This window comes from Anomaloglossus baeobatrachus, chromosome 7 (genome assembly GCF_048569485.1).
Source record: "Anomaloglossus baeobatrachus isolate aAnoBae1 chromosome 7, aAnoBae1.hap1, whole genome shotgun sequence".
Lineage (NCBI taxonomy): Eukaryota > Metazoa > Chordata > Amphibia > Anura > Aromobatidae > Anomaloglossus > Anomaloglossus baeobatrachus.
Window position 1 is genome coordinate 50,357,997 of NC_134359.1, and position 468,673 is coordinate 50,826,669.

The window sequence follows — 468,673 nt, forward strand, 5'->3', positions numbered from 1 at the left end:
TGCGCGGTTTGTGTGGGTGTGGGGTGTGTGTGTGTTTTTGGGGGAGGTATGTTTTGTGCAATGTGTGTTGTGCGGTATGTGCGTATATTTGTGTGTGCGGCGTTGTCTGTGTGTGTGTGGGTGTCTGTGTAGGGCAGTGTTTGTGGTTCCGTGTGTGTGTGTGTTGGGGGGAGGTGTGCACCCCCCATTGTGCTCCATCCCCCATGCTGCGCACCCCCCATCGTGCTCCATCCCCCCATGCTGCGCACTCCCCATCGTGCTCCATCCCCCATGCTGCGCACTCCCCATCGTGCTCCATCCCCCATGCTGCGCACTCCCCATCGTGCTCCATCCCCCATGCTGCGCACTCCCCATTGTGCTCCATCCCCCATGCTGCGCACCCCCCATCGTGCTCCATCCCCCATGCTGCGCACTCCCCATTGTGCTCCATCCCCCATGCTGCGCACCCCCCATCGTGCTCCATCCCCCATGCTGCGCACTCCCCATCGTGCCCCATGCTGCGCACTCCCCATCGTGCTCCATCCCCCATGCTGCGCACTCCCCATCGTACTCAATCCCCCATGCTGTGCACCCCCCATCGTGCTCCAGTGTCACACATCAGACAGTATACATGCACACATCTGATCGCATACACACACCCCACTTCTGCCTGTGCCCACCGGTGGGCGGTCCAGCTCAGATCCGATCGCATACACTCACACACACACTGACGATATCGCACATACGCGCTCACACAATCACAACATCCGGAGATACCACATGCTTCCGGCCATGTGATCCTCCGGCAGGTCCTGGAAGGTCACTGCATGCACAGGATCGCCGCCGAGAAGCAAGCGATATCATGGGATGTTGTGAGTGTGTGGATGCGATCTGATGTGTGTGTGTTCCGCCGCTGCAGGACCTTGATGCGCTCACCTCGGGGCGAGAGGCCATTCCGTGTGGGGGGAGGTGCCGAGGCGAGCTGCCAATCCGTGCGGGGGAGGAGCCGAGGCGAGCGGCCAATCCGTGAGGCCAAGCGTCCAATCCATGCGGGGGGGGGCGGCGGAGCCGAGGCAAGCGGCCAATCCGTGCGAGGGGGCGGAGCCGAGGTGAGGCGAGCGGCCAATCCGTGCGGGGGGCGGGACCATGGCGAGGCCAGCGGTCAATCCGCTGTTTGTCACCGTAAGGACACAATTTTGGAGCAAGACAGACAGACAGACAAAATAAGGCAAATGTGTGTGTGTGTGTGTGTGTGTGTGTGTGTATGTATATATATGTATTATATATATATATATATATATATATATATATATATATATATATAATAAATTATAAAGAAAAGTATTGTATAGTAATATTTATAAATTGCTAGTTATGACCGTTGTTGGTTGTAAAGCTTTGGTTTGTTTGTTTTTTGTTTTTTTTTCCTCTTCCTCTCTCTTCTCTCCTACATGGATAAAGCAGGATACAAAGCAATATTTCTATAAATTAGAACAAGGCAGTTTACCCTCTAAGGAGCTTAGTGGCGTCCTGCCAATCACATGGCAGCATTTGGCTTCCGCTACCGTTTGGCTCCTGTAGATACCGTCTTAGTCTCTGTATAATAAGCCAGCAATTTCTTAGAGAAAAGCGTCTCCATATGAGTATCTAAAAATAGCTTCTCTTATCTGTCCAAAAAAGTGTAATTATAAAGAAGAAAAAATTTCTCGGTTTTTTTTTTTGTTTTTTTTTTTTTTTTAACCTCCTTTTCAAGAATTACTTAATTTAATAAACTTGTTGTTACCAGTGTATACATCAGGAGTGACAATGATTCCATCCTAAATTGTCATGTAAATAACAAAACCCCTTATGCCAGTGTTATAGCGCTGATCCTCAAAAAGTATTTTTTTTTCTTTCCCTCGTCAATATGTCAGTGCAGTGGTGACTCTATGTAATGGTTGCTGCTCCAGCTGTCAATTATATTTGACATGCGTAATTACAATATGTAGATTTCTATAATTGTGACAGGTATGAACATATCATAAAATGTAAATGCCTACCATAGGGCATAGCATTAGTTTGAAAAGCTCATGTGAATGTCTTGTGTGTGTGTGTGTGTGTGTGTGTATATATATGTATATGTATATATATATATATATATACACATATATATATATATATATATATATATATATATATATGTGTATATATATATATATATATATATATACTTTAATTTTTATATTTTACAAAAAAACTGATTTTGAAAAGATGTTGCCATTTTGAAAAGCTAAAAAAAAAAAGTTTTGAAAGGTCTTAAACATTGCATCACTTTTTTTTTTTTTTTTTTTTTTCTCAATTGTAGTATAAATTTACACTATATCATGTGTTTTTGTTTTTTTTTGTTTTTTTTTTTTTAAAAAACTGGACCCAAAACCAATTATGTAATGTAGAATATAAGACAGTATTCATCCTCCCGTACTCCAATGCGCTTTTTTTTTTTTTTTTTTTATTTATTTTTTTTTTTTATTTTCCTGATGCTGCTCAGTATAAGGCCCTGTGCGCACTGGAAAATTGGAATCTGAAAGCTTCTCGCACCAGCGGTAAAAAAACTGCAGGAAACCGCACCCGAAAACTGTTGCATCAGTTAAATCACTGAAGGATTGGGCACTGCTCTCCTTCACCGAGGAGACCCCGTGTGCAGACATGGCTTCGGACGGGGTGCCTGACGTTTACTTGCTGCTTCAGTGCGGTGTTCACTATCGCCCTTGCTTCCAGTCGTGCTTACCGTTTTAATAGTGAGACACTTAACACCAGAGTTCATTTGGCCAAACAAGTTTTTTGAATACTTTTATTTCCACACCGTTATGACACTCTCTCGTCCGCTCTCTCGTCCGCTCTCTCGTCCGCTCTCTCGTCCGCTCTCTCGTCCGCTCTCTCGTCCGCTCTCTCGTCCGCTCTCTCGTCCGCTCTCTCGTCCGCTCTCTCGTCCGCTCTCTCGTCCGCTCTCTCGTCCGCTCTCTCGTTCTTAATACTGCACAACGTTTGTCCGTTTCTGGGCCCCAACAGCTTCTCTAATTCTGCTGGGGTGAGCTGTAGGCTCCGGTCCTCCAGACTGCACAATCTGCCCTTAAGTGCAGTATTCCGCCTCCCTCTTGGTTCCTGGGTCTCTGTCTAAATGGTGTTTCCTCCAACAGCAAATCAAATCCTAGATACTCCCTGCACCACAATAGTCGCCCACCTGGGGGGTCAGAGAGGGGAGGTGAGGAGCGTAGTAAGTCTGTGAGTGGAGACAGAGTTGGGAAGTAGCCCTCCGAGCTGTGAGGAGCTCAGAGGAAGTTGGGAATGGTGGATCCTGAAGGAACGGTCTGGGCCTATAGGAGTCGGACCCCCGGTCACAGGAGATTGTGGCAAGGTCTCTGGACTTGTCGAGGAGGACAGCCGGCAGGCTAGCACTGTCACTGGTCCGGGACCGAAGGCACGACTGGGAACATGGACCCTAGGTCGGGGAATAGCTTAAGGCAACCCGACAATTCACCTGAGGAGAACTGAGCCTTTATGATCTGTTCCCACCCGCTCCAGAATCGGGGCATTAGCGCAACGAGGGGGATAGGACTTTCCAATCCAAAACTGTCCAGAAAATCCCAAGCATGAGCCCTGAGAGCAGGCTCCCATACTTGGCCATAGTGGGGAGCGGAGCCCGGCTAGTTCCATTTTACTGGGCGACCAAGTTGAAGTCAAACTAAGTGCCAGGAGTCAGGTCACGGATCACCAGGCAACACTATTGGGGACAGGACACGGACGCGCTCCCCTCAGCGGTAGCGTTACCCAGAGACTTGGTTTACCCAGTTGTCAGTGTCTGCTTATGGACTGAGTGAGTACGAGAGTGACCCCTGCACCCCACGGCACTCCCCTACAGAGTTCTGGGTCATCGCCCTACCTGTGGAGGGCTACGACACCTTGCTGCCCCACTTCATCAAACCATTTCCGGTGACTACCTCTTGAAGCTCATCAAGAGAATGCCAAGAGTGTGCAAAGCAGTAATCAAAGCAAAAGGTGGCTACTTTGAAGAACCTAGAATGAGACATATTTTCAGTTTCACACTTTTTTGTTAAGTATTTCATTCCACATGTTTTAATTCATAGTTTTGATGCCTTCAATGTGAATCTACAATTTTCAGAGTCATGAAAATAAAGAAAACTTTGAGGTGTGTCCAAACTTTTGGTCAGTAGTGTGTGTGTGTGTGTGTGTGTGTGTGTGTGTGTGTGTGTGTGTGTGTGTGTGTGTTATATTATGTGATAACCCCTCCAAAAAAAATTCAGTCCTGTCTGGGGTGTGACTGAAATTTATATAAATTATATCTCACAAAAGTGAGTACACCCCTCACATTTTGGTAAATATTTTTATTACATCTTTTCATGGGACTGCACTGAAGATCTGACACTTTGATACAATGTGCAGTAGTCACTGTGCAGTAAATGTTATGCCACCTGAAGAATAACTCGACACACAACCATTAATTTCTAAAGCGCTGGCAAGAAAAGTGAGTACACCCCTAAGTGAAAATGGCAAAACTGTGTCAATATATAGTGTGGCCTCCATTATTTTTCAACCACTGCCTTTAACTCTCTCTTTGGTATGGAGTTCACTAGAACTTCATATTAGCCTGCTGGATCCTCTTCCATCCTCCATGATGACATTACAGAGCTAGTGGATATTGGAGACCTTCCGCTCTTCCACCTCCTATTTGAGGAGGCGTCGCAGATGATGAATAGGTTTTAGGTCTGGACACACTTGGCCAGTCCAGCACCTTTACCACAGTTTCCTTAGCAAGGCATTTCGAGGTGTGTTTTGGGTCATTATCATGCTTGAGTACAAGAGGAGAGGATCCTGCTCTGCTTCAGTATGTCACAGTACATGATAGCATTCATGGTTCCCACAGACGGCAGCACTCACGCAACCCCAAATCATGACCCTCCCACCACAATGCCTGACTTTATGCAGGACACACTTGTCTTTGTTCTCACCTGGTTGCTGAAAAACTCGCTTGACACAATCTGAATCCAACATAAGTTTATCTTGGTTTCATCAAACTGCAAGATAAAGTTCCAGTAATCCATGCCCTAAAGGCCCCGTCACACTACAACATCGCTAGCAACATCGCTGCTAACGAACAACTTTTGTGACGTTGCTAGCGATGTTGCTGTGTGTGACATCCAGCAACAACCTGGCCCCTGCTGTGAGGTCGTTGGTTGTTGCTGAATGTCCTGGGCCATTTTTTAGTTGTTGCTGTCCCGCTGTGAAGCACAGATCGCTGTGTGTGACAGCGAGACAGCAACAACTAAATGTGCAGGCAGCAGGAGCCGGCTTCTGCGGAGGCTGGTAACCTATGTAAACATCGGGTAACCAAGAAGCCCTGTCCTTGGTTACCCGATATTTACCTTTGTTACCAGCCTCCGCCGCTCTCACTGTCAGTGCCGGCTCCTGCTCTGTGCACATGTAGCTGCAGGACACATCGGGTTAATTAACCCCATGTGTGCTGTAACTAGGAGAGCAGGGAGCCAGCACTAAGCATTGTGCGCTGCTCCCTGCTCTGTGCACATTTAGCTGCAGCACACATCGGGTAATTAACCCGATGTGTGCTGTAACTAGGAGAGCAAGGAGCCAGCGCTAAGCATTGTGCGCTGCTCCCTGCTCTGTGCACATTTAGCTGCAGCACACATCGGGTAATTAACCCGATGTGTGCTGTACTAGGAGAGCAGGGAGCCAGCGCTCAGTGTGCGCTGCTCCCTGCTCTCTGCACGTGTAGCTGCTTTGGTTACCCGATATTTACCTTAGTTACCAAGCGCAGCATCTTCCACGCGGCGCTGGGGGCTGGTCACCAGCAACTTGTGTAGCCACGCTCCAGCGATCCCTGCCAGGTCAGGTTGCTGGTGGGATCGCTGGAGCGTCGCTTAGTGTGACATCTCACCAGCAACCTCCTAGCAACTTACCAGCGATCCCTATCGTTGTTGGGATCGCTGGTAAGTTGCTTAGTGTGACTGGACCTTTTAGTCTGCTTATCTTCAGCAAACTGCGAGCTTTCTTCTGCATCACCTTTTTAGAAGAGGCTTCCTTCTAGGACGACAACCATGCAGACCGAAAAGACAACCTCTGCCTATCATGCTGAGCACATGCACTCCACTTCTTTGGTCGACCATGGCGAGGCCTGTTCAGAGTGGATCCTGCCTTGTTAAAGCGCTGTATAGTGCTGAGAAACCAAGGGAAAAATTGTGAAAACATACCCTGCTGTAACTAAATGAAAGCATAGTGCATATAAACATAGGGTACTTAGTAAACACTGTTTTTGATCAAAAAAAGCATGAAGCTATCCCACCAACGCCAAGGTATACCCAGTTGGGATAGTACCTACACTCTCTAATATTAAAACCTTACCTTTTTGTATTCAGTACAAACAGGGAGTGGCCCCCTTCTCAGCGAGCTGGGCATTTCATTCTGTGAATCCCCCTGACTGTGTGTGTCCTGTTGGGACCCGGTCGCTCTCAGCCCTTAGCCACATTGAGGCCTATTTTAGACCCATGGTAAGGTTTTAATATTGGAGAGTGTAGGTTCTATCCCAACTGGGTACACCTTGGCGTTGGTGGGATAGCTTCATGCTTTTTTTTGATCAAAAACAGTGTTTATTAAGTACCCTATGTTTTTATATGCACTATGCTTTTCTTTAGTTACAGCAGGGTATGTTTTCACAATTTTTCCTTGGTTTCTCTTTGTCTCATGGCCAGTGTGAACATGGTCTCACAAGTTCCATGTATACCATCTCATACTCCGGCTCACTTTTTTGTTTTTTTGTTTCGCTGTATAGTGCTGCAGCTTAGTGTCAGGGTGACGACAATCTTCTTATAGCCTCAGCCATCTATATGCAGATCAACAATTCTTTGTTTTCAGATCCTCAGAAAATTCTTTGCCATGAGGAGCCATGTTGAACTTCTGGTGACCAGTATGAGAGAGTGTGTGAGGGATAACACCAAATGTAACACACCTGCTCCCCATTCACACCTGAGATCTTGTAACACTAATGAGTCACATGACACTGGGGAGGGAAAATGGCCAATTGGACACAATTTGGCCATTTTCACTTAAGGATGTACTCACTTTTGTTGCCAGCAGTTTTGACATTAATGGCAGTGTGATGAGTTATTTAGAGAACGCTACATTACACTGTTATACAAGCTGCACACTGACACTGTACGTTGTATCACAGGGTCAGATCTTCAGTGTTGTCCCAGGAAAAGAGAGAATATTTACAAAAAAATGAGGTGTGTGTGTGTGAGATATATATATACATATATACAATCTCTTGTATATACTGTATATAAAAGTGTGTGTGTATATAAATAATATATATATCATATATATATATATATAATATATATATATATATATTCTTATTTATACACACACACACACTTGTATATACAGTATACATTAGTATATACAAGATAAAATAAATATATATATATATATATATATATATATAGATAGAGAGATATATATATATATATATATATATATATATATATATTTTTTAATAAATATATATAATAAATAAATTGCCTTATTCTGTCTGTCTGTCTTGCTCCAAAATTGTGTCCTTATGGTGACACAAAGCTGATTGGCCACTGGGCTCGCCATGGCCCCGCCCCCCAACACGGATTGGCCGGCCGCTCGCCCAGGCTCGGCCCCCCCCACAGATTGGCCTCTCGCCCCGGCACCCTGCAGGCATTGGCAACTCTGCCACGCCCCGCCCCCCTCACGCAATGCACGCTAGCTCTGGCCCCGCCCCCCCCACGCATTCCCCGAACCGACACGGTCACGGAGCCACGACTACCAGGTGAGTACTGTACCCCTGGGAGCCCACATCAGCGTACGCCGCCAAACCAGCCGACACATACCCTCGCATTGCTGGGGCTGGCCGGCGCATGCTGGTGTGGGCTCCCGTGCGAGCGGGGGACGAGATACGCTGGTAACCATGGTAGCATAGTTACCAGCACATCAAGGTCCTGCAGCGGCGGAAAATGCACGCACACACACACACACACACACACACACACACACACACACACACACACACATCAGATCACACTTACTCTCACACACACTTCACACACACATCACATCGCATCCACATACTCACAACATCCTGGGATATCGCTTGCTTCTCGGCGGCGATACTGTGCTGTGAGCTTCCAGGACCTGCCGGAGGATCACATGGCCAGAAGCATGTGGTATCTCCGGATGTTGTGAGTATGAGCGCGTATGTGCAATATTGTCAATGTGTGTGTGTGTGTGAGTGTATGCGATCGGATCTGTGAGTGTCGGCAGAGGAGCACGGCGTGCTGGAGGCTGATCCTGGGGAAGGCTGGGAGGGGGAGGCTGAGAGAAGAGAGGCTGATGCTGGGGGAGGCTGAGGCTGGGGTAGGCTGGGAGGAGAGAGGCTGATGCTGGGGACCGAAAAGGCTGATGCTGGGAGGAGAGAGGCTGATGCTGGGGGAGGCTGAGGCTGGGGTAGGCTGGGAGGAGAGAGGCTGATGCTGGGGACAGAAAAGGCTGATGCTGGGAGGAGAGAGGCTGATGCTGGGAAGAGAGAGGCTGATGCTGGGGGAGGCTGAGGCTGGGGTAGGCTGGGAGGAGAGAGGCTGATGCTGGGGACAGAAAAGGCTGATGCTGGGAGGAGAGAGGCTGATGCTGGGAGGAGAGAGGCTGATGCTGGGAGGAGAGAGGCTGATGCTGGGAGGAGAGAGGCTGATGCTGCGGGCAGAGAGGCTGATGCTGCGGGTAGAGAGGCTGATGCTGGTGCAGCATGGGGGATGGAGCACGATGGGGGGTGCGCAGCATGGCGGATGGAGCACGATGGGGGGTGCGCAGCATGGGGGATGGAGCACGTTTGGGAGTGCGCAGCATGGCGGATGGAGCACGTTTGGGAGTGCGCAGCATGGCGGATGGACCACGTTTGGGAGTGCGCAGCATGGCGGATGGACCACGTTTGGGAGTGCGCAGCATGGGAGATGGAGCACGATGAGGGGTGCGCAGCATAGGGGATGGAGCACGATGGGGAGTGCGCTGCATGGGGGATGGAGCACGATGGGGAGTGCGCTGCATGGGGGATGGAGCACGTTTGGGAGTGCGCACCTCCCCCCCCAACACACACACGCGCGCGCACTGCACAACACACCACACACACACTGGGAACCGCAAACAACTGCCCTACAGACACCCACACACACACACAGACACCCACACACACAGACACCCACACACACAGACAATGCTGCACACACAAATATACGCACATACCGCACAACACACACATTGCACAAAACATACCTCCCCCCCCAAAACACACCACACACACACAAACCGCGCAACACACACACAACGCTACAGACACACAGCGCTCCACAAACAACGCAACACACGCAACACACATACAATACCGCTCTCACCCCCCGCCACACCCAGACAACACCCAGAACATGTACAGCGCCCTACACAAACACTTGGTAACTACACACAACAACATATATATATATATATATATATATATATATATAATGTTGTTGTGTGTAGTTACCAAGTGTTTGTTATATTTATATATATATATATATATATATATATATATATATATATATATATATATATATATATATATATATATATATATATATATATATATATATATATATATATATATATATAACAAACAAAAATCATACATGAACTACACAATACGTAAATTCTAGAATACCTGATGCGTAGAATTGGGCCACCTTCTAGTATTATTTATTTTTTTATATATATATTCTCCTTTGCAATTCTTACAGCTAATAATTCTGGATATCAAAACCAGTTTGGGGCTTTAAAGGCTCATGCCGATGCTTTTTACTTTTTAAAATGGCTCTACAGAAAGCCAAGCCAATCATTTTAAAACTGCTTCCATTTTGCCAGGCTGCTAATTACCTACGCCTTATCGCTTCTGTGTGGCTCTTGAAGGGTGTTTTTATGTTGTCTGAAGAAGGAAGAAATGTTAATTGGGTCTATTAATGAAACAGTTGTAGGCATATCATGCAGGAACAATTATTATTTCCAGTCAACTGCACTGGTCGTGGCATTCCTTCCTTGACCCCAACTATATTGTGTCTCGTGATGTTAAATATAATATATCTTTTCCCTCCCCCCCCCCTTTTTTTTTTTTTTTTATGTTCTTGTTCTGCCTCCTGCAGTCATCCAGTCACCCATGTGAAACAAGAGGCTTAACAATGGATGAATGCATTATTGCCTCCAGCTGTTCTGTGAATTGCACGCTGGAAACAATAAAAACAGTTTACATTTTGCTTATATTAAAAAGATTAAAAGTTCTTTTTATTTTAATTTTGCAAAGATTGGCTTATCCCAAGTTGCGAAATAATAAATATTTATTTTTTTTCTTTTTTTGTGGACATAAAAAAAAAATATATCTTTACGTACGTAGGCACGCACACACATACATACATATATATATATATATATATATATATATATATATATATACTGCATATAATTTACTGGAGTGTAAGGGGTATCCTGATATAAGTTGAGATTTCCTAATAATTCTCAAAACCACAAAATGGTCATCATGGTGGAAAATCGAAAATTGGGTTTGGAAAATTTTAATTTGCCTGCCACACAAAATGTATTGATAATGTTATCACCTGCACACCTAGAAAATTGACAGTCTGTTCAGTGAAGCCTAAAATTTAATTAAATGTGTAGGACGATAGATATAGTGTGTGTGTGTATATATATATATATATATGTGTGTGTGATATATAATTAACCATTCTAAGTTTGACACACAAAAAAGTTAAAAAATGTATTTTGTGCATAAAAAATCAGTTGCACAATTTTTATTTTTTTTTTCTTACCCAGCAAATTTTATTTAAATAATTAAATGCAAATCATATCTAAACTGCTTTTAAAAAAACTAATAAAAATAAATATATTTATTGCAACTGAATTTTTTTTTTTTTATGGTGCCCTTATTAATTTTATTTTATTTACACTACTAAACATTTTTAGTTTTGTGTTTTTTTTTTTTTTTTTTTTTTTAATATTTTCCAGCATCATCAATTCTTAAAAGAGAGAAGAAACTCCGAGCCAAGAATGTGCGCTTCAACTGTGTCACAGTGTATTACTTCACTCGGAGACAAGGGTTTACTAGCGTGCCCAGTCAAGGGGGAAGCACCTTGGGGATGTCTAGCCGTCACAACAGCATTCGTCAGTACACTCTGGGCGAGTTTGCTGTAGAGCAAGATCGACTGCATAAAGAGATGCTAAGAGACCACCTTCGAGAAGAAAAACTCAACTCCCTCAAGCAGAAGGTAGTACTATATTTATTTTATTTTAATATATAATATTTATATTTTTGTTTATTTCTTTTGTAAATAGAGTGTGTATATGTGTGACGCCCTTGGACTATCAGGTCGTCACAGGGTACTGTGCAATCTGCCCTCCCGTGCTGTATCCACCTCCCTCTTGGTTCTGGGTCCCTAACCAAATGGTGTTGCCTACAACAGCAAATCAAATCCTAGATACATCCTGCACAACACCCACCAGACACACCAGTGGACTGATTGAGTGGAATAGTTGCCCACGTGGAGGTCGGGGAAGTGAGGTGAGGTGGTGGAGAGTAGCCCTCGAGCTGTGAGAAGCTCTGAGGAGGTCGGGAGCGGGGATTCCCATAAGGAAACTGTCTAGATTGCAGACGCTGGTCTGGGCCTAGAGGAGTCGGACCCCCGGTTGCAGAGAATCGTGGCAAGGGGCTCGGATCTGTCGAGCAGAACAGCCGGCGGCCTTGCACCATCACCGGTCCGGGACCGAGGCACGACTGGGTACGTGGACCCTAGGTCGGGGAATAGCTGCATGCAACCCGATAATTTACCCGTGAAGAACGGAGCCTTCAAGATTTGTTCCCAACCGCTCCAAAATTGGGGCACTAGCGCAACGAGGGGGATAGGACTTTCCACCTAAAACGGTCCAGAAAATCCAAAGCGTGAGCCCTGAGAGCAAGCTCCCACACTTGGCCACAGTGGGGAGCGGGACCTGGCAAGTTTTTACACTACCGGGACCACCAGAGACTTAAAATTAGTGCCTGGAGGTAGGTCACGGATCATCAGGCCGCACCATTGGGGACGGGACCCGAACTAGCTCCCCCTCAGCGGCAGCGGTATCCAGAGATTTGGTTTACCCAGTTGTCGGTGTCTGCTTTATGGACTGAGTGAGTACAAGAGTGATCCCTGCATCCCACGGCCTTATCCCCACACCGAGTCCCGGGGCATTCCCCCCTACCCGTGGTGGGTTCCAACACCTTCCTGCCCCTTTCCATCATCCCCGGGTACTCCCAACCGCAGCGGTGGTACTCCTAATTACCACACACCATGAGTGCTGTCACAAACTCTATAATCCCTTGTAAATACCCCCTTTATTTGAGTGGCTGCACGACCCCTGGGTCCAGAGACCCTCGAGCCACTGAGAACCCGAATCGGCTACTTCCACGGGGGCAGCACATATGTATGTATGTATGTATGTATGTATGTATGTATGTGTAATTTTGTTTTTCTTGTTGTCCTCTGTGTAATTTCCTCCTCCTGTGTCCTCCTGCCTTGCCCCTTTTCTTAATTCGAACTTTGCGCTGCACCGACATTGCTGCTGTTGGCGGCACGTGCGCGCTAGAGTAATGATGTCTTCGTTAAAATGGCGTTTGGCGCAGGCGCGTACCATGATCTTTGGTGCCATTTTATTGAAGACTATGAGCAGCATCGGTACATGCGTAGAGGAAAACAAAAATTAAATCTGCGCATGCGCCGATGCAGGTCATAGTCTTTTCTATAGTGTTTTCAATAACATGGAGCCAGAGATTGTGGTACGTTCATGTGCCATCTCCGGTACCATTTTAATGAAGACAACATTACTCCTAGCAATCAGCATGTACCACCAACAGCAGCAATGGTGGAGCAGCAAAAATTTTAATAAAGGGAAGGAGCCAGCCAGAAGGACGCCGGAGGAGGAATTTACACAAAGGCCCGTCCTGCTGCACACGTCAAAGAATGCACCAGATTCAAAGAATGCACCAACTTCTGGACCTTTTTTTTTTATCAATGTGTAGTGTTTTGGGGTTTTGTTTTTTTTTCCTGCAATCAACGATTCAATCTGAAAAGTTAAGGTATGAATTTAATCGCCATGCTAGTGCCAATATGGCACTGTCTTTACTTTTTATGGAAAAATCCTGGTGGTTGGTTCCCTTTTTTTTTCCCTCAAAGTAAAAATTCACTTAAATTTAAAAATTTTAAAATTTCAATTATACCTTTTATTAAAAAAAAAAAAAGTTTTGTTTTTTTTTTCTCCTACATACTTTGTCGTGTTTGACGTTCTTTCAACAACTTAAATGCTCACCCAAATAGCTCATTGTTGGTGGTCACATATGTTCAGTAGCTGAATCCCACCTCCTGGATCCACTTGTTCAGGGGCAGCAGAGTTTCTTCTGTTCTGCAAGTTGACAGTAAAAATCTACATTATAGAAGTGATTGCTTTTCATCAGTGGACATTCAGAGAGGAAATCAAAGCAATGCCAAGGGTTGCCACATTTCAAAATTTTTCTACTTTAGACTGAGACATTGGGTAGGGGCCAGGCTGGGACACGTAGTTCTAATGGCAGCTACCATGACCCTACCATAAGCTGGAGTCAAGTGCTGGATCTTTGAACACTCCCTTGTGTCCCTCACAATTGTTTACAGCAGGTGGATGCGGTAATGGAGAGTCTGAGGCCCCCAATAGGGGACTGGACGACTTTGATGCCAGGCTAGGTAGAAGAGTATGGAGCCATAATGATGGAGAGGCTATTGTCAGAGTGTATGTTGGAAGATTACATATGTCAAGCTAGGATAATTGCTCCTAAATTACGAATTGTGCTTGTGGGCCTACTGTCAACCAGGCCTCTGGTACATAACAGGAGAGGAGAGCAGCTAGCAGATGACAGTAGACCACCATCCTACTCGGAGCCTTCGGCAGTGTCTGTGTAAGGCGCTTCGCTATGACTATGGGGGTACCCCTTCTTCCCCGTCTGTCAGTATTGGCACGAGTCACTTTGGACAGGTTTTACCGGACGGGCTTGGACAGGAGTTACCGGATGATGCCCGGTATCTCTGGGTGATCCTCCAGAACCAAGGGACAAGAAGGTAGTCCGATAGGAGACAGATAAATCTAAGATGTGCTTTTGTAATGCAACCAATGTAGATGTTGTGCCTAATATGAAAGACTTTATTGCCTTGAATTGAAAGTGTGTTGAAGTTGAATTAAGAGAATGTGTCGCAGTTTCATTTTTAAAGTCTGGAACTGTTGAGCTAAAAGTTAACCAGAAAAAGAGTGGTTTACCTTCATGTTTTTCTTCACTGCCGAAGGGAATTGAGTCACCCAAGTCATCTTCAACGTGTAGCCACTCCAAAAGTATGGTCAGCATGACACCATGAAGCCAGATCCCTCAGACCAGTGAATACTATAGCGCCCCCCCCTCCCCCTTGCTCTGTTGGGATGGCTGGGAAGCGGACTAAAGGAAGGATCCCCCTTGCCTGCAACTACCACCCTCACATACAATAGAACAAGTTGCTAAATATTTCCAACTTTAGCAATTCAGGACACAATACTGAGAAATGACAATGGAGTTCGCTCCCTGTTGCTCTAACAGTTAGCATCCGGCCCTGATCCTACTGAACACTGCCTTATAAAATAAGAAACTTGGTGCTACCGCCCTGAGAAATGCGCTATTGGTAAACTAGTTATTGACTTGATATCAGTAATAATCTCTGAAACAGGAAATCCCTACCTGCTAAGTTCACTAAACTTGTGTGACTCTGATTATTCCTACTGAGCTCCACATCGAGAACCTATATGTGATGCCCTGGCCTATCAGGTCATCACAGGGTATTGTGCAACCTGCCCATCAGCACCGTATCCAATCCTCCTTGATTAAGGATCCTTGTCCTTTGGTGTTGCGAAGTTCAGAGCCAGTCAAAACCCTAGGAACACTTTACACCATACCCACCAGCCACACCATTGGGGGGCCTGAAAGGAATAGGGCCGCCCACTTGGGGGGGTTAGGAGGGGAATGTGAAAAAATGAGAGTGGAGTGTGTTGGAGGAGAAAGAGAGGAGGTCAGGAGCAGGGCTCCTTGAGTCTACTAGGTGGCAGGCGTTGGTCTGGGCCTGGTAGGAGCTGGAACCCCGGTCGCAGGGGATCGTGTCAAGGGGCACGGACTTGCCGAGGAGGGAAGCTGGCGGTCTTGAGCCATCTCCAGGCAGGGGCCAGGGCACGACTGGGTACGCGGACCCTAGGCCGGGAAGTAGCTTAAAGTGTCCTGGTAATTTTACTCGACGGGGGTTAAGTCTTGAAGATTCATCTCTCACCCACTCCAAAATCGGGCTACTAGCGCAATGAGGGGATAGGACTTTTCCCAATTACAGTCCACCAAATCCCAAGCGTGAACCCTGAGAGCAAGCTCACTCCGTTAGCCATATGGGTGAGCGGGACCCGATTTAGTTCCATACTATAGGTGCCACGGAAAAGGCCACAGGCTAACAAGCACCACCAAGGGCACGGATCCAAGCGTGCTCCCTCCTTGCTGCAGCAGTGCTCAGAACTCTGGTTTACAAGGTGTCAGTATTCTTGGACGGAGTGAGTATGCAGAGACTCTCTTCCTTTTCCCAATGGCACCCCCCCCCGCATAAACACCTTGCTGCCATACCACCGGGCTCCCCCACCAACAGCAGCAGCGGTACTCCATCTTACCACGCACCGTGGGTGGTGTCACGAACTTCTAACTCCCATGTATATACCCCCCTTTTCAAACTCGAGTGACCGCACGAACCCCCGGGTCCGGAGACCCCTTGAGTCACCGCGGTTCCGGATCCGAAGAGGCTCGGCCGCTGACACGGGGGTGGTACGTATATTGAAAACCACTATGAGTGTAACGTGAATACTCACATAAGACGTATGCAACATCGATTATACATATAATGGTATAAATTCACACTTAAACGATATTAAGAATACACTGGACTGTCGCCAAACAGTGTCCCGGTCAAAGCCATATGGGCCTCCTTCAACTTCTCATGAAGGTCATTGCCCCAAGGAGCCAAGTACGCTCTCCTGCTAGGCCGCAAATCTCATACGGTGGGCTGTTATTTCTGCCACTGACTGTTTCCTTCAATCCTCGGAGAGACAACTCGCTCTGCCCTCCGCTCACTCAATCGACTTTCCGCCCCTCGATTGGGTCTCCGCTCACTCAACCGAGATTCCATCTTTTGCTTTGATGATCAGGATCTCCTATCCTTTATGAAGAGCCTACACTCCTTGCTTCATCCATATCCAATTAAGGCTTTGTATTTCTGGACACTTTCCCAGTGCGGGCTTCAATATCACAGGGAACTTAAGTCCGGGCAATGACTGACTCCTACCCTAACCTCTGTGGCCTTTTTTTTTTTTTTTTTTTTTTTTTTTTTTTTTTTGGGTGTCCCATCAGGTCACATGTTCCCTGTATAACTAACCCGCCTTACTCTTATGCAATTTTTTTTTTTTTTTTCCTCTTGGTCCAGTATTCCTTTTAGGTTTCTACATCTATCGCCTCTGATCACTAGGTGGCAGCACCTGCCCACAATGCTTTATTGCACATCCTGATTTAGGAGTCCCTACACTCCACTCCAAATTTTCAAATGTGACCCTTCTTTTCTCAAGAAAATTTAATATAAGCAAATAAGAATTAGCCTTACTCTTAAAGGCACAGTAGATGTAGATAACAGCCTAGGATACATTTTATTCTTTTGGGTATGAGGAGGAGGAGGTATCCTTGAAAAAAAAAATGTAAAGATGATTTACTTTTCATGGTGGCTGTCGTACAGATTACTTGCCACAAAATAATTACAGGAGAATACAGTTTGCTTTTGGTGCTATTGATCACTACTGCAGGGGTTGTAAAGACAGTTATTATACACAGCCCAACATCTGAGCTCTACTAGATCCGCAGCAGAGAAAAGTGATTCTGTCGTAACTGCAGCACCCAGTAAATAGTGATACATCTCTGGAATTGGGGTCTCTGTCCCTAAATCATACTGCTATCACATTACATAGGGAAAAAAAAACGCCGGGGTAATGGATTCCGTGACGCACATCCGGCATCGTTAGCGATATCGTTGCGTGCGACACAAACGAGTGGCCGCAAAGAACCGCACAGAATTTGCTGCCTGCGTTATTCCCTGCCGGATTTCACGATAACATTGCAGTCAATGGAGTGAAATGTCGCAGCGACGTGCGGAAAAGAAGTGACATGCAATTGTTTTTGCTGCAGCTGTCAAAAATCTGCATAGTGCGCACAGCATTTTTTTTTCCCCATAAGTTTTTTGCAGGTGAATCACTGCAGAGATGTTATGAACATAACATGCAGCAAAACCGCAGGAAATCCGCAGCAAAAACCGGCGAGTGTGCACAGGGCCTTATACTCAACATTGAAATTGCAAAATGTGGGCGTTTGATATTACCCTACACTATACAGTCTTACAACGGATTCAAATTTCACTGTATGTGTGTGTGTGTATATATGTATGTATGTATGTGTGTGTGTGTGTGTGTGTGTGTGTGTGTGTGTGTGTGTGTATATAATATACATTACTATGTGTTTGTTAGATATATACACATAATATATACACACACACACACACACACACACACACACACACACACACACACACACACACACACACACACACACACACACACACACACACATACACATACATACACACGTGTGTGTATATAATTATATAAAAAAAATTACACCAACTACCCCAGTGCAAATCAATTTGAAGGATCCGTCAGTTATCTGTGGCAGATATACAGGAGCCCTGAAAACTGCCTCTTGTCTGAAGCCATTCATAGCTCTTCTTTCTAGTTGCCAGCTGTGCATAATCAAGCCATAATGATTTGTTAGTCAAAAGAAGAGCCATGGATACAATATGGGGTAAGAGGAGGTTCTCTGGGCTCCCAATTATTGACTGATAAGATTAGAACAGATGCTGAGATAAGATTGTGAGGAAAGTGCAGGAAGGGTGAACTGATTGTCATATGTAGTGCATTCTAGAGAACTGGTGCAGCACAAGAAAAGTTTTGGATAGCAGTGGGAGGTTTGTATTAGAGGATGTTGGTTTTAGATCCTTAGAACAGAGAGGAAAGGTAGTGTGGTAGACTGAGATGAGGGATGATATGTAGAGCACTGTAGTATCATAATAGAGCTTTGTGGGTTTGTGATAAGTGTGTTATTCTGTAATGGATGAAGTGCCAGTACAATGACTGGCACAGGGTGGAGGCATCACGTAGTTGCTGGGGAAAAATGAGCTATACAGCTGCATTTAGGATAGATTGATGAAGATAAGGAAAATTGGCAAAATTACTGTAAAGATCTGAGGTTGTGGGTTGCATTAAATTAATCACATTGGCAGGTTAACAATGTTAAATATTTTTTTTTTTTATTTTTTTTTTTTTGTCCACAGCCTTAGGTACCGTGTTTCCCCGAAAGTAAGACCCTGTCTTACATTAATTTTACCCCAAAAAGTCCCACCCGGTCTTACTTTCGGGGGAGGTCTTACATTAGCCGAAAAAAAATGACAATTTCTAGCCCCATACCCCATAACAGTGCCGTATCCCACTGCACATAGCCCCATACCCCATAAAAGTGCCGTATCCCACTGCACATAGCCCCATAACAGTGCCGTATCCCACTGCACACAGCCCCATACCCCATAACAGTGCCGTATCCCACTGCACACAGCCCCATACCCCATACCAGTGCTGTATCCCACTGCACACAGCCCCACACCCCATAACAGTGCCGTATCCCACTGCACACAGCTCCACACCCCATAACAGTGCCGTATCCCACTGCACACAGCCCCATACCCCATAAGTGCCGTATCCCACTGCACATAGCCCCATACCCCATAACAGTGCCGTATCCCACTGCACATAGCCCCATACCCCATAACAGTGCTGTATCCCACTGCACACAGCCCCACACCCCATAACAGTGCCGTATCCCACTGCACACAGCCCCATACCCTATACAGTACATGTTTCCCTACTTGGTTTTTAAATGCTGGATGTTTTCCTCTGCGGTGCGGCTGTGGGTGCGGAAGGCCTGTGCTGCAGGGAACGCTGTGCCAATCAGCAGGGAAACAGCGGTGACGTGGGGCTGGGGCAGCCAATTACAGCCCGAGCTGCTGGGCCAATCAGCGCTCGAGCCGGGGGCCGGCGGTGACGTGGGGAGCAGGGGCGCCCAATGAGCTGTTGAGCTGGGCGGATTGCGGGGTTAACACAGCGAGTTAACCCCATGAGCGCTGGACCCGCCCAGCTGCACCTGAGGACAACTCTGGAGCCTGGGGACCCAATGGGGGACAGCGGCGGCCCAAAGGTAAGGGCCTTACATTTCACAGCGGCCCCCCAACCCTGCCTTACATTCGGGGGAGGCCTTACATTGAAGGACCCCCCCCCCCCCGTAACCACCACCTGTCTTACTTTCGGGGGGGTCCCACTTTCGGGGAAACACGGTAGATGGTAAAAATGAAATGTCCTCAGTCCATGAGATCCCAAACCGGGACCAGTAGTTGCACTGCCCCCATAGCAGATGATACCCACTGTCTCCCAACTTTTGGCCCACAGCTTTTGTATCTCCCACCCCTATAGTGTGTAGTCAGTCTATGCTCCTCTAGATGATGGATACCACAAGCACAGCACATGTATCCATCTCCAGCCAGCAACAATAGTCCTTATGCTCCTCTAGATGATTGAAATCACTATCGTAGCATGTGTATCCAGCTCCAATCTCATCTCTATAGTCCATTTATGTGCACCCAAGACCTGGCTGCTGCAACAGATACTCACCTATCCACCTCACAGCACCAACCACCTCACTGACCAAATATGTGGCTTACTGTTCTACCTCTCCTGGGATCAGCTCCCTGGATTGGGCCAAAGTGCTCATTATTCCCACTCCCTTAGACTTTTGTTATGTGAAGCTCAAAGTATGAAGCTTCCAGAAGCCCAGTCTCTGGCCTGATATGCAGGATTGTGTATTAGAGAAGCCTCCTGCAGAGAGGAACTAAAAACTCACAACCGGCCCACCAGATGCAGGACAATGCATGCTACAGCAGGCCTTATTACATTAGAGTCCATGGAGGCTAGCTAGCATGACACACTGTTACAACTCCTTCCCTCTTCAAATTGTGTATTTTTTTGAACTGATAAGCAAGCAGTCTCTAATAAAACACAACAGTAAGATTGACATAATCGGTGTTGCATACGGTAAAAAGTCTGTTCTAAGTCCATTGGTCAAATAGTCTTTAGTCCGTGGCCAGCTCCTCACAATTGCAATGAAATTTAATTTATGATGGTGCAATACTTCTGATATATAAATGACATGCCATACAGGCAATGTGTAGTGTAACAAGTTATGCAAATACAAGGTGCTACAATGCAAGTTATGGTGCTTTTTATGTGAGTTATATCCTACTTCTCATGTTATTACTAATATATATTAATCTGATGTTGCCCACAGATGGATTTTGCAAAGCTAAGCAGCATGTATTACTCCAATGTTGATTTTGGAGCATAAATTCCCTAATGTGACATCCAAGATACTTGAAATTGAAGGAGGCGATGTTTATTAGGCAACATGTCTGCAGTATCCACCAGAGAGGAAATCCGGCATTTGCAGCAAACGCATTAAGATTCCGATTGTAGTATTTCTCAGAAGTCAGCAGTATAATCAGGCTATTGCTATGCAAATAGCCTCATTATAATTAATTTGTGTCAGCTCCTGAGAGGTCCTCCAATGGCATTCTGGAATTTAAGTAAGAAAATATATATATATATGCATCATATTAGAGCTAAATATTGACATGAACTCTAAAGAATTGTATGGTCAATTATTGTGCATTGAGCCGATTTTTACTTTCTGGTGTCTCTCACATCCACATGGGAGGAGAACAGCACTGACATCACAACCCCACACCTGCTCTGATCTGCACAATCCGCAGCAATACTGTATGCATCTTGGCACATGTGCGGGGTCATCATGTTATTGGCAATGCTATCCGAAATGGAAGTGAGCTTCGCTGGATAACCCATTTCATCATCTAGGTTACGTTACCAAAACTTTACAACCCAACTTTCTGCCACCTAAACTTTTAAGACACTCGTTACCATACAGTGCCCCACAAAAAAAGTGTTAATTTTTGTGTGGTGTGTGTGTGTGTGTGTGTGTATATATGTGTATACTTTAATATTTATATATATATATATATATATATATATATATATATATATATATATATATATATATATATATATATATATATATATATATATATATATATATATATATATATATATATATATATATATATATATATATAATTTTACATTAATTTAATTTTTTTTTTTGGGGGGGGGTCGGGAGCACAATGGCAGTCGTCTAGCCGCCTTTTTGCTGACCCATCAACTGACCAGAAAAAGTTTGCAGAAAAAAAAAAAAACTTCTGCTCACTTGATCACTCCAGGGGTGGATATATGATTGATGCAGGGTCCCAAGAGGTCGAGAGGCCCATTTCTACTTCCAAAACAGGTGGAATTGTAAATATTGATGAGTTATTGGACTGAAAATGGCCCATATACTGTTCTTGCACAGGGGGCCTTTTTCGGCCTCTGTCCGCCAGTGGACCACTCGCATGTCCTGCCCCTCAACTGCTCACTGCCTGCCATTTGGTCCTCCAAAACTGCATCGCCCAAGCTGTTCACTCTATGCCTGGATTTCCAGGCATGAACAGGCCTCGGAGGTCACTGCACATTGCATCTCTTTGATGTGACAATATGTAAAATGCAGTAGCCTGTGTGAGAAGATGGAATCAAAGAATATTAAAGTTGGAATGAACCTCCTGGGTCATCTAGTCCCAACCCCCTGCTCAAAGCAGGATTCACGAAATCACCCCAGACAGATGTCCGTCCAACCTCTTTTTAAAGACTTCCATTGAGGGAGAACTCACCACCTCTCGCGGCAGCCTGTTCCACTCGTTGATCACTCTCTCTGTCAAAAAGTTTTTTTTCTAATACCTAATCTGGGTCTCCTCCCCATCAGTTTCATCCCATTTGCTTTTAGTCTTTCCTTGTGAAAATGAGAATAAAAACTAATCCCTCTACAGTGTGACAGCCTTTAAGATATTTGTAGACCGCTATTGGGTGTCCTTTGTCTTCCCTTTTGCAAGCTAAACAATCCTAAATCCTGTAACAGTTCTCCATAGGACATTGGACATAGCCAATGTTCCTTCGTTGAAGAAACCAGTGTAATGTAAATTGTGAAATGCATTAGTAATGTTGAAATGTGGTGGGTGTTTTTTTTTTGATAACCAGGTAACTTGGAGTTAATATTTGGGACTAGCCTAGAGTAAGAGGAGCTAGAGTGAGGGAACAGTGACTGTTTCCTGTTAGGGAGTCAGATTGGTTTTTCACTACTGCACGCTGAGCCCTAAGGTCTGAGTAGAGAGCAGAACCGCATGACATGGGTGTCCCTGAACTGAGAGGAGACCAAGGTAGAAGATGGTGTGATCCTGAATACAGCGAGAGAGAGTAAGGATTGTGCGAAGGATAAAGTCACATGAGAGGAGACGAGTCCTCCAGCAGGATGCCTAGCAGTATGGCCCCAAAATGTATAACTTGGAGAGGTAATGGGCCAGGATGGAACAGTATGTGAGACTGAGAGTGCCCAGGCAGGCGTTCACAAAGCATCGGAAGTGGAGGAGCTAAGGTTCTTCCATATTGCCACAGTATTTCCTTTGAAGAGGATGAACATACGAAACTGTCGGTTGAGGACAGGATTTTCACTAACTAAATTATACTTCTCCAAGCACAATCTTTCTACTTCAACACCCCCCACAAGTAACAGATTGTTGTGGTGTAAAAGAAATATTCATGAAGTTATGCACTCGCTACCTACTGTACATACTTCTTACTAAGTGAAGAGTTTTTTTTGTAATGGTAGTCTCATTCACTGAACTTTCTATCATCTTGTTTTGGTCAGTCGAAATAATGCCCCCAAAGTTCAAGTCCACACACCTAGCCAGGACCCCCCCAAATTCATGTAACATGCCAGAGCGTAAGAGACAACTACATCGCCCATGGCTACCACCCCGAGTCACATCACACCTGGTTGAGGCCAAAAGCACCAGACTAGATTGCACAGGGTAGGAGATGCCACTTGCGACGGTAAAGTGTTAAATTGAACACTTACTTAAAGCCTGAATTCAGAGGTCTGTGAAACCTGGTCAGAGTATACAACGCTATGTCTCGCCTCATCAGCATCACTTATGCACAGGAATCTGAGTCCAGGTCAGGAGACCAGCAGCAAATCCGGAGGTCATGGTCCGTAGTCAGATTATGTCCTATGGTTGTCTGAGCCTAATCTTAAGCTGAATTCACATGAGTGCTGGACTTTGTGGGTCTCACCTCCTGCAGATTGTTGACATAATTGCCTTTTTGGGTTCCTTTGCATATCAAATGGGAGCAGAAGGTACTACTAAATGTATTAATACAGTTTTGAAACTGGACCATTCAAGCCCATTATGCAATTTTATTTATTTTTTTTATATAATCGCCCCTCCTCCCCCCCCACATGTTGGAGGGGCAGACGGGGACCATTATAGTAGTCGCAGCAGAGGCTTCTTGGCTGCAGCGCAGCCCAATGTGAACACCATGTGCCCCAGTCACCTCTCCAGTGTAATAAAACAATGTAAAGCGGGCTTTACACGCTGCGACATTGCTAGCCGATGCTAGCGATGTCGAGTGTCATAACACCCGCCCCCGTCGTACAGCCGATATGTGGTGATTGCTGCCGCAGCGAACATTATCGCTACGGCAGCGTCACACGCACATACCTGTGCAGCGACGTCGCTGCGACCGGCGAACCGCCTCCTTTCTGAGGGGGCGGTTTGTTCAGCGTCACAGCAGCGTCACTGAACCGCCGCCCAATAGAAAAGGAGGGGAGGAGATGAGCGGCCAGAACATGCCGCCCACCTCCTTCCTTCCTCCTTTTCCGGTGGACGGAGGTAAGGTGATGTTTGTCGTTCGAGCGGCGTCACACATAGCGATGTGTGCTGCCTCAGGGACGACAAACAACATCGTTACTGCAGCAGCAACGATAATTGGGAAGAGGGGGGGCATGTCACCGATGAGCAATTTTTGAACGTTTTTGCGACTATTCAAAATCGTTCATAGGAGTCACACACAACAAGATCGCTAAAGCGGCCGGATATGAGTCACAAATTCCGTGACCCTCAACGAGATCGCTTTAGCGATCTCGTAGCGTGTAAAGCGTAGCGTAGTGTGTAAAGCCACCTTTAGTCTATTCACATGTTGACTCAATGACATGGACATTTACAATATTATTTTTATCACCGGTACATTACTTGGTAGTATCAAACATGGATCTTTATCACGCAGTATGCGGGCACAACCCTGTCCCCTGGAGGGGTTTCCAATCGCAACGGTTACTGTGTACATTTTGCAGGCCGACTGCTTCCCTGGTACTTGAGTCTTTTTGAAGATCTCTAAACCGGCCATCTCCTCTAAGGATGTCATTGTACGTTAGCAGATTCAAAAAGTCCTTCTAGCACACTTCATCCCACCCACAGTTTAGCTTTCGCCAGTGAAGGGTCCTATTACAACAACACTCCTCTGCTCTCACATTGGGTATTCACCGTCTCTTTAGGGTGACACTAACCACCTGTCTTTTGGGGGGATTTTTCAGGTATCTTTCCAGGAAAACTGACGTCACTCACACCGCACAAATTTAACCCACTCGTAAAGACGCAATTGCAACCAGTCCTCTCCACGCTACTACCCTGCGTGTCCGGGGTCCAACTCTGACCCGAAGGTCCAGACAAATTGTGGTTAATGGGCTCCTTGCCTGTGGCGTCTCTTGCAGACGCAGTTACTTATTCCTTTCTCCTTAATGGGCACTCTCTCACTTCCTGAGTACTTGCCTTTTTATTCACTATACTCCTCCCTGCAGTTAACCCCTTTCTACCCAGAAAGTACTAGGGAAGCAGTTACTGACTATGGCCCTCTAGTGGTCGCAAAAAATATCAAACCATTCTCGATCAAACATAACACAGTATAGACCCCTTACACACCAAAACCTCAAATATGCAAACACATAGGCTAACCTTGCTCCATATGCGGTTTGTAATACAAAAGGACAACACATATAGACTGTACTATAACAACAAAAAAATGTTTCAATTTGGTCTGTGCCATTTCTGTTTTTTTTTTTCGTTTCGGCCCAGTAATTTCTATTAGGACATTACAGGTCAATGAACACAGCGCTGGCTTCGAAATATTTTTCCCACTCAGCATTTCCATTCTCTTTTTTCAGATAACTAAAAATGGCACAATCGAGTCTGAAGAAGCCAATATTCTCACCCTAGATGATATTTCAGATGATGACATTGACTTGGATAACACTGAAGTAGACGAGTATTTCTTTCTACAACCCCTGCCAACAAAGAAGCGGAGGGCCTTGTTGCGTTCGTCTGGGGTGAAGAAGATCGATGTGGAAGAAAAACACGAGCTGCGAGCCATCCGTCTGTCTAGAGAAGATTGCGGCTGTGACTGCAGAATATTTTGTGATCCAGAAACGTGCACTTGCAGCCTTGCGGGCATAAAATGTCAGGTGAGCTGCCAGACAGGAATCCTTCTAGATGTCGTTGTTTAGAATTATTACACTTGTTTGTTGTTGTGTTTTTTTTTGTTTTTTGTTTTTTTCTAAACTAGTAAAAAACAATTCGGAAAAGTCATATTTTAAATGCTACTTCCAATAACATGGCTTTAATAAGAAAGCAAAGCCATCTCTGGTATAAAACTATTGAGTATTCGAGTTTATATCAGGTGGAGATCGATTGTTTCGATCTACTTGGTACCAAATTCCAACAATCTTAAATTCCCAAAACGTTATGGGGTAAAAAGTCTAAATATTATCAACCAATATCCATCTTCCTTTTAAAAGAAAAAATTCTGCACCCGTCTAAAGATATTGCCTTCAATGAACAATAATGTCATAGAATGTCAATTACATGATTTGTACCAATTGGTCATACAAATGCCTAATATTCATTGAACTGAAAAATGCTCCAAAAATGTAGATTGCAATTATTATTTTTTTTTTTTATTTATTTTTTTTTTTAAGCTTTATTTATATTTCACTCATCTGCTGATGTCCATTCTCTACCCAAAAACATCTTATGTTACCCAGCCTCCTCCAGACGGGTTTCCAATCAACTCGACAGAGAATCTCAATCTATAGGGGAAGGTTTCAAATTTGAGGTTAAGATCGGAGGATGCAAAAGCTTAGAGCCCCAAATTCATTCTGTCCAGCATAGTTTGGGCTTAATCAGATGAACGCATAATTAGTCCATATGCGAAATGGATAGCTAAAGTATCTGTGCTAGTTTATATGAACATTTTTAAACACAAGGACTCATTGTCGGCATGTCTGGAGAGGAAAAAAATTGTGTATAAATGAAACTTTCATTTTTGTGGACAAAAAAAAAAATAAATTTGTATATTCTCAGCCTTTGTAGTTTGAAAGCAGTGGGATGTGTGCTATAATAATCATAATATATTAATAAATAATATGGCAGACCACCAGGATTAGTGCCTGAAATCTGGACACTCTCAATTTCACTTGGATTAGTCATACAATGCCCCTGCACTACAAATATGCTGGAGCATTGATTTCTGTGGCACCCGAGACTGGCCCTGTCTCATTCCTCCAGACTAGCCATTACCTGTCCAGTGATGAGCACTCTACTTTTATAGAGCTTGTCCACCACTTTAAGTTTGATAACCTATCCTAAGGATTAGGTCATCAATGTCTGGTTGTCAGCCGGCACCCCCGCCGGTCAGCTGTTTTAAGTGTCAGTGGCAGCTGGAAATGCTCAGTTCCAGAGCTGCATCTTCAACCGATAGTGGCTGCAGCCGGGTACCACACATCCGTTGCCTATTGATTTGAATAGTAGGCGGACATGCAGTACCCGGCTACTATCAGAAAACAGGGCAGCTCCAGAACTGAGCACTTCTGGCTGCCTGGTTCCACAGGTAAAACTGAAAACAGCTGATAGGCGTGGGTACCGGGTGTCTGACCCCGGCCAATTAGACATTGATTTCCTATGCTAAGGATAGGCCATCAATGTAAAAGTAGTGGACAACTTCTTAAGGGGTTTTTTCGGTTTCCAAAAGCATTAACTTTATGCCAGGATTAAGAACAAGGCTCATCGTTTCTGGCTACAGAGCCACAGAGTTGGCAGCAGCAACATGAACTACTATGCAGCACCGTAAAGCGATGAGTAAATGTGAGTTATGGAAGCGGATGGTAACCAAATACCGCCATGGGTCAAAGTTAAAGTGTAACTGTGGCAATATAAAAGTCCTGAGACCTTTACTCATCAATCAGAATATCGCTTTGAGGTCCTCAGCTCCTGCATGAGCTGTGGACATGGAGTAGTGTGTGGGCTCAATAGTAAGTTTATAACACACAGGAAACATCGGAGCGCTATCTCATAAAGGCGAAGTACTTTCAACCGTTCGTAGAGGCGATATCCCTACAGGAGCAAGTTCCATCGCCCCGGTATGTAGATGCATCAGTCAGAAGTGAACCAACCTTTCCACCTCAAACCAATAATTAGTTAGAGGTTGAGTCTCTGCACAGGAGTGTGTCTCCCGTGTTGGAAAATCCTTTTAGCGCTGTGTGTGAAGGGGGCTTGCTGACTACGACATTGTTAGGCCAATCTGCATGAGCAATGAGACTTGCAAAATAGTGATTGGATGTGAAGAGAATAAAGGGTTTGGTTTTATTTTAATTTTGTTTTTGTTTCTTTAAAAGGTGGATCGTATGTCGTTTCCTTGTGGATGCTCCAAAGAAGGATGCAGCAATACAGCGGGGCGAATCGAATTTAACCCTATCCGTGTACGGACACATTTTTTGCACACAATCATGAAACTAGAGTTGGAGAAAAACCGTGAGCAGCAGGTGTCTGCGGCAAATGGCTGCCATGGTGGTGACGTCGGCTCAATTGCCAGCTCTATGGTCCAGACCGGCCATCCTGTAGAATATTCTATCGCGGAGAATTTTGAAATTGAAACCAATCCGCAATCTGCAATGATGCACTTTCAGAATTCGGAGCACCTGGACTGCAGTGGGGAAGAGGAAGAAGATGATGGGAGCAGCTACTGTAGTGGAGTAACTGACTCTAGCACGCAAAGTTTAGCTCAAAGCGATTCGGATGATGACGATGAAGAAGAAGGTGATGACGACGATGATGATGAGGAGGAAGAAGACGACGATGGTGACAAATCTGATGACTTTAATGAAGTATCCCATGAAGACAATCTGTCTGTACCTTCCGTTCTCTGCTATTCAGAAACCAATTCAATGCATGATAACCATATAAAAAATTCTCAATATTACGCCAACACCTCACCAATGTATTACCAAATAGATAACCATAATTCCTGTGCCATGAATCAAATGACCGAAGGTTATTCGGAAGTAGAGACTGTTAAAAATGGGGCTGCAAATTTGGTGCCTTACAACATGAGACCTGAGCAGTTTGTGGACTATTCAAGGCAATCCGGTGAAGGCTACACCAATTCTAATTACCCCGTAACCAGTCCATCGGTGATCGTCTGCTGCGCCACCGCAGAAAATGACAACAATGGTCACTGCAATACTTTGTATGCAGAACATCGGTCAAGTCTCCCTCCGGTAGGGTTTCGGTCATATCTAAAAAGTTCCTCAACTGATGGATATGTATCAAACTTAAACGGTGGTGGCCACCATGTACCGGAACTTCTGAATGAAAACACCATATCTGAGACCAGCAAACTACATGAGGATTGCATGAAGGCTCCGGTGGTGGAGACGGTACCAGTTTAATGGGGCATACCTGACAAATCATTCATTGTGATTGAAAAACCTGTTTTTAACCATAGACCATGTAGAGATGAACATACTACTTTTTTTTTTTTTTTTCTTCTAAGTCCTAATTTAAGGTTCACTTTTTACGTCATCATGACCATGGCACTGCACAACAACACTGTTTACCAATGCGTAAAAGTATTTAAACATTTTTGTTAATTAGGAAATGTTAATTTAAATATGTTAACCATAATATATTTCAATGGAGGCCTTCTATCGTAAAGGTCAACGAGATCCAATATTTGTATATTTAACGGGTCAGTGCAAGATTGATCGGATTCTTTAACCTGAGGGATACTGCCCCTTGGTGGTTGGTGGTTGTGGTTGGACTTTAAATCCCATAATCACCATAATTATTTGGGTTTTTGTTTTTGGGGAGGTCCAGCTATACAAAGCCCATGATGAGTATTTAAACTCCGAGCCTAGATTAACATTAAAAGAACATACTTTGTGATTTTTGTGATAAAAAAAAAATATAGTTGTGATTTATTTATGAAATTTCTATGTATGATTATAGGTTGTGGCCACTCCATTTTGCTATTTATATGGACATGTTTTAACCAAGAAGAGGATGGTTAAGAGATTTGCAATATATTGTACCCTAAAAATAATTGGGATTCTAGGGTATGACTCGTCAGGGTTAATATGGACAAGATGAATAGCCGTCAGACAATCCTGGAAATATTGTTTTCTTTAAATGATTAATGCTGTAAAATTGCTGTACCTGGGTGACTTCTGAAGAACAATATACTACGCCGCATGGGTCAAACATTAAAGTGGTTTACTGCGATTTTAATATTGATGACTTAAGCTCTACTGGTGCGATCCTAGCTCCCTGTATTCCCAAAATCCTGGTGGATCGAAGCGAGCACAGCGCCACATGTTGTGTTGTGGCCAAGACTGGTACTGCAGCTCTCTCCTATTGACTCCAATCAATTGAGTCATTAATAGAAAAGTTCTGTGAAACTTCTTTAAAATATGGCAAATGTAGCCTCCATTTTTTTTTTTTTTTTCTTCCCAATTTCCCCCTCGTAGGGAAAGGTTTTGTTTTGCTACTGCTATATAATGAATTATACTACGTGCACACTTTTACTAAAATTACATCCACTTAGCTTCAATACCTCCAATTATAACATGAAATTATAAAAATAACCATGCTTTTTAAATAACTATTGGTCAATTAAAAAATGCAATTATAGGAGTGCAAAAATTAGCTACAGGGGAGCGTTATACAATTTAGCCTAACTATAGTTTTTGGGGATGGTGCAGAATATAGGGTCAGGTTGCTGCTATAGGGTGAGGTTCGCTGCGCATGGCTAGACACGATTTAATGGCTTTGGGTGACTCGTGACTATCCTGCCAGAGATCTGTGGGTTTTTTGTTTGGGGGGGGTCCCGTCCAGACTACACAGCTAAGTTAGATATGGTAACAACGCCACTAATTTTAGTGCGAACAAACTCCAACACCTAATAAATTTGGTCTTATGTGGTCAAGAAATGACGTTATTGATGTCAATACTGGCAGATCATATACTAAGGCTATGAACACTGGTGTGAAGGGAGGCAGAAAAGAACACTGAGGTCACACGAGCGTAGCCAGAAAAGTAGGATGATTTTTTTTTTGTTTTTTCTCACCCGTGTGCTGTCCGTATCCAATCTGTTTTGTGTTTTTCTTCTTATCAATTATTAGGCTATGTGCACATGTAGCAGATTTATTTTTTTTTCTGCACATAAAACTGCATTTCTTGGCTGGAAAACTTTTTTTTTTTTTTTTTTTTTTTTGCTGAATTTCACCACCCCATCTCAATAGATAAAAAGGCATGAACACTTGACATGCTGCTTATTTTTTCCAGTACTAAAAATCTGCAAGGAAATAAGAAGCAGGGTTTGCACAGCATATCAAGATTCTCAGACTTTTTTTTTTTTTCCTTGCAATATTGATTAAAATCTGCAAGAAATAAAGCAACAAATCTGCTACGTGTGCACATAGCCTTATTATTTACAGGACCATTTTCAGTGTTCTGTGCTACAGAATAGCTTTGTATCCATAAAAACGAACGTCGTTCACATCCGTTGACATGTATTGGAAAGTCTCGCATGATTTTGGCATCCATTTGCTACAACTTTTTTTCTCATCTGGAATCTGGGTGACCAAAAAACTGACCATCTGCTCTAATTGACTAACATTGGTCCGAGTGCAATGTGAGGCTTTCTTTAATTTCACTTGTCCGATTCATATGCTCATGTGAGCGTACCCTAAGGTTTCAGCTCCACCTGCGTTTTATACGGACAAGTGCAATCCGCTAAAACATCAGCTTCCACGTGCACTAGTGTAAACCTATGTAGAAGTGTCCATCTGCGATTCTTTTCCCATGTCATATCAACATGAAAAAAAAGAAAACAATCACTTCACTCGGCATTTGGTAGCGAGTCTCAGCTCACACACATCCATTCAAATCTATGGGTGCAAGTGAAACGTACTGCACTTGGATGTCATCCGAGCACAGTGCGATATATGCAGAGACAGGCAGCAGAGAAGATGGAGAAAGTGTTCCCTCCCTCTTCTCCGCAGCTGTGATCCGATCCCATGATCCGATCGAATGTTTATTATATATAAGATGTAGAAATGTCCAAATCTGCCAAAGTGTCAGAACTTTTCAGTATTGGTCGAAGAGCTGGCGGAGACTTCCTAATTCAGTTCAGCAATGCAATTTACTGAAATTAGGAAGCGTTGCTCCTTTTTTTTTTTTTTTTTTATAGATTGAGTAGCGTGTGTACCAAACTAATTCTTCGCTGAAGCCGTTCCCTCCTTGTAGCACACACGATCATTGACATTTCATTGGTCATTCAGTTTGACTATCCTTTACAAGTAAATTTCACATTGGTTTCGAGACAATATCTATCTAAATTTTTCATGTAAACCTGAGTCGAAAATCTACTAGGAATAGAAATACTGTGCAAATTGCACAAAACCTTGTATTACAGAGATAACCGGTGGGATTTATATGGTATATCGTTAAGCCATTGTGACATACACGATGGGAGGTGTAAGGGTTTATTTTTGGAAGTTGCATCTTTTACAGGTTCAACATGCAAAGCCCATACACCTTCTACATCCTGATGCACTTTATTTATATAGTTGTCAATATAAGCTGAGAAAATTGGAATTTTTTCCCATTGTAATCAAATCTGTGCAAATTGTCAAGAGTGATGAAACATTGCGTTATTGGGGTATTCCAGTGGTTTTCAATTAGTGATGGTGTAGAGAGAGATTTGACATATATAAATTGCTTCTGCTCACAAACTTTTTATTTGGCATAAACATTCTCTGGTTTTATAAGATGACTGACTAACCATGAGTTCAAGGATGTAGGTATATAGAGAGCATGTCACTTCTTTTACCTGCTTCAGGGTTTCCAAACGTCAGCGGTTTAGAGAGAAGATCTAAAACTGAACATGTGCACAGCAAGTTATTTTTACATTTGCTGTGTATTATGTACATTTTGTGGCGCTTTTTCAGGCAGATGATATCGTGCTCATAGCCTTAGATAGATGGATAGATTTTGGAGAGCGTATAACCCAAGCAAAAAAATATTATGAATTTTGTGTTTCTATAAATTCAGGTTCTTACAACACTCCTGTAGTGGTAAGGTGTAAGCCTGACTTGTATATAAGACACGGTGCAATTTTGTAAAAAATGTAAGATCGTCTATATACCTATCACTGGTGGATATAGCAGGGCTGTACTACAGATGTGTAATACATGAATCTGTATGATGTCTTTGTACTGAAGGAAAAACCCACAATTTTCCAAAACTAGAATCCAATAAACAGAGGAAAGCCTCTATCCAAATTTTCACTCTGTCCCCTCTACCGTGTGTTAACCAAAAGCAAAGGCACAAAAACCATGGTCTGATCTTCATAGTCAATCCCTAATACTCATGGGAAAGTAGAGCGCAGATATGGGATCAAGGAAACCTGTGCTTGGAGGTTTCTCCTTACTCCGATGCCCTTCTTTAGTTAGTGAAATCTATATGGAAGGGAACATGGACCTCAAATAGTCATATAACTGAGCATATAGAGGTATTATCCATCATCATAGAGGCCGTCAGTATATTTGCTCAATGGATTTAAAGACTTAAGTGGGGTGAATGGTCAGGAAGCCCCTGTGAAACAAGAGTGCTGTTGTTCAAAGCTCGCTTTGTTTCTGGTGGACTTAAGTGGTCCTTGCTTTAGGATAGTTACTCATCCCAGTGACCGCCATGTAATATGTTCTACTTTAAAATGGTCCTGGAAAACCCTTTTACTGTAGGGAAAATATTTTTTTACTCTGGGCCTAAGAACTAATAGGGAGATAGTTAGTATCTAACTGCCTGTTTTTCCTGGCGCAGATCTCTGTTGACACAGAGTGGTCACAGATACCTCATGCCACGATTCTACATCTTCTGCTGTCACATCGACAGTGCAGCTGCTTCTCTTCCACTCTGCTCTGTTGATGGGGCCTGACTGGTTACATCATACTGATTTCACAGTCTGCACCCCGTTGCCTAACTGCAGGGAGCAGACAGTTAATATATGACATCAGCAGTCACGCCCAATCAGCCAAGTGGAAGAGGAAGAGTTGCTCTTTCTAAATGAAGCCGCAGAATTGCTGGTAGGAGCCGTTTGACTGCTCTCAGCTGGTGCTGGGTCAAACAGGCAAGTAGTTCTTAGGCCCATAGTAAAACTTTAAAAATAATCCCGAACTACTTGCCCGTTTGAGCTGCCACCAGCTCAGAGCAGTCATGGACCATTCCTACCGGCGATTCTGCTGCTTCCACTCGGTTGATGAGGTGTGACTGCTATGTCTTCTCATTAACTGTCAGCGCCCTGCAGTTAGACAGCGGGGAGCCAACTGTCAAATCAGTATAACATCAACCAAGCAGAGTGGAAAAGAAACAGTTGCTCTACTGATGTTACAAAAGTGGAAGCCGTAGAACCATGGCAGGAGCTGAATGTGACCTCTCAGTATTGGTAGAGATCTGTGCCAGGCAGAACAGGCAGTTAGTTAGCATCCACCTACCTGTTAGCTCTTAGGCCCAGAGTGAAAATGGGGAAAAAAAATAATCCTGGACAACCTCCTTTTAAATATTGGCCAACGGTGTTAAACTGTGACCGACTGTTTGCTCCAGGTCTCACTAGTAATGCTGTGTTCACACGTCGTATAAATGCTGCATTTTTTTTTTTCTGCTGCTCTTTGCCCGTATATTTTCTACAGGTGTCCACACCACAACACGCAATAACAATCTGCGCTTTTTAAAATTTGGGTGTTTTGTTTTTTTTTGTTATAGTTGTTTTCAGGCTCTTCATAAGGCTATAGAGGAAAAAATGCACCAAAAAACAAAAAAAAATTATCAGGAAATTTACATCTGCTTTGCATTGATAATTGAATGCAGCAGATCTACCCTTAAAAAAAAATGCAGCAGAAAAAAAAATAACCTCATTAGAGAGAGCTCCTGTAGGAAATTAGGCTTTTTCTTAGCAATGATAAGGCCAGCAATTTAATCAATGCCACTGCTGTATATAATCTAACTATGTCTTCAGTGGTGGGGATCTACTACAAGGAGGTGCACAGTATATACTGTATATGATGTACAATCCACTAATACATTGCAAGAAAAAAAAGATATAGTGGCTCTCGCCATCTAATTACAATTTACTTTATTCACACATGCCTGGAAAACAAATTTGCAGCTACCCATTTTAGCAGGAGAACAAGTTGGCGCCAGCTCCTTCTCTTTCTGGAATTCATAACCGTGGCTATGTTTGCTGGTCATGCGTGAAGGACGATGATTGTAACTAGAGGGCGAATGTCGGTGTATCTTTATTTTTTACTCACAATTTATTTATTCTCCACACTATTTGTTATTTTGCAAATCTGCTCCATTTATCTCAACAGAATGGAGCTCTTCAACACACAAGCTTTTGTTCATTGGTTCCGTAAAAAAAAAACAAAAAAAAAAACAGCCATGTTTTATGATCCTTGAAAACGCCTTAAAGAGAACCAACCATCAGGATTTTCATATATAAACTAAAGCCAGTGCTATACTGGCACTAGGATGCTGAAACTAGGCATGCCTTTTGTTCTGAGAATGGATGTTTTTATTTCAGAAATATGTGCAAGTAAAGTTCCAGCAATGTACTGCTATTTAATTGACAGGTGCAACAGGAAGGGAATATGTGGGTCGGGTTTTGCTATCTATTCCTGCTCCTGTCTGTCTGCCTTTGTCAGAATTAACGTCTATGATGCTGACAGGGGTAGGAAGGCCAGGCAGGCAGACAGGGGTGGGAATAGATAGCAAAACCCAACCCACATATTCCATCTATTCCCACCCCTGTGTGCTGCCTGTCCTTCCTACTCCTGCCACCGTCATAAACGTTAATTCCGACAAAGGCAGGTAGACAGGAACGGGAATAGATAGTGGCAAGATCTGACCAATATATTCCCTTCCTGTTGCACCTGTCAATCAAATAGCAGTGCATTGCTGGAAGTTTACTTGCACATATTTCTGAAATATAACATCCAATATCTGAACAAAAGCTAAGCTTACATTCCGCATCCTAGCACCAGCATAGCACTGGCTTTACTTTATATATGAAAATCGTGCTGGTTTATTCCCTTTAATAAAAAAAAAAAAATTTGGGTCCTCCTTGAGTGGTCACCGGCTACCATTTGACTGATGACCTTTTCCCATCAACTACAAACCTTTTTGACTATACATGTTAATGTTCTACACGACATGCAAGTTGATAGATTCCAAAGTCGTAACAATCGTGAAAAATTTCCCATAAATTTATTTATATTTTTGAGATCACAAGAATCAGAAATTTGAGTAAATATACACAGAAGACATTAATTTTTATGGACATGCCAAATAACAATCCATTGCGTCGCCATCAAATGTTATTTTCTTTGTAACCTTTTATTCCCCATTTTGGCCATGTTTTGCTTCCACGAGAAGCCAGGAGTCTTTTCATCCTCCTTTTTTCTTTTTTTATTTGCCTGCCCATTTTCTACAGTAGAACCGCGACAATGTCGAGAACCTGTCAAAGAACGAATTAAAATGCACAGAGATGAACAAATTTAATCATCATTTTAAAAGGGGCACTTATCGCGTTTTACTTTACCTCAAATTTCCTTTCGACTTCAAAGACATATATTTTTTTTCTTTTTGAAATATGACAAGCAAATTGCAGCTTGTATTATGTTTCCTGAGGGAATTTACATTTTTAATGCAATACACCTCTTTATATGTTGAGTATTTTGCCGTCTTTCTATTGATATGAAGTATGTTATGTACATGTTGGTTTGAAACTGTAGATTTTTGCCTTGCTGTTAAAATGACTGCATCTGCTCTTCTTTTATATGATGTCAAAAGAAAACTTTTTTTTTTGTTTTTTGATTCTCATATTTTAGAAATAAGAGTGAAAGATGATGGACAGTTAATTTTAAGAGCCTAATAATATTGAAGTACAAGTGTATGACGCATTATGAAAAATGATACAAACCTTAAGATAAAAATGATGGATTCGGAAATAAGATTCAACTTGAAACTCGTTGGTGTCATTTTTTCCCCCCATTTCCTATATGCTTTGATCATGGGCTGTGATGAAAATGGAGTAATGGTGATACGGCATGGTTGTCAATGTTCCTGAAATATCTGGAAGATTCCTAAAAAAGAAGACTACAAAAATTAGCAAGTCCTTAGGGCTACTGTAAGGAAACATTCTCTAACGGTTTTCTTTTGATGTGACCTTGAGTATCAGCCGTCAGAAGCACATTCAAGGGCCAGAAACGTGGAATGGATGGGGAAATGACCTGAGAGGGATTCAATCTATGAAAAAATAAAAGTCTGGTCTATCCACAACGCCAATCCAGAAAACATTAGAAAACTTTGTGTGCTATAAGGTTATATCCTTACTACTTGTGATGAGCGGACACAACCATGCTCAGGTGCTCGGTACTCATAACTAGTGATAAGCGAGCACTACCATGCTCGGGTGTTCAGTACTCGTAGTGATGAGCGGGCACTACCATGCTCGGGTGTTCAGTACTCGTAACTAGTGATGAGTGAGCACTACCATGCTCGGGTGTTCAGTACTCGTAGTGATGAGCGGGCACTACCATGCTCGGGTGCTCAGTACTGGTAACTAGTGATGAGTGAGCACTACCATGCTCAGGTGCTCGGTACTCGTAACTAGTGATGAGTGAGCACTACCATGCTCAGGTGCTCGGTACTCGTAACTAGTGATGAGTGAGCACTACCATGCTCGGTAGTGCTGCTCACCCATCACTAGTTACAAGTACCGAGCAGCCGAGCATGGTAGAGCTCGCTTATCACTAGTTACTAGTACCATGCTCAAGAACTCGGTACTTGTAACTAGTGATGAGCAGGCACTAACATGCTCGGGTGCTCGTAGCGAGCAGTTGCAACTTGGATGGGTTTGACTTTTATCTACTGAGTACAATGGACGTCAATGGGAACTCAAGTATTTTTTTTTGGAAGCTCTTCTGGAAAAATGCTCAAGTTGCCCATTAACTTCCAATATACTCGGTACACGAGTCGAGCTCGGTCAAACGTCCAACTGCCCTTAAACATCCATGGTTCTAAGACATAGGTGGCTGTAAGAAGCACTTGTATTCTGAGATGATTATTTGTTGAGGAACCAGTGGGGCCCTCCCATTGCTTTATTTGTGTCCATTGGCATCCATTTTCTTGTCAAGTAAAGGCAGCATTAAAGGAATTGTCTGGTCTAAAATGACAAGTCTGCAATCAATCTGTTAATGCAGACTTTTGAATCTTCAAAGTGCACGTGTGTTGCCCAGGGGAGGGGGTACTCTGTCCCGGGCAGTAACAAATGGGAATGTCACTCTGGTGGCCATTGCCTGCTCCCGTGCCCTGGGGGACGCTTAATGAAATGGCAGGGGCTATTTAGAAGGGATAATTAACGTTTGTTACGCCACCTGCGGTAGTGCGGCAAGGGAATAGGTGCCGCTGCTTATGAGGGACTGGGGCTGATGGAATCAGCAGCAAGTGTGTTAACCCTCTCCGCAGGTAGGTAGGTAGGTAATCCCCGGTGTCCTCTAGGTGCTGGATGAGGTGGATAGTGCAGGAACAGTCTGAGACCTCTTGGTGTTGGATGAGGTACACACTGCTGGTTACCGTGGTGCTGAATGAGGTGCAGGCTGAAAGGAATCCAGACTGGCAAAATCCGAGTGAAACAGGGAGTCTTTACTGACGATTTACTCACAGGTTATACTCCCCCGATGCTGGGGACAGATTCCTGGTTCCCTTTGTCACTGCTCTGTCTGTCGCCTGGCTATGGCACCCCTCTATGCACGTTTCTAGCACAGACCTTGCAGCCAGCTTCTTCTCCCCTAGGCATCGTGCGATGATCCTCAGGCCTTGCACCCAGCCGGGTGTCCTCCTCCCTCCTTCTCCTCTCTCTGTCTGGACTTGTCTGATTTTCTCCTCCACTTCACTCACCAACCACTCCCCTTACCTCTAGGGACCTAGCTACAGGAGGGTTGGATTTACACCTCCTAGACAACCTCCACTTCCTGGACAGGCTTTACACCATAGGATGACCAACCCTCTTGTAGTTCAGGGTATGTGAGTGTTTTAGGTGTGTGCGGGTTTAGCCAGAGCTAGGACTCCAGGAACCAGGTTGCAGATCTTAGTAGCAAGGGCGCTACACGCGCACACTGTGCAATGTGAGGATTTTACGGTTTCATACTCCTGGACAGAATCCGACAAGATTGTTTATTACCTTGCTCAATACACTTGAAATAAGCGTACCTAAAACAGTCTAGTCAGACTCTGGCCAGGTATACGTTTTAGCAGTAGCACTACTAATCCACATCAGACAAATCGGGGTTTCTTTCAAAACTCCACCAAGCTGTCCAGTATGTAACATATCGTTGGAATCAGAATCTCTGTCTTTACATTATGCTGGCATCAGATTACATATGAAAAACCTGCTGACAGATTCCTTTTAACATGTTTCATTGAAGATTAAATGTGACTTACATTAAACTCGTCCATATAGTTATTAGTAAATGCTGGGAAGAGTATATAGGCATATACTGTAAAATAAATTATATGTGACCACCTGATTGGGCAGAAACTGGAAGAAAGGAGGACTGCTTTAAGAATGTGACCTATATGATTGCGTCTAAGAAAATAAGTTTATTCACTATAAAATCTTTTTTCAGAACTCTGGAGACAAGTCAACATACAATGAATTAAGGTCAATTTTGCTTCTAGCTGTGTTGTCTTTATTTGCATTTTTATCAAAGTTATATCAAGCGGTCGCACAATGATACATTTTGGCTCATCTTAGATGTAAGGCTTCTGCCTAGAACTGATTTTTCCACTTTTCATTCACTACCCCAGTATGATGACCCCACATGATATGTTGCCCCTAAAGCACCCCACACATAGTATGATGTCACCACAGCCCCCACCCCCACACCATAGTATAATGTCTGTTCAGTCCCCCGACACAGAATGATGATTCTAAAATAAAAATAAAAAAATGATTGACTCGTATTTTGGATATTATTACATGTATCTAGAGAATAAAGAGCATTCCTTACTTATAGAATATTATACAGTGGAGCATTACATGTGTAAGCTGTGACATATCAAATTGGTGTTTGAAATAGTAACACGTTCAATAGGATGGATGCAAAACAAACAAATAAAAAAAAATAATTGAAAAAGAACAACAACAAAACTCTTCTTAAATAGTTGAATAAATTTAGTGTGAGTGCCCTCTGGTGGTCAACATACATAATTACATCTATTGTATATATAATAATAAAAAAAAAGTTTTCTGAACATAAATCTTTCAGATTTGGTGGCTAGTATGTAGATTTTATATTTGCGTTTGTTTATAAAAACAGTAATGTAAGTTGCTAATGAGACTTTTAAAACACAGACAAAAAAATAATTTAAAACAAATGGCAAATCCAATATAAAACTAATAATTTTTCCAACAGAAATTGTCAGCAGTACTTCTTGGCGTAATATCTGCCTAGATCTTGTTCTGGGAATTTGTATTGTTGGATGTGTAATCTGATGTAGCGGTTGACAAAAATGTCCTACTGATTTATAAGAGCTCGGACAAGGCTTTGGTGTAGCTACATTCACATTGCGCTTTGGTTATAGGTCTACCTCCATAAACTCCCAAAAATAAAAAAATATCCTGTGGAAATTAGACTGCAAATGCATATGTGCGATATTGCAATATTAAGTCTGTGTGTGTGTGTATATATATATATTTATTACTAGAAGGTGGCCCGATTCTACGCATCGGGTATTCTAGAATTTACGTATTGTGTAGTTCATGTATGATTTTTGTTATACATACATATATAACTATATATGTCTGTGTATGTATATATATATATATATATATATATATATATATATATATATATATATATATATATATATATATATATATATATATATATATATATATATATATATATATATATATATTATATGTTGTGTGTAGTTACCAAGTGTTTGTGTAGAGCGCTGTACATGTTCTGGGTGTTGTCTAGGTGTGGCGGGGGATGAGAGCGGTGTTGTTTGTGTGTTGCGTTGTTTGTGGAGCGCTGTGTGTGTGTGTGTGGGGTGTGTGTGTGTGTTTTGGTGGGAGGTATGTTTTGTGCAATGTGTGTGTGGTGCGGTATGTGCGTATATTGGTGTGTGCCGCGGTGTTTGTGTGTGTGCGGCGTTGTCTGTGTGTGTCGGTGTCTGTGTAGGGCGGTGTTTGTGGTTCCCAGTGTGTGTGGGTGTGTGTTTTGGGGGAAGGTGTGCACCCCCCATCGTGCTCCATCCCGCCCATGCTGCGAACCCCCCCATCGTGCTCCATCCCCCATGCTGTGCACCCCCCATCGTGCTCCATCCCCCCATGCTGCGCACTCCCCATCGTGCTCCATCCCCCATGCTGCGCACTCCCGATCGTGCTCCATCCCCCATGCTGCGCACCCCCATCGTGCTCCATCCCCCATGCTGCGCACCCCCATCGTGCTCCATCCCCCATGCTGCGCACTTCCCATCGTGCTCCATCAACCCATGCTGCGCACTCCCCATCGTGCTCCATCCCCCATGCTGCGAACTCCCCATCGTGCTCCATCCCCCATGCTGCGCACCCCCCATGCTGCGCACCCCCCATCGTGCTCCATCCCCCATGCTGCGCACTCCCCATCGTGCTCCATCCCCCATGCTGCGCATTCCCCATCGTGCTCCATCCCCTATGCTGCACACTCCCCATCGTGCTCCATCCCCCATGCTGCGCACTCCCCATCGTGCTCCATCCCCCATGCTGCGCACTCCCAAACGTGCTCCATCCCCCATGCTGCACACTCCCCATCGTGCTCCATCCCCCATGCTGCGCACCCCGCATCGTGCTCCATCCCCCATGCTGCGCACCCCGCATTGTGCTCCATCCCCCCATGCTGCGCACCCCGCATCGTGCGCCATCCCCCATGCTGCGCACTCCCAAACGTGCTCCATCCCCCATGCAGCGCACTCCCAAACGTGCTCCATCCCCCATGCTGCGCACTCCCAAACGTGCTCCATCCCCCATGCTGCGCACCCCCCATCGTGCTCCATCCCCCATGCTGTGCACCCATGCTGCGCACTCCCCATCGTGCTCCATCCCCTATGCTGCGCACCCCCCATCGTGCTTCATCCCCCATGCTGCGCACTCCCCATCGTGCTTCATCCCCCATGCTGCGCACTCCCCATCGTGCTCCATCCCCCATGCGGCGCACTCCCCATCGTGCTCCATCCCCCATGCTGTGCACCCCCGATCGTGCTCCATCCCCCATGCTGTGCACCCCCGATCGTGCTCCATCCCCCATGCGGCGCACTCCCCATCGTGCTCCATCCCCCATGCGCACTCCCAAACGTGCTTCATCCCCCATGCTGCGCACTCCCCATCGTGCTCCATTCCCCATGCTGCGCACCCCCCATCGTGCTTCATCCCCCATGCTGCGCACTCCCCATCGTGCTCCATCCCCCATGCTGCGCACTCCCCATCATGCTCCATCCCCCATGCGGCGCACTCCCAAACGTGCTTCATCCCCCATGCTGCGCACTCCCCATCGTGCTCCATTCCCCATGCTGCGCACCCCCCATCGTGCTCCATCTCCCATGCTGCGCACTCCCCATCGTGCTCCATCCCCCATGCGGCGCATTCCCCATCGTGCTCCATCCCCCATGCGGCGCATTCCCCATCGTGCTCCATCCCCTATGCTGCGCACCCCCCATCGTGCTTCATCCCCCATGCTGCGCACTCCCCATCATGCTCCATCCCCCATGCTGTGCACCCCCCATCGTGCTCCATCCCCCATGCTGTGCACTCCCAAACGCACACATCTGATCGCATACACTCACACACACACCCCACTTCTCCCTATGCCCACCGGTGGGCGGTCTCAGCAGCTGTGCTGCACGCCGTGCTCCTCTGCCGACACTCACAGATCCGATCGCATACACACACACACACACACACACACACACACACACACACACACAAACACTGACGATATCGCACATACGCGCTCATACAATCACAACATCCAGAGATACCACATGCTTCCGGCCATGTGATCCTCCGGCAGGTCCTGGAAGGTCACTGCAAGCCACCGAGAAGCAAGCGATATCACGGGATGTTGTGAGTATGTGGATGCGATCTGATGTGTGTGTGAGGTGTGTGAGAGAGTGAGTGTGATCTGATGTGTGTGTGTCTGTTGTTATGTCTGTGCGTGTGTGTGTGTGTGTGTATTCCGCCGCTGCAGGACGTGGATGCGATCTGATGTGTGTGTGAGAGTGAGTGTGATCTGATGTGTGTGTCTGTTATGTTTGTGCGTGTGTGTGTGTTCCGCCGCTGCAGGACCTTGATGTGCTCACCTGGCCAATTCGGTGTTTGGGGCGAGCGTCCAATGCGTGAGGGGGCGGGTCCATGCCGAGCGGCAAATCCGTGTGGGGGGATGGGGCCATGCAGAGCCCAGCGGCCAATCCGCTGTTTGGGGCGAGCGTCCAATGCGTGAGGGGGCTGGTCCAGGCCGAGCGGCCAATCTGTGCGGGGGGGCAGGGCCATGGCGAGCCCAGCGGCCAATCCGCTGTTTGGGGTGAACGTCCAATGCGTGAGGGGGCTGGTCCAGGCCGAGCGGCCAATCCGTGCAGGGGGGCGGGGCCATGGCGAGCCCAGCGGCCAATCCGCTGTTTGGGGCGAGCGGCAAATGCGTGAGGGGGCGGGTCCAGGCCGAGCGGCCAATCCGTGCGGGGGGGCGGGGCCATGGCGAGCCCAGCGGCCAATCCGCTGTTTGTCACCGTAAGGACACAATTTTGGAGCAAGACAGAATAAGGCTATATATATATATATATATATATATATATAGATTATTATATACCACACACACACATATATATATATATATATATATATATGTGTGTGTGTGTGGTATATAATATATACACATATTATATATATAACACATATACAGAGTATTTAATATATATAAATCATATTAAAATGAATGGGTCTTCGCACATATCTATTTTTCACTGACATGTGGTACACACACATGCACCCGTGTGTTCCGCACGCAGACAGATTAGTGCTGCCGGAGAAAAACTGAAGTCACACAGACCACATACTGATGTGATCCGTGTGACACGTACTGGAGAAAACACGTGTCTTTGAAATAAAATTATTTTCTATACTCACCTGTCTCCAGCGCTGCTGTCCCTTGCTTCCAGACCCGCATATTATGCTCATGAATATTCACTGCACCTCGGACCCAGAAGCAGCAGCAGTGCTGGAGACATCCGCAACGGGAACAGATGAGTAAAACGTTCCTGTTCACCGTGTGCTATCATGAATAGCACACAGTAAACACACTTGTGCCAAAGTCACGGCACACGGAGGACCATACTCACCTTCAACATGGAACGGGAAAACCGTTTGTTTTTATCACGGACGTATGAAGGGGGCCTTTAAGAAGAGTAGAGACCCGATCAATTTGAGAAATAGCTATTGGCCTATGAGGCTGCATCCTTTCATTATTGTATTCATCTTGTTAAATAAATAAAAAAAAGTCTCGCTCAATCCTGTGGAGCTTATAAGGTGTCCCAAAGGTATGGTGCACAACATCCACTGTAAGAATTTACAGCTCTGGCAAAAATTAGGAGACCACTGCAAAATTGTCAGTTTTTCTTTATAGGTATATTTTTGAGTAAACTGTAAATTGTCCTTTTATTCTGTAAACAACTGACAACGTCTCCCAATTTCCAGGCAATAACTTTTGTATTTATTTTCTGAAAATGATAAATGGTCAAAATAACAAAAAAAAAAATGCACAGTGCCTTCACACCTCAAATAATGCAAAGAAAACAAGTTCATAATCATTTAGAAACAACAATACTATTAATATTTACCTCAGGAAGATTTCAGAAATCAATATTGTGTGGAATAACTATGATGTTTAATCCCAGCGTTCATGCGTCTTGGCTGCTTTCCACCAATCTTTCACACTGCTTTTGGGTGACCTTATGCCACTCCTGGTGCAAAAATGTAAGCAGTTCTTCGTTTGATGGCTTGTGACTATCCATCTTCCTCTTAATTACATTCCAGAGGTTTTCAATGGAGTTCAGGTCTGGAGATTGGGCTAGCCATGACAGGGTTTTGATGTGGTGGTCCTTCATCCACACATTGATTGACCTAGCTGTGTGGCATGGCGCATACACTTTTCTATACACCTGTATTCTAAGGGTAAAATCCAATTAAGATTTTATTTCTTCCTGTGAAATTTCTACAAACTTATTACAATAATTTGTACACATTACACCATTACAATAATCACATTTTAATGCGTTTAAAAATTAAAAAAATAAATATTACAAATCAGAATTGCATAAAAGAAAAAAGCTTTACATTATCATCTACCTTTCATGAGTGCATGCGGATCTACATAGACACAGTCCATACACATAGCTGGCTGCCATGATCAGCGCAGCTCCATCATTACACAAAAGTCAATGAAGGTCCCAAGTAGTAGAAGAGAGGATGCCAGCACTCACCACATCATGGAAAACTCTTTATAGCAAGTAAAGCTAAGCAGTTGGGGAAAGTAGAGGCAAACAGCAGGTGACTGACACCTGTACAGGCCCACGATCTGGTGAGTACCATCACCTTCACTTCTACCTGTAATGCTAAAAATAAAAAAATATAAATATACAGTGTGTCCACCCATATCCTGTCCACCGCCATTAACTTGAGAACGGCGGCAGCTATAGGCATAGAAGAGGTGTCTAGGTATAGTAAAGTAGCCATGCGCTACGCAATGAAACCACCTATAGCGCCACCTGGTGGAGAACAACGGAGTTAGCATTTTTATCTCGAAAACAGAACAAGAGAGAAAAAAAGTGAATTACAAAGTTGTAGGGCATCATCAATTCAATACGAATCGACACCTTGCATACAGAAATGCTATGATTAAAATGTAAAACTCACAAGTCTAAGGACGTGAATCGATTCCTCATGAAGACCTTCCTACAAGTCATTGGGTATGATGGCTGTGTGGAGTGGCCTCCACGCTCACCTGTCCCCATTGGACTTCTTTCTGTGAGGTCACATCAAACAGCAGGTGTATGCGACCCCTCCACCAACATTGCAGGATCTACGACGACGTATCACAGAAGCTTGTGCAAACGTGTCACCTACCATATTGCACAACGTGCAGCAAGATACAGTATGCTGTCCAGAGTCCAGATGTGCATTGCAGCTGACGGGGGCCACTGTGAGCATCAAAGTTAAATGAGCGCCATATGCGTGACCAGCATTCAATGTTTCTGGGGGGTCATGGGTATCATATCACAGCATTTCTGTATGCAAGGTGTCGATTCCTGTTGAATTGATAATGCCCTACAATTTTTCATTCACTTTTTCTCTCTCGTTCCGTTTTCGAGATAAAAATGCTAACGCTGTTGTTTTCCACCAGGTGGTGCTATTGGTGGTTTCATTGCATAGCGCATGGCTACTTTACTATACCTAGACACCACTTCTATGCCGATAGCTGCCGCCGTTCTCAAGTTAATGGCGGTGGACAGGATATGGGTGGACACACTGTATTTGGTGTCCCTGTAATAGTTATTGTACCTCTCACAAACAGATTATTTATGGTGATGGGTGAATGGCATAAAAACTAGTAGGATTGATTTTTTTTTTCTAAATTAAACTTATAAATGTATATATGTAACTAAGGCCGAGTTCACACGTAGCATAAATGGACATTTTTGCGGCACGTTTTTGGCACATGTCTAAACCATGCTACACAACAGCAATTGGCTGATTATTGCATTTTTCTCTCTAATGCATTTTTGGTGCAGATTTGAAGCTGAATTTTTATGGTTTTTCTTATAGTATATAAAAGCTTTGACTCTGCCCCTAGAACGCAACTGCAGTTTGTTTGTTTTTTTTTACATGTATTATTTTAGGCTCCCTGTAGAAAAATAGTCCACAAAACTGCACAGTTCTGCTGGGCCATGGGCAGAACTTTCCATGAAATCACATCCACTTTGCTTGGATATTAAGGCCATGTTCACACACAACTTTAATTCTTCTGCGTTTAGCCCCTTCACGACCTTAGTTGTACTGGTAAGTCCAAGGTCGTGCACTTCTCTTTGATTCAGGCTTAGGCTAGTTTCACACATCCAAATTTTCGTCGGTTTGCCACACGCCAGTACAGTGTATATAGTACAATAGCAGCACTAACTTCCAGGTCACATGCTCTGGTCACATGACAGCTTGTCACGCTGCGACTGTACTGGCGTGCGCCGGAACTGTTAAACCGGCAAAAAGCCGGATGTGTGAAACTACCCTAAAGCGGGCTTTACACGCTACGATATATCATACGATATGTCGTTGGGGTCCCGTTGTAAGTGACACACATCCGGCATCATTTGACATATCGTAGCGTGTGACAGCTACGAGCGAGTGTGAACGAGCAAAAATACTCACCTGATCGTTGCTCGTTGACACGTCGCTCATTTTCAAAATATCGAACATCCTTCTGTGCTCCGGTTGTTCATCGTTCCCGAGGCAGCACACATCGCTCCGTGTGACACCCCAGAAAGGATGAACTGCAGCTTACCTGTGCCCGCCGCCAATGCGGAAGGAAGGAGGTGGGCGGGATGTTTACATCCCGCTCATCTCCGCCCCTCCGATTCTATTGGCCGGCTGCTGTGTGACGTTGCTGTGACGCCGAACGTCTCTCTCCCTTCAGGAAGTGGATGTTCGCCGCCCACAGTGAGGTCGTTTGGAAGGTAAGTACATGTGACGGGGGGGTTACAATATTTTGTTGCCCGTGTTGCACATTGCCCGTGCCGCACAAACAATGGGGGCGGGTGCGATCGCACATGCAATGGCACGATTAATTGCAGCGTGTAAAGCAGGCTTTACACTCCAGGGCCACATCTTTCCCATCACATCAGCTGATCTGATCAGCCGCGGGTGGATCGGAGATCCACTCGCACCTGTTAACCAGTAAAATCCCACTGTCAATCTCAGACCGCAATAAACTAGGGGGAAAAAAGGAGTAGCCCAAATAGGGTTTTATCTGGGGATGGTGGATAATGTGGAGAGACAGAAAGGCTCACCTGAGGTAGTTGTAAACAGCCACAACAACTACTGAAAAAGCAAAGATGGCTGCTGCAACACCCCTGGGGTAGAGGTATTTCTCAAAGAAGCTTCTTTGAGGAATCTGACAGCGGGATTTAATGCCTGTCGGCTGAGAATGAGTCATTCCCCACTGCCACTGGTGGCCCCAGGATGTGATCATGCAGCGCCTATGGGTTGTCATCACAGCAGCGGTCAGCTAATGACCAATTGTCACTCATGGCATACTTCCTGTGAACACCGGCTGAGCACCGCTATTCATAGGAAATCAGTATTTGCGCTGAACAGAGCCATGCTGATGCCCTGCTCCGTAATGCGCGTGATTGGATGATCGCAGCTCTAAGGCCCCTGATTGGACTATTAAATACAATAAAAAGTAGGGAAACATGTTTTTAAAAATATAAAAAATAAATAAAAAAAGCAGAAGTTCAAATCACCCCTCCTTTGCCCCATTGAATATATAACATTAAAAAAAAATACACATTTGGTATTGCCAAGTTCAGAAATGTCCTATCAAAATGTAAAATAAATTAATCTGATCGGTAAACAACGTAATGAAAAATTAAAACGCCAGATGTACTTTTTTTTGGCTGTCGCAGCATTACAATAAAATGCAGTAACAGGCAAAGTATCACATCTAACCAAAAATGTCAACTCAGGACGCAAAACATAAGCAGCCACTGAGCTCCAGATCCAGAAAAATAGGAACATTACAAGTCTCAGTGAATAAAGGGAGAAAAAAAAAAAAAAGGGGGAGGGGGGGGGTGTTTACATTTCTGAAATTTGTTTTACCAATGAAAGAGAAATAAATATATTATATAATTATATAAATTATATATTTATATTACATACATATACACTTTTTCAATGTATATATATATATATATATATATATATATATATATATATATATATATATATATATATATATATATATATATATATACACACACATATATACACACACATATATACACACACAGTCATATGAAAAAGTTTGGGCACCCCTATTAATGTTAACCTTTTTTCTTTATAACAATTCGGGTTTTTGCAGCAGCTATTTCAGTTTCATATATCTAATAACTGATGAACTAAGTAATATTTCTGGATTGAAATGAGGTTTATTGTACTAACAGAAAATGTGCAATCCGCATTTAAATAAAATTTGACCGGTGCAAAAGTATGAGCACCCTTATCAATTTCTTGATTCGAACACTCCTAGCTACTTTTTACTGACTTACTAAAGCACTAAATTGGTTTTGTAACCTCATTGAGCTTTGAACTTCATAGGCAGGTGTATCCAATCATGAGAAAAGGTATTTAAGATGGCCACTTGCAAGTTGTTCTCTTATTTGAATTTCCTATGAAGAGTGGCATCATGGGCTCCTCAAAACAACTCTCAAATGATCTGAAAACAAAGATTATTCAACATAGTTGTTCAGGGGAAGGATACAAAAAGTTGTCTCAGAGATTTAAACTGTCAGTTTCCACTGTGAGGAACATAGTAAGGAAATGGAAGAACACAGGTACAGTTCTTGTTAAGCCCAGAAGTGGCAGGCCAAGGAAAATATCAGAAAGGCAGAGAAGAAGAATGGTCAAGGACAATCCACAGACCACCTCCAAAGACCTGCAGCATCATCTTGCTGCTGATGGTGTCAATGTGCATCAGTCAACAATACAGCGCACGTTGCACAAGGAGAAGCTGTATGGGAGAGTGATGCGCAAGCAGCTGTTTCTGCAAGCACGCCACAAACAGTCGCCTGAGGTATGCAAAAACACATTTGGACGAGCCAGTTACCTTTTGGAAGAAGGTCCTGTGGAGTACTGAAACAAAGATTGAGTTGTTTGGTCATACAAAAAGGCGTTATGCATGAAGGCAAAAAAACACGGCATTCCAAGAAAAGCACTTGCTACCCACAGTAAAATTTGGTGGAGGTTCCATCATGCTTTGGGGCTGTGTGGCCAATGCCAGCAACGGGAATCTTGTTAAAATTGAGGGTCGCATGGATTCAACTCAGTATCAGCAGATTCTTGACAATAATGTGCAAGAATCAGTGACGAAGTTGAAGTTACGCAGGGGATGGATATTTCAGCAAGACAATGATCCAAAACACCGCTCCAAATCTACTCAGGCATTCATGCAGAGGAACAATTACAATGTTCTGGAATGGCCATCCCAGTCCCCAGACCTGAATATCATTGAAAATCTGCGGGATGATTTGAAGCAGCTGTCCATGCTCGGCGACCATCAAACTTAACTGAACTGGAATTGTTTTGTAAACAGGAATGGTCAAATATACCTTCATCCAGGATCCAGGAACTCATTAAAAGCTACAGGAAGCGACTAGAGGCTGTTATTTATGCAAAAGGAGGATCTACAAAATATTAATGTCACCTCTATGTTGAGGTGCCCATACTTTTGCACTGGTCAATTTTGTTTAAATGTGGATTGCACATTTTCTGTTAGTACAATAAACCTCATTTCAATCCAGAAATATTACTCAATCCAGATCCAAATTGTTATAAAGAAAAAAGGTTAACATTAATAGGGGTGCCCAAACTTTTTCATATGACAATTATATATATATATATATATATATATATATATATATATATATATATATATATATAGATATATATATATATAGATATATATATATATATATATATATAGATATATATATATATAGATATATATATATATAGATATATATATATATAGATATATATATATATATAGATATAGATATATAGATAGATATAGATATATAGATATATATATAGATATATATATAGATATATATATAGATATATATATAGATATATATATAGATATATATATAGATATATATATAGATATATATATAGATATATATATAGATATATATATATAGATATATATATATAGATATATATATATAGATATATATATAGATATATATATATAGATATATATATAGATATATATAGATAGATATATATATAGATATATATAGATAGATATATATAGATATAGATAGATATAGATATAGATAGATATAGATATAGATATAGATATAGATATAGATATAGATATATATATATAATTTTTTCCCCCAATTCAATTGAAAAAATAAAACTATTTAAGTGGTAATAAAATAATTTTTTTAACCAATTCAATTGAAAAAAAAATATATACATACTTTTTTTATTTAACTGGTGGAAAAACATTATATATTTTTATTCACCAATTAAGTTGAAAAAAATAACAAAATATACAACAAAAAACTATATATTATATATACATACACACACACACATTTGGTATCTATGAACTCGTACTGACCTACAGGAATCATAATTCAATTTCAGTTTTACCATATAATGAACATGATAAATAAAAAGCTCAAAAAACAATTGTGGAACTGGACTTTTTTTTTTTTTTTTTTGCAATTTCACCACACTTGTACTTTTGAAAGAAACTATTCATTTTACCATATAGTGTACTGGAAAACAGGAAAAGAAATTCCAACTTGACCGGCAAAAAAACAAGCACTTATACGGTTATGTTGAAAAATAAAAAAAAAAGTTACGGCTCTTGGAAGAAGGGGAGGAACAAACGATAAAGCGGAAACCGCCTGGATGGTGAAGGGGTTAACTTTCCAAGCATAGTTTGCCCACTTTCTAAGTCTAGAAAAGTTGGGAGGCAAAACTATAACATGATACAGTATACACCCTTACAGTAATATAGGACTAATATTCAACAAGTGCAATGTTTTTTGTAAAGGAGACATATTAGGAGACTTTTGTAAATGTAGAGCCCTAGACAACAAAGCGCAAAAGCAGAAGTCAGTAATTATTTCACTTAAATAAAACTACGTTTATGACGAACGTGACCACAAGCAGAATGACCTCGCCAACCTATTCTCATGGCAGCCGGTGAAAACATAACATTTACACATCTCTAACTTCTAATTTAAGCCCCTTCTTTCTGCCTTTGGCGTTTTTGTTTTATTTTCAATGTTCCGACTGTTCTGACATAGAAGAGTCCCAGTCCCTAGTTTAGGGCGAGAGGATGTGGCCAATTACAAAAGGTGGAAGAAAGCCACAAAACAACGTCCAAATGTGTCTGGTCACTGAAAAGCAGTTGCATCAAACGCTGTCGGATGGGAGGAAACTATCTATAACCACTGCCTGAGGTTCACGATAAAAATATGTGGAAAAATCCTGACAAAGAATAAGAGTTTTACAAAAACAAAAACAAAAAACAGGAAGGTATTAAACAGCCTAAAAAGTGTGTAATATTGCATTACTTCTTGCCTGGTACCAAAAAAAAAAAAAAAATCTCTACATATACCAATCTGCATGGGGTCAAATTGACCCCATGGTGGTACCAGACAAAGTTTAATAGAATACATAAATAATATAGTAATTTAGATGCTATCTTTAAAACCTCTCATCTAGAATGTCAGTACAATGGGAAGTGTTATGATTCAGGGACCGGGGAGGATCCCAAAATACGGAATCCCAAAAAGGTAACAGAGTGGCTGGAAACTTAACGGACTGCAGAACTAATTCTGACACACAACTAGAAGTAGCCGTGGGGCGTGCCTACGATGACCTGGACGCCTCGACAAAGCTGGAGAATTAACTAATCTCACATGTAGGGATATAAGAAAGCTAATCTGCCTCGGAGCAGTCCCCAAAGATAGATAGCCCCCCACATGTAAAGGCTACAGTGATATAGAAAAACTCAATACAAAGCCCGAAAAGAGATTTCAGAAAAGGTGAGGCCCAAACTATCTTTATAGGAAAGAGCAACTTGACTGCAGCCGTAAAAACCCATAATATATACCAGCACTTCTGATATAGAAAAATCCTGAGGTCACACAACCTCTCCCCCACTGTACCAGCACTCAGAGGTTACTGGGATCCAAAAACACTAATACAGATGAGGGACTGAATTAATACCAAGCATGACAAACACAATACCTTGCAGAATCATGGAGCTAGGTATACAGACACTCTCAGCAGGGAATGATCCCATTCCACCAAGAACTCCACACCGACAAAATAGGATTCAAGCCTTAGTATTAAAGCAGAAAAAACAACAAGAAAGTGGAAAACAAACAGCAGAGGTACAAAGACCACTTATCTGAGAGTAGTTCTAGAAGTGAGCAGAGCTGGTTATAGAATGTCCTTAACACACAGGAGACATTGACCACCATCAAGTAACAAGAGAAAACTACTCAGTTAAATAGCCCAATCTGACCCTGATTGCCAGTCCTCCACAGGTGTGTGGCTTTCATTCCACACATCAACTGCACTGCCAGCACGGACCACAAGAGGGAGCCCCAAACTGGAAAACGTATTCACAACGGAAGGTTTCAGATTTCTTCACTACAATACATGATTAGTCAAATTTACAAATCTCCCACCATTCTGGGTTTATAGCTCCACAAACCAAGAGATGTAAAAAACCCTGCTTAGTTGGAGCCCCTTATATCAAAGTATATTGGGTATTTTTTTTCTTCTTCATATCTCTTAAAGGGAATCTATCACCAACTTTTTCCTCCCCCATGTAAGAGCAGCATAATGTAAAGACAGACACCCTGAATCCAGTGATGTGTCAATTATTGAACTGTTTGTTGTCATTTTGATAAAATCAATGTTTTCTCTGCTGCAGATCTAGCAGTTATACAGAGCTCATGAATATGCTGGACTACCTGCAGCACGCCAAGTAGTCCTGTAATGATCTGCTGCTGATTAACACTAGAACTACTGAGGTAGTCATTTGACTACTTTGCACCATGTATTTCTATATAGGTGTCATGAGTCCAGTAGTTCTAGTGTTAAACAGTGATTTTATCAAAAATATACTAAGCCTCCCAGTAAGTGACATCACTGGAATCAGGATCTCTTTTCCTTCATCATGCTGCTTTCAGATTAGGTGATAAAAGCATAAAATTACGTAGGATGCGTCATGCACACAGGCTTCAGAAGGAGGACAAAGATGGCCAAAAGATGAGGCGCCGACATCGGAGAATGGAAACACCCATATGACCCAACTTCACCGCAGTGACCATTTAGTTGAGTAATATAAAGTATTTTTCACGTTCTACACAGCGGCCTGGGCTCTTATATACAGTATGTTACAATGCTGTATATAAGAGCCTACTGGTGGTGGCCGCAGCTTATAGGCCCTAAATCTGCTGACCGGTTCCCTTTAAACTGATTCCGTCAGAAGATTTTTGCTGTGTAATCTGAGCACTGCATAATGTAGGAGTTAAAATACGAATTCAGGAACATGTCACTTATAAGGCTGTGTGCCTAAGGCACACCTGTGCAATAATGCTGCTATCTAATCTTGATCTGCCACACCTCTGAGGTGGATGGATTAACTCGGCAAAGGAACAGTGTTCACTAAGGGCCGTTTCACACATCCGGCTTTTCACTGGATTGGCAAATCTGGCGCACTCCAGTACAGTGTGATACAGTACAATGGCAGTGCAACAAGCTCCGGTCACATGCTGTCATGTGACCATAGCATGTAACCTGGAAGTTGCAGCGCTGCCATTTACTGTATCACACTGTACTGGAGTGTGCCGGATCCACTAATCTGGCGAAAATCTGGATGTGCGAAACGGCCCTAACACAGATTTAGGGCCCCCTTCACACGTCAGTGGAAAAAAAACCATGTATTTCACTGACATAAAAGGGGTGTATATCCCTCCGTGTGCCGTGATTTTGGCACACATGTGATCTCCGTGTGCTATCTGTGATAATACATGGAGATTGGGAACTTAAACTCACCTGTCCACGCCGCTACTGTCTGTGGTCTTGAAGTCTCCAGCGATGCGGTGTCTAGCCGCTACTGTCTCACTAATGCTGCAGCTACTTTCAGGTTCACTGTGCATATGCATGAGCATGAGCATAATGAGCGGGCGTGGAAGCAGGAGACAGCCGCGGCTGGAGACAGCAGCGGCTGGAGACAGCAGCGGCTGGAGACAGCAGCGGCTGGAGACAGCAGCGGCTGGAGACAGCAGCGGCTGGAGACAGCAGCGGCTGGAGACAGCAGCGGCTGAACACGGGTGAGTTTAAAAAGCTTTTTATTTTAAATGTATGTGTTTTCTGGTACGTTTTTCACAGATCACGCCACTGTGTGGTCCGTGGGACATCAGTGATGCCGGAGAAAAATGGACTTGTCTCTGTTCGGAACACACTGACACATGGAAATAAGTCAGTAAGAAATCACCGACGTGTGTGTGCAGAAACATTGATTTAAAGATAAATGAAAATTCAGCTCACCGAGTTGCTGTGATCCGCTGTATGTCTGGATCCACGCACGGAAGGCTAGGCTGCCAGTCACATGGATAAAGAAGAAAAATCCAGGGCAGTCCTCAAGTGCAATTAAAAAAGTTTTCCATTTATTTAATGAATCCATTAAAAATGAAAAGTGTACAGAGCGGTCAGCTGGGAAAGTATAGGGGACACAGAGAAGAGACCCCACCACTTTTCTCTGTGTCCCCTATACTTTCCCAGCTGACCGCTCTGTACACTTTTTCCAGCCGCTGCTGTCTCCAGCCGCTGCTGTCTCCAGCCGCTGCTGTCTCCAGCCGCTGCTGTCTCCAGCCGCTGCTGTCTCCAGCCGCTGCTGTCTCCAGCCGCTGCTGTCTCCTGCTTCCAGGCCCGCTCATTCTGCTCATGCATATGCACAGTGAACCTGAAAGTAGCTGCAGCAGTAGTGAGACAGTAGCGGCTAGACACCGCATCGCTGGAGACTTCAACACCACAGACAGAAAATTCAGCTCACCGAGTTGCTGTGATCCGCTGTATGTCTGGATCCACGCACGGAAGGCTAGGCTGCCAGTCACATGGATAAAGAAGAAAAATCCAGCGCAGTCCTCAAGTGCAATTAAAAAAGTTTTCCATTTATTTAATGAATCTGTTAAAAATAAAAAGTGTACAGAGCGGTCAGCTGGGAAAGTATAGGGGACACAGAGAAGAGACCCCACCACTCTTCTCTGTGTCCCCTATACTTTCCCAGCTGACCGTTCTGTACACTTTACATTTTTAACGGATTCATTAAATAAATGGAAAACGTTTTTAATTGCACTTGAGGACTGCACTGGATTTTTCTTCTTTATCCATTGATTTAAAGGGTCTATGTATGTCCCTCATTTTGGTCCGTAAAAAAAACAGCAACATGCATACCAAAATCACTGATGTGTGAAGGGGACCTTAGACAGATTCTTGAGCAATATTAGACAGAAAAAGGCCTTTTGTGCACATGGTTTTCCATCTTTGAGTTCAGAGTATGAAAAATGGGAGCAAAAAGAAATGTGTTCTGCATATATTTTTGCTCAATATATTCACTTGTACTGTTAATTTATGCAAAATTTGTTGAAAATACAACTTCCATTTAAGGAAGACCTTATTAATGTCTCGTACAGAACTCGGATGAGCTCCTTACTGGAACAACCACCACCTAAAGAGAGCAAGACAAACAAATCACAGCAGGTATCTGTTTATTTCAGTTTATTTCCACCATTCTTTGTTACACAATTGAAACAGAAAAAAAAAATCAGTTTATCCTAAAATGAATTTAAATTTTATGCTTATTTTTTCTATTTGTTTATTTTTGTTTTACCCTTTGGCCAATATGACCTTTAATATATCCTTCAAAAAATGTAAAAATATACATTTATAGTAAAATTCATACAAAACCTCTCCCCTTATTATTGCAGTTTAAAGTCCCCTACACATTAGTCAAGGCCACATTAAATAAAATGAATCACACATTTGTACAAACGGAACAGAAAGATCAGTCACTTGAAATAAGAAATAACATAGTCCCTTAAAATATATTATTTAGGTAAGCAATCATACAGATCAATAAAACAAACGGAAGCATAATAAATAAGGCAATTAAATGCAAACAGATTTCTTAGAATTCAACAAGAAATTATTGGAGCAGATTCTGGTGTTATGTCTATTGCAGGATGTAAGGGGCAGGGGCGTGAGACAGAAACTCTCTCTAGCGTGATTTGAGCCTATGTGCCTTTCCCCCCCCTCCAATTAGGCACTGCATAGGGCATAAGAGAACATTTCTGCCCTAGAGTGCTCCTTTACTGGGAACTAGTGATGAGTGAGCACTACCATGCTTGGGTATTCTGTACCCGTAACTAGTGATGAGCGGGCACTACCATGCTTGGGTATTCTGTACCCGTAACTAGTGATGAGCAGGCACTACCATGCTTGGGTATTCTGTACCCGTAACTAGTGATGAGCGGGCACTACCATGCTCGGTACTCATAACTAGTGATGAGTGAGCACTACAATGCACAGGTGCTTGGTACTCATAACCAGTGATGAATGAGCATTACCATGCTTGGGTACTCAGTACACGCATCTAGTGATGAGCGAGCACTACCATGCTCAGGTGCTCAGTACTCGTAACCAGTGATGAACGAGCACTACCATGCTCGGGTGCTCGGTACTCGTAACTAGTGATGAGTGGGCACTACCATGCTCAGGTGCTCTGTACTCGTAACTAGTGATGAGTGAGCACTACCATGCTCGGGTGCTCGGTACTCGTAAATAGCGATGAGTGAGCACTACCATGCTCGGGTGCTCGGTACTTGTTAAGAGCAATTGGATGATCGGATGAGTGCGACAAGACCATCAGAGTATAATGGACGTCAGTTGGGGACTCGAGCATTTTTCCAGGGAATCTTTCGTAAAAATGATGGAGTTCCCCATTGACTTCCATTACACTTGGATGCTCGACTTGCGCTTAACGAGTATCGAGCATGGCAGTTCTAAGTAAAGGTGATGGGGAGCCAAATAGCTTTGCCGGGCACTGGTACTGGTCCTGCAGCCACAAATTACTGATGAGGCCACTAGACCACGGTTTTGCATATCTTTATGCTCAATTCTACATGCATACTATAGATGCCATTACAGCAGCTACAAGGTCCATGGATCAGGAACCTTCCAAGGTATCCATATTTTCACAATTCCTCTACATTCATGGGTATCATGATCGATAGGACTCTTACCACTGCAAGCTAAGCAAAAAAACAGGCTAAAGTTCGTACCATACTGACCAAATGGGGACAGCAAAGAGGTAAGAAAGGGCTAAATCCAACTAAACACTTTGTTTTCCCAACTGGTAAATAAAGGTTAAGTCCCTCTTGAGCATATATTAGGTCATTGGTAGAGATTTAAAATGGTTTTCCACTTTCACGAATGTGGTCCCCATATGATGTAAAATACCTAAAACAGAGCCAGTAGGTACACACCTTCCCCCGTATCCAATGACTGCTCCCCGCTTCTGCTCCGGTCTCAGTGTTTTAGCTGTAGCGGTGACATCACATCAACAGCGCATGTGATGTCATCACCACTGTAGGCAATAACTGAGCTCAGTGGCAGCGTCATGGTAGACAGCACAAGATTCTGAGATCAATGATTGGCTGCAGCAGTGAGGAGTGCCGTCAACATGATGTCCCCAGTCTGCCAAAAAACTGAGACTGAAGCAGCGGTGGAGAACAGTCACTGGACTCAAGAAGGACAAGTACCTGCTTGGTTTTTCATTAGCGTATATGGTCCATTTTCTTGAAAGTGGGCAACCTCTTTACTATAAAGACTATTATACAAAAAGAGTACATAACAGGGGCTGCCAGCCATCTCCCCAATGTGCCTATAGAGCAATTAAGGTGAGGGGGGGGTGGACCTTGAGTGAAATCACAAAAAAAAAATCAAGAAAATCTTAGGTCAAAAAGTTAACGCACAACAAAAATGTAAAAGACACAAAATACAGCAAATCCACAAACAAACAAATCTTCCAGGATAATCTTAGTGGAAGGTGCTTAAATCTGAAAAAAATAAATGTCATTGCCAATTATTTTGAAACCTAGATTTAGAAGGTCTAATGGTAAGAAAAAACACGGACATTGATATTTCAGCTCTAACCTTTACCAGCAGCTTCAACGTGACCTTAAAATAATTCAATAACCCACAATTTAGAAATCCAGAAATCAAGTTAAGTCACCACATATTCATTAAAGAAATAGGATTATATTTTTTTGCCATTTCGTTTCTAAGAAAAATATTGGAAGAAACTTTTTACAGTATGTGATGCCTTAAAGGGGCTGCCTGGGCTAAGGATTTACTCACAAGTGCATAGTGGTTAATCCCAGCATCGGAAGTGAAAAAGTTACCTTGTCACAGGACCACTGAGGCCTGCGATTGCTTGCAGCGGTAAAAGTGACTTGAACATTGCGTCATTAAAAAACAACAACAACAACAACAACAACAACAACAACCATCCCACAGCATTCTGTTCACATCATTTGGCCATTGCAGATAATCACAGATCGTCCTGTAACAGGAATCACTTCCGATGCAATATGGTTAGGTTAAAATGTGTTGTTTTGTTTTTTTGCACAAATGCCTGTAATTGCCTCTGGAATGGTCCATAGACCGTGAACGGAGCATATGTACGGCAACTGTTTCATCCAAACAAAGCATTTCAGCTCCCCATTCTTAGGACCAGTGGGGACCCCCATGGATGAGTAGCTATTACCCATCCTGTGGATAAGTGATAATTTGCAAAGGCTAAAAATCAGAAATTTGATTGTCATGGTCTGAATATGGCCATGATTTCCTAGAGTCTATGGATCTCCTAACCTGAACTTATCAGCCACATAAGCATTAGTGGGTGCTCAGTACTCGTAACTAGTGATGAGCAGGCACTACCATGCTCAGGTGGTCGGTACTCGTAACTAGCAATGGGCGAGCACTACCATCTTCAGGGGCTCAGTACTCGTAACTAGCAATGGGCGAGCACTACCATGCTCAGGTGCTCAGTACTCGTAACTAGCAATGAGCGAGCACTACCATGCATGGAGGCTCAGTACTCGTAACTAGAGATGAGCGAGCACTACCATGTTCGGGTGCTTGGTACTCGTAACTAGTGATGAGCAGGCACTACCATGCTCAGGTGGTCGGTACTCGTAACTAGCAATGGGCGAGCACTACCATGCTCAGGTGCTCAGTACTCGTAACTAGCAATGGGCGAGCACTACCATGCTCAGGGGCTCAGTACTCGTAACTAGTGATGAGCGGGCACTACCATGCTCGGGTGCTCTGTACTCGTAACTAGTGATGAGCGGGCACTACCATGCTCAGGTGGTCGGTACTCGTAACTAGCAATGGGCGAGCACTACCATGCTCAGGTGCTCAGTACTCGTAACTAGCAATGGGCGAGCACTACCATACTCAGGGGCTCAGTACTCGTAACTAGAGATGAGCGAGCACTACCATGTTCGGGTGCTTGGTACTCGTAACTAGCAATGAGCGAGCACTACCATTCTCGGTGTTTCTAACAAGTGATGAGCAGACATTACCATGCTCGGGTGCTCAGGACTCAAAAGAGGAGTTGGATGCTCAGGTGGGCGCAACTCGAGTACCTGAGTATAATGACAGTCAATGGGGAGCTCAAGAATTTTCCTGGAAAATCTTTCAGAAAAATGCTTGAGTCACCCATTGACTTCCATTATGCTCGGTACTTGAGTAGAGCCCATCTGAGTGTCCGACCTACTCGTTATGAGTACAGAGCAGCCGAGCACGGTAGTGCTCGCTCATCACTAGTTACGAGAACCAGCCACCAGAGCATGGTAGTACTCGTTCGTCACTAATACCCGACACTGTTGAGTTTGGGTCAGGAGGAGACCTGCTGTTGGAATAAAAATCAAGTTCAGTTTGCGGTTCCATGAAACGCTTGGTGGGGACACTTCTTTTAACTTAACGGGCATCATCTTGGTTATTATTTGCTTGGTTCTAACTAATTATCACTAGGCAGCAAGATTTCCAAAGGAATCTGCCATAGTCATCTCAAAAGGGATCTTCTAGTGGCAATATGCTAGCCATTGTAAATGGTGACCATATAATACTTGGACAACCAAGTCTGGCAGAGTGGAAATCATTTTTAGTTAAAGGCTCACAGACTTGGGGACTTGCATATGAAACGTGTCTTATCGAGATATTTTTATTCTTTGATCTTATTTTTTTCTAATAAACAGCCCACTGTTAGCTGCACAGCATAGTAATATTAAAGGCTTTGTCCAGGATAAATAAAAAGTGGCATCTTTCTATCAAAAACAGCACCGTCCCCAACCATGGTTTGAGGGTGATTTTACAGGTCAGCTCCACTTCATAAAATTTTAATGGGGCTTAATTGCAATATGGCCCAAGAACCCCCCCAAAAAAAGCAGCCCTGTCTTACTAGTCTTGGACAATCGCTTTAATGCATTCTAATTTAGATGGAATCCCGGCACAGAACCTAACAATTTTTTATATTACGCTTAATAACTGGTCTGGTTGTTGGATAACACAGGAAAATAGCACGACCATCTACTTCGAAGCTAAGGTGTGAATGTCTGAGTAGGTAGCAAATTAAGAAAAAAGATAAGGTAATAAATGCAATAAAAAAAAAAACAATGTCAAACAGATTCTGCACGTTCCTGAGTCGGATCACCACAAATATTTAAACAGTCTAGTGTCAGTGCATTAGTGAAGCTGCTGCAATTAGTGGCAAGGGTACCATTATATATTGGGCAGAAGGAGTTTAGAATAAGGGTGGGATTCCCAGCCCCTAGTAACGCGCCCAAAAGAAGTGAAGGTGGAAAGTAAAAAAATACATGGACAATAACACAACAGACCCTACCTGTACGAACCAGAAATACAGTACCTTCATAAGATGAAACAATGGCAGTGTTTATAGCTTCATGATTGCTGGCGTCAGTATAAAAAGGATCACAATCAATTAAATTTAAGGCCATTATCAAAATATTATGTGTTTGTATATTATATCTATCTATCTATCTATATATATATATATAATGTATGATATAGAGATATATTATATATATATATATTCTAAAAAAAATAAAATAAGGGGAGCGCTTAATAAAACAAAATGGTACTTTAGTGTGCCCTTTATTGTGTATGTGTATATATATATATATATATATATATATATATATATATATATATATATATATATATATATATATATATATATATATATATATATTATATATATATATATATATATATATAATCTATCCATCTCTCATTCAAAGGAAAAGCCTGCCATTTAGTATTCACCTTGAAATCCCCATCCTGAAGACCCTTTCCTCGGAGTTCTGCGTTGAGCTGTTCCCTTCTGTAGCACCTCCTAGAAATGTATGCATATACAACTGGGCGTAACCATATCTCTTGCCAAAGGGGCGTGTCTCTGCACAGTCTGTGCAATCCCAGCTGAGGCTGTCAGACGGTGTACAGACACGTCCCCAGCTGTTAATACCTCGTTATAAGTTTCTAGGAAGAATAACGGAAAATGGAGAAGGCAGAGTTCTAAAAAATTCTGTATCAAAACGTTGTGGCGTCTGTACAATGTAGAAACCTTAAATACAAAGCCTTTACAATATTGAGGTAAGAAACACATATGAACATTATATAAAAGGTCCGGAATTTTTTTTTTTTTTTTTTTTGAGTGCGGTTTTCATTAAGGCAAGTTCCCCTCCCCCTTCTGCTGAAGTGCATGTGATGTTAATAGCCGGCGGTGCTTGGACTCTGAGTACGTCATCCAGTCTGTACTCTCTGGAGTCGTTGTAAACACTAAGAGACCCCACTTGACAAATTAACAACTACAGTATTATGTAAACAGAGGAAAATTAAAAAAAAAAGGATTTAAAAACATTCTTTGGCATGTGCAGTGGACACAACGTTCGGAGTGTTCTTTCTTCTGTAACAACAGCTCAGCGATGTCAGAAAACGTTACAGTGCATCTTTCTATCACAGTGTTAAAAAGAAAGTGTTATTAGTTTTCTTAAGTTCCTTGTCGGAATATCCATTGTTGAAAAGGGTCCGAGGGGTTACAAGGGACGAGACTTGGGTTGGGGCCATTTGCGGTAAGGCACATATTATACGCGACACTGAAGAGGAGCTGATCCTGGAGAGAGACGACAAAAGAATGGGAACCTTTATAAGCATCAGACTGGTGCTGACCTCCACTTAGAAAAGCCTTTAACTTTTTTTTTTTTTTCTACGCTCAACTACACAAAACTACAAATGTTCAACCATTGCTCATAACATGGAGCAAGTCAGCTCAGCCATATAGCTAGCTACAAAATGTGTAAAGTGCTATGGAATGATGGCGCTACAGGAGTAAAAGAAATACAATTCTTAGTTCGGCTCAGGACGTCTACATGGGACAGTGATCAGGCAAAACCTCCATGCTTAAAGGGGTTGTCCTGTTTAAATCAAAAAGTCTGTGCGCCACATCTGCCCGCACTGCAGCGCGTCGGCATCTGCCCGCACTGCAGTGTGAGCAGCCGCGGGGATGACGAGCGTTGTCGTCAGGAGGTTAGTAAAGTTCATTACCTGCTGTGATGAATTCTTGCACCCCTGCCATCAACGCTCGTTACTGACTTCCATGCCCACTGCGTTCTCTTGCGGGCGGCCCGAGACTGTGACTAGCGGTGATGTCACGGGCCGCTTGCGATACTTCGCTTGTAAACGCAGCAGTCATTGAACTCAGTGACGAGCGCTGATGTCAGGAGTGCAGTGGCTTCCATCACCGCAGGTAATGTACCTCGCTAACCTCCTGATGGCAGCGCTCGTCATGCCCTGCAGTGACCTAGGCTGACCTCATGATGTTAGCTCCGGTCACTGCACTGCTCTCCCAGCCAATGGGGAATGTTCTGTTCTTCATTGACTCGGACAGTGACTATGGATCATAATGGGACCCCCTTATTGGATTACGCCGGACACGGATTTGTTTTTTCTTTTCAATAACTTGGTGAAAGGAGAGAATGTTTTGGGGAGTGTTTCTTCAAATAAAAATGTGTTTGTCATTGATTATTTCTTTTATTACTGACTGGGTTAGTGGTGTCGGGTATTTCATAGATGCCGTGACATCACTAACCCCAGGGCTTGATGCCAGGTGACATTACTCATCTGGAATCAACCACTTATATTACCCCGTTTGCCACCGCACCAGGGCATTCGGGATGAGTGAGATAAAGTCTTGGGTCGGTCACATCTAATCGATGCGGCAATTCCATTCAGCTGCTGGCTGATATTTTTAGGCTGGGGTGGGCTTCCAATGTCTTGGGTCTCCCCAGCCTGAGAATACCAGCCAGCAGCGGTGAGGCTTCATCTTGGCTGGTATTCCTGTTAAGAATTTAGTAAACTTACCTTCTGAAGTTCCCACTTTTCCTCAGATGGAACAGTTGTGCTCCCGCCTTTGTAATTGCACCTACTAAGGAGAACCTGCCCCTTACCAGCTTTGAGACACAGCTCCTTTTGGATATTATGTCGGATCTCATGGCTTAGGGTATATTCAAAGTACTAAATGAGAAAAAAGTTGAAAAAGTTATATAAACAACTATTTACTTGTTATAATAATCAAAGCAAAATACATATTAAAAGGAGTTATGAAAGATTAGGGAAAAAAAAAAAGTGATTTTTTTTTTTATTCCCATATCACACCAGGGCACCACTGCAGTACCAGGAACAGCCTGTGGGGGAATGTGGCGCCGATTCTAGCACAATAAGTGTATTATTTGCCAACTTTGTCATCAATAGGAAAGATTAGGACAGAAGTCTAAAGAATTAGTTCTGGATTTTATAACGTCATGGTTTGGCAAACTAAAGTGTGCATTATGTGCTGTCAGGGAAGTGCGCGTTATGGTGGAAGCTTTGGATCGCAGACCTGGGCCAAATTCAATATTGGTCTATTGTCAAGAATTTGTATGCCCAATGCTTTACACACACATACTAATCTTTACTACTTCTCTTGAGGTAAGAGCACATAAGTGCTTTTCAGGCCTGAGCTCTCATTGTCAAGGCTTCATCCGGGACTTAATAGGCGCAGGAATAATAAGAAGAGTGTGAGCCTTGCAGGCCGGTCTCTGGGTCAATTATTGGTCTCCTAGGAAAAATCTCGGGGATCCATCTACGAGAGCCCTCTCTACGCACACCGAGACTGTACGGATTATTTCATGGTCAAGGTTACAGCTCTGGTCATGACGGTAAAGCAGAGACATCCATACAGATTGGAGAGAATTACCAACACACATTTCATTCTAATTAGTCACATCATTAATAGAAAATTCATGACTTAATTCCACAAGCAGGAAGGTCCCTGCCTATCACTTAGCTGGTATTAGAATTATTGTACGTGATGGTTTTAAGATGGAGCCTTCAAAGTTTTCCAATAGGTTTTTCAGGTGGTTTCTAGAACGCAGCACTACAGCAATGATTTTTTTAATTTAGAGTGGTGCTTTAAATGTCAGCCCCGCTACCCCTGTCTTATACTCACCGTGTGCCACCTTCATCTGTTCCCACCACTGCTCCAGTCGCTCTCCGGTGATTTGTGAACTGCCAGCAGCTCCAGTGTCTCATGGCACCAGAGGTCACAACTCAATACAAGTATATAAAAGCCTTGTTCATGCTCTCGTAGACTTGCATTGAGCTTGTGACGTAACTTTTGACTTCTGGACAGTCCAAAGTTGCAGACACAAGATAATGCAGCGGGACTGGAGCAAAACCAAAAAAGGATTAAAACACCGAAGGGTGGCTATAAGACATGGGGCAGGAGACTTAGGGCGGCTTTGCACGTTGCGACATCGCACGTGCGATGTCGGTGGGGTCAAAACTAAAGTGACGCACATCCGGCGTCACTTTCGACATCGTACTGTGTAAATGCTAGATGATACGATGAATGAGCGCAAAAGCGTCGTTATCGTATCATCGTTGCATTCACCGACATTTCCATAATGCCGATGCCGTGACAGGTACGATGTTGTTCCTCGTTCCTGCGGCAGCATACATCACTGTGTGTGAAGCCGCAGGAGCGATGAACTTTTCCTTACCTGCCGCCAGCGGCTATGCGGAAGGAAGGAGGTGGGCGGGATGTTTACATCCTGCTCATCTCCGCCCCTCCGCTGCTATTGGCCGCCTGCCGTGTGACCTCGCTATGATGCCGCATGACTCGCCCCCTTAGGAAGGAGGCGGGTCGCCGGCCAGAGCGACGGTCACAGGGCAGGTGAGTGCATGTGAAGCTGGCGTGGCGATAATTTTCGCTACGCCAGCTATCACATGATATCGTACCTGCGACGGGGGCGGGGACTATCGCGTGTGACATCGCAGCATCGGCTTGCGATGTCGCAACGTGCAAAGCCCGCCTAAGACCCAAAGCAACACTCCAGCACTGACTAAATATAATATAGTATAATATAATATAATATAATATAATATAATATAATATATATATATATATATATACATACACACATACACACACACACATACATACATTATATATATATATATATATATATATATATATATATATATATATATATATATATATTATATGCCCACTCGAAACGCACGTGGGGGTAATTGCAGTGGCACTTTAGCTTGTTTGTAGTCCTGCACCATGCACTTTTTTATCAATAGTGTATTGACTGTTTGTCTGTATTTAAATCTAATGAAATTTATAGACATTTTTTCTACTTTGGTAGTGATCTATATTGGCTCCATATTGTTATAGGGTAAAATCCTGTGGAGGAGTTTTTCACAGCTGTATCAGCAAATATATGAATCCATGTTCCCAGCTTTCACTAGAGGTCACTGGGAAACGTCTCATAGGCATACTGCATATGCCTGTGGACAGGCGGCTCTGCATACTGCAAGTGAGTGTGCACAGCTAAAGAAATGCTAAATCAGAAAATACACAAATAGATCTATTAATGTGTTGATGGTTTCAAGGCAAAAAGTCACCCACCCCCTATGGACACACCTTCTCATTCAAAGAGTTTTCTTTATTTTCATGACTCTGAAAATTGTAGATGGTCCCAACCCCATTTATAAGGCAACAAATCCCACTTATTAAACCTGACAGGGCACACCTGTGAAGTGAAAACCATTTCTGGTGACTACCTCTTGAAGCTCATCAAGAGAATGCCAAGAGTGTGCAAAGCAGTAATCAAAGCAAAATGTGGCTACTTTGAAGAACCTAGAATATAAGACATATTTTCAGTTGTTTCACACTTTTTTGTTAAGTATTTCATTCCACATGTGTTAATTCATAGTTTTGATGCCTTCAATGTGAATCTACAATTTTCAGTCATGAAAATAAAGAAAACTCTTTGAATGAGAAGGTGTGTCCAAACCTTTGGTCTGTACTGTATAATATTATATATATATATATATATATATATATATATATATATATATATATATATATATACACACACACACACACACACACACACACACAGTAGTTAACAAGTATGTACAAATGCGGAGTTCACAGTTTCCTTCGATGAACCTTCCCACCAACTTGTTTGTCATCGATCTCTGCTCCCCTCTTTGATTGACAGTTATGGCTTTCCAAGAGTCAGAAGAATGGAAACTAGTGGCTGGAAAGGTGAATTGAGCTGCTACCATGTCAAAAATGCACTGCGCTTCCTTGAGCTTGGTTTGAACAGTCACTTTGTGCTGAACGATTCCTTCTTCACTAGTAACTGCAAGTGGGTGTCAGCTGTGTAACACAGCCAGCACCTCAGGTCTATGTAAAGGCATCAATTCCTTAGCATTTATCATAAACCAGCACCTCACGTTCCATACAGGTGCTTCTCAATAAATTACAATATCATCAAAAAGTTAATTCAGTTATTCAATACAAAACACATTATTTAGAGCCATTACACACAGAGTGATCTATTTCAAGTATTTATTTCTGTTAATGTTGAGGATTATGGCTTACAGCCAATGAAAACCTAAGTCATTTATTTCAGAAAATTAGAATAAATTACTACAAATACCTGCAAAGGCTTCCTAAGTGTTTAAAATGGTCCCTTAGTCTGGTTCAGTAGGCTACACAATCATGGGGAAGACTGCTGACTTGACATATGTCCATAAGGCAGTCATTGACACACTCCACAAGGAGAGTAAGCCACAAAAGGTCATTGCTAAAGAAGCTGGCTGCTCACAGAGTGCTGTATCGAAGCATATTAATGGAGAGTAGAGTGGAAGGAAAAAGTGTGGTAGAAAAAGGTGCACAAGCAACTGGGATAACTGCAGTCTTAAAAAGATGGATAAGAAAAGGCCATTCAAAAATTTGGGGGAGATTCACAAGGAGTGGATGCTGCTGGAGTCAGTGCTTGAAGAGCCACCACACACAGATGTATCCAGGACATGGGCTACAACTGTCACATTGTCATACACTAATGATTAATAGACAACTCCAGAAACGCCTTACCTCAGCCAAGGAGAAAAAGAACTGGACTGTTGCTCAGTGGTCCAAGGTGTTGTTTTCAGATGAAAGTAAATTTTGCATTTCATTTGGAAATCGCGGTCCCAGAGTCTGGAGGAAGAGTGGAGAGGCCACAATCCAAGCTGCTGAGGTCTAGTGTGAAGTCTCCACAATCAGGGATGGTTTTGGCAGCCATGTCATCTGCTGGTGTAGCTCCACTGTGTTTTATCAAGACCAAAGTCAGCGTAGTCGTCTACCAGGACATTTTAGAGCACTTCATGCTTCCCTCTGCCGACAAGCTTTTTGGAGATGGAAACTACATTTTCCAGCAGGACGTGGAACCTGTCCACACTGCCAAAAGTACCAATACCTGGTTTACTAACCACAGTATCACAGTGCTTGATTGGCCAGCAAACTCTCCTGACCTAAACCTCATAGAGAATCTATGAGAGATACCAGACCCAACAATGCAGACGAGCTGAAGGCGGCTATCAAAGCAACCTGGGCTTCCATAACACCTCAGCAGTGCCACAGGCTGATCGCCTCCATGCCACGCCGCATTGATGCAGTAATTCATGCAAAAGGAGCCCTGACCAAGTATTGAGGCATTTACTGTACAACATTTTCAGTAGGCGCCAATATTTCTGAGTGTAAAATCATTTTTTCAGTTGGTCTTATATAATATTCTAATTTTCTGAGATAATGACTTTTGGGTTGTCATTGGCTATAAGACATAATCATCAACATTAACAGAAATAAACACTTGAACTAGATCCCTCTGTGTGTAATGACTCTATATGATATATAGGAATAGATCCTTCTGTGTGTAATGACTATATAATATATAGAAATATATCCCCCGTGTGTAATAACTCTGTATAATATGTAGGAATAGATCCCTCTATGTGTAATGACTCTATATAATATATTGAAATAGATCCCTCTGTATGTAATGAGTATATAATATATAGGAATAGATCCCTCTGTGTGTAATGACGCTATATAATATATGTGTTTACTTTTTGTATTGAATTACTGAAATAAATTAACTTTTTTATGATATTCTTATATATTGAGATGCACTTGTATGTCACATGTTGGCAAAGGGTTAACCTTGAATAACTGAGCGTGCACGCAGAACAGTGCACATGTGAATGTGTATGAGCGCTCTGTAGATCCTTAGTGTGCACTATTTAATCTGCGCTCAAGACCAGTGTAGCAGAGCAAAATTGGACCTGTGGCTCTGCATTATTATGATCATTACTTATGCTTTTTTTTCTGGGCTTTTACATTGAAATCCTAGTAAACGCACTAACCTATTATTATATTGTGCTAAATGATAAATTCCCCCTGTTTCATGTGTACTTAGCAGAAGACCAGCTGATTGCTTAAAGGTTTAGGAATGTGACAAGTGATACCTTGTTCTTTTAAACAATTTTTTTTTAAGTGATACCTTGTAATTTTCATTCCAAGGCCCATGCCGAGCAGCCACAGCTCATCCAGAAAACCGGGAGTGCGGCACCTTGGCAGCTATGTGGAGACATTATTAGAGACTACACTGGGCTATAAAATGAACAGCATAATAACTCTTGGGCCTTTATACCAGCCGTACCCTTATTTTTAAAGAATCACTAGACAAGTGACCTGTTTATTAGAGATACACACACACACACACACACACACACACACACACACAAAATCATCAACTGTTACCAATGGTATCTCTCGCTCTCTGGAGGACCAGTCCGGTGCAGCACTTAGCTCTACCTGTGGGGGCGCTGCAGGGAAACTGAACAATCACTGCCAGGTTTCCCATCAAATTACATCTGACTGCTGGACACTTTGATATTGGATCCTTCAAGCAACTCGTAATTGTACAAAGCAGAAAATCTATTTCAGCTGCCAATAAATATGAAGACCCTCCTTCTCAGAACTTCTGAAAATCCCAATAATTTTTATTACACGGATGACCTTAGAAATATTTGAATGGGACATAGAGAAAAGAATAGGAGGATATAGAAACGTTACCTGGTTACCCCCAAGTCCGTGACAGGTATAAAGGATAGGAGGTTTGCCCCCATGATTGTTATCTGCTCCAGCATCCAAACACCATTGTTTGCCGACATTTTGTATCTGTATAGAGAAAACAATTCCGGACAATTAGACAATGTAGTATCCTGCCTTGATGTATTTGGTTACATCCCTCTACAGGTCACGGGATTAACAGGGTAATCTGGAACTACCGTTCTCCTATCATCCCAAACTACAGCCCTAAGGGGAGTGAAAGTTCAGATTTATCTTTACGCAAAAGGAAGAATTTACCCCTTAGGCTACGTGCGCACACATGGCGACCACAAAGATGCATGTTTTTGGTCACAAACAAACGCTCCCTCGGCATGCATTTTCTGCAGCGTTTTATTGCGTTTTTTAACCGTGTTTTTTGCCCAGTGCATTTTTCAAGTCAAATCTATTGACTGGAAGGGCTCAAAAACGCTGGCAAAAACACAGAAAGAATTCACATGCTGCATCTTTCTGGTCATCAGCCCAGACGCAGCCAAAACAAAGCTGCAACGTGCAGACAGCAAAGCTGAAATCTCAGACTTTACTGGGGAAGGAAATGCATGCAGTTTTGGTAAGTGCGAAAGAGAACGAGAGAGCGAAAGAGAACGAGAGAGCGAAAGAGAACGAGAGAGCGAAAGAGAACGAGAGAGCGAAAGAGAACGAGAGAGCGAAAGAGAACGAGAGAGCGAAAGAGAACGAGAGAGCGAAAGAGAACGAGAGAGCGAAAGAGAACGAGAGAGCGAAAGAGAACGAGAGAGCGAAAGAGAACGAGAGAGCGAAAGAGAACGAGAGAGCGAAAGAGAACGAGAGAGCGAAAGAGAACGAGGGAGCGAAAGAGAAAAAGAGCAAAAGAGAAAAAGAGCAAAAGAGAAAAAGAGCGAAAGAGAAAAAAAGGGAAAGAGAAAAAAAGGGAAAGAGAAAAAAAAAGAGCAAAAGAGCAAGCGAAAGAAAAAGAGCGAAAGAGAAAGAGCGAAAGAGAAAGAGCGAAAGAGAAAGAGCGCAAAAAATAGCGGAAAAAAAAAAAGAGCGAAAGAAAGAGTGAAAGAAAGAAAAATATATCTCAGGGTTGCTAACTTAAATTTTTTTTTACAGACACATTGGAAAACCATAACTCATTAATTTCTGTGATCCAGGTCTACAGCCCATAATTCTGATATGAAGACATCAGCTGTAAATCATGAAAATAACAGTCAAAATATTCTGTTTAAGATTCTTCAGCTTTGTAAAAAAAAAAAAAAAAAAAAAAAAAAAAAAATCAACTATTTTTATGGACTGTCCTGGTATTTCTGGACATTTAGCAGCCTAGATAGGTAGAGATATACACATTTTCATTACCGTATATAGATTCCTATATAGATATACTGTAGACCTTAGGGATTTCAGAAAAACCTAATGATTGTGTTTTAGAACTTACGTCTCCATAGATGAGCGGGCTCAGGTCTGGAACGTACATTTCAGGATAGACATTTTTCAGATACCACGTAAAATTCTTGCACTGAAGGTTTTGTCGTAAACTGTTTCTTTTTGATATATCTCCATAGGCTTTCTATAACAAAAAAAAAAATGATTTAAAGTTTTAAATATTAAAGAACAGAACAGCTTAGTGTGAAAATATTCAATTGGACGACAAAAAATATTTGAACACTACAGATGTGTCAGTATGCAGATTTGCATGTTTTAAGAGGACCTGTCACCAGGTCAAAAATATCCTATTTTTACTCTTATTTTATTCTTACAGTGCAGCTAAATATTCCACTTTTTTCCCCATTTTTAAGATCCACCATACAGTTTTAGAGGTATGCATCCCATTTATTTAGTGGAAATTTTTATGGGCTTTACAAAAAGGTACTACAACTCTCCTACCTTTCTGCCTATTCCCATCAGCAGGTACTAGAGAGTCTGTTGACTGTATTCATAGTGGTGCCAGTGTAAGCCATCGAGTTCAATGGAATAACAAGGAACTAACAAATATAAGTCTTTTCTTGATACATTTCTGACCCATTATTTGGGCAAAAGTCACAAAAAATACAAAGTCAAGCAAGAAATCTGTTAGAGGAACTTCTTTTTTTGCATAGTATGAGCAGTTGGACCCGTCTACCTGCTGGACAATATTTGCAGCTTCCCGATTTCTCCGATAAAATATTTCCTTGTAACTATCCATCCACACTTCGGCAAGGCGGACCTGGTTCCGGATGATCACCTGAGTACCTTTAGGAAAGGTATGAGGACTCTTGCTACGGAAAACATGGCCGACAACAGAACAGGGTAGAATTTCCAGCTGCCCTCCGCACTGCCATACCTAGACTCAAGGGGAACATTAACAGACAATGACATAAGGCGGTTCAATGATCAATGGTAAGGGTTACTGCAAAGTCTACAAAGATAAGGCATCTTCAGGTAATAAAATGTCAGATATAGGTTTTAACTTACTCTAAAAGACATTTCTATATTTTCACCGCCCCATATCTCCATTTCTTCATCATAACTACCAATATGCTGAAAGTATTCCTTGGATATGGAGAAGAGACCGCCAGCAAAAGTTGGTGTCCTGCATGAAACACAATACATTTATAGTTGACTCATAAATTTCAATTCCAAATGCTGTAAATGTGAAATATTTGTCAAACTAAAAAGGTTATCAAAAGCTTCAATTCCTTTTTTTATTTTTATTATTGACTGTACTGACTACAAATAGAAGACGACTCCATAAAATGTAGATACGTATTAATGGTGGCACTCAATCTGATCATAGAAAAAAGGCAGCGGAAAGTCTGTAAGGATATCGACTCAAAAAGGCAACGGTATCCATTAGATAGCGGCTTGTCAGACAGCCATCTTTCCCGACTCCCCAATGCACAGGAACACTCGACTTGACCGAATGCTCTTGTGTCCTTCATTGCCAGATACTTTTAGTGGTAGGTTATCTCCAGGAGAACATAAGGACTGGCTGTTGCAATTCAGCAGCCAGATCCTTCTCTTCCCCCCAAAACCATCTGTTGAGGAGAGTCAGGTGGCCGCCATGCACATTAGACTGTAATCCAATTGTGCCGATATTTGGAGGGTTGGACAACTTAAGTCTAAAGGCCCAGTCACACTAAACAACATCGCTAGCAACATCGCTGCTAACGAACAACTTTTGTGACGTAGCAGCGATGTTGCTAGTGATGTTGCTGTGTGTGACATCCAGCAACAACCCGGCCCCTGCTGCTGTGAGGTCGCTGGTTGTTGCTGAATGTCCTGGGCCATTTTTTAGTTGTTGCTCCCCCGCTGTGAAGCACACATCACTGTGTGTGACAGCGAGAGAGCAACAACTGAATGTGCAGGCAGCAGGAGCCGGCTTCTGTGGACTCTGGTAAACACAGTAAACATCGGGTAACCAAGAATCCCTTACCTTGGTTACCCGATATTTACCTTCGTTACCAGCCTCCGCAGCTCTCACTGTCAGCGCCGGCTCCTGCTCTGTGCACATGTAGCTGCAGTACACATCGGGTAATTAACCCCATGTGTACTGTAGCTAGGAGAGCAGGCAGCCAGCGCTAAGCAGTGTGCGCTGGTAACCAAGGTAAATATCGGGTTGGTTACCCGATATTTACCTTAGTTACCAAGCGCAGCATCGCTTCCACGCGGTGCTGCTGGCTGGGGGCTGGTCACTGGTTGCTGGTGAGCTCACCAGCAACTCGTGTAGCCACGCTCCAGCGATCCCTGCCAGGTCAGGTTGCTGGTGGGATCGCTGGAGCGTCGCAGTGTGACATCTCACCAGCAACCTCCTAGCAACTTACCAGCGATCCCTATCAGGTTGGATCGTTGTTGGGATCGCTGGTAAGTTGTTTAGTGTGACTGGGCCTTAACGCTCTAAGGAGGCCTTTAAGCTGTTCATAGAGATTAGATAGCTGTTGGCCGAACGATACTTTGGCCAATTATTCATCTGACCACCAGCTTAGCCAACTTTCCAACACATAGGAGCAGTCATTCAACCAAGAGCTCCTGTGTTCTCTATTAGAAAGTCATCAACTCACATGTTGGTTGACGTCTTCCAGGAGTACAATACAATCGTCAGTCCAAAACTCAGACATATGAGATTGAAATTTCGCCCGACCATTGATTGACCGGTGTCCCATACATATTTGACCATAGGCCAAACTCCTCAATGTTGGTAGGGTTAGTCAACATTAGTCTAATGTGCATGGGGACCTTTAGTTTGATTTTTCCCAAACAATAACCAGATTTATCATCTTACTTTATTGGGTAAGTCTCATCCTTTCTTTTCTTGTTCTCCAAACTCGGCACCGTCTCCCATCCAAATCCTAAGGCCCAATCAAAGTTCCCTCGGTTGCGGTTGTTCCCGTATGGCGATGGGCTGGCAAACTCAAAAGTGTTGAGATCGATGGTGACAATATCTGGGCTGACAACCGCGGTATAATTCTCAGCAATTCTTGCCAATAGCGTCTCCAGCCAGCCGTAGTAGCACTCACCTAAGAGCATACACGAGTATTAGGACTATACATGGAATACACAGCGCAGGTCATCACTTTGGAGCTGCCAGGTGTTGGGTAGTCTGAGCCATTTTCAGTTCTTTGTGCTTATTTTACACCTATAATTATAGTCTTGTGTGTCATTTTGTGCCATTATGATGGCGACGTTCACCTTACACATTCCACGTTGTCTGCAATAAATTCCTGAGAAGGTTGTAGGGGAAACAAAGAATGTCCGAGGATCAAAAAGAACAAATCTCTAACTTATGGCTATAAAAAGTAATTACGGAAGGTGCAATATCCACCCGTTGACAATTATAAGGGGGGCTGTAGAGTAACCAGGGGCGGCAATGTGAGTCCTGCTCACCACATTTACACAGACCGCAGAGACCCCAATGCTTAAAGGGAATATTCACCATTTGTTATAAAATTCTGCCATTACTTTATATCTCCTTGTAAAATCTTTAAATTCCCTGCACAGACAGATTCAAAACATGCAATCTGCCACCACTAGGGGGGGCTAACTGAATACTGTGTACCTATTAACCTCTTCACTCTTGGTCCATTTTTCATTTTTGCACCTTTAAAACTTTTCCTGCCTTTATTTCCAAGACTTATTACTTTTTTTGTTTTCTTCTGACATAGCTGTATGGCAGCTTGTGTATTTATCATGTAAATGGACTGGAGGAAAAAAAATTAAATTAAATGCAAAAAAAAAACAACAAACACACATGGGAAAATTACGTAAAATGGGGGCCAAAAAAAAATAAAAAAAAAAAGCAAATTTACCATTTTTTGAGTTTTGTTTTTTTACAGCGCCTATTGTGCAGTAAAATTACCCAACATTGTGTCTACACAGATCCCAAACTTTGTATTAAAAGAAATAGTGCCATCTTCTGAGATCTGTAACTTATGTTTTTCATCAAATGTTTGTGTGGCAAAGCGTAAATTTTTATATATTATATATATATATATATATATATATATATATATATATATATATATATATATACACACATATACACACTATTTTGTGATGCATTCAAAACTTTGATCTTTTTATTGCATTGTTGTGGAAAGGTACAGAGAAATTTGGCATTTGGCTTTCATTTTTACTGTACATTATTTACCGTACAGATTAATTACCGTAGTTTTGGGATTATAAAATGCACTTTTCCGCCGTACAATTTAGGAGGAAAATGAGGGCATGCATCTTAAAATCCGAACATAGCTTAGTGGGGGAGCTGTCTGTGCGGCGACCGGGTGCCTGTGGCTCCCGACTGCCTCTCTGTGCGTGCGTGCAGCCTGCTGGCTGCCACTCTGTGCGGACGGGCAGCTGTGCGGCAGGTGTCCCAGTGTGTCCGCGGTCCCAGTTTCAAACTATGGCGCAGGGAGTCAGCGCGTGCGCAGATGGAGCTCTTGGATGAGAGCTCCATCTGCGCACGCACCACTCCAGGCGCCATCATTTGAACGGAGACTGCAGACACACTGGGACACTCACCGCAGCGGCCTGCTCCACCACTCACTCACCGTCGCTACTGACCCGCCACGGCTGACGCCACTGACCGCCTCTGCCACCACGGACCCGCTGCGGCTGATGCCACTAACCCGACACTGCTGCTGCCGCTGCCAGCACGGACCCGCCGCGGCTGCCAGCACAACCTCTGCCTTCTGTGACCGTTGCTTCACCACCACTGCTGCCCCCCCTCCGGTAAGAGAACACTGGATAATAAGAAGGACCCCATTTTTATTTTTTTTTACCTTTTTGGGATGCGTCTTATAATTCGGTGTGTCTTATAAAACGAAAAATACGGTACTTTTACACTTTGATAGTTAGGACTTTTATGGACATGGAAAAATAATTTGACAAAATTAGCATATCTGTTTCTTTGTTTTTACGGGAAAATGGAGGGGATTCCAATTTTTTTTATTTTAATTTCTTAGTCTTCTTAGGGGACTTGAACCTGTACTCATTTGATGGCTTGTTCTCTATCAAGCAATTCTACAGTATATAGTCAAAATTATATCCCACTGGGTTTATAGGAACTCAGGTGGCAGCCATGAGGGCCTAAATCAGGACTCAGTAGCCATAATAAACCACCGAGACACCCAGTTGTGGGGAAAAGGCGATGGGATTTGCGTCATGGGCACACTGGAACTGGCGGAATACTCAGCAGATGCTGGTGAGGTATGATGTGGGCTCAACCCCTAAGCCAGGTCTATACAATGGCATCCAATGTCACACATCAGGAAGAGATTAATATTTATGACCCACCAATAGGATACGTCCTAGTATCAGAGGAGTAGGGCCAGACTCCTGGGATCAGCTGACTAAAGATGCTGTGACACACTTGACCTGGCCCAACTCCGTACATTGTGGAGCCTGTGAATGTTACCGCAAGTTCTGTCCCCTTCGCTTACACGAGAGAGTGTAGTAGCATTCAAAGCCACTAGATAGCGGTGACGCTGTCTCATGTCTAGTGCGTTGTTGCAGCTTCAATCATCTGATCAGTGGATCCCCAGTCATCTGACATTGAGGACATAAGAAAAGGTTATTCATATAACTCGAAGAAAATTTCCTGGCTTGTATAGTTATGATCAGTAGTGACGAGTCATACAGCTCGTTTCGTGCCTCAGTAGTTTCCCCATACTTAATACTGCAGCTCTGCTTGCTAACAATGGCTGCCAAGTTAAAAGCCCACCATGAAATCTATACAGAGATAAATCTGCTTAGAAATTCTGTGGAAACAAACCACTGGAGCCTCAGTAAGGTGGATCCTTGAGATTCTCGTTGATGGTTTAGTATAGTAAATCTCATTAGAGATGAGCAGATTGATTAAATCCAATGCAAATCTATGTTGAATTTTATGTAACTGTAGTGCCCCACGGGGCAGGTGGTTAACCTACTCGTCGCCGGGCCGTTTAGGGCGTTGTCACAGGGTGGCTTTGCCCGGTAACGTTGCCCCAAGGCGTACAGTTAAATGGTTGGGGAAGTGGGGTATTGGGGAGAGTTTGTCATGACGTCACCTGTGAAATAGGAAACTGTGGACAAATAGCGCAATAGGGTCTTACCCTTATAGGCACAGGGCAAAGGAGGGGGGAGCAAATATACTCACCAACTGTAGTTGTGACAGTCACAACTACTGTAATCGCATGTAGAGATAAGATCCCGGCAGCAGCAACCCAGTGGCTGATAACAGAGAGTTTGATAGAAGAGGGTTTCTATACCGCGCCAAGGATCACAAGTCTGGATGTCAGATCAATGATAATAATAAAGCCTCATTGATCTGACATCCAGACTTGTGATCCTTGGCGCGGTATAGAAACCCTCTTCTATCAAACTCTCTGTTATGACGTCACCTGTGGTACGCGGCCAGTAGTTGCCACCGCTGCAGAATTCCTCGGCGGGGCAGGTGTTATGGGAGCCGGATTGGTTTTGTTCCCCACAGGCAGAGCGGGCCCCGGGTGGATGAAGAGGGAAGGAAATGGCTGTTGGCGCCTAAGCGCTTGGTGGCGGCACCGGTAAGGACACAGTCTCTGTGGGTTCAGGGTGTAGTTTACTCTCAACTTCAGCTGCCAGCCCGGTCACACTGATCACTGCCGTGATGGCCTCAGGTCAATCCCAGATCCAGTAAAGGAGTCACCACTGACGTTGTGAAAAGAGAAGGCGAGAAAGTGTCCTATTTCTAGGGTGTCCCCCTCCGTAGTTAGGTAGCCTGGCTGAGATGCCGCTCCAAGCCACCAGGCCCAGTGAAAGTCCAAGTTCTCCAGAGATGTGATGCCAGGACTATGGTCCTGACGGGTCTGACTGGCCATGATGTGTGTGTGTGTGTGTGTGTGTGTGTGTGTGTGTGTGTGTGTGTGTGTGTGTGTGTGTGTGTGTGTGTGTGTGTGTGTGTGTGTGTGTGTGCCTATTTATACTCCAAGTGGAACCCGCCCAGGTGGCTGGCTTCAGTGACCGGGAAGTCCATGTTCGTATGGCCACCCCCCTGCCTACCCTAAGCCAACCCTCTCTGTATGAAGGTTCCTAGGCTGTGTGTAGTGTGTGAATGTGGAACACCGGTGAATAACGCCCTCCTTACCTGCGATAGATACTGCACCCTGATTAGGGTGCAGTACCCTGTGGTGACCAGAGCCTCAGGGGTGCCCCATCATTTGTGCGATTAAGCAAAGGTGACATTATACACACTGCAGAAGATTGTATTAGCCAGAAAAGGCTTGCATAATCAACTTCTTGCAGCTATCACATCATGTAGTATAGCACAGGGAGGCAAGAGGGACTTATGAACTGTATAAAAGCCAAGGTAGGGAATGCAGCAGCTACTTTATTAATCTGGATAGTGAGAACATGTCACAGCTTAGCAAGAGGAGATAGAACATTGCCATTAAAAAAAGTGTGTGACAGCCTATGAAGAATGGTTACCATTCATCATAGCCATATATTTGGAGGTTACTTTGAGATTACTAAGGCTATGTGTGCGGTAACGAACTCGAAAGGGGCTATATCCGGTCAAAGAAAACCTCTGTGTTACACACGTCTTTTGAGGGCATTTGGAGCACTTTTTTTTTTTTTTCAGGGGTGGGGAGGGGAGGGGAGGGAGGATCCAGTAAATTCACATTTCCAAAAATGTTCCCATCTCTATCTCACACACTATAACCAGTTACCGCCATAACTTACAATGAGCATCCAGAAATGTCAGAGTGTCTCCTGTGGCTACTGAGGCACCGAGGAGACGTGCGGAGATGAGGCCTTTCCTTTCCTTCTGTCTCACCACCTTCACGATCTGGAACGGCTTTACGTACTCGTCCAGCTTATCCTTTAAATATTCTGACAAAAAAACAAAAATAATTCTGTTGGAAACTTCAGACTAATTCTTCATTACAGCCTAGCTCATCAGGGAACATTCTGGTTAAAAACAGGGCAGCAGAATGAGGATGAGCATGTCCACCATCTGGATGACAATGGGGGGCATTCATGTCAGCCGTCAGAGAGCACAATGTGGATGACTGTGGGGTCCTATACTAGAGAAAAATGGTGGAGGGAGTAAAATGTGGAAGGGAGTGGGGGGCATTGTACAGGAAAATGGGAATAACACTATGGTGCAGTCTGGTGAGCAATAGGGGAAAATACAGTTGAGTAACACTGGGGGTTCATTGTGGGTGGCAACTGAGGTGACACTGGAGCGTATTCTGTTATTGAACTGACATCTCAGTGTGGATGTAAGTGAGGTCCAATAGGGAGCACATTGTGGAGTCTACTTTACGGCAGTTTTGCTATTCCCTACGTGATGCATTATAATGCAGGACTTGCAATCTGGAGAACATACAGTACCCTCCAGCTATGACTGACACCTTTCCAGCTAAAATTCAGAAGTAAAACGGAAAAAAACATCACTGTATAATTTATTCTGATTTAATTAAACTTCCGTTCTGCTGCACATTTAGTGAATCTCCACCTGTAAACATAGGCGGATTATAATGAGGGCAACCAGGGTTACCACACAGGCACCACAGCTCCGGAAGGGGGGCGGCCTATGGACAGATTTTCATCGTTATAATGTTTTATGTGGCAACACATACTCTCCGGGCAGGGACCTTTCCTGGAACTACGCTGCCGACAGTGCAGAATGGCAGTGCAGCTCAGGAAAAGCTCCTATCCCCAGTGTGATGATGTCATCAGTCGGAGCCTGCATCAAGGAGGAGCCCAGAGGACCGGAGCAGAGTGCTGGGGAATGGGAGCGGGGTGAGTATGTAGTTTTATTCTATATAGAGGGCTATGTGGGGGCTCATACTGTATCTAGGGGAGGGGGCACTGTGTGGAGGCTCATATTGTATATAGGTGGTTATGTGGGGGCTGGGCGTGGGATCATACTATAGAGGGCTATCGGGGGGGAAGCTCATATTGTATATAGGTGCTATACTGTATGTAGCGGGCTGAGTCTGGGCTCATACTATGTATAGGGGGGCTAATACTGTATATAAGGGTTATGTGGGCTCATACTATATGTAGGGGGCTCAGTATGTGGGCTAATGCTGTATATGGGGGCTTTCTGGGGACGCACTGCATTTCCGGCTGCTATGTGTGGGCTCATACTGTATTTAGGGGACTGTCAGCGTACTTAATTCTGCTCAATATTAAGTAATACAATTAAGAGTAACATAAAACAATAATTATAATTAATGCTTATTTTAATAATGAACAGAATTAAATTTCAGCCTTTGGTTCAGCCCTTCTCAACAGTCATGGTCTCTCATGTAGGTAAAAATTTGCGCTCTCATTTTCGACCTGCAGATGGGCACCTGTGTCGTAGATCATGTGATAGGTCATGTGATTATCAAAAGAGGATCTTGTGACATGTCAAGTGATACATTGGGGCTGGGAGGTCCTTCGCCATCTAAACTGCCCGGGGCCATGGCTGCTCTTAAAGCCTGTAACAAACAAGCCAATTTTTTGATTAATTTCATAATATATGTAAAATATTTCTATTAAGGTGACTGGAGCTACCACAATAAAGAGTTTAGGATTATACTGTATTCTACCTTAGAACTAAGTTGAAAGGACAAAAAAAACAAAAAACAAAACGGGCCAAGGATAACAGTGACCTAATGCAAGCAGATGTAAGTGACACATGGCTGGAATCAAATTACATAGAAAAAACCTGCTGACAGATTCCTTTTAAACAATGGATCATTATTTTTTTCAGGCTGGTGACATTCATTTTACTGAGATGCCCAAAGTTTAAAATTAAAGGGGTGGTTCACCCCTTTTCATTATCTGCTAGATCGATATGTTGAGAAACAATATTTGTCTCAAATACCTTGCATTGGCAATAGTGACTGTGAGCGGCGCTATTGCGGACTGCTCTTCCCCATCTCGCGACCCCCGGGGATCCGTGACCACAGGGATTCGGTGATGTCACGTCAACTTCCTGTTCACCTGACCTCACCGCGGCCAGCCGCAGTCTCCGTGAGTCACTGGGCCGTGGGTGGTGTTTCACTGCTCACAGCCCAGCATCTCCCTGCTCTTTCTTCCCTCACTATAGAGCGTTGCAAACAGGAGACACGCTGGGCTGTAACACACTGCCCATAGGCCAGTGACTCACGGAGATTGGGGCCGGCCACAATGAGGTCAGGTGAACAGGAAGTTGACGTGATATTACCGGATCCCCGAGGTCATGGAGCCCGGGAGTCACACGACGGGGAAGAGCGGTCCGCAATAGCGCCTCTCACAGGCACTATTGCCAACGCAAGGTATTTGAGACAAACATTGTTTCTCAACATAATATCAATCTAGCAAATAATGAAAGGGGTGAACAACGTTTTAAGAAAATCTTAATATACAACTACCAATATTACCACATATTACTAGTGATGGGTCAATGATAACTATTCATGTTCGGATTACTTGTAATGAGTCTCAAAGTACTATTCTGGTATTCGTCGCGAATAACGACCCTAATGTAAGTCAATGGGGAACCCGAGCATTTTTCTTGTGGTGATGAATACTGGAATAATACTCGGAATCTGGGAAGCATTATCTGAACAAGAATAGTTACTATTTGCCAATCACGAATCATTTCAAAAAGTTAAATAAATCACAAGCATTAAAAAAAAAAAAAAAAAAAAAAAAGAAAATTGCAATTTTATTCAGCCCTCCCAGGTTGCATTCGTCCTATCTTACCATCAGTACTGGCATCATCCACCATAATGATCTCCTTTAGAAGAATGGCGGGCGATGTGTACATGGCGCTGTACACCGTGCGGAGCAGCGTGGACCAGGCTTCATTGTGGAACACGATGATTATACTGGTCGTGGGCAGCGGAGGACAGCGCTTGAACTTCTGCTCAATGCACCTTTAAGAAAGTAAAAAATGAATCATTTCAATAGCTAAAACAGAGACTGGAGAGAAAAAACAAAAATCTCTTAAAAGAGGTTTTCCACTACTAATATGACCTCTTTCATTTGTCCTAACTCTTCCTAACTAACACTTTCCTAATATATTTCTGCTCCCATCCCTGCTCCTGTAAACTGATCTCTCTGTAGTGCGTATATACCTTTATTGATGTTATAGCTGTGATCCTTTTGGTCTGGAGACCGGAATCAGATCAACTGAGCAGTGACAAGCACTACAATGTGCCGATCATTAGATAGTATATCACATCGCACAATCTGCAGATTGCAGTACTTCTCACATGAAAGCACTGCACTGTAAAGTGGGCTGAGAAAATAGTGAAGTGTTTTCTGGGCATGTGTGCCTAGACTTTTCTCACCCACAGAGAGGCAGTCCTGGCCCCACCAGTGGCATGCCTCGTTCCACTCAGTTTGTCTGATTCCGGTCTCCAGACTGGAAGGATCAAAGAAAAACATCAACATAGGAATATGGGAGCCGCAGAGAGATCAGCTTACTGGAGCAGGGAAGGGAGCAGAAGTATGTTAGGAAAGTGTTAGTTAGGCAAAGTTAGGACAAATGAAAGAGGGTCACAAGAGAAGTGGAAAACTCTTTTAATGATTAGATAATGGCTTTTGGAAAGTGCCACACGTCCTGAGCCTGCACGCCATTACTCATTGAGCACCATGTAGTCAACATTAAAAGTAGCAATGATGCTGCCTCTACTGGATCTAAAGTTTTGGTAAGTGCCAGGTGCCCCCGAGCCTGGCATGAATGCTAGGTCCAATGGATGCCCGTTACAATAAAAGCAATTACAAAATTAAAAAAAAAAAGAAGAACACAAACACCTCGCCAAATGAAACCGTCAGTCATTCTGTTAGCTTTAGACTTGGATCAAAATTAGCAAATAAAAAAAACCATTTCGTGAATTTATTATAGAGGCCACTTGCAAACTTAACAGGAACCTGTCAGCTGAATGATTTATGCTGGTCATGGTTCTGGCGGGATTGGAGACCGGCTCCGATATTGAAGCTGTGTACATTTTACACTGAAACGTGTCAGTGTTCTAAGGAAAGATTAAAAAGCCGTCAAAGGAGGAGGTGTCTAGAATGGCTAACCCTAAGAGGGTCTCTGGCGGCTTCTACACACTTCGTTCCCCCATGACTGAGAGATATCTCCCTTTACACCCACATACAAAAGAAACCTGGCAGTCTAAGCCCCCCTTTACAAGTCCGTGAAAAATGTTCATTGCTTTGCACGGTCGTGTTGAAGGTGTGTATGGCCCATCTGTGTGCCGTGATTTTGGTACACTAGTGTTCACCGTGTGCTATCTATGATAGCACACGGAGAGCAGGAACTTTTTACTCACCTGTCCCCAACGCTGCTGTCACTGGTGCTGCTACTTCCGGGTCCATGGTGCAATGAATAATCATGAGCATAATGAGCGGGCCTGGAAGCAAGTGACAGCAGTGCCAAAGACAGCAGCGCTGGAGACAGGCGAGTACAGAAAATCATTTTATTTCAAAGACGTGTTTTCACCAGGACGTGTCACATCAGAGTGCGGGCCGTGTGACATCAGGGCTGCCAGAGAAAAATGGACTTGTCTCCTTGCGGAACACACGGACACACGAGTGCTCCATACAGACACGCGGTCCTTGTGAAAACACGGATATGTGCACAGATCGATTAAATTTTAATGAGTCTGCATATGTCCGTGTCTCGTATGAAAATGGATGTCATACGTACCGAAAACACGGACGTGTGAACGAGGCCTAGGGGAGTGGAGTGGAGAGAAGCCACAGGGACAAGTCTTCCAAGCAACCTGTATCTGGCCGGCTTTAAGACTATATCTTCTCTGGAACACAATATTGCTTTAGAGCGGAGGGCTGCAATATGGAGCCGGACTCTGATTTATTTTGGCCACGGATAAGGCAGCGTTAATGAGCAATCACGTTTATTTTAAAGAATAAAAAAGATCACTAAAAGGATTTAATTTTTTTTAAGTTTTTGTACACTTTACCCTAAATAAAACTAAAAATAATATCCCTGTCAAAAGATTATAAAAAAGTAGTATAAAAAAAAATGTGAAAAATTGTTTTGGTAGTCAGGGCTGCTGAACCGCCACGTGGGCAAAATTACTAAAAAGTGTCTGGTCATAAAGAAGTTAAAAGGTAACATTTGCTTTATCCTCTTTGCTTTAGGGGGGGGGGTCTTCAACAACAAGACACAGTCAAGACTGTGGACTATTCTTGTTGTCAAATATACTAGCTCCCCCGATATAGACCTAATGGACACCAAGTGTGGCAGCGGCGAAAATCTGAGTGCAGGAGATCTGGCATATGAAGCCGAGGCACGTAAGTCTTGTCTCGCTATGCTGCTGCCCAGAAGACTTCATGACTAGTCACAAGAAAGCTCCGCCCACATGACTAGACAGGTTTAATTATAATACATCACTCCCATAATTAATATTTTGCTTTCTGCACTAATTAGCAGCCAGTTCACATGCAAATATTTTTTAAAAATAGCAATAGGAACCCCCCCCAAAAAACCCCAAAACATTACAATGAATGATACATACTCCGGAGGTCTTGTGTCGGGTCCCAGATCTCGGTGGAGTGAGATCCTATCACTAGCAAATGCATTGAAACAATGTTTCTTGTCTCCTTCGTCTTTCTCTTTCTGTTCCTCGGGTCCGAGTTTATCTATAATAAATGCTTTTCCGGACGCTCCAGGTTCATGAGGGTCCAGGGGTGGCCGCACAAGGAAAGGCTTCAGCTCGGCCGCTGTGTAATAACCCGGTAGACAATGCCTTTTGTCATCGGTGTCCTGCAGTTTTTCCGGTGCGTTAATCTGCATTTTTGGCACAGAGTCTTTCAAATTATTGACAGCGTCCATCACCATGTCAAACATTTTTTTCTTCTTGACGCGAGACCCCCCGTGTCCCGTCAGATCGTCCATCTCTCGGTCCACCACCTCCTTTTGGATTAAAAACACAAATCCCATAAAAATAAGAGTCGCTGCACCAAGTTTCCAGTGCAGGAAGCGCTGACCTAGCAGCAGCCTTTTAAAGTTCGTCATTTTTGTTTTTTAGATTTTTTTGGGCTGGAAAGAAAAAAAAGTGGTCTTCTAAGAAAGGGTCATCACAGATGGAGATTGCAAGTTACTATTCCAGACCTGAAAAAAAAAAAAAATTAAATCATACAATCTGTTGGAGGTTTATGTTGGAATAACACAATTTCGGTCCATTATACGACTTGGATCCTGTATAATTCAGTTTCCTATGCAGACTGTCTCTAATTTTCAGTTCTGTCTGAGCTATAGGGTAGAGACTAGCAGCTAAGATCTCTCCATACATACTATGCACAGACTTGAGGGATTCCGCTCTATCTAGTGCATGTTCAGAAGCAGCACTGAGGACATTTGTACAAAAGTATCGAGCAGTAGTGCTGTGAATCCAGCTCTGGGAAGACAGAAAACACTAGTAATCAGTAGCATGATTGTGTCTCTGACTTTTTCACCGCTTCCCTTTCACTTTGAAGCTGTGATCTGATGCCTCGTAGTCCATTTTGCTTAGACTAAGATGGATTTTGCCAATTTATAACTGTGAACGATGAGTTCAGGAAGTTGAGTGCAGTGGGAAAATGGCTCATAAGTGGAGAAAGAAACTTATTTCTCTACTATCATACATTACAAAGTTTCATATACTCTATTATATTCTAGATTTACCAAAATGAAGAATACAAGGAACGAATAAAAGCAATAAGACAGTGACCATGGGAAAATGAGTTAATATCCTCACCAATCTCACCATCCCCAATGGTTCCTACTTTCTGGTTCCATTTCTAAAAACAGTGGAAATGACTAAAAGTGGCCGCTCAGTCAATCAGTGGCAATGCCAGAGCATAGACCAACCTTTCCAAAGTAGATACCAAAAGGGACCAGGTAAGTCTCAAAAAGAACGGCGCAAGTAATTTCTAAGGGCGCGTTCACATGATCGAAAAGCTGTCCAATGACCCAGAGCAGCCAGGCCCCCCCCCCCAGAGCAGCAAGGCCCCTCCCCCCAGAGCAGCCAGACCCCCCCCCAGAGCAGCCAGCCCCCCCCCCCCCAGAGCAGCCAGGCCCCCCCCCCCAGAGCAGCCAGGCCCCCCTCCCCAGAGCAGCCAGGCCCCCCCCCCCAGAGCAGCCAGGCCCCCCCACCCCCAGAGCAGCCAGGCCCCCCACCCCCAGAGCAGCCAGGCCCACCCCCCGAGCAGCCAGGCCCACCCCCCGAGCAGCCAGGCCCACCCCCCCAGAGCAGCCAGGCCCACCCCCCCAGAACAGCCAGGCCCCCCCCCCGAGCAGCCAGGCCCCCCCCCGAGCAGCCAGGCCCCACCCCCCCAGAGCAGCCAGGCCCCCCCCCCAGAGCAGCCAGGCCCCCCCCCCCAGAGCAGCCAGGCCCCCCCCCAGAGCAGCCAGGCCCCCCCCCAGAGCAGCCAGGCCCCCCAGAGTAGGAAGCGTTCACATGACCGAAAAGCTGTCCATTGACCCAGAGCAAGCAGGCAGGCCCCCCCCAGAGCAAGCAAGCAGGCAGGCCCCCCCAGAGCAAGCAAGCAGGCAGGCCCCCCCAGAGCAAGCAAGCAGGCAGGCCCCCCCCAGAGCAAGCAAGCAGGCAGGCCCCCCCAGAGCAAGCAAGCAGGCAGGCCCCCCCCAGAGCAAGCAAGCAGGCAGGCCCCCCCCAGAGCAAGCAAGCAGGCAGGCCCCCCCCAGAGCAAGCAAGCAGGCAGGCCCCCCCCAGAGCAAGCAGGCAGGCAGGCCCCCCCCAGAGCAAGCAGGCAGGCAGGCCCCCCCCAGAGCAAGCAGGCAGGCTCCCCCCCCCAGAGCAAGCAGGCAGGCTCCCCCCCCAGAGCAAGCAGGCAGGCTCCCCCCCCAGAGCAAGCAGGCAGGCTCCCCCCCAGAGCAAGCAGGCAGGCTCCCCCCCCCAGAGCAAGCAGGCAGGCTCCCCCCCCAGAGCAAGCAGGCAGGCTCCCCCCCCAGAGCAAGCAGGCAGGCTCCCCCCCCAGAGCAAGCAGGCAGGCCCCCCCAGAGCAAGCAAGCAGGCCCCCCCAGAGCAAGCAAGCAGGCCCCCCCAGAGCAAGCAAGCAGGCCCCCCCAGAGCAAGCAGGCAGGCCCCCCCCAGAGCAAGCAGGCAGGCCCCCCCCAGAGCAAGCAGGCAGGTTCCCCCCAGAGCAAGCAGGCAGGCCCCCCCCAGAGCAAGCAGGCAGGCCCCCCCCAGAGCAAGCAGGCAGGTTCCCCCCAGAGCAAGCAGGCAGGCCCCCCCAGGGCAAGCGTTTTTTCTCAAATGGAATGAAAACGGTCCTGTGCACCTGCACGGAGGGTGAGTAGTACTACTTTTAGGTTTAAAAGGGGCATTCTAATATGCAAGATCCTATCCCATTATGTAGTATGTGTAATAATATTAGCAAATACCTCCAATTAGAAATGTAGTACCGTATATAGTTCTCCTGATTAGCCATGTCTCTTACCTCATGTGCAGGGCATTGCAGCTTAGGTATGCATGGTTGCAACCACTCATATAGTGAAAGTTATTTAGCTGTTCGTGGTTGCAACCATGGATGCCTAAGCTACTGCAATGCCCTGCACATGAGTTAAGGGACATCGCTAATACACATTTTAAAGTACGAGGACTACTGGGTACAGTTGTGCAAATAATACAGGAGAAAACTGCTGTATTACAGCACCAAAAAAAAAAAGAAAAAATGAAGTCACAAATATAGTTAAATCTGCGCCTTTGCTTTTTTTCTTCCATTCTGCTTCTATTATTTCTAGATATTCATGGCCATTTTGTTGCTAGTGAAGTGGATCGAAGCAAAGGAAACCCGATTCTAATAGATGAGGAGGGCAGTGTGCCAGTGTAATGTGACCCATGGTTTACAGTACAGGATGTGCCTACAACCTTCCACGTGTCCTTCTGGGAGGGCTGGAACTTAACCCTACTGAGCAAAATGCAAAAAGGCGTCTTATGGAGTCGAAAAAGTCTTTGTACACCCTCCAAGAACCAGAGCCCGGGTGCAACTAACATCTCTACATCTGTGTCCCCCATACCACGTGCACCCAGCTTAGAAGGTAATCACCAACATGCCCTCTGATAATGGAAGAGACTTTATTGTTGATAAACTTTGATTCTGAAAGGTCGAGTCATCTGAGTTGGACACATCTAATGCAAGAGGTTCATGGCAATGGCACAGCGCCACGCATTCTATGGTGGGTGTGAACGGTATTACAAGCAAAGTCTCAAAACTGAATGGGAGATAACTTGCAGTACTATCCACGGCCACTATATGAGGTACAGAGCCTTACCACTTGTAGTGCAGCAACCATTGGCTGATGGTGGGGGGTGTCCAGTTGGACCCCTACCAATCATACAGATGACTAATGCTAAAGATGAGCAATCAATTTAAGTCCCAGACCACACTTTAATACTATTAGACAAATTAACCTGAATAATTAGGGTATGTGCATGAAGAATTTTTTCATATTCTTTTTTCACAACAGGTCCTTTCAAAAAAGAAAATAAAAAAAGGCCAAAAAATTCATGAACAAGAAAGAAAGAAAGAAAGAAAGAGCAAAAAAGAGAAGGAGAGAGAAGGCGAGAGAGAGAAAGCGAAAGCGAGAGAGAAAGCGAGAGAGAGAGAGAGAGAGAGAGAAAGCGAGAGAGAAAGCGAGAAAGCGAGAGAGAAAGCGAGAGAGAAAGCGAGAAAGCGAGAGAGAAAGCGAGAAAGCGAGAGAGAGAGAGAGAGAGAGAGAAAGCGAGAAAGCGAGAGAGAGAGAGAGAGAGAGAAAGCGAGAGAGAAAGCGAGAGAGAGAGAAAGCGAGAGAGAGCGAGCGAGAGAGAGAGAGAGAGAGAGAGAAAGCGAGAGAGAGAGAGAGAAAGCGAGAGAGAGAGAGAGAAAGCGAGAGAGAGAGAGAAAGCGAGAGAGAGAGAAAGCGAGAGAGAGAGAGAGAAAGCGAGAGAGAGAGAGAGAAAGCGAGAGAGAGAGAGAGAAAGCGAGAGAGAGAGAGAGAAAGCGAGAGAGAGAGAGAGAAAGCGAGAGAGAGAGAGAAAGCGAGAGAGAGAGAGAAAGCGAGAGAGAGAGAGAGAGAGAGAGAAAGCGAGAGAGGGAGAGGGAGAGGGAGAGGGAGAGAGAAAGAGAAAGAGAAAGCGAGAGAGAAAGAGAAAGCTCCTTTGTAGCGGCTCCTGATGGAATCTTGTCCAAACCAGGCACCGTCCAATCAGAAGGCTGCAAATAAACTTTTATAAAAGTTGCCAAAGATTGTTCATAGCGGCACCAGGAAAACAAAAACATCCACAAAATTGTAACGCCTCCAGAAGGGGCTTCCTCACGAAAATTTGTCGTTTCTGATGGCAAAAAAACCCTCCATAGTCCAATAGTAAACGTGGGCAGAAAAGTTCCATGACACTTAGCTGGAAGCAATGTACGAAGTGAAAAGGCTAAACTTAAAATTCACGGCTGAATTCAGACATGAGTCACCATTCCTCAGTAATTTCCATTCTCCCTTGTTCATCTTGTAGAACCTGAAGCGTCTTAGTTTCCAGCAGCGCACTATGTACAAAGCGGGACGGCTAAACAGGTGTGCCCACGTCAGCCCTCCTCCCACCACAGCTGTCTGACAAGGTCTTGCAGGAAGGAGTGGAAAAGTAAGATTTCCACGTGTAATGCCTCCATTTGAAGTGGCTTTCATACAATTTGGTTTGGTCATCATGTTTTTTTGCTGTCAAATTGCAGGAAAAAAACAAACCAAAAAAAAACACAACATCCCTTTCCAAGTATTTTTTTTCCATGTTTTTGTGAACATAAATGTCCACCAGCCTAAATAATATGTAATTGCTAATTTTTGCATGGCTATATGAAATCTTACAGAGTATTTTTATCGTGGTTGTTTATGCCTTTTTTTAGTGCAGTTTGGTCACAAAACTGCCAGCAAAGTCAATGAGAATCCTGAAGTGTTGTGCACATGTTGCGTATTTTCTGCTTGCAGAATCCTACTCCACACTGATGAGGGGCAATATCCCGAAACAGCTGTCTGTGGATAGATACCTGGCCTTGGTACTTCTCTTGTCATATCTTTAAACGTGTCAAAAAGTTGGATATTGACTAAAAGGGCCACTTAATATGGTGGTTGTGGTGGTCTCCTAAAAAGAGCCACTCCTTGGCTAAGTCCTGTGTTGAGACTCCTAACAGAGGCTCCACAGACGTTTTTGATTTGTTCCTTGCAGATTTGGCGCAGAAAACGATCAGCAGCAGCATGTCAATTCATTCAGCATTTTTCACCAATGTAAGGCGGCTTTCACACTACGTTTTTTTTAACATGCATCCTGAACGTTTTTTTAACGCAAAAACGGATCCAGTGCAAATGCGTTTTCATTTCAATGCATTTGCAATGGACTCGCGTCAACATGCGTTCACATGCGTTTGCGTGTGTTAAAGTGAGGATCCAGCGACTTGCAGTTTAACTTTTTTCAAAAACGCTACTTGTAGCGTTTTTGAGCTGCGTCCAAATACTGCAAATTGCTGGATCCTGACTAAACAGCATGAAAACACATGTGAACGCTGGTATGCTGATAGACAGGATCCTGCTTGCTCTACTGAGCATGCACAGAAACCAGCCTCGGGTGATCAGTTCCTCTCTCCCCCTCCCTCTCTGCCTCTCTCCCCCTCCCTCTCTGCCTCTCTCCCCCCCCCCGCCTGAGAGCTGTGGACACTCGTAACCAAGGTAAATATCGGGTAACCAAGCAAGTTACCTGATGTTTATCTTGGTTATGTGTGCAGGGAGCCTGGCTCCTAGCAGCGGCGGACGCTCGTAACCAAGGTAAATATTGGGTATCTGAGCAAGTTACCCGATGTTTACCTTGGTTACGAGCCTCCGCAGCTGTCAGATGCCGGCTCCTAGTCTGTCATGTTCAGTTCCACTGACTCCCGATCACATGACTCCAGTGCCCGCCCCTAAACATCCAGTGACAGGATCCTGCAAAATAACATGCGTTTGCATGCGTTTTTCTTTGTAAAAACAGGATCCGCTTTTACAGCAAAAAAAACCCAAAAAACGTTCATGACGCATGTTAAAAAAAACGTAGTGTGAAAGCAGCCTAAGCAATAAAAAACATGCAAAAAAGACAAAAAAAAGCTCATTTTTGCACTGTGTTTTTTCTGCGAAGAGATGCAGAAATTTCTGCAACCAAATACTGAATGTCTGTCTTTTTGAATGAATTGAAAATAAAGTATTCCATCTTAGAAGTGATGGACTGTTTCTTGGATTGGAACGGTTGAAGAGCACTGATCAGAGCTCAGTAACCACCTAAATGCAGAAAACGTATCAGTGTTTTAGGTCGTAAGATACATTTTTGGCACTAGAATTGGTGCGTTTTGATTCATAGGGCATGGTCCAACAGCAGAGTCAGAATATAATCTGTGGCCACTGGACGGGATCCCCGATAACCACCTCCTACTTCACGGCTCTTATTTTGATTAGCCGGCCTGGCACAAAGCCATCCATGTGGTGTGACGCACATGCGCCAGGCTAGCTAATCAAAACATCCGTGGATGCCATTAGCTAGGAGACTGTTCTCAGGACCCTCGTCCAGTGGCCACAAAATAGCGAAGTGGCCAAAAAACAGAGTCCGGCAAATAAATATGTACCTATACTATCTGCCACCTCTTTAGATATATTTTTCTAACTGTATGCCACCTATCGGTTTTTCAGTAGAATTGTTCAGATGTTGAAATTAGAATTCACCCACTTCACAAAATTTAGATTTAAAAAAAAAAAAAAAAAAGTTAAAAAGCCTTTGATTGCCTGAAAAATACCTATATAATACTTAAGTTTAGTAGGAACAGGGTGGAAAGAATAGAATTCAGCAGCACATCCAGATAAATAATTAAAATTCCACTTTTATTTCAGAAAAAACCCTAAAAACCACATAGGTCAGATGAACATCCAGGGGGTAATTCCGTTTCAGGCCTTAGCGGCCCTTAGGCTACATGCGCACGCTGTTTTTTTTTCCTGCTTTTTTGCTGCTTTTTTGGCTGCAGTTTTGTCAGCAGAACTTTCTGACATTTGACTTCCCAGCAAAGTCTATGAGAAGTCAGATTTGTCATGCGCACATTGCAGTTTGTCAGCGTTTTTTTTGTCAAAAGTTTGTGACAAAAAAAATACAGCATGTTCATTCTTCCTGCGTTTTTGTCAACATTTGTCACCCATTGAAATCAATGAGGGCATCAAAAACGCAGGAAAAATGCATGCTAATCAAAAGTGGTGCATTTTACCTGCCTTTTACCTGCATTTTTGGTACCAAAAACGCAGGTGATTTGTCAGGAAGTGAGGTCAGGCAAGTGGTCCCGTCCCGTCCTCCATGTGTTCCCCGAAGTACCGGTGTCCCCAGGGGAGATGATGTGGAGGACAGGACTATCAGCGGCGGCGGCAGCGAGAGGGAAAAATCAATGTTTTCAGCTGCCAATGTCCATCCCCCTCTTGCTGCCGCCGCTGATAGTCCCGTCCTCCACATGTTCCCCGAAGTACCGCTGTCCCCAGCATACACGCACAGGGGAGATGATGGACCCCTCTCGCTGCCACCGCCACCGCTGAAAGTCCCGTCCTGTCAGCTCCACGCTCCTGTCAGCTCCACGCAGTAGCGCGATCAGCTGAGCTGTCACTGAGGTTACTCGCGGCCACCGCTGGATTCAGCGGTGGCCGCGGGTAACCTCGGTGACAGCTTAGCTGATCGCGCGGCTGTCTTCATTAGCTGCATGGAGGTGACCGGAGCGGCGGTGTCTGCTGCTTCTCCGGTCACCTCCATGCAGCAGAGCTGGATGCGGCGCTGGAGCATCCTGGATTATGCCGGACATGGAGGGCTTTGTCGGGATTAATAAATTGGTAATGAGGGAATGTGTGTGTGTTTTTTATTTCTAATAAAGGATTTTTCGGGTGTGTGTGTTTATTTACTGTAATTTACAGATTAATCATGGAAGGTGTCTCATAGACGCCTGACATGATTAAACTAGGACTTATTGGCAGCTATGGGCTGCCAATAACTCCTTATTACCCCGATTTGCCAACGCACCAGGGCAAATCGGGAAGAGCCGGGTACAGTCCCAGAACAGCCGCATCTAATGGATGCGGCCATTCTGGGCGGCTGCTGACCGATATTGTTAGGCTGGGGGGCTCCCCATAACGTGGGGCTCCCCATCCTGAGAATACCAGCCTTCAGCCGTATGGCTTTATCTGGCTGGCATTAAAATTGGGGGGGACCACACGCCAGTTTTTTTTTTAATTATTTATTTATTTCTAATTTTTTTTTTCAATTCAACAAGCTTTATGGGCTTGTTTGAACTGAAAAATACATGAAACAATTGTTGACAAAACTGCAGCCAAAAACGCACCAAAAAGCAGCAAAAATGCACCAAAAAAGCACCTACATTTTTTGTGACATTTCCAGGCTCTCTCTGACAAGGTGCAGTTTTGGCTGCAGTTTTGGCTGCAGTTTGTGAACACGAAAAAGAAGCAGCGTGCGCATGTAGCCTTAGTCTTAGAAGTCTATTAGGACTGTACTGAAGCTTTTTTTTTTTTTTTTAGCTCTAATACAACAGTTATAATATCCAAGTGACCTTTATCTGTCTAGTGGAAAACTCATGGTAACCGATTGTATCAACCAGAGGCACTCCAGGTGGCTGGTGTACCAGTGTAATATTGGACCATTATGAACATTACAATGAATTGTGAAAAAAATAAAAGTACATGTACATATATACACATACATACATAAACGTACACATATACATACATACATACATACATACACACACACACACACACACACACACACACACAGCGCCTTTCGAAAGTATTCAGCCCCCTTGAATTTTTCAACCTTTTCCCACATTTCAGGCTTCAAACAAAAATAAAAATTTTAATGTTATGGTGAAGAATCAACAACAAGTGGACACAATTGTGAAGTTGAACGAAATGTATTGCTTACTTTAAACTTTTTTAAAAAATAAATAACTGAAAATTGGGGCGTGCAATATTATTCATCCCCTTTACTTTCAGTGCAGCAAACTCACTCCAGAAGTTCATTGAGGATCTCTGAATGATCCAAGGTTGTCCTAAATGACCGATGATAACTATAGTCCACCAGTGTGTAATCAAGTCTCTGTATAAATGCACCTGCACTGTAATAGTCTCAGTTTTCTGTGTAAAGTGCTGATAGCGTCATGAAGACCAAAGAACACAACAGGCAGGTCCGTGATACTGTTGTGGAGAAGTTTAAAGTCGGATTTGGTTACAAAAAGATTTCCACAACTTTAAACATCCCAAGGAACACAGTGCAAGCGATCATATTGAAATGGAAGGAAGGAGTATCAAACCACTGCAAATCTACAAGACCCGGCCGTCCATCCAAACTTTAATCTCAAACAAGGAGAAGACTGATCAGAGATGCAACCAAGAGGCCCATGATCACTCTGGATGAACTGCAGAGATCTACAGCTGAGGTGGGAGAGTCTGTCCATAGGACAACAATCAGTCGTACACTGCACAAATCTGGCTTTTATGGAAGAGTGGCAAGAAGAAAGCCATTTCTCAAAGATATCCATAAAAAGGGTTTAAAGTTTGTCAAAAGCCACCTGGCAGACACACCAAACATGTGGAAGAAGGTGCTCTGGTCAGATGAAACCAAAATCAAACTATTTGGGCACAATGCCAAACAATATGTTTGGCGTAAAAGCAACACAGCTCATCACCCTGAACACACCATCCCCACTGTCAAACATGGTGGTGGCAGCATCATGGTTTGGACCTGCTTTTCTTCAGCAGGGACAGGGAAGATGGTTAAAATTGATGGGAAGATGGATGGAGCCAAATACAGGACCATTCTTGAAGAAAACCTGTTGGAGTCTGCAAAAGACCTGAGAGTGGGACGGGGATTTGTCTTAAAACAAGACAATGATCCCAAACATAAAGCAAAATCTATAATAGAATGGTTCACAAATAAACGTATCCAGGTGTTAGAATGGCCAAGTCACAGTCCAGACCTGAACCCAATCGAGAATCTGTGGAAAGAGCTGAAAACTGCTGTTCACAAACGCTCTTCATCCAACCTCACTCAGCTCCAGCTGTTTGCAAAGGAAGAATGGGCAAGAATTTCAGTCTCTCGATGAGCAAAACTGATATAGACACATACCCCAAGAGACTGCAGCTGTGATTGCAGCAAAAGGTGGCGCTACAAAGTATTAACTTAAAAGGGGCAGTATAATATAAAAGGGGAAGAATAATATTGCACGCCCCAATTTTCAGTTACTTATTTTTTTTAAAAAAAAGTTTAAAATAAGCAATAAATATAGTTCAACTTCACAATTGTGTCCCACTTGTTGATTCTTCACCAGAACATTACAATTTTTATCTTTAGGTACTGTATGTATGTGTAAATATATTATACACATTCATACATACATACACACACATTTTATATATTATACACATATTCATACATACATACACACACATTTTATATATTATACATCATGCACACTTTGTGAGGTAGACAAGAATTGTGTTTAAATTTCTAGAGTATGGAGAATATTTTGTATACAAGTATCTTGCCCATCCCAATGCAGGAAGCACAGCCTACAAAACAAGGCTTGGGTTCAAAATCTTTAGTTCAGTAGCAAAATTAGGACACAGGGGTATTAAGCTGCCCTCCTTGTTTGTTGTGTGTGAAGAGTGAGGGGCCCTTTGCACACTACGACATCACAGGTCGGTGGGGTCAAATCGAAAGTGACAAACTTCTGGCGTCGCTTTCAACATCGAAGTGTGTAAATTGTTTAACTACGATTACCGAGCGCAAAAGCGTTGGTATCGTATGATCGGTGTAGTGTCGGTCATTTTCATTATTTTGGCTGCTGCGACGGTACGATGTTGTTCCTCGTTCCTGCAGTAGCACACATCGCTGTGTATGAAGTCGCAGGAGCGAGGAACATTGCCTTACCTGTGTCCCGGCTGCAATGCGGAAGGAAAAAGGTGGGTGGGATGTTTACGTCCCGCTCATCTCCGCCCCTCCGCTTCTATTGGGCGCCTGCCGTGTGACATCACTGTGACGCCACACGACCCGCCCCCTTAGGAAGGAGGTGGGTCGCCGGCCAGAGCGACGTCGCAGGGCAGGTGAGTGCATTTTAAGCTGCCGTAGCAATAATGTTCGCTACGGGAGCTATCACCATGATATCGCAGCTGCGACGGGGGCGAGGAGTATCGCGCTCGGCATCGCAGCATCGGCTTGCGATGTCGTAGTGTGCAAAGTGCCCCTAAGAGGTGCTGTTACTGCAGTAAGTCACTGAGTATGCAGGTCCAGCACCTCCACATCCCTTGAATCTTTAGCTTAGTATTTATAGACTGCGACTACCACTCCTATTTTCAATGTGCTTCCGCACTGAAGTAGTACACTACAATCAGATTAGACTTCTTTTCAACCTGTAGTTCCATCAAGGACAACATCTGCAAGGAGTTTTTATGTTCTCCTCGTGTTTGCATGGGTTTCCTCCAGGGACTCAGATTTCCTCCCATACATCGTAGACATACAGATAAGGACAGTGATGACGTCTGTAAAGCGCTGTGGAATTATTAAAATATTTTTTAAATAATTATTAAAAATAAATTTTAAAAATATATAGAAATTTGCCGGCTTTCTGAGTCTTCCGAGTCTTCAGTGGTGTGTGAAATTGTGCATTTTTCTTTTTTTCTGACCTTGCATATCAAACATTGATTTGCTGGTCTTAAAATTCACAGGTCCCTGCAAACTTGAGCCACACATCTATATTGATTAGTATATGCTAATATTTGGTTGCACAATTTGGGTGAATATTGTTACCAACCTGGCGAGTTTAGCGCAAAAAGAAAAAAAAGAAAAGTCTACATCACATAATAAATGTGGTACATTGTTACTTTGTCTTTAGCTGGAAAGAGAGCAAAAATTCTGGCACATTTTATCTTCTTCTAATAAGGTTTCCCGCCATGATGGTTTTCATGAACATTAATTACGGTATGTACCGTAGACCACGCTGGTGCAGACAGGTGAAGAAACAGTTCACGCCCATCATGGCTCCATAAAATCCACTAAAACTTCCTATTTATTTAAGCCAACCCTTTATACAAACATATCCAGCTGTAAATAATAATGGCGTGGCCTACAAGACAAGAGAACCGCTCCTTATTTACCCTACTTTCAAGATAAAAGATAATGGTGCCGCCATCAGAGGAGGTTTTGTTTTTCTACAAATGAACTAAACATTTAGGGCTAAATATCCAAAAAATACATCTTATTGGCGGCTTCCTTTTTTTTCCTGGACTGATGATCCACATAAATATATGCAGATACTTCCTACTGTGGCCCAATGTGCAGGCCATGTTGGCTTAATAAAGTGAATGGGTTTGCAAGAAAAAAAACAAAAACAGACATCACCCGGATATCATCTATGTAACGTCCATTTCTCACGGACTTTTCACTGGGAAACACTTGAGAAACTTATCAGTTTCCATCTTTTGTCATATAAGAGAAAACAATGACACGGGTAATAGAAAAGACAAGTCAAGCACCAGCTAATACACAAACCAGCAAACAAATGAAGAAAAAGAAAAAAAAAAAAAAAAAGTCAATTTTTTGAGGATACCAAATGAACATTTGTGTGAATAAGGCCTTCATGTTTTTGAGCTGTTTGATGTGCTAAAGCTGCCTTAACAGAGGACAAAATCTGCCATAGATTTTACCATTGTAGTTCCAGATCTCACGCAACACAAACTGGGGCCAATTTTACTTAAAGTCAATTTTAATCTTTTAGTACATATGTGGCGCCCCTGAGGCTCCAGTCGCCATAGAGTACTGCACCTTATTTAAAGTGCGGTATTCGCCTCGGGTAAAGAGGGGGGGATTAATCACCGGTGTTCCACATTCACACTTTACATACAGTCAGGTGCTTTCCCACTGGGGGGATGGCCCAGGGTAGATAGTGGGTGGCCATCACGAAGCATGCGACTTTCCCAGTCACTGAAACCAGCCACCTGTGGGGCAGGTTCCACTTGGGGTAGAAGTAGGAGCAACATCACACAACCTTCAGTCTACCCAGGACTCCAGTTCTGGCGACAAGACACAACCACCACCTTCTTCCTTTTTCTTCTTTCACAGGGCCTGTGGCTTGGAGCGAAACGCTCAGCCTGGGTTCCTCACTACTGGAGGGGCAACTCTTAGAAAGGACATTTTCCAAACACCAGTGGCTTCTTCCAACTTATCCGAGGTCGACGGGGCCCATCACAGCGGGTGACCAGTACTTCCCAGGTGAATGGCATAGACTGAGTAATATACCTGGAACCCACAGAGACTATGTCCGCCTGTCATTCCAGGCGCCGCCTCCCCGCGCCTCGCCATCACTACTCCCCTCATCATCCTCCCTGGGCCCGCTCCATCTGTGGGGAGCAGAAACACCTTAACTGCTACTAACATCTGCCCCAGAGTAGAGCGGCAGCTAATTCCCTGTCCGCATACCGCAGGTAGCGTCACAATAACAACCTCCACCATCACCCTTACCCACCCTCCCCCTCCATGTATACCTCGTGGTCACGAAACTGGGCAGGGCCACCAGTGACATCCACTGATCCTCACCGGGACGGTGACGAGTATCTTTCCCCCGACCCCCTGGGGTGCTACACATACCCTATATCAGTGGTCCCCAGCCTTTCTGACCCCGAGAGCCACATTCAGCTCTGACAGAGGGCCGCCAGCCACATTTAGCTCCCATCGCCCTCACAGTAGTGACACCCAGAAGCAACCAATTACCAGATTTCTATCGAAATCACCACACTGAAGCATTAAACCAAGATCCAGGGGTTCCTACCTCCATTCTGGTCTTCTGTGTGAGGCTCCTAACAAATGTCACCATCCAAGGACCTACTCTCCATAGCGGTATGCTAGACATTGGATATTGTGCTAATGCACCTAGGTGGCTGACAGGCGTGAGCCTCAAATTATGGGCCCAAAAGCCACATGTGGCTCCCAAACCAAACGTTGGTGACCCCTACCCTATATAAACAAACGTGTTAGAAAACATCAATTTTAGTTCAGGTGTCTCATCCGGTCCCATCGTCACGCGGTGTACAACATCGGCCACTCGCCATGCCGTCTGCTTTTACAAACGTAACAGAATCTCTGGTGGCAAAGGGCCCCTTTGGAAGAACAGTGTAGGGGCCCTTTTCAGTCCAATAGCTCATCAATATTCACAATTCCACCTGTTTTGTAAGTAGAAACGGGCCCCTCAACCTCTTGGGCCCCTGTGCAGCTGCACAGGCTGCACCAAATATGTCCACCCCGTCTGGTGGTAAAATGCTTCCTGATACTAGAGTCCAAACCTCCCATGGGATTAACATTGGCAAAAAAACAGTGACCCTGTCGGGAGCGTCATGGCGTGGACAATTGTATGCTTCAAATGTTGTGGGACAATTAAAGGAAAGGCTTTCTGTGCCAACATGACTGTGTCCCAGTGCACCAAGCAAGGTCCATAAAGACATGGTTTGGAGGAGTTTGGTGTGGAAGAACTTGACCGGCCACACAGAGTCCTGATCTCAACCCCATCCAACACCTTTGGGATGAACTAGTACAGTACTCTCATCCAACATCATCAAGAACAGCATCTGTAAGGTCACGGAGAGGGCAAAAATTCCCACAGGCAACTCGAAAATTTGGTAGAAATCCTTCCTACAACAGTTATAACTGCAAAAGGAGGAACCAACTGCATATTAATGGCTATGGATGTACAATGGGAGGCCAGAAGAGCTCCTGTAGGTGTCGTGGGAAGGTGGGTGTCTAAAAGCCCAGATAGTAAATGTGGTAAGAAATCGATGCAGACACAGGGAACATAAAAACCCCATAGACCTCATTCTTGGTTGATTGAACCTGGGAGCCGCATTACATCCATGTGCAGGAGGTCGGAGATAAAGCTGGTGTCGCGAGCGGGGAGGGAGCCGTAGCTGCTGCGCTCTCGCTGGCGCTCGGGTCCGGCGCTGCTGCTGATGCTCGGTGGCTCGAGCGGTGGGCCGGATCCGGGGACTCGAGCGGCGCTCCTCGCCCATGAGTGAAAGGGGTGGTTTGGTTTGGGGATTTGGTCCGTGATGCCACCCACGGTTTGTGGTGAAGCTGGGCACCACCGCTGCTGGTGACGGGGATCCCGGGAGCGTTAGCAGGGAGCAGCTGAGATGTTTTCCCCCTCTGTGGGTAGGGGGTTGGTGGTCCCGGTTGAGGTGACGGGGAAGCAGGGCTGGCAAGGTGCAGGGTCGCTTGGACTGCGCAGCGCGGTGGCAGTCGGCACGGTAGTACTCACTCAGCCACAAATGGATGCACAGTCTCTGGTAAAACAATCGGCTGGATGGACGGGTCCCGCAGCCGGCTGCTGTGGCTTCTCCCGGACGGTTGGTGGTGGCTGCCTTTCCCTGCCCCTTTTGTGTGTGTTCGGTCCCGATGGCTTCCCACCGGTAACCCGCTCCCCAGCGTGGATATGTGCCGGAGGAGCCCTTTTGCCCGCAGGCTCTGGCCCTGGGAACTCTAGCTGTGGCGGTAGCTGTATTTCCCTTGTGCGGTTTGGACGGTTGCCTTCAAATCGGGTCTTAGCTGTTTGGAAACCCCTGGGGTTCCGGTCACTAACGGATTTGACCTGTTTAACGGCGACTCCAAGCCTGGTCGGGGTCCGCAGGTCCTGCCGGTTTGTGCTGGCTTCACTTTGCTCCCCGGTTCGGTACCGGCGGGCCACCGCCCGTCCCCGGTCCTATGGTTCCGCGTTGATCTGCCTCTCCTGCAGACGGCCACCACCGTCTGCCAACCCTGCTCTCGGTGCCCAGGCCACGTACCCGGACACAGTCAGTTTGCTCCTCTACTCCTACTTCACTCCTTTCCTGACTCCTACTCACTTCTCACTGACTTCCTTTTCCGCCTCCAGGACTGTGAATTCCACAGTGGGTGGGGCCAACCGCCTGGCTCTACCCCACCTGGACATGGTGGGGTAGAGCAAGGCATCAGCCCCTGGAGGGAGGCAACAAGGATTTGTGTCTGACTGATGTGCCTATCTCGGGATGGGGGTGTTGTGCTGTAGTACCTGTGACGACCTGGCTAGTCCAGGGCGCCACATTGGACCAACATCGCAATGGAAGAGAAGGGCGTCCTGCTTCACATCTTGGGGGAGAAACCAATAGTTTTATCTGTATAAATGTACATATTTTTAATGTGGGGTGTCTTGGGTAGGTGTACTTTTTTTTTTCTTTTTACACCGAGACATTTTTATGAAGTCATTTTAAAGAAATGTAAATTTGATAGCAGCTTTATTTTGTGTTATACATTTCCCCTGAAGGGTTCTCACTGTAGAGTATATAGAAACAGAGCAAAGTTTTCCTGTGGGTATTTACCCTATAATTTATGCGTGTACAGGTCATCCTAGTAAATCATTTATCTATAACATGTCTTGCTTTTAGAGGATTTTTTTTTTGTATGAAAGACATTTTTTCTCTATTCATACAATAAGATGTAATAAGTCTGATCTCTGGTGGTTCCAATGCCGAAAACAATACCATTTACTATACATGGGAAGGGGGAGGGAGGGTGGGGGGGGAGGTGTCTTGATTTTCCGCTCATTTTTCCCTGGCCTGGTACACATCATCTCTCCATGCTCAATGTCAGACCGGAGTTACACAAACCCCTTTATTTTAATGTCATTATCAAAAAATAATCCTAGAACCTTTTCACTTTGGCATCTAGACCCAATAACAGACATCACTTTTCAGCAGTCTCATTACCATCAGAGGCAAGATTATATAGTATATAATAAAAGGTCATCCCTAGATTTTAAAGGCGTACCTTAGATTGTAATCACAGAGAGCAATAAAGGAAAAAGTCAATAGGTTACCATTGCATTTCACCTCCTCTTCCTCCCTGCACAGTGACCTCTGCACAGGCCACAGAGCATGCTCACAATACTCTCCTATAAATGTCACCAGTGTTTTTTTCTTCTCTTTGGAAAAAAATAGAAATACACTTTAACGCTTCGTCTTACCAGAAGCCCTTTTATGCAATAGCTACTTTGTGACTTGTAGAAGCACGTCTTCTCCATAACACTGCGGATAAGCTTTTCATTCAAGCGTGAAATGTAAGAAACTAATCATTGTGTTCAGGTATGGAGTTAGTGTACAGATCAAAAGGGTTCGAGGGGGTTGAAGGTGGGGAAAAAAAAAAAAGTAAGTGTAGTAGGAGTTGATCGGCAATGTCTGTCAACATCCAACAGTTGATGGAGTTGTGGTGCTCAGCTCCGCAGTTGCTTACTCCTGGCTGTTAGCGGTGCTGAGGGTAGCTGATCGGTGGGGTCAAGAGTGGAACAACCGTGTAATATTCATGATCTATTCTTGAAGCACCACTCCAGCGTTTTGGGTTTTTTTCATCGCTCTAAATCCAAATCTCCTGCTTTCAGTCTTATTCTCACTTTTCGGCATTTTCACCATTTCTTGACATCGCTCCGGTCTCGCAGCACCACCTTGTGATCATGACTTCTGACTGAAAGTCAGAACTGACGTCATAAGCTGAAGTTGGTGAGGTGCAGGGTCGCAGGGACAGCGCGGCGCGGTGTCGGATGGCACGGGTGTACTCACTCAGCAAGAAAGGTACAAAGTCCTCGGTAAACCAAACGGCTGGATGGACGGGTCCCGCAGCCGGCTGCAGTGTTTCTCCCCGGACAGGTGATGGCGGCTGTCTTTCCCTGCACCTTGATGTTCTTCTGCTGACTACGATGGATTCCCAACGGTAGTCTGCTCCCCGATGTATGGGTACCGGAGGAGTCAGTTTGCCCGCAGACGCTGGCCCTTGGGTCTCTAGCCTTAGGCGGTAGCTGTATACCCTCACGGTGTGGGCGGTTGCCTTCAATCGGGACTTTTGCTGTTGTGAAACCCCTGGGGTTCCAGTCACATTCGGATCTGACTATTGTCGGCGGCTCCAAGCCTGGTCGGGGTCCGCTGGCCCTGCCTGTGTGTGCTGACTTCACTTCGCTCCCCGGTCGGTACCGGCGGGCCGTCGCCTGTCCCCGGTTCTATGGTTCCGCGTTGCTTCACCACTCCTGCAGACGGCCACCACAGTCTGCCAACCTTGCTGTCAGTGCCCGGGCCACTACCCAGACACCCAAGTGCTTACTCCTCTCACTTCAACCTCCTAAACTGTTCTGTCACTTTTCCCGCCTCCAGGCCTGTGAACTCCTTGGTGGGTGGAGCCAACCGCTTGACTCCGCCCCACCTGGTGTGGACATCAGACACTGGAGGGAGGCAACAAGGATTAATGTTTGGCTGTTGTCCCTGTCTAATGGGGTGGGGGTGTTTGTGTGTTATCTGTGACGACCTGGCTAGGCCAGGGCGCCATATATATACATACACACACACACACACACACACACTTGTCCCCCAGCAATGCAGTCCCCGCTGCACTGACGTCCTCAGCTATGGCCCCGATCGGCTCCACCCACTTCGCACTCCTCCCCCGCTCACATTGTCGGCAACCGAACGATCAGCTGATCACCCGGCGGCCGGCTACTGTGAGTGATCGGCTGATCACCCGGCGGCCGGCTACTGTGAGTGATCGGCTGATCACCCGGCGGCCGGCTACTGTGAGTGATCGGCTGATCACCCGGCGGCCGGCTACTGTGAGTGATCGGCTGATCACCCGGCGGCCGGCTACTGTGAGTGATCGGCTGATCACCCGGCGGCCGGCTACTGTGAGTGATCGGCTGATCACCCGGCGGCCGGCTACTGTGAGTGATCGGCTGATCACCCGGCGGCCGGCTACTGTGAGTGATCGGCTGATCACCCGGCGGCCGGCTACTGTGAGTGATCGGCTGATCGTTCACAATAGTCTGCCGACGGTAAAACTGTAAAAAAAAAAAACAAAAACCAAAACGGATTGCGTTGTTTCGCAGCATCCGTTGCATCCGTTGTGCCACTATATGCAACACATCCGTTGCATCCGTCACACAACGCTGTGAGAACATAAAAAACACTTTCTAATACTTACCTAACGGTTGCTCGGTTGACCATATGGGAGTCTCCGTTCTCCGGTGCGGACGCCTCCCCTTTCGGCCATCTTCGTCCTCTTTCTGAAGCCTGTGTGCATGACGTGTCTACATCATACACACTCGCCGGTCCTGCGCAGACGCACTACAATACTTTGATCTGCCCTGCTCTGGACCTGAATGCCGGCGAGTGTGGATGACGTCGGACGCGTCATACACCACGGCTAGAGAAGGAGAACAAAGATGGCCAAAAGAGGCGGCGCCGGCAACGGACAATGGAGACGCCCATATGGCCAACCACGCGACTGTTAGGCAAGTATTATAAAGTGTTTTTTATGTTCTCACAGCGGCCTGGGCTCTTATATACAGCATGTTAGAATGCTGTATATAAGAGCCCGGTGGTGGTGACCACAGCGTATAGGCCAAAAAAGTGGTAACAGGTTCCCTTTAACATTCTACAAATGGGTAAAAAAAAAAAAAGCAGCAAACACTCATCCCTAGAGGTAAGGGTTGCTATATTAATCAGTAGGACACGGAGACGTCTTCCCATGGGGTTTCCTCCATGACTCCAGTTTCACTCTTTGTGTAGTCTGCATTACAAGCAGAACCTGATGTGGCTGCACAATGGCACAAAGAGCTCCGGTGACGCCCCGTGGGAAGATAAACCGAACAGGATCCAATACAGTGGGCAACAATGGGTCTTTGTTTTCTGTTGGGTTTACAAGTGATTTGTATAGAATCCAACAAAAAATAATCAATGCAGGCCTCCGTACCAAGCCAAGATAGAAGGCTGGGTCGGCAACATTGTAGAATTTTCCTGCTTCCACGGCAGGCAAGTCTTAGAAATCTCACCAACATCCTTACGATTTTTCCCATAAATTTTATACTACGCATTTTTTTTTAATTTTTTTTTTTTTTTAGCAGATTTTCCCTTTTTCCTAATGTGGTGGATACATTCTACAGCAAAATCCACAAATAAATAATAGGCTTGTAGTTTAACATGCAGACTTAAAAAAGAATCGTAGACCTGGTCTAAAAAGTTGGCGACAGTCGGAAATCAACCTCTGGTCTTCTAAAGCCCACGATCACACAATATTTGAGGCGTCCACTCAGTCCTATTTATTTCTATGTAATAACAATGTTGATGTTCAGGTTTTTGAGAGTCTTAACGGCTTCAGGTTTCCAACAATGCCAAGTGTTTAAAAAGTGAGCGGACCCTTCTGCTCTGTAGATGATCTATACTCTTCAATATAAGTCAATGAGAAGGCTTAAAAACCCAGAAGGCCCCTGGGGTAATTTTTTGAACATTTTGTAAAAATTGTCACCAAAACACCCACCCCCTCCCCCCCCAAAAAAAAAAAAAACAACAAAAAGATTTCCAAAAGTTCATGCCACATCTTACTCGTTAGCCCTTGTGCCCTAAAAACCTATGGGAGGCCGCTGCACATGGTGGTGGTGCCCAGTATCACTTGCTACCATGAACATTTCCTGGCTACCAACTTGCAAAAGAAATGGTGATAAGCAGCTACATGGGCTCCCCAGTGAGCAATGGGGCGTTTAGACTGGTGCTACAATGGTTGGAGGGGTTGGGGGATGTCAAAATGTGCGCAAACAGGCTTGATCCCAAACACTGAAGTGTGCCTGTACCTGTGGGTTGACGACAGAGCTGCAGAGAGCCTATATACAGTGATGGAGCGCGGTCTGGCAAGACCCCAAAGCACTGGCGGACACAGACACCCTTGTGGAGGAACAGTATATAGGCCCTTTGCAGACCAAGAGCTCATCAAAACGCAAAATTCTACCTTCTTTGGAGGTACAAATGGGCCCCCCATCCTCTTGGAACCCTGTATAGCCAAACAGGTAGCACAATGATATGTCGGCCCCTGCCCCAAAGGCAGGCAGGAAGACGGGAAGACGGAATATATGTATACCGCCCCGGTGTTGGTCAGGCTGCTCGGATTCGGGATCATGGTGGCCCGGACCCGGCTTGGCGGACACTTTGATCCGTGAAAGGGGTATTTACAGTGGATTAGTTCATGACGCCACCTGCAGGTTGCGGTAGTGGGAGTACCGCCGCTCCTGGAAGGAGTACCGGGGCAGATTGTGTTTGGCAGGAAGGTGTCAATCCCTCCGCAGGTAGGGAAGGCCCCGGACTCAGGGTGTTGGTGCTTTGGGAGGACAGGGTGCAGGGGACCAGGGTACTCCCTGTGGGTAGCCGTGGTGATGGATGAGGTTTAAGGCCACTTTACACACAGAGATAAATCTGCGGAAGATCTGTGGTTGCAGTGAAATTGTGGACAATCAGTGCCAGGTTTGTGGCTGTGTACAAATGGAACAATATGTCCATGATTTCACTGCAACCACAGATCTGCCAAAGATTTATCTCTGTGTGTAAAGTGGCCTTTAGAAAGGAGACACACACACACTGCAAGTAAACCAAAGTATCTGTGTACAGCTGCCGGGAGTCCGTCCAAGTACCCAGTCCCACCGATATCACTTAGTGATCCGGAGCCTGCATCCATGCACAATTTGTAGTCCGTTGGTGGTCCCCGTGGCTTGCAGCTGTTGGGGGCCCTGCTCACTATTTGTAGTGTAGATGTGCTCTTGAGGGCTGGCATGCGGGATTTTAGTGGGTTACTGTGTCTTGATACACCCCTATCCCCCTCGTTGTAATGATGCCCTCAACCTCTGAGCTCGTAGGGAAGTCCTTGGAGGTCCTCTCCCATACAGGTGAATTGTCAGGACGTTGAATCGGCTCCTGACCTAGGGTCCTGTACCCCCTCGTGCTCAGTTCCGGTCAGTTCTTTTGGACCTTCTGGTGCCGACAGTCCTCCAAGACTATGTCCGTCACACCCTCGTCCAATGTCCCTGCTACCGGTCCCCGACTCCTCCGGACCCGGATCACCGCTTGCGACCCAACCAGTGTCCCTAGATCCCCAGGAGCTAACTCTCCCAGCTCCTCTCTTTGGAGCCTACTTCACTTCTCAGTTTCCTTCTCACAGTCTGCTCAGTCCCCCAGTGGCCAGCCCATTTCCAGTTTGTCCAGCCCCCTGGTGTGTCTGGTGGTGACTGCTGTGAGGTGATTGGGTTTTGTGGTGCAGATGGGAGTGACATCGGCTGCTTGGATACCTGGAACCATGGGGGGTTGGTGCTGCACCCTGGGTAAGGATGCAGTACCCTGTGGCACCCTGATGTATTCAGGGGCGCCACATATGCAAAATCGTCTATTTTTCATTCAGTTGAACACAAGACCATTTTTCATCCATAGGTCATCCTTATGGCGTAATGTTACATCCATATGCCGTCCATACATTTACAGCCGTATGACTTCCGCTTTTTACATAAACCATGTAATCATTAAAGGCCAAATACAGTCTCCTATCTTAATTGTAGTGGATCGATGAAAAACACACAACATACAAAACGATAACATCATTGTCATCCGCTTTTTCCACATCAATTGAATTATTATGGGCGCGTCAGATCCAGAAATATAGATCCAAGTAATGCGTGCCGTGGTTTGTGACACGCAGCCCATCAGTGGAACCTCCGGAATACGGTGAGGTTTCCATCCATGGTGTAAGGACTGCTCAGGAAGCGATTGTGCTATTGATCTTAAAGAAGCTGTCCGCTACTAGTGTGTCGCCCTGGACAAGCCAGGGGCCACAGAGCACAACACCAACACACCCCACACTCCCTGCAGGCACATCAAGGTCAGACACAAAACCCTTGTTGCCTTCCTCCAGGGGCTGATGTCCACACCAGGGGGCGGAGCCAGGCGGTTGGTCTCCGCCCACCGAGGAGTTCACAGTCCTGGAGGCAGGAAAAGGAAGTTCAGTTAAGCTAGGGAACTGAAGGAGTGAGGAGTTCAGTTTTGACAGTGAAAGAGGAAGGAGGAAAAGTGAGCAGTAGTGAAGTGGTAAGAGAGCAGACTGAAGTGAGTCCGGGTGTGTGGCCCGGACGGAGCAGCAAGGTTGGCAGACGGTGGTGACCGTCTGCAGGAGTGGCCTATCGGAGTTTGCCTAAGGACAGTGGACGGGCGGTGGCCCGGCGGTACCGGACCGGTACACAAGGAGAAGCCAGCACCATTGGCAGGGGCTTTTCGGACCCCGGCAAGGCTAGGAGTCGCCGTGAAGTTGCGGAATTCGTTAGTGAAGGGGACCTCTGGGTTTCCAAACAGTCAAGTCCCGACAGAAGGCAACCGTCCAACCGTGAAGGGGAGACACCGCCAAGGGCAGCCGTTTCCCAGGGCCAGCGCCTGCGGGCAAAAGGGGCTCCTCCGGCCCACATCCAGGTCGGGGAGTGGGTTACCGGTGGGAACCCATCGGAATCAACATAGAACATAGGTGCAGGGAGAGACAGTCATCACTAACCTGCAGGGAACAACAACACCGCAGCCGTCCGTGGGACCCGTCCATCCAGCCGCTTGTTTTACCGTGAACTGTGTCATCATCATTGGGCTGAGTGAGTACCTCCGTGCCGTGCGGCACAGCGCTGACCCTGCACCTCACCAGGCCCCGCAACCCGCCTGCCATCCACTCCTACTCCATCACCGGGCCCCGGGACAACCAACCCCCTACCCACGGAGGGGAGAAATAACAACAAAGCTGCTCCCTGTCACCGCTCCCGGGATCCCCGTCCAGAGCAGCGGTGGTGTCCACACAATCACCACAACCGTGGGTGGCGTCACGGACAATATCCCCAACACCAAACCACCCCTTTTCACTCACGGGCGAGGAGCGCCGCTCGAGTCCCAGGGATCCAGCCCATCGCTCGAGCCACCGAGCAGCAGCAGCCGTAGAGCAGCGGCAGCCGGACCCGAGCAGTGGGAGAGCGCAGCGTCCCCTCCTCTGCCCGCAACACTAGCACAACCCATCACTATCCTTTTGTTTCCCCCTTTTAAAATAACATCACTTACTGGTCACCGATGCTGTTCCAGCAGTGTAATCACGGTCTCTAGCAGGAGCGCAAAAGAGTGTTATATGTCGCCATCCCTGTGGCCAATCAGTGGTAGCTTCACTCACCCCGCAAGTGGACAAATTAATTGCATCCGGATCATTTCCACTGGATGTATCCAATACTCCAAAGGCAGGAAAAGTGAAGCAGCCATCGTGATCGAGTGGTCTAACATTGATATGTACTGCCACGAGAGACAGTGAAACCACCGCTGGAACAGCACTGGCACCGAGTATAAGTGTTGTTATTGAAAAAAGGGGAAACATATGTATAGATAATGGTTGTTCTAGTTGTGGACAACCCCTTTAAGAAGTTAAATATACTTACTGAACCAAAAAAGGAGCTTCCATAAAATTAGGAAAGCAAATGACCACGGCGAACTTCAGTGTAAAAAAATATCAGAGTTGCCGATACCCAGAGATTAATCACACAGCTAATCTTAGCAATTCATTTTAAAAGAAATGTGACAGTGTATTTTTATAGATGCAGGAATGTGCGGTAATTAACATATATTCGGGTCATTAAAGGGCGACGTCCTCATACGTGGATGGAAGACACCCGCTCTGTAAAGGAGCCACCCATGTCACCACACCTCTAAACGCACGTATAGGAATGATACCTACATTACAATGACAAACTTAGCTAGTTAAAACACCCATAGCAAGGGATTGCTTAAAAGGCAATTCCCTAGAATGCGATTTGCCACTTATTTATTGATATTCGACTAAATCATACTCTGAAGCCAAGACGTGGATCACGGTGATCATCAAGGAGGTAACCACACTTCACATCTGCGGAAAAAGCGCAAGAGTCAAGAAGACTTTTGTGCTAGTTCCAGGTATAATATATACCGTATATATTTTGCGTGGGCTTATGTATATGCACAGAGTCATCCTAGCTGACGAGTACAATCAATGACGATCATCATGGAAAAACACAGGAGGCCGATGAGAGGTCTATTCCCGACAGCGCTGCTGGTAACAATGTCACCAGTGTACACGGGAGCAGAGAACAATGGCTGGAGTCTGTACCAGGGACACGTGCCACCATCCAACACAGGCTGATGACAACTCACCAATCTGACGCATGAAAAGAAAAAAATAACCTCAGCACTAAAAGGACCAAAAAATAAAGTGGGGAAAAAAGGATTTTTGTGTTGTCAGTTCTCCATCAACACAGGAGGAGCAGAATCACAATATTGGGGACCAGATTAATAGCAGCCGTCACTACATTTGCTAATGTTTCATAGATACAGACATTATTTGAGAGCTTTCTTACAAAAGGAAGGTTCTGTGGATTTATGCAATTAAATCTTAAAGGGGCTGTCCGGTAAAAATAAGTTATATCTGCTGGAGATAAGTGATAATGACGCGCCCGCGGGGTCTTGGGAATTGCTCATCACCGGGCCGGTTTTGGGTTGTCACAGTGGCCTGGCCCAGCTCCGTGATTCCCACGGTGTCAACCAAAATGATGGGGGGGGGGGGGGATGACAGTGATGATGGGAGTAGTTGTCTTTCGTGATGCCACCTGTGGTATGCAGCCATTAGGGGAGCCGCCGCTGTGCAAGGTTTATCTCTGCTAGGGTGGATGGTGACGCAGCTCAGGTGTTGCAGCTCTTCACATGTTGACAGCAGTTGTCCACCCCGGTGTGGGAAGCGCGAGCGCGGGAAGGATCAGACGACACAGCAGTTGCAGTTTAAGGTGTTTACTCACTGAGTTGCTCTTGCCGTTGGACTGCCAGACTCCGCTGTGATGGGCTGGAGACGATCCCGGATAGTTCGGGGGCCAGTACTGGAGGGATACTTCGTGAGTCCTTTCTCCCTGTGCTCTGTTGTGCGAGTCCCTGCGACTTGAAGCTACACAGGAACCGGAGTCCTGGGGGTGGTTATGTTCCCCGTCTCGTATAGCAGGCAGTGCAAGTGTGGTGCCCCAGGACCTGGTCGCCACAACAGCATTGCCCTTCCAAAGGGTTAATGCTGAGCCTGGAGGTAATTGGGAGGTCCATTGGCCAGCAAGTTTAACATCCAACGCAGTTCTCCCTCCGGCCAGCAGGGGGAGCTCTGAACCTGGAATTCCAGGGAGCCTTCCTCAAGTCTGACCTGAGGGAGGAAGTAGTAGTCAGTCTGTAGAGAGAGGTGATAGTGAGCAGACGCAGGGTGAGCTGTCCTGTGGATCTGGGGCCTAGAGCTAGAGTAGCTTGGCCCAGGGAAGCAGGAGTAGCAGAGAGGCAGCGAAGAGACTCGGACATCGGAGTCTGTGGCCACCAGGGCTTAAAATACCCCTGGTAGCCGAATCCGAAGGGCAGGAGAGCTGCAAGCACCTGGCCCATATACATCCCGAACACACAGCTGCAGCATCAGGGACCGGTGTGGACTCCAGCAGAGAAGCACCAGAGAGGGCCTGCGCAGCCTGCTACAAAGGGAAAGGGACGTACCACCGGTCCCAGCAGCAAAGAGGGCCATTGCTGGATTCAGAGAAGCAAGGTCCTATGATAACAAAGAAAAGCACAGGAGTAGGCCTCATACTTAGCTGGCCAGAAAGATCACCCCAAGTACTTCCAGGCCGTCCGGATCCTCATCACCACCTGTAACGGTCTCCCAGGACTGGACTGTTCCTAAAGTAAAAGAGGAAAAGGTAAAGAGACTGTTGTTTGTGCCTGGTTCTTTCATTGCCTGTCGGCCCTGCACCGTGTTAGCCACTCAACACCATAGACTTTCACGAGCACTAACAGTGTCCCCGGGGCTCCGCTCCACCTGTGGGGAGCAGTACCACCATCGCTGCTATATCATCACCCCGGAGGCCTCACACAGCAGCGGCGGCTTAATAACCGCAGACCACAGGTGGCGTCACGAACACAAACTTTAATTCAAGCCACATATTTTACTGACACCCACCAGGGCCACGGAGCCGGGCCCAGCCACCACTGACTACCTCCGGACTAGTCCGGCCCGGCACCGGGTGTCCCATAGCCCTGGGGTGGGCGAGTCAATTTTGGCGCCGTGAACAGGATTTCGTGCCCGGTTTCACCGGGTACTGTGCGCCTGCAGAAACTGTGCTTAAAAGACTGTGTTACTGTTTGCAAACTGCCGCCATTAGCCTCGCCGAGCGCAGGAAGAAGGGGGGCGTGCCTGACAAAGAGCGCGAAGGGAGCGCGCCATCAGAGCAGAGCGCTGTTAACCCCGCGCGACCCAGAAGGGAATTTGAAAAGTGAACGGAGCCTGGTAAGGTTCACTAAGGGGGAGGAAGATGTCCGACTCAGAGGGAGAGCAGGTGGCTGCCATAGCCCGAGGCGCCGCAGCACCGGCCGAAGCAATCCCAGTCGCCGCCGCCCCAGCCCCCGCTGTAGCGCCGGTAATGCCGATCACAATGCCGTACATCCCGGGAGCAGAATGGCTGCCGCAGTACTCCGGGGAGTCCCATACCTTGAGCGACTTCAGAGAAAGCCTGCACAGCTTGTTCATAGTGTATCCGCTGACTGAGAGCCAGAAGGTGGGCATATTAATGGGGCAGCTAGCCGGCGCGGCCCAGCGTGAAGTGAAGTCCTGGCCTGATACAGATAAAGGGACAGTAACCCAGATACTGGCCAAGCTGAAGAGTACTTTTGACACCCGCACCGCAGCAGAGATAAAGATGAGATTCTTTGGGTGTAAGCAGCGGGCCACAGACAGCATAAGGGACTATGCCTTAAACTTGCAGGAGGCCCTGAAAGCAGTTAAACAGGTGGACCCAGAGAGTGTACGAGAAGGAGACAAACTCCTAACTGAGCAGTTCATAGAAGGGCTCCTGTCAGACGCCCACAGGACCCAGCTGCGTATCATGGTCCTGCAGAACCCTGCTCTGGGCTTTGCAAAGTTTAAGGACCAGCCCATCCGGGTACTAAGAGAATCTACACCGAATGACCCAGTACCCCTGCGGCCTCTTGCTATCACGTACCCCGGGGTGGTGCCTGCAACACAAGCTGCTGCAGGGGCCGAGGCGCAGTCCCTGGATAAGGATCCCACTGCAGAACTCAGGCAGCAGGTCCAGGAGCTGACCAAGACTGTAGCTGCCCTTGCCAAGACCGTGCAGTCTCTACAAGTGACCCCATCGCCTGCAAGAATCGAGTTGGCCTCCAGCCCAGATGACGTCCCATGGATGCGACAGAGGAGGATTCCGCCGACCCGAGGAAAAGACACAGACCGGTATGATTCAACAGGACAACCGATCTGCCACCGCTGCAGCCAGGCGGGCCACATTGCACGACACTGTCCTTTAAATGGGCCGAGCCTGGGGCCAGGAGCCAACCCCCAGGTGTAAGGAAGCCCGGCTCAACCCCCAGCCGCAGCAAGTATGTGGGAGGACGACCGGTCCTTCCTATTGTGCTGGATGGGATCCCTTTGAATGCCCTCTTGGACACGGGGTCCCAGGTAACAACCATCCCCTATAAACTGTACAAAAGATATTGGGCTGATTCAGACATTGACCATGGCCCAGATGATGATTTAACAATTGTGGCCAGTAATGGTCAGCCCTTACCTCAAATTGGGTACAAAGAAGTAACCATTAAAGTGGGGCAGGTAGAATTGCCATGTCAGGGGATGATAATTGTAGATATTGATCGCAAAGAATCTGACCCACTGCTAACCATTGGTACAAATGTGACAGAAAATTGTATTGCCGAAATGATAATTTTGTTGCAACAGGCGTCTGAAACTGCCAGCTCCGGGCAGCAGCGTGCCCTACAGAGGGAGATCAGAGCCCTGGTGAGGAGGCAGCAGGTAGAGCTGGCCGGAGGAGAAATTGGCAGTGTGAGGGTAAGTGACCCCCTCCCCATTGCAATACCCCCAAGAAGTGAAATGTTGATATGGTGTCGGGCAGCAATAGGCCTCAAGGGTCAGGATTACCATGCCTTGGTGGAACCGGTGTATTCAGACAGTAGGCCTGGAGTCCTGGTAGCCAGAGGGGTAGCAGACGTCCGCAAGGGGAGAGTGCCCGTCCGTGTCCTGAATTGTGGGGAGGAGGAGGCCAAATTGCCCCGGTACGCCACTGTAGCAAAACTGTACACTGTCAGCAACAATACCATCAAAGCAGTGGAACCCTTGATCCCGTCTGACCAGGCGGAAGACAATGGCTCCAAGGGACGGCTGGAAGACTGGTGCCAAAATTTACATGTGGGCACCGACTCCACCCCCTCACACCAAAAGCATGGGGTTTACCGGGTGGTACAGGAGTACGAGCGGGTCTTCAGCAAACACCCCCTAGATTTTGGGCAGGTGAAAGGGGTTAAACATCAAATCCCCACGGGTGATCATTATCCCATTAAAGAGAGATACCGCCCTGTACCCCCCGCACAGTATCAGCGTGCCAAAGAGATGTTACGGAAAATGAAAGAGGCTGGGGTTATCAGAGATAGTTGTAGCCCCTGGGCAGCTCCTCTAGTGCTCGTAAAGAAAAAAGATGGTACCATAAGAATGTGCGTAGATTACAGGCAAATTAACCGCATTACACATAAAGATGCTTATCCACTACCCAGAATAGAGGAGTCACTAACAGCCTTAAAGTCAGCTAACTATTTCTCCACCTTGGATCTCACCAGTTTGTATTGGCAGGTTCCCGTGGCAGAGGCGGACAAGGAGAAGACTGCATTCACGACACCAATGGGCCTCTGCGAGTTCAACTGTATGCCATTCGGGCTCTGCAACGCCCCAGGGACATTCCAAAGGTTGATGGAGTGCTGCTTGGGCCACCACAACTTTGAAACCGTGCTGTTGTACCTGGATGACGTCATAGTCTACTCCAAGACTTATGAAGAGCACCTGAGGCACTTAGCAGAAGTGTTTGAGTCTTTGTCGAAATATGGCCTGAAGATAAAGCCGTCCAAATGTCACCTCTTGAAGCCAAAAGGTACAGTACCTGGGTCATGTGGTCAGCGCAGAAGGTGTGGCACCTGATCCAGAGAAAGTCACCGTGATCAAGGACTGGCCAAGACCCACGACGGTAAAAGAGGTGCGGCAGTTCCTTGGGCTGGTGGGCTACTACCGAAGGTTCATTGATGGTTTCACAAAGATAGCAGCGCCCCTTCAAGATCTCCTGGTGGGCCAGCCAAAGCAGGCCAAGAAGCAGAGCCCTCCATTTGAATGGAGCAGCCAAATAGAAACATCCTTTGTCCGGCTGAAAGGGGCTCTCACGGGAGAAGAAATTCTGGCCTACCCTGACTACAGCCAGCCGTTTGTACTGTATACAGACGCCAGCAACGTGGGACTGGGAGCGGTTCTGTCCCAGGTGCAGGGAGGCAGAGAGAAGGTAATAGCTTACGCTAGTAGGAAGCTGCGGCCCACAGAAAGGAATCCAGAAAACTACAGTTCCTTCAAGCTGGAGTTCCTCACTATTGTTTGGGCGGTGACTGAACGCTTCAAGCACTATCTGGCATCGGCCAAGTTCACCATCTTCACGGACAACAATCCGTTGACACATCTGGCAACAGCCAAGTTAGGTGCGTTGGAACAGCGATCGATGGCCCGGCTGTCTAACTTCGACTTTACCATCAAGTACCGGGCTGGCAAGAAGAATAACAATGCTGATGCGCTGTCCAGAATGCCTCACTTACCCGAGTCTGGAGAAGACCTGGATGAACTTGAAGAGATAGAGTTACCGGCTTTCCATCATCAGGGTGTTTCCCAGTGTGAGCATGCTGTAGGAGTGAAGCGCTCGAGCCAGCACGAGGTCTCGGTCAACCCATTACTCCACCATAATTGGGAAGAGACACAGAACGGTGACCCGGCCGTGCGATTGGTCAAAGAAAAGCTAGCACAAGCTGAGACCCATCTTGGCCCAGATGCTCCAGAAGAAGCCCAGCAGCTGTGGAAGGAGAGGGGACGACTGTTCACCTACCAAGGCAAGCTCTGCAAGAGATATGTCAACTGGCGAACGAATGAACTCGTCTGGCAGATAGTGGTCCCGCAGAGGGATGCTCCAATGGTCCTAGCAGCTTATCATGATAACGCAGGACACTTCGGGTGGAAGAAGTTGGAGACCCTACTCCGTGATCGGTTCTACTGGGTGCACATGAGAAAGACAGTCGAGAAGTGGTTCCGAGACTGTGGTCCGTGTAACCTGAGGCGGAAAGATGATGCCAGCCAGAGGTCTCCCCTACAGCCAATTGTCACGAAGCAGCCCCTGGAGTTGGTGGCCCTGGACCATGTGAAGTTAACACCAAGCCGGTCAGGCTATGTGTACGCCCTCACCATAGTGGACCATTACTCTTGTTTCCTGGTAGTAGTGCCCGTGAAGGACCAGACAGCCAGAACAGCAGCGAGAGCATTTCAGGCATACTTTTGCCGACCTCACGGTTACCCTGAAAGGGTACTGACTGATCAGGGTCCTGCATTCGAGGCCGAAGTGTTCCAAGAGTTCTGTAACATGTACGGTTGTAAGAAAATCAGAACCACACCGTACCACCCCCAAACCAATGGATTGTGCGAGAAGATGAACCATGTGGTTATTGATATGCTCAAGACTCTACCTTTGGAAGAAAGAAACCAATGGCCAGAGAAGTTACCAGATCTGGTAGACTTGTACAACCATATCCCGGTAAATTCGACCAACTGCAGCCCTGCTTACCTGATGCGAGCCAGACCTGGCAAGTTACCTGTAGACTTTGAGATGGGGACTGTGTCACCTGAGGCGGTTCAGGAAATAGAGGATTGGGATACAGAGCGGCAGCAGCAGTACCGTAAGATCCAGGAATGCGTCGAAAGGAGCCTGTCTCAAGCAAGAACGAGACAAGAGCAGCATTACAATCAAACAGCCCCAGCAACTCCCTTAGCACCTGGAGAACAAGTCCTCAAGAAGAAGCGGAGGGCGCATAAATTGGATGATCAGTGGGAGAAGGAACCCTACACCATTATCCCCTCCAACTTTGACAACAGTAAGGTATGCCTCATAAGCAAGGATGAAGGCAAGACCTATCAAGCAGTTTCTCGAGACCGCCTGAAAGCGTGGCCTGAACGGTGCAGGGTCCAAAGGGAAGTGGAAGAAGTACAGGAAAGTCCCCAAAGTCAAGAAAAAGAAGAAGAGGAGATGATCCAAACAATCCTTGGAAAATTCCCCAAAACTTGGACCCGAATAAACAATGCCATAGTGGTACCAGTTTTGACGTTCCCGCAGTTGGTCGAGCCAGAAACAGAAGAGGTTCCAGATCCACCTAAAGAACCGTCCGCTCCAACACAAGATGACACGCCAGCAGTGGAACCGGAGGTTCAACCCCCTGCCAGTGGCGAACCTGCCGTACCCTTGGCGAATCTGAGATCCCGTAGGCAACCAACGTGCATCCCTGTCAGGGTTAGGCCTACCAATAACACGGGGGGGGGCAGACACTCCAAGTAGTCAGGGACAAACCCCAGAGCTACGCCGGTCCCAACGTAGCACCCGGGGACAGCCCCCTCCAAGGTATAGAACATAGAAAATAAAAATACCTAACAGAATGTAAATAGTTATGTGAAATGTCTGTAATGTTGTGTATAAAATGCTTTTTGTCTTAGGTGATTAAGTAAATGGACAATTGGGTCACTGGACTATGGGTGGCCAACACCTAAATTGTTCATAGTTAGCACCAGTGTGCTCAACACCCCTGAAGAAAAACCCGTCCGGCGTGCATAGAGTGGGGTCATCAATGCTCTGACGCACGCCCAGAGCCTACGTTGGGGGTTTGATCGCGGCGGGTCCCCCATGGAGCAGTGTAATGGACACCCGGCAGGGAGCCACACTGGACTCTTATAGTAGTGTTTAAGTTGGTAACGTTTAAGTAATGCGCCTCCCATAATGGGATGAAATGTTGTAACCTGTTTTGTTTTGTCTCTACAGTCCGGGAGTACTGAATTTAACTAAGGGGGAGTGTGGCGCCCCAGGACCTGGTCGCCACAACAGCATTGCCCTTCCAAAGGGTTAATGCTGAGCCTGGAGGTAATTGGGAGGTCCATTGGCCAGCAAGTTTAACATCCAACGCAGTTCTCCCTCCGGCCAGCAGGGGGAGCTCTGATCCTGGAATTCCAGGGAGCCTTCCTCAAGTCTGACCTGAGGGAGGAAGTAGTAGTCAGTCTGTAGAGAGAGGTGATAGTGAGCAGACGCAGAGTGAGCTGTCCTGTGGATCTGGGGCCTAGAGCTAGAGTAGCTTGGCCCAGGGAAGCAGGAGTAGCAGAGAGGCAGCGAAGAGACTCGGACATCGGAGTCTGTGGCCACCAGGGCTTAAAATACCCCTGGTAGCCGAATCCGAAGGGCAGGAGAGCTGCAAGCACCTGGCCCATATACATCCCGAACACACAGCTGCAGCATCAGGGACCGGTGTGGACTCCAGCAGAGAAGCACCAGAGAGGGCCTGCACAGCCTGCTACAAAGGGAAAGGGACGTACCACCGGTCCCAGCAGCAAAGAGGGCCATTGCTGGATTCAGAGAAGCAAGGTCCTATCATAACAAAGAAAAGCACAGGAGTAGGCCTCATACTCAGCTGGCCAGAAAGATCACCCCAAGTACTTCCAGGCCGTCCGGATCCTCATCACCACCTGTAACAGTCTCCCAGGACTGGACTGTTCCTAAAGTAAAAGAGGAAAAGGTAAAGAGACTGTTGTTTGTGCCTGGTTCTTTCATTGCCTGTCGGCCCTGCACTGTGTTAGCCACACAACACCATAGACTTTCACGAGCACTAACAGTGTCCCCGGGGCTCCGCTCCACCTGTGGGGAGCAGTACCACCATCGCTGCTATATCATCACCCCGGAGGCCTCACACAGCAGCGGCGGCTTAATAACCGCAGACCACAGGTGGCGTCACGAACACAAACTTTAATTCAAGCCACATATTTTACTCACACCCACCAGGGCCACGGAGCCGGGCCCAGCCACCACTGACTACCTCTGGACTAGTCCGGCCCGGCACCGGGTGTCCCATAGCCCTGGGGTGGGCGAGTCACAAGTCCGTTGATGGGCCGCCCTATGGTTATGGCTCCTGGCTCTATATGCTGCTTTGCCCTGGGCGCTGTTGTGAGCCAGAAGACTTGAAATCCTCTACTCAGCGGATTCTACTGGCAGGCCGTGAAGTGCCCACCAGCCTAGGGCTCCGCACCCGGAGATGTGCGCCAGTCCTGAGGGAGCTATTAGCTCTCCCCTCAGCGACCATATTCTCCTGCGTCTCACTTCGTTCCCGGTGGTGTCCAAACTCTTGGTGTGTGTGGCTCCTACTCCCCTGATCAGTCACCCTGCCCACTCGACCACAGAGTTAGTGGGTGGGAGGCCCCAGACGATATGGTGACTATCCTCAATGACCCTACCCTAACCCCGTCCCGGTGAGAGGGCAACTGGCTTATGTGTGGTTGTGGATATTGTGAACCGGCACCGACCTCTTCCTTACCTGGGATGAGTACCGCACCTCTGGTGAGATGTAGTTGTGACGCCCTGGCCTATCAGGTCGTCACAGGGTATTGTGCAATCTGCCCTTCAGCACAGTATCCACCCTCCTTGGTTAGGGGTCCTGGTCCTTTGGTGTTGCTAACAGCCAATCAAAATCCTGGGAAAACACTTCACACCATGCCCACCAGACACACCATTGGGGGGCCAAAAAGGAATAGGGCCACCCAATTGGGGGTTAGTAAGAGGAGGTGGGAAGTATCAAAGACAGAGCAGTGTGTGTAGTGACTTTTGAGAGGAGAGGTCACGGAGGAGAGCTCCTGAGTCCCGGGTGGCAGACATTGGTCTGGGCCTGGTAGGAGCTGGAACCCCGGTCGCAGGGGACAGTGTCAAGGGGCACGGACTGCCGAGGAAAGCAGCCGGCAGCCTTGAGCTATCATCGAGCAGGGCCAGAGCACGACTGGGGACGTGGACCCTAGGCTGGAAAGTAGCTTCACGCGTTCCGGTAATTTACCAGACAGGGGTGAAGACTTCAAGTGTCATCCCCAACCCGCTCCAAAATCGAGGTACTAGCGCACCGATGGGATAGGATTTTCCCACTACAGTCCAAAGAAATCCTACGCGTGAACCCTGAGAGCAAGTTCACTCCGTTAGCCACACGGGTGAGTGGGACCCGAAGAGTTTTATACCCACGGGTCCAACAGAGACAAAAGGTGCCAAGGACAGGGCCACAGGCTAAAAGCAACACCAAGGCCACGGACCCCAGCGCGCTCCATACAAGCTGCAGTGGTGCTCAGAATTCTGGTTTACAAGCTGTCGGTGTTGTTATTCCTGGACTGAGTGAGTACGCTGAAAACCCCTGTTCCTATACCCAACGGCACCCAAACACCATCTATCCAACGGGCCCCGGGACACAAACCCCCTACCCACGGAGGGGTTAAACATCAGGCTGCCACACACCACCGTCACCGGGCTCCCCAACGGCAGCGGTGGTCCCTCACCTTACCACGCACCGTGGGTGGCGTCATGAACTTTCTAGTCCCCCTGTATATAGCCCCCTTACATCGAAAGGCCGCACGACCCCCGGGTCCGGAGACCCCTTGAGTCACTGCGGATCCGAGCAGCCCGGCTGCTGGCACGGGGGCGGCACACAGTAGCCTGTGGCGACTGAAGCCTCAGGGGCAACCACAATAACTTAATGATCATTGGGGTGCCGACCACTTGACGTGTACCAAATTGGCAGAACAGGAAATGTTTATTCCCCATGTCGAGGGCGGAGGAGGGGACGCCGCGCTCCCCCACTGCTGCTCGGGTCCGGCTGGCACTGCGGCTGCTGCGGCCTGCCGCTGCTCGGTGGCTCGAGCGATGGGCCGGATCCCGGGGACTCGAGCGGCGCTCCTCGCCCGTGAGTGAAAAGGGGAATTGGTGTTTTCGGATAGTTTATTGTCCGTGACGCCACCCACGGTTGTGGTGATTGAATGTACACCACCGCTGCTCTGGCTGGGGGATCCCGGGAGTGATGGTGTGGAGCAGCCAGTTGTTGTGTTGCCCCTCCGTGGGTAGGGGTTGGTGATCCCAGGGCCCAGTGATGGGGTTGGGATGGTGGACAGGCGGGTATGGGGCCTGTGGAGGTGCAGGGGCGCAGGGGGCAGCGCTGTGCCGCATGGCACGGAGGTACTCACTCAGCCAGTAAACACGACACAGTTCTCGGTAAACAAACGGCTGGTTGGACGGGTCCTTCGGACGGTTACGGTGCTGACTTCCCCTGCAGTCGACGGTGACAGTCTCTTCCCTGCACCTATGTGTTGTTGTTTGGTAGCGATGGGTTCCCACCGGTAACCTGCTCCCCAGCTTGGATATGAGCCGGAGAAGCTCCACTCTTGCCCGCAGGCGCTGGCCCTGGGAAACTGGTGCCTTGGCGGTGGCGGTGTCTCCCCTTAACGGTTGGACTGTTGCCTTCAACGGGACTTGGTTGTTGGGAGACAGTCGTCCCCTTCACTGACGGATTTGGCAAATTCAGCGACTCCTAGCCTTGCCGGGATCCGAAAGGCCCCTGCCCTGGTGCCGACTAATCTTCGTATACCGCTCCGGTACCGCCGGGTCACCACCCGTCCACGGTCCTTTCGGCAACCTCCAATCAGTTTCGCCTGCAGACAGTCACCGCCGTCTGCCAACCTTGCTGTCTCAGTCCGGGGCACACACCCGGACCAACTTCAGGCTTCTTGCTGTCACTTCTCCTACTTTCCTCCTTTACTACTTCACTTCACTTCCTTTCACTTTCAACTCTCAAGCTAATCTGCCTGGTTTTCCCGCCTCCAGAGCTGTGAACTCCTCGGTGGGTGGAGCCAACCGCCTGGCCCACCCTCTGGTGTGCACACCAGCCCCTGGAGGAAGGCAACAAGGATTTTAGTTTTGACCTTGTGTGTACCTGCAGGGAATGTGGGGTGCATGTGATGTGACCTGTGACCCCTGGCTTGCCCAGGGCGTCACATTCCCCCTTAGCAAAACGCAGACCGTCCTCGGGCTGCCCGTCCAACACCGGTTTTATTTTCCTTTTTGTTTTCTGTGAAAATATGAAAAACGGTAACATATTTACAACTTATGGCATCATCCCACAGCGGGAGGTTCATTTCTTAAACGTTGCAAACAGTGTACGGTTACGGTTTTCGCTCTCTCCCACCCAAGCAACCTGGCCCTGATGCTGCCCCTAAAGCCCAGGCAGCACCCCTTGACCCCAGTCCAGCACAAGTTACCCGAGCGGGATCTGTCCTTCCCCTCCAGAGGGTAGCCACCGGTTCCTGTGGTGGCTGGGCCCCAGCTTGCTCTGCTGTGGGCCCTCCCTCCAACCTGCCTCTCCGGAGGTGGTAACTGCGGAAACGGTAACACAACTTATTTACAAGCCACTAACGTCTGTGGTTGCCCTGCAAGTTCACGGGCTTGTCCATAAGGAGTCCCTTATGCAACCTTTTGAACGGTCCCCACGGGGACAACGGTGCCGGCAACGGCCGGTTTCCAAATCACGATGAATCAGGTGACTGTTCGGTTATCATCTTATCATCATCTTTTTCAAACTTGCAAACAAAACTCAGTGGTGGTCCCAACGGGGACTGGACAACGGTGCTCCGCTGCCATTACTCCGGATATTCAGCTTCATCCGAGGGAGGGGGTGCAGAACTCAGTTGGCTCTCCTGGCTGCCCCTCAGTTTTGCATCTAGGGCGAACCACCCCCTCTCTCCACAGTGCCGGGTATACTGTATAATGTAACCCGGCATCAGATTACGGCCGGGGTGCTCCTCGGGCAGGTGGGCATTCACATCCCGCCAGGCTATAAACACTTCGGCCTCCAGGCCCGGTTCATAGATAAACCCATAGCCCCGGCGGACATCAAACCGCCTCACCTGTCCTTCATACAACGGGCCCCGGATACGGAACGTCGCCTGGCGGAGGTTCTCCTTCTCTCGGATTGCCCGTGCCACCAATTCGGCTTTCTTCTTCTCCCTTTCTCCGATCTCCGGACCCAGCGGCACCGGCTCCCTGTCCCAATACGGTGCTGCTGCGAGCTCCGGCGCACGGGTCGGGCCCCGCGGGACATTCCGGACGTTGCCCACTGTCAGGGATCTGGGCGGCAGGTCCCGCGGTGTCTTGGCCTTGGGCGCCGCCTTGCAGCGACAACCCAGTGCCACCTTAGCCGAGGTGTGGGGGGTGGGCACAGGGGCTTTCTGCAGCTGGGCCTTCGGCTCGGAACGGGTTATCAGCTCCGGCTCGGGGGACTTCTCAGGGGATGCCTCCGGTGCAGACTTCGGGGCCTTCCACGGCAGCACCTGCGATTTACTACGGGCTCCGGCTACAGGTCGGCCCGCCGGGGCGGGCATGCTGGGTATCGCTACCGGTTGCGGTGGCAGCGGGCCTAGTGGCGGGATCACAGCTTCCGAGACGGGTGGCGAGGAAGGCAACAGAGCGAGAGGGCTTGGACCGGGTCCCGCAGCCGCGATGACCGGCCCTTCAAGGGCATCGGGGCATGGGTCACTCACCCTCCCTTCCTCGGCTTCCTCCTCGCGTCTCCGCACGGTCGCTATCACGTCCGCCATGTCGGCCTCCCACTCCTCCATGAGGAGCTGCATTTTGACCTGCAGCCTTTGATAGAGCTGCGCGGTCCGGATCTCCACCCACGCCGTGGTTCCCGGCGCGGGGGCTACGGTGCTTCGGGACGGCATCCACATTCTGTTGGCAACTCCTTCCAGGAACAGGGTGACTGCAGAGTCCTGGCGTCCCTGCTTTTATAGCTGCGTTCACATGCAGCCAGCCGCCATCGCGTCCCCCTTAGCTTCTTTCCGGCCCCTCCTCTATTGGGGCGGGGTTTTGGCCTTCGCGCCTCTGCTACTCGAGAAGACGCTCGAGCGGGAACTTTTCGCGCCAAAGATGGCGACTTCTGAAATTTTTCAGCCGGATACCTCCGGCGGTCACAAGGCGCACCTCTACCCAACGGCAGAGCGGTAAGATCATGTTCATGACGCCAAGTTGTCGCGGGCGGAGGAGGGGACGCCGCGCTCCCCCACTGCTGCTCGGGTCCGGCTGGCACTGCGGCTGCTGCGGCCTGCCGCTGCTTGGTGGCTCGAGCGATGGGCCGGATCCCGGGGACTCGAGCGGCGCTCCTCGCCCGTGAGTGAAAAGGGGAATTGGTGTTTTGGGATAGTTTATTGTCCGTGACGCCACCCACGGTTGTGGTGATTGAATGTACACCACCGCTGCTCTGGCTGGGGGATCCCGGGAGTGATGGTGTGGAGCAACCAGTTGTTGTGTTGCCCCTCCGTGGGTAGGGGTTGGTGATCCCTGGGCCCAGTGATGGGGTTGGGATGGTGGACAGGCGGGTATGGGGCCTGTGGAGGTGCAGGGGCGCAGGGGGCAGCGCTGTGCCGCACAGCACGGAGGTACTCACTCAGCCAGTAAACACGACACAGTTCTCGGTAAACAAACGGCTGGTTGGACGGGTCCTTCGGACGGTTACGGTGCTGACTTCCCCTGCAGTTGAGGGTGACGGTCTCTTCCCTGCACCTATGTGTTGTTGTTTGGTAGCGATGGGTTCCCACCGGTAACCCGCTCCCCAGCTTGGATATGAGCCGGAGGAGCTCCACTCTTGCCCGCAGGCGCTGGCCCTGGGAAACTGGTGCCTTGGCGGTGGCGGTGTCTCCCCTTAATGGTTGGACTGTTGCCTTCAACGGGACTTGGTTGTTGGGAGACAGTCGTCCCCTTCACTGACGGATTTGGCAAATTCAGCGACTCCAAGCCTTGCCGGGATCCGAAAGGCCCCTGCCCTGGTGCCGACTAATCTTCGTATACCGCTCCGGTACCGCCGGGTCACCACCCGTCCACGGTCCTTTCGGCAACCTCCAATCAGTCTCGCCTGCAGACGGTCACCGACGTCTGCCAACCTTGCTGTCTCAGTCCGGGGCACACACCCGGACCAACTTCAGGCTTCTTGCTGTCACTTCTCCTACTTTCCTCCTTTACTACTTCACTTCCTTTCACTTTCAACTCTCAAGCTAATCTGCCTGGTTTTCCCACCTCCAGAGCTGTGAACTCCTCGGTAGGTGGAGCCAACCGCCTGGCCCATCCCCTGGTGTGGACACCAGCCCCTGGAGGAAGGCAACAAGGATTTTAGTTTTGACCTTGTGTGTAGCTGCAGGGAATGTGGGGTGCATGTGATGTTGTGACCTGTGACCCCTGGCTTGCCCAGGGCGTCACACCCACCAGGCACTTTAATCCCCATTTTAAAAAGGAACAGCAACTCCCGACCCCCGTACCATTCATTCTCTATGGGGCGGGAGGAAAAAGTCAAGTGCGGCGCTCAGCTGCCACATAAGGAATGAATGGTGCAAGGGTCGAGTGTGTGCACTGCAGCTCCATTGAAAGGGTACATGGCCACGATCAGGAACCGCTGAGTCTTGGAAGCGACGGGTCCTGACCTGCGGGGCCATGAGTCTCCTCTGCAGGAGACCGCAGCTGCCTGTGTCCATGATCAGGGTTTGGGCAGTTGCAGTCTCTCGCTGTGCTCTCCCGGAGGAGAACGCTTGCGACTCCACAGCAAAGAATTGACATGCTGCAGCTCGGAAAGCTGCACCGCAGGTCAGTTTACGCTGCGGGAGAAACAAGCACAGTGGGCAGGAAATTTCTACAAATCCCATCCACTGTGCTTGTATTGTACAATGCTGCATCCAAGACACTGCAAACACTGATCGTGCGCATGTACGCATGGGGCTAATTCTGCCAATGAATGCAGATCCCACCAATCAAAAAGTTATCTCCTGTCCAGTGAACGGGTGATAATTTGCTTTTACCGGACAATCCATATAAGACTTGTGTTACTTTGTTTCCTCTGTTCCATGTCCTATAGATTAACTTACTGAAAATACCAGAAAATATATCCTCCAATACTGTAGTCAGAACCAAAAAAAGCCCAAAACTGTCACATTAAGCCAGCGAGGCTCAGCTCTAAACTAATGAGGGGCAATCACCCCAAACAGCCGCCTGTCCATGGGCTTCTGGTTTGGCATTCATCCCTGGTCACGGTGCAAGGCTCGTTAAGGGGCCGGATAATGAATTATAGGCGGCCACGTCTACTTGGCATTTGCAGGGATGGTTTATTTCATTCTGTAAGTGAGCTAATTTTCAGTCTCAAAAGTCGGCACAAAAAAAAAAATATTGTTACTGCGTTCTATATTATAATATGGACGATAATGTGATATTTCAGGGGTTTTGGGGCACTTTTTAGGTTATCACTTTGATGAACCATGTTACACATTTTGTGAAAGACAAAAATCAGTTTGTTTTTTTGTTAACAATCAGAAAAAGTTAAAGAGAATCCTCCCTCTAAGAACAGTATAATGTAGAGACCCTGATTCCAGTGATGTGTCACTTATTGAGCTTTTATTATGATAAAATTAATGTTTTCTCTGCTGCAGATCTAGCAGTTATACAGAGCTCATGAATATGCTGGACTACCTGCAGAATGCCAAGTAGTCCTCTAATGATAATCTCCTGCTGATTAAAACGGTGATTTTATCAAAACTACACTAAGTGACACATCGCTGGAATCAGGGTCTCTGCCCCTACATTATGCTGCTCTCAGATTAGGCGGCAAAAACCTGGTGACATATCCCCTTTAACAGAGATGAGCTATTTGATAAGCACCTGGCCCACGGTCCTGTCCAATCCCCAATGGCAGCCAGGCCCTACATCTGCACTTGGAACTCGGCCCAGCGAGCACCGGAGGCAGCTGGGGCGGGGGGGCGGCCCAGCGAGCCCCGGAGGTAGTCTGAGGTAGCCCAAGGGTGGGGGGGCGGCCTAGCGAGCCCCGGAGGCAGAAGGGGGGGGCGGCCCAGCGAGCCCCGGAGGCAGCCGGAGGGGGGCGGCCCAGCGAGCGCCGGAGGCAGAAGGGGGGGGGGGGCGGCCCAGCGAGCGCCGGAGGCAGAAGGGGGGGGGGGCGGCCCAGCGAGCGCCGGAGGCAGAAGGGGGGGGGGGGGCGGCCCAGCGAGCGCCGGAGGCAGAAGGGGGGGGGGGGGCGGCCCAGCGAGCCCCGGAGGCAGAAGGGGGGGGGGGGGCGGCCCAGCGAGCCCCGGAGGCAGAAGGGGGGGGGGGCGGCCCAGCGAGCCCCGGAGGCAGAAGGGGGGGGGCGGCCCAGCGAGCCCCGGAGGCAGAAGGGTGGGGGGCGGCCCAGCGAGCCCCGGAGGCAGAAGGGTGGGGGGCGGCCCAGCGAGCCCCGGAGGCAGAAGGGGGGGGGGGGGGGCGGCCCAGCGAGCCCCGGAGGCAGAAGGGGGGGGGGGCGGCCCAGCGAGCCCCGGAGGCAGAAGGGTGGGGGGCGGCCCAGCGAGCCCCGGAGGCAGAAGGGGGGGGGGGGGGGCGGCCCAGCGAGCCCCGGAGGCAGAAGGGGGGGGGGGGGCGGCCCAGCGAGCCCCGGAGGCAGAAGGGGGGGGGGGGCGGCCCAGCGAGCCCCGGAGGCAGAAGGGGGGGGGGGGGCGGCCCAGCGAGCCCCGGAGGCAGAAGGGGGGGGGGGCGGCCCAGCGAGCCCCGGAGGCAGAAGGGTGGGGGGCGGCCCAGCGAGCCCCGGAGGCAGAAGGGTGGGGGGCGGCCCAGCGAGCCCCGGAGGCAGAAGGGGGGGGGGGGGGCGGCCCAGCGAGCCCCGGAGGCAGAAGGGGGGGGGGGGCGGCCCAGCGAGCCCCGGAGGCAGAAGGGGGGGGGGGCGGCCCAGCGAGCCCCGGAGGCAGAAGGGGGGGGGGGGGGCGGCCCAGCGAGCCCCGGAGGCAGAAGGGGGGGGGGGCGGCCCAGCGAGCCCCGGAGGCAGAAGGGGGGGGGGGCGGCCCAGCGAGCCCCGGAGGCAGAAGGGGGGGGGGGGGCGGCCCAGCGAGCCCCGGAGGCAGAAGGGGGGGGGGGCGGCCCAGCGAGCCCCGGAGGCAGAAGGGGGGGGGGGGCGGCCCAGCGAGCCCCGGAGGCAGAAGGGGGGGGGGGGCGGCCCAGCGAGCCCCGGAGGCAGAAGGGGGGGGGGCGGCCCAGCGAGCCCCGGAGGCAGAAGGGGGGGGGGGCGGCCCAGCGAGCCCCGGAGGCAGAAGGGGGGGGGGGTAGCCCAGCGAGCCCCGGAGGCAGAAGGGGGGGTGGCCCAGCGAGCCCCGGAGGCAGAAGGGGGGGGGGGGGGTCCAGGGTGCAACACTGATTTAATTGGACACCTACTGCGGGGACCTGCACCGATCACCAGAGGCGGCAGTGCACATGCTCGAATGTTGCTCCACTCACTATAGGACGTCTGAGCTCTGCACTCTTTCAGGCAGCTCCGTAGAGAATGAATGGAGTGCTCATCAGACAGTCCACTTCCCTGTCTCTACCCAAACTCATCCCCCATATAGGCACATACAGTGTAGAGCTGATGAGTTTGGGTTGGGAGAACCTGCGACCAGTCCATTCACTACTGTCAGTCCTCAGACTGTGTGAGGCAGACCTCAATTTCTGAAAGGCAGAAGACGACTTTTTACATAGGACTGCAGCATTATCGCAGCATTATCGCAGATTGCGAAAAGTTTTAATAAGCCCTTTGCAGGACATCAATCAGAAATGCTATAAAAAGAAAGATCAATATTCATCACCAATTACACTCCTCAGCAGTGTCAGGATTAAAGGGGCGGTGTCGGGGGTGACCGCACACAGCACTGATGTCAGCAGAGTAGTAATGGCACAGTCACTTGTACACAGCAAAACGATACTATGCAAATTATTAAATGGAGGCGGCACAGGAAGGGTTAACTACTAACACGTTATACTGAATATTAGAGGAACTTACACAAGAGAAACAAAGTTATGAAACTTCTGATGTAAGAGGAAAACACCAGAGAACCAGTGTACAGTATATACACACAGTGTACAGTATATACACACAGTGTACAGTATATACACACAGTACTCACTATATACACACAGTACTCACTATATACACACAGTACTCACTATATACACAGTGTACAGTATAAGGTATATGCACAGTACTCACTATATACTCAGTGTACAGTATATATACACAGTACTCACTATATACACACACACAGTATATAGTATACAGTACATATCAGTATATATAGTATGCACACGGTATATAGTATTATACAGTACACAGTATATAGTATACAGTACACTATGTATACACTATATACAAAGTATTTAGTATTCACTACATAGTATATAGTACACACAGTATATATAGTCTACAGTACATATAGTACACAGCATATACAGTATATATAGTACACAATATATAGTATACCAGCTACACAGTGTTATATATATATATATATATATATATATATATATATATATATATACATACATACATACATACACACACACACATACACATAGTTGTCACTATATACACACTGTATATAGTATACAGTATATATTATAGTATACACAGTATATAGTATATTATAGAGTACATTGTGTGTATATATATATACATACACTCTTCTGTATATATACTGTACTGTGTATATACACAGTACTCACTGTATACACGCAGTATATAGTATACAGTACACAATATATATAGTATACACACGGTATATATAGTATATTATACAGTACATAATATATACACTATACACAGTACAGCATTATATACACAGTACACACTAAACAAAGTATATAGCATTCACTACATAGTATACAGTGTATATATAGTATACAGTACATAATATAGTATACAGTATATACAGTACAATACCCAGTATACATATTATACACAGTACAATATATATTACACTATATACAGTACACACCATACACCGCCTCTCTGCTCCCTATATACACCCCAGAACACTGCCCCTAGCGGTCACTCCGCACTGACAGCTCCATCCGCGCTCGCTGACCTGTTGCTTTCCAATTCTAGAGTGAGACTACAGCTCTCTTCATCCCTCCGCCAGCAGTTGTAGTCCCGCCGTGTATCGGAGCTCTGCCGCCGCCGCCGATGATCCCGGGACGTGAAGTCACAAAGTTTGTAGGAAGTTGTACTCACAGTGATGGGGACGGCGGCGGCTCTGGTTCCGGAGCGCTGTGTGCGGCCGCACGGATCCGGCGGGGGAGGCAGGTGACGGGGGAGGGTCCGGGCGGAGGAGGCAGCCGGAGGTGGCGGCAGCGGTGACAACCCGGAGCGGAGGAGGCTGCGGACCGCGCTTCCGCTTTGCTGGACCCAGGTGAGGAGGCTGCAACGTAACCAAGAGGTCAGCAGTGCGCAGGCGCCAACTCACCTGCACTACGCCCTCACCTGTACTACAGGGGGAAAGCGGGAGGAGGAGGAGGAGGACGGTATATCATCTATCCAGACTCGGACTGGCCCACAGGGGGACAGGTGAATCCCCTGGTGGGCTGCTGTACAGGAAGGAATAAGCCACTTATCCTCCATATTTACATGTAACTCAACAGTGGGCCCCTAGACTCAATATTACAGTTACTATCTATCTATCCATCTATCTATCCCTCTATCTATCTATCTATCCATCTATCTATCTATCTATCTATCTATCTATCCCTCTATCCATCTATCTATCTATCTATCCCTCTATCTATCTATCTATCTATCTATCTATCCCTCTATCCATCTATCTATCTATCTATCTATCTATCTATCTATCCCTCTATCTATCTATCTATCTATCTATCCCTCTATCTATCTATCTATCTATCCCTCTATCTATTATCTATCTATCCTCCTATCTATCTATCTATCTATCTATCTATCTATCCCTCTATCCATCTATCCCTCTATCTATCCCTCGATCTATCTATCCTCCTATCTATCTATCTCTCCTCCTATCTATCTATCTATCTATCTATCTATCTATCTATCTATCTATCTCTCCTCCTATCTATCTATCCTCCTATCTATCTATCTATCTATCCTCCTATCTATCTATCTATCTATTATCTATCCCTCTATCTATCCCTCTATCTATCTATCCTCCTATCTATCCTCCTATCTATCTCTCTATCTATCTATCCCTCTATCTATTATCTATCTATCCTCCTATCTATCCTCCTATCTATCTATTATCTATCCCTCTATCTATCCTCCTATCTATCCCTCTATCTATCTATCTATCTATCTATCAATCTATCCTCCTATCTATCTATCTATTATCTATCCCTCTATCTATCTATCTATCCATCTATCTCTCTATCTCTCTATTCATCTATCCCTCTATCCCTCTATCTATCCATCCTCCTATCTATCTATCCTCCTATCTATCTCTCTATCTATCTATCCCTCTATCTATTATCTATCTATCCTCCTATCTATCCTCCTATCTATCATCTATCCCTCTATCTATCCTCCTATCTATCCCTCTATCTATCTATCTATCAATCTATCCTCCTATCTATCTATCTATTATCTATCCCTCTATCTATCTATCCATCTATCTCTCTATCTCTCTATTCATCTATCCCTCTATCCATCTATCCATCTATCCCTCTATCTATATATCCTCCTATCTATCTATCTATCCTCCTATCTATCCTCCTGTCTATCATATATATCTATCTATCCTCCTATCTATCTATTATCTATCTATCCTCCTATCTATCCTCCTATCTATCTATTATCTATCTATCATCCTATCTATCTATTATCAAATCAAATCAAATAAGCTTTATTGGCAGGACCAAATACAAATTAGTTTTGCCAAAGCAAGTGTACATTAGGGGCTGGGGCTGTGGGGATGGTGGGTGGGGACTGTAGGAAGGATGGATGGGGCACATCCAGGGTGGGGACTGTGGGGGCACTTCTAGGGTGGGGGCTATGGAAGTCCATGGCTTATGATGGGGCATATCCACGGTGGGGACTGTGGTAACGGTGGATGGGACATATCCAGGGTGGGGATTGGGGGGGCCACATCTGGGATGGGGGGCTATGGAAGTCCATGACTTATCATAGTTCTCTTTCTCGAAGTCTATGACATTCGCTCACACACCGCGCTGCTATCTCCACTGCGCTCTCTTCTTCCCCCAGCAGGATATATATTTTCTCTTCCTCCTTCATGGAGCTGAAATCCGGGAAGAAATGGGAGAGTCTCCTGAAGTGAGTGTCCCTCACTGCTGAGTACTTGGTGCAGTGTAGCAGGAAGTGGGTTTCATCCTCCAGGGCCTCTAGGTCACAGTGTGGGCACAGTCTGTCCTCCCTGGGCTTGTAGCTCTGCTTGTGTCGGCCGGATTCGATGGCTAGACTGTGGGCACTGAGTCTATATCGGTTCAGGGTCCTGCGGTCTCTGGGATCCGGGAGTTTTTCCAGATATGGGGCCAGTCTGTAGTCTCTCTGTAGTCTCTGGTACGTGGTCAGTTTCTGTGAGGTGTTGATGTCGGTCCTCCAGTCATTGACATACCTCTCCTGGCCCTCGTCTACCATCTTCCTGATTCTGGTTCTTGTCAGGCTGCTGTGATTGGTTATTTTGTCCAGTTGGGTTTGGGAGAGCTGTGCCAGGGGTCCTGGTTCATCTGGCCCACGTATATATATCAGAGCTTTGTGGTGATGGGAGCTTGGATTGCTACTCTGTAGGTGAGCCTGAAATGATAGTGACCTCTTCAGAGCTGCTAGGTGTAGAGGGAATCTGCCCAGCTCAGCCCGACAGGCGCTGTTGGAGGTGCTTCGATGGACCTGGAGAAGGTGCTTACAGAATTCCAGGTGAAATATTTCTGTTGGGCTGGAATCCCACCTTGACCAATCTGGGTTAGTGTGAGGGCCCCAGACTTCGCTGCCGTACAGGAGGATTGGGACGATGATGGAATCGAAGATTTTTAGCCAGACCCTCACTGGTGGCTTCAGATGATACAATTTCCTTCGGATGGCATAAAAGGTTTTGCAGGCCTTGTTTTTCAGGGTCTCTATGGCTTGTTTGAAGCTCCCTGACTGGTGAATTTCCAGGCCCAGGTAGGTGTATTTGTCTGTTCCTGTTAGAGTGCAGCCGTTTAGGACAAATAGAGGATGCTGGTCAAATCTTCTTTTTCTCTTCTGGAACACCATGATGTTGGTTTTCTTTAGATTGATCGGTAGTGCCCATGTGGAGCTGAATTTCTCCAAGATTTGTAGGTTGTCTTGGAGACCTTTCTCGGTTGGTGACACCAGCAGTAGGTCATCTGCATAGAGCAAGAATTTCACCTGGGCATCATGGAGTGTGAGACCTGGAGCAGTGGAAGATTCTAGAGCAGTAGCCAGCTCATTGATGTAAATATTGAAGAGCGTTGGACTTAGGCTGCAGCCCTGTCTGACTCCTCGGCTCTGCTGGAAATAAGCCGTTCTCCTGCCGTTCACACTCACGCTGCAGAGGTTCTCGGTGTAGGAGCTTTTGATGACATCGTAGGTCTTTCCTCCTATTCCGCTTTCCAGCAGTTTCAAGAACAAGCCCGAGTGCCACACTGAGTCAAAGGCCTTTTTAAAGTCTACAAAGCAGGCGTATATCTTCCCATGCTTTGTATTGTGGACGTGGCTCTGAATGAGACTGTGCAGGGTGTAGATGTGGTCCGTGGTGCGGTGGTTTGGCACGAACCCTGCTTGGCTTTTGCTCAAGACATTGTGCTCGGTAAGGAAACTGATGATCCTTTTGTTTAGGATGCTGTTGAACAGTTTTCCCAAGTTACTGCTGACACATATGCCTCTGTAGTTGGCAGGGTCATACCTGTCCCCACTCTTGTGGATCGGTGTAATGAGTCCTTGGTTCCAGGTACGAGGGAAGTAACCAGCACTCAGCACAATGTTGAACAGTTTAACCATTGCAGCTTGAATTTCTGGTGGGCTGTACTTCAACATCTCTGGGGGGATTCCATCCAGACCACTAGATTTTTTACACTTTATGGAAGTGATTTTCTCTGCAACTTCCTGTAATGTAATTGGTGTGTCCATTGGGTTTTGGAAGTTTTTGATTTTCTCTTCCATTGCCTTTAGTTTTGATGTTATGTTTTCCTGCTCTTGGCTAAGTCCTTCTTTTGGGATGTCTTTGTAGAGGTCTCTGAAGTACTGGAGCCAGATGTTGCCATTTTGGATATGGGTGTCATTCTTTTTCTTGCTCTTTGTGTCCATGTGGTTCCATATTTCCCAGAAGGAGTTGTCTTGGAGGGCGTCTTGGAGTTGGCTAAGTTTGGTAGAGATGTAGCTCTGCTTCTTCCTCCTGAGGATGGCTTTGTACTGCTTTTGTATGGTGTCATAGGCTTCCCTCAGGTCTGGGTTGTTGGGGTCTCTGTGTTTATTGTTTGAGGCTGTTCTCAGGGTCTTTCGAACGGCTTTACACTCTTTGTCAAACCAACCATTGATCTGCTTTTCTTTTGGCCTCTTGTAGTTGACTTGTTTGAGGTCGGACAATTTGGCCATGGTGTGGAATATTTTGTTGAGGTCTTTTGCAGCTTGATTCACTCCTTCTGGGTTTGACTTGTACTTGTAGCTGTAGAAGTTGTGGAGCATCTCCTGTAATTCCGGTCTGTTGGGAGCCTCTTTATATTTTATTTCTGACGTCTTGGACCATTTATAGGATGGAGGTCGCTTGTAGAGGCTGCTCTGCTGTGGCTTTTGTGTGGATGGTTTCTCTGTAGATTTCATGTACAGGAGAAGTTGGCTGTGGTCTGACAGGTGCGTTTGTGGGGTGACTATGAAGGCGCTAATGTTTGCCGGGTCCATATCTGTAATGGCGTAGTCTACTACACTCCTTCCTACATGGGAGTTTAGTGTGTATCTTCCCAGTGAGTCTCCCTTTGTACGTCCATTAAGAATATGAAGACCTAAACTTTTACATAAGTTCAGGAGCTTTTTGCCACTTTTGTTGACTGTACTGTCATAGCTGTTTCTCTCTGAGTGTTCTGAGTCGTGACTGTCATTCTCTGCCCCAAATATGTAGATGTTTCCATCTGTGGTTAGAAAGTCTTTTTCTCTCCCTGTTCTTGCATTGAGGTCTCCAAAGATGAGAACTTTGCCCAGGACCTGATAATGGGTGGCTTCTTCTTGTAAGATCTCAAAGCTGTCTGGATTGAAGTAGGGGGACTCTGGCGGTGGTATATAGGTGGTGCAGAGGTAGACATCGGACTGAGAGGTGAGGATGGAGCTGCTGATTCTGATCCATATGTGGCTGCCTCCTCTCTTCACTGGTTTGATGTACTGGTGGAGCTCTTCTTTATACCAGATCAGTATTCCTCCTGAGCAGCGGCCCTGTTTGATGTTTTTATTTTTAAGGGCAGGGACAGAGATTTCTCTGTATCCGATTGGCACCAGAGGTTCGTTTTCAGCTCTGGTCCATGTTTCCAGGAGGATCTGAATGTCTATATTCTTCAGTCTTTGAATAAAGTCGGGGTCATTTGTTTTACATCCAAAGGCCGAGGTGCTCAGGCCTTGGATGTTCCAGCTGCTGATTGTGAGTGAGGTCATTTTTTTTTTTTTTTTTCTATATACCTCATGTGTATATACCTTGTAATGAGTGCGGCTGTGTAAGACACTCTGGATTTACGACTGGTTTATAGGTGTGTTAGATCCAGTCACATTAGTTTCCTGCACAATGTGCTGAGCAGGGTTCTAATCTCTTCCATATCTCTGCCCTGCATGTCTCTGTGTGGGGCTGATGGTCCCCTCCATGGTGGTCTCCTCCTCTGATGGCCCGATGTTGGGTGAAGGGCTTTGTTTCTGGCCTCCTGTGATGAAATTGGGGTTTCCTGTCTTTTTATTGTTGGGGGTCTTTCCATGGGTTTGTTGTTGTTGTTGAGTCCAGGCATGGGGTCTCTGTTTAGTATAATGTCCTTCAGCTCTTTGGCCAGTAGGCTGACCCCTTGTTTGTTTAGGTGCTTGTCGTCATAGAGGTGTTGGTGATTTATAGAGGGGTGTTGTGCCAGGATCACGTCGGGCACAGACTTGATTCTTGTGGTCAGGTCCGTGTTGATGTTCTGGATAGTTTGGCTTGATACATCATTTCTTGGGAGCAGAGATGATAGAATTATTTTGCTGTCTGGGAATTTTAGTTTTGCCGTCTTTGCTAGTTGGGTCAGTTGTCCTGCGATCTGCTGGTGTTGGGCTGGCAGATTGTTTGTTCCTGTGTGTATAAAAATATGATTTGGGCTTGTAAACCGTGGGGTATTGATGACGGCCATCACCTGCTCAATAGTTGCACAGCGGATTTGTTTGACCCTTTTGCCTGGGAATAGTCGCAGTGTATTCAGGTATTTCCCATTTGAGTCCATTATTAGGATGGTATCAAAACTTTGTGAGGTCACGGGTGGGGTACGTGGGTGAAGCTGGGGGTCTGTGCTGGAGATTTTGCTGGTGGCTGGTTCTCTTCTCTTTTCTGTTTTTCTGGTTTGTGGTTCACTTATGTTATTTTCAGGAGCATTCATATTGTTGGAGTTATTTGGTATCTCAGTGTCCTGGTCAGTGGAGGCCATGTTGTCTTCACTCCTCTGTGTTTCTATGGCGTCCTCCTGTTTCAGGCGTCCAGGAGTCTTCAGCTCTGTTATCTCCAGTCTCAGTAGGGCATTTTCTTGCTGCAGTTCACACATTTCGTCTCTTATTTCATGCAGAGCCAACGTGTATTCACATCTCAGTTTGTTTATCTCTTTCATTACTTGGTCATTTGCATTTCTGTCACCAAGGTTTCTTTGAAGTTCTTCTTTAAATTGTACAAAGTCTCTTTCTAGTTGAGATAAACAGTCTCTGAGGGTCTCAGGTGAGGGGTGTGAAGTGTTGGGGGCTGCAGTTCTGTCTCTGGAGGTCTCTGTAGAGGTGATGGTGGCTGCTGGGGTTTGTTGTTCTTTGCAATTTTGTGCCTGGAGTTTAATTTGGGAAAAGCGGTCTTTAAATTTCTGTAAGTTTTCCTCAGTCCCTTGTACCATGATTGTGCCATTATTGTACACGTTTATGGTCAGTGAGTTGGTCTCGTCTTCTTTTTGGTTTCTAATTCTGATCTGCCGGCCCTTATTAATGCCGTTCTTGTATGTATGCTTATATTGTTTGCACAGAGCGGTGTGCCAGGCTAAGGGTTGGTCTGTGGAAAATAATAAATTGGTTTTTCTTTTATCTTTCTCTTTAGAGGTAAAATCAGTAAAGAGGGTCTCTGGATCTTCTCTAATCTTTGCATGTTTTATGGCTTTTTGCGCATGAATGCTTTTCTGCCCTTCAGAGTATGTGATTTCCAGAGTTTGTGACCCCCTGGTGTCCCGTGTCTCCAGCTCTGCTCTCTGCCCAGTTACTTGTATTACATTTATATCTTCCATTTTTATAGTAATCCTTATTTATCAGAGATGTAATTACAGCACTGTCTGTAGGTTGTGGTATGGATGGAGGATGGTCCTACCTTTGGATGTGCAGATCTCTGGGAGTCAGTCTGGAGTCCTCCTGTTGTATGTGATCTGTCCTTCAACAGGTTTTTTCTTATGTCCTTTAAATCCTCTATTTCCTCTTTTTTCATAAAAATCTTTAGTCCAGCTCAGTCCAGCTCACTTTCCTCTTCCACGGAGTCCAATTTTTCCAGGTTTTGTCTTACTGTTTGCTCATTACAAGGTATAAATGATGAAAAACTCAGGAGCACATCTTCGATGCTGCTTACTCCTAGGAATGGTGGGCGGGATCTATCTATCTATCTATTATCTATCTATCTAGCTATCTATCAATCACAAAACTAGCATGATTTAATTAGAGGGTTCGTTAACCTCTTTTTAGTTTAAAAATGGGCCTAGAATAATCTGCAAATGAGTAAAGGGAATCTGTCAGATGATTTTCTAGTACAATACTAATGCTAGCTTTAAATATGGCTTAAAGAGCCCTTTCAGGATCAGTAAGTTTTATTGCTCTACATTATCCTGTTATCTTGTTGTAAGCTCCATAGCATTCAAGTGAGTAACTAGTCAAACTACAAACTGCATATGCCCTGCTCCCTCCTCCCACCTCTCAGTGCTGGCATCAGTGATAGTAAATATAAAGTGAATTTGCACTGCTGCCCCCACCCATACTCCCTCCCACCAATGATAGTGAAGGTACTATAGGAGGGTGTGGGGAGCAATGAATAAGCAAATTGTATTTACATACATTTGATTATCTTTCTTGACACTCTGAATTCTCAAGAGTGTACAGCAAGATAACCAGAGAAGCTACAGCAATAAAAGTTACTGATCCTAAAAGGTCTGCTTCTGCTTAAGTCCTATTTAAAGATAACATTAGTATTGTACTAGAAAATCACCTGACAGATTCCCTTTAAAATAAATTATTCCCCCTCTGGACCCCTGTCGACTCCCCTCACTTCCTCTTATAGTGGAAATTAACACCACATCTGGTGCAGCCAATACCCTAATGTGGTCCAGTCCCCCATCTCTGGAGTGATTTTTTTTGTACAGTGGGTATTTGGGAGCAATTTTTGCTCCAATTTGGAAAACATGTCACTTTTTGCGCTACAGGTTAAAGTAAGAAATGAAGACCATTTTTAATTTTGCATAAAATTCCTGAACAGTTTGTAGTATGCAGCAAAAAAAAAAAAGTTACAAATACCAAAAAAAATACTAAATAATGAAAAATGACCTAAAATAATGCAAATGATGAATCGGGGCCTTTCTGTGAGATGATGAGAGTGAAGGCTCGCCCCCTATGGAGAGAACCCACCGACTGCGGGCAGGTTGTCAGTGCGATCTTCGCATTACTCTGCTCTGTCCGATCGTTCATCTCTCTGACCCATCATATAAAAGTCTTGCAGCAGGGAATTTCATTAATGGCACACGGGGATTTCTGCTCTCCATAGCTTTGGTGGAGGTCACGGACTCTAGTGAGATGGATATCATGCATGAATGAGGCTGACTGTTTAGATTTTTTAGAATGTTATATGACCGTGAAGTCTTTTTAGTGTATATATATTTGTTGCTTGTTTACGTTTTTGTCATTTTCCTTTTTGTCAATGCTTATGTTTGCCAGTACAATACTTTGGGTACTAATAGGTTGGCCCTAACAGCAGGCACAAAATCTAGTTAGGCAGCTACGGGGTCCTTGGTGGACCAACTAACTGAAAAGTAATGCTCCCGTCAAGGGGATTCCCTCTAAGGAGATCAAAGAGAGATCCATTTAAATACTGTGATTTTGCTGTGAACGGGGCATTTAAAGGGAATTTGTCACCAGGTATTTGCACCTTAATCTGAGAGCAGCATAATATAGATGTAGAGACCCTGATTCCAGAAATGTGTCACTTAGGCTAGTTTCACACATCCGGCTTTTCGCCGGTTTGCCGGATTCGACGCAGGTCAGTACAGTGTATACAGTACAATGGCAGCACGGCAACTTCCGGGTCACATGCTCCGGTCACATGACAGCATGTAACCGGAGCTTGTCGTGCTGCCATTGTACTTTATACACTGTACTGGCATGCGCCGAATCCGGCAAACCGGCGAAAATCTGGATGTGTGAAACTAGTCTTACTGGGCTGCTTAGTTTAGTTTTGATAAAATCACTGTTTAATCAGCAGTAGATTATCATTACAGGACTACTTAGCCTCCTGCCATGTTGTCCAGAATATTCATAAGCTCTGTATACCTGCTAGATCTACAGCAAAGAAAACATTGATTATATCAAAATGACAGCAAACAACTCAGTAAGTGACACATTGTTGGAATCAGGGTCTCTGCACCTATATTATGCTGCTGTCAGATGAGGGAGCAAAAACTTGGTGACAGATTCCCTTTAATAGGTGAATGGGGTTGAAGTATATGGAATATATAACCAGAGGAGACGTAATAAATGTTTAGTCGCTGGGAGTCCAACTACTGGGACCACCACTAATCACGAGAATGAGGGTCTGAAGTCCTCTGTGTAAATGGAGCAGTAGTGAACATGCAACTATTGCTCGATTCTTACAGGGGTCTTTGGGACCCCCATTCTTGGGATCTGTGGGGGTCCCTGCAATCTGACTCCTTGAGACTATAGATTTCTCATCTATCCTGTGGAGTAGGATATATTGTATTGACAAAAGTGTTCGGACTCCTACAGAAACATTTATGAAAGGAAGGTTTTCTACGAGATTTTGGAGGTGTCTGTTGGAATTTTTGCCCCTTCATCCAGAAGAGCGGGTGTGAGGTCAGACATTGATGTAGGAGGAGAGGCTGGCCTCACAATCTCTGTTCTTGTTGATCCCAAAGGTAGGGATCAGGGCTCTGTGCTGTCGGTCATGTTCTTCTACATCAAACTCTCCCTCCATGTCTTTATGGACCTCGCTTTGTCCACTGGGCATGAGGAACACAGAAGGGCCTTCTCCAAACTGTTCCCACAAATCTGGAAGCTACAATTGTCCACATGTCTTGGGCTGAAGCATTAAGATTTCCCTTCACTGGCACTAAGTATCTAGTCCATCAAAAAGAAGCACATAGCAATACCCTCCTGTCCACCAAACTTTACAGCTTGCACAATGTAGTCAGGCAAGTAACTTTTATTTTGGAATTTACCAAACTCGTCTATGAGACACCATAGAAAGACGTGATCCATCCATCAGATAGACGTGGGATCCATCCCTGCACAGAACACCTCTCCACAGCTCTACTGGTGGTGGCTTTCCACCTCTCGATCCAACACTTGGCATCGTGCTTGGTGATGTTAGGCTTGAATGTAACTTCTCATCCATGGAAAACCTTAAAGCTTGGCAGTCGGGCCTCCAGCAAGAATCTATCCTGTGGATATGTGGTAAATGTTTGTAGAACACCCCCTTTAAGCTTTTTTTCTATCTCCACCTTAGAGAAAAATGCTTGAGTTTCCCATTGACGTCCATTACACTCAGTACACAATTCGTGCCCGTCCAAGTGTCCAACCTGCTCGTTTCAAGTACCAAGCATGGTAGAGCTCGCTCATTACAAAAGATAACATGTAACCAATGTAACTACAGACTTGTATTTCTAATATTTCTTTATTTCTAGGCCTATACAGGAGCGTAACGATCACCGTTGCAGAGGTTGCCATCGCGAGCGTGCCCCGCAGGATAGGGGCCCGGCGCCCGACCAGCAGATCAGCAGCCGGCTCCTCTCTGTGAGAGAGGAGCTGCGCTGTTCTGTGGCAGACCACGCGGCCGCTATATGGCCCGCGAGTCAGGGGGGCCCGTGAGTTTGCGGAGGTGGCACTGGGCCCCCCTCACCTGTCATCACACACAGCAATGATGAAGTATCAAGCGGCGTGCCCCGCTCCATGCTTCATTATTCTCCCCCTGTGCCTGTGCTGAGTCACTTCTGTGCGACTGCTGTGGTGAGGCATGCAGAGCGCAGGATGGGAGGACGTTGACCGTAGCAGCGGGGGAGCGAGGAGAGATGTGTGGACTTGTTTTGTTTTTTTTTTTAAATCAGAGGCCTAGGGGGCTGCATTATACATGGAGGTCTATTGGGCTGCATTATACATGGAGGTCTATGGGGCTGCATTATACATGGAGGTCTATGGGGGTGCATTCTAATATATGAATGGTTATGTGGGACCCTTTATACTATATGGAAGGCTATGTGGGGGCCATTAATGTAATGAACTATATACAAGGGGGGCAAAGATACAAACATGGAATGGTAAAATTTTGTGCTGAGGGAAAAAGGCTCTTTCCCTCAGCACCCAGCTTTCCCATACCCTGCTATACATCTTTTCTCAGCACCCAGCTTTCCCATGCTCTGATATGGGAAAGCTGGATGCTGAGGGAAATATGTATCGTAGAGCATGGGGAAGCAGGGTGCCGAGGACAAGTTGAATATCAGAACATAGGAAAGCTGGGTGCTGATAAAAAGAGGGATTTCAGATCATGGGAAACCTGGGTGCTGAGGGAAAGAGCCAAGTGTCAGCATCATTATCCCGTACCCTGAGTGTCGACGTCATTATCCCATACCCCGAGTGTCGGTTTACGTTGAGGGGGGAGGAGGGGGCAGGTCCAAACTTTGCACCGGTTCCCATCAAACTCTAGTTATGCCGCTGGTCCTATATGATAAATAAAGAATATTTATTTAAGAAACCAACAAACAATGGAGCACACGGACGTTCTAGCACCACCAGGGGTTTACATCAGTCTGATCCCACTGATCAGACATTGCTAATGAAATCATTATTGGTTTTTCGGTCTACCTCTCCTGGTCCCTCTTCTTCCGATGACACAGACAGGGAACTTCCTCCCTACTCCCTGCATTGGTGATAAGTATGAAGGGGGCTGGCTGTTTCACTCAGTTTATTACAGACAGCCCTCTTGTCCACAACAACTCAGTGACGAAGAAAGGGTCGGGCCTGTCTAAAGAAACATTATTCACACAGTTTGAGGTTTTGGATGGAAGTGTCCTTAGTAAAAGGGGTGCTGAAATAGGACCACCCAAGCAGGTAACATTTTTTTCTGCCTCCGGACAACCCGTAACTCAGCAAAAAAAGCGCTGACTGATATAAATGTTTCGGACGTGTACCGCCCCAGCAGCGGTCAAACCACTCAGATCCGGATGTCACTACTCGTGGCTCGAGGGTCTCCGGACCCAGGGGCTTGAGGTCACGCCGAAACGTGATGGGGGGTTATTTACAGGGGATTTTAGATGGTCTTTGACGCCACCCGTGGTGTGTGGTAATAGGGAGTACCGCCGCTGCCGTTGGGAGTACCCGGAGTGATGGACTGGGGCAGCAAGATGACGTTTCCCTCCACGGGTAGGGAAAGGCCCTGGGACCCTGGATGGTGGGATGGAATGCAGGGGGACGCGCAGGCTCGCTGGTAGCAGGGATTAATCAGGTACTCAGAAGGAATGCAGACACTGACAACGTAGTGAACCAAGTCTCTGGGTGCCGCTGCCCTCTTTGGGGAGCTCATCCAGGTTCCGTCCCCTGCAGCACTGCCTGGTGGTCCATGACCTGCCTCCGTGCACAGTATTTTAGAGTGTCCAGATGGTCCGTAAGCTTGGAGCTTTCCGGGCCCCGCTCCCTACTATGAGAAGCAGAGGAGCTTGCTCTCAGGAGCTCACGCTTGGGATTTCAGTGGGCTGCTTTGCTTGGAAAGCCCTATCCCCCTCGTTGCGCTAGTGCCCCCAATCTCTGAGCTTCATGGGAACAGTCCATATAGGCCCTGTCCTCCGCAGGTTAATTGCTGGGTTGCTTGAAGCTTCTCCCCGACCTAGGGTCCATGTACCCTGACGTACCTTCGGTCCCAGCCCAGCTATTGAACTGCGGCTGCTGGCTATCCTCCAAGACTAGCCAGGCACCCAGTCCCAATCTCTCGCGACCGGGTCTCCGACTCCTCCAGTTCCAGACCACCGTCTGCTAATCTGCTTCTTCCCTGGGAGCTCCAACTCCCAGCTTCCTCTGAGCTCCTCACTGCTCGAGGGCTACCACTCAACTCTTTGCTCCCCTGGAGCCGACTGACTTGTCACCTCACACCTCCCTGCCTGACCCCTAGGTCCCTAGGTAGGCGGCCCCTATTCCAGCTTAAGCAGCCCACTGGTGTGTCTGACAGGGTGTGGTGCGAGGTGTGATTAGGATTTGTGGATGCTGGTGGAGGCAACACTGCAAGATGGGGACCCAGAACCATTGGGGTTGAGTCCTGCACTGGGAGAGAAAGAGCGTGCAGTACCCTGTGACGACCTGACTGGTCCAGGGGCGTCACATAAAGATAAAATAAAAAAAAGTTGTACCTAAAAAATTACCTAGCATTAAAAGGTTAAATTTAATTCAGATCAGTTGGTGGACATTTCCATTGATAAGAAATATGGCTGGTCTGAATGAAGAAGTGGCTCCACACGTGATAAGAAAAGTTTTTCCGGAGACAGGTTGGGATGGTCTCTTTACTAGTTTTTGCTACTGTTTTTTGCACATTTCCATTTTTGCCCAGTTCTCTGTGATTTTAGATATCAGTGGGATCCTGTGATGACTCCGGTCGGAGAGCGCTGATTCATCACAGACAGCGATCAGCGTGACGACTCGAAAGAATGAGTCACCTCCGCCCAGATCTGAATGAAACGCAGCAAAAACCTCAAGCAAATAGCAGCCGGCATAATTATAATCTGGTCTGTTCTGTGCCAGTTACTCATGTTTCCCGGCTGCTGTGTGGTCGTCAGTGTATTCACACAAAGAAAGTGTCTCGATAAACAAAAAAGAACCACAAAGTTCTGGGATGTACAGAATAGAAGCAAAATGGCAACGTAGGAGGCTGTACCCATATCTGACTAATAATACTACAGGGAAGGGGGATAACGTTAATAATTGGAGACATAATGTGGTGCTGCGCAAAATCCGGGAAGGGTGAAGGAGGCGATATTACATACTCATATTGGGGTCCTGGGAGTTAAAGGGGACCGGCCAGCTTTAGATGCCTGATTAATTTATCATAATGGAGCAATAAACATAGAAACTGAACAAAAATGCAAAAAAAAAAAATCTCTGAAATTCCTCTCTTAATTTCCTGGTTTATTTATCCTGTTTTGTTTCATTTTACAATGAAAAAGGACAATTCGGAACAGCACTCACCATAGGTGCAGAGCCATGTGAGGAAGAGGTATGCAGGTACGCAAAAAAGGGGACGATCCTGATGGCTTGTCTGGGGTGAAACGTTGCTATATTTTGTTATGTATCAATAAAAAGTAATTTTTACTTTTTCTATTTTTATGCCGTTTTTTTCATCATTTATATAATTTTACAAATAAAACAGACATATAAAAAGAAATCCTCTGTGTGTCTCAGTAGCTCAGCCATGCCTCCTCCTCTTCCGTGTCGTGTGTATAGCAGTAATGCAAATAGCTGCAGCAGGAGCCTCCCTCCTTTCTATTTTTATGCCATTTTTTTAATCATTTATACAATTTTACAAATAAAACATAAACATATAAAAAGAAATCCTCTGTGTGTCTCAGTAGCTCAGCCATGTCACCTCCTCAGTGTCCTGTGTATAGCACTAATGCAAATAGCTGCAGCAGGAGCCTCCCTCCTTTCTATTTTTATGCCATTTTTTTAATCATTTATACAATTTTACAAATAAAACATAAACATATAAAAAGAAATCCTCTGTGTGTCTCAGTAGCTCAGCCATGTCACCTCCTCCTCATGTCCTGTGTACAGCAGTAATGCAAATGCTGCAGCAGGAGCCTCCCCCCTCTACGCTGTCTGCAGTAGGACAGAAACTGAAAACTCTCCCTTGGCTGATTTAGATGTTGCTGTAGACTAATAAACAGTGAGGGCAAATATATTTCTTATTTAACCCCTTAAGGACGAAGCCAGTTTTGTACTTAATGCCCAGGCCATTTTTTGCAATTCTGACCAGTGTCACTTTATGAGGTCATAACTCTGGAACGCTTCAACGGATCCCGGTGATTCTGACATTGTTTTTTCGTGACATATTGTACTTCATGATAGTTATAAATTTAGAACGATATTTTTTGCTTTTATTTGTGAAAAAATCGGAAATTTGATGAAAATTTTGAAAATTTTGCAGTTTTCAAACTTTTAATTTTTATGCCCTTAACCCAGAGAGTTATGTCACACAAAACAGTTAATAAATAACATTTCCCACATGTCTACTTTACATTAGCGCAATTTCTGAAACAAAATGTTTTGGGGTTAGGAAGTTAGAAGGGGTCAAAGTTCATCTGCAATTTCCCATTTTTTCAACAAAATTCACAAAACCATTTTTTTAGGGACCACATCACATTTGAAGTGACTTTGAGAGGCCTAAGTGACAGAAAATACCTAAAAGTGACACCATTCTCAAAACAGCACCCCTCAAAGTACTCAAAACCACATCAAAGAAGTTTATTAACCCTTCAGGTGCCTCACAGGAACTAAAGCAAAGTGGAATGAAAAAAAGCAAAAAATAAAATTTTACCTAAAATGTTGCTCTACCCCAAATTTATTCACTTTTAGAAGAAATAACACAACAAAATGAACCCCAAAACTTGTTACCCACTTTCTTATGAACGTGCCAATACCCCACATGTGGTCAGAAACCTCTGTTTGGACAAATGGGAGGGCTCGGAACAGAAGGAGCAATATTTGAATTTTGGAAAGCAAATTTGGCTGAAATAGATTGCGGGCACCATGTTGCATTTACATGTCCGCTAAGGTACCTAAACAGCAGTAACCCCTCACAAGTGACACCATTTTGGAAACTAGACCCCTTAAGGCTTCTATCTAGGGGTATAGTGAGCATTTTGGATCCACAGGTACTTCACAGATTTTGATAACGTTACGTTGTCACATTGAAAATTTTCATTTTTTTCTCAAAAATGTTGCTTTAGCATCAATTTTTTCACTTTTTCAAGAGGTAATTCCAAAAATTTGACCCCAATGTTTGTTACCCACTTTTTTATGAGCGCGGTGATACCTCACTTGTGGTCTGAAACCTTTGTTTGGAGAAATGGGAGGGCTTGGAACGGAAGGAGCAATATTTGAATTTTGGAAAGGAAATTTGGCTGAAAAAGATTGCGGGCACCATGTCGCATTTGGAGGACCCCTAAGGTACGTAAACAGCAAAAAAACACCACAAGTGACCCCATATTGGAAACTAGGCCCCTCAAGGAATTTATCTTGATGTTTGGTGAGTACCCTGAACCTCCAGGTGCTTTACAGAAGTTTATAACGTTGAGCCATGAAAATAAAAAAATAAAATTTTACCACAAAATTGTTACTTTAACCAGGTAGCTTTTTTTTCACAAGGGTAACAGGAAAAAAATCACTATGAAATTTATTGCGCAATTTCTCCTGAGTTTGTTGATATCTTGTATGTGGTGGAAATCAACTGTTTGGGCGCATGGCAGGGCTTGGAAGGGAAGGAGTGCAATTTGACTGCAAAATTGGCTGGAATCAATAGCGGACGCCATGTTGCATTAGGAGAGCCCCTGAGGTGCCTAAGCAGTGGAGGTCCCCCACAAGTGACTCCATTCTGGAAATAAGACCCCTCAAGGCTTTAATCTAGGTGTATATTGAGCATTTTGAATCCACAAATACTTCACAGAATTTGATAAGCTTAGGTTGCCATATTGAAATTTTCATTTTTTTCACAAAAATGTTGATTTAGCGACACATTTTTCACTTTTTCAAGAGGCAACAACAAAACGTGTACCCCACAGGTTGTTATCTAATTTCTTGTGAGCGCAGGGATACCCCACATGTGGCCAAAAACCTTTGTTTGGATAAATGGGAGGGCTTGGAATGGAAGGAGCACCATTTGAATTTTGGAAAAGTTGAAGTAAATTGCGCGCACCATGTCACATTAGCAGGGCCCCTTGGGTACCTATACATCAGAAACCCCCCACAAGTGACCTCATTTTGGAAACTGGACCCCTCAAGGATTTTATTCAGGAGTATAGTAAACATTTTGAATCCACAGGTACTTCACAAAAATGTTGCTGTAGCAACAAATTTCTCACTGTTAAGGGGGCTTTACACGCTGCGACATCGCTAATGCGGAGTCGTTAGGGTCACGGAATTGGTGACGCACATCCGGCCGCATTAGCGATGTTGCTGCGTGTGAAACCGATGAGCGATTTTGCATCGTTGCAAAAACGTGCAAAATCGCTCATCGGTGACATGGGGGTCCATTCTCGATTATCGTTACTGCAGCAGTAACGATGTAGTTCGTCGCTCCTGCGGCAGCACACATCGCTATGTGTGACGCCGCAGGAACAAGGAACCTCTCCTTACCTGCCTCCCGGCCGCTATGAGGAAGGAAGGAGGTGGGCGGGATGTTCCGGCCACTCATCTCCGCCCCTCAGCTTCTATTGGGCGGCCGCTCAGTGACGTCACTGTGACGCCACACAGACCGCCCCCTTAGAAAGGAGGCGGTTCGCCGGTCACAGCGACGTCGCCGGGCAGGTAAGTATGTGTGACGCGTCTGCGCGATGTTGTGCGGCACGGGCAGCGATTTGCCCGTGTCGCACAACAGATGGGGGCGGGTACCCACGCTAGCGATATCGGAACCGATATCGCAGCGTGTAAAGTAGCCTTTAGGCTATGTGGCCATGATCCAGTGACACGGCGTCTAGTACCCAGTGTCAGCCTCCTGCAGAAATGTGAGTGTTGTCCACGGGAGAACGCAGCTGCCCATGCCCACGATTTGGGTTCAGGCTGCTGTGGACTTTAGTTCTATTCTACCTGCAAAGAACACTCATCTCCGCAGCATAAATTGACATGCTGAGGCTCGGGAAGCTGCGCCACAGGTCGATTTATGTTGCGGAGAAAAGAAACACAGGGGGCACGGGATTTCTAAAAATCCTGCCACTGTGCTTCTACTGCACAACGCAGCGTTATGGACGCAGGGAAAACACTCTGCGCCCAAAACGTTGCAAACCCTGATTGTGGGCACACAGCGTAAAATGCTACAATGGATGAATGGATAGATGTCAAACATATATAACGTCCCACCCCCCTGCATATTCTAAGCTGGCGCCCTTTAGTGCCTTTCATGTGACACTAAAGGGTGCCTAGCCTTGTATTTAGCCCAAAAAAAAAAAAAAGAATTAAAATAAATGACGTGGGGTCCCCCCTATTTTTGATAGCCAGCTAGGGTAAAGCAGACAGCTGTAGCCTGGAAACCACAGCTGACAGCTTCACCTTGGCTGGTGATCAATTTGGAGGGCTCCCCAAGCTGTTTTTTTTTTTTTAATTATTTATAAATAAATAATTAAAAAAAACAAAACAAACGTGGGGTCCCCCCAAATTAGATCACCAGCCAAGGTGAAGCTGACAGCTGGGGTCTGGTATTCTCAGGATGGGAAGAGCCACGGTTATTGGACTCTTCCCAGCCTAAAAATAGCAGGCCGCAGCCGCCCCAGAAGTGGCGCATCCATTAGATGCGCCAATCCTGGCGCTTCGCCCCAACTCATCCCGCGCCCTGGTGCGTTGGCTAACGGGGTAATAAATGGGGTTGATACCAGGTGTGTAATGTCACCTGGCATCAAGCCCAGCAATTAGTTATGTCACGGCGTCTATCAGATACCCGACATAACTAATTGACAGTAATAAAAAAAAAATTGACAACAAAAAAAAATGTATTTGAAAAAACACTCCCCAAAACATTCCCTGATTGACCAATTTATTGAAAAGAAAAAAAAAAAATCCGCTGTAATCCATTTGGACGTCCCACGTCGACTCTGGATCTTCTAGAATATGGGGGACACGTTCAGGGAACGTATCCCCCATTTTCTAGGAGGGCAGACCCTCCATTTGAGGAGAGTGGGTGCAAAGAATTTGCACCCACCCTCCCCGGGTCACAGCTGCACAGTGCCGAGCAGCAGCCAGCGCTCACACTGAACACAGGAAGCTGTCAGCTGCTCGGCACATGTGACCGGCGTCTGCTGAGAAGGAGCCGGAGGAGGGGGCCGCGGGGGATCAGCGCTCCGACAGGTAAGTATTACACCGGGGAACACCGGGGGGGATAGGGGGGGACCCGGCAGGGCCTGGGGAGCAGGTTTCTGTCGTATGTGTTATGGCACTGTGAGGTAGCACGGTCGGCTGTGCTGCAGAAGACACGGGATCCAGGCATTAAGGTTCACAGCACACGGTTTTAATGTCCAAACAAAACAAAGTCCACAACAATATATACATGTGCCTCTCCAGCAGAGAGCTCAGGAAGTTCTGTTCACTCCCTCCCACCCGGCACACCTGCCCTCGTTCCTGTTTCCATTTAACCCTTCCTTCAGCCTGTAGGGAAACAGGATTAACCCTAGAGTGGATTTACTTTCTATCATGGAGTGAGCACAACCGGGGCGAGACATACCGGCCGTCATAGATAACCCCGGTCACAGTCTCACATACCCCCCCCCTCAGTTCAAGCGTGCGGGGTTGAACTCCCGCCATCAAACACGGGCCGCGGGACAAGGCATCGGCGTTGCCCTGCAACCTACCGGCCCTATGTTCAACCGTAAACCGGAAGTTCTGCAGAGAAAGGAACCACCGGGTAACCCGGGCATTCCGTTCCTTGGCGGACCTCATCCAGACCAGTGGAGAGTGATCCGTCACCAAGCGAAACTGCCGTCCCAGCAGGTAATAGCGTAGGGACTCCAAGGCCCACTTGATCGCCAGGCACTCCTTCTCCACTACGCTATAATTCCGCTCGGGAGGGGTGAGCTTCCTACTTAAGAAGGTGACGGGGTGTTCCTCCCCCTGAACCACCTGAGACAGCACTGCCCCCAGGCCGACCTCTGAGGCGTCAGTCTGTACTATGAACTCCTTCCGGAAATCAGGGTGTACAAGAACGGGCTGTCCGCACAGGACCCCCTTCAGGGCCCGGAAGGAGTCCTCGGCCTGCGGAGTCCAGCGCACCATGACGGACTTCTTGCCTTTGAGAAGGTCCGTCAAGGGGGCTGATAGTCCCGCAAAATCCTTTACAAACCTCCTGTAGTATCCCACGATACCCAGGAAGGCCCTAACCTGCTTCGTGGTCAGGGGTCTAGGCCACTTCTGGATCGCCTCAACCTTGTTAATTTGGGGCTTAATCACTCCTTGGCCTATCACGTAGCCCAAGTAGCGGGCTTCCGTGAGTCCCAACGCACATTTCTTGGGATTGGCTGTCAATCCGGCTGTTCGAAGCGCGTCCACCACCGCTTGTACCTGTTCCAAGTGGGTCTGCCAATCGGAGCTGTAAATAATGATGTCATCAAGGTACGCTGATGCATACGCCTGGTGGGGTTCCAGCACTAAGTCCATCAACCTCTGGAACGTGGCTGGAGCGCCATGTAACCCAAAAGGCAAGACAACATAGTGGAAGAGACCCTCCGGCGTAACAAAAGCGGTTTTCTCCTTGGCGGACTCCGTCAGTGGCACCTGCCAGTACCCCTTGGTCAGGTCGAGCGTGGTAAAATACCGCGCCTGTCCCAGCCTATCAATTAGCTCATCCACTCTGGGCATGGGGTAGAGATCGAACTTGGATATTTCGTTCAATCTCCTAAAGTCATTGCAGAACCTTAAGGAGCCATCGGGTTTTGGTATTAGGACGATCGGACTAGCCTATTCACTCCGGGATTTTTCGATGACCCCCAGGCGTAACATTGTCTTAACTTCCTCCGATATGGCTTGTCGTTGAGCCTCCGGTACCCGGTATGACTTCAGGCGTACCTTCAGGTGGGGCTCGGTGACAATATCATGTCGTATCAGACTGGTCCTACCGGGCAGCTCGGAGAAGACATCGGGGTTCTGCTGAACCAACCGTCTGGCCTCTCGCCTCTGAGTCTTGGTGAGGGCTTCTCCAATCCTTACTTCCGGTTCGTCCTCTCCGGAGGTCGCTGGAGGTGAACGACCCGAAGAGGAGGGAGATGGGGAAAAAACAGCCATCAGGCTTTCCCGTTCCTGCCAGGGTTTTAATAGGTTGACATGGTATATTTGTTCAGGTTTCCGCCTACCGGGCTGCAATACTTTATAGTTAACCACCCCGACTCTTTCCTTTATCTCGTAGGGGCCTTGCCACTGAGCCAGGAATTTACTCTCCGCTGTGGGGATTAATACCAACACCCGATCCCCGGGTTTAAAGGTCTGCACGGTGGCTTGTCTATTGTAGCGGCCGCTTTGCGCGGCCTGAGCCTCCTGTAAATGCTCCTTCACAATTGGCATGACCGCGCTTATGCGGTTCTGCATACCCAAAATGTGTTCAATCACACTTTTATGGGGGGTGGGCTCTTGCTCCCATGTTTCCTTTGCCAGGTCCAACAATCCCCGGGGATGTCGCCCGTATAACAACTCAAAAGGCGAAAACCCCGTGGATGCCTGTGGCACCTCACGGATGGCAAACATCAAATAGGGAAGCATCATATCCCAGTCTTTCCCGTCTTTTGAAATCACCCTTTTTAGCATGGTTTTCAGGGTTTTATTGAAACGCTCGACTAAACCGTCCGTTTGAGGATGATACACAGACGTACGCAACTGCTTGATCTGGAGTAGCCGGCATAGCTCTTTGGTCACTTTAGACATGAATGGGGTCCCCTGATCCGTAAGGATCTCCTTGGGCAACCCCACCCGGCAGAACACAGCAAACAACTCCCGAGCTATAAGCTTTGCTGCAGTATGTCTGAGAGGTATCGCCTCGGGATACCGGGTGGCATAGTCAACGATCACTAGGATGTGTTGGTGCCCTCGAGCGGACTTTACGAGGGGCCCCACCAGATCCATCCCTATCCGTTCAAAAGGGACTTCTATAATGGGTAACGGTACCAACGGACTGCGGAAATGGGTCAGGGGTGCGGTAAGCTGACACTCCGGGCAGGTTTCGCAGAACCGTTTTACCTCCCCAAAGACTCCGGGCCAATAGAACCTTTGCAATATTCGCTGCTGCGTTTTCTTGACCCCTAGGTGGCCACTCATCAGGTGTTTATGAGCCAAGTCGAGGACCCGCCGACGATGCGGCTGGGGCACCACCAACTGCTCTACCCCCACGCCCCGTATTTCATCTACCCGGTAGAGTAAATCCTGCTTAAGAGCGAAATGGGGGTACCCTACCTGGGCACCGGGCAGCTGTGCCACCCCGTCAATTACTGTCACCCGACTCCGGGCATGTATTAATGTAGGGTCCTGGAGTTGGGCAGTCCCAAACGTATCCGGGGACGCCTCCAACTCCGGGATGGGTTCGACCGTCTCAGCCTCTCCTGCCAATACCTCTAGGGGCGACCTATCGGGTTCACATTCTGTCCCTATCATGGGGACCCCTACGGCAGGTGTCCCGGATTCAGGATTGTAGGGCTCAGGTCCCGGACTGACCAATATCTGAGGAGACTTAGGGGGTCCCTTCCATAAAGTCAAAAAATAGGGCAGATCCCTTCCTAGGATCACGTCATAAGGAAGAGTGTTAAGAAGTCCCACCTCATGTTGCACCTGACCGCAAGGTGCTGTGATGGTGACAATCCCCATGGGATAGTCTCGGCGGTCCCCATGTATGCAAACCACCCCCACGGTACGTCCTGTGGCCTTTACTTTAGCCCTCAAGGTGGATCGCACAAGGGTCACTAAGCTTCCGGAATCCAACAATCCTGTAACCGGACATCCATTCACCTGTATTTGGCACAAGTGGGGCTCCGTCTCTGGGGAGACCAGGTCAGCGGTACACACCACCTGAGCATACATTGAACCCCGCCGGGTAACCCCACAATCCATGGGCTCCGTGGTGAGTGGACACTGGGCTTCCATATGTCCCACCCGCTGGCACCGCCAACATCTAATGGGGACGGAAACCCCCTTGACGGGTTGTCGTTTAGGGTACAGAACCTTCCGGACCTCAGGATTGGCGGCCGCGGCCTCAGGCTGGACAGTAGGGGACTCCTGCACCGTTGTCGGCGGTGGGTCCTTGGCCCTAGGCTTGGAGGGGCCGGACCGACGGGCGGTACGCAAAGTCTCAGTGTCCCGTATCAAGTCCTGCGTAGCCACATGCCGCTCTACCAGGGACACTAACTGGTCCAGGGTACTCGGGTCACCCTGTCCTACCCACCGTTGAACGGTGACGGGTAAAGTGCGCACAAAACGATCCACTACTACCCTTTCCACCATCTGCGCCGGGCTCAGAGTGTCAGGCTGCAACCATTTTTTTACAAGATGCAACAAGTCATAGGCCTGGGAGCGTACGGGTTTAGCTTCCTCATAGAACCACTGATTTACCCGCTGAGCCCGTACATAGGTATTCACCCCCAACCGTGCCAGTATTTCGGCTTTTAGGGTCACATAGTCAATGGCGTCCTCGGTACAGAGGTCCAGGTACGCTTTTTGGGGTTCCCCCGTCAGATAGGGCGACAATACCTCAGCCCACTGGGGGGTCGGCAGCTTTTCCCGCTCGGCCACCCGCTCAAACACCGCCAGGAACGCCTCCACATCGTCCCCCCGGGGTCATCTTTTGCAATGCTTGTCTCACCGCTTTCCGGACGCTGCCGTCATCACCCGGTCCCGGGGTTGTTGCTGCCGGTCCGGCACGGATCGACTTGGCCAGGAGAACCATCTGTTCTTGGTGCCTTTTTTCCTGCGCTTGCAAGGATTGCTGCTGACGTTCCAACGCCCGGAGCAGGTGTGCATTGGTCTGTTGCTGCTGTGCATTAGCCTCTTGTAGCTGTGCATTAGTCTGTTGCTGCTGCCTTAGTATGTCCTCCATGGCGTCACCAGGTTTGGGCTGTAGTATAGCCGCTCGGATCCAGGACATGTGCTGCTGGGTCACCAGGGATGATGCTACACCTCACCGGCTGTCATGCCCGCTGATTCTCCACCATATGTGAGGTAGCACGGTCGGCTGCGCTGCAGAAGACACGGGATCCAGGCATTAAGGTTCACAGCACACGGTTTTAATGTCCAAACAAAACAAAGTCCACAACAATATATACATGTGCCTCTCCAGCAGAGAGCTCAGGAAGTTCTGTTCACTCCCTCCCACCCGGCACACCTGCCCTCGTTCCTGTTTCCATTTAACCCTTCCTTCAGCCTGTAGGGAAACAGGATTAACCCTAGAGTGGATTTACTTTCTATCATGGAGTGAGCACAACCGGGGCGAGACATACCGGCCGTCATAGATAACCCCGGTCACAGTCTCACAGCACATACGACAGAAACCATAGGAACAGTGTAAATGCGGCCGGCGCGCTGCTGTGCTCGCCGGTGCGCACGGCCATCTTGGATTTTCGGGAGGGGGTTGGGGGTCGGGGGGGCACTTTGGAGATACCGAGGGGACCGGAGGGAACCGGGAAAAAGATTTATCTCCCATCTGGCATGTTTGATCATGCCAGATGGGAGAAAAATCATTTTTTACCGGCGCGGTCATTTGCTATAACTTGATGATCGGTATACGGTGTATACCGGTCATCACGTGACTGGGGGACCGGAAAAGCCGGCCCGAATCATGATCTCCAGGGTCTCAGCTACCCCCGGCAGCTGAGACCCCGGAAATTTTCTGACTCTGGGGGGCGCTAGACCCTTTTTTCCGACCGCCGTTAAAAAGCGGCGGTTTGGAAGAAGTACCCTAATTTGTCGCCGTTAAAAGGCGTATCGGCGGTCGTTAAGGGGTTAAAGGGTAACTATACTATCAAGTAACTTTTCCGAATAAGCTGTCCTGTTTGTACATGGGGAATAGCACCATCTTTTCCCCATTTTTATGTATTGTATCTGGCATTTTTCCCCAGTTTATCAAAACTCAAACACACTGCAAACTCACAGGAACAAACTTTAACTAAGGAGCAAAGCAAGAGCAGGAAGGCAGCAACAAAAGGACAATAAGTTTAACACCACAACCACTCACAGCAACAAAGTACTACAACCATCAGTTTGGATTACAACACCTCAGGAGACCAGTATAGAGAAGCTATAGCTGGCATTAACAGAATTGTCCAGCCAGCTCAATGTTTATATGTAGGCAGGTTAGCTTTCTCAGCTCTGCTACTGTCACGATGTTACTGTAGGATGGTGAGGGACAGGAGGCTCCTATACTCTCCCTCATGCTAGGGGACCCTAACCTCCGGATTACTTCTAATAGTGGAGATGCCAGTGTCCCATGCCTTGCAATTCCCGTGACCAAAAACTAAGCTGCTAAACCCCCACCCACCCACCCAACACAGATAAAGACAGACAGGGAAAAAACAACACTGGCAGAGACACTGTAAACTGACAGGAGCAAACATTAAGAAACTAAAGAGAAAGTCAAGAGATGTAAGGCTAGTTTCACACTTGCGTTGAACGGCATCCGTTGCATTGCGTTGTATGACAGATGCAACGGATGTGTTGCATATAGTGGCACAACGGATGCAACGGATCGTACAAAACAACGGAATCTGCTTTTTTTTTTTTTTACAGCTTTACCAGCCCACACTATTGTGAACGATCAGCTGATCGCTCGCAGTAGCCGGTCGCTGGGCGATTAGCTGATCGCTCACAGTAGCCGGCCGCCGGGTGATCAGCTGATCGCTCACAGTAGCCGGCCGCCGGGTGATCAGCCGATCGCTCACAGTAGCCGGCCGCCGGGTGATCAGCCGATCGCTCACAGTAGCCGGCCGCCGGGTTATCAGCTGATCGCTCACAGCAGCCCGGTGCCGAGGGATCAGCTGATCGCTCACAGTAGCCGGCCGCCGGGTGATCAGCTGATCGCTCACAGCAGCCTGCTGCCGGGGGATCAGCTGATCGCTCACAGTAGCCGGCCGCCGGGTGATCAGCTGATCGCTCACAGTAGCCGGCCGCCGGGTGATCAGCTGATCGCTCACAGTAGCTGGCCGCCGTGTGATCAGCTCATCGCTCACAGCAGCTGGTCATCGGGTGATCAACTGATCGCTCACAGTAGCCGGCCGCCGGGTGATCAGCTGATCGCTCACAGCAGCCGGTCGCCGGGTGATCAGCTGATCGCTCACAGTAGCCGGCCGCCGGGTGATCAGCTGATCGCTCACAGCAGCCCGCTGCCGGGGGATCAGCTGATCGCTCACAGTAGCCGGCCACCGGGTGATCAGCTGATCGGCCGGCGAGAATGTGTGCGGGGGGGGAGGAGTGCGGGGTGAGTGGAGCCAAAAGGGGCCATGGCGCTGAGGACGTCAGTGCCGCGGGGACTGCATGGCTGGGGGACAGGTGAGTGTGTGTGTGTGTGTGTGTGCGCGTGCACGTCTGTGTGTGTGTGTCTGTGTGTGCGTGTGTGTACATGCGGAGTGGAGTGCGGGAGGGGGAGGAACCGAGCGGGGAAGTGTCGGGCTCCCTGCACACGTAGCCAGAGTAAATATCGGGTAACTAAGCAAAGCACTTTGCTTGGTTACACAATATTTACCTTGGATACCAGCATACACCGCTTAGCGCTGGCTCTTTGCACCCGTAGCCAGGGTAAATATCGGGTTACTAAGCAAAGCGCTTTGCTTAGTAACCCGATGTGTACCCTGGTTACGTGTGCAGGGAGCCAGAGAGAGCATGCGCAGCGAAATCCTAAGGATTCCGCTGCTCACAAAATGTTACATGCTGCATTCCTTCCGCCTGGCGTAAGGAACGCAGTGTCGGCCGGCGGAAGCAACGCAGGTCCATCACTCGCAATCCGTCGTCCATACAAGTCTATGGGAAGCAGTGGAATCCGTTAACAAATTCCGCTGTTTTCCAAAACGGCAGATTTCGACTGAAGGAAAACAACGCAAGTGTGAAACTAGCCTAAGGCAGCAAAAAAAGGGCAACAAGAGTTAACACCACAACCGCTCACAGCAATGAACTACTACAACCACCATGGAACACAACACCTCACCAGTCCAGAACAGAGAAGCTATAGCTTGCATTAAAGGAAGTGTTCAGCCAGCATATATGAGAACAGATGTGATTGGCTCCCTCACAGCATGTGATCAAAGGAGACTATCAAGCAGCCCAGCAGACATTAACTCTTGCTAGCCTGCCTATGAACTACAAGACTGTGGGTTGACACCCGAATCTGCCTGCGTTGATCAGAGACATCACAGAAGTTAGCAGCCAGAGTGCCATAATCTGTAGTCTCCACAGATCCTCAAGCCGCCATGACAGTTAGCGATGTTAAACTAGTTGTGACAGCTACATGCTAAATCTAAAATCTCTGATTGTGTCAGAACCACTGCACCCAGTAATCTAAGTGATACATCATTGGATTCATGGTCTCTTTGCCTACATCATGCTACTCTCAGATGATGTAGCAAATTTCTGCTGACAAATTCCCTTTAATGAATGTTCTGTATGTGCCAGAAGCATGGTCGGTCTTTCTAAATAGTTTATTAAATGACCGCCGATCAGCTATGTTAGTCCTTTTTGGACACAGGTTGTGCAATGTAAAGAAGTACTAGTTCCATATGTGAAAAAGCCCGTACTTGCAGGAAGGGGTTAACAATCGCTTTTTTTTTTATATATATATATGAAATTAGTTTGGTTTATGGAAACATTTCAGAGTGGGAAAAAAGATGTTTTGTTAGCAGTAGCTGAATTAACATGAAGGTTGTTCATTCAAGTCTTCCTGCAGAGATTTAGCACTCGTCTAATTAGCATGCAGTCCATCATCGAAGTTTGCTGTAAAAAAACCTTTGAGCCTTAATTGGTTTGTGCATCTCGGCATGTATCAGTGCTTCTTGGATTGCATATAAATCATCTTCCTGAGAGCCAGGACTAAACAAGAAAAAAAAAAAAAGGCTTCAGAGAAAAGAAATCCTACTTGGAGTTTTAATCCAAAAATATTAGACTTGTGGCGAAAAAAACGGTGATAATATTCTGCGAAATCCTCTTCTATAGACGACTCATTTTTCACATTTTTTTCTTCCAGGACTTGGGAGTTTTTGAAGATGACATTCTAAACTTCATGAATCACAAAGACGGCAAAAAAATCATCACAAAAAAAAAAAGTTGAAAAACAATTACTTTAGGGCTGCTTGTGTCAGTCTTTGGCATTGTTCACATCTGTATCCAGTGAAGGTTTTTTTTGCACCCCTCTGGAATTTTTCACAACAAGAATAACCCAGTCTGTTGTACTATTCTAGCCATCAAAACCACTGAAATCCCAACAGACCCCATTTAATTTCAGCACGACCCATAGTGCATCTTTTTAGAAACATACCGCTGTCAGTGCGGTATTGTGAGCCGCCACCAGTGTGAATGTGGCACCCCTGCGGCTTCAGGTGCCACAGGGTACTGCACCCCCATTAGGGTGTAGTACTCATTCTAGGTCCAAAGAAGATCGAGGCCGGTTTACACATACACAAACATACAGTCAGTGGGTTGCCCTCCCCAATGGGGACCGGGCCAGGGTCGGATCACAGCAGGGGGTCACTACAGCGGTGGGTTTACAGGACGCCACCGCACCATGGGCTCCCCAGATCCACTGGACTGGGGACTCAGGGTCAGGGAGAAGCAACTACCAGGGGGAGTCAGGAGCACAGTGGGAGGAGCAGGTTGACCTGGTGAGAGTAGTGAACCAGCCGGTGGCAGCGGCTGAAGGCAACAGCTCAGACCACACAACACAACCACAACAAGAGAGCGTTCAGCTTCAGACACAGAGCAGAGCGGACATGCCACAAGCAGCTCTGTGGGCCAAGGCGTTCAACACAGTTCCTAGAGAGAAACAGGGCGGCTGCTTCCACAGGACTGGCGCTGTCGGAATACAGAATCCTAAGGTAGGCATACTTCACGTTGTCTACCAATTCTGCAAGGGTTGCGGGGAACGGCTAGAACAGTCACCGGACCCGTCCCACGAGTCTGCAGCAAATATCATAGAGGATCCGGGGTTAAGGACCGGCCCCAAAATGGAACCGCGCTATCGGCATACAGAATGGGACACTTTACTGACACCGGGATCCTCAAGTGCTTCATGCCACGGGAGTCCGATACTTAGCGCATAAAAGGAGGAGAGAGCTCACAGGCTGACACACACACCGGACTTGATCTTTCACGGATCCGGGATCGGCTGGAGCCCATCGTACCTTGGGCAGCTCCTGATGCACTTGTGAGTAAAAACACCTTGAACCGCAGCCCCTGTCTCTGCCTCGCCTTTAACCGTTGCCCAGCGCTGTGGCGCCAACGGGGACCACTACTACCACCTATTCTCCCCGGGATAATCCCGCACCACCTGTGGGGAGCAACACCATCCCGGCTGCACCTGACCTCTGCCCTGGTGAGAGACCATGCAGTGGCGGCCCCCCTCCCTGGCCGCGTACCACAGGTGGCTTCACGATCACCTTAAAAGACTTTCCTAACCTCCAACTACTACCTCCATCCTCCCTGCCACCTTCCAATCCTCCTTCCTGTATGCCTCGGGACATTGGAACCGGGCCAGGCTACCCCGTGACAACGCAGAGGAACTGCACCCCCAGCCCAGCAACTAGTAGGTTAAAACACCTGCCCCATGGGGCATTACATGTTGACTGTGCCAAATAAAGATGGCGTAAGTCCACATATTGTGCGGAAGTCACTTTATAAAGAATATGTCATTAAACCAGGTTTTTATGTTAAACATAGTTATTTTATTTATTTTTTTCATATCACTTTTTAGATTTTTTTTATTTATTTATTTTTTTTTTTAAATCTTGAGGTTTTCACTCTGGCCACTGAGAGAAATGTAATACTCTTCCAGCTTGCTGTGCACTTGTACATGAGCAGCAGTAGACAGACTCAGACCCTATCTTTTGCAAAGAAGAATTTTCTGAACATTCTCTAATGTGTGTAAAGATCATTGTGAAAGGAAGGGGAGGAGGCGAGCTGTGACATCACTTACTGGAATTAGTGGATCCTGTATTATCAACTGTATATTGAGGTGTTAGGGTCTATGCACACATTGTAGATTTGTTGCATTTTTTTTCTGAGCAGATTTGTCACAAAACCTGAAGGGTTTCCTGATGCCGGCAAAGTGAATGAGAATCCTGAAGTCTCTTGCGCACTTTACTTATTTTCTCCTTGCAGATTTGGTGCAGACTTAAATCTGCAGCATGTCAATACTTTCAGTTTTTTTCTGCATATTTCACTCATATTAATGAGTGGGAAAAATCTGCACCGAAAACGCATGTAAAAAAAAGCATAAAAAATACACCGAAAACGAGGCAAAAAGTTGTGTTTTTGCCGCTGCATTTTTCCTGCCAAGAGATGGAGAAATGGTGCAGAAATTCTGCACCAACTACTTAACGTGCACACATACCCTTACCTTTCATTTTAATCCTGTCTGTGATGATAAGGAGATTTCTGAAACGTTATCTGTACCGAACAGGAAGTATGACTGTAACATAGGGGCTATTGGTAGTGTGAAAATGGCTAAATTTGTTTTTATTTTTAATGTTAATCTTGATATAGAAAATAATACTAATTAAAAAAAACATTTTACATAAAGTATCTGATTTAAAGGTCCCTTTCTGCTGACCCCCTACCCTTTAAGAAATATTTATTTCTTAATAATAGTTATTATTTGCTCGATTATTGCTGTTTTGTGTTTTTGTGCCCCTACAATTTGTTTGCATCTGTTAGCCTGTTATTTAAAGGACTTGAAGGCTTTGATATTCGGGGGGGACTACCATGCCTTGTCAGAGTAGCTTGACATCAGGAAAGAGTATTTCTGGCTATTGTCTTGAAGGAGGAGGCAGCATGAGTCAACTGAGTAACTAGTGATGGTTTAAGTCTGAATCTAGCCATGAAGAAATGTGCAGTGAGCCTGATTAGAGGATGTGCAATGGGTCCCAAAAGAAGCCTCTGTGTGAACACGGGAAGACCCAAAGCTCAAAAAGATTTGTGCTATAAGAAGCCTCCGTGAGATCGAGGGAAGACGCAGAGCTCCAAAACATTTGTGGTGTAAGAAGCCTCTATGAGATCGCAAGAAGATCCAAAGCTCCAAAAGATTTGTGGTATAAGAAGCCTCCATGAGATCGCAGGAAGACCCAAAGCTCCAAAAGCTTTGTGGTATATGAAGCCTGTGTGAGAATGCGGGACAACCCAAAGCTCCAGAAGATTTGTGGTAGAAGAAATCTCCATGAGAACATGGAACGACTCAAAACTCCAAAAGATTTGTTCTATAAGAAGCCTCCATGAGATCACAGGAAGACCCAAAGCTTCAAAAGATTTGTGGCATAAGAAGCCTCTGTGAGGATGCAGGAATACCCAAAGCTCCAAAAGATTTGTGGTATAAGAAGCCTGCGTAAGAACGCGGAAAGACCCAAAGCTCCAAAAGATTTGTGCTATAAGAAGCCTCTGTGAGGATGCAGGAATACCCAAAGCTCCAAAAGATTTATGGTATAAGAAGCCTGCGTGAGAACGCGGAAAGACCCAAAGCTCCAAAAGATTTGTGCTATAAGAAGCCTCTGTGAGGATGCAGGAATACCCGAAGCTCCAAAAGATTTGTGCTATATGTAGGCTCCGTGAGAACGTGGGAAGGCCCAAAGCTCTAAACGCTTTGTGGTATAAGAAGCCTCCGTGAGAAGACCCAAAGCTTCAAAAGATTTGTGGTATAAGAAGCCTTCATAAAAACACGGAAAGGCCCAAAACTCCAAAAGCTTTGTGGTATAAGAATCCTCCGTGAGAATGCGGGAAGACCCAAAGATCCAAAAGCTTTGTGCTATAAGAAGCCTTCGTGAGAACGCGGGAAGACCCAAAGATCCAAAAGATTTGTGATATATGTATATACTATTGTATCACCGTATAAAGCACAAGTGATCAGACCATCTCACGTTCAAGTCCCTAGGAAGACTAAAAAATAAAGTAAAAATGTACATCATTATTTTTTTTAGTTTATTTCAAAAATATATTAAAATGAAAGTTTATATCAACCCCTTTTCCCAATTAAAAAAATAGAAAAATGTAAAAAAAAATTAAACATATTGGTCTTCTTATGCTTGTAAGGCAAGTTTTGTAAAAAAACAAAAAAAAAACAAAAAAAAATACAATTAATTAAAATGGATTAATTGTAATTAGTATTTGAAATGCCACAATTAATTAAACTGGCAGAAATGCAGCTTTGTAATCACAGAAGTTCCTACAGAAAATGCAATAAAATGTGATTAAATCATCAACGGTACCCAAGAACAATGTCAATGAAAATGAAAGCTCACCACATAAAAATAAGCCAGGTCTATAAATGAAAAAAAAATAAATAAAATACAGGTCTCTGAAAACGGCGAAATGAATCAAAGTTCGGAATTTGATTTAAACACTAAACTGTACAAAAGAATATAAAACGTTCGTAGTAATTGTGACCTGAAAAATTATATTTCCAGGTCATTTTTACTGCAAAATGAATGCAGAAAAAAAAAAGGCCAAAAACCTGTGGACGATTGGAATTTTTCTTTACATTTTTCAATACGTAATATGTTATTATTATAGTGCCAAAATGGGTTATACATAATAAAAACATGACAATCTACAGGGGATGGGTGAGGATACAGTAGGTGAGGGTGGAGATGGTCGTGCGGCGCTGTGGAGGACTGAGGGTTATTGTAGGTTGTAGGCTTATCGGAAGAGGTGGGTCTTCAGGTTCCTTTTGAAGGTTTCCACAGTAGGTGAAAGTCTGATATGAGGTGGTAGAGAGTTCCAGAGGATGGGGGATGCACAGGAGAAATCTTGGATGCGATTGTGGGAAGAGGAGATAAGAGGGGAGTAGAGAAAGATATCTTGTGAGGATGGGATGTGTTGTGGATGGCTTTGTATGTCATGGTTAGGGTTTTGAACTGGAGTATTTGGGGATTGGGAAGCCAGTGAAGGGACTGGCAGAGTGGAGAGGCCGGGGAATAGCAAGGTGACAGGTGGATTAATCAGGTGGCAGAGTTTAAGATAGATTGAAGGGGTGCAAGAGGTTAGAATGGAGGCCACAGAGCAGGAAGTTGCAGTAGTCGAGGCGGGAGATGATGAGGGCATGCACTACTGTTTTTGCAGAATCTTGGTTAAGGAATGTACGGATCTGGGAAATATGTTTGAGTTGGAGTCGGCAGGAGGTACAAAGGGCTTGGATTTGTAGCTTGAAGGAGAGAGCAGAGTCAAGGGTTACCCCGAGGCAGTGAGCTTTCTGGACTGGGGAGAGTGAGCAGCAATTGATTTTGATGGATAGGTCTGTTGGGGCTGGGATTGAGTGAAATGCGGGGAAGATGGTAAATTCTGTTTTGTCCATGTTAAGTTTTAGAAATGGAGCAGAGAAAAAGGATGAAATAGCAGACTGACATTGTGGGAGTCTGGTTAGTAAGGAGGTGATATGTTAAAATTAATCATTTTATTCAAAATTTTAGCTTGTCCTCCAAAAACAAGCCCCCATACGGTTATGTGAAAGAAGGAATAAAAAAAGTTATGGATTTTGAAAAAAAAGGAGGAAACAAAAATAAAACAAAAAATGGCTTTGGTGGGAAGGGGTTAACAGTAATATGCAAAAAAAATTAAACAAATGAGTTTCTCTGTCTGTTTTTTTACATTTTTTTTGCATTTTTATAGCTCAAAGTGCAAATAAAATACTTGTCTGATACTTAATCCATTTTCTGGTCTTATACCGGATAATAGTTGAGCCTCAGCGGAATAATTGTAGTCATTTTTCTCTCCCAGCGACCTGCCTTGGAAATGTGTCATACACTAGAAGTTGGCAGAAATAGACCTGTGTCCAAGCCATGTAATCTCTATACTGCTGATGCCAGAGAGCGCGCCCGAGCTCCTGCCTCTGCAAAGCATAGAAACTGGATGTGGTGCAGGGACGTCCACTACTATGTCCTCAGAATAGCTATGCCGCTGTGGGGGATGATTCCCAGCCACCGCTGCATGCTATATGCTGCACCTACAGCCTAAAATATAGCAACAGTGAGGGGTAAACCTAAAAATAGGCAAAAAGGAAAAAACACTTCATCTCCGAGTCTCTCCTTAAAGACTCATGAAGAAACATGGCATAAAAAACACAATGTTTCAATCCTTTTACCATGTCTGTCCATAAGGAAATTGACAAAGTGGATAGGGTTTATCTAACGGAAACTGATTATTCACTGTAAACAGTTCCCCCCCCCCCCCCCCACAGGCGAGGGTGAGTATAATTTCTTTAAGGCTATGTGCACACAGTGCGTTTTTCACGCACGGCGTTTTTGCGCGTTTTTCGGGTGCGTTTTTGGCCTCAAAACTGCATGACTTTGCTTCCCCAGCAAAGTCTGAGTTTTCATTTTTGCTGTCCGCACACAACTTTTTTTTTAAGCTGTGTTTTTTAGCTTAAAAAAAAAAATGGACATGTCAATTCTTTCCTGCGTTTTTCTGCATTTTCCCCCCGTGCAATTCATTGGAAAAACGCAGAAAAACGCAGAGATCGAAAACGCAGCCAAAAACGCACCAAATTGCAGTAAAAACGCTTGCGTTTTTTGCCGCGGGTGTGTTTTTGTGCGTTTTTTAGCGGCCAAAAACGCAGCATCATAAAAACGCAACGTGTGCACATAGCCTAATTATTTTTAGCATGCTTATCGCTGGGGGTCCATCCACTGGGACCCCCAGATATCGGAGCACTGGAACTGTCACAAGGTTTTTACAATTATCGCCAGCTGTCATGGCAGTGTCAGGATCTGTGGAGACTACAGATTCTGGCATTCTGCCTGCTAACGTCTCTAATGTCTGATCAGCGCAGGCAGACTCAGGCGTCGACCCACAGACTTGTAGATCATAGGCAGGCTAGCAAGAGTTAATCTCTGCTGGGCTGCTTGTTAGTCTCCTTTGATCACATGCTGTGGTGGTGCCAGTCACATTCAGTCCCCTCCTATATATGCTGGCTGGACAATTCCATTAACGCCAGCAATAGCTTCTTTATACTGGTCTGACAAGGTGTTGTAATCCCTACTTACTGGTGGTTGTAGTACTCTATTGCTGTGAGTGGTTGTGGTGTTAACACTTGCTGTACTTTTGTTGCTGCCTTCCTGCTCTTGCTTTTCTCCTTAGTCTCGTACGGTTTGTTTCTGTGAGTTTGCAGTGTCCCTTTAATACCCTATTATTCCCTGCACATGTCGGCTGATCTGATCAGCCAATGTGACGCCCCTGGGCTATCAGGTCGTCACAGGGTACTGCACAAACTGCCCTTCCGTGCAGTATTCAAGTCCCTCATGGTTCTGGGTCCCCATCTTACAGTGTTGCCTCCAACCGCAAATCAAATCCTAGATACACACTGCACCACACCCACCAGACACACCAGTGGACGGCTTGAGCGGAATAGAGTCGCCCACCTGGGGGGTCAGGGAGGGGAGGTGAGGAGTGTAGAGTAGTGTAGTGAAGGAGAGGAGAAGTGAAGTAGCCCTCGAGCTGAGAGGGGCTCAGAGGAGGTTGAGAGTGGTGGCTCCCAGGATAAGCTGTCTAGGTTGCATACGGTGGTCTGGGCCTACAGGAGTTGGACCCCCGGTCGCAGGGGATTGCTGCTAGGTGCCTTGACCTGTCAAGGAGGACGGTCAGCAGCCTGGTCCTATCACCGGTCCGGGACCGAAGGCATGATGGGGTACACGGACCCTAGGTCGTGGAGAAGCTTCAGGCAACCCGGCAATTAACCTGAGGAGAACGGAGCCTTTATGGTCTGTTCCCACCCGCTCCAGAATTGGGGCACTAGCGCAACGAGGGGGATAGGGCCTTCCATACAAGCAGCCCAAGAAAATACCAAGTGTGAGCCCTGTGAGCAGGCTCCCACACTTAGCCACAGTGGAGAGTGGGGCCAGGCAAGTTTCAGACTACTGTGCCACTACAATAACCTATAAAGAACAGAGTGAATAGCCAAAAGGTAGAATCAAATAATATCTTTATTGAAAAAATTAATCAGCAAAGTAAAAAACACTAACAAAAAAAAAAAAAAGAGAAAAGGGGATAAGCCATGAAAATTATTTCCATCCATAAGCAACCCAAGAGCACAATTGTATCACCAATACATAATAGATAAATATATATATATATATATATATATATATATTTTGACCACTAGGGGTCCTCAATATAAGGTTAGATATTACACTCCTCTTCAGTCAGTACATAAAGCAATAAATCAGATATGTGGGACAAATCCACCTGTGCAAATAAGGCAAGAAGTAGATAAAATGCACTATATGGGCTGTGTTTCAATAACGAGCTAGAAAAGTATAAATGGCACTGCCAATGTATAATATATTGCACCAACCCAAAGATGATAGATAGCAGCAGAAAGATAATAATTATTGCACTGACCCAGAGCACCGAAAACCAGCGGTTTTAGCAGCAACAGGACAAGTAATATTGCATTAGCCCGAGGTTCAAAGATGCAGCCATAAAAGCATGAAGAGGCCAGGGGATTTATATCTATATATATATATATATATATATATATATATATATATATATATATATATATATATATATACACATGTATATATATGTACACACGTATATATATATATATATATATATATATATATATATACATGCATACAGTACAGACCGAATGTTTGGACACACCTTGTCATCTCTAGAACACCTGTTAAGAGGAGACTTTGTGCAGCAGGCTTCATGGTAAAATAGCTGCTAGGAAACCACTGCTAAGGACAGGCAACAAGCAGAAGAGACTTGTTTGGGCTAAAGAACACAGGGAATGGACATTAGACCAGTGGAAATCTGTGCTTTGGTCTGATGAGTCCAAATTTGAGATCTTTGGATCCAACCACCGTGCCTTTGTAGAAAAGGTGAACGGATGGACTCTACATGGCTGGTTCCCACCGTGAAGCATGGAGGAGGAGGTGTGATGGTGTGGGGGTGCTTTGCTGGTGACACTGTTGGGGATTTATTCAAAATTGAAGGCATACAGAACCAGCATGGCTACCACAGCATCTTGCAGCGGCGTGCTATTCCATCCGGTTTGCGTTTAGTTGGACCATCATTTATTTTTCAACAGGACAATGGCCCCAAATACACCTCCAGGCTGTGTAAGGGCTATTTGACTAAGAAGGAGAGTGATGGGATGCTACGCCAGATGACCTGGCCTCCACAGTCACCAGACCTGAACCCAATCGAGATGGTTTGGGGTGAGCTGGACCACAGAGTGAAGGCAAAAGGGCCAACAAGTGCTAAGCATCTCTGGGAACTCCTTCAAGACTGTTGGAAGACCATTTCCGGTGACTACCTCTTGAAGCTCATCAAGAGAATGGCAAGAGTGTGCAAAGCTGTAATCAAAGCAAAAGGTGGCTACTTTGAAGAACCTAGAATATAAGACATATTTTCAGTTGTTTCACACTTTTTGTTAAGAATTTCATTCCACATGTTTTAATTCATAGTTCTGATGCCTTCAATGTGAATGTATAATTTTCAGAGTCCTGAAAATAAAGAAAACTGGTTGAATGAGAAGGTGTGTCCAAACTTTTGGTTTGTACTGTGTGTATGTATATCTATAAAAAAAAAAAATATATATATATATATATATATATATTTCTTTATTTAGTTTTTTTGTATATTATCTTTCTCTTACCAGGGAGGAAGTGAAGAGCTGCAATAAGTCAAGTCCCCCAATGAAATGAATGAGCGGTGCAGACAACACTAAGTTTAAAAACTTAAGTTTTATAATCCAGAATTAAAAACCGGGTTGCATATTTGGTTTTAAGTGGATCACGGCATCAATATAAAGAGTGCACAGATCTATTAGTAAGTTATATTGTAGCATTAATAACAAAGTGTGCCCAAAATCATAACACTCCGTGCACTCAGTACACCCGATAGCTCCACGGCACAATCGCACATGTATGTAAGCGAGATGATACATTTTAGCTAATAACAAATGTTAATTGCTCAGTGTGAGGTTTGGAAAGACACATTATTTTGGAGTGGGCTGTAAATTCAGTTGTGAAACCTCTGAAGCAGAAACACTGTTTACATGTTACATAATCCAGAGGACTGGAGCCGCTGACATAATGGAAGGTATTATTTGTAGCTGTTATTTTTTAGAGTACTGTACACATAGCCGAGGTTATAAAATGGAGAAGTGTTAAAGGGATTGTCCATTTAAAGCAGACCTGTCAGCATTTAAACTGCATACATTAGTACATAGATCTTTTAGACCTGATGAGGCCGATGCACTTACTTTTTAAATCCATGTCAGAATGGCTGTATAATCCTTTTCCAAAGTTTGAGCCATCTCCACCCCACCTGAGACACAGACAAAAAGGGTCCCTGTGCCAGAACAATATATGGGCCCTTTTCAGTCCAATAACTCATCAAAATACACAATTCCACCTGCTTTGGAGGTAGATATGGGCCCCTTTATCTCTTGAAAAATGTTAGCAGCAGGCCTCCGGGCACTCCCTATGCGTTTCATCCCCACATAGAAATCATCAGGGGAGCCCGTGCTCATGGAAATCTGCCAGCTTAAATAGCCATCCTTATCATCATCATTGTGGCCGTCTTCACAAGAATAAAATGCCCATTCCGGACACTCTGTGTCAGTAGCCTCTCTCTCAATTCACATGCACCGCCATTATCTCTTGAGCATTTATGCGGCCGCACAGGTTACACCAATGATATGTCCAGCCCTGCTCCATCCAATTTGACCAATTGACAGTTCCTCAGTGTCCCTCCTCCCTGCTGAGATCTCACACTGATCAGGACAAGCTGCAGTTGTCAGTTAGGATAGATGGTTGGGGGTGAATACACCTGGACTGAAAGATTCCCTCACTCTTTAGACCTTATTCAGACATCAGTGATTTTTAAAAAAAAAAAAAAAAATGCCATGAGTTTAATCAGTGTTTGGTCAGTGTCACATTTTACCATCAGTCACTTATGAAAAATAAAGCAATTGCAAGACTTCTCCTGTGCATTACAATAAAAGATGAGCGAATCTTTTTAAAATTCGCCAAATTTTCCCCAAAAATGTGATTGACGGCGAATGAAAACTGACTCTGGTGTATAAATGTCCAGTCCTGTGCCCGACTGATCTCTGATGACCCAGGTAACTTTGTGACAACAGCCCCATAGAATTTAAGGGGTACATGCTCTATCTATGAAAATCATGGATAGAACACGCACGGGACAAACAGACTTCTGACTGAGGATTTAGCTGGACTTACGAAATATTCATCTTGATATCAGCATTATACAGCCGGTCTGACATTGATTTTTAAAGTACACCAGCCTCATCTGGTCTACCCTGCATATTTCTATATTTTCTCGCTTATAAGCCTATGTTTTGTATATTGACAATTACATGGTCATTAGAGAGCAGGCAGTCCCACAAAGCAACTTTATTGTATGCAAATCTTGATGCATAGGTTTACATAATGAGTTTTTTTTTGTCAAATTTCCCTTTAAAACAGGTTGTAAAGCAGAATTTATTTTCTGTGCTATTGAGCAGGTTCCAGACAGATCCTTTTTTTTTCTTTCACTGGAAATGATTTACCAGTTCCTTATACGTTAGTTTTCATAATAATAATAATAATAATAATAATAAAAAAATAATAATATTTATTCACTTATATAGCGCCATTAATGTCACAGCACTTTACATACATCAGAAACACTGTCCCCATTGGGGATCACAATCTAAGGTCCCTATTGTTCCGCCCCAGGAGCGCTGTTCCTTCTCGGGGACGCCACAGTGCAGGGAAACTTCTGGCCACGAGTAGGTCAGGTTAACTTCTAAGGGATTCGTGATGCCACTCTCGGTAATTGCGGTCAGGGGGTGACCGCCACTGCAGTTTAGGGGAGGCCTGGGGCTGATGTTAGATGCAGTCAGTTGTTGTAGCCTCCCGAGAGAGAGGCGGGCCCCAGGGCCCAGTGTAAGTGTGTAGTACCACAGGTCGCAGAAGAACTCACACACAAGCAGCAATGTCTTTCAGGGTTTTTACTCACTTTCAGATGGCAGGGGTGAGTTAACCCGGGCGATGCTTTGATGAACCAGGAGGTCCAAGGTATCCCTTCGGCTGAGGTAGGGGTGACTACTGACTCGCCTTCCTTGCCCTTCTTGTTTTGAGGTGACTATTACTTGTAGTATTACTTGAATCACCCAGGGAAGTCACAACTGCCGTTCTCCCCTTTCTGGCCCGTTTGCGGGCAGCGTGGACCAAGGTAAAGACGGCTCCAGGCTCTGTCTTCCTTATGGGCCCCCTCGTTGCTGCTGTAGCTGCGGACTCTGTGTAGGTTGATGAGGCACATAAAGAGCCCTCACCAGCAGGTTTAGCAGGCCAACGGAATGGGCCCCTGCTCTAGGGACCTGGTTCCCCGTGCAGGCTTGGACTACCTCGGTCCCCTTACTCAGCCACCTCTTGCTACTATCCTAGGTGGTTTTCAGGCGGCACCACAGGGTAGCCTTTCTCCCCCGCCAACAGCCACTGACTGGTGCAGTGTCTGGAAGGGCCCTACTCTACTCCTCTGCCCTGCAGACGCGGCTCCTCCACTCCTACTCCTTTGGCTGCCTCCTGTCTTCAGTCCCACACCCACCACTAGCTGGGATGCGAGGGCTACGCCCCCTCCCTGGGACTGCCCAGGGGTCCCCTCTAAGCTGTGTGTGTTCCTGGTTACTTCGTGTCTGTGTGTCCACACCCTAGTCAGCCTCTGGGATTACCTGTTTTGTACTGACCCAGCATGGGTGCAGTACTCAGTGGTGCCTGACCAGGTCAGGGGCGCCACACCTATCACTATGTCTTTGGAGTGTGGGAGGAAACTGGAGAACCCGGAGGAAACCCACGCAAACACGGGGAGAACATGCAAACTCCTTGCAGATTATTACTTGCTGTCAATGAATGGGAACCTGGTCATGTGATGTTCACTGAAGTGCACAACTTGGTAGGCTGAGCTTTCAGGGTCCAAAACCAGGGATATATGAAGTGGTCAGTGGCCCCACAATTATGATCTCAGTAACTCTACCCACACAAATGTGCAGTCACTGACCGCTGCATGTGGCAGCCTTCCAGAAAAAGTCTTTACACTGCAGCCACTGTGGCTAAAGTGACGCTGGGGTTCACCGGCAGATGGCCGTATGATTTTGAAGGCACAACCTTAACCCACCCACAGAATTATGCCACCGGATACATGCTGGTCTTGGCCTTAACAGGAGTTAAACAATTTTATGCTATGTGCCCCCGGGAGAAAGTAACCGCAGAGTTTGCCATGGAAAACCCGCGGATTTTCTATATTTTGCAGATAAATTTGCGGGTTTACGCAAGTACAGACACTCCCCATGTTATGTTATGAGATTTGGGGAGTGCTGTATCAATGCTTCGGTATTTGCGGCTGCGGAATATGCTGCAGATGTCCCGCAGCCGCACGTAACTGCATGTCAATTATTCATGCGGAATTATCTGCGGAATTCACTATGGAGATACAGGGCGGGAATTCCGCACTGTTTCCACTGGTTTACCGCTACAACTTCGCAGATATACCACATCAATGGATAGCTGCGGATTCCGGGGAGTTGCTGCGCGAACTTGCGGAAATACCTGCCGAAAAGTCCGCAGGTGCAATGTCCCGTGGGCACAGGGCCTAAAGGTTTCTTTTGATGACCGCAAGTAGAGATCTTAAGAAAAGGAGAGTAATATATACAGAAGTTGGCATTTTCCTTAAACCAGGTTAAGGTAACATTCTTGGTTTACTTGAAAGAAAATTTTTTTTCACAAACCGCACTCTACTACTTAAAAAAACTCATCTCTGCCAATTCTGAGAAACGCAGCCCGATACATCTGTAAGGTCCCTAGAAAAGAAGTGAAAGTCACATCCAAATATTTATGCCTGGAAGAGATACTACAAGTGTGATTCGATTTATTGTTTCTCTAGGAAGCCAAATATTTTCTTAACAGGGCGTGAAAGTTAAGTCTTGTGTAAACTCTAGAAAAAAAAAGAAGAGAAGAAGAAATGGACGGCAAAAGCATAGAATCTAAATTGAATGGAATAATCCTGTAGAATTCCAGACGTTATTTAACATCACCACGGGGCGACACAGACAACAATCCGGGGACAAATATCCTGAGTAATGCAGCAGCTTGGCAGATGAAAGAAGAAGGCGCAGGAAGTATTGTTAGCGAGTGACAGAACACATTCAGAGAAGCTGGTGAAGCTCATTATCACCAGACCCCCTGCAGCCCGGCCACAGGCCAGAATACCCTCACTGCTAACAATGGGCGCCGGGCGTCCTCTGTGCAGGCATTTATCAATATAGAAAAGGCAGCATAAAAAATACCAAAGGACGGCGGGAAACGTCCTGTGCACACACGTACCTGAAACTGCCATGGCGGAATAAATATAGAGGCGGCTGTCTCTGTCTGCGGCTCTCTTCATTCCATTCTCATGGCTGAGTTTGAAGTCAAGGGACCACTGTTCATCTGACAGATGGGGGTCCCAGAGAAAGGATTCTCACCTGTTAGACATCGATGGCATAAACGTCCTTTAAGGCAGAGGTCCCCAACTCCAGTCCTCAAGGCCCACCAACAGTGCAGGTTTTTGGGATTTCCTAAAGGCTACTTTACACACTGCGATATCGGTCCCGATATCGCTAGTGTGGGTACCCGCCCCCATCTGTTGCGCGACACGGGCAAATCGCTGCCCGTGTCGCACAACAGCCGTCACACATACTTACCTGTCCGGCGACGTCGCTGTGACGGGCGAACCGCCTCCTTTCTAAGGGGGCGGTCCGTGCGGCGTCACAGCGACGTCACTGAAGCGTCACTGAACCGCCGCCCAATAGCAGCGGAGGGGCGGAGATGAGCGGGACGTAACATCCCGCCCACCTCCTTCCTTCCGCATAGCGGCCGGGAGGCAGGTAAGGAGAGCTTCCTCGTTCCTGCGGCGTCACACGCAGCGATGTGTGCTGCCGCAGGAACGAGGAACAACTTCATTACTGCTGCAGTACCGATTTTTGAGAATGGACCCCCGTGTCGCCGATTAGCGATTTTGCACGTTTTTGCAACGATGCAAAATCGCTTATCGGTGTCACACGCAACGGCATCGCTAATGCGGCCGGATGTGCGTCACAAAATCCATGACCCCAACGACTCCGCATTAGCGATGTCGCAGCGTGTAAAGCCCGCTTTAGTATTGCACAGGTGTTAATGTAATTACCTGCCCAGGTGCTGGTTCCAACAGCAGTGCAATGCTAAGGAAATCCTGAAAACATGCACTGTTGGTGGGCCTTGAGGACTGGAGTTGGGGAACCCTGCTTTAAGGGTACCGTATTTTTCAAATTATAAAACGCACTTTTCCTCCCTAAAATTTGGGAGGAAGATGAAGGGTGCATCTTAAAATCCGAATATAGCTTACCAGAAGGGAGGGGGGGGGGGGTCTGTCTGTGCGGCTCTGTGTGCGGGAGGTCAGGTGTGTGCAGGCAGCCAGGTGCCTCTCTGTCCCGGCGGGCGGCTGCCTCTCTGTATGGGTGGGCGGACGGGTGGCTGTGCGGACTGCGGTGGCTGTGCTGTGGATGTCCCAGTCTGTCCGCGGTCCCAGCTTCAAATGATGATGCTGAGAGTCAGCGCGTGCACTGCGCAGATGGAGTTCTTGGATGAGAGCTCCATCTGCGCACGTGCCGCTCCGGGCGCCATCATTTGAAACCGGGACTGCGGACTGATTGAGACACTCACCACACCGGCCTGCTCCACCACTAACCCACTGCCAGCACAGCCTCTGCCTCCTGTGACCCCGCTCCACCACCGCTGCCGCCCCCCTCCAGTAAGACAACACTGGAGTATAAGACGGACCCCTTTTTACCTTTTTTTATCTCTTAATTTGGTGTGCGTCTTATAATCTGGTGCGTCTTATAAAACGAAAAATACAGTATGTGCACAGGATCTTTATAGGTGGTTTCTGCCATGGAAAACGCCTAAAAACCTAACATAAAACGCTCAAAACAATGAACACATGCAGTTCTATGTAAAATCAACTCGTGGTGCATATGTTCAGGTCAGAGGTGTATATCGAAATCTTGGGGACCCATAGTAGAAGTCCTAATTACCCCCCTCTACAAAACAATATATGGCGGGTCACAGCCCTTTTACAAAGTAATTTTGCCCCTATTGAAGCCCTTAGTATACCCCTTTCATGGCCTCCATACTTTAAAATGCCAACAAATGTGCTCCTCACATCCTGTAATATACCCCCACAGTGAACCCCCCACAAAGTATTATACTCCCACAGAAAGCCCAGCACAGTACAATGGCCCCCATAGTCCCCCATACACAGGACGATGGCTCCGACTTGACCCTCTTCACAATATGATGGCCCCCACACAGCCCTCCATACAGTATAGTGGCCCTCCATACAATTTAGTGGCTCCCATACAACCCTCTACATTGTAAAATGTTCTGCAGACATTATAATGACATCCACTAGCCCTCTACACAGAAAACTGGCCCCCCCAAAAGCCCTCCAAAATGTATGATGGGCATCACATAGCACTCCAAATAGTATGAAGGCCCCTCATATAACATGTAGTATGATGACTCTTGCAAAGCACTCCAAATAGTATGATGGCCCCCTATAGAGCCTTTCAAATGGTATGATGGTCCTCAAACAGCCCTCGAAAAAATTACGATGCCCTCCCAAATAGTATGATGGCCTGCACATAGTACTCCACATAGTATGATGACCTGCCACATAATACTCCACATAGTATGAAGACCTGCCACATAATACTCCACATAGTATGAAGACCTGCCACATAATACTCCACATAGTATGATGGCCTGCACCTAGTACTCCACATAGTATGATGACCTGCCACATAATACTCCACATAGTATGATGACCTGCCACATAATACTCCACATAGTATGATGACCTGCCACATAATACTCCACATAGTATGATGACCTGCCACATAATACTCCACATAGTATGATGACCTGCCACATAATACTCCACATAGTATGATGACCTGCCATATAATACTCCACATAGTATGATGGCCCCCCACATAATACTCCACATAATATGATGGCGTGCACATAGTACTCAACATAGTATGATGACCTGCCACATAATACTCCACATAATATGATGGCGTGCACATAGTGCTCCACATAGTATGATGACCTGCCACATAATACTCCACATAATATGATGGCGTGCACATAATACTCCACATAATATGATGGCGTGCACATGTTACTCCACATAGTATGATGGCGTGCACATGGTACTCCACATAGTATGATGACCTGCCACAAAATACTCCACATAGTATGATGGCCTCCACCTAACACTTCCTATAGTATGAAGGCCTGCATATAACACTCCAATAGCATGATGGCCCTCCATACAACACTCCACATAGTATAATGCCCCCCCACATAATGCTCCACATAGTATGATGGCCCTCCATAGAACAATCCACATAGTATGATGGCCCTCCATAGAACAATCCACATAGTATGATGGCCCTCCATAGAACAATCCACATAGTATGATGGTCCTGAATAGAACAATCCACATAGTATGATGGTCCTGAATAGAACAATCCACATAGTATGATGGTCCTGAATAGAACAACCCACATAGTATGATGGTCCTGAATAGAACAATCCACATAGTATGATGGCCCTCCATAGAACAATCCACATAGTATGATGGCCCCCCACCTAACACTTCATACTGTATAGTATGATGGCCTGCATATAACACTCCAATAGTATGATGACCCCCGATATTGCCTTACAAATTCATCCCCAGTACATATGATTGAGTTGCTAATTCCCTTTGATAGGGATTCTGTAAACCTTACCAAGTAACTTGTTTTTTAGGACTTTTCTTAACAAGACGACGCGGTCTATTAATCACTTACCGGCTGCAGTGTTAGCTCTATTGCTGAATTTTACCCCCTTAGATGTCATGGTCAATAGTAACAGCAGCATCTAAGAGGTTAAAGGGAGGGGAGTTCTTTCTGTCACTGCACGAGCCCCGGTAACACGATTAAGGGACGCTGATGGGTTTTTATGGCAGCTGTGGTCTACTGAAGACTTAGTAGCTTTAATTAAACCCTTCCTCAGGCCGTACTTCTTTGGAAATCATTAAATTTACAATACCCTGCAAAACAGATGCATTGCAGTGTATTGTATCTCTGAGCAAGCAATCTTCTTAAGTTCAAGATACCTAAGGGACATAAAAAAAAACCATAAACATGGTGACACTAACCAAATCAGATTTTTTAAAAATAGTTTTAATTACTTTAAAAGCAGTGAAGAAGAAAAAAAGTCATACTTGGTATCTGTATAATTTTACTGACCCCCAGAATAAGATTAACATTAGTGGAGGAACATTAGAGGTGGGTTTTTATGTACATTGTAACAGAATGAGTATAAATTTATATAAAAGTGTTTCATTTTTGTGTAATTTCTCTAAATGTGCCGAAAGTAAAAATGTAAATAATTCTAATTCCTAGCTTAGCGGTTCGGCACTGTTGGAAATTTAATTAAAAAGAATAATATGATTTGCACTTTACATGCAGGGATTTTAACAAGTTCCAATCAGAAGAATTGCTCTATAAATAAGCCACAACTTATAAACACTACGTATATTAAACAAGAAAAATAAATAGTGACAGCGGTGTGTTCTCGAGACATACGGTATTACTTGTCAAAGATGGGAGCCAATCCATGCCCTCCCAAAAAAATAAAATCTAATATATAAAGCTGAATGTGTGTGTGTGTGTGTGTGTGTGTGTGTATGTCCAGGATTGGCATCTGCACCGTCGCAGCTACAGCCACAAAATTTTGCACACTCACACGTCTGGACCTCGAGAGTGTCATAGGCTTTGTTTTGAGGGGAAATTTTAACCCCGTACTTTACATTTATTCACCAAAAAACCTGCCTCCATTAAAGAGAATGGAGCTGGGAGCCACAGTGCAGCCAGAACTTCAGAAGAATGCGCAGCCACGCCCTTATATGGAATGTTGGCGTGTCACAATGCAGCCAGGGAAAGAGACAGACACAGACAGGGAAAGAGGCAGACACAGACGGTAAGAAACAGACATACAGTTAGGTCCAGAAATATTTGGACAGTGACACAAGTTTTGTTATTTTAGCTGTTTACAAAAACATGTTCAGAAATACAATTATATATATAATATGGGCTGAAAGTGCACACTTCCTGCTGCAATATGAGAGTTTTCACATCCAAATCGGAGAAAGGATTTAGGAATCATAGCTCTGTAATGCATAGCCTCCTCTTTTTCAAGGGACCAAAAGTAATTGGACAAGGGACTCTAAAGGCTGCAATTAACTCTGAAGGCGTCTCCCTCGTTAACCTGTAATCATTGAAGTAGTTAAAAGGTCTGGGGTTGATTACAGGTGTGTGGTTTTGCATTTGGAAGCTAACAGACAACATGCGGTCTAAGGAACTCTCAATTGAGGTGAAGCAGAACATCCTGAGGCTGAAAAAAAAGAAAAAATCCATCAGAGAGATAGCAGACATGCTTGGAGTAGCAAAATCAACAGTCGGGTACATTCTGAGAAAAAAGGAATTGACTGGTGAGCTTGGGAACTCAAAAAGGCCTGGGCGTCCACGGATGACAACAGTGGTGGATGATCGCCGCATACTTTCTTTGGTGAAGAAGAACCCGTTCACAACATCAACTGAAGTCCAGAACACTCTCAGTGAAGTAGGTGTATCTGTCTCTAAGTCAACAGTAAAGAGAAGACTCCATGAAAGTAAATACAAAGGGTTCACATCTAGATGCAAACCATTCATCAATTCCAAAAATAGACAGGCCAGAGTTAAATTTGCTGAAAAACACCTCATGAAGCCAGCTCAGTTCTGGAAAAGTATTCTATGGACAGATGAGACAAAGATCAACCTGTACCAGAATGATGGGAAGAAAAAAGTTTGGAGAAGAAAGGGAACGGCACATGATCCAAGGCACACCACATCCTCTGTAAAACATGGTGGAGGCAACGTGATGGCATGGGCATGCATGGCTTTCAATGGCACTGGGTCACTTGTGTTTATTGATGACATAACAGCAGACAAGAGTAGCCAGATGAATTCTGAAGTGTACCGGGATATACTTTCAGCCCAGATTCAGCCAAATGCCGCAAAGTTGATCGGACGGCGCTTCATAGTACAGATGGACAATGACCCCAAGCATACAGCCAAAGCTACCCAGGAGTTCATGAGTGCAAAAAAGTGGAACATTCTGCAATGGCCAAGTCAATCACCAGATCTTAACCCAATTGAGCATGCATTTCACTTGCTCAAATCCAGACTTAAGACGGAAAGACCCACAAACAAGCAAGACCTGAAGGCTGCGGCTGTAAAGGCCTGGCAAAGCATTAAGAAGGAGGAAACCCAGCGTTTGGTGATGTCCATGGGTTCCAGACTTAAGGCAGTGATTGCCTCCAAAGGATTCGCAACAAAATCTTGAAAATAAAAATATTTTGTTTGGGTTTGGTTTATTTGTCCAATTACTTTTGACCTCCTAAAATGTGGAGTGTTTGTAAAGAAATGTGTACAATTCCTACAATTTCTATCAGATATTTTTGTTCAAACCTTCAAATTAAACGTTACAATCTGCACTTGAATTCTGTTGTAGAGGTTTAATTTCAAATCCAATGTGGTGGCATGCAGAGCCCAACTCGCGAAAATTGTGTCACTGTCCAAATATTTCTGGACCTAACTGTAGATAGGGTAAGAGACAGACACAAAGAGACAGACACAGACAAAGAGACAGACTGACAGGGAAAGAGAGGGAAAGAGAGACAGGTTAAAAGACAGACACAGACAGGTAAAGAGACAGACACAGACAAAGAGACAGACACAGGGAAACAGACAGACAGGGAAAGAGACAGACAAAGACAGGTAAAGAGACAGACAAAGACAGACACAGGGAAAGAGACAGAGGGAAAGAGGGAAAGAGACAGACAGGGAAAGAGACAGACAGGGAAAGAGAGGGAAAGAGACAGGGTAAGAGACAAAGACAGGTAAAGAGACAGACAAAGAGACAGACACAGGGAAAGAGACAGAGGGAAAGAGGGAAAGAGACAGACAGGGAAAGAGACAGACAGGGAAAGAGAGGGAAAGAGACAGACAGGGAAAGTGATAGACAGACAGGGAAAGAGATTGAGACAGACGGAGAAAGAGACAGAGACAGTCAGAGACAGACAGGGAAAGAGACAGACAAAGAGATAGAGAGAGAGACAGAGAGATATATATACAGAGGGGGAGACAGACATAATTACATTTATATCTATTTGTTTTGTTGCTTTTGTGTGCAGAATACATTTTTGTTGATACATTCTATTTTGTTAACAGCAGTTATTAACCCGGGCGAAGCCGGGTAGTACAGCTAGTAAAATATAATAGTTTAATTGGATGAGTAAAAATGACAAATGTCATCAAGTTCAATTCAGCAAGAAATGTAACAATATTCTGCCATACCTCCCAAGATTTTGGATAGTCAGAATGTGATAGTTATGGTTCCTTTGTGTGAAACATCCCCCGTGTCATTGCCATTTCTTGATTACTGTGACTCAGCTCCATTTTACCTAATCTGAAGTAATTGTAAGCTGAGCTGCAGTTCCGAAGAAAGTGACTACAGTATATGGAGCTATGATGTCTTAGTCCTGTCGTGACTTACCACCGAAAAGAACCTCAAAAAATTCCCCAATCAGCATAGGGTTAAATTAACTATAAACACAATTTGCAGCTAGAGGTACAGAATTGCAGTATAATGTAAAAAAAGACAATGGCCTGTGAATCCTAGTCATGGGCAGGGCTTCATGGGAATATAAAGACAATGGCCTGTGAATCCTAGTCATGGGCTGGGCTTCATGGGAAAACAAAGACAATGGCCTGTGAATCCTAGCCATGGGTTGGGCTTCATGGGAAGACAATGACAATGGCCTGTAAAGACTAACCATGAGCTGGGCTTTATGAGAATACAAAGACAATAGCCTGTGAATCCTAACCATGGGCTGGGCTTCATGGGAATACAAAGACAATGGCCTGTGAAGCCTAGCTATGGGCTGAGCTTCATGGGAATACAAAGACAATGGCCTGTGAAGCCTAGCTATAAGCTGGGCTTCATGGGAATACAAAGACAATGGAGACTGGGGGCCTTTAGTAGGCCTCTGGCTGCCATGGTCAGTATCCAATCGGTTGGAGAGAGGGAAAATGGGTGTCACACAAATTGCAACCATTTAGTGCCATTGTCAGATATTGCTTTCGCGGTGATCATGGCAAAAAAAAATACAGTGATTTCACATGTGAATGTGCCTAGAAATACTATATTTGTCCGCCATTTCAGCTCCAGCAAGGATTGCCTCTCCACTTAGAGTCTGCCGGTTGGACTGGACAAACAATCCTGCCCCCTGTACTGCCACAAACTATTGGTGACAATTTTTTTGTATGATCTTCAAAAGGTTATGATTTTAGAACATTGCAGAATAAAATACCTGCAATTAATAACAGAAATAGTGAACTTAATCCTTCATAAATTTCCCTTTAAGAAGCCATCTGTTATTAGAGGCAATCCGTCAGTCTCTCAACATGATCCTGGGCATACTGTATAAAATAGGAAGTGCCGGCGCGGATCACACCTGGATTGTGTTTCCATGGAAACACCACACTTGAGTTTTCAGCGAGCGGTCGGAGTAAATGAATGAACGGGAGAGAGAGAGGAATAATGAGTTACTCCCTTCGCTCAGTCAAAGACGGGTAGGAGGGTTGCTAAGCAACAAGACACCATTGACTGAAGTCCTTCGAGATTAACAAAGCTGACCCACTCAACAATTAGCCAACTTCTCAAAATGAAAGTTCTTTTTTTCCTTTCTAGTGTGTAAATAGCCGGGTAGAGGAGAGAATGAATGGATCAAACATTCATATAGGAGATGGTGAAATTATTACCTTTCATTTACATGCAGATATTAGGGATAAACAATAAGATTCGCTGGTCCTTGTGCCAGCAGGTATATCAATAGTTCATGGCCGCTTTTAGATTCTTGACTATCTCCTCCTGTTTAGTAGGCTCAGGGTTATGCATATAATGACGGCGTACCGGCCTGCTAATCAAAAGAGTGATACCGGTAGGTAGGACATTAGCCTGGGCTTTGGTCTGGTGACCATGGACTATCAGGGTTCTCCACATCTTTATCCTTGACTCTAGCAGATATATATCAGTATAACATACCTACAAGCTCTGAAGGAAAAGAAAAATGGTCACCTTAATTGTTGTCCACAGTACGTTGTGGCTATTTTTTTTATTTTACAGCTAAGCCCACACCACTAATCTTGTCCATTTGTTTTTGTGCGCTCACACAAAATTTAGTGTCCCTAATAAAGCTCCTTAATATTCCCACACAATTTATTAGCACTTTTATGGACATCCTAAAAATGCCCCTCCCTGCCCCCTTTACACACAGTATGATGTCCCCACAGTCCTTATTTTATTGGGTGATGTGCAATAAGCTCTCACCACGAAAACCACAATAGATGCACATGCGGAAGGCAAACAACAGACATGGAAAGATGAAAACTGAGAACAAACAAGCGCCAAATTCTTGCATCTGAGTTGGTTCAGGGTGTAGCTGCATTAACTCCTTTCCACTACAGGACATATATTTACGCCATAGGTGAGTGGACTTCACAAGGAACCGGTCACATGAGTGTCTGGTCAGTATTTTGTGATCTTCCCTGTATAAGTGTCCATTGAAATATTGCTGTCACTACGTAGACTAGGATAGAGTCCGGCGTGAGCCAAAACAGACAATAGGGGTTATACCACGACAAACAAGGGGTGCCACAGGGACACTTTACAAACAAAGGGCCCTAGGACTAGTGAGAGGGAAGATGGACACTTCCTTCACTTACCTGCCGCTGTACCCTACACTCCTAGCCAGTCCCTATACAGGTTCCTCACCTGTCACTGAGCAGGAACCTGAAACCCTGAAAAGACCCTACAATAGTCCCTAGCTAGGGAGTGGGCAGGTGAAGGACACTAGCCCCACCACTGCAGAGAAACAATGCACCAGAGAAGGAAGAAAGACGCGGGAACACAACAACAGAATGCTACAGAGGGTATCAGCAGCTCCTTCCACCTCCTGGCTCCGCATCCAAATGGCAAAGAAAATAACCGGTCCCCTCTGCTTGTAGCAGACGGTATATAAAGGGACTGGGGGTGATTCCAAACCAGAAACACCTTAGGAGAAGGTAATGAGTAAGCTTCTGGCAAGGGGAAACTGACATTAACCCATTACACTCCAAAACAAAGCAAATACATTTGATATTGAGAGTCTTACATAGAAATGACTCTCAAGTCCAGGATCTGTCACTAAACTCAACAGCAGACAGATGAGAGTGACAATAGGTCTCAGTCACTTATTAGGACGATCCACTGGACTACTAAGCCCAGAACAGCAAGGAATGTTAAAAAATCTAATAAAATACATGTTTTTGATTAATCCTTTCCCACAAACCTATATATCAATTTCCTCAGCTCTTCTTGCTGGTGCAGGCAGAGTACATGAACCTGCTTTGTACATGCATGTCATGTGTAGTTATGGGGTACATCTTTTCTTTAGATCTCCCTCACCTTTATGTATACCCAGTGAGCTGTTAGGAAGGAGCAGTAAAATACTATTGTTTTAATACAAATTAAATGGGCCCTTGTCTGGACATAGGTATATGATAACCTATCTGTAAGATATGTCATCAATAGAACCTAAGTGGGGGCCCAACAACCTGTGCACCCACTGAGCAGCTGCTTTTTGATTGTTTGTTGACCAGATGTGAACACTTTGGAGCTCCATTCAAAGTGTTTATATCTGACAGATGGCAGCGGAGTAAAGAATATCTAATTGGTGGGAGTGCCGGGTTTTGCACCCCCAATGATTTGCTATTGATATCCTATCCCGTAGAGGAGAGGATTCCAATTGAAGAAATGCTCAGTAGTCCCAATACTGGGGCTCTGGATCCCTGAGAACGTGACCAGCTGGGTCTTGAATGGACTGGAGGTGCACGTGCTCAACTTCTGCTACAATAGCGGAGAGCTGTACTCTACTTTCTCTTGCAGAACCATGGACAACGAATGGAGCCGAGATCAAGCATATGGTCCATTCAGGCCAGCGGTAGGACCAGGGATGCAACTACCATAGGTACAGGAGTTGCAATCGCACCTTGACCCTGAAGCCTAGAAGTCCTCAAAAGTCTTTTTGGCCTATGGAAAAAGACCAATGCTGGGGGGTGACCCCGTTTGGAGCTTTGGCATTGGGGCCCAAGAGCTTCAAGTTATGCCACTGCATGGGGCGTCCAGTAATCAGCATGTTAAATCCTATACTACATCTCTTTTTCCCCAGAGAGTCTGATGGTTCTGGGGTAGAACTCATCTCACAATAGGATATGACAGCAATATTAAGTTGTAGGGGTCCGACTCCGCATCCCTGCCAGCCTGCCCCTTCACTGTTTACACTACTCCGTGCCATACTTTTAGCAGCTGCTTCTAACTTGTGAAGGCATTGTATTATTGCGTATAGTGTAATATGAACAATTAAGAGGCTGCAACGTTCGGGTCCCTTTAAACAGCAGTTTGGTGAGGGTGCCAAGAGTCAGAACACCACTAATCTAATTCTGATGGCTAATCGTAAAGAACTGGAAAACTTGTTGAAATAAACAGCAAGGAGAAGAGGTGGTTCAGCAAAGCAGAGCAAGCCAATTAGTATTATAGGAAGACAGAAGAGTTTACAGGGGAAAGATCACAAAGGCAGTATACAGTGAATCTGCAAGGGAAGAGGAGAGGGGTCACACACAGGCAGCATCAGTGCAGAGAGAAAAGAAGGAGGAAGGCGACAATCACCCCGACAAGCTCCATCACTGTCCGAGGCACAGAGATTTTAGGTCATCCTAATGTATATCAAGGATAGAGAGAATAATTGGTATCTACATAATGAAGCTTTCATGTTTCCAGAGCAAAGGAATGTAACTGTCTTCTATAACCTCACCTTTATAGCAGTTTGTCTGTTCCTCGCCCAGTTTTAAGCCTCCTACACTGCTGTTTCGGTTTCAGGCAATGATTGTGTTTCAGTCTAAATTTTGATCATTATCACCTGTTTAGTATTAGTTACTTATAAACCTGACTCTAATCCTACAAAATCACTGACTTTATACAAGTCTACCTAGAATAATTGATGCTGGTTTGAAAGAAAGGGGCAGTCACACCAAATATTAATCTTTTGTATTTTGGTAATTGACCCCCCAAAAATTAAAACCTTTTTTAAGCATCCTTTACACAGAATTGGGTGTATTTCTATCTCTCTATAGATACAGCAGATGACAACCGCAACGGAAGGTGCAGGCTCAATTTATACTCTGTAGCAAGGGCCTGAAGGAAGATGACCATGGCTTTTGCGTGGTCAAGTCCCTAAATTTGATTAAATTAAAAAGGAAATTAAACATAAAAAAGTAATATGTTTAAAATGTATCCTGGTGCCATCTTAGGGAACTTTTTTATTTTACTTCAATGCATGCATTTTGGGCTGACGATCATTTTACCAATTGGGTTTCATTAAACAATTTGCACTGTTGAGCTTTTCCAGTTTCCCTGACTAGTCCTCCTAAGCTGTCTATATGGGCATATAGGTCAAAGGAAACTGAATAAAGTGATTCAAAGAAATTCATATTTTTCTTTTTACGTAAATAAGCTGTTAAGATCTATGGGTCGTACATAGATCTCCCTGAGAATCAGCCTCCAAGACTTATTTGAAACGAAAGGGGGTGTTACTAGTGTGATATATGGAATAGCTGATTTTTTTAGGGTGCGTGCCCACGATCAGTATTTGCAGCGTTTTGGATGCAGCATGCTTCAGCTGTGTCCAAAACGCTGCATTGTACAGTACAAGCATAGTGGATGAGATTTCTAGAAATCCCGTGCCCACTATGCTTTTTTCCGCAGCAAACACTGACCTGTGGATCGTCTTTCCAGACCGCAGTATGTCAATTGTTTGCATGCGTCCTTCGTAGGGAGAACACAAGCAGGAGACTGCAGTGCACTGAACCCTGATAAGGGGCATGAGCAGCTGCGTTCTCCTGCGGAGGAGACATGCGGCCCCGCTGGTCAGGACTTGCTGCATTCTGAACGCAGTGAGTCCAGATCGTGGGCACATACCCTGATAGTTCTGGAGACAGATTCTCAAGGAAATCTGTGTCCGGCCCATAGATCTTAGGCTGCTTTCACATTTGCGTCGTTTTGCACCAGTTGCAATCCGTTGTGTGACTGATACAACGGATGCGGTGCAGATAGTGGCACAACTAATATGACTGATGCTGCAAAAAAAATCCGTTTTTTTTACTGTTTTACTGGCGGCTGGCCGATGTGAACAATCAGCTGATCACCTGGCGGCCGGCCGATCAGCTGATTGTTCACAATAGCCGGCCGCCAGGCATTCAGCTGATCGTTCAGAATAGCCGGCCAATCAGCAGATCGATCACAAAAGCCGGCCGCCGGGTGATCAGCTGATCGTTCACAGAAGCCGGCCGATCAGCAGATCGTTCACAAAAGCCGGCCGCCGGGTGATTAGCTGATCGTTCACAGAAGCCGGCCGATCAGCTGATCGTTCACAAAAGCCGGTCTCCAGGCGATGAGCTGATCGTTCACAATAGCCGGCCGCTGGGCAATCAGCAGATCGTTCACAAAAGCCAGCTGATCAGCTGATCGTTCACAATAGCCGGCCGCTGGGCGATCAGATCGTTCACAAAAGCCAGCTGATCGTTCACAATAGCCGGCCGCCAGGCGATCAAATGATCGTTGACAAAAGCCGGCAAATCAGCTGATCGTTCACAGTAGCCGGCCGATCAGCTGATCGTTCACAATAGCCGGCAGATCAGCTGATCGTTCACAATAGCCGCCACCGGCCGATCAGCTGATCATTCAGCCGCCGAGAGACATTGATTTCAATAATTAAAACACAAAAGCTGAGCCTGCGCAGTGAAAGCAAAAGGATTCCGCCGCTCAAAATACGTTGCATGCTGCGTTCCTGCCGCCTGATGGTCAGTCATTCCATGACTGATTCGTCACGCGGCGGATGCAATGCAAGGCCATCAGTCGTAACCCGTCGTCCATACAAGTCTATGGGGAAAAAAGGAATCCTGCATAATATTTTGCAGGATACCGTATTTCTTCAAGGCGATGGATTGCAACTGATGTAAAACAACGCAAGTGTGAAAGCAGCCTTAACAGCTCTTTTACATATAAAGAAAAACATGGATTCTTTGGGAATAAGATATCAAATCACAGATATAAAGGTATCATTTTATTCAACTTCCTATGACCTGCATATCCATATAGACGGCTTAAGAGGGTTGATCCAACAGGCAGATTACATTTAACCCTTGAAAGTCTTTGATATCCATAAAGTTCAACTCAACTTTGATGTGGTCTGTGGTTCTAAATCAGCACAGCACATGAAAAAATTAAAGAGTTACAAACTCTCTTTTGGTTGAAGCCAGGAATAGACATTACAACATACTATAATAGACAAATGGTATAAATTTCTAAATTGCAAAATTAGTTTTAGTCCAAAATGCATATACTTAAGTAAAAATAAAATGTCCCTGGAAGTGTCCATATCTTTTATAGAGTATAACTCCTCTTGCAAAGCAACAAGCCCTTTATAGGCCACAACAACAGAAAAATTAAAATTGGCTTCTTAAAAGGTGGTCCTGAAGGGACTTTAAATAATTTTGAAAAATGAGTCCATGATGGAAGACAAACGGAACGCTCATTCTACAATGTATGAATTACTAATGTGTGTTAGGCCAAATTCAGACGTCCATGAAATTCGGGCATATTGACTGTTCACACGCTGTCGAGTTCTAGTCTGGAGACCCGTGGCCAGGCAGTACATCACAGTATGTACACGGACAATATTTCACAGACGACTGAACTGTGCCGTAAAATGTTCATTAACTTCCCCTTTTGTATGTTATGGATAGTATAAGCGCTTATGTGAGATCTAGATTCCAGGGCTTGGATTGCGCCCCTTCCCACCACCAAATTAAACATGGACCTGTCACCACTCCTGATGCTTTTTTCGGTTTAAAGTGAAAACCATTAAATTTTACAGAGTGAAAAACACCCACTATGCAAAAACATACACCAATGACAAATCACCAAATTTTTCATGAGACCTAATGGGTGTTGTCCGACTTTTCAATGGAGGTTCTACATCTTCTCCCTGTATGAGTTGTCCATTCATAAGCCAGCAGCAAACAAATGGAAAGTGCGCGCCCCACCATAGCTTAGGTTTCTTAGTGTGTGAGATGTGTTGTGTGACATGTAAGGGTATGTCCACACGCTGCAGTTTTGTCGTAACCACAAAAATGCACCGTGTCCACAAAATGCATCTTGTTCCAAAAAATGCATGCGTTTTTGACCATGCATTTCTCTATGAGTTTTTTAACACCAATGCGTGAAAACTTAAAAAGAATTGACATGCTGTTGTTGTCATCACAAAACTGCACCCAAAAAAAGCAAAGTGCGCAGAGCAAACATGAAATCTCAGACTTTGCTGGGGAAGCACCAAAAGCACATAAAAAACTGCAGTATATGCATGCATGGGGCCTCCGAAACGCTGCGTTTACATTGATTTTTCGGCTTTCTCATACACTTTGCTGGGGAAGCTGAACGCATGCTATTTGGCAGTGAAAACGCTGCAGTTCAAAACGCAGCGTTTCCGCGGAAAAAACGCAACGTGCGCACATAGCCTAAGGATACAGCTTATATCTCCTGGTCTCACCTCCCTCATGATTGGATAGTGCTGGGAGATTAGAGCACAAATGACTCACGCCATTCAGATAAGGTCCTTGTGGGGCTAGGGGTAGCACAGCTCAGTTTAGTTGTTTCACATTAAAAAAAGAAAACCTATCGGGTTTCCTCTTCTCATACCGTCAGCTCTGCTGTACTACCCCTTCTATTACACTGTCTGCTTTGCTCAGGGCAACTTGTAATCTCTCTGCAGTGGGAGCACAACAAGCTACTACCATGAGATATGACAGCCTGCTCTGCTCTCACTGCAGAGGGGATCACAAGACGCGGTGAGCACAACAGACATATGTGACACTCATCTCTGGACGGGCAATTTGGGGAGATTCAGTACTGCAGTGCCTATAAGAGCTGATGGAAGGGTTTGTAACGTGACACAGCTGAACTCAGCTGCACTTTCTATTTATGCAGGAGGTTAGACCAGGAGATGAGAGCTGTGTTCTTACATCTCACACACTTGGAAACCTGCTCTAACTTACGGTGGGGGGGGTGTATTTTTTTCTGCTTTGTTGCTGCCTGCTTATGATTGGGCAACCCATACAGGGAGAATAAGTACACGTCCTCAAGTGAAAACTATCTAATAACAAAAGTTAACTTATTATATGACAAATACTTTGAGTGGTAGCATCTCCACAATGGAGAGGCAATATTATAAAAAAAATAAAGTTTTTTCCACTCTGCAGCCAGCTATTACTTCCGGTGTCCGGTTCAATATGAAAAATTTGATGAAAGGTCCCCTTTAACACCCCCAGGTATAGCACAACTATGTCTACATCAGCTTTCAATTAAAATTAACAGGCAGAGGCTTTCTAGGAGGCCAGCGCCACACGGGGGACCACTGCGATCGTTGCATGACATTCGCCTCACGCTGGCAGCACAGCAGGAGCCGAGTGTCATGCGAGTGTCACTGCGACTGAGTTCCGATCTTGCGATCCGACCACAGCTGCGGGGGGCGGTCCGGCACTGAGGAGGGACGGGCCAGCGCTGAGGAGGGGGCGGGCTGGTGCTGCAAAAGGGCGGGCCAGAGCTGAGGAGGAGGAGGGAGGGATTTATCCCCCTATCGCCTCCGTAGCCGGCTATTGCCATTCTTGCCCTGCACTCGCAGTACACCAGTGTATTGCGAGTGCAGTGCGATTTTTTTCTCGCCCCATAGAATTGACTGGGTGCGAGAGAAACAAGGATCGCATTACACCCGCAGCATGCTCGGGTGCTTTTTCTCGGTCCGATTAGGGCTGGGAAAATAATCGCTCATGAGTGCTGGCACATAGGCTAATATTGGTCCGAGTGGAATGCTATGTTTTATCGCATTGCACTTGCTCCAATTTTCATGCCATGTGTCTTAGGCCTAAATGCAATTATATATCTTTTTTCCAAAGCTTGAAAAAATAAATAGCTGTAAACTGTGTATTTTCTACTATTCTCTGGGCAGCATCCATTACGGATGGCCTCTAGTAGGTATTATATGCCTGTAGATCCCACCCGGTTCAACCACCAAATCTTAAAGCTCTTATGAGACATTTGTATTGGATAAATGTTATGTTTACATCTCCAATAGTTCCACAAATACCACACTTTCAAGTAAAAGCAGTTCTGTTTGTGCACATAAAGAATAACATGAATTTTGGCCATTATATGAGCTGCATACTGCATTTTAGGTTTTTTTTTTGTACTACAAGCCTCAGCAGTTTGTCTTTGTGTGTTTCTCCCTCTCCCCTCTCCATAGACTTTTATAGGCAGCAGGTGTAATTTGATCTGTCTCTGTAGACAGGTTTGTGCAGATTTTGAGAATCAGTGAAGGGTGATAAGAATGACCGATATGGTCGGAAAGGTTTATTTTTTCTCTAATAAGATATATTGCAATTTTTCTAATCTTCACTTGTATGTCTGAGATATGAAAATAAATAAAAGTGTAGTCACTATTTAATTTCTTGACCGACCAGAAATTCATCATCAACCACAGACTATGCTAATTACAGAAAGAATAAAGAACAGAGAAGGAACGGGCCGGAGCTTTCTTCGTAGGATTGCCAGCCGGGGTCCCATGTGATCCATTAAGAAATCTGATGGAGCAGTTATTGAATCTCTTGGGTCATCTGTGCTCATAAACATGAATTTACAGAGAAAAAAAAACAAAAAAAAGGCAACACAATAATTAAGAGTCAAATGGGTCAACGAGACCCTCTTTTTATTCATGGACATACAGAATTTGATACTTGCATATTCTGTGCTAATGAAGCTATATATAACTTGTACGCATCGAAGAACATCTACTTCTTGTATACATTGCACTCTTGGCATTGTGCCCATCGTAATGTAATAAAAAAAACATAAAATGAATCCACATCCTACTTGGCAAAGTTCCCAGAGTTTTATTAGAACCACTTTACCAGGGATGAGTAACCTTCCGGTAACTGCTCAAGCACCAGTCGTGGATCATGTCTGCAGAGGTACAAGCTCAGCAAGATCAATTACTGGGTCACAGCTACACTCGCTCGGCATGTCCAATATACAGAAATGCTGATACAAGCCACACAATATTTCATCCGATTCATGCTGACACGCAAACTGATACACACCACTTAATATGCTGATAGACACACCACACGCCGACCAATACATACCACCCAATATACTGACCGATACATGCCACCCACCAATACATACCACCCAATACACTGACCGATACATGCCACCCACCAATACATACCACCCAATACACTGACCGATACATGCCACCCGATACACGCCACCCACCGACCAATATATAACACCCAATATACTGACCGATACCCGACACCCACCAACCAATACATACCACCCAATATACTGATCGATACACGCCACCCACCGACCAATACATACCACACAATATACTGACCGATACACACCACCCACCAACCAATACATACCACACAATATACTGACCGATACACACCACCCACCAACCAATACATACCACCCAATACACTGACCGATACACGACACCCACCGACCAATACATACCACCCAATACACTGACCAATACGCAACACCCACTGACCAATACACGCCACGCACTGACCAATACATACCACCCAATACACTGACCAATACACAACACCCACTGACCAATACATACCACCCAATACACTAACCGATACAAGACACCCACTGACCAATACATACCACCCAATACACTGACCAATACACGACACCCACTGACCAATACATACCACCCAATACACTGACCAATACACGCCACGACCTGACCAATACATACCACCCAATACACTGACCAATACACGACACCCACTGACCAATACATACCACCCAATACACTGACCAATACACGACACCCACTGACCAATATATACCACCCAATACACTGACCGATACACGACACCCACCGACCAATATATACCACCCAATACACTGACCGATACACGCCACCCACTGACCAATATATACCACCCAATATACTGACCGATACACGCCACCCACTGACCAATACATACCACACAATATACTGACCTATACACGCCACGCACTGACCAATACACGCCACCCACTGACCAATACATACCACCCAATATACTGACCGATACACGCCACGCACTGACCAATACATACCACCCAATACACTGACCGATACATGCCACCCACCGACCAATACATACCACCCAATACACTGACCGAGACACGACACCCACTGACCAATATATACCACCCAATACACTGACCGATACACGACACCCACCGACCAATACATACCACACAATACACTGACCGATACATGCCACCCACTCACCAATATATACCACCCAATATACTGACCGATACATGCCACCCACTGACCAATACATACCACCCAATATACTGACCGATACACGCCACGCACTGACCAATACATACCACCCAATACACTGACCGATACACGCCACCCACTGACCAATATATACCACACAATACACTGACCGATACACGCCACCCACCGACCAATACATACCACCCAATACACTGACCGATACACGACACCCACCAATACATACCACCCAATACACTGACCGATACACGCCACCCACCGACCAATATATACCACACAATACACTGACCGATACACGACACCCACCAATACATACCACACAATACACTGACCGATACACGCCACCCACCGACCAATATATAACACCCAATATACTGACCGATACACGACACCCACCAATACATACAACACAATACACTGACCGATACACGCCACCCACTCACCAATATATACAGTTAGGTCCAGAAATATTTGGACAGTGACACAATTTTCGCGAGTTGGGCTCTGCATGCCACCACATTGGATTTGAAATGAAACCTCTACAACAGAATTCAAGTGCAGATTGTAACGTTTAATTTGAAGGTTTGAACAAAAATATCTGATAGAAATTGTAGGAATTGTACACATTTCTTTACAAACACTCCACATTTTAGGAGGTCAAAAGTAATTGGACAAATAAACCAAACCCAAACAAAATATTTTTATTTTCAATATTTTGTTGCGAATCCTTTGGAGGCAATCACTGCCTTAAGTCTGGAACCCATGGACATCACCAAACGCTGGGTTTCCTCCTTCTTAATGCTTTGCCAGGCCTTTACAGCCGCAGCCTTCAGGTCTTGCTTGTTTGTGGGTCTTTCTGTCTTAAGTCTGGATTTGAGCAAGTGAAATGCATGCTCAATTGGGTTAAGATCTGGTGATTGACTTGGCCATTGCAGAATGTTCCACTTTTTTGCACTCATGAACTCCTGGGTAGCTTTGGCTGTATGCTTGGGGTCATTGTCCATCTGTACTATGAAGCTCCGTCCGATCAACTTTGCGGCATTTGGCTGAATCTGGGCTGAAAGTATATCCCGGTACACTTCAGAATTCATCCGGCTACTCTTGTCTGCTGTTATGTCATCAATAAACACAAGTGACCCAGTGCCATTGAAAGCCATGCATGCCCATGCCATCACGTTGCCTCCACCATGTTTTACAGAGGATGTGGTGTGCCTTGGATCATGTGCCGTTCCCTTTCTTCTCCAAACTTTTTTCTTCCCATCATTCTGGTACAGGTTGATCTTGGTCTCATCTGTCCATAGAATACTTTTCCAGAACTGAGCTGGCTTCATGAGGTGTTTTTCAGCAAATTTAACTCTGGCCTGTCTATTTTTGGAATTGATGAATGGTTTGCATCTAGATGTGAACCCTTTGTATTTACTTTCATGGAGTCTTCTCTTTACTGTTGACTTAGAGACAGATACACCTACTTCACTGAGAGTGTTCTGGACTTCAGTTGATGTTGTGAACAGGTTCTTCTTCACCAAAGAAAGTATGCGGCGATCATCCACCACTGTTGTCATCTGTGGACGCCCAGGCCTTTTTGAGTTCCCAAGCTCACCAGTCAATTCCTTTTTTCTTAGAATGTACCCGACTGTTGATTTTGCTACTCCAAGCATGTCTGCTATCTCTCTGATGGATTTTTTCTTTTTTTTCAGCCTCAGGATGTTCTGCTTCACCTCAGTTGAGAGTTCCTTAGACCGCATGTTGTCTGGTCACAGCAACAGCTTCCAAATGCAATACCACACACCTGTAATCAACCCCAGACCTTTTAACTACTTCATTGATTACAGGTTAACGAGGGAGACGCCTTCAGAGTTAATTGCAGCCCTTAGAGTCCCTTGTCCAATTACTTTTGGTCCCTTTAAAAAGAGGAGGCTATGCATTACAGAGCTATGATTCCTAAACCCTTTCTCCGATTTGGATGTGAAAACTCTCATATTGCAGCTGGGAGTGTGCACTTTCAGCCCATATTATATATATAATTGTATTTCTGAACATGTTTTTGTAAACAGCTAAAATAACAAAACTTGTGTCACTGTCCAAATATTTCTGGACCTAACTATATCACCCAATACACTGACCAATACATACCACCCAATACACTGACCGATACACGACACCCACCAATACATACCACCCAATATACTGACCGATACACGCCACCCACCGACCAATATATACCACACAATACACTGACCGATACATGCCACCCACTCACCAATATATAAAACCAAATATGCTGACCAGTACATACCACCCAATACACTGACTGATACACACCACCCACTGACCAATATATACCACCTAATATACTGACCGATACATACTACCCAATATACTGACCAATACATGCTACTCACCGACCAATACTTACCACCCAATACACTGAACAATACACATTACCCACCGACCAATACATACCACCCAATACAGTAATTTATTTTGCCAAAAAATGTACTGAAAGATAAATTAATATCTGATGCATAAATCAAAACCTCATGCAGCCACAACAATGAAAACTAAAATAAAGTTTTAAAATAAAGTTCTGGTTGCAAAAATGCAAGGCAAAAAATAAAAATGGCTGGTTATTATCCACTTTTCAAGGCTGGTCTTTAAATGGTTAAAGGGAATTTGTCACCAGGTTTTTGCCACCTATTCAAAGAGCAGCATAACATAGAGGCAGAGATCCTGATTCCAGCGATGTGTCACTTACAGAGCTGCTTAGTGTAGTTTTCATAAAATCACTGTTTAATCAGCAGTAGGTTATCATCAGAGGACTACTTGGCGTGCTGCAGGTAGTCCAGCATATTCATGAGCTCTGTATAACGGCTAGATCTGCAGCAGAGAACACACTGATTTTATCAAAATGACAGCAAACAGCTCAGTAAGTGACCGCTAGAATCAGTGTCTCTGCCCCTATATTATGCTGCTACCAGATGAGGGAGCAAAAACCTGGTGACAGATTCCCTTTACAGGGAAACCTATGGCTGGCCTTATTAAATGAGATAAGCAAGATATCATAATAGTATTATTGCAGTGGACACAATTACATCCACATCAGACCCCAAAAAGGGACATCAAACAGTTTAAAAGGAGTTATGGGATACCCTGGTGGGCAGGAGCCCGCTACATCGAAAAGGGGTCTGCCATATTGAGCTTCTATTAAACGCACAAAATTGATTCATCATCAGATAAGGGGATCAGGGTATTATATTTCTAATATAAAGAAACACTGGGTCAGCAGTCGCACCGCTTACAGACTAAAGGGCAAAGTATGGGCTAGAGCTCCCTCTACTGGACACAGAGGAATTCTACACAAACATGATGTCAAACAATAGCAGATCCCACACACTACCGGCCTGGAATGGAAAGAGTGCAAAATTATATTTTATGAGAATACATGCCAAACAAGATTAGCCAAATGCTAATGCAGAGCTGTGCGCTGATGCAGGGTTACCCGATGTTATGCCAGCAAAATTAGGAGCGATGACATAAATTAGCAAAAAAAAACCCCAAAACTTTAAACGGGTTAAATAAGATTAGAAAAAGAAAAGAAGAATGTTGCTTTTTCTTTCAGTCTCAAGAAACAGCACCATTGTTGTCCATGGGCTGTGCTTCCAATTCAGATCAACGCACACAAAACGCATCTGTTTCTGTATACTTTATTTTTGTATTTTGTATTTTTTTTCCATGCACTCTCCTATATGAGAAGGTGACTGTTCACACTGATGTCAGACGTGCTTTATAGTGGGTGGCTGTGCAAATCCAAAGCGTTATCGGCTGTTTGGGGGGTGTCTATGGAAGGCTCGAAAAGACTAACACAAGTCAGAATATATAAACATAATAAATGCACTTTGTAACATTTACACCATTTACAAAACAACAACAGATAATAGTGAGCCGCAGTAACACAACATCACTGATACAAAGAAGGTTTCAGTCTTTCCTAATGAGTATCTTAGTTGCTGTAGCCCCTTCCCGTCAGGTCAATTTTGCTTTTTGGACTTTTATTTCTTCTTACCCCCCCTTCTTCCAAGAGCCATAACTTCTATTAAATGTTATTCATCAGGCCTGTTTATTGAGGGACGAGTTGTAGTTTTGAATGGCATGATGTACTAAAAAACTGAAAAAAATAAATAGTAATAAAAATAAAAAAAATGCAATTCAATTTTTTTTTTGCTTTTACTTTTTACGGCATTTATTGTGCAATAAACAATGACCCGACAAAACGATTATGAGTATGATTACGGCAGTATCTAATTTGTATAGCTTCTTTTGTTTAGGACCGTTTCACACACCGGCATTTCGCCAGATGTCGGATCCGGCACTCATGCAATACAGTACATTCATTTACAGTGGAAGCACAACACCATGGAGTTGTGTGTTTCATACACAACCGCATTTGTCCGCATGGTGTTCCACTTCCACTGTAAATTAATGTACTGTACTGAATGCGTGCCGGATCTGAAACGGGCCTTAAATGGTAAAAAAAAGTTGTGAAAAAAGGTTTACACCACCATTTTCCAATGACTGTAACTATTTGCTTTTCAGGCAACCTGTTGTATTTATTAATACCATTTTGAGGTACATTCAATTTTTTTTTATTGATTTTCTTTTTTTTTTTTTTTTTTTAGGGAGGTGCGGTAACTGAAAAACGGCAATTGTAGTTTCATTTTTTTTCTCTTTACAGAGTTAACCATATAGGTTAATTAAATGTATATTTTGGTAGATCGGACTTTTACAGGCAAGGCAATACAAAATATTTTTTTTTTTATTTTAGTTAATTTTACAATGGGAAAGGAAAGGGGGTTATTTAAACATATGAGGATTTTTGGTACTTACCGTAACATATTTATCATAGCCTTAATTGGGTGACAGGAACCATGGGTAATATGATGAAGAATAGATCTTCAAACCTCCCAAGCAGCCTACATGTGGCCAGCTGATACCCAGATATTCAGTAAGTGCAAAAGAAGTAGGAGCAGCAAAGCCAAGACATCCCCAAACAAGGGAGGGTCCCTCAATGAAGGCTACAAGAAAGAGATTTTATAGTGAGTACCAAAAATCCTCATTTCTCGTGTGCTTCACTGGGAGACACAAGAGCCCTGGGACATGCTAAAGCAGTCTCTGGGTGTGAAAACTAATACCAGAACTGCAGAAAAAAAAGAATCATATGCAAAAACAGACTTGAATCTCGGACTGGAGTCTACCTCCAGAGTGACACTAAGCTAAACTGAATAGTGTCGGCTGGACAGGTGTAGGCTGAGAGGAGCCGACTATTTTTCTAAGATATATTCTTAATGTCAGCCTCCATGTGGCAGTATATTACCCATGGTTCCTGTGTCCCCCAATGAAGCACCCAAGAAATATTTTTTAAAGCTTTTTTTATTTTTTAGACCCTTTAAGGGATTGTTCTGCGATCCTTTGTATGTATGTTTTATGTACTGTAATTTAGTAAGAATGGCGTTCTCCTACGATGCCCAAGCTGGGCATCATAAAAGGACCTAGATGGCAGTGATAGGAGCCTTCAGGAAGCCGTGGCTGGCAATGACGTCCCATGAATCTGGTTGCGATCCAGTTCAATGAGTGACTACTGTGAGAGATTGACAGCAGAATGCAAATAGACAAACAGTGATTTGAGTTACCGCTGCAGTTACAAGCTGATGCTGGCTGTATAAGACAGCTGGCATCTGTGTTGCAGTTCCTGAACCTGGTCTATTCAACAGTACCAAAGGAGGATGTAGATGGGGGCATGGATTTAAAAAAACAAACAATAAACTTGATAGATTATATCGTGTCGGACGTTTTGAGCACTGCAGACTGATACAATTGCTGAAATAAGGGGTCAGAAGCGCTCTGCTGATCCTTGGAGCCTGTATACTGCTCTACTCACTCCAAAAATAAGCAAATCAATTTTCTCTCTTTTATTGATTTAGTTTAGTATTTGTTAGGGGTCTCAGGACCCAGACCACCACTAACCCCAAAACTACTGACACGTTGCTAGATCATGTCAAAACTGGTTTGCTAATACATTGGTGAAGTGTATGATCTTGGACACCACTGATCTCCAGAATAGAATGGCGCTATAGATCGGAGGTGCCCTTGAGCACGGTTTAGAGCAGGGGTCTCAAACACGCGGCCCGCGGGCCGCATGCGGCCCTTCAGGTGGCTTCTTGCGGCCCGCAGGCCCGTGGACCTGGTAAAGATGGCGACCGGTGCAGGGGCCGCAGCTGCCAGTTATTTATTTCAGCCTCCAGTTTTGTCTTTGCCGCGCACAGTGAAGTTCTCGCTGCAGAACGCAATAACAGCCGCCTGCCAATCAGAGGCAAGCACCTGCTGCATATGACCTCAGATGATTGCCTGTGATTGGCCAGTGGCTGTTGTGCAGTGAGAACTGCTCTGCACGCGCCGGCCGAAAGTTCAGCGATGACAGCAGCTGTGATCATTACCGGGTCCACGTGCCTGCGTGCCGCTGACAGCAGGTGAGAAGAATGTTTTCGTGTGTGTGGGGTTCTGTGTTGCTGGCTGAGGCTGCAGTGTGTGTGTGTGTGTGTGTGTGTGTGTGTGTGTGTGTGTGTTTGTGTGTGTGTGGTTCTGTTGCTGGCTGAGGCTGCACTGTGTGTGTGTGTGTGTGTGTGTTTGTGTGTGTGTGGTTCTGTTGCTGGCTGAGGCTGCACTGTGTGTGTGTGTGTGGTTGCTGAGGCTTCACTGAGTCCACGTGCCTGCATGCCGCTGACAGCAGGTGAGAAGAATGTTTTCGTGTGTGTGTGTGTGTGTGTGTGTTAGCTGAGGCTGCACAGGGTGGGGGGATGTGTATTAGCTGAGGCTGCACAGGGTGGGGGGATGTGTATTAGCTGAGGCTGCACAGGGTGGGGGGATGTGTGTTAGCTGAGGCTGCATAGGGTGGGGGGATATGTATTAGCTGAGGCTGCACAGGGTGGGGGGATGTGTATTAGCTGAGGCTGCACAGGGTGGGGGGATGTGTATTAGCTGAGGCTGCACAGGGTGGGGGGATGTGTATTAGCTGAGGCTGCACAGGGTGGGGGGATGTGTATTAGCTGAGGCTGCACAGGGTGGGGGGATGTGTATTAGCTGAGGCTGCACAGGGTGGGGGGATGTGTGTTAGCTGAGGCTGCATAGGGTGGGGGGATATGTATTAGCTGAGGCTGCACAGGGTGGGGGGATGTGTATTAGCTGAGGCTGCACAGGGTGGGGGGATGTGTATTAGCTGAGGCTGCACAGGGTGGGGGGATGTGTATTAGCTGAGGCTGCACAGGGTGGGGGGATGTGTATTAGCTGAGGCTGCACAGGGTGGGGGGATGTGTATTAGCTGAGGCTGCACAGGGTGGGGGGGATGTGTGTGAGCTGAGGCTGCACAGGGTGGGGGGGATGTGTGTGAGCTGAGGCTGCACAGGGTGGGGGGGATGTGTGTGAGCTGAGGCTGCACAGGGTGGGGGGGATGTGTGTGAGCTGAGGCTGCACAGGGTGGGGGGGGATGTGTGTGAGCTGAGGCTGCACAGGGTGGGGGGGGATGTGTGTGAGCTGAGGCTGCACAGGGTGGGAGGGGGATGTGTGTGAGCTGAGGCTGCACAGGGTGGGGGGGGGGATGTGTGTGAGCTGAGGCTGCACAGGGTGGGGGGGATGTGTGTGAGCTGAGGCTGCACAGGGTGGGGGGGGATGTGTGTGAGCTGAGGCTGCACAGGGTGGGGGGGATGTGTGTGAGCTGAGGCTGCACAGGGTGGGGAGGATGTGTGTGAGCTGAGGCTGCACAGGGTGGGGGGGATGTGTGTGTGTGTGTGTGTGTGTTAGCTGAGGCTGGGGCACATTGCTACAAGGGGACAAGGATGCACACATTTTTACAGAATGGGAAACAAGATGGGGCACATTACTACAAGATGTTGGCCAAAATTACTATGCGGTGGTTATTGTAAAACTGTATTACATACAAAAAGGGGAAAAAATGTAAAAAAAGTATGTATGTATGTATGTATGTATGTACTACACATTTGTTATAATGGACAAATGAAAAATGTTCAAAAACAGTGATTCAAGGGTGTATAGAAAGAAAAAATGGTACCACTACCAATGTCACTTTGTCCTGAAAGGAATGCGGCCCCTCAAATTATTTTTTTCCTGTGTGCGGCCCATACACCCAGCCGAGTTTGAGACCCCTGGTTTAGAGGTTTCTGTAAATGGAGCTCTGATGTACCAATCTAAGACTCATGCACTTTTAGAAACTTTCCATAATAACCACTTCAGCTGGAAATGAGTGTTGGTCTGAGATCACACATTTCAACAAGATGTATGTATGACAAATCAGAACATAATTTTGACAAGTTTTCCCCTTTAAAGGACTGCATAATATATATACTGTATATATTTTATTTTTTCTTCAAAGAGGACCTGTCTCTTGCCATAAATATGTACTTTCTTTTACCCTGCGCCTCTCCATTCCAGAGAAATAGCCCCCTTTATATATATATATATATATATATATATATATATATATATATATATACAGGATGGTTCAAGTAGATGGACAGTATGTGTAATACGGTTGTCAAACATGGTGTAAAGTGAAACTGACTCAGTTGCCCTTAGCAACCAATCAGATTCTACCTTTCATTTTCCAAAGAGTCTGTGAAGAATGAAAGGTGGAATCTGATTGGTTGCTAAGGGCAACTGTGTCAGTGTCACTTTACACCATGTTTGATAACCGTATTACACATCCTGCACACCTACTTTTAGACCACCCTGTAAATTTGCCCTTTTTAGCAAAGTGTACGTGGTCACAAACTCTTCTCTTTGGACTTTTTCATGAGTCTCCTGCACACTTTGCTTAAAAGATTAGATTACAGTATATGTATGTATGTATGTATGTATGTAAGAAGTGACCATAACTCAGGAACAGAGAGGAGCAGGAACTGAAGAAAAATGTTGTCAAATTCAGGAGAACAGATGTATTTACACCAAACAAAAACACAATTACAGATTAATGGAAAATGATGAGTCCTCTACCAGTGACACTCATCTCATTCCTCATAGACCCATCACCTGATTAGGACATTAGGCAGCGCAGCACATCCCAGAGTCTATAGTTACTATACATTGATCCAGTTTATAATTAACATATAAAAGAACAGACACATTTTCTCTTTGATTCTATTTTCGTTGACCCTTTTGGTTTTAAAAACTTAATAAAAATCATGAAAAATACTCATGATATCCTATAGCTCACATCAAAAGCCCTATTGCAAAATGTAAAAAGCAGCAATCTGATGCTGGAAGCGACAGCTCCACTTTTCCTTTTCACTTGTCCCTCCTCCCCAGTATGTTTGGGTAAAGAGGAGGAATTTAGCCTAAATGTTGTTTCCGTCTGGGACATAGCTTGCACCAATAGGGACAAGAGGTGCTACTCCACCATCGATAGGGACAAGGGGCGCTACTCCACCACCGATAGGGACAAGAGGCGCTACTCCACCACCGATAGGGACAAGAGGCGCTACTCCACCACCGATAGGGACAAGGGGCGCTACTCCACCACCGATAGGGACAAGGGGCGCTACTCCACCACCGATAGGGACAAGGGGCACTACTCCACCACCGATAGGGACAAGGGGCGCTACTCCACCATCGATAGGGACAAGGGGTGCTACTCCACTACCGATAGGGACAAGGAGTGCTACTCCACTACCGATAGGGACAAGGGGTGCTACTCCACTACCGATAGGGACAAGAGGCACTACTATTCCACCACCGATAGGGACAAGGGGAGCTAGTCCACCACCAATAGGGACAAGGGGCGCTACTCCACCATCGATAGTGACAAGAGGTGCTACTCCACCACCGATAGTGACAAGAGGTGCTACTCCACCACTGATAGGGACAAGGGGCACTATTCCACCACCGATAGGGACAAGGGGAGCTACTCCACCACCGATAGGGACAAGGGGCACTACTCCACCACCGATAGGGACAAGGTGCACTACTCCACCACTGATAAGGACAAGGGGTACTACTCCACCACCGATAGGGACCAGGGGCGCTAAGCCATGCACCTCTTGATAAACCCTTGCTTAGTCAGATTTTTGCAGGACTATTTCAGCACTCTAGAGGTAGTGGCATTCTGTTTTTCTCTTTCTTCTCGTACATTTTTAGGCTTATTACTTTTATAAATGAAACAGTACATTTCTACAGGTGACTTTGATAAAGACCTGCCATTGGTAATGTATTGAAGAGCCTGAAGGGCCTGTACATTGCACTAGAAGTCCCATAATTGAAGTGTCAGGCACAATGTAGTTGTGATGCCAAACGTCACCTACATTACAGCTGGTGGTGCCACTATGATGCTATTCTTTGCTTATACTATTCAGCAAATGATCAGATAGTTATTTTTCCAATAAATAAGTCTTGTTTAAGTCTTAATAATTCTTTCTACAAGTTTTCTAATATTTCCTCAGGTCCGCAGCGCAGCTCTGGATTTGTCAAGGATGTCTTTTCTTATTTTTGGGTAGGTTGGGTGCATTTCTAAAACCTGTGGAAAGAACACAACACGTGATAACTTTAAAAGAATACAAGTTTATTTACTCTGTAAATGTATTTTTATAAATAATTTTATTCAGCATGGAAAGTTATGAAAGTTTATTAATCACTTTATTAGGGGATTTGTCTTTATTCCTGAAAATAAAAAAAATAATGTAAGTGGAGGCCAAACCCCAGCATTTTTCCCAGCCTTCAGCTGCTCTAATATCAGAATGCACTCATTAGGAGTACAGATGATGGCAGTGATGCATCAGCATCTGTGTCCTCCTCAGAGTGTTCTGCTTAGAGCTTGTGACCGATTATATTGGAAAAGTGCTATCCATTTTCACGGATAGCATTCTATGGGGTTGTGCAAATGTCAGAGGAAAAATGTCGGTGACGTCCGATTTTAATCCGAGTGTCAGATCAAAATCGGCAACACTAGTCCATGGAACCGTGAAGAAACACTAGTCCATGGAACCGTGAAGAAACACTAGTCCATGGAACCGTGAAGAAACACTAGCCCATGGAACCGTGAAGAAACACTAGCCCATGGAACCGTGAAGAAACACTAGTCCATGGAACCGTGGAGAAACACTAGTCCATGGAACCGTGGAGAAACACTAGTCCATGGAACCGTGGAGAAACACTAGTCCATGGAACCGTGAAGAAACACTAGTCCATGGAACCGTGAAGAAACACTAGTCCATGGAACCGTGAAGAAACACTAGCCCATGGAACCGTGAAGAAACACTAGCCCATGGAAACGTGAAGAAACACTAGTCCATGGAACCGTGAAGAAACACTAGCCCATGGAACCGTGGAGAAACACTAGTCTACGGAACTGTGAAGAAACACTAGTCCATGGAACCGTGGAGAAACACTAGTCCATGGAACCGTGAAGAAACACTAGTCCATGGAACCGTGAAGTAACACTAGTCCATGGAACCGTGAAGAAACACTAGCCCATGGAACCGTGGAGAAACACTAGTCTACGGAACTGTGAAGAAACACTAGTCCATGGAACCGTGGAGAAACACTAGTCCATGGAACCGTGAAGAAACACTAGTCCATGGAACCGTTGAGAAACACTAGTCCATGGAACCGTGAAGAAACACTAGTCCATGGAACCGTGAAGAAACACTAGCCCATGGAACCGTGAAGAAACACTAGTCCATGGAACCGTGGAGAAACACCAGTCCATGGAACCATGGAGAAACACTTTTTTTTCTCTCCACCTCCAAGAAAAACTGATCCCACTCATGTCAGAGTCTGATTAGCATAATCGGACTGTTTTTGGTGGACGGTTGTGAGCACCTACCCTTATGAGAACAATCTCCAGCAGCAGCCTATCCCCAGAGTTAGTGAGAAGGTGCGGAGCGGACCCTTCCACTGCCATCATCTGTACTCTAAATGACTAATTTCAGATATCAATGCTGCTGAAGGCAAAAAAAACCCCAAAAAAATAGACTGGGAAAAAGCCAGGCTTTGAAAGTCATTTGCAATAATTATATTCTCCCAGAAAAGAAAACAAATTCCCTAATAAAGTGATTGACAAAGTTTCATAACTTTCCATGATGAAAAAATATGTTTTGTTTATCTATGTTTTTAATCATGGACACAGTTGCCCAGTGAAATTGTCTAATGCTAGAAAACTAATGCTAGAGGTTATTGTTCAGCTTCTCAAAAGACTCTGAAATAACAGAAAGTGCTAAAATAATAAATGTTTGCAAACCAAAGCGGAATCAATAATAACTGCAGCTTTTGCAACTCCACCAACAGAGGAATAAAACAGTCACAATAATCCCAAAAATAATAGCCAAAACTTTTTTTTAATGGCAAAAAAAAATTATGAAGTGTGGGCCATAAACTTAAAGGGATTGTCCACTACTCTTTCCCAGTCGCCTTGTTCGCCCCTGTAAAAATAAATAAGTCTATACTAACCTCAGGTGCATCTGTGGTTCCAATGATGTCTAAAGCTGCGTTCCCGGGGCCCTTGTGACATTGTTATGACACATGAGCCCCGCGACCAATCAGTGCCGGCTTTCTTCTCCCCGCCTTTGGACGTTTGAGCGGGAAGATAGTCAGCGCTTAAATCCTGCTCAAATGTCCGAAGTCGGGGAGACAGACCCCGGGCACTGATTAGTAGCGTAGTTCATGTGTCATAACAATGCCATGTGGGCCCTGGGAAGTAGACATCACGGGAACCGCGGCCGCACTAGAAGTGAGTATAGGCTTATTTATGTTTATTTGGCGCTCAAGGGAAATGAGTAGGGGTTGTCCAAGTAGTGGACAATCCCTTTAAGTTTATGGCCAACACTTCATAATCAGTTTAAGATAGTTTACGTCATAAAAGATTGAGTGAATGGACATCCCCTTTAAATGATAAAAATCAGGCTACCTATAGCTACCACTAGAGGGAGCTCACTGCACACAGCGGTGTCAGTTTAGTACAGTAAGCGCCCTTTAGTGGTGCTATCAGAATAAAATAAAACCCACCAGAAAATTTACAAAAAACACAAAAGGAATCATTTATAATAATAAACCAGAGATGGATGCAGCCATCAGAAGGTTTACTGGTTGGTCGTAAGACTCCATACTCTAGTTGGATCTTCTAAATGAGAACTAGTACCCCGTGGAGCTGTGCCAACCAGCTGGTACCCTAGTCTATACTGACGAGAAGACCCCTAAAAAGCTGTCTGCAGACGGCGTCTTGGTTTAGGTGACCCCTCTGGTAATGTGTATGGGTCAGACAATGACTTATGGGTCGTAGAGAGCAGATTTATATAATAAAGTGATTATCATATCCTGTGCTGCCCTCAAATATTCTGCAGAAATAGCGGCCATTGCACCCCATCGCGGTGCCTGTACCATTATACCTGCATACATCTAAAAGTGATCTTACCTTATGGCAAACATCAATGGCATCGACATATCTCTTTGCCTTCAGATAGTTAAAAGCCAGTTTGTACCCTACAAACAAAAAGTTGAAATATGATGAATATAGCGCAAAGTAATATCCAACAACAATCTGAAGTACTAACACCAAGGAGATCCCCACAAGAGTCATCAAACAGAAGCAAAGGCCAAAGGGCGGCATCTATCAACAGACTGAATGTATTCCTCTTATCACTCCCCAATGGACATGTCTCTATGTGCTTTCCAACTTCTCTTCAGCCTATTTTCTCTGCCCTCCCCAAGATACTACTTCCTCCCCTCTCCACTGCAGATCTATCTACAACTCCCTTCTCATTTGCGATCTCTAACACTGAGAGGAGGAAGGACGGAGCTCAGTAGGAAGGAGCACAGTAAAATGGAGCACAGTAGGACGGAGAACAGTAGGAGGGAGCCCAGTAGGACGGAGCCCAGTAGGAGGGAGCACAGTAGGAGGGAGTCCAGTAGGAGGGAGCCCAGTAGGAGGGAGCCCAGTAGGAGGGAGCACAGTAGGAGGGAGCACAGTAGGAGGGAGCCTAGTAGGAGGGAGCACAGTAGGAGGGAGCACAGTAGGAGGGAGCACAGTAGGAGGGAGCACAGTAGGAGGGAGCACAGTAGGAGGGAGCACAGTAAGAGGGAGCACAGTAGGAGGGAGCACAGTAGGAGGGAGCACAGTAGGACGGAGCACAGTAGGAGGGAGCACAGTAGGAGGGAGCACAGTAGGAGGGAGCACAGTAGGAGGGAGCACAGTAGGAGGGAGCACAGTAGGAGGGAGCACAGTAGGAGGGAGCAGAGTAGGACGGAGCACAGTAGGACGGAGCACAGTAGGAGGGAGCACAGTAGGAGGGAGCACAGTAGGAGGGAGCACAGTAGGAGAGCGCACAGTAGGAGGGAGCACAGTAGGAGGGAGCACAGTAGGAGGGAGCACAGTAGGAGGGAGCACAGTAGGAGCGAGCACAGTAGGAGGGAGCACAGTAGGACGGAGCACAGTAGGACGGAGCACAGTAGGACGGAGCACGGTAGGACGGAGCATGGTAGCAGCGGTGACTGATTTGAAATTTGATTTTTGCAAAAGTACCAAGATAAAGGACTTGAAGACACTCTGCAGCAGAATGATAATCTTCATAACAACATGTTCTAATTAGAGACTTGCTTAAAGGGGGCCAACCATCAGGATTTTCATATATAAAGCCGGTGCTATACTGGTGCTGGGATGCTGAGTGTAAGCATAGCTTATGTTCAGAGATTGGATGTTTTATTTCAGAAATATGTGCAAGTAAAGTTGCAGCAATGCACTGCTATTTGATTGACAGGTGCATCAGGAAGGGAATATATAGCTCAAATTTTGCAATCTATTCTTGCCCCTGTCTGCCTGCGCCGGAATTAACATCTATGGTGGTGACAAGGGGGGAGGGGGGGGGAGGCCAGGCAGCAGACAGAGGTGGGAATACATAGCAAAACCCGATCCACATATTCCCTTCCTCTTGCACCTGTCAATCAAATAGCAGTGCATTGCTGGAACTTTACTTTCACATATTTCTGAAATAAAACCTCCAATCTCTGAACAAAATGTATGGTTACATTCAGCCTCCTAGTGGCAGTATAGCACTGGCTTTACTTTATATATGAAAATCCTGCTGACTGCTTCCCTTTAACTCAGCAATTAGAACACAAACAATAGAAAAAAAATCTGCAAGGTATACATTGCATTTAAAGTTAAAACGGTTGTACATCTCTGGGAACATTTTTTTTTCATTTAAATGCTAATATTTGGGACTAAAAATAAATTTTGCGATTTGGTTTTATGATTAATTTTACACTTGTTTGTGTTGCACAATCAACTCTCCCATTGCACCATCAGGACAAGCTCACTGATAAATTCTCATTTAACTCCTTTTTTAGCCATCAATAGTCAGTGCTACAGAGGCTATAAAAGGCAAACGGTGCAAAAGTTTTAATGAAGCCCAATTTCAAAAATGATTTTTAGCCAAAAATACATGCATTTAAGTTAGAAAAAAAAAAAATTGTACACAAGGGAGGACAAACCCTTCAATACACCAATGTTAAAAGCTCATCTGTTAGTATTGTACCGTTGCGTACATAAAGGCGCATTCATCCCTTGTAATTCTAGGGTATTCTCTTTGTTGGAAGCCCTGGAGTGCACCGGACCACCCTCCCAGAATACTATTACTTATTCCCTCCCGTTCCACAGTCCGTGTTCTCCTGCAATGTCATTCCTCCTTACCAACGGTGGGGTTGGTTTGGTTCCCGTATTTCCAGGCCAGTTCATAGTTGCTGGCAGCATCTTTATACGCCTGTTCTTTTTCCATGATGTAGCCGCTGTATTCATACGCCTTGCAGCAGGACTGGAATAAGAGCGTGGCGGGTTGAGAACAAAGGTTACATTAAAGCCTGTTGTTTCTATAATTACTAGAATTTGACGTGCCGCGCCGCTATAACTGTACATTCAGCTTATATTATAGTGAGATTCCTGTATGATGGCATCTGAGAAGACACAAATACACATCTGGTGAATGTTTCCAGCCCAGAACTGCGCGATCATCGGGAATTACAGACCAGATCCAGAAGACAACGCAGAGACCACCAATTATCAGATTTCCCCTTAAAGAGATAGTAGGATATTTTGCTTTTGTTTGACTAAAGGCGGCGTCACACGCTACAATATATCGGGCGATATATCGTCGGGGTCACGTCGTTAGTGACGCACATCCGGCATTGTTAGAGATGACGCAGCTACGAGCGACTGTGAACGAGCAAAAATACTCACCTTATCGTTGCTCGTTGACACGTCACTCATTTTCATAAAGTCGGTCACATTGCTGGATGCAGGTTGTTCGTCGTTCCCGGGGCAGCACACATCGCTCCATGTGACAACGCAGGAACGACGAACACAGCTTACCTGCGTCCCGCCGGCAATGCGGAAGGAAGTAGGTGGGCGGGATGTTACGTCCCGCTCATCTCCGCCCCTCTGCTTCTATTAGGCGGCCGCTGTGTGACGTCGCTGTGACGCCGAACGTCCCTCCCCCTTCAGGAAGTGGATGTTCGCCGCCCACAGCGAGGTCGCCCGTGAGGTAAGTACGTGTGACAGGGGTTAACGATTTTGTGTGACATGGGCAACAAATTGTCGCACAAACGACGGGGGCAGTTGTGATCACTTATGCGATCGCACGATATATCGTCCTGTGTGACGGGGCCTTTAGAATTCTGCTGATTCAGATACTCTGATAATCCATCATAACTGCAGGATAAATGTGATTTCCACAATATATGACGACCGAGGATTCAAAAACAACGATAGGTTTTGTGTTAACATTTTATGTTCTCTACAGTCGGATAAGGGCCTATGGACTTAGGTGGACCCGTAGAAGTGCTGTTCAGCACGAAATGGCCATCGGCCTGTCCTGAGGGGACCCGCACCCAGCTCTCCTCCCGCTTTTTAACTGCACCCTTGGAATAAATAAAGAACATTTCTTCTGGAGCCTGATGGTATGTGCCGTTGTTTCCCTACTCTTTTGATGGCAATACTGATAGTGGCATTTGAGGGGTAAAGGTGCCAGGATCGGGGAGAACACCAATCCTAATAAATAAAGCAGAAGCTATGTATATCCACTGGAGTTCTGCAGCTAATGACACAGGTACTATGTGGATTACATGGTTTATATATCAGTCATGGAGAACAAAGTGACCTATACTCATGACGGCTATATATATATATAGTACAGACCAAAAGTTTGGACACACCTTCTCATCTCTAGAACAACTATTAAGAGGAGACTTTGTGCAGCAGACATTCATGGTAACATAGCTGCTAGGAAACCACTGCTAAGGACAGGCAACAAGCAGAAGAGACTTGTTTGGGCTAGAACACAAGGAATGGACATTAGACCAGTGGAAATCTGTTATTTGGTCTGATGAGTCCAAATTTGAGATCTTTGGATCCAAGCACCATGTCTTTGTAGAAAAGGTGAACGGATGGACTCTACATGCCTGGTTACCACCGTGAAGCATGGAGGAGGAGGTGTGATGGTGTGGGGGTGCTTTGCTGGTGACACTGTTGGGGATTTATTCAAAATTGAAGGCATTCAGAACCAGCATGGCTACCATAGCATCTTGCAGGGCGTGCTATTCTATTTGATTTGTGTTTAGTTGGACCATCATTTATTTTTCAACAGGATAATGACCCCAAACACACCTCCAGGCTGTGTAAGGGCTATTTGACTAAGAAGGAGAGTGATGGGGTGCTACGCTAGATGACCTGGTCTCCACAGTCACCAGACCTGAACCCAATCGAGATGGTTTGGGGTGAGCTGGACCGCAAAGTGAAGGCAAAAGGGCCAACAAGTGCTAAGCATCTCTGGGAACTCCTTCAAGACTGTTGGAAAACCATTTCCGGTGACTACCTCTTGAAGCTCATCATGAGAATACCAAGAGTGTGCAAAGCAGTAATCAAAGCAAAAGGTGGCTACTTTGCAATATTTTTGCATGATTAACATTAACCTACCCACATGTTGTTGATAAACTCCTGCATAAGTGTGAACCACAAAAAAAAAAAGTTAAATACGGGAGGAGTGTCGTAGCTGTAATACATTCTGCTCTCATGCTGACTGAGGGCTGACAAGGGTCTGACAATCCCAGAATATTTGGCCAGGATTAGTGCGGATAATATGGAGCATCACATCCACTGAATACAGATGAGCTTCTCTCCGGAGCTGGAATCTGTGTATGAATGAGCAGAAGTCGGTGCCGCACTCTATTGTCAGGGTAATTGCTTCTGGAAAGGGAACATTAGAAGCCCTTAGAGGATTCTTCTTCCCTCCGATAAAAGGTATTTTTCTGATAATGCTAGCTAGAGTCAATTATGAGAAAACCTAATTTTTATTACAATTATGAACATGGGAATGAGTTGTACAGTTCCCTTAAATGCATTTTAACAATCCGCAGCAATTTAAGCAAGATGAAGATTATTTAACTAGTAAGTGGAAAACGCAAAAGGACAAGCCGAGTGGTGCATCCGCCCGCCCCACTCCCCTCGCCCTCATACACACCCGGTTATGCCGGAGGCAGCGTTTCAGCAGCTCGCCCGCCATGTCGTATTTTCCCGACTGAATGTAAATGTCGGCCAGCAGCAACAGACTCTTTTCAAACTCCTCTGCGTCCGACGGGTTCCAGTTCATCTTGGAAATCCTTTTCAGCTGGTTCCTCGCCCGAGGGGTTTGCTTTAATATCATGTAAGCTGTGGCCATACCCAGAAGAGCAGGCATGTGGTCCTTCTGGGGGAAGAGAAAAGAAACGCATTACTAAAGACTTGAATGATACAGTTAAAATTGGTTTATTGGAAATCGCTTTGTCTGGAAATCTTTGTAGTTTGCAACAATGGCCGATCCACAGGAATCTACCTGATGCCAGTAGGAGATGAATTCCTGGCATCCCTGGCAGGCAGGGTCAATGACGGACATAAATGTCATTGGCCAGGAATACCCATTAGGCCTAAGGCACACGGCATGAAAATCAGTGCGAGTGGAGTGCGATAAAAAAACTGCATTCCACTCGGACCAATATTAGCCTGTGTGTCAGCACACATGAGCACCTAATCGGACCGAGAAAACAGTCGCAGCATGCTGTGGGTGCAATGCGATCCTGTTTTCTCTCGCACCCATTCAAGTCTATGGGGCGAGAGAAAGATCGCACTGCACTCGTGGTACACCAGTGTACCGCGAGTGCAGGGCGAGTATGGCAATAGCCGGCTACGGAGGAGAGAGGGAGATAAAGCCTTCCCTCCCTTCCTCAGTGCCGGCCCACCCCTCCTCAGTGCCGGCCCACCCCTCCTCAGTGCCGGCCCACCCCTCCTCTGTGCCGGCCCACCCCTCCTCTGTGCCGGCCCACCCCTCCTCCGTGCCGGCCCACCCCTCCTCCGTGCCGGCCCACCCCTCCTCCGTGCCGGCCCATCCCTCCTCCGTGCCGGCCCATCCCTCCTCCGTGCCGGCCCATCCCTCCTCCGTGCCGGCCCACCCCTCCTCCGTGCCGGCCCACCCCTCCTCCGTGCCGGCCCACCCCTCCTCCGTGCCGGCCCACCCCTCCTCAGTGCCGGACCACCCCTCCTCAGTGCCGGCCAACCCCTCCTCAGTGCCGGCCCACCCCTCCTCTGTGCCGGCCCACCCCTCCTCTGTGCCGGCCCACCCCTCCTCTGTGCCGGCCCGCCCCCCGCAGCTGAGGTCTGCTCGCACGATCGGACCTCAGTCGCAGTGACACTCGCCTCTGCTGTATTACCAGCATGAGCTGAGTGTTGCGAGGGGATCGCTGTAATCACTGTGTGGCCCCAGCCTAATTGTCAGTCTCAGCGATGAAGACTAGAAGATGACAGCCATGGAGGCTGTAGAGTCACGCGCCTACAACGAGGGGTTGGAAGAGGCGCTTACTCGATAGTTAGCAAAGGGATATTCCCACTGGTGGAGGTTTTGATATTTGGATCCACCACAACTAAGGCCGCTTTCACACTGCGGTCCTCTTCCCATTCAGTGATCCTGTTGGAGCTTCAGTCCGAACCTCAGGAAAATGGGATTTGGATGCATGCGCCGACGGGACCACTGATTACACTGGTGCAGTCTGAGTAACCGTGTGATCTGTCATGCACTATTTTTGGGCGTCTAAGTAGTAGACTATGTCTGGGTGTCCGCTTCCAGTAAGAGTATACCTCGAAAATGGTGCACAACAGAGCACACGGTGACTTTGTCTGCACCATAATAGTCAGTGGCCCCATTGGCGCATACGTCTGATTCCTGTTTTGCGGGGGATTTGGACGAAGGTATCGACAGGACCACTGAACGGGGAGAGGAATGCAGTGTGAAAGCGGCCTAATCTCTTAAATAAAAAAAAAAGGGGATGTTAGGGGAGACCGTCGCACAGATGGTATGGGAGGCCGCCGCAGAGGTGGTATGGGAGGCCGCCGCAGAGGTGGTATGGGAGGCTGCCGCACAGGTGGTATGGGAGGCCGCCGCACAGATGGTATGGGAGGCCGCCGCACAGATGGTATGGGAGGCCGCCGCACAGATGGTATGGGAGGCCGCCGCACAGATGGTATGGGAGGCCGCCGCACAGATTGTATGGGAGGCCTCCGCACAGATGGTATGGGAGGACTCCGCACACACTGTATGGGAGGCCGCTGCACAGGTGGTATGGGAGGCCGCCGCACAGATGGTATGGGAGGCCGCCGCACAGATTGTATGGGAGGCCTCCGCACAGATGGTATGGGAGGACTCCGCACACACTGTATGGGAGGCCGCCGCACAGGTGGTATGGGAGGCCGCAGCACAGATGGTATGGGAGGCCGCCGCACAGATGGTATGGGAGGCCGGTGCGGTGCATCTACAGCATTAGCCTTTCTATACAGATTTGCGTGCAGATTTCACGTCACCTCGGCAGCTGCCACTTCGGTAAATACGTTCAGGGCTCGCTCTACATTGGCTTTTTGTTTAGTCGCCATCAGGCAATAGTTCTCCATGATCCGGAGCTGGATGTGACCCTGGAGGGTCTGCGGCTTCAGTTCTTTCAGAAGCTTCTCGGCCGTTCTCACAGCGAGTTGCACAGATTCCTGCTTCTCAGTGGAATTCCTGCAAGAAGAACAAAAATCGTCAGTTCTCCGGCAGATGGAGGACGCTGGGTAATATAACCATACATCGCCATGGTATGTTACACTATAAAATTTACTAAATCTCTCCAGGTAAGTTTTGTGATGAGATCTTCCACCATTTTTGCGGAGTCTCTCTGAATAAATTCTGCCTCATCAATGTCTTTTTTGTAAAGGAGATCTCCAGACTTGCCGGGTCTCACTACAGCTCTATACGCTCTCCTCCTACTGATTATTCCTACAGCTGCGCAAACAATTAAACTGATCCTTCCGATCACTGACTCAAACTGAAGCCATCAAAACCCACACCCAGGCATATAAGCCCTATAAGGCTATGTGCCCACGCTAGAATGTCCCTGCGGATTTTTTTGCCTGAAAATCCGCGACTTTCGCGGCAAATCCGCACCCGCGGATTTGCCGCGGATTTTGATGCGGATTTTTTTTTTTTTTTTTTCCCCATTCAAAGCCAAAAATCCGCACCAAATCTGCACCAAACAATTGACATGCTGCAGATTTTTCCGGATCAAAATCCGCGGCAAATCCGCCGCGGAAAAATCCGCAGCATGGGCACAGCATTTCCAAAATGCCATTGAAATGGCTTGGAAGTGCTGCTGCTGCAGATTTTCGGCAAATCCGCGGTAAATCCGCGGCAAAATCCGCGGTAAATCCGCGGTAAATCCTGTAGCGTGGGCACATAGCCTAACACTTTTGTGGTGTTGACAAAAAAGAGCGAACCTATACCAAATCTTCACAAACAGAATATTGAGGGGAAGGAGGTGAGAAAAGCAAAGCAAGAAAATAGGCAAAATGAAACACAGAAAGAATACACTGCTACTCTCCAGTAAGTGTTTTGTCTCACCCCAGAGCTAGATTACCAGATACACTGCTCAGTACTGCTGTGTAAAGGCCTCCATACGGCTGCTGCTTCTGAAAATGAGCTACGTAGACACGAGAGAGCAAGAATCCCTCATTTTTCTAGCTATGTCGTCTCATTCAGAGCAGACAGTCTTCAGCCACTAGCTCAGAGACAACTGAAAGTTACAGATAAAGCCTGCAGAGAAAACTGGTGATAAATATAGGATACAAGCCTTATATTGGCCAGAAATAGCATCTTCATTCATGCCACCTATTCTGAAAACTCATAGACTGGTGAGGTTTTAAAAGGAATCTGTCAACAAGACTTCACTCCTTCCTGCTTCACAACCCCCCCACCCCCTATATACAGTATATGTCCATATAGCTCTTTCAAAGACAAGCCCAGCAATACCTTTACATGACAACCCATTCCTTCATTACTGAAAAATCAGTGTTTTAATTGATATGCAAATGAGGCTGAAGAGCTATTTGTAGATCTGAAGCCTCTGTCACTCCAGCTCTATTCACCACCCAGCACCAGCTCCTTCTGCCTGACTGACAGCCTCTATGCTGTGTGACTTTGTTGTATGACTTCAGGCAAAGGCGCTGTCAGTCAAAGGATTAGGCAGCTCTGGATGGGGAATAGAGCTGTAGTGACAGAGGCTGCAGATCTACCACAGTCCTTCAGCCTTTTTTGCATATCAATTCAAATGCTGATTTCTCAGCAGCGGTGGAACGGACCGGCCGTGTAAAGGTATTGCTGGACTTGTCTTTGGAAAACCTACATGCGCTTTTTAATAATTTGAAATGTGAAATTCTGGTGACAGATTCCCTTTAAGTCACATGAAAACACACAAAACTCTCCACAGATTAAGATACATTTTCCAATGTGCAAGTTCATCTGCAATATCAGCCTCCAAACATGTGAACTGAAGGGTATGGGCACAATCACACACAAGATTTTCCTGCACATTTCAGTGTGGAATCAGCACCAAAGTTCCAGCTAAATCCATCCATTATTTGTGTCCCATTGATTTTAATGGGAAGTCTCCATGGTAATACATAGAACACAGATTTTTCCAATGGGGTTTGTCATTCATGCCACTTGATATTGTTTACAAGTTGAAAATACTTCAGAATTTACAAGTTTTCAAACATCAAATCAGCAGCGGAAAATCCCAGGATCAGCAGCAGTAAATCAGAGGATCAGCAGCGTAAAATCCAAGGATCAGCAGCGGAAAATCCCAGGATCAGCAGCGGAAATTCCCAGGATCAGCAGCAGAAATTCCCAGGATCAGCAGCAGAAATTCCCAGGATCAGCAGCAGAAATTCCCAGGATCAGCAGCAGAAAATCCCAGTATCCGCCAAGGAATTTCCCAGGAGCAGCAGTAGAAAATCTCGGGATCAGCAGTGGAAATTCCCAGGATCAGCCAAGGAAAATCCCAGGATCAGCCAAGGAAAATCCCAGGATCAGCCAAGGAAAATCCCAGGATCAGCCAAGGAAAATCCCAGGATCAGCCAAGGAAAATCCCAGGATCAGCTGCAGATTCATCGTTAATCCACATCAGATTTTCAGCGTGAAAAATCCAATATGGGAACTTATCCGTACAACTAGAGTTAATGACCTACCCGAATGTACCGGTGTTCTCATAATGCAGAATTTCCGGCCCAAGTGATGGAGGATTTTATGTATAGTAAGACTGATGATTCTAGGCAACAGGCACCGGAATAATTTGGTTTTCAGACATGCACTGCGCTCATACAAAGAAGCACAAGTTTTCATTCCCGTACCCCATGTCTCCATCCAGATTGTCAAAGACTTCTCCTCCTACAGTCTCGTTGTCGGGATTCAAGCAGATCTCAATCATATTGTAGATGGCGCTCTGTCCCCAGTCACTGTCTTTACGAGCTTTATTGAAATGTCGGAGTGCGTCATTGGGCTCACCGGTGTACCTGCACCAAACAAAAAGGAGGTAAATGATAACATGGGGCCAAACTTTTTAAAGGGGTTAGTTTAAAGCAGAAAAATATCTGTAATCTAATATATAAAGCTGAGTGTATGTATGTATGAGTGTGTGTATGTGTGTATGTATGTGTGTGTGTGTATGTGTGTATGTCCGCTAAAGGAATCTTCACCGTCGCATTTACAATCACGAAATTTTGCACAGACACCTCATGTGACTCAGGGAACGTCGTAGACTATGTTTTGACAGGAAAATTTAACCCTGCGCTTTATAGTTACTCTCTAAAACACCGGTCTCCATTAAAGTCAATGGAGGTAGGAGCTACAGCTTATAAATAGCAGCTGTGAGTGGTTGCTATAGGAACAAAATAAATTGTTAGTATAAGAAGCTTACGTGTGAGGTAATAAGATGTCAGTGGAGAGACGGATAGAGAGAGAGACAGGCATAGACAGAGAAAGAGGCAAACAGGGAAAGAGACAGAGAGAGACAGTCAAAGAGACAGACAGAGAAGTCAGACAGGGAAAGAGACAGACAGAGGGGGAAAGGAGACAGAAGGGGAAAAGAGACAGACACAGAGATAGAGAGACAGACAGAGAGACTGATACAGAGACAGAGAGAGAGATAGACACAAACAGACAGACAGACATGGATAGAGCCTGACACACAGACAGACAGGGAAAGAGACAGACACACAGAGCCACACACACACAGAGACAGACACACAGACAGAAAGAGATAGACAGACACAGACAGACAGACTGGGAGAGAGACAAAGAGACAGTTACTATCCCGGGCACCCCGTGTACTACTGCTAGTGAATAAAAACAATTCTGTGAATTTGCTGTGAGCACTTGGCAAATGCACAACAAATGCAGTAACTAGGGTCTTGGCAAGTATAGGGGGTCGTAACGTCATCGGCACGGCTCACCTCCAATGCAGATGGCACTGGACTGCCCCTTTAAATGGTTTGCATAAAATTAGAAAAGAATGGTTGCTTTCTCTTACAAATAGCACAACACCTGTTCATGGATTGTAGCCAAGCGTTAAAGGGAACCTGTCATTAGTTTTTTGCCCTATAAGCTGCGGCCACCACCACTGGGCTCTTATATACAGTATTCTAACATCCTGTATATAAGAGCCCAGGCCGCTGTGTAGAACATAAACACTTTATAATACTCACCTAAACCGGTCTCTGTGGTGGATGTAGCTCAGATGGGCGTCTCCGTTCTCCGGTACCGCCTCTGTCGTCCTTCTTCTGAAGCCACGGTGCAAGACGTGTCTGACGTCATCCACACTCGCCGGCATTCAAGTCCTGAGCAGGGCAGATGAAAGTATTGTAGTGTGCCTGCGTGGGACCGGTGAGTGTGTATGACATAGACGCGTCATGCACACAGGCTTCAGAAGGAGGACAAAGATGGCCGAAAGAGGAGGCGCCGGCACCGGAGACGCCCATCTGAGCCACATCCACCGCAGCAACCGGTTTAGGTGAGTATTATAAAGTGTTTATCTTCTACACAGCGGCCTGGGCTCTTATATACAGCGTGTTAGAAGGCTGTATATAAGAGCCCAGTGGTGGTGGCCGCAGCTTATAGTCCAAAAAAGTGGTGACAGGTTCCCTTTAATGGAGTAAATGAGGCTGAGCTGCAATACCGTACACAACCTCTGAACAACTTAGGCGCTGTTTTCAAACAAGCCAGTCAAGTTTTCTAAGGCTGCGTTCACATGTCCAGTAATCAATCATCCGTTAGACCGGATCCAGCAGCGATCAGTTGACAAAAAAGTTGTGCAAACCCAACTTTTTTGCCCGTTTTGAAAAAAAATCATTTTTTGCAGGATCCGTTTTTTTAACATGGGAGTCTATGGAAAAAGGATCCGATAACTGATTGCTATTTATCTTCTATTCTAAACTGATCCAGTAAGGAAAAAACGGATCCTTTCCAAATGCAAGAAAGATGGATGGCTGAATAGCAATCAGAAAACGGATCCGTTTTCCATAGACTCCAATGTAAAAAAAACTGAATCCGGCAAAAATCAATTTTTTCAAAACAGACAATAAAGTTGTGTCAGCGCAATATTTTTTGCCAGTGGATCGCTGCTGTATCCGTTCTATCGGGTGATTACTGGACGTGTGAATTTAGCCTAATCCTGTGCAATCGCTTTAGGCTTTTAGTGCCTGAGTCTTGAATCTAGAATTAGAAAAGTGTCAACCTTAGGCTATGTTCACATGCAGAATTTTTGCTGTATTTTTTCTGCAGCAATAACCTGCTCTCTAGATAGTAAAAAAAAAAGAAAAACCCCGCTGTATTTAAAACGCAGGTTTTGCTGCATTTTTACACCGTTTGTTTTGTTGTGGAATACATGTGATTTGTTTACAGTATATTTATGAAAGTTAGTTCTATTCTCGAAAAATGGATCATAACATGCTGTAAAAACGCTGGAAGAATTGACATGCCGCAGCTCTCAAAAATACTGCAAATTCAGTCAGGAAGAAAAAAACAAAACCTCTCGTGTGCATGAGATTTCTGAAAACTTACAGATTTTGCTGGTACTGTAAAATGCAGATTCTTATTTGCATAAAAAAAATGCTGCAAAAAAAGAAGTGTTTCAATATAGCCGAATCTGTCACCAAGTTTGTGCCACCTGTTGCATGATATAGCGACAGAGACCCTAATTCTGGCAATGTTAATGAAGTTTTGATAAAATCAGTGTTTTACCAGCATGATCATTCCATTGTCTTGTGCCATGTAGTCTTTCTATTGATTGGAAGCTTTTTGCCTATGCACAGTGAACACAGACAGCTGCCAATCAGTGGCGTCGGCAGGGTTATACAGAGTTCAGCATTCAGAGAACTGGTAGATCAGCAGAAAATAAAACAGTGATTGTATCAAAACTCCAGCAAGCGGCCCAGTAAACAGTACTTGAACGTCTCCTGGTGTTCAAATTATTCGCTCTTAACATCCATGACCAATGGAGTCACAAATGTTCAGAGCTCTAGTCCTACTGTCTGGATTCTATTATACACAGGCGGTGGGGCATTGTCCACTATTGTGCAGACCTGGACACCATCATCACTGGGGGGCGCCATAAGAAATATATGTCCTGCACAGTGATGCAAGCCATCAAAGGACTAGAAATAGACGTACCACAGGTATAACCCTTTGCAGTAGTGATAGCCAGGTTCTAGCTTTGCTCTTGATGAGTATTTCTCTGCCATATCAAGAAACTTTGGTATTTCTTCAAGTTTTCCAGCTCTTCTCAAGAGGTCAATCAATCGAGAAAGTGTAGCATAATTGTCTGCAACAAGAGAAATTGTCTGACTTGAATCCTTAGCCACTCAAATCCATACTGACACTGAAGGGATCCAGCAAGTGTGTTCTCCTCACCCTCCCCTGCCTGCAGCGGCCACTCGCTATTGTGGGCGGCCGCTGATGGCGGATGAGTGAGATGAGACGGCGTGCGCACTGACACTGCGTGTGAACGCTGGGATCATGCAGTGTCGGTGTGGATGTGCCGGTCTGGAGATTCCATGCAGATAGCGGCCGCTCAGGGCAAATCAATGTCAATCAAACTAAGGGAAGGTGCACTGCATGCTGATTGAGGGGCATAATGGTGCACCGAGGACCCTTCACTTACATAGGAAATAAATCAGTTTTCTGTCCAACTAAAAAAGACAAAATTCTCTTTTTCTTTATCGTTCCTTATGGGAGACCCAGACATTGGGACGTCTCAAAGCAGTCCATGGGTGGAAATAAACAGAACAACTGAGAAGTAGGCAGAACCTAACTTCACAAGTGGGCGACAGCCGCCTGAAGGATGCGTCTGCCCAAGCTCGCATCTGCCGAAGCATGAGCATGCACTTGGTAGTGCTTTGAAAAGGTATGCAGGCTAGTCCAAGTGGCAGCCTGACAGACTTGCTGAGCCGTAGCCCGGTGCCTGAAAGCCCAAGAGGCACCGACAGCTCTGGTCGAGTGTGCCTTGATCCCCGGCGGGGTAGGCACCTGAGAACACAGGTATGCCTCCGAAATGGTGGACCTGATCCAACGGGCTAAGGTCGGCTTAGAAGCAGAGAGTCCCTTACGCCGACCTGTGGTTAGCACAAAAAGAGAGGTGCACCGCCTAAGAGCAGCGGTGCGAGACACATAGATCCGGAGCGCCCGCACCAGATCCAGAGTATGCAACGCTTTTTCAAAGCGATGAACAGGAGCCGGACAAAAGGAAGGTAGGGTAATGTCCTGGTTAAGGTGGAAAGGAGAAACCACCTTAGGGAGAACGTCCGGAGTCGGACGGAGAACCACCTTGTCTTGATGAAAAACCAAAAAAGGTGACTCCGAAGAGAGCGCAGCTAAATCAGAGACTCTCCTGAGGGAAGTTATGGCCACTAGAAAGACCACTTTCTGTGAAAGACGAAACAAAGAAACCTCCCTAAGAGGTTCAAAGGGGGGTTTCTGCAAAGCCGTGAGAACCAAATTGAGGTCCCAGGGATCCAAGGGCCGCCGGTAAGGCGGAATAATGTGATACGCACAGTGCATGAAGGTGCGGACCTGAGCCAGCCGGGCGAGACGCCGCTGGAACAGCACTGACAGAGCCGAGACTTGTCCCTTGAGAGAGTTGAGGGACAATCCCAGCTGCAGACCGGACTGTAGAAAAGACAGAAGGGTCGGAAAGGAAAAAGGCCAAGGAGAATGGCCAGAAGAGCGACACCAGGACAGGAAAATCTTCCAAGTCCTGTGATAGATCTTGGCGGAGGAAGACTTACGGGCCCGAGTCATAGTGGAGATGACTTCAGGAGGGATACCAGAAGCCGTCAAGATCCAGGACTCAAGAGCCACGCCGTCAATCTGAGAGCCGCAGAATTCTGGCGGAAAAACGGACCTTGTGAGAGAAGGTCTGGACGGTCCGGAAGATGCCACGGCACCTCTACGGACAGATGGAGCAGGTCTGGGTACCAAGCTCGCCTGGGCCAGTCCGGAGCAATGAGAATGACTCGACGGCCCTCCATTCTGATCTTGCGCAGAACTCTGGGCAAGAGAGCTAGAGGGGGAAACACGAGGACAGACGAAACTGGGTCTTGAACCAGAGCATCCGCGGCGAAGGCCTGAGGATCGTGGGAGCGAGCCACGTAAACCGGAACCTTGTTGTTGTGACGGGACGCCATTAGGTCCACATCCGGAGTGCCCCACTTGCGGCAGATTGACTGAAACACTGCCGGATGCAGGGACCACTCGCAACTGTCCACGGTTTGACGGCTGAGATAATCTGCTTCCCAGTTTTCCACGCCTGGGATGTGGACTGCGTATATGGTGGACTTGGAGTCCTCCGTCCATTGAAGGATGCGTTGTACCTCCAACATTGCCAGACGGCTGCGTGTCTCGCCTTGGTGATCGATGTAGGCAACTGCTGTCGCGTTGTCTGACTGGACTCGGATGTGCTTGCCCGCCAACAGGTGGTGAAAGGCTAGGAGAGCTAGAAGCACAGCTCTGGTTTCCAGCACATTGATCGAGAGTGCTGACTCGGACGGAGTCCAAGTGCCCTGCGCTCGGTGGTGGAGACATACCGCTCCCCAGCCGGACAGACTGGCATCCGTGGTGAGAATCACCCAGGACGGGGTCAGGAAGGAGCGCCCCTGAGACAGAGAGAGGGGCCGAAGCCACCACTGAAGAGAGCTCCTGGTCTGTGGCGACAGAGCCACTAACCTGTGCAAGGAGGAAGGCCGCTTGTCCCAACAGCGGAGAATGTCCAGCTGCAGTGAACGCAGATGGAACTGGGCAAAGGGAACAGCCTCTATTGACGCCACCATCTGACCCAGCACCTGCATCAGGTGCCTGATGGAATAACGGCGGGGCCTCAGCAGAGCGCAGACCACCAGTTGGAGGGACTGCTGTTTGACTAAGGGCAACTTCACAAGTGCCGGCAGAGTCTCGAACTGCATCCCTAGGTACGTGAGACTCTGGGTCGGAGTCAGAGAGGATTTGGGAAGATTGATAATCCACCCGAATTGGGCTAGAGTGGCAAGAGTGAGCGAGACACTCCGCTGAAGTCTGCGATGGATGAAGCCTTGATTAGAAGGTCGTCCAGGTAAGGAATCACTACCAACCCCTGTAGGTGCAGAACCGCAACCACTGCTGCCATGACCTTGGTGAATACTCGAGGGGCCGTGGCTAACCCGAAGGGGAGAGCCACGAATTGGAAATGTTCCTCTCCGATTGCAAAACGTAGCCAACGCTGGTGTGAAACTGCAATTGGCACATGCAGATAGGCATCTCTGATGTCGATGGATGCCAGGAAATCCCCTTGGGTCATTGATGCAATGACTGACCGCAGAGACTCCATGCGAAAATGCCGCACCTGAACATGCTTGTTGAGAAGCTTGAGATCCAGGATGGGCCGGAAGGAACCGTCCTTTTTGGGGACTAGGAAGAGATTTGAGTAGAAACCTCTGAACCGTTCCCGGGCGGGAACCGGTACAATTACTCCGTTGGCCTGCAAGGATGCCACGGCCTGAGAGAAGGCGGCGGCCTTGGAGCAGGGGGGAGTTGACAGAAAAAATCTGTTTGGCGGGCTGGAAGAGAATTCTATCCTGTAGCCGTGGGAGAGGATATCCCGCACCCACTGATCGGATACGTGTTGAAACCACACGTCGCCAAAGTGGGAGAGCCTGCCACCGACTAAGGACGTTGCTGGCGCGGACAGATAGTCAAGAGGAGGCTGCCTTAGTGGCAGCAGCACCTGCGGTCTTCTGTGGACGCGCTTTTGTGCGCCAGCTGGATTTTTGGTCCTTGGCAGTGTTAGTGGACGAGGCCGAGGGCTTAGAGGACGACCAGTTGGAGGAACGAAAGGAACGAAACCTCGAATGATTCCTACCCTGGACAGGTTTCTTGGTTTTGGTTTGTGGCATGGAAGTACTCTTCCCGCCAGTAGCTTCCTTAATAATTTCATCCAGCTGTTCTCCGAACAGCCGGGACCCAGCAAAAGGGAGCCCCGCAAGGTACTTCTTAGAAGAAGCATCTGCCTTCCACTCTCGAAGCCACAAGATCCTGCGGATAGCGAGGGAATTAGCCGAAGCCACCGCAGTGCGGTGAGAAGCCTCCAGCATAGCAGACATGGCATAGGATGAAAAAGCCGAAGCTTGGGAAGTTAAGGCAATCATCTCAGGCATAGATTCCTTAGTGAGGGAATGCATCTCCTCCAGAGAAGCAGAGATGGCTTTGAGAGCCCACACTGCTGCAAAAGTCGGGGCAAACGAGGCCCCTGCCGCTTCATATACAGATTTGGCCAGAAGGTCAACCTGGCGGTCAGTGGAATCCTTAAGCGAGGTGCCATCAGCCACTGATACAACGGTCCGGGCTGAGAGTCTAGACACCGGGGGGTCTACCTTTGGTGAATGAGCCCACTCTTTGACCACCTCAGGTGGAAAGGGAAAACGGTCATCAGAACCACGCTTAGGGAAGCGTTTGTCAGGGCAGGCCCTGGGCTTGGTCACAGCGGCCTGAAAACTGGAGTGGTTAAAGAACACACTCTTTGTCCTCTTAGGCGAGGTAAACTGGTGCTTTTCTGCCAGAGAGGGTTGCTCCTCTGATATTGGCGGATTGAGATCCAGTACAGAATTAATGGACGCAATCAAATCACTAACATCTGAGTCACTTTTGGACAGACCAATGGGGCACATGGAGGCAGTCTCCGAGCCCCAGTAAAGGCATCCTCCTCATCCTGCGAGTCAGCTTCTGAAACCGAGCCGCGGGACGAAGGAGAGGGAGCCCTGCGTCTCTTTTTAGAAGGACGGGGCCTGGGACCAGATGATGACTCCTCTGTGAGCTCCGGTCCTGAGAGAGCCCTAGCAGCAGAGGCACCCTGTGAAGGGGGCTGATGCATGCTCAGCAAAGTCCTGGACAGATGTCCCATGGAATCAGCAAAAGACTGGGAGATAGACCTGGTTAAGGATTCTACCCAAGCCGGGGGTTCAGCCACAGGAGCCGGAGCAGCCTGAGAGACCCCTGGGGGTGCGATTTCAGGCTGAGGCAACGTCAGGTTAGAGCAGGCATCACAATGTGGATAGGTGCTTGGTTCCGGCAGTAGGAGCTTACATGCAGTGCATACTGAAAACAGCTTTGGAGCCTTGCTCCTCGTGTGAGACATGCTGCTGGAGTGGGGGCTCTGCCAGAATGACCCCCAGAGAGTATATACAGAAGGTCCACAACCAAAGTTGTGGCTTACCAGACCGCTGGAGCGGTTTGTGTGCCCTCCAGATCCCGATGCCCGGACTCCCAAGCACCTCAGTGGGGATGCTGCAGACCAGTGCTGATCGCAGGGAAAAACGCTGAGAAAATGGCCACCGGAGTGAAGAGAGGGGGCGGGACTCACTGAGAGCGGGATCTGGAGGGCCAAAGAGATTCACAGGGGAGGAGACATGTTCTCAGTGAGGAGTGTCTCTCCCCTTTGTAGAACGGCCGCTGGGCGGAGCCGCGCTGTCCCTCTGCATGAATGACATGCGAGGGCAGTGAAACCGAAAGGAGGCCTCCGGCGAAGCCGGGGCCTAAATTTGAGCGGTGCGGCCGGCGCGCAGGCACCATCGGCGCGGTTCTCAGGCGACAGCCAGAGAACCCGTCGGAAATGTCATAAAAAAGAGAATTTTGTTTACTTACCGTAAATTCTTTTTCTTATAGTTCCGACATGGGAGACCCAGACCATGGGTGTATAGCTTCTGCCTCCGGAGGACACACAAAGTACTACACTCAAACGTGTAGCTCCTCCCTCCGGGCTATATACACCCCCTGGATGACAATCTAACCAGTTCAGTGCAAAAGCTGAAGGAGGACATCCACCCATAAGTAGAGATAGAGTAAAACTCGGAAAAACCGGAACCTCTGTCTACAACAACAGCCGGTGAAAACTCACGGAACAAAAACTGCCAACAGGCAACAGGGAGGGTGCTGGGTCTCCCATGTCGGAACTATAAGAAAAAGAATTTACGGTAAGTAAACAAAATTCTCTTTTTCTTCATCGTTCCTTATGGGAGACCCAGACCATGGGACGTTCCAAAGCAGTCCATGGGTGGGAAATAAACCAAACTGAGAAGTAGGCAAAACCTAACTTCACGAATGGGCGACAGCCGCCTGAAGGATGCGTCTGCCCAAGCTCGCATCTGCCGAAGCATGAGCATGCACTTGGTAGTGCTTCGAAAAAGTGTGCAGACTGGACCAAGTGGCAGCCTGACAAACCTGCTGAGCCGTAGCCTGGTGCCTGAAAGCCCAGGAGGCACCGACAGCTCTGGTCGAGTGCGCCTTAATCCCTGGCGGAGGGGGCACCTGAGAACACTGGTAGGCATCGGCGATAGCCGACCTAAACCAACGAGCTAGGGTTGGTTTAGAAGCAGAGAGACCCTTGCGCTGACCCGTGGTTAGCACAAAAAGTGAGGTGCACCGCCTAAAAACGGCGGTGCGTGACACATAGATTCGGAGCGCCCGCACCAAATCCAAGGAATGCAACGCCTTCTCAAAGCGATGCACAGGGGCCGGACAAAGAGAAGGCAATGAAATGTCCTGGTTAAGGTGGAAAGAAGACACCACCTTAGGGAGAAAGTCCGGAGTCGGACGAAGAACCACCTTGTCTTGGTGAAACACCAAAAAGGGGGATTCCGAAGAGAGCGCAGCCAAAATCAGAAACTCTCCTGAGAGAAGTTATGGCTACTAGAAAAACAACTTTCTGTGAAAGTCTAAACAAAGGAACCTCCCTAAGAGGCTCAAAGGGGGGTTTCTGTAAGGCCGTGAGGACCAGATTAAGGTCCCAGGGATCCAAAGGCCGCCGGTAAGGAGGAATGATGTGAGATGCGCCCTGCATGAAGATGCGCACCTGAGCCAGTCGGGCGATACGCCGCTGGAATAATACCGACAGAGCCGACACCTGTCCCTTGAGGGAATTGAGGGACAGTCCTAGCTGTAGACCGGACTGTAGAAAAGACAGGATGGTCGGCAAGGAGAACGGCCAAGGAGCATGGTCGGAAGAGCGACACCAGGACAGGAAAATCCTCCAAGTCCTGTGGTAAATCTTGGCCGAAGAAGACTTCCGAGCCTGAGTCATAGTGGAAATGACCTCAGAGGGAATGCCAGAAGCCGTCAAGATCCAGGACTCAAGAGCCACGCCGTCAATCTGAGAGCCGCAGAATTCTGGCGGAAAAACGGACCTTGAGAGAGAAGGTCTGGGCGGTCCGGGAGATGCCACGGCACCTCTACGGACAGACGGAGCAGGTCTGGGTACCAAGCTCGCCTGGGCCAGTCCGGAGCAATGATTATGACCCGACGGCCCTCCATTCTGATCTTGCGCAGAACCCTGGGCAAGAGAGCTAGAGGGGGAAACACATAGGCCAGACGGAACTGGGACCAATTCTGAACCAGCGCGTCCGCTGCGAAGGCCTGAGGATCGTGGGAGCGAGCCACGTAAACCGGAACCTTGTTGTTGTGCCGGGATACCATTAGATCCACTTCCGGAGTGCCCCACTTGCGGCAGATTGACCTGAACACTGCCGGATGCAGGGCCCACTCGCCGCTGTCCACGGTTTGCCGGCTGAGATAATCGGCCTCCCAGTTTTCTACGCCTGGGATGTGGACTGCTGATATGGTGGACTTGGAGTCCTCCGTCCACTGGAGGATTCGTTGAACCTCAAACATCGCCAGGCGGCTGCGAGTTCCGCCCTGGTGATTGATGTAGGCAACCGCTGTCGCGTTGTCCGACTGGACTCGAATGTGCCTGCCCGCCAACAGGTGGTGAAAGGCTAGGAGAGCTAGAAACACAGCTCTGATTTCCAGCACATTGATCGAGAGGGCTGATTCGGACGGAGTCCAAGTGCCCTGTGCCCGGTGATGGAGAAATACTGCCCTCCAACCGGAGAGGCTGGCATCCGTGGTGAGGATCACCCAGGACGGAGTCAGGAAGGAGCGTCCCTGTGACAGAGAGAGGGGCCGAAGCCACCACCGAAGAGAGCTCCTGGTCTGTGGCGACAGAGCCACCAGCCTGTGCAAGGAAGAGGTCCGCTTGTCCCAACAGCGGAGAATGTCCAGCTGCAGGGGACGCAGATGGAACTGGGCAAAGGGAACCGCTTCCATTGACGCCACCATCTGACCCAGCACCTGCATGAGGTGCCTGATGGAATGATGGCGGTGCCTCAGTAGAGAGCGCACCGCCAGATGAAGGGACTGCTGTTTGACTAAGGGCAACTTCACAAGTGCCGGCAGAGTCTCGAATTGCATCCCTAGGTACAAAAGTCCCTGGGTCGGGGTCAGAGTGGACTTGGGCAGGTTGACAAGCCACCCGAACTGAACGAGCGTGGCGAGAGTGAGCGAGACACTCCGCTGGCAGTCTGCGCTGGATGAGGCCTTGACTAGAAGGTCGTCCAGGTAGGGGATTACTGCCAACCCCTGGAGATGCAGGACCGCAACCACTGCTGCCATAACCTTGGTGAAAACACGAGGGGCCGTGGCTAACCCGAAGGGGAGAGCCACGAATTGGAAATGTTCCTCTCCGATTGCAAAGCGTAGCCAACGCTGGTGTGAAACCGCAATAGGCACATGCAGATAGGCATCTCTGATGTCGATGGATGCTAGAAAATCTCCTTGGGTCATTGAGGCAATGACCGATCTCAGAGATTCCATGCGAAAGCGCCGCACCTGAACATGCTTGTTGAGAAGCTTGAGATCCAGGATGGGCCGGAAGGAACCGTCCTTCTTGGGGACTAGAAAGAGGTTTGAGTAGAAACCTCTGAACCGTTCCCGGGCGGGAACCGGAACAATTACACCGTTGGCCTGCAGGGATGCCACGGCCTGGGAGAAGGCGGCGGCTTTGGAGCAGGGGGGGGTGGACAGAAAAAATCTGTTTGGCGGCTGGAAGAAAATTCTATCCTGTAGCCGTGGGAGATGATATCCCGCACCCACTGATCGGAGACGTGTTGAAACCACACGTCGCCAAAGTGGGAGAGCCTGCCACCGACCAAGGACGTTGCTGGCGCAGCCAGATAGTCAAGAGGGGGCTGCCTTAGTGGCAGCGGCTCCTCCGGACTTTTGAGGACGCGGCTTCGCGCGCCAGTTGGGTTTACGATCCTTGGCTGCGTTAGTGGACGAGGCTGAGGGCTTAGAGGATGACCAGTTAGAGGAACGAAAGGAACGAAACCTCGATTGGTTCCTGCCCTGGACAGGTTTCCTGGTTTTAGTTTGTGGCAAGGAAGTACTCTTCCCGCCAGTAGCTTCCTTAATTATTTCATCCAGTTGTTCACCAAACAGCCGGGACCCAGCAAAAGGGAGACCCGTAAGGTACTTCTTAGAAGAAGCGTCTGCTTTCCACTCTCGAAGCCACAAGATCCTGCGGATCGCGAGAGAGTTAGCGGAGGCCACCGCCGTGCGGTGAGAAGCCTCCAGAATGGCAGACATGGCGTAGGATGAAAAAGCCGAAGCTTGAGAAGTTAAGGCATCCATCTCAGGAATAGAGTCCCTGGCGAGAGAATGTATCTCCGCCAGAGAGGCAGAGACTGCCTTAAGAGCCCACACTGCCGCAAAAGACGGGGAGAACGAGGCTCCTGCCGCCTCATATACAGACTTGGCCAGAAGGTCAACCTGGCGGTCAGTGGGATCCTTAAGAGAGGTGCCATCGGCCACAGCTATGACTGTGCGGGCTGAGATTCTAGACACCGGAGGGTCTACCTTTGGGGACTGAGCCCACTCCTTAACCACCTCTGGTGGAAAGGGAAAACGGTCATCAGAACTACGCTTCGGAAAGCGTTTGTCAGGACAGGCCCTGGGCTTGGTGACAGTGGCCTGAAAACTGGAGTGGTTAAAAAACGTACTCCTAGCTCTCTTAGGTGAGGCAAACTGGTGTATCTCTACCAGAGAGTCTTGTTCCTCTGACACTGGTGGATTGAGGTTCAGTACGGAGTTAATGGACGCAATCAAGTCACTAACATCCGCATCACCCTCAGACAAGTCAATGGGGTACATAGAGGTAGCGTCTGAGCCCACAGTAAAAGTATCCTCCTCGCCCTGCACCTCGGCTCGTGAATCAGAGCCGTGGGACGAGGAAGGAGAAGGGTCCCTGTGTCTCCGTTTAGGAGGACGGGGTCCTAGAACATGCTCTGAGGGCTCTGCAGAGCTCGGAGCAGCAGAGGCGCCCTGAGAAGGGGGCTGATGCATGGTAAGCAGAGTCCGGGACAGCTGTCCCATGGAGTCAGCAAAGGACTGGGAAATAGCTCTGGAAAAAGATGCTACCCAAGCCGGGGGATCAGCCACCGGGGCTGGAGCGGCCGGAGGAACCCCTGAGGAGGCTCCAGGCTGAGACACAACCATGTTAGAGCAGGCCTCACAATGTGGGTATGTGCTTGGCTCTGGCAGAATGAGCTTACATGCAGTGCATATAGCGTACAGCTTTGCAGCCTTGCTCCTAGTGACAGACATGCTGCTGAGGTGGAGGCTCTGCAGTAAGAATACACTCCTGTAGAATGCCCTGAGAGTGTATAATAAAGCCCACAACCAGAGGTTGTGGCTTACCAGACCGCTCTCTGTGTGCCCTCCGGATTCCACAGCTCGGACCCCCAGTGAAGCGTCAGCCTTCCTAAAATGCAGCAGCTGCAGCATCCAGCGCCGATCAGTGTGAGAACGCTGAGAAAATGGCGCTGGAAGGAGGAGGGGGGGCGGGGATTAGCCCAAGAGCGGGAACCCGGAGGGCCGAGGAGAGATACAGGGGAGGGAAACATCTCCTCAGATAGGAGTGTCCTCCCCTCAGCTGGACGGCCGGTGGGCGGCACCACACTATTCCCCTGCATGAATGACATGCAGGGGAAGCTGAAACCGAAACTAGGCCCAAACTGAAGCCGGGGCCTAGATTTTAACATGCGGCCGACGAGCAGGCACCCTCGGCGTGGTTCTCAGGGGAAACCCCGAGAATCGGCCGGAAATTACAGTAAAGACAAAAGACATACTCTCCCCTCAATAAAAGTACCCGGGACCCCTGAAAAACGTCTCAATACTTAGCTTTTGAGACGCAGGGCCAGTCCCTGAGGGAAGGTTAAACGCTCCGTCCAGCAGGAACCTGACAGGGCTGCGGATGGAGACCGGTCTCCTGCAAGCAGAGAGGACCGAGACGGCTCCCACTTCAAACCAGAGCCTCAGAGGATGTTGAAGGAGCGCGGCATGTGAAGGCTCCAGCCTTATAAAGTCAACCTTAACAGCACCGCCGACACAGTGGGTGAGAAGGGACATGCCGGGAGTCCAGACTGGACCCGCTTTTCTTCCATATCTTTAAAATCAAAATCTTAAAAATGAAAAATCAGAGAATGCATGTGTGTGTGTGACCTCCTGAAACACAAAGCATTGAACTGGTTAGATTGTCATCCAGGGGGTGTATATAGCCCGGAGGGAGGAGCTACACGTTTGAGTGTAGTACTTTGTGTGTCCTCCGGAGGCAGAAGCTATACACCCATGGTCTGGGTCTCCCATAAGGAACGATGAAGAAAATCACTCAGCACACTCTCCCACAACAATAACGTACAAGGCACCCCCATATATAAACGTCTCAGGTACTTAGCTTGCTGAGACGCAGGGTTCCAAGTCCCTGGGGGATGAGTGCTCCGGTCCAGCAGGATCCTAAAGGGCTGCGGATGGAGACCGGTCTCATGCCAAGCATGGAGAACCGTGCTGGCTCCCACTTCAAGCCAGAGCCCCGGAGGGATGGTGAAGGAGCACGGCATGTAAGGCTCCAGCCTGGGAATCAACCTTAACAGCACCGCCGACACAGTGGGGTGAGAAGGGACATGCCGGGGGTCCAGGCTTGGACCCGCTTTTCTTCAAACTCTTTCCAAAAATGAAAAATCAGATGAGAATGCATGTGTGGATGTATGCCTCCTGACACAAAGCGATAAACTGGCTAGATCTGGTTCTCCAGGGGGTGTATAAGCTCAGAGGGAGGAGCTACACTTTTGAGTGTAGTACTTTGTGTGTCCTCCGGAGGCAGAAGCTATACACCCAATGTCTGGGTCTCCCATAGGAACGATAAAAAAATAGTGAAATCTATACTGCAGGTATAAGGAATTCAGACTGTGAGCCCCAATGGGGACAGCAATACTGAAGTCTGTAAAGGCTTGTGGAATTAATGACTTTACACACGCGAGTAAAATAAATTAAAAAAATAATATATATATATATATATATATACCGTATATATATGAAAAACAAAAAATAAATTACATAAAGAAAAACACAAAATATTCTCCCCCCCATTAAGACTATTCTGCACCAATTATTACTGTAACTAAAACCTTTAACATTACTAATGAGAAAAAAAAATGCTGCAAAGTTACAGTGGCCATGTAAAAAAATACAGATAGACCCAAATTAAAAGATCTCCAACCGCAAGGGGCCCCACAAATGCCAAAAACAGGATTCTTTGCCCATCTGAATGGAGTGGAGGTTGAGTATGAGCAGCAGTCAATCATACCGGGACTTCCGGAGATAACCGGGATAACGCTGAATCTTCTGATGAAATCTTCAGGCCGGGCCTTGATGTCATTCAGTTTCATCATTTTTAAGAATCATTTCCATGAATTTTTTAGGTTTATTTTTTTCCTTTTTCTCCACTGTAAAGGTTTATAGAAGGAAGCCATGCTTATAAAAAGAAGAAAATATCCAGGTCCTGCTCCAGTGATGCCGTATACAAAGGTCTTGACAGGTCCAGAAGAAATAATGTGTTGACCACCGGTCACCTGGTAGTCTGTGGTCTCTGTGGACCGGTCACTGGTGGTTGTGACGTTGTCACTTCCAGACCACCTGCAGCAGAAGTATACAGTGGTATGGCTTTTTTTTTTTCAGTATGACTCTTCCCTTTTAACTTTTACCAGAAAATCCTTTAATCTCTGTTCCAATAGTATGACTTTTTTGGGTGGGCAGATTATTATAGTCTGGTGTGCTATTCTACCCTGCAAAATTAATCATAGAATGGTAGAGTTGGAAGGGACCTCAAAGGCCATCGGGTCCAACCTCCTGCGGGTGCAGATTTTCCTAAATTATCCCAGCTATATGTTTATCCAGCTTCTGCTTGAAGATTTCCATTGATGGAGAGCTCCCTACTAAGGTTGAGCGGACCCGGACTGTTATAGTCCGGATCCGGAGCGCATCAGGGTTTTTTTTTTAAAATTTAGCAGGGACCTGTTGGTCCCGTTTTTTTTGCAAGTTCGACCAGCTCTTCTCACTATCTCCTGTGGCCACCTGTTCCACTCTCTGACTGCCCTCATTACCTCTTGCAGTCCCCTATTCTACTCTCTGCCCTCACTATCTCCCGCAGTCACCTGTTCCACTCCCTGACTGCCCTCACTACCTCCCGCGGTCGCCTGTTCCACTCTCTGACTGCCCTCACTGCCTCCCGTGGTCGCCTGTTCCACTCCCTGACTGCCCTCACTACCTCCTGCGGTCACCTGTTCCACTCCCTGACTGCCCTCACTACCTCCCGCGGTCGCCTGTTCCACTCTCTGACTGCCCTCACTGCCTCCCGTGGTCGCCTGTTCCACTCCCTGACTGCCCTCACTACCTCCTGCGGTCGCCTGTTCCACTCTCTGACTGCCCTCACTGCCTCCCGTGGTCGCCTGTTCCACTCTCTGACTGCCCTCACTACCTCCCGCGGTCGCCTGTTCCACTCTCTGACTGCCCTCACTACCTCCCGCGGTCGCCTGTTCCACTCTCTGACTGCCCTCACTACCTCCCGCGGTCGCCTGTTTCACTCTCTGACTGCCCTCACCACCTCCCGTGGTAGCCTGTTCCACTCCTTGACTGCCCTCACCACCTCCCGTGGTAGCCTGTTCCACTCCCTGACTGCCCTCACTACCTCTTGCGGTCGCCTGTTCCACTCTCTGATTGCCCTCACTATCTCCCGCGGTCACCTGTTCCACTCTCTGACTGCCCTCACTACCTCCCGCGGTTGCCTGTTCCACTCTCTGACTGCCCTCACTACCTCCCGCGGTCGCCTGTTCCACTCTCTGACTGCCCAAACTACCTCCCGCGGTCGCCTGTTCCACTCTCTGACTGCCCTAAACTACCTCCCGCGGTTGCCTGTTCCACTCCCTGACTGCCCTCACTACCTCCCGCGGTTGCCTGTTCCACTCTCTGACTGCCCTCACCACCTCCCGTGGTATCCTGTTCCACTCCTTGACTGCCCTCACCACCTCCCGTGGTAGCCTGTTCCACACCCTGACTGCCCTCACTACCTCTTGCGGTCGCCTGTTCCACTCTCTGACTGCCCTCACTACCTCCCGCGGTTGCCTGTTCCACTCGCTGACTGCCCAAACTACCTCCCGCGGTTGCCTGTTCCACTCTCTGACTGTCCTCACTGTCGGAAAGTTTTTCCTAATATCTAATCTGAATCTCCTTCCTTTTAGTTTCACCCCATTGCTTCTTGTACTTCCTTGTGCTAATGAGAATAGGGTGGTTTCCTCTGCACTGTGACTACCTTTCAGATATTTGTAGACCGCTATTAAGTCTCCTCTCAGCCTTCTATTTTGCAAACTAAGCATCCCTAGTTCTTTTAGCCGTTCTTCATAGGACATGGTTTGCAGACCTTCTACCATCTTGGATGCTCTTCTCTGGACTTGTTCCAATATATCTGAAGTGTCCATGTTTTCATTTTATATGAATGAAAAAAATTGACACTTCATAGATGGTTTTAATGTTAAGGGTATGCGGCTTCCATCTCAATCCAGATTTAGTAAAAGTAAATTCTTGACCTAGATGTGATCAGTACTTATGCACAAATTTGGAGGGGTGCGATCTGAAGCAAAAATACCCCCCCCACCCGAGTGCGGTGCTTACCGGGCTTGTGCTCCAGCAGCTGCTGGAAGTGAAATACCGCCTGCTCGTAGTCCTGCTTCCTGAACATCAGATCGGCCATCATCTGCGGGGTTTACAGACAGCGAAAATATGACTAAAATGCATAGAAACAAAATATCACCAACATCATAAATCAAGCTTTGTGTCAGACATATATGACAAGGTTGTCCTCTTCAGGAAAACACTTTTTTGAGCAGCTTATTTGTTTTCTAAATTAGTTTTGGATTTTTTTCTACCTGAATTTTTTTTTTTTGCAGCGTTTTATTGGACAGCGCCTATTTAAATCGAATGTCTTCTGGATCCACTTTAAAAGGGAACCTGTCACCACTTTTTTGGCGTATAAGCTGTGGCCACCACCACCGGGCTCTTATATACAGCATTCTAACATACTGTATATAAGAGCCCAAGCCGCTGTGAGAACATAAAAACCACTTTATAATACTTACCTAATGGTCGCGTGATTGGCCTTATGGGCCCTGAGCAGGACAGATCAAAATATTGTAGTGCGCTTGCGCGGGACCGGGGAGTCTGTATGATGTAGACGCATCATGCACACAGGCTTCAGAAAGAGGACGAAGATGGCCGAAAGAGGAGGCGCCGGCACCGGACAACGGAGACATCCATTAGGCCCACAGCGTGACCGTTAGGTAAATATTATAAAGTGTTTTTTACATTCTACACAGCGGCCTGAGCGTTTATATACAGCATGTTAGAATGCTGTATATAAGAGCCGGTGGTGGCCGCAGCTTATAGGCCAAAAAAGTGGTGACAGGTTCCCTTTAAAATAGTGATATTGACTTTTCCTTTCCGTCATGAGTTTTTCAAAATCACTTCGGAGTATTTGTACACAATTTTCGGAGCAGAATCTGAGCAGAAACTCAACAAACTCTTTTCCTCCAAAACTGGGAAATACTAAAAGGCTCTGCTCAGTTTCTGCTCCAAAAACCTTTAAAAAAAACTCCTTATGCACTTACCCTCAAGAAAGAAAATGCTAAAAAAAAACTAAAAAAAAAACCCTCCTTATAATAGAAAAGGGAAAAGTAGATTCCTGTAGGAATGACTACAAAGAGCTTTGCAAGTGATTTTTATCTGGGATTTGAGCAAGATTTTGAGCTGATCCACTCCAAAACACTCCATGTGCGCATATCCTGATTTTACAGCTGCTCTCACAGCAGAGATCTGTATGGACTTTTCAGCCAGTTTACTGCACCCACCCGGGACCTGACTCTGGGCACTGTAAAAGGGATACAGTGAAGCAGGAGCTTCAGTGGCCACTAAGACAAAATGTCACTGGCTTGATTTCTGCTGCACTCACAGGACTGGTGACGCAGCAGAAACACTCATTCCTGTGATAAAACAGTCAGTGAAATGTGTTACCTTCGAAAGAATTGCTATTTCATCTGTATACTCACTTACCCCTCCGGTCAGGAGATGTGGTATGATCAGACCTGTCTCTGTACGGTCAGACACGGCCATTACACAGTACACAGCAGGGAGACATATATAAGATTATCTCAGCACAGGGACATATTTGTAAACACATCCAATTGTGAAAATTATTATTATTTGAAGATCTATTAATTTTACACATTTTGTACTTTGTTCCTGGAAGAAACGTGTGAAATTTTACACATTGGTGTCCAGGTCCTAACACTGGGAAGTGTCTGAAACCTACTGAAAAGGTTACTAAAAAGTTGCTTAATGTATCATTAAACGGATTGTCCAGGCTTGGGCCTCAAGTCTGAAGTCACTTCAAAGTTTGCCGGGATGTCAGGATTCTTTGATGCCAGCAGCGGGCGGTCATGTGATTTGCAAACTTCTGGCCATATTCTAACTAAACGTGTCTGCTGTGCACAACTAGTTGGCATGTGACTGCATTTACTGTATGCAAATCAGATCTGTCATCTCCCACTGCTAGAGAATCCTGACAGTACGAAAAACTGCGGGCTGTGAGGATTCACAAGAGTGGAAAACCCCTTTAAGGTCTGACATTTCTTTTAAATAAGTGAGTCAGAGCACGACACATCAATTCAACGTTTTATACAAATTTACATTAAAAAGGTGTCTTTTTACATATTAAATATTTATCCATCTCAAAGCTATGTATGTAATATACAGGGTGGGCCATAAGTATGGATACACCCTGGGTGGGCCATAAGTATGGATACACCCTGGGTGGGCCACAAGTATGGATACACCCTGGGTGGGCCATAAGTATGGATACACCCTGGGTGGGCCATAAGTATGGATACACCCTGGGTGGGTCATAAGTATGGATACACTCTGGGTGGGCCATAAGTTAAGATACACTCTGGGTGGGTCATAAGTATGGATACACCCTGGGTGGGCCATAAGTATGGATACACTCTGGGTGGGCCATAAGTATGGATACACCCTGGGTGGGCCATAAATATGGATACACTCTGGGTGGGCCATAAGTTAAGATACACTCTGGGTGGGTCATAAGTATGGATACACCCTGGGTGGGCCATAAGTATGGATACACTCTGGGTGGGCCATAAGTATGGATACACCCTGGGTGGGCCATAAGTATGGATACACCCTACTGTTTGTGGCATATTAGTACATGGGAGGGGCAAAACAGGGGGTGACGCCCGTGGAAACCATCTGCAAAGCTGCCATTTTGAATTCAATTTAACTTTTTTTTTTTTATCAGGGTATATCCATACTTATGGCCCACCCAGGGTGTATCTATACTTATGGCCCACCCAGGGTGTATCTATACTTATGGCCCACCCCGGGTGTATCCATACTTATGGCCCATCCAGGGTATAACCATACTTATGGCCCACCCAAGGTGTATATATACTTATGGCCCACCCCGGGTGTATCCATACCTATGGCCCACCCAGGGTGTATCTATACTTATGGCCACCCAGGGTGTATCCATACTTATGGCCACCCAGGGTGTATGCATACTTATGGTCCACCAGGGTGGATACATACTACATATTTATGGCCCACCCTGTATATTTATCCTTATCCTATGGATATACAGTAATATAAATTCATCAATTGTCCTATTTAAGCAATGTGTATATTTATCCTTCCCATATCTATATAATACACACTCATCCATCTCTCTATATAAGACACGTCTATCCCTTGCCTATAGGATACACGTTTATCCTTCTCTATATGATATATATCTATCCTTCTCTTTCTATGACATTTACTATGCGACTCGATAAATCCTTTCAGTAAGCCCCTATAATGCCCCCTAGTGGTGTTTACAGATAAATACATAGTATTTCATACAAAATAAATTCCTACTGTATGTAATTTTATGGTAAGGATTTTACCATTAAATTATATTTGAAGAAGTGGTTTATCCCCATTTTTAGGGATTGGAGAACCTCTTTAATAAAGACTCACTGCTGTCCAAAACTGCAAATGTTAGGACAATCCCCACCCCGGTGGCTCAGTAGTCACACATTTTGTAGTTGTTGCCCGGCCGGGCCTTGTGACCACTGATCCCATTTTGTGCGATGATCTGCAGGAGGGATGTATGGAGAGCTTTTACCACGCTCACTTGTATAAGCTTTATAAGGTTTTTTGCCCACATTTTTAAGCACCGGACGTTTTTCCAAATGGAAAATTTTGCCCAATGTTGTTTTCAACCAGGAGAATGTTAAGCAGCAAGAAAGATGATGTGTTCAACGAAAACAAGAGACTGCCAAATCCAGGATGACGTCATGTCAGTCCATGGAAATATTCAGGGGGTTTCTGCAGCTTGGCTCGCGTTTCCCTGAATAATAAGATGATAAGACTCAGATTTGCTGCTTGATGTCTTTCTGGCGTGCTTAACAGCACATTTATTTATTTGGGCTCGAGTTTAGGGCACGGCGTGTTCTCCTCACTCGCAAACACCAGACTGGCAGCTGCGATTCCCATTACATAGACCTGACGGAGTTAAGCAATTTTCATTGCCCAGTTATGTTTTCAGGAGGAGTAACAGAGGAAAAAGCACAAGGCAGAGTTCTAGGAAAAGTGATGACATGCCTCCGTTATAGTCACAGTTGTGATTCTAGCTGTGAGGTGCAGGAGAAGTAAAGGTTCTGAATAGTGTTGGGCGGACCCGAACTGTAAAAATCCGGATCCGCACGGTTTCAGTGTCCGAACCGGGTCCGACCCAGACGCGGGAATCCGGCTGCACGATCCGGATCCGCTCTCTCTCTCTCATTGACATATTAACATATATGGGTCCGGATTCCGGATCGGATCCGGACTTCTTTGCCAACCCGCGACAGATCCGCCGCACCCGGATTATTAGAAGTCCGCTCAACTCTAGTTCTGAATGATTGCATTCTTGGAGAAACATATAGAACATGCAGACGTAACACTAAGGAACTTTTAGGATGAGGAAAATTGTTTGTTGTGCATTTTCTTGGTCTTGCAACTCCACTTTGTATTTTGTGTGCTTGAAACTAGTGCCGGACTAAATTCTGGACTATGGGATTTCAGATTAAAGAGGACCAACCACCAGGATTTTCCTATATAATCTAAAGCCAGTGCTATACTGGCGCTATCATGCTGATTCTATACATACCTGTAGTTGTGAGATCGGATGTATAGTTTCTGAAATATAGGCAAGTAAAGGTTGTGAGATGCACTGTTATTTGATGAGAGGTGCAATAGAATATCTAATAAGTGGGTAAGGTTTTGCTAGTTATTCCCGCCCCTGTCTGCTGCCTATCCTTCCTCCCCCTGTCTCTGTTATTACCGGGGAAGGAAGGAGGGAGGAAATACAGGGGGAGGAAGGACAGGAGGGAGGAAGGAAAGGAGGGAGGAAGGACAGGGGGGAAGGACAGGAGGGAGGAAGGACAGGAGGGAGGAAGGACAGGAGGGAGGAAGGACAGGAGGGAGGAAGGACAGGAGGGAGGAAGGAGAGGATGGAGGAAGGACAGGAGGGAGGAAGGAGAGGACGGAGGAAGGAGAGGACGGAGGAAGGACAGGAGGGAGGAAGGACACGAGGGAGGAAGGACACGAGGGAGGAAGGACACGAGGGAGGAAGGACACGAGGGAGGAAGGACACGAGGGAGGAAGGACACGAGGGAGGAAGGACACGAGGGAGGAAGGACAGGGGAGGGAATAACTAACAAAATCCAACCCACCTATTAGCTATTCTGTTGCATCTCTCATCAAATAACAGTGCATTTCGCAAACTTTACTTGCCTATATTTCAGAAAGTATACATCCGATCTCACAACTAAAGGTATGTATAGAATCAGCATGATAGCTCCAGTATAACACTGGTTTAGTTTATATAGGAAAATCCTAGTGGTTGGTTCCCTTTAAAGGTAATTTAACCAAAATCTGAATATCCTGGTGAAATCCACAACACACTACAGTCTGTTGTGAGACAGTGGTGTGTACTGTGTATATATGGCACTCACCATAGTAGCAGCCTCGTTGTGCTGGTCGTTCTTCAGTAAGAGGGCGCACTGCTGCTGACAGGAGTCTATGTCATCCTGTGCGAGGTATAGATGTGCCAGCTCCATTATAACCTGCACAGAGATAGGAAACCTGGCTATGAAAACAATACACACGACCAAATATCAAACCCAAGTGCACTGAATACTGCTCCAATGTAGGATATTATAGAGCTGCATGGACAAATACACACCACAGAGAAGGGAAATCCAAAGTGAATCCTGCTGTTTCACTAAGTTATCAGTGCAAGATATTTTTTGTGCTTTCATAATGTTACTCCCCCTCTTAATTCCGTCATTGTATTTTTTTTTTTTTAGTTTTTGCATTTACAACATTCATTGTGTGGAAAAAGTGGAGTGGAAAGATGATTCTCCAGGAGGGCAGTGCTATTATGGCCATACCAAATATATTTATATATTTGGTACGGCCATTGTGTGTGTGTATGTATATATTATATATATATATATATATATATATATATATATATATACGGTGGCCATACCAAATATATTTGGTATGGCCATAATAGCACTGCCCTCTTGGAGAATCATCTTTCTTGGAAAATGCCAACGTAAAGTAATCATTCTTTTTTTTTTTTTCTCACAAAGTTCAACATCTACTTTAACAAATAATATATACCGTATTTTTCGGACTATAAGGCCCACGTTTTTCCCCCCAAATGTTGGGGGAAAGTGGGGGGTGCGTCTTGTGGTCTGAATATAGGGCTACGGCCGGGAAAGAGGGTGCTGTGGTGGAGCGGGACATCGGTGGCATGAGCAGGCTGTAGCAGCCTGCCGTGACCACGTGGGCCCGCTCATTACATATGCACCTCCATCCTCCCGCCTATCACCTCTCAGCGCTGAAGCCGGCGCTGACAAATGGGCGGGGTGATGGGCAGGTGGTGTGCGCATAATTACCAGCCAGCCGTGATCACCCCTGGCAATTACAGACTGGAGTGATCATGTGCGGCTGTAATCACTGCCCCCCGTGCATCATCATCAGTGCAGGGAGCAGTGAATAAATATGGTACACTCACCGGCCACTTCCGTGCAGCACCGCAATGTCCTCCAGTCTGCCGGTCAGCTGATCTGTGTAGAAAGCAGTGAGCACAGCGATGACGTCATCTAGGTGCGCGCCGCTAGTCACGCAGGTCAGCTGTCCGGCAGACAGGAGGAGATTGCGATGCTGCAGGGAAGTGACGACTCCACAGATCAGCGGCGCTGCTGCCGCCACAGACAGGGGGAGGAGCAATGCTGCATGGAGCGAGGAAAGGGGAGTATTAACGTTTATTTTTTTGTGTGTGATACAGGATATATAGCAGGTTGGGGGTATATAACAGGATGGATGGCAGTATATAGCAGGTTGGGGGTATATAGCAGGATGGATGCCAGTATATAGCAGGTTGGAGGTATATAGCAGGAAGGATGGATGGCAGTATATAGCAGGATGATAGATAGGTAGATAGATAGATACATACAAGGCAGGAGGATCATTACCAGGATGGGGTAACTTAGAGAATTTGGGGACATTACCCCCATAACAGTGTCAGCAGCAGATCCTTGCCGCATAACAACGTGTCATGACCACATTTTTTGCTTAAAATTTTATTTTCCTACTTTCCTCCTCTAAAACCAGGGTGCGTCTTATGGTCCGAAAAATACGGTATATATAAATATTGGTTAATGTAAATTTTGAACTTTGTGATAAAAAAAAGAATGTTTGGTTAATGTTGGCATTTTCCGAGACTAGTAATGTTTTTATCTTCCTGTTGATGGAGCTTTATTTCTTTTGCTTACTGCACAGGTGAAATAATTTTATATTTTGATAGATCAGACTTTTGTGGATGCGGAACTACAGAATGTATTTCTATTGTTTTTTATATCTTTACTTTTAAAGGGGGAAAAGAGAAGGGGTGATTTTATTTTTTTTTCCTTTCTTTTTAGTTCCCATAGAGTACTTAAATCTACAAAGGTTTGTTCTATACCGTGTGTAGTGCTAACATATCAGTGGCCATCAGGAATCCATATTGGCAGTCTGTCTTTAAGAAACCCTTTAAGATATCAGACTGTACCAGTTTAGTTTATATTAGCTTGTTTTTCTGCAATTTTTGGAGTTATAGTTCTAGTAAGTGAGAAAGTACATGTTTATAGTATTATATAGTTTTCTTATCAATGTTTAGTGATGGTAAAAGATCTGAAACCAGGAGCTTTTGGCATGTCTCATCAGGTGACGTATTTGTCGGGTGTAGATTGACATCTGAAGAGTTGGCAACTCAGAAGAGGGATACTATATTGGACAAATGATACCTGTTACAGTTTGTGTAACATTTGGTTATGCGAGCATTTGTTTTCAAGTGGGATATATACTGGTGAAGATTACAGCGAAGTCAGAAGCCTGTTTACCTGCGGAGGGGACGCCCATTACACCACAGTGTGGATCCCAGGAGTTTCTCTGTCTTCGCTGTTTTTGCTATCTCGTAGCTGATGTTTCCGGACAGATGATGCGTGTAGTTCCTGGTGAAGCTTTTTTTATGTAGTGTGCAATGTAAGTACTTTACCATGGTGATTTATATTATGCAAAAAATGGACGCAATATCACACTATTTTCTATTTTTTGTAATCATTATAATAAGATTAATCGCCTTCTTTAAAGCTGTATCTGATCCCTTTAAATACTTAGCAAAACATTGTGTTATAGAGCAAAGATCACAGTCTCCTACAGCACAGCCGGCACCCTCCGTATCGGAAGCGCCTCAGCTCCTGAGCCAGATCCACATACCCACATCTGAAAATAATACTTAATATTATCTTGTCTAAATCGATATGTCCAAAAGTTCTCATGCGTATTTGGTACCAAAAGAAATGCTTTGTGTAAACCATTGTTTTTCTTAAGCTTAAAGGGTTATTCCGTCTCCACTCATTTCCGTAACAGGAGGCGAGCAGCACCGATGACGTCACGTGCCATACCTGTCAGGGCGAGTGCGCGATTAGCAGGTATCAGTAGACGTTTTACCTACCCAATACAGAACTTGGAGCTAAAATGAGCCCGAACCCATGGAAAGACTCTGTTATGAGACTTGAAACAAGCAGGTTATGGATAAAAGAAGAGATAAGGGTCTATATGTCTGTACGGTCTCAAAGACTGTTAAGGTACCGTCACACATAACGAGATCGCTAGCGAGATCGCAGCTGAGTCACGGTTTCTGTGACGCAGTAGCGATCCCGTTAGCGATCTTGTTATGTGTGACACTTACCAGCGATCAGGCCCCTGTTGTGAGATCGCTAGTCGTTGCCGAATGGTCCAGGCCATTTTCTTCAAAGGCGATGTCCTGCTGGGCAGGACACATCACTGTGTTTGACACTGTGTGACAGGGTCACAGTGACTGCTGAGATCGTTATACAGGTCGCTACTGTGACCTGTATTGTTCCTGCATCGCTGGTAAGATCTGACTGTGTGACATCTCACCTGCGACCTCCCAGTGACTTACCTGCGATCCCTATCAGGTAGCATCGTTTTCGGGATCGCTGGTAAGTCGTTGTGTGTGACTGGGCCTTTACAGAAGTCATCTGCATCTCTGCTCTCATGATGAGGGGAAGAATAGACAGAGATGCCTGCTATCACTTCTCACCTTGATGTCTGTTTCGCAGTAGACTAGCGCTTCTTTATAAAACTTGATGGCTTTCTCGTAGTCTCGCTGGACGGCGGCATGTCTTGCAATTTCGGTGGAGATTTCTGCTGCCAGTGACTTTTGGGCAGGGACCGCATCCGGCTGCTCGAGCTGAGCTCTCTTCAGTACCCTGGCTTGTATCTCCCGGGCCTGGTAACAGAATATTAAGGAGATGGTCACAGAGGAGCGAGAGGGTTTAGGTACAGTGGTAGAAGTGATGCATTCCCATGAGGACACGGACACAGGAGCACGGCCGGTGACAGTCACATGAGCTGTATAGTGTATTAGGTCTTTGTGTCCATCACAAGCATTATTTGCCAATTATGGCATATCGCTTGAAGTTATATACAATTTATGGTGTGCAAAAAAACAAAAAAAACATAAGAAAATCTGAGGATTACCCTTTGTAAAGAGACAACTGCATCTTCGGTCTTTTCCATCTTTCTATAAGTTTTAGCAAGAAGAACCAGATAGCGGCTGTCATCCATAAGCGGTGATAGTTCATTGGCTAAAAAAGATTGAAACAAACGGAATGTACGGGATTAACCCTCATGCATATCATAATAGACTTGCAAAAAAGGTAGAAGTCACGGGGCACTCGGCCTTCAGCCAAAGATTTATTGTTCAAAACAAGGCAACATGAACAAGTTACAGCAGGGGAGGAGGAGCACTCAACGGACGACGGCCGTTTCACGCCGTCTAGGTGCTTCTACGGGTCCACTTCTACTGGACCCGTAGAAGCACCTAGTCGGCGTGAAACGGCCGTCGTTCGTTGAGTGTGTGTAGCCCACCTGCAGTCGTCCCAGAGACATCACTCCACCTTCAGGGACGCCACATGGACTCCACTTTTTGGGTATATCTGGCAACAGGTATGTTGGTTTGGTATATATGAGTCGTGACGCCATTCACGGTTTGCGGTCAGGGATATGGGTGACCGCCACTGCAGGTTTAATGAGCATCTGGGGCCGATGGAGTCTGCAGTCTGATGGTATCCCCTCCTGTGAGTGAGGCTGGCCCCAGGGGCTCGGGTGTTTGGAACAACAGGTCCCAGAATAACTCAGTCTCAGTCCAAGATGTCTTCAACTGTTCTTTACTCACTTTTTGCTGTCATTGTGAGGTAACCCGGGCGATGCTGAGATTAACCAGGTGGAACCAGGTATCCTTTAGGCCGGTCTAAGGGTAACCGTTAACTCGCCTTCCTAGAACTTTTTGTTTCGGATTACCCCTGATTTGAAGTACCGTGGGATTCATCCAGGGAAGTTGCTACTGCCTTTTCTCCCCTTTTTGGCCCCTTTGCCGGCAGCGTGGACCAAGGAAGATGGCTCCAGGCTCGATCCCCCTTATGGGCCCCCTCGCTGCTGCTGAGGCTCGGACTCTAGTTGGTTGGTGAGGTTCTTGTAGTTCCCCTCACTGGCAGGTTTAGCAGATCAATAAATGGACGTCTACTCTAGGGACCTGTTCCCCGTGCGTGCCTAGTCACCAGGAGTCCCCGTACTCGACCACCTCTCTTCAGGTGTCTTTCTGACTGACTTGCTGATCACCGTTCTCCCCCGCTAATGGCTACTTCACGTGCAGGGTCTGGCTAGCGTGTTCGTGCGCGTCCCTGTCTCAGGCCACACTTTGCGCTTCTTCACTACCAGACTGGCTAGCTCCTCCTACTTTCCTTACAGCCTCTGCAACTTTAGCTTCCAGGCCCTCCCCTACACCCCTAGATGAGATGTGGAGGCAAGCCGCCTCTTGGGTCTGCCCAAGGGTCCCCTTTAAGGTGTGGGAGACCTGGTTGCTATGTGTCTGTGCGTACACACCCGATTCCAGCCTTTGGATTACCTGAAAGTACTGACCCAGCAGGGGTGCAGCACTCAGTGGTGCCTGACCAGGTCAGGTCGCCACAAGTGCTTCCCCTCCCCTGCTGTAACTTGTTCATGTTACCTTGTTTTGAACAATAAATCTTGAACTGAAGGCCGAGTGCCCCGTGACTTCTACCTTTTTTGGAATCTGCATCTAATCCTGAGACTACACACGGAGTGAGCACCGCTCATCCCAGCAACACAGACTCCCACAGGACCTCTGTATGTACACCCCCTCCTGTTTGCAGTGTGGTGCCTCCATCTAGTGCATTTTATTTTTCCTTGCTGAATGATTCATAATAGACTTGCAACTGAAGAAATAAGGGTGTGACAAAGCACTCTTAACCCCTTCACGACCGGCCGATTTTTCGCTTTCCGTTTTTTTTTTTCGCCATTCTTTTTCTGAGAGACGTAACTTTTTTATTTTTCAGTCAATATGGTCATGTGAGGGCTCATTTTTTACGGAACGAGCTGTACTTTTAAATGAAACCATCAGTTTTACCATATAGTGTACTGGAAAACAGCAAACAAATTACAAATGCAGAAAAATTGCAAAAAAAAGTGCGCTAGCACTATTGTTTTTGAGATATTTTATTCACTGTGTTCACTATATGGTAAAACTGATGTGTGGGTGTGATGCCTCAGGTCAGTGCGAGTTCGTAGACACCAAACATGTATAGGTTTACTTTTATATAAGGGGTTAAAAAAAATCGGAAGTTTGTCCGAAAAAAGTAGCGCACATTTTACGCCATATTCCGTGACCCGTAGCGTTCTCATTTTTCGGGATCTATGGCTCAGTGACGGCTTATTTTTTGCGTCTTGAGCTGACGTTTTTAACGGTACCATTTTTGTGCAGATGCTACGTTTTGATCGCCTCTTATTGCATTTTGCGCAAACGTTGTGGCGACAAAAAAACGACGTTTTGGCGTTTGGAATTTCTTTGACGCTATGCCGTATACTGATCAGATTAATTGATTTTATATTTTGATAGATCGGGCGTTTCTGAACGCGGCGATACCAAATGTGTGTATATTTTTTATTTTTTTAACCCTTTAATTTTCAATGGGGCGAATGGGGGGTGATTTGAACTTTTAGGTTTTTTTTTTAATTTTTTAAAACTTTTTTTAACTTTTTTTTTTTATTTTACTAGTCCCCCTAGGGGGCTATTGTGATCAGCAATCCGATCGCTCTGCCCTATCTGCTGATCACAGCTACATAGCTGTAAACAGCAGATACGCTCACTTTCTTTTTCACTATGCCGCGGGCACAGCGAAAGTGAAAGCAATTAATGTGTAGTACAGGAGTCATCACATGACCCTGTGCTACCATGACAACTACCGGAAGTCACGTGATCGCGTCACGTGACTTCCGGTATCGGCGGTAAGTAAATGTTTACCGCGATCGCGCTTATAATGGCGCTGTCACATATTGACAGCGCCATTTAAGGGGTTAAACGGCACAAGCAGATAACGATTCTGCTCGTGCCTAGCAGGCACACATCTCAGCTGTGAAAATCAGCTGAGAAGTGCGCCGATCGCGGCATGCTGCCGCCGGCAGACCGCGGGCAGTAACGTTATGACCGCTAGGACGTAATTTTATTGCCCGCGGTCGTTAAGGGGTTAATACATGGACACGCCCCCCAATGCACTTCCAGGGTAATTTACATGTGACTTAAAATTTTACATTTCTCAGTATTGGCACATCGGATTACTACAAGACTGCTATCATTTGTATAGTTGTACTAGGCATACAGCTTGCTTCAGTTGTGAAATTGTCCCTTTAAGTCAATGTGGACCAGGATTGAGCATTTAGAGCCACTGAATGGTGGATCCCTAAACAGCTGTATAAAGGAATCTTTGTACGACCTAAACTCAAATATTCATGAGGGGTGCGCCAACCCCCAATTATTTTCTACAATGCATAATCACAGTGTAACAAGCAGATTATCCTGGAAGCAAATCCACAGAACACAAATCTCCTATGTATACGCCCCAAGGGAACTTACCAAAGGTTAGTATAAGGTTTAAAAAAAGGATTTTTGTGTACTCACCGTAAAATCGTTTTCTCTTAGCCATCATTGGGGGACACAGGACCATGGGTGTTATGCTGCCTATCCATAGGAGGACACTAAGTAGATGCAAAAAGCATAGCTCCTCCTCTGCAGTATACACCCCCTGGCCGGGCCAGGCAACCTCAGTTTTAGTACACAAGCAGTAGGAGAAAAATAGTAAAAACTTATCTCAACGGAGGAACATGAGAAAAAAAGAGTCATACCCAAATAAGGTACTGAGAGAACCAAGGCCCAACATGGCAACAGGGTGGGTGCTGTGACCCCCAATGATGGCTAAGAGAAAACGATTTTACGGTGAGTACACAAAAATCCGTTTTTCTCTGACGCCTCATTGGGGGACACAGGACTATGTGACGTCCTAAAGCAGTCCATGGGTGGGAAAAAATAAAAGAAGACAACACAACCCAAGGACTAGGAACCAGTCCCAGACAGCCTGAAGCGCCTACTGAGAGAGGTGCTCTACTGCCGCTTGCAGAATTTTCCTACCCAGATTTGCCTCAGCTGAAACCTGGGTATGGACTCTGTAATGCTTTGAAAAAGTATGTAGGCTAGACCAGGTCGCAGCCTTACACACCTGTTCCACTGAAGCCTGATGCCGAATGGCCCACGAAGCGCCAACTGCTCGCGTGGAATGAGCCTGCAGCCTACTAGGAATGGGCTTAAGTTGCAAGCGGTAGACTTCCTGGATCGCAGAGCGAATCCAGCGAGCCAGAGTCACCTTTGAAGCTGCCTGTCCCGTCTTAGGCCCCTCAGGAATGACGAACAAAGAGTCCGTTTTCCTAAAGGGGGCTGTCCTGGATATGTAATATCTGAGAGCTCTAACGAGGTCTAACGAATGCAGAGACCTTTCCACCCTATGAACTGGGTGTGGACAAAAGGAAGGCAGAACAATGTCCTCATTCAAATGATACGGGGTAGGAACCTTTGGAAAAAAATCCGGAAGGGGGCGCAGAACCACCTTGTCCTGGTGAAAGATCAGAAAAGGCTTGCGGCAAGAGAGTGCTGCCAGCTCTGAAACCCGTCTGATGGACGTAATTGCCACCAGGAATGTTACCTTCCAGGACAGAGGAGCAAGGGAGGATTCCTTGAGAGGTTCAAAGCGAGACCTCTGGAGACCGTCCAGAACGAGATTGAGGTTCCATGGGTCCAGCGGCCATTTGTACGGGGGAACTAGATGGGAAACGCCCTGGAGGAAGGTCTTGACTTGCGGTTTTTGAGCCAGGTGGCATTGGTAGAAGATTGAGAGCGCTGAGACCTGCCCTTTAAGGGAACTGAGAGCCAACCCCGCTTGCAAGCCAGACTGCAGAAAGTCGAGAATTTTGAGGATGGCCAGAAGCATAGGCTGGACGTTAGTTTCCCTGCACCATGAAAAGAAGAAGATTTTCCACATACGGTGGTAAATGCGGGATGAAGCAGGCTGTCGGGCGCTGATCATGGTGGAGATAACCGCGGGGGAGAATCCCGCTCTTGTTAATACCCAGGTATCATTGGCCATGCCGTCAGCTTCAGGGCTCTGGAGTTCTGATGGGAAATGGGCCCTTGGGTCAGCAAGTCTGGGATGTCTGGAAGGCGCCACTGTACGTCTGCGAGCATTTGTACTAATTCGGCGTACCAGGCGCGCCTGGGCCAGTCCGGTGCTATCAGTATCACCGGGACTCCCTCTGCCTTGATCTTCCTGATTACCCGCGGCAGCAGGGGTAGAGGTGGAAATATGTAAGGCAGGCGGAAGTGGTGCCAGGAGCAGACTAGAGCATCCGCGCCGATGGACTGCGGTCGCGTGACCTGGCTATGAACGCGGGTACCTTTGCGTTCAACCTTGAGGCCACTAGATCCACGTCTGGTGTGCCCCAGCGAGTGCAGATATTTAGAAACACTTCTGGGTGGAGAGACTATTCTCCGGCGGCCAGGCCTTGGCGACTTAGAAAGTCTGCTGCCCAGTTCTCTACCCCCGGTATGTGTACCGCTGATATCACTGATCCCGTCGATTCGGCCCAGCTGAGGATCTTGTGGGCCTCGAGATAAGCCGCTTTGCTGCGGGTGCCCCCCTGCCGATTGATATAGGCTACAGCTGTCGCATTGTCCGATTGGACTCGAATCTGACGACCCTCTAGCAGAGGGCAGAACGCACTGAGCGCGAGAAAGATCGCGCGGATTTCCAGGATGTTTATGGGTAGGAAAGACTCCTGGGGCGTCCGACGTCCTTGAGCAGGCTGGCGTCCGTGGTCAGGACCAGCCAGTTCACTGGGAGAAAAGATCTCCCCTTCGATAGGGATGAGGACCGAAGCCACCAGCGGAGTGCATACCTGACTGAAGGCGTCAGGTGAAGATGTTTGTCCAGGGAGAAGGGGCTCTTGTCCCAGGAAGCTAGAAGGGCTAGCTGCAGTGGGCGGAGGTGCAGTTGAGCAAAAGGTACTGCCTCCATAGCCGCCACCATCCTGCCGAGCACCTTCATGCTGAATCGAATGGAGCGAGACGGAGGACGTAGAAGGCAGCGTACCGCTTGTCGAAGAGCGATCGCCTTGTCCTAAGGGAGATAGATCAAGCGCCGACGGGTGTCCAGGGACATGCCCAGGAAGGTGATGGATCGTGCTGGGACCGGGGATGATTTGTCTAGATTCAGTAGCCACCCTAAGCGGGATAGGGTGTCCACGGTGATCTGTACGCTGGTTGAGCAGTCGCGGAAGGAGGGGGCCTTGATGAGGAGATCGTCCAAATAAGGGAGAACGACTACTCCCCTGGCGTGAAGGACGCTCATGGCGGCCGCCATGACTTTGGTGAAGACCCTTGGTATGGTGGCAAGGCCGAAGGGTAGGGCTACGAATTGAAAATGGGAGTCCTGAACTGCGAAGCGGAGGAACTTTTGGTGATCTGGAGCGATGGGTATGTGCAGGTACGCATCCTTGATATCTATGGAGGCGAGGAATTCCCCTTCGACCATGGATGCAATAATGGACCTTAGAGACTCCATTCTGAATCTCCGTACGTGCACATGTTTGTTCAGGTGTTTGAGGTTCAGGATGGGTCGAACTGACCCATCCTTTTTGGGGACCACAAAGAGGTTGGAATAAAAACCCCTGAACTTCTCGTCGTCTGGGACAGGTATTTTCACTCCTGCTGTTTGGAGCAAGTGGATTGTTGAGAAAAAGGCCTCGCGACGTTTTCGAGTCTTTGGGGGGTTTGAGAGAAGGAACCGACTCGGGGGTCTGGTCCGAAATTCTATGTGGTAACCGGAGGACACAAGGTCTTGCACCCATTTGTCGTCTGAGGCGGCAGCCCAGATGTGTTGAAAGAACCGCAGTCGACCTCCTACAATGAGTGTGTCTTCCGGGGCGCCAAAAGAGTCATGAGGGGGGGGGGAAACGTCGTGGGCGAGTCTCCCTAGTCCTGGACTGTTTCGGTCTAGGATGCCATGACGAAGTGGGTTTCGGGGAGAGCTGAGAAGGTCGGTCCCTGCGTAGTACGCGGCTAGTGGCGGGGGCAGAGCGGGATGTCGACCAACCAAATGAGTTCCGAAAGGAGCGGAATGAGGACTGTGGACGTCTGGTGAAGGTCGTCCTGGGCTTCAGCTGGGGATGGGAGGTACTTTTTCCTCCCGTGGCGTCAGAAATGTGCTTGTCCAGACGTTCGCCAAACAATCGGTCTGGAAAAAAGGGAAGGCCCGTGAGAGACGTCTTGGAAGCAGAGTCCGCTCGCCATTGTCGGAGACAGAGAGCTCTATGGATGGCTATGGTATTTGAGGCGGCAAACGCTGCGCAGGTAGCATCATCAATGGAGGCCTGCATGAGGTACTCCGTCGCAGCGGCAATTTGAGCTGTTACTTCTGTGACGGTATGAGGGAACTGGGATTCCTCAAGCGAAGTGTTAAGGGATTCTGCCCAGACCGAGCTCGCCTTTGCGACCCACACAGAGGCAAAGGAGGGCGAGAGGGAGGAACCCCCAGCCTCAAAGGCAGAGCGGGTGAGGTGCTCCACCTGTCTGTCTGTCGGGTCCTTAATGGAGGAACCATCGGGTAAAGACAGGAGCGTTTTTGTGGCAAGGCGGGAGACCGGGGGGGTCGACCGAGGGCAGATCGGCCCAGCCCTTAGGGGCAGGTGAGGCAAACGGGTACCAGGCCACCATAAGTTTACAGTTACCGAATCGCCTGTCAGGCTTCTCCCTTTGCTTTGTGAGGATATCCTGAACGTCTGGGTGATCAGCGAAAACCTTTTGGGGTTTCCTTGCCCTCTTAAAGAAGACCACATGGTCAGCGGTAGTGGATGGGGGATCCTCCACATGCAGAGTTTGGTTGATTGCTGCTATAAGGGAGTCTAATGCAGTTTGACCATCTGGGGACGGTGAAACCAAGGAATCATCCTGGTACAAACAGCATTCTCCCTCCTCCAGCTCTTCAGAAGCCGTGGAGCGTGTGGGAGAGCCTGCCCTGTGTGCTCCCGAGGGAGAGCCATGGGGGCCATGAGAGAGTGCTGGAGACACCCGGCCGTGTGCTCTTTTCCTGATCCCTGCAACCGGTGAAGCATGGGCCCGGATTACCTCAGAAGAATCCTCCATAGGGGTATCCTCAGGCTGCGTTCCGTCCAGGGGCCCAGAAGGGTGTGGAGGACGACATTGCATAGCCAGCACCAGGTTCTGTGACAGTTTTTCCATGGATTGGGACAGAAACTGTGCCCATTCCGGTGGGCTGGGAGCCCTAGGCTCTGGGCTGACGGTTGCGGCGGTTGTGGCAGGGGGGGGGGGGGTCTTGGGGGGCTATAGAGGCACAGGACTCACAGAGAGAAGAGGTGTGTTTACGTGGTAGCTCAGCGTGGCAGGCAGTGCAGGCTGAATAATAAACTATGTGAGCCTTAGCACTCTTAGTACCCTTAGAGTTCTGCATGTTCCTAATAGGAGTATGCCAGGAGGGGGAGCAATGATATGCAGAGCTACAAGTGAAGCAGTGGGAAGCAAGGATTGTATTTGCTTCGGTGTACCTCACCAGAATCAGCCGATGGCCCTGCGTCCTCAGGAAGGAGTCTCTGTGGAGATCTTCGCGCGTTTCTCTGGGGGGCGGGGCTTATCGCGGCCCACAGGGGGCGGGGCTTAGCGCTAAAACAGCGCCAAGAAGAAGTCAGTGTGCACCCCTGCTGTCGGCAGTAAAAAATGGCGGGAAGGGAGCCTCTGTGACAGTTTTTCTCCCCCTCCCTCCAGTCAGCACACAGCTACCAGTAGATTATCTCTGCAGGAGTCCCTGCAATCAGCAAGGGACTCCCCCTCCTCCAGCCAGCACGCAGCTAGAGGGAATAAACACTGAGTTTATGAGCCCTGGGAGCCCTCCCCCGCCACCGGTATATTATCTCCGCAGGATTCCCTGCAATCAGCAAGGGACTTTCCCCTCCTCCAGCCAGCACGCAGCTATGGTGGGAATAAAGACTGTAAATTCAGCAGTCCTGGGAGCCTTCCTTGCACCGTCTTTCTCCCTTTGTCTGGGAAACCAGTCAGGGGGATCTCACCTTAACACTGCCTCACTCCAGGCAGTGGAAATAGCAGAGTCAGCCTGCTGTGTCCGGCCACACAGGTGCAATGTATCAACTCAGAGCCTGCAAAGAGGAGCTGAGGAATTGTGCCTCTGCCCTGGGCTCTGGAAAATCGGTGTCTGTGGGACCCGTCGTTCACTAAAAGGCAGCCCAGGATCCAGCATCGCAGGAGGGGGTACGTGGAGGCAACACTCCGCATTCCCGCCCGTTGGTGGTATTGGGAGATCGGTCCCAAAAGTAAACCGTCGCCCTCAAAAAAAAGAGAATTTTGTTTACTTACCGTAAATTCTTTTTCTTATAGTTCCGACATGGGAGACCCAGACCATGGGTGTATAGCTTCTGCCTCTGGGGGACACACAAAGTACTACACTAAAAAGTGTAGCTCCTCCCTCCGAGCATATACACCCCATGGATGACCACATCTAGCCAGTTTAGTGCAAAAGCTGAAGGAGGACATCCACCCACAAGTAGAGATAGAGTAAAACCCGGAATAACCGGAACCTCTGTCTACAACAACAGCCGGTGAAAACACACGGAACAAGAACTGCCAACAGGCAACAGGGAGGGTGCTGGGTCTCCCATGTCGGAACTATAAGAAAAAGAATTTACGGTAAGTAAACAAAATTCTCTTTTTCTTCATCGTTCCTTATGGGAGACCCAGACCATGGGACGTCTCAAAGCAGTCCATGGGTGGGAAATAAACAGAAAACTGAGAAGTAGGCAAAACCTAACTTCACAAATGGGCGACAGCCGCCTGAAGGATGCGTCTGCCCAAGCTCGCATCTGCCGAAGCATGAGCATGCACTTGGTAGTGCTTCGAAAAGGTGTGCAGACTAGACCAAGTGGCAGCCTGACAGACCTGCTGAGCCGTAGCCTGGTGCCTGAAAGCCCAAGAGGCACCAACAGCTCTGGTCGAGTGCGCCTTAATTCCCGGCGGGGGAGGCACCTGAGAACATTGGTAGGCATCGGATATGGCCGACCTAATCCAACGAGCTAGGGTCGGTTTAGAAGCCGAGAGACCCTTGCGCTGACCTGTGGTCAGCACAAAAAGAGAGGTGCACCGCCTAAGAGCAGCGGTGCGTGACACATAGATCCGGAGCGCCCGCACCAAATCTAAAGTATGCAACGCTTTCTCAAAGCGATGCACAGGGGCCGGACAAAGGGAAGGCAATGAAATGTCCTGGTTAAGGTGGAAAGGAGACACCACCTTAGGGAGAAGGTCCGAAGTCGGACGGAGAACCACCTTGTCTTGGTGAAAAACCAAAAAGGGTGACTCCGAAGAGAGCGCAGCTAAATCAGAGACTCTCCTGAGAGAAGTTATGGCCACCAGAAAGACCACTTTCTGTTTAAGTCGAAACAAAGAAACCTCCCTAAGAGGCTCAAAGGGGGGTTTCTGTAAGGCCGTGAGGACCAGATTAAGGTCCCAGGGATCCAGAGGCCGCCGGTAAGGCGGAATGATGTGAGATGCGCCCTGCATGAAGGTGCGCACCTGGGCCAGTCGGGCGATACGCCGCTGGAACAACACTGACAGAGCCGAGACCTGTCCCTTGAGGGAATTGAGGGATAGTCCAAGCTGCAGACCGGACTGTAGAAAGGACAGGATGGTCGGCAAGGAAAACGGCCAAGGAGCATGGCCGGAAGAGCGACACCAGGACAGGAAAATTCTCCAAGTCCTGTGGTAAATCCTGGCCGAGGAAGACTTCCGAGCCTGAGTCATAGTGGAGATGACCTCGGAAGGAATGCCTGAAGCCGTCAGGATCCAGGACTCAAGAGCCACGCCGTCAATCTGAGAGCCGCAGAATTCTGGCGGAAAAACGGACCTTGTGAGAGAAGGTCTGGGCGGTCTGGGAGATGCCACGGCACCTCTACGGACAGACGGAGCAGGTCTGGGTACCAAGCTCGCCTGGGCTAGTCTGGAGCAATGATTATGACCCGACGGCCCTTCATTCTGATCTTGCGCAGGACTCTGGGCAAGAGAGCTAGAGGGGGAAACACGTAGGCCAGACGGAACTGGGACCAATCCTGAACCAGCGTGTCCGCTGCCAAGGCCTGAGGATCGTGGGAGCGAGCCACGTAAACCAGGACCTTGTTGTTGTGCCGGGATGCCATTAGATCCACTTCCGGAGTGCCCCACTTGCGGCAGATTGACCGAACACTGCCGGATGCAGGGCCCACTCGCCGCTGTTCACGGTTTGACGGCTGAGATAATCTGCCTCCCAGTTTTCTACGCCTGGGATGTGGACTGCGGATATGGTGGACTTGGAGTCCTCCGTCCACTGAAGGATACGTTGAACTTCCAACATTGCTAGGCGGCTGCGAGTCCCGCCCTGGTGATTGATGTAGGCAACTGCTGTCGCGTTGTCTGACTGGACTCGAATGTGCTTGCCCGCCAACAGGTGGTGAAAGGCTACGAGAGTTAGGAGCACAGCTCTGATTTCCAGCACATTGATCGAGAGGGCTGATTCGGACGGAGTCCAAGTGCCCTGTGCTCGGTGGTGGAGAAACACTGCTCCCCAGCCGGATAGACTGGCATCCGTGGTGAGAATCACCCAGGACGGGGCCAGAAAGGAGCGTCCCTGGGACAGAGAGAGGGGCCGAAGCCACCACTGAAGAGAGCTCCTGGTCTGTGGCGACAGAGCCACTAGCCTGTGCAAGGAAGAGGTCCGCTTGTCCCAACAGCGGAGAATGTCCAGCTGCAGAGGACGCAGATGGAACTGGGCAAAGGGAACCGCTTCCATTGACGCCACCATCTGACCCAGCACCTGCATGAGGTGCCTGATGGAATGACGGCGGGGCTTCAACAGAGAGCGCACCGCCAGATGAAGGGACTGCTGTTTGACTAAGGGCAGCTTCACAAGTGCCGGCAGAGTCTCGAATTGCATCCCTAGGTACGTAAGTTTCTGGGTCGGGGTCAGAGTGGACTTGGGCAGATTGACAAGCCACCCGAATTGAACAAGCGTGGCGAGAGTGAGCGAGACACTCCGCTGACAGTCTGCACTGGATGAAGCCTTGACTAGAAGGTCGTCCAGGTAAGGAATCACTGCCAACCCCTGGAGGTGCAGAACCACAACCACTGCTGCCATGACCTTGGTGAATACACGAGGGGCCGTGGCTAACCCGAAGGGGAGAGCCACGAATTGGAAATGTTCCTCTCCGATTGCAAAACGTAGCCAACGCTGGTGTGAAACTGCAATTGGCACATGCAGATAGGCATCTCTGATGTCGATGGATGCTAGAAAATCTCCTTGGGTCATTGAGGCAATGACCGATCGCAGAGATTCCATGCGAAAGTGCCGCACCTGAACATGCTTGTTGAGAAGCTTGAGATCCAGGATGGGCCGGAAGGAACCGTCCTTCTTGGGGACTAGGAAGAGGTTTGAGTAGAAACCTCTGAACCGTTCCCGGGCGGGAACCGGTACAATTACTCCGTTGGCCTGCAAGGATGCCACGGCCTGAGAGAAGGCGGCGGCTTTGGAGCAGGGGGGAGTGGACAGAAAAAATCTGTTTGGCGGGCTGGAAGAAAATTCTATCCTGTAGCCGTGGGAGATGATATTCCGCACCCACTGATCGGAGACGTGTTGAAACCACACGTCGCCAAAGTGGGAGAGCCTGCCACCGACCAAGGACGTTGCTGGCGCAGCCAGATAGTCAAGAGGAGGCTGCCTTAGTGGCAGCGGCTCCTCCGCTCTTCTGAGGACGCGGCTTCGTGCGCCAGCTGGGTTTTCGATCCTTGGCTGAGTTAGTGGACGAGGCTGAGGGCTTAGAGGATGACCAGTTAGAGGAACGAAAGGAACGAAACCTCGACTGGTTCCTGCCCTGGACAGGTTTCCTGGTTTTAGTTTGTGGCAAGGAAGTACTCTTCCCGCCAGTAGCTTCCTTAATAATTTCATCCAGTTGTTCACCGAACAGCTGGGACCCAGCAAAGGGGAGCCCAGCAAGGTACTTCTTGGAAGAAGCGTCTGCTTTCCACTCTCGAAGCCACAAGATCCTGCGGATCGCGAGGGAATTAGCGGAAGCCACTGCCGTGCGGTGAGAAGCCTCCAGAATGGCAGACATGGCATAGGATGAAAAAGCCGAAGCCTGGGAAGTTAAGGCAACCATTTCGGGCATAGAGTCCCTGGTGAGGGAATGTATCTCCGCCAGAGAAGCAGAGACGGCCTTAAGAGCCCACACTGCTGCAAAAGACGGGGAGAACGAGGCCCCTGCCGCCTCATATACAGATTTAGCCAGAAGGTCAACCTGGCGGTCAGTGGGATCCTTAAGTGAGGTGCCATCGGCCACAGATACAACTGTCCGGGCTGAGATTCTAGACACCGGAGGATCTACCTTTGGTGAATGAGCCCACTCCTTGACCACCTCTGGTGGAAAGGGAAAACGGTCATCAGAACTACGCTTTGGGAAGCGTTTGTCAGGACAGGCCCTGGGCTTGGTCACAGTGGCCTGAAAACTGGAGTGGTTAAAAAACATACTCCTTGCTCTCTTAGGTGAGGTAAACTGGTGTTTTTCTACCAGAGAGGCTTGTTCCTCTGACACTGGTGGATTGAGGTCCAGTATGGAATTAATGGACGCAATCAAGTCACTAACATCCGCATCACCTTCAGATAGATCAATGGGGTACATAGAGGTAGCGTCCGAGCCCACAGTAAAGGCATCCTCCTCGCCCTGCAATTCAGCTCGTGAATCAGAGCCGTGGGACGAGGAAGGAGAAGAGTCCCTGCGTCTCCGTTTAGGAGGACGGGGTCCGGGAACAGATGAAAAATCCTCTGTGAGCTCTGCAGAGCGAGTCGGAGCAGCAGAGGCGCCCTGAGAAGGGGGCTGATGCATGGTCAGCAGAGTCCGGGACAGCTGTCCCATGGAGTCGGCAAAGGACTGGGAGATAGCTTTAGAAAACGATGCTACCCAAGCCGGGGGTTCAGCCACCGGGGCTGGAGCAGCCGGAGGGACCCCTGGGGAGACTCCAGGCTGAGGCACCACCATGTTAGAGCAGGCATCACAATGTGGATATGTGCTCGGTTCAGGCAGTATGAGCTTACATGCACCCTGAGGGGTGAGCGCTCCGTCCGGCAGGGTCCTGAAAGGGCTGCGGATGGAGACCGGTCTCCTGCAAAGCAGAGAGAACCGTGATGGCTCCCACTTCAAGCCAGAGCCCAAGGGATGGTGAAGGAGCGCGGCATGTAAGGCTCCAGCCTTGTAAAATCAACCTTAACAGCACCGCCGACACAGTGGGGTGAGAAGGGACATGCCGGGAGTCCAGCTTGGACCTGCTTTTCTTCCAACTCTTTGAAATCAAAAATCAGATGAGAATACATGTGTGTGTGACCTCCTGAACACAAAGCATTGAACTGGCTAGGTGTGGTCATCCAGGGGGTGTATATGCTCGGAGGGAGGAGCTACACTTTTTAGTGTAGTACTTTGTGTGTCCTCCGGAGGCAGAAGCTATACACCCATGGTCTGGGTCTCCCATAAGGAACGATGAAGAAATAACAAAACCTTGAAAGATGTGCCTCCTACAGACACTAAGCTAAAACTGGGGTTGCCTGGCCCGGCCAGGGAATGTATACTGCAGAGGAGGAGCTATGCTTTTGCATCTACTTAGTGTCCTCCTATGGATAGGCAGCATAACACCCATGGTCCAGTGTCCCCCAATGAGGCGTCAGAGAAAGAGTGATTACTTTCCTGGTAATTCACCGACCATTCCAACCCCGGGCACTCCTCTGCAGGAGTCCCGTGCCATAACCTACATGCCCACTCCAGGCAATCAGTGGCCATCGTGGTCTTGTGCTAGCCACTGGCCGCTCTGGCAATGTTTGGCTGTGGCAGACGAACAAATCAGCTGGGAGCAGCAGAGTGACAACTGTTGGATATTTATCAAGTAAGTAACTGTTCTTTTTTTCTTTAGTTAAAGGGGTTGTGCCCTTTCAGAAAACCTTTCCCTATATGTACAGTTCATTGTAAGAAAAAACAAACTGAACTTTCCTAACCTTCCCCAGGTCCAGTACTGAATTTCCTCGGTTTTGTCTAATTGGCGGACATCAAGTCAACAGCGCTGCAGCCAATCACGGAGCTCAGCAGCTCTGCTAATGCAGAAGGCATGAGCCACTGAGTTCAGGAGACAAATTAGTGGTGGAGACAACGCCGGACCCGGGGAGGGTAACTAAATATTTTTTTTTTTTTTAAATGAATTGGTCATATTGGGGAAAGTTTTCTAAAAAGGGAACAATTCCTTTAGGCTTTCTTCACATGTTTCCGGTACGTGTGATAGCCATTTTTTTCATGGATGCTACACATACCCATTATAACCCATGGTGTCCTTTTCCGTGTTGTGTCCGTATCTGACACTGCAAAGTATAGAAGCTTTGTATTGTCATACTTTCTTTATCCATACAGGAAAGAAGGGAATTTTGTTTACTTACCGTAAATTCCTTTTCTTCTAGCTCCTATTGGGAGACCCAGACAATTGGGTGTATAGCTTCTGCCTCCGGAGGCCACACAAAGTATTACATTTTAAAAAGTGTAACCCCTCCCCTCTGCTATACACCCTCCCGTGCATCACGGGCTCATCAGTTTTGGTGCCAAAGCAGGAAGGAGGAAACTTATAAATTGGTCTAAGGTAAATTCAATCCGAAGGATGTTCGGAGAACTGAAACCATGAACCAAAAGAACAATTCAACATGAACAACATGTGTACACAAAAGAATAACAGCCCGAAGGGAACAGGGGCGGGTGCTGGGTCTCCCAATAGGAGCTAGAAGAAAAGGAATTTACGGTAAGTAAACAAAATTCCCTTCTTTGTCGCTCCATTGGGAGACCCAGACAATTGGGATGTCCAAAAGCAATCCCTGGGTGGGTAAAAGAATACCTCGATAAAAAGAGCCGAAAAACGGCCCCCTCTTACAGGTGGGCAACTGCCGCCTGAAGGAGTCGCCTACCTAGGCTGGCATCTGCCGAATCATCGGCATGCACCTGATAGTGTTTCGTGAGAGTGTGCAGACTCGACCAGGTAGCCGCCTGACACACCTGCCGAGCCGTAGCCTGGTGTCGCAATGCCCAGGACACCGACGGCTCTGGTAGAATGGGCCTTCAGCCCTGCAGGAATCGGAGGCCTAAAAGAACGGTAGGCTTCAAGAATCGGTTCCTTGATCCACCGAGCCAAGGTTGACTTGAAAACCTGAAATCCCTTACTCTGGCCCGCGATAAGGACAAGAGCGCATCAGACCGGCGCAGGGGCGCCGTGCGAGAAATGTAGAGCCGGAGTGCTCTCACCAGATCTAATAAATGCAAATCCTTTTCACATTGGTGAACTGGATGCGGACCCAAAGAGGGTAAGACGATATCCTGATTGAGATGAAACGGGGATACCTTAGGGAGAAAGTCCGGAACCGGACGTAGAGCCACCCTATCCTGGTGAAACACCAGGAAGGGGGCTTTGCATGACAGCGCTGCTAGCTGAGACACTCTTCTGAGTGATGTGACTGCCACCAGGAAGGCTACCCTTTGCGAAAGGCGAGATAGAGAGATCCCGCATCGGCTCGAAAAGTGGCTTCTGAAGAGTCGTCAGCACCCTGTTAAGATCCGGGGGTGTTAATGGACGCTTGTAAGGTGGGACCGGAAAGCGCCGATACTTGTCCCTTGAGAGAGCCGAGAGACAAGCGCTTGTCCATTCCGGATTGAAGGAAAGAAAGAAAAGTGGGCAAGGCAAAAGGCCAGGAGAGTAAAACCCTGATCAGAGCACCAGGATAAGAAGATCCTCCAAGTCCTGTGATAGATCTTGGCGGACGTTGGTTTCCTGGCCTGTCTCATGGTGGCAATGACCTCTGGATATATCCCTGATGACGCTAGGAGCCAGGACTCAATGGCCACACAGTCAGGTTTAGAGCCGCAGAATTCCGAAGGAAATATGGCCCTTGAGGCAGCAAGTCTGGTCGGTCTGGGAGTGCCCACGGTTGACCCACCGTGAGGTGCCACAGATCCGGGTACCACGATCACCTCGGCCAGTCTGGAGCGACGAGGATGGCGCGGCGACAGTCTGACCTGATCTTGCGTAACACTCTGGGCAGTATTGCCAGAGGAGGAAAAACATAAGGCAGTCGAAACTGCGACCAGTCGTGAACTAGCGCGTCTGCCGCCAGAGCTCTGTGATCCTTGGACCGAGCCATGAATGCCGGGACTTTGTTGTTGTGCCGAGACGCCATTAGATCGACGTCCGGCGTTCCCCAGCGGCAACAGATCTCTAGAACACGTCCGGGTGAAGAGACCATTCCCCTGCGTCCATGCCCTGGCGACTGAGAAAATCTGCTTCCCAGTTTTCTACGCCCGGGATGTGAACTGCGGAGATGGTGGAGGCTGTGGCTTCCGCCCACAGCCGAATCCGCCGAACTGCTCGGAAGGCTTGACGACTGCGCGTGTGCCGCCCTGGTGGTTGATGTACGCAACCGCCGTGGCGTTGTCCGACTGAATTCGGATCTGCCTGCCCTCCAGCCACCGCTGGAACACCTTTAGGGCTAGATCCACTGCTCTTATCTCCAGAACATTGATCTGAAGGGAGGACTCTGTCGGAGTCCAGGTTCCCTGAGCCGAGTGGTGGAGGAAGACCGCTCCCCACCCTGACAGACACGCGTCCGTCGTGACCACAGCCTCAGCTGGGGGCCGGAAGGATTTTTCCTTCGCCCAGGAAGTGGAAAGAAGACACCACTGAAGAGAGGTTTTGCTGCAAGGGAAGGAGAGACGTTCTTGTCTAGGGACGTCGACCTCCTGTCCCATTTGCGGTGTCCGATAGAATCGGACGCAGACAAACTGCGCAAGGGAACTGCCTCCCTTGCTGCCACCATCATCCTTAGAAAGTGCATTAGGCGCCTCAAGGGGTGACTGGGCCCGAAGGAGAGATTGCACCCCTGTCTGTAGTGAACGCTGACTATGCAGCGGAAGCTTCACTATCGCTGAGAGAGTATGAAACTCCATCCCAAGGCAAGTCAGTGAATGGGTCGGTGTCAGTTTTGACCTTGGAAATTTGATGATCCACCCGAACCCCTGGAGAGTCTCCAGAGCAATGGTCAGGTTGTGTTGACATGCCGCCCAGGAGGGTGTCTTGACTAGAAGATCGTTTAGGTAAGTGATCACCGAGTGGCCCTGAGAGTGTAGGACCGCCACCACTGCTGCCATGACCTTGGTGAAGACCCGTGGGGCTGTCGCCAGGCCGAATGGCAGTGCCACGAACTGAAGTGTTCGTCCCCGATGGCGAAACGCAGAAAGCGTTGAAGCTCGGGTGCGATCGGCACATGGAGATAAGCATCCTTGATGTCAATTGATGCTAGGAAGTCTTCTTGTGACATCGAGGCTTCAGAGTGTTCACCGCCTGAAAAAGTGCATCGGCTCGCTCGGGGGGCGGAGATGTTTTGAAGAAACGAGTCGGAGGACGAGAGCAGAGCTCTATCCTGTGACCGTGAGACAGAATGTCTCTCACCCATCGGTCTTGGACATGTGGCCACCAGGCGTTGCACAAGCGGGAGAGCCTGCCACCGACCGAGGACGCGGTCTTGGTGAGGTCGAAGTCATGAGGAAGCCGCCTTGTGACTTAGACCGCCATGCAGAAGAGTTCCTCTAGCCCTCCTCTGACCTGTTGGACGTGGAGGAACGGAACTTTGCTGAGGACCGAAATGACCGAAACCTGTGGACTGGGGCAAGGACGAGACCTTTCCCTTGGACTGTCTAGGAACTTCATCCAATTGCTCGCCAAACAAACGGTCGCCAGAAAATGGCAAACCGGTTAAGAACTTCTTGGAAGCAGAGCCTGCCTTCCATTCACGTAGCCACATGGCCCTGCAGACTGCCACCGAATTGGTGGATGCTACCGCTGTACGGCTCGCAGAGCCCAGGAACGGCGTTCATGGCGTAGAACGAAAAAACCTACGCCTGAGAAGTGAAGGACACAACCTGCGGGGCAGAGGTATGTGCAACCGCAATAATCTCAGCCAGAGAAGCTGAGATAGCTTGGAGTGCCCTCACGGCTGCGAAGGCTGGAGCAAAAGATGCGACTATGGCTTCATAGATGGATTTCATCATAAGCTTTATTTGCCTGTCAGTGGCCTTCGTGAGAGATGGCATCTGCCACTAATACTACGGATCTAGCCGCCAGCATAGCGACTGGAGAATCCACCCTGTGACACTGAGCCCAACCCTTAACAACGTCAGGGGGGAAAAGGGTAACGCGTGTCAATAAGGCGCTTAGTAAGCGTTTGTCCGGAAAGTTCTGTGCTTCTGGACGGCCCCTCTGGAGTTAGAGTGATCGAAACACGCACTCCTGATGAAGTCGGGGAAGGTTCCCAGCGGGCCCGCTTAGCCTATCAGAGGCCGCGGCCCGTGACGGAGTTCTCACCATGGGATCTGGGTGTTACCCCAGGAGCCCCTTGTTGTACCGACCCAGAGGGACCCGGGAGCGATGAACTCACAGCTCCCTGGCCCTGTGTTATCGGTCTGGACTGCAAGGCTTCCAGTATCTTAGCAGACCCTCTGTCCATAGACTGAGTCCTGGAATGTGAAAGTGTGAAGGTCTAGGCTATGAATCGTTTGTCCAGTATGATATTATATTATAATAAGATTAATCTGTATTTTCTATGTTTTATGTATTGCTTTTTACATATACCTGAATGAAATGTTGCAAGGATTGTAAACGTAAACCAACTATGCTTAGGGCTAAGTAATGAGTTTGCAGTCTCATAAATAAGTAAAGTGACATTCTTCAATGTCTTCTTCCAGTCTTGGAAAACCGGTTAGACTCATGATTAAGCAATATTCTTGAATAGACTTTCCTCTCTTCCCAGACACACCTGAATGCCTTAAAGGAATGTTGTTTTACAGGACTGTCCAAAAAGCTGTATAAAATGTTATGCTTTTGAATACACTGGCAGAAGGCATCCACTTCTCCCAAATAGAGACACGTTTCTCTGTGTGGTCATTTTCCTGATTCATATACATCTGCGCAGTTCTGATTTGAAATTCACCTCCGTGACCCTGAGAGACCGGGAGGTCTCCCCCAACAGTTTGGCGCCCAACGTGGGGCCCCCATAAGGAGCACCCCGATACCTGGACACCCCGATACCTTGGACGTCACGGACCAGGACCTCCCTCCGCTCCAACAGGCCTGATCAACCAACAGCCCCGGTAAGTGTTACATACTGTGTATTCACTGCCGACAAGGTTGTTTTTGGAGAGGAGGGGGTGACAGGCCTTGTGTCCCCATCGGAGTTAAAGGTAACCGATAGTGACTCGGTGGTGATGCCCGCTGGGGGCCCAGTAGCTCGAATCCTACCCTGTGGTGTGGATTTCAATTGTCACAAGGGATCCGGAGGATGGATTGTAGGGAGTAAGACGGCAGCAGTTGGATATAGCTGGATAGACTGACCCGATCCGTAGTTTGAGGATACGGGGGGGATACCCGTGATCGAAGATAGGGATTAGGACAATAAATTGGTACAGCTGACCAAGTCCGGAGGGCGGGACATTCTTGTATGTGACATTTTTGTACGTCCTCCTCCTTTCACGGGACACCTTTGTTTTTACTTAGCTGAGGGAGCTAGAGTAAGGGTGGAACGCCCCAGTGCCGGCCGGACTGTAGCGTGCACCATATAGTCTTGAATTAGTGTAATCCAACTGCCGTCAAGACAGCAACAATGCTTAGGTGGAGAAAAAGAAAGTTGAGAAGGTTTGCAGAATGTTATAGAACTAGTGACAGACAGAGAGGAAAAGAAAGTTGTGCGCCATGCCTCAGAGATTTCTAAGGTGTTAGGTTTGCCTAGGAGCGGATGGCTATAGCCGTCACATGGAATGCGGCGCTGAAGGGAAAGAAAGTGAAGTTGAAAGATAAAGGATTGTGGGAAGATGCACAGGTGTTTGGTAAAGTGTAGCGCAGATGTTGCAGTCAGAAGGATAGGTTGAAATAGAAGAAGAAGGTGCAGGAGACAGGGGTGTATGTTAACCCAGCTAATTCAAATTTACATCATGCTGGGGGAAGTTGCCCAGCAAATGGTTTTACAAGGTGGTCAGACGATTCAGAAAGAATCAGAGGAATATGTTGGATAGCCTGGTGAGAATAGAGAGTTTACAAGTACAAAATTTGTTACTTTGAGTCCCTGAAGTGTCGACCCCTTATTGTACAAATAAGTGAAAATTTTGAACAATTGGTGTTGTAAAAGTGTGGCAGCATTATATCTTAAAATAGAATAGGGGCAAGTAAATACATATTTTTGCACCGTGTTAGCTAATCTAAAAATTCATAAAAGACTTACCCCAATAATGTTGGAAGGTATTATATCCATTTAGAAAAAATAGATCCAACAGAGACGTGTATTATGGAGAATTAGATTTCTTGAGATACAGACTGCCAGTATTTCATTAATATTTTGATTTTCCTTTCTTTCATGGATATTAGTGTACAGTATATACAAACTGTGTTATCTATTGTAAGGTCTCAAAATTCCCCAGCAATGTATATTGTTGCAGAGAACTTTGCTAGATTAGCACACTAAAAAAAAAAAAAAAAAAAAAAGGCGTTTTGAAAAACAATGCATGGGGAAGGGTTTCTAAAAGTCTATATAGTGTCTATATAGAGAGAATTGGGTAGAAGGGGAAAGGGAAAAAGACAGAATTTTGAGTTATGTATATAATAAAAATGTACCTTGTGAGCGACCAAAAATGGCGATGGTGTGGTATGGGCCTGTTCTAGCTGTCACTGGAAAAATCCGGATGAGAGTGAACTTTGTTGTGGATGTGGAGACTCTAGGCCGCAATACTATGATAAACCATGTGCTATTTTAGGTCAGATCTAAAAATGGTGGATGAAGCACATGGTGGTCGAGGCATGGTTATTACAAAAGAAGTGAGAGGGGGATGTGTGAAGAAGACCATGTAATGTGTAAATGTTTAAACAACAGATTGGGTGGACTACTACATACTCAGACAGAAAAAAAAGGTGTTTTATCTATAATTAGACTAAGATGATGGTTAAATATATATAAAGTAATATTTGGGACTTGGGTCAGTCATAAAGAGAGTGTCAGGTTAGTAGGAAATTGGATTTAATGAGTATTTGCAATGTGAGCCTCAGGGATCAAAATGTTAACATCCATTGCTATATTGAAAATATTAAATTAAAGCTGTTAGTAAAAGTTTATAATACTGAAAGATTTAATATGAATGAATGAATGAATGAATGAATGAATGAATGAATGAGTGGTTGTGCTGGAGATGGCAGGGGAAGACAAGCCCTGTTTGCTATTGGCTTCAGGGTGTGGACCCAAAATACAGGTATTTCCAGTCTGTGGGTCAAACAACTAAAGTTTCAACTTACAGGGGGGGTAGTCCTATTGTTTGCTATAAAAAAAAAAGGAGACATTTCTCTACTTTAGCAATGCATTGTAAATTATATTGGAAAAAGTAATTGACAATAGTGTTTTATTTTACTGAATCTATCTAAACAGAATAAATTAAATTGTGGACATGTTTAGATTTATTGGCAGATATTGGAGCATAGAGGTCAGGCTGTGTACAATTAGTTAATTATTATAATCTTTATTAATAATCTAATTTATTAATAATTATAATAATTTGGTTTACGGTGGATGATTTATGGCATTCTGTGTTTGATATATAATGTATTGAATAATCTGTTTTCTTTTTATAGAAAGATTGTAATGCAGATTTCTGTGTTTCAAGCAAAGGTTGAAAAGTCATTGAAATCGTTTTCCATTATAAGGCTACACATAACATATTTATGGTGTTCCCGGTTAGGTATGATCTATACAATGTGACTTTTGTGCCTAAATGTAGAGCTCCGGTGACACACACTTTTTGAATCTAATTATGCTTTGGATAATGGATTCAAAAAGGGGGGAAAGACCTATTTTTAAGTTTTTAATTTGTCAATCAATTGAGTTTGTCTATTAAGTTTTCTTTATATTTTTATCTGTAAAGAGGATACAGCAGACAGACCTATATCTCATGATTGCTCTGCTGTAACAAGAATTGTCAGATTTTGAACATGTCTCAGATGAGCCCATTGCTAATGCAGATTTTAAGTTTTTTCGTAGATGGATCCAGATACCAAGATGCTGGTTGATTCTGCACTGGATATGCTGAGGTTACACAACATGAGGTAATAAAAATCTCACCACTCCTCTCCCATCGGAATAGGAGAACGAGATGAAGATTTGCGATTGCTGTGGTTTGTAGAGCGGAAAGGGGTAAGATAGTCAAATGTGGCTATAGGCAGATCTTTTCTAGTGTGACGTGAAAACCCTATAAAGACCGTAGAGTGCATATGAGCCCAGGTGGAGGCTCTCGCACAGGTGCAGACAGCAAAGAAGCAGTTAATGGGCCTAGAGTTGAGAGTTCTTTACCAATGCAGACCAGTACCTTGGTGGCTCCTGTCACATCCGTGACATTGGTCACTACTTGTGTTTTTAAATCCCTACAGAAACAAGTGATTCAGCAAGGAACGGAGTGTGAGACGCAGGGAGCCAGCTGACTGAGGAAGGTCTGTGGATAAAGGGCGGTAAGCTTTCTCTGCCATGAGTGCTCTACTCAATAATGGCCCAGGTAACCCATGAACACATGTGACAAAGATCATTATAAGTGTGGTGGTGGACAAGATATGGGCGGCACCAGTGCTCAGTACCCAGGTGGCCAGACACATCAAGTCTTGTAAGACCTGTGCTTAATACAAAGTAGAGAAACTAAAAAGACCTCGTAGAAACACTCCCCTCATCCGCTCTACTGCTCCGGTGATTGCAGATTAGTCATATACATCTACCATGAGTAGGTTTATGTGAGTTTGTGCGTGTTGTGTAAATTTCTTTCCAGGTTTGGTCAGAATCATTCCAGTGCAGAAAGCGACGTTATTGCTGAAAAGCACATGATGGAGGTGGTATGAAAAAAATGGGTTTACAGAAGTAAAGAAAGTGTATATTTTTATAGAAAGGTGGAAACTTCTTTTCGTGATAAACAGGTCTATTTGTAAGATATTTTTTTTGGTTTATCTCAGGCATGTACAATTTTTTTATATGATTGACTAAATAGTGTGATAAACAGGTGTATTCTCCAATTCCAGATTTTAAATCAGTGTCAGGAGCACGTGGTCTTCAGTCAGGGGACTGATTGATCCTAAAAGGACAAGCGAGAATGAGCCATCCAGCCACAGACATGTCAATAAGCACGACGGCAGGGCAACATGGATTCACACGTCGCATTGCAGAAGGGTCGGCCCACCGAAGCTACACTGAGCGTCTTGCTTGTATTTATCCTTTTTAAAAGACCTGTACAGTGTCAGACCATCATTGCCAAAATACGTAGAAGAGAGGACTTAGAGAACCTTGAGACATGGGAAAGTCCAACTACAAAGGGTGAGGACTCGTCTAGGAGTCTTTAGTCTCAAACCGGTGAAGAAAACCCTTTCCCCTCTCCGCCCATGCCTCAACGTTCAGTCAGGCAGGTTTTCCCAACAGATCTCTTTCCCTCTCTTCCTAAGGGAACACAGTACCCTTAGTACTCGGAAATGGCAGAAATAAGTCTTTAGGGGGGACTGGCACCATAAGAATTGAGTAACCTGAAATACTTAATTCAGCCATTTCACAGACCCCTATACGTAGTTTAGTCGATGTAGCCCAATATACATATTTATGAATGCTTTTGTTTTCTTCTAACACATATATAAATATATTCGTTGATTTGCCTTAATACAAAATGCCAGCTGTTAACCCTCTAATCCTGGGAAAAGTTTTGGGAGAGCCCATCCCACCAGGCTGATGTCTCCCCGGCCTAGTCTGCTGAGCACTGGCAGTGACACGCGAGTTAAGATCTTCGCCTCAGAAACCAATGGACCTAAAACAACTGAAGCAGAGAGCGGCTGCCATTCCACCCATTATCTCAGAAGGCTTCTCTGAGTCAACGCCTCAAACTGTTCACATGAAGCCTCATCACGCTTTGGATCTTTATCAAGAGCAGATCACCAAGGTTCACGAGTCGGCCCTGGACAGGACTAGCACCAACCAAGTATCCTCCTTCTCATTTAACATCTGGAAAAGACCACAGACAACGTGTAGCAAATGTTGTTTTGTTATGTGCTAACCTCAAGATAAGATCTAGACTCAAACTTCCTTGGTCAGGATAATGTGCCCTAATGAAAGTGTTAATGCCGATCCTAATAAGCCCTGTAAATCATGGAGTTACCTTTGAGCAGATAAGAACAAGTAACCAAGGTAGAACCAGGCCCCGTAGAACTGTGTCAAACAATGACCTATTGGAAGACCCCCATGTATATATTGATGTAATTGGAGTCCCAAGGGGGGTCCCAGATGAGAATAAGGCCAGAGATGAAGTAGCAGCAGGATTTAAGTCCTTACTTCCCATTATTACGGTGAATAAAAATGTTGCATGGATCAATTATCTCTATTATAATCAACAGAGATTTGTTAATTACTTCAGGAACGCCTTAACTGGGTTAGCTACTCAGTTGGGTCAGACTACTCTGCTGGCCAACCAGAACCGGATGGCTCTGGATATGCTATTAGCAGAAAAAGGAGGTGTCTGTGCAATGATAGGAGAGGCCTGTTGTACTTATGTCCCAGATGAAACAGGCCCAAATGGTAAGGTTACCCAGGCCCTGAAACAATTAAATTCCCTAACTAAAGAATTGAAAGAAAATTCAGGGGTAACCAATCCTTGGGGTGACTGGTTTAGTTGGATGACCTCTCTGAAAGGGATACTAATTCATATAGGGATTATAACCCTTCTAGTGTTGTTTTTTTGCTATAATTATTGTTTACTGTATTTTGCCTTGCTGTAAGAAGATTTGTAAAAAGGGGACAAACGAGGCTATAGCCATGGCAACCTTCTCTTCAGTATTACATACACCAGTAGCCCCCTCCAAATCTGACACAATGGTTACCATCAAAGCTCAACAACTCAAAGTCAAACTTAGCAGGTTGTTATAGAAGGGCACCATGGGGCCCGGATCCCCTCTGTGGGAACTGAGGTGAAGATGCTAGGAAAGAGCATGATAGCACGCACCTATATACCATATCTATAAGACACTGTAGTCTCTGGGTAGCCCTCACGGAGTAAGTAGACAGATAATCTTATTAAGGGGGGACTGTGAAGGTCTAGGCTATGAATCGTTTGTCCAGTATGATATTATATTATAATAAGATTAATCTGTATTTTCTATGTTTTATGTATTGCTTTTTACATATACCTGAATGAAATGTTGCAAGGATTGTAAACGTAAACCAACTATGCTTAGGGCTAAGTAATGAGTTTGCAGTCTCATAAATAAGTAAAGTGACATTCTTCAATGTCTTCTTCCAGTCTTGGAAAACCGGTTAGACTCATGATTAAGCAATATTCTTGAATAGACTTTCCTCTCTTCCCAGACACACCTGAATGCCTTAAAGGAATGTTGTTTTACAGGACTGTCCAAAAAGCTGTATAAAATGTTATGCTTTTGAATACACTGGCAGAAGGCATCCACTTCTCCCAAATAGAGACACGTTTCTCTGTGTGGTCATTTTCCTGATTCATATACATCTGCGCAGTTCTGATTTGAAATTCACCTCCGTGACCCTGAGAGACCGGGAGGTCTCCCCCAACAAAAGCTACTCAGAGATTTGCTGATTCCAACATGCAAACTCTGTCCCTGTCATCTGTGCAGTGGAAACCGGCGGTACCACCTGGCCGAGGGTCCCACCAGTGCCGGAGGCTGCGGCTGAGTGAGTGCCCTCGGGGCCAAGCATTGTACACAATGAGGGTATGTGGACCCTGCCTGTAATATAGCCGCACAAGAGGTACAGGTTGTAAAATAAGCCAGTGCCTTGGCACCCTTATTCTTTAAGAGCAGACAACAGCATGTCGTCCGCAGAGTAATCAGTGAGGTATACAGCCAAAAGCAAATAATGCTGCCGAACAGTGAGATCATATACCATATAAATAAACATATATATATACACTGCGGCACCAAGGGGGGTCAGCACCTGAAAACTGGTGCCCCACAGTGCTCAGTGAGGGGGAAGGAGGATACCAACGTATGCTCCAGCCCTCCCTGCCGACGTCCAGTCGGCCGTCCCGTCGTTACCCCTGACTGGCAGGCCCGAGAACGGGTATATGGTACTAGGCCGCAAGAGCCGGGGACTAAATTTAAAAACGCGGCCGACAAACATGGCGCGGTCGGCGCGGTAGTCCCAGTCTCACAAACCACTCAGCAACCGCTGCGGCATTTGTAACACAGATGCTGCATGCACCGTCCCTCAGGGGACACAGAGTACCTTATGATGCAGGGCTCTGTCCCTGATGATGTCCAGTCTCCTGTCCGTCAGAATCCCCCAGGGGCTGCGGATGGAGCCCGGTCCCAGTGCATGGCGACCGGTTAGGATCCCCCTCTCCCAGAGCAGTTGCTGCCACCATCGCAGATTCTGAGACCCTCCACCGGCAGAATTATAACAATGGCTGCCGGCGTTCCGAGGGGAGGAGAGAGCCGTGGGCGGAACCGCAAAAGTGCGGGAACCTGGTGGCCCATAGTGATCAGTGAGGGGGGCGGAGGACAGCGAAGTGTGCTCCAGCCCTCACTGTCGGCATCATACCGACCGTCCCGCCTTTCTCCCTGACTGGCAGGCTCAGGGGCGGGAGTTTAACCCACTAGGCCGCAAAAGCCGGGGACTAAAGTAAAAAACCGCGGCCGACAAACAGGCACGGTCGGCGCGGTAGTCCCAGACAAAAAATCCACACCGCAGTCGCAGCTGCGTCTGAGGCCAAGGTGCTTCATGCACCGTCCCAACGGGGACACAGAGTACCTGTAGATGCAGGGCCATGTCCCTGACGATACTCTGTCTCCTGTCCGGCAGATTCCCCCAGGGGCTGCGGAGGGAGCCCGGTCCCAGTGGCTGGATGACCGGTTAGGATCCCACTTCCCCAGAGCCCCTAAGGGATGGGGAAGGAAAACGGCATGTGGCTCCTGCCTGTGTACCCGCAATGGGTACCTCAACCTTAACAACACCACCGACTCAGTGGGGTGAGAAGGGAGCATGCCGGGGGCCCTGTTAGGGGCCCTCTTTTCTTCCATCCGATATAATCAGCAGCTGCTGCTGACTAAAATGTGGAGCATTGTGTGCATGTGTGCCTCCTTCAACACAAAGCATAAAACTAATGAGCCCGTGATGCACGGGAGGGTGTATAGCAGAGGGGAGGGGTTACACTTTTTAAAGTGTAATACTTTGTGTGGCCTCCGGAGGCAGAAGCTATACACCCAATTGTCTGGGTCTCCCAATGGAGCGACAAAGAAAACAAGGATGGCTCACTGATCCAAAACACGGATGACACCGGTACCGATATTTCACGTACAGATTTTATAAACGTGTGCAATTTACAAATTGAGCCTAATTTTGGCTGATTCTGGGAAGCCCTGTAGGGTGAAGATGGCACTGAGTCACGTCGGTCGTCACTGTTATTAAGGCATTATGGGTATATGGTGGTGGTCTTTCTATTGGTATGGTGATAATGTTACTGACAATGTTATAATGAAGGATGCCTGTCAGGGTATTAGGCGGCACGGTGGCTCAGTGGTTAGCACTGCAGTCTTGCAGCACTGGGTTCAAATCCCACTAAGGACACCATCTGCAAGGAGTTTGTATGTTCTCCCCGTGTTTGCGTGGGTTTCCCCCGGGTACTCCGGTTTCCCCCCACACTCCAAAAACATACTCTCAGGGAACCTAGATTGTGAGCCCCAATGGGGACAGTGTTGCCAATGTATGTAAAGCGCTGTGGAATTAACAGCGCTATATAAATGAATAAATTATTATTATTATATGTGACGGACACTATTATGGAGGTACTAAGGTTGCATCTAGTGAATTTGTTACTAGAAACACAAACAAAAAAGAATACAGCAGCGCTCTGTAAGTGCGAAGATATCTGCAAATATAGAATGTGTGAAATGTAAACTGCATTAAGGCTATGTGCCCAAGTGGTGTTTTTTTTTGCATTTTTCATAGGTTATTCCTTGTTTATTTTAATCAGTAAAAATCTATGAGAATTGTGACTTGCTGTGCACACACTGCTTCTTTTTTCCTTGCAGATTTTGTTGCTGAAAAAAAAAGCAGCGTGTCAATTGTTTGTGTATTTTTTTTACTGCATTTCTATAATCTCCTGCAATACTTTGCAACACTTTGCTGCACACACCATGCATACAGCATGGTGTGTGAGGCTCTTCATAGCTCAGTAACTCGGGATCATCATGGTGATGTCCCAGGGTTACCATGGCAGCGATTGGGTCCCTGTGATCACATTACAGGGACCTGATCGCTAGGGAGAGGTAAGCGATCCCTCTCCCTGCCTCCTGAATGCGGCAATTGCATTGATCGTAGCATTCAGGTACTTCAGGGAGCGGCGCGGACACTGCTGCTCTGGGCAGTGAGAGCCGGGTCCCGGCTGTAAGATACCCGGCAGCGGTTGTGGGGTACAGCGCCTAAAAAAAAAAGAAGTATGGAAAAACGCATTATGAGAAAACTCGCAAATGCAATAAAAAAAGTGCGTTTTTTCTGCTGCTTTTTTCCTGCTAAAACATGCTTTTTATGTAAAGAAAAGAAGCACATAAAAAACGTGGGCACATAGCATAATGCTATATTGAATATACTTATGAAAATGAAAGCACTTAGGGCACAAATTGTCCAATCCATGTGAGCCCATCAACCACGGCAAGGTGAACTTTCTTTGATAGGACTCTAGCCTAATTTTATGCCTCTCCTGGACTAAAAGTCTACAAATATATGGGCATTTAGGATCCTTCACTAATTAAAAGCCACCCTGGGGCTGATGGGAGGAGAGCACAGATAATAACCTGCAAATTAAATGTGTTAGGCTAGTTTCACACTTGCGTTCAGCGCATTCCGTCACTATGGAGAATAGCGCAGTCCGTTAACGCACTGCGCTATTCTCCATAGACTTGTATTGACGACGCACTGTAACGCAAGTGTCTGCGTTGCATCCGCTGGACAACGCAGCGTCGTTATTTTGACGCTGCGTCGGGCGGATGGAACGCAGCATGTAACATTTTTCTGCGCTTGGCGGAGTGTCAAAAAAACGCAACCTGCAGGAATCTGTTAGGCGTCCGTTGTTTTTATAATGGACGCCTATGGTGGCGGATTCCGTTAGAATGCGTCATTTGACAGATTCCATTAACGCAGCTGATTTTACACAACTGCGCATGCTCAGATGTGTAAAGTCAAGGAAAAAAAACTATAACGGATTGCGTTATTTTGTACGATCTGTAGCATGCGTTGTGCCACTATATGCAACGCATCCGTTACATGCGTCACACAACGCAATGCTACGGATCCCGTCCAACGCAGGTGTGAAACTAGCCTTACTGTTACTGGAACAGTCCCTTCCTCCGGTCCCCAGATGTAAGACCCTAAGTAGCCCGCATCCTACCGGCCTCGTGATCCAGCGCCTGCTGAAGGACCTTCTCGGCTTTTTCATATTGCTTCAGTTTCAGCAATAGCTCTGCCAAGTCATATTGGAGGAAGCTCTGATGGCCGCTTTTCAGGGCAGTCTCATAGTAGCTGATCGCCTGTAATATAAAAACAGAAATATTACTGCATCATATATTTTACCTGAGATAGTAATGAGAGCAGCGAGAGGCAGCACCTTGGCGTAGTTATGCGTCTTGATCAAGGCTTTCCCGATCTTGCTGGCGAGTGCGCCATCTTTAGGATTCTTCCTTATCGCCTGTTCATAGATCTCAATGGCTTTTTCAGGCTTTTATGGCATAAAAAAAAAATCATCAATAAAAGATGGGAAAAAAAATTGATATGGAAATCAATATTAATAATTTTTACAGACATTATGCAAAACATGCAATTCACAACAAGTGATCAGTAATTATTTATTACTGACTGTTTCTTTCATGAAGGATCAAAATCTAATATATAAAGCTGAGTGTATGTATGTATGTATGTATGTATGTGTATGTGTGTGTGTGTATGTGTGTTTCCGCTAAAGGAATCCGCACCGTCGCATTTACAATCTCAAACTTTTGCACAGACACCTCATGTGACTCAGGGAACGTCATAGACTATGTTTTGACAAGAAAATTCAAAACCCCGCACTTTACAGTTACTCTCCAAAAAACCTGCCTCCATTAAAGTGAATGGAGCCTGGAACTACAGGTTATTAATAGCAGCTTTGATTGGTTGCTATTGGAACAAAGGACATTGTTAGTATAAGAAGCTTATGTGTGAGGTAATATGATGTAGGTGGAGAGACAGAGAGAGAAAGAGGCACACAGGGAAAGAGACAGAGACAAACAGAGACAGAGAGACAGATAGGAAAAAAAAGCCAGACATAAAGAGACAGACAGAAAGACACACGGGGAAAGAGACAGACAGAGCCAGACAGGGAAAGATGGGGAAAGAGACGGACCGGGGAAAGAGACGGACCGGGGAAAGAGACGGACCGGGGAAAGAGACGGACCGGGGAAAGAGACGGACCGGGGAAAGAGACGGATCGGGGAAAGAGACGGACCGGGGAAAGAGACGGACCGGGGAAAGAGACGGACCGGGGAAAGAGACAGACCGGGGAAAGAGACAGACCGGGGAAAGAGACAGACCGGGGAAAGAGACAGACCGGGGAAAGAGACAGACCGGGGAAAGAGACAGACCGGGGAAAGAGACAGACCGGGGAAAGAGACAGACCGGGGAAAGAGACAGACCGGGGAAAGAGACAGACCGGGGAAAGAGACAGACCGGGGAATGAGACAGACCGGGGAATGAGACAGACCGGGGAATGAGACAGACCGGGGAATGAGACAGACCGGGGAATGAGACAGACCGGGGAATGAGACAGACCGGGGAAAGAGACAGACCGGGGAAAGAGACAGACCGGGGAAAGAGACAGACCGGGGAAAGAGACAGACCGGGGAAAGAGACAGACCGGGGAAAGAGACAGACCGGGGAAAGAGACAGACCGGGGAAAGAGACAGACCGGGGAAAGAGACAGACCGGGGAAAGAGACAGACCGGGGAAAGAGACAGACCGGGGAAAGAGACAGACCGGGGAAAGAGACGGAGACAGACGTGGAAAGAGACGGAGACAGACGTGGAAAGAGTCAGACGTGGAAAGAGTCAGACGTGGAAAGAGTCAGACGTGGAAAGAGACAGACGTGGAAAGAGACAGACGTGGAAAGAGACAGACGTGGAAAGAGACAGACGTGGAAAGAGACAGACGTGGAAAGAGACAGACGTGGAAAGAGACAGACGTGGAAAGAGACAGACGTGGAAAGAGACAGACGTGGAAAGAGACAGACGTGGAAAGAGACAGACGTGGAAAGAGACAGACGTGGAAAGAGTCAGACGTGGAAAGAGTCAGACGTGGAAAGAGTCAGACGTGGAAAGAGTCAGACGTGGAAAGAGTCAGACAGACACAGAGAGAGAGAGAGAGACAAACACAGAGAGAGAGAGACCGAGAGACTGATACAGAGACAGACAGACAGGCAGACACATTGAGACAGACAGGGAAAGAGACAGACAGAGACAGAGAGAGACAGTTACTATCCAGGGCAACGCCGGGTACTTCAGCTAGCTGTGTATAAAATCTGACAGTATTGATACACAGGACACCAAAAACTCCACTCCCTCAACAAACAAACTGTGCATTCTTCACCCTCCACTGGTCCAGTGCTAGGTCTCAACTGCTGCTTGCAGTGTCGATATCCAGTAACAGCGCTGCAGTCAATCAGTGAGCTCAGCGGCTGATGCCGTCAGCTCGGGTACAGCCGCTAAGTTCAGTTAGTGGTTGCAGTGATATCGAAAAGATGGCAGCCTTGCAACCAGTAACAGAAACCAGGAACAGCGATGGAGACTCAACTCTGACCCAGGGTGGGTAGGTGTAATTAGTTTGCTTTTTTTCTTAACCCAAACTACAGCTGAGGGACCTGGGAAGGTGGTGTTGTGAAGACTTAGCCTAAAAATGTCCAAGCAGTATACAAGCACATTTTTGTAAATATACCGGACATCAGGGGTTTCTTCAGCTATCTAGCAAAATGTGTGCCCAGATGTCATAGACAGAAACGGCTTATAACCTTTTCTGTCTTCTCTTTTCCAGCCTAATAAGGGCTCAATGTGTACTATGTAGAGAGTAGACGGCCTCTGCTGGTTCCAGTGATCACATTGTTAAGGGGGCCATAATTTACAGTGATGCAATCCAAATTATGCATCTACACCTTAAACCTGTCTGCTTCCAAATCATATGAGTCATATGTTCAACATAGATCTGTGTACATCCCTGGTCTCTGGATAAATGAGATAGCATGCTAATGACAAATGACTCATATGATTTGGAAGCAGACAGGTTTAAGGTGTAGATGCATAGTTTGGATTGCATCACTGTAAATTATGACCCCTTAACAACATGAATGCCCTATATCACCTGGCTTCACAGAACTGATGAGTTTCATTAGACCCGATCTGCTCGGACCAGGTCTACGGTCACAAAAGAAGGGAATTTTGTTTACTTACCGTAAATTCCTTTTCTTCTAGCTCCAATTGGGAGACCCAGACAATTGGGTGTATAGCTATTGCCTCCGGAGGCCACACAAAGTATTACACTTAAAAGTGTAAGGCCCCTCCCCTTCTGGCTATACACCCCCAGTGGGATCACTGGCTCACCAGTTTTAGTGCCAAAGCAAGAAGGAGGAAAGCCAATAACTGGTTTAAAGACCAATTCAATCCGAGGAAACATCGGAGAACTGAACCATACCACATGAACAACATGTGTACCCGAAAAAACAGAAAAACCCCGAGAAAACAGGGCGGGTGCTGGGTCTCCCAATTGGAGCTAGAAGAAAAGGAATTTACGGTAAGTAAACAAAATTCCCTTCTTCTTTTTCGCTCCTAATTGGGAGACCCAGACAATTGGGACGTCCAAAAGCAGTCCCTGGGTGGGTAAAAGAATACCTCGTGATAGGGCCGTCAAACAGCCCTTTCCTACAGGTGGGCAATCGCCGCCTGAAGGACTTATCTACCTAGGCTGGCGTCTGCCGAAGCGTAGGTATGCACCTGAAAATGCTTGGTAAAAGTATGCAGACTCAATCAGGTAGGTGCCTGACACACCTGCTGAGCCGTAGCCTGGTGCCGTAATGCCCAGGATGCACCCACGGCTCTGGTAGAATGGGCCTTCAGCCTTGAGAGAACCAGAAGCCCAGTAGAACTGTAGGTTTCAAGAATTGGTTCCTCGATCCCCCGAGCCAGGGTGGATTCAGAAGCTTGCGACTGTTTACGCCGACCAGCGACAAGGACAAAGAGTGCATCCGGGTGGCGCAGGAGCGCCATGCGGGAAGTAGAACCTGAGTGCTCTCACCAGAACCAACAGATGCAAATCCTTCTGAAATTGATGGACTGGACGAGGACACAAAGAAGGTGAGGTGATATCCTGATTGATATGAAAGTGGGATACCACCTTAGGGAGAAATTCCGGAATCGGACGCAGAACTACCCTGTCCTGGTGAAGGACCAGGAAGGGAGATTTGTATGAGAGCGTTGCTAGCTCGGAAACTCTCCTAAGAGACGAGACCGTTACTAGAAGGCCACTTCCCGAGAAAAGCGGGAAGGGAGACCTCTTTCAAAGGCTCGAAAGGCGGCATCTGGAGAGCAATTAGAACCTTGTTCAGATCCCAGGGCTCTAACGGCCGCTTGTACGGAGTGCTGAGACGACAAACTCCCCGTAGGAACGTGCGTACCTGAGGAAGTCGTTTCTGAAAAAAATACAGATAGCGCTGAGACTTGTCCCTAAAGGGAACTGAGCGACAACCCTTTTTCCAACCTAGATTGCAGGAAGGAAGGAAACATAGACGATGCAACCGGCCAGGGAGAAACACCCTGCGCCGAGCACCGAGATAAGAATATCTTCCACGTCCTGTGGTCAATCTTGGCGGACGTTGGTATGCTAGCCTGTCTCATGGTGGCAACCACGTCCTGAGGTAATCCTGACGACACTAGGTTCCAGGACTCAATGCCACACCATCAGGTTGAGGGCCGTAGAATTCAAATGGAAGAATGGCCCTTGAGACAGCCAGTCTGATTGGTCTGGTAGTGCCCCCGGTTAGCCTACCGTGAGGCACCACAGAACCGGGAACCACAACATCCTCGGCCAATCTGTAGCGACGAGGATGGCGCGGCCGCAGTCGGTCCTGATCTAGCGCAGCACTCTGGGCAACAATGCCAGAGGTGGCACATAAGGTAGCTGGAACTGCGACCAATGCTGAACTAAGGCGTCTGCCGCCAGAGCTCGATGATTGTGAAACCGTGCCATGAAGCTGGCACATTGTTGTTGTGCCGTGACGCCATTAGATCGACGTCCGGCCTCTGTCAGCGGCGCCAGATCTCCCGAAACCCGTCCGGGTGAAGAGACCATACCCTTTCGGCCACACCCCGGCGACTTAGGAAGTCAGCTTCCTAGTTTTCCACGCCTGGGATGTGAACTGTGGATATGGTGGATGCCGTGTCTTCCACCCACATCAGAACCTGCCGGACTTCCTGGAAGGCTTGCCGGTTGCGCGTTCTTCCTTGGTGGTTGATGTATGCCACCGCTGTGGAGTTGTCCGACTGAAGTCGGATCTGCTTGCTGTCCAGCTGCTGTTGGAAGGTTTGTAGGGCAAGATACACTGCTCTGTGTTCAAGAACATTGATCTGAAGGGTGGACCCTTGCTGAGTCCACGTACCCTGAGCGCTGTGGTGGAGAAAAACTGCTCCCCACCCTGATAGACTCGCGTCTGTCGTAACTATCGCCCAGGATGGGGATAGGAAGGACCTTCTTTTTGACCCTGAGGTGGGAAGAAGCCACCACCGTAGAGATTCCTTGGCCGCCTGAGAAAGAAAGACGACTCTGTTGAGGGAGGTCGACTCCCCGTCCCATTGGCGGAGAATGTCACATTGTAGTGGACGCAGATGAAACTGCGCGAAAAGAACTGCCTCCATTGCTACCATCTTACGTAGGAAGTGCATGAGGCGTCTCAATGTGTGCGACTGGTTCTTAAAGAAGAGATTGCAGCCCGTAGTGAATGCTGTTTGTCTAGCGGAAGCTTGACTATCGCTGAGTATGAAACTCCATGCCTAGATATGTTAGCGATAGGGTCGGGGTCGGATCTGACTTCAAAAAGTTGATGATCCACCCAAAACTCTAGAGAGTCTCCAGCGCAACGTTCGGGCAGTGTCGGCATGTTTCCTAAGAGAGTGCCTTGACAAGTAGATCGTCTAAATATGGGATCACAGAGTGACCCTGAGAGTGCAGGACTGTGACTACTGCTGCCCTGACCTTGGCAAAGACCAGTGGGACTGTCGCTAGCCGGAAGGTAGAGCTACGAACAGAAGGTGTTCGTCTCCTATAACGAAGCGTAGAAACGCTAGTGCTCTGGATCAATCGGCACGTGTGGATAAGCATCCTTGATGCCTAATGATGCTAGGAAATCTCCTTGGGACATTGAGACGATGACATGGCGGAGGGATTCCATCCGGAACCGCCTGGTGTCCACGAGCTTGCTGAGCAGTTTTAGATCCAGAACGGGACGGAACGGCCCGTTCTTATAGGCACCGCAAATAATTTGGGGTAAAAACCGTGACCTTGTTCCTGAAGAGGAACGGGGGTCATCACTCTTTCTGCCTATAGAGTGCACCCTGTTTGCAGAAGAGCAGCGGCTCGGCCGGGAGGTGGAGAAGTTCTGAAGAATCGAGTTGGAGGACGAGAAGTGAGCTCTATCCTGTACCCGTGAGATAGAATGTCTCACACCCAACGGTCATTGACCTATGGCAGCTAAATATCGCCAAGGCGGGTGAGCCTGCTACCGACCGAGGATGCGGAGAGAGGAGGCCGCAAGTCATGAGGAAGCCGCCTTGGAAGCGGGTTTTCAGACTGTCTCTTTTTTGGGCGTGACTGAGCCCGCCAAGAATCTGAGCTCCTCTGATCCTTTTGAGTCCACATTGGACGAGGAAAAATGGGACCTGCCCGAGCCTCGAAAAGACCGAAACCACGACTGCCTCCTGCTCTGTTGGGGTTTGTTGTGTCCGGGCTGAGGAAAGGATGAATCCTTACCCCTGGACTGTTTAATGGTTACATCCAAATGCTCACCAAACAGTCGGCCAGCAGAAAAAGGCAACTGGTTAAGCAACCTTTTTTGGAAGCAGAATCTGCCTTCCATTCACTTAACGAGCAGACCAGGCTCTGCTTAAAAACACGGAGCAGCGGAGGCTACTGCCGTACGGTTCGCAGAGTCTAGGGCAACCTGAATCGCGTAAGAAACAAATGCAGACATTTGAGAGGTTAAGGATGCCACCTGCGGCACAGATGTACGTGTAACCGTGTCAATCTGTGTAAGACAAGCTGAAATAGCTTGGAGTGCCCCAAGGGTGAGAATGCTGGAGCCAACGGTGCGCCGACAGTCTCATAGATGGATTTAGACCAGAGATCCATCTGTCTGTCAGTGGCATCTTTAAGTGCAGCTCCATCTCCCACTGCAACTATGGATCTAGCTACAAGCCTGGAGATTGGAGGATGCCGCTTGGGACACTGGGTCCAGTCCTTGACCACGTCAGGGGGCAGGGATAACGTGTATCCTAAGCCGTTTGGAGAAGCGCATATCTGGATAAGTGTGGTGTTCCTGGACTGCCTCTCTGAAGGCAGAGTGGTCCAGAAAAATACGTGAAGCTGACTCCTCCACTGGAGGAGCTGGGTGAGAAATAACCAACATTCTATTGATGGACGCTATAAGATTATTCACTATGGCGTCACCATTAGGTGTATCCAGATTGAGAGCGGTCTCAGGATCAGAATCCTGAGCCGCTACTTCCGCCTCATTACACAGAGAGTCCTTCTGCTAGGACCCTGATGAAACCGAGGGCCGCTCATAGTGAGCCCGCTTAGGCTGTCTGGGACTGACGTCTGTGCAGAGCCGTGACTCTGGGATGCGTGTGACATTCCCGGAGCTGTTAGTTGTTCACACTGAGGGGGGCCATGGATCAATGATTCAACAGTGCCCATGTTGTGAGAGACATGTCCGGACTGCTAGGCTTCTAGTATCATAGCCATAGTCTCAGAAAATCTGTCAGTAAATACTGCAGACACCGTCCTCATTCTCTGGCCATTAGCAGAGACTCCGGCTGAGTTGGATATAATGGGGGTCTATGTAACCTGCCGGCCGTATAGCCGTACATGCTGTACCGGCTGCATAGAAAAACATGTGGTTCTGCACCTTTGTTTTACACAGAGAATATGCTGATAACTCCTCCGCACAATCCAGGAGGGTATATACAACGTGCGACCAAACAGTGCAATGTATATAGTACAAGCATATCTATAAGTGCACTTCTGCACTAGTGGGGTTAGCACCACAGGTGCTGCTTAACGCCTGTTGCAGCGATTGTGTGACTATCAGAATGCCAGGGTCTTCCACACTTGTCTCTGTATCGTACAGAAACTGACACTAATGGCTGCCGGCGTCCTTGTAGAGAAGGGAGCCGTGGGCGTGCCTGAGAAAGTGCGGGAATCCGGTTTCACAGTGCACACAGTGAGAGGGGTGGAGTATGCAAAACATACTCCAGCTCTCAGCGCTGCTGTGCTATGCAGCGTCACGCCCCTACCCTGACTGTCAGGCCTGTGGGCGGTAACGAAGGGAGACTAGGCCCAGAAGCCGGGGACTCGAGTTAATAAGCGCGGCCGGCATATCAGTGCTGGCCGGCGCGGAAGTCCCCGGCGCACCACAAATCCCAGCGGCGCCTTAAATAAAAATGGCAGCGGCGGTTAGCGCAGTAGTCACCCAATACACTAACACACCCAGCAACGCTGTGGTGTGCGATGGCACTAGTGCGGACAGCGCCGCTGTCCCTGGCGCACTAACACACCCAGCAGTGCTGCCGTGTGTCTGCGCGGTCCCCACAGGGACACAGAGTACCTCCATGTAGCAGGGCCATGTCCCTGAAGATACTCCGCTCCATGTCCAGCAGATACCAGGGGCTGTGGATGGAGCACGGTCTCAGTGCCTGGAGACCGATAGAATCCCACTTCACCCAGAGCCCTGTAAAAAGGGATGGGGAAGGAAGCAGCATGTGGGCTCCAGCCTCCGTACCCGCAATGGGTACCTCCACCTTAACAAACACCTCCGACATGAAGTGGGGTGAGAAGGGAGCATGCTGGGAGCCCTGTATGGGCCCTCTTTTCTTCCATCCGACATAGTCAGCAGCTGCTGCTGACTAAACAGTGGAGCTATGCGTGGATGTGTTGCCTCCTTCGCACAAAGCACAAAACTGGTGAGCCAGTGATCCCACTGGGGGTGTATAGCCAGAAGGGGAGGGGCCTTACACTTTTAAGTGTAATACTTTGTGTGGCCTCCGGAGGCAATAGCTATACACCCAATTGTCTGGGTCTCCCAATTAGGAGCGAAAAAGAAAAGAGAATTTTGTTACTTACCGTAATTTTTTTTTCTTATAGTTCCGTATTGGGAGACCCAGCTCCCATGGTCTGGGTCTCCCAAAGGAACGATAAAGAAAAAGAGAATTTTGTTACTTACCGTAAATTCTTTTTCTTATAGTTCCGTATTGGGAGACCCAGACCATGGGAGCTGGGTCTCCCAAAGGAACGATAAAGAAAGTGGGGCAGTCACATCGCACAGATGATATCACGCCAGCCCCGACAAATCAAATGTCCCACTGAAGATGCCAGAAGGTTAGAGATTTGAGGGCTTCATCTCTAGCTGTCGGGTACCACTGACTCGGATAATGAACTGGAGTTCTGTGAATTAATTCACTCATCTCTGCCAGTGAGCGTCCAATCTCTGCTAGCCTAAAAGCAAAGAATCTTGTGTCCACCTAGTCAATAATAAATCAATATGCCAGACAAGGATCGTACCTCCTGAATATTCATGTAGGCATCTCCGAGCAGGAGGTATGTATGGGAGCTCGGCACTTTCTCTAACAAATCTCTGAAGGGAAGAAAATAGATATGAAGTGACGACTTAGTTTAAATCCGTTTACAATGAATCAGAAATTACGCCGTCTCCCGTAGTCTGACTTAACAGCGCAAACAATTCATAACAAAGTTCTGATTGAAGTTGGAGCTTTACTTCCTCAAAACACATTAAAAGGGTATTCCAAGAATGTAATGAAATGGCGACCATGATGTTATTCAAACTGCAGCCGGTCCGAACCAGGAGGGGCTGCAGACCGAAGACATACAAACCCTAAAGCCTATGTCTTAACTGTCAGAAGAGCTGTATCACACATACTTCAGTCAGCCAGAAGCATGGGTATGATATGGGAAAAAATATATATCGCCCTTGAGGGATATCTCTAGCTCCATCCTCCTCAATGTTTATTATAAGGATGAGGGACATAAATCTCTTCACAGCCCTGCACACGGCAAACTGAGTTATGTGTGATACAGCTCTTATGTCAATTGAAACACAGGAGCTGTATGTCTTAAACCAGTCTTGACATATGATTAGGACCGGGCTGTCATTTCAATTATATTACTGGCATAATTTTATCACATTCTTGTAGAAAGCTTTAAAATTTCTAGATACATAGAACAGAATCGTGGAACCACTACCAGGAGCTAACTGCATTATATAAATACAGAACTCAATAATACAGTATGCAAGTATCTCATAAGCTCTCTCTAGTGACTGCAGGAATGCAATTTTCTCATTTAGTTCTTAATCTTTAATACAAATTGAACTACGACTACTAGAGAGAATATTATACCTACTAATGCTGTTTAGTGGTATTTTTTGCTACCTTATAGCACTACTTTCCATGCTTATACAGCTTTCTTTGTTACTTAGCCATTATCTGGAAGCCTCCGTGATCAGTACTGGTACCTCCCGGGTGTTTTAGGTGGGTGCTACTGGTCTGATGCTTTGTTGCAATGGTGGCAAAGTGTTTTTTGCCGCTTGTCCAGGGGAACGACTATCGCTTAGACATGTGTGAGAGAACAGAATCCATTATGTTCCTATAATGTCTCTCTTATAGCTAATGAAATGTTATGGGATTCAGCTAGCACTGATGAGCGCGGAAGCTTCACATTTCTGTTCACTCCCCTATTGTTCTTATTGATGCATAGTTCGGAGGAGTTATTTCTTTGTTTGAGGTACTATATCTACAGGTTACATGATGTAATAAAAGTAGAAAACTTTCAGTACACCATAAAGCATGTGTGTGCTGCAATGATTTCCCTAGTGCTCATGAAACAAATCTTATTAATTTGGAGTTCAAGAGGCATAGAAGAAGTGTATTTTGCTCACACATGTAACATACAAGGGAGTGCACTGACATCTGTTTAGGGATGGCGGTGGCATCTCGATAATGGAAAAGCAATTTTTATTTCATTTGGTGGCAACAGAAATATCAGTAGTGATAATATCTTCAATCATAAACAATAAACCCTTCACTTTCTGGCTTAAAAGTACTTTACTGTAGAAATGCTCAGTGGAAGACCCCTGTAATAGAGACACATGGGTACATCACCTATAGCAGCCGATGTAGAGCTTCTTATCTTTCCTGTGCTGGAGATAAATGTCAGCCATTTTTTCCTTGGTCTGGACAAAGTATGGTTGCTCTGGAGAAACGTTTCGGAGCATTGACAAAGCTTGTTCCACATCCCCATGAGACAGGGCCAGCTCAGCGTTCGCGATCATGAGGCGCAGTTCCTCCGCCGTCCCGGAGAATTCATTGATTGCATCTTGTAACACTTTGGCAGCTTCGTGCTGTACATGTACAAAGAGATTGTAAAAGGAAAAGTGGGAAAGGTTTATTATAAGGGTCAGGATAGATACAACACACTTGCTAGAAGAAAAGAATACTCTATGTTGCCGTTTGGTTTAATTCGACTGAAAGGCAATGACCACTCCGAGCAAGTCATGGGTACCATCACCGTGGATGGTGAATGAAAATGAGGAGGCAAAATTGGCACAATAGCTTCTTCACTGTTCTTGCTTGTGCAGCAATGCTCCCAGATGTCTGTTTTTCCCAAAAAACAAGTAAATAAGTTATACACTAGTGATGCTTATCGAGTGCCGGAACGATCTGCACTAGAATCCCCAATGATCAAGAACGGAAATCAAGCATTCTCATCTCCGCTTTTTTCATTTTCTATGGTACTGCCGAACACTGTCAAGTACTGAGGTCAGGGATTGCCCTTAACTCAGGAGGGGTGAATGTCCTAACAAGTCGGACCCTCAGCAATAAGGCTGCTTTCACACATCAGTTTTTTGGCATCAGGCACGATCCGGTGAAAAAACTGATGCGATGGATCCGGCGAAAAAATGGATCAGTTGCATCAGTTTTTTCCATCAGTTCCTTCAGTTTTTTTTTTACAGATCCGGTGTGATACTGAGCATACTCAGTTCAAAAAAACAAATCTGACGGCCGGATCCGTTTTTTGCCGCATTACGCCGGATCCGGCATCCATAGGCTTCTATTATAAAACATGCCTTATGGCCCAATCCGTTTTTTTTTTGCCGGACACAAACGTTCACTTCAACGTTTCATCCGGCTGCCGGCCAAGTAAATTTTGACAGATCCGGCAAAAACCGGATGAAACGCAAGGCCATCCGGCACAATCCGGCGCTAATGAAAGTCTATGGGGGAAAAAACAGACCCGGCAGCAACAGACGCCGGATCCGTTTTTTCATATTTTTGTCGGATTGTGCCTGATGGCAAAAAACTGATGTGTGAAAGCAGCCTAAACAAATTACTCTGCACTGCCCGGGTTCAGCTGTTTAGGGAATGAGAAACTGAAGGAGATCCTCCATTCTCATGATCTGTGCGAGTAACATAAAGTGATGACACATCTCAGCTTGGTTTGACCACTTTATGACAAACATTTAAACAGCACATTTTTATATATTTTAGTTTATATTTTTTAGGTGCTTTAATTCAGAACAGAACAGTGAGGGTCTGGGCCCTGAGACCCCACCAATCGATCATAAGACTAAATAAGAAGTGTGCAGCTCAGGAGACGTAAGTGCCTAAACAGCAAAGTACAGATTCACTACAAAGTCATAGGGACACACAAAGTGGGGGTATGGATGTAATAGAAATGCTGACTTTTTATGGCCTCCATACTCCACCATGTGTACATGTGCCACCCCTGCAGCAGTCGGACTGCTCGGATCCGCAGGTTTTGCTGTGGCTCGAGGGTCCCCGGACCCAGCGCTCAGCGGCTACTCAAATAAAAGGGGGGAATATTTACAAGGGGATAGTTCGTGACGCCACCCATAGTGTGCGGTAAGGGAGTACCGCCGCTGCCGATGGGAGTACCCGGGGTGGATGGAGCGGGTCAGCAAGATGGTAGTCCCTCCACGGGTAGGGAAGGCCCCGGGGCTCCGTAGGGATGGTGAATGGGATGGTGGAGGTGATTTGGGCAGGTCAGGACCCGGGGAGGCAAGTGTACTCCCTCAGGCGGTCAATAATCAGACTCTGACACAGAAGTAAACCAAATTTCTGGGTGCCGCTGCCACTCTGGGGAGCCCGTCCGGGTGTCCGTCTCCACTGGTATTGCTTAGTGGTCCGGAGCCTGCCTCCAAGCACAATTGTGTAGATGTTCCTGAGTGACCCTTCGGCCTGAAGCTGTCGGGGTCCCGCTCCCTATAGTAATATAGGGTAGCTGTGCTCTCGATGGCTGACACTTGAGATTTCAGTGGGCCGCATAAGCTGGAAAGCCCTATCCCCCTTGTTGTGTTGGTGCCTTGGATCTCTGAGCTCTTGTGGAAAGTTCATAAAGAGACTATCCTCCACAGGTGAATTATCAGGTTGCATGAAGCTACTCCCTGATCTAGGGTCTTGTACCCCGCCATGCTCTGTACCAATCCGGTTACTGGACTTCTAATACCGACCGTTCTCCAAAACTAAGTCTGCTACACCTCCTCCAATACCCTCCGACTGGGTTTCCGACTCCTCTGCTCCCAGACCACCGTCTGCGACCCAACCAAGGTCACACAGGGAGCTACAACTCCCTCAGCTCCTCACTCTTCGAGGGCTACTACTGATCTGACTTACTCCCTCCCACCAGTCTGCCTGACCCCTAGGTGTGTGGCCCTTTTCCAGCTAGACCACCCACTGGTGTGCCTGACAGGGTGTGGTGTGGTTAGGATTTGAGTGCTGATGGAAGCAATCCAAGTGTGTAGGAACCCAGAACCATGGAGGGTGGGTTCTGCACCATAAGAGACAGAGGTGCAGTTCCCTGTGACACCCTGATAGAGTCAGGGGCCTCACATACACTCACATACACGCTCAGAAAGAAGTAGTGCGCTCCTATGACTTTCTACTGACTGACGTCTGTCTCCTGAGCTGCGTGCTTAAAGAGGTCTTTTGACTGATTAGTTGGGGTCTCAGGACCTGGACCACCACCGATCTGCTCAGAATTAAAGGACCTAAAACATATGATAAAAATATACATAAGTTTACTTACTCTTTAAATGTTCTAATAAAGCTTTCCTTTACTCCTCAGGTGTACAGTTCTCAATAATGGATTGCACAGATCTGTGAGGTTCTCTGTGCACTTGCAAACCGGCAAAATTGGCCTAACTATCTGATAGTGATCTCGCCATGTTATCTTACTGATTCCTTCAACTACTCCAAAATGTTCTAGATCCTTAAAAGATATTCTGGTATGTAGCCATTATGTACCACCTCCATCACGGTTCATATTTACTTCACAAGACCCAGAATGGGTCAGCTTTCCTAATCTCACCTGTGGAGCTTGTCCCCAAAATTGATCAGGTTATGGAATGTTTGGACTCCAATTCTAAGAAATGTAAAATTGTTCATGATATAAATTGCAATTCCATTGGGAATATTTACTGGGCTATTTGCCCATATAATAATATTATCTATGTAGGGCTAACACTGCAAAAAATTAGGGTCAAGACCCTTGACCCTTGAGCACATTTGAGACATTAAAAAATGCTGCAAAGCTTAATGAGTCCGATAAAATTGAGGCACTTTAAATTTACCCAAAACATTTTAAAGAGCACAATTGCAATTGGGGCCTTCTACGCTTTAGAGGAATTGACAAAATCCATTTAGGTGCCAGAGGTGGAAATATCAAGAAATTACTGGCACAAAAAGGAGGCCAAATAGATGACTGTTTTGGATACCATCAAACCCAAGGGGTTAAAGAATTGGATCAGCTCTAAATCTTTTCTATGTTAGGATTCTTCACGTTGCGGTGGGTGGGGATGGGCGGATTCGGTTGTCTTTCTTGCATTGCCTCTTATGTTGTCTTTGGTCTTGATTACCTATATATGTCTTTCAGGCTGAATTTTGGAGCTGATGAGAAAAATATACCTCATAACCATAACTTCTTATATTAAAGGACACGGGTACCCACAATGGGGCACTACCCGTGCCTAGCACATACTCCAAAACTTATGACAAAACAAGAGAATCCAGAGTAATAAAGTGCAAAGCATATAACAATGTTTATTAATATATGAAATAGACAGAGACACACAAAGGAAAAGAAGGGAATTTTGTTTACTTACCGTAAATTCCTTTTCTTCTAGCTCCAATTGGGAGACCCAGACAATTGGGTGTATAGGCTATGCCTCCGGAGGCCGCACAAAGTATTACACTAAAAGTGTAAAGCCCCTCCCCTTCTGCCTATACACCCCCCGTGCTCCCACGGGCTCCTCAGTTTTGGTGCAAAAGCAAGAAGGAGGAAAAAAATTATAAACTGGTTTAAAGTAAATTCAATCCGAAGGAATATCGGAGAACTGAAACCATTCAACATGAACAACATGTGTACACAAAAAAACAGGGGCGGGTGCTGGGTCTCCCAATTGGAGCTAGAAGAAAAGGAATTTACGGTAAACAAAATTCCCTTCTTCTTTGTCGCTCCATTGGGAGACCCAGACAATTGGGACGTCCAAAAGCAGTCCCTGGGTGGGTAAATAATACCTCATAATAGAGCCGTAACGGCTCCGTCCTACAGGTGGGCAACCGCCGCCTGAAGGACTCGCCTACCTAGGCTGGCATCCGCCGAAGCATAGGTATGCACCTGATAGTGTTTCGTGAAAGTGTGCAGGCTCGACCAGGTAGCCGCCTGACACACCTGTTGAGCCGTAGCCTGGTGCCTCAAAGCCCAGGACGCACCCACGGCTCTGGTAGAATGGGCCTTGAGCCCTGAGGGAACCGGAAGCCCAGCAGAACGGTAAGCTTCGAGAATTGGTTCCTTGATCCACCGAGCCAGGGTTGATTTGGAAGCCTGTGACCCTTTACGCTGGCCGGCGACAAGGACAAAGAGTGCATCCGAGCGGCGCAGGGGCGCCGTACGAGAAATGTAGAGTCTGAGTGCTCTCACCAGATCTAACAAGTGCAAATCCTTTTCACATTGGTGAATTGGATGAGGGCAAAAAGAGGGTAAGGAGATATCCTGATTGAGATGAAAAGGGGATACCACCTTAGGTAAAAATTCCGGAACCGGACGCAGAACCACCTTGTCCTGGTGAAACACCAGGAAAGGAGCTTTGCATGACAATGCTGCTAGCTCAGACACTCTCCGAAGTGAAGTGACTGCTACTTCCTAGCCTGTCTCATAGTGGCAATGACCTCTTGAGATAATCCTGAAGACGCTAAGATCCAGGACTCAATGGCCACACAGTCAGGTTGAGGGCCGCAGAATTCAGATGGAAAAAACGGCCTTTGAGACAGCAAGTCTGGTCGGTCTGGTAGTGCCCACGGTTGGCCGACCGTGAGATGCCACCGATCCGGGTACCACGACCTCCTCGGCCAGTCTGGAGCGACGAGGATGGCGCGGCGGCAGTCGGTCCTGATCTTGCGTAACACTCTGGGCAACAGTGCCAGCGGAGGAAACACATAAGGGAGTTGAAACTGCGACCAATCCTGAACTAAGGCGTCTGCCGCCAGAGCTCTGTGATCGTGAGAACGTGCCATGAATGCCGTGACCTTGTTGTTGTGCCGGGACGCCATTAGGTCGACGTCCGGCATCCCCCAGCGGCAACAGATCTCCTGTAACACGTCCGGGTGAAGGGACCATTCCCCTGCGTCCATGCCCTGGCGACTGAGAAAATCTGCTTCCCAGTTTTCCACGCCCGGGATGTGAACTGCGGAGATGGTGGAGGCCGTGGCTTCCACCCACATCAAAATCCGCCGGACCTCCTGGAAGGCTTGCCGACTGCGTGTTCCTCATTGGTGGTTGATGTAAGCCACCGCTGTGGAGTTGTCCGACTGAATTCGGATCTGCTTGCCTTCCAGCCACTGCTGGAACGCTTTTAGGGCTAGATACACTGCCCTGATCTCCAGAACATTGATCTGAAGTGAGGACTCTTGCAGAGTCCACGTACCCTGAGCCCTGTGGTGGAGAAAAACTGCTCCCCACCCTGACAGACTCGCGTCCGTCGTGACCACCGCCCAGGATGGGGGTAGGAAGGATTTCCCCTTCGATAATGAAGTGGGAAGAAGCCACCACCGAAGGGAAGCTTTGGTTGCCTGAGAGAGGGAGACGTTCCTGTCGAGGGACGTCGGCTTCCTGTCCCATATGCGTAGGATGTCCCATTGAAGAGGACGCAGGTGAAACTGCGCGAACGGGACTGCCTCCATTGCTGCCACCATCTTCCCCAGGAAGTGCATGAGGCGCCTCAAGGGGTGTGATTGACCTTGAAGGAGAGATTGCACCCCCGTCTGCAGTGAGCGCTGCTTGTTCAGCGGAAGCTTCACTATCGCTGAGAGGGTATGAAACTCCATGCCAAGATATGCCAGCGATTGGGCCGGTGTCAGATTTGACTTTGGAAAATTGATGATCCACCCGAAACTCTGGAGAGTCTCCAGAGTCGCGGTGAGGCTGTGCTGGCATGCCTCTTGAGAGGGAGCCTTGACCAGCAGATCGTCTAAGTAAGGGATCACCGAGTGACCCTGAGAGTGGAGGACCGCAACTACTGCAGCCATGGCCTTGGTGAAAACCCGTGGGGCTGTCGCCAGGCCGAACGGCAGTGCCACGAACTGCAGGTGTTCGTCTCCTATGGCGAAGCGCAGGAAGCGCTGATGCTCTGGAGCAATCGGTACGTGGAGATAAGCATCTTTGATATCGATCGATGCAAGGAAATCTCCTTGGGACATTGAGGCGATGACGGAGCGGAGGGATTCCATCCGGAACCGCCTGGTCTTTACGTGTTTGTTGAGCAGTTTTAGGTCCAGGACAGGACGGAAAGACCCGTGCTCCTTTGGAACCACAAACAGGTTGGAGTAAAAACCGTGACCCTGTTGCTGAAGAGGAACAGGGACCACCACTCCTTCTGTCTTCAGAGTGCCCAGCTCCTGCAGAAGAGCATCGGCTCGCTCGGGAGGCGGAGATGTTCTGAAAAATCGAGTCAGAGGACGAGAGCCGAACTCTATCCTGTAACCGTGAGACAGAATGTCTCTGACTTAGACCGCCATGGATCGGAGTTCCTCTGATCCTTCTGAGGCCTTTTGTACGAGGAGAATTGGGACCTGCCCGCACCCCGAAAGGACCAAAACCTCGACTGTCCCCTCCTCTGTTGGGGTAATTTTGGTTTGGCCTGGGGTAAGGATGTTTCCTTTCCCATGGATTGTTTGATGATTTCATCCAGCCTCTCACCAAACAAACGGTCGCCAGAAAATGGCAAACCGGTTAAGCACTTTTTGGAAGCCGAATCTGCCTTCCATTCCCGTAGCCACAAGGCTCTGCGTATTGCCACCGAATTGTCGGCTGCAACCGCCGTAGGCTCGCAGAGTCCAGGACAGCATTAATAGCGTAGGACGCAAATGCCGACGTTTGAGAAGTTATGGACGCCACTTGCGGCGCAGACGTACGTGTGAGTGCGTCAATTTGCGCTTGACCCGCTGCAATAGCTTGGAGTGCCCATACGGCTGCGAATGCTGGAGCAAAAGACGCGCCGATAGCTTCATAGATGGATTTCAACCAGAGCTCCATCTGTCTGTCAGTGGCATCCTTGAGTGAAGCCCCATCTTCAACAGCAACTATGGATCTAGCCGCCAGTCTGGAGATTGGAGGATCCACCTTGGGACACTGAGTCCCGCCCTTGACCACGTCCGGGGGGAAGGGATAACGTGTATCCTTAAGGCGCTTGGAAAAAACGCTTATCTGGACAAACTCGCTATTTCTGGACTGTCTCTCTGAAGTCGGAGTGATCCAGAAACATACTCGTTGTACGCTTGGGGAACCTGAAACGGAATTTCTCCTGCTGAGAGGCTGACTCCTCCACTGGAGGAGCCGAGGGAGAAATATCCAACATTTGATGTATGGACGCGATAAGATCATTCACTATGGCGTCACCATCAGAAGTATCAAGGTTGAGAGCGGCCTCAGGATCCGAATCCTGATCAGCTACCTCCGCTTCATCATACAGAGAGTCCTCCTTCTGAGACCCTGAACAATGTGATGAGGTCGAGGGGATTTCCCAGCGAGCTCGCTTAGGCGGTCTGGGGTTGCGGTCCGTGTCAGAGACCTCACCCTGGGATCTATGAGACACCCCGGGGGAACATTGTTGTTCCAACTGAGGGGAACCAGGGGGCAATGATTCCACAGTGCCCATGGTCTGAGATACCGGTCTGGACTGCAAAGCTTCTAGAATCTTAGCTATAGTTTCAGAAAGTCTGTCAGTAAAAACTGCAAACTCCGTCCCTGTCACCTGGACAGTGTTAGCTGGTGGTTCCCCCTGGGCCCCCCTTAGCAGAGGCTCTGGCTGAGCAAGTGCCACAGGGGCCGAGCAGTGCACACAATGAGGGTCAGTGGAACCTGCCGGTAGCGAGGTCGTACATGCGGCGCAGGCAGCATAGTAAGCCTGTGTTTTGGCACCCCTGCCTCTTGTGGGTGCCATGCTGTTGTCTCCCCTGAGCAACACAATAGGGTATATAGCCAGAAAACCACCGTGCACCATACAGTGTAAAGTATAGCTTATAAACATATAATCTATAATTACACTTCTGCACAAGTGGGGCCAGCACCTCAGGTGCTGATTACCGCCCGCTTAAAGCGGTTGTGTGGCCACCAGCATCCCTGCCTGGGTCCCCCAGAGCTTGTCTCCCCTCTGCAGCGTCAGGGGAGCTGACAGGAATGGCTGCCGGCGTCCTGAGGAGAGGAGGGAGCCGTGGGCGTGACCCAGAAAGTGCGGGAACTGGTGCCCCACTGTGCACAGTGAGGGGGGTGGAGTATGCAAAGCATGCTCCAGCCCTCAGTGCTGCCGTCCTGTACAGCGTCCCGCCCTTCACCTGACTGGCAGGGCTGGGGGCGGGAAGAAAAAGAGACTAGGCCGCAAAAGCCGGGGACTCGAGTTATAAGCGCGGCCGCCGTATAAGCGCGGTCAGCGCGGAAGTCCCCGGCGCACTAACAGTCCCAGCCGCGCCGCAGTGATAACAATGGCAGCGGCGGTCAGCGCGGCAGTCCCCATACACTAACACACTCAGCGACGCTGCAGTGTGTAATGGCACAAACGCAGTCAGCGCCGCGGTCCCCGGTGCACTAGCACACCCAGCAATGCTGGAGTGTTGCTGTGCGCGGTCCCCACGGGGACACAGAGTACCTCAAAGTAGCAGGGCCATGTCCCTGAACGATACTCGGCTCCTATCCAGCAGAGTCCTCAGGAGCTGTGGATGGAGCACGGTCTCATGTGCCTGGAGACCGATAGGATCCCACTTCACCCAGAGCCCTAAGGGGGATGGGGAAGGAAAACAGCATGTGGGCTCCAGCCTCCGTACCCGCAATGGATACCTCAACCTTAACAACACCGCCGACAAGAGTGGGGTGAGAAGGGAGCATGCTGGGGGCCCTGTTATGGGCCCTCTTTTCTTCCATCCGACATAGTCAGCAGCTGCTGCTGACTAAGCTGTGGAGCTATGCGTGCATGTCTGCCTCCTTCGCACAAAGCAAAAAAACTGAGGAGCCCGTGGGAGCACGGGGGGTGTATAGGCAGAAGGGGAGGGGCTTTACACTTTTAGTGTAATACTTTGTGCGGCCTCCGGAGGCATAGCCTATACACCCAATTGTCTGGGTCTCCCAATGGAGCGACAAAGAAATGGCCATTATAAAACACCATAAAAACACCAATGGGGGGATATAACCCTATAATGGAACAAGGGGATGACTACAAAAGTGCACAAAAATAACCCAAGTTAATATAGAGTCAAATAGATGTTATCTGCAAAGTACTGCAAGTAAAATATAGATGTCACATCCTCCCTGATGAAGCGTTGTCCACAGGGGTATCAACTGATCTTCGAAACGTACATTGGAGGTTTAGGGGGCTTATCTACATGGGGGGTCCCCTCCATTGGGACCTGTGGTTTTTGCACTTAGTGTTTCGACCAGGGGTACTCAGATCCGGGCCACGGGGTCACTTCTGTGGGTATCACGGTGGCGTGACCCGGTCTGTGATCCCAGGCTCCACAGTAAAAGGGGATTTGGTAAGGGAGATTGTCTGTGACGCCACCCACGGTTGTGGTGATTGTGTGGACACCACCGCTGCTCTGGACGGGGATCCTGGGAGCGGTGAGAGGGAGCAGCTTTGTTGTTATTTCTCCCCTCCGTGGGTAGGGGGGTTGGTTGTCCCGGGGCCCGGTGAGGTAGGTGGATGGTTGCAGGCGGGTTATGGGGTCTGGTGAGGTGCAGGGTCGCGGGGGCAGCGCGGTGCCGCACGGCACGGTGGTACTCACTCAGCCAGTAATGATGATGACACAGTTCTCAGTAAAACACACGGCTGGATGGACGGGTCCCACAGACGGCTGCGGTTGTTGTTTCTCCCCTGACCCAGTTTGGTGGTGTAAGTTTTTTCTTTCACCTCCGTGCACACTCCTCCTGTGTTCCGGTTTCCAGCTGGCTCCCCGGTTCAGTACAGGTGGGCCACCGCCCAGCCCCGGCTACCTACGGTTCCACTAAATGTCTTCCCGGCTCCCTGCAGACGGCCACTACCGTCTGCCTGACTTTCTGTACGAGGGCCCTAAGCTCCGACCTAGGCCCCTGGCTATGTCTGCCTCTCTGCAGACCTCCTCTCTCTTCCTCTGCCTGAACTTGACTGGGCTTGTTTCCTGCCTCAGGCCAGCCAAACTCCTGGGTGGGCGTCTCCAATCCTGACTCTGCCCACCTGGTGTGTCTGTCTGAGCCCGAGGCAGAAAGCAGGTCACTTTGGGGATGTCTGCTGTGAACTGCTGGGGGTGGGGGTATGTGTGTGTTATTATCTGTGGCCCCTGGCATGTCCAGGGCGCCACATTCCCCCTTAGCAAAATGCAGACCGTCCGCGGGCTGCCCGTCCAACACCGGTTTTATTTTTCTTTTAACTGCAAAAAGAATAAAACGTTTTAAACATTTTCACACATGCATTTTCAATCTTCCCACAACGGGATGCACATTACTTTAACGTTGCAACAACAATTAACACTTTTAATAATGGCAATGTAACGGGTCCTTTAGTCACCCACCCAAACAACCTGGCCCTGATGCTGCCCCTAAGAAATGGGCAGCACCCCTTGACCCCAGTCCAGAACCAAGCTGCCCAGACAGTTAACGGGATGGGTGCTTCGCTGCCGTTGCGGCCGGGCGGACTGCCGGAGCCGTCGTCATCTCCATCGCGGCCGCTGGGATGGAAGCCGGGACCGGTGGCAGGGCGTTGACAAAGGTAAGACCTGGTGACCCCAGGTCTGGGCCCTCCCTCGCAGATGCTGCGAGCTCCGCTACCGGTGACAGGGGTAACGGGTCGGTCGGGGCGTTGGCCGCGAGCACGGGCACCGAGGTTTCAGCGGTGCCGGACGGACGGGACATCTCGTGCAGCGGTGTTCCAGGAACCAAACACTGGCAGAGTCCTGGCGTCCCTGCTTCCACAGCCGCGGTTCACATGCGGCCGGACGCCATCCCGTCCCCCTTTAGCCTCTTTTTAGCACTTCCTTCTTCAGGGGGCGGGGCTCCACTTTCGCGCCTTTCCTGCTCGGGGAAGACGCTCGAGCGGGAAATTTTTCGCGCCCAAGATGGCGGCTTACCAAAACTTTCGGCCGGACACCTCCGGCGGTAACAAGGCGCACCTCTACCAAACGGCAGAGCGGTAGGATCCTGTTTGTGACGCCAAATGTTTGGCCCAGGGACCAGGGGTACTCAGATCCGGTCCACGGGGTCACTTCTGTGGGTATCACGGTGGCGTGACCTGGTCTGTGATCCCAGACTCCACAGTAAAAGGGGATTTGGTAAGGGAGATTGTCCGTGACGCCACCCACAGTTGTGGTGATTGTGTGGACACCACCGCTGCTCTGGACGGGGATCCCGGGAGCGGTGACAGGGAGCAGCTTTGTTGTTATTTCTCCCCTCCGTGGGTAGGGGGGTTGGTTGTCCCGGGGCCCGGTGAGGTAGGTGGATGGGTAGCAGGCGGGTTATGGGGCCTGGTGAGGTGCAGGGTCGCGGGGGCAGCGCGGTGCCGCACGGCACGGTGGTACTCACTCAGCCGGTAATGATGATGACACAGTTCTCAGTAAAACACACGGCTGGATGGGCGGGTCCCACAGACGGCTGCGGTTGTTGTTTCTCCCCTGACCCAGTTTGGTGGTGTAAGTCCTTTCTTTCACCTCCGTGCACACTCCTTCTGCGTTCCGGTTTCCAGCTGGCTCCCCGGTTCAGTAGAGGTGGGCCACCGCCCAGCCCCGGCTACCTACGGTTCCACCAACTGTATTCCCGGCTCCCTGCAGACGGCCACTACCGTCTGCCTGACTTTCTGTACGAGGGCCCTAAGCTCCGACCTAGGCCCCTGGCTATGTCTGCCTCTCTACAGACCTCCTCTCTCTTCCTCTGCCTGAACTTGACTGGGCTTCTTTCCTGCCTCAGGCCAGCCAAACTCCTGGGTGGACGTCTCCAATCCTGACTCTGCCCACCTGGTGTGTCTGTCTGAGCCCGAGGCAGAAAGCAGGTCACTTTGGGGATGTCTGCTGTGAACTGCTGGGGGTGGGGGTGTGTGTGTGTTGTTATCTGTGGCCCCTGGCTTGTCCAGGGCGCCACATTAGCACTTTACAATTTTCTATTCACCATCAGCTGCTATACCTGCATTGTACTGGTTAAAAATACCAGCTAGGATGTGACATCTATATTTTACTTGCAGTACTTTGCAGGTAACATCTATTTGACTCTATATTAACTTGGGTTATTTTTGTACACTTTTGTAGTCATCCCCTTGTTCCATCTTGGGGTTATATCCCCCCATTGGTGTTTTTATGGTGTTGTCTAATGAGCATTTTTCCTTTGTGTGTCTCTGTCTATTTCATATATTAATAAACATTGTTATATGCTTTGCACTTTATTACTCTGGATTATCTTGTTTTTTTCATGAATTTTGGAGCTTCCATCTTTTCAAGGTTGGGATCATCAGCACTGCATTTCTGTTTTTTCGGTGACTTCTGAATATATACATTGCCTTCATGTTCGTTCTTTATGTATTTTGGACTGTAATGGAGGTTGATTAGGTTTAACAAATGTATTATTTTTTTTTACCGTATTTTTCGCTTTATAAGACGCACTTTTGTTCCCCCAAATTTTGGGGGAAAGTAGGGGGTGCGTCTTATAAGCCGAATATACGGGGGGGGAGGGTGTATATATATATATATATATATATATATATATATATATATATATATATATATATATATATATATATATATATATATATATATATATATATATATATATATATATATATACACACACACACACACACACACTGCAGGGTCCACTCTGGAGCGCTGCTGGGGGCAGGTGAAGCTGCGGGCTGCAGCCTTTGATCTCTTGCTCCCACTCCCGCTTATATAATATGCACAGCCGCTGTCCACCACGATGGTGCTGAAATCGCACCGCAGTGACGGGCTGGGGCAGCGGTGCATATTATATGTCCCTGCGTCCCACTGTGATCGCACATGGCCCCCCCCCCTGTGTTAGATATGGCCCCCATGCTGCTGCTCATTCTAAAATAAAAAAGCTTTACTTACCTCCTCCAGCGTTTCTCCCCGGTGTACCTGCTTCCACTGTGATCAGGCACGCAGAGATGATCTCACTCTGCTGAGCCGATCACATGACCAGCAGCAAGAACCAGGTGCAGGAACAGAAGCACGGAGGGAGACAGGAGGGAGATCAGTGCTTGAGGAGGTAAGGAAAGAGTGTTTTATTTTACTATGGGCAGCAGCCTGGGGGCGATATCTAACACAGGGGAACGTGTGCAATCCATAGGGGACCATAGGTAGCACAGGGGAGCATATGCAATCCATAGGGGGCCATAGGCAGCACAGGGGAACGTATGCAATCCATAGGGTACCATAGGCAGCACAGGGGAACGTATGCAATCCATAGGGGGCCATAGGCAGCACAGGGGAACGTATGCAATCCATAGGGGGCCATAGGCAGCACAGGGGAACGTGTGCCAGCACAAGGGGGCTATATTCAATATAAGGGAGCCATATCCAGATGAGGGGGCTAATTTTAGGATGGGGGGCTATGAGGGACATATTCCCTATATAATTTGTTAGACGGACACTGGCATTATAAGATGGACCCCATTTAACATTAAAAAAAAAAGAGAATTTTGTTTACTTACCGTAAATTCTTTTTCTTATAGTTCCGTATTGGGAGACCCAGACAATAGGTGTTTAGCTTCTGCCTCCGGAGGACACACAAAGTACTGCACTTAAAAGTGTAGCTCCTCCCTCTGAGCTTATACACCCCCTGGAGAACCAGATCTAGCCAGTATAGTGCAAAAGCTGAAGGAGAATAGCCACCCACAAGTAAAACAGAGCAAGAACCGGAACAACCGGAGACTCTGTCCACGACAACAGCCGGTGATAACACGCGGAACAAGAAATTGCCAACAGGCAACAGGGAGGGAGCTGGGTCTCCCAATACGGAACTATAAGAAAAAGAATTTACGGTAAGTAAACAAAATTCTCTTTTTCTTTATCGTTCCTATGGGAGACCCAGACAATGGGACGTCTCAAAGCAGTCCATGGGTGGGAATAAACAGAAAAACTAAGAAGTAGGCGGAGCCCAACTTCACAAATGGGTGACAGCCGCCTGAAGGATGCGTCTGCCCAAGCTCGCATCTGCCGAAGCATGAGCATGCACTTGGTAGTGCTTTGAAAAGGTAGCCGCACGGCAAGTCGCATGGCGATTTTGGATGATTTGTGACCTTTTCTTTATTTTTTAAACTTTTCAAATAAAGCATGAAGATTTTTATTCATTCATATTGGTGCTGAGTCCAACTCATTTTCTATTACCGTTTACTCTGAAGCCGGACCTGCCTGTCCGCAGGACTACGTGCATCAACCGCAGACTGGAGGACCTTACATGGGTGAGCTGAATACCTTTTTTTTCCTCTACCTCCTTTGAAAAGGTATGCAGGCTAGTCCAAGTGGCAGCCTGACAGACTTGTTGAGCCGTAGCCTGGTGCCTTAAAAGCCCAAGAGGCACCGACAGCTCTGGTCGAGTGTGCCTTGATCCCCGGCGGGGGAGGCACCTGAGAACACTGGTAGGCATCCGAAATGGTCGACCTAATCCAACGGGCTAAGGTCGGCTTAGAAGCAGAGAGGCCCTTGCGCCGACCTGTGGTTAGCACAAAAAGAGAGGTGCACCGCCTAAGAGCAGCGGTGCGAGACACATAGATCCGGAGAGCACGCACCAGATCCAGAGTATGCAACGCTTTTTCAAAGCGATGAACAGGAGCCGGACAAAAGGAAGGTAGGGTAATGTCCTAGTTAAGGTGGAAAGGAGAGACCACCTTAGGAAGAAAGTCCGGAGTCGGACGGAGAACCACCTTGTCTTGATGAAAAACCAAAAAAGGTGACTCCGAAGAGAGCGCAGCCAAATCGGAGACTCTCCTGAGGGAAGTTATGGCCACTAGAAATACCACTTTCTGTGAAAGACGAAACAAAGAAACCTCCCTAAGAGGCTCAAAGGGGGGTTTCTGCAAAACCGTGAGAACCAAATTGAGGTCCCAGGGATCCAAGGGCCGCCGGTAAGGTGGAATGATGTGAGAGGCGCCGCCCTGCATGAAGGTGCGGACCTGAGCCAGCCGGGCGATACGCCGCTGGAACAGCACTGACAGAGCCGAGACTAGTCCCTGAGAGAGTTGAGGGACAGTCCTAGCTGCAGACCGGACTGTAGAAAGGACAGAAGGGTCGGCAAGGAAAAAGGCCAAGGAGGATGGCCGGAAGAGCGACACCAGGACAGGAAAATTTTCCAAGTCCTGTGATAGATCTTGGCGGAGGAAGACTTACGGGCTCGAGTCATAGTGGAGATGACTTCAGGAGGGATACCAGAAGCCGTCAAGATCCAGGACTCAAGAGCCACGCCGTCAATCTGAGAGCCGCAGAATTCTGGCGGAAAAACGGACCTTGTGAGAGAAGGTCTGGACGGTCCGGAAGATGCCACGGCACCTCTACGGACAGATGGAGCAGGTCTGGGTACCAAGCTCGCCTGGGCCAGTCCGGAGCAATGAGGATGACTCGACGGCCCTCCATTCTGATCTTGCGCAGGACTCTGGGCAAGAGAGCTAGAGGGGGAAACACGTAGGACAGACGAAACTGGGACCAGTCTTGAACCAGAGCATCCGCGGCGAATGCCTGAGGATCGTGGGAGCGAGCCACGTAAACGGGAACTTTGTTGTTGTGACGGGATGCCATTAGGTCCACGTCCGGAGTGCCCCATTTGCGGCAGATTGACTGAAAAACTGCCGGGTGCAGGGACCACTCGCCACTGTCCACGGTTTGACGGCTGAGATAATCTGCCTCCCAGTTTTCCACGCCTGGAATGTGGACTGCGGATATGGTGGACTTGGAGTCCTCCGCCCATTGAAGGATGCGTTGTACCTCCAACATTGCCAGGCGGCTGCGTGTCCCGCCTTGGTGATTGATGTAGGCAACCGCTGTTGCGTTGTCTGACTGGACTCGGATGTGCTTGCCCGCCAACAGGTGGTGAAAAGCTAGGAGAGCCAGAAGCACGGCTCTGGTTTCCAGCACATTGATCGAAAGGGCTGACTCGGACGGAGTCCAAGTGCGCTGCGCTCGGTGGTGGAGACATACCGCTCCCCAGCCGGATAGATTGGCATCCGTGGTGAGGATCACCCAGGACGGGGTCAGAAAGGAGCGCCCCTGAGACAGAGAGAGGGGCCGAAGCCACCACTGAAGAGAGCTCCTGGTCTGTGGCGACAGAGCCACTAACCTGTGCAAGGAGGAAGGCCGCTTGTCCCAACAGCGGAGAATGTCCAGCTGCAGGGGACGCAGATGGAACTGGGCAAAGGGAACAGCCTCCATTGACGCCACCATCTGACCCAGCACCTGCATCAGGCGCCTGAAAGAATAACGGCGGGGCCTCAGCAGAGAGCGCACCGCCAGTTGGAGGGACTGCTGTTTGATTAAGGGCAACTTCACAAGTGCCGGCAAAGTCTCGAACTGCATCCCTAGGTACGTGAGACTCTGGGTCGGAGTCAGAGTGGATTTGGGAAGATTGACAAGCCACCCGAATTGGGCTAGAGTGGCGAGAGTGAGCGAGACACTCCGCTGACAGTCTGCGCTGGATGAAGCCTTGACTAGAAGGTCGTCCAGGTAAGGAATCACTGCCAACCCCTGGAGGTGCAGAACCGCAATCACTGCTGCCATGACCTTGGTGAATACCCGAGGGGCCGTGGCTAACCCGAAGGGAAGAGCCACGAATTGGAAATGTTCCTCTCCGATTGCAAAACGTAGCCAACGCTGGTGTGAAACTGCAATTGGCACATGCAGATAGGCATCTCTGATGTCGATGGATGCCAGGAAATCCCCTTGGTTCATTGAGGCAATGACTGACCGCAGAGACTCCATGCGAAAATGCCGCACCTGAATATGCTTGTTGAGAAGCTTGAGATCCAGGATGGGCCGGAAGGAACCGTCCTTTTTGGGGACTAGGAAGAGATTTGAGTAGAAACCTCTGAACCGTTCCCGGGCGGGAACCGATACAATTACTCCGTTGGCCTGCAAGGATGCCACGGCCTGAGAGAAGGCGGCGGCCTTGCAGCAGGGGGGAGTTGACAGAAAAAATCTGTTTGGCGGGCTGGAAGAGAATTCTATCCTGTAGCCGTGGGAGATGATATCCCGCACCCACTGATCGGAGACGTGTTGAAACCACGCGTCGCCAAAGTGGGAGAGCCTGCCACCGACTAAGGATGTTGCTGGAGCGGGCAGATAGTCACGAGGACGCTGCCTTGGCGGCAGCACCTCCTGCGGTCTTTTGTGGACGCGCTTTTGGGCGCCAGTTGGATTTCTGGTCCTTGGCTGAGTTAGTGGACGAGGCCGAGGGCTTAGAGGACGACGAGTTGGAGGAACGAAAGGAACGAAATCTCGACTGATTCCTGCCCTGGACAGGTTTCCTGGTTTTGGCTTGTGGCATGGAAGTACTCTTCCCGCCAGTAGCTTCCTTAATAATTTCATCCAGCTGTTCACCTAACAGCCGGGACCCAGCAAAAGGGAGTCCAGCAAGGTACGTCTTTGAAGAAGCATCTGCCTTCCACTCTCGAAGCCACAAGATCCTGCGGATAGTGAGGGAATTAGCCGAAGCCACCGCAGTGCGGTGAGAAGCCTCCAGCATGGCAGACATGGCATAGGATGAAAAAGCCGAAGCTTGGGAAGTTAAGGCAACCATTTCGGGCATAGATTCCCTGATGAGGGAATGCATCCCCCCTAGAGAAGCAGAGATGGCTTTCAGAGCCCACACTGCTGCAAAAGTCGGGGAAAACGAGGCCCCTGCCGCTTCATATACAGATTTGGCCAGAAGGTCAATCTGGCGGTCAGTGGAATCCTTAAGAGAGGTGCCATCAGCCACCGATGCAACGGTCCGGGCTGAGAGTCTAGACACCGGGGGGTCTACCTTTGGGGAATGAGCCCACTCCTTGACCACCTCAGGTGGAAAGGGAAAACGGTCATCAGAACCATGCTTTGGGAAGCGTTTGTCAGGGCAGGCCCTGGGCTTGGTCACAGCGGCCTGAAAACTGGAGTGGTTAAAGAACACACTCTTTGCCCTCTTAGGCGAGGTAAACTGGTGCTTTTCTGCCAGAGAGTGTTGTTCCTCTGATACTGGCGGATTGAGATCCAGTACAGAATTAATGGACGCAATCAAATCACTAACATCTGAGTCACTTTCGGACAGATCAATGGGATACATGGAGTTAACCTCCGAGCCCCCCGTAAAGGTATCCTCCTCGTCCTGCGAGTGAGCTCCTGAATCAGAGCCGCGGGACGAGGAAGGAGAGGGAACCCTGTGTCTCTTCTTAGAAGGACGGGGTCTGGGACCAGATGATGAATCCTCTGTGAGCTCCGGTCCTGAGAGACCCCTAGCAGCAGAGGCACCCTGTGAAGGGGGCTGATGCATATTCAGCAAAGTCCTGGACAGAAGTCCCATGGAGTCGGCAAAAGACTGGGAGATAGACCTAGAAAAAGATTCTACCCAAGCCGGGGGTTCAGCCACAGGAGCAGGAGCAGCCTGAGAGACCACTGGTGGTGAGACTCCAGGCTGAGGCACCGCCAGGTTAGAGCAGGCATCACAATGTGGATATGTGCTCGGTTCAGGCAGTAGGAGCTTACATGCAGTGCATACTGAATATAGCTTTGGAGCCTTGCTCCTCGTGTGAGACATGCTGCTGGAGTGGGGGCTCTGCCAGGGAATGACCCCCAGAGAGTATATACAGAGGTCCACAACCAGAGGTTGTGGCTTACCAGACCGCTGGAGCGGTGTTGTGTGCCCTCCAGATCCCGAAGCCCGGACCCCCAAGCACAGCACCTCAGCAGGGATGCTGCAGACCAGCGCTGCAATGACTGATCGCAGGGGGAACGCTGAGAAAATGGCCGCCGGAGGGAAGAGAGGGGGCGGGACTTGCTTGGGAGCGGGATCTGGAGGGCCATAGAGACCTACAGGGGAGGGGACATACACTTCAGTGAGGAGTGTCCCTCCCCTGTGCACAACGGCCGCCGGGCGGAGCCGAGCCTGTCCCTCTGCATGAGTGACATGCGAGGGCAGAGAAACCGAAACTAGGCCTCCGGCGAAGCCGGGGCCTAAATTTGAGCGGTGCGGCCAGCGTGCAGGCACCATCGGCGCGGTTCTCAGGCGACAGCCAGAGAACCCGCCGGAAATATCATAAAACACAATCAGGACACTCTCCCACAACAATAAAGTACAGGGACCCCCAATATATAAACGCCTCAGGTACTTAGCTTGCTGAGACGCAGGGTTCCAAGTCCCTGGGGATGAGTGCTCCGGTCCAGCAGGATCCTGAAGGGCTGCGGATGGACACCGGTCTCCTGCCAAGCATGGAGAACCGTGCTGGCTCCCACTTCAAGCCAGAGCCCAGGAGGGATGGTGAAGGAGCGCGGCATGTAAGGCTCCAGCCTTGGAATCAACCTTAACAACACCGCCGACACAGTGGGGTGAGAAGGGACATGCCGGGGGTCCAGACTTGGACCCGCTTTCTTCAAACTCTTTCCAAAAATCAAAAATCAGATGAGAATGCATGTGTGGATGTATGCCTCCTGAACACAAAGCGATAAATTGGCTAGATCTGGTTCTCCAGGGGGTGTATAAGCTCAGAGGGAGGAGCTACACTTTTAAGTGTAGTACTTTGTGTGTCCTCCGGAGGCAGAAGCTAAACACCCATTGTCTGTGTCTCCCATAGGAACGATAAAGAAAATTCTCTTTTCCTTCACCAAATTTGGGGGTGCGTCTTATAATCAGGTGCGTCTTATAAAGCGAAAAATACGGTAAATATTCTTTTTTTTTTTTTTCAAACATTTTTTATTATTTATATATATTTTTCTTATTATTTTTTCTGGTTATTCTTTAGTTATTTATTCTTCACTTTTCCTTTTATTCATTACCTTTTCCGCATTTTCTTTATGGTATCTCTGACCCATACCTATTTTTACACCATCACACCATCAGTTTTGTCACTTTATCTACATTTAACTTTATTATGGCTATTTACATTTACGTGTTGTCTTATTTTCTGCATTTTCATTTTTCACACACTCCCGTTACCTTGCACAATATGGGATTTATCATCTGCACCCACATATATTGTAACATTTTTAATAATGCACATAACCTCATCTCCTTTTTTCAATCGCCTCTATTTTATTTATTTTTTCTTTTCTTTTATCCCATTTTTCTGTTAATCCAATCCCTATTCAAATATGCACATTTAAGCGATAATGTTTAACCCTTTACATGCTAATCTGTACATATTTTCCATCACCTATTTTTGCACATGCTCTTTCATCATTGGATACTCAGACAATAATGAGATTGTAATATCCTTTCTTAATCACAAGATGGCAGCAAAGTCCGCTGAAACATCTGACACTGTTCTAATGTCATGAAATACTCTGCTACATTGTCCATTTCTGTTGTATTATATTCAGAAATATATTTATCATTGTGAATATATAATGATTGTCTATCCCATTCTGGTCCCCAATTTCAATATGGGGAACTGTGCCTTCTGTGGATGCATGTGTCGGCCGTATCATCACTTCCTCCCCATCCAGCATCCGATCAGATATTATCCTGGGGAAACGTGACCTCAAGGACACCAGGTGCAGCGTATGATGTGTGGACGGGTGGTCAACATGGACCCATTTGAAGACCGTTGAACAGAGGGGACACATACACTATAAAAAGTGACCAAGGACACTCCCACTTAACAAAGCTGTAGTCAAAACGTGCGTTGGAGCACTGCGCAGTGTGGTCTAGTCACTGGTACATTGATTATTGCACTGTTTGGTGGTTAAATCTGTCTTTGCACTCTATTAGATCTATGGATTGCTTGATGTTTGTTATTTCATGTAATCTTTTGGATTAGATTCCATTTGTTATTGATATATTTATTACTTGAATAGCTCCATATTGCCACTATCTTTTTTGTAAATCTCTGTCTATATATTTATTATGATTTTTTTTCTTGTGCAGGCATTAAAAACCCCTTTTGTACAACAATTTATGTAACTATTATGTATTTTTTTCTGTACTTCCTGCCATAGTGTGACCCCCTATTGACCACACTGCTGCTTCTTGTGTTTAAAGGAAATCTGTCACCAGGTTTTTGCCACCTAATCTGAGAGCAGCATAACGTAGGGGCAGAGACCCTGATTCCAGTTATGTCTCACTTACTGGGCTGCTTAGTGTAGTTTTGATAAAATCACTGTTTAGTGAGCAGTAGATTATCATTACAGGACTACATGGCGAGCTGCAAGTAGTCCAGCATATTCATGCACTCTGTATAACTGCTAGATCTGCAGCAGAGAAAAGAGTGATTTTATCAAAATGACAGCAAACAGCTCGGTAAGTGACACATCGCTGGAATCAGGGTTTCTGCCCCTACATTATGCTGCTCTCAGATGAGAAAAAAAGCAACAAAAAGAGGAATAAATATCCTCCAAAAATTAAGCACTACTTACAGCAAAGCTAGGGCTGCAGTTGTACATCGCCCAGGCCAAAAACTAGTACTCTAGCAGGATACAGCTAAACCCCCACTAAGTGGAGGCATCACAGGTGCAGGAGGAGCAAATCACACACACACTTCCAAGAAACGGAGGGGGCTTGTGATTTTGCATCTGCTAGTGTGAACAGCGCTCTATGCAAGCCATCGGTGTGCAGTTTTATCATCCAGCAATCACCCTCCATATTTTTGGAAGTGTGTGTGATTTGCTCCTCCTGCACCTGTGATGCCTCCACTTAGCGGGGGCTTAGCTGCATCCTGCTGTTTTTGGCCTGGGCGATGTACAACTGCTGCCGTTCTTTGCTGTAAGTAATGCTCTCAGATGAGGTAGCAAAAACTTGGTGACAGATTCCCTTTAATGGTGTGATTTTTATCTTATCTTTAGGTGTGTGGGTAATGTAATTTAATCAATAAAATTAGTAAATTTGTATCTTTGGTCATTTGTTTTCCAGTTCTATTCTAAAGGGGGCTTTACACGCTGCGACATCGCTAATGCGGAGTCGTTGGGGTCACGGAATTTGTGACGCACATCCGGCCGCATTAGCGATGTTGCTGCGTGTGACACCGATGTGCGATTTTGCATCGTTGCAAAAACGTGCAAAATCGCTCATCGGTGACATGGGGGTCCATTCTCGATTATCGTTACTGCAGCAGTAACGATGTAGTTCGTCGCTCCTGCGGCAGCACACATCGCTATGTGTGACGCCGCAGGAACGAGGAACCTCTCCTTACCTGCCTCCCGGCCGCTATGCGGAAGGAAGGAGGTGGGCGGGATGTTCCGGCCACTCATCTCCGCCCCTCCGCTTCTATTGGGCGGCCGCTCAGTGACGTCGCTGTGACACCGCACGGACCGCCCCCTTAGAAAGGAGGCGGTTCGCCGGTCACAGCGACGTCGCCGGGCAGGTAAGTATGTGTGACGGGTCTGCGCGATGTTGTGCGGCACGGGCAGCGATTTGCCCGTGTCGCACAACAGATGGGGGCGGGTACCCACGCTAGCGATATTGGGACCGATATCGCAGCGTGTAAAGTAGCCTTAAGGCTATGTGCCCACGGGACAACGTACCCGCGGTTATTTCCACAGGTTTGACTGCAGGTTTCTCGAAGCTGCTCCCCGGAATCCGCAGCTATCCATTGCTGTACACAAGGCTTAGAAAAATTATGAAAGTTTATTCAATACAAAGCTTACGGAAGGTATAAAAGGTTAAAAAAAGGATTTGAAATGAGAAAACCAGCAGGTGGCGTACTCACACCACAACTCAGTAATCAAGTCTATACAGGTTGAAAAGGCTATACTCAAACATCACACTGGGATGCCTATCAAACACTGCTCATGTGGTGAAATATAAATGGCTGCCAAACAGCATGCCCTAGGGACCAATGGTCATACAAAAAAAGCTAAGCAGTGTCAGGAGGCAAAACAGTAGATGTAAGCAAACCAAAACAGCACACCATAAGTAAGAAAGTCATATACCTGAGCTGTGGGGTGAGAATCCGAGAGAACCCGACCTAGGTTTCGATCTTAATGCCTTCTTCTGGGGGTGCACCCAGTGCGTGCAATTCCCTCCTTTACATATATTGCTACTCAGATTTGAAGTGACATTGTATCTATCATACAAATTCTGATAAAGTCCAGTATGACGAAGGTCTACGGCCGAAACGTCGACTCATTGTGGACGAATAGCACGTATACAATGTTCACAGAAAAAATATTTGATCAATAAAGAAATTTGCATTTCAACCGTCATTTTCTCTTCCTTTTTGTGGGAGTGGGTAGTGTGCCGGGGTTATTCCTAATTTTTGAATAATGGACATGCACTTATGGGCAGCTGCGGGACATCCGCAGCATATTCTCCAGCTGAACATACCGCAGCATTGATACATTTCTCCACAAATCCCATAAGGAAACATGGGGAGTGTCTGTACTTGCTACAACCTGTGGATTTATCTTGAAAATCCAGATAAATCCACAGGTTTTCCACGGCAAAATCTGCGGGTACATTGTCCCGTGGGAACAGGGCCTAAAGGCTGCTTTACACGAGACGATCTATTCTGCGATAGATCATCGGGGTCACGGTTTTTGTGACGCACATCCGGCACCGCTTGCGACGTCGGCCTGTGTGACACCCCCTAGCGACGCAGTATCGCTCACAAATCGTAAGTCACAAGGTTTCATAAAATAGTTTATGAAAAATGGCGCCGGTTGTTCATCGTTTCCGTGGCATCACACGTCGCTCCGTGTGACACCACGGGAACGATGAACACAGCTTACCTGCATCCCGCTTGCTATGTGGAAGGAAAAAGGTGGGCGGGATGTTTACATCCCGCTCATCTCCGCCCCTCCGCTTCTATTGGCCGGCCGCCGCGTGACGTCGCAGTGACGCTGAACGTCCCTCCCCCTTCAGGAAGTGGATGTTCGCCGCCCACAGTGACGTCGCATGGGAGGTAAGTACGTGTGACAGGGGGTTAACGAGTTTGTGCGCCACGGGCAATCAATTGCCTGTGACGCACAAACGACGGGGGCGGGTACGATTGCTCGTGAAATTGCACGATCGGTCGTCCTGTGTAAAGCAGGCTTAAGAGTCATCTATACATGTATATATAGTGAGCAGCTGCCTGCCTGTAAATACTTTCCAATATATAAAAAATAAACAAAGTCCAGATAACCTCTAACTGTAAAAATGCTGCAGTGGTTGTTTTTATTATAAGGCGGACCTATGTAAATCATTGTAAAGTAGAATTCTGATAACCCATATACCAAGTCCTCTAGTTGTGATGAGACATGTATTAGCGGACGCTTTCCCTCTGTTACCTGTTCTCCGTTCAAGCGATGACAATCCACCAGTTCCAGGAAGATGGACACTAGGTCACTTGCGCCGACGTCTACTTTTTTTCCTTTGGCTTTTACAGCAGATCCGCTCTTCTTCATCCCGGGTAAGCTCATCGCCATCTGCAGTGTTTTAATGGCCTCCTGAATGTCTCCCATTCGTTTCTGGGTCTGCGCTTTCAGGAGATTGTACAATGGATATTCACGAATCTGTGATCAAGAGCACAAAGCTTTATATGTCAGGAGACCGAGGGCCATGAATCTTCACTATGTACTCACATTACATAGGAAATAGACAAATGCAGGATAAAGGGGTACTGTCACTTTAAATATACCCCGAATTAAAAGGGGTTTACTTATGGCTTGAAAATCTGTCCAGAACCACGATTATGTTGTGATCCCTCTCTCTTTGGCAGCCATTGCATTACATGAGCAGTCACCTATTTCAATGGCTACTTTGTAATGTGAAATATTTTATGCAGCGGCAGGAATAATTCCTAAGGATGGGACTTCTGTAATGAAAATGTCTTGAAGAGGGTTATCCCCATTTTAGAATATAGTCAGATCCCCACCACCATAAGGCACAGCAGCGGCCCAGACACTGGTTGTATAGGCCCCATTTAAAGGGAATCTGTCAGCAGGCTTTTGCTCCCCCATCTGAGAGCAGCATAATGTAGAGACAGAGACCCTGATTCCCGCGATGTGTCACTTACTGAGCTGTTTGCTGTCATTTTGATAAAAATCAATGTTTTCTATCCTGCAGATCTAGCATTTATACAGAGCTCATGAATATGATGGCAGCATGCCAAAAAGTCCTTTGATGATAATCTCCTGCTGATTAAACAGTAAAATTTATCAAAACTACAATAAGCAGCCCAGTAAGTGATACATGGCAGGATTAAGGATCTCTGCCCCTACATTATGCTGCTCTCACATAGGGTGTCAAAAACCTGGTGACAGATTCCCTTAAAGTCAATAGACGCGGCTGCAGCTTCCTGCATAGCCGGGTGGCAGGGGAAACCACCATGCAGAACAAGTTTAAAGGAAGTCTCAGGACTACACCTGTATTCCAGCCCCTTCATCCCCAAAATTGATGGGGTCCCAGATAGTGGACCAGGCCAATCATACATGACATATTTTAGGGATATAATGGGAACATCCTGTTAACCTGCCACAACTTTAACTGCAGACCAGTAGCTGAAGCAAGTTGTCCTACAGCCAGAAGGAGGGAGCAGGAATCTGGCGCATATAAAGTTCTTTATACACCGTTGTCAAAAACAACAGAACCAAGTTTCCATTGTGTTGTTTCTCCAATTAATAGGGTTCTGTTTTTTTTTAGTTAGTTTTTATATTGCAGTTGAAAGATATGTGAAATTAATAGGATTAATGTAATAGAGCAGTGCTCAGTGTGGCCAAATAGTCAGCAAGAGACGCTCATAGAGGGAACCTGTAGCGGGATTCATGCTGCTCGAACCATGGGCCACATTAATCAGAAACTGGTTACTGCATTACATATATCTACTAGACTGTAAGGTTTGAGCAGGACCCTCATACCTCTTGGCTTGTGTTACGCTAACATCTGATATTGTCTGTATATGTATCCTCTGAATTGTAAAGTGCTGCAGAAAATCCATGTCAGAAAGACAGTATAACCCTTTATGAAAGTTTAACTCAAACTCTGCACACCTAAGCCTGGTTGACAGCTCCTCATCCTCACTGTGCCTCCTCCCTGCTGAGATCTCACAATGCTCAGTAGAAGCTGCAGGTGTCAGTCAGGCTGGGTGAGCAGAGACTGGACACATGTGGAGTGAGCCATTTCATTTTAATACAGTGGAACCTCGGTTTACGAGTAACTTGGTGTGCGAGTATTTCGCTATACGAGCAAAGCTTGCTGTACATTTGTAACTCAGTTTAGGAGCAATGCTTTGCTGTATGAGCAAATACTCCCCCCCACACACTTCCGGTTCGTACTTTCACCGCACTCTGACCCGCTCTTGCAGTCTGCACAAACACACACAACATACATATTATGCTCACCTTACCTTCCGTTCCATCGCCGGCCTCATGGTACTTGTAGTTCACCGGTACAGGATGTGTATCAGGTAACCATCGCGACAAGGGAGGAACCTCCACTGTCAGCCTCTTCTCAAAGGCAGTGCGCTGACCAATCAGAGGCAAGCGGCTCATGCCTTTGACGTCAGCGTGCGGAGGTTCCTCCATCGTCGCGATGGTTACCCGATCCACATCTTGTACCGGCGGACTACAAGAACCAGGAGGTTGGCAAGAGAATGGAAGGTGTGTGTGTGTGTATGTTTGTATGTGTGTGGAATGGCACAATAGGGGTCCAGGATGGGACATTGAACAAGTTGTGGAAGGAATTGTCTGAGCTTGCATTATTTCCTATGGGAAATTTTGCTTTGCTGAACGAGTAACTTGGTTTACAAGCACACTCCCAGAACGGATTGTTATCGTAAACCAAGGTTCCACTGTAGTTTGTTTTTGAACTTTGGTAATTTCTTCCCAAAAGCCACAACCTTTTTGATTTTTTTGGATGAATTATTTTTTTTGGAGGAGTTGATGTGTCAACTAGAGGTGAGCAGTTCCGTCGAGGCTCGGTTCAGCACCAGCAAACAAGCCTAGCTCCACAAGCTCGATCTTGACCCAAACCCTGGCAATTTGAGTCTCCGCCCACATACAGCCAGCCAGAATACTTCCAAGGGCCGGGGGAGGGTAGGAGGGCTTTATCAAACTTTTTTTTTGGTGCCCACTACATGTGATCATGCTGTTGTTACCCCCAGTGTGTGCCATTCAAATACTGCAAGTGTCTCGAACTGGGCTGAGCACAGCTTTGCTTGTACAAGTTTTGTTTACACGTAAAGCACCCGATTCTGAAACCCAAACCTTGTTTTTAAATTTGGTGTTCGGTTCAAATACCGAACCTCAGGGTCGCTCATCTCTAGTGTCAACATAAAAACTGCATTTTTAGATAATTTTTTTTTATACAATAGTTCAATATTTAACACTATTTAATACTTTTTTAAATCTAGATACCATCACATTTTTTAAACAACTCACCTCAAAGCTATAACTCAAGCAGAGCTCTAAAGAGTGAGAGCACAGCTGTAGGTTGTCCTGGTGTAAGTACACCTGAGCCATCAGAAGATGTGCATCAGCGTACGACGGGTTATGCTCAAGACAGCGCTGGAGGCTACTCTGGGCCGCTTCAATATCACCTAAAGAATAAAAAAATACAGTGGAACCTTGGATTAAGAGTAACTTGGTTTGAGAGCGTTTTGAAAGACAAGCAAAGATTTCTAAAAATTTGTAATTTGGTTTAAGAGCAATGCTTTACAATAAGAGCAAATGCTCCCCGTGCACGCTTCCGGTTCTGTTCTTTCACAGCCCTCTGACCCACTCTGGAGGTAACTTTCCGTACATAAGTACTGTATACAGTATACCATTGTACAGTATATACTACAGTGCTGGCCAAAAGTATTGGCACCCCTGCAATTCTGTCAGAGAATACTCAGTTTCATCTTGAAAATGATTGCAATCACAAATTTTTGGGTATTATCTTCATTTAATTTGTCTTCAATGAAAAAAAAAATAAAAAAATTGTCATAAAGCCAAATTGGATATAATTCCACACCAAACATAAAAAGGGGGTGGACAAAAGTATTGGCACTGTTTGAAAAATCATGTGATGCTTCTCTAATTTGTGTAATTAACAGCCCCTGTAACTTACCTGTGGCACCTAACAGGTGTTGGCAATAACTAAATCACACTTGCAGCCAGTTGACATGGATTAAAGTTGACTCAGCCTCTGTCCTGTGTCCTTGTGTGCACCACATTGAGCATGGAGAAAAGAAAGAAGACCAAAGAACTGTCTGAGGACTTGAGAATCCAAATTGTGAGGAAGCATGAGCAATCTCAAGGCTACAAGTCCATATCCAAAGACCTGAAAGTCCCTGTGTCTACGGTGCGCAGTGTCATCAAGAAGCTTAAAGCCCATGGCACTGTGGCTAACCTCCCTAGATGTGGAAGGAAAAGAAAAATTGAAGAGAGATTTCAACACAAGATTGTGCGGATCGTGGATAAAGAAGCTTGATTAACATCCAAACAAGTTCAAGCTGCCCTGCAGTCCGTAGGTACAACAGTGTCAACCCGTACTATCTGCTGGCGTCTGAATGAAAAGGGACTGTATGGTAGGATACCCAGGAAGACCCCACTTCTTACCCCGAGACATAAAAAAGCCAGGCTGGAGTTTGCCAAAACTTACCTGAGAAAACCTAAAACGTTTTGGAAGAATGTTCTCTGGTCAGATGAGACAAAAGTAGAGCTTTTTGGGAAAAGCCATCAACATAGAGTTTACAGGAAAAAAAAAAAGAGGCATTCAAAGAAAAGAACACGGTCCCTACAATCAAACATGGCGGAGGTTCCCTGATGTTTTGGGGTTGCTTTGCTGCCTCTGGCACTGGACTGCTTGACCGTGTGCATGGCATTATGAAGTCTGAAGACTACCAACAAATTTTGCAGCATAATGTAGGGCCCAGTGTGAGAAGCTGGGTCTCCCTCAGGGGTCATAGGTCTTCCAGCAGGACAATGACCCAAAACACACTTCAAAAAGCACTAGAAAATGGTTTGATAGAAAGCACTGGAGACTACTAAAGTGGCCAGCAATGAGTCCAGACCTAAATCCCATAGACACCTGTGGAGAGATCTCAAAATGGCAGTTTGGAGAAGGCGCCCTTCAATCTCAGGGACCTGGAGCAGTTTGCCAAAGAAGAATGGTCTAAAATTCCAGCAGAGCATTGTAAGAAACTCATTGATGGTTACCGGAAGCGGTTGTTTGCAGTTATTTTGGCTAAAGGTTGTGCAACCAAGTATTAGGCTAAAGGTCCAGTCACACTAAACAACTTACCAGCGATCCCAACAACGATAGGGATCGCTGGTAAGTTGCTAGGAGGTTGCTGGTGAGATGTCACACTGCGACGCTCCAGGGATCCCACCAGCAACCTGACCTGGCAGGGATCGCTGGAGCGTCGCTACACGAGTTGCTGGTGAGCTCACCAGCAACCAGCCCCCAGCGCCGCGTGGAAGATGCTGCGCTTGGTAACTAAGGTAAATATCGGGTAACCAACCCGATATTTACCTTGGTTACCACCAGCGCACGCAGCTACACGTGCAGAGAGCAGGGAGCAGCGCACACCGCTTAGCACTGGCTCCCTGCTCTCCTAGTTACAGCACACATCGGGTTAATTAACCCCATGTGTCCTGCAGCTACATGTGCACAGAGCAGGAGCCGGCACAGACAGTGAGAGCGGAGGAGGCTGGTAACAAAAATAAATATCGGGTAACCAAGGACAGGGCTTCTTGGTTACCCGATGTTTACATTGGTTACCAGCGTCCGCAGAAGCCGGCTCCTGCTGCCTGCACATTTAGTTGTTGCTGTCTCGCTGTCACACACAGCGATGTGCGCTTCACAGCGGGTCAGCAACAACTAAAAAATGGCCCAGGACATTCAGCAACAACCAACGACCTCACAGCAGGGGCCAGGTTGTTGCTGGATGTCACACACAGCAACATCGCTAGCAACATCGCTGCTACGTCACAAAAGTTGTTCGTTAGCAGCGATGTTGCTAGCGATGTTGCTTAGTGTGACGGGGCCTTAAGGGTGCCAATACTTTTGTCTGGCCCATTTTTGGAGTTTTGTGTGAAATGATCAATGATTTGATTTTTGTTTCATTCTTGTTTGTGTGTTTTCATTGCAAGCAAAATAAATGAAGATAATAATAACAAAGAATTTGTGATTGCAATCATCTTCAAGAAGAAACTGAGTATTATCTGACATAATTGCAGGGGTGCCAATACTTTTGGCCAGCACTGTATATAGCATGTCTATCAATTTGCATTTGTGGATACAGTATTGTACTTTCTTATTGATAACCAGTACAGTGCATTGCTTGTCCTGTACCTCTCGCACACAATTCTCTTGTAAGATAACGTGCAGTTTAATTTGTTTTATATGTTTTTTACTGTGCAGTATTTTGTATTAGTGCACTGTAATAATGTTATATGAATACAGGACATTATTTTGTATTACTGTAATAGGTTTGTACAAATACAGTAAATATTATTGGGTTGTGGAATGAATTGTCTGCGTTTCAATTATTTCCTATGGGAAAATTTGCTTTGCTATAAGAGTAACTTGGTTTAAGAGCAAACTCCCGGAACCAATTATGCTCGTAATTCAAGGCTCCACTGTATTAGTAATCTGGTGCTAAAACTCACAAAACAAGAGTAACCATTATTACATTTATTTTAAAGTGATTGTCATCCCAACCTCAGTCAATCAAGATACAGGGAGGGGCCGTATGATGCCATGTCAGGGGGCAGAACGGGGCTCTGGGCCGAGGAAAGGCAGCAAAGAGCACCCTAATTTGCAAAATGAGTAAACAGTATTTTCTGGACACTAAAGGTGAGGACTAATACACTATAGATATTATGATTATTCACAGTCCCATACATGAACGTGTACCTAGTTTAATTTGTGTGTGTGCTGTGGGTGGGCAGTCACTGACTGCTTAAAAAAAAAAAAAAAAAAAAAAATGATATTTATATATATATATAAAAATGTAGGAGAGGTAGGATCCAGCAACAGGATGAAATTTCACCAGAATTATAAAAAAATCTTCTTTATTAATCCATTAATAGCACTCTAGCAAGGGACTACAAGTTTCAGCACTATGTGCCTTCTTCACGGTCCTCAGAAGCACATAGTGCTGAAACATGTAGTCCCTTGCTGGAGTGCTATTAATTGATTGGAGTTCCTCATACTGTTTTATGACTTAATGGATTAATAAAGAAGAAGTTTTTATAATTCTGGTGAAGTTTCATCCTTTTGCTGGACCCTAATTCTCCTACATTTCTATTTGTTTGGGCATACTCCCTGCCTGGAGTCCTGCAGAGCACAAGGTGAACACCGACCACTGCATCAAGAGGAACTCCTTTATGGTGAGCTGGCTATATGTTTTCTACATTGTTTAAATAAAGAGAATTTTGTTTACTTACCGTAAATTCTTTTTCTTATAGTTCCGTATTGGGAGACCCAGACATTGGGTGTATAGCTTCTGCCTCCGGAGGACCCACAAAGTACTACACTCAAAAGTGTAGCTCCTACCTCTGAGCTTATACACCCCCTGGAGAACCAGATCTAGCCAGTTTAGTGCAAAAGCTGAAGGAGAATAGCCACCCACAAGTAAAAACAGAGCAAGAACCGGAACAACCGGAGACTCTGTCCACGACAACAGCCGGTGATAACACGCGGAACAAGAAACTGCCAACAGGCAACAGGGAGGGTGCTGGGTCTCCCAATACGGAACTATAAGAAAGAAGGGAATTTTGTTACTTACCGTAAATTCCTTTTCTTCTAGCTCTTATTGGGAGACCCAGACGATTGGGTGTATAGCACTGCCTCCGGAGGCCACACAAAGCAATTACACTAAAAAGTGTAAGGCCCCTCCCCTTCTGGCTATACACCCCCAGTGGGATCACTGGCTCACCAGTTTTAATGCAAAAGCAAGAAGGAGGAAAACAAATAACTGGTTTAAACAAATTCTCTCCGAGTAACATCGGAGAACTGAAAAACGTTCAACATGAACAACATGTGTACCCGCAAACAAACCAAAAATTCCGAAGGACAACAGGGCGGGTGCTGGGTCTCCCAATAAGAGCTAGAAGAAAAGGAATTTACGGTAAGTAACAAAATTCCCTTCTTCTTCAGCGCTCTATTGGGAGACCCAGACGATTGGGACGTCCAAAAGCTGTCCCTGGGTGGGTAAAGAAATACCTCATGTTAGAGCTGCAAGACAGCCCTCCCCTACGGGGAGGCAACTGCCGCCTGCAGGACTCTTCTACCTAGGCTGGCGTCCGCCGAAGCATAGGTATGCACCTGATAATGTTTGGTGAAAGTGTGCAGACTCGACCAGGTAGCTGCCTGGCACACCTGTTGAGCCGTAGCCTGGTGTCGTAATGCCCAGGATGCACCCACGGCTCTGGTAGAATGGGCCTTCAGCCCTGATGGAACCGGAAGCCCAGCAGAACGGTAGGCTTCAAGAATTGGTTCTTTGATCCATCGAGCCAGGGTGGCCTTAGAAGCCTGCGACCCTTTGCGCTGACCAGCGACAAGGACAAAGAGTGCATCCGAACGGCGCAAGGGCGCCGTGCGGGAAATGTAGATTCTGAGTGCTCTCACCAGATCTAACAAATGTAAATCTTTCTCATACCGATGAACTGCATGAGGACAAAACGAAGGCAAAGAGATATCCTGATTAAGATGAAGAAGGGAATTTTGTTTACTTACCGTAAATTCCTTTTCTTCTAGCTCCAATTGGGAGACCCAGACAATTGGGTGTATAGCTATTGCCTCTGGAGGCCACACAAAGTATTACACTTAAAAGTGTAAGGCCCCTCCCCTTCTGGCTATACACCCCCAGTGGGATCACTGGCTCACCAGTTTTAGTGCCAAAGCAAGAAGGAGGAAAGCCAATAACTGGTTTAAAGACCAATTCAATCCGAGGAAACATCGGAGAACTGAACCATACCACATGAACAACATGTGTACCCGAAAAAACAGAAAAACCCCGAGAAAACAGGGCGGGTGCTGGGTCTCCCAATTGGAGCTAGAAGAAAAGGAATTTACGGTAAGTAAACAAAATTCCCTTCTTCTTTGTCGCTCCATTGGGAGACCCAGACAATTGGGATGTCCAAAAGCAATCCCTGGGTGGGTAAAAGAATACCTCATGATAGGGCCGTCAAACGGCCCTCTCCTACAGGTGGCCAACCGCCGCCTGAATGACTTATCTACCTAGGCTGGCGTCTGCCGAAGCGTAGGTATGCATCTGATAATGCTTGGTAAAAGTAAGTAGACTCGACCAGGTGGGTGCCTGACACACCTGCTGAGCCGTAGCCTGGTGCCGTAATGCCCAGGATGCACCCACGGCTCTGGTAGAATGGGCCTTCGGCCTTGAGAGAACCAGAAGCCCAGTAGAACTGTAGGTTTCAAGAATTGGTTCCTCGAGCCCCCGAGCAAGGGTGGATCTGGAAGCTTGCGACTGTTTACGCCGACCAGCGACAAGGACAAAGAGTGCATCCGGGTGGCGCAGGAGCGCCATGCGGGAAGTAGAACCTGAGTGCTCTCACCAGAACCAACAGATGCAAATCTTTCTGAAATTGATGGACTGGACGAGGACACAAAGAAGGTGAGGTGATATCCTGATTGATATGAAAATGGGATACCACCTTAGGGAGAAATTCCGGAACCGGAAGCAGAACTACCCTGTCCTGGTGAAGGACCAGGAAGGGAGTTTGTATGAGAGCGTTGCTAGCTCGGAAACTCTCCTAAGAGACGAGACCGTTACTAGAAGGCCACTTCCCGTGAAAAACGGGAAGGGAGACATCCTTCAAAGGCTCGAAAGGCGGCATCTGGAGAGCAATTAGAACCTTGTTCAGATCTCAGGGCTCTAACGGCCGCTTGTACGGAGTGCTGAGAAGACAAACTCCCCGTAGGAACGTGCGTACCTGAGGAAGTCGTCGTTTCTGAAAAAATACAGATAGCGCTGAGACTTGTCCCTAAAGGGAACTGAGCGACAACCCATTTTCCTACCTAGATTGCAGGAAGGAAGGAAACATAGACGATGCAACCGGCCAGGGAGAAACACCCTGCGCCGAGCACCGAGATAAGAACATCTTCCACGTCCTGTGGTCAATCTTGGCGGACGTTGGTATGCTAGCCTGTCTCATGGTGGCAACCACGTCCTGAGGTAATCCTGACGACACTAGGTTCCAGGACTCAATGCCACACCATCCGGTTGAGGGCCGTAGAATTCAAATGGAAGAATGGCCCTTGAGACAGCCAGTCTGATTGGTCTGGTAGTGCCCCCGGTTAGCCTACCGTGAGGCACCACAGAACCGAGTACCACAACATCCTCGGCCAATTTGTAGCGACGAGGATGGCGCGGCCGCAGTCGGTCTTGATCTAGCGCAGTACTCTGGGCAACAATGCCAGAGGTGGCACCTAAGGTAGCTGGAACTGCGACCAATGCTGAACTAAGGCGTTTGCCGCCAGAGCTCGATGATTGTGAAACCGTGCCATGAAGCTGGCACATTGTTGTTGTGCCGTGACGCCATTAGATCGACGTCCGGCCTCTGTCAGCGGCGCCAGATCTCCTGAAACCCGTCCGGGTGAGGAGACCATACTCTTTCGGCCACACCTCAGCGACTTAGGAAGTCAGCTTCCTAGTTTCCACACTTGGGATGTGAATTGTGGATATGGTGGATGCCGTGTCTTCCACCCACATCAGAACCTGCCGGACTTCCTGGAAGGCTTGCCGGTTGCGCGTTCTTCCTTGGTGGTTGATGTATGCCACCGCTGTGGAGCTGTCCGACTGAAGTCGGATATGCATGCTTTCCAGCCGCTGTTGGAAGGATTGTAGGGCAAGATACACTGCTCTGTGTTCAAGAACATTGATCTGAAGAGTGGACTCTTGCTGAGTCCACGTACCCTGAGCGCTGTAGTGGAGAAAAACTGCTCCCCACCCTGATAGACTCGCGTCTGTCGTAACTATCGCCCAGGACGGGGATAGGAAGGACCTTCTTTTTGACCAAGAGGTGAGAAGAAGCCACCACCGTAGAGATTCCTTGGCCGCCTGAGAAAGAACGACGACTCTGTTGAGGGACGTCGACTCCTCGTCCCATTGGCGGAGAATGTCCCATTGTAGTGGACGCAGTAAAACTGCGCGAAAGGAACTGCCTCCATTGCTACCATCTTACGTAGGAAGTGCATGAGGCGTCTCAATGTGTGCGACTGGTTCTTAAAGAAGAGCTTGCAGCCCGTAGTGAATGCTGTTTGTCTAGCGGCAGCTTCACTATCGCTGAGAGAGTAAGAAACTCTATGCCTAGATATGTTATCGATAGGGTCGGGGTCGGATCTGACTTTAAAAAGTTGATGATCCACCCAAAACTCTAGAGAGTCTCCAGCGCAACGTTCGGGCAGTGTTGGCATGTTTCCTAAGAGAGTGCCTTGACAAGTAGATCGTCTAAATACGGGACCACAGAGTGACCCTGAGAGTGCAGGACTGTGACTACTGCTGCCCTGACCTTGGCGAAGACCAGTTGGACTGTCGCTAGCCGGAAGGTAGAGCTACGAACAGAGGGTGTTCGTCTCCTATAACGAAGCGTAGAAACGCTAGTGCTCTGGATCAATCGGCACGTGTGGATAAGCATCCTTGATGCCTAATGATGCTAGGAAATATCCTTGGGACCTTGAGGCGATGACATGGCGGAGGGATTCCATCCGGAACCGCCTGGTGTCCACGAGCTTGCTGAGCATTTTTAGATCCAGAACGGGACGGAACGGCCCGTTGTTATAGGTACCGCAAAGAATTTGGGGTAAAAACCGTGACCTTGTTCCTGAAGAGGAACGGGGGTCATCACTCTTTCTGCCTATAGAGTGCACCCTGTTTGCAGAAGAGCAGCGGCCCGGCCGGGAGGTGGAGAAATTCTGAAGAATCGAGTTGGAGGACGAGAAGTGAGCTCTATCCTGTACCCGTGAGACAGAATGTCTCACACTCAATGGTCATTGACCTATGGCAGCTAAATATCGCCAAGGCGGGAGAGCCTGCTACCGACCGAGGCCGCAAGTCATGAGGAAGCCGCCTTGGAAGCGGGTTTTCAGACTGTCGCTTTTTTGGGCGAGACTGAGCCCGCTAAGAATCTTAGCTCCTCTGATCCTTTTGAGTCCACATTGGACGAGGAAAAATGGGACCTGCCCGAGCCTCGAAAAGGCCGAAAACCCCGACTGCCTCTTGCTCTGTTGGGGTTTGTTGTGTCCGGGCTGAGGAAAGGATGAATCCTTACCCCTGGACTGTTTGATGGTTACATCCAACGCTCACCAAACAGTCGGTCAGCAGAAAAAGGCAACTGGTTAGGCAACCTTTTTTGGAAGCAGAATCTGCCTTCCATTCACTTAACGAGCAGACCAGGCTCTGCTTAAAAACACGGAGTAGCGGAGGCTACCGCCGCACGGTTCGCAGAGTCCAGGACAACCTGAATCGCGTAAGAAACAAATGCAGACATTTGAGAGGTTAAGGATGCCACCTGCGGCACAGATGTACGTGTAACCGTGTCAATCTGTGTAAGACAAGCTGAAATAGCTTGGAGTGCCCCAAGGGAGAGAATGCCGGAGCCAACGGTGCGCCAACAGCCTCATAGATGGCTTTCGACCAGAGATCCATCTGTCTGTCAGTGGCATCTTTGAGTTTGCAGTTCCATCTCCCACTGCAACTATGGATCTAGCTACAAGCCTGGAGATTGGAGGATGCCGCTCGGGACATTGGGTCCAGTCCTTGACCAAGTCAGGGGACAGGGATAACGTGTATCCTAAGCCGTTTGGAGAAGCGCATATCTGGATAAGCGTGGTGTTCCTGGACTGCCTCTCTGAAGGCAGAGTGGTCCAGAAAAATACGTGAAGCTGACTCCTCCACTGGAGGAGCTGTGAGAAATAACCCACATTCTATAGATGGACGCTATAAGATTATTTACTATGGCGTCACAATCAGGTGTATCCAGATTGAGAGCGGTCTCAGGATCAGAATCCTGAGCCGCTACTTCCGCCTCATTACACAGCGAGTCCTTCTGTTAGGACCCTGATGAAACCGAGGCCGCTCATAGCGAGCCCACTTAGGCTGTCTGGGACTGACGTCCGTGCAGAGCCGTGACTCTGGGATGCGTGTGACATTCCCGGAGCTGTTAGTTATTCACACTGAGGGGGGCCATGGATCAATGATTCAACAGTGCCCATATTGTGAGAGACATGTCCGGACTGCTAGGCTTCTAGTATCATAGCCATAGTCTCAGAAAAACTGTCAGTAAATACTGCAGACACCGTCCTCATCCCCTGGCCATTAGTGCATACAATGGGAGTCTATGTACCTGCCGGCCGTATAGCCGTACATGCTGTACCAGCTGTATAGAAAAACATGTGGTTCTGCACCTTTGTTTTACACAGAGAATATGCTGATAACTCCTCCGCATAATCCAGGAGGGTATATACAACGTGCGACCAAACAGTGCAATGTATATAGTACAAGCATATCTATAAGTGCACTTCTGCACTAGTGGGGTTAGCACCACAGGTGCTGCTTAACGCCTGTTACAGCGATTGTGTGACTATCAGAATGCCAGGGTCTTCCACACTTGTCTCTGTATCGTACAGAAACTGACACTAATGGCTGCCGGTGTCCTTGTAGAGAAGGAAGCCGTGGGCGTGCCTGAGAAAGTGCGGGAATCCGGATTCACAGTGCACACAGTGAGAGGGGTGGAGTATGCAAAACATACTCCAGCTCTCAGCTCTGCTCTATGCAGCGTCACGCCCCTACCCTGACTGTCAGGGCTGTGGGCGGTAACGAAGGGAGACTAGGCCCAGAAGCCGGGGACTCGAGTTAACAGCGCGGCCGCCGTAAAAGCGCGGGCCGCGCTGAAGTCCCCGGCGCACCACAAGTGCCAGCCGCGCCGCAGTTCCAGCGGCCGGCGCGACCGATTCATAGAAGTGGCCAGCGTCCCGCCCCTCTCCTGACTGGCAGGTCTGGGGGCGGGAACGAACGGAAGCAGGCCGCAAAAGCCGGGGACTCTAGTTATCAGCGCGGCCGCCGTAAAAGCGCGGGCCGCGCTGAAGTCCCCGGCGCACCACAAGTGCCAGCCGCGCCGCTGCCAGCGGCCGGCGCGACCGATTCCTGGAAGTGGCCAGCGTCCCGCCCCTCTCCTGACTGGCAGGTCTGGGGGCGGGAACGAACGGAAGCAGGCCGCAAAAGCCGGGGACTCTAGTTATCAGCGCGGCCGCCGTAAAAGCGCAGGCCGCGCTGAAGTCCCCGGCGCACTACAAGTGCCAGCCGCGCCGCAGTCCCAGCGGCCGGCGCGACCAATTCCCATAAGTGAGCCTGCTTCAGCAAAGCTGAATGAGGCCATGGCACAGGCGCCGCAGCGCTGATGTCCCCCGGCGCACTACAACACCCAGCATGCTGCGGTGTGAGCGCCAAATGCACGGGGACACAGAGTACCTTGAGGAAGCAGGGCCATGTCCCTGATGTACTCCGCTCCATCCAGCATCTTCTCCAGGGGCTGTAGATGGAGCACGGTCTCAGTGCCTGGAGACCGGTAAATCCCACTTCACCCAGAGCCCTGTAAAAAGGGATGGGGAAGGAATCAGCATGTGGGCTCCTGCCGCCGTACCCGCAATGGGTACCTCAACCTTACAAACACCTCCGACATACAGTGGGGTGAGAAGGGAGCATGCTGGGGACACTATATGTGTCCTCTTTTCTTCCATCCGACATAGTCAGCAGCTGCTGCTGACTAAAAAGTGGAGCTATGCGTGGATGTGTTGCCTCCTTCGCACAAAGCACAAAACTGGTGAGCCAGTGATCCCACTGGGGGTGTATAGCCAGAAGGGGAGGGGCCTTACACTTTTAAGTGTAATACTTTGTGTGGCCTCCAGAGGCAATAGCTATACACCCAATTGTCTGGGTCTCCCAATGGAGCGACAAAGAAAAGAGGATACCACCTTCGGGAGAAACTCCTGAATGGGGCGCAGCACAACCTTGTCCTGGTGGAAGACCAGGAAGGGAGCCTTGGATGATAGTGCTGCCAGCTCAGACACTCTCCGAAGAGATGTGATCGCTACCAGAAAAGCCACTTTCTGTGATAGTCTAGAAAGTGAAACCTCCCTCAGAGGCTCGAAGGGCGGCTTCTGGAGGGCAACTAGTACCCTGTTCAGATCCCATGGATCTAACGGCCGCTTGTACGGGGGTACGATATGGCAAACCCCCTGTAGGAACGTGCGCACCTTAGGAAGGCGTGCCAAACGCCTCTGAAAAAAGACGGATAGCGCCGAGACCTGACCTTTAAGGGAGCTGAGCGACAAACCTTTTTCTAACCCAGATTGCAGGAAAGAAAGAAAGGTAGGCAATGCAAATGGCCAGGGAGACACTCCCTGAGCAGAGGACCAGGATAAGAATATCCTCCACGTTCTGTGGTAGATCTTAGCGGACGTGGGCTTCCTAGCCTGTCTCATGGTGGCAACGACCCCTTGGGACAATCCTGAAGACGCTAGGATCCAGGACTCAATGGCCACACAGTCAGGTTCAGGGCCGCAGAATTCCGATGGAAAAACGGCCCTTGGGACAGTAAGTCTGGTCGGTCTGGGAGTGCCCACGGTTGGCCGACCGTGAGCTGCCACAGATCCGGAAACCACGCCCTCCTCGGCCAGTCTGGGGCGACAAGTATGACGCGGCTGCAATCGGATCTGATCTTGCGTAGCACTCTGGGCAAGAGTGCCAGAGGTGGAAACACATAAGGGAGCCGGAACTGCGACCAATCTTGCACTAGGGCGTCTGCCGCCAGCGCTCTTTGGTCGCGAGACCGTGCCATGAAGGTTGGGACCTTGTTATTGTGCCGTGACGCCATTAGGTCGACGTCCGGCACCCCCCAGCGGCGACAGATTTCCTGAAACACGTCTGGGTGAAGGGACCATTCCCCTGCGTCCATGCCCTGGCGACTGAGGAAGTCTGCTTCCCAGTTTTCTACGCCGGGGATGTGAACTGCGGATATGGTGGAGGCTGTGGCTTCCACCCACATCAGAATCCGCCGGACTTCCTGGAAGGCTTGCCGACTGCGTGTCCCCCCTTGGTGGTTGATGTATGCCACCGCTGTGGAGTTGTCCGACTGAATTCGGATCTGCCTTCCTTCCAGCCACTGCTGGAAGGCTAGTAGGGCAAGATACACTGCTCTGATTTCCAGAACATTGATCTGAAGGGTGGACTCCTGCCGAGTCCACGTACCCTGAGCCCTGTGGTGGAGAAAAACTGCTCCCCACCCTGACAGACTCGCGTCTGTCGTGACCACCGCCCAAGACGGTGGTAGGAAGGATCTTCCCTGTGATAATGAGGTGGGAAGAAGCCACCACTGCAGAGAGTCTTTGGCCGTCTGGGAAAGGGAGACTTTCCTGTCCAGGGATGTTGACTTCCCGTCCCATTGGCGGAGAATGTCCCATTGAAGTGGACACAGATGAAACTGCGCAAACGGAACCGCCTCTATTGCCGCCACCATCTTCCCGAGGAAGTGCATGAGGCGTCTTAAGGAGTGCGACTGACTTTGAAGGAGAGCCTGCACCCCAGTCTGTAGAGACCGCTGCTTGTCCAGCGGAAGCTTCACTATCGCTGAGAGAGTATGAAACTCCATGCCAAGATACGTTAGTGATTGGGTCGGTGACAGATTTGACTTTGGGAAGTTGATGATCCACCCGAACGCCTGGAGAGTCTCCAGTGCAACATTCAGGCTGAGTTGGCATGCCTCTTGAGAGGGTGCCTTGACCAGTAGATCGTCCAAGTAAGGGATCACAGAGTGTCCGTGAGAGTGCAAGACTGCTACCACTGCCGCCATGATCTTGGTGAACACCCGAGGGGCTGTCGCCAGACCAAATGGCAGAGCTACGAACTGAAGATGGTCGTCTCCTATCACGAAGCGTAGAAAGCGTTGGTGCTCTGTAGCAATCGGCACGTGGAGATAAGCATCTTTGATGTCTATTGATGCTATGAAATCTCCTTGAGACATTGAGGCAATGACTGAGCGGAGGGATTCCATCCGGAACCGCCTGGCGTTCACATGCTTGTTGAGCAGTTTTAGGTCCAGAACAGGACGGAAGGAGCCGTTCTTTTTTGGAACCACAAAGAGATTGGAGTAAAATCCTCGCCCCCGTTCCTGAGGGGGGACAGGGATCACGACTCCTTCTGCTCTTAGAGAGTCCACCGCCTGCAGCAGGGCATCTGCTCGGTTGGGGTGTGGGGAAGTTCTGAAGAACCGAAGTGGAGGTCTAGAACTGAACTCGGTTCTGTACCCGCGAGACAAAATGTCTGTTACCCACCGGTCCTTGACCTGTGACAGCCAAATGTCGCAAAAGCGGGAGAGCCTGCCACCGACCGAGGATGCGGAGGGAGGAGGCCGAAAGTCATGAGGTAGCCGCTTTGGAAGCGGTTCCTCCATTTGCTTTCCTGGGGCGTGAGTGAGCCCGCCAGGAATCTGAGCTCCCTTGTTCTTTCTAAATCCTTTTGGACGAGGAGAATTGGGCCTTGCCCGAGCCTCGAAAGGACCGAAACCTCGACTGCCACTTTTTCTGTTGAGGTTTACTTGCTCTGGGCTGTGGTAAGGAAGAGTCCTTACCCTTGGACTGTTTTATGATTTCAGCCAATGGCTCACCAAACAGTCTGTCTCTAGATAATGGCAAGCTGGTTAAGCATTTTTTGGAACCAGCATCTGCTTTCCAGTCCTTTAACCACAAGGCTCTGCGCAAAACCACAGAATTGGCGGACGCCATAGCGGTACGGCTCGTAGATTCTAGGACAGCATTGATAGCATAGGTCGCAAACGCAGACATTTGCGAAGTTAGGGACGCCACCTGCGGCACTGCTGGATGTATGATAGCATCCACCTGTGCTAAACCAGCTGAAATAGCTTGGAGTGCCCACACGGCCGCGAATGCTGGAGCAAACGACGCGCCGATAGCTTCATAGACAGATTTCAACCAAAGGTCCATCTGTCTGTCGTTGGCATCTTTAAGTGAAGCGCCATTCTCTACTGCGACTATGGATCTAGCCGCAAGCTTGGAAATTGGGGGATCCACCTTTGGACACTGGGTCCAGCGTTTGGCCACCTCAGAGGGAAAAGGATAACGGGTATCCTTAGAACGTTTAGAGAAACGCTTGTCTGGATGAGCGTCGTGTTTCTGGATCGATTCTCTGAAGTCAGAGTGGTCCAAAAAAGCACTTAATTTACGCTTGGGATACAGGAAATGGAACTTCTCCTGCTGTGCCGCTGCCTCCTCTGCAGAAGGGGCTGGGGGAGAAATATCCAACAGTCTATTAATTGCCGATATAAGGTCATTAACCATGGCGTCACCATCAGGGGCATCCAGATTGAAAGGAGCCTCAGGATTAGAATCCTGATCACCGTCCTCAGTCTCATCACAGAGAGACTCTTCTCGCTGAGACCCTGAGCAGTGTGATGACGTGGAGGGTCTTTCCCAGCGAGCTCGCTTAGGCTGCCTGGGACTGTCATCTGAGTCAGAGACTTCAGCCTGTGATGCTTGAGACCCCCTTGAAGTACGGATTACTTCCAACTGAGGGGGACCGGAGAGCATAGACACAGCAGTGTCCATGGTCTGAGTAACTGGCCTGGACTGCAAGGTCTCCAGGATTTTTGACATAGTCACAGACATTTTATCAGCAAAAACTGCAAAGTCTGTCCCCGTCACCGGGGCAGGGTTCACAGGCGTCTCTGCCTGGGCTACCACCACATTAGGCTCTGGCTGACGAAGTGCCACTGGGACTGAACATTGCACACAATGTGAGTCTTTGGAGCCTGCCGGTAGATCAGCCCCACATGCAGTACAAACAGTGTACACAGCCTGTGCCTTGGCACCCTTGCGTTTTGCGGATGACATGTTGCTGCCTCCTCAGAGCAGTACAGGGTGTCCAGCCAAGAAGCGACCTTACAGTGCAACTATATATATATATGGTACTAAGAAAAAAGTACACTAATATAACACTGAGGCACTAGTGGGGCCAGCACTAAAGTGCAGCTTACCGCCCGCTTAGGAGCGGGTGTGTGGTCGCCGAAATCCCTTTAGTCTGGGTCTCCCAGAGCCTGCTGCCTTTCCCCAGCCAGACCGCATGTGTAATGGCTGCCGGCGTCCTTGTGGAGAGGGGGGGCGGGCCCTGGGCGTATACAGACGAAGAGCGGGAAGCCTGCTTCCCACTGTGCCTAGTGAGAGGGCTGGAGCATGTAAATAAAGCTCCAGCCCTCGGCGCTGCCAATTGAGCAGCGTCTCTCCCCTACCCTGATTGACAGGGTGGGGGCGGGAACGAAGCGGCGCTAGGCCGCAGAAGCCGGGGGCTAAAGTTAGAAGCGCCGCCGCCGTAAAAGCGCGGTCGGCGCAAAGTCCCCGGCGCACCACAAGTCGCAGCTGCGCCGCCGCTCCAGTAGCGGTCGGCGCAGTAGTTCCCAACATGTAACGTCACTCAGCAAAGCTGCAGTGACCTAACCCCAGCGCACAGCGCTACTGTCCCCGGCGCACTATAACGCTCAGCAAGCCTTGAGAGTGTCCGTGCCTGCCGGGGACACAGAGTACCTGAAAGTTGCAGGGCCTTGTCCCTGAACGGCACTCCCGCTCCAAATCCAGCAGGTTCTCTGGGTCTGTGGATGGAGCCCGGCCTCAGGGCTTGGAGGCCGGTAAGATCCCACTTCCACAGAGCCCTCCAGGGGATGTGGAAGGAAAACAGCATGTGGGCTCCAGCCTCTGTACCAGCAATAGGTACCTCAACCTTACAAGCACCACCGCGGGTGAGAAGGGAGCATGCTGGGGGCCCCATATGGGCCCTCTTTTCTTCCATCCGATATAGCCAGCAGCTACTGCTGACTACAAACAGTGGAGCTATGCGTGGATGTCTGACCTCCTTCGCACAAAGCAGAAAACTGGTGAGCCAGTGATCCCACTGGGGGTGTATAGCCAGAAGGGGAGGGGCCTTACACTTTTTAGTGTAATTGCTTTGTGTGGCCTCCGGAGGCAGTGCTATACACCCAATCGTCTGGGTCTCCCAATAGAGCGCTGAAGAAAAGAATTTACGGTAAGTAAACAAAATTCTCTTTTTCTTTATCGTTCCTATGGGAGACCCAGACATTGGGACGTCTCAAAGCAGTCCATGGGTGGGAATAAACAGAAAAACTGAGAAGTAGGCGGAGCCTAACTTCACAAATGGGCGACAGCCGCCTGAAGGATGCGTCTGCCCAAGCTCGCATCTGCCGAAGCATGAGCATGCACTTGGTAGTGCTTTGAAAAGGTATGCAGGCTAGTCCAAGTGGCAGCCTGACAGACTTGCTGAGCCGTAGCCTGGTGCCTAAAAGCCCAAGAGGCACCGACAGCTCTGGTCGAATGTGCCTTGATCCCCGGCGGGGGAGGCACCTGAGAACACTGGTAGGCATCCGAAATGGTCGACCTAATCCAACGGGCTAAGGTCGGCTTAGAAGCAGGGAGGCCCTTACGCCGACCTGTGGTTAGCACAAAAAGAGAGGTGCACCGCCTAAGAGCAGCGGTGCGAGACACATAGATCCGGAGCGCCCGCACCAGATCCAGAGTATGCAACGCTTTTTCAAAGCGATGAACAGGAGCCGGACAAAAGGAAGGTAGGGTAATGTCCTGGTTAAGGTGGAAAGGAGAAACCACCTTACGGAGAAAGTCCGGAGTCGGACGGAGAACCACCTTGTCTTGATGAAAAAACAAAAAAGGTGACTCCGAGGAGAGCACAGCCAAATCAGAGACTCTCCTGAGAGAAGTTATGGCAACTAGAAAAGGCCACCTTTTGAGAAAGACGATACAAAGAAACCTCCCTAAGAGGCTCAAAGGGGGGTTTCTGCAATACCGTGAGGACCAAGTTAAGGTCCCAGGGATCCAAGGGCCGCTGGTAAGGCGGAATGATGTGAGACGCACCTTGCATGAAGGTGCGGACCTGAGCCAGCCGGGCGATACGCCGCTGGAACAGCACTGATAGAGCCGAGACTTGTCCTTTGAGAGAGTTGAGGGACAGTCCCAGCTGCAGACCGGACTGTAGAACAGACAGAAGGGTCGGCAAGGAAAAAGGCCAAGGAGGATGGCCAGAAGAGCGACACCAGGACAGGAAAATTTTCCAAGTCCTGTGATAGATCTTGGCAGAGGAAGACTTACGGGCCCGAGTCATAGTGGAGATGACTTCAGGGGGGATACCAGAAGCCGTCAAGATCCAGGACTCAAGAGCCACGCCGTCAATCTGAGAGCCGCAGAATTCTGGCGGAAAAACGGACCTTGTGAGAGAAGGTCTGGACGGTCCGGAAGATGCCACGGCACCTCTACGGACAGATGGAGCAGGTCTGGGTACCAAGCTCGCCTGGGCCAGTCCGGAGCAATGAGGATGACTCGACGGCCCTCCATTCTGATCTTGCGCAGAACTCTGGGCAAGAGAGCTAGAGGGGGAAACACGTAGGACAGACGAAACTGGGACCAGTCTTGAACCAGAGCGTCCGCGGCGAAGGCCTGAGGATCGTGGGAGCGAGCCACGTAAACCGGAACCTTGTTGTTGTGACGGGATGCCATTAGGTCCACTTCCGGAGTGCCCCACTTGCGGCAGATTGACTGAAACACTGCCGGATGCAGGGACCACTCGCCACTGTCCACGGTTTGACGGCTGAGATAATCTGCTTCCCAGTTTTCCACGCCTGGGATGTGGACTGCGGATATGGTGGACTTGGAGTCCTCCGTCCATTGAAGGATGCGTTGTACCTCCAACATTGCCAGGCAGCTGCGTGTCCCGCCTTGGTGATTGATGTAGGCAACCGCTTTCGCGTTGTCTGACTGGACTCGGATGTGCTTGCCCGCCAATAGGTGGTGAAAAGCTAGGAGAGCCAGAAGCACAGCTCTGGTTTCCAGCACATTGATCGAGAGGGCTGACTCGGACGGAGTCCAAGTGCCCTGTGCTCGGCGGTGGAGACATACCGCTCCCCAGCCGGATAGACTGGCATCCGTGGTGAGGATCACCTAGGACGGGGCCAGGAAGGAGCGTCCCTGAGACAGAGAGAGGGGCCGAAGCCACCACTGAAGAGAGCTCCTGGTCTGTGGCGACAGAGCCACTAATCTGTGCAAGGAGGAAGGCCGCTTGTCCCAACAGCGGAGAATGTCCAGCTGCAGTGGACGCAGATGGAACTGGGCAAAGGGAACAGCCTCCATTGACGCCACCATCTGACCCAGCACCTGCATCAGGTGCCTGATGGAATAACGGCGGGGCCTCAGCAGAGAGCGCACCGCCAGTTGGAGGGACTGCTGTTTGATTAAGGGCAACTTCAAAAGTGCCGGCAGAGTCTCGAACTGCATCCCTAGGTACGTGAGCCTCTGGGTCGGAGTCAGAGTGGATTTGGGCAGATTGACAAGCCACCCGAATTGGGCTAGAGTGGCGAGCGTGAGCGAGACACTCCGCTGACAGTCTGCGCTGGATGAAGCCTTGACTAGAAGGTCGTCCAGGTAAGGAATCACTGCCAACCCCTGGAGGTGCAGAACCGCAACCACTGCTGCCATGACCTTGGTGAATACCCGAGGGGCCGTGGCTAACCCTAAGGGAAGAGCCACGAATTGGAAATGTTCCTCTCCGATTGCAAAACGTAGCCAACGCTGGTGTGAAACTGCAATTGGCACATGGAGATAGGCATCTCTGATGTCGATGGATGCCAGGAAATCCCCTTGGGTCATTGAGGCAATGACTGACCGCAGAGACTCCATGCGAAAATGCCGCACCTGAACATGCTTGTTGAGAAGCTTGAGATCCAGGATGGGCCGGAAGGAACTGTCCTTTTTGGGGACTAGGAAGAGATTTGAGTAGAAACCTCTGAACCGTTCCCGGGCGGGAACCGGTACAATTACTCCATTGGCCTGCAAGGATGCCACGGCCTGAGAGAAGGCGGCGGCCTTGGAGCAGGGAGGAGTTGACAGAAAAAATCTGTCTGGAGGGTTGGAAGAGAATTCTATCCTGTAGCCGTGGGAGATGATATCCCGCACCCACTGATCGGAGACGTGTTGAAACCCACGCGTCGCCAAAGTGGGAGAGCCTGCCACCGACTAAGGACGTTGCTGGCGCGGACAGATAGTCAAGAGGAGGCTGCCTTAGTGGCAGCAGCTCCTGCGGTCTTCTGTGGACGCGCTTTTGTGCGCCAGTTGGATTTTTGGTCCTTGGCTGAGTTAGTGGACGAGGCCGAGGGCTTAGAGGACGACCAGTTGGAGGAACGAAAGGAACGAAACCTTGACTGATTCCTACCCTGGACAGGTTTCCTGGTTTTGGTTTGTGGCATGGAAGTACTCTTCCCGCCAGTAGCCTCCTTAATAATTTCATCCAGCTGTTCACCGAACAGCCTGGACCCAGTAAAAGGGAGTCCAGCAAGGTACTTCTTTGAAGAAGCATCTGCCTTCCACTCTCGAAGCCACAAGATCCTGCGGATAGCGAGGGAATTAGCCGAAGCCACCGCAGTGCGGTGAGAAGCCTCCAGCATGGCAGACATGGCATAGGATGAAAAAGCTGAAGCTTGGGAAGTTAAGGTAACCATTTCGGGCATAGATTCCCTGGCGAGGGAATGCATCTCCTCTAGAGAAGCAGAGATGGCTTTCAGAGCCCACACTGCTGCAAAAGTAGGGGAGAACGAGGCCCCTGCCGCCTCATATACAGATTTGGCCAGAAGGTCAACCTGGCGGTCAGTGGAATCCTTAAGAGAGGTGCCATCAGCCACTGAAACAACGGTCCGGGCTGAGAGTCTAGACACCGGGGGGTCTACCTTTGGTGAATGAGCCCACTCCTTGACCACCTCAGGTGGAAAGGGAAAATGGTCATCAGAACCACGCTTTGGGAAGCGTTTGTCAGGACAGGCCCTAGGCTTGGTCACAGCGGCCTGAAAACTGGAGTGGTTAAAGAACACACTCTTTGTCCTCTTAGGCGAGGTAAACTGGTGCTTTTCTGCCAGAGAGGGTTGCTCCTCTGATACTGGCGGATTGAGATCCAGTACAGAATTAATGGACGCAATCAAATCACTAACATCTGAGTCACTTTCGGACAGATCAATGGGGCACATGGAGTTAGCCTCCGAGCCCCCTGTAAAGGCATCCTCCTCGTCCTGCGAGTCAGCTTCTGAAAAAGAGCCGCGGGACGAGGAAGGAGAGGGAGCCCTGCGTCTCCTTTTAGGAGGACGGGGTCTGGGACCAGATGATGAATCCTCTGTGAGCTCCGGTCCTGAGAGAGCCCTAGCAGCAGAGGCACCCTGTGAAGGGGGCTGATGCATGTTCAGCAAAGTCCTGGACAGCTGTCCCATGGAGTCGGCAAAAGACTGGGAGATAGACCTAGATAAGGATTCTACCCAAGCCGGGGGTTCAGCCACAGGAGCCGGAGCAGCCGGAGAGACCACTGGGGGTGCGATTCCAGGCTGAGGCATCGTCAGGTTAGAGCAGGCATCACAATGTGGATAGGTGCTCGGTTCAGGCAGTAGGAGCTTACATGCAGTTCATACTGAATACAGCTTTGGAGCCTTGCTCCTCGTGTGAGACATGCTGCTGGAGTGGGGGCTCTGCCAGAATGACCCCCAGAGAGTATATACAGAAGGTCCACAACCAGAGGTTGTGGCTTACCAGACCGCTGGAGCGGTGTTGTGTGCCCTCCAGATCCCGAAGCCCGGACCCCCAAGCACCTCAGCAGGGATGCTGCAGACCAGTGCTGATCGCAGGGAAAAACGCTGAGAAAATGGCCGCCGGAGCGAAGAGAGGGGGCGGGACTCACTCTGAGAGCGGGATCTGGAGGGCCATAGAGACTTACAGGGGAGGAGACATGTACCCAGTGAGGAGTGTCTCTCCCCTGTGCAGAACGGCCGCTGGGCGGAGCCGTGCTGTCCCTCTGCATGAATGACATGAGAGGGCAGTGAAACCGAAAGTAGGCCTCCGGCGAAGCCGGGGCCTAAATTTGAGCGGTGCGGCCGGCGCGCAGGCACCATCGGCGCGGTTCTCAGGCGACAGCCAGAGAACCCGCCGGAAATGTCATAAAACTCACTCAGCACACTCTCCCACAACAATAAAGTACAGGGACCCCCAATATATAAACGTCTCAGGTACTTAGCTTGCTGAGACGCAGGGTTTCAAGTCCCCGGGGATGAGTGCTCCGGTCCAGCAGGATCCTGAAGGGCTGCGGATGGAGACCGGTCTCGTGCCAAGCATGGAGAACCGTGCTGGCTCCCACTTCGAGCCAGAGCCCAGGAGGGATGGTGAAGAAGCACGGCATGTAAGGCTCCAGCCTTGGAATCAACCTTAACAGCACCGCCGACACAGTGGGGTGAGAAGGGACATGACGGGGGTCCAGGCTTGGACCCGCTTTTCTTCAAACTCTTTCCAAAAATGAAAAATCAGATGAGAATGCATGTGTGGATGTATGCCTCCTGAACACAAAGCGATAAACTGGCTAGATATGGTTCTCCAGGGGGTGTATAAGCTCAGAGGGAGGAGCTACACTTTTGAGTGTAGTACTTTGTGTGTCCTCCGGAGGCAGAAGCTATACACCCAATGTCTGGGTCTCCCATAGGAACGATAAAGAAATATACATTATATCTGTCTGTCTGTCTGTCTGTCTGTCTGTCTATCTATCTATATATATATATATATATATACATACACACACACACACACACACACACACACACACACACACACACACACACACACACACACACACACACACACGCTTCAGGTTTATACATACCTGCTAAATATTTCACCTTTGCAATCAGATACACGGCTTGTTGAAGACCAGGAGCGGTCTTTACTACCGTTTCCAGGACGGAGGTGCAATGCTTCAATAGTGGAGAAACCGGCTGCCCAGCAGCGGGGGGCTGCATAAGAAAATAATAGACTAAGAACTTTTGCTGTGTAAAATAGAATTAATAATTAATTTAACTCAATACATCAAGTAATGGTTACAAACAACTTTAACCTTCAACTGGTGAGGTAGGATTTTTGTCATGCAACTGGTGATGTGGGTCTTCCTATACCCCAGTGTTTAGAAATCTCTAATTTTTATAGAAAATGCAAAGATCACGTTTGTTTTAATCGTTTTCTTATTGGTGATTGATTACACGAGTATACCAAATTGTTGACACCCACAAAAAAAAACAAAAAACGAAAAATGTAATAAATTGATGATTCATACCAGCATGTTCCAATGAATGCCAGCTGAACAAAATTTCCCTGGGGAGTTGCAAACCCCACATTACCAGTTGAGGGTTAAAAGATCTCCTTAATGAAACCAGGAGAATGTAAAGAGAAAATAAACAATACTCTCTGCTCCTTGACCGCTCTGGGTACTCTGCCCCCACCAACAGGTGGACCGCATCATATGACTGCTGCAGTCAATCAATGGCTACTGATCAGATGAAATTGTTACATTTTGTGCAAACTGGAAGAATCTTCCTGTCCGCAGCCAATTAGTGGCCATGGATTGGCTGCAGCAGTCACATGATGCTCCCTATCAGATGTTGATCCCAGAAAACTGATGAGCAACAAACCACCAAATGCAGAGGACCAGCACCAGTATTGTAGGTGAGAATCAGGTCATTTGTTTGACATGCTGTGCTTGTTAAGAAAATGTTTTAATGTACTGGATAAACCCTTTACTAAGTGGATTCAGGATCTATTTTTCACAAAACACGCCACGCAAGAATATGACCCGCTTCTAAGGCTTTGTGCGCACTAGAGCTTTTTACCCGCGGATTTACCCGCGGATTTGCCGCGGAAATTTCTTGATAAATGTCTGCAATCTTTGTGCAGACATTTCCCAGCAAATTCTATGGTAAAAAAAAATAGCTGTGCGCACTGGTGTGGATTTTTCTCAAGAAATTTCCTTGAGAAGAATTTCTCGAGAAACTTTCTTGAGAAAATGAACATGTCCATTATTTCCGCAGGTACCCTGCGGATTTCGGCAGTACAGCCTGCAAAAATCCGCAGGGAACCACCCGCGGGAAAATCGCGGCAATTCCGCTGCTAATCCGCGGCAAATCCGCGTCAAATCCGCATGCGGATTTTGTGCGGATTTTTTCCGGAGGTCCGGAAATCTTTCACTCCCAGAATTTTCTCAAGAAATTTTCTTGAGAAACTTCACATTTCTAGTGCGCACATAGCCTAATACTGCAGCTCAACCCTATTGAACAAAATGATTCCTACAGGATTCCTACAACATTATGGAGGTGTCTGTGGGTGTTTTTGTCCATTTATCCAGAAGAGCGGGCTGTGAAGTCAGATACTGCTGTTGGAGGAGAGGCTGGGCTCATAATATCCATTCTAGCTCATCCTAAAGGAGTTAGATGTGGATGGTGTTACGGTTGCTGTGGCTCTGGAGACTATGTCCGGATTTCTTGCTACTGCACATGTGCAAGCGCTGGAGACTAAGTCCTATCTTGGAGCCATTGCACATGTGCGGGTGACATCATCGCTGACACGAGGTCACATGTCTCTGACACCTTCTAAGCTGATTGGCCACTGGTCATGTGCTTGTGACACGTGGTCACATGTTTCGGACACCTTCTATGCCGATTGGTCACTGGTCATGTGCTTGTGACGCTTTGCTCGGTGATAGGCCAGCATGACGTCATTGCTGTCATTCTGGCAGCGGATTGGCTCTGGTGTCCTCCATCTTGGATGAGGCACAGAGTCTATATAAGACCCTGACGCACGCTGCCCGGCGCTCAGTCCTCTTGGTTCATGCATGCGAGTAGACGCTCTGTGCACGTTCCTCTAGGCATCTCTCTATGTTAGGTGAGCGCTACCGGCAGGGTAGCATTCTTATACCTTACAGCTTCGGCTGCGGTCCGTATCCTTACATCTTAGTGGAGCGGACATAGGCAGGTGCCTGAGGCACATGGTCCGGCTGGGCCTTGTGATTCTACTCGTAGGTGGACGTTGCCGCTAGGGTAACGTTCCTTATACTGCGTCTGGCAGTTGTTCGTATCCTCGCACACTAGGGGAGCGAACAGAGGTAGGAGCTTTGTGCGGCTTATGCTGCTGTCCGTCTCTTTTTCACCCCTAGAAGAGCGAACCTAGGCAGGTGCCATATCTAGTGGTTCGTGTCCTCGCACACTAGTGGAGCAAACGCAGGTAGGAGCTTTGTGCGGCTTACGCTGCTGTCCGTCTCCTGGCACCACTAGAGGAACGGACCTAGGTAGGTGCCATTTCCCACTCACTGCTTTTGTCTCTGTGATCTTTAACAGAGACCATTCCACACACCCTCCAAGTAAGGGAGGAATTGCTTTATTTCCTAATTATATTCCTCTGTGAGTATAACAGAGGTATTGCACTCTGCACTTGTGCTATCATTATTTACAGTGGCACACTTATATACCCCTTATCCTCTGCCATAGTCTGCAGCAGAGTCTTTGCACGGTGGACCCTGACTGTCTGACATTCCTTTAGGTTTTATTATCAGACAGCCCCCCGTAACAGATGGCCGATCATGTTCCTTCACACCAAACTCCCCCAACCATGCCATTTTTGATTGGCGAGACAGATTTTACACACTGGCTCAGGGGGCCGGATTTTACATACTGGCTCAGGGGGCTGGATTTTACATACTGGCTCAGGGGGCCAGATTTTATATACTGGCTCAGGGGGCCGGATTTTCCATACTGGCTCAGGGGGCCGGATTTTCCATACTGGCTCAGGGGGCCGGATTTTACACACTGGCTCAGGGGGCTGGATTTTACACACTGGGGCAGGGAGCTGGATTTTATCCACTGGGGCAAAGGGCTGGATTTTATCCACTGGGGCGGCGAGACAGATTTTACACACTGGGGCGATGAGACAGATTTTACACACTGGGGCAGGGGGCTGGATTTTATCCACTGGGGCGGCGAGACAGATTTTACACACTGGGGCAGGGGGCTGGATTTTATCCACTGGGGCGGCGAGACAGATTTTACACACTGGGGCAGGGGGCTGGATTTTATCCACTGGGGCGGCGAGACAGATTTTACACACTGGGGCAGGGGGCTGGATTTTATCCACTGGGGCCGCGAGACAGATTTTACACATTGGGGCAGGGGGCTGGATTTTATCCACTGGGGCCGCGAGACAGATTTTACACACTGGGGCAGGGGGCTGGATTTTATCCACTGGGGCCGCGAGACAGATTTTACACACTGGGGCAGGGGGCTGGATTTTATACACTGGGGCAGGGGGCTGGATTTTACACATTGGGGCAGGGGGCTGGATTTTACACACTGGGGCAGGGGGCTGGATTTTATCCACTGGGGCCGCGAGACAGATTTTACACACTGGGGCAGGGGGCTGGATTTTATCCACTGGAGCCGCGAGACAGATTTTACACACTGGGGCAGGGGGCTGGATTTTATCCACTGGGGCCGCGAGACAGATTTTACACACTGGGGCAGGGGGCTGGATTTTATACACTGGGGCAGGGGGCTGGATTTTACACATTGGGGAAGGGGGCTGGATTTTACACACTGGGGCAGGGGGCTGGATTTTACACACTGGGGCAGGGGGCCGGATTTTACACACTGGGGCAGGGGGCCGGATTTTACACACTGGGGCAGGGGGCCGGATTTTACACACTGGGGCAGGGGGCCGGATTTTATACACTGGGGCAGGGGGCCGGATTTTACACACTGGGGTGGAGGGATGGATTTTACACATTGGGGGCAATGGGACTGAATGAATAACTTGAATTCATTGATTAATAGTTGCGTCCTGATACTTTTGTCTATACAATGTATGTTTACTAATCGCAGTCTGCTGGGTGAATGAAGCACCATTACTTAAACATAGGGAATTCACAACAAGGACCAGCAATAAGAAATGGAGAGCACAAAAAAAATTATATTGAAACTATTAAGGGTTGTACAATATCTTGAAGATGAAATTATCCTTTACCAAAATCACATTTATTTGCATAGTCTGACACACGTTACCTGGTTGGGACAAAAGTTTAAATATTCCCTTATTATTTCAAGCAAGAAGTCTGGGTTCAGCATCTCAAAGTACTGGATACTAAGCGGCAATCCCTGCAAATCGGAGAAGTGATTGTCCAGGACGTCATTTAACAAATGGATGACCTCTTCTGGATTCTTCTGTTTCTTCATGGCCAAAACAGCCCGCAAGTAGGACAATTCCTGATAAAGAAAAAAACTTCACATTTTCACATTCTTCTAACCATTTGGGGTGGGTGTATATACGGGAGTGAATTAAATGGGCTAAAGGAACAGAAAACACTTTGTTTTGCTACATGTATCTTTTTAAAAAAAATCTATAGAGAACCTTAAAAAAAATAGTCTTGAGTAATAAAGTAAAAAATGGAGAGGGAGGAGGGGGATGTAGCTGCAGTTTCTGTTCAGTGATACAGCATTACCTAGAGAGGGAATATGTGTAGACGTCGGATGTTAAGGGGGCCTGCAATTACTAAGACCCCCATACACATTAGATAAATTCAGATGAACATGTCAATTTCGACAGAATAGGCTGCCCATCTAATATAGGGGAGGCTCCCAATTCTCCAACGGACGATGTTGCAAGAGACACGGTCTGTTCAATTTCAATGACTGATGCTTTAATTTGGAGCAGAAATAAGACGCCCTCATATGATTCTGGCAGAGGCTCTATCATAGAGAACAAGAACGCTCGGCCGACAAAATAGGCATAGATAGGGAATTGGGAGAGATAGCTGGGGCTGAATAATCATTCGGCTATTGTGTATGACCTGCTTTGGATTCTGGTTGATGTACGATGATAAGCTACGTTTTAAGATAAGTAAGATAAATCCCTCAAAAATATGAGGTTGAGCTTTCAGGTCACATATATGGTGAAGGTGTATATATCAGCTTTACTTTTCTGGCCATTTTTTCGGACTCACCCCAGATTTTCCAATAGACTGCTGAATCTCCATTAGAAACTCCAGCTGCTGGTCGGCATCTTGCAGCTGTCCCTCCATTATCTGACATCTGATAATACCTATGAAACATTGCACATTAGGTCAGTGCCTGCCAAAATATTACAAGATGGCTTAAAGGCAACATATGTTAAAAATGGTATCTGATCTGCCGGCAGAATGTTACAGAGCAAGAGAAGCTGATCCGTCTCATCTCCCGCCTCGACTACTGTAACCTCCTGCTCTGTGGCCTCCCTTCCAACACTCTTGCACCCTTCCAATCTATCCTAAACTCTGCGGCCCGCTTAATCCACGTCTCCCCTCACTATTCCCCAGCCTCTCCTCTCTGCCAATCCCTTCACTGGCTTCCCATCACCCAAAGACTGCAGTTCAAAACACGAACCATGACATACAAAGCCATGCACAACCTGTCTCCTCCTTACATCTGTGACCGAATCTCCCGGTACCTACCTGCACGCAACCTCAGATCCTCACAAGATCTCCTTCTCTACTCCTCTCTTATCTCCTCTTCCCACCATCACATACAAGATTTCTCTCGTGCCTCCCCCATACTCTGGAATGCTCTTCCCCAGCATATCAGTCTCTCACCTACTGTAGAAAGCTACAAAAAGAATCTGAAGACCTACCTCTTCCGACAAGCCTACAACCTACAATAACCCTCAGTCCAGTACACCACTACGCAACCAGCTCTGTCCTCAACTATTGTACCCTCACCCATTCCCTGTAGACTGTGAACCCTCGCGGGCAGGGTCCTCTCTCCTCCTCTACCAGTCTGTTTTTGTAATGTTCATGATTGTTGTACTTGTTTGTTATGTATTCCCTTTTCACATGTAAAGCGCCATGGAATAAATGGCGCTATAATAATAATAATGTACAATTTTATGGGAAACGTTTCTATAAACCTATCAATTGAAATCCCTGCATAGGAGTCCAGTGGCCGGTCCTACTCTGTGATTGACAGTCTTCCCTGTATGATTACGTATGATTAGATAATACATGCAGAGATAGCTGCCAATCGCCGAGTAGGACCGCACACTGGACTCATATGCATATAAACTCCAGGGATTCCAATGACACCAACTTATACTGAATTTATTCAAGACCCGATATATCATTCTGCTCATCTTCTCCTTCTCTATACCGTGCTGTCCAGATTGCAGATTTGACTGTATACAGTGTGTCCACCGATATCCTGTCCACCGCCATTAACTTGAGAACGGCAGCAGCTATAGGCATAGAAGTGGTGTCTAGGTATAGTAAAGAAGCCATGCGCTACACAATGAAACCACCTATAGCGCCACCTGGTGGAAAACAACAGAGTTAGCATTTTTATCTCGAAAACGGTACGAGATAGAGAAAAAAAGTGAATTACAAAGTTGCAGGGCATCATCAATTCAATACGAATTGATACCTTGCATACAGAAATGCTACGATATGAAACCCATGACCCCCCCAAAAACATTGAATGCTGGTCGCTCATTTAACTTTGATGCTCAAAGTGGCCACCGTCAGCTGCAATGCACATCTGGACTCTGCACAGCATACTGTATCTTGCTGCACGTTGTGCAATATGGTAGGTGACACGTTTACACAAGCATCTGTGATACGTCGTCGTAGGTCCTGCAATGTTGGTGGAGGGGTCGCATACACCTGCTGTTTGATGTGACCTTACAGAAAGATGTCCAATGGGGTCAGGTCAGGTGAGCGTGGAGGCCACTCCACGCAGCCACCATACCCAATGACTTGTAGGAAGGTCTCCATGAGGTATCGCTTCACGTCCGCAGCCTTGTGAGTTTACACATTCTAATCTTAGCATTTCTGTATGCAAGGTGTCGATTCGTATTGAATTGATGCTGCCCTACAACTTTGTAATTCACTTTTTTTCTCTATCTCGTTCCATTTTCGAGATAAAAATGCTAACTCCGTTGTTTTCCACCAGGTGGCGCTATAGGTGGTTTCATTGCATAGCGCATGGCTACTTTACTATATCTAGACACCACTTCTATGCCTATAGCTGCCGCCGTTCTCAAGTTAATGGCGGTGGACAGGATATGGGTGGACACACTGTATACAATGTGACAGGTTCCCTTTAATTCATTTACTACTGAGCCCTTGGAGAGTGCTGGTTGTTGTTTTTCTAATGAAAAAAGTGCTGCCCCTGTGCTATGGAAAAAACGACTCCTTAGTGAAGTGACGTAAGGAGCCAACAACTGAAGCAGAAATTACAGATAGTGCTGTGCAAGTTTTCTAGAGTGTAAAATACAAATTCAAGACTTGGTTCTTAAATATGTTACTCGTTAGGTTGGTGCCATGATTTTTTTTTTAAGTTATCCCCTATTGCTGGGATAGAGGATAACTCCTCGATTGAAGGAACTCCCACTGATACCAAGTATGGAGCTCTGAAGCCCTGCATGGAGAAGAGGTTGAGCATTCAAATCTATGCTCCATCTATTCACCATGGTTCTGCTGGAGAAAACAACCACTTTACTTGGCTATTTTTAGCATTGCCATAGAGTAAAAATGAGTGGAGGTGCGCATGTCGAACCCCAAATTAATCAATCTTCAGATTCTCAGGATTTGAGAGAGTCCTAGAAGTAGAACCTCGGTGATTGAGAATTTTTCTGCTATCTTCTGGATAACTTCCATTAATGCAGTTGTCTCCCAGGTTGCAAGTTACCGAATTTTTCGCTTTATAAGACGCACCTGATTATAAGATGCACCCCCAAATTTGGTGAAGCAAAAGAGAATTTTTTTTTTTAATGTTAAATGGGGTCCATCTTATAATGCCAGTGTCCGTCTAACAAATCATATAGGGTATATGTCCCTCATAGCCCCCCATCCTAAAATTAGCCCCCTTAATTTGGATATGCCCCCCTTATATTGAATATAGCCCCCTTGTGCTGGCACACGTTCCCCTATGCTGACTATGGCCCCCTATGGATTGCACACGTTCCCCGTGCTGCCTATGGCCCCCTTTGGATTGCACACGTCCCTCTGTGCTGCCTATGGCCCCCTATGGATTGCACACATTCCCCTGTGCTGCCTATGGCCCCCTATGGATTGCACACATTCCCCTGTGCTGCCTATGGCCCCCTATGGATTGCATACGTTCCCCTGTGCTGCCTATGGCCCCCTATGGATTGCACACGTTCCCCTATGTTAGATATCGCCCCCATGCTGCTGCCCATAGTAAAATAAAACACTCTTTCATTACCTCCTCCAGCGCTGGTCTCCCTCCTGTCTCCCTCCATGCTTCTGTTCCTCCACTTCCTGGTTCTCGGTGTCGGTCATGTGATCGGCTCAGCAGAGTGAGATCATCTCTGCCTGCCTGATCACAGTGGAAGCAGGGACACCGGGGAAAAACGCTGGAGGAGGTAAGTAAAGCTTTTTTATTTTAGGATGAGCAGCAGCATGGGGGCCATATCTAACACGGGGGGGCATGTGCCATCACAGTGGGACGCAGGCTCATATAATATGCACCACTGCCCCAGCCCGTCGCTGCGGTGCAGTTTCAACACCATGGTCATGGACAGCGGCTGTGCATATTATATGAGCGAGAGCAGGAGATCTAACGCTGCCGCCCGCAGCGCTCCAGAGCGGACCCTGCAGTATATATATATATACACCCCCTCCCCCCCCAGTATATTCGGCTTATAAGACGCACCCCCTACTTTCCCCCAAAATTTGGGGGAACAAAAGTGTGTCTTATAAAGCGAAAAAAAGAGAATTTTGTTACTTACCGTAAATTCTTTTTCTTATAGTTCCGTATTGGGAGACCCAGACCATGGGTGTTTAGCTTCTGCCTCCGGAGGACACACAAACTACACTTAAAAGTGTAGCTCCTCCCTCTGAGCTTATACACCCCCTGGTAGCCAGTCCTAGCCAGTTTAGTGCAAAAGCTGAAGGAGAATAGCCACCCACAAGTAGAACCGAGTAAGAACCGGAACAACCGGAGACTCTGTCCACGACAACAGCCGGTGATAACACACGGAACAAGAAAATTGCCAACAGGCAACAGGGAGGGAGCTGGGTCTCCCAATACGGAACTATAAGAAAAAGAATTTACGGTAAGTAACAAAATTCTGTTTTTCTTTATCGTTCCTTTTAGAGTTGTAGGGGGAAAAAGCGCAATAGGGTCTTACCCGGTATGAGGGTAGAGAGACAGAAAGAGGTATACTCACCTGGTAGGGTTGTGAAAGTCACAACTCCTTATGATCGCATGTGAGTGCCTTTTTGTGGTTTAGCAGCGGCCCCGGAATGCAGTATATAAAATATAGGTCAGGTAAAGAGAAAACCGGTTTAAATGCCGCGCTAAAAACCACTGATGTTGTAGATGAAAAAGATTTCCTTTATTTCATAATTCTACGCGTCTCAGAGACATCTCCGTCTCCTTCCTCAGGAAAATAAATCATATTACAAAAAAGGGGCAACAGAGCCTATATAAAGGAAGACCAGTAGCCACATATGCATTTGAAAAGTGAACAGCCCATATGACTCAGAGCCGATGACTCAGTGCCGCATGGAGAAGAGAAAAAAAAAAAAAAAAAAAGGGGAAAGCACACATTAAATCAGCACAAATGAACCGAAAGAATTACCGTGAAATAACATGAACATCTCAAGGAGAAAATTAGTGGATCAGTGAAGGATCAATAAAAAACATAAAAATAATAATTATTGCGTGTTATTTAATAAGAGAGTATAAAAAGAAAAAAGTGGGGTCGAGGGTAAAAGAAAAGCAGATGGTGTGCGAACCCAGAAAGTGTAGGTGATAGCACGGGGGCCAAACCTCTACACTAAAAAGGAATATGGTTACTGTGGATTTGTACTTGGGGAAATTGAACATAAATAATATGTGGAACAGGCACAAGGTGGTGGGATTAAAATACATAGAAAGTGCATATTTGCTAAAATAAATCTCTCTTATGTGTCTTTTGAATATATAAAAACGGCATATTTACATGTGAGAGGGACAGGAAGAGAAACAAAAAAAAAACAAAACTTTTTTATTATTAAACTTGAGTTGCAAGAAAAAATTATATACATATATATACATATATACACACATATATATATATATATATATATATATATATATATATATATATACATACATACATACATACATACATACATACATACACACACACAAAAAAAATTAGTGGTGTATAGGGAATCGCTAGATTAAAAGTAATTGATATTTAAGGGCAAAGAATCCACTCCACTATGGAGCGGTTCTATAGAAAGGGAAAATTGTTAAAGCGTATGCGTGGGGAAGGTGACAAGAGTTTAATAGACTGAAAGGTAATGAAAAATCATAACCGTGGGAAAAAAAGCTCAATACACCTGTGCTCAGCAGGTAGAGAAGAGGAGCGGTTCCCTGTGAAAGAGAGAGGACTGCTAGAGCGTGTGCATGATGGGGTGATGTGAGTTCAAAACAGTAAGAAGTGCAGGAGTTCATACCCGTGAAAAATAAACTTACTGCGCCTACGTTAAACAATCGAAGAAAAAGAATTGCTTCCTTATAGTGCACGAAAGCACACAAATGAGTATGAAAAAAGGGACAAAAAAAAACAAAAAAAACACCAAACATGGAATACTATAGAGTACTCTATAGTATTCCATGTTTGGTTTTTTTTTTTTTGTTTTGTTTTTTTTTTTCCTTTTTTTTTTTTTCCCTTTTTTCATACTCATTTGTGTGCTTTGTGTACAAAGAAACCTCCCTAAGGGGCTAGAAAGGGGGTTTCTGCAATACCGTGGGGACCAAGTTAAGGTCCCAGGGATCCAAGGGCCGCCGATAAAGCGGAATGATGTGAGACGCACCTTGCATGAAGGTGCGGACCTGAGCCAGCCGGGCGAGACGCCGCTGGAACAGCACTGATAGAGCTGAGACTTGTCGCTTGAGAGAGTTGAGGGACAGTCCTAGCTGCAGACCGGACTGTAAAAAAGACAGAAGGGTCGGCAACGAGAATGGCCAAGGAGAATGGCCGGAAGAGCGACACCAGGACAGGAAAATTTTCCAAGTCCTGTGATAGATCTTGACGGAGGAAGACTTACGGGCCCGAGTCATAGTGGAGATGACTTCAGGAGGAATACCAGAAGCCGTCAAAATCCAGGACTCAAGAGCCACGCCGTCAATATGAGTGCCGCAGAATTCGGGCGGAAAAACGGACCTTGCGAGAGCAGGTCTGGACAGTCCGGAAGATGCCACGGCATCTCCACGGACAGTTGGAGCAGGTCCGGATACCAAGCTCGCCTGGGCCAGTCCGGTGCAATGAGGATGACTCGACGGCCCTCCATTCTGATCTTGCGCAGGACTCTGGGCAAGAGAGCTAGAGGGGGTAGGTAGGACAGACGAAACTGGGACCAGTCTTGAACCAGAGCGTCCGCGGCGAAGGCCTGAGGATCGTGGGAGCGAGCCACGTAAACCGGAACCTTGTTGTTGTGACGGGATGCCATTAGGTCCACGTCCGGAGTGCCCCACTTGCGGCAGATTGACTGAAACACTGCCGGGTGCAGGGACCACTCGCCACCGTCCACGGATTGACGGCTGAGATAATCTGCCTCCCAGTTTTCTACGCCAGGGATGTGGACTGCGGATATGGTGGACTTGGAGTCCTCCGCCCATTGAAAAATGCGTTGGGCCTCCAACATTGCCAGGCGGCTGCGTGTCCCGCCTTTGTGATTGATGTAGGCAACCGCTGTCGCGTTGTCTGACTGTACTCGAATGTGCCTGCCCGCCAACAGGTGGTGAAAGGCTAGGAGAGCTAGAAGCACAGCTCTGGTTTCCAGCACATTGATTGAAAGGGCTGACTCGGATGGAGTCCAAGTGCCCTGTGCTCTGTGGTGGTGATGTACCGCTCCCCAGCTGGATAGGCTGGCATTCGTGGTGAGAATCACCCAGGACGGAGTCAGGAAGGAGCGCCCTTGGGACAGGGAGAGGGGTCGAAGCCACCACTGAAGAGAGCTCCTGGTCCGTGGCGACAGAGCCACTAACCTCTGTAAGGAGGAAGGCCGCTTGTCCCAACAGCGGAGAATGTCCAGCTGCAGAGGACGCAGATGGAACTGGGCAAAGGGCTAGGGTGGCGAGAGTGAGCGAAACACTCCGCTGACAGTCTGCGCTGGATGTACCCTTGACCAGAAGGTCGTCCAGATAAGGAAGCACTGCTAACCCCTGGAGGTGCAGGACCGCAATCACTGCCGCCATGACCTTGGTGAATACCCGAGGGGCCGTGGCTAACCCGAAGGGGAGAGCCACGAATTGGAAATGATCCTCTCCTATCGCAAAACGTAACCAACGCTGATGTGATACTGCGATTGGCACATGCAGATAGGCATCTCTGATGTCGATGGACGCCAGGAACTCCCCTTGGGTCATAGAGGCAATGACTGATCGCAGAGACTCCATGCGAAAATGCCGCACCCGAATATGCTTGTTGAGAAGCTTGAGATCCAGGATGGGCCGGAAGGTACCGTCCTTTTTTGGAACTAGGAAGAGATTTGAGTAAAAACCTCTGAACCGTTCCTGAGCGGGAACTCGGACAATCACTCCGTTTGCCTGCAAGGACGCCACGGCCTGCGAGAAGGCGGCGGCCTTGGAGAAGGGGGGAGTTGAGAGAAAAAATCTGTTTGGAGGGCTGGAAGAGAAAAAGGGAGACCAGCAAGAAACTTCTTGGAAGAAGCATCTGCCTTCCACTCTCGAAGCCACAAAATCCTGCGGATAGCAAGAGAATTAGCTGAAGCCACCGCAGTGCGGTGAGCAGCCTCTAGCATGGCAGACATGGCATAGGATGAAAAAGCTGAAGCCTGAGCAGTTAAGGTAACCATCTCAGGCATAGATTCCTTGGTGAGGGAATGCATCTCCTCTAGAGAAGCAGAGATGGCTTTGAGAGCCCACACTGCTGCAAAAGTCGGGGAAAACGCGGCCCCCGCAGCTTCATACACAGATTTGGCCAGAAGGTCAATCTGACGGTCAGGGGAATCCTTAAGTGAGGTGCCGTCAGCCACCTACACAACGGTCCGGGCTGATAGCCTAGACACCGGAGGGTCTACCTTTGGGGAGTGAGACCACTCCTTGACCACCTCAGGTGGAAATGGAAACCGGTCATCCGAACCACGCTTTGGAAAGCGTTTGTCAGGGCAGGCCCTGGGTTTGGTCACAGCGGTCTGAAAACTGGAGTGGTTAAAGAACACACTCTTCACTCTCTTAGGCGAGGTAAACTGATGTTTTTCTGCCAAAGAGAGTTGCTCCTCTGACACTGGCGGATTGAGATCCAGCACAGAATTAATAGAAGCAATCAAATCACTAAGATCTGAGTCACCCTCAGAGAAATCGATGGGATACATAGCCTCCGAGCCCCCAGTGAGGGCATCCTCCTCATCCTGAGAGTCAGCTCTTGAGACAGAGCCGTGGGATGGGGAGGGGGAGGAAACCCTGCGCCTTCTCTTAGAAGGACGGGGTCTGGGATCAGATGATGAATCCTTCGTGAGCTCCGATGGACGGAGGTCAGAGGATAGGAGTCCTCTGTCAAGAGTATTAGAGGCACCCTGTGAGGGAGGCTGATGCATATTCATCAAAGTCCTGGACAAAAGTCCCATGGACTCAGCAAATGACTGGGATATGGACCTAGAAAAGGATTCTACCCAGGCCGGGGGTTCAGTCACAGGTGCAGCAGCAGCCTGAGAGACCACTGGGGGTGAGACTCCAGGCTGTGGCACCGCCAAGTTAGAGCAGACATCACAATGTGGATAGGTGCTCGGCTCAGGCAGCAGGAGCTTACATGCAGTGCATGTAGAATAAAGCTTTGGAGCCTTGCTCCTTATGTGAGACATGCTGCTGGAGTGGGGGCTTTGCAGAGAATGAACCCCAGGGAGAATATACAGAGGTCCACAACCGGAGACCGGCTGTGGCTTACCAGACCGCTGAGCGCGGTGTTGTGTGCCCTCCAGATCCCGAAGCCCGGTCCCCCAGTCGCAGCACCTCAGCAGAGATGCAGAATGCAGGATGTCCCAGAGCAGAGTGAACTCTGCCTGAGAAACTAGGGGGCGTTCCTATAAAAGAGCGGGAACTGGAGGGCTATAGAGACCTGCAGGGAAGGAGGGACGCCCCAGCAGTGGGGAGTGTCCCTCCCCTGTGTAGAACGGCCGCCGGGAGGAGCCGAACCTGTCCCTCTGCATGAGTGACATGCGAGGGCAGGAAAAAAGAGAATTTTGTTTACTTACCGTAAATTCTTTTTCTTATAGTTCCGACATGGGAGACCCAGACCATGGGTGTATAGCTTCTGCCTCCGGAGGACACACAAAGTACTACACTAAAAAGTGTAGCTCCTCCCTCCGAGCATATACACCCCCTGGATGACCACATCTAGCCAGTTTAGTGCAAAAGCTGAAGGAGGACATCCACCCACAAGTAGAGATAGAGTAAAACCCGGAATAACCGGAACCTCTGTCTACAACAACAGCCGGTGAAAACACACGGAACAAGAACTGCCAACAGGCAACAGGGAGGGTGCTGGGTCTCCCATGTCGGAACTATAAGAAAAAGAATTTACGGTAAGTAAACAAAATTCTCTTTTTCTTCATCGTTCCTTATGGGAGACCCAGACCATGGGACGTCTCAAAGCAGTCCATGGGTGGGAAATAAACAGAAAACTGAGAAGTAGGCAAGACCTAACTTCACAGATGGGCGACAGCCGCTTGAAGGATGCGTCTGCCCAAGCTCGCATCTGCCGAAGCATGAGCATGCACTTGGTAGTGCTTCGAAAAGGTGTGCAGACTAGACCAAGTGGCAGCCTGACAGACCTGCTGAGCCGTAGCCTGGTGCCTGAAAGCCCAAGAGGCACCGACAGCTCTGGTCGAGTGCGCCCTAATCCCCGGCGGGGGAGGCACCTGAGAACATTGGTAGGCATCGGATATGGCCGACCTAATCCAACGAGCTAGGGTCGGTTTAGAAGCCGAGAGACCCTTGCGCTGACCTGTGGTCAGCACAAAAAGAGAGGTGCACCGCCTAAGAGCAGCGGTGCGTGACACATAGATCCGGAGCGCCCGCACCAGATCTAAAGAATGCAACGCTTTCTCAAAGCGATGCACAGGGGCCGGACAAAGGGAAGGCAATGAAATGTCCTGGTTAAGGTGGAAAGGAGACACCACCTTAGGGAGAAAGTCCGGAGTCGGACGGAGAACCACCTTGTCTTGGTGAAAAACCAAAAAGGGTGACTCCGAAGAGAGCGCAGCCAAATCAGAGACTCTCCTGAGAGAAGTTATGGCCACCAGAAAGACCACTTTCTGTGAAAGTCGAAACAAAGAAACCTCCCTAAGAGGCTCAAAGGGGGGTTTCTGTAAGGCCGTGAGGACCAGATTAAGGTCCCAGGGATCCAGGTGGTGAAAGGCTACGAGAGCTAGGAGCACAGCTCTGATTTCCAGCACATTGATCGAGAGGGCTGATTCGGACGGAGTCCAAGTGCCCTGTGCTCGGTGGTGGAGAAACACTGCTCCCCAGCCGGATAGACTGGCATCCGTGGTGAGAATCACCCAGGACGGGGCCAGAAAGGAGCGTCCCTGGGACAGAGAAAGGGGCCGAAGCCACCACTGAAGAGAGCTTCTGGTCTGTGGCGACAGAGCCACTAGCCTGTGCAAGGAAAAGGTCCGCTTGTCCCAACAGCGGAGAATGTCCAGCTGCAGAGGACGCAGATGGCACTGGACAAAGGGAACCGCTTCCATTGACGCCACCATCTGACCCAGCACCTGCATGAGGTGCCTGATGGAATGACGGCGGGGCTTCAACAGAGAGCGCACCGCCAGATGAAGGGACTGCTGTTTGACTAAGGGCAGCTTCACAAGTGCCGACAGAGTCTCGAATTGCATCCCTAGGTACGTAAGTTTCTGGGTCGGGGTCAGAGTGTACTTGGGCAGATTGACAAGCCACACGAAATGAACAAGCGTGGCGAGAGTGAGCGAGACACTCCGCTGACAGTCTGCACTGGATGAAGCCTTGACTAGAAGGTCGTCCAGGTAAGGAATCACTGCCAACCCCTGGAGGTGCAGAACCGCAACCACTGCTGCCATGATCTTGGTGAATACACGAGGGGCCGTGGCTAACCCGAAGGGGAGAGCCACGAATTGGAAATGTTCCTCTCCGATTGCAAAACGTAGCCAACGCTGGTGTGAAACCGCAATTGGCACATGCAGATAGGCATCTCTGATGTCGATGGATGCTAGAAAATCTCCCTGGGTCATTGAGGCAATGACCGATCTCAGAGATTCCATGCGAAAGTGCCGCACCTGAACATGCTTGTTGAGAAGCTTGAGATCCAGGATGGGCCGGAAGGAACCGTCCTTCTTGGGGACTAGGAAGAGGTTTGAGTAGAAACCTCTGAACCGTTCCCGGGCGGGAACCGGTACAATTACTCCGTTGGCCTGCAAGGATGCCACGGCCTGAGAGAAGACGGCGGCTTTGGAGCAGTGGGGAGTGGACAGAAAAAATCTGTTTGGCGGGCTGGAAGAAAATTCTATCCTGTAGCCGTGGGAGATGATATCCCGCACCCACTGATCGGAGACGTGTTGAAACCACACGTCGCCAAAGTGGGAGAGCCTGCCACCGACCAAGGACGTTGCTGGCGCAGCCAGATAGTCAAGAGGAGGCTGCCTTAGTGGCAGCGGCTCCTCCGCTCTTCTGAGGACGCGGCTTCGTGCGCCAGCTGGGTTTTCGATCCTTGGCTGAGTTAGTGGACGAGGCTGAGGGCTTGGAGGATGACCAGTTAGAGGAACGAAAGGAACGAAACCTCGACTGGTTCCTGCCCTGGACAGGTTTCCTGGTTTTAGTTTGTGGCAAGGAAGTACTCTTCCCGCCAGTAGCTTCCTTAATAATTTCATCCAGTTGTTCACCGAACAGCAGGGACCCAGCAAAGGGGAGCCCAGCAAGGTACTTCTTGGAAGAAGCGTCTGCTTTCCACTCTCGAAGCCACAAGATCCTGCGGATCGCGAGGGAATTAGCGGAAGCCACCGCCGTGCGGTGAGAAGCCTCCAGAATGGCAGACATGGCATAGGATGAAAAAGCCGAAGCCTGGGAAGTTAAGGCAACCATTTCGGGCATAGAGTCCCTGGAGAGGGAATGTATCTCCGCCAGAGAAGCAGAGACGGCCTTAAGAGCCCACACTGCTGCAAAAGACGGGGAGAACGAGGCCCCTGCCGCCTCATATACAGATTTGGCCAGAAGGTCAACCTGGCGGTCAGTGGGATCCTTAAGTGAGGTGCCATCGGCCACAGATACAACTGTCCAGGCTGAGATTCTAGACACCGGAGGATCTACCTTTGGTGAATGAGCCCACTCCTTGACCACCTCTGGTGGAAAGGGAAAACGGTCATCAGAACTACGCTTTGGGAAGCGTTTGTCAGGACAGGCCCTGGGCTTGGTCACAGTGGCCTGAAAACTGGAGTGGTTAAAAAACATACTCCTTGCTCTCTTAGGTGAGGTAAACTGGTGTTTTTCTACCAGAGAGGCTTGTTCCTCTGATACTGGCGGATTGAGGTCCAGTACGGAATTAATGGACGCAATCAAGTCACTAACATCTGCGTCACCCTCAGATAGATCAATGGGGTACATAGAGGTAGCGTCCGAGCCCACAGTAAAGGCATCCTCCTCGCCCTGCAATTCAGCTCGTGAATCAGAGCCGTGGGACGAGGAAGGAGAAGAGTCCCTGCGTCTCCGTTTAGGAGGACGGGGTCCGGGAACAGATGAAAAATCCTCTGTGAGCTCTGCAGAGCGAGGCGGAGCAGCAGAGGCGCCCTGAGAAGGGGGCTGATGCATGGTCAGCAGAGTCCGGGACAGCTGTCCCATGGAGTCGGCAAAGGACTGGGAGATAGCTTTAGAAAACGATGCTACCCAAGCCAGGGGTTCAGCCACCGGGGCTGGAGCAGCCGGAGGGACCCCTGGGGAGACTCCAGGCTGAGGCACCACCATGTTAGAGCAGGCATCACAATGTGGATATGTGCTCGGTTCAGGCAGTATGAGCTTACATGCAGTGCATATAGAGTAAAGCCTTGCAGCCTTGCTCCTAGTGAGAGACATGCTGCTGAGGTGGAGGTTCTGCAGTAAAGAACACACTCCTTCAGAATGACTCCCAGAGAGTGTACAAGAAAGTCCACAACCAGAGGTTGTGGCTTACCAGACCGTTTTGTGTGCCCTCCGGATTCCACAGCTTGGACCCCCAGACAGATGCAGAGCTGCAGCAGCCAGCGCCGATCAGTGTGTAAACGCTGATAAAATGGCGCCGGAGTGAGGAGGGGGGGCGGGGTTTAGTCCAAGAGCGGGAACCGGAGGGCCAAGGAGAAATACAGGGGAGGGAAACATCTCCTCAGAGAGGAGTGTCCTCCCCTGAGCTGAACGGCCGGTGGGCGGCGCCGCACTGTCCCCCTGCATGACTGACATGCAGGGGCAGTGAAAACGAAACTAGGCCGCAGCCGAAGCCGGGGCCTAAATTTTCTCATGCGGCCGACGAGCAGGCACCCTCGGCGCGGTTCTCAGGAGAAAACCAGAGAACCGGCCGGAAATCACAGCACAGTGAAATAACACACTCTCCCCACAATAAATGCACAAGGGACCCTTCAATAACGTCTCAATACTTAGCTTATGAGACGCAGGGCCAGGTCCCTGAGGGGTGAGCGCTCCGTCCGGCAGGGTCCTGAAAGGGCTGCGGATGGAGACCGGTCTCCTGCAAAGCAGAGAGAACCGTGATGGCTCCCACTTCAAGCCAGAGCCCGAGGGATGGTGAAGGAGCGCGGCATGTAAGGCTCCAGCATTGTAAATCAACCTTAACAGCACCGCCGACACAGTGGGGTGAGAAGGGACATGGCGGGAGTCCAGCTTGGACCCGCTTTTCTTCCAACTCTTTGAAATCAAAAATCAAAAATCAGATGAGAATGCATGTGTGTGTGACCTCCTGAACACAAAGCATTGAACTGGCTAGATGTGGTCATCCAGGGGGTGTATATGCTCGGAGGGAGGAGCTACACTTTTTAGTGTAGTACTTTGTGTGTCCTCCGGAGGCAGAAGCTATACACCCATGGTCTGGGTCTCCCATAAGGAACGATGAAGAAATGAAACTAGGCCTCCGGCGAAGCCGGGGCCTAAATTTAAGCGGCGAGGCCGACAAGCAGGCACCATCGGCGCGGTTCTCAGGCAAAAGCTAGAGAACCCGCCGGAAAAGTTAAAACAATCACATACAGCATACTCTCCCCTTACAATAAAGAACCAGAACCCCCAACATAAACGTCTCAGGTACTTAGCTGCTGAGACGCAGGGCCATGTCCCTGGGGATGAGTGCTCCGGTCTAACAGAATCCTCAAGGGGCTGTGGATGGAGACCGGACTCCTGCCAGGCATGGAGACCGTGCTGGCTCCCACTTCAAGCCAGAGCCCAGAAGGGATGGTGAAGGAGCGCGGCATGTAAGGCTGCAGCCTTGTAAATCAACCTTAACAACACCACCGACACAGTGGGGTGAGAAGGGACATGCCGGGAGTCCAGACATGGACCCGCTTTTCTTCAAACTCTTTCCAAAAGTCAAACAAATCAGATGAGAATGCATGTGTGGATGTATGCCTCCTGACACAAAGCAATAAACTGGCTAGGACTGGCTACCAGGGGGTTTATAAGCTCAGAGGGAGGAGCTACACTTTTAACTGTAGTACTTTGTGTGTCCTCCGGAGGCAGAAGCTAAACACCCATGGTCTGGGTCTCCCAAAGGAACGATAAAGAAATATGGTATCTTGTTTGCATACATACTGGTCACATTGAATCCTAGGTACACAGACTAGTTCAGGACTGATGTCATTGGAGAACTGCACTTCCCAGCATTCCTTACATAAACCGTCCCTGTAAAGTCAGGTGAAGAGGAAATGGTTTTCTCACTGTTAAGGGGACTTTGAAACCCCATACATTTTTGCAAACAGCTTGCAATACTATAAAATAATAGGAGAGATACTTACCAACCTCCTGCTACTGCCATGCCAATGCTTCCCTGGAAGAATACAGTTGGGTCCAGAAATATAAGAACATTGACCGAATCTTTGAGATTTGGGCTCTACATGCCAATATTTTTTTTATATTTAAAGGGAACCGGTCACATAAAAAACACTAATAACCTGTAGATATGGGGTTTGTTCCAATACTGCCCGGCGCCGGTTGGGAGGAAAAGAACTGTAACCCTGCGGGCAGCATTTGGGTGTCAGTCACATGGGTGGCGCTGGCTCAAGGTCAGTGACCTGTGACCTGTCAGTGTATAGTGAGCGGTGGGTGTAACTGCGCCCCCCGCACTGACTGACAGCAGGTTTTAATGCAGACTGGCTCAAGGGGGCTTTACACGCAACGACATATCTAACGATAGGTCGTCGGGGTCACGGAATTTGTGACGCACATCCGGCCTCGTTAGCGATGTCGTTGCGTGTGACACGTACGAGCGAGTGTTAATGATCAAACATACTTAGCAAATCGTTGATCGTTGACACATCGTTCATTTTCAAAATCTCGTTGGTCGTTGTGGACGTAGGTTGTTCGTCGTTCCTGAGGGAGCACACATCGCTACGCGTAACACCCCGGGAACGACAAACACAGCTTACCTGCGTGCTCGAGGTGGGCGTGTCGTTAATGCAGCTGGTCACCGCCCCTCCACTGCTATTGGTCGGCCGCTGTGTGACGTCGCTGTGACGGCGATCGAACCTCCCCCTTAACGAAGAGGTTGTTAGCCGTCCACAGCGACGTCACTAAGCAGATAAGTACGTGTGAAAGGTGTTAGCGATGTTGTGCGCCACGGGCAGCGATTTGCCCGTGACGCACAAATGACGAGGGCGGGTACTTTCACGAGCGACATCGCTAACGATGTCGCTGCGTGTAAAGCAGCCTTCAGTCGATACAAAGAGCAGTGACTGAATCCGCGCCGGCTCCACCCCCGTGACTGACACCCGAATGCTGCCAAGAGACATAAAACCAGGTTTGGACCACTATTAACCTGCAGAATAACCCCAAATGTGCAAGATAATAGGCGTTTTTATCATGTGACAGGTTCCCCTAAAGATGAAACAACTGAGATGCATTTGAAGTGGAGACTTTCATTTTGATAAACAGCTTCATTATTTCAGGAGCTCAAAAGTAATTGGACACATTTACTTTACCATATATAAAATGTTCATTTTGAATACTTTGCAGTGAATCCTTTGCAGTGCATGATTGGTGACGTTCATGACTTCCAGACTTCAGACAAACGCTGGGCTTCCTCCTCTGTGATGCATTGATGGCCTTTACTGCAGTTGACTTTAGTTGTTGCTTTTCTGTGGGTGTTTCTGCCTTAGGTTTTGTCTTAAAGAGGTTTTCAACTACTAATGTGACTCCCTTTCACTTGTCCTAACTCTTCCTATCTAACACTATCCTAATATAAAGCACTTCTATCTACGCTGCTTCTGTAAGCTAATTTCATAGATACTTTTATTGTTGTTGTAGCTTTGATCTTTCTTGCTGCAGACAGAATTCGGACCAACTGAGCCGCAAACATCACTGGTGGGGGCAGTGTTGCCTCCATGTGAGTGATAGCAGTCTGGGCACACATGCCCAGATCACACTTCACTCTTCCCTCTCTCCCTGCTTTACAGAGTGGTGCTTTCATGACAATCGCTGTTATGCACCAATCACTAGATAGTATGTCACATCGCACAATCTGCACATTATCATCATCACTTGCCACATCAAAGCACCACACTGTAAAGCAGGCTGAGAGGGGAGAGTGATCTGGGCATGTGTGCCCAAACTGCTGTCACTCACAGAAAAGCAGCCCCGCCACTGCCAGTGACGTTCCCTGCTCAGTTGGTCCGAATACGGTCTGCAGACGGAAGGATCAAAGCTACAACAACAATAAAGGTATTAACAAGCCTCTTAGACGTTAGCTTACAGGAGCACAGTAGATAGAAGAATTATAATAGGAAAGTGTTAGTTAGGAATAGTTAGGACAAATGAAAGGGGATCACATTAGTAGTGGAAAACTCCTTTAAACATATCAAATGCAGCTCAATGGGAGTTGGATCTAGTGATTGACTCAGTCACTTCTTTTCCTTAAGACTCTTGGGTTGCTTTCACAGTATATTTTGGGTCATTGTCCATCTGTACTGTGAAGCGCTAACAATCCATCTTGCTGCATTTGGTTAAATCTGAGCAGAAAGTCTCACCCTGTACACTTCACAATTTATCCGGCTGCTTCTGTAGTCAGTCACATCATCTATAAACACTACTCCACAGGACCTTTAGAAGCCATGCATGCAAGGCCATCCCACTGCCTCCACGATGTGTTACAGAGGATGTGCTGTGTTCAGGATCAGGAGCCGTTCCAAGCCTTCTCCAGACTTCCTTCTTCCTATCACTCTGGTACAGGTTAATCTTACTGTTTTCTGCCCAAAGAATGCTTTTCCTAAACCCTTCCTCCAATTAGGATCTGAATATCTCAAATTAAACTTGAGAGTCTGCACTTTATGCCCATATTGATTATATAGCTGTACCATGAACATGTTTTATCAAATGCCAAAACTTGTGTCAATGTCCAAATATTTCTGGACCTAATGAAGGAACTGCTACAGCCAAAAATGGTCTGTAGTGGCCACAAAACTGGCTGTAGAGAAGGGAAGAATCAAGGCAAGGAACTGGTAAGGTATTACTACAATATGGCCTACTAAATGTTCTGATAGTACATGAAATTTATCAGCAGCTGTGTAAGTTCCGTGGTTCTTTTAAATCTCATTTTTCCAAAGCTCAATTAAGATCCCCAAAGCTGCCGAGCTGGAAAATATCTACAGGACACATTCATTTAGTTTTTGTGGCTCTAAGAATGGACTTGGGAAATTACAATCTATGCGTGAAGTTGGCAGACCTACCCATTAGGCCTCTCCAGTGTTCTTTTATTTTGTTTCCTGGAATGTTTTTCATTACAATAAAATGTACTTCTCAATGGGATATTTTCTGATTCAACGTCTCCAAAACGTAATTGTTCCAGAAATAAGTTTTAGATTAAAGCAAGATAACACACGTCTGTTGAAAAGGTAACCTGGCAGCTGATACAAGCGGTCCGATCCATGGGCGGCATGTATCAGGGAAGATCATGTTGCACAGCTTCTAGCTTCCACGTTGCAGAAGAACGTTCACAGAGCAGATTATATGGGAATGGGATAACAAGCTCTTGACTTCTAGGAACACGAGGTAAAAATATGCACAGTCATACAGCACTGCATCAGGAAGAGATACCAAATACAGGAAGTAACAAAAGACTTTTTTACAATACAGTGAGTAAGGAAACTTAACACAACATCGCCGTCTACTTAGATCAGCATAAAGTCCTCCTTCAAACAGACAAAGAAGTCCTCATCTGTTGCATATACCAACAGATCATAGCCGGGGAATGAGCAGCACTGGAGACTAGTCGTAAAGGAGAGTTCACCAGCAACTTCTCCCAGCATGGTTTAAGTGATTCCCAGGTTTCTACTGATACAAGACGCTCTCCAAGGCAGAGGACGGGAAGATGAGACCGGGGACCTGCTTGTCTAACTAATTTCCCTTGCAAAGACATTTTCTAAGGCATTAATTTTATCTGCCATTTTGCTTATGCATGAAAAAAGCCTCTTGCTGGTCGAAACATTGTTTTGATGATGCATTTTAGATAAAGGAACAATATTATCTCTCTGGTGCCTTGGAAGCAATCTGTTTCTAGGTTTCAGAGACAACTGTTTCTAGGTTTGCTGGTACAGCAGAGTGAAATTGCCCCAAGGAAGCACGGAACCGGTGAAGTGGTGCAGAGGGAATTACCACTCACTGTTAGTTTTTGGCCAAAGTCTCACTTGCGAGTGACTAGTGCGAGAGTCTCACATCGCGTCACCCGGCTTGGCCTGCCCCTCACCGTACAGGAGCGTATATATGTCTTTGGGGTGGAAGAAGATGATTCCTAGAAATACGATGTGGAGTTAAAAGCTTGTGATGCCCAAGAAGAAGCAGTCAGTAGCGAAACTGAAGTTGAGTTTTATATGTTGTTTTTAATGAATCTTTTGTAAGAACTGTATCACAGCACCTCACTATTTTTTTGTTTTTTTATGTGTGCTCTCTATATTCATTTTAGGACAATAACAAGGCAAAGTTGAATAATTTTATCTCCAAGAGAAGTACGATCAGCAAAACATAACCTATTTTTAGAATCCAGTATCCCCCTGAAAGTCCTCAGTGTGCGCAAGACTGTTATTTCCTCATGTTTTTAGAATTGTTTTGAAAAACGGATTTTTGTGTACTCACCGTAAAATCGTTTTCTCTTAGCCATCATTGGGGGACACAGGACCATGGGTGTTATGCTGCCTATCCATAGGAGGACACTAAGTAGATGCAAAAGCATAGCTCCTCCTCTGCAGTATACACCCCCTGGCCGGGCCAGGCAAGCTCAGTTTTAGTACACAAGCAGTAGGAGAAAAAGCCAGTAAAACTTACCTCAACAGAGGAACAAGAGAAAAAAAGAGTTATAACCAAATAAGGTACTGAGAGAACCAAGGCCCAACAGGGCAACAGGGTGGGTGCTGTGTCCCCCAATGATGGCGAAGAGAAAATGATTTTACGGTGAGTACACAAAAATCCGTTTTTCTCTGACGCCTCATTGGGGGACACAGGACCATGGAACGTCCTAAAGCAGTCCATGGGTGGGAAACATAAAAGAAGACAACACAACCCAAGGACTAGGAACCAGTCCCAGACAGCCTTGAGCGCCTACTGAGAGAGGCGCTCTACTGCCGTTTGCAGAATTTTCCTACCCAGATTTGCCTCAGTTGAAACCTGGGTATGGACTCTGTAATGCTTTGAAAACGTATGTAGGCTAGACCAGGTCACAGCCTTACACACCTGTTCCACTGAAGCCTGATGCCGAATGGCCCACGAAGCTCCAACTGCTCGCGTGGAATGAGCCCGCAGCCCACTAGGAATGGGCTTGAGTTGCAAGCGGTAGACTTCCTGGATCGCAGAGCGAATCCAGCGAGCCAGAGTCGTCTTTGAAGCTACCTGTCCCTTCTTAGGCCCCTCAGGAATGACGAACAAAGAGTCCGTTTTCCTAAAGGGGGCTGTCCTGGATATGTAATATCTGAGAGCTCTGACGAGGACTAACGAATGCAGAGACCTTTCCACCCTATGAACCGGGTGTGGACAAAAGGAAGGCAGGACAATGTCCTCGTTCAAATGAAACGGGGTAAGAACCTTTGGAAGGAAATCCGGAAGGGGGCGCAGAACCACCTTGTCCTGGTGAAAGATCAGAAAAGGCTCGCGGCAAGAGAGTGCTGCCAGCTCCGAAACCCATCTGATGGACGTAATTGCCACTAAGAAGGTTACCTTCCAGGACAGAAGAGCAAGGGAGGATTCCTTGAGGGGTTCAAAGGGAGACCTCTGGAGACCGTTCAGAACGAGGTTGAGGTCCCATGGTTCCAGCGGCCGTTTGTACGGGGGAACTAGATGGGAAACGCCCTGGAGGAAGGTCTTGACTTGCGGTTTTTGAGCCAGGCGGCATTGGTAGAAGATTGAGAGCGCTGAGACCTGCCCTTTAAGGGAAATGAGAGCCAACCCTGCTTGCAAGCCAGACTGTAGAAAGTCGAGAATTCTGGGGATGGCCAGAGGCATAGGCTGGACGTTAGTTTCCCTGCACCATGAAAGGAAGATTTTCCACGTACGGTGGTAAATGCAGGATGAAGCAGGCTTTCGGGCGCTGATCATGGTGGAAATAACCGCGGGGGAGAATCCCGCTCTTGTTAATACCCAGGTCTCAATGGCCATGCCGTCAGCTTCAGGGCTCTGGAGTTGATGGGAAATGGGCCCTTGGGTCAGCAAGTCTGGTATGTCTGGAAGGCGCCACGGTGCGTCTGAGCATTTGTACTAATTCGGCGTACCAGGCGCGCCTGGGCCAGTCCGGTGTTATCAGTATCACCGGGACTCCCTCTGCCTTGATCTTCCTGATTACCCGCGGCAGCAGGGGTAGAGGTGGAAATATGTAAGGCAGGCGGAAGTGGTGCCAGGAGCAGACTAGAGCATCCGCGCCGATGGACTGCGGGTCGCGTGACCTGGCTATGAACGCGGGTACCTTTGCATTCAACCTTGAGGCCATTAGGTCCACGTCTGGTGTGCCCCAGCGAGTGCAGATGTGTAGAAACACATCTGGGTGGAGAGACTATTCTCCGGCAGCCAGGACTTGGCGACTCAGAAAGTCTGCTGCCCAGTTCTCTACCCCCGGTATGTGTACCGCTGATATCACTGATCCCGTCGATTCGGCCCAGCTGAGGATCTTGTGGGCCTCGAGATAAGCCGCTTTGCTGCGGGTGCCCCCCTGCTGATTGATATAGGCTACAGCTGTCGCATTGTCCGATTGGTATCGAATCTGACGACCCGCTAGCAGAGGGCAGAACGCTCTGAGCGTGAGGAAGATCGCGCGGAGTTCCAGGATGTTTATGGGTAGGGAAGACTCCTGGGGCGTCCAACGTTCTTGAGCAGTGTGGTGCCGGTACACTGCTCCCCAGCCTAGGAGGCTGGTGTCCGTGGTCAGGACCAGCCAGTTCACTGGCAGAAAAGATCTCCCCTTCGATAGGGATGAGGACCGAAGCCACCAGCGGAGTGCGTACCTGACTGAAGGCGTCAGGTGAAGATGTCTGTCCAGGGAGAAGGGGCTCTTGTCCCAGGTCGCTAGAAGGGCTAGCTGAAGTGGGCGGAGGTGCAGTTGAGCAAAGGGTACTGCTTCCATAGCCGCCGCCATCCTGCCGAGCACTTTCATGCTGAATCGAATGGAGCGAGACGGAGGACGTAGAAGGCAGCGTACCGCTCGTTGAAGAGCGAACGCCTTGTCCTGAGGGAAAAGGACCAAGGCCCGACGGGTGTCCAGGGTGCCCAGAAAGGTGATGGATCGTGATGGGATCGGGGATGATTTGTCCAGATTCACTAGCCACCCTAAGCAGGATAGGGTGTCCACAGTGATCTGTACGCTGGTTGAGCAGTCGCGGAAGGAAGGGGCCTTGATGAGGTCGTCCAAGTAAGGGAGAACGACTACTCCCCTGGCGTGAAGGACGCTCATGGCGGCCGCCATGACTTTGGTGAAGACCCTTGGTGCGGTGGCAAGGCCGAAGGGTAGAGCTACGAATTGAAAGTGGGAGTCTTGAATTGCGAAGCGGAGGAACTTTTGGTGATCTGGGGCGATGGGTATGTGCAGGTGCGCTTCCTTGATGTCTATGGAGGCGAGGAATTCCCCTTCGACCATGGATGCAATAATGGACCTTAGGTACTCCATTCTGAATCTCCGTACGTGCACATGTTTGTTTAGGTATTTGAAGCCCAGGATGGGTCGAACTGACCCATCCTTTTTGGGGACCACAAAGAGGATGGAATAAAAACCCCCGAACTTCTCGTCGTCTGGGACAGGTATTATCACTCCTGCTGTTTGGAGCGAGTGGATTGCTGAGAAAAAAGCTTTGCGTCGTTTTCGAGTCTTTGGGGGGTTTGAGAGAAAGAACCAACTCGGGGGTCGGGTCCAAAATTCTATGTGGTAACCGGAAGACACAAGATCTCGCACCCATTTGTCATCTGAGGCGGCAGCCCAGATGTGTTGAAAGATCCGCAGTCGACCTCCTACAATGAGTGTGTCTTCCGGGGGGCCGAAGGAGTCATGAGGGGGGAAAACGTTGTGGCCAAGTCTCCCTAGTCCTGGACTGTTTCGATCTAGGCTGCCATGACGAAGTGGGTTTCGGGGAGAGCTGAGAAGGTCGGTCCCTGCGTAGTCCACGGCTGGTGGCGGGGACAGCACGGGATGTCGACCAACCAAATGAGTTCCGAAAGGAGCGGAACGAGTACTGTGGACGCCTGGTGAAGGACGTCCTGGACTTCAGCTGGGGGAGGGAGGTACTCTTTCCTCCCGTGGCGTCAGAAATGAGCTTGTCCAGACGTTCGCCAAACAATCGGTCTGGAAAAAAGGGAAGGCCCGTGAGAGACTTCTTGGAGGCAGAGTCCGCTCGCCATTGTCAGAGCCAGAGAGCTCTACGGATGGCTATGGTATTTGAGGCGGCAAACGCTGCGAAGGTAGCAGCGTCCATGGAGGCCTGGATGAGGTACTCCGCCGCAGCGGCAATTTGAGCTGTTACCTCTGTGAAGGTATGAGTGAACTGGGATTCCTCAAGCGAAGTGTTAAGGGATTCTGCCCAGACCGAGATCGCCTTTGCGACCCACACAGAGGCAAAGGAGGGCGAGAGGGAGGAACCCGCAGCCTCAAAAGCAGAGCGGGCGAGGTGCTCCACCTGTCTGTCTGTCGGGTCCTTGATGGAAGAACCATCGGGTAAAGACAGGAGTGTCTTTGTGGTAAGGCGGGAGACCGGGGGGTCGACTGAGGGCGGATCGGCCCAGCCCTTAGAGGCAGGTGAGGCAAAAGGGTACCGGGACTCCATGAGTTTTCGGTTACCGAAGCGCCTGTCAGGCTTCTCCCTTTGCTTTGTGAGGATATCCTGAAACTCTGGGTGATCAGCGAAAACCTTTTGGGGTTTCCTTGCCCTCTTAAAGGAGAACGCATGGTCAGTGGTAGTGGATGGGGGATCCTCCACATGCAGAGTTTGGTTGATTGCTGCTATAAGGGAGTCTATTGCAGTTTGATCATCTGGGGGTGATGAAACCAAGGAATCCTCCTGGTACAAACAGCATTCTCCCTCCTCCAGCTCATCAGAAGCCGTGGAGCGTTTGGGAGAGCCTGCCCTGTGTGCTCCCGAGGGAGAGCCCGCTGGAGACACCGGCCGTGTGCTCTTTTCCTGATCCCTGCACCCGGTGAAGCATGTGCCCGGATTACCTCAGAAGGATCCTCCATAAGGGTATCCTCAGGCTGCATTCCGTCCAGGGACCCAGAAGGGTGTGCAGGACGACATTGCATAGCCAGAACCAGGTTCTGTGACAGTTTTTCCATGGATTGGGACAGAAACTGTGCCCATTCCGGTGGGCTGGGGGTCCTAGGTTCTGGGCTGCCGGTTGCGGCGGTGGTGGCAGGGGGGTCTTGGGGGGCTATAGGGGCACAGGACTCACAGAGAGAAGAGGTGTGTTTACGTGGTAGCTCAGCGTGGCAGGCAGTGCAGGCTGAATAATAGACTATGTGGGCCTTAGCACTCTTAGATTTCTGCATGTTCCTAATAGGAGTATGCCAGGAGGGGGAGCAATGCTCAGCAGAGCTACAATTGAAGCAAGCACCTCACCAGAATCAGCCGATGGCCCTGACCTCAGGAAGGATTAAGCTCTATGAAGATCTTCGCACGCTTTCCTGGGGGGCGGGGCTTATCGCGGCCACGGGGGGGGGGGCTTAGCGCTAAAAGAGCGGGAAGATGAGTCAGTGTGCCCCTCCCTGCCGTGGGTAGTAAAAAAAAAAAAAAAAAAAACGGCGGGAAGGGAGCTCCTGAGTTTTCCTCCCTCTCCCTACATTCAGCACACAGCTTGTCACCGGTGGTTATCAGCCGGCTTTTCTGCTAGAGCAAATAAACAGAGCAGATAATACACAGCGTGAGTCCCTGAGCCCTGGGTCCTCCCCCTGCCACCTGGAAATTATCTGCAAGACTTTCTGCAAACAGCAGAACTTCCCCCTCCTCCAGCCAGCAAGCTAGAGAAAGTTAACACTGTGTGTGCAGGATCCTTGCTCCTTGCACATAATAAATACTGTAAATGTCCTGGGAGCCTTCCCTGCAGCGTCTTTTCTCCCTTGTCTGGGAAACCAGTGTCAGGGGGGATCTCCCCTTAAAACACTGCTTTCCAGGCAGTGAAAATAGCAGAGTCAGCTTGCTGTGTCGGTGTCATATTCAACTCAGAGCCTGCAGAGAGGGGCTGAGGAATTGGTGCCATCTTCAACTCAGAGCCTGCAGAGAGGGGGCTGATGAATTGGTGCCATCTTCATCTCAGAGCCTGCAGAGAGGGGCTGAGGAATTGGGCTATAGGGGCATAGGCCTCTACCCTGGGCTTTGGAAAATCGGTGTCTGTGGAACCCGTCGTCCAGCCCAGGATCCAGCGTCGCAGGAGGGGGAACATGTAGGCAACACTTCACGTTCCTGCCCATTGATGGTAGTGGGAGATCGGTCCCAAAAGGAAACCGTCGCCCTCAAAAAATAACAAACCTTGAAAGGAAGTGCCTCCTACAGACACTAAGCTAAAACTGGGCTTGCCTGGCCCGGCCAGGAGTTGTATTCTGCAGAGGAGGAGCTATGCTTTTACATCTACTTAGTGTCCTCCTATGGATAGGCAGCATAACACCCATGGTCCTGTGTCCCCCAATGAGGCGTCAGAGAAAAACAACTTGATATAGTCACATAGATATGGAATATTGTTTTAATCCCTTTAACAGTCAAGATAAATTGTGATGACACCAAAACCATGGTGGTGCTAGATTAATGGCTCTATGAAGATAATAAAAGACAATTATTCAGAGTCAAACCAACAATATGCCTTCTCACCCGTTAGTGCAGAGACGCTCGACTCGTCCAGAGTCATTGCCGCTTTGTACCACTTTAACGCTTCTTTAACCCGCCCTTGTAGGACAAGTTGATAGCCGAGCTCTGTGGCAATCGTGGCGTCTTGAGGAGCCAAATTAACTGCACGTTCCACCAAGATTTGGGTTTGCTGAAGGATGAGTGGGTTTCGTTCACACTAGACAGAATATAAAAAATAAATAAATAAAAGACGGGTTCATTGCAATAGAACTGATGAGAACCATTTCCTCAGAATGTACAGTGGAACCTCGGTTTACGAGTAACTTGATGTGCGAGTATTTCGCTATACGAGCAAAGCTTGCTGTTAATTTGTAACTCAGTTTATGAGCAAGCTTTGCTGTACGAGCAAATGCTCACCGCACACACTTCCGGTTCCGTACTTTAACCATGCTCTGACCCGCTCTTGCAGTCCGCACAAACACAGACATATTATGCTCACCTTACCTTCCGTTCCATCACTGGCCTCCCGGTTCTTGTAGTTCGCCGATACAGGATGTGTATCAGGTAACCATTGCGACAATGGAGGAACTTCCACTGTCAGCCGCTACTCAAAGGCAGCACGCTGGCCAATCAGAGGCAAGCGGCTCCTGTCTTTGACGTCAGCGCTCTGGCAGCGGAAGCTCCGGCATCGGTTGTGATGGTTACCCGATACACATCTTGTCCCGGCAAACTACAAGAACCAAGGAAATGGAAGGTAAGGTGAGCATAATATGTGTGTGTGTGTGTGTGTGTGTGTGTGTGTATGTGTGTGTGTGAGAGAGAGCGAGTTTGTGCATGTGTGGAATGGCACAATAGGGGACCAGGATGGGACATTGAACAAGTTGTGGAACGAATTGTCTGAGCTTCCATTATTTCCTATGGGAAATCTTTCTTTGCTAGACGAGTAACTTGGTTTACAAACACACTCCCAGAACGGATTGTTCTCGGAAACCAAGGTTCCACTTTATATTAAATACACAACTCATACAAAACATATAGATGAGGAACACGTTTTTGGTGCATTTTAAGGCTGGGTCACACTAGCATATTAAAAAAAAACCAAAAAAAAGGGTCCAATTTTCATCCAGAAAAATAGGACAATTTTTTTTCCCACTCGTCATCTGTGTGAAATACATCTTTGTATTCAGCAGCTATTAAATCATTTACAGGACTAGATACAGTTTCCTATGTTACAGAATAGTAAGATATCGGTAAAATTAGGATGCTATGCTGTGGCTGTGTGTGGCTTTTGATTTTTGTTCTCGCACTCATCAGATTTCGGAGTGAAATCGCAGCATGCTGATACATTCTGTCATTGCAAAAAATCGGTCATCAGCACTGCGTCATAGTACAAGATGCTGTCCGACAAAACATTGGATGACACTTGTTCAGTTTATATGCTCGTGTGAGCAAGCCCTTTTTTTTCCCTAAATCATGAATTTGGGGATCTGAAATAATTTATGAAATAGGGTTTCATCAAACCATTTGTAAACTTTATCCTCCATAGCCTCCATGTTGGAGTGTCTATTGCAGGCTGCAGCATGAGTTAACCAAGAATATGTCAGTGAGCTCCTTCTGACGGTCTGGCAGGGGGTTTATACCCTTTTTTTATAAGTAAATGAAGGGAATTTTGTTTACTTACCGTAAATTCCTTTTCTTCTAGCTCCAATTGGGAGACCCAGACAATTGGGTGTATAGCTACTGCCTCCGGAGGCCACACAAAGTATTACACTTAAAAGTGTAAGGCCCCTCCCCTTCTGGCTATACACCCTCCCGTGGGATCACGGGCTCCTCAGTTTTAGTGCAAAAGCAAGAAGGAGGAAAGCCAATAACAGGTTTAAAGACAAATTCAATCCGAAGAAACATCGGAGAACTGAAACCATTCAACATGAACAACATGTGTACTCGAAAAAAACAAAAATCCCTAAGAAAACAGGGCGGGTGCTGGGTCTCCCAATTGGAGCTAGAAGAAAAGGAATTTACGGTAAGTAAACAAAATTCCCTTCTTCTTTGTCGCTCCTAATTGGGAGACCCAGACAATTGGGACGTCCAAAAGCAGTCCCTGGGTGGGTAAAAGAATACCTCGTGATAGGGCCGTCAAACAGCCCTGTCCTACAGGTGGGCAACCGCCGCCTGAAGGACTTGTCTACCTAGGCTGGCGTCCGCCGAAGCGTAGGTATGCACCTGATAATGCTTGGTAAAGGTGTGCAGACTCGACCAGGTAGCCGCCTGGCACACCTGCTGAGCCGTAGCCTGGTGCCGTAATGCCCAGGACGCACCCACGGCTCTGGTAGAATGGGCTTTCAGCCCTGAAGGAACCGGAAGCCCCGCAGAACGGTAGGTTTCAAGAATTGGTTCTTTGATCCACCGAGCCAGGGTGGATTTGGAAGCTTGCGACCCTTTACGCTGACCAGCGACAAGGACAAAGAGTGCATCCGAGCGGCGTAAGGGCGCCGTGCGGGAAATGTAGATCCTGAGTGCTCTGACCAGATCCAACAAATGCAAACCTTTCTCAAATTGATGAACTGGTGAGGACACAAGGAAGGTAATGTGACATCCTGATTGAGATGAAAGGGGGAAGCCACCTTAGGGAGAAACTCAGGAACCGGACGTAGAACCACCTTGTCCTGGTGAAACACCAGGAAGGGATATTTGCATGAGAGCGCCGCTAGCTCGGACACTCTCCGAAGAGACGTGACCGCTACTAGAAAAGCCACTTTCTGTGAAAGACGAGAAAGGGAAACATCCTTCATAGGCTCGAAAGGCGGCTTCTGGAGGGCAATTAGAACCTTGTTCAGATCCCAGGGCTCTAACGGCCGCTTGTAAGGAGGGACGATATGACCAACTCCTTGCAGGAACGTGCGCACCTGAGTAAGTCGTGCTAGGCGTTTCTGAAAAAATACAGATAGCGCTGAGACTTGTCCTTTAAGGGAGCTGAGCGACAAACCTTTTTCCAACCCGGATTGCAGGAAGGAAAGAAAAGTAGGCAATGCAAAAGGTCAGGGAGGAACTCACTGAGCCGCGCACCAAGATAAGAATATCTTCCACGTCCTGTGGTAGATCTTGGCGGAGGATGGTTTTCTAGCCTGTCTCATGGTGGTAATAACCTCTCGAGATAATCCTGAAGACGCTAGGATCCAGGACTCAATGGCCACACAGTCAGGTTCAGGGCCGCAGAATTCAGGTGGAAAAACGGCCCTTGAGATAGCAAGTCTGGTCGTTCTGGTAGTGCCCATGGTTGGCCTACCGTGAGGTGCCACAGATCTGGGTACCACGATCTCCTCGGCCAGTCTGGAGCGACGAGGATGGCGCGACGGCAGTCGGCCCTGATCTTGCGCAGCACTCTGGGTAACAATGCCAGAGGTGGGAACACATAAGGTAGCCGGAATTGCGACCAATCTTGAACTAAGGCGTCTGCCGCCAGAGCTCGGTGATCGTGAGACCGTGCCATGAAAACCGGGACCTTGTTGTTGTACCGTGACGCCATCAGGTCGACGTCCGGCATCCCCCAGCGGCGACAGATCTCCTGGAACACGTCCGGATGAAGGGACCATTCCCCTGCGTCCATACCCTGGCGACTGAGGAAGTCTGCTTCCCAGTTTTCCACGCCTGGGATGTGAACTGCGGATATGGTGGAAGCCGTGTCTTCCACCCACGTTAGAATCCGTCGGACTTCCTGGAAGGCTTGCCGACTGCGTGTGCCACCTTGGTGGTTGATGTATGCTACCGCTGTGGAGTTGTCCGACTGAATTCGGATCTGCTTGCCTTCCAGCCACTGCTGGAAGGCTTGTAGGGCAAGATACACTGCTCTGATTTCTAGAACATTGATCTGAAGGGTGGACTCTGGCTGAGTCCACGCACCCTGAGCCCTGTGGTGGAGAAAAACCGCTCCCCACCCTATCAGGCTCGCGTCCGTCGTGACCACCGCCCAGGATGGGGGTAGGAAGGACTTTCCCTTTGACAATGAGGTGGGAAGAAGCCACCACTGAAGAGATTCCTTGGCCGCCTGAGAAAGGGAGACGTTCCTGTCGAGGGACGTCGACTTCCCGTCCCATTGGCGGAGAATGTCCCATTGTAGTGGACGCAGATGAAACTGCGCGAAAGGGACTGCCTCTATTGCTGCTACCATCTTCCCTAGGAAGTGCATGAGGCGTCTCAAGGGGTGTGACTGGCCTTGAAGGAGAGATTGCACCCCTGTCTGTAGTGAACGCTGTTTGTCCAGCGGAAGCTTCACTATCGCTGAGAGAGTATGAAACTCCATGCCAAGATATGTTAGCGACTGGGTCGGAGTTAGATTTGATTTTGAAAAGTTGATGATCCACCCGAAACTCTGGAGAATCTCCAGCGCAACGTTCAGGCTGTGTTGGCATGCCTCTTGAGAGGGTGCCTTGACAAGTAGATCGTCCAAATACGGGATCACAGAGTGACCCTGAGAGTGCAGGACTGCTACTACTGCTGCCATGACCTTGGTGAAGACACATGGGGCTGTCGCCAGCCCGAAAGGCAGAGCTACGAACTGAAGGTGTTCGTCTCCTATAACAAAGCGTAGAAAACGCTGGTGCTCTGGAGCAATCGGCACGTGGAGATAAGCATCCTTGATGTCTATAGATGCTAGGAAATCTCCCTGGGACATTGAGGCGATGACGGAGCGAAGGGATTCCATTCGGAACCGCCTGGTTTTTACGTGCTTGTTGAGCAGTTTTAGATCCAGAACGGGACGGAATGACCCGTCCTTTTTTGGCACCACAAACAAGTTGGAGTAAAAACCGTGACCTTGTTCCAGAAGAGGAACGGGGGTCACCACTCCTTCCGCTTTTAGAGTGGACACCGCTAGCCGCAGAGCATCGGCTCGGTCGGGAGGTGGAGAAGTTCTGAAGAAGCGAGTTGGAGGACGAGAGCTGAACTCTATCCTGTACCCGTGAGACAGAATGTCTCTCACCCAACGGTCTGTGACCTGTGGCAGCCAAATGTCGCCAAAGCGGGAGAGCCTGCCACCGACCGAGGATGCGGAGAGAGGAGGCCGAAAGTCATGAGGAAGCCGCCTTGGTAGCGGGTCTTCCAGCTGTCTTTTTTGGGCGTGACTGAGTTCGCCAAGAATCTGAGCTCCTCTGATCCTTTTGAGTCCTTTTGGACGAGGAGAATTGGGACCTGCCTGAGCCTCGAAAGGACCGAAACCCCGACTGTCCTCTCCTCTGTTGGGGTTTATTTTGTCTGGGCTGAGGTAAAGATGAATCTTTACCCTTGGAGTGTTTAATGATTTCATCTAAGCGCTCCCCAAACAGTCGGTCACGAGAAAAAGGCAAACTGGTTAAACACTTTTTGGAAGCAGAATCTGCCTTCCATTCTCTTAACCACAAGGCTCTGCGTAAAACCACGGAGTTGGCGGACGCCACTGCCGTACGGCTCGTAGAGTCTAGGACAGCATTAATCGCGTAAGACGCAAATGCAGACATTTGAGAGGTTAAGGGTGCCACCTGCGGCCTCCTTCGCACAAAGCATGAAAACTGAGGAGCCCGTGATCCCACGGGAGGGTGTATAGCCAGAAGGGGAGGGGCCTTACACTTTTAAGTGTAATACTTTGTGTGGCCTCCGGAGGCAGTAGCTATACACCCAATTGTCTGGGTCTCCCAATTAGGAGCGACAAAGAAATAAACATATATAGATTATATATATATATATATATATATATATATATATATATATATATATATATATATATATATATATATATATATATATATATATATATATATATATATACATATATATACATATATATATATATACACACACACACACATCTTATTCTGACCTCTTCTCAGCTGATTTATGACCACAGACACAAACCAAAATTGCAAAAAATATTTTTATCCTGAAATACATGAATTTATATAAAATGAATTAAAACAGTGTCCTTTCAAGGCTAATGAGGTAAAGAAACTGGAAAAACAATACGTGCAAATAGGGTCTTATCCAGGTAAAGAAAATAGTAAAGGGTAGTGATCTTGCTTAACTGATGTGGTTGTGATCATTACAACCTCTGTATAAGCATAAATCGGCTGCAGCAGCTCCACGGTATACAACAAGCTGAAAACTGGAAGGAAGGGGTTAATCCGTGCTGCCGATGAAGAATGAAGGGGGTTAATCCGTGAAGAATGAAGAGTGCCGATGAAGAATGCAGGGGTTAATCCGTGCTGCCGATGAAGAATGAAGACGGACATAAATTGATCCAGGACTATGATTTAATGTTAACGTGTTTCAGAGTATAAACACTCCTTCATCACATATGTGATTGTCCTGATGAAGAAGTGTTTATACTTCGAAACGCGTTGACATTAAATCACACTCCGGGATCAATTTATCTCTGTCTTCATTCTTCATCATAAAGGGTTATCAGGAAAGACGGGTGTCATGCCGCGCTTATCACCAAATCCAGGAGGCAGATACTGTTAATCCATGTCTTTATTCACAAAGAAGATACAGGTCTATGCGTTTCAAGGGTCACAGCCTCCTTCCTCAGGACATTTATCAATGACAGGATAATCCATAATAACATGACAAATCAATAGGTTATGCCACTGATGTGCACCTGACATCTCATAGCATAGATAAAGAGATGTTTAGAAAAAGTATTTCTAAAGATACTTTCTAATATGCTAATGAGGCAAGCGATTAGTCGCAAGGGCATTAGTTCTCTTGGCTAATCGGCCCCCTTAGCATGTAAACATGCCCCTTTGGGCGTGCTAACATGCTAAGGAGAGTGCACCATCAGAGGCATAGTCATGCTCACCTCTCTGCTGCCACCGCTGGTTTTTGGCTCAGTGTGCACAATCAGAACGTCCCCAGACTTCGGGTCATGCTCACTACGCCAGTTTGAAGTCGGGACGCGTACACCCTGCTTCATAGTGTACATGACTGGAACTTCAGGACTTCTGATCATGCGCAGCGAGCCGATATCCAGCGTCGGGGCGGTGGCAGGAGAGAGCGGTGAGAGCGACCATGCCTCTGAGTGACGTTGTGCATTCATTAGCATGTTAGCACGCCCACAGGAGTGTGCTTACATGCTAATGGGGCCAACTAGCCAAGGGAATCAACGCCCTTGCTACTAGTTGCTGGACTCATTAGCATATTAGGATCTTTAGAAATACTTTTTTTTAAAGATTTTTTTATCTATGCTACTAGATACAGGGACAGTTAGGCAGGGATTAGTAATATGTACCCAGAACTGCTCGTGGTTCCGGGTGCATATTGCACCTGACAGGTTCCCTTTAAGCAGATGTAGGATGGCTGCACGTGGCGTACAACAAACTCCTTTACAGCAGAGTGAATCCTCTTGGTGAAACTTACGTGGGGATGCTCTACCCCTCATGCCATAGCATTTCATTTGTGAATTCTGTTTTCGTCTTTTCACGGTGTCCTCCATGCTGTACAGTATATTAGGCTACTGAAAAATGTGGAGAAATGATAAATGTGAAGTGTTCTGCTTACCATTCTACAAAAGGCCAATGACATGCTGTAATACAGGTGGGCGTTGTGCGGCTCAAACCGATCCAAAGCGTTGATTAAATCTCCCAGTTTAGTTGTCGCCTAGAGATAAAACAGCAAATCAGATAAAATGCAAACACCGCAAACAGCTGTCATGTTCTCGTGCTACACCGCGGTCCAGCAAATTGCCGTGTACCCCTCTAGAGGTATAGTAAAATAGCAATAATGGAAAATGTAAAGTTCATTTTCATTTTTTTTTGTATTTTCTACAATTTTAACCTTCTAAGGCTAAGTTCACATTTCCGTTGTTTTGTATCAGTCACATGCGTCGCTTGACGCATGTGACTGATGCGCTGTACAACGCTGTACAACGGATGACAAAGAACAGAATTCTTTGTCGGATTCCGTTGTGTGCGGGGGGCGAAGTTCGGGGGGGGGAGCCGAGCGGGGCCGTGGCACTGAGGACGTCAGTGCCGCAGGGACTGCAGGACAGGTGAGTGTGTGTGTGTGTATACACATGCTGAATGCGGGAGGGGGCGGAGCCGAGCGGGGGGCGGGGCCAGGCGCTGAGGATGTCAGTGGCAGTGCTGCGGTCTGCATGGCTGGGGACAGGTGAGTGTGTGAGAGTGTGTGTGTGTATGTGTGTGTGTATACATGCGGAGTGCGGGAGGGGGCGGAGCCGAGCGGGGGGCGGGGCCAGACGAGGGTGTCAGTGGGAGTGCTTGTCTGCATGGCTGGGGACAGGTGTGTGTGTGTGTGTGAACATACATGTGCGGAGTGCGGCAGGGGGCGGGGCCGAGCGGGGAAGTGTCGGCCTCCCTGCACACGTAACCAGACTAAATATCGGGTAACAGCAAAGCACCCGATGTTTACCTTGGTTACCCGATATTTACCTTGGTTACGGGCCTACACCGCTTAGCGCTGGCTCCTTGCACCGTAACCAGGGTAAATATCGGATAACCAACCAAAGCTGGTTACGTGTGCAAGGAGCCAGAAAGCATGCGCAGCGAAATCCGACGGATCGCGCTGCTCAAAAAACGTAACATGCTGCGTTCCTCCCGCCCGGCGCTCAGTCGTTCCACGACTGATCAGTCGGGCGGAGGGTGCAACGCAGCATCATCAGTCACAATCCGCTGCTCATACAAGTCTATGGGAGCAACGGAATCCGCTAAACGGATTCCGTTGTTTACAAGAGCAGCGGATTGTGACTGATACATTTTAGCGGAAGTGTGAACTTAGCCTTAGGAGAAAAAGATTGAATTCCATAATGAAGCAGTGCATCTTCTCTAAAGCCCGGCATTAATCACTTATATGATGGGAAGTCACCAATATGATATGTAAAAGTGCTTGTACATTACTGATCATATACTTATGGATGCCGATAATGTGCGGAATTGTCACGGGACCTGCTGTTGTGATATCCGCTTCTCTGACTAGACACCGGCGTATTTCTGTGACCACCACTGGTGGAGATGTCAGAACCAGAAGCTCTGGGAGGTGCAGGCTCTGTCCAACCACTAAGATTAGGGTGGCTGGTACTTGTAGTATGGGCGAGTGTGCTGTCCACCTGGAGTGATCAGTTATTTGCTCCAACCAAATGGCTCCCAGCATACTGCTAGTACCGTGTTTTTCCAAAAATAAGACCTCCCCCAAAAATAAGCCCTAGCAAGGATTTTCAGCATTTTCGGAGAAAGGGTTAAATATAAGCCCTCCCCCGAAAATAAGCCCTTGTCGCGGATCAATAATGAAGTGTCCGTGCAGCTAAAAAAGTTACAGTTACTGCAGGACACTTAATTATAGACAGCGGCACCCGGCAATTACACTCACCCGACACTGAGCGGCAGGATCTGCAGTGATCACACACCCGCACACATCAGATCTCTCTCACACACACACACACACACACAATCAGATCTCACACACACACACACAATCAGATCTCACACACACACACACACACACACACACACACACACCAGATCTCACACACAAACATCGGATCGCACACACAATCAGATCGCACACATAATCAGATCGCACACGCAAACATCAAATCACATACACACAAACATCGGATCGCACACACATCGGATCGCATACACACTCACCTCATCCAGCGACACCGATCTCTTCTCGCCGGGAGAATCCTGAGAGGCAGTGCGGTGCAGCGCGACGAACAGGACCTGCGGCCGGACACGTGACTTGCTTCATTCCCTGCTGCCGTAAGTGCTGGATGTGATGTGATGTGTGTGTGTGATCTGCTGTGTGTCTACGATCGGCTGTGTTTTTCTGCGATCAGCTGTGTGTGTCTGCGTTCGGCTGTGTGTATCTGTGATCGGCTGTGTGTGCCTGTGATCGGATGTGTGTATCTGTGATCAGCTGTGTGTGCCTGTGATCGGCTGTGTATGCCTGTGATCGGCTGTGTATGCCTGTGATCGGCTGTGTATGCCTGTGATCGGCTGTGTATGCCTGTGATCGGCTGTGTATGCCTGTGATCGGCTGTGTGTGCCTGTGATCGGCTGTGTGTGCCTGTGATCGGATGTGTGTATCTGTGATCGGCTGTGTGTGCCTGCGATCGGATGTGTGTATCTGTGATGGCTGTGTGTGCCTGCGATCTGCTGTGTGTGATCTGCTGTGTATATCTCGGATCTGCTGTGTGTGTGTGTCTGTGATCAGCTGTGTGTATCTGTGATCGGCTGTGTGTATCTGTGATTGGCTGTGTGTGCCTGCGATCTGCTGTGTATATCTGCGATCTGCTGTGTGTGTGTGTGTGTGTGTGTGTGTGTGAGTGATCTGCTGTGTGTATCTGTGATTGGCTGTGTGTGCCTGTGATCTGCTGTGTGTGTGTGTGATCTGCTGTGTATATCTTTGATCTGTGTGTGTGTGTGATCTGCTGTATCTGCCTGCGATCTGCTGTGTGTGTCAGCTAGCAGCAGGGGAGAACGGCGTGCAGCACCGACTGGAGATCACAGGAGGACCTGGGAACCACGCAGACGTCCTGGTCTGGTGAGTATGAGTCTCCTGGGAAGTGGGGGGGGGGGGGTTCTGCTTTTTTGGGGGGTAAACTTACCCCCAACCGTGTTTCTCCAAGAATAAGACCTCCTCCAAAAATAAGCCCTAGTGTTTTTTTTGGAAAAACACGGTAGGTAGAGATGAGCGAACCTAAGGTTCTGAAACAGACATCCCCCAAAAAAACAAGGTTTGGGTTCGAAGTTCGAACAAGTGACTAGTACGAACCACTCAAGTGAGCAGCGCTGTGCTTGGGTATGAGTGAAAAGGCTTGTTTAAAAAGCCACTTATGACTTTTAGGATTGCTACTTCCAATAGGTGGCGCTAGAGTTTGTTGCCTTGCTCACTGGAGGTACAATTTGAATAATTCCCAGAGGGGCATTGCAGCTATAAGTCCCCTTACTGACAGCCAGACTGGTTTGTAGAATAGTTTTCCCTGTGGTCCCGACATAGCTTCTCACAAGCCAGATCAGATACCCACACTTTGCACTGACGAGGGGCAATCACCCCGAAACACCGTGTCTGCAAATTGAGATTCTGATCTGGCAAATAAATCCTAAGTCTTATGAAAAAGCTTGTTTTAAAAAGCCATATTTGACTTTTAGGATTGCTACTTCCAATAGGTGGTGCTAGAGTTTGTCTCCTTCCTCACTTTAGGGACAATTTGGGTATGAGTGATGCACAACCCTGTGCGAGCAATGTGCAGTGTTTGATCAGCTCACATTTGAGGTAAAATCATCAGATGTAGAGTGTGTACACACTACAAACAAATCCCCCAAAAAAAGAGAATTTTGTTTACTTACCGTAAATTCTTTTTCTTATAGTTCCGTATTGGGAGACCCAGACCATGGGTGTTTAGCTTCTGTATCCGGAGGACACACAAAGTACTACACTTAAAAGTGTAGCTCCTCCCTCTGAGCTTATACACCCCCTGGTGAGCAGACCCAGCCAGTTTAGTGCAAAAGCTGAAGGAGAATAGCCACCCACAAGTAGAACAGAGCAAGAGCCGGAACAACCGGAGACTCTGTCCACGACAACAGCCGGTGATAACACGCGGAACAAGAAATTGCCAACAGGCAACAGGGAGGGTGCTGGGTCTCCCAATACGGAACTATAAGAAAAAGAATTTACGGTAAGTAAACAAAATTCTCTTTTTCTTTATCGTTCCTTTGGGAGACCCAGACCATGGGACGTTCCACAGCTGTCCCTGGGTGGGAATAAACAGAAAAACTGAGAAGTATGCAGAACCTAACTTCACAAATGGGCGACAGCCGCCTGAAGGATGCGTCTGCCCAAGCTCGCATCTGCCGAAGTATGAGCATGCACTTGGTAGTGCTTCGAAAAGGTATGCAGGCTAGTCCAAGTGGCAGCCTGACAGACTTGTTGAGCCGTAGCCTGGTGCCTGAAAGCCCAAGAGGCACCGACAGCTCTGGTCGAGTGTGCCTTGATCCCCGGCGGGGGAGGCACCTGAGTACTCTGGTAGGCGTCCAAAATGGTCGATCTAATCCAACGGGCTAAGGTCGGCTTAGAAGCAGAGAGGCCCTTGCGCCGACATGTGGTTAGCACAAAAAGAGAAGTGCACCGCCTAAGTGCAGCGGTGCGAGACACATAGATCCGGAGAGCACGCACCAGATCCAGAGTATGCAGCGCTTTTTCAAAGCGATGAACAGGAGCCGGACAAAAGGAAGGTAAGGTAATGTCCTGGTTAAGGTGGAAAGGAGAGACCACCTTAGGAAGAAAGTCCGGAGTCGGACGGAGTACCACCTTGTCTTGATGAAAAACCAAAAAAGGTGACTCCGAAGAGAGCGCAGCCAAATCAGAGACTCTCCTGAGGGAAGTTATGGCCACCAGAAAGGCCACTTTCTGTGAAAGACGATACAAAGAAACTTCCCTAAGAGGCTTAAAGGGGGGTTTCTGCAAAACCGTGAGAACCAAATTAAGGTCCCAGGGATCCAAGGGCCGCCGGTAAGGCGGAATGATGTGAGACGCGCCCTGCATGAAGGTGCGGACCTGAGCCAGCCGAGCGAGACGCCGCTGGAACAGAACTGACAGAGCTGAGACTTGACCCTTGAGAGAGTTGAGGGACAGTCCTAGCTGCAGACCGGACTGTAGAAAAGACAGAAGGGTCGGCAACGAGAATGGCCAAGGAGGATGGTCGGTAGAGCGACACCAGGACAGGAAAATTTTCCAAGTCCTGTGATAGATCTTAGCGGAGGAAGACTTACGGGCCCGAGTCATAGTGGAGATGACTTCAGGAGGAATACCAGAAGCCGTCAAAATCCAGGACTCAAGAGCCACGCCGTCAATTTGAGAGCCGCAGAAATCAGGCGGAAAAACGGACCTTGCGAGAGTAGGTCTGGACGGTCCGGGAGATGCCACGGCATCTCTACGGACAGATGGAGCAGGTCTGGATACCAAGCTCGCCTGGGCCAGTCCGGTGCAATGAGGATGACTCGACGGCCCTCCATTCTGATCTTGCGCAGGACTCTGGGCAAGAGAGCTAGAGGGGGAAACACGTAGGACAGACGAAACTGGGACCAGTCTTGAACCAGAGCGTCCGCGGCGAATGCCTGAGGATCGTGGGAGCGAGCCACGTAAACAGGAACTTTGTTGTTGTGACAGGATGCCATTAGGTCTACGTCTGGAGTGCCCCATTTGCGGCAGATTGACTGAAACACTGCCGGGTGCAGGGACCACTCGCCACCGTCCACGGTTTGATGGCTGAGATAATCTGCCTCCCAGTTTTCCACGCCTGGAATGTGGACTGCGGATATGGTGGACTTGGAGTCTTCCACCCATTGAAGGATGCGTTGTACCTCCAACATTGCCAGGCGGCTGCGTGTCCCGCCTCTGTGATTGATGTAGGCAACCGCTGTCGCGTTGTCTGACTGGACTCTAATGTGCCTGCCCGCCAACAGGTGGTGAAAAGCTAGGAGAGCTAGAAGCACGGCTCTGGTTTCCAGCACATTGATTGAAAGGGCTGACTCGGACGGAGTCCAAGTGCCCTGCGCTCTGTGGTGGAGACATACCGCTCCCCAGCCGGATAGACTGGCATCCGTGGTGAGGATCACCCAGGACGGGGCCAGAAAGGAGCGCCCCTGGGACAGAGAGAGGGGCCGAAGCCACCACTGAAGAGAGCTCCTGGTCTGTGGCGACAGAGCCACTAACCTGTGTAAGGAGGAAGGTCGCTTGTCCCAACAGCGGAGAATGTCCAGCTGCAGGGGACGCAGATGGAACTGGCAAAGGGAACAGCCTCCATTGACGCCACCATTTGACCCAGCACCTGCATCAGACGCCTGAGGGTATAACGGCGGGGCCTCAGCAGAGAGCGCACCGCCAGTTGGAGGGACTGCTGTTTGACTAAGGGCAACTTCACAAGTGCCGGCAAAGTCTCGAACTGCATCCCTAGGTACGTGAGACTCTGGGTCGGAGTCAGAGTGGATTTGGGAAGATTGACCAGCCACCCGAATTGGGCTAGAGTGGCGAGAGTGAGCGAGACACTCCGCTGACAGTCTGCGCTGGATGAAGCCTTGACTAGAAGGTCGTCCAGGTAAGGAATCACTGCCAACCCCTGTAGGTGCAGAACCGCAATCATTGCTGCCATGACCTTGGTGAATACCCGAGGGGCTGTGGCCAACCCGAAGGGGAGAGCCACAAATTGGAAATGATATTCTCCGATTGCAAAACGTAGCCAACGTTGGTGTGAAACTGCAATTGGCACATGCAGATAGGCATCTCTGATGTCGATGGACGCCAGGAAATCCCCTTGGGTCATTGTGGCAATGACTGATCGCAGAGACTCCATGCGAAAGTGCCGCACCTGAACATGCTTGTTGAGAAGCTTGAGATCCAGGATGGGCCGGAAGGCACCGTCCTTTTTGGGGACTAGGAAGAGATTTGAGTAGAAACCTCTGAACCGTTCCCGGGCGGGAACCGGTACAATTACTCCGTTGGCCTGCAAGGATGCCACGGCCTGTGAGAAGGCGGCGGCCTTGTAGCAGGGGGGAGTTGAGAGAAAAAATCTGTTTGGCGGGCTGGAAGAGAATTCTATCCTGTAGCCGTGGGAGATGATATCCCTCACCCACTGATCGGAGACGTGTTGAAACCAAGCGTCGCCAAAGTGGGAGAGCATGCCACCAACTAAGGACGGTGCTGGAGCGGGCAGATAGTCACGAGGAGGCTGCCTTAGTGGCAGCACCTCCTGCGGTCTTCTGTGGACGCGCTTTTGGGCGCCAGTTGGATTTCTGGTCCTTGGCTGAGTTAGTGGACGAGGCCGAGGGCTTAGAGGACGACCAGTTGGAGGAACGAAAGGAACGAAATCTCGACTGATTCCTACCCTGGGCAGGTTTCCTGGCTTTGGTTTGTGGCATGGAAGTACTCTTCCCGCCAGTAGCTTCCTTAATAATTTCATCCAGCTGTTCTCCGAACAGCCGGGACCCAGCAAAAGGGAGCCCAGCAAGGTACTTCTTTGAAGAAGCATCTGCCTTCCACTCTCGAAGCCACAAGATCCTGCGGATAGCGAGGGAATTAGCCGAAGCCACCGCAGTGCGGTGAGAAGCCTCCAGCATGGCAGACATGGCATAGGATGAAAAAGCTGAAGCTTGGGAAGTCAAGGCAACCATTTCGGGCATAGATTCCCTGGTGAGGGAATGCATCTCCTCTAGAGAATCAGAGATGGCTTTGAGAGCCCACACTGCTGCAAAGGTCAGGGAAAACGAGGCCCCCGCCACTTCATATACGGATTTGGCCAGAAGGTCAATCTGGCGGTCAGTGGAATCCTTAAGGGAGGTGCCATCAGCCACCGACACAACGGTCCGGGCTGAGAGCCTAGACATCGGGGGGTCTACCTTTGGGGACTGAGCCCACTCCTTGACCACCTCAGGTGGAAAGGAAAACGGTCATCAGAACCACGCTTTGGGAAGCGTTTGTCAGGACAGGCCCTGGGCTTGGTCACAGCGGCCTGAAAACTGGAGTGGTTAAAGAACACACTCTTTGCCCTCTTAGGCGAGGTAAACTGGTGCTTTTCTGCCAGAGAGGGTTGCTCCTCTGATACTGGCGGATTGAGATCCAGTACAGAATTAATGGAAGCAATCAAGTCACTAAGATCTGAGTCACTTTCGGACAGATCAATGGGGTACATGGAGTTAGCCTCCGAGCCCCCTGTAAAGGCATCCTCCTCATCCTGCAAGTCAGCTTTTGAATCAGAGCCGCGGGAGGAGGAGGGAGAGGGAACCCTGCGTCTCTTCTCAGGAGGACGGGGTCTGGGACCTTATGATGAATCCTCTGTGAGCTCCGGTCCTGAGAGACCCCTAGCAGCAGAGGCACCCTGTGAAGGGGGCTGATGCATATTCAGCAAAGTCCTGGACAGAAGTCCCATCGACTCAGCAAAAGACTGGGAGATAGATCTAGAAAAGGATTCTACCCAAGCCGGGGGGGGCTCAGCCACAGGAGCAGGAGCAGCCTGAGAGACCACTGGGGGAGAGACTCCAGGCTGTGGCACCGCCAAGGTAGAGCAGGCATCACAATGTGGATAGATGCTCGGTTCAGGCAGCAGGAGCTTACATGCAGCGCATACAGCATAAAGCTTTGGAGCCTTGCTCCTCGTGTGAGACATGCTACTGGAGTAGGGGCTCTGCCAGAGAATGAACCCCAGAGAGTATATACAGAGGTCCACAACCAGAGACCGGTTGTGGCTTACCAGATCGGTGTTGTGTGCCCTCCAGATCCCGAAGCCCGGACCCCCAAACACAGACCCTCAGCAGGGATGCAGAACGCAGACCAGCGCTGAGTGAACTCTGAGAAAATGGCCGCTGGAGCGAAGAGAGGGGGCGGGACTTGCATGAAGAGCACTATCTGGAGGGCCATAGAGACCTACAGGGGAGGAGACACGCACAGCTGTGGGGAGCGTCCCTCCCCTGTGCAGAACGACCGCCATGAGTGACATGCGAGGGAAGTGAAACGAAACTAGGCCTCCGGCGAAGCCGGGGCCTAAATTTAAGTGGCGAGGCCGACGCGCAGGCACCATTGGCGCGGTTCTCGGGCGACAGCTAGAGAACCCGCCGGAAATGTCAGTAAATACAGTAAGCACACTCTCCCCAAACAATAAAGCACAGGGACCCCCAATATATAAACGTCTCAGGTACTTAGCTGCTGAGACGCAGGGCCAGGTCCCTGGGGATGAGTGCTCCGGTTCAGCAGGGTCCTGAAGGGCTGTGGATGGAGACCGGTCTCCTGCCAGGCATGGAGACCGTGCTGGCTCCCACTTCAAGCCAGAGCCCAGGAGGGATGGTGAAGGAGCACGGCATGTAAGGCTTCAGCCTAGGAAATCAACCTTACAACACCGCCGACACAGTGGGGTGAGAAGGGACATGCCGGGGGTCCAGACGTGGACCCGCAGTTCTTCAAACTCATTCCAAAAGGAAAAAATCATATGAGAATGCATGTGTGGATGTATGCCTCCTGAACACAAAGCGATAAACTGGCTGGGTCTGCTCACCAGGGGGTGTATAAGCTCAGAGGGAGGAGCTACACTTTTAAGTGTAGTACTTTGTGTGTCCTCCGGAGGCAGAAGCTAAACACCCATGGTCTGGGTCTCCCAAAGGAAAGATAAAGAAAATGTTTTTATAAACCCCGCCCCGGACGTGTTTTGAGAATGGCCCATAAGCAAAACACTTCTGTGGCAGAGTGGGCAAGGACTTTAATTTTTTTTTTTTTTTTTGGGGGGGGGGGTTGTGTGTGTACACATCTGATCACGCCGATTTTACCCCAAATATGGGCCGTTCAACAATGCACATGGCTCGCACAGGGCTGAGCATCACTCATACCCAAGCACAGCGCTGCTCGCTTGAGTGGTTCGTATTCGTCACTCGCTCAAACTCGAACCTTGTTTTTTTTGGAAGTCGGTTTTCGAACCTCAGGTTCGCTCATCTCTACTAGTAGCTGCCATATATAACTATGGCCTCCTCTTGTTCAGTCCTGTGTGCTCAGCTCCTGTCTACTGTATAGTGGAACCTTGGATTAAGAGTAACTTGATTTGAGAGCATTTTGCAAGACAAACAAAGCTTTTTAAAAATTTGTAACTTGGTTTAAGAGCAATGCTTTGCAAGAAGAGCAAATACTCACCGTGCACACTTTCGGTTCTGTCTTTTCACCGCGCTCTGACCTGCTCTGGAGGTAACTTTCTGTATATATGTACTGTATACAGTATACAAGTAGCAAAAAAAATTCTTGGATCAAGCTGCTGGATTTCCTCATGTTTCCCTGACCTGGTTTTGCCGACTTTTTCAATCCTTGCACGGTCCAAGGTTGGTGTCTCCTACACAGGTGAGCTGGAACACAACTTTTTTTTGCTTCTTGTATTTCTGGGAGACTGAATAAGAACTAGACGTTCGAAACGCATCCTCTGTCTGATTTACTACTCTATGTGACTTTACGGACTTTTTAATTATACTTCAATAAAAATAAAAAATTTTAAAAATTCTTGGATCAAGCTGCTGGATTTCCTCATCTTTCCCTGACCTTGTATACAGTATACAGTATACCATTGTACAGTACAGTATATACTATATAGCATGTCTATCAATTAGCACTTTTGGATACAGTATTGTACTTTCTTTCTGCTAACCAGTGCAGCACATTACTTGTACTGTACCTCTCGCACACCAACAATTCTATTGTAAGCTAATGTACAGTTTAATTTGTTTTATGCTTTTTACTGTATAATATTTTGTATTTGTGTCCTGTAATAATGTTATATGAATACTTTACATTATTTTGTATTACTGTAATAAGTTTGTATAAATACAGTAAATATTTTTGGGTTGTGGAACGAATTGTCTGCATTTCAATTATTTCCTATGGGAAAATTCGCTTTGATATAAGAGTAACTTGGTTTAAGAGCACACTCCCGGAACCAATTATGCTCGTAATCCAAGGTTCCACTGTATTTGTTGCCTGTTTTGAGCGCAGCCCGTTTACTGACTATTCTTGCATCTTCTGGTTTTGTGTCTTCTCTGCCCTCCTGGTCCTCACCATGCTACCTGACCACTCCAACCACCCTGTCCTTTTTGTGAATTATACCAGCTAGTGTATTTATTTCGGGAGGTAATGATCTCACCATTCTTTATGTCGTTAATGCAACACAAGTTTGCAAAATTACAACTTGCCTTTTTTTCCCCACTCACTTTTATGAATCTTTTTTTGTACGTTCTGAGGGACACACCTCAAATTTAATTGCACTATTTTTTCAGTGTTCAGAAGAAGGGAATTTTGTTTACTTACCGTAAATTCCTTTTCTTCTAGCTCCAATTGGGAGACCCAGACAGTGGGTGTATAGCTACTGCCTCTGGAGGCCGCACAAAGAACTACACTTAAAAGTGTAAGGCCCCTCCCCTTCTGGCTATACACCCTCCCGTAGGAGTACGGATTCCTCAGTTTTAGTACCAAAGCAAGAAGGAGGAAAGCCAATAACAGTTTCAAAAACAAATTCAATCCGATAACAAGATCGGAGAACTTAAGAAACAACATGAACAACATGTGCACCCGAAAAACGAAACCCTAAGAACAAATAGGGCGGGTGCTGGGTCTCCCAATTGGAGCTAGAAGAAAAGGAATTTACGGTAAGTAAACAAAATTCCCTTCTTCTTTTTCGCTCCTAATTGGGAGACCCAGACAGTGGGACGTCCAAAAGCAGTCCCTGGGTGGGTAAAAAGATACCACATGAACGGGCTGTCAGACAGCCTCTTCCTACAGGTGGGCCACCGCCGCCTGAAGGACCTGTCTACCTAGGCTGGCATCTGCCGAAGCGTAGGTATGCACTTGATAGTGTTTGGTAAACGTGTGCAGACTCGACCAGGTAGCCGCCTGGCACACTTGCTGAGCCGTAGCCTGATGCCGCAATGCCCAGGACGCACCCACGGCTCTGGTAGAATGGGCCTTCAGTCCAGATGGGATCGGAAGCCCAGCAGAACGGTATGTGTGAAGAATTGGTTCCTTGATCCACCGCGCCAGGGTGGATTTGGAAGCTTGAGATCCCTTATGCTGACCAGCGACTAGGACAAAGAGCGCATCAGAACGGCGTAGAGACGCCGTGCGAGAAATGTAAATCCTGAGTGCTCTCACCAGGTCCAACAGATGTAAACCCTTTTCAAATTGGTGAACTGGATGCGGACACAAAGATGGCAAAGTGATATCCTGATTGAGATGAAAGGAAGAAACCACCTTGGGAGAAAACTCTGGAATTGGACGCAGTACTACCTTGTCTTGGTGAAACACCAGGAAGGGAGATTTGCAAGATAACGCCGCTAGCTCGGACACTCTTGCTGAGAGAGTATGAAACTCCATGCCAAGATAAGTCAGAGATTGGGTCGGGGTTAGATGAGACTTTGGAAAGTTGATAATCCACCCGAAACTCTGGAGAGTGTCTAGTGCCACCTTCAGACTGTGTTGGCATGCCTCTTGAGAGGGTGCCTTTATAAGCAGGTCGTCTAGATACGGGATGACCGAGTGACCCTGCGAGTGCAGAACAGCTACTACTGCTGCCATGACTTTGGTGAAGACCCGGGGGGCTGTTGCCAGACCGAAAGGTAACGCTACGAACTGTAGGTGTTCGTCGTGTATGACGAAGCGTAGGAAACGCTGATGCTCTGGTGCAATCGGCACGTGGAGATACGCATCTTTGATATCTATTGATGCTAGAAAATCTCCTTGAGACATTGAGGCTATGACGGAGCGTAGGGATTCCATCCGGAACCTCCTGACTTTTACGTGTCTGTTGAGCAACTTTAGATCCAGGACGGGTCGATACGATCCGTCCTTTTTTGGGACCACAAACAGATTGGAGTAAAAACCGTGACCTTGTTCCTGAAGAGGGACGGAGGTCACCACTCCTTCCGCCTTTAGAGCGGCCACCGCCTGCAACAGAGCATCGGCTCGGTCTGGTGGTGGAGAAGTTCTGAAGAAACGAGTTGGCGGACGAGAACTGAACTCTATCCTGTACCCGTGAGACAGAATATCCCTCACCCAACGGTCTTTGACGCGTGACAGCCAAATGTCGCCAAAGTGGGAAAGCCTCCCACCGACCGCGGGTGTGGGAATCGGAGACCGCAAGTCAGGAGGACGCCGTCTTGGCAACGGTTCCTCCGGCTGTCCTTTTTGGGCGTGACTGAGACCTCCAAGAATCTGAGCGTCTCTGGTCTTTTTGAGTCTTTTTTGACGAGGCGAATTGGGACCTGCCCGGTCCTCGAAAGGACCGATAACCAGACTGACCCTTCCTCTGTTGGGGTTTGTTTTGTCTGTGTTTCGGTAAGGATGAGTCCTTACCCTTGGAGTGTTTGATGATTTCATCCAAACGCTCTCCAAACAATCGGTCACGAGAAAAAGGCAAATTGGTTAAGCACTTCTTGGAATGAGAATCTGCTTTCCAATGTCTCAACCACAGGGCCCTACGCAAAACAACGGAGTTGGCTGACGCCACTGCCGTGCGGCTTGTAGCGTCAAGAACAGCATTAATCGCGTACGACGCGAATGCCGCCATTTGCGAGGTCAATGGTGCTACCTGCGGGGCAAATGCACGTGTGACTGAGTCGACTCGCGCAAGCCCGGCTGAGATAGCTTGGAGTGCCCATACGGCCGCAAAAGAAGGCGCTAATGACGCTCCAATCGCTTCATAGATGGATTTCAGCCAGAGCTCCATCTGCCTGTCAGTGGCATCTTTAAGTGCCGCTCCATCTTCAACTGCAACCAAGGATCTAGCTGCAAGCCTGGAAATTGGAGGATCCACTTTTGGACACTGGGTCCAACCCTTGACCACCTCAGGGGGAAAAGGGTAGCGTGTATCTTTAAGCCGTTTAGGAAAACGCCTTTCAGGATAAGCGTGGGGTTTCTGGATTGCGTCTCTAAAGTCAGCGTGGTCCAGAAAAGTGCTTAATGTACGCTTAGGGTATCTGAAATGGATTCTCTCGTGCTGCGAAGCTGACTCCTCTACAAGAGGAGCTGGTGGGGAAATATTTAACATCTTATTGATGTTAAATATAAGATCATTAACTATGGCGTCACCATCTGGTGTATCTAGATTGAGAGCGGTCCCAGGATCAGAATCCTGATCAGTTACGTCCGCCTCATCACCCATAGATTCATCTCGCTGGGATCCTGACCATTGAGATGAATGTGAAGGCCCGTCACAGCGAGCCCGCTTAGGCTGCCCGGGGCCATCGTCCGAGTCAGAGTCTTCACCCTGAGGTGTATATGCCCGTCCCGGAGCTTGGAGGTAATTCAGCTGAGGGGGACCAGGGGGCAATGATTGCACAGTGTCCGTGGCCTGAAGTACAGGCCTTGGAGCCTGCCGGTAGAAAAGTCCCACATGCGGTGCAGGAAGCATATAATGTCTGTGCCTTGGCACCCTTGCGTTTTACGGACGACATGCTGCTGGCTCTCTGCAATGTGAGAGAGTCTATAGCCAAAGGGCGACCAGCGCTATGTAATACCAAGTATTTGTAGAAACAAAATACTAAGAATACTACTGGCACAAGAGGGGGTGAGCCCTGAGGGCTGCTTACCGCCCGCTGAATAGCGGGTAAGAGGCGCAGAATTCCTTGTCTGGGTCTCCCCGGCTCCCCTCTGCAGCTCAGCGTGTCAGCAGGAATGGCTGCCGGCGTCTGTGGAGAGGGGCGGTCCGTGGGAGTTTCCAAACAAAAGTGCGGGAAACAGTGTCCCCTCTGTGCCGATTGTGAGGGCTGGAGTATGTAAAAACGACTCCAGCCCTCGGCGCTGATGCACTGGCCAGCGTCCCGCCCCTCTCCTGACTGGCAGGTCTGGGGGCGGGAACGAACGGAAGCAGGCCGCAAAAGCCGGGGACTCGAGTTATCAGCGCGGCCGCCGTAAAAGCGCGGGCCGCGCTGAAGTCCCCGGCGCACCACAAGTGCCAGCCGCGCCGCAGTCCCAGCGGCCGGCGCGACCGATTCCCAGAAGTGGCCAGCGTCCCGCCCCTCTCCTGACTGGCAGGTCTGGGGGCGGGAACGAACGGAAGCAGGCCGCAAAAGCCGGGGACTCGAGTTATCAGCGCGGCCGCCGTAAAAGCGCGGGCCGCGCTGAAGTCCCCGGCGCACCACAAGTGCCAGCCGCGCCGCAGTCCCCGCGGCCGGCGCGACCGATTCCCAGAAGTGTGCCTGCTTCAGCGAAGCTGAATGAGGCCATGGCACAAGCGCCGTAGCGCTGATGTCCCCCGGCGCACTACAACACCCAGCATGCTGCGGTGTGAGCGCCAAATGCACGGGGACACAGAGTACCTTGAGGAAGCAGGGCCATGTCCCTGATGTACTCCGCTCCATCCAGCATCTTCTCCAGGGGCTGTAGATGGAGCACGGTCTCAGTGCCTGGAGACCAGTAAATCCCACTTCACCCAGAGCCCTGTAAAAAGGGATGGGGAAGGAATCAGCATGTGGGCTCCTGCCGCCGTACCCGCAATGGGTACCTCAACCTTACAAACACCTCCGACATACAGTGGGGTGAGAAGGGAGCATGCTGGGAGCCCTGTATGGGCCCTCTTTTCTTCCATCCGACATAGTCAGCAGCTGCTGCTGACTAAAAACAATGGAGCTATGCGTGCGTGTCTGACCTCCTGCGCACAAAGCTAAAACTGAGGAATCCGTACTCCTACGGGAGGGTGTATAGCCAGAAGGGGAGGGGCCTTACACTTTTAAGTGTAGTTCTTTGTGCGGCCTCCAGAGGCAGTAGCTATACACCCACTGTCTGGGTCTCCCAATTAGGAGCGAAAAAGAAATATACCCAATATGGTGCCAATTGGAGGACGGGACACACGGTGTGCCTTTAATAGGTGGTGCTCCATTTGATCTTTAGGAAAAATTGATGGAATTCCAGGAGACATTCAAAGCTCACAGATACATTGAGCTACCAAACAAGAAAATCCTTCCAGGAATATTTACTTACAAAGGGCGGCCTGCCCCTAAAAACACATTTGCTGATTCTAAAACTTGGTCTTGATAACAAAACAGTTGTCCCACAATTGTGTATATTTTAGCAGGAAGAATAAAACTTTACTGGGGTGAAGGGCAAAATGTTCTAAATGTGGAAGAAAATGCAGCCAACGATGCGGCAAACCTGAGTTTGTTCCAAAGATAAAAGGACATCAGCAGAAATAGAAGGACAAGTTTATCTTTCGAAGAGACTAGTCGTACAATGTCTGCTTAGCTCCATCAATCCCGAATAAGCCAGCCGATGTGATACACCATAACAGGCTTCTGTGTTATGATCCGGTAACCGTGGAAGATTACAAAAATCACCCATTGGTGAAAAAACACCAAGAAAACAGGAGTAGTTGGAACCTAGGCTGACCGCAATCCCCTAACTATCAGACCCCACTAGAAGCATCCGTGCAGCGTTGCTAAAAACTAGACACCTCGTCACAGCCTGAGAAACTAGCTACGCCTCACAGAAAGAAATGAGGAAATCTACCTTGCCTCAGAGAAGTCCCCAAAGGAGTAGATAGCAGCCCCCCCCCACATATAAAAATTACGGTGATGTAGGAAAAACAATACACGGATAGGAAAAATAGATTCAGCAAAGGCGAGGTCTTTTAATAATTGCTATGACAGTCAAATAACTGGCCAGTCAGAGCCAGCATTTAATGGAATATACCATATTTTACATAATAGGGGGAAGGTACTCTCTTATAAATGTTTAATCATGTAATCATGTATTATTTTGATGAAGAAACATGTGAAAAACAATAAATTCCTCCACACGAAATACAATATCTCATTATTATATGTGATTGCATCCAAAAACAGTATTTTGAAGACAGGTGCGCATTAAATATGAGGTGAATACGAGCCTGCAGTAAGTAGTTCTGACCAGTGAGTGATGGCATCACAAACCACTGTATTATGTAACAATCCGAACATTCTATTGCTACGGCAACGCAACATTCCGCTAGTTAGTTTTACTGACTCAGTAAACGCGCGACATTTCATATTCACGTTCTGTGGAGTGAGAACCTATATCGACATTGCTATCCGCTATAATGACTGAGAGAAGGTCTGCTAGGATAAATAAAGGGGCCAGATACAAGGAATATGTGACTAATGGCCAGTTAAACTTTTCATGGGAAAAGGAAAAACCATGTAAGTGTAAAATGAAGACATAAAATAATTGTACAATAACATTTCTTTAAGGGGGACCCAGTCACTGGATACAAAGCCTTGAATAAGTATTCATAATCCGTGAATTTTTCCACATTTTTCACATTCCATCCACAAATTAAAGCACCACTCCAGCGTTCTTTTTTTTTTGTTTTACAGCCGGAGTGGTTCTTTAAATCTAAGTCCCCTGCCCCTGTCTTCTTCTCACCATCTGGAGGCTTCATGTTTCCATCATCGCTCTGATCCATCATCTGTTGATTTGTGACCTTCCGGCAGCCCCAGTGTCACATGGGGCGCACTGGAGGTGATAACGCAATACAAATCTATGAGAGCCTTGCTTAGGCTCTCAGAGATGCACTAAGCAGCCAGTCAAAAGTTACGGGTACAAGATGGCATTGGTGAGGGGTGAAGCCGCTAGAAGATTTCACGTCTAATGTTCCACCCCAGTGGTTACCCTCCCAACATGGTCTATTGTTTCTGTGTCTCAGCGATTCAGTCTATCATGCACTTAACAATTTTTTATTTTTTTTTATCAGACATGAAATTGGATTTTAATGCCTTAAAAAGAATCTGTCACCAGTTTTTTGCCACCTAATCTGAAGCAGTATAACGTAGGGGCAGAGATCCTGATTACTTACTGGGCTGCTTAGTGTAGTTTTGATAAAATCACTGTTTAATCAGCAGGAGATTATCATTACAGGACTACGTGACGTGCTGCAGGTAGTCCAGCATTTTCATGAGCTCTGTATAACTGCTAGATCTGAAGCAGAGAAAACATTGCTTTTATCAAAATGACAGCAAACAGCTCAGTAAGTGACACATCGCTGGAATCAGGGTCTCTGTGTCTACATTATGCTGCTCTCAGATGGGGGAGCAAAAACCTGGTGACAGATTAATTTTAATAAAGATGTTATATACATTTTTAATACTTTTGGAGCTGGATTATTCACTTGTTCTTAGCATGAATCAGAGCTTGGCCGCACGTCTGCAGCCAGGTATGTGTTGTTACTGAGATGCCCTGGCGGCTCCCCCTGCCCCCCGCACCAATCTAGTTGAGTAACAGATCCTCTGAAGTGGGAACACAGGGAGCGATCTGTCACCTGGAGAGAGGATGGGAGAAAAACTTCTGGAAGAAAGTCCAAAGTAAAATGTAAACCCCAAATCGGACACTATCGTTTCCTAAGCATACAATTCCCCTATTATTCCCCATTTTCTCCACTAGTAGCTGTTCAGCGTATTGAATCAACATATAGAGGAAATACAAGAACACTAAAATACATTGAGAAACAGACTGCGGTCCTCCCTGAGATCGGGGAGCATGATACAGAAGTAGACTGCAGACTGTACCTAACGTAAGTCACTATTTGCACAGTACTATACCTCCTGTCTCAGAGGGTTCATTTACTTTTATGCCCATGTATCAGGGATAAAAGGGGTCTTGTTTCTTTATATTTCTATCACAGGTGTGTCACGGGTGACAGACAGTCATGTGGTTTCTGGCCATAGAAGGTCACAGTGTTTGGCTGTACAGAATGTTCCTTGACTTTCTATTGTTCCTGCTGTCAGTATTCATTGGCATAGGTAGCTTTCATGCTGGATTCATCTATCCCCCTTTTGGACCCAGCAGGAGCTCGCCTTACACCCAGCTGCTGATCATCAGCCTTCTCTTGGTGCTTAAATACTCCTTCCTTCCTTGGACTGGTGCTGGTGATATTTTTCAGTTCATTCAGGCCTTGGCTGCAAGCAGGTGGCTCGAACTCCTCTGTGGTATCGTCATTAAAACTTTGCTGAACTTCTACCTGTGTCATCAGTAGATAACTAGTTCATGCACTTTCTCCTGTGTGTCCTCCTTGTGTCGTCTATAGTTGTTTACTGGGGTGGATGAAGAGGTCATCCCACCCATTCCCTACTTAGGGACCAGCTCTAGAGATACCTAGGGTCAGGTATATGTCTTGGCGCATAGGTGCAGAATCTATCTAGGATGGTGAGGGACAAGCGGTAGGTTCAGTCAGGGGTCACCATCTTCCCTTTCCCTAGACACAGGGTTTCCCTTACGCTGCTTTCACACATCAGTTTTTTGCCCTCAGGTTCCTTCAGTTTTTTGACAGATGCGGTATGATACTGAGCATGCTCAGTTCAAAAAAACGGATCCGGCGGCCGGATCCGTTTTTTTGACGCATTACGCCGGATCCAGCGTACATAGGCTTCCATTATAAAACAAGCCGTATGGTGCCGGATCCGGCGCAATCTGTTTTTTTTGCCGGACACAAAAACGTTCATTTGAACGTTTCATCCGGCCGCCAGACAAGTAAATTTTGCCGGATGAAAACGGATGAAGCGCAAAGCCATCAGGCACAATCCGGCGCTAATGAAAGTCTATGGGGGAAAAAACGGATCCGGCGGCAATAGACGCCGGATCCGTTTTTTCATGTTTTTGCCGGATTGTGCCTGATGGCAAAAAACTGATGTGTGAAAGCGGCCTAACCTTCCATTTCGCCGTTCGCTTGGTACTTCCCCGTACCTAGGGTGACAGTTTCAATTGGAATTTAAGGGGTAAGTTTTCTGCTTGTGGAGAGTGACAACACATCTAAAATGCCAGTCTGAGGAGGCTAACACCCCTTGTATGCACCTTTGGCGAAATTAAATATGCAAATTGCCTGTTCAGAGAAGACGACTTGAACTCTAGCGCCACCTAGTTGAAGTAGCAATCCTAAATTTCAATTTGACCCTTTAACGAGCCTTGCAATATGACTTTGGATAGCAACCAAACCAAAATCTCAATTCGATGAGAGTCTCAGCCTCTCACCTAGCCAAATCAGATCTTGTACTTTCCACTGATGAGGGGCAATATCACAAAACACTGCAAATTGAGATTCTGGTTTACTTTTATCCAAAGTCATATGGCAAGACTCGTTAAAGGGTCAATATTGACTTTTAGGATTGCTACTTCCAACAGGTGGCACTAGAGGTCAAGTCCTCTTCCTCACTGCATATAACTCGTATATCTCAAGTGCAAAGTCTCGCAGTTCTTAATGCATTGATTGTCTAATCTAAGTAGAGATGAGATTGACGCCGCGATCGGTCTTATTGAATTGTCAAGACAATTTGAGGATAAAACACCACCGGACCCGTGAGTAACACTCAGTGATGGCTTCAGCCTCACTCTATAAGTTAATCTTAACGCCTTATTTCTTGTCCAATAGGCCATGTGTCCATATCTGACTTTCACTGGCCAAGGCAATTACATGAGTCAACAAGAACTTTAACACTAGACTCCTAAAGGTACCTTCACACATAACGAGATCGCAGCTGAGTCACTGTTTTGGTGACGCAGTAGTGATCCCATTAGCGATCTCGTTATGTGTGACACTTACCAGCGATTAGGCCCCTGCTGTGAGATCTCTAGTCGTTGCAGAATGGTCCAGGCCATTTTCTTCAAAGGCGATGTCCTGCTGGGCAGGACACATCGCTGTGTTTGAAACTGGGTGACAGGGTCACAGTGATTGCTGAGATCGTTATACAGGTCGCTACTGTGACCTGTATTGTTCCTGCATCGCTGGTAAGATCTGACTGTGTGACATCTCACCAGCGACCTTCCAACGACTTACCAGCGATCCCTATCAGATCGCATCGTTTTCGGGATAGCTGGTAAGTCGTTGTGTGTGACTGGGCCTTAAGGCTATGTGCCCACGGGGAGAGTGTCCTGTGGATATATCCGCAGGACATTCCGCAGGAGCTCTCAGGAAACCGCACCACAACTTCTGTATGTTTCCATGCTGCGGAATGTCCTGCGGATATGCTGCGGTCATTCTGCATTGAGGATACAGTACCATGGCTTCGGCACTGCATCCTCAATGCAGAACAAGTGCTGCAGTGATCGGGTGTTCATACTTACCTCCATCACGCAGCACCTCGCTTTCCGGCGTCCGGGTCACTCTGTCAGCGTCTGCAGGAGGTGGGCGGGCCTGAACTAGCTCTGGCTGTCACATGACCGGAGCTCGTGCAGGCCCCGCCCACCTCTTCCTTCTTGTACCTGGATTCACCGCGCTCCTGTACACCGGACAGAGAAAGTGACTCCGGTGAGGCAGGTAAGTATATGGGACCCTGTGGAGAAATCCGCAGGAATAATTGACATGCTGCTGATTTTTCCGCAGGGAAATCCGTATTATTTCCGCTGCGGAAAAATCCGCAGCGTGGGCACAGCAGTTCCCAAATGCCACAGAAATGGCTGGGGAGTAGCTGTGCTGCAGATTTTTGAAAAATCCGTGGAATTTCCGCGAAAAATCCGCGGCAAATTCCGTGCATTTTCCGCAGCGTGGGCACATAGCCTAAGAGTCTGGTAGAAACAATAAGTGGCTTATTCCCCGTTTATAAACAAGATATCATCATGTCTGGATGAATTTTAAGAAACTTAACCCATGCTAGGCACTGACAGAGTCCATGTCGTCACAGTCATGGCCAAATTTTGCACAAGGTCCCATCGAACTCTAATTACGCACTGGCTATGCTTGAGTAAAATGTACACCTAACCATAATGTGTTTATTGTCTAATCTGAATAGAGATGTGTTCGAGGCCGCACTCACACTTTGGGAACTATCAAAAAAAGCTAGAGAGCCCAGAGAACCTGATCAGTGAGTTACAATAGTGACGCCTCCGGGATCACTCTATCACTTTCTTGTCTGTTACACATGTAGAACATCGGGATTTCTTTTATTTCAGTAAAAATGATCCAAAAAAGAAGAAAAACAAGGGGAAAAGAGCGGCTAAGACCAGCAAGCCGCGGCCCAAGAAAAGAGCAAAAAAGAACTAATGGTGATGAGAGGATACGGAGCGCGAGGTCTTCATTTGTGCCGGGGGGGATGGAGAGGACCACTCTGTACTAGACCCTGTAGACTGATAAGTGGGGAAAGTAGATTCCTCGTATGAACATCAATAAGAACAGAACGGATCTTTTACAGAAGACTAAGGGGTACTTTGCACGCTGCGACATCGCTAGCCGATGATAGCGATGCCGAGTGCGATAGTCCCCGCCCCCGTTGCACATGCGATATCTTGTGATAGCTGCCGTAGTGAACGTTATCGCTACGGCAGCTTCATACGCACTTACCTGCCCTGCGACGCCGCTCTGGCCGGCGACCCACCTCCTTCCTAAGGGGGCGAGTCATGTGGCGTCACACGGCAGGCGGCCAATAGAAGCGGAGGGGCGGAGATGAGCAGGACGTAAACATCCCGCCCACCTCCTTCCTTCCGCATTGGCGGCCGTGACGCAGGTCAGAGATGTTCCTCGCTCCTGCGGCTTCATACACAGCGATGTGTGCTGCCGCAGGAACAACATCGTAACATCGGAATTTCCCAATTCATGGAAATGACCGACGCTACACCGATCATACGATTACGACGCTTTTGCGCTCGATAATCGTATCAAAAATGTTTTACACACTCCGATGTCGAGAGCGACGCCAGATGTGCGTCACTTTTGATTTGACCCCACCGACATCGCAGCTGCAATGTCGTAGTGTGCAGAGGGCCCCTAAGTGATCGGGAAACACATAAGATAATGACATCATATATAACATACGCAGACATAAGTGGTCAGGAATACTACAAGGAACTGTAATTACATATCTGCAGTGGCAGGAGTTTCCACTAAACTTTATTTTTCTTTTTGTTTTCTTCTAGGTGGTCAGTCCAGGGTCGGACTGGGGTGCCACGGGCCCACCAGGGAAATTACATTAAATTAAATACAATAAACATTTTTTTATTAGTTGTTAATTTTCTGTTTCTATAATTTAAACGCGTGCCTTTTAGAAAACCATACAGTGTGCAAAAAAGAACTGTATTGTGCCTGCGTATAGCACAGGATTTCTTGTAGCCTCTTATTTATTGGAGTTAATATTGGAATCTGTTATTTACAGTCAGTCGCAGTTTTTCTTACACACGGACTTTCCTTGTCCTAGGAAAACCACCGAGTCCATCAGCCAAATAATATTCAAAGTGAAGGAAAACGCTATCCAGCATCTTCATATGGAAATGATTATTAATATTAATCCCCCTATGTCACCATCGATCCCCCCCCATACAGGGTCTGTCCCAACTGACTTAGGAAATACCTATAAGGCTGCGTGCCCACGATCAGTGTTTTGGATGCAGCATGCTTCAGCTGCGTCTAAAACGCTGCGCTGTACAGTACAAGCATAAAGGACGGGATTTTTTTAGAAATCCCGTGCCCATTGTGCCTGTTTTTCCGCACCAAACACTGACCTGAGGTGCAGCTTTTCAGACCGCAGCATGTCAATTGTTTGCTGCGGAATCACATGTGTCCTCCGTAGGGAGAATACAAGTGAGAAACCGCAGCACACTGAACCCTGATAGTGGGTATAAGCAGCTGCGGCCTCCTGGGTTCTCCTGCGGAGGAGACTTGCAGCCCCGCAGGTCAAGACCCGCTGCATGAGAGGAGAGCAGAGGACCGGTATAGGGCTGTGTGAGGAGAGCAGAGGACTGGCATAGGGCTGTGTGTGAGAGGAGAGCAGAGGACCGGCATAGGGCTGTGTGTGAGGAGAGCAGAGGACCGGCATAGGGCTGTGTGTGAGGAGAGCAGAGGACCGGCATAGGGCTGTGTGTGAGAGGAGAGCAGAGGACCGGCATAGGGCTGTGTGTGAGAGGAGAGCAGAGGACTGGCATAGGGCTGTGTGTGAGGAGAGCAGAGGACCGGCATAGGGCTGTGTGTGAGGAGAGCAGAGGACCGGCATAGGGCTGTGTGTGAGAGGAGAGCAGAGGACCGGCATAGGGCTGTGTGTGAGGAGAGCAGAGGACTGGCATAGGGCTGTGTGTGAGGAGAGCAGAGGACCGGCATAGGGCTGTGTGTGAGGAGAGCAGGGGACCGGCATAGGGCTGTGTGTGAGGAGAGCAGAGGACTGGCATAGGGCTGTGTGTGAGGAGAGCAGAGGACTGGCATAGGGCTGTGTGTGAGGAGAGCAGAGGACCGGCATAGGGCTGTGTGTGAGAGGAGAGCAGAGGACCGGCATAGGGCTGTGTGTGAGGAGAGCAGAGGACCGGCATAGGGCTGTGTGAGAGGAGAGCAGAGGGCTGTGTGTGAGAGGAGAGAGGGGACCGGCATAGGGCTGTGTGTGAGGAGAGCAGGGGACCGGCATAGGGCTGTGTGTGAGGAGAGCAGAGGGCTGTGTGTGAGAGCAGAGCAGAGGGCTGTGTGTGAGAGCAGAGCAGAGGGCTGTGTGTGAGAGGAGAGCAGAGGGCTGTGTGTGAGAGCAGAGCAGAGGGCTGTGTGTGAGAGGAGAGCAGAGGGCTGTGTGTGAGAGGAGAGCAGCGGGCTGTGTGTGAGAGGAGAGCAGAGGGCTGTGTGTGAGAGGAGAGCAGAGGGCTGTGTGTGAGAGGAGAGCAGAGGGCTGTGTGTGAGAGGAGAGCAGAGGGCTGTGTGTGAGAGGAGAGCAGAGGGCTGTGTGTGAGAGGAGAGCAGAGGTCTGTGTGTGAGAGCAGAGCAGAGGGCTGTGTGTGAGAGGAGAGCAGAGGGCTGTGTGTGAGAGGAGAGCAGAGGGCTGTGTGTGAGAGGAGAGCAGAGGGCTGTGTGTGAGAGGAGAGCAGAGGGCTGTGTGTGAGAGGAGAGCAGGGGGCTGTGTGTGAGAGGAGAGCAGAGGGCTGTGTGTGAGAGGAGAGCAGAGGGCTGTGTGTGAGAGGAGAGCAGAGGGCTGTGTGTGAGAGGAGAGCAGAGGGCTGTGTGTGAGAGCAGAGCAGAGGGCTGTGTGTGAGAGGAGAGCAGAGGGCTGTGTGTGAGAGGAGAGCAGAGGGCTGTGTGTGAGAGGAGAGCAGGGGGCTGTGTGTGAGAGGAGAGCAGAGGGCTGTGTGTGAGAGGAGAGCAGAGGGCTGTGTGTGAGAGGAGAGCAGAAGGACGATGCTGCTCTGATCTACACAAAGGAATACTGGTGTACAGGATGACACTGACACTCAAGGTGCAGGATAATGACGCTCACACCGGGGATACATGACACAGACACTGGGGATACATGACACAGACACTGGGGATACATGGCACAGACACTGGGGATACATGGCACAGACACTGGGGATACATAGTAGTGCCCTCTCATCACTAGTTACCAGTACCGAGCACGGTAGTGCTCGCTCATCACAAGTTACGACTACTGAGCACTCGAGCATGGTAGTGCTCACTCATCACTAGTTACGAGTACTGAGCACCTGAGCATGGTAGTGCCCGCTCATCACTAGTTACCAGTACAGAGCACCTGAGCATGGTAGTGCTCGCTCATCACTAGTTATGAGTACTGAGCACCTGAGCATGGTAGTGCCCGCTCATCACTAGTTACCAGTACTGAGCACCCGAGCATGGTAGTGCCCACTCATCACTTGGCAGTAGCTCTATCAGTGCGGCCACTGGAGCATATAAAAAAAAATGAGCATCCCTAATCTAAAGTAAAGAGTCTCCAGTGTACGGCCGGCTAGTCTGAGCACAAACAAGAGAAAAGCTGCAGTCGCTTCTCTTACCTCATGAACATTTCCTTCTCTGCACAAGTAATGAATCCCCAACATCCTGGTGGCTTCCAGGTTATGGCTGTCCTTGTGTAGTAACCTATGGGAGGAAAAAGGAAACACATCAGATTTTTAGGCGTTAAAATAAGAGTGTCGTCTGGGAATAGAAAACATATATTATTTTTTATTTATTTTTTTTTTTACCATAAATTTATAGATATACTGTATATTGGAAGAACTGGACCGTGATCATATGAAGGCAGTGGAGAACAGAAAGTCCAGTATATCCAAATTATTGAAACAGCTGTCACCAGAAGTGCTTACATTATTACATCTTAGTCCTGATAACACTGGTGTACTTACTTTGAAAATCCATGTCAGAACGGCTGTATAGTTCTGTACAAAATCAGCACTTCATGGCTCCAGCTACAGAGTGAGCATTGATATCAGTCTCAGCTCACTCAGCCTGACTAAGAGCTGCAGCTTGTACTGAGCAGAGTGAGAATTCAGCAGCGGCAGCAGGGAGGCCGGCCCCTGAGGAGCTGTCAGACAGAGACGGAATTTAGACTTTCAAAAAGGATTGTACAACCATGCTGACAGTGATTCTCAAAGTAAGTACACTATCATCATCAGGTCTAAGATCTATTGAATAAACATATACAGTTTGTACTGTTATAGCCAGTGACTGATCCACTTCCAACTTATGTTAAGAAGGGAATTTTGTTTACTTACCGTAAATTCCTTTTCTTCTAGCTCCTATTGGGAGACCCAGACAATTGGGTGTATAGCTTCTGCCTCCGGAGGCCACACAAAGTATTACACTTTAAAAAGTGTAACCCCTCCCCTCTGCCTATACACCCTCCCGTGGATCACGGGCTCCTCAGTTTTGGTGCAAAAGCAGGAAGGAGGAAACTTATAAATTGGTCTAGGGTAAATTCAATCCGAAGGATGTTCGGAGAACTGAAAACCATGAACCAAAAGAACAATTCAACATGAACAACATGTGTACACAAATGAACAACAGCCCGAAGGGAACAGGGGCGGGTGCTGGGTCTCCCAATAGGAGCTAGAAGAAAAGGAATTTACGGTAAGTAAACAAAATTCCCTTCTTCTTTGTCGCTCCATTGGGAGACCCAGACAATTGGGACGTCCAAAAGCAGTCCCTGGGTGGGTAAAAGAATACCTCGATAAAAAGAGCCGAAAACGACCCCCTCTTACAGGTGGGCGACCGCCGCCTGAAGGACTCGCCTACGTAGGCTGGCATCTGCCGAAGCATAGGCATGCACCTGATAGTGCTTCGTGAAAGTGTGCAGACTAGACCACGTAGCTGCCTGACACACCTGCTGAGCCGTAGCCCGGTGCCGCAATGCCCAGGACGTACCCACGGCTCTGGTAGAATGGGCTTTCAGCCCCAAAGGAAGCGGAAGCCCAGAAGAACGGTAGGCTTCAAGAATCGGTTCCTTGATCCACCGAGCCAAGGTTGACTTGGAAGCCTGCAAACCCTTATGCTGGCCAGCGACAAAGAGCGCATCTGAACGACGCAGGGGCGCCGTGCGAGACACGTAGTGTCGGAGTGCTCTCACCAGATCTAATGAGTGCAAATCCTTTTCACATTGGTGAATTGGATTAGGGCAAAATGAAGGTAAGGAGATATCCTGATTGAGATGAAAAGGAGATACCACCTTAGGGAGAAATTCCGGGACCGGACGCAGAACCACCTTATCCTGGTGAAAAACCAGGAAGGGGGCTTTGCATGACAGCGCTGCCAGCTCCGACACTCTACGGAGCGATGTAACTGCCACTAGAAAAGCCACCTTCTGCGAAAGACGTGATAAAGAGACATCCCGCAGCGGCTCGAAAGGTGGTTTCTGAAGAGCCGTTAGCACCCTGTTAAGGTCCCAGGGTTCCAGCGGACGCTTATAAGGTGGGACTATGTGGCAAACTCCCTGCAGGAACGTACGGACCTGCGGAAGCCTGGCTAGACGCTTTTGAAAAAATACGGATAGCGCCGATACTTGTCCCTTGAGAGAGCCGAGAGACAAACCCTTGTCCATTCCAGATTGAAGGAATGAAAGAAAAGTGGGTAAGGCAAAGGGCCAGGGAGTAAAACCATTATCAGAGCACCAGGATAAGAAGATCCTCCAAGACCTGTAATAAATCTTGGCGGACGTTGGTTTCCTGGCCTGTCTCATGGTGGCAATGACATCTTGAGATAACCCTGAGGACGCTAGGAGCCAGGACTCAATGGCCACACAGTCAGGTTGAGGGCCACAGAATTCAGATGGAAAAACGGCCCTTGTGACAGCAAGTCTGGGCGGTCTGGGAGCGCCCACGGTTGACCCACCGTGAGATGCCACAGATCCGGGTACCACGACCGCCTCGGCCAATCTGGGGCGACGAGAATGGCGCGACGACAGTCGGACCTGATTTTGCGCAGCACTCTGGGCAGCATCGCCAGAGGAGGAAATACATAAGGCAGTCGAAACTGCGACCAATCCTGAACTAATGCGTCCGCTGCCAGAGCTCTGTGATCTTGAGACCGGGCCATGAATGCCGGGACTTTGTTGTTGTGCCGTGATGCCATGAGATCGACGTCCGGCGTTCCCCAGCGGCGACAGATCTCTCGAAACACGTCTGGGTGAAGAGACCATTCCCCCGCGTCCATGCCCTGACGACTGAGAAAATCTGCTTCCCAGTTTTCTACGCCCGGGATGTGAACTGCGGAGATGGTGGAGGCTGTGGCTTCCACCCACTGCAGAATCCGTCGGACCTCCTGGAAGGCTTGACGACTGCGAGTGCCGCCTTGGTGGTTGATGTATGCGACGGCAGTGGCGTTGTCCGACTGGATATGGATCTGCCTGCCCTCCAGCCACCGATGAAAAGCCAATAGGGCTAGATACACTGCCCTTATCTCCAGAATATTGATCTGAAGGGATGACTCTCGGAGTCCAGGTTCCCTGAGCCCTGTGGTGGAGAAAAACCGCCCCCCACCCTGACAGGCTCGCGTCCGTGGTGACCACAGCCCAGGTTGAGGGTAGGAAGGATTTTCCCCGCGACAGAGAGTTGGGAAGGAGCCACCACTGAAGTGACGTCTTGGTTGCAAGGGAAAGAGAGACGTTCCTGTCGAGGGAAGTCGACCTCCTGTCCCATTTGCGGAGAATGTCCCACTGGAGTGGCCGCAGATGGAATTGCGCGAAGGGCACTGCCTCCATCGCTGCCACCATCTTCCCCAGGAAGTGCATGAGACGCCTCAAGGGGTGTGACTGACCCCGAAGAAGAGATTGCACCCCTGCCTGCAGAGAAAGCTGTTTGTCCAGCGGTAGCATGACTACCGCTGACTGAGTATGAAACTCCATCCCGAGGTAAGTCAGTGATTGGGTCGGTGTCAACTTGGATTTTGGGAAGTTGATGATCCACCCGAACTGCTGGAGAGTCGCCAGAGCGACGGAAAGGCTGTGTTGACACGCCATCTGAGATGGTGCCCTGACCAGAAGATCGTCTAAGTAGGGAATCACCGAGTGGCCCTGAGAGTGTAGGACCGCCACAACAGATGCCATGACCTTGGTGAACACCCGTGGGGCTGTCGCCAGGCCGAAAGGCAATGCCACGAACTGAAGGTGTTCGTCCCCGATGGCGAAACGCAAAAAGCGTTGATGTTCGGGTGCGATCGGCACATGGAGATAAGCATCCTTGATGTCGATCGATGCTAGGAAGTCTCCTTGTGACATCGATGCGATGACCGAGCGGAGAGATTCCATCCGAAACCGTCTGGTGCTCACATGTCTGTTGAGAAGTTTGAGGTCCAGAACGGGACGGAACAAACCGTCCTTCTTTGGCACCATGAACAAGTTGGAGTAAAAGCCGCGACCATGTTCCTGGGGAGGAACAGGGATCACAACTCCTTCTGTCTTCAGAGCGTCCACCGCCTGAAAAAGTGCATCGGCCCGCGCCGGGGGCGGAGAAGTTCTGAAGAAACGAGTCGGGGGACGAGAGCTGAACTCTATCCTGTAACCGTGAGACAGAATGTCTCTCACCCATCGGTCTTGAACATGTGGCCACCAGGCGTCGCAAAAGCGGGAGAGCCTGCCACCGACCGAGGATGCGGTTCGGGGATGCCGAGAGTCATGAAGAGGCCGCCTTGGAGGCATTGCCTCCGGCGGGTTTTCGGGGACGTGGCTTAGCCCGCCACGCATAGGAGTTCCTCTGGCCTTTCTCCGGCCTGCTGGACGAAGAGGATTGGGGCTAGGCGGAGGGACGAAAGGACCGAAACCTCGATTGTATTTTCCGTTGCTGAGGTCTCTTCGGTTTGGACTGGGGTAAGGAGGAGTCCTTTCCCTTGGATTCCTTAATAATCTCATCCAATCGTTCACCAAACAATCGGTCGCCAGAAAACGGCAAACCGGTTAAGAACCTCTTGGAAGCCGAGTCTGCCTTCCATTCGCGCAGCCACATGGCCCTGCGGACTGCCACAGAGTTAGCGGATGCCACCGCTGTACGGCTAGCAGAGTCTAAAACTGCGTTCATGGCGTAGGAAGAAAAAGCTGACGCCTGAGAAGTCAAAGACGCAACCTGCGGAGCAGAATTACGTGTGACCGCATTAATCTCAGCCAGACAAGCTGAGATAGCTTGTAGTGCCTACACGGCTGCAAAGGCCGGGGCAAAAGACGCGCCCGTGGCTTCATAGATGGATTTTACCAGGAGCTCTATCTGCCTGTCAGTGGCATCCTTTAGCGATGATCCATCTGCAACCGATACCACAGATCTAGCCGCCAATCTAGAGACTGGGGGATCCACCTTGGGACATTGAGCCCAACCCTTAACCACGTCAGAGGGGAAGGGGTAACGTGTGTCAGTAAGGCGCTTAGTAAAGCGCTTGTCCGGAACCGCTCTGGGCTTCTGGACAGCATCTCTGAAGTTAGAGTGATCGAAAAACGCACTCCGTGTACGTTTAGGGAACCGAAACTGGTGTTTCTCCTCCTGAGAAGTCGACTCCTCTACCGGTGGCGGCGGGGGAGATAGATCTAACACCTGGTTGATGGACGAGATAAGGTCATTTACTATGGCGTCCCCTTCAGGTGTATCAAGATTGAGAGCAACGTCAGTGTCAGAGCCCTGAGCTGCGACGTCCGCCTCGTCCTCCAGAGAGTCCTCACGCTGGGAACCCGAGCAGCGTGAAGAAGTTGGGGAAGATTCCCAGCGGGCCCGCTTAGCCGGTCTAGGACTGTGGTCCGGGCAGGAGTCCTCCACGTGAGACCTAGGGCCTCCCCTGGGAACGCGCTGCGGCGCGGACAGAGAGGGGCCTGGAGGCGACGATCCAACAGGGCCCGGGGCCTGTGTAAGGACCGGTCTGGACTGCAAAGCTTCAAGCAGCTTGGCAGACCATTTGTCCATAGACTGAGCCATGGATTGTGAGAGTGACTCAGAGAGTTTCTCAGCAAAAACGGCAAACTCTGTCCCTGCCGCCTGGACAGGGGGAGCAGGGGGGTCTACCTGAGCCGAGGGGCCCACTAGTGACCGAGGCTCCGGCTGAGCAAGCAAAACAGGGGTCGAGCATTGCTCACAGTGAGGGTAGGTGGAACCCGCAGGTAACATAGCCGCACAAGAGGTACAGGTCGCAAAATAACCCTGTGCCTTGGCACCCTTGCTCCTTGTGGACGACATGCTGTTGTCTCCTAGGAGAGTGATCACTGAGGGTATATGGGAAAGGGTATATAGCCCGACCGAACAGAAATATATAAATATATAGTATCTATTCCGGCACCCTAAGGGGACCAGCACCGGGTGACCGGTGTGGCTTACCGACCGCTAAAAAGCGGAGCGTGTGTCCTCCAGATTCCCTGCCTTAGGTCTCCCAGAGTTGCAGAGTTCTTTCCTGGAAATCCTCCACCGGCAGAATGCCAAAAAAATGGCTGCCGGAGCTCTCTGGGGAGGAGTGGGGCCGTGGGCGGCGCTAGAAAAGTGCGGGAATCTGGAGTCCCCACAGTGATCAGTGAGGGGGGAGGAAACATACAGGATGCTCCGGCCCTCACATCCGACGTCAGGTCGGCAGTCCCGCCCTTACCCCTGACAGACAGGCCCGGGGGCGGGAGTTTTGCTACTAGGCCGCAATGAAGCCGGGGACTAAATTTAAGACCGCGGTCGACAAGCAGGCGCGGTCGGCGCGGAAGTCCGCCGGCCTTCACAAATAAGCAGCTGCTGCAGCGTCCGGGATGAAGGTGCTCCATGCACAGCCCCCATGGGGACACAGAGTACCTTAGTGATGCAGGGCCCGGTCCCTGAGGATAAATAGACTCCTGTCCGGCAGATTCCCACAGGGGCTGCGGAGGGAGCACGGTCCCAGTAAATGGATGACCGCTCAGGATCCCACTTCTCCCAGAGCCGCTAAGGGATGGTGAAGGAGACGGCATGAGGCTCCGGCCTTTGTACCCGCAATGGGTACCTCAACCTTAACAGCACCGCCGACGTAGTGGGGTGAGAAGGGAACATGCCGGGGGCCCCGTGGGGGCCCACTTTTCTTCCAACCGATATAACTAAAATGAGAATGTATGAGTGGATGTGTGCCTCCTTCCACACAAAGCATAAAACTGAGGAGCCCTTGATGCACGGGAGGGTGTATAGGCAGAGGGGAGGGGTTACACTTTTTAAAGTGTAATACTTTGTGTGGCCTCCGGAGGCAGAAGCTATACACCCAATTGTCTGGGTCTCCCAATGGAGCGACAAAGAAATAACAATTACTTTGCAATGCCCTCTGAGATCAATATGTCAGCCGATGCTTCACAATTATCTCTGAGAATTCACTGCTGCCCATTCTAATGGGGATAAATGTGCCTGGTCGGAGATAAAATTCCTCTTCTGCTGATCGGTACAGGTCGCGGTGGTAAGACCCCCATTGATCAATAAGTTACCATTAGTGATGAGCGAGCACTACCATGCTCAGGTGCTCAGTAGTCGTAACTAGTGATGAGTGAGCACTACCACGCTCGGGTGCTCAGTACTCGTAACTAGTGATGAGTGAGCACTACCATGCTCGGGTGCTCAGTACTCGTAACTAGTGATGAATGAGCACTACCATGCTCGGGTGCTCAGTACTCGTATCTAGTGATGAGCGGGCACTACCATGCTCTGGTGCTCAGTACTCGTATCTAGTGATGAGCGGGCACTACCATGCTCTGGTGCTCAGTACTCGTAACTAATGATGAGCGAGCACTACCATGCTCGAGTGCTCAGTACTTGTTAAGAGCAATTGGACGCTCGGATGGGTGCAACTCGATTACCTGAGTACAATGAAAGTCAATGAGGGACTTGAGCTCCATTTCCCCAATGACTTCAATTATTATCAAGTGCTCAAATCGCCCCTATCCGAGCAATGCTCTAAATGAATATCGAGCACCCGAGCATGGTAGTGTCCACTCATCACTAGTTACGAGTACTGAGCACCCGAGCATGGTAGTGCCCGCTCATCACTAGTTACGAGTACTGAGCACATGAGCATGGTAGTGCCCACTCATCACTAGTTACGAGTACTGAGCACCTGAGCATGGTAGTGCCCGCTCATCACTAGTTACAAGTACTGAGCACCCGAGCAAGGTAGTGTCCACTCATCACTAGTTACCAGTACTGAGCACCCGAGCATGGTAGTGTCCACTCATCACTAGTTACTAGTACTGAGCACCTGAGCATGGTAGTGTCCACTCATCACTAGTTACTAGTACTGAGCACCCGAGCATGGTAGTGTCCACTCATCACTAGTTACTAGTACTGAGCACCCGAGCATGGTAGTGTCCACTCATCACTAGTTACTAGTACTGAGCACCCGAGCATGGTAGTGTCCACTCATCACTAGTTACTAGTACTGAGCACCTGAGCATGGTAGTGTCCACTCATCACTAGTTACGAGTACTGAGCACCCGAGCATGGTAGTGCCCCCTCATCACTAGTTACAAGTACTGAGCACCCGAGCATTGTAGTGCCCACTCATCACTAGTTACCAGTACAGAGCACCCGAGCTTGGTAGTGCCCACTCATGACTAGTTTCTCTGGTGAAAAAACATGTTAAGATGTAACTAAAAACTTTGCATTACAATGAATATTCATGATCTCACTGTTGAGTGTAAAACGTATTACGTTACTCCATCTTCCCATGATACACTGTATGAGTTTCATTAGCAGGCGTTTGTCTGGGCCACCCTGACACTGCAACTGTAACCTTCTTCATGGTAACACTGTCCATTTAAAGGACAGAATTAACCTCATTACTTCTGTACAGGTCTTAAAAATAGCCCAGGGTAATTAGATTCCCATTGACTCTCAATACCGCTACATCTGTCAAAGTGACAAAAGAATCCGATCATTTATTATGGGGTTGTTCTATAGCTATTAACAGTTGGGAGATCACGTGTGAACAGTGACATTTGCACAATATCAGCCAGGTATGTATAGAGAGTGCAGCCCACTGTATCCTGTGCATTATATATACCATGACGTTGGCTCTATACGTGTCTGCATTTATCCATATGGACGAAAGGAGGCATAGAAAATGAATGAGCGGAGCGCACACACAACACTGCCACCCAGTGGACAAGCGTTGCCAAGCAGCTATGATCAGAGTCAATCAGCCCCAGTGTTCTATAAAATATGGTTGCAGGCCGTGTTCATAGGATAGAAAACTGATTAAAAGTGACCAACCACAAGGACAACCCCTTTTTATCCAGGATCTGAGGGACGAGTTGCGGTTTTCAATGAGGCAATTTAATTTAACGGGTAATGTACTGACAAAAATTGGGTTTTGTGTCTGCGGTGTTCTTTTTGATTGATATATTTTTGGCAGGAAGGTGCAGCAAATTACAAACTATAATTCTGGAATTTCTAAAAAAAGAGAGAATTTTGTTTACTTACCGTAAATTCTTTTTCTTATAGTTCCGACATGGGAGACCCAAACCATGGGTGTATAGCTTCTGCCTCCGGAGGACACACAAAGTACTACACTAAAAGTGTAGCTCCTCCCTCCGAGCATATACACTCCCCGGATGACAAATCCAACCAGTTTAGTGCCAAAGCTGAAGGAGGACATCCACCCATAAGTAGAGATAGAGTAAAACCCGGAATAACCGGAACTTCTGTCTACAACAACAGCCGGTGAAAACACACGGAACAAGAAAGCTGCCAACAGGCAACAGGGAGGGTGCTGGGTCTCCCATGTTGGAACTATAAGAAAAAGAATTTACGGTAAGTAAACAAAATTCTCTTTTTCTTTATCGTTCCTTATGGGAGACCCAAACCATGGAACGTCTCAAAGCAGTCCATGGGTGGGAATAAACAGAAACTGAGAAGTAGGCGAAACCTAACTTCACAAATGGGCGACAGCCGTCCGAAGGATGCGTCTGCCCAAGCTCGCATCTGCCGAAGCATGAGCATGCACTTGGTAGTGCTTCGAAAGGGTGTGCAGACTAGACCAAGTGGCAGTCTGACAGACCTGTTGAGCCGTAGCCCAAGAGGCACCGACAGCTCTGGTCGAGTGCGCCTTAATCCCTGGCGGGGGAGGCATCTGAGAACATAGGTAGGCATCGGATATGGCCGACCTAATCCAATGAGCTAGGGTCGGTTTAGAAACCGAGAGACCCTTGCGCTGACCTGTGGTCAGCACAAAAAGAGAGGTGCACCGCCTAAAAAAACAGCGGTGCGTGACACATAGATCCGGAGCGTCCGCACCAAATCTAAAGCATGCAACGCTTTCTCAAAGCGATGCACAGGGGCCGAACAAAGGGAAGACAATGAAATGTCCTGGTTAAGGTGGAACGGAGACACCACCTTAGGGAGAAGGCCCGGAGTTGGACGGAGAACCACCTTGTCTTGGTGAAAAAAAACAAAAAGGGTGACTCCGAAGAGAGCACAGTCAAATAAGAGACTCTCCTGAGAGAAATTATGGCCACCAGAAAAACTACTTTCTGTGAAAGACTAAACAACGAAACCTCCCTAAGAGGCCCAAAGGGGGGTTTCTGTAAGGCCATGAGGACCAAAGGAAGGTCTCAGGGATCCAGAGACCGCCGGTAAGGCGGAATGATGTGAGATGCGCCCTGCATGAAGGTGCGCACCTGGGCCAGTCGGGCGATACGCCGCTGACAGAGCCGAGACCTGTCCCTTGAGGGAATGAGGGACAGACCTAGCTGCAGGCCGGACTGTAGAAAGGACAGGATGGTCGGCAAGGGAAAAACGGCCAAGGAGCATGGCCGGAAGAACGACACCAGGACAGGAAAATTCTCCAAGTCCTGAGGTAAAACCTGGCCGAGGAAGACTTCCGAGCCTGAGTCATAGTGAAGATGACCTCGGAAGGAATGCCTGAAGCCGTAAGGATTCAGGGCTCAAGAGCCACGCCGTCAATCTGAGAGCCGCAGAATTGTTGTGGAAAACGGACCCTCTGAGAGAACGTCTGGCCGGTCCGGGAGATGCCACAGCACCTCTACGAACAGACGGAGCAGGTCTGGGAACCAAGCTCGCCTGGGCCTGGGGCGATGAGTACGACCCGACGGCCCTCCATTTTGATCTTGCGCAGGACTCTGGGCAAGAGAGCTAGAGGGGTAAACACGTAGGCCAGACGGAACTGGGACCAATCTGGAACCAGCGCGTCCGCTGCCAAGGCCTGAGGATCGTGGGAGCGAGCCACGTAAACCGGGACCTTGTTGTTGTACCGGGATGCCATTAGATCCACTCCCGGAGTGCCCCGCCTGCTAAGTTGACCGGAACACTGCTGGATGCAGGGCTCACTCGCCGCTGTCCACGGTTTGACGGCTGAGATAATCTGCCTCCCAGTTTTCTGCGCCTGGGATGTGGACTGCGGATATGGTGGACTTGGAGTCCTCCGTCCACTGAAGGATATGTTGAACTTCCAACATTGCTAGGCGGCTGCGAGTCCTAGGACTACAACCCTGATTTCCAGCACATTGATCGAGAGGGCCGATTCGGACGGAGTCCAAGTGCCCTGTGCTCGGTGGTGGAGAAACTTTGCTCCCCAGCCGGATAGACTGGCATCCGTGGTGAGAATCACCCATGACGGGGCCAGAAAGGAGCGTCCCTGGTACAGAGAGAGGGGCCGAAGCCACCACTTAAAGAGAGCTCCTGGTCTGTGGCGACAGAGCCACCAGCCTGTGCAAGGAAGAAGTCCCTTGTCCCAACAGTGGAAAATGTCCAGCTGCAGGGGACGCAGATGGAACTGGCAAGGGGAACCGCTTCTATTGACGCCACCATCTGACCCAGCACCTGCATGAGGTGCCTGATGGAATGACGGCGGAGCCTCAGCAGAGAGCGAACCGCCAGATGAAGAGACTGCTGTTTGACTAAGGGCAGCTTCACAAGTGCCAGCAGAGTCTCGAATTGCATCCCTAGGTACGTAAGTTCCTGGGTCGGGGTCAGAGTGGACTTGCAAGCGTGGCGAGAGTGAGCGAGACACTCCGCTTACAGTCTGCACTGGATGAAGCCCTGACTAGAAGGGCGTCCAGGTAAGGAATCACTACCAACCCCTGGAGGAGCAGAACCGCAACTGGTGAATACACGAGGGGCCGTGGCTAACCCAAAGGGGAGAGCCACGAATTGGAAATGTTCCTCTCCGATTACAAAACGTAGCCAACGCTGGTGTGAAACTGCGAATGGCACATGCAGAGAGACATCTCTGATGTCGATGGATGCTAAGAAATCTCCTTGGGTCATTGACTGATCGCAGAGATTCCATGCAAAATTGCCGCACCTGAACATGCTTGTTGAGAAGCTTGAGATCCAGGTCGGAAAGCACCGTCCTTTTCAGGGACTAGGAAGAGATTTGAGTAGAAATCTCAGAACCGTTCCCAGTCGGGAACTGGTACAATTACTCCATTGGCCTGCAAGAATGCCACGGCCTGTGAGAAGGCGGCGGCCTTGGAGCAGGGGGGAGTTGTCAGAAAAAATCTGTTTGGCGGCTGAATAGAATTCTATTCTGTAGCCGAGGGAGATGGTAACCCACACCCACTGATCGAAGACGTGTTGAAACCACACGTCGCCCAAGAGGGAGAGCCTGCCACCGACCAAGGACGTTACTGGCGCGGCCAGATAATCAAGAGGAGGCTGCCTTGGTGGCAGTAGCTCCTGCCGACTTAGGACGCGGCTTCATGCGCCAGTTGGTTTACGGACCTTGGCTGAGTTAGAGGACGAGGCCGAGGGCTTAGAGGACGACCAGTTAGAGGAAACGAAAGGAACGAAACCTCGACTGGTTCCTGCCCTGGAAGGATTCCTGGGTTGTGGCATGGAAGTACTCTTCCTGCCAAAAGCTTCCTTAGGCTATGTGAAGTTTCTCAAGAAAATTTCTTGAGAAACTTCTGCCAGTGAAAGATTTCCGGACCTGCGGAAAAAATCTGCACCAAATCCGCATGCGGTTTTGCCGCGGATTTACCGCGGATTTACCGCAGGTTTGTCCCTGCAATAAATAATAAAGATAATCGATAGACAGATAATGGATAGAGGGAAAGATGGATAGATGAATAGATAGATAGATAGAGGGATAGATAGATAGATAGATGAATAGATAGATAGATAGAGGGATAGATGGATAGATAGATAGAGGGATAGATGGATAGATAGATAGATAGAGGGATAGATAGATAGAGGGATAGATAGATGAATAGATGGATAGATAGATAGAGAGATAGATAGAGGGATATATAGATCGATGAATAGATGAATAGATAGATAGATAGAGGGATAGATGGATAGATAGATAGAGGGATAGATAGATAGAGGGATAGATAGATGAGAAAAACTTATATAATGTTCCACCTCCCTGCATTTTCTAAGCTGGCACCCTTTAGTGACTTTCATGTGGCACTAAAGGGTGCTTAGCCTTGTATTTAGCCATAAAATAAATAAATAATTAAAAAAAAAACGACGTGAGGTCCCCCCATATTTTGTAGCCAGCTTGGGTAAAGCAGACGGCTGTAGCCTGCAGACCACCGCTGGCAGCTTCACCTTGGCTGATAATCCAAAACAGTGGGCACCCCACGCTGTTATTTTAAATTATATAAATAATTTAAAACAAAAAACGTGCGGTCCCCCCCATATTGGATCACCAGCCAAGGTAAAGCGGACAGCTGGGGTCTGATATTCTCAGACTAGGGAGGTCCACTGTTATTGGACACTCCCCAGCCTAAAAATAGCAGGCCGCAGCCGCCCCAGAAGTGGCGCATCCATTAGACGTGCCAATCCTGGCGCTTTGCCCCAGCTCATCCCGCGCCCTGGTGCGTTGGCAAACGGAGTAATATATGGGGTTGATGCCAGATGTGTAATGTCACCTGGCATCAAGCCCTGGGGTTGGTGAGGTCAGGCGTCTATCAGATACCCGACATCACCAACCCAGTCAGTAATAATTAAAAAATAGACAACAAAAAAAGTTTTATTTGAAAAAACACTCCCCACATAGCCTCTTTAACCAATTTATTGAAAAGAACAATCAATCCACGTCCGGCGTAATCCAATAAGGGGGGGGTCCCACGGCGATCCATACCATAGTCGCTGTCCCAGTCAATGAAGAACAGAATGTTCCCCATTGGCTGGGAGAGCAATGCAGTGACCTGAGCTAACATCAATAGGTCAGCTCAGGTCACTGCAGGGGATGACGAGCGCTGCCATCAGGAGCATAGATGAGATCATTACCTTCTGTGATCATCTCCTGTACTGCTGATGTCAGCGCTGTCACTGACTTCTATGCCCGCCGCGTTGTCAGAAGTATCGCGAGAGCCCGTGACGTCACCGCTAGTGACAGTCTCGGGCCGCTCGCGAGACGGGCATAGACAGCAGTGACAGCGCTGACGTCAGGAGGCAGGAGATCGTCACAGCAGGTAATGATCTCACCTCCTGACAGCAGCGATCGTCATCCCCGCGGCTGCCAGCACTGCAGGATGTCAGTGTCTGCCTGCGCTGCCGCGTGACAGGCTGCTGACACTGCGGGCAGACACTGACACACTGCGGGCAGACACTGACACCCTGCAGTGCAGTGTCAGTGTCTGCCTGTGTCAGTGTCTGCCTGCGCTGCAGCGTGACAAGCTGCCGATACTGCGGGCAGACACTGACACCCTGCAGTGCAGGCAGCCGCGAGGCCGGAGCAGGACACAGACTGCACGGGCACCTGGAGGTCGCACGGAAGTGCTTCTGTGCGGCGTCCAGGGAGTGTGACGTCTGCTCCGCTTCCTCTTCCTGGCATAATGACATCGCTTCCTGCAAAACCGCAGGCAGCGATGAGCATTCCCGCAGGTAATTCGCGGCTATTCCGGTGGTATACAGCACATCATTGCTACCTGCGGAATACCCCCGGAATACCGCAGGTACCTGCGGAAATTAATGGACATGCACATTTTCTCAAGAAAGTTTCTCGAGAAAATTTTCTCAAGAAATTTTCTTGAGAAAAATCCGCACAGTGCGCACAGCTATTTTTTTTTCTCATTGAATTTCATGGGAAATGTCTGCACAAAGATTGCAGACATTTCTCAAGAAATTTCCGGGGCAAATCCGCGGGTAAATCCACAGGTAAAAAGCTCTAGTGCGCACATAGCCTTAATAATTTCATCCAGTTGTTCACCGAATAGACTGGTCCCAGCAAAAGGGAGTCCAGCAAGGAACTTCTTAAGAAGCATCTGCCTTCCACTCTCGAAGCCACAGGAACCTGCGGATAGCGAGGAAATTAGCCGAGGCCACCGCAGTGCGGTGAGAGTCTCCAGCTATAGGATGAAAAGACTGAAGCCTGGAAGTTAAGGCAACCAATTCGGGCATAAAGGCCCTGGTGTGCATCTCCTCCCGTGAAGCAGAGATGGCTTTGAGAGCCCGCACTGCTGCAAAAGATGGGGAGAACGAGGCCCCTGCCGCCTCATATATAGATTTGGCCAGAAGGACAACCTGGCGGACAGTGGGATCCTCAGAGAGGTGCCGTCAGCCACTGATACAACTGTCCGGGCTGAAAGTCTAGACACCGGAGGGTCCACCCTTGGTGAATGAGCCCACTCCTTGACCACCACTGGTGGAAGGGGGAAACAGTCATCAGAACCACGCTCTGGGAAGCGTCTGTCAGGACAGGCTCTGGGCTTGGTCACAGTGACCTGAATGCTGGAGTGGATAAGGAACACACTCCTTGTTCTCTTAAGCAAGGTATACTGATGCTTTTCTGCCAAAGAGGGGAGCTCCCCTGATACAGGCGGATTGAGGTCCAGTACAAATATAATGGACGCAATCAAATCATTAGCATCTGCGTCACTTTCGGACAGATCAATGGGGTACATGGAAAGCGTCCGAGCCCCCAGTAAGGCATCCTCCTTGTCCTGCGAGTCAGCTCGTGAACCAGAGCCGCAGGGCGAGGAGGGAAAGGGGACCCTGCGTCTCCATTTTAGGAGGACGGGCTCCCAGATGAAGAATCCTCTGTGAGCTTTGCTGAGCGAGCCGTAGCAGCAGAAGCGCCCTGAGAAGGGGGCTGATGCATGCTCAGCAGTGTCCGGGACAGCTGTCTCCTGGAGAGAGGGATTCTACCCCGGAGCAGCCGGAGGGACCACTGGGGATAAGCCTCCAGGCTGAGGCACCACTATGTCAGAGCAGGCATCACAATGTGGTTATGTGCTCGGTACAGACAGTACGAGTCAACATGCGGTGCATAATAAAAAACAGCCTTGCAGCCCTGCACTGATATAAGACATGCTGCAGAAGTGGGGGCTCCCAGAAAGACCCCCAGCAGAGTATATAAACAGAGTATATAAGCAGCAGCACAACCAGAGGTTGTGGCTTGCCAGACCGTTTAACATAACATCTCTGCTCCAGATTCCCCAGAAGTGGGGGCTTTTCGGAAAAAAACCCCCAGCAGAGTATATAAACAGAGTGTATAAGCAGCTGCACAACCGGAGGTTGTGGCTTGCCAGACTCTTTAACATAGGGGCATCTCTGTGCCCTCAAGATCCCCCAGAACTGGGGTCTCTGTCCCAGGCCCCCATTTGTCACAATGTGTTTGCAGACATTGATCTCTGTGCCCTAGAACGCTGAGAAAATGGCGTCCGCAGCGAGGAGAGGGGGCGGGGCCTACTCTGAGAGCAGGACGGAGGGCAAATGAGGCATACAGGGGAGGGAAGCTTTCCTCAGTGAGGAGTGTCGCTTCCCTGTGCTGAGCAGCCGGTGGGCGGAGCCACCCTGTCTCACTGCACTGACTGACATAGAATCGAAACTAGGGCTCAGGCGAAGCCGGGGCCTAGATTTAAACATGCGGCCAGCGTGCAGGCACCATCGGCGCGGTTCTCCAGTGAAAACTGGAGAACCGGCCGGAAATGTTAAAACATACATATAACACATTCTCCCCCACAAATAAAGTACAAGGGACCCCTAGAAAGACCACTTTCTGTGGTAATAACGTCTCAGTACTTAGCTTGAGACGCAGGTGCCAGGTCCCTGGGGGGTCATCGCTCCGTCCGGCAGGATCCTGAACAGGGCTGCGGATGGAGACCGGTCTCCTGCAAAGCAGTGAGAACCGTGATGGCTCCCACTTCAAGCCAGAGCCTCAAGGGATGGTGAAGGAGCGCGGCATGAAAAGGGCTCCAGCCCTGAAATCAACCTTAACAGCACCGCCGACACAGTGGGGTGAGAAGGGACATGCCGGGAGTCCAGATTGGACCCGCTTTTCTTCCAAATCTTTGAAATCAAAAATCAAAAATCAGAGGATGCATGTGTGTGTGTGACCTCCTGAACACAAAGCATTGAACTGGTTGGATTTGTCATCCGGGGAGTATATATGCTCGGAGGGAGGAGCTACACTTTTAGTGTAGTACTTTGTGTGTCCTCAGGAGGCAGAAGCTATACACCCATGGTTTGGGTCTCCCATAAGGAACGATAAAGAAATAATAATTATATATTATATATCCACACACATACACAGTATAATATTTTTTTTATTTATGTATTTATTTATTTTTATAATTTTATTTATCTTTTTAAAGTCTCTAGTGGATATTTAACCCCTGCAGCCCCCAGGGCATTTTGTGTTTTTCCATTTTGTTTTTTGTCTCTCTTTCTTCCGAGAGCCGTAACTTTTTTATATTTTTCCATCAATCTTGCCATGTGAGGGCTTGTTTTTTGCGGGACGAGTTGTACTTTTAAATGAAACCATAGGTTTTACCATGTAGTGTACTGGAAAACGGCAAAAAAATTCCAAGTGCGGAAAAATTGCAAAAAAAGTGTGATCGCACAATAGTTTTTGGGATATGTTATTCACTGTGTTCACTATATGGTAAAACTGATATGTGGGCATGATGCCTGAGGTGAGTGCGGGTTTGTAGACACCAAACATGAATAGGTTTACTTGCATATAAGGGTTAAAAAAAAAAAAAATTACAAGCTTGTCCTAAAAAAGTGGCGCACGTTTTGCGCCATTTTCCAAAACCCATAGAGTTCTCATTTTTCGGGATCTGAGGCTCAGTGACTGCTTATTTTTTGCGTCTCGAGCTCACATTTTTAACTGTACCATTTTTGTGCAGATGCTACGTTTTGATCGCCTGTTATTGCATTTTGCGCAAAATTTGCGGCGACCAAAAAACTTAATTTTGGCGTTTGGAATTTTTTTGCCGCAACGCCATTTACTGGTCAGATTAATTGATTTTATATTTTGATAGATCGGGGGTTTCTGAACGCGGCGATACCAAATATGTGTATATTTTTTTAACCCTTTAATTTTCAATGGGGTGAAAGGGGGGTGATTTGAACTTTTAGGTTTTTCTAATTTTTTAAAACTTTTTTTTAACTTTTTTTTTTTTATTTTACTAGTCCCCCTAGGGGCCTATAGCGATCAGCAATCCGATCGCTCTGCACTATCTGCTGATCACAGCTATACAGCTGAGAAATGCAGATTTGGTGCTTCACTTTCAATGTCGGCTGTATTCCGGCATTGAGAGGAAGTGACTCATGTTAGCTACAGGCATCATCACATGACTCTGTGCTACCATGGCAACCACTGAAAGTCACGTGATCATGTGGGCGAGGTAAGTCACTGTCATGGCGGCGCGCATATACATCTGTCAGATTTTGGCAGCGAGATGTAAGGGGTTATTGGTCGCGGGTGGGACTAGCAGGCACAGATGTCAGCTGTTGAAAACAGCTGATATGTGAGCGGATCGCCGCGACCTGCCCACGGCAGGGGGCGGGGATTAACCTCACGCGATCCATGCCGTACCCAGTACGTCATGGGTCGTTAAGGGGTTAAAACAAGAATGCCGCGGAGACACCATCACATGTTTCTCAACGCTGGCAGGAAACTAGCCAGGTCTTTCACCGGGAAGGAACAACCACGGGAAGGGCAGTCTCCAGTCAAGGAAACCGCCTATGCCAAACATGGTATCCATCCACAGACAGCTGTTTCGGGGTATTTGCCCCTCATCAATGTGGAGTAGGAATCTGGCTAGTGGGAGCAATGACTAGTAGAAGACTACATAGGTAAGGATGGTTGACCTCGGGAAGATCAACATCCAACACCGCGGAGACACCATCACGTGTTTCTCAATGCTGGCAGGAAACTAGCCAGGTCTTTCACTGGGAAGAATCAACATCCAACACCGCGGAGACACCATCACGTGTTTCTCAACGCAGTGATTCTAGAGCAATGCCCCCTGGGAAAATATGCAAAACAAGAATGCCGCGGAGACACCATCACATCACCAGCCTTGTTCTAGTGTCACTGCGTTGAGAAACACGTGATGGTGTCTCCGCGGTGTTGGATGTTGATCTCCCCGAGGTCAACCATCCTTACCTATGTAGTGTATATTTAAACCTGAGAGCAACTAGTACAGTCTTGCAGTAAACTTATTAATCTCAGAGTGCTGGGCTTCATTGGTGGCTTAAAAAGACCTTATGCCTCCATCTTGGTGCTGTGTCATAGGGGTCCCCCCCCAAGTGCACCTGAATGAATGCATCTCGCAACTGCGCCATTTACATGCAGCTATCAGAAATGGACACAGGCATCTAAATAGTAAAACAGCAGCAAATGGAGCTTGCTCTGGTTGTTGTTGTGAAAAACAAGTGCTTGCTGTACAACGTAATCACTGTCTACACAGCAGGCTCAGCCCCTGCTCCTCCTATGTCAAGAAAAGGTTGAAGAGCTCACGTAAGACCTGATGAGGCTGGTGTACTTTTTGGGAAAATCTATGTCGGAATGGCTATATAATCCAGATATTAAGATGATGAGTTTTTCGGTCCGGCTATAGAGCGAGAACTCATGAGTTAAAAAAAAATGTAGTCTCCACCCACTAAAATTGACTGACAGCTGCAGCTTGTACTGAGCAGTGTGAGATCTAAGCAACAGCAGAGAGGAAGAACACTGAGGATCTGTCAATCAAGCTAAGTGGGTGGGGATTGAGTAAATATTTCATAAAGAATTATATCGCCATCCTGTTATGGATTTACAAAAAAAAAAAAAAGTTACCAGCCTCATCAGTGTCATATCTAATAATAATGTAAGCAGTTTGTATTGTAAATTCTGGTAAATGTAGATCAGTGATTGGAGCAAGTGCCATTACGCAGAAGGTGATAATAGACAGCGATGTTTTTATCTGCACCTCGCACAATCTACAAGGTTTCGGAAAAGAAAGAAAACATTTAAATTGCAAAAGATTGTCAGCTCCTTCTCAGAATCAGCCATTTACTTGCATAATTGCTTCCTCTCTGTTTTCCGAGCAGCTGAAATGCCAGCAGCCCACACAATTCCCAATATCTCTAACGATTTGGAAACAAAGCCCCTGACACGCCGGCGGTGCGAGCGCAGCGTACTGAACCTTAGTGCCGTCTCCGCCGTCTGTTCCCAGTCCTGCAGAGCAAGCTGCAGCCTCATTTTCTTAATGAGCGCCGGGGTGAAGCCTGGATGGCTGGCGAGGATTTTGTTCACCACTTCCAAAGCTCCGGAATAATTCTGCCGTAACTTGTAATAGTGAGCCTAAAATAAAAGCAGGTATATGCTGTAAATGCTTTATAGCAAAAGCCGTATATTGCTTCCAAATAATAATTGTGAGAAAAGCAAACATTACACCAACGTTTACAGCCTCTTATAATGGCAACAAATTAAGAGATTGATCACCTAATCTATGGAGAGTTCATCAATATCTGATCAGTGGGGGTCTGACACCGGCGGCTCCCACCAATCAGCTGCTAGCAGCTCCCATGGTGGTCACATTTACAATGTGACCAGCACAGCGCCATACACGTGTAGTGGCCAATCTCGGTACTGCAGTCAGATTCTATAGAAGTGAGTGGGAGCTGAGCTGCAGTACCCAAGAACAGCCACTATACAGTGCACGGAGCTGTGTAAATTAACTGTGTATATACCGCCACTGTGGGAGCATAGACCACCTCCAACCTGATACCGATGGATAGGTCATCAATATAAAAGTCCGTTAATCCCCTCCATCTTTTCTGTGACTGCTCCCATTCCCCTGGTTACATAGATACAGATTCGCTCCTGACACTAGAGACATTAGATATACTGAACGGTGGCATTTTCTATGCTAGTGACGATTCTTCTTATGGAATAAAATGGGCAGCACGGTGGCTCAGTGGTTAGCACTGCAGTCTTGTGGTGGCTCAGTGGTTAGCACTGCAGTCTTGCAGCGCTGGGGTCCTGGGTTCAAATCCCCCCAAGGACACCATCTGCAAGGAGTTTACATGTTCGTGTTTGCATGGGTTTCCCCTGGGTACTCCAGTTTCCTCCCACACTCCAAAAGAAGGGAATTTTGTTTACTTACCGTAAATTCCTTTTCTTCTAGCTCCTATTGGGAGACCCAGACAATTGGGTGTATAGCTTCTGCCTCCGGAGGCCACACAAAGTATTACACTTTAAAAAGTGTAACCCCTCCCCTCTGCCTATACACCCTCCCGTGCATCACGGGCTCCTCAGTTTTGGTGCAAAAGCAGGAAGGAGGAAAACTTATAAATTGGTCTAAGGTAAATTCAATCCGAAGGATGTTCGGCGAACTGAACCATGAACCAAAAGAACAATTCAACATGATCAACATGTGTACACAAAAGAACAAACAGCCCGAAGGGAACAGGGGCGGGTGCTGGGTCTCCCAATAGGAGCTAGAAGAAAAGGAATTTACAGTAAGTAAACAAAATTCCCTTCTTCTTTGTCGCTCCATTGGGAGACCCAGACAATTGGGACGTCCAAAAGCAGTCCCTGGGTGGGTAAAAGAATACCTCGATAAAAAGAGTCGAAAACGACCCCCTCTTACAGGTGGGCAACCGCCGCCTGAAGGACTCGACTACCTAGACTGGCGTCTGCCGAAGCATAGGTATGCACCTGATAGTGTTTCGTGAAAGTGTGCAGACTAGACCAGGTAGCTGCCTGACACACCTGCTGAGCCGTAGCCCGGTGCCGCAATGCCCAGGACGCACCCACGGCTCTGGTAGAATGGGCTTTCAGCCCCAAAGGAAGCGGAAGCCCAGAAGAACGGTAGGCTTCAAGAATCGGTTCCTTGATCCACCGAGCTAAGGTTGACTTGGAAGCCTGCGAACCCTTATGCTGGCCAGCGACAAGGAAAAAGAGCGCATCTGAACGGCGCAGGGGCGCCGTGCGAGACACGCAGAGCCGGAGAGCTCTCACCAGATCTAACGAGTGCAAATCCTTTTCACATTGGTGAATTGGATTAGGGCAAAATGAAGGTAAGGAGATATCCTGATTGAGATGAAAAGGAGATACCACCTTAGGGAGAAATTCCGGGACCGGACGCAGAACCACCTTATCCTGGTGAAAAACCAGGAAGGGGGCTTTGCATGACAGCGCTGCCAGCTCCGACACTCTACGAAGCGATGTAACTGCCACTAGAAATGCCACCTTCTGCGAAAGACGTGATAAAGAGACATCCCGCAGCGGCTCGAAAGGTGGTTTCTGAAGAGCCGTTAGCACCCTGTTAAGATCCCAGGGTTCCAGCGGACGCTTGTAAGGTGGGACTATGTGGCACACTCCCTGCAGGAACGTGCGGACCTGCGGAAGCCTGGCTAGACACTTTTGAAAAAATACGGATAGCGCCGATACTTGACCCTTGAGAGAGCCGAGAGACAAACCCTTGTCCATTCCGGATTGAAGGAATGAAAGAAAAGTGGGTAAGGCAAAGGGCCAGGGAGAAAAACCCCTATCAGAGCACCAGGATAAGAAGATCCTCCAAGACCTGTGATAGATCTTGGCGGACGTTGGTTTCCTGGCCTGTCTCATAGTGGCAATGACATCTTGAGATAATCCTGAGGACGCTAGGAGCCAGGACTCAATGGCCACACAGTCAGGTTGAGGGCCGCAGAATTCAGATGGAAAAACAGCCCTTGAGACAGCAAGTCTGGGCGGTCTGGGAGCGCCCACGGTTGACCCACCGTGAGATGCCACAGATCCGGGTACCACGACCGCCTCGGCCAATCTGGGGCGACGAGAATGGCGCGACGACAGTCGGACCTGATCTTGCGCAGCACTCTGGGCAGCATCGCCAGAGGAGGAAATACATAGGGCAGTCGAAACTGCGACCAATCCTGAACTAATGCGTCCGCCGCCAGAGCTCTGTGATCTTGAGACCGGGCCATGAATGCCGGGACTTTGTTGTTGTGCCGTGACGCCATGAGATCGACGTCCGGCGTTCCCCAGCGGCGACAGATCACTCGAAACACGTCTGGGTGAAGAGACCATTCCCCCGCGTCCATGCCCTGTCGGCTGAGAAAATCTGCTTCCCAGTTTTCTACGCCCGGGATGTGAACTGCGGAGATGGTGGAAGCTGTGGCTTCCACCCACTGCAGAATTCGTCGGACTTCCTGGAAGGCTTGATGAATGCGAGTGCCGCCTTGGTGGTTGATGTATGCGACGGCAGTGGCGTTGTCCGACTGGATCCGGATCTGCCTGCCCTCCAGCCACCGATGAAAGGCCAATAGGGCTAGATACACTGCCCTTATGTCCAGAATATTGATCTGAAGGGATGACTCTATCGGAGTCCAGGTTCCCTGAGCCCTGTGGTGGAGAAAAACCGCCCCCCACCCTGACAGGCTCGCGTCCGTCGTGACCACAGCCCAGGTGGGGGGTAGGAAAGATTTTCCCTGCGATAGAGAGTTGGGAAGGAGCCACCAATGAAGTGACGTCTTGGTTGCAAGGGAAAGAGAGACGTTCCTGTCGAGTGAAGTCGACCTCCTGTCCCATTTGCGGAGAATGTCCCACTGGAGTGGCCGCAGATGGAATTGCGCGAAGGGCACTGCCTCCATCGCTGCCACCATCTTCCCCAGGAAGTGCATGAGGCGCCTCAAGGGGTGTGACTGACCCCGAAGAAGAGATTGCACCCCTGCCTGCAGCGAAAGCTGCTTGTCCAGCGGTAGCATGACTACTGCTGACTGAGTATGAAACTCCATCCCAAGGTACGTCAGTGATTGGGTCGGTGTCAACTTGGATTTTGGGAAGTTGATGATCCACCCGAACTGCTGGAGAGTCGCCAGAGCGACGGAAAGGCTGTTTTGACACGCCATCTGAGAGGGTGCCCTGACCAGAAGATCGTCTAAGTAGGGAATCACCGAGTGGCCCTGAGAGTGTAGGACCGCCACAACAGATGCCATGACCTTGGTGAACACCCGTGGGGCTGTCGCTAGGCCGAAAGGCAATGCCACGAACTGAAGGTGTTCGTCCCCGATGGCGAAACGCAAAAAGCGTTGCTGTTCGGGTGCGATCGGCACATGGAGATAAGCATCCTTGATGTCGATCGATGCTAGGAAGTCTCCTTGCGACATTGATGCGATGACAGAGCGGAGAGATTCCATCCGAAACCGTCTGGTGCTCACATGTCTGTTGAGCAGTTTGAGGTCCAGAACGGGACGGAACGAGCCGTCCTTCTTTGGCACCACAAACAAGTTGGAGTAAAAGACGCGACCATGTTCCTGGAGGGGAACAGGGATCACAAGTCCTTCTGTCTTCAGAGCGTTCACCGCCTGAAAAAGTGCATCGGCTCGCTTGGGGGGCGGAGATGTTCTGAAGAAACGAGTCGGGGGACGAGAGCTGAACTCTATCCTGTAACCGTGAGACAGAATGTCTCTCACCCATCGGTCTTGAATATGTGGCCACCAGGCGTCGCAAAAGCGGGAGAGCCTGCCACCGACCGAGGATGCGGTTCGGGGATGCCGAGAGTCATGAGGAGGCCGCCTTGGAAGCAGTGCCTCCTGCGGCCTTTTGGGGGCGTGACTTGGACCGCCACGCATAGGAGTTCCTCTGGCCTTTCTCCGGCCTGCTGGACGAAGAGGATTGGGGCTTGGCGGAGGGACGAAAGGACCGAAACCTCGATTGTATTTTCCGTTGCTGAGGTCTCTTTGGTTTGGACTGGGGTAAGGAGGAGTCCTTTCCCTTGGATTCCTTAATAATCTCATCCAATCGTTCACCAAACAAGCGGTAGCCAGCAAACGGCAAACCGGTTAAGAACCTCTTGGAAGCCGAGTCTGCCTTCCATTCGCGCAGCCACATGGCCCTGCGGACTGCCACAGAGTTAGCGGATGCCACCGCTGTACGGCTAGCAGAGTCTAAAACTGCGTTCATGGCGTAGGAAGAAAAAGCTGACGCCTGAGAAGTCAAAGACGCAACCTGCGGAGCAGAATTACGTGTGACCGCATTAATCTCAGCCAGACAAGCTGAGATAGCTTGTAGTGCCTACACGGCTGCAAAGGCCGGGGCAAAAGACGCGCCCGTGGCTTCATAGATGGATTTTACCAGGAGCTCTATCTGCCTGTCAGTGGCATCCTTTAGCGATGATCCATCTGCAACCGATACCACAGATCTAGCCGCCAATCTAGAGACTGGGGGATCCACCTTGGGACATTGAGCCCAACCCTTAACCACGTCAGAGGGGAAGGGGTAACGTGTGTCAGTAAGGCGCTTAGTAAAGCGCTTGTCCGGAACCGCTCTGGGCTTCTGGACAGCATCTCTGAAGTTAGAGTGATCGAAAAACGCACTCCGTGTACGTTTAGGGAACCGAAACTGGTGTTTCTCCTCCTGAGAAGTCGACTCCTCTACCGGTGGCGGCGGGGGAGATAGATCTAACACCTGGTTGATGGACGAGATAAGGTCATTTACTATGGCGTCCCCTTCAGGTGTATCAAGATTGAGAGCAACGTCAGTGTCAGAGCCCTGAGCTGCGACGTCCGCCTCGTCCTCCAGAGAGTCCTCACGCTGGGAACCCGAGCAGCGTGAAGAAGTTGGGGAAGATTCCCAGCGGGCCCGCTTAGCCGGTCTAGGACTGTGGTCCTGGCAGGAGTCCTCCACGTGAGACCTAGGGCCCCCCCTGGGAACGTGCTGCGGCGCGGACAGAGAGGGGCCTGGAGGTGAAGATCCAACAGGGCCCGGGGCTTGTGTAAGGACCGGTCTGGACTGCAAAGCTTCAAGCAGCTTAGCAGACCATTTGTCCATAGACTGAGCCATGGATTGTGAGAGTGAATCAGAGAGTTTTTCAGCAAAAACTGCAAACTCTGTCCCTGCCGCCTGGACAGGGGGAGCAAGGGGTTCTACCTGAGCCGGGGGGCCCACTAGTGACCGAGGCTTGGGTTGAGGAAGCAAAACAGGGGTTGAGCATTGCTCACAGTGAGGGTAGGTGGAACCCGCAGGTAACTTAGCCGCACAAGAGGTACAGGTCGCAAAATAACCCTGTGCCTTGGCACCCTTGCTCCTTGTGGACGACATGCTGTTGTCTCCTAGGAGAGTGATCACTGAGGGTATATGGGAAGGGTATACAGCCCGACCGAACAGAAATATATAAATATATATATATAGTATCTATTGCGGCCCCCTAAGGGGACCAGCACCGGGTGACCGGTGTGGCTTACCGACCTCTAAAAAGCGGAGTGTGTGTCCTCCAGATTCCCTGCCTTAGGTCTCCCAGCGTTGCAGAGCTCTTTCCAGGAAATCCTCCACAGGCAGAATGCCAAAGAAATGGCTGCCGGAGCTCTCAGGGGAGGAGTGGAGCCGTGGGCGGCGTTAGAAAAAGTGCGGGAATCTGGAGTCCCCACAGTGATCAGTGAGGGGGGAGGAAACATACCGGATGCTCCGGCCCTCACAGCCGACGTCAGGCCGGCCGTCCCGCCCTTACCCCTGATAGACAGGCCCGGGGGCGGGAGTTTTGCTACTAGGCCGCAATTGAAGCCGGGGACTAAATTTAAGACCGCGGCCAACAAACAGGCGCGGTCGGCGCGGAAGTCCGCCGGCCGTCACAAATAAGCAGCTGCTGCAGCGTCCGGGATGAAGGTGCTCCATGCACATCCCCCAAGGGGATACAGAGTACCTTAGTGATGCAGGGCCCGGTCCCTGAGGATAAATAAACTCCTGTCCGACAGATTCCCACAGGGGCTGCGGAGGGAGCACGGTCCCAGTGAATGGATGACCGCTCAGGATCCCACTTCTCCCAGAGCCGCTAAGGGATGGTGAAGGAGACGGCATGAGGCTCCGGCCTTTGTACCCGCAATGGGTACCTCAACCTTAACAGCACCGCCGACTTAGTGGGGTGAGAAGGGAACATGCCGGGGGCCCCGTGGGGGCCCACTTTTCTTCCAACCGATATAACTAATCTGAGAATTCATGAGTGGATGTGTGCCTCCTTCCACACAAAGCATAAAACTGAGGAGCCCGTGATGCACGGGAGGGTGTATAGGCAGAGGGGAGGGGTTACACTTTTTAAAGTGTAATACTTTGTGTGGCCTCCGGAGGCAGAAGCTATACACCCAATTGTCTGGGTCTCCCAATGGAGCGACAAAGAAGAAGGGAATTTTGTTTACTTACCGTAAATTCCTTTTCTTCTAGCTCCAATTGGGAGACCCAGACAATTGGGTGTATAGCTATTGCCTCTGGAGGCCACACAAAGTATTACACTTAAAAGTGTAAGGCCCCTCCCCTTCTGGCTATACACCCCCAGTGGGATCACTGGCTCACCAGTTTTAGTGCCAAAGCGAGAAGGAGGAAAGCCAATAACTGGTTTAAAGACCAATTCAATCCGAGGAAACATCGGAGAACTGAACCATACCACATGAACAACATGTGTACCCGAAAAAACAGAAAAACCCCGAGAAAACAGGGCGGGTGCTGGGTCTCCCAATTGGAGCTAGAAGAAAAGGAATTTACGGTAAGTAAACAAAATTCCCTTCTTCTTTGTCGCTCCATTGGGAGACCCAGACAATTGGGATGTCCAAAAGCAATCCCTGGGTGGGTAAAAGAATACCTCATGATAGGGCCGTCAAACGGCCCTCTCCTACAGGTGGCCAACCGCCGCCTGAATGACTTATCTACCTAGGCTGGCGTCTGCCGAAGCGTAGGTATGCATCTGATAATGCTTGGTAAAAGTAAGTAGACTCGACCAGGTGGGTGCCTGACACACCTGCTGAGCCGTAGCCTGGTGCCGTAATGCCCAGGATGCACCCACGGCTCTGGTAGAATGGGCCTTCGGCCTTGAGAGAACCAGAAGCCCAGTAGAACTGTAGGTTTCAAGAATTGGTTCCTCGAGCCCCCGAGCAAGGGTGGATCTGGAAGCTTGCGACTGTTTACGCCGACCAGCGACAAGGACAAAGAGTGCATCCGGGTGGCGCAGGAGCGCCATGCGGGAAGTAGAACCTGAGTGCTCTCACCAGAACCAACAGATGCAAATCTTTCTGAAATTGATGGACTGGACGAGGACACAAAGAAGGTGAGGTGATATCCTGATTGATATGAAAATGGGATACCACCTTAGGGAGAAATTCCGGAACCGGACGCAGAACTACCCTGTCCTGGTGAAGGACCAGGAAGGGAGTTTGTATGAGAGCGTTGCTAGCTCGGAAACTCTCCTAAGAGACGAGACCGTTACTAGAAGGCCACTTCCCGTGAAAAACGGGAAGGGAGACATCCTTCAAAGGCTCGAAAGGCGGCATCTGGAGAGCAATTAGAACCTTGTTCAGATCTCAGGGCTCTAACGGCCGCTTGTACGGAGTGCTGAGAAGACAAACTCCCCGTAGGAACGTGCGTACCTGAGGAAGTCGTCGTTTCTGAAAAAATACAGATAGCGCTGAGACTTGTCCCTAAAGGGAACTGAGCGACAACCCATTTTCCTACCTAGATTGCAGGAAGGAAGGAAACATAGACGATGCAACCGGCCAGGGAGAAACACCCTGCGCCGAGCACCGAGATAAGAACATCTTCCACGTCCTGTGGTCAATCTTGGCGGACGTTGGTATGCTAGCCTGTCTCATGGTGGCAACCACGTCCTGAGGTAATCCTGACGACACTAGGTTCCAGGACTCAATGCCACACCATCCGGTTGAGGGCCGTAGAATTCAAATGGAAGAATGGCCCTTGAGACAGCCAGTCTGATTGGTCTGGTAGTGCCCCCGGTTAGCCTACCGTGAGGCACCACAGAACCGAGTACCACAACATCCTCGGCCAATTTGTAGCGACGAGGATGGCGCGGCCGCAGTCGGTCTTGATCTAGCGCAGTACTCTGGGCAACAATGCCAGAGGTGGCACCTAAGGTAGCTGGAACTGCGACCAATGCTGAACTAAGGCGTTTGCCGCCAGAGCTCGATGATTGTGAAACCGTGCCATGAAGCTGGCACATTGTTGTTGTGCCGTGACGCCATTAGATCGACGTCCGGCCTCTGTCAGCGGCGCCAGATCTCCTGAAACCCGTCCGGGTGAGGAGACCATACTCTTTCGGCCACACCTCAGCGACTTAGGAAGTCAGCTTCCTAGTTTCCACACTTGGGATGTGAATTGTGGATATGGTGGATGCCGTGTCTTCCACCCACATCAGAACCTGCCGGACTTCCTGGAAGGCTTGCCGGTTGCGCGTTCTTCCTTGGTGGTTGATGTATGCCACCGCTGTGGAGCTGTCCGACTGAAGTCGGATATGCTTGCTTTCCAGCCGCTGTTGGAAGGATTGTAGGGCAAGATACACTGCTCTGTGTTCAAGAACATTGATCTGAAGAGTGGACTCTTGCTGAGTCCACGTACCCTGAGCGCTGTAGTGGAGAAAAACTGCTCCCCACCCTGATAGACTCGCGTCTGTCGTAACTATCGCCCAGGACGGGGATAGGAAGGACCTTCTTTTTGACCAAGAGGTGAGAAGAAGCCACCACCGTAGAGATTCCTTGGCCGCCTGAGAAAGAACGACGACTCTGTTGAGGGACGTCGACTCCTCGTCCCATTGGCGGAGAATGTCCCATTGTAGTGGACGCAGTAAAACTGCGCGAAAGGAACTGCCTCCATTGCTACCATCTTACGTAGGAAGTGCATGAGGCGTCTCAATGTGTGCGACTGGTTCTTAAAGAAAAGCTTGCAGCCCGTAGTGAATGCTGTTTGTCTAGCGGCAGCTTCACTATCGCTGAGAGAGTAAGAAACTCTATGCCTAGATATGTTATCGATAGGGTCGGGGTCGGATCTGACTTTAAAAAGTTGATGATCCACCCAAAACTCTAGAGAGTCTCCAGCGCAACGTTCGGGCAGTGTTGGCATGTTTCCTAGGAGAGTGCCTTGACAAGTAGATCGTCTAAATACGGGACCACAGAGTGACCCTGAGAGTGCAGGACTGTGACTACTGCTGCCCTGACCTTGGCGAAGACCAGTTGGACTGTCGCTAGCCGGAAGGTAGAGCTACGAACAGAGGGTGTTCGTCTCCTATAACGAAGCGTAGAAACGCTAGTGCTCTGGATCAATCGGCACGTGTGGATAAGCATCCTTGATGCCTAATGATGCTAGGAAATATCCTTGGGACCTTGAGGCGATGACATGGCGGAGGGATTCCATCCGGAACCGCCTGGTGTCCACGAGCTTGCTGAGCATTTTTAGATCCAGAACGGGACGGAACGGCCCGTTGTTATAGGTACCGCAAAGAATTTGGGGTAAAAACCGTGACCTTGTTCCTGAAGAGGAACGGGGGTCATCACTCTTTCTGCCTATAGAGTGCACCCTGTTTGCAGAAGAGCAGCGGCCCGGCCGGGAGGTGGAGAAATTCTGAAGAATCGAGTTGGAGGACGAGAAGTGAGCTCTATCCTGTACCCGTGAGACAGAATGTCTCACACTCAATGGTCATTGACCTATGGCAGCTAAATATCGCCAAGGCGGGAGAGCCTGCTACCGCCCGAGGCCGCAAGTCATGAGGAAGCCGCCTTGGAAGCGGGTTTTCAGACTGTCGCTTTTTTGGGCGAGACTGAGCCCGCTAAGAATCTTAGCTCCTCTGATCCTTTTGAGTCCACATTGGACGAGGAAAAATGGGACCTGCCCGAGCCTCGAAAAGGCCGAAAACCCCGACTGCCTCTTGCTCTGTTGGGGTTTGTTGTGTCCGGGCTGAGGAAAGGATGAATCCTTACCCCTGGACTGTTTGATGGTTACATCCAACGCTCACCAAACAGTCGGTCAGCAGAAAAAGGCAACTGGTTAGGCAACCTTTTTTGGAAGCAAAATCTGCCTTCCATTCACTTAACGAGGCAGACCAGGCTCTGCTTAAAAACACGGAGTAGCGGAGGCTACCGCCGCACGGTTCGCAGAGTCCAGGACAACCTGAATCGCGTAAGAAACAAATGCAGACATTTGAGAGGTTAAGGATGCCACCTGCGGCACAGATGTACGTGTAACCGTGTCAATCTGTGTAAGACAAGCTGAAATAGCTTGGAGTGCCCCAAGTGAGAGAATGCCGGAGCCAACGGTGCGCCGACAGCCTCATAGATGGCTTTCGACCAGAGATCCATCTGTCTGTCAGTGGCATCTTTGAGTTTGCAGTTCCATCTCCCACTGCAACTATGGATCTAGCTACAAGCCTGGAGATTGGAGGATGCCGCTCGGGACATTGGGTCCAGTCCTTGACCAAGTCAGGGGACAGGGATAACGTGTATCCTAAGCCGTTTGGAGAAGCGCATATCTGGATAAGCGTGGTGTTCCTGGACTGCCTCTCTGAAGGCAGAGTGGTCCAGAAAAATACGTGAAGCTGACTCCTCCACTGGAGGAGCTGTGAGAAATAACCCACATTCTATAGATGGACGCTATAAGATTATTTACTATGGCGTCACAATCAGGTGTATCCAGATTGAGAGCGGTCTCAGGATCAGAATCCTGAGCCGCTACTTCCGCCTCATTACACAGCGAGTCCTTCTGTTAGGACCCTGATGAAACCGAGGCCGCTCATAGCGAGCCCACTTAGGCTGTCTGGGACTGACGTCCGTGCAGAGCCGTGACTCTGGGATGCGTGTGACATTCCCGGAGCTGTTAGTTATTCACACTGAGGGGGGCCATGGATCAATGAATCAACAGTGCCCATATTGTGAGAGACATGTCCGGACTGCTAGGCTTCTAGTATCATAGCCATAGTCTCAGAAAAACTGTCAGTAAATACTGCAGACACCGTCCTCATCCCCTGGCCATTAGTGCATACAATGGGAGTCTATGTACCTGCCGGCCGTATAGCCGTACATGCTGTACCAGCTGTATAGAAAAACATGTGGTTCTGCACCTTTGTTTTACACGGAGAATATGCTGATAACTCCTCCGCATAATCCAGGAGGGTATATACAACGTGCGACCAAACAGTGCAATGTATATAGTACAAGCATATCTATAAGTGCACTTCTGCACTAGTGGGGTTAGCACCACAGGTGCTGCTTAACGCCTGTTACAGCGATTGTGTGACTATCAGAATGCCAGGGTCTTCCACACTTGTCTCTGTATCGTACAGAAACTGACACTAATGGCTGCCGGCGTCCTTGTAGAAAAGGAAGCCGTGGGCGTGCCTGAGAAAGTGCGGGAATCCGGACTCACAGTGCACACAGTGAGAGGGGTGGAGTATGCAAAACATACTCCAGCTCTCAGCTCTGCTCTATGCAGCGTCACGCCCCTACCCTGACTGTCAGGGCTGTGGGCGGTAACGAAGGGAGCTAGGCCCAGAAGCCGGGGACTCGAGTTAACAGCGCGGCCGCCGTAAAAGCGCGGGCCGCGCTGAAGTCCCCGGCGCACCACAAGTGCCAGCCGCGCCGCAGTTCCAGCGGCCGGCGCGACCGATTCATAGAAGTGGCCAGCGTCCCGCCCCTCTCCTGACTGGCAGGTCTGGGGGCGGGAACGAACGGAAGCAGGCCGCAAAAGCCGGGGACTCTAGTTATCAGCGCGGCCGCCGTAAAAGCGCGGGCCGCGCTGAAGTCCCCGGCGCACCACAAGTGCCAGCCGCGCCGCTGCCAGCGGCCGGCGCGACCGATTCCTGGAAGTGGCCAGCGTCCCGCCCCTCTCCTGACTGGCAGGTCTGGGGGCGGGAACGAACGGAAGCAGGCCGCAAAAGCCGGGGACTCTAGTTATCAGCGCGGCCGCCGTAAAAGCGCAGGCCGCGCTGAAGTCCCCGGCGCACTACAAGTGCCAGCCGCGCCGCAGTCCCAGCGGCCGGCGCGACCAATTCCCATAAGTGAGCCTGCTTCAGCAAAGCTGAATGAGGCCATGGCACAGGCGCCGCAGCGCTGATGTCCCCCGGCGCACTACAACACCCAGCATGCTGCGGTGTGAGCGCCAAATGCACGGGGACACAGAGTACCTTGAGGAAGCAGGGCCATGTCCCTGATGTACTCCGCTCCATCCAGCATCTTCTCCAGGGGCTGTAGATGGAGCACGGTCTCAGTGCCTGGAGACCGGTAAATCCCACTTCACCCAGAGCCCTGTAAAAAGGGATGGGGAAGGAATCAGCATGTGGGCTCCTGCCGCCGTACCCGCAATGGGTACCTCAACCTTACAAACACCTCCGACATACAGTGGGGTGAGAAGGGAGCATGCTGGGGACACTATATGTGTCCTCTTTTCTTCCATCCGACATAGTCAGCAGCTGCTGCTGACTAAAAAGTGGAGCTATGCGTGGATGTGTTGCCTCCTTCGCACAAAGCACAAAACTGGTGAGCCAGTGATCCCACTGGGGGTGTATAGCCAGAAGGGGAGGGGCCTTACACTTTTAAGTGTAATACTTTGTGTGGCCTCCAGAGGCAATAGCTATACACCCAATTGTCTGGGTCTCCCAATGGAGCGACAAAGAAACATACTCATAGGGAACCTAGATTGTGAGCCCCAATGGGGACAGTGTTGCCAATGTATGTAAAGCGCTGCAGAATATGTTAGCGCTGTATAAATGAATAAATATTATTATTATTATCCTCTTACATTGCGTCCTGTGTATTTTCTGAATGTCGGGAATGACAGCTCATAACAAGATAAAGATCTGATAACTGGACCTGTGACCATCACATGAACAGAACAGTTTACATTCCCATGAAGTAAGTATATAGCGATAGTAAGCAGGGAACTTGGAAATGTGGTAGAATTAATACAGAAAATATATTCTAAAATGGCATGACCTACAAGAGATTTATGGTAATAATCCGCAAATTGGCTCACTTGTAATAACAGTGTGTCTATATAATATTACGGTATATATATATATATATATCTATACACACACACACACACACGCAGTATATATATATAAATATATATATGTATATATATATATATATACACATATATATACACACATACATACACACCGTGTGCAGAATTATAAGGCAAATGAGTATTTTGCTCACATGATACTTTTTATACATGTTGTCCTACTCCAGGCTGTATAGGCTGAGAGCTAACTACCAATTAAGTGAATCAGGTGATGTGCATCTCTGTAATGAGGAGGGGTGCGGTGTAATGACATCAACACCCGATATAAGGTGTGCTTAATTATTAGGCAACTTCCTTTCCTTTGGCAAAATGGGTCAGAAGAGAGATTTGACGGGCTCTGAAAAGTCCAAAATTGTGAGATGTCTTGCAGAGCGATGCAGCAGTCTTGAAATTGCCAAACTTTTGAAGTGTGATCACCGAACAATCAAGCGTTTCATGGCAAATAGCCAACAGGGTCGCAAGAAGCGTGTAGGGCAAAAGAGGCGCAAAATAACTGCCCATGAATTGAGGAAAATCAGGCGTGAAGCTGCCAAGATGCCATTTGCCACCAGTTTGGTCATATTTCAGAGCTGCGTGAGCAAGGATGGTTGACCTTAGGGAGATCAACATCCACCACTGCGGAGACACCATCACGTGTTTCTCAACGCAGTGATTCTAGAGCAATGCACCCTGGGAAATATTCAAAGCAAGAAGGCCTGCGGAGACATTATCACATGTTTCTCAACGCTGGCAGGAAACTAGCCAGGTCTTTCACCGGGAAGGAACAACCACGGGAAGGGCAGTCTCCAGTCAAGGAGACCACCTATGCCAAACATGGTATCCATCCACAGACAGCCATTTCGGGGTATTTGCCCCTCATCAGTGTGGAGTAGGAATCTGGCTAGTGGGTGCATTGCTCTAGAATCACTGCGTTGAGAAACACGTGATGGTGTCTCCGCAGTGGTGGATGTTGATCTCCCTAAGGTCAACCATCCTTGCTCACATAGTCTTTTACTAGGCAATGCTCCCACTAGCCAGATTCCTACTCCACACTGATGAGGGGCAAATACCCAGAAACAGCTGTCTGTGGATGGATACCATGTTTGGCATAGGTGGTCTCCTTGACTGGAGACTGCCCTTGCCGTGGTTGTTCCTTCCCGGTGAAAGACCTGGCTAGTTTCCTGCCAGCATTGAGAAACATGTGATGGTGTCTCCGCAGGCCTTCTTGCTTTGAATATTTCAGAGCTGCAACGTTACAGGAGTATCAAAAAGCACAAGGTGTGCCATACTCAGCGACATGGCCAAGGTAAGGAAGGCTGAAAAACCACCACCTCTGAACAAGAAACATAAGATAAAACGTCAAGATGGGGCCAAGAAATATCTTAAGACTGATTTTTCAAAGGTTTTATGGACTGATGAAATGAGAGTGACTCTTGATGGGCAGATGGATGGGCCAGAGGCTGGATCAGTAAAGGGCAGAGAGCTCCACTCCGACGCCAGGAGGTGGAGGTGGGGTACTGGTATGGGCTGGGATCATCAAAGATGAACTTGTGGGACCTTTTCGGGTTGAGGATGGAGTGAAGCTCAACTCCCAGACCTACTGCCAGTTTCTGGAAGACAACTTCTTCAAGCAGTGGTACAGGAAGAAGTCGGTATCGTTCAAGAAAAACATGATTTTCATGCAGGACAATGCTCCATCACATGCATCCAACTACTCCACAGTGTGGCTGGCCAGTAAAGGTCTAAAAGATGAAAAAATAATGACATGGCCCCCTTGTTCACCTGATCTGAACCCCATAGAGAACCTGTGGTCCCTCATAAAATGTGAGATCTACAGGGAGGGAAAACAGTACACCTCTCGGAACAGTGTCTGGAGGCTGTGGTGGCTGCTGCACGCAATGTTGATTGTAAACAGATCAAGTAACTGACAGAATCTATGGATGGTCGGCTGCCGAGTGCCATCAGAAAGAAAGGTGGCTATATTGGTCACTTATTTTTTGGGTTTTGTTTTTGCATGTCAGAAATGTTTATTTCTAAATTTTGTGCAGTTATATTGGTTTACCTGGTGAAAATAACCAAGTGAGATGGGAATATATTTGGTTTTTATTAAGTTGCCCAATAATTCTGCACAGTAATAGTTACCCGCACAGACAGATATCCTCCTAAGGCCAGAATCACACTTGCTAGTGCCTCGCGTGTAACTCGCGTGAGTCTCTCATAGTAGAACACGGCCTGGCCGCACACTATGCATACAGGAGCGTCTGAGCTGCATAGAGATACATGCAACCGACCCGCTCCTGTCAGGGCAGTGTGCGGCCAAGCCGGGTTCTGCCATGAGAGACTCGCGCGAGTTACACGTGAGGCACTAGCAAGTGTGATTCTGGCCTTAGATAGCCAAATCTAAAAAAAAAAAAAACACTCCAACTTCCAAAAATATTAAGCTTTGATATTTATGAGTCTTTTGGGTTGATAGAGAACATAGTTTTTGATCAATAATAAAAAAAACCTTTAGAAAATAAAAAAAATTATATATATATATATTATATATATATATATATATATATATAATATATATATATATATATATTCCGATGGATGCCACTGCTCTCCAGTCCGGTGCCTCCTCTTCTTCCCAGCCCACTGTGGATGCTGTGTCCTACGTCATCCATTCAGGTTGGCATTGCGGTCCTGTGCAGGCGTTCTTTGATCTGCCATGCCGGTCTGTATTGGGCCCCCTACTATTTAATATATTTATTAATGATCTGGTGGATGGTTTACAGAGTAAAGAAGGGAATTTTGTTTACTTACCGTAAATTCCTTTTCTTCTAGCTCTAATTGGGAGACCCAGACAATTGGGTGTATAGCTACTGCCTCCGGAGGCCACACAAAGTATTACACTTAAAAGTGTAAGGCCCCTCCCCTTCTGCCTATACACCCCCCGTGGGATCACGGGCTCCTCAGTTTTAGTGCAAAAGCAAGAAGGAGGAAAGCCAATAAACTGGTTTAAGCAAATTCAATCCGAAGGAATATCGGAGAACTGAAACCATTCAACATGAACAACATGTGTATACAAAAAAACAGGGGCGGGTGCTGGGTCTCCCAATTAGAGCTAGAAGAAAAGGAATTTACGGTAAGTAAACAAAATTCCCTTCTTCTTTGTCGCTCTATTGGGAGACCCAGACAATTGGGATGTCCAAAAGCAATCCCTGGGTGGGTAAAATAATACCTCGTAATAGAGCCGTAAAACGGCCCCTTTCTACAGGTGGGCAACCGCCGCCTGAAGGACTCGTCTGCCTATGCTGGCATCCGCCGAAGCATAGGTATGCACCTGACAGTGTTTCGTGAAAGTGTGGAGGCTGGACCAGGTAGCCGCCTGACACACAAGCTGAGCCGTAGCCTGGTGCCTCAAGCCCAGGACGCATCCACCGCTCTGGTAGAATGGACCTTCAGCCCTGAGGGAACCGTAAGCCCAGCAGAACGATAAGCTAGAGAATTGGTTCCTTGAACCACCGAGCCAGTCTTGATTTGGAAGCCTGTAACCCTTTACGCTGGCTAGCGACAAGGACAAGAGTGCTTCCGAGCGGCGCAGGGACGCCGTACGATCGATGAAGAGTCTGAGTGCTCTCACCAGATCTAATCAAGTGCAAATCCTTTTCACATTGGTGAACTGGATGAAGACAAACAGAGGGTACGGATACCCTGATTGAGATGAAAGGGGGGATTCCACCTTAGGGAGAAATTCCGGAACCGGACGCAGAACCCCTTGACCTGGTGAGACACCGGGAAGGGGACTTTGCACGACAATGCTGCCCCGACCGACACTCTCCGAAGTGAAGTGACTGCCCCTAGGAAAACCACTTTCTGTGAAAGGCGTGAGAGAGAAAAATCCCTCATAGGCTCGAATGGTGGTTTCTGCAGAACCATCAGCACCCTGTTCAAATCACAGGGTTCTAACAGTCGTTTGTAAGGAAGGACTAAGCGGCAAACCCCCTGCAGGAACGTGCGTACCTGAGGTAGTCTTGCTAGGCGCTTCTGAAAAAAATACAGAGAGCGCTGAGATTTGTCCGTTAAGGGAACCGAGCGACAAACCTTTTTCCAACCGAATTGCAGGAAGGAAAGAAAGTAGGCAAGGCAATTGGCCAGGGAGAAACTCCCTGAGTAGAGGACCAAGATAAGAATATCTTCCACGTTCTGTGGTAGATCTTGGCAGATGTGTGTTTTCTGGCCTGTCTCATAGTGGTAATGACCCCTTGAGATAACCCTGCAGATGCTAGGATCCAGGACTCAATGGCCACTCCATCAGGTTGAGGGTCGCAGAATTCTGAAGGAAAAAACGACCCTTGAGACAGCAAGTCTGGTCGGTCTGATAGTTCCCCCGGTTGGCCTACCGTGAGATGCCACAGATCCGGGTACCACGACCTCGTTGGCCATTTTGGAGCGACGAGGATGGCGCGGCGGCAGTCGGACCTGATCTTGCGTAACACTCTGGGCAACAGTGCCAGAGGTGGGAACGCATAAGGGAGTTGAAACTGCGACCAATCCTGAACGAAGGCGTCTGCCGCCAGAGCTCTGTGATCGTGAGACCGCGCCATGAATGCCGGGACCTTGTTGTTGTGCTGAGACGCCATTAGGTCGACGTCCGGCATCCCCCAGCGGCAACAGATCTCCTGAAACACGTCCGGGTGAAGGGACCATTCCCCTGCATCCATGCCCTGGCGACTGAGAAAGTCTGCTTCCCAGTTTTCTACGCTCGGGATGTGAACTGCGGATATGGTGGGTGCTGTGGCTTCCACCCACAGCAGAATCCGCCGGACTTCCTGGAAGGCTTGCCGACTGCGTGTCCCACCTTGGTGGTTGATGTAAGCCACCGCTGTGGAGTTGTCCGACTGAATTCGGATCTGCCTGCCTTCCAGCCACTGTTGGAACGCTTTTAGGGCAAGATACACTGCCCTGATCTCCAGAACATTGATCTGAAGTGAGGACTCTTGCTGAGTCCACGTACCCTGAGCCCTGTGGTGGAGAAAGATCGCTCCCCACCCTGACAGACTCGCGTCCGTCGTGACCACCGCCCAGGATGGGGTTAGGCAAGATTTCCCTTTCGATAATGAGGTGGGAAGAAGCCACCACCGAAGGGAAGCTTTGGTTGCTTGAGAGAGGGAGACGTTCCTGTCTATGGACGTCGGCATCCTGTCCCACTTGCGTAGGATGTCCCATTGAAGAGGACGCAGGTGAAACTGCGCGAAAGGGACTGCTTCCATTGCTGCCACCATCTTCCCCAGGAAGTGCATGAGGCGCCTCAAGGGGTGTGACCGACCTTGAAGGAGTGATTGTACCCCTGTCTGTAGTGACCGCTGTTTGTCCAGCGGAAGCTTCACTATCGCTGGAAGAGTAAGAAACTCCATGCCAAGATATGTCAGCAATTGGACCGGTGTCAGATTTGACTTTGGAAAATTGATGATCCACCCGAAACTCTGGAGAATCTCCAGAGTAACGTTGAGGCTGTGTTGGCATGCCTCTTGAGAGGGTGCCTTGACCAGCAGATCGTCTAAGTAGGGTATCACTGAGTGACCCTGAGAGTGGAGGACCGCAACTACTGTAGCCATCACCTTGGTGAAAACCCTTGGGGCTGTCGCCAGGCCGAACGGCAGTGCCGCGAACTGAAGGAGTTCGTCTCCTATGGCGAAGCGCAAGAAGCGCTGATGCTCTGGAGCAATTGGTACGTGGAGATAAGCATCCTGATATCGATCGATGCTAGGAAATCTCCTTGGGACATTGAGGCGATGACGGAGCGGAGGGATTCCATCCGGAACCGCCTGGTCCTTACGTGTTTGTTGAACAGTTTTAGGTCCAAAACAGGACAGAAGGACCCGTCCTTCTTTGGAACCACAAACAGGTTGGAGTAGAAACCGTGACCCTGTTGCTGAAGAGGAACCGGGACCACCACTCCTTCTGCCTTCAGAATGCCCACCGCCTGCAGCAGAGCCTTGGCTCGCTCGGGAGGCGGAGATGTTCTGAAGAATCGAATCGGAGGACGAGAGCTGAACTCTATCCTGTAACCGTGAGACAAAATGTCTCTCACCCAACGGTCTTTTACTTGTGGCAGCCAGGTGTCGCAAAAGCGGGAGAGCCTGCCACCGACCGAGGATGCGGTGTGAGGAGGCCGTAAGTCATGAGGAAGCCGCCTTGGTAGCGGCGCCTCCGGCGGTCTTTTTAGGGCGTGATTTAGACCGCCACGCGTCGGAGTTCCTCTGATCCTTCTGAGGCCTTTTGGACGAGGAGAATTGGACCTGCCTGCGCCCCGCAAGGACCGAAACCTCGACTGTCCCCTCCTCTGTTGGGGTATGATCGGTTTAGCCTGAGGAAAGGATGTATCCCTTCCCTTGGATTGTTTGATGATTTCATCCAGTCGCTCACCAAACAAGCGGTCGCCAGAGAATGGCAAACTGGTTAGGCACTTTTTTGGAAGCAGAATCTGCCTTCCATTCCCGCAACCACAAGGCTCTGCGTATTACCACTGAATTGTCGGACGCAACCGCCTTCCGGCTCGCCGAGTCCAGGACAGCATTAATGGCGTATGACGCAAACGCTGACGTTTGAGATGTTAAAGACGCAGCCTGCGACGCAGACATACGTGTGACTGCCTCAATTTGCGCTTGAGCCGCTGAAACCGCTTGGAGCGCCCAGACGGCTGCGAAAGCTGGAGCAAAGACACGGCAATAGCTTCATAGATGGATTTCAACCAGAGCTCCATCTGTCTGTCAGTGGCATCTTTGAGTGAAGCCATATCTTCCACTGCAACTAAGGATTTCGCCGCTGGAGATAGGAGGTCCACATTGGAACACTGAACCCAGCCCTTGACAACGTCAAAAGGGAAGAGATAACGTGTATCCTTAAGGCGTTTGGCAAAAACGATATCTGGACAAGCCTGGTGGTTCTGGACTGCCTCCCTGAAGTCAGAGTGATCCATGAAACGGAACTTCTCCTGCTGAGAAGCTGACTCCTCAGGCGTAGGAGCTGAGGGAGAAATAACCAACATATGATTGATGGACGCCGTAAGATCGTTCACTACGGTGTCACAATCAGGTGTATCCAGGTAGAGAACGTTCTCAGGATCAGAATCCTGATCAGATACCTCCGCCTTATCATAGAGAGAGTCCCCATGCTGAGACCCTGAATGATGCGGTGACGTCGAGGGATGCTCCCAGCGAGGTCGCTTAGGGGGTCTGGGACTGCGGTCCGAGTCAGACCCCTCACCCTGGGATCCCTGAGACACTCCAGGAGCACCTTGTTGTACCAACTGGGGGGGGGGGACCAGGGGCAATGAATCAACAGAGCCCATGGTCTGAGGGACCGGTCTGGACTGCAAGGCTTCTAGTATCTTAGCCATAGTCTCAGAAAGTCTGAAGTAAATACTGCAAACTCCGTCCCCATCACCTGGACCATTAGCAGAGACTCCGGCTGAGTAAGTTCCACAAGGGCCGTGCATTGCATACAAATGGGGTCCGTGGAACCTGCCGGCAGTATAGCCGTACATGCTGTACAGGCTGCATAGAAAACCTGTGCTTCTGCACCCTTGTTTTTCACAGACGATATGCTGTTATCTCCCCCGAACAATCAAGGAGGGTATATAGCCAAAATACAAAAGTGCGACCGAACAGTGCAATGTATAGCGTACAAGCATATATCTATATGTGCATTTCGGCACTAGTGGGGTCAGCACCACAGGTGCTGCTTACCGCCCGCTCACAGCGGTTGTGTGACCACCAGAATCCCTGCCAGGGTCTTCCCAAACTTGTCTCTTTTCTCAGTCACAGAAAAAACTGACATGAATGGCTGCCGGCGTCCTGTGTAGAGGAGGAGGCCGTGGGCGTGCCCCAGAAAGTGCGGGAATCCGGTTTCACACTGTGTACAGTGAGAGGGGTGGAGTATGCAAAGCATGCTCCATCTCTCAGCGCTGCCGTGCTGTGCAGCGTCACGCCCTTACCCTGACTGGCAGGCCAGTGGGCGGTAACGAAGTGAGAGTAGGCCGCAAAAGCCGGGGACTAGAGTGATAAGCGCGGCCCGGCATATAAGCCCTGGTCGGCGCGGAAGTCCCCGGCGCACCACAAGTCCCAGCCGCGCCTGAGATAAAAATGGCAGCGGCGGTTAGCGCGGCAGTCCCCCAATACTCTAACACACCCAGCACGCTGTAGTTTGCGATGGCACCAGTGCGGGCAGCGCCGCCATCCCTGGCGCACTAACACACCCAGCAGTGCTGCCGTGTGTCTGTGCGCGGTCCCCTTTATGGGGACACAGAGTACCTCAACGTAGCAGGGCCATGTCCCTGAGGATACTCAGCTCCATGTCCAGCAGATTCCCAGGGGCTGTAGATGGAGCACGGCCTCAGTGCCTGGAGACCGATAAGATCCCACTTCACCCAGAGCCCTAAGGGGATGGGGAAGGAAAGCAGCATGTGGGCTCCAGCCTCCGTACCCGCAATGGGTACCTCAACCTTAACAAACACCGCCGACAAAAGTGGGGTGAGAAGGGAGCATGCTGGGGGCCCTAGTATGGGCCCTCTTTTCTTCCATCCGACATAGTCAGCAGCTGCTGCTGACTAAGCTGTGGAGCTATGCGTGGATGTCTGACCTCCTTCGCACAAAGCATGAAAACTGAGGAGCCCGTGATCCCACGGGGGGTGTATAGGCAGAAGGGGAGGGGCCTTACACTTTTAAGTGTAATACTTTGTGTGGCCTCCGGAGGCAGTAGCTATACACCCAATTGTCTGGGTCTCCCAATAGAGCGACAAAGAAATATCAGTATTTGCAGATGATACAAAACTATGTAAGGTAGTTAACACAAAGGAGGACAGTTTGCAACTACAGATGGACTTGAGTAAATTGGAGAATTGGGCTGAAAAATGGCAAATGAGGTTTAACACAGATAAGTGTAAGGTTATGCACATGGGAAGGAGAAACAGATGCTACGATTACTTACTAAATGGGAAACTGCTGGGGAAATCAGACATGGAAAAAGACTTAGGCATCTTAGTGAATAAGAATCTAAATTGGAGTGCCCAGTGTCAGGCAGCAGCCACCAAACCAAATAGGGTGATGGGATGCATTAGAAGAGGTCTGGGGGCACGAGATGAAAACATCATTCTCCCTCTGTACAAATCACTAGTCAGACCACACTTGGAGTATTGTGTGCAATTTTGGGCGCCGGTGCTGAAGAAAGACATTACTGAACTTGAAAGGGTTCAGAGGCGGGTTACTAAAATAATAAATGGAATGGGTGCATTACAATACACGGAAAGGTTATCAAAATTAGGTCTATTTACTCTAGAAAAGAGAAGACTTAGGGGAGACCTAATAAATATGTACAAATATATCAGAGGGCCATATAGAGATCTCTCCCATGATCTGTTTGTACCAAGAACTATGACAAGAACAAGGGGGCATTCTCTTCGATTGGAGGAAAGAAAATTCCTACATCAGCATAGAAGAGGGTTCTTCACGGTAAGAGCAGTGAGGCTCTGGAACTCTCTTCCTGAGGAAGTGGTGATGGCCAACTCACTGAATGAATTTAAGAGAGGAATGGATGCATTTCTTGTTAGCAAAAGTATAGAAGGTTATAAATAGCATAATCTTACAGGTAGATAGAAGAGCGACCAAGATTATTAGAGGAATGGGTGGGCTGCAATACCAAGACAGGTTATTAAACTTGGGGTTAGTTAGTTAGGAAAAACAAAGGCTTAGGGGGATCTAATCACAATGTATAAATATATGAGGGGACAGTACAGAGACCTTTCCAAAGATCTCTTTACACCTAGGCCTGCGACTGGAACACGGGGGCATCCGCTACGTCTTGAGGAAAGAATGTTTAATCATAATCACAGATGAGGATTCTTTACTGTACGAGCAGTGAGACTATGGAGCTCTCTGCCGTATGATGTTGTATTGAGGGATTCACAAGTAAAATTTAAGCAGAGCCTGATCGCATTAATTGAAAAATATAATATTACCAGTTATGTATATTGGATTTTATGACAGGGTGTTGATCCAGGGAACTAGTCTGATTGCCGGATGTGGAGTCAGGAAGGAATTTTTTTCCCCATTGGAGCTTATTTGACACATTGGGGTTTTTTTGCCTTCCTCTGGATCAACATGTTAGGCTACGGGTTGAACTAGATGGACTTAGAGTCTCCCTTCAACCTTAAAAACTATGAAACTATGAAACTATGCTGAGGGCAGATCAAACTATTGTAATGCGCAGGCATCAGGAAAGGGTAAAGACCTCCCGCACATGCGCACTACAATCCTTTGATCTGCCCTGAGCAGGGCAGATCAAAGTGCGCCTGTGCAGGAACGCAATGCCGGCCTGTGAGGATGACATAGGACACGTCATCCATACTGGGCTGGGTAGAAGGAGGATGGAGATGGCAGCAAAGAGGAGGCGCCGGACCAGGGAGCGGCGACATCCATCGGACCAGACCACCCCTAGGTGAGTATTAGAAGAGTGATTTTTACGTTCTACAGATCAGCCTGGGCTCTTATATACAGTATTCCAGAATGAGATTTATATATATATATATATATATATATATATATAAGAGCCCACTGGTGATGGCCGCAGGTTATAGTTGCCAAATATGGTGACAGGTTCCCTTTAAGTAAAACTGCATCAGTCACAAGTCGTCTAGCAGGACAGTTAGCTCTGCATTCATTACAGCATTTTGATCTTCTTACCTTTCCCATCATTGCGAACACGTCCATGTCATCATGCGGGCCGTCCTCCAGGTACTTCAGCGCCTTTTTGGCATTTGCCTCTCTCCCGCAGGTCAGGTCCAGCCACCCTTTCAGCACCAATCCCTGTAAGACCAATGCTCCTAATTTAATTTCCTCTCGTCAGACAATAAAACATGTCTCTTGTGTTCAGGACTGCCGCCATTCCAGTGCTCGGCCTCACTAACTCACTCAATCTGACACCTCTCTGCCTATATTTCAATACTAATAACCATTCTTTAGGATAGGTCATCTACATTTCATCTGTGGGGGTCCAACATCCGCATCCCCAGCTGTTTGCAGCTCCCGCATCGTCTTATGGACACAGTCTATATGGCCTGAACAGCACAGCTCTGTATTCTCTGTAGTATTTGATATCGGGTGCTACAGATCAGATCACATTCACTTCAATAGGAGATGCATTATCTGAGAACAGACACTATGGTGTACAGTTCATTGGGAAAGCTGGAAACAGCTGATCAGTTGGGGGTATTGGGTGTCAGACCCCAATAATCTGGTACTCTATCCTAGGTTTATAACAGTTCTGGAGAACCCCTTTAAAAGGAACCTGTCACCAGATTTGGGGCCTATAAGCTGCGGCCACCACCACTGGGCTCTTATATACAGCATTATATCTAACATGCTGTATATAAAAACCCAGGCCGCTGTGTAGAACGTAAAAATCACTTTATAATACTCACCTAAACGGTCACTGTGGTGGAGTTGGGCCATATAGGCGTCTCCGTTCTCCGATGGCGACGCCTCCTCTGTCGGTCATCTTTGTCATCCTTCTTCTGAAACCAGGGTGCATGACGCGTCCTACGTCATCCACACTAGCCGACATTGAGGTCCTGCGCAGGCGCACTTTGATCTTCCCTGAGCATGACAGATCAAAGTATTGTAGTGCGCCTGCGCGGGACCGGCAAGTGAGTATGACGTAGCTGCGTCATGCACACAGGCTTCAGAAGGAGGATGAAGATGGCCGAAAGAGGAGGCATTGGCACCGGAGAATGGAGACGCTCATATGACTCAACCACACCGCAGCGACCGTTTAGGTGAGTATTATAAAGTGATTTTTATGATCTACACAGCGGCCTGGGCTCTTATATACAGCATGTTAGACTGCTGCATAAGAGCCACGTGGTGGTGGCCGCAGCTTATAGACCCCAAATCTGGTGACAGGTTCACTTTAAATGACATCTTATTCTCTACTGATATCAAAAACTGTATTTAAATTTTACATTAATGAGGAGGAATCACTGTGTCTTTCCACCTGACACTGGAGAATGTCAGTGCAGACTCAGGCGACGCGTCTGCTATTCGCAACTGATTTCTATGGACGTTACAGAATCAACATAGCACAGACACTCGGCTGTGTAGAGCCCTGACTACTTGTGGCCAAAGCACAGCCACAGTGTCTATGTCTCATCCATGAATGACCAAGATGGGAAACCGCGTTCCCAACCAGGTGAGTTTTTAAGATTCTCCTCCCCTTCTTCCAAGAAGCTTAATTTTTCAATTTTTCTGTCCACTTGGCCACATGAAGGCTTGGGTTTTGCGTGACAAGCTGTAGCTGGGTGTACGAGGGTTTGGTTTTTTTTGTATTATGGTGTTGTGCTACTTACATCTCTGTGTCCGTTTGATATTTTAATCATCCTGTCGACATACTCCCGCGCTTTATCATGGCGCTCCACGTGCCACAGGAACAGCCCGGCATAATATAAGGCTCTGGGCGCCGCAGTCTTTCGTTGATCTTTCATCCTCGTTTCCAGCTCCTGAATAGCTTCTCGGTCTGCACACATATGTAGAACGTTATCTCTTTAGACACAGAAATATAATTATTCATCACAAATAAGAGAGAAAGATTGTTATAGTGTCAGGGGTTGACTTTCGACTAACATCCACACTAATTCGAACCTCCCACTCCCGAATCCAAGACTTCTTCCGAGCTGCACCAAACCTCTGGAACGCTCTACCCCAAGAAGTTAGGACAAATCACAACTTACTCAGCTTCAGACGCTCCCTAAAAACGCATCTTTTTAGGGCGGCCTATCACACTCCCTAGCCAAACTAATTTCACCTAATCCCTCTACAACTTCTCAGAACATAACCCCACGTCAAACTCCATGGCACCCAAATGCATCTCAAGGCTCTGGCCAACTGGTCCAGGAAACCATTATCTATCCCCCATGAGATGGCTGGATTGTCAATGTAAATAAGCACTTGTACCTTGCCCTTCCCCCCACCTCATTGTAGATTGTAAGCTCTCACGAGCAGGGTTGCCATTTTTCCCTTTAAATATTGTATCTTCTATAATTGTTACTTGTTTGTATATGTTTATGTATATGATATGTATATGTATATGTATATGAGCCTTCTGAATTGTAAAGCGCTGCGGAATATGTTGGCGCTATAGAAATAAAGATTATTATTATTATTATTAGGGGTTTCAATATTTACATCGTGGATTCCAGAAAATGCAGGATTTGTAATTCCCAGTGAGGCTGCTGCACAGAAAAAAGTCTGTCCTGATTATCATCTCCGTGGGATGATACTGGACTTGTTGAGGATAAAGAATTGAGTATCCAAAAATACTTAATTCAGCCATTTCATAGACTCAGTTATATAGTTCAGTAGATGTGAACTAACACACATATTTGTGAATGCTTTTGTTTCTTACTAACATGTATATATGTATATTGCATATTCAGTGTATTTTCCTTAGACACAGTATATACCAGCACATGTAATTGTAAAGATGGCTGCTATTTCCTGTTTTACACCCAAGACAGATGGACAAAGGAAATTCCTGGAGTCTGGACTGACCAATCCAAGGAGGATGTGTAGATCTCTCTACGTCATGAAGCCCTGCCCTGCGATATTTTATTGGACTAAAACTTTTGTTTACACCCCCTTACTGCTCGGTTTAGAGTTTTTTCAAATAATAAAGCACTTGGTCAAGAGCCAGTCATGGAGATAGATGTAACTGACTTGCTGTCCAGTTATTTTTCATTCTCGTGTGCACACATGACATTTTTAATTAGAAGCAGCAGCTGGATATCGAGAGATCCTTTGAGTCTCATCATCATCGTCATTCTGACCTTGACAGTTGGCGCCAAGTGTGGGGCCACCGAGAAGGGTGAGTCAGAGCTTCCATTTTCGGACGTCTGGGGGCTGCTCCACAAGTATCCAGGTGTTGCTCGATATCGAGGACTTGATCACCCTCCGTTTCACGGTGAGCATCATACATTGTGTGTGCTGTTTTATCTGTGGATCGAGAGACACCTGGCGAAAGGGGGTGGTCACTAGTCCGGAGAATGGTAGTGCACCGGAGACCTAACGGTGTGACTGTCACTCGCCGGTGAGCTAGAAGGACCCAGCTTCCATAGGGGCTAGGTGTAGGTTTTAAAGTATCCGGCTGTCTGTATTTCTGAGCTGTAAGTAAGGTAGAAATGGGTTTTTTTTTTGAGTAGCTGTTTATTTGTATATAGTGTATGGTTAATTAGGCTTGTGATTTCTCTGTTTGGTTCTCGGAGAGTTAATTGTCTGTTATTGTTCACGGAGGGAGAGGAAACGGAGGCTAGGGATGCAGCTGCTGTCTTTGTTCTGTGAAAAAGAAGGGGGGTCAGTCCCTCACTGGCTGCTTACACGGGACAGAGAGCGGGAGTTGTATTACGCGCTGTGCCTGCAGTCTCTTACACAAAGAAAGCAGGGGGGAAGTTAATCACCCACTGCCTGCAGTTTTTTTCTTCTTCACTGAGAGCGAAGAGGCAGACTGCGGGGGTCTGGTAGAGCCCAGGGACATCCATGACAGTCTTTCTATTGAGAACAAAGAATGCGAGAGGGGGGAGCAGAAGCCCACAGAAGCAGCTACATCCTTACATTCTTACACTCAGAGGAAGCAAAAAGGTGGGGGCCATATGTCCACCAGCTGCTTGAGACAGAGCGGAGATCAAATTGCACAGCTACGTCTCTGCTGTCTTTTATCTGAGAAGCAAGGGGGGGTTCAAGGAGTGAACAGGCAGAGACAAGACAGCGCAGCTCTTTGGAGTGAGGAGAAAGGAGGGGTCGGTGGGCTAACATACAGGAGATGGCTGCAGCCTTTGTATAGTAAAGCAAACAGAGTTGTAATGATTTGAAAGAAAAACAAGTGTTATTTTGGTTTGGATTTGAGAGAAATTAACGGGTTCATGCATTTTTCAGTCTTTTTAAATTGTTTGTTTATGAACAGAAGTATGAGAACTAGCGATTCCCCTGTGTTGCGGATGACACAGCCACTGTTTGTTAGATATTAAATATTAAATATTGAATATTGAATATTGGATAGATAATAAACGAGGCGGGAAGGGTTCTGTTAACTTAAAGTGGAATTAGCGTATTCCCCTGCGGTTCAGGCGCAAGTCACTGTCTGCGTGGCAGACGAGGCGGGAAAGGATATCACTTTAGTTAAGTTAAGGGTGCTGGAGTTAGCGGATTCTCCTGCGTATTAGACGCGAGTCACTGTCAGCGCGTTACAAAGGAGGACGAGGCGAGAAAGGACTCCGTTGGAACGGCCGGTCCAATTAAGCACTGTATACTCTGTTCAAAAGATAAATATGTTGTTTTTAGTAGGAGCTGAGAACGCTGTCGCCCTAGTTACAAAAAAACGGAAAAAATATAAAAGATTGCAAAAAGTTGTGTAAAATCGTTGGACTACCACTAGATGGCAGGCTGCAATCCATGTATTGAAGTTCAGATTAATCTCCAGTGAGAGTATACTGGAGGACAAAGACCCTATTCACTGTGTGTTGCTGTTTGTAGAATCACTAAATGTTTTTCTCTAGCTGTGCCTCATTGTTCTTCTCTAGAAGTCATTATATCTGGTATTAATCAAATCTCTCCTTTGTATGCTGGAATGCAAATTTACAGGCACTAAAAGTATCCCTGGTTTACTACGTAGTTCCAGCCACTCCCAGTACACCCAGGGAGTCACAACATGGATGCTACACCCGGAAGTCAGGTGCCTGGAACTTCCTGTGGCAGCCGTCTTGCTACACCCACTGATGGCAGTATACCTCATAAGCCACACCCCTCGCAATGGCTCTTTGTTCAAAGCTCTCCACCCATCCCCCGGTGGGAGGTGTTCTGTAGTATAAATGACCAACACATTTGAATAAGTATAAATAGTATATTTGTTTACTCAGCTATCCCATAAATGCAAGTCAAAGATAAGTAAGTAAAACTTTTACAGAATTGATGAGTGGAGAGATATCTGTTTATATAAAATCAATTGGTATTTTAGAAGTCCTGCAGCATTATATCATAAAATAAAATAGAGGAAGGTGAATATATATATCTTTGTAATGTGTTCGTTAATTTAAAACAAAAATTGTAAACGACTTACCCCTACTGATGTCAAAATGTATCAAATCCATTTGTAAAAAGGAATTAGGAAAAATGTATCATGCATCCAATGTAGATATGGGAAATGGATGTGTTCACTGCTACGTCTTTGTTATAACAAAGGATGAGGTTTTTTTCTTCTTCCTCTCTCACTTTTAAGAGATAAGGATGGAATGTGTCTTGATGGAATGTGTCTTTCCCCAATAGTGACGTAAGTTTGGTTTAACCCTTAGAGTTCAGGATTTCACATTTTTAGTTACTGTTTATACCTGAATAGGGAAAATTAGATTTCATGAAATATGCAAATTAGTTTGTGTTTTGTTTTTTAATGGCGATTTATTCGAACAATATATTTTTATTTTGTGACTATCACCTTTTCTGTTTTTATGATTATTTCTAAACAATTTATATATTTTTGCAAGTCAGTCGCCCAGTCACAGCTGTCATTTAATCATGTCTCAGTTATTTTTACTATGAAAGGTTTTTCTTTTCTTTATGGAAACAGTGTTGTTTATCGTAAGGTTTTAAAATTCCCCAGTAATGTATATTGTTGTAAGATATACGTTATTTTCAGTGTTTGTTCATTTTAGGTTTTAGTATGTGGCTAATTTATTACCTGCTGTTTTATCTTTTCTTTTAGGGAATACCAGTATAAAAACGCTGAATTTTGCCATATTGGTAAATAAACAATTAAACAAGGGGGGAATAAGGTATTAATTATATTCTCCAGTTTCTTCGAGGGTGCAGTAGGCATATTAGATAGGTTTTGAAGCTGACCTTTTTCCCACAGGCTATGTTTATTAGATTACTATGAGGCATATCTGTTAACTGAAATAGGAAAGTCTTGTCTTATATGTTTATTTGTTTGTTTATTTATTTAGTATTCTCAGTCATGTGATGTATAGATGACCACTAACTGTATTATGATCAGAGATAAAGTTATAAGAATGATCTAATGTATATTTTTTAGTTTTTGTTTTTATAGATGAAACCAGATGGTGGTCGATTCTGCACTGGATATGCTGCTGTTTACACCACATGAGGTAGTCTAAATTCGACCACTCCCTCCAATCCTATTGATACAAAAGACAGTGATGCATTAATGCCTCTCTTGATGGGTAGAACAGGAGTGGGTAAGAGTCTTTAGAGGTGTATGTCGGTTGTAGATTTTTTCCTGTTGTCAAATGAATTAGGTATGCTGAAAAGAAAGTCTAGATCTGAGCTGATGGATTCGGATGGAGATCCTCGCACAGGTGCAGCTGACCAAGAAGCAGTGAACGGGCCTAGAGTTGAGAGTCTTTCACCAATACCGACCATGCCTTGGTGACACCGGTCACGTCAGTGACTTCTGTCACTCCTTGTGTTCTTAAATCCCTACAGGAACAAGCGATACAACAAGGAATGGAGTGTGACATGCAGGGAGCCAGTGACTGAGGAAGGTCTGTGGATAAAGGGTGGTAAGCTTTCTCTGCCATGAGAGCTCTTCTTAATGATGGCCCAGGTAACATCTGTGAAAGACAATTGTCAGTGTGTGCTTTGGTGACATCAGGGTTCAGTACCCAGGTGGGCAGACTCACCCAGTCTTGTAAGACAAGTGCCTAGAACGAAGTGAGAAAAAACTGTAAAGAGTCCGTAGAACACCCTGCACCTACTCTACCCATTCTTAGAGACTGCAAACTGATTATAGATGTATATCATAAGCACGTTGTATGCAAGTCTGTGCGTGTTGTGTAAATTTCTCTCCAGGTTTGGTCAGAGGCATTCCAGTGCAGAAAACGACATTATTGTTGAGAAGCACATGAAGGTGGTATGTAAAAAAAATGTGTTTACAAAAAGTGTATATTTTATAGAAAAGTGGAAACTAGTAAATCGTGTTTAAAATGTATATGTTTTGTTTTCCTTTCGTAATAAACAGGTTTTTATGTAAGATGTTTTTTGGTTTAGCACAGACATGTATATTTTTATATAATTGACTGAATAGTGTGATAATCAGGTGTATTTTCCAATTCCAGATCTTAAATCAGAGCTATTAGCACATGGTCTCCAGTCAGGAGACTGATTGATCCTAAAGGACAAGCGAGAAAGAGCCATGAGTCAACACTAGAGGAGCCGATCCAACCGCAGAAAAATCTATGGATCCACACCTCGCATTGTAGAAGGGTTAATCAACCAGAGCTGCACTGAGCGTTCTGCTCATACTTATCCTTTTCAGGAAACCCTGTACAGTCTTAGACCAGCATTGCCAGAACAGTTAGAAGAGAGGACTTAGAGAACCTTGAGACATGGGAAAGCCCAACTACAAAGGGTGAGGACTCGCCTAGGAGTCCTTGGTCTCAAACCGGTGAAGAAACCCCCTTTCCCCTTTCCGCCCATGTTTCAACGTTCAGTTAGGCAGGTTTTTCAACAGATCTTTCTACCTCTCTTCCTAAGGGAACACAGTACCCTTAGAATTTAGAAATGGCAGAAGTAAGTCTTTAGGGGGGACTGTTGAGGATAAAGAATTGAGTATCCAAAAATACTTAATTCAGCCATTTCATAGACTCAGTTATATAGTTCAGTAGATGTGAACTAACACACATATTTGTGAATGCTTTTGTTTCTTACTAACATGTATATATGTATATTGCATATTCAGTGTATTTTCCTTAGACACAGTATATACCAGCACATGTAATTGTAAAGATGGCTGCTATTTCCTGTTTTACACCCAAGACAGATGGACAAAGGAAATTCCTGGAGTCTGGACTGACCAATCCAAGGAGGATGTGTAGATCTCTCTACGTCATGAAGCCCTGCCCTGCGATATTTTATTGGACTAAAACTTTTGTTTACACCCCCTTACTGCTCGGTTTAGAGTTTTTTCAAATTATAAAGCACTTGGTCAAGAGCCAGTCATGGAGATAGATGTAACTGACTTGCTGTCCAGTTATTTTTCATTCTCGTGTGCACACATGACATTTTTAATTAGAAGCAGCAGCTGGATATCGAGAGATCCTTTGAGTCTCATCATCATCGTCATTCTGACCTTGACAGACTGACTACGTTATTTGTAGGGGAATTATTACAGGTATATTCACCAAGCCTGATTGACAGCTGCAGATTGTATGGAGCAGTGTGAGATCTCAGCAGGGAGGAGGGACACTGAGGAGCTGTCATTCAGGCCAGATGGGCAGAGATTGAACTAAACTGGATTATACAGCCATGCTGAGATGGATATTCCAAGTAAATGCATCATCCTCATCAGTCACATATTCTGATATAAAAAAAAAATAATGTGCAACCCTGAAGTCAAAAGAATAACATGAAAGAAAAACAAAAATGATCTGGCTAAACTGCGAAGTATAACAAAAAATTATAAAAAAAATTGATTTTTTTTTTTTCTTCCTCATAGGGGTACTTTGAACACTACAACATCGCAAGACGATGATAGCGATGCAGAGTGCGATAGTCCCCGCCCCCGTTGTAGCAGCAATATCTTGTGATAGCTGCCGTAGCGAACATTATCGTTATGGCAGCTTCACACGCACTTACCTGCCCTGCGACGTCGCTCTGGCCGGCGACCCGCCTCCTTCCTAAGGAGCGGGTTGTGCGGCGTCACAGCGACGTCAAACGGCAGGTGGCCAATAGAAGCAGAGGGGCGGAGATGAGCGGGACGTAAACATCCCGCCCACCTCCTTCCTTCCTCATTGCATCCGGGACGCAGGTAAGGAGATGTTCCTCGCTCCTGCGGCTTCACACACAGCGATGTGTACTGCAGCAGGAACGAGGAACAACATCGTAACATCGGTCCTTCCGTAATTATGGAAATGACCGACACTACACCGATGATACGATTAGGACGCTTTTGCGCTCGTTAATCATATCATAAACAATTTACACACTCCGATGTCGACAGTGACGCCGGAAGTGCATCACTTTCGATTTGACCCCACCGAAATCGCACCTGTGATGTCGTAGTGTGCAAAGTACCCCTTAGATTGCATCAAAAAGTTGTTTTTTTTTCCCGTTGACATAAAGTAGCCATGTAGGAACTTGTCTTTTTTTTTTTTTTTTGCAGGATGAGTTGTAGTTTTAAATATGGCCAATCATTGTACCATAAAATATACTAAAAAAAGAAAGAACAAAGAAAAAAAAATTAAAACCACTTCCACCATTGTTTTTTGGGTCTTTTTTTTTTTTACAGCAATCAGTGTGTTGTAAAAATGGTAGTACAGTAAAACCATAGTGGTTAAAAAAAATATCAGACCTTATTTTCTTTGTAATTCATTTACTGCCTATTTTTTTTTTATTTGTAGTGTTACTATACATGAATAAAAACTGTTTATGAAAAAAAAAAAGAGAATTTTGTTACCGTAAATTCTTTTTCTTATAGTTCCGACATGGGAGACCCAGACCATGGGTGTATAGCTTCTGCCTCCGGAGGACACACAAAGTACTACACTCAAACGTGTAGCTCCTCCCTCCTAGCATATACACCCCCTGGTAGCCAGTCCTAGCCAGTTTAGTGCAAAAGCTGAAGGAGGACATCCACTCACAAGTAGAGACAGAGCAAAACCCGGAACAACCGGAACCTCTGTCTACAATAACAGCCGGTGATAACACACGGAACAAGAAAACCTGGCAACAGGGAGGGTGCTGGGTCTCCCATGTCGGAACTATAAGAAAAAGAATTTACGGTAAGTAACAAAATTCTCTTTTTCTTCATCGTTCCTTATGGGAGACCCAGACCATGGGACGTTCTAAAGCAGTCCATGGGTGGGAATAAACAGAAAAACTGAGAAGTAGGCGAAACCTAACTTCACAAATGGGCGACAGCCGCCTGAAGGATGCGTCTGCCCAAGCTCGCATCTTCCGAAGCAAGAGCATGCACTTGGTAGTGCTTCGAAAAGGTATGCAGACTAGTCCAAGTGGCAGTCTGACAGACCTGCTGAGCCGTAGCCTGGGCCTGAAAGCCTAAGAGGCACCGACAGCTCTGGTCAAGTGTGCCTTGATCCCCGGCGGGAGAGGCACTTGAGTACACTGGTAGGAATCGGAAATGGCCGACCTAAACCAACGAGCCAGGGTCGGCTTAAATGCCGAGAGGCCCTTACGCTGACCAGCGGTCAGCACAAAAGAGAGGTGCACCGCCTAAGAACACCGGTGCGAGACACATAGATCCGGAGCGCCCGCACCAGATCCAGAGTATGCAACGCCCTTTCAAAGCGATGAACAGGAGCCGGACAAAAGGAAGGCAGGGAAAATGCCCCGGTTAAGGTGGAAGCAGCAACCACCTTAGGGAGAAAGTCCGGAGTCGGACGGAGAACCACCCTGTCTTGATGAAGGGAGGACTCCGAAGAGAGTGCAGCCAAAACAGAGACTCTCTTGAGGGAAGTTATGGCCACTAGAAAGACCACTTTCTGTGAAAGACTAAACAAACAAACCTCCCTAAGAGGCTCAAAGGGGGGTTTCCGGAAGCCGTGAGGACCGAATTAAGGTCCCAGGGCTCCAAAGGCCGCTGGTAAGGCGGAATGATGTGAGATGCGCCCTGCATGAAGGAGCGCACCTGGGCCAGCCGGGCGATACGCCGCTGGCACAACACTGACAGAGCCGAGACCTGTCCCTTAAGGGAATTGAGGGATAGTCCTAGCTGCAGACCGGACTGTAGAAGGGACAGGAGGGTCGGCAAGGCCAAAGGATACTTCCGAGCTCGAGTCATAGTGGAGATGACTTCAGGAGGGATACCAGAAGTCGTCAAGATCCATGACTCAAACGCCACGCCGTCAATCTGAGAGCCGCAGGTTCTGGCGGAAAGACGGACCTCGTGAGAGGTCTGGACAGTCCGGGAGATGCCATGGCACCTCTACGGACAGACGGAGCAGGCCAGGGTACCAAGCTTGCCTGGGTCAGTCTGGAGTAATGAGAATGACCCGACGGCCCTCCTTTCTGATCTTGCGCAGGACTCTGGGCAAGAACTAGAGGGTGAAACACGTAAGACAGACGAAGCTGGGACCAAACTTGAACCAGTGCGTCTGCCGCAAAAACCTGAGGATCGTGGAGCCACGGTTTGACGGCTGAGACAATCTGCCTCCCAGTTTTCCACGTCTGGGATGTGGGCTGCGGATATGGTGGACTAGGAGTCCTCCGTCCACTGAAGAATGCGATGAACCTTCAACATTGCCAGGCGGCTGAGTGTCCCGCCCTGGAGGTTGATGTAGGCAAACGCTGTAGCGTTGTCTGACTGGACTCGAATGTGCCTGGCCGCCAACAGATGGTGAAAGGCTTAGAGAGCTAGAAACACAGCTCTGATTTCCAGCACATTGATCCAGAGGGCTGATTCGGACAGAGTCCAAGTGCCCTGCGCTCCATGGTGGAGATATACTGCTCCCCAGCCGGATAGACTAGCATCTTGGTGAGGATCACCCGGGACGGAGCCAGGAAGGAGCGTCCCTGAGACAGAGGGGCCGAAGCCACCACTGAAACGAGCCCCTGGTCTGTGGCGAAGCCACCCCCCCGTGGAAGGAGGAAGTCCGCTTGTTCCAACAGCGGAAAATATCCAGCCGCAGAGGACGCAGATGGAACTGGGCAAGGGAATCGCTTCCATCGACACCACCATCTGATCCAGCACCTGTATTAGGTGCCTGATGGAACGACGTCGACCGCCAGCGGAGGGACTGCTGTTTGACTAAGGGCAGCTTCATAAGTGCCGACAGAGTCTCGAATTGCGTCCCTGGGTATGTGAACTTCTGGGTCGAAGTCAGAGTGGACTTGGACAGAATGACAAACCACCCGAATTGGTTAGAGTGGCGAGAGTGAGCGAGGCACTCCGCTAACAGTCTGCACTGGATGAAGCCCAGACTAGAAGGCTGTCCAGGACAAAAGGATCACTGCCAACCCCTAGAGGTGCAGGACCGCAATCACAGCTGCCCCGACCTTGAGAATACTCGAGGGGCCGTGGCTAACCCCAAGGGAAGAGCCACGAATTGGACCACTCTGATTGCAAAACGTAGCCAACGCTGGTGTGAAACTGCGATTGGCACATGCAGATAGGCATCTCTGATGTCGATGGATGCTAGGGAATCTCCTTGGGTCATTGATTGATCGCAGAGACTCCATGCGAAAATGCCACACCTGAACATGCTTGAGAAGCTTGAGATCCAGGTCGGAAGGCACCGCCCTCTTCGGGTACTAGGAATAGATTTAAGCAGAAATCTCAGAACCGTTCCCAGTCGGGAACCGGTACAATTACTCCAGTGGCCTGCAAGAATGCCACAGCCTGTGAGAAGGCGGCGGCCTTGGAGCAGGGGGGAGTTGACAGAAAAAATCTGTTTGGCGGGCTGGATAGAATTCTATCCTGTAGCCGTGGGAGATGGTATCTCGCACCCACTGATCGGAGACGTGTTAAAACCATACGTCGCCAAAGTGGGAGAGCCTGACACCAACCAAGGACGTTGCTGGCGTGGCCAGATAGCCAGGAGGAGGCTGACTTAGTGGCAGCATCTCCTGCGGTCTTCTCGTGCGCCATTTGGGTTTACGATCCTTGGCTGAGCCAGTGGACGAGGCCGAGGGCTTAGCGAACGATCAGATGGAGGAACGAAAAGAACGAAACCTCGACTGATTCCTGCCCTGGACAGGTTTCCTGGTTTAGGTTTGTGGCATGGAAGAACTCTTCCCGCCAAGAGTTTCCTTAATAATTTCATCCAGTTGTTCCCGAATAGTCTGGTCCCAGCAAAAGGGAGCCCTGCAAGGAACTTCTTTAGAAGCATCCGCCTTCCACTTCCGAAGCCACAGGAGCCTGCGGATAGCGAGGAAATTAGCCGAGGCCACCGCAGTGCGGTGAGAGTCTCCAGCATGGCAGACATGGCATAGGATGAAAGGACTGAAGTCTGGAAGTTAAGGCAACTATTTCGGGCAAAGAGTCCCTGTGAGGGAATGCATCTCCTCTAGAGAAGCAGAGATGGCTTTGAAAGCCGCACTGCTGCAAATGCTGGGGAGAACAAGGCCTCTGCCGCCTGCATACAGATTTGGCCAGAAGGACAACCTGGCGGACAGCAAAGCCGTAAGTGAGGAGCCATCAGCCACTGATACAATGGTCCGGGCTGAGAGTCTAAACACCGGAGGGACCACCTTTGGTGAATGAGCCCACTCCTTGACCACCTCTGGTGGAAGGGGAAAACTGTCATCAGAACCATGCTTTGGGAAGCGTTTGCCAGAGCAGACCCTGGGCTTGGTCACAGTGGCCTGAAAACTGGAGTGGTTAAGGAACACACTCCTTGTTCTCTTAGGCAAGGTAAACTGATGCCTTTTTGCCAGAGAGGGTTGCTCCTCTGATACTGGCGGATTGAGGTCCAGTACAGAATTAATGTACAGTGGGATCCTTAGAGAGGTGCCGTCAGCCACTGATACAACTATCCGGGCTGAAATACTAGACACCGGAGGGACCACCCTTGGTGAATGAGCCCACTCCTTGACCACCTCTGGTGGAAGGGGGAAACAGTCATCAGAACCACGCTTTGGGAGCGTCTGTCAGGACAGGCTCTGGGCTTGGTCACAGTGGGCTGAAAACTGGAGTGGTTAAGGAACACACTCCTTGTTCTCTTTAAGGTATACTGATGCCTTTCTGCCAGAGGGGGATACTCCCCTGATACAGGCGGATTGAGGTCCAGTACAAATATAATGGACGCAATCAAATCATTAGCATCTGCATCACCTTCGGACAGATCAATGGTACATTAAGTAGCGTCCGAGCCCCCAGTAAAGACATCCTCCTCGTCCAGTGAGTCAGCTCGTGAATCAGACCTGCGGGACGGGGAAGGACAGGGGACCCTGCGTCTCCATTTTAGGAGGACGGGGTCTGAGACTAGATGAAGAGTCCTCTGAGAGCTTTGCTGAGCGAGCCGTAGCAGCAGAAGCGCCCTGAGAAGGGGGCTAATGCATGCTCAGCACCACCGGAGCAGCTGGAGGGACCACTGATGAGCCTCCAGGCTGAGGGACCACTGTGTTTATGTGCTCAGTACAGGCAGTACGAGTCTACATGCAGTGCATATTAAGAACAGCCTTGCAGCCTTGCTCTGATGTGAGACATGCTGCAGAAGTGGGGGCTCTGTGAGGGAATGCATCTCCAGAATGACCCCCAGCAGAGTAACAGAGAATATAAGCAGCTGCACAACTGGAGGTTGTGGCTTGCCAGACCGTTTAACATACATTTCTGTGCCCTCCAGTCCCCCAGCCCAGGCCCCCATTTGTCACAATGTGGTATCTCTGTGCCTATGCAGACATTGAGAACGCTGAGAAAATGGCGACCGGAGCGAGGAGAGGGGGCGGGGCCTACTCTGAGAGCGGGCAAATGAGGTATACAGGGGAGGGAATCTTTCCTCAGTGAGGAGTGTCCGTTCCCTGTGCTGAACAGCCGCTGGGCGGAGCCGCACTGTCCCACTGCATGACTAACATGCAGGGGCAGTGAAACCGAAACTAGGCCTCAGGCGAAGCCGGGGCCTAGATTTAAACATGCGGCCAGCGTGCAGGCACCATCGGCGCGGTTCTCCAGTGAAAACTGGAGAATCGGCCGGAAATGTTACCACAGTCATATAACACACTCCCCCCAATAAATAAAGTACAAGGGACCCCTGGAAAGACCACTTTCTGTGGTAAAAACGTCTCAATACTTAGCTTTTGAGACGCAGGGCCAGGTCCCTGGGGGGGGTTTAAACGCTCCGTCCGGCAGAATCCTGAAAAGGGCTTCGGATGGAGACCGGTCTCCTGCAAAGCAGTGAGAACCGTGATGGCTCCCACTTCAAGCCAGAGCCCCAGGGGATGGTGAAGGAGCGCGGCATGTGAAGGCTCCAGCCTTGTAAAATCAACCTTAACAGCACCGCCGACACAGTGGGGTGAGAAGGGACATGCCGGGAGTCCAGATTGGACCCGCTTTTCTTCCAAATCTTTGAAATCCAAAAAATCAAAAATCAGAGAATGCATGTGTGTGTGTGACCTCCTGAACACAAAGCATTGAAACTGGCTAGGACTGGCTACCAGGGGGTGTATATGCTAGGAGGGAGGAGCTACACATTTGAGTGTAGTACTTTGTGTGTCCTCCGGAGGCAGAAGCTATACACCCATGGTCTGGGTCTCCCATAAGGAACGATGAAGAAAAATCAGAACTTGGGAAAAAAAAAAAAAAAAGATTGGTTTGAGTCTCTATTTTCATCAGTATTTTTTATTTTTCCAACAATGGAGCTATGTGTGTGTACCGCGTGGGGGTGGTGTCCATATTTGCATGTTCAATTAACGCTTTTATTAAGACCATTTTGGAGTACATGCAATGTTTCCAGCATTTTGTTTTGCTGGAGGGAACAACAGCATCTGAAAAACGGCAATTCTGGGCACTTTTTGATGTTTAGCGTACGGGTTAAAAACTTTTGTATTTGGATTGGTTTCACATTTGATGAAATGGAAAATAATAATTATGTTTTTTTTAATATAGTTATTTGGGGGTTGGGGGAGGGTGATTCAAACTTATGTTGTTTATATTTATTTTTGCATCAGAACTTGAACTTGTGATAGTTTGCTCACTAGTCCTTTATACTGCTATAAGTCAGCATATAGTGAAATTAGCAATTTACTATGATGGGTGGGCTTTATGGTAGCACAAGGATGTCAGCAACGAGGATCGGTCTTCAGTAGACCCCTGATTCTTACGATAAGGCCGGCGTCACACGGGACGATCTATCGTGCGATCGCACGAGCAACCGTACCTGCTCCCGCCGTTTGTGTGTCACGGGCAATTAGTTGCCCGTAGCGCATAAAGTTGTTAACCCCGTCACATGCACTTACCTCCCGGACGACGTCGCAGCGATGTCACACAGCGGCCGGCCAATAGAAGTGGAGGGGCGGAGATGAGCGGGACGTAACATCCCACCCACCTCCTTCCTTCCGCATTGCCGCCGGTCGCAGGTAAGCTGTGTTCGTCGTTCCCGGGGTGTCACACGGAGCAACGTGTGCTGCCTCGGGAACGATGAACAACCGGAGCACAGGAGGAGGACCGACATTATGAAAATTAATGACATGTCAACGAGCAACGATAAGGTGAGTATTTTTGCTCGTTCACAGTCGCTCGTAGCTGTCACACGCTAAGATATGTCACACGATGCCGGATGTGCGTCACCAACGACGTGACCCCGACAACATATCGCCCGATATATCGTACCGTGTAACGCCGGCATAACTCATTGGCACTGAGCAATCACATCACAGTGGAGGGCGATGGGTGCTGGATCAGCAAATCAATAGGGTTTCACCACTTAAATGCTGCTATCAGAGATTCATCAGCGTCAGGTGCTGGCTGTATAAAATAACTGACACCCACTGTGTATGGTGATGAATCAGCTCCTGAGCATGCTCCCCATATGCCGCACATATATACGCCAGATGTCGGGAACGGGTTAAAGTATTTTTCCAGTCCAGATCCTAAATATTCAATACGTGGCTAATTCATTTTCACAGTATGTCTACTAATTAGACTTAATTCTGGGTAAGGAAAAGGCTGAAGTCATACGGGCGTACGACATCCGATATCAGAGCATCAGATGCAATATACTAAAGACACTCGGCTCAGGCTGTGCTGTGTTAGCCAAGTGTCATGCGACTGAGATCTGATCTTGTGATCGGATCACAGCTGAGGAGGAGAGGGAGGGATTAATCTCCCCTTCTCCTCCAATGACAGCCTGTGTATATTGGACTGCACTTGAATGACATCCAAGTGCAGTCCGATGTTTCACTCACACCCATAGACTTGTAAGGGTGCGAGTGATGAGAAACTCACAGACAATCGCGGTATGCTGTGATTTTTTTTTTTCCTCAGTCCGATTAGGGCTGAGGAAAAAAACTCACAGATCTGAGCTGCAGCATTGTCTTACATGGAGCCGAGTGCAATGCCAAATTTTCTCACAGTGCACTGGTGTCATACGCCAGTGTGACTCTACCCTTACCTGGCTGGGAGCTTTTCTTGTGCGCATAGATCAAGGCCATTAAAGCACACAGAGACACGTCCGCCTTGTCTTTAAGTGTTTCCAGTTCTCGGATGGACTCAGACACCTGATCTGCGATTCAGAAGAGTAAAGCAAAAATGAATATAACAGAGTTCACGCAGAGGGGGTAATGCGAGAATTTAAGCTACAAACCATTACCTTCCATTAACATCCCAAAGGCCCGGAAAAAGAGGAATACCGGATCATTACCGTACTCCTTCAGCGCCTCGTTAGCGGCCGCCTGCACATGATGAAAGTACTTTTCCTGGCAGTAGTAATTGATTAATGCCTGAAAAGAGGAAAGAAATACAATTGTAGTTGCTTTCTAGAAATCCCCAGATAAAGAACATTTCCATAAAGTGTCATGAAAAACAGAAGAGATTGTGGGGAAACACATGATAAAAGGAAACGTGAAAACATCTGTAGGATGCACAAGGTCGATGCCCAGTGCGGCACCTCTGGGGGTCTGCACGCTCTGTGTCCGCCATGTGATTGATGTATGAAATCAGGTCTCCCTAATATATATCCTATGTCAACACCAATAAACGGACCCCCCTGGGACAGATGAGGTACTGGATTGGCTATTGTAGATTCCTAAAAACGTTGGCAGCAATTCTTCTAGCAGTCGGAGGGACATCTGCAGCGGCATATCCACATCAAGTCATATGGTTTCTTACACAGATTTTCACAGAATAAATGAAATAACACTTGTATTTGTCTGGTAACAATATTCTGTAGAATTGGCACAACTTGATTTGCAGGATCTGGTCCATTGGCGATGCCTGTGATCTGTGGTTGCTGGATGGGAGTCCTAAAAGAAAGCCTCTTAGATGATGGTATTGGTGGCTCTTTTGGTTAGCCGACCTGGTGCGATGCCACACCGCAAATACATTACACCAGGCCGGCTAACCGAAAAAAAACAGCCACAAATGCTGTTACATAAGAGGTGACTGTTAGGGCGCCCATCTGGCAGTCATAAATTACTGATGAAGCCAGTGGACCAATTCGCACCAACTCTACTTGCCCGGTCTCTGCAAACATCCCATGGGCATGAGATGGACCATCATCGCAGGAAGTCGGCGGTGGACCGGGCTAGTTTTACCAGTAGAGTTGAACACTTATATATATATATTCAACATACCAATAAGTTATTTTACTCTTTTTTTAGGGGAGTGAGGGGGATTTTTTCTAAGGCTATAGTTCCAAAATGAGCTTTTGACGTTGCGTATATTTGCTGCATCCAAAATGCAACATATTACAGTTGCAGCAAAGTGGATAGGACATTGAAATCTCCGCGCTTTTTTTTTTCACTCAGCATAAGTTCGGGGGCACTACTGCGATCCTCGCACGACACTCGGTTCATGCTGGCAGCTCAGTGGGAGCTGAGTGTCATGCGAGTATCACTGCGACTGAGGTTTGATCTTGCAATCGGGCCACAGCTGCGGGGTGGGCTGGCTCTGAGGGGGGACGGGACGGCGCTGAGGAGGGGAGGGATTTATCTCCCTCTCTCCTCCGTTGCCGGCTATTGCCATTCTCGCCCTGCACTCGCAGAACACCGGTGTAATCCGAGTGCAGTGCGATTTTTCTCTCGCCCCATAGACTTGAATGGGTGTGAGAGATACAAGGATCGTATTGCAATCGCAGCGTGCTGCAACTGTTTTCTCGGTCCGATTAGGGCTGAGAAAATAATCGCTCATGGGTGCTGAGGCTAATATTGATCTGAGTGGAATGTGATGTTTTATCGCATTCCACTCGCTTCGATTTTCATGCCGTGTGTCTTAGGCCTAACCTGAACTGCGGTGCGTGTTTTTAATTTGCAACAGTCAATTTCTCTTGTGGGAATGCTGAGATTTATGTGCGGATTATGCCCATAGAATTGCATTAGATGCGGTAAATCCAGAGGTAAAAAACGCGTTGATGAGATTTCTTAAGATCTCTCCCATTTTGCTGCTTGCATTATACAATTTCTGCCTACAAAACTGAAGATAAAATCTGCAGCATATCAACCCTGTAGGAATCAGACAGAAAAAAAAAGTTGTAGTTGGACCCGATTCATTCATAAAAGTCACTTTATTTTCCTTTTGTCTTGTGGTATCCATTATTTAAAATGGCAGATATGCTTCATAAACTTTGCTGCAAAATCAAAACTGCTTTTTTGACTTTTGCAGAAATCATGCAAAAAGAAGCAAAATCTGTGCAAAAATATCTGGTGCACTTAAAGAAGAAACATCTAGGAGGGAAGAGGGACGCAAGAAAACATTTGCATCAAATATTGTGACTTTTTAAAGAATCTTCTGCTGATACTGACTTGTATTAATAAGGCCCTGTGCACACGTTGAGTATTTGGTGAGTTTTTTACATTAGTATTTGTAGCCAAAACCAGGAGTGGAACAATCAGAGGAAAAGTATAATAGAAACACGGGCACCACTGCTGTATTTATCACCCACTCCTGGTTTGGCTTAGGCTACTTTCACACATCCGGTTTTTGCTCTGCGGCACAATACGGCGTTCTGCAGAAAAACCGCAACCGTTTTTTTTTGCCGCCGGTTGCGGTTTTTTTTTGCATAGACTTACATTAGTGCCGTATTGTGCCGCATGGGCTTGCGCTCGGTCCGTTTTTTGCCGCATGCGGCAGATTTAGCCGATGCCGCGGCCGGATGGAACGTTGCCTGCAACGTTTTTTGCTCCGGCAAAAAAAAACGCATCGCGCCGCATCCGGCCGCTGCGGCGTATCTTTCAATGCATGCCTATGGACGCCGGATGCAGCGCGATGCGGAAAAAAACCGCATCCGGCCGCCGCATGCGGTTTCTTCCACTGCGCATGCTCAGTAGCGTGCCGCAACCGGAAAAAAACGGACGGGCCACATGTAAAAACGTATGCAAAGAATGTGGTGTTTTCGCCGCATCCGTTGCATAGGTTTCACAGCCGGATTGAGCTGCACTGCTCAAACCGGATGTGTGAAAGTAGCCTAACAAGTGCTAAAGTAAAAAACCTCCCCAAATACTCAGTGTGCACGCGGCTATCATCTCCGGCTTTTGGTAGTGACTTTACCAACCAATCATCATGGATAAATATTAAAATTAGCCTGGTTTGTGCTCTAAATTGTTTAGGGGTTTTTGTTTTTTTTCATGCAGATTCCAAACTGGAAATCAAGAAACATTCTGCCACATTTGTGCAACACGGAAACACTAAAAATCGCCGCTCCCACAGACGGCTTCTGAGCACGGTCGGTTTTTTTCACCAACCCAAAGCCTTACATTGCCCAGTTTGATATGTGACAGATGAAAAATGGGCAAGTCTCTGCTTTTTTTCCATGTGGGCACCAAAAACAGACATATGAGTAACCTCATAGATTATATTAGGCACATGATCTACCAGAGAAAAACGGGTGCAGGAATGAGGCTTTAGCCAGATTTATACGTCTGTATTTCATGGGACATTTATAGACTGTAATGTGTAGACTGATGAGGGGCTCCGGAGCTGAACTCAAGACCCTAATAGGTGTATAGAAGGCCACTTATGGTCAGACCGAGTGTTGTGGTTGGAACGGGAGTTGTGGTCAGGTCAGGTATTGTCTTGCAGTCAGATTGTTGTGGTCAGACTAAGGCGGGCTTTGCACACTACGACATCGCAGGTGCGATGTCGGTGGGGTCAAATTGAAAGTGACGCACATCCGGCATCGCATGCGACATCGTAGTGTGTAAAGCCTAGATGATACGATTAACGAGCGCGAAATCGTCGTAATCGTATCATCGGTGCAGCGTCGGCGTAATCCATGATTACGCTGACGCGACGGTCCGATGTTGTTCCTCGTTCCTGCGGCAGCACCCATCGCTGTGTGTGAAGCCGCAGGAGCGAGGAACATCTCCTACCGGCGTCACTGAGGCTTCTGTAGGATATGCGGAAGGAAGGAGGTGGGCGGGATGTTTACATCCGCCCCTCCGCCGCTATTGGCCGCCTGCCGTGTGACGTCGCTATGACGCCGCACGACCCGCCCCCTTAGGAAGGAGGCGGGTCGCCGGCCAGAGCGACGGTCGCAGGGCGGGTGAGTGCATGTGAAGCTGGCGTAGCGATAATTTTCGCTACGCCAGCTATCACACGATATCGCACCTGCGACGGGGGCGGGGACTATTGCGTGCGACATCGCAGCATCGGCTTGCGATGTCGCAACGTGCAAAGCCCACCTAAAGGGTGCTTTACACGCTGCGACATCGCTAGCGATCTCGTTAGGAATGTGACACGCCAGATCGCAGATACGATTTCCCAAGATCGCACATAGGTCGTTTTTATAGCGCCGGTCACATGTGCGATCTGGCGTGTCACATCACTAACGAGATCGTTAGTGATGTCGCAGCGTGTAAAGCACCCTTAGGCTATGTTCACACACTGCGTTTTTTACCTGCGTTTTGGGTCCGTTTTTGCTGCAGAAATTTCTTGAGAAATTCTTGTAACCTTTCTGCAGACATTCCCCAGCAAAACCTATGGCAAAAAAAATTAGCTGTGCACACACTGCGTTTTTTTCTTAAGAAAATTCTTTCAGTAGATTTTCTTAAGAAAAAGAATGAGCGTCACTTATTTTCTGCAGCTAACTGCGTTTTTTGCCATAGATAATTGGCACAATAACGCTGGGAGCAACCAGCGGTAAAAACGCACCGAAAACGCACCAAAAACGCACCAAAAACGCACCGAAAACGCGGCAAAAACGCAGGTGCGTTTTTGGTGCGTTTTTTTAACACAGGTGCACTCTTAAGAAATTTCTTAAGAAATTTCTTAAGAAAAATCATTTTTCTAGTGTGAACATAGCCTTAAAGGTTACGGTCAGACCGGTTCTTGTGGTCAGACCAAGAATTACGCGTCAGACCAGGTGTTACAGGCAGACTGGGTGTTTGGCCAGATCAGGTGTTGTGTTGCAGTCAGATCGGGTGTTGTGGTGAAATCAGGAGTTGGGGTCAGACCATGTGTTTTGTCGCAGTCAGATCGGGTGTACTGTTAGTCTGACCTAGAGTTATGGTCAGATCGGGTGTTGTTTTGCGATAAGACTGGGAATCATGGTCAGACAGGAGGTTGTGGTCAGGCCAAGGGTTACGGTCAGACTGTGTGTTGCGTTGAGGTCAGATCGGGTGTTGTGTTGCGATAAAACTGGGGCTTGTGGTCAGATCAGGGCTTGAAGTCAGACTAGGGGTTTCTGTAACATCAGGTGGTGCAGTCTGACTGCGTGTTGTGGTAAGACCCAAGTGTTGTGGTTAGACCGGGGAATGCAGTTAGACTAGGTGATATGGTGAGAACTAGGCGTCCGCGGTCAGATTGGGTGTTGTGATGAAGTCAGAACGGGGGTTGCAGTCATAAACGGGTGTCGCACCATTTGTCTGGACCTCAGGCAGGGTCCACACCGCAGATATCACTTAATGTGGAGGACACTGGATGTAACTGAACACTGCAACCACCACACAGGAGACGATCAATCAGGACCTGGGAGGACCCACTGCCCCAAAACAATGAGAAAGAGGCCAGGGGCAACGAACACTTTCCTGGGTTCAGGGCAGGAGACCCTGGGGTCCCGGCCTGGTGGGATATGTGACCCCTGACCTCACTGAGCACAGCCGGCTGCAGCTTCAAGAGAAAAAGACAGAAAAATGAGTTATTTTCTAAAACATTATTTTTACTTCACCCTTCGGATGTTTTCCTGCATTTTCCCAGCACTTTGCAAAAAAATAAAATAATATACTGTATATATATATTTATATTTTGCTGCCCAACATTTGCTGACAGTCAATAGGGAATACACCGCTCTACAATCTCTTTTGAGGCATTTTTCGGTCTTTTGAGGCATTTGTTGGATCCTTTTGCTCTGGATTTGTGTTTTTAAGCCATTTCCACACTGGTTTCTAGGAAAAAATACACACTATAGAAAAATGCATGAAAAAAATATAAAGACCCCTCAATGTGAAGGATGGAGCCGGCCCCGACCTCCTCTGACGTGAGGGCTGATAATAAACGCATCATATTCAGTCGCCGTCCACACTACTGCATTCAGTAAGCCGCAGCCGCTCCCACCTGAGCACTGGAGGCGGCCGCATCCGCAGCCATGATCCCGCAATGCCCGGATGCTGCCTCTCACGCCGTAGCGGACACCGCACACACAATAAGGACCATTCCTGTAAACCCGCCCACCGGAAGTACGCGACCGTGAGCCTGACACACACTCGGAGCCCATGAAAGGAGACAGCATTTACGTAATGACGTCATCGGTACGCTTCATTCTCCCCTAGTCAGTACAATTATTTCTGAACACTAGAGGGAAAGCGTGTGTAGCCTGTACGTTATAATGTGTCTTTGTTTCTGGAAAGACGGAAGTGAATGTTAACCATTTAGATGCCGTTGTCCATCACTTATAACGGGATTTTGAATGGATTGATTTTGAGTGCACGGACACGCTCCTATAGGTGCCCAGCAAAGCGATGGTGGAGCATTAATGGCAAACTATGACAGGCGGGGGTGGCCTGCTGATGAATGCCCCCGCTGCCATCTTGGTACTCCTGTGAAGCTGAGGCATAAGGTGGGCTTTAGAGGAGACAGGTGTTGTCACTATACACTACAATGCTGTGATGCTGCAGTATATGGTATGTGATCAGGTAATCACAGCTTCAAGTCCTCTCAATTAAAAATCTAATATATAAAGCTGAGTTTGTGTGTGTGTGTGTGTGTGTGTGTGTGTATATGTCTGCTAAAGGAATCCGCACCGTCGCATTTACAATCACGAAATTTTGCACAGACGCCTCATGTGACTCAGGGAACGTCGTAGACTATGTTTTGACAGGAAAATGTAACCCCGCTCTTTACAGTTAAGCCTGCTTTACACGTTGCAATTTCGCATACAATATCGTATGCGATTTGCAACGCCCCCATCGTATGTGCGGCACGTTCAATTTGTTGAATGTGCCGCACAAACGATTAACCCCTGTCACACGTACTTACCCGTCCATACGACCTCGCTGTGGGCGGCGAACGTCCACTTCCTGGAGTGGGAGGGACGTTCGGCGTCACATCGATGTCACGCGGCAGAGGCCAATAGAAGCAGAGGGGCGGAGCTGAGCGTGACGTAAACATCCCGCCCACCTCCTTCCTTCCGCATTATCGGCGGGAGCCGCAGGACGCAGGTAAGTTCTGTTCAATGTTCCCGGGGTGTCAGACGCTGCGATGTGTGCTGCCTCGGGAACATTGAACAATCACACGTTTAATTCTAGAGAAAGGTACGATGTGTATGCGATGAATGTTTTAACGTTCAATCGCACGTACCTGTCACACACTGCAATGTACCTTATGATGCCGGATGTGCGTCACTTACGACGTGACCCCGCCGACATATTGTAAGATATATTGTAGCGTGTAAAGCGGGCTTTAGTCTCCAAAATCCTGCCGCCATTAAACTGAATGGAGGTGGGAGCTATAGGTTATTAATAGCAACTGTTAGTGGTTGCTATAGGAACAAAATAAACTTAGTTGAAGCTTATGTGTGAGGTAATAAGATGTCGGTGGAGAGATGGATAGAGAGAGACAGAAAAAGACAGAGACAGCCCTGGAAAGAGACAGATGGGGGAAAGAGACAGCCCTGGAAAGAGACAGATGGGGAAAGAGACAGCCCTGGAAAGAGACAGATGGGGAAAGAGACAGCCCTGGAAAGAGACAGATGGGGAAAGAGACAGCCCTAGAAAGAGACAGATGGGGAA

At 48.0% G+C, this 468,673-nt stretch overlaps 3 protein-coding genes across 7 annotated transcripts in view; 1 reads left to right on the forward strand and 2 right to left on the reverse strand.

Annotated features, from left to right (window-relative positions):
• The window catches only part of CSRNP3 (cysteine and serine rich nuclear protein 3), a 186,970-nt gene extending 157,058 nt beyond the window's left edge, over positions 1 to 29,912 (forward strand). For all 4 annotated transcript variants that reach the window (XM_075318849.1, XM_075318848.1, XM_075318846.1 and 1 more), the window contains 3 exons: positions 11,116 to 11,375; positions 25,517 to 25,813; positions 28,022 to 29,912. In XM_075318849.1, the coding sequence (XP_075174964.1) occupies positions 11,116 to 11,375; positions 25,517 to 25,813; positions 28,022 to 29,074 (1,610 nt within the window). In that variant the 3' untranslated portion in view covers positions 29,075 to 29,912. The remainder of the gene's footprint in view (positions 1 to 11,115; positions 11,376 to 25,516; positions 25,814 to 28,021) is intronic.
• Positions 29,913 to 56,356: 26,444 nt separating this feature from the next.
• Positions 56,357 to 130,773, reverse strand: GALNT3 (polypeptide N-acetylgalactosaminyltransferase 3). 2 transcript variants are annotated; one of them, XM_075317282.1, is made up of 11 exons: positions 130,575 to 130,773; positions 85,171 to 85,766; positions 82,385 to 82,557; positions 79,382 to 79,531; positions 74,469 to 74,703; positions 72,662 to 72,779; positions 72,330 to 72,530; positions 71,646 to 71,777; positions 70,199 to 70,303; positions 64,102 to 64,254; positions 56,357 to 62,854 (listed from the first exon to the last, which is right to left on the reverse strand). In XM_075317282.1, exons 2-11 carry the CDS (start codon positions 85,668 to 85,670, stop codon positions 62,732 to 62,734), a joined length of 1,890 nt encoding a protein of 629 aa, XP_075173397.1. In that variant the 5' UTR covers positions 85,671 to 85,766; positions 130,575 to 130,773; the 3' UTR covers positions 56,357 to 62,731. The 2 variants fall into 2 exon arrangements, with proteins under 2 accessions (XP_075173397.1, XP_075173396.1); XM_075317281.1 differs by having other exon boundaries at positions 130,429 to 130,773.
• A 70,372-nt stretch (positions 130,774 to 201,145) lies between these two features.
• Positions 201,146 to 467,107, reverse strand: TTC21B (tetratricopeptide repeat domain 21B). The gene is made up of 29 exons (XM_075317283.1): positions 467,001 to 467,107; positions 461,104 to 461,233; positions 460,906 to 461,016; positions 445,189 to 445,355; positions 443,528 to 443,650; positions 419,176 to 419,333; positions 399,389 to 399,473; positions 373,709 to 373,807; positions 366,206 to 366,398; positions 340,676 to 340,773; positions 339,738 to 339,938; positions 335,522 to 335,651; positions 313,185 to 313,342; positions 310,095 to 310,319; positions 285,282 to 285,520; positions 283,666 to 283,738; positions 274,424 to 274,534; positions 274,208 to 274,346; positions 243,713 to 243,819; positions 243,273 to 243,461; positions 239,608 to 239,718; positions 234,173 to 234,254; positions 219,488 to 219,638; positions 216,172 to 216,333; positions 213,313 to 213,508; positions 210,947 to 211,171; positions 208,126 to 208,246; positions 205,852 to 205,919; positions 201,146 to 202,959 (listed from the first exon to the last, which is right to left on the reverse strand). Exons 1-29 carry the CDS (start codon positions 467,031 to 467,033, stop codon positions 202,882 to 202,884), a joined length of 3,963 nt encoding a protein of 1,320 aa, XP_075173398.1. The 5' UTR covers positions 467,034 to 467,107; the 3' UTR covers positions 201,146 to 202,881.
• Positions 467,108 to 468,673: the final 1,566 nt, after the last annotated feature.

Coding starts and splice junctions, on each gene's coding strand:
- GALNT3 (XM_075317282.1), bottom strand. CDS start 85,670: ATGACGAACTTTAAAAGGCTGCTGCTAGGTCAGCGCTTCCTGCACTGG. Junction 74,704..79,381: donor GACATTTCTGGATGCTCATT/GTAAGTTATGGC, acceptor GTATGCTCTTAG/GTGAGTGCTACTACGGCTGG. Junction 64,255..70,198: donor ACGGACTTGGGGGTAACCAG/GTAACGTTTCTA, acceptor TTTCTCATTTAG/TACTTTGAATATACCCTAAG.
- TTC21B (XM_075317283.1), bottom strand. CDS start 467,033: ATGGCTGCGGATGCGGCCGCCTCCAGTGCTCAG. Junction 340,774..366,205: donor GAGCGTCTCTGCACTAACGG/GTGAGAAGGCAT, acceptor AATGTTTCATAG/GTATTATCAGATGTCAGATA. Junction 274,535..283,665: donor CCTACATGAATATTCAGGAG/GTACGATCCTTG, acceptor ATGCCATAAAAG/CCTGAAAAAGCCATTGAGAT.